The sequence below is a fragment of the Gopherus evgoodei genome, chromosome 2 (genome assembly GCF_007399415.2).
Source record: "Gopherus evgoodei ecotype Sinaloan lineage chromosome 2, rGopEvg1_v1.p, whole genome shotgun sequence".
Classification (NCBI taxonomy): domain Eukaryota; kingdom Metazoa; phylum Chordata; order Testudines; family Testudinidae; genus Gopherus; species Gopherus evgoodei.
This window is the reverse complement of record NC_044323.1, coordinates 160,419,494-160,996,209: the sequence shown is the minus strand read 5'-3', so window position 1 is coordinate 160,996,209 and position 576,716 is coordinate 160,419,494. Positions and strand designations below refer to the sequence as shown.

Genomic DNA, 576,716 nt, shown 5'->3' with positions numbered 1-576,716 from the left:
ACACGACTGCTTGTGTAAAGGGGCCTTAAAGCAGATGTGAATTATATTACATGTACACTGCCAGAATGGCGTAAAGGGACCTCATTGTAAATGAGACTTGCATTTTACATTCACTTTGCATTGGTTTAAATCACTCTGCAAGGTACAGGGCAATAGACTGTCAGGCCCGCTTTCGTCTCAGATCTCATCTAAGAACAAATCTTTTTGCTTTCTGCAGTTATTGTTGTTGTTAATTTTAACTCTGTCATCTGTACCACAATAAAGTGCTGTGTGCACGGAGTGCATGCAAAAGGCTAGAGAAAGTCAAGAGGCATTTGTAATGAAGTCTGCAAAGCCAAAAGACTTTCAGAATGAGGAGAGATGTCGTCAGTGAAAATTTTATAAATCAGGAAGGGCTGTGCTACAGACATTACCATAAAGGCAGGGCTTAGCAGTGCCAAATGGTGTCAGCTCAAAGTCTGGCAAAGCAGCATGCCAAGGCACAAACAGAAACCACAGGATATCTTTACATTTATTGGGGGCTCATCAATGAGGGTGCAGCTGTCCATTTAATTTGTGGAAGTTGGCTTCTATTTTTTTTTAATCTCACTTTTCATGATCCATGTCAACTATATGAAGATTTTCAAAGGTATCTTTTTCTAAAAGAAGGTGTTACTGGGTTATGCCTCCATGTGTAGCATCCCCCATAATTCTGAGCTGGATTGCATGAAACACTGTCTGTTTTCTTCCTCATCCAGAGAAATCTGGCAGCTAGCACTTTTGCCAGTGTCCATTAATGCCTAGCAGTTGCTGTCTGCAATAGTCACACATGGTATCTTGCAGCAATACCCCACGCCAGACGTTAGCACCAGGGTAGTAGCTATGAAAGTCTGCACCCCACTGAGCACAGAGGTTGGAGGCCCAGCTTGGAGGTATTTCAACCATTTTGGTGCAATATTAGATGTATCTGGTCTTTCTAAATCTTTCTCTTAGTGAGTGCAGAGAACTGTATTTTGTATTCCACTCATTAGTTGTACAAACCTGCACACACACCATGATACAATGATTACTCTACCGGAATAGACAAATGGGCCATTAAGTCACTTGTGTGGTACCTCCAGTGCTGGATGTACTAGCACAGGGAGTCTCAAACTTCATTGCATCGCGACCCCCTTCTGACAACAAAAATTATTACATGACTCCAAGGAGGCAGGACTGAAGCCTGAGCCCTCCCAAGCCCCACTTCCCCAGGCACAGGGCCCAAAGCCAAAGCCCAAGAACTTCAGCCCCGGGCAGGAGACCTGTAACCTGAGCTTCGCTGCCCCTTGGACTTCATCTTTGGCCCCAGGCAGTAGGATTCAGGCTTCAGCAAATCTAATCCAGCCTTGGTGATCCCATTAAAATGGGGTCATGACCCACTTTGGGGTCCCAACCCACAATTTGAGAACCACTGCCCTAGAGGAAGACATAAACCCCACCAACTTTCTTCCCTAAGTGAAACTGAGGATCTGACTGTGGCTTCTCTCACAGGGGAGCTATGGAGAAGCATATCTGCAGCTTTCAATGAGGAACTAGCCCTTGGGTGGAAAAACTGCCATGCATGGGTTTTATGGTAAGAATCTATGTCCTGAGCCCTGCCAAAATTGCTTGGTGTGTGTGTGTGTGTGTGTGTGTGTGTGTGTGTGTGTGTGTGCGTGCGTGCGTGCGTGCGCGCGCGCGCGCGCGCGCACGCATACTGGGTTAATTTTGGAAGGCTATATAGCAGCTAGGGATGATGATGATTGTTGATCGATTGATGAATAGGAAGGAAGGAAGGATACGTTTTGGATAGTAATACCTAGTTCTACCATAGCAATTTTCATTAGCAGATCTCAAAGAGCTTTAATGGAGGAAGTCAGCAGCATTATTAGAGCTGGTTGGAAATTTTTCAACCAAATTATTTTTTTTAAATGCTGACTCACCAAAGGCAGAACTATTCACAGGCAAAAGTTGGTTTCCTGACTTAAAAATATCTTGAAAATGTTTTTGAAATTGTCAGAAGTCCCATTTTGACATTTTTAAAACACTACATGCATCCGACGAAGTGGGTATTCACCCACGAAAGCTCATGCTCCAACACTTCTGTTAGTCTATATGGTTCCACAGGACTCTGCTGCTTTCTCTCCTGAAGTATGATATTATATTTATTTATAAGATGTCAATAAATTAATACTGGACTCATGTCTCAGAAATGCACACTCTTGGCCATCTGTCTATCAGTCTAAAATACTGGATCGGTGGGGAAAGGTTTATAATTACTGCAGTCATAAAGTTTAATAAAATGTTTTGATTTCATCAGCCAATTTAATTTAGACGATAAACTGCCAGGAAATGACAGTTTTAATAAATCCTTATTAAAAAGGTTTGGGGAGCCACCAGCTGTGAAGGAGTAGTACTGTGTTTCCTAGTAAGTGGTGGAGAGGGATACCTAGTTCTTTGAACATCTCAGATGTGTAGGTATTCAGATACTATGGTAATATGCATGGCATAAGAAACTAGACAGAAAAAAAAGACCTAAGGTACTAGAAGCAAAGGAATCAGAAAACCAGATTAGTCTATTCTTTTGTCCTGACAGTGGCCAGTATCAGATATTCCAGAGAAAGGTGAAAGAAAAACCCTATAATTGGCTATTATGGAATAATTAGCAGCTTGGGAGTTAGTCGTTGGCTTTTGCTCTGAAGCATAAGGGCTTATATCTCTGTTGTTTCCATAGGTGATGTAATTGTGCTTGATCTCATCATGCATATAAATGTGCAATAGTTTTTTTATATAATGCTTCTTAGCTCTTGACTTAAGTGATATCTTGCAGTAGTGAGTTCCACAGATTGTGTTGTTCAAAAAAGTATTTATCTTTGTTCAGGTTTAAATTTTTGTTTTTCAACTTCATTAAACATTTCCCTCTCTTGTGTGATAAGCAAGTGTAAATAGGAGTGACCGATCTAATTTCTTTATACCATTCACTATGCCCCCTCTGTCATGCCCCCCTTTTTCTACTTCTCGTCTCTAAATGAGTAACAGTCTTTTCAACATTTTCTCGTACAGAAGTCTCCTCAGTGCTCTGATCATTTCCATTCCCTGTCTCTGGACATCTCCTCTATAGCTTTTCTTTAAGGTAGAGTGGCCATATCTAAACACAATATTCCACTACTATTTTATAGGCCTTTCTTTACATACAGAAATAGAGGTTCACCAATGAAATGGTGTTTGCAACTCATAAAGAGTGACAGTCATCCTCATTTCCTGATTTATGACCTGATTCAATGAGGCATTTAGGCACATGCTTGACTTTAAGTGGGTGAGTAGTCCTATCTACTTCAGTAGGACTGCATCTGCTTAGAGATAAGTTTGAATACTTTGTTGAATCAGGTCCTTATATTCAGGAATTTTAAAATTGTAGCTGCTGCCAAGGTAAGCAAAGCTTGCCACTTCTGAACAGCTCGAATTCACTGGTTGAACATCCTCCCAGGAAGTAGAGTCTAGTTCTTTTCACACTATTTTAGATGGTCAAATTGATCCAAGCAGAGAAACTCCAAAGACTATGTGAAATGGTAACTATGAAGCTCACATAGAGCATTCTGCCCAGAGACCTTCTAAATATTAGCTGCCATTGTCAAATGAGACCAGCCACACAAGGCCTTTGCTGAATGCTTAGTAGCTCATGGGTGTAAAAACAGAATTAACTTTTGCTTAGAGTGAGCAACTCTGAATTCCATTAACAAATGCAAAGCCCATCATCAAGCAAACAACTACAGTGAAATATGTTCTGCTTTTTCGCCATAGACTCAATTAATCATAGAAACTTATTTCTTTTAATTAGCCTCCATCCCCTGTTCCCTCCGGATGAAAATTATTATTGGCTGCAAAGTGCTCTGGTTCCTGGAAACATTCTGATGTGCATTAAGTCAGTTGGGAGCTGCAGAGAAATCCAGTTGCCAGCATGTTCCAGAAAGTTGAGTACAGCCTTAGGTTTGTCTTCCATTTTGATGCCAAAGAATAGAGATAATGGATGGGTGAGTTCATTAACTTTTAAGGCTCTGTAGCTGGAGGTTCATAGTCTTTGTGAAAAGATGTGGTCTGTTCTGAATTTGTTGTAGTGGCTGCCAAACACCTTCCCTATTGAAATGAAAACTGTGCTTGGGTCTAGATAATTACCACAAAACCCTGCCAAGCTCAGACATCCTCCTCCGTGGACCAGCTCTATGTCGTTTGAAATTTACATTTATAATAATTTGCTTTCAATAGAACTGTCTTATGGGCCAAATCTCAGACATGCAAGCTTGGAGTTACACTTGGCTGCAGCCTGAGGTGTGACTGCCACATCTGTAAAGGAAAATCAATGTTTTCAGATGCTTCTTTGCACTCAAAAATAGTTTGAGCTTCATTCTCCATTTCCTTGTACTTTTTGCAACCATTTATCCCCATACAAAGTGAGTGTAAATCACTACTGTTCTGATTGATTAGTATTTCAAATCTACTCGGCATGTAAATGACTGCACAAGGTGCAGCGCACAGGACAATCAGGCCCTTCATGCTTAAATTTAAACTGTGGCAGGAGGCTGAACATCACGTAAGAAACTGTTATTCTTGTATTTCTTGCCCAGACCAGCAGTGACTGACCTAGAAAATTCACAGGCATACTTCTCTAGGAGCCCTCACTTCTAGGGATATTACTGAGTGTTGTTCCAAAACTCCCTAGAATCCACACAGATTTGGTGGTCTCACCTCACTTTTATTGTTGAAAATGACTTACATCAGAAATAAAGAGTAACAGGACAGAAGTTAAAGAAAGAGATGTTTTCACTAAAGGAATGAATCCCAACAGCATTTTAAGTTTTCATAGATTTTAAGGCCAGGATCACCTAGTCTGACCTCATGCATAATACAGGCCTGCAAACCTCACCCAGCAATTCTTGCAACACGCCCACAAATTCTAGCTGAGTTACAACATATCTTTCCTTCATGAATATTATTTTTGTATCATTTTGGGACTTTAGTCACACATTGCATCCAACATTTAGGCCTTGGCAGGTTGAGAGAGATGTCCATGAGATAGCTTGTTCTTGTGAGATTTCCAGCTCATTTCTGCAACTGCCAGATGATTTTGATAAACATTTGAATGTTGGGGTGTTTTACCAAACCAGATCCAAGCTCTGAAGGCCTGATCTTCAGCCAGTATAAATCGGAATAGCTCCACTGATGTCAACAGAGCTATGCCGATTTACACCAGCATGGGATTTAGTCCTGAAAATGTTGAGGTTCTCCATTAGTAAGTAGGAGTAAGGATTTCACTGACTGTTAGGGAATAAGTGAGGCTTATAAGAAGAAATGGAGCCTTGAATGGAAAATACAATGGGGTTCCACTATATTGGGCGATGCAAACTGAGATAAGTATCTAACATAAAAGAATAGATAAGAACATTTAGACTATAATATATGGTGCTTATATGGCATTTTCCATCCATAGAGCTCACAGAGTTTTTCATCATTGGGGAAAAAATATCTTTATCCCTATGTTACAGAGGGGGAAAATGAAGCACAAAAAGGTGATGTGACCGACTCCTCTCTCTGAGGCGTTTGATAATGAACTACATATGAGATCCAGGGTTTTGGTTCAGCACACTGTCCAAATAGAGTTCAAATCTGAAAATCCTTCCAGAAGTTTGAGGTGAACTGGGGGTTTTGTTCTATGTGTAAGAGAGTGTTTTTTCAAAGTAGCCTTAACTTCTGAGTCTGATCACATGTACACCAGTGTAAATCAGGAATAACTTCATTCAACTCTGTGTAGTGACATGGTGTAAAACCCTTACAACTGACTCATTTAATCATAGAAACCACATCAGACCCACTGTATAAAGGAGCAAAGACTTTCTTCTGAAACATCATTATTTCGTACTCTGCAACTCAACCCCTAATGCAACAAAACCATTGATTTATTTCCTTTTTTGTTGAAGATGCATCACATTTTTCTCGCATGCTCCTTGTTCTATGTCAAGAAAATAAAAGCAGCACTAATTCCATGTGATTGAAACCTGATCTGTGTCAAGTCAGAGAGCTATGGAGAGGTACACTCCCATGAACTCTTCCTAGCTCCCATTCTGATTCCCAGTGGCTTAGATGGCACTCACCCCACTGCTGCTTTTTCCACTCTGAGAATCCATTCAGAAGAGATTGTGACAAGGACAATATATTACTGACAAACTTTGAGAGAATGTTAGGAAACATCATTCCAACTGTTAGAGTCAATGAGCAAAACTGTGAGTCTTGTCAAGTCCTTTTGCTTCTTCACAGCATAAAACTGTCACTTCATTAATCAGATGAGCCTGTTGCTACTAGACTCCAGCACGAACACCATTCATCCCTGATCTTTGTCAATTTCTTGCAATAAAGCTGCAGTTTAATAATCCCCTCTTGCACATTAGCAATCGTTTTATGGTAGAATTTCAGTTTCCTGATGATGCACTTGATTAATCAGTCTGGGAAGGACAAGAATAGATATATTAGGAAGCTTAATTAAAAAGCAGAAAACTAAAAAGCATGCTGGAAGAAGAATATTATAGATACAAGTTCCTTTTCATGCATTACAGTAGTCATATACACCCAGATTCCTGGCTGCAGCTTGGGAACACACAACACAGCTTGGGGGGGACAAGGGTGGGATTGTGCTTCTCTCAAACTAGCCTGCACACTGGGAAGGTCCTTCATCTTAAATTAAAGTAGCTTAAGGATGCTATAAAGTAGCATAAATACAAGCCAGAGATTCCCAAACTGGGGTTTATGAACCCCTGGGGGTTCATGAAATGTTACAGGGGGTTCTCGGGAAAAAATTCCCTAATACTGGACAGAGCTGTATCTAGGGACCCCAGGAATCATGAGGCTAGCAGTCTGGAGCCCTGGACTTCCAAGAGCTAAGCAGATCAAAGCAAGCATATCTATCACACTAAGGAGATTTAAACTTCAAAACTCCTTATAAGAAATGGAAAAAGAGGTAGTTATTTTTTAAATAGGCAGCTAGTATTGTTTTTTAAATTATTATGAACAACAAGTTTAAGCTTTGTTTTAATGTGCTTTGCTTACCTGGACTGCTCAAGACCTGAATGCTTGTGTAGGAGGAACTCTTTGTGTTGGCTTCTTAAATATCTATATGCTGTGTCACATCTGATACTCCCTGATGAAACATAGGAGCCTTGTCTTATAACAGGCTTATTCAAAGTGATACAAGCTATGAAAGTGAGATCTTGGAAGAGTGAGGCCATTTTCATAATGTAATAAAAATATTGTAATGCTAAATAGTAATTAATAATAGCGTGTAATAAGCATGTCATAAAAACAAATTTTATATTTCCAAGATCACTGCTTTCATAATTTATACTCAGGTAAAGGAGAAAATCCCTGGAAATATTCATTTTTAGGAGGGGGTTTGCAAGACTTGATATTTTAGTGAAAGGGGTTCACAGGTTGTTACAGTTTGGGAATCACTGGTATAAGCTGTCATTGGATAAGAGGGAAGGTCCTCTCATGGATCAGTAACTGGTTAAAAGATAGGAAACAAAGGGCAGGAATAAATGGTCAGTTCTCAGGATAGAGAGAGGTAAATAGTGGTGTCCCCCAGGAGTCTGAACTGGGCCAGTCCTATTCAACAAATTCATTAATGATCTGGAAAAAGGGGTAAACAGTGAGGTGGCAAAATTTGCAGATGATACAAAACTACTCAAGATAGTTAAGTCTGTAGCAGACTGCGAAGAGCTACAAAAGGATCTCACAAAACTGGGTGACTGGACAACAAAATGGCAGATGAAGTTTGATGTTGATAAATGCAAAGTAAAGCACATTGGAAAACATAATCCCAACTATACAAATAAAACAATAGGGGGGTCTAAATTAGCTGTTGCCACTCAAGAAAGAGCTCTTGGAATCATTCTGGATAGTTCTCTGAAAACATCCACTCAATATGCAGCAGCAGTCAAAAAAGCGAACAGAATGTTGGGAATCAGTAAGAATGGGATAGATAATAAGACAGAAAATATTATATTGCCTCTTTGCAAAGCCATGGTACACCCACATCTTGAATACTGCGTGTAGATGTGATTGCCCCATCTCAAAAAAGATATACTGGACTTGGAAAAGGTTCAGAGAAGGGAGACAAACATTATTAGGGGTATGGAATGGCTGCCAAATGAGGAGAGATTAATAAGACTGGGACTTTTCAGCTTGGAAAAGAGACAATTAAGGGGGGGGGGATATGATAGAGGTCTATAAAATCATGCCTGGTGTGGAGAAATTAAATAAGGAAGTGTTATTTATTCCTTCTCATAACACAAGAACTAAGGAAGTATTTTTTTCACACAATGCACAGTCAACCTATGGAGCTTCTTGCCAGAGGATGTTGTGAAGGCCAAGACTATAACAGGGTAAAAAAAAAAGAGTTAGATAAATTCATGGAGCATAGGTCTATCAATGGCTATTAGCAGGCAGAGATGGTGTCTCTAGCCTCTGTTTGTCAGAAGCTGGGAATGGGCGACGAGGTGGTTCTCCTGATGATTCCCTGTTCTGTTCATTGCCTCTGGAGCCCCTGGCATTGGCCACTGTTGGAAGACAGGATATTGGGCTAGATGGACCTTTAGTCTGACCCAGCATGGCTGTTCTTATGTTGTTATTTCATCTGTGAAAGGCCCCAGTAAGCCACAATAGCTCATGCTGGTTTTTTTCCGAGCCACAACATCTATGCTGGCTGCAAGGGTCGGCATGTGGCATAGACAGAGAGACACTGGCTTTGTGTACATGGAGGATTCCCCATGCTGGGTTGGAGCTCACATAATTGCAGTACAGCAATAACTCAGGCTGCAAATAAACACAACAAACTAACTAATGAGCTTCCTCAATAGGACTGGGAAGGACAAGGACCCTATGATGGAGGCAAAAACTACCCCTTTCTCTAATAATAAAAATGACCACTCACTTTCAGCCAACACTTGATGATTCACAGAAAGAATTTCCCTTGCAGACCAGATGATCAACCAGCAGATCAACTGAGGCCTTGTCTACACTGGGGTTTTGCACTGATTCCATCTTCTGATGTCGCTGCAGGAGTGTAAACACCAAGTGCAGGCAAAGCAGCTATTTGCACCTGCAGATCTTTCTTTAGCTATTTGCACCAGTGAAAACTGTGGATTTTCTATCTAAAGTAGGAGTTTGCACCATTATGTCTGCACCAGTAGCTGGAATCAGGGCAAATCCCCAGTGTAGACAAGTCCATGGCTTCTAAAATCACAGCTCAGATATTCTCTATTTCCTGATGTGAACTGAGGACATAAAACCAAATCCTTTGCCAGCATAAATTTGCAGAGCTCCATTGATGTCAAAGGCACGGTGAAGATTTCCACCAGCAGAGAATTTGGTCCACAGGCTTAAGTAAAACAATATGTAAAAAATAAATAAATAAAATCGGTGTCGCTGCTGTGGACTCGTCAGCACATCCCTCGCTGCTTTTCATACAGACTGCTGCTCTCAGACTCCTCAGATTACAGCACTCACCAATATTATATACAAGCAGTTCCTTAGCAAGTGTGAAAGAGGGAGATATTGTATCAACTCAATCAGTAGTGCCCATGAGAGCTTACTGACCCTGATTTTGGTTTGCTTGTTTATTTCTCTTTGCCTGGCTCTTTATGAAAAACAAATCAAAGCACTGAAAAGCGGTAGAGAAATATGTGAAAATAGACACCACAGACCAGGGGGCAATGGCATTACATAAAAGCAGAACAAAAGAAGTGTAAGTTGAGGCTTAAAAAGCTGCACACTGGGACCATACTCTAAAGTCAAGTGGGAAAGCATTACCTAGCCACTCAGTTTTTCAGGCCAAGGCTAAGCCACCCGGAGTGGATCTCAGTTGTTCCTTAGAATTCAGTGACTACATTTAATAGCACAACAGGCACTTCATACACAGATAGCCGCCACAGGAGTTATCTATCCATTACAGCCTAAGAGGGTCAAGCTTTCTTACACCATAATCAGTCCAGCTGTAATATCAGTGATTCCAAACATTGTCACTTCGGGTTTGCTCCTGCCATGTGCTGCAAGTCCCCAGTTCTCACTGAGTTATCTCTGCTATACTGTGGGTGCTTAACACGTCTCAGGAGATGCTGAGCACCTTGCAGGACTGTGCTGTGTGTAAGCTAGGCAGGCTGCTATAGGGTGGTAAGAAGAGAGGGGTTAATTTCTAAAGACCTGAAGTGTGGACTCTGGTCAGAGGCTTACACAACAGTTATATGTACCTCTTCAGCTCTGCAAATTTGTGGTAGAAACTTCATGAGAACAGACTTTCTCATGGGAGGTTCTGTGATCAAATGGAAAAGGCTTCTGTTCCCAGCTCTGCCAGACAGCTTCTGTGTAACCTTGACCCGACTACTACTACTTTTTTCTTGCCACCTCGCTATCCTGGCTTGGCTGTTTTTATAGTCTTCTTCCAAAACTCATGATTGTATGCCTGGCTATCATGCAAATTGATATCTTTAAGCTCTGCTCACATTTAGTTCATGCACCAAGTCTTTGGTTCCTCCTTGGTTCTCTTCTGTCCATTATCATTGCCAAGGTCACCCTACCAATATAACACTCAGGTCTCGGCTGGACATGTCCATACCAGTGTAGCCTAGTTTCCCTCAACTTGTCTTCAACTGGAGCAACCCTCATTAGGCCCCTCACCAACCTCAATTCGTTTCTTATCATGGCATTTGACCATCTCAGCATCTTCATTTCCACTTCATTTTCCCTCAGATCCTTCTAGTCAGTTATAGAGCTCATGATAGACAAGATTTTTAGCTGTAGCAACACTTCCTTTGGACTTCTTTTTTTGCCTTCATATATGCCAACTTATCACTGCTCAAGTCACTGGCCTGCCATTTTTTAAAAGTTACTTTTTTCTTCTCAACAGATTCTTTAACTTGAGGACTTCACAACCTTCTTATCCTTTTTGGTACTTCTTTCATCACAGCTAGGACTTCATGTGCTGTTTCCAGCAATGGTACTTTTAGTTTGTACCAGTTATCTTCCACACATTGTTTTGTGTAATCAGGCATTCTACCCATTACTTTTTGTTTAAAGATTTTTTTATTCACATCTTCCAGTTTCCACCACTTAGGCCTTTCTGAAGAGGTTCAGATGTTTCAGTTTCTTGACCAGACTTGTGTGTCACCATTTATCCTCTCTGTACCTCAGTTTTCTCACCTATAAAAATGGAGATGATACTTGCCTTTCTCTGAAAATCCCTTTTCAATTTTTCGTATGAAAAGTATTACACGAGAGGTAATTATTATTATTTCAGCAATCTGATTTCAATCTTGGTCAAAAACTTCAAGTGTGACAACCCAATTGCTTACCTGAACATTCCGGAACCTCAGAAAAGGCTTAGTTCAAAACAGTTTTTAAAATAAGTAGAAGTTGAGGCAAGAAGAGATTCTTGGAGGTCACTGAAATTTCTCAAATTTCAAAATTTTAAATTTTGATGAAAATACACAGGGAAAATATTGAAAATATTTTTGTGAATACTTTTCCCGCTTTTTGAACAGCTCTAGGTCTTTTCCCATATCCAAACCACTTCATCCATCCCTTTGGATTAAACTGATAAATGATGTAAATACTGAGTCAATTGTGCATATATAAACCTGTAGAAATTTCACTTAGGTCAATAAACAGTGCAATTCAGAGAAAAAAAATGGGCAATTATGACAAGATTACAAAAATTGGCAGAGAAAAATAATATCCAACTAGATTCAATGAAAGTCTTTTTTGAAATATTTGAAATAAATTTGGGCTACCTTAAAACACCCAACACTACTGAAAAGTTTGGATATGGATCCTGACTTCATGGCTGAAGCTGATCTGATCCATCCCTATTGTCTTGAACTTGAGGAAAGTTTAGACCCTCCCCTATCATTGTGAGTGTTCTTTGTAAAAAAATAATAAAAGCTTGAAACACAGAGTTGATGGGAAATTTTTCATCAAAATAACTTTCCGTCAAAAATGCCATTTTGACAAAACCTACATTTATTTGGAAACCATATAAAGACTGATTAAACATTGCTATGGAAAAATTGCTGGGGAAAAATGTTTCCAAAAAGGAGTAAATATCCCATTTCACTCTTTTGGGGAATGAGAAGTTTAGAGTTTTTTTGTTTTGAACTGACTTTTCATTTTGAAATTTACTTTATTCTATATTTTTAAAAAGTAAAAATAAAATGAAGTATTTCAAATTTATCGAAACAAAACAATTTAATTCACCCAAAATACAATTTTTTCCAGCATTTCAGTTGGCAAAAAAGAATTCAAACTTTTGCTTTTTGTTCCGCTTCAGGATCTTTGTCTAAATATTGAAGGTGGAGTTTTTTTGTTTGTTTTGGTTTTTGTTGCATGTAAAATACATTTTTTAGTCAGCTCTACTGCTCCTAAGCTTTCTGAAGTCAAAAGCATTCTTTTCATTGACTTCAATGTTAATATAGGTTTTCAAATGCATAGTGTATTGTTTACCAGAATGTTAACAGCCAGTGAAAAAGCAGTGACAATTGCAGTCCAGCAATGCCTAATTTATGCCAACATCCTCACAATCATGATTCAGGCTGGGCCACAGCATAGTAATTGCTTTTGAAGTGCTGATAGATGACCTCCTCATGGCTATGGATAGAGGCCAAACCTTAGATAGATAGATAAGATTTTTGTGTCAGAAAGTCAATGAATAAGAAATGTTTACTGGAGAGTAGTCATTCCAGTCCATTCTAAGTTACACTGTAATTGCCAGATATCTGCATATCTACAGAAGTTGGCCATAGAAGGAAAAGGGAGAAAATAGAAGGCAAATATGAATCCTCAACTGGTGAGCACAAAATGAAGTGAGCAAGGAAGCGAGGCAGAAAAAAGGGAGTCACTATTAATTGTCTGGTGAATCAGAGTGTAATTTTAAAAAGTAAATGAAAGGAAAAGAGTTCAAATGAATTTTGGAATCATGATCAAAGCAACACAGTTCTGAATTTTCTTTTCAGAAGGTGGGATTTGATATTATCCATGTCCTTACCCCAAAGTGCTTACAATCTAAACAAACAAGAAGGATAGGAAAACACTGGCATAGACAGGAGAAGAGACCTGACCACAGTAGGTCAGCAGAAGAGCTGGGAATAGAAAAGAAGGTCTCCTGACTCTTAGTCCAGAGTCTTATCAACCAGATCACACCACTTTGGCTCTCATTAGTACACTAGTTACTCAAGATTTACAAGAACAGGTGAAGATCACTTTCCTGCTGTATCAGCAGCCATTCCTTGGAGCATGCTGCTAACAAGAATCAAGTGATCAATCCGCCTAAGATGCTATTAATTTTATTTTCTCTTGGGCACTTAGACTCCAGCTTTGTGTACTTCCACAGCTTTTGATAGTGTCATAGTACAGTAATTTTTTGCTCAGTAGAAGGGATACTTTCATCATGATACCATTAAAGGGCAGAAAAGGACTCAAAGCCAGGCTTATTTAGACATGTCACTCCATATAAATGTCATCAGATCTGCTGTGTTATAGCCAGAATGGAGCCAATAAGCCATTAATATTTTAGCATGTAGTTACAGAAGCAAAACACGAAGCAGTACTTTGATCAAGAACAGATGAGAGCACAAAGGTATGAAAAATATTTTTCAATCAATTAGCAGAATAGAGTTAAACAGTCAAGTCTATCTCTAGGTTGAAAAATACAGCAGTCCAGAGGGGAAGAGTGCTGGAATTCCATGGCAAAGCTCAGTGGTTCTAAAATATGCCACAGTAAATATTTTACAAGTTAAAAGCCAGTACTGTTGTCCCGAGAGCAAAGTGTACTTGACCTCCACTAGGACCTCAGACATGGAGCTGAATCCTAAATCTGGTGAGGTGTGATCCTGAAAATGTTTAAGTTAGGGCTTATTAACTTCTGTGTGAATGCTCTTATACAGACAGACTTAAGTCTATCTCCACCTGTTGACTCTTGTCTTATACTTAATCCTTTTCCAAAGTGTTGCCTGACTCTTTTGAAAGTTAATAATATTTAGATTGACGGCCAATTGAGCTGGCTGTGATCAGGGGTGGTTCCAGGCACCAGCATTCCAAGCAGGTGCTTGGGGTGGCAATCTGCAAGGGGCAGCACTCCCTGTGGTTTTGCCCCCAGGCAGCGTGCCAAATTGCCACCTCGGACGGTGAGGGCAGACCGTGTGCCGTTAGGGTGGCATGCATATTTCCACAGCAGCGGCAATTTGGCGGCAGCTTCTATGTTCAGCTGTCTGCGGTGTCGCAGCTTCTGTCTTCTGGCTGAAGACAAAAGCTGCCACCAAATTGCCACTGCCCTGGAAACGCACATGCCGTCCTAATGGCACATGGATTGCCCCCGCCCTCAGCCGCGACAATTCGGCACGCTGCTTGGGGCGGCAAAAACAGTACAGCCAACCCTGGCTGTGATAAGATTCTTCCCCCAGAATCAGACTACACAGAAATAACACTACAGAGTTCAATATATTCTGGAGAGTCTTGCAGTAGATGACAAGACACTCACACTGAGGGCAAAGTAAAACCTTTATTATCTTTATTAAAATAATGAATATGGCTAGAAAAGATCCAAGCCACATAACAAGATAGAGATTGGGATTATCTGTAGTATCATTCTATGTATAAGCTCCTAGAATGGCATACTCATACCCTTAGTTGAGGACCTAGTGGTAAGAGACAAAAGGACCAGCACTGCCTCTGTCATGCCACAGTGTCCAGTGGTCCAAGTTCCTCAATGACTTGAAGGGTCAAGTAGTAGAATAGCAGACAGCAATGGAAGAAGCCCAGGAAATATCAAGCCCCAGACCACAAGCTGACTGCCCTGTGATAGGGCCTGAGCATCATCCACTCATGCTCAGTCCTCCATCTCCATACCTCGCCTTTGCACCCACCTAATACATAGCTGTACTTATTCTATAGGTTAACAGATGGATACGATATGTGTAGCTGCTATTTCAGCTCATGATCAGACCCATGACCCTTTGCTCAAGTGGATTTGTGGTTATTACTTCCATGTTCCTTGTGGTAGCACTGACTGGAACATTCTAACTCCTACCATTCAGCAAGCTCTTCTTAGTTCCCAGCATCTAAAGATAACTGTTGATCTATGTCAAGGGTTACAGACTATTTAACCTCATTTATGCTAACCTATGCTTCAGATAATGTTTTACAGGACACAAGCCTGTAGGTTTCTTTCATTATGGCTGATTATAATGAAACCAGTTAAATATAATGAAGGCAAACTAGCCTTGTGGGCTACAAAAGTGGATTAAGCTATTTTAGAATAAGAATGTGCATACAGACTGTTAATTGGGAATAGCTGTTCCACTTTAAATTCACACCCTACCTGGATCTGAATTAATTTCCCAGTGTACACAAGCCTACAAATTTATATGCTCATTTAAAATTACCAGAACTTTTAAACTTGCAAAACTGAGTTAGAAATGCCAACTGAACAGATTTTCCCATGATGATTTAGCATGTCTCCTTCCAGACCTGGCTGGCCTAAACTAATAAAGATTTACACCAAAGAAAGAAAGAAACGTTAAACATACATTTTGGAACCTCAGAGTTTCAGGATGAGTTAATTTCAAATTTGAGAGGAAAGTTTGGGCCAATTCTTATTTTATTTTCATAGATGCACAGATTTTAGTTTCATAGGCCTCAATTCTCATTTAACCAAGGCCTCTTTATGTCACTCTGGCGGTGTAAAAGTGCCTTTAAATGAGTGTAAATTATGGTCCATTTAAGGTCCATTTTACACATCCAGAGTTGTGTTAAAGGGCATTAGTGTAAATGAGAATCAAGCCCATACAGTTTCAGGCAAAAGGAACCACTATGATAGTCTAGTCGGTCTCCTTCATAATACAAGTCATAGAATTTCTTAGAATTGCTGAATGTAGGGAATTATTCTTCCCTACTGCATAAGTGAACATTATCAACCCAATAACTTGTCGATTAACTTTTAGGAAGATGTCCAACCTCAATTTAAAGACTCAAAGTGATAACAAAGGTACCACTTCCATTTGCAAGTTGTTCCAATGATTGATTAATCTCTCTGGTAAAAAGTTGCAATCTTTTTTCCAGTAATATCTTCTTTTTTTAACTAGTTGATTGAGAGTTATACAAATGTATGTCTGAGGATATGCTGAAAGAAGCATAGCTATTGTGCAGGTTTAGCATAAGTTTACGTTCTTATATTTGGCTGGAACTTGTAAATAGAGTAGGTTGAATAGAAAAGGTTAAAAATGTGAATTTTCTTTTCAATTTAAAAAAATCAAAATTTCAAATTTTACCACATTTTGAAAAATTTCAATCAGATCTATATTTGATCAAGAAAGAGGAAAAGGTTTTGGCAAGTCAGTCATCAACATTGTTTTCAAGTTTCAGAATTTGACAAATGTTGACCAGCTCCACTAGAACCCATTAGAAAGCTGGGAATTTTGTATTCCAGTGGCCTCTCTTAGACTGCAAGAATGTAAAGGCAGGGAATGTTTTCCCCCTGTGTTTTGTAGGGCACCAGTTAGATTAGTGGGGGGGTTATCCATTTAAAATTATAATACAAATGTAGGGCTAAACCCTGTAAGATGTTAACTGTGAAGTCAGTGGGATTGAAGTTATCAGAACAGCCCAAATGCATTCAGGAGCTGTAAATTTCCCCAAGTACTGTTCTCACTTACCCTGGTGTAAATTGAGGGTAACTCCATTGAAGCCAGTATTAGAGACCATGCTTAAGGTTCAGTGCTATAGCTGGGGCAAAACGAGCTTTCACAGCACTTGCCTGTATAATACCAGCTCAAGCTCATGCCATCTTACTGCACTCACTTATAGACGTTATATTGAAAATGCATCATTCAGTCTTCGGAGCCAAATCTTCAGCAGCTCACTTTATAAACAATGGAGAATCCCTTTCTCCACGTAGTTGACGATGATCATATAGAAAGAATAAATTGTGATCTATGGTTTCTCTGTGAAGCGCACTTAAGAATATAAGAATGACCCTCCTGGGTCAGACCAAAGGTCCATCTAGCTCAGCATCCTGTCTTCCAACATTGGCCAATGCCAGGTGCCCCAGAGGGAGTGAACAGAACAGGTCATCATCAAGTCATCGGTCACCTGTCGCCCATTCCCAGCTTATGGCAAACAGAGGCTAGCAACACCATTCCTGCCCATCCTGGCTAATAGCTATTGATGGACCTATCCTCCATGAATTTATCTAGTTCTTTTTTGAACCCTGTTATGGTCTTGGCCTTCACAACATCCTCTGGCAAGGAGTTCCACAGGTTGACTGTGCATTGTATGAAGAATTACTTCATTTTATTTGTTTTAAACCTGCTGCCTATTAATTTCATTTGGTGACCCCTAGTTCTTGTGTTACGAGAAGTAGTAAACAACACTTCCTTATCTACTTTCTCTACACCAGTCATGATTTTATAGACCTCTTCAAAATAAGGAATTATACCAAAATGAGGAATGATACCTCCTTACTGTCTCATTGTGCTCCTTCAATTCCCTTCTTAAAACTCTCCTTTGACATAATGCCTACAAAAAGCCTTAACAATGGTTCAGCAGCTGGTGGGCTGACATCACAGTCCATTGTGCTGAATGATATTATTTCTTTGTGCTCCCCGGTTTGTCTGTCTCTACCTGTTGTCTCTTGTCTTAGACTGTAAGCTCTTGCAGGTGGGGACTGTCTTTTTGTTTTGTGTTTGTACAGTGCCTAGCACAAAGGGCTCCAGGTCTATTGTTGGACTCTTAGGTGCTACAGTAATACTAATAAATAACAAAATATCATTAAGAAAAAGTACAGTAGAAAATAGCCAGTTGATAAATATAACAAAAATTTAAGTATACAGGATTAAATTATAAAAGGTTGGTACAAAATAGCAAATGACTGTAAAAGCAGTGGGGCCTGCAGATTACAGCAGGGGCCTGGGAGCTGAGTTCTGGCACTCTAAACCTAGATCTGCCACACACTAGTTTCATGACTTTAAACTCAGTTTACCCTATTTGCAATATGGGAATAACAACACGTTGCAGCCCCCAGAAAGCTGTTGCGAGGCTCATGTTTCCACAGTGATTTGAGATCCTCAGATGAAAGCTCACCTAACTGCAAGGCATTCTTTTTAGTACTAAGGAATCTAAGTTTTAAGCATTCCGTTTCAGAGATGGAATTAAAAGGTGAACTGTGAGGTGGTAAGAGGAGTGCACACAAAGTGCTGAGCGGAGCTAGTAGAGGTGAAAACTGCAATGCAGGTATAATCCCAGATTGCTTGCAAAGCAAGTAATGAGCGGAAAGCTACAGTACAGCTAGAATACTGAATTTATAAACTGCAGAGTTGTAAAGGCTCATGAACAGAGCTAGGTGAGAAAGTTCTCAATAACAAAAAAATGGTATTAAATATTTAGTTTGCAAAAATGGGAAACACTTTGCAATTTTGCCATGAATTTAATTGTGGAGATGAAAGACAGTTTTCAGAGACAACAGAAACTGTCATTTTAACACCTAAAGCTGTAAAAATAATGAATTTCTGCCTGGGGCAAATCCACAAAGAACTACTAATTTTGCTATGGGTATGTGTATTCCCTATCAGAAACAGTGGTATTTCACCCTGGCTGAATTTCAGGAATGCCCCTAATAGTACATGTGAGAGCCTAGTGCAACTCTTCTTAAACTGCTACCAGTTGAAGTAAATCAGGAAAACAGATGCACTAGAGTGGTTTTCAGAAGAGTGATCATGGCCTCATCTCACCCGTCAGATTGAGGAAAATCTGCTTGACCAAAGCAGATATCATTCTTACTCCTTACTTGGCTGGATTGCCGTTGATCATGTGAGCAAATAGGTGTGAGTTAGGTAAATGCATGGGGAGGTGGGGATTCTTGTATCCTGCCAAAAAGAGAAAGGAATAATCTGTGAGGCCTGAAGCTGCGTGTGGAAAGAGAACTGCCCCCTGGGCCACGTCATATTTTGGGATCACTCCATAACAAATCTGGGCAAGATCTATAGAAAGACCATAGGATGGAGAGATTCATTTTGTGTCTACACATTCATTAAAGTAACTCTGTGTAACAGAGGAAGAAGCACTGGTTCTGGGAACCTTTAGGCATTTGTTTACTATTGTATGGATTGGCGAACCTTAACCAGAACACATGTATTACATCAGTATTACTGGGCATTGACAATCCACGGAGGAAGACAGAATCTCATAATCTAACTCAGGCAGACAATATGATTCAGCCACAAAATACATCCGAGTTGTTGATGGATTGGAGATCATTGCTTTAACACATTTTTTAACTCATAGGGTTAAATTTTCATAAGCACCTAAGTTAGGAATTTAATGCCCATTTTCAAAAGAGACTTAGGGCCAGATTTTTTAAATTATTTAGGCACCTGAAGGTACAGGTAGGTGCCTAGTAAGATTTTCAAAAGTGTCTAGACACCTAATTCCTATGGGAGGCACTTTTGAAAATCCTTGTAGATTCCTTCCTGCATCTTCAGGTGCCCTTATACTTTTAAAGTCTGCCTTTAGGCTTATATGTTTTACTGAAAGTCAATTGTAAGCTTTCATGGGGCAAGACATGGACTTGAAATAGGGTTTTGAATTAAGAGAGAGTGGTGGTTGAAGGTCTCAATCCTGCAAACACTTTGGGTAAATCCCGGCCCCACTTAAGCCCATGGGAGTTTTACCATTGACTACAGCAGGGCCAGATTTCACCCTTTGACTTCAGTTGGACTACCCATGTGAGTACAGTTAACAACATGCACAAATGTTGTAAGGATCAGAGCTTTATTGCACAAGGAGGAAGAAACTGTTCCAAGCAACAGTTAACCGTCAGTGCTTGTTTAAAAAGTTCACTGCAGGTTCTTGTGTCCTGGCTTGATCTCTTAGCTCCTCCTAGGCCCCTCTGCTCATAAAAGGTTGCAAGATCTCATGCAAGGAAGGCAGAGTTGAACTTCCCATAAATGTAGCTGGGAGTGGACTCCCCAACCTTTGGGAAGATGGCAGTGTAACTCCCAAACTGTTGTGCAAGGCCTTTGTGGGACTTCTCAGATAAGTGGTGGCCTAATCTGGAGAGGTGCTGAGTACTGGTAACTCACCTTGATCTCATTTGGATTTCTGAGTGCACTGTACCTCTCGGGATCAGGCCCTTAGCACTGAAATCTTGTGAAAAGAAATCAGCATCAATTTTTCTGTCATATTTTAATAAACTGAGTAGTTGGTGAATGAGAAACAGGGTGGATGAGGTAATATATTTTTATTAGAACAACTTCTGTTAGTGAAAAAGACAAGCATTTCTTCAGGTATTGCCAGAAGAAAAGGACATAGCTGGTCACTTACGGATGGATTTTTAAAAAGACATTCTGATGATGCAGATAGATGTGTAGTGGGATTTAAAAAATGCATAGGCAACTAGCTCCCATTCAAACCAATAAGAGTTAGGCACCTTGGCGCTTTGGAAAATTCCACTAATCACCTACCTGCATCGTTAGGCACCAAAACACCTTTAAAAATCTGGCCCTTAGTCCATCTGCTGGCTAGTACAGAATAGTTACCGAGCAAGATCAAGTTGCTATGCTGTTCTCTGTGCATGTAGTGTTGAATTATGCTGTGAGTTTTGTCAGGATTTCCTCTGAGACCTTTCCCACTCAGTTTGCCCAGAACTCCTCATCCAGTTCTGGGAGATCACTATATTGAGTTCTCTGGAATCCAAAAGCTCTATTCAAATCTGGGCTCAGCACTGTGTTTTCTCTATTAGTATTTCATAAAGCTACATCTGAAGTGATCAGGCTAAGGTTCAGGGGGATAGGTTAGGGTGCCCCACAACTCCATCATACATAATGATATATATCAGATTCTATAGATATTCTAAAACAGACCAATACATGCACATTATTACATTGTATGTCGTGTATCGCACACTTTATGATTGTTTTGCTAATTTTGTGAACCAATCCCTGTATAGATCCTAAACTATCCATGTGCTGCAGATTGTGCTAGTAAGCCTACAGTGGCAGGCTTATCACACATTACTTCTCTTACTATTTCTTTACTAGCCACATATTATTTACAAGGCCACTTGTGAATTCGTGTTTTGTCCATTGTTAACCTCTGTTTTCTTACTTGTTTTCTTTCATTGCTCATGAAAGGCCTACAAATTTTTGTTTAGGCACAGGCCTACTGGATGCCATTACTCGGCAATGTATCATTGCTTGTTAGTTGGATTTAGGGTGTAAATCTGTGTGAGTGGAGGCAACACTTAGACCTGGAAATGGCCTCACAATGCAGGAGTGAGTCACAAACCGATGAGTCAGGTGAGAGAAGCCGAACTCAATGTTTGTAATAAACAGCAGCAGAAGAGAGCAGCAGGGGGTGAAGGAGAGAGCAGGCATACCATAGTTCAAAGCAAATGGCAAGGCAAAAATTACTCACAACATGGGCACTGGTGGCAACTTTAATATGTTGTGAGGAGCCTTGCTAACTGCTGGGCCAGATGGAATCACACGGAGATTGCAATAAAAACAAGAAGAACTAAAAGAGAAATTACAAACATAACATCATCTGAGCTCCACAAAGCATCACACAGAATTCCTGACATTCTGTCAATGTCACAGCAATAGGCAGAGAGTAGCTAGTTGAAAGGGGGGGAATGGTGAGACCCATTTATTGGAGATCTACATGTAGTATTGTTGATTACAAAGGACAATATTTCAACAGATTTTAAGGCCAGAAGGGACCGCTGCAATCACGGCCATCCCTAACCATATGCAAAATATGCAGCTGCATAGGGCACCAGGAAATTTGGGGCACCACATTTCCTGGTGCCCTCCGGAGCTGCGTGCTGCACCACCTCCTGCTCCGCCTCTTCCTCATGGCCCCTGCCCCTGCTCTGCCCCGCCCCAGCCCCATTTCTTCCTGCCCCTGCTTCGTCCCAGCCCCAGCCCCTCTCCCCTGAGGACTGCAGCAGGGGACAGGCCTGCACTCACCGGGGGCTGTAAGTGGAGCAACCTGGCCCCAGCCCCCTCCGCTCCCCTAGCTCCCAACCAAGCTGCCAGAGAGTGCTGGGGGGCGGTTTCCCCCGGCCCCTCAAGCCAGCCTCACACCACCCCCCCGTGGAGGCCTGGGGCTGCGTAGGGCACTAAAATGGCTAGGGACAGCTCTGACTGCAATCATCTAGTCTGACCTCTTGAACAACACAGGCTGAGGCATTTTACCCAGTCATTCTTGCAATAAGCCTAATAACATTAAAAAACGCTCAGCACTCAGCAGCTCCCATTGTTCTCAAGGTTTCTGAAGGGTGGAGAAGGGGATTCTCTTTTGTTCTCAATGGGAGTTGTGACAAGATGTCCATTGTTGCCAACTGGCAAAAAGTTCACAGTTCTTTACGAGCAACTGCTGTCTCAAACCTGACAAACTTGCAACACCTGCTACACCACTTCCAAGGAATTTATCCATAAAGGATAGCATGTGAGATCTCCACAGAAAATTTGTACCTTGTCGATACTTATAAACATTGTAAGATATGTGTACAGGTAATATTTAAGGAATGATGGGACTATATTGAAAACTATGGCTTATGGTCTCGGAGTGGAAGTGAGTCACCTGGGAATTGTACGTCTCACTGATGGTGTAGTTCCTAGTTAGTATTTTATGATTTTGTTTTGTTGTAACCATTTGTTTCCATCACTCAAGCTTGTTTCTTGCTGAATCTCTATTCTTTCCTAAATAAGTTTCCTTTTGTTTTACTATTCTTGAACTCAGTACTGTGTGTGACACAGGAGTGGTGGGCTTAGATAAAACTGGTAAATTGGGGTACACTGTTCCTTTAGGGGCAGAGGATCTGGAATTTCTGTGTGTAGCCAGTGGTTAGGGGCTGGATACCACAGGGGGACACTTTGAAGGGACTCAGGTGCTGGGATGCATCTATTGTCAGCTGGCAGGACTGGCTCGCCCACAGGAGAGTGAGTGTTTGGCAGGCTGGTTGCCTTAGTGAGTTAGCACCCAGCTGGTCCAGGCAAGACTCTTTTATGCTGGAGGCAGGTTGGAAAAAGTGACTCACAGCCCTGGGAGACCCAAGAAGCATCACAGAGGATTTATGAGACTGATTAATGATTTAAAAAAAAATCCAGAGGTGAATGTAGTACTCCTGAAAATGAAGAGAAGATGGCATGAGCTCGAGCTGGGTGTTATACAGGTAAGTGCTCTGAAAGCTTGTCTGATCCCAGCTATGCCAATACACCTTGAACATGGCCTCTAAGATTGGTTTAAATGGAGTTACTCTTGATGTACCCCAAAGAGATCAGAATCAGGCCCATTATCTTTATTCAAGGTTCTTGTGAAATAAGTTCTACAAAGGGGGTTGTTAGTAGCTCCTCCACCTCTGACATATGTAAAGACTGCAGGCAGACATCTTGTACAGCTGGAGATGTAGCATAGGCAGTAAGTAGAGAAAATGATCTGAGTGAAATTGGGATTGCAAAAAAAAACAAAACAACCAACTCCTAAAGGAAAAGAAGTGTCCCCAACACAAAAGCTGCCAAAGCTCTAAGCAGCAAAGTGCCTGCAGCGGATTGATTGCAGTCCCAGGAGAGGGATGTGTTACCAGGTGCAGGCACTTAAGGTGAAACTCTGCAGAGGCTATAAATGCCTGACTGTGGCGTTGCTCTGGTTGTTTGGAAGGGGTTTCTTTTAGGCAGGGACTGCCTTTAGTTGACAAACATATAGATACATAAACTTTGTAGCTAAGATTCATCACTTTAGTTCTTTCCTTTGTTTTGTTTGCTATGTTAATGAATGGCTTATGTTTGAAGGGCAGGTAATATCCAAGGACAGGTTTCCACTTACAACTCCCCACATGGCTCCCCCTCAGAGCTGTTCCTTTTCCCAGCAGATGTAAAAGAGACCAAAGAAATTTCTAAAAAGTTAAAATTACTTTTGATCTATTTTTATTACAATATCTACTAGTTTGTATAGGGGTCTCTGAAGGGAACAGGCTCTAAGAATTGCTAGAGCAGGGGTTAGGACAACCTTGCATTGTTTGTGAAGCACCATAACAGAGTCTCTAGTCTCTGTACTAGCTCACACTCCTAATAGTGATTCATAAAGGTATCTTCCAGCTTCTGGCATGTCCTATTAAACATTTAAAGCAATGAATATCAGGAAAATGTTTCCTATTAGTGGTGGTGCTCTTTGTCTTATGTATGGATTATTACAGTTAGGGAAGGGAACATTTGCTAGAACTGGTAATCTAGACTGCCTAATTAGTCAATCAAATCAAATTGCCTTTAGCAGCAAGAATGACACAGTTGCACTACAATGGAAACACAAGGGGAGTCAGTTTTTACTACTATTCTGCAAGAATGTAACTCAGAGAGAATGAGATGCGTCTCTCAGAACACATATTAGCCCCAGTGGTACAAGGCAAAGAGTGTCAAAGAAATTCACAGTACGGGCCACATCTTAGCAGAGGAGTTGTCTCACAAACATTTCCTCTCCCATTCACAATCAGGTCATTTCCCTGTGGCAATTAAGGCATTTGATTGCATGGAAAATTAATATTTAAGAGAATGTTTAGTGAGCTCTTAACTGTCTTTATTCAGATAGAAATACTAGAAAGAAGGGGGAGAGACAGCATCATATAACCAACAAGGGCTCTGTGGATTGCTAAGTGTCCAACGAATGCAATCTGGGAACTACTGGCATAGGTTATTACTTTCCATGATACTGCAGGGGGAGAAAACAGAGCACAAATGTGCACATGAGGATGGAGATAAAACATTATAATTTCCCTGTGTCTGTACAGCATGAGCCTATCAGTGGTTAACAAATAGTAATGTAATTATAACTTTTTTCTTTGTTGCCACTCTCCTGTCATACACTCAGTTCTACCCTCATGTGAACGGTGGAATACTTAATTGGAACAATAGATTGTGCTACATGATGGAAAGCTCATACTGGCCATTTTACTGGCAAATAAAGAAATGTTACTGTGGTAGAAAGCCAGGCATGTTTAAGAAATTGTATATGAATAATGCCAGAACCCAACTAGAGTAGCAACGTGTCTATGTAGCTGGCTTTATATGTTGTATATCTTCAGTAAACAAAGTTGTTAGGAGCCTGGCTGAGTCTGTCCAGTTTTTACATATTATTTAATTGTGTAAAGAGCAAAATCCACAACAATTTCACAGACATAGATTCTAAGGTCAGAAAGGGACAGCTATGATCATTTAGTCTGACCCCCCAGTATAACACATAGGCCACGGGATTCCATCCATTAATCCATCCAGTGGAGGGAATTATTCTTGCTGCCATATTAGAATGATGCTATCAATCGCAATAACTTTGGCCTGAGTCAGAAAACATCTTTTAGGAAGACATCCATTCTGTCTCTGCTGGTATTGCTCTAGACAGAATCTTCTTTGCTATTATAAACTGTTACAAAATCAGAGAGGGGAAGAAATAAGTATAATCTGTGTGATGTTTTGAATTGAATAAAGCACTTTGAATATTTTCCTTGAATTACAGGAGTAAATGTATGCAGTCTAGTGTATTTATTAAGCAGAAAAGAGAAGCAAATATAGCACTCCACATTGCAGGTGCCACTCTGTGCATGGTTAGAATCAACTCCTATAAGCATCATAACAGAGCAGGAAAAATAGTGCTTGCAGAAAGAATGAAAGAGGCTGAATTTGCTGAGTTTCTAATATGGAATTCATTTCAGGAGAGATTCTTTCCATACAGGAGAGAAAATGCATTTATTGATCAAGCCAGATCAAGAGAAATGAAAGAAACACTGGTTTCATTCAGTGTATCACTTAGATTCTGGAAAATAATTGTATTCTATAGTCAGCACCCAACAATATTTATTTAATTTGAAGTATTGTTTTTAAAAGAAACACAAATCCATGGAGTGTCTTGTGCCAATTAAACCACAACTGGAGCATTGTGTCCAGTTCTGGCCACCACATTTCAGGAAAGATGTCGACTAATTGGAGAAAGACTGGAAGAGCACAAAAATAAATAATAACAATAAAAAAAGATAAAAGGTCTTGAAAATGCGACTTATGAGGAAAGATTTTTAAAAATGGATTTGTTCGTCTGGAGAGGAGAAGACTGAGAGGGGACATGACAACTGTTCTCAAGTACATAAAAGATTGTTACAAGGAGGAGAGAGAAAAATTGTTCTTAACCTCTGAGGATAGGACAAGAACCAATGAGCTTAAATAGCAGCAAAGGCAGCTTACATTGGACATTAGGAAAAACTTCCTAACTATCAGGTGGTTAGGCACTGGAATAAATTGCCTAGGGGTGTTGTGGAATTTCCATCATTGGAGTTTTTTAAGAACAGGTTAGACAAGCACCTGTCAGAAATGTTCTAGTTATTACTTAGCTTTGCCTTGAGTGTAGGGGACTGGACTAAATGACCTATTGAGGTCCCTTCCAGTCCTACATTTCTATGATTCTATAACCTGAAAGCTAGGATTGGCCCATGTCCAATATGAAAAAAAAGTATTTGGCAAGAGGATATATATTCCACACACACGCCTCAGATGACGTAAAGGAAAAAATCCATGCATCCATCTAGATTACTTTATATCTGCTCTAAGTTCACATTTGGAAAAGGAAATTTCAAGACTAGGGAAATATTTTAAAGAACAATCTTAAAAACAAGTCAAAATGTACCTGCCATTTACATATTTCCCTTGCAACTCACTTGCCCTATATTGTGGAAGTATTAGTAATTCATTGTGGAATGTAGAGTCCTATTCAACTTCCATTTGCTATTTTTGCTTCCATTATACAATTTTACATTAACATTAATCAACTCTCCCTCCCAACCCTGGGATGTCTGTCAGTAGTATTAGGCCAATTTTACAGGTTGGGAAACTGAGGCATAGTGAGATTAAAATGACATATCCAAAAATCCTGAAAAAAGTGTCTTTGTCAGAGTCATGTTAGAACTCACGCACTCTAACTCATTGTTAAATATCTAGGCGGAATATCTATTTTTACCAGTAAACCTTGCCCTGGTCTCAGACATTTTGGGGATAAGAATGAATTTAGGACGTCAAAATCACACTCATGGCAACAGGTTGTGACTTCATAAGCATAAAATAATTCAGGCTTCAGGGCAGGAATCGGAGAAGGTGAACATGGAGTCTTCTGGAGGAAAATGTCTTTAACTGACACCTGCCTTCAGGAGTAAGGGAAATACATACAACCACAAGGAAAATGAATTGCTCTCTATGCAATACAAATATTGCAAAATCATTAGCTCAGGGACATTTATGGTTAATCATGTGCTACATGCTGGCCTATTTCTTAATGGATATAATTGAAAATGTAGGATGATGATATGATATGTAAAACAAAGGTTTCTTGATTTCTCTCTCTCATTAAAGATCTAATCAATGACACATTTTCAGAGTTGCAATTTTAGCCCCAATGTCCTGGTCAAAACACCAATTTGGGAGAATTCCATTTTGCCTCCTTAAATTCTTCCGGCAATTTCAGCTGGACGCAGGATTCTTCCTCCTACACTGTTTGTGTGTGGCCATATGCTGCCCTGCTGTTTCACCCCAAAGCTGGCTGCATTTCAAGGGGCTGATACAGTGACTCTCTTGGTGTGCTGCTTATTAATTCAAAAATCTTTACACTAATTTTTAGCACTTGTCATCTGTAGATCTCAAATCAGTGTGCAAAAGTGGGGGCAAGAGACATTAAATGTTTAAGATTTTCTGAGATGAAAGCATTTTTTAGGTTTTTAAGGCCCGGCTTGACAAAGCCCTGGCTGAGATGATTTAGTTTGGGATTGGTCCTGCTTTGAGCAGGGGGTTGGACTAGATGACCACCTGAGGTCCCTTCCAACCCCTGATATTCTATGATTTTGAAATGTAAAATATTAAATAGCTTTATGTTCAGTTAGACTGCCAAGGGCTGAAACTTTGGCACTACAGTTGGTATGAACAGGTGAGGACTGACACAGACATGTTCTGTCTCTGTAGAGACATGTCTGACATCTTTGCCTCCCATTTGTTAGAATGCAGTAAAGTATATTGCTCTTTGAACATCTTTACACAGAGACATAGGGCAAGTCTACACTCAAGCGCTACATCAGCTGTTGTAGCACATCTGGTGAAGACATGCTATGCCAATAGGAGAGCGCTCTCCCATCGGCATAATTACTCCAGCTCTACAAAAGATGGAAGTTATGTCAGCAGGAGACGCTCTCCGCCAACATGGTGCCAGTGTGGACAGTGCTTATGTCGGTGTAACTTACATCACTCGGGGAGTGTCTTTTTCACACCCCTGAGCAACGTGTAAGTTACATCAACTTACGTGGTAGTGTAGACCAGCCCATAGGCTCTTAGGAGGAAAGGAAATAGCAATATAAGCAGTTTTCTCTCATTGTTTCTTTTGAATCCTGTAGACAGAGTCCAAAGTTAAATACACTTATTAGCATGGGGAAAAGATGAATCTATTAGCATGGGGTAAAAATCTAAGGGGGATGGGGTGGGAAAGAGTGAGTAATCTGCCTAGACTTTTATATTAGAAAATAATTTTTGCTTCCCACCTATCTGTAGCAGTTTAATTATAAAACATATTGTTTAAATCATAGACAAAAATGGAGTTTTGTTTTGTTTTTTTAATAAATGCTGGAGTAGTTTAAATATTCACTATGCAGGTTTGATACTCAGAAGAATTAATCAAACTGTCAGGCCTGAGACCAGACTGCAGAAAACACACAGTGGTGTGTCATGGTTACTTAGCAACCATAGCTGAAGAGGTTAAGGTGGAAACGGCTGTCATTTTCTTATATTGGAGCTTGTTTTTTTTCTCTCCACTCTCTGTGTATATTTCTTTTTCCAGCAGATGAAGTCTTTTGTATGTTTTAATGATTCTATGTTATAGCTTCCAAAATAACTTACTATTTTGGAGACTAATTTGAAATAAATGCAGAATGCTGAGGCTTTGAGCATGACATATAACACAAGCAGGAGCTGTTAACCTGTAATGTGTTTGTAGAGCTTCCCAATTTTGAGTAGCAAGATGCTTAATTTTACTGTAATTTATTTCTGCTGGGCAAATGTGGTCAACCAGGGCAGGCACAGTTCCCTCTAAGTCAGTACTGAACCAACACTCCAACATAGTGCGGAGGGATGGGGATGTGCACTGCCCTGCTGGAGATGCTGCCTTTCACTTAAAAGTGAGGTCTTCCCCACTTACAGGGATTAATGATTCCCTTGTGCTTTTGATAAAAGTAGGGATGGTTAGCACTGATGCACTGGCCAAATCCCTGTTCGGGTAGTACTTTCTACATCCTTTAATTTCCCATGTCATTTTACAGGTTGTTTCTTCACATTCACATCTGAAAGCCAGAGACAGAATTGGAGATAAAAATAGTGGCATTCTCCCCAGTTCCACCCAGTTCAGACACCAAAATGAGACACGAAATGCATCTCTCAAAATAGACTGCAGAATTTCATGTGTGATTGTCACTTTTATTTCTTCTGTGCTTTGATTAGCAGTAAAAAGGGGGAAATGTGATGTTTTAACATTAACCTCCAGCATTATTAAGATAAACAGCAGCAGCTCACACATCTCAAACCCATTGTTTCAGGATGTCTGCAGACTCAGATACACGAAGCTGTGTCAGCTACATTCTGTTCACATTCTAAAGGTTTATTTCACAAGCATAAAGGCTAAAAGTTTAATTTTTTTTTCATGAATGCTCAAAATCTGGAACACAAGATGACTATGTACTTCCTCAGTAACCCCCCTCTGTCTATATGTAGCTGCTCTTCAGCAGTGAGTGAATTGATTCTTCTCTACTTCTACTCACTCCTTGACTAGAACAGCACTGGAGATGGTTTGAAGGGGTTTCTCACTGGCTTGTAACAACCCCTTACATTTTCACAACTTCACTGTTGTTTGCCCACAAGGCAAACATCTGCCAGATTGACTACTGCTGCTGCTCATTTAATGAACACTCTGATCTCTTCCCATGCCAAAGCTATCCCTTGGAATCTGCATCATGAGTCCAGGTTGACTTGGAAGGAAGCACTGGGAGATATTGTCTCTTTCAAGTAAGCTAGCTGACACGCAGTCTATGAAACATTTATGGAACCATAAGGTTTGCAAGCTATGGATAACCTAGGAATATTCTATTAGAAGTGAGGACTCTGCAGAATGCAAAGGGGGATTATAGCTTCCATTTCTTAAACCAAATGAAATAAAACACGAGGAATGAATTTGCTAGGGAGAAGCAGGGGGTCGCAAAGGAAATGAAAGGCTGGGGTTTCCACCCCTATCAGAAGTCTTTGAGCTAGTTGCTATATTATTGAAACTGCCAACATAGGCCAAATATTTTGAGTATTCTGAAAATATGCTATTTCCAGCCACAATTTGGAGACTATTGTGTGAGAAATATTCAAAGGAGTGTAGGACCTGTTGTACCATTGGCCCATCCAGTCAGAGATTTACCATACTGCAAGTAGAAAACTGTACAATGCTGCGCATGGGGGGGTGTATTCAGGAGGAGGAGGTGGTTCCCCTTTCTGCCCTTATGGTGATCATTTTATGCCTTACAGCATAAAATGCAATTACTTTTGTTTCAGTTAGCATCACTATCCAGTACTAATTTTGCTTATAAATTATCCAGCCATAGAATTTGACTTGATGACATCTAACTTGATGACCTCCACCTCAGGATTTGAATATACACACTATATGAAGCAAGTTATTTCCTTTTATTTATTCTGAATGTACCGGACATTAATTTAATCACCTCGAACCCTTGTTCTTGTATAATGGGATTTGGTAAAAAAGAATTTGCTTGTTCAGCTTCCATTGTAACCCTTTTAATCTGAAACAGTTTAGTTCAATCCTCTCTCACTGGTCTCTAATACAAGCTCTCCAGCGCTCTCCTGACGCCATTATGGAAAGAGGGACCATTTTGCTGAGTGAACAGTCCTGGAGACTGATTACCTCTATTCCTCCACAGAAGTGGGCAAGGTCAGTTTCCATCACACTGCTCTACCATCGGGCCTCACCCTGAAATGGAGAGTGCTGCATGAGGAAGGGTTCATTCAGTGGGTCATTCAATCATTGGGCCTTCTATTCAGAGTCCCTAAAGGGGGAGCCTGTTTCATGGCGGATGTCATGATGTAACTGTGATGTGAAGAGCTTTTTCTTTAAGGACTGGTAGAGACCCTTCTGTCTCGGTTGTCACAGGTTTATAGAATGGAAATGACTTGATCACTACACCAATCAGAGCTGGTATTGAATTGGTGACCTGATTATAAAAAGGTCTGGGTCCTACTCCCAGTCCTCAGTCATCCTTTTACCTGGCTCCCTTGTTCATCTCAGACTTGGCTTATATCAGTCTCAGATAAGATTTTCTCTTTGCCAAGAATTTGTGTCTGCCATCAGTCCCATTGAAATCACACTGTGATACAGCCAGTTAAGCACTCCCAAGGCACCCCAAAGTTAGAGGGACTTGTCTTTTTATTAGTATTATTTAATTTATTCTAGAAAATATATAAAGTTTGCTTGCTTAAGAGGGAATTTCTGGCCTCTCTCAACGCCATTTGCAACATCATCTGCTGGAAGATTTGCCTCTGGCAACGGGTTAAAAATAATAGCGGTTCTGCAAAATTGATGAAAGCTTCAGGGTAAGTGTTCCTTTAACATTGGCAGCTATCACACAAACAAGACTTAAACCCTGCAACTTATGAAAAGATAATGAGAAAAGAATTCAAAACTTCCATTGTCTTTATAGTTTTAAAAAAGGCACTTTGGAATCAGACAAACAAACAAAAGATGCAGAAAACCTTTGACAGGAGCAAACCCTCTAAGCCAAGCCAATATTGAAAGACTGATATGATTTCCAGAATCCAATTCTTGTGGAAGTTTAATAATAATATTAATGCTTAGGTCTCCTATTGCTCCATATTGTTAACCATGTTTACTACAGTGGTGCCAAGGTTGGGACTCCGTTGTGCAAGGCGTTGTGCAAACATAGTAGACAGTCCATAGAACTCAAGCAATTTACTCAAAGTGGTTTGGTATCATTATCCCCCCCTATAGAGAAGGGAAAAATGAGGCACAAAGTGCCTCACCCACATTTCACACAGCATGTTAGTAGTGGAGCCAGGAGTAGAACCCAGGAGTCTTGACTGTCCATTACCTACCACGGGATAGGCAGTAGTGGGACAAAGTGTATTTGTTGCAATGCCATAATGTCACAGAGATGTGTTGTATAAATACCTAGGTAGATTTATTGTTTTTTAATTAGTAATGCACTAGGCAATATTTTGGTTGTTATATTTAGTTTATCCTAATTTGGAGGAAAGTGCGTCTAGACTAATAAAGCTTCTTCGTTACTAGAATGGAAACGGGGTATCCTACTTCTGCTTTGAGAAAACAGAGTGTATATATATACATTTATATCCTTCCAGAAGAGAAAGCCCGCTCCCTAGTAGAAGTACACATGAGATTTCATTGACAAATGATATCTGGGATTAGAGGATGGGACTGAAAGTTCAACATTAAAGTCCCAGCTTTGCCAGTGACCTGTCCTGCCATTTTGGAAAGGTTGTCTATCTCTGAGCTTCAGCTTGCTCATCTGTAAAATGGGCCTAGTAATATGTCCCCTACTTCACAGGGATGTAAATCATGATATAGACAATATACATGATAAGCAGGAATTGCTTCCCAGAGGATGTCATGAAGAAGTATTTGGTTGTATGAAGCTTTGAAAATGTAAAGCTCTAAAAGTTCTAGTATCTTTCATCCTTAAGGATTCCCAAAGTACTCTGCAGACTGAAGAGTTTAAATTACAAGACAGGTAAAAACATCGTCATATACACCATGCAATATATTCCATCGCTGTCAGGTTACCTGTGTGCAGATCTGAGAATGAGAGAGGTTGGTGGGAGAAACGTTGATGTAAATTTTAATGATGTAAAATGCATTAGTAATTTAATAGTGAACATAGCTAACTGGGCAGGCAAAACCAGTGAGGCAGTTGTGCAAGAGAACCACCCATTATTGTGGCAAACAGAACAGATTATCACCTGCTAGATGGCTTTTATTAAAGCCGGCTCATTTCCTCACTATTTAGCTAGATGTTGTTAATCATTTTCTGGACCTCTATTTTTGTTGCAATAACGTGCATGGGGTTTGAGAAAAGTGACTCTGGCACATTTTCTTATGGATAAATGCAGAGTCCCAAGCATGTTAAATTCAAGTCTCCGAGGACAAGAAGTTGAGGAGAAGCAATAACATCCGCAGTGAAAAGACTTAAATGCTGTCATCCACTTCTCTGCTTGTTTAGAGACCAGAGACAGAGCAGAGTGAAAACACCTCAGTAACCTTTAAAAGGAGTCCCAGTCCATTTCGATGCATCCTCCAGTGCTCACCATGTTTTCTCACAGTGAGTGCACATCATCATCGAGATGACATTCGTGTCACCTCATTACCCCTTGTTGAATGTGTATTCTTTCATTGTATTTAGATCCTGCCTATTGCCAATATCAAAAACAGCTAGTTAAAAAAAAAACACTTGTGTGTAAAACAGATTACCCTTGGGATAAAATGTACTGCAGACATAGAACCAGTCATGTGCTTCTATAGCACACATCCACCAGTTCAGGAGATGTGGATCTGTATTGCTTTAATGGCAGTGCACATGGGTTGCAGCATGAGAGAGGCCGAGGTCTCTCCAAAGGTACCCTGGTTGAATCTGCATCCTTATGGGAGTTTTCCCTTTTCATGTAGCAGTATAATTGCATCTTCCCTGGCCCATGTTAAGAGCTGCACAAAGGAAGCCCTTTGTACTGCACAACAGGAAGTTTTATAGGTTCTATAATATCTGTTCTTGAGCCCAATTTACTGGCACTTTATTAACAAGCTATTTACATCTCTATGGACATAGAGCACTCTCGTAATACCCTGTCTCCTTTAGGAAGGATGGTTTAGTGGGTTAGAAACTGGACAGGGAATGTGTCTTCCTGGCTGTGTTTGAGATTCCCTTTGTGACCTTACTCAATTTACTTAACCTCTCTGAACTTATTTTTTCTGATCTGTAACTTGGGGATAATACTTACAGTATTGTCGAGTCCACACATCTAAAAATAATGAGTCAGACACCTCAAAACCATGAGATCTTGGGGAAAAAAGTATATTAAATTGTGTGTGTTTTTAGTTTGTCTTCTGCTCTCTGACCCTTAAGGGAGCACTTGTGTTGAGTTTTCAAGCTATTCTCCACATCCATGTGGGCTATAAACTTTTTTTTAAAATGAAAGCTGAAACTCATATTTTCACATGACTCCAGGAGCTGGAGGTTTAAGAAAAAACACAAACTATCATCAGACTGTCAAAAAAATTGTGAGAGTTAGCAACTTTGTACTTACAACAACCCTGGGAGGTAGGTGAGAATAAATTTAATTAAAGAATAGCTTCATTTAGTTCCATTGAAGTCAATGGGACTATTGATGTGCTTAAAGTTAAACACATAAGAATATAAGAATGGCCATGCTGGATCAGACCAATGATCTGTCTAGCATAGTATCCTGTTTTATGACAGTGTCCAGTGGAAGATGCTTCAAAAGGAACAAGCACAAGAGCATAATCATTCAGTCCCAGTTTCTGGCTGTCAGAAGTTAGGACACCCACAACATAAGGTTGCGTCCCTGACCATCTTGGCTAATGCAGTGTTGATGTAGCGATGTTGGTCCCAGAATATTAATGAGATAAGGTGGGTGAAGTAATATATTTTATTGGACCAGCTTTTGTTGGTGAGAGTTACAAGTTTTTGAGTTACACAGAGCAGTGGCATAGCCAGGTGGAGGAAACAGGGGGAGCAATTTAAAAAAAAAAGGCGCCACCCACCGCGGTGCTTTTACTCACCCGGCAGCGCTCCAAGTCTTCGGCGGTGGGCCCTTCACTCGCTCTGGGTGTCTTCGGCGGCACTGATGGACCTGTCGCCGGAATGCCGCCAAAGACCCATGGAGAGACTGAAGGTCCCACCACTGAAGTATTGCCAAAGACCCAGAGTGCCACCAGGTGAGTAAAATAAAAGCGCCGCAGCAGGTGGTACCTTTTTTTAAAAAATAAAAATCCCTCCCCCGGGTGAGTAAAAAGGCACCAAGGAATTGACAAGGCTCAGTGGGGGAGCAACTGCTGCCCCGCTCCCCCCCAATAGCTATGCTACTGACACAGAGCTCTTCAGAAGAAGAAGAGCTCTGTCTAAGCTTGAAAGCTTGTCTGTCCCACCAACAGAAAATCCAATAAAAGATATTATGTCACCCTCCTTGTCTCATCTTGGCTAATCACCAATATCCCTCCAGGAACTTTTCTAATTCTTTTTTTGAACCCTGCTACACTTTTGGCCTTCACAATATCCCCTGGCAACGAGTTCCCCAGGTTGACTGTGCATTGGGTGAAGTATAGTACTTCCTTACAACTATTTTAAACCTGCTGCCTATTAATTTCATTGGGTGAGCCCTGGTTCCCTGGTGTTATGTAAAGGAGTAAATAACACTTCCTTATTCACTTTCTCCATGATTTTATAGCCCTGAATCGTATCCCCTTTCAGTCTTTTCTTTTGTAAAATGAACAGTCCCAGTCTTTTTAATCTCTCCTCATATGGAAGCTGTTCCAGCCCTCTAATCATTTTTGTTGGCCTCCTCTGTACTTTTTCAATTCTAAAATACCTTTTTTGAGATGGGGCAACCAGAACGGTACACAGTACTCAAAGTGTGTGGGTGGGTGCGGGGGCATACCATGGATTTATATAGCGGCATGATGACATTTTTCCGGTTTGTTAGTTTTTTGACTGCTACTGCACGTTGAGCAGATATTTTCAGTGAACTATCCATGATGACCCCAAGACCTTTCTTGAGTGGTAACTGCTAATTTAGAACCCATTACTTTGAATGTGTAGTTGGGATTATTTTTTTCCAGCGTGCATTACTTTGTACTTATCAATGCTTAAATGCTTTGCTAGGGCCACAGTGACTTGGGAAATCGTGATAACCAATGAAAAAAATTGTTACAAATGAATGAGAATGATATAAAGCCAGTGACATATGATGTGATTTCTTTTTCCAGAAACTGTATGACCAAACAGCATAAATAATGCATTCTATAAATATAATAAACATTAATTTTACTGCAGTTGGGCTGTTTATGGTGAGGTCTTGTCTTCCCTCTCCCTTTTTCCTGAAAAACCAATCAGCTACAAAAAGAGGACACAATTTTAAATATAAATGCTGGAGCATTGAGCTCCCCATGTCAGATGTTAGGATTGAGGAGATAGGTCCTTAGCATCAGAGGACCTTACTGCTAGGCATATGCAGTTGGATTAAATCTTAGTCCCAATGGAAACCAACGATAGTTTTGGTAAAATGGTCCTTCCAAGAGAAAGGACGACAACAAGTGTGATGCAGTCAGAGACTCTTAGCTGTGTGACAGATGACTGTAAGTACTGAGAATATTTGGCATTTAAAGAGAAACTTGGGGCATGTGAGCTCTGGACAGTTGTATTGCTGACTATTATTTTTGTACAGTCATTCTTTATTTGGTAATGTGCCAACAATGTGCCTGAGCACTGCACAGGACACGGATCAAGGCAATCCTTAAATATGATTCTGCTTTATTTATTATTTGCAGGGTTTTGAACATCTTAGTGTTATATCTTAGGGTTCCATTGATTTTTATGGGTTGTATAATTTAGCTGCCCATTAATTCATTTGCTTTCTAGTAGTCAACATCTGTTCCTGTAATTTCCCTGCTTTAGAGGAGGGGGGAGGAATGAATATGAAATATACGTTCTGCTTCACCCATTGCTTTTTCGCCCATTGATTGCGTCAAGTTAAGTTCTTTTTTTTTTTTTTTTTAGTTATTGATGATCATTCTCACCCCACGAGTTTTTCGTTCATTACACCAGTCTGAGTGAAATTGATCCAGGGTTCCGGATGTTAGCTACTAAGGAGCTAGAAGCATGAGGTTAATTTTGCATCTCTTGTTCAAACCTTGGGTAAAATGTTCTTTGTGCAGGGGACACATGTGAGAATAGGAATCCACCCCCTGCCTAAAGGCTGGGTGCACAAAGCTGTACATCTGGGCTCCTTGAGTCTATTGTGTAGCCCATGTGGGCCACGACTGAACCACTGCACAGCCCAAAGGGGGTGGGGGGAAGTATTGTACCCAGTGGATAATCCTCTCATTTCCTGGTCCTATTGGCCAGTGCTCCAATCAAGAACTACCCAGGCTCGCCCACTGTCTCTCTCAGCATCCCTGTTGCACAGATAGCCATGGGAGTCTCACATGGGCACTAGGAAAAGAGACTCCCAAGGCATAGCCCAAACCTGTAGACCTACTTCATGCTTGTGGCATTGTCGAAATGTGGGGGAAGGGAATAGGTCTTTTGCTATCAATATTTTTGTCATCCATCCCAAATAGCACAAAGCATTCAAGGAACTTTGGGGATTTTTTATTTAATGTTTTTTTTGGGGGGTGGGTATTAATAATTGCACAGCTCCTTTGGTGCATTATAATTCCATAGCACCTCTTCAATGTTTTTTCCTTGTATAACAGATCCAATTAGAGCACATTATATTGTCATAGGCATCAGAGGAAAAGAGAGTTAATATTAAACCTCCAAACACAGACAGACAGACAGACACACACACGGAACCAAAAAAACACTACCTAAAACCCTTCCACCTCTAAAGCTTGGAGGTTCATTCCAACTGTAGTAACTATTGAAAAGTCAGATGCAGAATAGCCTACAGATGCTGAGAAGGAAAAAAAAAAGATGCTCTCAGGGTCAGAGCAGCACCCTCACAAAACACTTGGTGAAGTGATAATTTTATATGCTTCCTTGCTTATACAGATAGAGAGCATGTAAGAAGGGTATGTTTGATAGATGAGACAGCCAATTTGAGCTTGCAGACAATAGCAGGTGATGGAGTTGAATAACAATGACCACAGAGTAGCTTTCATTACTTACAAAGCAGTACGTCTGTGACTGCAACTTAAAACTAGAAATAGTTCATCAAGACTCATGGAGGACCAATAACCAGTGTTCCTTACGTCTCTTGAAATGGTTTCCAAAGGGTCACCAGATGCCAATCACCATCTCCAATAAATGCTCCCACTTCTATATTTATTCAGTGCAAACTTCAAAACCACATTATTATATTATAATATCTCCAAACTCTCCCTTTTGAAGATGTCCTGTGTTCTTTGGATAATATACAATTCAATTTAACGTGACATTCCTCCATGCTGCATTAGACAAACAGGTAGAGATTGGAATAACAATGCCTGCTGCAGCCTTTATCAGAGGGAAGTTGTTAAAAAGTCATCAGATATTTTCTTCAGGGAGTGAATGTTGAAGGAAATAAAAACCAGTTTGTTTGTATTTCAAATTTTTCTTACAGCTTAAATATTAAAATAAGAGTAAATGAAGTTACTGTACAAGCTGTCTACTGAATCTCCCACTGTCGCTTCCACATGAATGAATCATTCTTCATATCCTTTCTGAAGAACTTTGTGTAGCCTTGCTGGTGAGGAATGGTCCATCCCAGACACAGAAGTAGTTGAGTGATAGGCCATGTGACTCTGACACTTTTATGCACCCATAAAGCATTGTTCAGATGTGTAAATTGGATGCCCTAACTTAATCTTGTTGTCTGTAATGTATAAGTGGAACTTGATCCATCATTGTAAGATATGGTGATGATTCTTCATATTCTGACATGGGGCAACAACTATGGGATATTAAAATAATCAAATTTAAAACCAACTCTAGACCAATGATGGGTTAATTTATAGTTTTAGTGGATTAGTTCTGACCAGACAGGCACTGATGTTTTTGGGGGCTTATCCAAAATCTCATTGGATTTGAAATCAGTCTGAATATCTAACACTTACTCCTTAGATTTTCAATAATACCAGTTTGGCAGAATCAGAAATTACTCCAAAATAGTCTGTTTCATGGTATTTCCTCTTCTTTTCCTAGCATAAGACAGGAAGTGAAAACATCCAAGAAAGGCTTGTGGGTTTTTGTTTGATTTTTATCTAAAATGATTTTAAAAACAGTGAGGGACACAAGGTGGGTGAGGTAATATTTGGACCAACTTCCATTGGTAGAAGGGACAAGCTTTCGAGCGACACAGAACTCTCCCTCAGGTCCATTTCAAAAACAGTGTTGCACACTGATATTATAGTAGCACCTATGCGCCTCAATCATGATGTCAAACCCCATTATTCTAAGCCAGGATTTCTTATGTCATGTGACCCCCAGGAATGTCCAAAAAAGAAATCAAGGGAGTTGTAAAGTGTTGAAAATTTTCAATACATCTAAAGCAAAGAAAATCTCACTCCCTGCACACCCTTTCCCTTCAAGACCAAGTATTCAGTGTCAACATCTCAAAACACACACATAACAGGCTTATCTTGAATACATTTTTTACTTTTACGATAAATGTAAATGGGATTGTGAACATTTTTGACCATGAGTAAGGGACCACCAGCCTGAAAAGGCTGAGAAACATTGGGCTAAGTAATCTAGGACCCAAAGCAAATTCCCAGATCTTGAACACACTTAAACTTCGGGGAAGGCTGGTTGTAAATTGTCTTCTCTGCTAGTCTCACTAGTGGCAAAATTGCCTTCTAGAGGCAGAAGTAATACACAAATCTCATATAAGCAGAATCTGGGAAGAACACGACAAACACACCCCTTGCGGGTTTTATACTGTTTGTGTGTGGCATTATATAGGCATTTATTTCAAAAGATAAGTGAGAGACGATCCTAAATCTAGACAGCAGATTAACATCAGAAGCAATCCCTGCTGCACATAGATTTAGAACAATGACACAGAACTTTGTTGTTCTTGTTTCTTCTACTTTTGGTTACTCAGCTCATATGCATGACACAATATAACAAAGGACTAGGTGATTGCAACTGGTAGGCACATGGAAACTGGCAAGAAATACCTGGGGGCATGAGGAGGAAGCTTATACAGGAGGGAAGCAAATAGAAGAAAAGATGTAGACACAGATTAAATACAAACCTGTAAGGTTAGATATCAGTCTTGGGGAAAATAGGAGATTCTCTGGCCTCTTCATCATTGTACAGTATTCACTCACTCACACACACTCTGTGTGAACTATATCCCTGATTCTATAAAGGATTCCATGCTTGCTTATATATATATAATTGACTGCATTATCAGTGTTTAGCTTATTATAGTAAAGTATTCTGGGATACCTTCACTACAAAGGCACCATATAAAAATTAATTCTTTGCATTCCACAGTATCGACAGTCGTCTTTATTTGTGTCCTGAAAGGGGCTTATTGGACTCAAACTGCAATTTATCAGTGTGTGGAACTGAAACCATTACCTGTTAAATAGCAGAAAGTAGAAAAAAATAGTTTATATTAATGCAGATAATTTAATGTTTTGACTTTGTCCTTGCAGTTCAATATTAAAGTCAAAAAGGTTAATTTTATGAAAGTGTTAAGTGTATTAGACTAAATTACAAGCAGTACTTCAGGAGACACAAAGATTTGTCCAGTATGCAATTTAAAGTGTGAAGGAATTCCAGATATAGTCTTGTCTATGTCTTTGATTCATTATTTACTGAATCTAACTATAGCTGGACCACAGATTGATTTTCTGTGATCAGGGTTCACTCTTGCCTGTCATGGCTTGTGCTTATGGGTGGGGAAGGGGAGAGAATGCTGGATTCTAATATGAGAAATGATTTATTGAGTAGGATCCATGCTTCTAACTAACCAGCTCTGAAAAGTGAACCCGGGGCTTACCCAGAAACCACCATTGTGCAATCTATTCACAGGGGGAGAACCAAACTGTTGTTTTAGTAGAAGGTAGCTCTTACAGCACAGCACAACACATTCAAACACAAGTAAACCAAGAGAGCCATCATGATCCCCCTTTCAAAAGCTAGCGCATAAACCTCAATGGTCCAGTATCCGGCTCCTGTTTGGATGAACGTAATGGAACTGTCTGAAACGTCTTTGCTCTGATGATTGGAGTGCAGTGTTTCTATACGGCATAACTCCACTGGTTATAGTGCAATTGTTCTTGATTCACACCAGTATACGAGAGAAGAATTGGGCCTCTTAGGTCTAAAATCTGAGTATGAAAACAAATCCCAGAAGAAATGGGCATTTTTTTCCCAAGCAGTTCTAGTGCCAGTTGTGACCTGAAAAAATCATCTGTGTTTAGTTACTAATTTTTTCATGATCGGTAAACAGAATTGATAATACCAGTTATTTTCTTACATAAATGAATAATATAGGGGGTGGCAGATGGAATACACATACCAAGTATACTTGTAATACATCTTAATGGAAAAAGAGTCTAATGTCTCCTTTTCGATCCTACTTGCAGTTTTCCTGAACTGCCTTCCCTCCCATTTGCCAATTGCATATCTGTCCCTGTGGCAGCTTACAATATTTTCTGACAAGGAAAGTAATAGTAGGAAAGTATTTAATACAATTTTAACCATCTTTTAACGCAATATAGCAGTTGGAAACAAGAAGAGAAGTCAGCTCTTCCCAGGCGATCACATTTTGAACACCACTAGTTTGAAGTATATTCCTTTTTGCTCAGGAATTTCTGGATGTAAGAGGATCTCTCTTAGCTGTTTGGTGCCCATTGTCTCTCTTAACTGCAGCATAAAATACATGTTGCTTGGCCTAATTCTAGGAACCACATGAACAAAATTTAACCCCAGTTGTCACTACATCTTTAGAGTCACTGGGAAAAGCATCAGCAAAGCAATGAATGCAAACAAAGATGTAATGAATGAACAAAGCAGTCCATTTAGAACTCGTTCATCCAGATAATCATTTGACAATAATCTATTTGGAGTAGACATAGAAAATGGCTTGAAATTTCCTTTTAACAAGAATAAATAAATATGACTTACTGAATAGCTTCCACAAACAAATGACAATACAGACAAGAGTGCTTATCAGTTATTGCAGCAAAGAATCCTGTGGCACCTTATAGACTAACAGATGTTTTGGAGCATGAGCTTTCGTGGGTGAATACCCACTTCCTCAGATGCATGATGTATTCACCCATGAAAGCTCATGCTCCAAAACGTCTGTTAGTCTATAAGGTGCCACAGGATTCTTTGCTGCTTTTACTGATCCAGACTAACATGGCTACCCTCTGATACTTATCAGTTATTGATAAGGGACTATATAGCAACGTTGACATTCTAAATCACCACCTCAAAGTTGATCCTAGAGAGGTAGAGGTTGGGAGTTTATCACCTGGTGACTGTTTAAATGACTTGACATGGGCTCAAGCCATTTGCTAGAAAACAGGTGATAATCCTAGAAAAAATTACAGTTGGAACCTTAGTCCCAACCTAGATACCAGTGGCTTGAATGGACAGGGAGAGCTGAAGCACCTTCACTTGTTTGTATTGTGACGGACTCAGGCCAGAAGGATATAAGAAGGTAGTTCTTTTGAGTACCGGGACATGGGCGAGCACTAGCTCGCTCACTGCTGAAAGCCCCTCCTCCAGCCTAGCGAGGGGTCATGAAACCCAGAACGCAACTGAGTTTGGGGGACAACAAAGGCAACAACAGGAACAGGGGTGGGGGTCAAAGGGCCAAAACTAAGGAACCAGAAGGGGACACCGAGCAGAGAACCCTGGACAGTGCCCACTGCTCCTCGAAGACATTGAGAGAGCTGGCGGACGCTGCCCAGAGGAACTCTGCCCTGATATGTGAATGGATGAAAGAACAAAAAATGGTCCCACGGTTGCAGCCTCCCCGTCCTGCCAACCTCAGCTCCCTGGTGTTCCGAATGGCCACCTTGGCCATAGCTAGGAGGAGGTTGACGAGGTGGTCCCGCAACTTCGTGAGGCCTTGGATTGGGTGTGCATAGAGAAATAAATGTGGAGAAAAGTGCAGCCAGAACTTCAATAAGAGGTTCTGGGGGAGCCAGAAAAGGGGCTGCAGCCTGGCACACTGAAGGTACACGTGCACCAGGGTCTCCCTCATGTCACAGAAGGGACAGGCGTCAAGGACAGTGGTAAACCACGCCAAGTACATGCTTGTGCTCACAGCTCCAGGCAGGAGCCGTCAGCTGATATCCCCAGCGGGCCACAGGTCTAAGGTGGAATAGAAACTGGCCCACCGGGGTTCCCCACCCACTGCTGCTGGTAAAAGGTCCCGCCACTTGGTGTCCGAATGGGACACAAAGGTGGGGTAATGAAGCGTGTGCAGCACGAGTGCCTACAGATGGTCCCTTGGCACGGTTTGGAAACGAACCAGCTGCATGACATGCAGCTGGCTAAAGGTATGCCGGGGGGAAGGCCGGGAAGGCTCACAGGGCTGGGGGCCAATGGAAAGGTCCGGAGGGCCCGGAGTGAGGGGCGGGTGGGGCTCACCCTCTCGCAGGACTTGCTCAAGGAAGAACCGAGCTGTCGGAGGCAGGGCTGCCTCCACCTCCTGGAGTACTCGCCGGAGGGTCGTAAGGGTGGAGAGCCCCACGTGCTGACTGAGCGCCTGGGGATCCACCCAGCTCCTCAGGTCATAGTCCAGGAGGGCTCTGATCTTGGTGACTCCCGCCAGGACCAACCTCTGGCACACCGAGGAGGACTCCGTCACCTGCACACGAAGATAGAGATTGTGTAAGAGGGGCTCCATGAAGAAATCTACCTTCTTGGTGGTCACAAAGGACCTGGTTGCTGAAACCAGCCAACAGGTCCAGAGGAGGTCTTGGTAGAAGACCGGCAGCTCAGAGAGGTCTCGCAGAAGACCTCTCTGATGGAGAAAGAAGAGCTGCCGGTCGTATCAGAGCCCTAGCAGGTGGCAGAGGAAGGCGTGCGCCAATATGCTACACGCCGAGCCACCTGCAGTCACCCTGCTTTCTAAACCGTGCCAGTTCTCCGGTGGAGACGGATGCATGGCTGAGAAATAAACACCAAGATAGAGCAGTGGACCCACTGGCTTGATGCGCGGGTGGGAGGGGGCTCACCGGCCACCCGGCCCCAACCACCAGGCCAGAGCTCCTAACCCAGTTGACCCAGGCAGAGGAGGCCGCTGAATAAACAGCTTGACAAGCCTCCACCCACACCAGGTTGTCTGGGTCCTGGACCACAAGGAGCACATCACGGGGCCCAGTACCGGGTTTATTATTTGTCGGGGGGGGCCCGGTGCTTTTTCTGTCAGGGACTTTGCTTCTATTTTTGCCAAGATAGAGGCCCTGGGCTTGACCTCAACGACTGAGAGAGTGGATGCCCCCCTGCTGGAGGGCCTCAATGCGGGCGATTGCTACCTGGAACCGCCAGTTCTCACCTTCCCTCCATCTCAGGTGGTTGCCCCTGTTTTGGCCTGTACAATGCCCCCGGCCCTGACCACCTGCCTGGCTGCTACTGGTAATCTGGCTGACGCCGCCGTGCCCATTGCGGCAGCGGCCGATACTGAGCAGCCAGGATCTGAGCCCACGGGTGCCCTACTCCATGAGATGGGACCGCAGTTTTGCCTCCCCTCAGCACTGTAATCGTGGATGCCTCGTTTAGTGGGGCACCTGAGCCTAGTGCTGTGGAGGCACCCCATTCTCTTGCTGTCCCTTTAATTGCCATGTCGGGTCAAGAGGCACTGTGCTCCGGTGGTTCTGTCGCTTGGGCCCTAGATGTTGTCCCCGTTTCCTGCCCCCAACCCTGCTCCCATCCTAGATCTGTGTCTTATCCCTATCCCTGACCCTGTTCCAACCCTTGTTCCTGTCCTTAACCTCTCTTCCCTCCCTCCTTCTGTTGCTGCCACCCCAAAGGTTGCCTCATTTTCTTTTTATAAGGCTCTCAGGAGGCGGGTTTTGTTTTTCCTTATTCTGGCTCATCTGTGACTGCAGTTCTCCCTCTGCCATTGTCCTTAGGGCTGAGTGTTGGGTCAGGTGGCGCGGTGCCGGACGGACAGGTGCTGTGGCGGGGCTTTGATCCCTGCATGCCCGTTTCTATAGGCCATGGGACTGGCAGGGGGTCCAATTGGGAGACTCCTCAGGGTCCATGACCCCAGGCCCCGTCGCATAAAGGAGCGAGATGTGCTCTTCCTTGGAGGACACTTGTGGCTCTACGAACAGAGCGCATCTCACTCTTCAGCACTGGGGTGATTTCCATCTTGTTTTCCAGACTGTGAGAGCCATTATGGGGGAGGGCAAAGGGACCGGGAAGTGAGATGCTGTGGTTTACCAGAGGACCCACTGCTTCCGTGACGCCCTGCTAGCTTTCGGGGTTGGTCACGGTTTGCTGCATGGTCCAATGGGTGCCGCTAGTGCCCCAGACCACAAGGATCATCCCCAGCCCTCTTTATGTCACTGTCCAACTTTGCCACTTTGAACACCCACGACTGTAGGTCGGATTTCCTCAGATGCCAGGTGCTCCCCTTTCTTCGGGAGGGGGGGTACTTAGTTATTTTCCTGAAGGAGACCCACGCTGACCCAGCCGCCGAGGCGAGCTGGCAGCTGGAGTGGGGAGACGGGGTCTATTTTAGCCACCTTTGAGCCTATCAGGGTGGGGTGGTGACCCTATTCTCCCCGCACCTACAGCCTGAGGTGCTGGGGTTTACTAAGGTCATGCCGGGTCACCTGCTGCACCTCCGGGTTCGGAAGGAGGAGCTAACGTTGAATCTTGTCAATGTGTATGCCCCAGCATCCGGCCTGGTGACAGTGTGCTTTTTTCGCGAGGTGTCCACCTTCCTCGGTACCTTGGATCCTCGCGAGTGCCTGGTCCAGGGTAGATACTTCAACTGCATCCTCAAGGAGCAGGACCGCACAGGGATCTAGCCACGCCCAGCTACTGCAGACATCCTCAGGGAGATTGTAGTCCATCACTCTCAGGTGGACGTCTGGCGTGACCACCACCAGGATGATGACTCTACCTTCACTTGTGTCCGGGTGGAGAAACACCAGTCAAGCCCCTCCCGGTTGGATCGCATTAACTTTTCTAGATGTCATCTCTTGCAGGCTCACTCCTCCAGCATTCTACCGGCCCCGTTCTCGGAGCACCATTTGGTAGCCATGATGGTCTCTCTTTCTTCGGAGAGGCTGGGGCCAGCCTATTGGCATTTCAATAACAGCCTGCTGAAGGATGTGGGGTTTGTGGCATCCTTCCGAGAGTTTTGGCTGGCCTGGCGGGAACAGAGGCATGCCTTTCCCTCAGCGCGGCGGTAGTGGGATATGGGGAAGGTGCACACCCGGCTCTTCTGCCGCAGCCACACCCGGGGTGCCAGCCGGCGAAGGGATGTGGTGATAGAGCAGTTGGAGTGAGAGGTATTGGAGCTGGAGAGGCATCTGGCTGCCAGCCCTAAGATCCACTCCTCTATGGAGCACACTGGAAGAAGCGGGAGGAGCTCCAGTTCCTTGACAATCTTCAGGCCCAGGGTGCCTTTGTACAATCCCACATCCACCTCCTGCGGGAGATGGACCGTGGCTCCCGCTACTTCTACGCCCTGGAGAAGAAGAGGGGGGTGATAAAGCACATCCTCTGCCACTTGAGAGAGGATGGCGCCCCCCTCATGGATCCGGTGGAGATGCGCGAGAGGGCCAGGGCCTTCTACGCTGGCTCTTTCTCCCCGGATCCAACTGATGCCAATGCCTGCGGAGCGCTTTGGGACAGACTCCCGACGGTCAGCACAGGCGACCGAGACTGGCTGGAGCTGCCTCTCATTCTGGCCAAATTCTTGTAAGCCCTCTGTCTCATGCCCACTAATAAATCTCTGGGCATGGATGGCCTGACCGTGGAGTTCTACCGTGTGTTCTGGGACGTCCTCGGTCCAAACCTTGCCATCGTCTGGGCCAAGTCCTTGGAGAGCGGGGTCCTCCCTCTTTCGTGCAGGCGAGCGGTACTCGCCTTATTGCCGAAGAAGGGGGACCTCCGCGATCTCCGGAATTGGCGTCCCGTCTCACTCCTCAGCACGGACTATAAAGTCATGGCGAAGGCCATCTCGCTGCGGCCGTGGTCCATGCTGGCGGACGTGGTCCATCCAGACCAGACCTACACCATCCTGGGGCGTACCATCTTTGACAATCTTTATCTAGGCCGGGATCTCTTGGAGCTTGGGTGTAGAGATTGTGTCTGTCATTCACCCTTCTGTCCCTGGATCAGGAGCAGGCGTTCAACTGGATGGACCACGGGTATCTCCTGGGCACTCTGTGGGCTTTTGGCTTCGGACCCCGGCTTGTGGGGTTTCTCCAGGTGCTGTATGCCTCTGCAGAGTGTTTGGTCAAGCTCAGTTGGACCCTGACCGCACCTGTCAGCTTCGCGCGAGGGGTGTGTCAAGGCTGCTCGCTGTCGGGTCAGCTGTACACTCTGGCCATTGAGCCCTTCCTTTGTCTCCTTTGCAAGAGGTTGATGGGGTTGGTGCTCCGTGAGCCGGAGGTGCGGCTAGTTCTGGCAGCATATGCCGATGACATGCTCCTCGTGGTCCAGGACTCGGATGACCTGGTGCGGGTGGAGGCTTGTCAAGCTGTTTATTCAGTGGCCTCCTCCACCCGGGTCAACTGGGTCAAGAGCTCTGGCCTGGTGGTTGGGGCTGGGTGGCAGGCAAGCCCCCTCCCACCCACGCCTCAAGCCATTCAGTGGAGCGCGGGTCCACTGCTCTATCTTGGTGTTTATTTCTCAGCCACGCATCCGTCTCTGCCAGAGAACTGGCATGGTTTAGAGAGCAGGGTGACTGGGCAGTTGCGGAGCTGGACGGGACTGCTCCGGTGCCTCTCCCTCTGGGGGAGAGCGCTGTTGCTTAACCAACTGGTCCTGTCCATGCTCTGGCACTGACTCAACATCCTGTGCCCGCCCCCTGTGTTCCTGGCCAATCTCCAGAGGTTGGTTCTGGGGTTTTTTTGGCCGGAACTGCACTGGATCTCTGCAGCGGTTCTCCAACTCCCCTTGGAGGAGGGCGGACAGGGCCTGACATGCATGCGCATGCAGGTCCATGTCTTCTGCCTCCAGGCTCTGCAGAGACTCCTTTATAGCGCAGGTGGCTCGGCGTGGAGCACATTGGCGCACGCCTTCCTCCGCCACCTGTGAGGGCTCCGATAAGACCGGCAGCTCTTCTTTCTCCATTCGAGAGGTCTTCCGCGAGACTTCTCCTAGCTGCTGGTCTTCTACCAGGACCTCCTCCGGACCTGTAGGCTGGTTTCAGCAACCAGGTCCTTTGTGGCCACTGATGGGGTAGATCTCCTCGTGGAGCCCCTCTTACACAATCTCTATCTTCGTGTGCAGGTGGCGGAGTCCTCCTTGGTGTGCCGGAGGTTGGTCCTGGCGGGAGTCACCAAGATCGAAGACCTCCTGGACTACGACCTGGGGAGCTGGGTGGATCCCCAGGCACTCAGTCAGCGCATGGAACTCTTCACCCTTACGACCCCCCGGCGCATACTCTAGGAGGTGGAGGCAGCTCTGCCTCCCACAGCTCGGTTCTTCCTCGAGCGGGTCCTGCGAGAGGGTGAGCCCCACCCGCCCCTCACTCTGGGCCCTCCGACCTTTCCATTGGCCCCCTGCCCTGTGAGCCTTCCCAGCCTTTCCACCGGCATACCTTTAGCCGTCTGCATGACATGCAGCCGGTTCATTTCCAAACCGTGCCATGGGACCATCTGTACATGCTCGTGCTGCACACGCTTCACTACCCCACCCTCATGTCCCACCCAGACATCAAGTGGCAGGACCTTTTACCAGCAGCAGTGGGTGGGAAACCCCGGTGGGCCAGTTTCTATTCCACCTTAGTCCCATGGCCGGCTGGGGATATCAGCTGACGGCTCCTGCCTGGAGCTGTGAGTACGGGCGTGTACTTGGCGCAGTTTACCACTGTCCCTGATGCCTGTCCCTTCTGCAGCATGAGGGAGACCCTGGCGCATGCGTACCTTCAGTATGCCAGGCTGCAGCCCCTTTTCCGGCTCCCCCAGAACCTCTTATTGAAGTTCTGGCTGCACTTTTCTCCACATTTATTTCTCTATGCACACCCAATCCAAGGCCCCACAAAGTCATGGGACCACCTTGTCAACCTCCTTCTCCCTATGGCCAAGGTGGCCATTCGTAACACCAGAGAGAGGAGGTTAGCGGAGTGGGGGGGGCCTGCGACTGTGGGGCCATTTTTTGTTCTTTCATCCATTCATGTATCCGGGCAGAGATCCTCTGGGCAGCGTCTGCTGACTCCCTTGATGCCTTTGAGGAGCAGTGGGCGTTGTCCAGGGTTATCTGCTCGACGTCCCCAACAGGTTCCCTTCGTTTAGCCCTATGACCTCACTCCCGATCCTGTGTTTTTCATTAGTTGTTCCCCGTACTTATTTGGTATCACAGACGTGTGGATCCTCCCCTTCGGCTGGGGGGAGGTCCTTTACCAGCGGGCGGGCTTTGCCCTCCCACTTCCTGAATACCAAAAGGACTTCAGGACTACCTTCTTATCCTTCTGGCCAGAGTCCGTCACAGTATATATAAGGGAGGAGGGGACAATGCATGGATTTTACATTGCTGCTGCATTTGCTTTGTCTAAACAGCGGACTTCGGTCTCCAGGACAATCTGAAATCTTTCAGCCAAACAAAATCCACTTCATCTGATCACTGCAGATTTCTGCTTGATGTGCCTTAGCTGCTGGTGGTAGTGCACAAGTGTAAAAACCAAACAAAAAAACAACTTTGTAACCTGGTGGGGCTTGCTTTGCATGACACCATCAAGCTTTAATTCACCTCTTTGAGTCATTATTTATGCTTTGAGACTAACATGGTCTTGAAGTATAGAAATTTAATAGCAAAAGCAGGTTAAGTAAACTTCTTCAGCACCATAGTAACACAGGCTAAAATCTCATCAGATCTCACATGCCCAATAAGGTCAAGCCTAGCCAGTAACTTGAATAGGAAAACTCCAAAGCAATCCTAGGTTACAAAAGAATGTTGTGTCGATGGTTCAGCAGGTGGTACTCTTTCCCCATGGCATCATACTGAATTGTTATCCCAGCCTGGTGCTAGGAGATCATGCATGTGGAGATGCCTAAACAAACCACGGTCCTTTTCATAAAGACTAGAAATATTAACCCTATCACTTGGGTAATTAAAACCTATACAAATCCCACTTTTAAAGTACTTAATTATTTACGGTATTCATTCCCCTCAACCCCCTTCCCATCCATGTACACACACTTGTTGTGTAGGATAGTGCTACATGAGTACTATAAAATAGAATTTGACACTGGTGCAACCACTGCTGGAACACTGTGTTCAGTTCTGGCTACCACAATCCAAGAAAGATGTTGATAAATTGGAGAGGGTTCAGAGAAGAGCCACGAGAATGATTAAAGTATTTGAAGGCATGCCTTATAGTGATAGATTGAACTCCTTGAGTCTATTTAGTTTAATAAAGGGAAAGTTCAGGGGTGACATGATCAGTCTATAAGTACCTACATGGACAATCTAGCAGTGGAGCAGAGTAAGGCATAATCTAATCCAAGAACTGGAATTTGAAGCTAGAGAAATTCAGACTGGAAATAAGATGTAAATTTTTAACATTTAGGATAATTAACTGCTGAGACAATTTGCCAAATTTGTGGTGGATTCTCCATCACTGGCAATTTTTTAAATTGATTGGATTTTTTTCTAAAAGATATGATCATGGAATTATTTTGCAGAAACTCTATGGCTTGTGTTATATGGGAGGTCAGACCACAGTTATCCCTTCTGGCCTGGGAATATCTGAATCTAGGATCAGCTGTTATGCATTACCCTACATTTGGGTACATTACAGTGTTTGGTGATATATTGTAAATACTATGTAGAAATGCTCTGTACTTCTGTAAAGTACTATGAAGCCTGGATGATTACTCTGTCTCAATCAATACTTAGAAACATAGGCACCAATTCAGGAAAGGATTGATTTCAATGGGACTAAAATATGTGCTTAAAATTAAGCATGTTTAATAAGTGGTTTTCTAAACTGAGACCTTAGATTCTAAATTCTCTGGGACAGGGGCTGTCTCTTACTATATATTTATACAGCACCTAACACAACGGGTCGCCTATTTCAGTAATATAAACAGTAATACATCATGATTCCACTGGAAGATCTTGTAAAAATAATGAAATGAACATTGGAATACCACTTTATATAGATTTGCCTAACTATTTTTTAAAACTATTAAGTTACGTTATTGTTCCCATCACCTTCCTTTAAGTAAGATTCACAACAGACCTGTAATGCGATATCATCTGTCATTAACAGTCATTAAGTTAAAATTTTCTCCAGTGGATAATTAAGAAATATAAGGCCATTATGTTCTAAATCTAAAGAAGAAATCATATTCAATCATATAGTTCTTTTCCTTTATTTGAATGTAATAAATGCACTGTATTTAAAAATATAATCAGGGAATGTTTATATCTGAAGTTTTTCTGACAAGAGAAGGATAAGAAAATCACTAGTTAAGGATTTCCTGGTTGTTAAATGGTTTGGAGGTGTTGTTATTGATGTGATTTTTATTGGAGCTATTTTCCCAAACAAGTTCTCAGTGGCAGTCCACTAGAGTGCAGTTAATTCATGAGAGCAAGAAGAACTTGAGTTAAATGCATTATAGATGAACTGTTCATATGTAATAAGGTCAACTTGTGCCTAGCAATTCCTTGCCCAGTTATTCAGCAGTTAATGTAGGATCCTAGCAACAAATTCCTTTGTTTTTCCTATGCTTGAGACGATTCCTGTACAATTATTTACGAGCTTTGCTTAAATTCCCTTTGCTGCTTATGCAGAGCAGTATTTTTAAGTCTAAACATATGATTCTCTACTAAATAAAAATTCAGGGTCCAGCATTGGGTTCAAAGAGTGGGGTTCACACCTAAAGTTTGATATTGCAATGCAATATGGTTGGTATAGATGAGATGATGAAATTCTACTTTATCATCCACCACCAGGGGGTTGATTTCATGGATTTTTTTAATAAAACAGAGAATAAAGAAAAAAGAACAGACAGTGTCCTGACTAATATACCTTTGTGAAGGTTGTGATGTCTCAAGATCCAGGATAATATTTGAGTAGCAGTCACTGCATTCCCAGGAATCTGCATCTTTGTTTTTCCAAGCCATGTAGTAGAATATAAAATACATGAAAACTTGATTTTGTACTTGTCTTAATCATCTTGTATATATTCTTAGACAGATCCATTTGAACTTCAATGGAGATATGCTGATTCAGAGGATCTGCCCTATAAAATGTACTGTACAAGTTGCAATTAGGAAGAAGCGTCATATCTCCAGTAACAGGAATATTACCTTTGCTACTGCATCAGAGGGATGCTAGGCTTAATTAGCTGTTTGCAAAGAAGCTGGAAAAGGTATAAAGTATTACATCAATGCTAAAGGTTAGCTGGGTGTATTCTGAGTCCAATCTTTGTGGGAGGATAGGGAGAGGAAAAAATTGGAGTCAAAATATTCTGTGCTGGATACAAGAGGAGAAATTTACTCTTATCAAAAAAGCATGACAGAAACAGCTGTGTTTGTGCCTTTCATTGTTCTGTTATTTCACAGTGGAGAAGTGTTTAGCTGAAGCACTGAATAGTAAGGGTTACTCCCAGCCCAGATGTTCATGGAGTTTTCAGTTGCAAATCCAAACTGTTCTTTTTTTTTTTTCTCCCCTCTCCCTTCAAGCAGAGTGGTATAACTAACTTTGTGAGGCTCTTGCATCTCTTTCCCTCAGTTTTGACACAATAGTATGGACCTCTGCCGGCTGCTGAAATTATCAGCTTTCATGGGAAGACAAATGAAGGGGAAGGGGAAGGTAGTTTCTTCCCCGACTGAGACTTATTGCCAGCCAGTTTCTCAGAATGGGGTATACATTCATAACTCCTCCTTCACTTTAGTTCAGGGAACTATTTCTGAAAACACATGGAATTGCTACTTATGACATCATTGGCTATATCATCAAGTAATCTGTGCCAAGGAATTCCCAGCACCAGATATTTCATGGGAAGGTGCAATTATGAAAAAGACCTGCTCACCAGGAAAATATCTTCCAAATCCTTAGAAGCTGCTTTATGCCTTGAAGCCAGCTTTTAAAAAATGCCATTTGCTCTTATTGTTGTGGGTGTTCCCTTTGTCTATATAAATGTCCAAGGTGTAAAAACTGAGCTTTGATTGGATTATCCAGTGGTCCCTTCTGGCATTTAATTCTATGAAACTATTAAATACTTGTCTGAATCCTGCTAAATTCTTGGTATCTCAATGGTATATTGCTTGTGGCAATGAGTTCCACAGGTCAGTTGTCTATGGGGGAGAGAATATTTCCTTTGTTCAGTTTCAAATTTGCTGCCTTTCAGTTCCATTGACTGTCCTTTGTCCATGCAAAGTGGGAATGGAAGTGACTGATCTATCTTCACTTATGCCATTAATTTATATACCTCTATCATGTTTCTTCAGTTAAAGCAAACAGTTCCGAGTCTCTTCAACTTTCCTTCCTAGAGATGATCCTAATGTTGTAGATGAATTCACCAACAGGGAGGAGGAAAAATTGTAAAGTGGCAGTCATCCCTGAACTTGCAAAAATAAACTGAACACCAGGGCTTACCCCTGCAACAGATTAGCTTTGTCATTTTAAATTGCTTAAGCCATAATGTGATGAAGAACACAAAATGCCATTCTCTCAATATGTCTTCCAGCAGGATGTCCTTGGAATTCCTCAGCAGCTCTTTGTATGTCTTCAGAGACGTCCAGTCATGTATAATGTGCTGTAATGGAGCTAGCTGCTAAACTAACCCTGATAAATCCAGGCCCTCAGAGACTGCCTCTGTGCTCGTAAGGCATGGACTAACTCCCTATCAGATATGGCTTCCACAAGTGCTGCTGAGGTAAAAATCATGCCCAATTACCAATGTTGTCTAAAGAGTGCAAAATTGGAACAACTACAAACAACATAAAAATGATTCTTTTAATTAAAGATAGTTTAGAAAAGATCCAGATGTGTCTAAAGCAAAGTCCAACCTTGTTGCCTTATCCTGGCTTAAGGATGTGACCATGATCCAACTGTTGGACCTCTATGATTCTGGAGACTTTGCTTTCTTATAGGTTAAGGGGAGTTCTCCTTTAGCTAAAGTGTCAGGAGCTTGTGCTTTTGAGCCTGAAGCCCCCAAGTTCCCATTGATGGCCATGGAAACTGTACCTTATGAAATGGGACCCCAGATGGGATTTGAACTACTCTGGAATATTTGGGGGAAGCTCATTCATTGAAGTGTGTATGTAAAATGCTGGCCTAGTGTCTGTGGTCAGGGATCAATCTAATGGTTGGTACCAATGGCTATGTGAAGTCTCTTACTTTCTTGCAGCAAAACGAATTTTCTGTAGTTCAAGTGGTATGTTTGGTGCTGAAAATTCTGGATTTGATACCCTCTATCTCTGTGTGAGTGAAGCCATGACTTGTTATCTCTGCATTAAATGGGTACTCAGTCTTGTGTTTGCTGGATCAGTTTTTTGTGTTGTTGGAGAAAAACTCAGTTCTCACTTTTTGTTTGGGTGCAGCAGAGTCAGATACTTTATTATTTCTCAAGCAATTGCAATTGAGGGAGGGAGTGCCCTAGGACACAGGGTCGCCCCAGTCCCGGACAGGTCTCTCAACAGGTAAACAATTACAGCAAGCATTTATAGTTTTGTTAGAGACAATAATAAGCAACAGCTGCATTTTGTTTATACATAGGTCATCCTGATATCTTGTTTTTCTCACTTAAGAGACTCCAGTCTACATTTCGTGTTATCTACACATTTTCTACACATGGTCAAAACAACTTCTCACACAGTTCTTTTCCACTCGCCTCACACAATCCTCACTTCTACAAATCTCGCGTTCTTAGGGTTACTCACTCACTCATTCACGCCCATTACCCCAATCGGGGTATGGGCCGCCAGCAACAGAACTCCCGAGTCCTCTATCATGGGCCATTCGTTCTAACTGGTTCCAGGTATAGCCCATTTTTTTGCTATCAGCCTGAAGGTCACGTCACCAGGTGTTTCTTGGACGGCCTCTTTTCTGCTTGCCTTGGGAGTTCCACTGCAGTGCCTGTCTAGTGATGTTAGTTGGCTGCTTGCGTAGTGTATGTCCTATCCAACCCCACCTTCTCCTTCTGATTTCTTCCTCTGCTGGGAGTTGACAGGTCCTCTCCAAGAGGTGAATGTTACTGATGGTGTCTGGCCAGCGGATCTGGAGAATCCTTCTGAAGCAGCTATTTATGAAGGTCTGGATCTTCCTGATGGTTGTTTTGGTTGTCCTCCAGCTTTCAGCTCCATACAGTAGGACTGATTTCACATTGGAGTTGAACAGTTGAATTTTTATTGCCAAAGACAGCTCTCTGGAGCTCCAGATGTTCTTGAGCTGTAAGAAGGCTGCTCTTGCCTTACCAATCCTTACTTTGATGTCTGCGTCTGTGCCACCTTGCTGGTCGATGATGCTACCTAGGTAGGTGAAGGACTGCACTTCTTCCAGGGGGCTTCCATTCAGTGAGACTGGGTCATTGCTGATGGAGTTAATCCTAAGGATCTTGGTCTTGTCCTTGTGAATGTTGAGGCCAACCAGTGATGACCTGGCTGCCACTACGTTGGTCTTCTCTTGCATCTGCTGTTTACTGTGCGAAAGGAGCGCAAGGTCGTCAGCAAAGTCCAGGTCATCAAGCTGGGTCCACAACGTCCACTGGGTTCCGTTCCTACGCTCGCAGGTGGATGTCTTCACAATCCAATCAATGACGAGGAGAAAGAGAAGTGGTGACAACAAGCATCCTTGCCTGACTCCAGTTTGCACCTGGAAGCTGTTAGTAAGCTGCCCTCCATGGATCACTCTACAGTGTATACCATCATATGAGTTCTTGATCAGGTTGACCACCTTTGCTGGGATGCCGTAGTGCCGAAGGAGCTTCCAAAGGGTCTCTCGATCCACGCTATCGAACGCTTTCTCATAGTCAACAAAGTTGATGTACAACGAGGAGTTCCACTCTATAGACTGCTCGACTATGATGCGAAGCATTGCTGTCTGATCCGTGCATGATCTGTTCTGCTGGAAACCTGCCTGCTCATCTCGTAGCTGTGGATCGATGGCATCCTTCATTCTCTCTAAGAGGACTCGGTTGAAGACCTTCCCTGGCACCGACAGGAGTGTGATTCCTCTATAATTGGCACAGTTGCTAAGGTCTCCTTTCTTGGGGATTTTGATGAGATATCTCTCTTTCCAGTCTACCGGAATCACTTCTTCTTCCCCTATCTTCTCAAAGAGGGAGTACAGCATTTCCACTGAAGCATCCAGGTCTGCTTTCAGGGCCACTACTGGGATGTCATCGGGTCCAGCCGCCTTCCTATTCTTCATCATGGTGATGGCTTTTCTGATCTCGTCTCTGGTTGGTTTATCGCAATTAATTGGGAGGTCCTCGTTAGCTGAGTTGATATCTGGTGGATTTGGTGGTGCTGGTCTGTTCAGGAGTTCCTCAAAGTGCTCCGCCCATCTGTTCATCTGTTGTTCTATTCCTGTTATAGACTTTCCCTGCTTGTCTTTAACGGGACATCCTGGCTTGCTGAGCTTTCCAGACAGTCACTTGGTAGTATCATACAGCTGTTTCATATTACCGCTGTATGCTGCCTGCTCCGCTTCTGCTGCCAGTTCATCCACATACTCTCTCTTGTCCTTCCTGATATTCCTCTTCACTGCTCTGTGGGCTTCAGCATACTCTTTTTGAGCTTTGGCCTTTGCTGCTCTAGTCCTGCTGTTGTTGACTGCTGCCTTCTTCTTCTTTCTGTCTTCTATCTTGATCAAGATCTCTGCTGTGATCCACTCTTTCTGCTGGTGTTTCTTAATTCCAAGCACTTCCTGGCATACTTACATAAGTGTCTCTCTCACTTTCTGCCATCTGTTTAGTACACTGTCTTCCTCTTCCTCAGACCGATCCTGTAATACTGAAAACTTATTCTTCAGCCTCAGTCCAAAATCTTCCTTGGTCTTATGGTCCTTCAGAAGGCTGACATTGTACTTCACTCTTCTGCCTGACATGTCTATCCAGTTCTTTTTCAGCTTCAACTTCAATCTGGCCACCACTAAGTGATGGTCGGATGCCACGTCTGCTCCTCTTCTAACTCTAACATCCTGCAAGGATCTTCTAAACTTCTTACTAATGCAGACATGATCAATCTGATTTTCTGTCGTGCCTGCTGGTGATACCCAGGTACTCTTGTGGATCCGCTTATGAGGAAAGATGCTACCTCCTATGACCAGGTTGTTAAGTGCACACAAATCCACAAATCTCTCTCCATTCTCACTCATCACTCCTAGAGCGTTGGTCCCCATGACTTGTTCGTATCCTGTGTTGTCAAGTCCAATTTTGGCATTAAAGTCTCCCATAAGGATGATGATGTCTTTGTCTGGGAGAATCTCTAATATTTTCTGGAGTCTGTTGTAAAAATTATCTTTTTCCCCCCCTCGATGTCATTAATTGGAGCATTGCACTGAACAACATTCATCTTAATCCTCTTCATTTTAGTTCTGAAGGATGCTGTGATGATCCTGGGACCATGTGCCTCCCAACCAATCAGTGCTCTCTGTGCCTGCTTGGACAACATGAAGCCTACTCCCTGTGTGTGGGGTGCGTCGCTCTCTTCATGTCCTGAATACAGCAACAGCTCTCCTGTCAACAGTCATCTCTGCCCCGCTTGCGTCCATCTTGTCTCGCTAATGCCTAATAGGGTTAGGTTGTTGCTCCTCATCTCTGCTGCAACCTGCACTGTCTTTCCTGACTCGTACATGGTCCTCACGTTCCATGTGCCTACGGTAATCCTCCTGGTTGCAAGAAGGGTAATTGGCTTAGTGGCTTCCTCACGGCTTTTACCACTCAGAGTCATGCATCTTCGAATTGAAGACCCTTCTTTTTCCAGGGTAAAAGTCTCTGTTGTGTCTATTGTTGGCATTTCTGTAGCAGGTTGATTTTTACAGGGTGGAGTTGCTAGCCCCACGCCCAACCCTCCTCCTTTATCCTGACTTGGACAGGCAGATGGCCCCAAAGGACCTCTCTGGTGGAGTTTTCTTAGGGTTACAGTTAGCCTAACTTTTGCTAACAGAGACTGTCATGCATTAAGATCCCCTACAAATCCCTGTCAGTAAGGCTGAAAGGAGGAGGTGGATATTTAACACTGATACTCCCTTTTAACAGCTTGCATCTTTCTACTCAGATACCATGGTGATGTGTGTTTTATGTACAAATGTTGAGCTGACTGAAAAATGGTAGTCCTATTCTGTGAAAATTTTTAAAATGTTTATTTTCAATTTTGCATTACATATTAGGCTTTCCAATTAAAAAATATTTTAGGGAGAAAAAAAGCCATTATTTTTCCCAATTTTTTTCTAGTGGAAGAAAGTTTTGTCTTGTTTTTAGACTGAGTAAAAGTTTTTCCCCTTGTACTCTAGTGAAACTTTTTTTTTGGCAAAATTTTGAAATTGTACTTAGAAAATCTTTGACCAAATGTATGTTTGTGAATTTTTTTTGTCTTGGTTGAAAGGGTATTTTCCATCAAAAAAGGAGTTTAGATAGAAACTTTTTTTTACCAAGCTCTCTCTAACTGCTTAGATGGTACAGCCCATGATGGGGAAGGCAACTCAGTACTTGCAAATTCTAGGATTGTTAATCCAGACCTTTTCACCTGATCTAAATTCATTTAATCTTCACAAAGGGAAGATTCATCCATTGTATAGAGAGGTGTTTTTTAATTCATTAGCTTTAGGGATATTTAAGCTAGTAAACTGTATTTATCTAAAAGACATAAAAGGGACAAAATGAGCCAGGGGCAATGAGGAAGCAGTCCTGACAATGCTAGTTACCGACCTTGAGTTAAAGTGAACATGGCATCGTGAAAGCTATTGTGTGCATTGTAGACTGCAGACTCTTTAAAGTTTAGCTAGGTACTATTCCTACGCTAAGTTCATTTCAATGGAAGTTTTAATTATTAGCAGAGTTAGACAGATCCAGGTTTACATCCATTTTTAGTGAAAGGGGCTGGTGAAGGGTACCAAATTATTTCTCCTGGAGCCGTAAACTCTCTACCCTCCAGAACAAAAACGTGCAGAATGATGCAGTGTTGGCACAAGATTTTTGCACATATTGTCCCCTATAATGTCTGGCCATATAGACCCCACTACAGGAGGGTTTGATCCCTGGTATGATTCAGAGCTTTGCTAAGACTTGCATTTAAAAAATATAACAAAACACGAGTTCATTTTTGTGTATGAAGTAGTAATGATGCGATGCTATCCTCCGGTTTACATGTCCACATGGATTGCATATTTCAGAACTACATTTTTAGGGTAGCATGGTTTACAGAGCAATAGATTTCTGCTTTCTCTATAAGTAATATAGAGCATACTAGGTTTAATGTTACACACATTTAGTATCCCACACCAAAAATCTTTGTGAAGATGATGTTAAGATGACAGGCATCTATGATTTGGTTTGAATGTGTATTACCTTTCAAAAATGTTAGTTTATAAACTCAAGATATTCAGATTGAAGGTCAAACCTGCAAACAAATCTAGCTCTTTGAAATTATGGAAATTCATAGTTAAAATTAAATTTCTTTTTGGAAAGAGGAAGAGAGATAGAACTAACATATGAGACACATGCTAGACATGTCACTCAATGCACTTCTGGAAGGTGCTCAGAAATTGGTGATGAGGGCCATAAAAAATAGACTAAGTAGGCAAACTACCTGTACTGTACTCACTGCTATGGGGTAGGATGCTCTATTAGATAAAAGCACCAACAGACTGTATTTTTCAGTCTTGTTAACTTGACTGGCTTGGAACTAACAAGCTAGAGGCAAAATGCTTTATCCTATTTTTAATCTTCTGAGTAATGAGAGGTTGGGAGAGTGGCTTATGTTCTACCTAGCATCAGGTCACCATGACACTGCTCCAGTTAGAATCCCAAAATACCTGACTTCTTCACAATTGATATACATCTAAGAACTTTCCAAATCATGCTCTCTTCCCCTTCAGCCCCCCGGGACAATTCATTCTGATTCCTTGTTAGTGAAAGATGTTTTGCTAGTTGCCTTTCAACTTTTGACTGTAAGCAGCATACATCAACTACTTCAAAAGGTAGCATCATGCTGTTTCAGATCAATGCAGACCCCACATTTCTGTCTTACTGTGTGCTGCTCTTTTTTGACCAAGAAAAAAACTGAGTTTGAATACTTGAAAAAATCTTGTAAATACTTGCTGTAACTTTGTTTCTCTTCTTGGACTGAAATAACCTAGACTACAAGACATTAGAGAAAGTAGGTCGTGGAAGGAAAATTCATAAAAGCATTCTTGTGCTTTGAAGCCCCCCGCCCCTATACATTCTGGAGGTGGGGAGTTGCTTGTTGTTTTTCTTTCTTTTAAGAAATTAGTTTAAGCTCTGAAAAAAAGTCTTGAACTCTGAGAATCCAAAGTGAAGCTGTGGTTCTACAAGTAATTTCTGGTCACAAGATCAAATCTGTAAATTTTTTGCTCTGAGAACATTGTGTCAAAATTCCAAAGCAACTTTAACTCATCCTCTACTGTTAATTGCTCTTGTCATTTCTGCACATAGAAAAATATCAAGGAGTCAGATGCAGATGCAGAAGTGAAGGTTTTTACTCATGAAAGCTTATGCTCAAATATATCTGATAGTCTTTAAGGTGCCACTGGACTCTTTGTTGTTTTTGTGGATACAAACTAACACAGCTACCCCTTGATAATAGAAAAATGTCTCTTTCCCTGTGTCATCCTGCTACAGCCCCTGTAACTTGCTTCCTTCCTGGGTCTGAAATAGTCTGAATTTTGTGACTTTCCAAGTATGCTGCCAAATACCTCTGTTTAGAGCGCTTTTCTAACATCGCACTTTTTACTTAATAGATCTCAAAGTGTTTTAAAAAGAGGTTAGTATGATTATCCCCATTTTATAGATGAGGAAACTAAGGCAGAGAGAAAGTGACTTGCCAAGGTCTCCAGCAGGCCAGTTTGAAGAGCCTTATAGAACCCTTCCAATCTAGTGCTGTTCCATTCAGTCACACTGTTTGCTTTTCAGAGCAATGAAATGGGGGACGGCCGAGTTCCATGAAGTAGTTACTGTAATGCTGCTGGGATTTTTATTGCTGTGTTGATGATGCTAGAGCACCTACATCCTTTGATATGTCTCTTTTCATACTTTTAAAATCTAAATAAATAAATATGTACTTGCAAATACTAATTTGTGTATACAAATGGCAATTAATACATTTGCGTGCACAGACTCTGGGTTTAAGGGAGGGCGCTTATGCATTTGCATGCATAACTGCCAGTAAAACATTCAAGTGCATGTGTATTCAGAGATAATAGCAGGCAACTATGTGCAAGAAAGCTATTCCCCTCATGGATGCCAGTAGCTCCTGTTAGTATAAATGGGAATTCATATGCTTGCACCAAGATGTACACAATCCCTTTAGTCTAGAGCAATTTTGCATTTGTTCTGCATATTTAAAGTTTTACTACAATGTGGAAAATTTGCCTATGTAAGTAATGCCCTATACACTTCCCCATAGTAAAAGTAATTAATTATCCACAGTTTTTTATCTATCGTGCACTCCATTCTTTTATGGAAAAAAAAGTCTTTAATTAGCACTTTTCAGATGTGTGTTTCCATGTGCCCAGTAGATTATCAGTAAAGTTGGTCTTTACATTATTTTAAAGGAGCGGGGAGAAGCTTGCGTATCTATACAGTCTGAATTGGTGGTGTTTTTCTATTTGTCCCTATATCATAACCACTACATAATGATCTGCCTACAAACCAGAGGTCCAAAAGTAAAAGAGAAAAGTTTGCTGCAGATCAGAAGAGCAGGAATACATTTGAAGAGCTCTGGATGAGGAGCTCCAGGACTGGAATAGCTAAGGGATTGTAGACCAAGTTTAAAGAGCAACAATACAGGGAGCCCAGGACTGGAGTAGCAGAAACTTTTGCAGGTCAGGTAAAGATGGATGAGGAAAGTTTGCACATTACCCATTTGCATTCTGTGTACCAGTTCTTTACTTTCTTTGAAATCACACTGACATCTAAGAAAAGAAAAAATAAATTAAAAAAAGTAGAATGTAATTAGCTTCCATGAATCAATAACTTGTGTTATTTAACATGGTTAAATTCTTTGCTGGGCCTCACATGCATTTGCCCGATTCCTCCTGATGCTGCTTGTGTTTCATTGTAAAGGACTGGGGTGGAGCTTTTATGGAACATTCTATGAGGATCTCAAAGGGTAAAGAATGGGCACAGAAAGTCAAAGCTTTTCAGTTCTATTCATGGCTATTCTTGTTCTATTCCACTTAGTGGCAGTGGAAAATCATTTTACTATGTTTCCTTGGTTTACTCATTTAAAAAAAATGTCTTACATTGAACTATTTTTGGAATTGTACAGCACTTTGAGTGAGAATTGATAAAGAAAAAGAATTATTGACGCTTTCATTGTACCCGGGAATCCATACTTTGGAACTCTCTAATTTGAGATCCAAATTTCCTTCCAAGTGTTTGATGGGTGTGAACAGGAAGGATGGACTGTATATTGTAATTATTGATGGGATCAGAGTTCAAGGCCAGCAGTGACCATTAGTTCAGCTTGTCTGACCTCTTGTATATCACAGGCCGTTAAATTGCACCCATTTACTCCTGTAATAAGCCCAGTAATTTATGTAATCTGAAGTTTTAGGGCTAGGAATAATGGGATGAAAATACTGGTTGAATATTAGAAAACATTTTTCTAAAGGTTGAGATCAATATTTCAGTGGAAAGTTAAATAGGAGCTTATAATTTTAAAGTGCCTCTTTAACAGTATAGCATAATATGTTCAACCCCTGTAATACTAAGCGTCTCTCTAAGTATCCATATGGCTGCCGGTCTGGAAAATGCCAGTGTCCTAAGAGTTAACATTGCACATCTTTCAGAGACTACGCTCACAGTGGGCTCAGGAGCTGTGCTGAAATGGAAAGCCCCCAGCATCTTCCTTCTCTGCAGGCTATAATGTTCACTAGAGCAGGATAGGCTAAAAATGGATGCAAAGGGAGCAGAGTGTTTGCAAAGAAGATAAAGTGCAGCTCTTGTGACAGTGGGCTGGTATTTTCTGCTCTGCTTTTTCAACTGCCAGTTTATCATTCATATTCACCACCCCTCACGTAACAATGTTGTATTCTCTGAAGGTTTTGATTTTTGTTATGCTTAAAGCTTCTCCAAAGTTCATGCTGCTCTTCTGGAACTCCCACTTAACCTTTAAGAAACAAGCTGAAGGCTCGGTCTATGACCTTGAAGAACGGGGGCAGAGGAGGTATGAAATATCACTGCATTTTGCTAAAGACACCTTTAGAAATATCTAACAAGGCTTTTAATCTAAACTGGGAGAAAAGGATACTTACTATAAGTGATACCATGTTTTTGGGGGTGAGAGGGGGCATGCAACAGTGACTAAAAACAGCACCTGACATGAATGGTGCCACAGAAATTAAGTACTGGGATTTTAGTCTGGTGAAGTTGTTGTTTCAGCAAAGGATGCCAGAGAATTGAGGCTAGGAGCAACACATACTCAGGAGAGAATGAAAGCCAGCTCCTGTAGCAAGATTTTTTTTTTTTAATGACAGATGTAAGGTTACCAATCCTCATGTTTCCAGGCAATAAAGTAGTCGCAGGCTGTGGCCAAGAAGAAATACTACTCCTTTCTTTCTCCCCTCCTCCTCTCCCCTGCAACATGGTACTGCACAGTAAGTTCATACCTTTCTTTGAAACATCTGGTATTGAGCATTGCTGGAATCAAAATACTGAACTGCATGGCTAATGGATCAGTCTGCTATAGCAAATTCAAATGGCCTTTATGAGACTTCTGAGTTTTTGGCTCTAGTGGTTGACCCTCAGCTGATGAAGTTATAATACTCAAAGAGAGAAATGAGAGAGTCATAAATCATCAGTCTTCAGTACCATTAGACTGAACAGTGACTTTAAAATAGCTCTCAACACTGCAGCAGCTGGGCACCTCCCAGTCACTGGGTTTTTGTTTTTTGTTTGTTTGTTTTTTAATGCTCACAACAGCTCTCTGAGGTGGGGAAGTACAATCCTCAATTTGCTGATGGGGAACTAAGGCACAAGGAAGACTAGGTGACTTGCTCAAGTTCACACAAAATATGTGGCAGAGCTAGAAACTGAACCCAGTCTGTTATGTCTAAGTCCAGAGACCTATCCAGCTGGCCACACTGCCCATCCTTTCTGTGTCTCCAACGTTCTCTACTGACCTAACAAGGCTGTAATTGCAGGCCCACACTTCCTGTGAAGGGTATGGTGCTCCTCTCCAATGCAATTTTTCCCTCCATTTGTTACATCATCATCCCACCCAGCCATCATTACCCAGGAAGGAGTCAACTGAAATTAGCTTTTTTTTTTCCTCTGTTGGCTTGGCACAAATCTATTGATGATGCCACCTCACACACACGCCATAGCATCCTCCCTCAGGAGAATGCAGAGTGGGAGGAATCAGTCAACTCTAAACAAAAATCCATGTTATATAGCTGCTAATAATGACCATCAAAACGTTTTAAATTCCTCAGTGTCTGCTCTCCACTTTAGTTTCAGTGCAAGAACTACCTGCTTCACAATCATAAATACACTGCACCTCCTTGTAGATCTATAATTGAGTTAGGAAGGTTTCCATAGCAACTGCTATGATTAATTAAAATACTTGGGCATGGTAAGTTTTATAGATGCAGAAAATATTTTCATGTTTAAATAGTGTAATCTGTTTATACTCAAAGGATTTCTCTCCCCCTTTCTCACTCCCAGTCTCTGCTGAGAAATTGGGCTATTTTTCCTTTTTGGTGTTGATAAATCATTGTGTTATTCCCCACAAAATCTATAAATAATTCCCAATGATTAGTGTCCACTGAAGACCTGGGTTAAATATGGTGAAATACAGAAATCTGTGTGAGGCTTAAAACATTCAACTATTTTGCATGAGGAAAGAGTGCAGAATGGGTTTAGTGGACTGGGGCAGCCGCCTACCTATACATGCACATGTGCCTGCAATGGGCATGCTTCCATATGCCCTCCCTTGGGTGTCCTATCTGCTCCACAACTCTTCTGTTGTTGAAGTAGGCAACATTGTCCAGTGGTTAGGGCACTAGACAGAGTTCGAGTCTGTCCCTCACTCTGCCACTGACTCACTGTGTGACCTTGAGCAAGTCAATTAAGGTCAGACTATGATCCATTCATTTATAGTAGCAAGAAGTTACTTTGAATCATGGCCCAATATCTTTGTTGCCATTAACCTAGCTGAACTTCTCATCACTGTGGAATGAACAACAGAACAGTGAGTCCATCAGTAACTGAATGATTTTCTCCAAAGAAAAAAAGCTGGGTTTTATTTGTTTTGAGTCCTTTATCGGCCTGCTGGCAACAACCTTAATCTCCATTCTCTGAGATTAAAAAAAAAAAGGAAGGAGAAATACTGACGGACAAGGCCTGATTGACAGTCATCTCCTTTAATCTCTGGGGGTGGGTGAATGTTTTCCTCTTGTTTGTTTTTTCCACTGGAAATGATAACCTGTTGTCAGCTGTCAGCATCAGACAGAATGCAATTGGGGGACAATATCATGAGTTAGTATAGCAAGAAATATGGGCAAGGTGAAGGTGAGACTTCCGAACAGAGTGACCAGTCAGACATTAGGAGCTGACGGGTTTCATGTGTGATAAGGAAAGGAAATTGAAAGGTTATAAAATATAAGGCTCTTTTTTTTTCTGGTGCCTGTCAGATTGCTTCCTCTTGAACAAACCTCATTCTCTATGCCTGCTTCCAAGTATATTAACAGGCACTGCTGACTGGCCTGCTTCACTGGGTGACATTAATAATGATATTCTGTTACTCCTAAGCTAGGATAAAAAAGCAACAACCCCCCAAATCTCAGCTGCATACAGAATTGTCATCCTAACGTGGGGCCTCCACTGCCTCACGTCTTGTCCAGTCATTGACATCTCTGCAATTTTGATGTATAACTCCATCAAATCAGACCAGGGTGTAGCCTTTCACACTCACTTGTGGCACAGGTGTCAAGACTGCACAAAGGACAGGGCACTGGAGAATCAACCCCAGTTACTGCAATTTTTAATGCAAATGACCAGTTAATGCCTATTTGCATATGCAAATAATCAAACTTCCCTGCATAATTTTATGCAGCCCTGGGCTTCTGATTAATCTAAAAATCTGGCCAGCAGGTTTTCATCTAGGGCTCTCTAAGTGGTTAAATAAACATAGTTTATTTAAACCTCACAAACAACTGCCTGTAACCTTGTTTACGTATTTCTATTGTATCATCTCCACTTTGCAGGTGAGGAAACTGAGACACAGAAATGATAAGCTGCCACAGTTCTTGAGTCAACTACACTTCTGACCCACTCCTGGTTTCCTTAGGAGTACCCCACTTGGTTCTTAGGCCTCTAACTGGCACCTTTCTCAGGGCAGAAACTTACCATTCACTCCCTCCAGAGGGGACTTGCTGGCTGCTGATTCCTGCTATTCACTGTGATCACCAGCTAGCAGATCTAACTTCAGTTCAGCACCTCAAGGGTAGGGTTGCCCAGAGGATTCAGGGGGCCTGCGGCAAAGCAATTTGGGGACCCCTGTGGAGCCTGGGGCAAATTGCCCCACTTCCCCCTCACCCCAGGCAGCCCTGCTCAAGGGCTACGACAGGGTAAGTGACCAGCCAGATCTCATAAAGCAATGTGCTATTTATTCAGAAGAAAAGCATTTCAGAGAAAACATACTTTAAACTCCTCTCCAGAAAGCTCAGATGTATCCCTAGCTTCCCAGGTCATCACTCATCTTCCAAGCAGAGACCCTGGAAGCTCCAAAGTATTTCAGGTCCTCAATAAGGCCATGTTTCTTGGTCATGGTCTCATACCTGTCAGAGTTCTAGGATAGAGTCTGACTGACACTCCCCTCTAGTCAGGGCAGATATTTTGAACAGTTTCAAGCTCTATGTTTTCTGAGGCTTTTTGATCCAGGTCAAACAAGTTTATGCTATTCCCTGGGGGAGGAGAGCGGGGGAACTTCAAAAGACTTGTTACCTGCATTGCTTCAGCATTGGGGATTTGCACTAATTAATCCCCATTGACTTCCATGCCCTGCCCATAGGAAACATCTTTCATTTTACCAATTGAGCTACAGATACAATCCCTAGCAAGCCCATAAAGACACATGTCACATTTATAACATTAATACAATAGCCTTTTGGATAGTCCATGTTTTCACAGCATTACATTTATCACAGAAGTGACTTGCTCTGTGGTCAGTCAGTGAAAGAGCTGGAAACAGAATCCAGGAGTCCTGGCTCCCAGTCCCCAGCTTGAACCAATAAATCAGACTTTCTCTTTGTTTACTTTACCTTCAGGATCTGCTAATGTAAGATATACTGTCCTCTTTTACTGAGTGGGGCTGGGAAAAGACTTTTCACATGAGCATGATACTCTGTTATGGCCGTGTTTGCACAAGCACTGGACTTACAACTCCACCTGTAATCTGGCCCCATTATGGACATTGGGTGCATGGTGGGTGCTCAACTTTTTTCAAGATCTGTCTCCATTTGGGTTTTACCTCTTTGTGGCACCAGCCATTATGAGAGACCTGACACCAGACAAGATGGGACCAATGGTTTGATCCATACTGATAATTCCCAGCTATGTTTTGATGTGACCTGATTCATATAGGGAGCCCCTTAAGTGAGGGTCAATGTAACTGAAAACCCTGGAACTGGATACACTGCATATTAATCAAATCTGCTTATCTGGTAGAAAGGTCTCTACCAACTGTCTGCTAAATCAGAGGGATAATGGCAGAGGGGTATTGAAAAGACCGAGCTTTATGCATTAGGTGCTAACAATACTTTGTTCAAATGAACACAGAAAAAGCCCTCCATCAGCTTCCATTTTCTTGCCCTGCTCCTGGAAGTTTATTCAAAAGAGTTATCAAAGTACAGAGCATAAACTACTTAGTAAATTACTTTCAGCATCTAATGCAACAAATTGTTCAGTACTGTGTGAACAGACTTCCATGTGCAGGCTGAAAGTTTCCTCAATGAGGATGAGAGGCGAGGCTGCTGCAAATGGAGATGAAAGGGTGTTAGGAATCCCAGGCTGAGTAGCCATCACTGGGTAATCAGGTCACCCATAGCCACCTGGCACATGGAAATTGTGCAGGGTGTATAGTCTCAAAGCCAGGCCCTACAGCAGTGGTTAGATGAAAATGATGATTAGCTGCCATCACATCTGGTAATGAGACATCAGCATTCAGCACTGCTGCAAGAGATAGAAACTCATGTAACACACAGCCCTATGGCTGCCCACAAATGCATACAGAATGGATCTGATTCATCTTTACCATAGTGCCCCTTGGAATGAAAATAGGTCATCAAGCTGGATTAAGGCCCCACCAGGATCTCTATGCTTGGCACAGCTAGGTGTGCTTCTACAGCAGCCTCAGGAGGCATTTCAAGGTCTGGAGGCAGGGAAAGGAGGCTGGTCAGGATATCAGATGAGCTGGGTACAGAACTCATCCTTACCCTCTTCTTAATCCTTCTCCGAAATGTAGGAAAGCTCTAATCTCTACCTGTAGCCAAATCATGCAGCTTAAAGCCTGACTTGACAATGGGCTTGGATCTGAACATCCTTGAACTTGGGGGAAAAAAATGTGTCTATCCAAAGGCTAATGTTGGGCCTTGTGCTTGTCTCAAATCCTGTAATCAAGAAGAACTCAGGGAAGGAGATAACAGATAAGCAGAGAAATAGGAGGAAGGTCTTTTTTGTGATCCACTCTCCTGGAACATTGCTGCCTGAAGGGCTAAGGGATCCAGCATCCTGCTGCCCTGAGGGCTGCTGGACCTTGTCATAAAGTATATTGTTCCCCCAAGCATAGAGAGAGATTCCGTCTCCTTCTCTTATGAATACTTTTGACTCCTGGTATATACCATTTAGAGCTGCTGGTTAAGGATGTCACTGGGGCACATGAATGGACAGGTAAGAGGAGAGAAATCTGCATGTTAAAACACTATTTGGTGAGCTGGTCACTCGTACATCCGGCACCACACTTCCCATCAGCTCTGAAGATCTGTGAGGACATGGGAAATAGAAATGTCATAGCCAAGTACAACCATCTTCTATTAACAGGCTAAGAAGGAGAAGTTTTATTTGTTACACTTCCCCTTCATGATTCTTAATGGCATTATGTGAGTGTTTCTACAAGTTTCTGTAGCTGTTAAATAATATCTGAGTATGAATTGAACAGAGTTCTTGACATTCATTAGCAGACATGGCTCCATCTATCTCTGTCGCTATTCTGCTCTGGGAGCCATCCTTGCATTGCAAAGAAATGTACGCAGAGACTATAAAGACCTGATGATAGAGTGATAGATCTTTTTTAAACACTGGGGCATTACATGGTTTTATGATGCAGTAAAATCTTCTCCAGGCATGACAAGTGCAGACTGACAGAGACCATTTTATCTATAAAGCATTAAAGTATAAGTGCCACGTTGGACAAGCATAATAGAAGGGAAAAATAATCTCCAAGAAGACAAGAGCTCCTGCAGCAACAAAACAAATGGACAGAGATGTCACTTAGTGATGGAGCAGACAACTCAGAGCTGGCTAAATTTCTAAGGACACGGCTGACAGTGAGAGAGGGGCATTTTCTAAGAGTGCTTTTGTTCCTTCAAATTATTGTATATACTGCTCTTACTTCTTGCTTAGGATTTGATAAAGAAAGAGGAAGTCAGCTGTGTCATGAGGGAGTGTATCTCGGTTTCTCTCTTCTGTATAGGGTTTTTCTAAATCAGATGGGCTTGAGTTGATGAAGATGCTCTTGACTGGAGTTCGAGAGAGACAGACATGTGATGTGATGCATTTTTCTCTCCAGAATCTTCAGATGTGTGTGTCTATACTTCGGGGAAAGTGAAGTTTTATTTTTCTGAGCTCTTCTCCAGTTCTCCCTATCATTCAGCCATTTTATTTATCAGCTTGTAGTCAAATGCACTGGGGATTCCTAAATGGTGTGTAAAGTGAACATCTGTCCATTGGTGAGACGGGCACATCTGGACCCACTAATTTTTCATCATTTCCCAATATTAGAGGTCAGCTGTTCACAATGTAGTAATGTCCTGGAGTCTTTCACTGGTGGTTTTAATGTGTCTGAAGCAGATAATTCTAATTACAAGATTGTGTTAAAAAAGATTGGAAGCATCAAATACAGTTGTATATCTCATTCATTATAATGCTTCTTATCTGAGGATGTTGGAACACTTAGCCAAATATCAAGTATCAGAGGGGTATCCGTGTTAGTCTGCGTCCACAAAAAAAATGAGGAGTCTGGTGGCATCTTAAAAATTGACAGATTTATTTGGGCATAAGCTTTTGTGGGTTAAAAAAAACCACTTCAAAAATGGGGTTTTTACCCACAAAAAAAGTGCAGGTTTTACCCATAAAAGCTTATGCCCAAATAAATCTGTTAGTCTTTAAGGTGCCACTGAATTCCTAGCCAAATATCAAATTAACTAAGCTACGCAACCCAAACTATTGCACTTGCTTGCCTTATCTGCCCTCTGATTAAACAAAGGATCATCAGCTTTCTTATTAATGCAAGCAATTATGTCTAATGTTCCTAAGCACTGCCTGTACCATAGATACGGCTCCTTGCTATTCCATTCCCAAAGTTAATAACTTTTTTCTCTTTCTTCTGTGATGTCTGCTAAAGAGCCATTAGCTATATTATTATTACCTCTTTCTTTTCTCCTCTTCCACAGTAGAACTGCAGCACAGATTCCTACTAGCTGGCTCGCAAACCCTCTCTTCATAAGCAGCTGCTCTGTTTTGCTTCCTTTCAAATGGCCATATTATGTGGTGCACATCTCTCAGAAAGACAGCTGCAGGTGATGAGTTATAAATGTACTAATAAATGTTTACTTTAGGCAGTGGTGGTATTTAAAAGGGTGGGGGAAGAGAATCCCCACCCTAAATATTGCCCTTGTATACTCAGCATAGTAACAATCCTTTCATAGGAACCATGTCATGTTAATTACAAATCTCATGATGTATTAAATATCTAAAAACAACTATTGATTATTCTTCTACATGGAGAGCAATAAAAGCCCCAGGCTGGGAGAGGATGGAAGCTACTGTATTTAAAATAAATAAATAAAAAAATCAAGACTTGGACATGGTCCCAGCTTTTCACTTTTCAGGAGGGCAAAGGGGGATTAACAGATTTCACAGACAGTAGTGAAGTAAAGAGGGTTTTTTATTTCGCTATGCTTCACAAACCTGTGCTATCTTTGCAGGATCTGCTTAGGCTCTTCCTCCTGGCTTTGCATCATGCACTACGAAGAAGAATCTTTTATGTGCTGAGAAGGTACTAAAAGTCTTATTTGCTAATGCTTAACCTCTGTGAGGAAAGTCAAAGTCAACTGGCCCTAACTTTTACTCACATAGGCTCTTCTTTTCCTCCTCCTTTTTTTCTTAGATATGTCTGAAAAATCTTAGACCTACTTTGATAATCTCTAAGTCTTTCTTGTTTGGGCTTTGGGGGGTGGGAATGAGGAGAATGCTTCTGGCACTCTTTATAAATACATTTTTTAAAAGCAGCATTTGTGAATAGCTGTAAAATGACAAACTGGTGTGGATGTGCAGAGTGAATGGAAATTCATTTGGAGATGCAGCTTTCCACTTTGGCCCTGGAGAAAGTTAATAATTAAAAATTAAAACAGTAAGAAAAATGATTTTATAAGTCAGGAATAAATGATGACCATGTCCTTTGAATGACAGTGCTTTCTCCCTCCCTCATCTGTTCATGAGGCTCTGTGTATGTAACAGGAACCCAGATTCAGCACAGCTCTTGAGCACATGCTCTACCTTTATGCATGTTCTTCAGTCCCAGGGAACCCGAAAGGTGGAGATTGGGTGGCTGTTGCTTTAGTCAGCTCTGGGACAAGCACAGTGTTCTGGAGACCCCTCTTCCCCCCAGATTGTTCACCAGGTCTTTGAGAGAACAAAAGAGCAGGGACTGTACTCCTGAGAATCTTCCCAAGTTTTATACTGAACCCAAAGCACGCTGAAGACAGGACTTTAGATTTAGATCTCAGGGCAGGGATGGTTCTTTAGCATATGTATGTGCAGCTCCTAACACTAAGGAGGCCCTGATTTCAGCTGAGCTACAATAATCTAAATAAGAGTGGGAGTTTAGTCAGTGCTTTGCTGGTGCTCCTAAAATGCAGAGACTATACATAAAGCTTGTAGTTATGCATCTCACTAGTGATTCCCAGTGCTTTTATTTAAGGAATTTCCCAAAAATATAAGAACTAGCACTTACCTGCGCATTCCCATTTTTTCCCTGCTGTAGACTGTATGTTTTACTATGTAGTAATTAAGGGGTGCAGCAGTTTCTCTTGGTTCACATAGGCAGATAAAATATCGCAAAGGTCACCCAGCAACAAATGTATGTTGAATTTCAACTGTATACTTGTCTAAAAAAAGAAGAAAAAAATAACCCCACACTAATTTACTACTTGTTCAGAATGTTGCCTCAAGGTAGCCCCAGTGCCTGGAGCATGAGTTGGAAGACAAACTCTGGAAAGTTGAACGCCTTCCTGGATTGTTTATTCAGCCAGTAAAAGAAAAGTATCCAGGCAGGTAAAGAATGAAAACAGAAGGGACCAACCTATACTTAGACTTCTGCAAGATATTTGACTTTGTATCACACTACATTTTTATTAAAACACTAGAAAGAAAGAAAGAAAATTAACATTGCACACATTAAATGGATTAAAAGCTAGCTAACTGATAGGTCTCAAAATCTAATTGTAAATGGGAAATCATTATTGAATGGGTGCATTTCTAGTGGAGTCCGACAGGGACCAGGTCTTGGCCTTATGCTATTTAATACTTTTATTAATGATCTGGAAGAAAATATAAAATCACCACTGATATGGTTTTGCAGTAGTAAAAAATTGGGGGAGAGGCAAATAATGAAAATCAGTAAATACACTGGTACAGAGTAATCTGGATTGCTTGATAAACTGGGTTCAAGCAAACGGGGTGTTTTTAACATGACTAAATGTAAATGTGAACACATAGGAACAAATAATGTAGGCCTTACTTCCAGGATGGAGAACTCTATCCTGGGAAGCAGTGACTCAGAAAAAGATTTGGGGATCATGGTGGATAATCAGATGAACGTGAGTTCACAGGGCAACTCTGTGGCCAAAAGGATTTCTGAACTCCATTGAGGCATAAAGACAGGAATCAAGTAGGTGTAGAGAGGTTATTTTATCTCTGTATTTGGCACTGGTGTGACTGCTGCTGGAATGTTGCATCCAGTTCTGGTGCCCACAATTCAAGAAGGATGTTGATGATTGGAGAGGGTTCAGAGAAGAGCCATGAGAATGATTACAGGATTAGAGCTCCTACTTTATAGTGAGAAGGCGCTCAATCTCTTTAGCTTAATAAAGATAAGGTTAAGGGGTGACTTGGTTAGTTATTAAGTACTTGGGGAACAGCATTTAATATCGGGCTCTTTAATCTAGCTAAGAAAGGTATAACACAATCAAATGGCTGGAAATTGAAGTTAGACAGGACATAGGACATAAATTTTTAACAGGGAGCAATTAACGTTTGGAAGCACTTACCACAGTTTGTGGTGAATTATCCTTTATAGGCAATTTTTTAAATCAAGATGGAATGTTCTTCTAAAAGATCTGCTCTGGGAATTATTTTGGGGAAGTTCTCTGGCCTGGATTATGCAGGAGCTCAGACGAGATTGTCATAATGATTCCTTTTGGTCTTGGAATCCTTGAATCTGCTCCTACTAAAGTTGGTGGCAATATTTTCATCTACTTCAACAAGAGCAGGCTTGGCCCTAGACAAATGCACTCAAATCATGCACACATCCTTCACTCAGATTGTAAGATCTTTGGGAAAGGGGCTGTCTTTGCGTGTATTGAATACTGTATTAAAATTACATGCTATCACTTTAAATGTAAAGTATTTCCTGGTCCTGCTTGCAGGCTGAGGGACTCTATAGGGAAGCATGGGGATTTGGTTCTTGAGCATCAGTTTTTAAAGAATCAGCCTAGAACAAACTGGATTGAGTTGTGCATCTTTGCCTTATGGAGCAGCCTGCTTTATCCCTCTCTGCTTTTGGTTGCTATGTGTTAAGGTTCTGGATTCTAAGAAACAAAGTAATGTAACATTGCAACCTTCCAGAAAAAGTATTTTGTTTTTTATCCAACGTCTCTGTTTGCATATTGTGAACATAGGTCTTGTTCAGTATCTGTACAGATCCTAGCACAGTGGGGTTCTGGTTCATGAGTGAGGCTCCTGGGTGCTACTAAAATGCAAATGAGTAATAATAATGAGAGGGGATAGATTTTTCTTGTGGTTAAGATGTTGAACTTGGCTTCAGAAAATGTGGTTCTGCTATAGGCACAGCTGTGTGACCTTGGAAATGTCACTTAGTCTTCCTGTAAACTGAGGCTAATAATGACCTTCCAAACTTGACAGGGGTGCTATGAAGGTGAGTTAAAGTTTTTGAGGCTCAGGCACTAGAATAAGGGTATGTTTGAGAGACATCCTTTCTGTGCCATCACTGAATCTCACCCTGGTTGGAAAGAGTTTTCTCTGCATATCCTGTCATTTGGAGTAGCCTTTATATATTAGTTTTGCCTCATCCACTCCCTCTCTCCATTGCATTTCAAACGTGAGCTTGAAGGTACCTTTCCTGTACCTGCTACTAGTGATGTCCCTTTCTGTTTGCTATTATCTCCGTGAACTCTGGAAATTACTTTGAGTTACTGTGTATATTAGAGAAGCTGCACAAAATAAGTGTGTCTATGCATACCACACAGTCGTGTTGGTGTCTCAGGATCCAGTTAAACAATCTAGGATCACCTTGTAGTTAAGTTAGTACCTATTGATTTTGGGATTCTTCCGTTTATCATTTTTAAGTATAAAAGGTTGGTCCTGGCAAAATCAGTGGGTTTTGGTTTTGCAGACATTTCAGATCCAGGTCAAGAATGTTTCAGAATCCAGGCCCTATTTTATCCAAAACCTCAAAGTCTACAGGTGGGACCACACAGCTCTAGCTTGTCTCTATCAAAATGCAAGCCATTATCTCTCCATCCATTATCTACAAGCTGTTTTAGGTAACAACAGTGCACAGCTACCTACGAGTCTAGCCGTCAGGCCTGGCTCTGACTGAGGGGACATTTCTGCACTGCCATTTCACCATATTGTGCTAAGAGCCTAGAGGTTAAAACAGGAATTCAGTCCCTTCGTTTCTCTACATCTGTTAATCTAGCACTTGACATTTAATAACACGCTTGGTCCCATGTCAGATAAATGAATTATCACATCATCTTGGCAACCTCTCACAAGGCTCTTCTCCACTCCCTCTTTATCCCAACCCTCTGCCAGATGTCAGCCTAATGTAGGAATAACAATCCCTGCTGGTGAGACTTGAGGTGATAAATATTTCAAAACAGAGAAATAGTTTCATCTTGTTTTCATTTTCTTTCCTATAATTGTGTGTAAAGAGCAACGTCTTTTCATTTAGCAGGGTCCCAGTGATGTTTTTTCTTGATATTTGGAACATTTAAATAAACAAGAGCTCCTCCCCTCTAGACCTACCCCTCAAAACCACGTGTTGCTCATCTTAAAGTTATGGGAGTTCTGTATCATGTTTAGGAGTACCTTTCAGAAGGCAGATGCAAAGAAATGAGTGGGGAGAGAGTGCTATAGTATGAAGCTTCTGATCTTTCTGTAAAGACAAGAAAATGACAGGCACTTGAGGAAAAAAATGAGGCGGCTTCTCGTTGCTGTCTGTGTCAGGTTTCAGTTCATGAACAGCAGGACGAAGTTTGCTTATCGCAAATGTTCAGTTCACACCAGACTCTGGTGTTATTTCTGCTGGGAAATCTAAGAGGTTAACTGAGCCAGAGTTTCCACAATGTAGCAACGTGATGAGCCTAAATGACAAAACACTTGCATGCTGAATATTTAAAAGCGTGTCAACTACTTGTTACTTTGAGAAAGGGAAGGGGGGGGGGACAAAAACAAGCCCAACATGTTTTGTGTTGTGTTTTAGCTGTGAAACAAAATGAGCAATGGGGCCAAAGTGTAAAAATTTACAGAGGGGATGGAACGTGGTTAAGAATGGGAAGTGAATCTTTTTGCTTCTGGATCCTCAGCTCCATTCAATGATGTATGACCCCCTCCATGACAGTTGATTGGTGGCCTGTGTTAATAAGCTTGTGAGAAGAGATTCTCAGGCCAAATGCTATTGGACCAGGTATCCAGATCAGATCTGTCCACCTTGATGACAACAAAGGAAAGAGCTGAATGAGCCCTTGAAACTGAAATGACCTGGACACAGTACTCCAGATGTGGCCTCACCAGTGCCGAATAGAGAGGAATAATCACTTCCCGTGACCTGCGGGCAATGCTCATACTAATGTCCTTGTTGAACCTCATCAGATTTCTTTTGGCCCAATCCTCCAATTTGTCTAGGACACTCTGGATGCTATTCCTGCCTTCCAGCATATCTACCTCTCCCCACAGCTTAGTGTCATCTGCAAACTTGCCTCAGGAGGAAGCCTACATTTGTAAGTACATTTCTCCCTTTGGGGACTGGGCAATCTGTCTCTTGTGTGTGTGTGTGTGTGTGTGTGTGTATGTGTGTCACTGTGCTAGAAGAGGATGGGAACACTGCCAAGTTTCACCTCTGTTCACAATCAGTAGAGGTGGACCAAGCCCCTCTGCTTCTCTACACACCTCTGAACTCTGAGGAAGTTTAGATTTGGATGGGAGTCTGAATGCTGCAGTTTGGGCTGTGTTGCTAATCAGCAGCTGCTTGATTAAAGCAGATCAGGAGGAGTAGTCTGTGATCAGCAGGCCCTTCATCACACACATTGAAAACTTCATTCTCAAGTGCTTTTTCTTAATGGATTATTATTATTTTCATTTGTATTATTCTTCTTGAAAGCTTCAAGAAATACATTTAACTGGAAGAAAGTAGGAGCTCATTCCCTGGTATGTGGGTCTGGCAAAGGCTTCCAGCATGGCAGAGACCCCCATAGAGATATGGGAGCATCAGGACACACTTAAGTCCAACCCCTTATGGCCAACACAGAAACAGCTTTGATAGGCCGAGAACAGAGGATTGCTCTGCTCTGCTCTCCTCTGACAGAAGAGTAGGTTGACCTGCTGTAGGAGCTTTCCTAGTGGAGTCAATGAATGGGAAAATCAAGGAGATCCCAATGGATTCCCTTTATTTTTGCAAAGTAAAATACAGCTTCCTTCTCTTTCCATTTAGAAAACAATAATGTAGCTTTTGGGGTCCTGGTCGATGACTGGAGATCTTCACAAATAATAACTGGGACAGTAGCAGGAACTAAACCACAGAACCTCCGGCTGCAAAGTACAGATTCCTACCACATAAGCTGGTGAACTAATGTCATTGGAAAGTAGCTACTCCCTCTGAGCCACAGAGTTGGGGACACACATGCACTGGGACAGTGTGGTATAATGATTTTTTCCAGCCCCTTCTGCTCCAGAAGGAAATGAAGCCAGAGCAACAGCTCTTGGCTATGTCCTGTCTTGCTTGTGCAATCAGAATCATCAGAGCTCAGCAGGGACATTGCATAGCTCTGGGAATGATTTTAATTATTTGTTACTGAACTGTCCTACACACACAGTACATATAGCTAAAATTCTCAGAAACAGACAACGGAAAATGGAGAGGACTTCAGTTTCCACTATCTGCCTCTGTCTTCACCAGCACTGACTACAGAGAGGGGCTTGAACTAAGCCTGCTTGTGCTTCCCACACCTAGATTTGAAATTAAGTGTGCAGCTCAAAATCCCCTCCGTGGCGGGTCAAACTCAATACCCCAAACTGAAAGTCTCCAATTGGAGGCATCATAAAGGGGCCCTGATTTTCAGAAGATGGGTACTCAGTAAAATCTCAGGTCAGGCCAGGGGTGAAAGTAAGGCCATACAGGCTGGCATGGCATAACGGTAAAAAGTGGTCACCGGTACTGGCCCATACAGCTGACTTTAAAGAGTTGAAGGACCCTGCTTCAAGTGTTGCTGTGGCGGGTGATTTAAAAGGGCCCGAGGCTCTGGCCGCTGCTGCTGTTACTGTGGCAGCAGCTGGAGCAACAGGAGCAGCAGGAGCCTCAGACCCTTAAAACCAACACTGGATCCCTGGTTGGTGCAGGCCAGGCAGCGCAGATGGGCTGGCTGGGGGATACAGACCCCCAGCCCCACCCTTCTGCCCAAGGCCCCATCCCTTCTGGGGGAGGGGCAGAGCCAACCCCCGTACCGGTAAGAGCTCAATTTTACTTTCATCCTGGGTCAGGCATCTACACTTTGGGAAATTTAGGCCACATCCACAATCAAGCACAGACTGACCACATGTCAAGCCCACTTCCTTATGTCATTCTGGGCACATGCAAGCTAGTCTCGCTCATCTTTGAGAATCTACTGTGCTAAAATCTGTTATGGAACCTGTGATCTCACATGACCTTAATTTCTCCAGAGTGGAAGCTTCATTTTCAATAGGATGGCCTCACTTAGAGAATTAATTTAATTATTGTAATCATTAGACTAAGGACCTTTAAGTGAACTATCAGACATATTTAATTTCATATTTATTTTCATATTTAATTTCTGTAATCAACAGTCCATAATAAATGAGTAACCAAATTTCAGGCTTTGAATGGTTGAAATTAGTTGATAAAGACTTGGTGACCTTTTGGGAGACCTCTGGTGAAAAGGGCAAAGGTTTAAAAAAAAAAAAAAAGGTATCCCTTCCCTGCTCACCTCCTTGTACTAAGCAGCCTGTACCTGTAACATGAACTGATACAATATGTAATTAAAATGTCAATATATGAATGAGTTGTACTAAATCTCAAGATACCTCTATGGCAACATGGAAATGAATAGTTAGTCATTTCCCCATCATGACACTTTGAATAGTAACAGAGAAATTCCGCATCCTAGATCAGACAAGAGCTCCATCTAGTCCAGAGGGTCTCTCAACAAAATTTGGGAGGGGGGGCTCAGAGTGCGGCCATCAACTCCTTTCTGACAAATTTTCCTAAAATACTTAATTAACTTTAGGAAAAACAAATAAATATGCACATGTCTAAATCTTTGTCATTTATTTATGTAGAGTTTTTTTTTTGCAGTCTCAATAATAAAAATAATGTACAGTTGTATTTAGGTGCCTTTGGCCCCTGCTGCCGCCCTGGCCCGCACCTACCCCCTGGGCTCCACTGCTTCCTCCTCCCTTCATTGCTCCGAGCTCCCTTCTGCGGTCTCGCACCCCAGGCTCACCCTGCTCCTTGCCTCTTGACCATGGTGTCCAGTAAGGTGGTCCCTGCTGTAGTCCCACCACCCTGGGATGAAGCCCAGAGTCAGAGCCAGGGGAGGCAGCTGGAGTCTGGAGCCCTTCAGCTGAAGAGGAGGGGAGTATAGAGCCTGCTGCCAGAGCCCCAAGGCTGAAGGAGGGAGGGGGATTAAGCCCAACCCCTTTTCCCCACTGTGTAGCCGGATGGGAGGAATAGGCTAGAGCCTGCCACTAGTCTCTCCAGCTGAAGCTGGGGGGAGTAGGAGGGTGAAGCCTGCTGCCGGAGCTTCTGGCTGAACCAGCAAAGAGGGGATGAAGTGCCCCCCTCCCCATAAATTCCTGCATATGAAGATGGGAGGCCTGAAGCCCTTCCCTGGAGCCCCTGGGCACTACAGGGATGGGGCACAGCTTTTCCCCCTTCTTCATCTCTGCTCATGAGGCTGTAGTGGTGGCAGGAAAAAAACCTGGTGGCTGCATTTGATTAGCACTGCTCTACTCTCTTATCCTTTCTCTGATCATAGCCAATACCAGATTCTTCACAGGAAGATGCAAGAAAGACTGCAATAAGCAATTATGAAATAACCTGCCCACAGGGAAAGTTTCTTCCTAACCTCTATTAGTTTGAGGTCAGTGTATGCCCTGAAGCATGACATTGAGTGATTTTTCAGTGTTGGATTTTCAACAAAGTGTGTGTGAGAGACAAGTGCTTGTGTTCGGCAGAAAATTTGAATTTTTCATTTAAAAAACTGAACATTTGATAACCAATTTTTTTTCTTTTTGGTATGTGAATTTCAACAGAAAAATCAAAATGTTTTCATTGCAGCTTTCTGTAGCAGGGAAAAAATACTCGTTAACTAGCTGTAGTCTGGATCTAGATTTTCCCTGGATTTGGCTAATCTGAGAGGAAAATTTGAGCTGCACACTTGGTTTCAGATCTGGATGTATAACCCACACAGGTCCTAAAGGGGTTAACATGAGCCTCAGAGGCCAATTATGGGACCTGGCTGCACCTGGAGGTAGCCAGGCTTAATTGATCATGAAGCCCAGCTAAGCAGGAGCAGGCTGGTTAGTATGCTGCAGGGAGATAGTGTGCAATCACTCCCTAGAGGGGAAACAGAGTTGGCTACTGGTTAGGGGAAGAGTAAGTCTTGGGGTTTTGCCTTGGACTGGGGCAAGAGGCTGAGAAGGGTGAAGTAACCACGGGAGAGGAGGAATTTCTGTATACTCCACAGATAGGCAAGAAGATAGAAAGGTTGGTTAGGCAGGAACCCAGAGAACTAGCAACAGGCTCTGAGACTGAGCAGACCTGGATTGCTAGTCATAAGATTCCTGGACTGGAACCTGGAGTAGAGGGTGAGCTGGTTTACCCTTCCAGCCCTGGCAGAGTGGCACAGGACCAGATGTGGGAACTGAAGACTACCTGAGATGGCATACAGACAGGTTGTCTGGGATTTTGTTACTTTGGAAGGGGGATGCTAAAGTGACCTGGCTGGAGGACCAAGTCATGGAGAGGAAGTGCCCTGAGTCATGGAGAGGGAGGGGCCGTAGCACGACCAACTGATGAAAGGGGCACCAAACAGCTCAAGAGCTAATTCCCAGATCTAGCCACAAGAAGACAATGTGCGGTGAGTGGAATCCGCTTTACAGGGGAGCATAAGGGGTTTGCTTCAGTTTCCACCATAATTTATCTGCCTCTGTCTTCGCTAGCACTAATTACATATAATCCCCTGAAGTCCTTTCCGTTTCAAGGGTGTGAAGAAACAAAAAAATCCAAGAAACTCTTTACTACTAGTTGTTAACAAGATAAACAAAGAGGGAGCCTGGAATATATCATGCTCTCCGTTATGAAATGAAATTACCTGTGATTGCTTGTTTTCTTTTCTTCACCCTGACCCCACCTCATCCCCTTCTCCCTCCCACCCCCCGCAACTAGAAGCTTGACAGAGTATATTTCAGTTCCTCCAAATTCATCTGCCTCTTCTAATCCTTAGTTGTCAGTTCTGTGCTTTCCTCAGGAAGTAACCGCCTGCACAGTGACAGATTAACAGTGTATCTTCTTGTCTTTCCATCCATCCTTCCCTTGTAAGTTGTAGCCTATGGGAGTCCAACTGCAACTCATATGTTTGAGTGAAGTCAAGAGTCATTTTACAGTATCTGCCACTTTGGGTGGCAGAAGGGCAGGGTAGCAGACAAATAAATAACCACTGAATCACTTAAAATAAATGAGAGAAACTTTTAAGACCTGAAGTTACAAACTCAACAAGAAACACATTCAAACCATAAAATCTGCCTGGCATTCCGTAGCTTTCTCTGTAGGCAACTGGAGGGGCTCCAACTTGATCTATCATGGCAACCATAATACATTTTATAAAGCCCAAGGTCCTCACAGTTACAGCCCCAATCTCAAAGTGTGTGTGTGCGCGTGCACGTGTGCATCAGGGAGGAAAGTATTTCAGTTTAAATGGTATCTACTATCGCCTTGGAGACAAAAGCAGAAATAAGCAGATGCAATTTGTTACACTTGCACTGCTGACAAGATTACCATGGAATGCTATGGGCAAAGACAACAGCGAAGAGCTTATTTCTTCTGCCAGCCATTCTGTGTCTTAGGGGAATGCGTTGATTCACTGAGTTGACTGAGGGAAGCTATTTTGCAAAATATATGACTCTTGCCTTAGATCCAGGCTCTTAATAACAACATTGGGTGTTGTGTTCTTGGTGTTGCACATGTCCTGTAACCTCATAACAGCACTTTCTTACACAGGGAAATAACTTTGTCTCCAGCCACAGCAATGCCTAAGCACTTGTTTGCTCCTTAGGCTCAGAAACCATGTAGTACAGAGATGGAAAAGAGCTCTGAGCAGCAGTTGAATTCTGGATATGACTGACAGGCAAATGAGAGAGGTTGGAGCTCTGAAGGATTATATAATTCAAATACAATTGTTAATTCTTAGGAAACTGTCACACTTGAAGAGAAGGAGCCCTGTTTCTTGGGTTTTAGGAAAGTGCTAATAGGGCACTCAGATGCCAAAGTAGTGAGCACAATATATACATATAGCAGATGCTGGTCCTCAGGAGCGATTATAATCTGGAACCTTCCCCTCTGTCCCTTGTTTCACTTCTGCTGGAATGCCTACTGTGCCCTTGTTGCCAAGAAGGCTAACAGCATTTTGGGCTGTATAAGTAGGGGCATTGCCAGCAGATGGAGGGAAGTGATCATTCCCCTGTATCTAACATTGGTGAGGCCTCATCTGGAGTACTGTGTCAGTTTTGGGCCCCACATTACAAGAATGATGTGGAAAAATTGGAGAGAGTCCAGCGGAGGGCAACAAAAATTATTTGGGGTCTGGAGCACATGACTTATGAGGAGAGACTGAGGGAACTGGGATTGTTTAGTTTGCAGAAGAGAAGGATGAGGGGGGATTTGATTGCTGCTTTCAACTACCTGAAAGGTGGTTCCAAAGAGGATGGATCTAGACTGTTCTCAGTGGTAGCAGATGACAGAACAAGGAGTAATGGTCTCAAGTTGCAGTGGGGGAGGCTTAGGTTGGATATTAGGAAAAACTTTTTCACTAAGAGGATGGCAAAGCACTGGAATGGGTTACCTAGGGAGGTTATGGAATCTCCTTCCTTAGAGGTTTTTAACGTCAGGCTTGACAAAGCCCTGGCTGGGATGATTTAGTTGGGGATTGGTTCTGCTTTGAGCAGGGGGTTGGACTAGATGACCTCCTGAGGTCCCTTCCAACCCTGATATTCTGTGATTCTCTCCTCCCACTGTGGCCTGCTCCTCTTGCTTATAGAATGTGCAATAGCCCAGTAAGAGGCATATTCCACCATAGTGAATGGTCCACATAAGAGCATAGGAACCTACTACTGATACTAGTAATGAGAGTTTATTCCTTTAACTCAAGTCTGTGCTTTTGGTGCCAGAGTTCAAACCCTGCTGATGATCCAAGCAGTTACACTGGGAATAAGCAGCAGGAGCAGATACATTGCTAAGCAACAACCTTATTACTGTTGGAGTGTCCCTACCATCACTCACAAGTGGTTTGTTCTTTGTTTTAAAGTGTGCATATACACATACAGATATCACATCATCAGAACATTATCTGTGTAAAATGTTCACCTAATTCCCTCATTGCTCTTTTAGAGAGGATATATATGTATAGTATGGTTTTAACAGCCCATTTCATGAAAGTCAGATTCCTTTTTGCTCCTCTATAAAGGGGGGATAGAATAGTGTATACATGACAGGAGCTATGTTATGTTTGTGTGTGTGTGCGTGTGTGCACACGCATGTTTCTTGCTTCCAACTACTGATATATCTAAAGGTTGCACTATTGATTCTCAGTCAAGAGAATTTTCCATGTGTCTAGCATGCTATTAAATAATATGTACACTAATTATGGTAGATGTAATAGTGAGAACACACTGACATTGTTAAAGTTAATGATCTGAGACATTACCACTTAACACACCTTTTGAAATTCACTCAATTGAATTAATTGCATTATTGAAGAATGCTGAGTGCATTGGTTCCCGATGTTCTGTAGCACCATCTTAACCAGGACTTAAATGACAAAGCAGCATCTACTGCTACCTTCTGAAGTTGCTGAGGGGGATTTTACTTTTTTCTGTCTTGTAATTTGCTAGCACTCTTAAGAATAAAAATTAAGAAAGAGACTATAAAGAATGGTGATGATTTAGTGCGAGGCAGTGCACTGGTTTTCTGGCCCATGAAACACAAAGAGTCAGGCAGTCCTCAGTTACTTGGGATCCCTTCTTCTCAGGGACACCTTTATGAGAACTTAATAAAGAGTCCAAAGAGAGCAAAACCAACAGGAACAAAACACAAACTTCAGCCAGCAGTTTCCACATATAGATCTCTGGGTGGGGCTCCGCTGTTCTTCCTGTACCTCCCAGGCAGTCCCTAGATTTCCTCTGCTCTCTAGTAGGTTAGGGTTAACTGGCTGTTGCTTTAACCCGTTAGGGTCTGGGCTAGGGAATGCCTTGCAACCTGTCACACTTAACTTTTTTTAATTTTTTATTTTTTTTTATAAAGATGCTTGACTGGTACTCACAAGACCTGAGTTCAATTCCTAGCCAGGACACATACTTCCTGTGTGACCCTGGGCAAATCATCTCATATCTCTCTGGCTCAACTCCCTGAATATTAAATGGGCATTGTACATTCTACATGACCCGCACTGTCTTAGTATCCAAGTACCTCAAAATCTTTAATTTTATCCTTACATGATCTCTGTGAGGTAGGGAAGTATTGTGGTCTCCATTTCACAGGTGAACTATTGAGGCAACAAGAGGCTAAGTAAAATTGCTCGAGGTCACCTACGAAGCCTATGGTAGAACTAGGACCAGAACCTGGGTTTCCTGAGTCCTATGCCAGCATCCTAATCACTGGACCATCCAGCCTCTGTTTCTTACCTCACAGATAAATATGGTTGTTAGCTACTGCTTGTGATGTGCTGAGTGGTTATACTGAGAGCTATAGAAGAACAAAAATATAAAATGTCTACAACATGGCAGCAACCCAGCAAACGTGCGCCAACCTGTGATAATATGGTGTGCACAGCATACACAAGAGACCCTACAACAATGAACTAATCCATGCATTCAAGCCCTAACGAAGATCATGATACACGAGGCATACACAGATCATTGCAGGCCTGTCTCAGCCTACCAAGATTTAGCCAGGGCAATTAACAATGTTAACATAACTTGGGTCTCATTTTTCTTGTTTGCCTGTTGTAAATTATTTCCCCCTCAATACCTGATGCTCCATGCTCAGGCTCAGAGTGCCAGCTCCCCCACAGCCTCAAGATGTGGAGAGACTCAGATTTATCTTTCTGGCACAATCTTTTCCATTGAAATGAGATACATGTTAAATTATGTAGGGCTGTGCAATTTATTTATATTCTCTCTGTGACATCAGAACTTCACTATAATCAAGACTTTCAAGCATCAGTTTGCTTCTCATTGTAAAAGCTCAGGGCCTCACAACTCCTCTAGAAATGAAATCTTACGCTTGAGTAATCAGAAGGTAGAAAGTGCTCCTGGTTTGTTTTTTTTTCCTGCCTGAAAAGAAACGTTCTAGTCCAGGGTGAAAAGTTACAATCTGGTATTTTTAAAAGAAATGTAAGGGAAAAAAAATGACTTTGTTTGTATTCTGCTCGGTTTCTGCACGTCAGAAATGACAAGCCCTGTGCAATATCTAGCTTAACCCCCTTCTCAAAACAGCGGGCTTCTATTGATGAAATTAGTACACAGCAATCAATCTGTTGAATATAAATTGATTTTTTTTTAAACTCAAAGTTCAGTAGCAGTATTCCTAGTAAAACCAGAGCATTATGAGTTCTACATATCATCAGCATTCTTGGTTAATTGCTGGGGGCTTTTTTTCCCCATATTGATTGATCTATTACTTGTATTCCTGCATTTATGACAAACTTTTTTTCCTTTCAAATAAAATAACGTATTGAGCTGTGCAAAACTTGCCCAGTGAAAGTTCTTTTCCACTAGCTATTATCTTTGGGAAATCATGGGAGATGGGGGAGATTCCAGAAGACTGGAAAAGGGCAAATATAGTGCCCATCTATAAAAAGGGAAATAAAAATAACCCAGGAAACTACAGACCAGTTAGTTTAACTTCTGTGCCAGGGAAGATAATGGAGCAAGTAATTAAAGAAATCATCTGCAAACACTTGGAAGGTGGTAAGGCGATAGGGAATAGCCAGCATGGATTTGTAAAGAACAAATCGTGTCAAACTAATCTGATAGCATTCTTTGATAGGATAACGAGCCTTGTGGATAAGGGAGAAGCGGTGGATGTGATACACCTAGACTTTAGTAAGGCATTTGATACGGTCTCGCATGATATTCTTATAGATAAACTAGGAAAGTACAATTTAGTTGGGGCTACTATAAGGTGGGTGCATAACTGGCTGGATAACCGTACTCAGAGAGTAGTTATTAATGGCTCCCCAATCCTGCTGGAAAGGTATAACAAGTGGGTCTGTTTTGGGACCGTCTCTGTTCAATATCTTCATCAACGATTTAGATGTTGGCATAGAAAGTACGCTTATTAAGTTTGCGGACGATACCAAACTGGGAGGGATTGCAACTGCTTTGGAGGACAGGGTCAAAATTCAAAATGATCTGGACAAACTGGAGAAATGGTCTGAGGTAAACAGGATGAAGTTCAATAAAGATAAATGCAAAGTGCTCCACTTAGGAAGGAGCAATCAGTTTCACACATACAGAATGGGAAGAGACTGTCTAGGAAGGAGTATGGCAGAAAGAGATCTAGGGGTCATAGTGGACCACAAGCTTAATATGAGTCAACAGTGTGATACTGTTGCAAAAAAAGCAAAGGTGATTCTGGGATGCATTAACAGGTGTGTTGTAAACAAGACACGAGAAATCATTCTTCCGCTTTACTCTGCGCTGGTTAGGCCTCAACTGGAGTATTGTGTCCAGTTCTGGGCACCGCATTTCAAGAAAGATGTGGAGAAATTGGAGAGGGTCCAGAGAAGAGCAACAAGAATGATTAAAGGTCTTGAGAACATGACCTATGAAGGAAGGCTGAAGGAATTGGGTTTGTTTAGTTTGGAAAAGAGAAGACTGAGAGGGGACCTGATAGCAGTTTTCAGGTATCTAAAAGGGTATCATCAGGAGGAGGGAGAAAACGTGTTCACCTTAGCCTCCAATGATAGAACAAGAAGCAATGGGCTTAAACGGCAGCAAGGGAGATTTAGGTTGGACATTAGGAAAAAGTTCCTAACTGTCAGGATAGTTAAACACTGGAATAGATTGCCTAGGGAAGTTGTGGAATCTCCATCTCTGGAGATATTTAAGAGTAGGTTAGATAAATGTCTATTAGGGATGGTCTAGACAGTATTTGGTCCTGCCATGAGGGCAGGGGACTGGACTCGATGACCTCTCGAGATCCCTTCCAGTCCTAGAGTCTATGAGTCTATGTCCCTTAGCTAGATGTGCAGCAAACATAGGAGGAGGAAGGCATAGTCTGTGGTTAAGGCACTCGGAAGATTAAGGTTCAGATTCTGGTTAGGCTAGATTCCCCTGTGTGACCTTGAGCAGATCATTTCATTTCTCTCTGCCTCAGTTCACCATCTGTTAAATGAGGTGGTTAATTCTGTTGTTGTTTTTCTTTTATCCCATTCTTTGTCTCTTCTGTTTAGGCCCAATGAGTCCACATTGGTGGCTTCCCATTGAAATAAAAATTAGGAAAACAGTGGTCTGCAAGTTTTGGAGCCTTGGATGGGAAGCTAATTGGGGCAAGTGCGTGTGTGTGTGGAGCATATAGAACACTGTGATATCTAGAACCTCAAATTGCAATCTCAAAATACCAGTATACATAATTTTCAACTTGATTTACCTGATCTTTAAAAAAATGACCTGAAATAGATGAAAAAAGGTGCTATAAATATAACTGAGAGCAAGCCTGAATTTGGACAATGTAAAGATTTTGTACCTTCCATAGATCATTAGGGTTGGAAGGGACCTCAAGAGATCATCTAGACCAACCCCCTGCTCAAAGCAGGACCAATTCCCAAATGGCCCCTCAAGGACTGAATTCACAACCCTGGGTTTAGGAGGTCAATGCTCAAACCACTGAGCTATTCCTCCCCCCCCAGTTGCTGATAGGAAAACATATGCAATGCTTTGGAAACTTTCCTCCTGTCTTGAGTTGTGTTTGCTACTCAAATGTCTTCAAAGGTGAAAGCAGGTAAAAAAAAAATCTCTCCTGTTGTCTGTAGCTAGTGCAGGTAAGCACACCAGCATGCAGTGCTTCCCAAATGGCTCTCAAGCCATCTGGCGTATCCTGAATAGATAAGACCGAAAACTAGGACAGGTCTGGATTCCTGACAGAACTGCATTAAAAATGTATTCTACTTTAAGAGAGACATTTAAGAAGGTATTTTCCTCCCCACTTAACAAACTAGGAGTTGCAGTAACAGGTCATTGTGTAGAGCGTCCCGCTAATAAAACTCTGTATATTAGCAATGGCTTCTATAAAGGTTGAGTATGATGTTTAGAAATTGACGCAGGTCAAGTTAGCTTGAAGTTTACAGCTGCTGCTTTTCTGTCACCCTCAGATCATAAATATAACCCCAAATGCTCTTAGTTACCCTTAAGGTGACCAGACAGCAAGTATGAAAAATCAGGGCAGGGTGGGGTATAAGTGTCTATAGAAGAAAATGCCCCAAATATCAGGACTGTCCCTATAAAATAGGGATAACTGGTCACCCTAGTTACTTTATTGGGACTGCCAGTATATTTTCTGTGGTGTAAAATAAAAGAGCTGATAATCATAAATACACTAAAGGGAGAGGATGGATTCTAATGCTGACAAATGCAACTCCAGTACACCTTTAATTCAGGCCACCTCTGAAGCTTCTTTAGTGGTGTTTACATATTTCCCGAGAGGCTGGAAGGGATCCTCAGGAAAAGGGAAAATGCACTGGAGAAATGGAACCAAGATACTCTTAAGTGTGAAATATTTTGGCTGTCCTGCTCTTCTTCAGTTAAAGAGGCAACTCCAACTCTCATGATGCTTTCAATCAATGCAATGATGTATTATTTACACAGCATCTCTGGTGCATTAGATGCACACAAAAATAAGATCTCTGCCCTGAGAACCTTAAACTCCAGAGACTCCATATTCCACCCCGACCCCCAGCAGTAGATTTGCATTTGCAAATAATTATATATATACTTCTGGGCAAAAATACAACACTTGAATGCAGGAAACTACAAAAGTGGAAGATGCTTTTGAAAATCAGGTCTTAAAATTATCTACCTCAGCTGTTTTCCATCTTACCATTTCCAATTATTGATCAGTTTTCTGTGGCTGAATTGATGGGAAAAATACATTATCCTAGCAGTGCCATTAACCAAGGTACCCAGATAATGTAGCAGGCAGCAGCCAATGACTCAGCCACGTTTCCCAGCTGCCCAAACATCTAATTGGTTGCTGCTCAGCATTCCAGAACCAAATTTTGACAAGACGCCTCCAAAGCACTCAACCTACCTGATTTAATTTAAAGACATCAGTTAGGTTCTGAGTTTGAAAATTAACATATTTAATCTGTGCGGATCGCCTTTAATTTTTACAGTGATGTATCACTTTAAGACAGTGATGCTATTCCTCTCTTTTTTGAGGATACTGTTTCATTCAGCCTATAAGATTAACAATAATGGTCAGATTTCTAGGATGGGGTTTACTTTAATTTTAATAAAAGGCCTCAAAGGAAGGGTCAGTGAACTGTAAGGAATCAATCATTTATAAGCAGTCTTTGGTTCTCGTTGAAATATTTATGAATGATAAAGCTATCTTGACAAGGCAAAGTTCAGCACAGAGGCCACTTGTGACAACATGACAAGGTTTCATAACAGACAATGTGTATAATTAAAGCAAGAATGTAGAATGAAGGCAGAAGGAGATGTGTCCATTTCATTACATAAATCTTCAAGGAGCAATAATCCAATGCGACTGTGTATAGCAAGAAACTGTTCTCCAGTTAAATCCAATAAAGGTTCTCCAAAGAACATAACTGGGAACAAGTGAACAAAACTCCACTATCCATTTAGAATTGTCTCTAATGCTTTTTAATGATGGCTGAGCAAAGAGGTTTTTAAAACTGCAAATGTGTTTAACCCAATTGAGGCTTTGCATGGAAAAGCTGTGGGGGGGCCTCTATTTTTCTCTTCTGTTTTTGGATGGTGCAAAACTATTGGGTTGCCTTAAAAAAAAACAAACCCTCTGAGATAACGCGATGTTCCCTATTCTAGAATAAAATTGAGTTCCCCTAGGTCACTCAATAAGTCTGTGGCAGAGCTGAAATTAGAACACAGATCTCCTGAGTCCCTGGCCTTGTGCCGTTAACTGCAAGACTTTGATGAACCTGTCAGCTGTGCAAAGGTCTATATATGATGAGACAGGTCACCATTTCGTCCTGTCCCCAATACGGTGACTTAAGCCCTGAAGTATGAAGCTCAATTTCCTTGTCTTGTCTTGTAAAAAGAATGAAAATAGAGTTAGTGGTTATAAGATATCCCCATCCTTTTAAAAATGTTGTGGCAGTATTTGATTTTGCAAAGTCCTGTGAGACACTGTTCCACAAGCTAAATATAAACTGCATGAAGCATTTTCATTAAATGTTGGGAAATCAGTGTTAGAAAAGTAAATAAGTCAGCTACTCTACCCCCTCACCATGAGCAAAAACATTATTGCCCTGTAGCATGATTATTATACTAACAGCTTTGTGAACATCCCTCTTCATGTTTTAAATTTTGTACAGGACTCTGTGCAAGTCTGTTCAATTGAATCTCTGCATTAGACTCTCAAAGTAGCCATCTCTCAGCCCTAGAACCTCACCAGCTGGTACCAGTGGCAGGCTTCAAAGTGCTTGTAATTGGCGTGTCACACTGGGCAGCACTAAAGTCAATGGGAAAGAATGAAAGGACGAAGAAAAGGTCAAAATATTTATAGCTACACCAATAACCACCTTAAGAGTGTTTACCTGATGACAAATGCTCAGACGGTGCATCTACTTTTGCTGCATTAACCTTAATTCTCTGTGGGATGAGAGTCTGAATTCACATTTGATTACATTTTTAAGATCCTGGGGAAATGCTTGCATTAAAAGACATGTATGAGTAGACAGATGTGTGTGCACACAACTGGGCATCCTACTGCTGGCAGCCTTTCTTTTTCCTGGATCAGGCTATCACCTCTGCTACTGCTGCATAATATTTGTATAACTTAAGGTTTTCCATTTCTCTTACAAAAAGAGGAAAAATTTGTCTCAGGATAGAGCAGAAGGTTAAAGAAATTTTGGAAGAACGAGGTAACTGAAGGGACAGATGAAATTGAGAGTCTGGCCAAGACTCATTTCATGCTCCCAGGGTCACACCTGTCCCACTTAGTATGGAGTTTCCTTACTCCTTACCTTTGTGGCACGCTGCAGAAGCCCCCTGTCATTCTGCTTTCCCAGATCGGCTTTACCCTGTCCCACCACACAAGCTTCTCTTCCTGCTCTCAGCTACCCCAGCTACTGATCTTCTAGGCTTTTCTTCCCCTTCTGAGTGCTACACTCAAACTGACAGATTGCATCTTCCTTAACAGGTATTGTGGGAAGCATGGCTCTGATCCAGTTTTAAATTGTAGTCCTATTGATTAGTGGAATTGTCTAGGCAGCTAAGCAGCCTGTCTACAGTGGGCTGGTTGCTGTTCTGGTGCCTTCATTTCAGTGTTTTGGAAACTGGAATTAAGCAGAGAAACTTCTTTTAAACTAAGTTTGCATAAGCACACTATCCAGAGTTACTTTCACATTAAGAAATAGTGAGTATGTCTACATAGGGATAAAAAACCCACAGATGGCCTGGGTCAGCTGGCTTGGGCTTGGGCTCTGGGGCTGAAAAATTGGTGTCAATATTTGGACTTTGACTAGGGCCTGAGCTCTGGGACTCTGCAAGAGGAGACGGTCCCTGGCTTGGGCTGCAGCCCAAGAGTCAATGTCTACACAGTGATTTTTAGCCCAGTAGCCTGAGCCCTGCAAGTATGAGTCAGCTGACCCGGGCCCATCGCAGGTGTGCTGCCGGTCTCTTATCTCTTTGTAGACATACCCAATGAGGCCTAACTAGATTCTGGTTTCATTAACCTTTAAATATGGAGAAAAAGGAGGTGTAAAAGTAATTTGCTGCCAGGGCGGGAAAATATCCTTTTCTTAGACTGTCCTGTTCATTTTGTGTGGTTTCACCTGTCACTTTACAAAATACTCACAAAATAAAATGTATGTCTAGAAGCCTGCAGAGTTGACATTATGCGTGATACATGGACTGAACAGAGAGGAAATACTTTGAAATCTTTTTTGACATTATAAAAAGTATTCAACATGTACAAAGTTTTAAAATACAATTAACAGATAAGGAGCCTGAGACTTGATTTCAACTGAAGTTAGGTCATCATAGCTACTTCAGTTACTGGGGAGGGAGGGGACCACACCCCTGACAACATAGATATGTAGCTCTAACCCATAGTATAGAATCAGTTGTGACAACAGAGGAATGCTTCAGTGGATGAAGATAACACTATCTCCCCAAACAAAGTTACTATACTGATGGGAAACCCCCATTGCATTGGTGTGGCTGCATCCATGCTCTGGGGTTATGACAGATAACTACGCGGGTTAAGTGATGCTGCTGTAGTGTAGCCACAGCCCACTTTGTGTTAGCTGTCATTCCCACAGGTGGGAGTAAAACACTAGCAAACCAGAATGGTCCCAGTTTACAACCACTGTGCACTGGGGGTAATGACTGCAGAAGGGAAAGATGTAGATGAGAATCAGGCCCATTAATTTTGCTTTGCCATTTTGGTTACTTAAGCAAGAGGGGAGACATGATGACAAATGTTAGTCAGTAAGTAAAAGTGCATGTCTTCATTTAAAAGTTGATTACTCTCCTGAATGACATTAGGAACAAAGGATGTTGAAATCAATGCACAAAGGAGGGTAGGAGAGAGCCAACTAAATTACATTATAAAATGCAATCTACATCACAACAGGAATACATTATTTTAGAAGAAAATTAGCAACCTTCCACTAACAGAATAATGAATACTTACAAAGGTTTATCATATTAAATTTAAAAAAGGCCTAATTGTGTTCATTAATTCACAGCCTTACCACTATTGTGGGGGGAAACTAAATGTGAACAAAGCAATAATCTGCCTCATATTCTTGGAAACCAACACTAATTCTAGTTATCTATTACCATTATTTCAGCATATCCCATTTTAATTACAATGAAAAACACAGAGAATGAAAGAGCCATTTCATTTTAGAAAAGCTATTGCCTGCCTGAGCTACAGCTTCTCAAATTCCGTTGTTGCCTCCTTCGTATCAAGACCAATATATTGACACAGAGAACAAATGGCTGGTTAATTAACAGTACCCAAAGTTTGACCTGCTTTCATATCATTATAATCTAGTGGTGAATTTTCTCCAGAATTTAAATAGCATTTTGTCCAGAATCTAAAGAATTTTCTCTAAACTGCTCTCTATCACCCAAATTTTATATGTATCAAGAATATGCAATTAAAGGGAGTAAGTGGAGAAACATTTTGATTTGTTTTTCAATGAAATTATCACCATTTTCTGACTAGTTCTAATCAGTCTCCCTGATACTGTAATCTAATATTGGCACCCATTGTGTAGCATCTGAGTGCTACCCATATAGTGAGAATAACAATGATATGGTTCTCCACTTCTTGCCAGAGTGGAAGGATAGCTTTTAGGGCTTGTAGTTTGCAATCTAGCTTATAGCGAAGGTTAGGGTTTTGTTGTGGTGCTACAAGGAGAAAGTATGCAGTCTGTCTTTGCGCTTAAAATTTAAACTGACATAGCTGTGTTGCTCAGTGATGCAAAAAAATCCACATCCCTGAGAGAAGTATCTTTGCCAACCTAACTCCTGGTGAAGACACAGTTAAGACAAGGGAAGAATCCTCTTGTGGCCTAGCTACCATCACCCAGGGGCATGGTATTCCCGCATCAACTGAAAAACCCTTTCATCAGTGTACGCTGTGCCTACACTACAGTGTTTTGCTAGCTTAATTATGGCATTGTAGCAATGCCAATATAGCCCCTGTAATGTAGACACATCCTGACACTTGATCCATTAATTGCTTTGAGGATTTGGACCAGGGCCGGCTCCAGCTTTTTTGTCGCCCCAAGCGACAAAGCGGGGGTGGGTGGGGCCGCAATTGGCAGCACTTCAGCGGCAGTTCAACCGTGCCACTTCATTCTTCGGTGGCAATTCGGCGGTGAGTCCTTCGCTCTGAGAGGGACTGGGGGACCTGCTGCCGAATTGCCTCTGCAGACCCAGACGTGCCAACCCTTTCCATTGGCCGCCCCAAGCACCTGCTTCCTTCGCTGGAGCTGACCCTTATTTGGACCAAGGTCTTTCAACTGGCAATGGAAGCAGATTGTGGGGGCCTGGAGCACAGGCTTTTGGGCCCAGGGTTCTTTAGCATTTTATGTTCTCTTTGGTGATTTTTAGATCTGTTGTGCAAATAATTTTTAAACAATAAATAACAATTTCTCTCTACTTGGTGCCCTTCCTTGGCAGCTTGGGGCAGGGGTCACTTGCTGGTTTAAACTAGGGTAAATGGTGGATTATCTGGAACTTGAACTCTTTAAATGATGATTTGAGGACTTCCGTAACTCAGCCAGAGGTTATGGGTCTCTTACAGGAGTGGGTAGGTGAGGTTCTGTGGCCTGCAATGTGCAGGAGGTCAGACTAGAGACAATCGCGATGGTTCCTTCTGGCTTTAAAGTCTATGACCAATGATGGGCCATACTGGTTGCAGTTTATATTTCCTGATGCACTGGCATAACTATGTTCCTAGGCACATTGAGGGAGGGGTACAGTCAGAAGTTTACCCCCATCCACTAACCTGCATGGGGCACGTGGAGAAAAAGCAGCTCTATGGAGCCTTCTCTTCCCCTTCTCCCATCCCATGCTGAAGGGAATAGTATAGCACACAGGTGCAAGGAAGTGGTGATGTCATCTCTACACCCTTGTGCTGATCCACTGGGTGGACGATGATCTGGGCCTTAGGTTTTGTTTCTAATTATTATTGAATGTAGACAAGTGGGATCATTTAGATGAGTGAAGATACAATTGCAGGAAGGCTTGCTTAGAGTGGTAGGTTTTGTATTTAGTTCTGAACATGGTGAGTTTAATCATTTTCCATCCCTCTGTGGCAGTGAGCTCTGTGGTCTTAATGTGGCTTTTGTGAAAATTCTGTGCCTTGCAATGTCACTAGATTTACTTCAGTTCTGAGTCCATCCACTTCTAAAGATCAGAGTATGACATCAAGCAATGCCAATGTTACCATACTGGATTGTCTAAATAGCTCTATTTGTCCTAAAAACACAGAGAGAGAGACATTCATACTATTTTTTCCTTTTAGTTCTGTTTGCATGGAGACTTCTAGGCAAAACCTCCAGGAAGCACATACACAAAGGATAATAAAGCAGATAATGGATCCATTAGCTGTCCTTGGAAAAGTCTGAACTGATAGCTCTTAAGGTTCTGAAACAATTATATATGCTGTAGAGCTACTAATATATCTGTTATTTTGTTTGAAAGCATGCTGTCATGCTTTATAATAAAAATCTTTCTGTGCAGGTCATGAAATTCCCTTGATCCTGACTTAGAAAGGTGCAATTTTTAATCTCGTTTAAATGGCTTGTAAATAGGACATATGGTCGGCATAACTCAGGCATAGAACATGCTATGTGACATAAATGGGAGGCTGTGATGAAAGGATGAGGGGGAGAGAGCAAGGACAGCCATTTGGTAGAAATAGTACCAGTAATTTTTAGTCAAACTAGAAAAAATCCTGAATAAGTATACTGAGCCCAATTCTGATTGTGATAAGTACTCATTTACATCAGAGCAGTAACTCCTGATTCACACCAGTGTAACTGAGAGTTTAATTTTGTCCACTGGTTCTCATGAGGGCTCTGTGAGAAGAAGCATATGCAGAATACACCAAGAAAGCACCCTGGGCAATTTTGTATGTAGAATTAAAGTTCCCTCACTGACACACACATAGCTTTATTCTGCTTTCACAGTGTTGTGACTCAGGAGATGGTGCAAAATTGGTGTAACAGATAAGAATCAGGCCCACAATACAGAAAACTGGCCCAGTGACTATATAAATGGCACATGTGCAGAGCAGTCTCATTGACCACCTGCTCCAAAATCACATGCCTCTGTCACTCTGTCTAAAGGAAAACTCTCATAATGGTTGGTGGTAGTAGCACTTCCCATATTCTCTGTGGGAAAGCCCAACTGCTGAAGCACATGCATGCAAAGACGGTACATTGCCACAAGAAAATTCTTACAAGCCAAGAACCAGGAAGAACAGCCACAAAAGTCCCTGTAGCAACATTTGCCAAAAATATCACTTCACAAGTTGGACTTGCTCAATTAGCAGCTCTGACTTACATGCTACCCATCCCAGAAAGATGGTGTTTGTTTGCTCACTGTACCCAATATATGAGAGAGGAACAACCCTAATCTCCACATCACTGGGATGAATGTCAGTAACTTTTTAAAGGAAATGCACTTCTCCTGGCTTGTAAGCACTTTTAACCGCTGGGCCAGAAACACCCATTCAAACTGTAACTGTTTAAAGGCATCACTCAGGAAAATATAGCCACAATCATCCTCCAAAATAAGGTCAACCAGTATTAATTTAACTCATTTACAGAACTCACTGGAATTAGCAATGTGTTCTTAAATTTGCTTCTTGATTGAGGATATTTGTTTCATTAATCTTAAATAACCTGTGAACACCATTAAAGTTTAATAGAATAATGAGTGAGATTAGAGAGTGCACATACATACTGTACTACAGAAAGGAACAGGCTACTTGGTAGTCTATAAGAATTCCTCTTTACAGAGCCTCCCTTGTTGTAAGCGCAAGAGGTAGATGTGACCTGCTGCTTTAGATGGCCATGCACAAGCAAACAATGGCATGGTGGTTACTTGGGGCAAGTTGTTAAAAATGGCTTTTAAACATGAGTTGTGTGTGGCTAATATAGTTATTGGCCCCAGATGATTCATGTAAAAAAACACAGACCTGTAACTTGAGCATGCTGGAACCCACGTTGAAAATCTGGTCTTTTGCCAGGCTGAAAGTAGGGGTAAGCAAGAGGCAAAGTTAGGAGAAGAATGTGGTACTATGGTGCCACTTCTCTTCACTTACTGAGACTGATTCACTATTTTATTGCTCCTTGTCTAGCTATTTACATCAGGTGATGTTGCACATAAAGTGCTGCTATTCTGATTTGATACCGTTTTACTCTGACTTTGCACTGGTATAAATGAATTCAGTCCCCTAAAGCGGAAGCACGCTAGTCTAATATCAGAGAAGGGCTGATCCTGTATTTCCAACCCAGTGGGTTCTGACCAGTACAGAAACCTAGGCTGATAATGTTCTTACATACAACTCTGTTCATGCAGAAGGCTCTACATTTAACAAGCATGGCTATGCTTCCCTGGTCACTGGAAAGCAGCCACCTCAGAAGCAGAATGCTGGCATCTGTCCAACAGTGCACCTCAATTTTTAAGAGGAGGAAAATGCCATGCTCTCACCAGACTTTCTTGGGTCGTCTTTGTCTCTCTCTCATCACCTCCCCCTTGAACTTGACTGGATAGAAAAGGCATGTACTGGCCCACCAAAAAGATTTTGGAATTAAGAATATCTTCCTCAGTAATTTGCAATAGCAGCCAAACATCCCACTAGCTTATATATTTAATTCTCATTTATTTCCACCCCCATTCTCAATTGTGGTGTTTTTTCCCCTTGTCTTCCATCTTCAAGCCCTGTACTCCGATTGCCAGCAAATCTGTCCAGGTTTGATAGCACGGAGACTGAGGGGGTTGTGTAAGCTGTGCAGATATCTGCTAGGGTTGGCCATTTCAGAAGCAGTGCCAGCTTAATGGTGCAGTATCATTTAATTTCCTCGTGCCATTTATATATTTATTGCTTCTCTTTCTTTGAAAGAAATGAGAGAGAGAGAGAGAGAGAGAGAGAGGTCTTGCAGTTTCTCTGATATCTGACGCTCATACCAGTTTAGTCAGGCACTCCATCCAGATGTGCACATACCAACAGTGTTAACCGTACGTTGTTATGACTCTCTAACCTTTGTCCTTCCTCACCTCATTTCCCTGACACATTGTGTGTCGCTCTGACCTACATCTAAATTAGACTATAATTCTTCAGCACAAGAAGCCAGTCTTTTTAATCTGTTCTCTAAAGCACCTAGGACACTTTTGGGTGCAGTAAGAATAATAATGATGAGAAGGTGCTTCCCTTTCTGTGTGCTACAAAGATGCTGTAAAGGAAGCAATAGGAAGAAATGTTACCTGAGGGGTTGCCACTTTAATTGACCCATGATCAACAAGAGATTTCACTCAGCTTGTCTAACAGCTCAGGAGAGGCAACATCCTTCCACTTTCACTCATCCACCTCCCACGCCTCTGCAAAATTGACATATTTGAGTCGATTGCCATATTTTTAAAGGACCCTACCTGTGGAGGAATATGTAGAGGCAAAAGACATGTTTTCAACCCTGCAGGGGACAGACAGCATTACCATCTGGCCTCATGTTGATTTATTAATTTAACCAAAAATTTCAATTTCAGATAGCCCGAGGTTAGTCTTCTGCATTGGTAGCACTCTCATCATTCCAAAAGTGTCCCCAGTAATAACCTTTGCCTGCCTCATTACCTTTTTGCATGCATAAAAGCACCATGTACTGTAGGATTAAAATAAGCCTGGGTATAAAATAGTGCACAATTGCGCGTAATATTTTACTGCGGTTCCCTCACCTGCTTAGAAAACTGTTCAGCACAAATACTTGTTGCTCAAAGATTATCAGTAAAACACACAGTATTGTTTGTTTTTATGGCCACATCCTCTTGCACATCCAAAATCTCTGTAAGACACTATTGTATTTATTTTAATGAGGCTGCTATTTGCAAAGCCTCAATTCTAGCATATAAGTCTGCAGCCAGCATTTGGAAGAAGAGTCATAGTGAAAGAATAAATCCAAGGAGAAAATCTCAGCACATTCTTCTTTGTTAATATTTTAATTTTTTTATGCAGCACAAATTTAAGAAGTTTTCATTTTTATTCTTAACTTTGAGATCCAGAAAATATAAATACAGGAGATTGCATGACTCTATATTACAACTCCATACTTTGATCAGAGCAGATTCTTTAAAGATCCATGTGGCTTCGTGGAAAGCTTTGTAAATCAAGCCATTTATTTTGGTTTCTATACTCTGTATTTAACACATTTATCTTTCCTGAACTATTAGTATTATTGGCTTTTCCATAAAGGCAGGATATTTGTTGCATATTCCCACCATCTCAATTCCCTGTGTTTTTTAAATAGGTGGCTAGTAGAAGACAGTGGGGATGAAAAATAGCTAGAAACAGACAAGCTTCTCAGCAATAAAGAATGGAGGGAGGGGTATTTAAAAAAATGCAGGGAGCGATGCAGGGAATTGAGGGATACTTTCAAAAGAGCTCAGCACCCACAACGGGGGTCAGATTTTTCAAAAGAGCTCAGCTCCTAATTAGGCCCTAAATGAAGGACCAGATTTCCAAATGTGTCTGGCAACCCTGCAGCTCCCACTGTCCACAAAAAACTGTAATAACAGCATTGTTTTCTAAAAACTCTGATGTATGGGTTGGAATCTGAATGCTGTGCTACTTGCTTGGCAGGCACCTCTTGGGATGCTAGTGAGTGCTGTTCTTCCATACAGGTGTGTGTGTGGGAAAATGGAGTCAAATGAAAGATTTTGTTTTGATTTTTTTTAACCATTGTTAATATTTTAAATTATTCTGAAATAAAATTGAAGGAAACTTTGAAACAAAAATGTGCTTTGAATCACAACATCAAAACATTACGTTTAGAAAAAAGTTGAAATGTTTCCTGATTCCCAGACCAGAGCTTTAAGCACAAAAACATCCATCCTCCTCCTTCCACTGTAGCTATATATAAAGTGTGTGTGTGTAGTGTATTTTGATATATAAACACATGCTTAATTTTTTGTTTATTTATATTATAAACATTTAGGATCCTTTTCTTTTTTCTTTTTTATATTTGTATCATGTACAGCTAGAATAATCTATTTTTTCCTTTCAGTAATGACTCTTTCAAGTGTTAGTTTTTACTAAACAACAAAGATCCCATTTTCATGCAAATGTCTCTTGGTAATAACAAAATGGGGTGTCTGTGGGGTGGAGGGGGGAATCAACAACTGTGAAATATGCACAGAAGCAGAAATGTTTTTACACAGAATGGTTTGGTTTTCTTTCAGACCTTTCCATGAGGCACCTGCTGCTCATTTTAAGCATCAGGGGAAGCAAAGGCCTTAGAGATTAAATCTTCAACATCCACACACTATCAGAATCAAGCAGTGTAGTGTCATCTCTGTCCATCTATATTGCCAGTCTCTAGAAGCTTGATCTGCTTCTGCAGTGGTGTTGGATCTCTTCCATTGCCTTGGAGAAGAGCAATTCCTCCCCACAGCGTACAAAGAGCGAGATAGGGCCCTGACCATTCCAAATCCTTTAAAATCATAGATTTAACCTTCAGAGAACCATATGGTTACAGCCCAAAAATGTAAGGGTAAAACAGCAAATCATAGCACAGAGATAATGCCGGCACCATAGTCAGCCTTAGGCTATGTCTACACTATGGACCTTACAACGGCACAGCTGTGTTGCTGTAAGGTGTCCTCTGTGGCCACTCTATGAGGGTAGGAGAGCTCATAATTAAACCAAATCCAAGAAGCAGCAGTAGCTATGTTGGCGGAAGACACTCTTTGTGTAGACAAAGCCTTAGTAGTGTAATGTCTCTATGATTTGCTTGGTGTCCAGGGCAAACCACTATACTACTAGGATAGGAAGTATTGTCAAGCACTGTGGAGCCATGTAAATGGAACTCTCTCACAGTGGCGCACCCTCACCACTGGCTTTTCTCTTGTTTCTTGTGCAAGTAAACTGAACAGTGCCCTTACTGAACCACTTGGTGAGGACCGAAGTGTAAGGGTCAAAAATAGGAGTAACAATAGTCTCAAGCAGCAAAATTCCTCAGTCAAGACCTGAAGGGACTAAAAGGGGGAACGCAGTCTCTATACCTTATTCAGATCTTGGCTTTTTCCCCGTAATGACACCACCACTATGTGGGGCCAGTGGGCGATTTGGTGGTGGGAGTTATGTGGATGCTTTCCCACTTGGAAAAGGGCACCAACCATTCATCAGATTTAAAACTTTCAGTCATTTACACAGTGGAAGAAAGGACAGGTTGAACTGATGTCCTAGAGATGAAAGGGTTCTGTAGCTCATTCCTGATTATCTTGAACAAACATCTACATCAATTCACAATAACTGAACGATTACATAAAACATACACTATGCTTCCATGTGCCACTCTGGATTACTAATTGATCAGCTAATCACATTGTTTTACAGTCATTCTCATCCTTAAGTCACTGCTACAAAAATGGCACTTTTCTCTCTCTCTCCAAAGGTTGACAAACTGGCCAGGTCTGCTTTGGCTTAGACATGTCGGACTCGTTCTGGTCGTCAGTGTTCTCAGTGACTTTGGCTCCAGATCCAAACTCTGTTGGTGTCCTGAGAGCAGATAATCTCAAAATTGTTGTAAAATGATGTGTCCCCAGAGAGGTTTTTGCCTTAGGTTTAATAATACTAATAAATGAATCAGAGGCAAGAGGCTTCTATGGATCATGTTTGCAAGAAATAAAAGGATAAACTATTATTACAGTTGAAAAGAAATATTAATATCTCAGTTATTGTACCTTTCATCTCCTTAATCCACAAATGTTTTACATTCCTTGTAATAGATAGTACTTGCCCATGACTGAAATATAGCCATTTCTCCTGCATAGATTCCAGCTGGAATTTTCAAAAGCCTCTAAGGAGGTTAGACACTAAAATTAAATGGGATTTTAGGCATCATGAGTTCCTTGGCGTGAGCTCTTCAAAGGGGTGTTAACAGCCTGCACAATGGTTTAGGATAGGAAGTGAAGGAAAATACCGTCTAGCTTAAATACTACACTGTTTACTTGCACATTAAATTATTTCTTCAGATCTGCATATTAATCTTTATTGTCCATGATTCTAAAACACTTATTTCCCCATTTTTTTCAAAATCTCAATGTGCTTAACTTAACTTATAGTAATGTTTAGCTATATGGTTCATATCCAATGTCCCAAGCTGCCCAATGCATTATTTCCTTAAATTGTTTGCATTATTTCCATTCCCAGTGTTAATCTGATAGATGCATTAGTCAGGTTTTAAATTCTGTACCTTAGCGATTTGCAGAACCATTCTATTTTGGGGTCTCACTCCACTACCAGAAATAGCAATGAAGCTTCACAGCATCAGTCTGAGATGATTGATACAGTAATGGCTCATGACTATATTTTCTCCATTCTACAGATTGGTAAACTGACAGGGAAATGTTGAGTGACTTGCCCGAAGTGTCACAACAAGTCAGTGAAAGAGACAAGACTGGGAACCCTAGATCTCCATCGCCAGCTGGAAACACTTTTTCACATCCCTCTCCAGACTCTGAACATTAGTTGTATTAATTGCAGCTAAATTGAGAGAGGCATTGAGGAGACAGCTCAGTTCCAGTGTTTGTGCCTCTGTGTTCCTCATATTCACTTACCAACATATCCTGCGGAAAGAGAATTGAATATCATTTGTATTTGTCAAGGTTTTTTCCCCACTTTGAACTTTAGAGTTCAAAAAGTGGGGACCTGCATGATCACTTTTAAGCTTAATTCCTAGCTTAGATCTGGTACGCTGCCACCAGCCAGAAGTTAGCATTTGGCACACTTTCTGTTCCCCCAAAACCCTCCCTGGGGAACACAAGACCCAAACCCCTTGGGTCTTAAAACAAGGAGAAATTAACCATCCTCCTCCTTTCCACCCACAGACTCTCCCTTCCCTGGGTTGCCTTGAGAGGCTTACACAGATCCAAACTCCTTGGATCTTAAAACAAAGAGGAATTAACCATCCCCCCTCCTTTTTTCCCCCACCAATCCCTGGTGAGTTCAGGGCCAATTCCCTTGGATTTTAAAACAAGGAAAAATCAATTAGGTTCTTAAAAAGAAAGCTTTTAATTAAAGAAAGAAAAGGTAAAAATTATCTCTGTAAAATCAGGATGGAAAATGCTTTACAGGGTATTCAGATTCATATAGACTAGAGGGACCCTGCCCCCAGTCTTAGATAGAAAGTTACAGCAAACAGAGGTAAAAAATCGTTCCAGCAAAAACACACATTTAAAAGTTGAGGAAACAAACATAAGACTAATCCGCCTTGCCTGGCTATTACTTACTATTTTGAAACATGAAAGACTGATTCAGAAAGATTAGGAAAACCTGGGTGTACGTCTGGTCCCTCTTAGCCCCAAGAGCGGACAATGAACAACAACAAAAGCACAGACAAAGACTTCTCTCCACCAAGATTTGGAAGTATTTTGTCCCCCTATTGGTCCTCTGGTCAGGTGTCAGCCAGGTTCACTAAGCTTCTTAACCCTTTACAGGTAAAAGAGACATTAATCCTTAACCATTTGTTTATGACAGTAGTATACAGTGAGAGGATACTCAGTTATGGTCACTAAGCAATAAAAGGAAGGTAGGCAGGCAGCTCCAAGGACCCAGGCTTAATGGAGTGCCAAGTCTGTCTGAATCAAGAGAAAAGTAACTTGAATTATAAAAGTTTTAAGCTGGATATGAATCTACTCTTTGTTAGAATATACCTTGTTATCTTTCCTTCTAGTCTCTTCACCCTTGCTGCCAAGGCCAGGCTTTTTGTAAGGGGACTTCCAGATGATTCTACAGGCTTTGTTTATCTATTAAACCTTCCATGGATGGAGGATCATGGATCTGAAAGAGATTCTAGTTTTTATATTTTTGTGTTTGCTGGTTTTCGTCGCTGCCCGCTAGGGAACCAGACCTAGGAAGAAAATTGGCACTTGAGCTTGACAGAATATTGGGAAGATGTTTGTTCAGTTTTAAAAGAGAATCTCTGGGCTGAACTAGGTTTTTGTTTGTTTTTTTCTCTCTCTCTTTCTCTCCCTTCTCCCTCCTTTCTTTAAAGAAATCAAACTGAAAAAAGAAAACTGTGATGCTAACAGGGGAAAAGTAAACACCATTCGTTTGGAAGATGATAGCAGCCATTGCCAAAAGAAATGAATGGTCCATCTAGTCAATGATCCTTCCTTAAATAGTGGCTTATACAAGATGTTTCAAATAAAGGCCAATACACAGGGCATCTCTGCTGACTGTGAAATCCTATATGGTGTAGAAGGGGAGAAAAACACTCTCAAAACACCCACATAGGAATCAATGTGGATGAAATTCACCCCTTTAAGAAGAGTCAGTATAAGGTCTAAGCACCACTTAATGTGTTTTTTTCCCAGAGGTAAAGGGGTGGATGGAGTGAATATAATCCTTTATGCCCACAAAAACATGGATGTGACAATCCATAACTTTTTTTTATCTTTTTAGTTTCTTTTAAATGTATATAAAATACTGTGGTGATAGTGTTTTCACACACGACAAAGTTTTTATAATAATCAGTGCAAATATTAGCAAAACTAATTAATTTTACTCAGTCCTAACACTGCTTGCTTGCTTTCCTCTTTCTTCCATATTAAATAGTGCATTTTAACATAAAACTGGAAAAGACTCTACATTCAGTCAGTGTTCCACATTGCCTTGCTATCTATACTTTATCCTCTCATATAAAACTGTTTCAATTAATGTGATCCATTCTTCTGTGCTCAGTTTTGGCTGTTGTAATTTTCGTCCTAGCTATCATAGTGTAATTGTGTGGATGCTATTCTTATTTGCTGTATAAATGCATGTTTGTAAAATGCATTCTACCTGCTGTGCAGAATCAATTTAGCAATTTCACTTCCTTAACAATTGCTGTGTGTTTGCTGCCTTTTATTATGCCTCTTTTTAAGTAGTTACCTTGTTTTGTACAAGATGTTGTCCTATGAAGTCCCTTGTGCTGTGCAACAGACGTGGGACTTTGAGGCTATATTTATGTGGCAGTTGCTGATATCTTTCCTAGCTGGTAATCAGCAACACATCACTTCACTTCACCCCAACATAGCATTTTGACTTTTTTTTCCCTTTGCATTGGGCCACTTCTGTAGAGGTGTCTCTGGTTTACTTTTCTTGCCAACCACACAGGCTGTTCAGTGGAGCCTGCAGCACTAGAAGGACATAGACTTATGGTTCTGACCAAGCCTGCGAGGCTATCCATATGTTGCTTTGCTGCTACACCATTTCTGATTGATGAGGGAAGGTTGCTGGGGTATTGGGCAAATGTTTTCATGTGCTTCTATTGGGGGATAATTCAGAAGAGTTGCCTAATGAAGTCAAAAAGTTAATTTGTTGCTGCTAGCTGTTGAAAAAGAAGTTAGTTATAAAACACTGGCAGAGTGCGGTTCTACCAAGCAGAGCAAACACACTGAGGACTTTTCACAAGCACAATCAATGTGGCCAGCTGACAAACTCAGACAGTTGCCAGCTGGCCTCTTGGAAAAGAGATAACGGACATAATAGCTATAGGCGACTCTGGTTTCTGGATGGTTTTCAACTCAAGGGAATACAGGGCTGTTTGTTTTTTTCTGCTCTGGCAAAAGGTGTGTAACTCCCGTCTTACAGCCTCCAGAACGGGCTTGTGCCAGGCTTGATCAGCTTCTGTTACTGCACAGGAAACCGATAAAAGTGACAACATGATTAATTTTCATTGGAGTTGGGTTTTGTTGTTCTTGTCTGCCTTGCTGGTGATTTTAGGCCTTGCCCTGCACTGGAGTTTTGCCCCAATTTCAGCTACCAGCAATATCCATCAGTACTTTAAACCTGGGCTGCACCAGTGCACCTCATGGCGTACAGGAACTCATCCTCTCCACAGTGAGTGTGTGCACTAGAGCAGAGACATTGAAGATTTGCCTAGATTTCTGCCAGCAGAGGCCATACACCAGTATGGCCAAGGCCTTATTCCTTTTATCCATCAACTGGACAATGCTTCACTGGCATTTTCACTTTCGTTTGCATTGGGGGATAGAAGGGCATAGAGAGTAGCAGATGACTATGTATATTCCACAAGAGAATAATCTCAACCAGCCAAAATGCAGAAAAATCAAATACTATTCCACCTTGTAAACCACATTCAATCTTCGTGGACACTCTGATTACACAGGCTTCATGGACACTTATTGGCCATCACAACACACCATGGAGTTAGCTAAATTATTGTACACAAGCCCAACGTCACCAGTAACTGAAACTGCCTTAGAAAACAGCAGTTCCTGGTTCCCAGCCCTATGTATGCATCACACACACACGCCTCCTCTGAAAGAGGGAGTCACTGTGGTCTAGTGGACTAACTACTGGATTGAGACTCAGGAGATAGGGAATATCCAGTGAAAGAGAGTAAGACTTGAGACCTGGGTTCAATTCCCTGCTCTGCCACAGGCTTTCTGGATGACCATGGGCAAATCTCTGTGCCTCAGTTCTCCATCTATAAAATGGGGATAGTAGCACTGGCCTCACTCATTAAAGATTGTGAGGTACTTGGATACCATGGTGATGAGGACCATAAAAGTACCTAAGATAGAGACGTGGGTTCCTGTTCTCCAGCTTGGCCACTGACTTGCTCTGTGACCCTAGACAAGTCATTTCCCCATTCTGTGACATATACATACATTCATCCAACCCTTCCTTTTTCCCTCATCTGCCTTACCTGTTTAGGCTGTGAGCTCTTCAGGATAGGGGTTCTCTCTTACAGTGTCTTTGTAAAGTGCCTGGCACAGTGACCTCTATCTTGGTTGCAGCCTTTAGGTGCTCCTGACATACATGTGCCCTTCAAACCCTGACAGGGAAAAAAGGCCAAGTATTTAGGCTAGGATTGCAGTACAGCAGAACTTAATTTTTTCTGTGCAAGGAGAATAATGTCAATGGCTTTGAGACCTGGGCTTCAAGTTGGCATTTAATCATCCACAAACACCATTTATTGCCTCATATAATCCTCCACCAGGACCATTATTCCTTAAGGGTACAGTAAATAATTTGGTGTATATTTTCTCACCTGCCTGCATTCTGCTTCTTTGCTGTGTCTTAGATCCTGCACTACTCCAGTGTAGCCAAAAAGGAGTGTCCTTGTGATGGGAACATTAGAAATCTTTATTCTGAATAGATCAAAGTCAGATGTCCCGTATTCTTTTCCTCTTCTCTTCAAAACTTTCTGTAGGTCCAGTCTTTATTTCATACTTGATTGGCACGCAACTGAGCTTCACAGTCTCTGACCAAGCAGGTGATTAGCTATTTTCTTTACGGACCCAGTGGCCAATGAAGCACTTATAGGGGCAATGATTCATGTAGGGTTTTAGTCACCTCCATGCAAAAAGACCAATGCAAGATCTATGAACCACTTATGTCTCCAAAATTGCAAGAATGTCCAGAGTTCTAACGTGGTTCTTATTTTTCAGTATTTACTATAAGAAAAGATATCAACTCAATTGTTTTAGATCTTAAGACACTAATTAATAGGGATTAGGAGGAAGCAGATTATGGCATAAACGTCTACTGCAAGATTCCTTGCATCTTTCTCTAAAGCAGCTGATAATGACCATTGCTGAGATAGGATACTGGGCTAGAGAGACCCAGCCTATTCTACTAAGGAAATTCCTATGTTCCTAAAATAGGACTTGCATGGTGTATAGGCCTTGTACCGACCCTCAAGGAGGGATTTCACTTTCAAATCCTAAACCCAATTGTATGGACTTGCATTTGTAGAGAGAGTTTTGAGCACTGCTATGACACTGTAAATAATCCAGGACTAGCAGGTGGCATTAGGGAAACCTCTAATTGCCCTGCACTCAGCTCTCTGTTCATACTGTGGTGATGCAAAGGTGCTTGCAGCCCAGCGGCTCATACTGGTATGTTGAAAAATGTTGAATAATCAAATAGGCCATTTCTGCTCAATTGCTCTAATTTATTATCCCACCGAAGCCAGGTATTGTGAATGCTAATGGAAAAAATACCTATCATTCCAGCCCATGTCATTCTGTTTTATGACCTTATTAAATTGTACAGTTTCTTAGCACACAGTGACAATTACTGGAGTCTAGGACAGGACTCCTTCACTGCACCAAGCATGGTGCATATACTTTTCCTTGTCACTGCTACAGGCGGAATGATTTAGGCCAAATGAGCAGCTCCGAGTGATATTTTTATACCTTTGACAGGATTATATAACTGGAGAAAGGCCATTAACAAATACAAAGGAATAAGCAGAAGGGAGAAGGCAGGTGAAAAATGGGAAAGTAAATCTTTAGAACTGTCACTTCATAATAAAATACCTTCATGTTAAGATTTAATGAGCTGGTTATCCCTCTAAAGAGAGAGGAAAATACTTTCGTCCTGCATTTCCCAGGGATTTTCTGCACAATATGCATCCACTTACTAAATAAGATTAGGATATACGCACACACCAGGTGAACAGACTTACTCCCCTTATTAGTGTGGCATCTGTGTCACAAAAAAGAAGCCCCATACCAAAACCTCACTATCTGCAGACAAACAATTAGAACAAAACTTGGGTGCTCTCTATAATGGCACAGCAAGAATAAAAGATTGATGAGCAAATGACCTCATTTTATTTTTCAATATTTCCAGAAAGCTGTTGCTTCCTTTTCAGCATGCGAGTTTGTTTTTTAACTGTTGCACTCGTTTCAGTAGCTATGCCTCAGCGTCCCCTCTCATTAATTCTTTGGGAGAAGTTGGCCTAGCGGCATGTGGGACTGGGAGCTACAAGTCTTCATTTACATATGGCCTATGCACAAGATTTCAGTGAGTTTTCAGTAATAGCAAGTTTTGAGGTATCTGTGATATTCCATTGTTCAGGCCAAAAATCTAATAAGGTCTGACAGGAGGAGGTAAAAAAAAAATTAAAGGACCCATTTTTTTAAAATTGATTTTTAAGTTGACTAATTATTACTCTTTGAATACAGAAATTAATTTTAAACACTAATTTTGGAGAGCATATGCTGTTTTATTCCACACATAACAAACATGTTGCTTTAAGTGCAAAACTCGGCTTACCTTAAAATATGGAGCAATGACCAAGCCTTTATGGTGATATTACTCGTAATACAGGTAGTGAGGAGGTCCCATCGTGATAGGTGCTTCACAAATAGGACAGTCCATGCGCTCAAGAGTTTTTACAGTCTGAAAGACATATGGTGATAGACTAGAAGGATTACTACCTCCATTTTACAAACATGTTAAATGACTTGGCCAAGACCACACAGGAAATGTGTAGCAGAGCTGGGAATTGAACACAGATTCCCTGAGTCACAGCTCATCTAAACCACATGAGAATTCCTTCTGTCTCCTAGTCTAGCTTTGTCAAATGGCTTGAGATGTCTTGGGCAGGTCACTTCTCTACTCTTCCTTTTCTCCACACTATGAAATGTGGATAACATTCTTGGAGGGATTAGGCTTTTTTAGCGTTTGCAACTGCTTTGCACTTCTTGGATGGAAGATCATGTGTGTGTGGGGGGGATGTTTTACATGAATTTTTATCTCAGAAAGCACTAAAATGGCTCCATTCTCTGCCACTCCTTCAACAGATCTGGAACTTGACTCATCCTTTGAACTTCCCACATGGTCTCCCCTCTTTTGATATCTGGGACTCTACACAGTGTGCTTTGGTGGTAGAAAGACAATTCCTTTCCTTCACACAATCAATAGTGTATATCTTGAAGGCAAGAATATGGATCAAATATATGACTGCAGCCAGAGGATTAGCCTGGTTCACTTCATGTTGAATCCTTACCCCTTCAGGGAAAAGCCTCTCTTCAGCCAAATACTGGCCAGCATTGCGACTAACTTCCAGGAACATGGGTCTGGCTCTTAGAGGAGGGATTGAGAAATGGGGGTGGGGCATGGTAGGGCTGCTTACATTCTTAAGACATCTCTTTGCTTGGCTGCCTCCGCACTGGAACATTAGCTCCCTGGCCAAGTTATCTCAGGGCAATGTTTTAATAGCATAATTTTAGCTTGTCTTTGTGGATTAGGTGATTGACTTCTTTTTTTGCCACTTCTATATTTGGAGTTGTCAACTTTTATAGCCTTTTTCCAAAACTCATGATCACACACCAGGCTGTCATGCAAATCAGTCTTTCTAAGGTCTTCTGAGATTTGGTCAATTTACTGAGTCTTTGGTCTCACACTTGGTCATCTTGTGTGTATAAGTGCAAGGAGCACCCTAACTTGGTCTTGCCACAGTTGCCTACTGTCTACAATAATTGCAAGGGCGGTCCTACCAATATAGTTCTTGGGTCTTTGCTGGATATGCCTGTGCCAAAGAAGCTTAGCCTCCCTCAACTTGTCTGCAGTTGGACCATCCTCCATTAGGCACCCCACAACCTCATTTCATTTCCTATCATGGAGCGTCCAACCATTTGACCATCTCAACATCATCTTTTTCCATGGTGGAGATCAACTGATTTCCTTTCTTGTGGAAGGCCATTCTCTGTTGTATCCATTAGAATGGATTGAATTAGTTTTCTACACTGTGCCTTTTCTTTTCTTGACCTCCTTTTGTCAGAGAACTGGGGTCAGCTCCCACCATTCAGGCCAAGTGGTTTTGGTACCATGCCAGACATCACTCAGATTGACCCACAGAGCTAGCTTAGCCTTTTATTTTCCTGTGCAGTAATGCAAAGAAATTACCGGCTGGTATCCTATAACACATTGGCTTAAGCAGGTTTGCATAATTGAAGCATAGGCCTACGACCCTTAGCATAGATAAAATGGCCCAACAGTTAACCTAGATTTTTGGGGAACTGGGAATAGTTGGCTTAAAAGGAGAGTTGGTACTATAATATGACTAGATAACTGCAAGAATGTTGAAATGATGCTAGGCTTGGATATTTTAGGATAAAATCATTGGCAGATGTTTAACCACAAGCTTGCGTTAGCAATAGTTGACCTATATGGTCATGTGCTAAAAGGCATTAATATGTTAATCTATAGGATAAAACCATCCCAATATTATGAGTGTGAGGAAGTTAGATATGGACAAGGGAGACTGGGCATCTGAATGAATATTGATGATAGTCCCCAGGCCCTATAATAGGCCAGGCCACCACGTAGCTGGGGCGAGCTTTCCATCATTGACCCTTCAGCTCTTCATTGTCAACATCTACCTTCGGGGATTGGCATCTGGATCATTGGACTCATTTGGCATGCCAGGTACAGGGCGTGTCCTTTGCCTCTTACCACCGGATCCCCAAGGGAGGGTGTGAATACTTAAATAAAGGAGCATATGCGAGGAAAGATGTCAAAGATATCCCCAATATTACATTATTGCTATTTTTGGGGTTTGGAGCTTTCTTGTCTTTCCTGATAGTATTGTTAAAAGTAGCTTAGGCTTTGCTTTGTCCTCAGTGTGAGTGTCACTGCCCTATACCCAGGCTTCCCTACTAGAATTAAAACTAACAAGTTCAGTATCTTGTGTGTCTGATTCTGGGAGTAAAATCCCATTTCCCCCCAGTTCATTAATTTAGTATCAATGGCAGCCAATACAATTATTAATCATTAAAGAATTAGGCTAGAGCACCACTGTCATCACCAACTGACGGTATTTCAGTTTTTTCACTCTTCTAAGCCCTCTGCCTGTGAGATCCTTTATAGTGAGTCCCGCTCCCTCAGTTATCTAAGGATACATCTAAACCGCAAAAATAACCCCATGCAAGTGAGCTTCAGACCCCAGATCAGCTAACTCAGGCTTGTGGAGCTCATGCTGCGGGTCTAAAAATAGCAGCGTAGACATTCCTGGTCGGGCTAGAACCTGAGCACTCTGGAACCCCGTGCGTGGGGAGGGTCTCAGAGGCTGGGCTCCAGCCCAAGTGGGAATGTCTACAATGCTATTTTTGGCCCTGTAGTGAGCTCAAGTTAGTTAGGGGGCCCTCCCTGAGAAGAGAGCTCTACGGAAAAGTCATACAGCTGCAGGCAGTATTTAAATTTGAGGGATAAGTTCCAAAGTGCTGGGGAGAATGTAGTGTGTATCATTCCATCCACCAGCTCTGCCCCTCACCTACTTCCCACCACTGGGACCAGAAGAGAAGAGACCTCCCTGGATTGGGGAGCAGTGCCATGGAGTCAGTTGAGCCCCCTTCTACACAGGAGCAGGGAGTATGGCTCACAGAGGTGCCTTTAGTAAGAATTCCCACCTTCCAACCCTACACCACCAAATATTACAACAATGCTCATTTGGCTCTAGGTGAATGATTAAGGTTCTACTTTCATTGGAGGCTACATGCATTGGCCACTTCTAGAGGTGTAGACCTAGGCATCACACTGCAATATGCCATACTGCAATATGCTGTTTAAGCCACCAAAGTAAAAATAAATCTAAACCCAAATAAAGGCCAGGTGGCCCTGAAACTGAGCACATCCTAGATTCAGCATTAAATAAATAAAAACAAACTAATATTTCCCATTTAAAGGAGAAACAAACAAACAAAAATGCACAAAACTTCTTAACAGAAGACAGATTGGGATTTATTCAGTTTAGCTGAAATTAGTCTGTGGTGTTTGTAACCGAGAGAGTTCTCTACAGAGCTGCCTCCTGTCACAACAGAAGGGATCGAGGATTTGAGTAAGCAACTAAATGGCCTTAAAACAAACAGACTCATTCTTTCCCTAGTGTCCCCTTTCTCCAACCAAAGCTGCCCCTCTCACCAAACATTCTGCAATAGCTTCGTAAACAGCTGCTTGGAACATATTCTAACAGAGGCTTTGGCTCTCCACCATGGGAACTTGTAGAAATTTTATGTCAATCATGAATCACAGAGGGTTCATTCAGTAGACTATGCAAGTGACCTTACATGCTATAGTGGTGAAAGCAGCTCATTTTTCCCCATTCATTATTTCACTCAGGCTCCATGGGGAAGGATAGAAAGACTGAACACTGCAGATTCTCACATCATTATATGTTTGGTTAAAACTGAGTCTCTGCCTAGCTGTTCCTTACATCAGCTATCCCTCTTCAAATAAACATTCTTTCTGTGTCGTATGCTCAACATTGTATTTCCTTTGTAGGAGGACAGAGGAGTTAATATTATCTACATCAAATACAGTATTTCAGAGTTTAGAGTAGTAGCAGAAATACAGCATAGTTTTTACTGGACATAGGCAGTAATCTTCGGACCTGGTTTACTGCCATTATAAAATATTTCACTCAGTGCAGATTTAATTACATAGAGATCTTTCCATATTTATGGGCAAATATTTCAGCCTGGACATTCTTTTTCCATCGGTTTTATTTCAGGACCTGATTTAAAGGGCATCTAATACAATACTTAAACATAAAGAAACAACAATATGGTTAAGACTGGAGCTTTTAAAGCTTTTAAAAAATTACTGGTTTTTGAAATTGACAAAATAATTTGAAAATTGGAGGATATTAAAAAGAGATGGTTGAAAATTTTCAGTTAGCTTGAAAATAACCAGATCATTTTTAGTCCTTTCCTAATGTGGCAAATATTAGTCTAGTTTTCTACATTTTCAGTAGAGCACAAACTAACATGGTTTCTCTTTTGTTAACTTCCTTCACTACTTGTCAACAGAGCACATCTGAGCATAGACTTGGTAAATTAACTGGTGTTCCCCCTAGTGTGTGGCTTTTATCTGCTGTGAATTTTACAGTCACATACTGATGAAATTAGAGTTGAAGATATTCCTGAAATGGATTGTGTCATGTAGTATGTTTTATGGTAACAAAAAGGCAATGAATACAGAAAAGGGATATCTCTTATGAGGCTGCTGATTACAGACCAACCCAGTTGTTCCCTTTAGCTCCCAAACTCCTTAGTGGACAGTATGATGTGGCCTTTAAAAAAGGACTTATCACTGCATCTGTTCAGGGTCCTCCAAACTTTCTTTTCGCTCCCCTCGCTGATCTCTACAGAGAGCTACATATCTTCAACGCAGTGTCCTAAGAAAGTAATTAACAAAGCACATCTCACTGCAGTGCATCAGTATATCTCCATGTCTCCTACCCCAGCTGTGTCATAAGCTTAGCTTTTAGAGACTGAAATGGATTTGTTAGTCAGTATCGATGGGCCCCTCAACATATGAAACAAAGGTTATTAGTTGTTCGCATTCCAGTTTATGGCCTCCTACAGTTGTAGGGTACTTATCTACCTCTGGTAGTGCCCAGGGTCATCCTGTCTCCACTCTCTTCTTAGATGGACCAGTGTTGTTTCATACTTGAGCCTGTGCATTAACATTCCATGAGCGCTGGAAACAGGTATCTACTAACAACATATGTTTTAATCAGCCTTAATACTCCAACAATTCCTAAGTATGTACAAAGTGGGGAATGAGAATAATTGTGTTCTTAATTGCATCAGTAAAGATTACCTCCTTACTCTGGTGGGGAAAGATATCTATCTAATATTGGGTTATATAAAAGGCTGTTCAAAAGAAAAGAATTTAGCCTTCAAAATGGTAACAGATTTAACCTGTTATGCTTTGATTTTCTCTCCTGAGTGATGCTGGATATTAAGGGCCTGATTCACTCTTGCCCAGTGGTCATTTGCATCAAATGAGAATGGCGGTGGTATTTATATATAGCAGACCGGTGCCCTGTTAAGTTAAATGAGGTACAGATACATGGTAAGAGCCAATCTGTTTCTTTAAAGAGTTTACAGTCTCAACAAACAAGACAGGCAAAGGGAGGGAGGAGAGACAGGGATGCAGAGAAGTGAGGTGACTTGCCCAAGGGCATGCAGCAGGTCAGCGATGGAGCTGGGAATAGAACCCAAGTCAGCGTCCCAGTCTGTTATCCTATCCACTGAACCAGGCTGCCTTTCAATGGTATTGTTTTAAACTCACTTCACACTAATGTAAATGATGACAAGTTGCAGGCCAACACTGCTCTGGACCTTAAGTCTACAGGTGTATAGTAGATTTCTCCTTTGGGATACAGATGGGGATAAAAGTTTCACATTGCTTGTAAATGTTTCAGTGGTCAATGAACTGCAGAGATAAATGGCATAGCATGCCATTATGTCACCTCCTTCAAATATTAACACATGTACATGGATCAGATGTGAACCTCTAAAGGTCTGGACTTGGATTTGGCCAAACACCTCAAGAGTGACAGAATTGGCACATTGTAAGTCACACAAATTGGGGCTGGGATTTTAGGTGATATTTTTTTCTCCCCAAGATTCCATTGCATCTGGTTGGGTTAGAAATACCAGGAGAAAATACTGTTGCACTAGGACCCGTTGGTTACATTAAACTTGCTGACCAATGTCATACCTATCCACTTGCCCCACAACCCTTAGCATTATTAAACTTTAGTCATTGAAGAAAGAATCTGTTTGGAATTGGGTGTGATAACCCTAAAGTTTTACTGTGAGAAATGCTGGGTAAAAGTTTTTAATAATTTTTGTTTATATGGCACCTTTAATGTACTGTAATCTATTGCATGGGTAATACTAAAAGGGAAAATAGGAGGTGAACTATATATATATATTTTTAACACTGTGATTGATGATCTGGTTCCCAAACAGTCAGACTTTATGAGGGAAAGAAAAGCAGGTTAATTTATCCCAGAAAGGGCACTGAGTTACGATCAGGAGAAAGGAGCCATCTCTTATTACCATGATTTTATAAGCCAAGTGTAAAAAGGCAAGTTAATTTTACTAACACAAAATAACTCTGTATTCTGCCACCACTCTTTGAGGCTCAGGAGAACTAGGTTCAATTTCTGGCTCTGCTGTTGGCCTGCCGAGTGACCTGGGACAAGTTACTTCTCTGTGCCTCAGTTTCTCTATCTGTCAAGGGCGGGATACTGATAGTGACCTTTTGAGAGCTATAGATAAAAACAGTTATATAACAGCTAGGTATGTCTACTTAGCAATGTAAGCCCATGGTTCAAACTTGGGCCTAAACCAACCTCCCCCACCCCCAATAAACAGAAATTATGCTAACCCAGGGCTCAGACCCAGTACCCCAGGACCTTGAAGGGGCAGAGGGGTTCAAGCCCTATTGGCTTGTAGTATAGAAGCAGCCCTACTGGACTCCAACTCTGGGAGTTGGCCAAAAGGATCCCATAATCCCAATTTTCTTTGTCTGCTGGATAGTCAAGATTTCCCACACTGCAGCATGAAAATAGGGCTAGAGTGGCCACATTTTGGAAGGGCACTAGAAAGTCTAGGATATGGGCAGTTGGACACAGGCCTTAGTATTGCAGTGTAGATAGGTGAAGCTCCAGGTTGGGACCCAAGCTGTAAGAATTCCTAACCTGGGGTCACAAATGAGTTAGCAGATGCTGGGCATGAGACTCTACACTCAAGTTCCACTAACTCTGGTCTCACGCTGCAACACGGACATGGTCCCCCACCTGGTTTTCAAGGAGAATCCCCCAATCCTCTTTCTGCTTCTAGTTAGAGTACCTCATTCTTCTATTCCCTTTGAGATCTGACACCTACCTAAACCTGCTGCCTCCATTTAAACCCCTCCCATTTAGTATTAGGATGGTAACTAGCTTGAGTCTTTTTTAACAGCTATTTTATGAAAATGTTAATAAGAAATTACGACGACTTTTGCTCCGTTGTTTGACTCATCTGTCTGCTGTTGCACTGTGCAGCTCGGATAATGACCTCTTGAGTGTTAATATACTGAAGTATCAGGGCTAATTAAAGTGGCTAAGTAGTGGAAATTTTTCGCCTATGCCATGATAGGCATTGGAAGCCATCCTCTAAAAAGTGGTCATCTCGCAGAGTGTAGGGGGCGGGATCTCCTGAAGCACAGTGAGGGCTCCCTGGTTCTCTTGAAAATCTGGCCATGTATGTCGGTACTTGAATGGGAGTTCTTTTGAATATCTGCCTCTGGTGGATTAAATATGGGCTAATGAGCTGTGTGCATGCATGGAAGGGATGTGGCCTGTAAATAATGAGACTGCCACCCCAGTTCTTTGTTCAGCAGAGCCCATCGTTCTATTGAGGAATAACCTGACAGCCACCTCCACTTGCAGTATAATTTCTAAGTGGCTGTTCATTAAACCACAATACAATGGACTTCTTACAATATTAGACATTACCTCCATATAAACATAATTAATCATGATTAATACTACAATGAATATCAAAGGCATTTACGATGATGGCCCCATTTATTATAAAGTGTGGCCATTATATTATATGGCATATGATAGGATGGTTGATAACTTAAATGCATGTAATAAAATATTTGAAGAATGTCTTGATTTATAACAGCTTGTCCTAGCATCCTCTGGTAAGTATGCATTAATGATGCATTTTATAATCGCTTACTTAAGCATTGCTGCATCCAGCTATTCATAAATTTGCTGTGCTCATCTATTAAATGAATGACATTTAATTTTACATGTTAATGAAAACATTGGCGATCCTTTGGTACAATAGTCCTGGAGAAAAGCTTGGTTCTAATATTATTAACTTAGTGATAAACAGAGCTGCTGCTCTATGGTGCAGGTCACAGGATAGTAATGGTCTGGTGGGATGCAGCACTGGTTCTGTATTAAAGATATGGACATCAGCAACAACGAAACAGTACTTCATTTTCTACTCAATGTCTCAAGTAAGAGGAAAAGGGTGAGATTTCCTTAACTATCAGGCATGATAAAAGACTTTCCATCACAAAGCAGACACACAAAACTGTACCTGACTCTGAGAGAAAGGAAAGAAGTTTCATTGCACTGTGTGGCAGCCAGTCTCCAAATCAGTATTGGACAGCACTGGCAAATTGACCCAGGGGTTCAAACACTGTGTAGCCTTCTCCCGGTTTTACCTACCTCTGACCGATAACTGGAGGGATTTGTCCCTTTTTACACTTTGTATAGCTCGTTGTGCCAATAAAAATCTTATCAAATCTTGCAGCAGGCACAGCAGTGAGTTAGCATTGCCATGCACAAATGTATCCGTGCTGTTAGGACACTAACAGCCAGGAGAAATATGATGGGAATTTGTGAGAAGTTTGCTTATCATAATGATACAGATTTAGTGTGTAATAGAAAGGGCTGTTTCTACAATGGTACTACAATGTGTATCACAGTCACCCAAGGCTTTCTTTCCAGGTGGTGTTGTGTGTTGGAAGGGTTTACTGTTTGCTATGGGTTTATTATGGGCTAGATTCTGCCACCCTGACATGAAGCAGTATTGTGCCTTTGAAAACAATAGACTATTAAAATTGAGGGAAACAGGACTGGACCTTATTTGCTCAGAGGATATTTATCAGTTCTCGGAAGTGGGATAAATGATAACTTAATTTTATGAATATTAATCTGTGTAATGGGTAGCCATTTCATGGTATGGGCAACTGCTGACAATTTCAAAAATGAAAAGGGGTGTGTGTGCAGCAGAGGGGAAAGAATTCATTGCTTTGGCTCCAGCAGTACAGAATTTAAGGTGCAACCCCTAACTGCTCAGGCAGTAGAGGAGCAAGTAGAGAACCACCAGAAGGAATCTTCAATATACACACAGGCAGATATTGCATATTCCAGCTAGTGTAAGACCGACAACAGTGCAGGTGTTTTGTACAGTGCCTAGCATGAAGGTGCCCTAGTCTGTGACTAGTGCAATCAGATCCTGGTCCATGACAAAGATTCGTAGGTGCTATGAGAATATAAATAATACAAGCAAGTTCATCACACAGTGTCTTCAGCTATGCATTCATATTATGACAGAACCCACTTACTGTGATCTTTTGAGACAGGAACAAAGTCAAATTACTTTTAAGTCATGAGAAAGTCTGATGACTTAAGTGGACTTTGGATCAAGCCCACAGTGAATCCAGTAATGAAAAGTAGAATGATATTCTTGGATTGTGTCAATGTACTTACTATTATGCTGTGTGAACTTCAGTTCCAGTCATGTAAACAGCATGTATGAGGGGGAAAATGACTTCTTTATAAGAAGACCCCACACTGTCCTCCATTATCCTGTCTAAACTCTACCAGATTGTCTGAGGCTCACTGTAAAACCACAAAAGCATTAGCGCTCTCATATCGGAACATCTTTCCTTATCTCTCAAAATTAATGTGCCACTCGTAAAGTAATCTAAGATGTCAATAAAAGACTCTTTATTCATAAATAACTGATATGCAGTAATTTAGGTCTGTACATTTATCTCAAAAGGCTATAGCCATACAATTTTTGCAAACTCTACATAAAACATCCAAACTGTCCATTATTTTGTTTTTTTCAATACAATATAACACAGCTGTTTGGCATTACCAAATATATATATATATGTATATATATATTTATATTTATGTACACTGATTGAAAAAAGAAGCCAGTGCAGCCTTTTCCAAGGAGTCTTTCCCAAGTATTGACTGTACAACATTCAGAATTTATATTGATAGTACAAGGCACAGAAAGTGTGGTATGAAGCCAAGGCCATGCGTTTGTTTGTGGATCTTCTGGCTCATTTCCTTACTCCTTCAGTTTCATATTAAAGAAAGCATTCAAACCTGGGCTCTTTTTTCAGTACCAAACACACTTGAAAAGGTGGGAGGAGAGAGAGAGAGGGAGGAGACATAACCAGTCGCTAATTTGCAAACCCTGTTCAATGCAGAAACGAAGGGAGTAAGAGGGGAATACCTTTAGAATAGGGCTAGTTGAAATTTTTTGAATTTTGATAGCTTCATCAAAACTTCAGTAAAATTTGGGGAAATATTTAATTACATTTTCATAAAATTCCTCTTTCCCCCCTCCACCTCCTTTTTTATTAGCCAAAGGACTGGTCAAAGATTTGGAATTTTTTGATTAAAATTTCATTGTTCATTCAAGTGGACAGAAGGGAGAGGTGATTTCATGGACATTTTTTAAAAATCCCTCCCAACACTAACTTTTCAGCTTGCACTACTTTGCACAATACTTCTGATTTAAGTCCATATATGACTGAGTGATATCCAATTTTGGGGATGTAATGTTTATTAAATGTGTATATTTCACACTTCTGTATTTAGATGTAAACTGAGATGAATTTAACTCTCAGCAGTTTTTTGCCTTCTCTGTCTCCCAAGTGACAAATCCCATGTGATCAGCCTTTCCCCATCCCAAAATAGCTCCTAGGAGCATGCCATCTCCCCAATGTGGCGTCCATGTAATTTGAGACAGAGTTAAATTCATCTTCCAGACAAGAACTGGGGTTAGTGATGCATCAAAGAATTTCATTGTAAGATTTAGTAACACCTGTTTTCGTTTTTTTTTTTTTTTTGAAAGTGGGATAAGTGTGTGTGTGCCAGGAAGGCGGTGGGGGGGGGGGAATAAATCTTGGATGATTTTTTTTCAAATTGTGAAATTTAGACAAATTAAAATTTGGAAGTTCAGTGTACCATTTGTGACGTCTTTGAAGAAATAGTCATTTTTAAACCATCTGTACAGCAATAATTTCAAACTTTAATGGGGGGAAATAAGGAAAAAAAATTTAAAAAACAAACAGTTTTCAGTGAAGGTGAGAATTTGTTAGAATAGGTTTTTTCATCTTTGGGGCAGATTTATTTGCATCTGTATCCAAACCCCCTCCAAATCAAAAACCTAACACCAGCCTTAGTGCACAGCCTCCTAAACTTCAGTTTGTGCTGTACATTTCCATTTGGGATCAGGTGGGGGGATATGTATACACACACACGCACACTCCCCAGGCAACATGGGTTGACATCTTACTGTATCTGCAAATGACATTTCAAATCAGGGTCATCACACCAGAAGGCAGAAAAACTAAATAGCAGCTAACAAAACCACAAGTTCTACAGTAGGTGAGTGTATAGTCTTGTTTGATTACAGTACACTACATGACAATTTGGAGGTGGTTTTCTAACCCACCCTATCTATCTCTTAGCTAAATTTTCACAGGTGACAGTAGCTCTAGTTATCCTGTGACAGCAAGGCATGGAGGCGGCTAACTCTCAGATCCTGGCTCCCATTGACTCCCTTGTAAAGCACAAACCAGCTATTCAATACAACTGAACAGCTTATTTAAAAGCAGCTTCTGCAATAGCTTGAAAAGTACAATACAACCCTACCAACCCCCTACACACAAGAAACACAATCAGAATCTGTAGTATTTACCTCTAATACAAAAAATATACTGTCAAATGTCTAGAATTTATTTTAAAGAACGGTAAATACGGAGACCACATTTTTTTTTCTTTCCATTGTGGCTCTTGACTACAACATCAGCTATGCTATGATTAATAATATCAAAGGACTCTTGGAGAGTTTGCCATAATCTTAAAAGTAGCATTTTTTTCCTCTTGTTGGAAAGCAGATGTCACTCCTGTTCATATCAGTTTGGATAAGGTGAGAGTAGAGCTGGATTGTATATTAAAAAATAATTCCTGAATAGTTCTGCAAATAGGAGGGCTGAGTCTGGTTTGCCACTACATGTATTAGAGTTGTTATATACCAATTGGGTTAGGATTACAGTATTTGTTGGGGAATTCCTAAAGATTTTCACTGATTGTAGCATGATCTATGAATATCTATCCAAAAATGTATGTGCGCTCTGTCAGGTTGCTACTTCTCTATAATGAAAAGTTGTTCTCACTCCCTGAGCAATTATGTCACATGACCAAGTCTGCCCAATTACATACCACAAATACGCCAAGTGAACAACCCACATGGGGAAAATTTTTCAGCAAATACTAAACCAGGAAAAAAGAGCGAAAATTGTCAATGAATAATGTGATTAGGTCTACTACTGTGCAAAAAGCAGGGAGTAAATTCCTTACGGCTGTGTATATAAAAAGAAATCCATTTAAATTAGTGACATAAAGATGTGTTCAGATCTTTCATGGTGGTTGTGGACTTTGAGATGACTTCCCATTTATATTCAGCTAATTACCATTCACGCCATAACACGGTCCTTTGTTTCTGCATGGAGAGCACAAACCGAAAAGAAAATGGTCAAATTGGCAGAAAAAGCTCACAGCTTCCCCCTGCCCCATGTTTCAACTCCATTTTATATTGAGGCTACACTTTTGGCAGTGGAAAAGCATTATTTGGAATTAAACAATTACTATGTATTTAAAAATGTTTCCTGTGGAATTGTCTTTCAAAGAGAAAAAGAAAGGAAGGGACTTCATACATCATATTAAAAGCTTTATTATCCTAAGAGGGGACCTCGGCTTTAGTGATCAAGGCTTACTATCGTCTCTCAGAATCTGCTGAAAGAAAACCTTGTACAGGCCACATAGAAGGATAACAGCTGTTGTCAGAGACGAAAAATAGTTCCATGCCTTTAAAGAAAACTGTGTCAATTCCTTTTCATCCCTTAGAAAAAAAGTGTGTGGGTGTGGGTGGGTGTGTGGTACCGGTACTCTCCTAGTTTTATGGGACTTCTTGCACTGGTAAATGAAGTTTTCATTTAAATCTAGAGGCCTTTCTTTACTTATGGCTTAACGGATTTTAATGTAAACTAGTAGGACTGCAAAAGCAATGTTGTAAAAATTGTAAATTAACTTTATGATGCTGCAGTCTGGTGAAGCTGTGAAGTGAACCATTTTGGTCGCATAATTGTAAATCATTTTAAAAGCACAACTATTAGTCTTAAATGAGCCACAGTACTGAAAGAGCTGGGAAAAAGTGTTCAGGGGGAGGAAAATGCATAAGGGCAGATACTGTACTCAAGTGGTGTAAATCAGACTTGACTTTTTCACTAGATCAGAATCTAGCCCACTAGAGAGAACTTTAAAGTGTAATACAGGACTATGTCTCCATTTTTTCTCCGCATAGTTAATTCTTCTCAGAGAAGCCTGAATTTGGGACTCTTGGGTTCTAATCCTGGCTCAGACACTGACTTATATGATTGGTGTCCTTGGGCAAGTCATGAATGGCTAGATTTTCAAAAAGACTTAGCACCAATCTTGGCATCTAAATAAAGTGTCCAGAATTTAAAAAGTGCTCAGCACCGGAAACTCCCATTGGTATCAACACATGCTATTTAGATGGTATTCACATATGAATTATATAGATGATGGTTCTATAGGAATACTGTACTTCACTGTGTCCTATAGTCTTTCCATAAAAACAAACAAACCTCTGACAAGAACTAACTACTTTATGCTACAGAAAATAGGAGGCTATCATGAATTATTTATGCTATGTAAGTAAACATGCTGTTAATGAGAGCTGCTGGGTACTTCATTTCTGTATCCAAATGAGAGCTGAGCTTTATTATTTTAAAAATCTGCTCCTAAACTTCAGTTTCTCTGTCTCTAAAATGGGGGTAATACATACAAGGAGAGAGGAAACTTGAGGAAATTAGCATATGTCAGGGCTGCCCAGGGTGGGGGGCAATTTGCCCCGGACCCATACAAGAATATAGTATTCTATAGTACTGCAACTTTTTTTTATGGAAGGGGCTCCTGAAATTGCTTTGCCCCAGGCCCCCTGAACGGCCCTGGCATATGTCAGTAAAGCTCTTTAAACATGAAAAGTGTTAAGTATTTGCTTATAGATTCCGAGGCCAGAAGGGATTATTGTGGTGATCTCATCTGACCTCCTGTATAACTCAGACTGTTGAACTTCCCCAAAATAATTCCCGTAGCAGATCTTTCAGAAAAATCCAATCTTCATTTTAAATATTGTTCCATTGGTTAATTACTTATTTTTTAAAAACAAAAACTCATGCCTCATGTCCAGTCTGAATGTGTGTAGCTTCAACTTCCTGCCATTGTACCTCTCTCTGCCAGATTGAAGAGCCCATTATTAAATATTTGTTCCCATGTAGGTACATGTAGATAGTTAAGAGGTGACTTGATTACATTCTCTTTATTAAATTAAATAGATTGAGCTCCTTGAGTCTATCACCATTAGACATGTTTTCTAATCCCTCAATCATTCTCATGGCTCTTCTCTGAGCCATCACCAATCTATCAACATCTTTCTTGAATTGTGGGCACCAGAACTGGACACGCTATCCCAAAGTGTTTACTTCTGTATTTGGCAATGATGCAATAACTTCTCTACTCCTCTTGTAATCCTTAAATACATAAATGGGAATTTCATTTGCTCTCTTGGTGTCACCCTGGGAGCTTATGTTCGTCTGATTATTCACCATTATCCTTCCCTACTTCAGAAAACTATCTATCTGGTAATGTTACCTTACTGTGATTCTTTCTTTGTGATCATTTGTGTTATCAGAAAGTATGTCTTCACTGCAGGGTTATCTGGGGTGATCTGCACACACATCTGAGCACCTGGGTTTAGCCTAGTACAGGTAAAAGCAGGCACGCTGCAAGAGTAACACTATTTACTGTCCCTTCCCTGCTGCTGCAAACACCTGTGCTTCTTGCTATGACTCCTGGGGACACACCCCTTGGTGCTGCAGTGGGCTGAGCTGCTTGGATTTTTTTTTCCCCATAGTGAATTGTGGAAGAACTAGTATAACCTGGGCATGTGATAGAATTGTGGGAAGGCAGTGGAGGGCTCTCAGCACTCTAGGAAGTTAGCCTGAGTCCTTAATGCAAAGTGGGTTACTAGCCCAAGCAAAATCAGCACCTAAGATCTAGTCTATACCCCTAGCTAGGCCAGCTAGCTCGTGTTTAAAGCACCACTAAACTCAAGTGTGAAATGGTTTAGTGTGTGGACACGGAGGGGAGATAGAATAACCAAGTAGGAGCCTGGCCTAACTCATCAGAGATGACATGTCTGGACTACTTTCTGGGGCTGTTCTTGGCTGTGTTCCAGTATTACTGGATAAACATCAAATGGTTTTAAATTTCAGTCTAGATGAGAGGATTACTGGGACTCTTCTCTAAAACTCTTTGGTCTGGAAATGCTGAGATTTCCGGCACCTTCCTGCTTTTGCGTGATTAGGAAAAATACTGTCAGTGATGGCATATCTATTCCTCGTAATAGTAGGAAGTGGAGAGGGGCACAAAAATAAGTAACTATATTTTGCAAATATTAAAAATTGTTCTTTTGGGGTGGGGTGGATGAGCTTGTATATGGAGAAAGGGGGGGAGTTATCTTATTTCATCAGCCTGCTATGATTCTGACATGCTGCTGGATAGGGTCACATTGGAGGTAAGCTGGCCAGGAATCTGGTTACCACTTTAACCTCAACACTGAGATCAGCAGTCAACTCTTTTTTATTCTAATTAAGGTCTCATTCTGTGGCATTTCCAGTTCCAGCTTGCTTGCATGTTACAAGGGCATCAGAACCACCATGCATTTAGAAAAGGTTGGAATTCTTAATTGAAATGACTCAAAGACAAACAAGGAAATTTGGCAAAAATGAGCAAAAAGGGTCAAAACCAAAAGGAAACAACAGAAAAACAACACTACTGAGCAACATAAGAGAGTCTTTTAACTCGGGCTAGAGCCTGAAGTCTGAATTTCATGCATCTAAAAGATTGCAAGAAACTAACTTTCAGAGCTGGTCCTCTTTAGGTGCATAATCCAAAAGCCCACTGAAATCAATGGTGGTAAAACAATCTTTGACCTCAATGGTCATTGGATCAGTCTGTAGATTTTGGTTTACAACCCAGCTCCCTTTAGTATGAAGACCTTCTCCAGAAGTGCTTTTGAACAACTCAAACAGTGCATGTTCTTTGATTCCTAATAAGGGACCAACTTTTGCTAAACAGACTTCACAGGGCATTCAGTAACCTTATCCACATGATGAATATCAGTAAGCAGGGTTCAGGTGCTCTGAGTGGCATTTCTTTTAGAAACAGCTACAGTTCTATACAGTAAACACCACATTTTTCTGAGAAAAGCTTTACACTCCAGATTCCCTGGAGCAGTTCCCTCAACCCCGTATATGCTTTGTGTGTATCAGACATATTTGGAAATCACTAAGGAAACACATTCAGAACATTTGGAATGACAAATACATTACTGTATATATAGAGAGAGAGACTTTAGGAATCTTTAGTTTGATAACTTTTCCAGCACTTTGCTTTTTCAAATTAGTTTAGGTTAGTTACCAAAATAAACTTGTGTATGGGTAGAAGCTGAGACAAATCTACTTCAGTATGTTTTCAAGAAAACTGCAGCACATTTTAACTACTATTCTTTTCTCTTGGTGTCATCGCCAAAACTTTTTATCCCTGACTTTTTGAATTTTGTGTCTAGTAACTTCAGTTCCTCCTCTTCTGTACTAGACAAAAGGAGAGAGAGAGCCATGTGCTATGACAACAGTGATAGGTTGGCTACTTTTTTGAGGAATAGGCTGTTAAGCACATTTAAGATTAACAAAATTAAGGTTAAGAGCTATCACTGTTTCCCATTGCCAAAAGGAAGGTACTTTTCAAAAACCACAACAACAAAAAACCACCTCTCACAATATGTTGCTTGAAATGAAATGCAAGAAATATTCCAAGCCCATGTTTCTCAGTGGGGTTGTCTAAATATTTATTCTAGACTGGTGAGCAGGTGAAGCAAGGAAGGTTTATACTGGAGATCAGTGAAAATGAACAGCTACTTGCTAAATCACTGCTTGGAAGGAGGTTGTTAATTGTACAACCACAGCTGCAACTTTATTTGAAGAAATAGCTTCAGATAATCATTAGGGTGCATGTTCTGTAAACTACTTTTTGGTTTGTCAGGCTGCTCCCAACCCTATTTGTAAAATCTGCCAGAGAAAATTAAAAATATATATATTTAATTCTCTTGCATCTTCTTGAAATGGGTTCCAATGACAGATGCTCCTGAACTACACAGACTTGTGCCCATACCACCAGTACTGATGATCTGTTTTAAATCAGCCCAAGTGCCGATTATGGCAAACAGATTTCATGGACAGAAGTCCATTAGAAGATCTAAACAGTATATGGTGCAGAACACCAGACATGAGACAGCATTTTTTTTAACTTATTGTAGCTTCTTTTTAAAAGGTATTGGGTGGGTGTGGGGCAGCGGGGGGAGGGAATGGTGGAAAGCCTATCTCAACTGTTTTGTGGTTCGTGTCAACATCAATGTTTCCATCTGGTTTAGTGCTGAGCTCAGATTTTAAGACTGTGAAACTGTGCCACAGAGCACAAAACCTTTAGGATGAAAGTGGGCCAATTTCTGGGTGTGCCTTTTGTCTTGGTTTCTATCAATCAGGAACAATAAATCCAACATTGTAATTTTGATTATTTCCACCTGAAACCAGGCCAAAGTTACACTGCCTTGATTTGACTTTTTAGGCTTAGTCCTGAAATTAGGAGCAATGCAAAAAAGTACCAATTTGCTAAAACAGATATGGCTATTCCCAGTACTGCAGTTGGTTGTTACAAAAATACTGCTTTTTACTGCATGAAACGGAACATCATCACATAAGAGTTTGGGGGACTTTTTGCTATTAGAAGGGCCAGGAAAATTCTGCAGCAAATGTGTATGTTAATTACATGATCAAATTTTGAAGCAGATTGGCTATATAAATGAAACAGTATAGGTTCCAATTCCCTGGATGGCTGAATACCCTGGGTCTGATCTTCTGTAGCCCTGCAATATTTGGAGTTCACTTACACCAGTATAAAGTGAATGCACAGTGCTACCAAATCAGCATGGTAGTATTTTGTACCTTTTTAATTGTAAATTGACAAAGTGCAAGGCAATGGAGAATCAAGCCATGTGGTCAAATCTTGAAACCCAGAGTCTAGTAGCTCTAAATGTTCAATAACCTCTTGATCATAGAGCATCATCACTGCCTTCTTTATTTTTCTCTGGGTTGCATTACTGTTTCTTTAATACAGTGTCACAATATCTACTGTTATCATCTACAGCTTCCCCACCCTCTCACCCCCAGGAATCATAGAAAAGTAAACTATTTTCATTACTCTCACATGAGTTTTAATTCTGGGAGGATTGTGGAGTCACAGAGATGATTGCATTTTCCTTGTTACTGTGTTGATTTACTCTGGGGTTTCTTCTGCTCCTTCAAATAAAAAACAGGTGGTAGAAATGAAGGTCTGATTGCCTGTATGCAATGTGCATAAAACCCTTATTTCCTCCCTGCTTGTAGAAATTCGTTAATGTCAAAGTCAAAGCTGGCCATCAGTTCTTGAATGGAAAAGAGATGACTAAAGTCCATTTTGCCTGCTGTAGCTGAAGTCGGTCTCCTCGATCTGAGTTTCTGTAATATTTGAGATTTTGGAATGTGTCCGTCCTATCTCTTCCAGGGCACAGGCTAGAGAGTCAAGGTCACCATCATGCTGATGTCGGGCTTCCCACAGGTCCAAAATGACAGCAGATGGGCTGCTTTGTGTAGCAAAGTAAGAGAGATTCCTAAAAAAAAAGGCAAGGTAAAATAAAAGGGTTAGAAAGGAATTTATGCTGTTACCTCTGAATGTGAAACTGACCTTCTGTCTATCGTGTCTGGCTGCAGATACGTTTTTAGACAATGAAGTGAACTTCATGGACATTAAAAATCTAGCAGCTGTCCCTCAGAATGCCAATTTTCTTTACAATATAGCTTTGTTTCTCTAAAATAATTTGACACACCCTTTATCCCCCTCTGCCCTGAAAGCTTCATAAATACAGGACTTGAATGAGTGGGAGGAAGTAGCAGTGCATGGAAATGCCTAACCTTCAGTTGTCATGGGTTCAGTTTTTCAGAGGAAGGATATGTGTGTATGTTAAGAATTTGCCATGGCCACTCATGCTACATAATTTAGGCAGCAAAGCAACTCTACAAGATAGTATAGGTAAACTTTATATATGTAATTATGTGTATGCAATTGAGTGTCAAGAAATTGATCTTACACTGATATCTGTGGTGATGAGTTATGGGTATCATTTGTTTTGCTGGGACTTTTCACTTGTATATTTTGATTTTCTTAAAAGATACTGTCATGAACAGATGGTTAAGGGTTAATGTCTCTTTTACCTGTAAAGGGTTAAGAAGTTCAGTGAACCTGGCTGACACCTGACCAGAGGACCAATGGGGGGACAAGATACTTTCAAATCTCTGTAAGTCTTTGTTTGTGCTGTTTGTTCGCTCTTGGGGCTAAGAGAGGCCAGACGTGCAACCAGATCTTTCTCCAATCTTTCTAAAACAGTAAGTACTAGCTAGAAACGCGGACTAGTCTTGTTTGTTTTCTTAACTTGCAAATGTGTATTTTGCTGGAAGGATATTTTACCTCTGTTTGCTGTAACTTGTATCTTAGGCTAGGAGGGAGGGAGTCCCTTTAGTCTATATAAGCTGAAGACCCTGTAAATATTTTCCATCTTGAGTTTACAGAGATAATTTTTACTTTTTTCTTTCTTTAATTAAAAGCTTTCTTTTTAAGAACCTGATTGATTTTTTTCCTTGTTTAAGACCCAAGGGTATTGGGTCTGAACTCACCAGGGATTGGTGGGGGGAAAGGTTAATTCCTCTCTATTTTAAGGTCAAAGGAGTTTGGATCAGTGTAATCTCTCAGGGTAACTCGGGGAGCGGGAATGGTTTATTTCTCTTTGTTTTAAGACCCAAGGGATTTGGGTCTTGGGTTCCCCAGGGAAGGTTTTGGGGGACAGGGAGTGTACCAGACACTGAAATTTCTGGTTGGTGGCAGCGCTATCAGATCTAAGCTAGAAGTTAAGCTTAGAAGGGTACATGCAGGTCCCCACTTTCTGGATGCTAAAGTTCAAAGTGGGAAAAATACCTTGACAGATACATGCTCATGATTTATGGAACTTTTATTCTGCCAAGTTCCTTGCAAATAATGCTCTGCAAACTGGTTTTTAAATGCATATTAAACTGAGGTATCATGGCAGAGACTTAGTATGACTCATCCACTTGTATATTTGCTTTTCAGACAATCATCCACATATCTATAGTGCTGACATACACATACACCATATAAAAAGATTAGGCACACGTATATGTAATATACACACATGAGCAAGGAGAGTGATTAAATCATAGAATAGAAAAGAAATGTTAAGATTTGATAGACCTATTTATTTCTATAATGAAATGCCAAAACTGTAACTGAAATGCTTATTCCAAGTACTACTGGATCATTTCACTAGACTGCAATTTTGTATGCTGCCTTTCTCACTGGATTTTTTCTACTGCAGAATCCATTCAGCTAGTGAAACCGTCGCACATCTCCCTAAAATTTAAAAGGCCCACATCTCAGTTATTACATACCACTGAACTCCCCTCAGCCATTGCGGACAACAAAGGAGCGTTGCCACCAGGAGTCGACCCTCTTAGGTAATTACCCATAGATCTTTATCACATAATTCCTGCCAAAACGTTATGACTAAACCTTCCGGTATTGGAGTTTAAATCAATATTTACTGATGAAAGCCTGCTGAAAAAAATCTAAACTGATAATAAATCAACATACACATCAGGTCATCTTTGCTCAGTACCACCTATGCATGTGAGAAAAGCCCCCTACTGCGATGATTTCAGTGTAAGTAACAGTACAGTTTAAATTAACCCCACTCTAGTTTGCAAGTGGTTGGGTCGCTGGGATAAACTAGCAAAGCACATCTGCACTTTTTATTTCTCTTCCATTATTACCTTTGAATGTAACTTCCTATAAACCCCCATCTCCAAACAAAGCGTAGTATAGCTGAGCAATTTATTATTTAGGCACAGCTAGAAAAAATGTTGCTTAAATGTTTGCCACCAAACACCTTCTACCTGCTGTTACTCGATGCTAGAAAAAGAACAGATGAAACCCCCTTCTTTTCACAGGTTTTGTTGTTTTTTTTCTGAAGTGTGTACAACACTTAAATGGCAGACTGTTATACAGGAATAGTGAACTGTGTGTTTATATAGATATTGAAAATCCCTATAGTGAAGTAGAGTCATATTAATCTACACCTAATAATCCACAGAAATCAAGCCAGGTATTACTCTACATGAGTAGTTCCAATGAAATCAATATGCTACTTCCTGAGTAAGATGGTACTCAATGTAGTCAAGTCAGAATCTGACATATATATAATGAAATTATTTTGTGGGGATTGAAAAAAAAACAACCCTTACCATAATTGGGGTGTGGCAGTTTCTCCTGTTCTCTTGTCTGAATGTATTGGTAGCATTATGGTAGAGATTGTCTCTTACAATATGTCTGTACAGTGCGTAGCACAATAAGAGATCTCGCTTGGAGCCTCTGGGTGCTATCCTAATACAATTTGCCTTAGAAACCGGGATCAGGGAAGAAGTCACATGAGCCAGCCACATCAGTATCTTTGGCAGGTATTTCTAAGGAAACTTCTTTCAAAGTTAAAGAAAGAGTTAATTTTCCACTCAACTTAACTCTTCTTCTTTTAACTTGACTCTTAAGTGGAGAAGAGTAAATAGAAGACTTTTCACTTCACTTAACTTTTCTTAACCCTTAACTCAAGTGAAGTCTTCTGAGAAGAGTTAAGTAAAGAGTTAAGAAAAGTTAAGTGGAGAAGAGTAAATAGAAGACCTTTCTCTTAAGTGAAGTAAAGTTTCCTCTTGTCCTCTCAATTCTGTTTGATCGTTTACTCTAGTCTTTTTTCTCTTCACTTAAGTGAAGAGACTTTGTCTCTTCTTCATTTCAGAGAGGAAACGAGCTAAGAGAAAAGAATTAAGCGAAGAGAAGAAAAGGGGAGAAGAGTTAAATGAAGAGAGAAAAGACAAGACAGGAAAAGAGTTAAGTCTTCTCTTAAGAGAAGAAGATTTAAGTGAAGTAGAGTGAAGACTTAAGTGAAAAAAGTTAACTGTTTTCTTCTCGTGAAGAGAAGAAAACATACGTTAACTCAAGTTGTGTTTTAACTCTTCTCTTAAGTTACGAATTGTTAACAATTCTTGAGTTAAGTTGAGAGTTAACTCTCAACTTCACTTAAAATACCATGTACACTCTCTAAATCATCTCTTCATCACAAAAAGAGGAGCTTGTTCCTTATGAGCTTTTACTGAGTACCAGCTCTTGCTCTGTAACAAAGGAATATGAGGAACAACCAACAGTTAGAGCAAGGGAAGCATCTAAAATGTTAAAATAAAAAAAAAAACCAAAAACCAATGCACTTCAACTGGAAGCTAAAGACCAGTGGAGTGTTAGGAACTATGGAAGTATTTTCAAAGTAAATGAAAACCAGCTCTACACTCTAAGTATTGAAAATGGGAATATGAAAGCACATTTGGAATGTAAACTTCAACTAGACTAAGTGGGAATTATTATCTTAGTGGGAATAAATAGCATAAGAGAGCAAAGGGATTACCCTGAACAACAGCTATACAGAGTGCTCTAAACCACCCAACAGTTCACCTGGATGCCTAACTTTGCAGCAAAGATTTAGGCTTTATAAAAACAAATTCTGCAAAGACTCTCCACAAAAAAAGTCAAAATTTACCAAGAGTTACCATACATTGTGTCAGACTTTATACAGTTATTTCACGTTCCTAACTACAGGGAAGGGATATTTGGGTATCTGACAGCAAGTAGGTACTGCACTGCAGGGGGACTCAGATAAATACTGATTCCTCACAGGGATATAGTGAAGCAAAGAAAATACTATAAATAAATTAATAATAATAATAATAATACTCTCTCTGCCTCAAGTGCTCATTTGTAAAATGGGAGGATAAGTGACTTACCCAAGAGCATATGTGGCAGAACTAGTAACTGCTCCCAGATTTCCTGAGTCCCACTCCAGTATCTTAACCACTAAACCATCCTGCTTCTCACTAGCTGCCTTAAATTTTGCCTTTATTAGACCCACTGTAACATTGAGATGTTATCATGAAGTTCACCCAACCAATGAAAAACCAATTATTTGGACATATTTAAATATTATCCTGTACTATTTTCATGAGAAGTAGAAAGTAAGACTGTGATTAGTCGTTTTTCATCAAATGGAAAAAAACAAGCAGCATAAATTTGATTCCACACACCTCCCTCGCCCCCAAGTTCTCTCACATTTAATGCTGTACTATTGGTAGCACAGATGGGAAATTTTTTTAAACATACTTTTTTAACCTGACAAAAATATCAGTTAGCATATCATACGTCCCTTAGGGTTTGACACGCACTGAAAAAATTATTTGGCCTGTTCTCTCCACAGACTAATTAATTTTTTCCTCACATTCCAACTAACTTTGTCTCATACAGCAATGTAGAAATCTCCCCGCCTTCTGCAATTGCCTATTTTGCTAAGATAGCATGTGTATGTATTGGAGAAGATGTTCCAGAACCCAGATAAAGTCGTCTGAACTTTCAAGTTAATACCATGCAGGGTTAGCCCAAAACACACATTATCAGGGTAAACTGCAGTTCATACATCTGTTTTTGTGATTAACAATTGAAAACAGCAACCTCTCTCTCCTCCAGATAAAGTATAGTAATTCTTATTCAAATATCTTTTACACAAGCAAACAAAAAAAATCTAGCAGCAGATTATTCCCATTGTGTATGTAAATGTTCACCTTTCAAACTTGCCTTCCATTACCTGTTGATGCTGTTTTTCTGTGCTAACATCTGCCAGTCTTTGCCTTTAGCATTGGGTGTGTCAAATGTCGCACATATTCTCTGTCTAATGGAGTATGGGATTTTGAAGGCTTTTGGACCAGTTTGTGCAGGGAAGTTGCTGTCCTCACATGCAAACAAAGTGATGGTTTCTCTCTCATTCTACACACGAGATGAAAAACAAAACAATTAATATGTCAGCAGGTATCTAAGGTCCTTTTATAGTATATGAATGCTGTACAGCACTCCATTGAGGTAGGGCACTGCTATTATCCCATTTTATAGATTGGAAACTGAGGCACAAAGATTAAGCGAGTTCCCTGAAATTCACTGGAAGGCTGTGGTGTGGCTGGGACTTAAGTACAGGTCTCCCAAGTTATAGGTTAGTGTCTTAACTACTGGACCATTCTCTTTGTCAACATTGATTTATGCTCTGATTAGTAGTAACTTTCCTTTTAGCATTAAGACAGCTATAATGCCATACACTGATTGTGACATAGTCAGAAAAGAAACAGTACATTCAATGTGCCAAATCTGAAAGACTTTAAGTTGAATCAGTTAAATAGAATCATAGAAATATAGGACTTGACTAGATGACCTATCAAGGTCCCTTCCAGTCCCACTGAGTGTTTAAACCTGTTTACAGAAAGTTTGCTGAATTACTTGCATTTCAATTTGTCCTTTAAGTTCATGAGCAGAGAATAAACATTTCACACACACTAGGCTGTACTGAGAACAGAGATTTTCAGACCTATAGTCCCCTCAACCTACCCATTTATTTGTTTTAGACAACTATCTTCTGCATTTAGGAATTTATATAATCCTCAAAGTAGCTAAGATTCTCTTAATTAAGAAATTAATTTAGTTTCCTGATGCAATGAAATATAACCTTTTATGAAGTACTTCTAGCTGAAAAAAAGTTCATCCAAGGAAGCAGAAATAATAGCTCATGACTGGTGACCAATAATCAAATGAATACTCATGACAAGTACTTTGCAAATAAACCATCAAATAAAATATACATTTACCAAACTGCTTTTATGACCAAATTCATAAAATTGTGCTATGTTTGTGGCCCATTATCCAACCAATTTAGACTTTTTTCCTGTTAATTTGTTTGTCCTAACTATTTTGACCCAGGTGTGTGTATTACTTAGGCAAACGCCCAAAGAGGTAATGAATGTAGAAGAAAATAAACACGAAGTGATGGTGCTGAGTTATGCTTGCTTGATTGTACTGTTTTCACTCAATGTTAAACTTTCAAGAGGCAACACAGCTATGGGAAAATGGATAATGATGCCGAAGGTAGAACAGAATCCCACTCACTTTCAGGTTGCCTTATCACTAGTGGTGATATTGGTTTGGAGGCAGACAGAGCCCAGCTTCAACTGGAGAGCCCTGATGCAGGTTTTGCATCTGTTGCATTTTGTAGTGCTGACAACCAGGAGACATCAACTCAAAATGAGGAACCCCTGCCCCCCATACACCTGCCTATCACAACATGTGGTATATACCTCATCCAGTGCAGTAATTTCCCCGACACCAATTATGTGGGTGAAATCAGACAATCACTATGCTCTTCAATGAACTTGCACAAGAAAATAAGACAAAACCATCCTATCAGTGAACACTTTTCATAAAACAATCACTCTCTGTATGACCTCATCCTCAAAGGAAACCTGCACCACACTTTCAAAAGATGAACCTGAGAACTTAAATTCATTACTGTGCTAGACACTAAAAATGATGGACTGAGCAGACAGACTAGATTTTATGACTTATTACAACAAACAGGCTGTAACCCACTAATCTCCTCTATGTCCTATGACCACAGAGATGTTAACAGGCCACTCTACCTTGAATAGTCTTTTACAATATAAGCTTGCTATTTATGCTACACAATCTGTTCCAACTTGCACTTTCTTGTGATGCTGGGAGTTTCTTTCCCAGAACTAAAGAAGAACACTGTGTGGCTCAGAAGTCAGTTCAATAAAAGATATTACCTCACCCACCTTGTCTCTCTAATATCCTGGGACTGACAACTATACTGCATACTATAAAGTCAATATTTCCACTTGTAAAACAGAGGAAATATGATCTGGAAATAAATACAGATACAGTTATACAAGCTTTTCTGACTTGGACACTATGTTGAAATGAGAATTTTTTTCCCATCTTCATCTCTTTTCAGTTCATGAGACTTTAAGCTATACAGGGCAGGGACTGTCTCTGTGTGTAGATATGTGAATTAATAGTGCCTCCTCCTGAATTGAGGCCCCACTGGATGCTACTGAAGTATAAATATTAAATTATAGTGATGTTACCAGTATCTTCATATAACATTTATGATACATCCTAAAAAGCATCCATGCAAAGTAATAGGAATGCTGTAGATACATCACTTTTTCTGATTGTTTAAATTAAATATGCAGAAGAACAGTAGATTTTCATACCCTGCACTTCTGAGATAAGCCATTGCTATCAGGTTAGCTGTGGGAATTGAAAAGCAATGAGAAGTTCAAGTATTCAGTCCCCCCTTCCCCCTCCCCATTTTTTTTTGGCTGTCAAATTATCCTCCTCCTTCCATCACTTTTGGAGACAGAACAAGAAAACTTGCCACATTGGTGAATGTGTTTGAAGAGAGCATTCTAACATGCACCTGGGGTTTATGGACAGTTAGCCCTCCTCAAAATAACACAACCACAACATTTAACTGAGGGAAAATAGATGACAGAAATCTGCAAGAAGTTATGGCAAATAAGTGGGGGACTTGAGCTGGTCATATTCTGAGGGGTTTTTAAATAATTGATATAATTGTCCATTTTCATGATTTCATAATAGTTGATTATTAAACTGAATGGCCTTCACTACTGTTGGACTGAGTCATGCAGGGGGAAACAAAGACAACAAAAATCCCCAATGGCATACAAGGGAGATATGAAAAATTAACAGAGCTAATTGAAAACATTACTTCTATGTATTATCTGTATTACAGTATCAATTTCTTAGGTGCTATACAAATGCAGTGACAGACAGTCCAGTGGCCTGAAGAGCTTACAATGTAAATTGACATGACAGAAAATGCCTCCACTATCCCTATTTTATATGTGGGAAACTGAGGATACAAAGAGATTAAGTGACTTTCCCATGCAGGGAGTCTGTGCTTGGCAGAGCTAGGAACTGAACTCCAGTCTTTGGTGTCCCAATCCAACGCATTAACCCACAAGGGCCTCATACAATGAACACCACATTTTACACTGGTCTTTTGCAGGGGTAGCTCCAGGCCCCAGCACGCCAAGCGCGTGCTTGGGGCTGCAAGCCGCGGGGAGTGCTCTGCCGGTCGCCATGAGGACGGCAGGCAGGTTGCCTTCAGCGGCATGCCTGTGGAGGGTCTGCTGGTCCTGCAGCTTTGGCGGACCTCCCGCAGGTTGCCACTGAATTCGCGGGACCGAGGACCTCCTGCAGGCAAGCCGCCGAAGGCAGCCTGCCTGCCGTGCTTGGGGCGGCAAATGCCTAGAGCCGCCCCTGGTTTTTTGAAAGGGCTTCACCACATTGTAAATTGTTGCTCTGTCACCTTTGTATTTGTTAGAAACCTCTGGGACAAAATAAGTGCTGTGTAAAGTTTGTTCTCATCTCCTTGGAAAGTTTCAACATTCTCTCTCTAATACTGATAACCTCAGTGCTGGATTTCAGAGAAAGAATATGAATTATGGAAGAGGTTATGTATTATATGTACCACGAGGCTTCATAGGAGAAGCCTGTTTTCACAGATTATTCAGAAGAGGGCCTTTTCCATGCTGATCACAAACAAGCTCTTACTGAATATTAAGGTAACAAATGCAAATTGAGTCATGGCATCTAAGTACTATGCTGCTGTCATGTGTTTTAAAAAACAGTTAGTCCTAAACATGATGATCTGCAAGATGTTGGAGGCCCAAAATAAAAATCCAGCACTGAAACCAGAAACAGAGTTAACATATGGCCACAATCCTGAAATGACCTCTGCAAGGATACAGGAGTCTGTTTGCAAGGACTTCCTGCACAATCAGGATATATCTGAGTGTACCTGCTTACAGATAACCATATTCTAGAGTTGGAGTTAAGGAGGAGGTGGAAAGGATAGCCTTGTGGCTAAAATCTGTCCATGCCTCATTGCACTCATCTGCACAATATAATGTGCCCTACCTTTTCTCCTTTGTACTTGTAAATACCTACTTGCTTCAGGCCAGTCTGTTATTGCCACAGTAAATTATCTTTGTATGGTATTATTACTTATGGTCCTATCTAGTCCCTCTTCCTCTGCATAATGCCTTTAGTTATGTATCTTTGCACATGCATATTGTGCCTTTTGCCCAGAAATCTCACAATGCTTTTCTCACGTTCGTTAATAAAGGAGACCCCAAAGGCATAGATGAGATACCTATCATTATGACAATCATCACCAGGTGGTCATGCTATGCATAGCCTTCCAAGTCCTTCTACATGTGAACGAATGTTCAGGTTTGGTAATACACGCTGTGTGGTGGTGGTAGTTTGGGAGTTGTGTGAGCAGCAGGAGATTTTGTCCTTTCTCTTGTTTTCTGACTAAAGTCAATTCATGAGGCAAAGTTTGCTCATTAGGAATTGAGATTCTTGAATGGCAGGATTTGCCTGCATGTTTTTTGACCACCTTAGTTCAATGACTAGTGTGGGTGTGTAAATAAACCAAGTTACTCTTCTAATATACCCAGACTCTACATAAATTACCTCTCCTCCACTGGGAAGCTGAGTTGAAAAGCTACAGCTTTCCAGTGGAGAAATGCTGACTACAGCTATAAAGGCAACACTATTTTACATAGGGAAAACCGAGGCAGGGTTGTTGGGTTGTCTCCAATGTTATGCAGCAACTTAGTGACAGAATAGGGAACAGAACCAGATGAAAAAATTTACCTCTAGAATAGATGTCTGGATCTGTAGGATCTGCTCATGGCCCTTGACTTGCCGAACACAGATCTTGCAGGACAGTTGTGTGGTTGCGGGAGTGTAACGCTCCAGTGAAAAGGCACAGTGCAGTGGCTGTTGGTTACTGCACCACACACGAGAGAAAGGAACTTCCTGTGAAAGAAATGCATCCCAGAGAAACAGAAAGGAGAAGGAAGAGAGAGAGAAGCTGTGACAACTGTAAAGCAGGAGATAAATAATTATTACAAAAGCAATTCTAGCAAAATCGTGTATATAATGTCCCTGTGAATGTCGAGTAGCACAAAGCTAATTAACGTCAATTCCAATTGAAAACTGCAATGTTAAAATTACTGCAAACTCTGTCATCATCCATGTTGCGGAATGAAATTTAACTTTTAACAAAATAAGAAATGTATTTCACTCAGAGGAGTTTATTTATTACCCCATCAAACTCCAGAATTCCAAATTCTTGCCCCACTGTGGGGCCTCTCTAGCTTTCACAATAAGCATTACAGAATCCTTGAAACTGGATATGGAAGAGACTCCTCCCTGAGGTCAACCAGTCTTCCATGAGCCAGTGCAGGATCAATCCGTACAGCACATTTTCCAGTGCTGCCTTTAGTCCAATTTTAAATTGGAGTGATGAGGCTTCAGTCACTTCTCTTGAGATACTTATATACAGCACATTGCACCTCACAGTTAGGCTAAAGTTAAAAGGAAAACAGGCTGAATGCAAGACACATTTCCCTATCTTTTTCTTCTTTGCTTTTTGGACCATTTCACACTGCTCCTTTTCTGAATTCATACCATCTATGCACAACACAACCCACACTGTAATGTTTCAGGCATTCCTGGTTACCCTGATTTCCTACGATGATGAGGGTCTGCAAGTGCACAGGAAAGCATATGCCTAATAGGGGCAATTAGTTTTCTTAGAATTTTAATGTTGTGAAAGGGATCCTATTAGCCCTCTCACCCTACTCTGCAAATATTGAGGGAAAGTCCTGTATCCTTGCTTTGCATCTAAACAGGGAAAGGAATTTAAATACTTTTAATTTAATGGACTTTGTTTGAAGTCACAACAAATTAGAAAGTGTGTTTGGGGGAATAAGGATTAAATGGCTCAGATGAGCCATTATCTTAACATAAAGGAAGAGAATTGGGTTTCAAATGCAGATTCAAATATTTTGCACCCGTGTTGGTTTCCCTGCTTGTGTTCTCTTTAAATTTTAGTTCCGTAAATACTGAAAGAATGATATTATTTGAGAAGTGTTCGGAGCTGGCCACTGAAAGAAAGAAAAGAAATCAGATTTAATCTGGTCATACTTAATTTATTAACCCTTTACAAAGGAATCATAATATTAACTGATGCTAAAGCATATTATAGACATAAGTGTGTTTTAAGTGGCTATACTCACATCAGTAGAAGATGTTATAGCTGACTATAAGCAACCATTTAGATGCTGGACTCTAATCAAGTGTTATAAGAGGTTAATTATAATTTAATCCTCATTAAATCATGTAAGTTAATTAGAAATTGACCCTTAACATAAAGTGTGACCTTTAATCCATCATTTCAGTGGAAAACACATGAGTTCCTCTTCTTTACCTCCCTTCTCTACACCATTTCTATCCAAGGGGAGCCCCCTTTTTTGATTATCTGTATACAAGACTCGGTGCACTCACAGCAATCTATATCCCCTATGAAACTAATTATATGATGATACTTTGTATCTCTACAGCCCGCTTCCATTGGAGACATCAATGCACTTTCCAAACAAAAATATCATTGCTCCTTTCTGAAGGCAGGTGTGGCTGATACATATTAGAGATCATTTTACTCATCCCTGAAATGCAGCTAACTCTGCATCTTCTCAAGACTGTCAGGGTTTACCCAAAATGATGCACTAAGTAGTAATTAGAAGAGCTATATTTAGCTCCTGAGTCCTTAGCAGTAGCAAGATACCAATGGTGATAAAGAAAACATTAAAAAAAATATTAAAAATGGAGCAACTGTAATTAGATTTTTCCAGAGTAATCATCTTTGATTTTGTTCGGAGTGGGGAGGGACTCATGTGGGAACTCGCTGAGCTGAGAAGAATTATGTGTAAAGTAATATAAGAGGACAAAGCACTGTGAAGTTCTGAGTGTTTAAAGTACTGTGGAAATGCTTTTAGTTCGATTCCCCATTATAATTAGGCTCCCACCAGATGGAAAGAATGTAAATCATCTCCTATCAGGAGACAGGCTCTGGATCCTCCAAGACACACAAGGTGCTGGGAAAAAACAGCTGCTTTTTACTTACGGAAGATGGCTGTCAGGCTTCATACCTTGTTTGTCTGATCTTTATCTGATCTGACGCATACCCTCTAGAGGGGTTCCCCTATCATTTGTGAATGTGGTGGGAGGGACCCCCAGTTTTAAGTGTCTGCTCCTGTGGCATTCCCAACATGACCAAATGCAGCTGGTATATTTCATGAAAACTCTCCCCCAATACAGTTGGATCTTTTGTGGGATTAACCTCCATCGCTTTTCCTTTTGATTCACAACTTGTAAAAAGCATCCTACCACAGGCTTTGCGCCTCCTGCCATTGCAAAGACAAAGCAGCACAATCGGCTCACCTCCTTCTCCCTAATCCACAGAGAGGGATCTAACATCAGTGTGCTTGCCGGGCATGACTCTGGCAGTGCACCAGGGAGTGACACTTTATTATGACATGTTGCCATGGCATTCGGTTACTTCATAGAAAGTTTTTTTCTAAACTGGAAAATCAGATACAGGTTCCTCCTTCCTCTGAATTTCAAGTGAGCAGACCTGAGTGCCCATATCCATACTGCCCTTGCCTTTATATTATCTGCTTCAGGTTCAACATCCTGTTTTCCAGGCAGTTGTGCAGGTGACTGTTGCAAAACAAAAGTTAAAGCTGCCACAGTCTAGGCAAACCTGGTGGTCTTAGGGCATTACAAAAGCTACCATAAGGGAGACCAAGCACAGCTTTAAGCACTCCCAGACCATGCTGCATTGGGATTTTAGCACGCAGACAGAACTGCACACAGCTCCTGTCAGGCAAAAAGGGCACCCGATTCCTGCCTAATGCTAAGGAGGGCATAGACATGCTCCTTACCTCACTCCCACTTCCATGCCTCTTGATACTGCCCACTCTGAAAGGAACAAATCCTTGTCTACTTATGAAGCCACCACTGGGTCATCATTCAAATCCCTTCCAACTTTGCCACATGCTCTCCAAGAACTGAATTACTTCTCTCTCTCTCTCTCACACACACACACACACACTTGAATTGAACAATCAAGATGCACACACCAAACCCAATTATCTGCAAGCTAGGAACATGGGAATTGCTAGTCTGGATCTGCCCTAGATCTATCTATCCATTGCTACATTTAGGTCTTGAGTCTGTAGCAAGATACCAATGGTGATAAAGACAACATTAAAAAATTATTAAAAATTGAGCCACTGTAATGAGATTTTTCCAGAGTAATCATCTTTGCCTTCATTTGGAGCGCTAAATGTAGTACTTATAGACTTACTTGTGAGTAAGAACCCACAGGAGACAGACATGGGATAGTCTGCTTCCCACAGTATGTCTCATTCTGGTCTCTGATGTAAGAGATTGGTTTATAGCCAGAAGTATGAGATTTTATAATCTGTATCTGTGGTATCAATAGTACTTATCCTCCCCTTCCATAAAGTCCATTACAACCTCTGTAGATGTGACCCAACAAGTGAGAGTAAGTTCTTTGGGACAGGGCCTTTTAACAGCTCTGTAAAACGTCAAGCACCCTGAGTGCTGTCAACATGAGCTTCTTTCAGCCCTCCTTGGTTTTGGGGGCAAATGGTGAGGGTGGGACATGAAATAAAAAGGGAGTCAAAATTGGAGAGAAATTTGCAGAGCCCTGGAGAAAGGGACCTTAGGGCTCAGGGTTGGGCTTCTAGAGGATAGAAATTGGTGACATTTATTTGTTCATGCGGGACCCAAATCTAAGCTGTCAGCTGATCTAAAGATTCATCACAGACCACTGAGCAGAGAATATGATGTTAGTGCAAATTGTGCTGCAATTCCTATTAAAAAACAATAATTATTTCTCAGCCATCCAAGTCATTCAAATTACACACAATTATAAAATGCAAATATTTATTCAGCTTCAATATCATCCTGTCAAATCCATTTAGATGACAGAAGTTTTGCAGACACTTTTGTTTGCTGCCAATGCTGCAAGAGTGGGTAATCTGAGCACTACATGTAAAACTCATGCAGGTTCCTGATCCCATCCATCCCATTCTTCACTCTTCTTAGAGCAGACATAGCATTTATTACTAAAATGCGGCTATTTGGGATATGGCTCCCTCATCTGATATTTTTCTCTCTCAGCAATACATTTAATAGTTATTTTGGAGGGTGCCACTTGCATTAGATCCAGCGAAGTGAGGCACTTACAATCCATAAAGATAAATATGGAGAAATTTGCATGGCTATCAGGACTTGTTTTAACAGCACCCTGCAGCTCAATTTGGCCTGGAAGCGCCAGAATATTGCTTGCCAGCAGAGTACACAGATACCTAAGTTTAACACACCATATACAATATATTTATTCATAGAAATTGTATGTGGCATTAGAGAAAGTGTTGAACCACACAAAATGCTTTGGGGTCTCCAAGTAACTCTCACCACTTTGCACATACCGGGGACTCTCATCCAGCAAGGAGATAATGCCCTAAAGACATCATTCTGCAGAAATAAACAGCCAGAAATAACTCTCATTGAAATCTTTAAATACACAGAAACACGGGGAAGAGAGTTGGAAAGATCCCAGTGGATCATCTAGATTATCCTTCCCTGGCTAGACTTTGTCATCCAGTCTAATTTTAAATGGCTGATTCCTACTCTCTTATGTAACTGCAGCCTCCCATTGCAGATGTCCATGCAAGAAGCCACGTCAGGCTAAAATGTAGAATTCTAGGAACACCGAAACTACAAGCATTTGTGCTCACTGGTCAGTATAGGAGTCTGAGAACATACATCCCTCTGAACAGTAGCATTATCTACTGGTAAGGTTGTTGAAATTAGTTTTTTGCTGCACTAGCTGTGGCAGAGGGGACTGAATTCTCTCCATTGTAATGTGTTGGCTTTGCTGTAGGCGCCAGGGTGTGCAAATTCATTTAAGCCCCACCAGTGTCGCTATGAGATCTGCTCTTGTATATACTGAACATTTAAATGATACTAATTCTTTATAGTGGAACTTGTGAAAGATACTCCACCCTCTCTTACAGCACAAAGAACCCCAAAAGTAATGAGTGCAACTGCATTCCACCTTTATTAGAAGAGTCTTCTGTAAGCAAACTACTTCTAATGGTGGCTTGAATCATTCTTGATTGTACTGCAAGATTTTTACTCTCTGGGATGGGTTAATTAGGAGGTGATGTAGATTTGATATTAACTGAACTCTGTAGTGCCTTTATCTATGGGTAAGCAAACCCTACCTTGTGATTAGTAGAAAAGCTTAATAATGCACATATAACTACAGATTTTAATGTGTGTTTAACACAAGTGGGAGGTATGCCTATAGATTATGATTGTTTCTTTTATAGTTTACAAAACAAACCTAACATAACAGAACAAGATACTCTGATACTACTTCAGAGCAGGTTGCAGGAATGACATTCTCTTTCCTCCTCCACTTAAATTACGTGGCATAAATTAACTTCATGCTCTATGATCTGTATTTCTAGCATAGGGCTTGCATTCTGCCTCAGTGTTACTGATATTTAGGACAATCTGCCTATACATTTAGGGCAAATTTTGCCCAGAGATCACAAGAGATTCTGCTTTCCTCTTCTCTGTCTACTTGCTTGCAGGGTATGTGAAATGACATATTAATTAAGCTCTTCTCTTTTATTTTAACGCACTTTGTGCCAATGTATTGCTTACAATTTTCAGGGACCAATGCATCTGACAGGCTCTTTCCCTCACTTTGTTTTATTTTCCCCATCTTAGACAGCCGCTTTAATTGATGCACTACAGGCGGGAGAACTTGCTGCTCTATCATTTCTAAGCCTAAATGTATACATGCCATGGTTTGAACCCATGACATTCAAATGCAAGCAGACATGCACTCCATTTCAGCTGATCATTCACTGTCTGCATTAAGTCCAGGAATGGCAACTCAATTACTGATATTGAAAAACTTCTCTTAACAGGAATGATGATGCTGAGCCCAAATGTAGGGGGTTAGTTGGAGTCAAATGGAATGTGGGGGAAAATAAAAGTATGTTTCTGTAAACAGAGAGATTTACAACCACTGTGCTTTACAGGACATGTTTCATTCCTCATTTTTCACAATCATCGTTGCATTTTTGTTGGCTGCTCAGAGATTAAATCCACGCTTTTCTTAGGAAAACAAAATAAAACAGGCAGCTACCTTGTCTGCACTCTACCTTTACTGGTAAAAACTCATACTGCCTCCTAATTAAAAAGTATAATATTGACAAGTACCTGACATGCGGTAAATGGTTTAATTCTCCAGAGGAAAGGAGGAATATCAAGAACAGAGATCTGAAGACAAAAGGTATTCCCTTTGAAATCCAGCAACTTAGGTTCCTCCAGCAACTGTCCTCCTTGGTGTCTTTCACCTGAAACTACTTCCTACAGGAGCCGGGAAGAAACAACAAAACAAAGATGAGGCTTACTGGGTCTTTATTATTGAAAATATCAATATTAACATATGCGCATGCTCGTTAAAGGTGCCAGACAGCCGTGGAAAATGAATCCATAGTGCCACAACAACAGAACAGGCAGCAGCAATGCAGTCTGTGCTGCATAGCCCTGATAAGGTGAGTTGGCACCAATATGTAGGGACCACACAGAGGCAGAGGGACCAAACTCCTCCTTCTCCACCGTCAATCAGTCCTTTCCCCCGCTGCTTGGATGGTGGCTCTTATGCTCAATCCAAATCCTGGGGGACTGGCATCCAGGTCACAGCAACCTATCTCACAGAAATCAATGGAATTCAGGAACCCAGTGGCATTTTCAAAAGTACCTAAGTACCTATCTGCATCTTTAGGCACCCAAATACCTTTATAAATCAGGCCCTGGGAGTTTTGCCATTCAATTGAGTGGGACAAGGATTGCACCCCATGTGTTAAATTCCACATGCATCCATGTTCTACAGAAAAAATAATACATGTCAAAGAATAGCAGAGGGGAAAACTCTGATGATTCCTTTGGTTTGGGGCCTGTCAAAGCTGCAGCTTCACACATCTGGACTGGGCTGCCTTGGACTTTTTCCTATACGTCAGTAGCAGTGTACAGGACTATTATTTGCATAGGGCTAAGTTGTGACCCAAGGAGAAGAGTAGGGTGCACCTGTGGAGATTGCCCAGATCACAGATATTGTAGGGCTGCCACTCCTCATCCTGTGAGGGGAGTATTAATGTGTCCCCCACATACTGGCTAGAGCTGCTGAGGCAGAGTGTAGGGGGAAGTAAGGTGTACATGGAAAAGTGCTGGCACAGTTTACTTCCCTGGTAGAGGAAGGGGGGAATCAGAGATTCAGTCTCGACATAGTCACAGTTTGGTCCCTGGAGTAGTGCAACCTTACTCAGGGCTTGTGATTACTCCATGATGTCACCTTTAGTATTGATGATACTCTTGGCACCATCTGAGGTACAAAGAGAGACTAATCCTGCCCCAAGAAGGTATACCTCCCTACTTACACCTCCCTACTGTATGTTCCACTCCATGCATATGATGAAGTGGGTTTTAGCTCACAAAAGCTTATGCCCAAATAAATGTGTTAGTCTGTAAGGTGCCCCAAGGACTCCTCATTGTTTTTTTTGCTAATAACACCTATATTAAGAGCAGGAATATCCCCGTTTCACAAACGGACAAATTGAGGCATGTAAGCTTGTACTGCAAATGAGCAACAGAACCCAGTAGTCCTGACTCAGACTAGTGCTTCTATTTATTTATTGCTGAATTTTTTCTGATAATTACTCAACGTCTATATTTAAAAACAAGCTGGCACTGAACTGACATAGGATATTTATAGAGAAAACAGAATTTCATAAATATATAATAGTCTTATGTACAGACAACATGTACTGGTTTCTGTAAGTGGAAAAAATGGTAATTCTTCTTAAAACAACTTTTTAAAAAAAACCCCAAGATCTAAATTATAGACAGACATGTCTTATTTATTTATTTTCATTAACACTAGGGGGGAAAACCCTCTGGTCTCCTTCATTTTTTTTTTTGAATGCAGCAGCAATTTTTGAACCAAAACGGTCGTATTAAATCAAGCTTTTTTGTTTGTTTTGCTTGTTTTCTTTCAATAAAGTTCAGGCTGGATGAATCATTCAGCAAGAGAATCGCATGCTAAAAAAACGAGTCTGAAAAAAATGACAGTGGGTTGCTCTTGCTCTGTATAAGACAAGTTTGTTTCTGGTTTTCCCATATGTGCCATTTTCACAGTTCTTCTGTTGCAGAATACTGGTTTCTGGAATTGCTGCTTGCTAAGGTGCTTTGAAGCCCTGTAGTATTACTATTTTGAACATTCATTATTATGGCATACATGCACACAACAATGGGACAGACTCCGTAGCTGATTAAAATTTTTGTAACTTCACTGAAGTCAATGGACTACACAGATTTATACCAGCTGAGTTTCTGACCCAGTGCAAGTTAGGGATGTGTATATGTCCTTTGTATGCAAGGCCAGAATTGGGGCCTTGGTAAATATGAATGAAATTCTAAGATAAATATTATTAGATATTAGCTGTACATACAATCCATCTTTTGGCAGTGAGTGCAGAGCTACCATACTTCTCTAGCTACCACTAGCTTTTCTTTGGTGGCTTTTCTTTTATTAAAAACATAGTGATATTAGAGTGTGCTTTGTTAAGAGAGCCATGTTTCTGTGATGTAAAATACAGAAATCGGAAAAAAAAATCAGCTGTCACAACTGTCTTCATCTCTGTTCCCGAAAGACAAGTGTTTTATTACAGCTGCAGCCATGGCAAACTCCAGATAATGCATTTTTTACAGAAACACCATGTGAAAAAAATTATATTAATTTTGATTAACTACCACAGGGTTCCATTTGAGGTTTTTAAAAGGTATTATGCACAATTATTGTGCAACTCTTATGGAAAGGGTCAAAAAACCCCTACCAATTCTTGCTGCAATTCAAAAAAAGGGAGAAATGACTAATGAGAATGTAAAGGTTAACAACTGTGGTAAATATTACACATGACAGGGTAAGCGACCAATATTTTAGTATCTGTATCACAGTAACACCCCATTGTATTTGGTGCAGTGAAAATGAATATTGAGAGAGAGTCTCTGGGCAAATCACTTCATGTCTCTGTGCCTCGGCTTCCTCTCCCACATTTTAAGTGGTTTGGAGCTAAGACACACTGCAGGTCAGTGGATGGGCCAGGAGTAGTATCCTGGTCTCCTGATTTCCAGTCCAGTGATCTCAACAGTGAATTAAATCACATATGATGAGTGGCAGCATAAAGCTAAGTGGGGCAGAGACCCTCTTTTTGTTCTATGTTAGTATAGGGGTCCTTGGCCATGACAAGGGCTTTAAGGTGCTACAGTAATAGAAATAATACATGGTAACAATTCTGTAGAAAAATTCATGAGTTGAAGTAATGTACCTGAAATGCACAAGGGGTGTTGTCTATACAGTACACTCTCAGACTGTAATCCAGTGAATTGCAAGACATGCAGCCAAACACTGCCACTTTCAGCTGTTTAACTGCGCAGGCAGAGATGGGCTCCCCAGCAAGAGCGTAAGTTCCAAAGCTGTCTAAGAGAATGTGACAGGCGTAAGGATCCAACAGGCAGTAGCAGGAAGTAGTTTCCTCTTCCATGGACATCACTTCCTATATAATGAAAACCATATTTCAAAATCAGAAGGCTTTTTAGAACGGGTGCCGTGACATTTCTGTTAGTTTCTTTTCATTTTTTCTAATTTGTTTGAAACGTAAAATACTTTATGGGCAAGATTGTGAACACTTGAATGAGTAAAGTCTATGCAATCTAGCACTGAGTCCGCAGCAGCGCTTATGGCTATATATTGTGCAGAATCCATTGTGCGCAGAATGTAATAATCATCATGCATAAGCAATTTTAGCATCTTCCTAAGTGTTCTCGGAGTCTAGCTAGCTAATTTTCCTAACGTCAGGTTAAGAAATTACCTTGAAGATGGAAGTCAATAAGCAAACCTTGAACAACAGTCTGCAGCTAACATCCTCTTACAGCATTTATCAAGATAATGTTTATTCTGGTCCAAAAAAATATAACATTTTGTCTTCACATACCCTTTTACCATGTTGTATTGTCAATAGATAAATGGTTTGGGGAATTTGCACTGCAATATTTCATTCTTCCTCAGCAGTCCTTGAATACTGGCAACCAGCGTGGATGGAACTGACTGCGTACTAATGCAACAGCATCAAGTATAGAAGAACTATGCTGAACTTGAAATGAGGCAGAGAAGTGAAACAAATAGGATAAAATCCTTGGGGAGGGGCAGGCAGAGAAGTCTAAGAAAGTCGTGCATGGTTTTACTATTGGGCTTTTCCTACCACTTGAGGAAAAATGGAAAAACTCAATTGAGTCGATTGATACTTTGAAAGCTTGAACTGAAAATGGGAACTACTTTATGCAACATAAAATAAACCTGTACACATTTCTGACACAGGGTAATCCATTGAGGAAACCAATTAAATGGAATACACAATGGCATGAAATATGTAGGGTCCAAGAAGAACCTACTCGAGAAATGTTGGGTAAAAATATTAAACTTAATGCTTCAATTCTTAAGGAATTCCTTACCTCTCTTTCCATCATGGTAAAGTTTTGCCCAACTGGTCAGGTTTAGCTATGGGTGGGTATCCAAGGAGAGTTTAGACCAACTTGAATTTCTTAACAGCTTAGAAACAGCAGACACAACAGGAGTCAATTGATACTGACCCCTGTCATGTGACCTTTGGGAGGCTAAACCTAAATCACATGACAGGGACAAGATCATAAAATGCAGTGAAAATTTTCATCAGTTTTGAATTGCAGTGGGAAGAAAGAATTGTAAAAATATCTGGATTTGTCTCTTCCCACCATCCCCATTTGACTAGCTCTAAGTTCAGCCTGGCTGGTTGTATCTTATATTTTCATCATCAGTTGGGCCTTTGGAGAGAGGCAGTTTAAACCTACCTCCCATTTCCCTTGTTGTGTTCTTCTTTTCAAGTGAATATTCCAATGTTCAGAATTTACTTCTGCGCAATGCGGTATAGTCAAGGCAAAAGGAGTGGTGACAGTCACATCTGGAGGGCCACATGTGACTTCTGGACCAAGAAGAACTTCTGTGCCTTCTGACTGTAGACTTCATGTGTAATTAAATATGAGAAGAAGAAAAAAACTCAGTGTTTTTTAAAAGGAGTGAAAACTTTTCTAGCATTTTTTATCAAAATAGAATTAATTTATGTTAACTTCAATACACAAATATCTAAAGTACTTGTAGCCAAAATCTGAGTGTCTCGGCCATCTGCTACACAGATAAAATGGAAAACCAAGTACTGTGCTAATTTCAGTATAGAATCTGAAGCTGGATATGAAAGACACTTATTACGCCACATATAAGCCATTCTCCACTGGTCAGTTCAGGATTTTGTTTCTTTAAGTACTTTTATATTTGAATAAATCATATACAATGTTAATATTACTCTGTGTAAGTAAGGCCTATTTCATGCACCAGCTGGCAATATCACCATCTAATTCTTTTCTTGTCATCAACAATATTTTCATAGTAGTAGAGATAAAACAAATTATGGTGTAAAAATACAGCCTCTCATAAATTTTCCCAGACTGAGTATGATTTTCCTGGTTTGAGAACATATTTATATTCTGCTGATAGAACAAAATAGGTAATAGAGAGATAGCAGACATTAAGTTATAAATATACAGTATCTGATATGAATCTCTTTCTCTGCTCATGCATTCAGACCTACACAAATCAATTTTCCCTCACTTTCTGTATTGTAAACACATATGCAAAACAATGAAATGGAATTGATAGAAAGGGTCTGATTCAATTTTTAGACAAAAGTGGCATCATTTAAAATGTTACACCCTGTCTTTATTTTATCTGAGGACTATATTTTGGGTCCATGTCTCAACCTTCTGGCTTGGGTTTTTATTACTAATGTTATCATAACTGCTGGCCAAAATCTGCCCATAGAATTGAAGACAGTGACATTGCACAGACATAAGACAGGAAAGAATTGGCATCATGTGCATAACCTTACTCATCATTTTTATTATTTATATCATTGTAGCAGACAGAAGCCCTGGGCACTGGACAAACACAGAACAAAAGGATAGTCCCTGCCCCCAAAGATTTGACAGGCTAAGTAATGTCAATTAGACTACTCACATGAATAAACTTAGATATGTGCTCAAGTGTTTGAAGGATCAAGGCTTAAATGAAAAAAACTGGGCATACAAATATATTCACAAATAAATAGGCTGAATCTGCTATGCTGTTACAGGAGTCAAAATATTAATTGGGGGATTCATGAACGAGTTGAGAAATCGTTACATTTGTTTATCTAAAAACTCAAGCAAGAAGTGCATAATTTGGTATGTCTGCCATTCTCCCCTGTATAAAGTCTGTCATCCAATCGGGGAGCACAAACTCACCACCACCACGTGGCTTTGATAACCAATAAACACAACACAAATAGGCCCAGCTTCAGTAAAGCATTTAAGCACAAGCTTAATGTTCCATATATCGGTAGTCCCACTGAATTTAAAAATAAGCATATGCTTAAGGGTTTTGCTGGATTAAGGTCATAGCAAGTATTCCAAATGGATGATTCAGCAACAACCCAGAGTCTCAGAATGTATTCATCCAAAGTACTTCAATTATGCTTGTGACTACCACATTTTTTCAAGGGTCATGAATGGTTCATAAATAATTCACTACTAGCAAAATGAATAAATGAAATCAACCAGCAAGGAATGCTACCCTTCACCAATCACATCGGATTTAATTTTTCAAATGCTTTCTTTATTGCTTTTAATGTCTGAAAGAAAGTAGTTATTTACTTTCAAATATCTCAATTTATTTAAACAGAGATAAAGAACTAAACCTAAGAGTACTATGAAGAAACCTCTCTCTACAGCACAAAACGTCATTCGTAAACAACTTTCATAAAGGGTGCACTGAGTTTTTTACAGATTCATAGAAATGGTCTTGGAATTATTAGAAACTTTCAAGAAAAACCTGCTATTTATTTATTTTGAGTCAGTTCAATTATTACTCCCTTCTCTACTGTAACTCGGGAATGACTGGTGCATTTTATCTCCATATCTCCATTTCGATGCTGCTGCTGGAAGTGATAACAATAGCATATTTCCAGAGAATGAGTTAAACCCTAGTTATTTAACCTGGTAGGTGCATCTCCATCCTATCTCACTCACAACAGGCACACATCCTTCAACTCTTGCCTCCTATGCCAAATGGATGCTGCTGACAAATGCACAAAATACAGGTGGGGGGAGGGAGAGAAAAGAAGGAGTTTGCCAAAGTTATCTCCAGCACGAAGTTGGATAATTCATCTCCCATTGTGGGAACAAAATATAGGTTAAACTGCAAATTACACTACATTTACTCTCAGGGGCTGTGGATTGAGAGTTTTAGTCATGCTACTGGTGATGATTCCCAATAAGTCAAGTTTTTGAAGTGTCAAGAAGAAAACAAAACACTCTCACAAAAAGAAAGGAAGACGTCTGTCTGGCTGGCTGGAGGATGATGTGAAATGGACTTGGATAACACACTTGTGGCCTAAAACTCCCTACGAAGAAATAAACAGTGAGCTACAATCACTGAAATAGAATAGCCTCAATAATGGTCACTGGCAGCCTTCCACGGTCACTGTGGCTCAGTGTAATTGCTGACTGAGTAATAGTAGGGATGTGTGTGAATGACCAATGACAAGCTCGTCTGTAACAAGCAATTTAATTGCTTTCAGAGAATCATTCCTCCTGTTGCACATATTGTACAAACACATGGGAATTCTGGAATTTTTTAATGCCAAATGAACTGAAATCAACTAATTAGATGAACTTTCACACTTACTGCAAATAGAAGCAGCAAGGACTTCTGTGGCACCTTATAGACTAACAGATGTTTTGGAGCATGAGCTTTCGTGGGTGAATACCCACTTCGTCAGATGCATGCCCATTATGACATGCATCTGACGAAGTGGGTATTCACCCACAAAAGCTCATGCTCCAAAACGTCTGTTAGTCTATAAGATGCCACAGGATTCTTTGCTGCTTTTACAGATCCAGACTAACATGGCTACCCCTCTGATACTGCAAATAGAAGGAGTCATTTCTATAACAACTAACAAGGTATTAGGAACCTGATGCAGTTCAGGGCTATTTATTAAGCAAGGCAGGGAAGAGAAACATAAGATGCAGGTATTGAAAATTCCCTTGGGTGCATAATAAACAAATCAGTAACCAGATCTAATCCCGCCAAATCCATCAAAATCAAGAGCTTCACTGGTTTCCAGTAAATAAAACAATAGGCAAGGGAGCTGTGGAGAAATAGGAAATTATTCTCTGTGAAACTACATGAAAAAAATGGCTATTTTATTCTACAATATTCTGCCTTTTGCACAGTTCAGAGGAAATGGTGGATTTTTGGTTGTGGGGTTTATTGGGGGTGTATGTGTGGAAATCTCAATTACAAATTTGGAATTTCCATGTTTTAAGATCAAATTGATCATCAAACAAAAATTTCAAAATTTGAAAAACATCATTTCCTTTCTAAAATAAAGGAATATTTTTTGCTGAAAATGGAACCATTTTTTAATTTTATAAATCCCCACAAAATAAACCAAGGCTTGCCTCAATTCTGTGAAACTCAAAAAAAAATAAAAATAAAAAAAGCAAGTATATTTCTTTGCCCTAGTAGTTCCTTTTTAAAATCTATTTCAAATTAATATGATGTAATCTTCATATGATAGGTGTCATAAGAAATCAAATACCTTGTGAACATTGAATGCCGCTTCACAAAGTCCTTATGAGGCAAATGTTATTCCTTCCCATTTTACAGAAGGCACAGAGAGGTTAAAACTCAAATTGAAACAGGTGGCCTCAGATTTTGGGTGGTTCAGTTTTTGATTTCCCAATATTGACACTTTGGACCCGATTTTCCAGGGACACTGTACACCCAGAACTCCAAATAAAGTCATTCAGAGCTCAGCGCCTCTGGAAAACAAGCAAAAAAGTGTTTCAAATTGGGCATCAAAAATAGAGACATTGGTGTAAATGACAACACTGGGTTCCAGGCAATGATTAAAAGTTAGTTCACTGTACTACTATTTTCACCTGGTAGCGTCTTACCACCCAATTTGCACAACTATGCATGGTGGAGGCAAATGATGAATTGTGGCTTAATTATCTTGCCCAAAGTCACAGTGCAAGTCTGTGGTAGAGCAAGAGAGAACTTTGGAGTACACATTCACAATGCCTGGCGCCAACCATTACACTGTACAACATTTCCTGAGTCTTCAAACATTGCACAATGTGTTTCATTGCTCATATTAATTCATAAACAAAGAAATCTGTGGTTCTCTTTCTATGCTGTGGTACATAACTGCAGCATAATATTTTGCTCTTATTCTAACTTAGGGGTAGGATAGATTAATGCTGGTATGATCACCTTTCTAGCCCATCTTTTGGAACACCATGCCTATCAGCAGTATAGAGGTAATTTTAATATGCTACATACTGTCTTGATATGGAACGCCATGTTCTAATGGAACAGACACACAAGCAGGTAGATCAGAAATGAGGCAGAAGTTGTCTCTAAGGCCACGTCCAGACTAGGGTATTAAAATCGATTTTAGATACGCAACTTCAGCTACGTGAATAACGTAGCTGAAGTCGAATTTCTAAAATTGAGGTACTCACCCGTCCAGACAGCACGGCATTGATGTCCACAGCTCTCCATGTCTATTCCGGAACTCCGTTCGGGTTGATGGAGTTCCGGAATCGATGTAAGCGCGCTCGGGGATCGATACATCGCGTCCAGACTAGACGCGATATATCGATCCCCGAGCAATCGATTTTAACCCGCCGATGCCACGGGTTAGTCTGGACGTGGGCTAAGAAACACAGATGAAGGAAAAGATGACTCCTAGGAGAAGGTGGATTCCCAGATTCCACCTACAGAGGAAGCAACCATAGATATCCCAGAGAGAAATGTAACAGTAGTTTTTGTCACTGCTCTTCCAGGCCCTGCAATAACTCTACATATATAAGCCAATGGTGTGTGATTATCACATTCTTAACAACCTGAAAAAGACATTAAGCACAGCTGAGGATCTGGCCTTTAATTTTATTTTACCAGCATGCCTTCCTCAGTGGCTACATTTGCACTTGGCAGACATTCATTTCTATTTTTTTATCATTTCAGTGAGTGTTTATTTTAAGTATATTTTCATTTTTATTGATGTAATTTTCACAGTGGCACCAAATTATATGTTAAGAATTTTTTATTTTTATCTCTTTAAATTTTCACAATTGTGAGAAATTATGGGGTGGTCAGACAATGTTTTAACCGTAATTGACATTGCATATTTTGGCATGTGATGTTGGCAGTTTGTTTGAACTGTTATAAGGAGACCTACTTTGTGATATGAAAAGTTACTTCTATATCAAACACTATTACAAACTAAAGTAACTTGTTTTACTTTGCCTATCTGTACATTATGATTATTATCGAGGGAAATATTTTTTCGTCACTGTGAGTTTGGTGAAATCAACGTTAACTGACATTTATTGAAAAATCTAATTCTTTCAAGGCTACCTACATTGTACTCACCGGTGTGAATGCTGGGACAATCAGCCAAATCATTCACAGTATTCTGCCTCCTTGTTTGTGGCCCATCCCTTGTGACGGACATCCTAGTGCTCTCACTGAACCTGATGCTGCCATGTTTTGAATTACCCACAGAGTGGGGGGAACAGTTTTAAGATTTCCTATTACAAAAACTAATACAATCTCCAAGCTACATAGCTGGGAGATCTGGATCCTGAAATGGACTTTGGCTTCTAGGCCTGAAGTCAGTGTGAGAATGTTATGGAGAGGATCTAACTTCCAAGAGAAGAATTGGTGCCGATTAAAAGCATTATTTATGTTGGCTGTAGAAGTGGCTGCTCACGTATCTTATAGAGGGAAGGTAGATCATCATCATCAGGGGCTACAGGCCAGATGTTGTTCTCCCCTTACATATTGCAAAGGCACTGAAACCAGAAAGATCGGAGTGGTGCTAAAGATGTGACACACTCAAACTCTAGCAGGCTCTTTGCTTTAACTCAGTGTGGTTGGATGCAAGGTATGTGAGCGGAGAAGAGGAGGAGAGGGATTACACTTGACGACTAGTGTTTTGTTATTTTATTGTTACTGGCTAAAAACAGACCACCAATCAATGTGACATATAAAGGTAACAGAGCTAACGGCATCTTGTCTCTGAATGAATCATAGTGCCTAGAGAAAGGAAGCCAAAGAGCTCTAGCTCTGTACATGGAGGCTCAATATCTGTGCCTTGAATCTAGATTTCCCATGGTAATTCAGTCTCTGGGTGACAGAAATACTAACTTTCATGTTACTTCAGACTCATAAATGTGCTTTTTTTTTTTTTTTTTTTTTTTTTTTTTTGCCTCAAGCTGTTAAATATAAACACCAGAACTGGTTTGGGGGAAAAAAGAAAGTAAATGAATTATTTTAAAAAATCTATTTAAAAATGAATATTTTGACAAGTGCAACAAACAGCAAAATATATGCAATATGCAGTCATGCACCATCCCCTTTACAACAGAATGTAATGATTTATTGTTTTGGGGGCAATAAATATGGTGGGGGTGAGGAATTTTGCCCAGTTTTTAGTATCAAGTTCTACATTAACACAAGTCAACAGAAATATTGCATAAGTTACATATTATATGTAAACCTGAATTAATCTGTCTTCTCACACATTTGTGAAGAATTGATTGATTTAACAAATTAGACTTTTACAAACTATGTGCAAATCAACTTTTAAATGACCAGTTCACATACACAGTGTAAAGCAGTGTCCATACCTTATATAGAGGTTAGGAAGTAACAATTCAATGAATATCTGAAATATATTCAGTTTTTCATGCAGTGTGGCTTACTGCATTTGATTATCATGGAATCATCACACTTCTGTTGGAATGCAATCAAACCAGAATGTCAGAGAGAGAAATAGGCAAATAGAACCTTGAATCCTGGAATTTTCCCTCCTCCACTTTTCTTCTTCTAATCTTTTCAATCAGCTCCTTTCCACCTCTACTTCCATATACTCTGACCTCATTTTAATTCATTCTACTCCAACCTGTGACAGTCTGGGATATCTATAAACATGTATATGGGTGGTGTTTCTAGAAACAGTGCAGCTTTAGCACTAATAGTTAAATACATTTTACGTGTTGGAAAAAGTGTAAATTAAACAATATTACTACTTACGGTAGCACCCACAACTTGCTAATAATTTTCCAAACATTTAAGAAACAGTGGCCCCAGCTTTGAGTTCACAAGCTAAGGAGCTGACCCGACCTGTACAGGATATTTTATTTTAAGTGATACAGGCCAGATATACTCAGATAATATGGTAATGGAAACTATACTAGAACCTAACACAGACAAATGCACTTATGTTGGGATACTGAGACCTTACATACATTTTTTCCTCCAAATGTCTTTAGAGTCAGACTTAGCATTGTTCGAGAGAGGCGAGCAATTCAGGTATGGGCCACTAGACTTGTGCACAGACAACCCTGTGCCTTAGAATTCTATTACTCCTGCCAAACTTTTCCTGCTTTGTTTGGAGAATTCTATGAACATTTAAACACAATTCCACTGCCCTGCTAGGAAAGGAATGTCTCAAAACTCTAGTACTGTGCAGTGAATGATCCTATTTCTTCCTTACATTTGTATGTGATACATCTGTCTCTAATCTGAGCACACACAATGGTATTCATTTATGTGCCCCGTTTTCAGTGTGCAACCAGTCACCTCATTTGGGGAAATGAGCACCATTTTATATTTGCTACAACTAAGATAATGCAGTAGTTACTGTGTCCATTGTCACTCAGCAGTCTTTTGAAGCACAGAGTTCTGGTTCAACAGGTGATAAGTTCTTACATTTACTACTTTAACTATGCTGCAATTAACTGGAATGGAAATGATGTTTATGATAAATCACCTTAATAGGACTTGCTATTTCTTCCAGAAGAACTGGCAATAAAAGAAAGGACACACACAAATAAGGCATAATTACACTATGTGGAGCCCCTTTTCAAAATCCAGTTGGATGCGTGAACCAGTGGTTTTCCCCTTAGTGAAGGAAGGTTCATGTTATTCAAACCTCTTAGCGAACACAAGCCATTGTTATCTTTTCAGCTGCATCTTTAATTAAGACTCATTTGGGCTATTCTCATCACTTTCATATTACAAGCAATGTGGTATTAAAATACACTGTTAAAATTATAGCAATTTGTACTGTGGAGTGTCAGGGGGACCAAAAAAAAAAAAAAAAACACCCTAAGAAAATTGTGACCAGACAAGATTTGAACACTTGGGGGCAGATTCTGCCCGTAGTAATTGGGTTAGCCCTATTGTTTGTATTTGGCCTATATTCTGTGTTGGATAACTTTCTATTACGCTAATCAGGGTAACTGTAAGCTAACAATATTTTGCACTTAGATAGAACCTTCCCTCTGAGCATCTCATAGTACTTTACATGTATTCATTAAGTCACAGAAATGGAGAGGTATAGCAATTTTTTCCCCCATGCATGTCAGGTATTGTCACTTCTGAAGGTAGGATGTTCGTGTTGGTGAATGAGTGGATTGATTTGGCATGGCACGTCACACTCAATCCCTCAACAGAGCTGAATAACTGTATTCATTACTTTCAGTTTTTATTCTCTCTCTCCACTCCCTTTTAATTGTTTTTACTCACAGCATTGTGGTTCTTCCCCAAGAAACAAAAGTGTGAATGTCAAATTGTCAAGGCTACGCAAAAACCATTAGTGCTTTGAGTGTTTTTATTATAGTAGTCGTCCTGTTCTTTCTGAACCCCAATAAGATATCGCATTGACTATTGAATGTGCAGCGCTGGAGGAGATACAGCTGGCAAACTTCTCTCTCCTCCCCTCCCCAACAAACTAATTTAATTCCAGCATGCAATTTTTATTTATTTTTCTTTTAAATCTCTCCGGGCTTGCGGTTGGCAACAGGTTGTTTTGGAACTTTAGTATATGAGAGACAAGAGGACCACACAAAGTCGCCTCTCCCTCCAGTCCCTCTGCATGAACAGCTGTGAAGAGTGTGTGGGGTTCAGGAATCAGCTGCTGTGAATGCGAGTACAATTTCTAGTCAAAATCTTATAGCTGATTAAGGGTTCTTAAATTATTACTGTGCTCTGATGTGTGGAGCTGCTGTCACTACTAATGAAGTACTGTTTAGCATTTTGTGACCTAACATGCTCATCTTGCTTTTTTTTTTTTTGAGAGAGAGAGAGGGGGGGCCTAGAAGTTGTCATGTAAACCCTTCAGTGAGAGTGACCCTATCACATAAAGTGGTCAAAACCCACTTGGAAATCCAGGACCTAGGTTTTTATTATTCTTTTTTGGGGTGGGGGGTGTTCAATGGAGAATAGGATTTCAATCAGTCTCTTGCCAAAATACTCACAGCACTGCCAAATTTCATTGTCTGCTAAGAAATCCTGTTATTCCTTATGATCCAGACAACTCCACTACATCTGGCTTTCCAGTCCTACAGATTCACTTCCAATCCTGAAACATCACTGCTGATGAGGACTCTGGCACATCATTGGCTATTTCCAAAATAGTAAAGGATTATAGTAATATAATAGTATTAATTAGTAATAGTATAAATAGTAATAATAGTAAAGGAAATGTATGCTGCTCCTAATAGATCTATTATTTCTCCTTTAAGTGAGTGCAAACTATTTGTACGGTAAAAACAAGTAGCCTATATTGATCAGTCTTTTGCTTCTGAATGCAGTTAATTTATTATTTGTATTGCAGTAGTACCAAGAGGTGCCACCCAAGATTGGACCTAGGGTTGGCCTGGAGTCTCCCGGAATCAGCATTGATCTGGTGAATATTTAAAGCAATCCACGAGATTTTAATAGGATATTTTAAGAAAATGATATTACATCATGTTGGAGAAAAAAAATATCATCTCCCAGAATAGCGTCAGTCACAGTTGGCAACCCTAACTGGACTCCTATTCTGTTAGGAGCCCAGTAGGAGGCAGTCCCTGCCCCAAAGAGCTTAAAGTCTAAATGGACAAGACAGACAAAGAATAGGAGAAAGGATACATTATTTCCAAAGGTATGTCTACACAGTACAGTTAAACTGGGCTCTTACCTAGATTTTAATCATAACTCCCCCTCCTCCCTGCCATCTACACAGCAAAACCTCTGAGCCAGGTTTGGAGGTCCCTTAAGCCCAGAGGGAGGGTTTTTTTAAAGCCCAGGCTTCACTGTAACTTAGGCTGGAACCCACCAGCAATGTAGTGAAAAATCACTCAGGTGCTAATAGTCCTCTAGTGCCCTTTCCACAGTTCCCCCAGCAATTGACACAATTGACTGGGAAAGAATCCTAAAGTGTCTCAGCACAAAGAACCATTGGCTGTGTCCCAGTCATACTCAGGAGAGAAGCAGTGAGGACATACTTATGCAGACATGGCTTTGCAATGAGGATGCTCACACCCTCATGCCAGTCACCTAGGTGTAGATGTAGCCTATATTACAAATGAGAAACGGAGGCATGGGACAACTAAATGACTTGTTCAAGGCCATAAAAAAGAATTGGTGACAGAGCTGGAATTGAATCCAGATTTTCTGTGTCATCTCTGTCTCTATGTGCCTATTAATTTATTTCACTAGGAGACAACAGTAGTGGGAAGAATCCCCAGCACTGTCAGGCAAATAACATATTCCGAGCTGCACTAATTCCAACCAGCCACAGTTCCCGGCGGTGTGTGGGTAACTCCAGTGATGTTCAGGGAGCAAGCCACCAGATTGCTGGCTTTTTTTTTTTTTTTTTTTAAAACACAATATGGCTCCTGCTCAGTTCTAGCAGCTTAAGCAGGTTTAGAGAGAGAGAATTAAGCAAGGAGGCAAGAGATGTTTCACTCTAATTCTTGTTAGGGCCTGAATCAACAGGGTTTTTGTTACTTTCTGAGAAATCAATATCCAATGTATTTTGCCAGCATCAAAGGCAGTATGGTGTTTTGAGAGCAAGCTTGCCTATTTCTTTCCTCTCAGGGAGCCTTTCAATGCATCCGTTATAAAGCCCCAGCAGCCAGCCCCATTCTTGAGGCTCTACGTGACAGACAACATAGTTATGATCATGAGACCTTTGGCTTGGACTCCTCTTAGAGAGATCACTGGTTCCACGGCTGATCTGGCCAGGAGTGCTGTGCTTCAAGACTCTGGAACATTAAGACATGGATTTCTTCTTCTTCTAGATTTAGCATAAGACCCACATTCCAGAGGATTGGATGACACCAATTCACAGCCAACAAAGATGATTTGTGGTAGGAACTGCTATATTGTACAGATGTTGGGACAAAAATTATGGTTTGGTTTTTGAAATGATAACAATGCAAACAGAGCAGGGGGAAAGACCTGGGCTTAATTCAGAATGTGTTTTGATGTCTGCCTTCTCTTCACAGGGTTTGAAAGAAGGAGGTGATAGTAATGACTAGTCCAATATACTGAACAACCTGCCTTAATCAATGCATAAGATGACATGATCCCTGGGCCAGATGGCTTCCTGGAACCATATATTCCAGGGTCAACGCAGCCCTTGATTCTTAAGACGTAGATACATCTGTTCTGGGGGCCATTAAGGGAACTGGGGTAAAAAATTTGTCTGGGGTTTGGTCCTGCTTTGAGCAGGGGGTTGGACTAGATGACCTCCTGAGGTCCCTTCCAACCCTGATATTCTATGATTCTATCCACTTAACATAGACAACAAATTAGACTGTGATATCTTAAAACCAGGCAGGGTGGACAGTCTTTTGGATGAAACTTTACTAGAACTGCTATTGAATCATAAATGACTACACAGAGCAGAACTTTTGTAAGGAAAAGGGAACAAACATTCTTAACTTGAACCGTTAATTTAACCTTTCATCCACTGCTGTACAGTGAGCTGTCCACATGGCTGATGCCCTTCACTCGAGAGGTGGCTGCTTAATGAATATGCCCAGTAAAGTGACATAGAACTGCAACTCAGTATCACCCTGCAGAGATTGCAGCTTTTTCTGCCATGGGAAAAAGAAACCCAGGAGCAACAAAAGGCAACCAGGTTTCCTGCATATCAGCACAGGATGCTGCTGCTGCTAAACAAGTCTGTTTTATTCCAGCAAAGCAAAGATGGCTGTATCAATGAAATCTCCGTTATTTGAAAAGGAAACATTGCCTGTATTATAATGGAAAAATAAATCAGTGTTTGCATTTGTTTCATTTTATAGGAGTGTATTAAAAAAAAACAAAAAAACCCACCTCCCTATAGTAATTTTCTGGTCTGGTTCTCACCACCCCTGTTTCTGCCCACAAAAATAAAACAGCAGGCAAAATTTGCTACTTGTATTTAATTAACCCATTTTAATTCACTTCTGCATAATCCTTGCAGATGAAACAGCTGCTTTTTTCCCTCCTTTCCTTCACATATCTTAATCTTTCACTGAAAATGATCAAAATACTATGGCAGCAGATGGGGATGGAATATAAAAGTTCTCACAAAGGAGTTCAGAAATCGGAGAAAAGCAGAAAAGGGTTTCACAATAACTTTTGGAAAATATCCCTGGACTTTAAAATCCACAGACTGCTCTTCCTCTTAGTTTTTAAAGAAAAAACACCTGCAATTATTTAGTTATCTAAGCTACTGTAACCAAATATTTATATGCAATAGTTTTCTTTTTTTACATCACTTCTTTTTTGAAATATTGTCCACTTTTCCTGTACCTGTATTCAATATAAACTGTTTATCACCGCACGCAAAGAGAAGAATGACTTTGTTTAGGAATCTGGGACTAAGTGCTCCTTTCCTTGGACATAAGAGCTTTCTCCATCTCCACTAATGCTTCACAGGGACAAACCTCTAGGAATTGAACAGTGGTCCAAGACTGGCCAAAGTTAAAAATAGAGCTTGAGAGTTACATAAGCCTGCTTCTGGCCCCTCTATGCAGAGGGTGCATCTCCCCCGCCAACCTCTCCCCCCAAAAGAGCTTGAAATTCATCACCAAAATTATTAATGCAACTTGTCTGTTCAGCTCAGTTTGGAATGTAAATTATGAAAGCACAATTGAAGGAAGCTAAAGAAACATGCAATAAGTGGGAGCTTATTTAATTACACTGTAAGAATGTTGTTTGGAATGTCCCACTGCATCTTGTAGCCAGTGGTAGTGATGGAAAGACTAATAAATCCAATCCTCGCACCTACTGAGCTAAAGCAGAGAAATTTGTTGGAGTCCTCAGGCAAAGATTGAAGGGGACTTGGGTTTCAGAACAGGTCTTGGTAACAGACTGAAAAAACAGAATTTGCACTTAATGGTGATGGAACAGATGATAAAATATGAAAACAAGTCAGAAAATTACATGATGAAGTATAAACAGCATCAAGCTACTGTATGGAATTAACCATATGGAATTAACCAGTTGTGCTCTAGCAACATATCAGGGCGTTGTTTCGACACTAATTCAGAGAGCAAAGTGATGCCTAGGTGACTTGAGCAGGTATAAAAACCTAAACTGCCAACAGTACCTTAGAGATCTCACATCCAAGTACTAGGCTGACACTGCTTAGCCAGAGATTTGTCAGGATCACAAGATAAAGAATCTCAGTGTAAACAGTAAGAGAAAAAGGCAAATTGTACTCAGCAGAAGGGCAAACAAACCTTTAAATGATGCATGTTGCGGCTTAGTAATAGGAACAAAAGGCGAATTTAAGATTTTAAGTGTCCTGGGCTTACTGATTTTTATCTGTAAGCAATCTTGATTTTATCATTAATTAATGTTAAGATTAATTTAGAAAAATACACCTCCGTAGTATATATTAACCAGAATTCTTGTGACAAACTCTCTTGAGTACATACATCACTGGGGAAATTAAGTGACAGAGGTGCTCTAGCTTCTCGGGTAAATATAACTTAAGTCAATATGTACAGTAAAAGGGGAAAAAAACAACCCACTAACATGCCAGTTTCTCATGTGCATATCAAATACACTCAAATGGGAATACGTGGAAAGGAAAATAACTCAGGTGCAACAGTGGTGGCACTAAAGGCAGGAAGTGGCTAGCAGTTAGATAACACTTAGCATTGTTAAAAGTCCAGAAGGCTCTGAGTATTGTCTAATGATTGGAGAGTAACTTAGAGTCAGGGATGGGTGTGGATGTTTTTTAGCTCCGTCTCTCTTCCACCATTATGATTTCAGGCAAGATATTTTCGGAACAAGTTTTCAAAAGTGCTTTCATTCTGGGTACCCAATCTAAAACACCTCCATCCTGATATTTAGAGGTTCTGAGCACCCACATATCCTACATTTCTCAAGTTGGGCACCTCAAATTAGTAGACACTTGAAAATTTTTGGTCTCATCTTTCCATCACAATTTGCCCATCTGCTGAATGCATGTAAACTCGTCTGCCTTACTAAGAAGCTTTAACTAATGAATGTTTGCATGGTTCATCCCAGGTTCTCAAAGCACTGTGAGACTAGTGCAGTTCCTAAGGTCTGCCAAGCCCCTTCAAGTCACAGATATCCCCACAAGAACTACCCTGATGAGACTCAGCTGAGGGACAAGGACCCAAAAAGAACTACGCAAGAAAAATAATGCAGTAGTAAGATTATTTGACTTAGAATAAATCAGGTCTGTGTCAGGAACTCAGTTTTGAGTTTCTAGGTGATGTTTATTCTGTTTCACAATTTTGCATTTGAGGTAAAAGAAATTTGGGCTCTATTGTCACTAATTACAGGACAATCCTTCATTTTTAGAATCTAGTAACTGAAGTGAGCACACTTAGGTCACAAATGTAGCATATTGTCACAATGCTAGTATAAGGATGTGAGAGGAGGCAGGTGTGAAGTGGGTAGAGTGCTAGCCCTACTTCTCAATTAAGTAAAATTTTACTTTGTTCTCAAACATCAGGAGACAGTAGAGTTACAAAATTTTCAGACAGAACTTAGCAGAACCTAGAAAATAACTTGTGCCAAACTTAGCACTGCACATCAGCAAAATCCATTGGGCTCTGAAAAACAACCGATTGGTAGAGCACTTTGATTCTTTATAATCCATGTTGTGTGAAAAGTTAAAACCACTGGGAAACAGAAAATCCTTTTATGGGAACAACTATCAAAAATCTGTTAGAACCATCTGTTTCTCTGGCTGTTTTCCTTCATAATAAAAAGAATGGGGGGAAAACTTAATCTGAGGTAAGAGACTCTTGGTCAAATTCTACTTTCACACTAATGTAGATCTGGAGTAACTCCACTGGTTACAATATAGTTACTCCTGACATAGGTGATAGCAGAATTCAGACCTCCTACCCATGACTAATGACCACCTCGTTTATGAAAAGGTCCAAAAGAGTAGCTAGGTACATTTTATGTGGCAGAAATAATGGCAGCACAAAAAACAGCTGTCTGAACTTACCAAAAGCTTAATAACAACTTCCCTTTTCCTTCTGTTTCTAACTCTTTGAAGTGCCTTTGCCCTGCATTATTTCTGTTTTGTGAATAAATAAAGGAGTTCTTTCTTCCAGGCTTTCAATCCAGCACCATTGCAATCACTTTAAACACCCTCTTCACCATCTTGCCAAATACAACATACAAGGACCACACTTCTAATGGTCAAAGGGCAGTTCAGTTTCCATGGTCCACTCAATTCTTGCTGGGACAATGTGACAGTCTGTCGTCACAGCCAGCCAACAAGAGAACAGACTCTGATAGTGACTTCAGAACAGAGTTATCTATAAGTTAGGAACTGGACTGTCTATGCACTGAGAATCCATTTATTCATTTCCCATAGGTCAACTGAATGTCCCTAGGGTGGTGACAATTATTCACCAGCAATGGGAAGAGTCAGACTGATAACCTAGAAGTGCAAGATTCCTTACTAGAGACCCTGTTCCCCTGAGTTATCCAGTCCTTCAGCAGAGTTCTCATATCTGAATGTGTTTTCAGAGCGGTAGCAAACAAAGCGCCTGGCTGTGCTATTGCTTACCCCAGTAATTCCTGTCAAGTCAATAGTTATACCAAGGCAAAAGAGGGTGGAATGAGGCCCATGTAATCCAATAATTGGTATGATGTCTGTCAGAAAAGTATTTTCTGGGATTATGCTTTTCTAGGGGGCGGTATTGCCATGTGATTTTTATTGGTTTCTCACCTGGACTCCCCTTGACTGAGGGTAAGGTAGATTTCCCATGAACTCTCTTCAGGGATAGCTCCATGTGGTATCAGCAAACTGACTCCTACAACAGAACAAGTTTAGAGGTTATTGTTGGACCTCCCAAATCCAAAGCTTCTGGAAACACTTAGGACATAAAGGAAAACCTTCTGAATTATAACCCCTTGAAATGTATAATACCCTAGCAAAAAGCTTGTTTGAAAATAGTAGTACAGTGTGGGCCATTATCAAATTAAGGAAATAAACAAATCATTTTAATAAGATGTGTCAGTATGTACTACAGTATTTCCCAAAGGCCCCTATCAGTATCAGATTCTCACTGGGCTGGGCTTTATACAAAAGTGGGGCAGGCACCCTGCCATCATATGAGTTTTTGAGAACCTCTGTCCTACATCATTCACTGGTGCAAAAATACCTCAAAGTCTGCTCTTTCAAACTGTGGTCCGTGGACCATCAGTGGTCCGCGAGCTCCATTCAAGTGGTCCAGGGATTGTTCCCTCTAAGGTGTGTGCTTGGGCGACTGCACAAGAGAGAATGAAGGGCCACCTACCTAATTAGTGGAGTCGTGTAGGAGTGGCTCCACTAATTAGGTGCCTTGACTCTGGAGAAGATGCACATGTCAGATGAGGTGGTGGCCTTGGGGGGAATAGGGATAGGCGGGAGAGGGCAGTGGGGTGAGAAAGGGGGAGGGGAGATATGGGACGTGCAGGGCTGTGATAGCCAGAGAAAGAGGCTCAGGGGCTGCTGCGGCAGGGGAGAGAGGGCACATCCCTCGCATTAGAAAGGTAAGATTACTGATATTAAAACATTAGTTGTGCACTTTTATTTGTAGAACAAAAAATGTTAATTATTATTAAGGTTTTTTTTTTTAAATATAGCACTTTTGTCCAAAGCGCTTTACAATAATTAGATAATGGTATAAACAACATTTGGATAGATCATTAAGTGGTCCACCAAGACCCTCAGCAATTTTCAAGTGGTCCATGAAAAAAAAAAAAAAAGTTTGAGAACCACTGATGTAGGATGCGTAATCTTGATGACTAAACTCCTCTCTTCATCCCTAGGTATAGAAAGATTTCTCACCCACTCTGCCATCGATGCCACCTGCACAGGAGGGACTCCTTTACGGAAACGAGAGGACTGCAGTCTGATGGGCTCATTCAGTCCTTAGCCTCTTTGCTGAGGCTGCCAGCAAAGGTTCTGTTTAATTCCAGCTGGGAGGGTGGTCTCAAACCCATTCCGAGTGGGGACATAATAAAACCACTACCTTATTTAACCCAGCCATCAGATTCAAATAACTTTCAGTCACTTCTGAACTAGGTCTGAATGCAATTCCAGCCACACAAAAGTGAAAGACTCTGTATCCCATTAAAAGGTCTCAGAGTCATCTAGTCCCCTACGGAATGTACTTCTGGCATTGACTTGATTCTTATTCTGTACGGTCAGATGATATAGCTATTTAGCTTAAAAAGAAAGAATCCAAATTCAAAATCCTCAGTAGCTTTTTCCTAGGTGTATACAGTCCAATGCAAAGCCAAGGCCGTTCACCCTAACCCAGCCCCACAGTTCATGTGGAGTTCCTGATCTTTCCTTTCTCTGTAGCAATTGCTTTGAAGTAAATCTTTTACATCAGCTAACAGATAAGAGCCCACAGAGCACAGTTCTTCTCTTTAATGCATCTTCTTGTTTATGATAAGAAATGAACTGGCTACGCACAACCAAAAAAGTCCTTTGCAAAAATAAAACCTCAGGGTTTCTTCCTCCTCCTCAAATAATGAAGCTCTCACCCTCTCTTTCATCAGAAGAACCAATGCTAGAGTAGAAAAGCATACAACTTGTTGACTATAATTTCAATGGAGAGATGGCATCCTTCTAATAACATTACCCATGCAGCATGAGCTGTGCTCCTGTAAGCCTGAGAGCTGCTGTACAGTCATGCAGCCCAAGACTCATTATAAAATAAGTTATTTGTGCTTCCAATTTATGAACATTATTCAGTAACATGCTGGTTATCATTAGTCTCTTTCACTTGTGCTAAGAATGAGGCACATTAAAAACCCTGCTTGGAGCCTCCTGACAATAGATTCATTATTAACTAGGTTTTAATATCAATACTAGAGAGGCATGGCCATCATTACACTGGTTAGACACCGTATTTATGATAATCCCCTAGGTAATGCTCTTCCTGTATTGTTATAGGCACACGCTTTGATAGTTAGGGCTAACTTCAGGGCAACCATTTTCCTCCATTACAATGGGATAGAGAGAAGTTAGCTCTTTTGAGATGCTGAGAAAATCCACAAATGTTTAAAGGGGTAGATTTTCAAAGGCACAAAGTACAGTTAAGGCAGCTAATTCCCAGTGAAAGTGGATAGAGGTTAGGTGCCTTCTGTGCTTTGAAATTTCCCAGTTATGAAGCATTTAAAAATGCCTGCCTCTTTTCAGGGTGAACCCCTTTGGACAACAGTGAGTTCTGGTGAAACAAACAAACAAAAACACACACACACCCTTCCCACAGGATAGGAAGAAATTGAAAGAGCAGGACCGCACTGTTGGATGTGCACAACAGTAGTCTGACATTCATAAACTTGAAGTCTAGCGTCACTCGGACAGAGCTGAAAATTGAGTCTGAGCTTACTCACACAAATTATCACAGCTTCACCTCAGTCAAAGATCCGCTACCATCTTTCAACCCAGAAGAAAAAGCACAGGAATCAGAACACAGTGACTGAATGCAGCTGAATATCTGTGCCATCAAAAAGGGAGCTCCAAGTTATGAAGTAAAAAAGGTAGATTGTCTAATATCTTGACGCTCTAGGGCCTAGAAAAAGTTGATATTTTTGACATGACTCCAGCAATTGGTTTTGATTTGGGGAGTGAGGAGAGGGGGGAACACCTGCTACCTGACAGCCTTTTATTTGATCTGACAACAGAACAACCTGTTCTGAGTTCGCTATTTAGTATTTTTTTGCACAACAAATGCATGCACGACTTTCTTAACCTTTAAAATTAGCTTTGTTAGTTCTCAAAAAGCTGTTGGAGTAAACCAATTATTTAAAAATTACATTATCTGTGCATTCTTCTTTGCCTCCATGTTATCCACCTAAATATCTATTAATATTATGAATCTTGTCATCTGTAAAGCTCCTTATAGTTTGCAAAGCTCAATTATTGTTTAAGGTGTCCGTAAGGATATTTACTCAATGCTACATTGGCAAACGTTTGTCTTTACATTGAATCTGCTGGTGCTTTTGATCTGGAGAAACTCATAATGGAGAGATCACTTACAAAAACAACCTGAATTTATAAAGATTTTCATTTCTTTTAGTTCATATGCACAACAGCCATTGCAGCGTATGATTTGATGCTCCTCTTACAATGGTGTACATTGGAACTTACTCCATTGTGGCCATAATGGAGTTACACTGTTGTAAAGCCAACATAAATGAGGGAGGAAAGAATAGATTCCAGATTCTTTCAATGTGTCACCCTTGCATACCTTCAGATAAATCCTGAAATGTCGATATGTTACTGTGATTTGCAATTGTCTGCAAGATTATATTTCAGACTAGTAGTAGAAGGGGAAAAAGTAAATTGCATGGACCAAATACACCTGGAATTTATTTGCTTTGTGGGATGAGCATTATTTAAAGTAATTTGATGCATAAGAAGAATTCTTTTTGATAGCTACACTGTCTTGATATATTTGTAATGTTCAGTCCTGAACATACAATCATCCACGGAGAAACAATTGCCTTGAATACATCATGCATTTCTGTGTGTTAAATATTATCACTATTAATTATGTATCACTATCAATCTATTCTAAATACAAACTATGTTTTTGATGCTTTTTTTTAAAGCGGCAAAGAAATATGAAAAGGAAGGCTGTAAATGGCATTTCATTCAAACAAACAGCAAGAGACAGGCTTGGATGCACAGAACAAAAGTTGTCAAGCGAAATCAAACTCTAGTCGAAAGTGAATCTCAGCTCTAGGATCACTAGAATTCAAAAGGTGCCCAATTAGCTAGAAATAGTGGCATCAGGCCAGTTCTGACACACATTCCATTTCACAACTCCAAAAGGTGTAGTCAGCACCACATAAATGCACTGGCACAGTGTAATATGCTACAGCGATGCAATCTTAATATCCTTTATTTGATTCTAATTTGGTTTCACACAGTGGCTGCAAGTTTAAAAAACTCCATTTCCTTTTAGCAATTAGCAAGCAGAGCTATGACGAGAATCTCACGCTAAATTACAAAGCTCAAAAGGCACAAAGCAAACATCATCTATTAGTGATGCAAATTTAGCTCCTCCATTTCAAGCAAAGTTCTGATGCTCAACCCAGTATTGAGCTGGCAATTATCTCACAAGTGATGCAGTATGGAGATGTCCTTTCAGAACAGAACTAAGTTAGAAGGAAAAAAACAACAACCCTGGAATATCCAAAACCAACAAACTAATTAGACCAACAGCTGTAGTCACACACAGCAGTTTTCATTCAGAACAGTGGCTCTCCTCAATGGTCTCTCATCATTATGATATCCCGCAGATTTTTCTGTAGCATTGTCCTGATATCCAGCAATCTTCATTGGGTCAGTCATTGATATAATTAGACTTTGAGGGACAAATTGGAAAGGGGAATCTAAGACCCTGATTCACCAAATGAACTCTGGAGAGGAGCTCTATGGTGGGATCGAGAACCTGGTAAGAAAAAGGGAGTCTTCCACACTGGCATAAGTTTCATGCTGAGGAGTCAGGAGAAGGTGTTCGATTATAACAGCTCAGACACAATGCCGATTTATCAACATGTTATAAATTCTCTGAATTTGGCATTGGTTGTAATCTTACTAAATGATCTGATAGTAACAACTGTCTTTTGGGTGAACAAGATTCCTGTCGTTTTCATATTTCCCAATAAGTGAGCTCCTCTCTTCTTTATATCACAAAATGCTATAAAGCAAAAGGGTTTAGGTCACAGCTTTCTTGGGTGCTTTCAAAAGAAAATTTCAAAAGAAAATGATTGACCCACCTGTGTTTGGCATCACTAAACGGCCACCCAGGTGGCCAAAAATGCCAGTCGTTCTCAGCTCACTTCTTGTTGAAAGAGATGACAGATTCTGAATGTACGTAGTTTTGTTCCTAGCATGTACTGTCGAGAAGCCTCTGTTGTTCCCATGGGGAAATGTTCCAGAATGTGCCTTTCCGTGATACTCGGCCCGCTCCGTCACCCCCAGGGAAACCATGAATGAACTCTGAACTTTGACCTTGATGTCTGACAAGGGATTAAAGAGTGAAGATTCTGTCATGAGCTCCTTGTCCATAGGGTCCTGCAGGCAGATGGGTCCGCTGTACGTTCTGCTCACTGTCAAGTCAGGCTGCATGGATGAGTTCAGAAGCAGGGAGTTACCTGATGAAAGGAAGTTGATTGAGTACTTAGGTACCATTTTACAAGCAAGGGAAACTTATGTGCATAGTGGTTCCTAGAAAAATGTCTACATACCAGAATTTAATCTGAGCAATGGAAAAACAGGGGAAGAAAGTGGAGTTCCACACCCACACAGGGAAAAGTCTGTTTACCCACCTTTCCATTTTATGTTGTACCTTAAAATTTCAGAGTGTGGCCCAGTGATTAAAGTAGAGGACTGGGTGTTAGGAGTCCTATATTCTATTCTTGATTTTGCTACTAATTCACTGTATGACCTTGGGCAAGTCACTTTAACTGGAATTTTCAAAAGCACCTTAGTAACTTACAGTTGGGCTTGTGCTCATATGTCGGTGAGGTGCTTTCGAAAATCCCCCTTTTCACCTTTCCATGCCATGGTTTCCCTATCTATTAAAAATGGATAGCATTTTCCTATACAAAGAGGAGACTTGTGAGGCTTAATTAATGTTCGTAGAGTGCTCGGAGATCCTCAGATAAAAGTCGCTGTACTAGAAATGCACAATATACTTTTTGCAAACTAATTCTTTTGTTATTCACTTTAGCTCAAATTATAGGGTCCTTTAGGGTACTAATTCAGTGGCCAGTCTGGAAATCAATGGTGTCAGTTCTATATTAACTACAAAATTTTGGGCGCCTGACTCTTACGTGGTGTAACTCTTTTGGCTTTAACGGAGCAAAGCTGACTCTCATCAGTTGAGGATCTGGCCCTTGATATCCAAGGTCATCTAATGATCATTTGTTGCAACATATCCACCTCACATATTGGCAATAAAAAAAACTGCACTTAGAAGATAATGTGTCTCCCTCTTCTGTTTGCAGTTAAACTTTTAAAAGCAATCTAGGCAATTTAACAAAGAATAAAATCAGAACAGATGCTGGAAAATTATTCTGTTGGGCTTCACCAATGTTAGTGCAGAATATTTTCTGATCTAGTTCCTTATCTTGCAATGAGCTCCATATAGGTAGATATAGGTAAAAAAAATCCCAAGCCCACATTGAACCTTAGTCAAGTGGATATATGCAGGTGCCTAGGATCTGCTGGTACAAAGTCCATTGAAGGATTTGTGCTTCTTGCCAGATCAAGTTAAAACTTCAAAAGAAGCCAGCCTCAGAGGCTAAGAGATGTCTATAAAATGTACCGTTCTCAGAACCCTTAGTCTCTGAGATGCAAGGCTTTATTCTTGTTTTAGAGAAATGTGCATGAATTCATCACACTGGCATCCTCCTTCAGACCTCTTCACTACCACCCATCCAGCTTTCCTCTCATTTTCCAGTGCTCTCAGAAATCAGAATCACATGTGGCAATGTCCCAAAGGAGATGAAACAATGCAACAGATCTAAAGGATACTTGAACACTATGTTTTCTATGCTCCAGGCTGTGTCAAGGCACATGTAACTAAGTGTAAACCAAATGAAAACATGTCTGAACACCAACTCTTTTAGTGAGCCTATAGGAAGGTATGGATTCAGGCTTGAAGGAAACTGTGTTGACTAGAAATGTGGTACCACAATTATGCAGAAAAGGTTCGCTCCAAATCTAATTCTGAGTGCAGACTGACTCAGAGAACACCAGGTGAAAGAGGAGGAGAATCAATAAATTTAAAGCCTAAATTTTCAAGAAGGACTTGTGATTTTTAGGTTCTCAACTTGAGACATTTAAAAAGCATCTGATTTTTCACAAAATGCTGAACCTACCCACCCATTGAAAATTACGCTCTTTTAATATGTCTCAAGTTGAACTGCTAACATCACTAATCATTCTCAAAAAGTGTAGAATCTGGATCCCTCAAAAGCTCCATTCTCACATACTTGCAGATCCTTTCATTTCAGCTTGGGTCAAAAGATCCATGTCTAATCTGCTACAAAAACTTGAATTGCAGACAAATGTCCTCTGCAGTTCTAGCATCCACTGAATATTTTCTTCAGCACCACTGATAAATAAGGCAATAGACACTTTAGCTGCTTACTCATTGTGGGTAATGACTGCTCTAATGCAAATTTCTAACCAGATGCTGCTGCCTTTGGTATGATTTCTCTTTAGATGAAAATAAGCATAATTTTTAAGTCTTTCTTTGCAGCTTTCAGCATCTTAAAGGTGTGTGTGGGGGGTGAGGGGAGAGTCATTCCAAAGACCTGCCTTTTTTGGTTTTTCTTTTCTAAATGATGTTGCTGTCAATATAACACAGCAGCAGAGATTCTCACTATATTTTCTCCAGTTCAGATGGTATTAAAGAAACTGACTGTATTGGATGTTTGTGTACTGCTGATTAGCTTAGAACGTAAAAAGAATTCCCAGCTACACCAACTCTTTCCTATCTAGAAGGCGGCAATTAAGCAAGATGCACCATTCCTCAATTAAACATGATAGATAGATTAGATAAAAACTTCTAGGCGTCTCTAAGCATAATGTACTTAAACCCCTCCTACTGCTAACCTCCAGCATGCTAATGTCAGAAGAACTAGCCTATTCATCTAAATGGATTAGGGATTACTACAAAGGGGATTATTTTAAACTAGGAAAAGACGGTTACTCACCTTTGTAACTGTTGTTCTTCGAGATGTGTTGCTCATATCCATTCCAGTTAGGTGTACGCGCCGCGCGTGCACATTCGTCGGAAAACTTTTACCCTAGCAACTCAGTGGGCCGGCAGGTCGCCCCCTAGAGTGGCGCCACCATGGCGCTCCATATATACTCCTGCCGGCCCACCCGCTCCTCAGTTCCTTCTTGCCGGCTACTCCGACAGTGGGGAAGGAGGGCGGGTGTGGAATGGATATGAGCAACACATCTCGAAGAACAACAGTTACAAAGGTGAGTAACCGTCTTTTCTTCTTCGAGTGATTGCTCATATCCATTCCAGTTAGGTGAATCCCAAGCCTTACAAAGGCGGTGGGGTCGGAGTGAAATGTGGCAGAATAAAACTGCTGAGCCAGAGGCTACAGCCTCTCTTGACTGCTAAATCAGGGCATACTGCGAAGCAAAGGTATGGACCGAGGACCAATGGAGCTTCGCGACAGATCTCGTGGGTAGAAACACGAGCCAGCAAGGCGGCAGATGAAGCCTGAGCCCTGGTAGAATGCACGGGGATGTGGCTTGGGGAAATATGAGCCAAATCATAACAAGTGGGGATGTTCGCCATCACCCCAGAGGAGATCCTCTGAGAGGAAAACAAGCAAGCCCTCCCTTTGGCCCGCTACCGGGACAGAGCTGGGGCACCTTAGGAAATGGTTCTGTCAGCACAATAAAATGCGAGCACTCCACAGATGTTCAAGGAGTGCAACGGTTGCGCCCATTGCGTTGAGCTGTGGGTAACATGAAAGGCCAAAACACCTTAGGGAGGAAAGCCGGGTGCAGTCATAACTGCACCTTGTCATTGTGAAACCTAGTGTACGGCGGAACCCCCGTAAGAGCTCTGATCTCAGAGACCCGTCTGGCCAAGACTAGGTTGAGGTCCCAGGGCGGGGCTGGGCGGCGCACCCGAGGGTGCAAGCGCTCCAAGCCCTGGAGGGACCTCGAACCCATAGAGCGTGAGAACACTGAACGTCCATCTCAGCCTGCTGGAAGGTAGAGATGGCTGCTGAGTGTATCCTCAGCGCTGATACCGCCAGGTCCTGCCGCTGAAGGCCAGAGGCAGGCCAAACAGAGGGGATCGAGACCTCAGCAGGAGCAAGATCGAGCGTATTGCAGCTGTAAAAGAAACGCTTCCACCTGGCCCGGTACGTTGACCAGGTGGAAGGCTGCCTGTCACCCCGACTCAGGTACGCAGCAGCCACCATGAGGCGAAGAGGCTGCAGGTCCGAGTGACGAAGCCTGTCGTTGCCCTGAGTGATGAGGTCTGGGCTGACAGGCCGAGTAACGTGGTATGTCAGCGCTGCCTGGACCATTCTGGAGTGATCATGATGATGATGCACGCTCTGCCCCTGCGCAGTTTGAGCAGGACCTAATGAACCAGTGGGAACATTGGGAAGGCATAATGCAGTTGGCCTTTCCACGGCATCAGGAATGCGTCCAAGATCGATTCCGAGGAGAGATCTTGGAAGGAGCAGAATACCTGGCATTTCCTGCTCTCGCGGTGAGCGAACAGGTCTGTGTGAGGAAACATCTCCACTTCCGGAAAGCGGGACGCCTCACATGGGGCAGAGTGATCACTCGTAAGGCAGGAAAGACCTGCTGAGGCAAAGAGTTAGGACGTTCCAAACGCCTGGGAGAAAGGACGTCGCCAGCTCCATCGAGTGGGCCATGCCAAAGACCCGGAAATGGATGGCCTCCTGACAAAAAAAGGGGGGAGGAGGACTATGTCCCCCCTGAATACTTATGAAGCACCTGGTCGTTGTGTTGGCTGTAAACACCGAGATACAACGGCCTCGCAGCTGCCGCTGGAACCCCTGGCATGCCAGGCGGACTACTCTCAATTTTTGGGGCATTGAGGAGGAATGCCAGCTCCCTAGAAGACCAAAGGCCTTAAGCTCAGAGGTGACTATGAACACTCGAGCAGAGAGATGAGGCGTTCGCCGTCAGGGGCAGTGAGCCGGACTTGGAGAGGACGGAGGCGGAGCTTGGCGTGTTTGGTTACAAACTTGCGGGCAACCATGGACCCAGGAGACTGAGACAAGAACGAGCTGAGGTCGTTGGGAAAGCCTTCAGACCTCAGATGATTGTTGCCATCGCCTAAAACCTCAGTTGCGATAAGCAGGCTCCGGCTAGGTAGGAGACCAGGATAGCCCCTAGGGAGCCCAACCTCTGCGTGGGGACCAGAGTGGATTGCTCTATAATAAACAGCAGGCCTTGACCTGTGAATAAGACCGTGGCGATGCCCACGCGCTGAGTGGTTTGTGTCTCAGAGTCTCCGTGGATAAGCGAATCGTCCAGATACGGAAAAACGCATATCCGACATCAGCGACGGTAGGCGGCGACTATGGCCGTAAACCGGGAGTATTGACAGTCGGCTATAGAGCGGAGGCATCTCCCGTGCGGAGGGAAGATGGCATTGCGAAAGTACGCGTGCTTCATATCCAGGGCGGCACAGTAGCCCCCAGGAGGCAAGGATGGAATAATGATTCCCAGGGATACCATGCAGAACTCCAACCTTATCCTAACCCGGTTGAGTCCGTGCAGGACCAAGAAGGTCTGAGACCTGTGTTCGAGTGGGGGACTAGGGCATAACGGGGGTAAAACCCCTTACCCCTTTCGTCCGCTGAAGTGGGACAGGGCTGGAGCAAATTAAAGGTGGTACCTATGTTCCATCGTGCGCAGGACCCAGCGATCTGAAAGTAACTGGGGCCATGCCAGGAGAAAGCGGGATCGGGATCCCGTCCTGCGACTGGTACACCGCCCTCAGGTGAACCTTGGAAGGTCCGTCTTTGGTCCCAGTGGTAATTGCGAGGGACCTTGACTTTGGCTCTTTAGGGGTCCTGACGTTCGTCTGCGACCACCTTGGCCCTGCCGTTTGCCAGAGTTCTGCCTCTGGCTAGGCACAGAGTATGGCGGCTGGGGCCAGAAAGGCCTGCGTTTTGTCGCTGGCGTATACATGCTGAGACGCATTAGGACCCTATTGCCCACCAGACTTCGCAGTCTGGGGCTGTCTCTGCCGCGAAGATGCCTTTACCAACAAAGGGTAAATCCTGAATGGCATACCGCAGCTCCGGCCGGAGGTTTAAAACCTGAAGCCATGAAATGCACCTCACGGCGACACTCAAGGCCAGAGTGCCGGCCGCAGAGTCTGCTGCGTCCAACGAGGCCTGGAGGGACGCTCTGGGAACCTTCTTTCCCCCCGTCCTCCAAGATGGCAGCGAACTCCAGGTGGAAGTTTTAAGGGAGAAACTCCTTCACTCAGGTGCTATAATTATCGCAGCTAAGCAAGGCTTGTTGCTTTGCTACCCCGAGCTGCAGGGCCCCTGCAGAGTACACCTGGCGGCCAAGCCTGTTCATTCGCCAAGCCTCTTTCTGCTTCGGGGCTGGCGCCCGCTGGCCATCATATCAGGATCGTGGTCCTGAGCATAAAATCTGCGCATATGGGATGACACGGATGCGTGTCCGGACGGCCATGGAGGTACTAAAAGAAGGCACAGGCAGAGTCTCTGACTCACTCGGACCTTGCCCAACTCGGCACCGGGGACCGGCATCGGGAGGCGTATCGGTACCTGGAACGAGATCCAGACCCGCAACCAGAACGGTGTCGGGAGGTCGACCGAGATCTCGAGGCTCGGAGAAGGGCTACAGGAGTCAAGGTACCTGCCCCGGTGCCAGAGGTCGGAACGGTGCCGATAGCGGGTCGGCGAACGGGATACCGACCGGTGCAGCGAGTGTGACCAGTACCGAGGAAAACAGCACCGGGACTGCCAGTGGTGTCCGGCGTGCCGACAGGACTTGGAGTGTCTGCGGGACCGTGATCATGAACGGTGCCGCTCTGCTGTGCTGACAGGGGACAGTCCCCTGAAGAGACTGTATTACCCGTACCGGCGGTGCCCGGGTCAGGCAGCACTGACTCTGTCATGGCACTGAGAGCTCTCGCCGTTGGTAACATCTCCGGCGTGAAGGGAACAGCAGGCTCAACCACAGTGCGTACTGGGGAGCTGTCAGGCACCGGATTCGACGGCCCTCGTGGGACCGGGATCCACGGTACCGAGGTCATCAGAGCTTCGGTAGGTGTCGGTGCCGGGCGATCCGAGTTAGATAAGCTGTCTGGCTGCGGTGCCGTCAGCACTGAAGCAGCGGGAGTAATACGCTCAACCACGGCGCGTGCCGGGGAGCCGTCGGGCACCGGATTCGATAGCCCTTGTGGGACTGGAATCGACGGTGCCGATGTTGTCGGTGCCTCAGAGGCGTCGGTGCCGGGCAATCCGACTTAGACTAGCCCTCTGGCTGCGGTGCCGTTGGCATGGAAGCAGCTGGAGCAGGAGCTCAACCACGGCGCGTGCCGGGGAGCCGTCAGGCACCGGATTCTACGGCCCTTGCGGGACCGGGATTGACGGTGCCGACGTCATCGGTGCCGCAGCAGGTGTCGGTGCCGGGCGATCCGACTTAGACTAGCCCTCTGGCTGCGGTGCCGTTGGCACGGAAGCAGCCGGAGCATTAGCTCGACCACGGCGCGTGCCGGGGAGCCGTCAGGCACCGGATTCTACGGCCCTTGCGGGACCGGGGATCGACGGTGCCGACGTCATCGGTGCCGCAGCAGGTGTCGGTGCCGGGCGATCCGACGTAGACGAGCTCTCTGGCTGCGGTGCCGTTGGCACGGAAGCAGCAGGAGCAGTAGCTCAACCACGGCGCGTGCCGGGGAGCCGTCAGGCACCGGATTCTACGGCCGTTGTGGGACCGGGATCGACGGTGCCGACGTCATCGGTGCCGCAGCAGGTGCCGGTGCCGGGCGATCCGACTTAGACGAGCCCTCTGGCTGCGGTGCCGCTGGCACGGAAGCAGCAGGAGCAATACGCTCAACCACGGCGCGTGCCGGGGAGCCGTCAGGCACCGGATTCTACGGCCCTTGTGGGACCGGGATCGACGGTGACGACGTCATCGGTGCCGTAGCAGGTGTCGGCGCCGGGCGATCCGACTTAGACGAGCTCTCTGGCTGCGGTGCCGCTGGCACGGAAGCAGCAGGAGCAGTAGCTCAACCACGGGGCGCGCCGGGGAGCCGTCAGGCACCGGATTCTACGGCCCTCGTGGGACCGGGATCGACGGTGCCGACGTCGTCGGTGCCAGGCGAGCCATCTTAGACGAGCTCTCTAGCTGTGGTGCAGTTGGCACAGAAGCAGCAGGAGCAGTAAGCTCTACCACCGCGCGAGCCGGGGAGCTGCCAGGCACCGGATTCCGTGGTCCTGGGGGACTGGAATCGACGGAGCCGAAGTCATCGGTGCCTCTGCAGGTGTCGGTGCCGGGTAACGCAACTTAGGCGAGCTCTCTGGCTGCGATGCAGGTGGCACGGAAGCAGCGGGAGCAGGGGGCTCAACCACAGCGCGTGCCGGGGAGCCGCCAGGCACCAGCAGGAATCGTAGGCTCTCTCAACCTCGGAAGGGAGCGGTGCCGAGTCGACATCGGTGCCGGCGACGGTCGGTGCCGAAAGGCCTTGGTAGTACCGGCGGGGTCCGGTGCCGAGGAGGCGCTTCTGCCCGCCGCTTGAACATCGCTCGGCGCCCAAGGTGGAGGGGTAAGTGAAAGTCCCGCACCTTTTTGTTCTTGGCTTAAAAGCCTTGCAAATGGGGCACTTATCTGTCAAGTGTGATTCCCTGAGGCACTTCAAACAGGAGTCATGTAGATCTCTCTTCGGCCGCGGCTTCTGGCAGGCCGGGCCCCTTTTAAAACCCGGTGAGCCATGCATGGCTCCGGCACTGGGCTCATGGAAGGGGCTACTTCCTGAACCCCGCTAACTAAACTAACCATGTTAGCAAAGAAAACACGTATAACCATACAAATATATATATAAAAGGGTTCTAACTGCATAATTATATACGAGAAAACGAGTAGCTAGGGAAGTGGAGGTCAGCTAAGCCGCGCTCCACTGTTCCAACGACCGACACGGGCGGTAAGAAGGAACTGAGGAGCGGGTGGGCCGGCAGGAGTATATATGGAGCGCCATGGTGGCGCCACTCTAGGGGGCGACCTGCCGGCCCACTGAGTTGCCAGGGTAAAAGTTTTCCGACGAATGTGCACGCGCGGCGCGTACACCTAACTGGAATGGATATGAGCAATCACTCGAAGAAGAAGGTTAAGATTTGGGGATATCACATGAAGCTGTCAACTCAAGAAATCAAATCATGAATAATATGGGATGGATTCTCCTGTGCCATATTTGGGTCAAAATGATTCTCTAGGGCCAATCTGCAACTACCTCAACGTAAAACAGAGTTGCCCAAGAGCTGCTCTTAGTTTATGCCATTTGATCATTGTTCCCAAAGACTGTTCAACAGCTAAAAAATGCAGATTAGAGCTGCTCTTTCCCCTTACATACCTCTGACATGTCCCTTACATCTTGGTATGGGAGCTGAGTAAACCGGCTTTACTCCAGTTAACGGTCACCTTTCCATACAGACTAATGCCAGGTTATGGCTCCTTTGAGCTACCTGTATCATTCCACAGAGCCAGACTAAGGAGACAGAATCTGGCTCTATATATTTAGGGTTTCCAGTTTTAAAATTTATGTCAATAAACCCCCACCAAAACAATTTGCAAGTGATACCCTGGGGGGGGGGGGCAACAAGCCAGATGTTTTCGTTTTTTCCCCCGATGTTTGAGAGAGGGTTCTACAGTCCCTAGGGGTCTCTCTGTCTAGATTTTTATATCATGCTCATCACCATGTTATCAGAGTATCTGAATCTCATTCCTAGCTGTGTGGCATTCTGAAGAAACTATAGCTGTAATTGGCCTAAAAACAAAAAACACAAATCAGAAAATCACATATGTATCTAAGTTCTAGGAGCCAGATCCCAAAGCCACTCAAGTTAATGCAAAGACTCTCACTAAGATCAATGGAATTTGGATCCAAGCCTTAAAACCTGGATCCACCAAAGCATTTAAGTTTGTGGCTAAAATATTTTAAATAGTGACTTATAGGTATGGCTGAGGGGTGGGGGTTAGAATACATGTGAAATCTCAGACTGTTTGGGTTTTTTTTGTTTGTTTGCAAGTATTCATTTTAAAAATTCCAAAAACATCCAAAGTAGCTGCAACTGAACTAATGCATCCTCAAATATAAGAAACTGTCTGTGTGGGGATTTCTGTGGTGCCTCTGACTGAGGTGTCTGTGCAACATTAAAATCAAACCAAAATCTCCCACACAAAACCCAAAACAAGATTTTTATAACAAATTAGCTTCTTATTTAATTTGGAAGCTCAATCTCAGATAATGTGGAAAAGATATAATTGCAAATTATACACCACTCTTCACAGGCAACTTGTACTTCCAAATAAATGACTAAAATTCCTCTGCATCCCAAAGCTGTTTTTATTTATGCTCTGTGGAGTATGTCTCTCTTGGAAAGCAGAATGTGTGTGTGCACGCGCTCACGCGCACACATGCACCAATTGCAACATTTCACTTTCCTAAACAGAGAGAGAGAGAGAGAGAGAGAGAGAGAGAGAGAAAAGGGGGCCACTTTCAAGCCTACCACCCACAATAAGGCCAGCATCTAGTTTAGAATAATGGTACCAAATCAAGAAACACAAGATTTTATAATTATCACCCCTTAGTTCAAAATCTCCTTTTTTTTGTCCAAGGAAATATTCTAGGAAACCGACTGCTTTTTAGCATGGGGCTTTATTTATGTCTTGTAAAAATCTATCAGTGACTTTCTAAAGTCCTTTAACAAAAAAAAAAAAAAAAAAAAAAAGCAAATAAATATATTTTCACAACTGTGCATCTTCAACTATTCCATATATATCTTAGGATATAGAAATTTGCATGCAAACAACGTAACGTAAAATGCTTGAAAATGAGTTGTTTAAATTAGGACTATAACAAATGAAAATTTAATCACTTTCAGTTGGGAACCAAAAATAGAAGAAATAGGAACTGAGTAGAAATTTACTAAATGCTAATGATTTCTGCATTTATTAGTTGTCAGTGCAGTAGGAGAAGCTAATAATATACTCAACTTCTAACACACATACAGAAGGACAAACTGAGGCAAGCAGAGATTAGTCACTTGTCTGAGTTCACATAGAAATTGGTGGCAGAGACAAGAAAAGACCCCAGAATTTCAAGTGCCAGGCCCAACCCTTGCCACTAGACCACACACTTTGCTCTGCACAAGCCAGTTCCACCCCTCCTGTGGAGGTCTCATGCTCTCTCTCAACAGAAGCTGCGAGGGAAGATGAAATCACAACACTAACCTTGCCGGACTGTTTTAAAATTAAATGTCTGGAAGCCTCCTGTCAGAGCAGATGAATCAATCACATCCACACCATACTCGCTCTGGCTTCGTCTATAAAGTGTAATGCCGACTACCAGCACAGCTACAGCAACGACTGCAGCACCTAGGCCTGAGTATAAGGCAATGTCACTGGCGTTCTCGATATCTGAAAGGAGAAAATGTAGGCACCAGATTAGCGACACACACTCATACTGCCTCTCCCCCTGCCCCCGCCCCAAATTGCTCACATGAGGATTGATTGGTGCATTTGGGAAGGTAAAAATTAAGCTGGGCTCAGACTAGATCTCAAGACTAATGTTTCTCAGTGAGGAATATGCTGAGATTTGTGGATGGTATGTAATGAGGGCTTGGGGTGCCCTTCTGCCCAGCAATTGCCATGCATGGGTGTTCATTTAATTTCTCTTCTCTTCCAACACAACAGGAGACAACGGGAACCGAGTGTTTCTAGGAAATGTCTGGCATTTCATCTGATGTTTCGTGTGACTGGAGGGTTCAACATTAGCAGGTCTGTGGGTGAAGAGAACTGAGCGCAAATCTCATCCTAGCTTATCCCCCACCACAGCAGTGTATTCCACAGGCCTGGGGAGCAGGGTGGGTACATTGGGGGTGACAAGCATCATTCCCCATTCCAGCCTAGTGAGATTAAGGGCTGAGTTACATTGTCTTAGTAAAGAGGAGACTCCAGCACAACTATAGCTAGGATAGGCGCTGTTAGGAAACAAAATGCCTCTTACAGAACCATTGAATCATAGAATATTAGGGTTAGAAGAGACCTCAGGAGGTCATCTAGTCCAACCCTCTGCTCAAAGCAGGACCAGTCCCCAGCACCAACTCTTGTCTCTCATTGGTCTCCAGGGACATGTAGGATTTGGGGTTGAGCCCTGCTGCTCATCCAGGAGAGAGCAAACTTGATGGAATGATTGGTAAAGTAAAAGATTTCACATTTCACCCTCTCCTGTGGGTTTTACTTTACCACCTCTCAAACACACAAGAAAGCTAAGGAGTCAGCCTACAGGGTTTGATAGCGTCCTACTGAGCTGATGGAATCTGAGCCACCATCGGGAATTCCTGCAAGTGCTTTTTGGTTTCATATCTGTTTCTAATGGCAAACGATCATAAGCTGCTCAATACATAAGCACTACATTTTTTACGTTTTAAAACTTTGGCAACAGGTGAAGGTAGCCCAGATGAGACCTGCAATAACAGAGCTGTCTAGGTCCAACTATGCATGATAGGGTGGGAGTTGGGATCAAGAACCGTGAAATTAAATTACTAGGCAAGACACTTTGTGGGCCCTTAGGTAATTCCCCTTATGCTGAACTTTGCTTTAGAGAAAGAAATGGTCATGTATTTACTCTGTAAAGCTTTTACTGTCTCACAAATATGGTCATTGCATTATCAAATGCATATCGGAAGAAAGTGTATTATTTTAAACAAACAAATCATAGTGAAAATAAGTAGGAACTGGAAATTCAGACCAAACTATTCAATAACTGAGCAGTAAACAGAGAATGCATTGTGAAGCATTGCAACACACAGAGGAAGAATGCAGTATTGTATAGAAGGCCAGTAGGTGGCCTTGCACCACTTAATTCTTAGTCTGAGGGTTTATGTAGTGCATTTTCTTGTGCCAAGCTCTGCACAGGTGGGAATTTCACCCTCAAACCCTTTATTGTATGTAAGAACTAGATAGTGAGACAATTTTAAGAGAAATAGGACAGAAGGATGCTGATGATGTGTGTTGAGAAATTGTGAGCAACGACCTAATTTGTAAAAGTTGCTTTTTCTGGTTTACCACTTAGTTATGTAAACTAAATGTTGGACACTTAACTTGCCAGGAACACACATCAGCTATTCTGCCAAATGCACCAGTGGAATACTGACAGCCCCCTAATTTCAAGGGAGCTGTACAATAGGAGCAACCAGCAGCAAAAAAAATAAAAAAATAAAAAAAAATTGAAATTAAGATACACTCTGCTTTAAGTAGGCTGAGGCAATGAGCTATTGGTTATCACGGTGTCCTCTACAGAATCCAAGCCAAGTACTCAGAGATATAAAGCAAATTCTGCTCATAGAATCTCCATTTACCTTAAATCAGTTCTCCTTGGATTGTATTACTCAGTAAAGAGACAGAATCTCAGAGTAAATCAGAGTGGCTGTCAGGCTCTTCCCTGGAAAAAAGCCTTATATTTACAGTGGCCATTCCAGAAACAGTGGCCGAAAATCTCCAACACGTACATACTCATGTACCTGAGTTTAAAGGGGATATGCCCATAAAGATTTCTAGCTTGTGGTCCAGGAACATCTGTGAAGAGTTCAGATCGGTTGTATGAAGGGATTTCCCCTACTCTGGATGGCTAATAGTTTCTGGGACTTTCAACATCCAGCTCCACAAGGGATATTGTAGATGCAAAGCGATGTATTGAGGAAACTTAAACACTATAACACAAATAAAAAAATAAAATAATAAAATCAAGGTCTTTGTAGAATTTAATGTCCTGATATGATCATTAATTTATTGTACTTCTATCAGATGCCACCATAACTTAATGAACCTTGCACAAAACATAATTTTCTTTTGGGTCAGAGTGTCCATACACAAAAGAAGGCAGATTGTGGTGGCAGGGGAGACGTAGGCTAGGACATAATGTTGAATATATATGATGTACACTCAGTTATTCATGAAGATAACCATCAACAATCTTACTTGTAGATTATAATTTCTAGCTAATTAAATTGCCTCTGCAGCACAAGTTTGTGGAGGGCAGGTTTTTTCGGTACCTAGTTTCTGTTGGGATAAGGTTTGGGGCAGTATCTTCTTGACTGAGGCTCTTCTGCTGTGGAGGGAGTTCTTCCAGGAAGGGGAGTTGCTCCAAAGCCCCTTGCTGGTTGCCGTGAGGGGAACAGTGTGTCTCTTCTGAGTTGAATTCAGAGTTCTAGCTCCTGGAGAGGGCCAGGACACACTGAAGGAACTTAAGTGAGCGACTTCTGGGTAGGGTTCATTCTTTAGTTCTTTGCCAAAGCCCTTGGAGTTTAGTGTCTCTCAGCTTGGACTGATCTTTGATGCTGGTCTCTCTCATTAAGCATTAGATTGGATTTTTCAGAGCTGTTTCGAAATTGGCTATATGGTGATGGTATAAGAATCCGAGTTGCCAATCAGAGCAGCCTCAGGGTACAATATGACCATGTTTAGCCTGCGCTGTCAATGGTTTGACAAAGTGCCACAAACGGGACTTTTTAAAAAGAACATTTAGAAACAAGACATGGTCAAATTATTCTCGTCTACACTTTTCTTTATTTTGTGTGGGGGAGGCGGGGGAGGGAATGGTGTTAAAATCAGAACTAGATTTTTTTTTTTGCGCAAAAATTTCTGTCTGGTTGAAAACCCATTTTTATTTGTAAAAATACAAATTATATTTTTTTTTGAAATTTTAATATTTTTGAGGGGGGAAATATTCCTTTCCCAAGTAGCTCTATTAGAAATAAAGCTCGTGTGTTACTGTAGATATCATTAGTGCTGACTGAAGTTTTTAGAATTTCACGATTTTGATATATTTATATGGGGATTTCAAGTTTCAGTGAAATAATGGCCAGAAAGAGAGAGATTTCTAATACCCTTTTTGTCATTTTTTTAGCCAGATATAGCTAGTGAAAATTTTTCAAGTTTCAAAGTTTTGTGACACTAATTTTCATCCCTTTCAAACTTTGCCAACAAAACAGCAAAAACATTTGTGTGAAAGGTTTATGATCCCCAATATTTTTTTTTTGGACCAACAGTAGAAAGGGAAAGAGAGAGAGCATATACGTTTTCATATTTAGATGGTGGCAAAGGGGAAAAAAGGGATATTTCAAGAGGTTCTGGGTTCTTAAAAAAAAAATGAATGAAGAAAAATATTTCTGGAACTACAGCTCCAGATTGTTAGCAATCTTTGGTCAGCTTCTTCCCTGAGTAATATTTTACTGATGCAGATGGAGAAGAATAGCTCTATGACTAAGAACAGATCAGCTATAGAGATGCTTCAGAACAGATGTGGAAAGGAATATGAAATGATGCAAAACAAGGATGACTTTAGTCATCCTTAAGGTCATGAAGTTTAAAAAAAAAGTGTTAGGTGTCAATTTGGTGATTTGTTTTGTTTTTAATCTTGGGTGAAATGAAACCCAAGCCCACATAAGGTTTTAAAATAGCTCAAAATAATGTTATAATGAACATATGGTATCTTTATGACATTTCATTCTTTTATTTCTACTACATTTTTCCTTCCACACAGAAATTGTTGCTCTCTCTCATTATGTTAGGAAATGGATTGGCTTTCTTTCCTAGCATGACTGGATAAGTTAGCATTTATTGGCAGCTGTCACACAGAACCGGAAATGGAGGGAAGATTTAATCTGCTATTCAATAGTCAATATTTGCAAGCCACCACTGTAATTATCGCATGTTTTCTTGGGCAAGTACCCAGTTTTGACCCATGGTGTGCCCAAACTTTTGCCATAACTACAATGAAAATGTTTCAAAGTCCGCTCAGACCATTTTTTGGAAAGTTTATCATGCTAGAAAATCTACAGTGGAGTTTTGAGCCCATTTTATTATGAATTATGTTAGTGCTGAGAGACTCCAGTCATTATCAGCATCCTCTCCCGCTCCCCAGTATGGTAGGTGACATACATGGACAATGTAAAAGACATTTCCTGCCCCAAAAAATCTGACAATCCAAATAGACAAAACCAACAAAAGAGGTATCATTATCCCATTTTTATAGAGGCACAGAAAGCTCATGAGATTTGCCCAATATCGCACAGTGGTAGAACCTAGAATTGTACCCAGATCTCCTGAGTCCCTGCCATTACCACAAAAGTAACCTTCTTTCCTCAGTTTCAATCTCTAATACCAGGGTATAAGAAAGGAAGTCTAATAATCAACTGCATTTCAATTTCTTCTCACTTATGTGTCCCCAAGCAATCTTTGTTGTTAGATAATTAACTCCGATACTTTATTCCTGAATTAACTTTTGTGGATAATTAGTACTTTGTGTAAGTCAGGAGATGTGTTGTTTATTATGAAACATCCTGGAGTGGTATATATCCCATCTCTACATTCCCATCCTTTTGAGAGCTACATTGACCTATCCAGTAGTTGTTTTAAACATATAACCTTTAAAAAGTATCCTTTTCTATAGAAAAAAGTGGAAAATTTTAATTTGTTCCCTGCTCCTTTAAAATACATTAAATTCTGATCTAAAACATGCAAACCCCTGCTAATAATAAAAATCCTCTGCTGCCAGAGGTGTAGAGCATAGGTGGCAATAGATATAAAGTTATTCTTCACTGTCAAAACAGGATATGTAAAACTGAGAATATTTTAAAGAGCTATCACATTTTAAACACTGTTGGGGGTAAAAATCATTAAGAAAATCCCTCAGCTATCTTACTAATAGAAATTTATAATTTTTAATTTTTACATTATTCAAACATATTTACTTAGATAATTTACATTCTCATTTTCACTCATTTTAGACAACAAAATAGATCAGTCAGTTTCATTTTTGGTTTCAGCACAAGATTGCCATGTTTGGATTACAAGTGCTGAGGAGAATATTCAAACACTAATCAGAAAGATATGGAAAAAATACTAACAGCATTAGAACAACAAAACAATTTACTTTAATGAAAAATATGTATTTTTAAAAACACAAGGGGGATCTAAATTTGATGGTTCTCTTCTTGGTATAATTTTTTTGTTTTCTAGAATTCCTTATCTTTAACAAGATGTTCAGTGTTTTTCGGGGGTTTTTTTGTATTAGATGTGACCTGAAAGTTATACTCAGGTATTCACACAACTACTTCTTAGTCAGGGATGAAAAGACACAACAGCAAAACTACAAACAATTAAGAATCAGAAGGGAAAAAAAGAATTCACTAAGTATGACAATTTAAAGAAGTAAAATGGTACTAATTTTGTTCCAAGAGACAATGCTGCTTATAAAAGAAGTGTTTATTCTTTCATTTCTATTCAGAGCACTATTGTTTGTTTCCAAACAACAAATGAAAATGAAAAAACCCCAACACTTTAATCTCTTTTTCCATTCTCCCCTTTTATGCAGAATTTCTTTCCCTTGGGAAAATGGAGATTCAAGGAAAGGAACTGCGGAATTTTTTTTTACTTTGATACTTTGTGTTTTTTCCAGATGGGATTCAACTGAAAACAACACTTGAAGTCAACCAATTAATATTTAATGAACTGCATCTTCCCGACCCAGAGGAGGCAGTGACTTTCTTAAAGCAATAAGTTTCTATGATTTTGTTACAGGGTATGTGTTTGTGGTAATCATAACCAATATTTCACTCCATCTCCTGACACTGTTACACAACATTTATTGAAAGCATATTTGATGGTAATGAAGTTTCTATTAACTATGATTAAGTTTCATAAAGCACCTGAAGATAATTTAAGATGTGCAGGAGCAGAAAATGAAACATTTGGTTTAGTACATTAGGAAATGTAATTGATTAAATTATCTCATTTACAATAAGTGCTTTCCATGAGCCATGGAGGGCACACATTTCCTCCAGTTTGCCATTACAGTTTGTTAGGAGACATCAAAGATTTCTCTAGCTTTCATTCCCCCTCTTCCTTCATTTTACTCTTTTTGTCCTCTCCTGCCTCTGGAAACCTGTCTCTCCATACAATCATTTGTTGAGCATGTTAAAGTCTTAAGAGATATGAAAGAAGTCAAAGCCAGGCAACCATGTATAAGGCTATTTAGCAGAACAGGTTGTTTCTTAATTATCTTCATAATTGATTGATTTCACATCAATGATGATTCATGTAGTCTTAAACTAAGCCCCTATTTTCACTGAACAGCAACAAGCTGTATTTACATAACATACTCACAGTTTAAAGAAACACCTTTTAATTCCTCTAGGAGCCTCACGCATTAAAATTGACTCCCATTAAGGTTTTATTTTTAATAAATCTGAAATTAAAGCAGTTTGATGGATTCTCTTTTAGGATCCAATAATTAAGAAGGAGGTGCATAGAAAAAAATGCAGCAATTGCTCAAGATAAAGTTACAAAATAGATCAATAGTACAGGGCAGAACGAGGATGGTCCCATTAAGACAAATTTAGAAGGGCATGAAAATGCAAGCCAACCATGGAAAGTTTTACAGTTTGCTTTTGATTTTCAGTAACCATAGAAATATTTCATAATTGGAAAAAGCACAGGGAAAATGCTCTTATTCAAGGACTCTGTGCAATACAAGCAATAAAACGTAATAAGCATGGTTATGTAGGACACCACAGAACTTCAATGTGTTACAAGACGAGAAACTGAAGTCCAAGTTCTTCAGCCTGCCAAGAGGTGCAGCTATCTAGGAAGATAATTTTTCTTCTTTATTATTACTTTTATTGCATCACGTTTGCAACTAAGTTATATGTCATCAATCTGTGTGGATATAAGGAGTATCAGTGGATGAGATGCATTACGAAAGGTCATTTTGGTTAGAAATCCCTGTTTAACATAGAAGAACACTCTGAACTGTGTTTACTGAACTTCCCTTTATGAAGCCCCATGAAAATTAACTGTCAATTTTACATCTAAAGCCTACTTTACGTACTCCTAACAATATATATCTTAGGCTGGGATTGCCAGATAAATGACCAAACCTCAGTAAATTTTAAATGGGATTTAAGTACCTAATTCACTTAGACCCATTATAAAATGTGGCCTTTATATCTAGGAGTTTCAAATAAATAATATGCATTTATAGGGAATCATTTCACTGGAAGAATTGAAAGAAATTTTCACACATTCAGACTCTGAACTAGCGCTTCTCAGAAAACAGATTTTTCCCCACAACATAATTAGGTCAAAAATATAATCAAAATGTCTTCACTGAAATTCTAGACATTTGAGGGTGTTTTTGTAAAAAAGGAAACCTGAAAACTCAAAAATTTCATCTGATTGGGCAAAAACTTTTATTTATATAGACATTTTTTATTTGGTCCAGTTTTAACCATAAAACCACAACAGACCTCAAGAGAGCAATTCTAAGATAAGCATTACTGCAGAAAGGGCCCACAATTTGATTCATAACTGCTGAAGAATAGTCACTTTTTATATTTAATCTAAAATCTATGATTACTAAGAAGAGGCTTTTGTTAATCCATTTGCCTTTCATACAACTTTGTTTTATTTAGCTCCTAAACAAATAAAGCAGAATGAAAGAGAAAAAAAATATATATATATATTTACAAGACAAAAAACAACTTACTTTGGGGTTTTATTTCATGAAGAGGTTTTTTATCTAAAAGAGAGAGAGAGAGAGAGAAAGTTGCACTTAATAAATTTACATGGAGTGTATCTTTTTCCCATATCACTTTCTGTCTCACTCTATAAATGAAATGTTTTCTCCTTGTTTGCTGACTGTTAGGATATAGATATTCAGGCCTGTCTGCAAAGGCCTATACTTTAAGAATGTAGTGTATTCTTATCACTTAGCTAGTTATAGAGGTATAAAAGAAAGAATCAAAATCACTGTCTGTGTAATGGCCTTCTCTTACTGTGACAGGCTAAGGCCTTCAGCTAAGATGTAGTTAGGCTGCCATAACCTGGGAAGCGTATGGTCACATCCTCACATTCCAAACTAGTCACATTGAAATAAGATGCTATTGGGCTATTAGGAATATCAGGACAAGATTGTATTCCTATCACTTCCAAAGAAAGGGAAGAATCTAGAAGATGTAAAAGGAAACTTAATTTGATCGCATCCTGTCTGGCAAGAACTCACTTATCAATAGACACAGCTGGAAAACCCTTATGTCTGTATAGATGTAGTTGTGAAATCCTCACTTCTGTATTATTTTGTATGTTTATTTGCATGGTCTCTGTCTGGTTCTGTGATTGTTTCTGTCTGCTGTATAATTAATTTTGTTGGGTGTAAACCAATGAAGGTGGTAGAATACAATTGGTTAAATAACCATGTTACAGTATGTTAGGATTGGTTAGTTAAATTTCAGTAAAATGATTGGTTAAGAAATAGCTAAGCAAAAGGCAGGTTTTACTATATAGTTTGCAGTCAGAGAGGGAAGGGGAATGGGAACAGGGACTGGGGATGGGGGAATTGGGATCATGTTTTGCTAAAGGGGTAATGGGAACGGGATGGGAACAGGAACAGGGACATAGGCAAGGCTCTGTGGTGTCAGAGATGGAAGGGGGACACTAAGGAAGGAAACTGGAATCATGCTTGCTGGAAGTTCACCCCAATAAACATCGAATTGTTTGCACCTTTGGACTTTGGGTATTGTTGCTCTCTGTTCATGCGAGAAGGACCAGGCAAGTAAGAGGGTGAAGGAATAAGCCCCCTAACACTGACAATATGAATTTTTTATGTTATCCATATATATTCCTTCATCATTTAAAAGAAGTCTCTTCCAAGGTATTTCTTTCCAGTCATTTCAGTTCTTTGTTTTAGTTTCTTTGTTACCTCTCTTGGTTATTTTACTTACTTACTTACTCGCTCACACACTTCACTACTCTTAACTAACTACTGGCAAGCTCAGATGAAGTTAGTCAAAAATCATCTATATTTCTCAATGTAAAGATGATGTAATGAAATTAATAACTAATCAGTTCTTTAGATTTTTAATATTTGTTTAGCTATCAAAAGTACATACATGGTTAATATTCATTCTTATGTGCCTGTATATGCAGCACACAAATAGACAAGCATGTGTGTGTGTATAAGTATATATTATACTAGTCATTCACACAATACATAATAATTAACTTCCTTACAGATTTTAAAAATTACTGTGCTTATTGGCTTGTTATATTAGGAATGGTGCCGGTCTCTCTCTCTCTCTCTCTGGGTATGTCCAGACTACCGGCCATATAGGCAGGTTAAAATCGATTGCGTGGGGATCGATATATCGCGTCTAATCTAGACGCGATATATCAATCCCCGAGCGCGCTTATATCGATTCCGGAACTCCATCAACCCCAACGGAGTTCCGGAATTGACACGGAGAGCTGCGAACATCGATCCCACGCCATCTGGACGGGTGAGTAATCCGATCTTAGATATTCGACTTCAGCTACGTTATTCACATAGCTGAAGTTGCGTATCTAAGATCGATTCCCCCCCCCAGTGTGGACCAGGCCTCTCTCACACACACACACACTCTGCATTTTAGGACCCACTCCTACTGCCCATATCTCATAGAATTCAGAGAAACTATCTGTGTGAGTAACTTTCATTAAAGTATTTTTTTATAATCAGTACATAACTAAATTGTGCAATTCATGGCTGCAAGATATAATTGAGGCCAAGGGCTTAGTAGGATTTTAAAAAGACACATATGACTTGGATAAAATAATAGAGGTATGGATATAAATCTCTCTCTAGCTTCCTGGCATTGGGAAAACTCTCTCAATAAGTGAGCTACTCCATAATTTTCCATTATAGGGATTCTTCCTCAGAAGCAACTGGTATTAGCCATCATCAGAGTCAGGTTAACAGTCTAGATCAGTGGTTCTTAACCTGGGGTGCGAGATGCCCTTTCCGGGGGTGCAAGACACGCCAGATTTTTTTGGAAGATAAATAAGCAGAAACACAAATGAAGCACAGGCATGTAAGTGCAACTATTTTGTTTCATTAAACTTATGTATTTATTAACATTATACTTTTTTAATGATTGCTGTAATATACAAACAAAAATATGTCCTAGCACCCCTTAAACCTAGATATATTTTTGAGAACCAAAGGGGTGCAGGCTGCAGTAAAGGTTAACCACCACTGGTCTAGAAGGACCATTTGAACGCATGACAAAGAAAGGAAATTGATTGTGAGGTGGTTTCTGTCATTTTTATTGACAATAAAAAGAGTCAGTGCTACAGTGGTTAACCAAAACTAGTAAGGGAAGTCCACCATTATTCGTTTTGAAAGTCTCATTTTTATGCCCTGTAATTAAATGCTAACCCCCCTATGGTACAGTTTTACTTTAAAAAGTTTTATGATGGGAAATTGGGTGCATAGATGGTGAATGAACCACAAATCACTGAATTTGAGATGGAAACAAACATTCCCCTCCTGCAAACAAAGATTACAATCTACAGTAGATCCTATTAGAAATGAAATGAGTTTGGTGTTCTCCTCCTGCTAAATGGCAGAACCAGAAGCCAGCCAAATTTAACATGGCTGGCTGGCTGGCTGGCTAAGTTATGGAAAAGCAGAATGTTTTGGTGTTTATGATGCACTGGCAAAGGATACTTGTAGTGCATCTGTCTGTAACCTGGCAAACTTTTGTGGGCATTGGGAAAAAAAAATCAACGTTTTTTTCCCCACGATAAAACATGTAACTTTAAAGCAAATAGATAAAAATAAAACACACACACACAATCAATCCTTCTTGATGGATTCTACATATAAACCCACCATGGAAACTATACAACCGAGAATAATAGTATGGAATGACCACTGAAATAAGCAACACATGCACAAGAAACTGACAAAAACTTAGGACTGGCTCTAACGAAAGTGATGTCATTTTTGCTTTCACAAGTCAATCTCTGTTTTTCTCAAGCTTAGCGATGCTATGGAAACCTTTTATAATTAACACAAACAAAACTTCACTCTCATTCTGTTTTTGAGGGGAAGGCAATCTGCTATCTAATTTTTAGAAACTGAAAGAAAATGGATTAGTGCATAACTTCTGTAATGCCAGCCAGGCATTCCCCATCATGTTGTATCTTTACTAAAAAACTAGTGTCCTTTTAGACAAGAATATTAGGCACAAATGGAGAAATGAACCTTCATTTAGCTGACACATATTTCATTGATTTGCTGCTCTTGGTCTGAAAACTTGTTTTAGAGTCACATCCTCACTGGACATTTTGGTACCCCTGACAATTAATTTTTGAACTACAACTGTTCTGGTCTCTCCTAACTACCCTATGAAGTTCTTCACTGAAAACTTCTCCTCCTGACCTATCGTGTATGAATTTTGCATTAATATAGGTCTTCATATCATGTTCCATGACAGACAACAGACGAAATTTTTGCACTTTGGCTATGACTGACTGGTCTGTGAATATTGCCAAAACACACACACATTGTACGGTATATTACCACACATATTATGGGGCAACTTGATAGGGGTACTTGATGAGACCCCCAATACTAAGTATTTAAGAGGAGACTGGACCAAAAACTTATGAGTTTAGTATACAGAAAAATTCTGTGCTATTGAAGTCAAATAGAATAAATGATCAAGAAATTATTTTCCAACATCGTCTTCTATAATACTTATTTATGCAAACATTTAGCACAAGGTAATTTTAACTTTCCAGATGGCTGAAATGGTTAAGCACAATCTGCAATTCATGTGAATTTGAAAAGCAGAAAAAAAAATACTATATTGCTGAAGGCAGATTGATCAATCATTTGCCAGACATACTGTAGACTCCAGCAAAGACAGAACGTGTGTATCAAAATGACACCAAGAATTAGGACTTGATAAGTTCATAGGCACTTATATTTAGAATTCCTACTAATATGCCAGCCATGCTCATTCTACACTGCCCTTTCAATTATCAACATTCATACTAGTCAGTATTGTGTAAACCCAGTATTGTACTCCTAATGGAAAGGGAAAAATGAATTCTGGAATAACACATTTATGTCAAGATCCAAAAAATTGGTTTAGTTTGGTAAATGTCAAGGGAATTTGAGGAAAAGGGTTAGTTTTGTTCCCCATTTCCAGCACCTATGTTTCTCTTAGGCTGTCTCCCTGACAAAACACCACAAGCAAGCTTCCAAACTTCCCCGGGAGACCTTTTCTAGTAGTGAAAAGGAATAGTGGAATAGTTTCCTGCTAATTCAGCCCCATTTTAACCCTACCAGTTTACTGTAATCATTCAGTCTCCCTCCAGGGTTTTTAGACCCCTTAAATAGCTAATATTTAGTCTTGCTGCTCTTACTTATTTTAAATGAGAGCTGTGTGAGCAACAAATAGACATCTTTAGAAAACCATATTCACTACTGTTTGTCCCAAGTTTGTGCGTTAACATGGCATGGATTCATTTTTGTGGAGGGAAGGCCCTTAGTCTGTTACTTTATTCCCTGTTCCACCTCAAAGATTTCACTTCCTGGAGAACCGTTGTTTCAGCTGAGGACTGGACTCTCATGAAATCTACCTAAAGCCAACTGAGAATCAGATGATGCTGGGGAGGAAGGATATATTTAAGGATTGAAAGATGCTTCCTCTATATCAGTCCCAGCACCTGCTGTCTGGGACTGATCCAAGAACCTGAGAGTTGACCCCCAACTGGTCACTGAAATTTTCATTTAATGAATGAAAGTTCAAAAATTCTTTCTAAGGATTAGAACTTTTCCTACCTGGAAAGAACTGCTAGGGGCTACATACTATCTTCAATTTAGGTTTCCAACCTTGCCTTTGTAAGAGTTCATACTTGTTAACCACAGAAATATTTCATTTCTATTTTTGCCTCATGAAAGGAACAAAGTTAACAAGTTGTGCCTGAGATAAATAACCTCCAAGAGATTAGTTTTCTGAAGCACTGAACTGCATTTCCTTCACAATTCCCTGTGGGATGTAAAACAGAGCTGGAAAGACACATATTGGAACACGAAGGAAAATAAAAACCAGACGGGATAATTGCATCAATTCCTATTAGCTGAGAAAGCAATTATGGCCCTAAAAATAATTTGACATAACTATATACATACAGCATGACCCATAAAGGAGTAATGATATCTCAATCCAAGATGAAAGAAACAAGATACACTTAATATTTCAGTCTAATTGAACTAACACTTATGGAGATTCAAGTTTGGGAGCAAACACATGCTCCCCACCACCCGCCATTCCATCAAAACCAGGAGAGCAACCTATTTAAAAAATAAAATACATAATGAGCCAGAGCTGATCTCAGCTCCACTGGTATAAACCTGGAGTAAATCCTTTTAAATCAGTGGCCTTCAGTCTCCTCTCTCTTACAACAACTTGGCATCATCAACTTTCAGTACAGTTACTCCTTATATAGGATGATAACACCAAGAACAGACTTGAGCCCAAATTGTTCAATCTCAGATTCAACACCTAGAGACTCATTTCTGACCCTAATGTTGGGTTAGCAATCACTAGTGTGTGCAACAAAAAGAAATGAGCAATTAGTTTCCTCAGCTCCCTTTTCTCCTTGCAAAAAGTGTAGAAACTATAATCTATACAATGAGAGATTTGCACGTAAATCAACCAACTATAGATATTTTTTCAGGTTAGGCATTAATCAGTGTCAGTCGAGAGTTTAATTCTGATCATTTAAATAATATCACTTTGATTTCAATACATGTGTTCCTAATACTCTCTTACTTTAAACTCCTTTTAATTTCAGTAATCTAGTTTGCTTTTCACAATTCGTCCCATATATCCTTTTCAAAGAACTAGTTCATTTTCACTGTCCAAGCTGCACCGAACACTACGCTAAATTTCATTTACCTGTGCTCATTCAAATACATGAAATAGAAACAATTCTTATTGTGACTTGCTCCCAACAATGATTTAATAACTCCTCCCCCCAAGCATACCAACAAAGAAATCTCCACTCATTCACATATTTTAAAATGATAAAAAATTACTCACAAGGTTTTTACCACCCAATTTTTCTTTTTAAATAAAGCTTGCATTGAGATTCAAAATTATTTCACAATGCCCCTTTAAGGTTTCTCATTCAAATTCTGTGTGTACTCTTTTACAGACATTATAACTCATAGAATCATAAGGTTAGAAGGGACCGCAAGGGTCATCTAGTCGAATCCCTTGCCAAGACGCAGGATTTGTTGTGTCTAAACCATCCAAGGCAGATGGCTATCTAGCCTCTTTTTGAAAACTTCCATTGAAGGAGGTTGGGGCAGTTTGTTCCATTATTCTACTGTTCTTACAGTTAGGAAGCTTTTTCTGAGATTTAATCTCAATCGGCTATATCGTAATTTGAACCTATTGTGCCTTTGGTCCTGCCATCTTTTTCATGACAGCCTTTCAAGTATTTGAAAACCACTATCACATCCCCCCTTCATTTCCTCTTTTCCAAAGTGAACATATCCCAGTTCCTTCAGCCTTTGCTCCTGTGACTTCCATTCCATCCCTTTGATCACCTTTGCTGCTCACCTCTGGATCTTTTCCAGGTTCTCTGCATGGTTTGTATATACTGGTGACCAAAGTTGGACACAGTAGTCCAATTGAGGCCTAACTAGTGTCAAGTAGAGCGGTACTATCACCTCCCATGACTTGCAGGCTATGCTGCTGCTAATGCAACCCAAAGTTACATTTGCTTTTTTTTGCAACAGCATCACACTCTTAACTCATGCAAAGTCCTCTCTGCAAAAAAAGATCTGCTTCAGAGGGAGAAGATTTTTGCTGTGCTACAAGTGATTTATTCTCAGGCCCACTCTGTTTAGTTAATTACTTGGTAGAAGAGTTTGTGGTGTTGTTTTCAAGTAAAATAATTATACAAACACTTGAGCGTATAGAGTCAATGTCTCTTTAAATGTTAAGCCACATGAAAGTACTAGAATCCTGTGGGAAAAGGCAAGACAGCCTAAAAATAATTACAGTAAAGTTTGGCAATGCATTTTTTTTTTACTGTGATGCAATTAGCCAGATAAGGTAGACATGCTAAAATTATTATTTGTATTGCAGTAGCACCAATCCAGGCATGGGCCATGTTTCCATTATGTTAGGCACCCCACAAACACAGAACAGGAGGATGGTCCCTGCCCCAGAGAATTTACAAACCAAGTTAAATCAACAAAGCAAACACCACACTAAATAAACCAGGTCATTACTGGACAAAGGTTGTTGCCATGTGTCAGCTATTTGGCAACCCATGTGAAAGGAGCTGCTGGGTTCCTTTCCAGTTTTCAGTTAAAACCACCATCAATGACATTAACTGATCCCTTTGCCTGGGGACTGAATGGGCCTGGGATATGAACCTCCTTTTATCTCTGAGAATTAAGAGTTCCTCCTGGTAAGCACTGGGGGCACATTAACAGGGTAGCAGAGTGAATAAAGCAAAACCAGCTAAAGCTGTACTATATCCATTCTGTGGATAAATAGAGAACTTGTGTCTTGCCCAGGGTTGTCAATATGACACCTTTCACTTAAATTTAATAAGAAAAAAAAGTAAATACAGTGGTTGTGCTGTACTCTGCCGACATCTGTAATCAGTGGACTTATTTGTGTCTTGGAGCATAAGTCACTTTTAAAAAAATATTATTGTGTCTTTGTTTCCTGACAAGGAAGATGGATTGGTAACAAGTTCTTTACAGTCTGAAGTTTCTTTGCTTTCTATCACAATTGTACAATTTCCTCAACTCAGATCTCTGTAAAACCAAAGATGCTTATCCCTTCTAAAGGAAATCTGCTCTATCTTCAGGACCCAAAGCTACTGTGTTTGTAGCTGCTGGAACAAGTGGAAAGAGTCAAACTCTCTTTTCTATGAGATTAGATAAAATGTACCGTTCCAAATTGCCCAACTCCTAAGAACCTTCTGTTCCTGCTAACAGGACTTACAATCAAGCCCTTCTCTGAAGGTACAGTCCATACAGATTCCAGTATGAATGTCATATTACAGCTAAAGGTAGGTCATTAAGAGAAACCGAACTCACAGAGCACATTTTCAGTCAATTAACTGAGGTGCCTAAGTGTGTGAGATTCACTCTGCAGAATCTTATAGAATTCTGTTCTTTGATATGGAAAATATTCCCACTTGAAGTGTGTCTGGTTTTCAGCTGTTGTTCCTAAAATTGAGAACTGGGAAAGCACAGAAGCTAAGCAACAAGTCCAAGTTTATAAGGTGTATCACTACTAGGTCCAGGATAGAATTCAAATATTATATGAGACAGAGTCCTCCTCCCCTAACCACAGAAATGTGTCAGCCGAGAGTCTCTTGTAGCTGAGATCACTGCTTCTACACAAAGCTCCGCCCAGCTTTACCAGTGCATTTTTTGAAGACATGTTTTTAAAAACTCCTGGAGTCAATATCAAGTATCAGGTGTCATCCTCAGGAGACACTTGGCTGGCATAGACCTAAGTTTCTGTGTTCCTGCAACATCTAAGAAGCACTTGCACCAATATTAAAGTGATAATTCACTCCAGACAGTCATGATAGGGTTCATCGTAATAAAATCTCTTCTGGCAGGGGCATTCAGAGACAAGGCTACGGATTGCACTAGATGGACTGCTCAGAAAGAACTGGAATGTCTAGGAAAGGGGAAATTAACCCTTTGGAAATAGTTGGAAAAGCCAAACAATAGAGATTTGTCAGATAACACACACAATTAATGATATAACAATCCCCATATGCCCCAGTCAGGATCTGTGCCTCATTGTGCTCGGCCCTGTGCAAACCACAAGGAGATTGTATTCTTGCTCTGTGATTATGAAACTACCACAAACAATACAGATAAATTTATCAAGTACTGGTATTTGTGATATGCTCTTCGGAAAAATTTAACCTCTCCTCTGGCAATTAGCTCCTTTCCACATTGTTACGATAACTCTAGGAGGCATCTCTCTCCCTCCATCTTTAATGCATACGTACGTCCTGGGACACTTTGGGTAAGGTACTGGTATTATACTGCAGAGTGTAAGTGGAGGGAATTATCAAATGCAGCTTCCTGAAGCGAGAGCGGTTCCTTTTATCTTTCTAGTAAAACTTCAGTAAAAACAGCAGCCACTGGGGACACTTTCTGTGAGAAACATCCTGATACTACTACAGTGATGAGGACCATAGACTAGCTAGCAAGCCACCTTCATGACTGCCATAAACACAGGTATGTGCTGCAGTGCACAGCTACAGCCTTGTATGCCCCTTTCAGCACATACTCCTGACAGGTCACACCATGGTAACAGCTTGTGATTGATTTTCAATGGACATACTAATATGCATGTTGTAGAAATACACAGGAAGGGATGTGGGACATAGCAAGCATCTGTGGGGAAGAGCGTTCATCTCATGCATAGCAGGAGAAAGAACTATGAGCATCTTATATTCACCACAGGTTGATCCTCAAAAGCTGAATGAATTCTGTATCCCACAGATTCTCACTAACTATTCTGCTTATACCCAGGAAAGCAGATACATTTTAAATCCTGCCTAAGCCATCTTAACCAATTAAGGATTGTTAACTTAATGCCTCAGAAGCTGGAGGGACTGTGCTGTAACATTGGAAATCTCAGCTAATGAATGAGAGATAATATGACTATGTATTTTTTTTAAAAGCCAGGGCTGGGATATTTAAAGTCTAAGGGGTCTAGGTGTTAAAATAGAAACTCTTTTGAAAATCCTAGCTTAGATAATTTTATATCTTAAGCTTAGGGTGACCAGACAGCAACTGTGAAAAAACGGGACAGAGGATGGGGGGGTAATAGGTCCCTATATAAGAAAAAGTCCCCAAAACTGGGACTGTCCCTTTAAAAATGGGACATCTGGTCACTCTACTTAAGCTTCGCTATCTACAGATGGCCATAAAATAAAGGATAAACAAATCTCATGCTGAAAAGTGAGCTGTTTCCCAGATGGGATCTGTAAAGGTACCACTTTCTTCCCATCGAATGTACATCTTTGTGCAACTGGCTAGGCACAATGTATTTTTTTCTTTAATTCTTACTTTGAATTTCTAAGCAGGGTACTAAGCCTTGCTGAAGGAAAGACACCAGTAGAAGCCATACGGGATCAGAGTATTGCTCTCATTCAGCTAGCAGATATTGGGCCTATATAGAGAGGATGCCCTACTAGTTAGAGGCATTTTAGGCCTGGTGGTGAGAAGGGGAAGCAGTGCAAGCTAGAGACTTCAGGCCAAACACCACATCCGAACTGTGATGTAAATGCCACTGAATTCAACAGAGCTGCACTAGGGAGGGATTTGGCTGCTGAGTGATGAAGCAGCACTGCAAACTTAGAGCAGTCTGCAAGTGCTCAGTGCCACAGGTAGCTACAACAGCTAGTGCCAGTTCTGTGCAAGGCACATTGACCTACAGGGGAAGGACCTACAGGGGAGAAGTTCCCTTTACCATCCAATATTACCACAGTAAACTACTTATAAACTATAGTGAATAAAAAGTGAAGTTCAAACGCAGAGTGACTAACATAGGTGTCAGGAACCCTTTAATTTAAAAAAAGCCATACATTCATAGCTCTCAAAATGCTTTACATAAGGAAGGTCATTATCCCCACTTTACAGATGGGTTACCCAGCAGGTCAGCGGCAGAGCTAGGAATAGAACTCATCTCTCCTGACTCCCAAACTAGTGCTTTATCCACTACTACACACTGCCACACTAACTGGATTAGACTGGAGAGTGAGCTCTCCAATTGTCTTGCTGTGGCTAAGGGGAAGACACCGCCATGGAAACAGAAACAAAGGAAACAATTTAAAAATAAAAAAACTTGGGTTGTTGTTGTTTTTTTCCAGACTCACATATTTCAGTCCTACAGTCCCTGATTGTTTCCAAAGCTGCCGTTTTATTGCTATAACGGGAAGAGGTGACAATATTGCTTCATGGATATGGAACTGAATGTAACAGAGGAATAAACTCATTAATTTCTCATTTATTTCACGAATATGCAGCTGTCCCGGATGTTCTGCACCTCTAGGCTGATATTTCAGCTGCAGCACTGATTTTTCTTGGATCCTTAGTTGTTATTGCATCAATCACAATGTGCTAAATACTTTCCAAACATTCAAAAAGCATCAGGATCTTGTTGCAAGAAGTTCACAGTTAACATGCATAGCCTAAATCAGCCCTTAGTTACACCTATGAAATCTTACTGGGTTGCAAAGGTGCAAATGAGAACTGAAAATGACCCAAAGTATCTAAGACACCAACAAGACACATGCTGGTGTTTCACCCATTTAATCCTATGAGAAATTGGAAAGCTAAAAGACGTGTTCCAATACTGCAAGATACATTTTTGCTGGGTGACTCACTGGGGCAAAATTTTACACATACGAAGAATTTTTACACCGCTCACCAGAATCACCTGGTGCTGTACAGATGAAGTGAACTTGGCCTGTACAGGCTACACTTCCTAAATCCTGATAAATTATTCACCATGGGCCTAATCCATAGGCCCTTGAAGCCAAAGCGAGCCTTATAATTGACTTCAGGGGGCTTTGCCTCAGGCCATAACAAAGAGCCAACAGCCAAGTGAATTTCAAATTGGCAGATACATTTTCAGGGAGTTGTGTATTCCAGTGTATGTAAGGATTTCAGCCATGAGCCTCCTACAGAGTCGACTGAGTTATAGTATTGCATTCTACAGCCCCACACTCCAGCATTTCTTTCAGAAGGAAATACCTTCAGATAGCTGCTAATGCAAGGGGTCATTGGCATGTCACCTACCTTGAATGCAAAGCCCTTCAGTGCAATTCTCAGATTCTTGACTAAAGCCCTCACAGAATTTTCCTCCGTTTCTTGGAGGTGGAGCTGTACATTCCCGAATTCTCAGATGCTCACATTCCGGGCTGCAGACTGACCATTCGCTCCACACCTCCCAACTACCGTCCACTAAACAGGAAGAAAAATACACATGATCAGTATCTGACCAACTGGTGTGATCAGACTGTACTGAACTCCACTTGCTCCACTGGTTATTCAGATGTGTTCAGGGTTACTATTAAAGAAACCTAAGGGCTTGTCTACACTACTCGCCGAATTGGAGGGCAGCGATCAATCTAGCGGGGGTCAATTTATTGCATCTAGTTTAGACGTGATAAATTGACCACTGAGTGCTCTCCCGTTGACTCCGGTACTCGAGAAGTGCAAGCGGAGTTGACGGAAGAGCACTCTATTAGTGTAGACAAGCTCTTAGTCCCCTACTCAGGGGGACTTAGCAACTGGAGCACACACTATCAAACTCAAGAGATGTGTGTACAGAAGATAAAGCTTTATTTCTGGACAAGACCTACATAATACTGATTTTAAAGATGCAGGCCATGTCTGATGACACGTATCTAACATCTATTGTCTAGAAAGCTCCTAAAGATCTTTAGAATTCTTATTTTCTTCTCTCCCATATTATACCAGATATCCACCACTGAAACACAGTCACCTCTGGGGTGGAACACAGCATCTTTCTAAGGCTATGTCTACATTAGCACATCTGTCGGTAAAATTTATGTTGCTCGGGGAGGAAAAAACCACCTCTTTACCAACATAAGTTACACCAACAGGAACATCGGTGTGGACAGCACTACATCGGTGGGAGATGCTCTCCTGCCGAGATAGCTACCACCATTCATCAAGGATGGTTTAATTATGCCTACAGGAGAGCTCTCTCCCATCAGCATAGAGTGGCTACACAAGATCTACAGTGGCATAGCTGTACCACTGTAAGGTCTCTAGTGTAGACATAGGTATTGCTGCTGTGCTCTATTTAGGCTAACAGTTTAGGGCAAGAAGTAAAGACCACCACCTACAGCCAATAAAAGAACTGCAAGAGGGAAGCTGATAGATATTTCTTTGTAATGCAGCTATTAGCTCTTAGTGTTCATCCAAAATTCAGCTCTAAAGAGGCTGGTGTGTGGAGGCTTGACACAGCTCTAGAGCAGGAAGAGTGCTGACATTTACCAAAAGAGCATAGATGACTTTGGTGGCCTCTCTTTAATGCCCTGAGTGAGATCTAGGATCAGGATGCCTCTGACTTATCTGAGTCCGGACTCTCACTTAAAAGCATTCCACAGTCCCCTGTCTACACTTCTCACACACAAGTTAGGTGAACACAGCACTTAAAATTCTTTTAAATCCCAAATCAGTAAATACTGGGTCCAAAGCCTATAAAAGTTAATGGAGAGACTCGCATCAATTTAAATGAGGTAAGGATCAGGCCCAACAAAAAAATCAGTCTTAAAATTATACACACACACACACACCAGTTTTGTTTACCCATGTGTTGGACATCCCTCTCTTCCCCCAATCAGACAAATTGTGTTTCAGGTGAACAAGACAGGCAATACACTGTCTCAAGGGACATAACTATGCTTCAGTTATAACCTGAGCTTGGTATAAAAAGGGAAAGTGCATTTTAAAGCACAGTATTTGAAAACCAAATCATCCTTTATTTACTCATTATGTCCTGAGCTCAAGGTTCTGTGCTTCTCCTGCTAAAGTTACCAACATCACTAAGCCCTACATTCAGGAGATGAGGAACGGAGTGCTGTGCCCAGTTTTAAGGGGGACCAGTCGAATATATGGAGACCTCTCTTTATATCACAACAATCACTGTTTAGTGCCTAAGCACCCAGGTGAATTCACTTTTGCTGTTGCACAAAAAGATAAAAAAGCACAGACTACGAACTTCGGTCTAAACAAATAAACAAATTCCTTCCCAGTTCCCCTTTGATCCCAGTAGCTCTGCATAGCACAGGTAGCCACTGAGCACTTCAGATGGAGAGAATGCTCTCTTGATGTGACATTTAAAATTAGACTTGGATATCTCACCAGGGCAAAGTGAAGTGCAGGTAATTTTCTGCACTGACATTCCCTCACAAAATGCACCCCCGTTGAGCGGAGCAGGGTTGGTACAGGTCCGGGATCGCTTCTGCCAGCCTCGGCCACACCGCACATTGCAGTTAGACCACTCAGTCCATGACGACCAGCCTCCATTCACTGCAACACACATGCATGGCATTATGGATGGCATGGTAAGACTTAAGAATCAAGTCTTCATTTCTGACCCTTTTGTTCTCAGATTTTTCTTTTTTTAAATATTCTGCAAGGTAAATTCCAACCTCAAATAGGGGCATCACCACCTAAATAGTACCAGGATGCAATTACATAAAGGACGCAGTGTCAAAGAACTGCTGTGTTTGCCTTCGGTGGGTTTATATGCCAGAAGGTGTAATGACTGACAGTGAGACTCTGAAGGGAACGTGGAGGTAGGCACCTCAGTACTCTTCAAATATGCTTCATTTAAAGGATAAACACAATCGTTCCTTAAAAAAGTGATGGTTTAGGCATGCCTTCATCTGATTGACTGACTTCATCGGTAAAATGTCACTCTCCAGTTTAATGAACACTGTAAGCAACAGGGAGTGGTGAAAATAAATGTTTCTGCTTCTTCTACCAGTGCCACACAACATTTAAGGGCTTGTCTTCACCCCCAGGGTAAGTTAACCTAAGTTATGCTCCTCCAGCTACGTGAACAAAATAGTTGGAGTCAACATAGCTTAGGTTGCCTTATCCCAGTGTCTTCGCTGCACTGCGTCAATGGGAGATGCTCTCTGGTAGACTGCCCCCTTACTCTTCTCGGAGAGGTGGAGTACCAGGGTCGACCAGAAAGTGCTCTTCACTAGACCCTCTAAATCAGCCTTTGGTGCATTGATTGCAGCAGTGTCAATCTCCCCATAGTGAAGACCAGCCCTAATATCCATTAACTAGTGTTTGTATAATGCTACATAGGTTCAATTAAGGGAAGCACTTGAGCATATCACTATTCAGAATGTATTTAGACATGTGCTTAAGCCTTACACATGGTGATCTTAAGCCCTGATTCAGGAAAGCACTTATTTCTTTGGCCAGGCTTACAAGTGGACCTTATTAATAACTGGAAAAAGGATTATTTATACTCTTGGAGTGCCTGGAAGCCCTCATCACAGACAAGGACACCATTGTGCTAGGCACTGTACAAACAAATACGATCTTTATTTGCAACCCACTGGTTATTACTGATGTAAAGAATCCAGATAGTAAATATGATTTCATGTTTTCACTGACCATACACCACGACTGTTGCAGACATGCTCCTTCTCTTGGCCACTATGTTGGCAGCCATGCAAGTGTAGTTCCCGGAATCAGACAGACGGGCCTGGCGGATGATTAGGTTGTGATCTGCCCTGGTGTCGATGTTCTCATCCTGGTTGGAATCGATGGGCTCCTCATTCTTAAGCCATTCCACCTGGTGGGTAGGGAGATGAGAAGAGAATGAAGCAGGACAGCTGGAGAGAAAGATGCACAGTGAAAATAACCACAACCCAGGGATAGTTATTGTTACTGTAGAAGCTATCTGCAAGGCACTTCTCCACTTGGAATGTTTGACTGACAATAATTTCAGGCATGGTGAATTGGTGTTTTACAGAACTGAGAAACTGAAAACAGAAGCGGAATCTTTAGATCCCGTTAAGAGGCTGAACAAATGTGTCTCATTTTTATAGACAGGTTTTTCAGACTTAACGGAGGTAGGGTTGTATCCTAAAGTCAAATATCCTTCCAAGTCTCAATTTAGATGGATAACCTCAGTTGGGAACTTGTGGAAGGACTTGCAACTTTGAAGTAATGAGCGTATGGATTTGCAGGCTACAGGCATTCATTAGCACACTGTGCTGTGCAGATGGTCTGCAATTTGTAGATTTTCCAGTTTATAAACAAATCTACAAAAGCAGACCATCAAAGCCAATTAGATTTCATGCCAGACAGCAGGTTCCTCTTCCAGTACCATTAGTCATTTTGGTTAGCTGGGGACAGAAGGTGTGCAACTGACATATCCATAGTTCGTAACATCTCTGCTACATGCCACAGTCAGATGGAAGCCAATCTTTGAAGGGAGACAGGGTTTATGACAATGTTTTTCTTATATGATACCCATGGATATAAGAAATACATTGACTAGTATACAGGTCTGCTAAGCAAGGCACTGGATGCACATTTGAGTCATGTCACATATTTTATAAACACAATATCTGAAAAATTCAAGCTTGGGGCACATTTCCTCCTCTATTTTTAACATATGCTATTAGGCAAAAAAGAAATCACAGTAAGATGAGTGAAAGATACAGCATCATTGTTAAGTTTAGCATTAAGCATTCTAAACACTTCTTTATATTTAGGTACTCATAATGCTCCCATCACCATAACATTAGTTATGTATTTTGTGTTTCAAATCTTACCATTATTAAACATTTTTTCTTAACATTCTTTTTCATGGAAACTTAAAGACAGTTTCTGGGACATATACTTCTGTGCTGCATGTGAGACCAAACTGAATGTTTAGAGAGAAACTACACAATGGTGGATGAACATCTAAGGTATGTTCTGTCACATCCTAGAAGCCACCTCCTCTATTGCTCAGTCTGGAGAGCAATCACATAGTTATAGACACCTCAATTCATCAGTCCCACTCCTTGCATTTATTCTCACTGGTGTTTCAGCTGACATCTATCCCTGAACAGAATCACTTCCCTTTTACCAGTGCCTAATCAATAAGGGCTTGTCTACACTTACCGGGGGACTGACAAGTGACGACTGATGCATCGGTGGTCAATTTAGCAGCTCTAATGAAATCCCACTAAATCGACCGCAGATCGCTCTCCCGTTGACTCCTATACTCCACCAGTTCGAGACGAGTAGGGGGAGTCGACAGGAGACACTGTGTAGTGTGGACCTCGTGGTAAGTAGATCAAAGCTATGTCAATTTGAGTTACGCTGTTGAGGTAACTCAAATTGCATAGCTTAGATCGAATTTCCCCTGTAGTGTAGACAAGGCCTCAGGCTCAAGTTCTGGCCTATTCATTTTACTGGGATTACATAGGATGTGTAAGTAGTATTTGAATGTACCTTTTAAGGTGTCTTCCTCATTTTTAGCTTCAGGGGCTATCCTTCCTTTTTTACCACCTAGAGATTATTTGATTATTCTCTTCCTCCATCAATGATAACTCTTTAGATGTATTTACACAGGCTTATTACAGTTCCCTTTAGTCTGAGTGAGGTAGGAATCTACCCAGTGAATTGAAATCCACATACTATTCATTTTCCTCCATCCAATTAACTTTAACACTTGCAATCAGACTACTCCTCCTCAAAGAAACTAGGGATCCAAATTAAACTGTAGACCTACAGCACCAGAACAAGTCAAGTGGCAGAATACCAATGGTCACAGTCAGAATTACATTCATTTTATGTGCAAGGAAATGACAAACATATCTAGTAATATTTAAATGAAAATGACAAATGTGAATAGTGCTAGTGCAGACTGGAGTTCATGATTTTACAGCTATATATATATATTTTACATTATGACTCTCTCATCAGATCAATTTTTTTAGTTCCTGGTTTCTGTTACAGCAGCACTTTTGGACCTCATGCTATTTTTCCTCTAGACAAGTCAATATTTTCCAGGAGAGAGAGAGAGAGAGAGTGCATTGTGATCCATTGTTTACTGAGCCTGAGATTGCGAATGAAAAACGTTTACATTAATGCAAAGCATTTAAAAGAATGATGATCAGTGTGAAGGGAGAACATTAAACAGACGGAACATAAACATGAAAGCATTGAAAGATGTGCAATCAAAAGATGATTTGTAAGTGAGGGCATGCAGTGCCTTTTGCTTTTTATCTGCATGTTTGACAGCACTGTGAATTCTTCTCACTAATCCCAGCTACCATTGCAAGACCCCCTTCTCTAGAAAACTACTTTCTTTAAATCAGAAAGGTGCCTCTATCACATCTGATTAATACTTCTAAAGCAGCAGGAGTTTAGAAAGCAATTTTTTAAGAGGATGAACTGCTAACTTGGCTTTTTTTTAATTTTACCATTTCCAGTGATCTAGGTTATCTTTAGATAACTTCTCCACAACGGACACCAAAAGCAAAGGTGTGAAATAATTCACCATATTTCCATATCCAAATGAAACACTAACTCTGAATTTTTAACTTGGGATCTCTGAAGAGTTGACTTAAATATCATTAGCATTTAACTTCCCTTGCTTTATCATCAGTGGACGTCATGCAATTGCTTATAATGTGCTGAAAATAGCTGCCTTTTTAAGGATTAGACTGTCTGAAGATCTTTAATGCTTGACTCTTGAACTAAGTTTCAGAATGACTGTCTATAATGCAACTTAAGTTTATATATACAAATGTTTTTTCACCCAGAAATCATGCCTGCTCAGAATTAAAATGTTCCCATAAATTTCCACCAAAGGCTAATCACATAATGATCCACAAAAGAAATGCAGGGGCAGATATAGATTAACTCAGCTTTTCTACATTGGGTGGCAGAGGATGAATTAGCATAATCATAAATTTGTTCCAATTACAGAAGGCAATTATCAGAAACCAGCTTACAGCATTATCAAAATGAAATCAGTTAAGCACAGCATATCACAGGTAGATTGTAGTGAGAGTTAGTTATATTTAAGACAAAGAGTTCACTAACTAAAAAGCTCATCCATTTTTCTGTCTATTGAAAATGTACCATAAAAATATTTCAATCCCAACTTCATAGGCACAAAACCACCATGTGAGATGCTTTAAGTGATGAAGCCTAATAATGTTTAGCCTGTGCAAAAATGTAATCAAATTAATGTATACATATGATCATATTTAAATATGTACCTGTATAAATATTATGGACACACATCTTCCAATTTCCTGATTATAAATTCAAAGTGCCTTGGGGACTTGTAAATGTCCATCAGAATATTGATGAAGGCAGCAATACAGATTAGGCAGATATGGTGGAGAAGAGTGAGGAAAGGTAGCATGACTCTTTTTAAACCCTGTCCTTTTCAAAGGTGCTTCTCATGAGTGAGATGGCAAAAAACAAACAAACAAAAAAACTCACAGGCCAAAATCCTCAGAGGGTTTTAGAGCCTGATTCAAAGATCATTGAAGTCATTGGGAGGCTTTCTGCTAGCTTCAAAGGGTGCTGGATTGGGCCCTTAAACAGGCATAAACCTGGTCACTTCAATGAGCTATGCCAATTTACACCTGGTGGGCTCTCTATTCTCTTTAGAGGAATATTTCAAGAGGGTGATACAGACAAAAGTTTTTTGCATACAGCTGTGAGTGGAGACTGAATTTTTTTTTTATTAGTTTAAGTCGCTATGTCATATTGGACGGGTCTTTGAATAGGATACAGGTTTGGGAAGTGTTACATTCAGAAATCCTATTGAACTATATTATTTAATTTAATACATTTTCAGGTCTTTGGGATAGGGCAGTCTTTCTTACATGATTGATGGTTAGCACAGTGGGGTCTGGTTCATGATTAGGTGCCACTACAATACACATAAATACTACTACTTCCCGTTGAGCTGCTTTGTAATTTCAGAAATACTTCAAGCAACTGTCTATATCATTCAATAAAATGAGCAATATAAAAATCACAGCCTCAAGATTATTAAAACAAAATTACTAAATATCTAATTTATATCACATCTTTTTTTAGGTTTTATTCAGTTTGGACAATGAAGAATAGAATGATCAGTTTCCCCTTGTTCTGGTAATTTGCACACACTGGTTCCTAAGCACTATCCCCAACTTGTCATATTCCAGGTTCACAGGATTTCAGGGGACATAAATTTTTTAAATTGCCATAGGAAGAAATAATGAAAACATTTTTATTTTAATAGATTTTCTATGTCATGCACTGCTGTGGCCTCCCCAAGTTTTAAATTTTAAGCCAAATTTCCATTTTGAATTGTAAATCAGTTAGTGAAGTATCCCTTCAACAGCAATTAGAACAGCTTATTCACCTGCAGGACCGACTAATATGCTTGGATTTTCTGTTTGCTCTCTTGTATCTTGTTTGAGAACATATAGACATTAAATAACCACAGGAACAATGCAGACTTGAGGTTCTTTGGGCACAAATGATAATTTTATAGGTCAAAATACAAAAGACCTTAGTACTTCTGCATTTAGATTAAACTATCCTGCCCTTTACCTACAGCATCTGACTTTTTCATTTGGTCAATAACCAGAGTACACATATATCAGAAATAATATAGTTAGAAGGTCAGCTCCCCTTGAAGAGAGAATCAATTGCCTTCTGGATTCAAGATAAATGCTGTGCGATCTTAAGATGGGAAAGGTCAACATCTGGCTAATAGCTGCAACAATATTTCCTATTACCTTGTTACTTTACAGGTTTTAAAAACACTCTCCCTTCTAAATTGGGAAAATTATTAAATATTCCCTTAACCTGCTCTTAATTAAGCCAATACTATTGCTGCCTCAAGTCCTTATGCAACAAGCCATCATATGCATCTTCAGAAGTGTATTCAGATTTTTGGATCAGTTTCATGCTTTAAAGACAAATATATTCTATCAGCACTTGAACACTATGGTGGATGGCACTTTAGAAAAACGCTTAGATAAATTGCTGCTTGTAAGGTGACTGCTGCTAATTACACTAATCACAACTCTCTCTCAGTTACCAGGTAGAGACAATGGATAAGGCAAGCAAAAGGTATCATTTGTTTTATACTTAGATTGTAAGCTCTGTGACATTGCACTCTGTATGTTTATGGAAATATCCTTATGAAAGTAAATATTATGTAACTGGAATATGCTTTATGAAGAAGGTCTCTTATAAGGTATCATTACAAAGCTTATAATCTACTGAGTGTGTTCATCCTATTTGTATGAATGTATCATTCTTGTATCTAAAACTAGAAATATGAAGTATTACTCTGAGGTCCTACTGTAATTATGCAAAGTGTGGGCTTGGAATCTTGGAATTAATGGTGGCTTGGAATCTTGATGGCTCCCATTAGCTAGGACAACTGGTTGTGCATGGCTCTGTTTACTTGAAAGGCTTCCTGTACACCTGGGTGCCAGCCAGTGAGTAATGAAGTCTCACAGGACATATGAACATGTCACATGATACTGGAATCCATCTTAAACCTGCTCTTTTCCATTTAGAAGGAAGGGCAGGAACCCAAAGAGAGACAAAGGATTCCTGCCTTGTGCCAAAGATATAAAAGGGGGTGGAACAGAACAAGGGGCTGGAGTCTTGAGAAACCCCCTAGTTACCACCTACGCTGGAACTGACAAGAACTGTACCAGCGGAAAGGATTAGGCTCAGACAAAGGAGGAGTCTTGTCTGTGAAAGAAGCTTATTGGAACATCTGAGGGCAAGATTTACCTGTATTCAGTGTCTTAAATGTATTAGGTTTAGACTTTCATGTTTTGTTTTATTTTGTTTGGTAACTTACTTTGTTCTGTCTGTTATTACTTGAAACCACTTAAATCTTACTTTTTTATACTTAATACAATCACTTTTATTATTAAACCCAGAGTAAGTGATTAATACCTGAGAGAGCAAACAGCTATGCATTTCTCTCTATCAGTGTTACGGAGGGTGGACAGTTTATGAGTTTACCCTGTATAAGCTTTATACAGAGTACAACAGATTTATTTGGGGTTGGATCCCTTTCAAAGCTGGGTTTCTGGGTGCTGGAGATAGGAAATCTGCTGAGCAGTTTTGGTTAAAGTCTGTAGCTTTGAGGGGCATGGTTCAGACCCTGGGTCTGTGTTGCAGCAGGCTTGCATGTCTGGCTCAACAAGACAGGGTTCTGGAGTCCGAAGCTGGCAGTGGAAAGCGGGCTCAGAAGTAATTTCAGCACATCAGGTGACAGTCCCAAGGGGGTCTCTGTGACCCAACCCATCACAAGCTCATTGGAGCAGGGTCTGTCTTTTCATTAAGTGTGTGTAAACCTAAATAGCACAACTACCACTAAGACCACACAACAGTTTCACAGAAGACATTGATCAGTGAAAATCCTACAGATAACATTTGGCCACTCCGGATTAGAGACTAATTTAAAATCACTGACCTATGGATGAAAGGCTCCATACCTCACATCACCAACTCCCTCTCCCCTAGTTCATCTACTCCTCATGCTTTGTTTTGTCCTGATTTACAACTCCCCCCACTCCAATTTTTGTTTTCACAATGTCAGATGGAATTATAATTAGAAAGCAACTTTATGTAATTGTGACATTGCCTCTAACTTTGTATTCCCTGCAGGAATCAAAACTAAATGCCTGGTAATAAGTGGCACCAAAACACATCGACTTTTCTGTAGGAGAAATTATCTTTAATGTGTCCACTTTAAAAAATATGCACATGGTAAAAGCTAAATACCATGAATCCTCTGATATTTACTGAATTTTTTTGTTGCAATATAATTCAAAATGGGGGAGAGAGGGATAGAATGACAAAATGCAAAGGCAGAGACCATACAGAGAACAAAACTACAAGAAATAATCATGCATAGCAGGTATACTTCACACCCATGTTCTTTGTCAATAACAGCTGTTCTATCTACCAATCATCCATTTTTAAAATAACATCCCTACACCAATAACTTTCCAATCATTGGTATAAAGTTGGCTGATATAATTTTGAGCTAGCATCATAAAACTAGCAGAAGGCTATACACAAATCAGTAACCAAGGGTCTTGGGAGGCCTGTCTCCTTCAGTTCTTCATTCTACTCACCTTCCTGTAACAACAACTATCATGAAGCTGTTTCAGGTGACATTTTCTCTACATGGGTATCATGATACAAATAATACAAAAGATATTTATATCAGAACTCCATGCATTGCCCTCCTCCTTTTTATAATGAAGGGAGATCTGGCTCCAGAGTCCCTGATGATTGCACAGTTACAATGGGTGAGCATAGGCACATCAAGTATTCTAATTACTGAGACCTTTAAGGAGATCCCTCATGCCAGATCCAACCCATTCACATCTACCTTTAGGATCACATTGGTATTTCATCAATACGATACAAAGGCATTAACCTTCATTGCAAAACCCTAGTATAAGATTGAGTCAACTATACTTACTGCATTATCTAAACTATTTCGTGGAGGGAATGCTGTTACTAAATCAGTTAATCATGGTGCCATCATACTGTTTTGGTAAGCATATGTTTCTGTCATTAGGCTGAATGTATAATCTCATTACAAAAATCTGATGTGCCAACTAACTCATAAATCAAACTTGGCTTTTATGTAAACTGCAGGGAGGTGGTGTGAGAACCTAGTTTCTGGAAAGATATTATGTATGGTTTGGTATAATAGTGAGAATTCTAAAAGGCAAGTGCCTGTGTAGGTATTTTCCTACACTGTCAATTTTCTTTATATTTCCTTTTATCTGGCCCTCATTTATTGCATTTTCTATGAAAAGACAGAGAATGGTGATGCTTGGGCACAACACATGCCATTGCTGCCCACAGCTCTCTCTCTCTCAGATACTGTGTTACACTCGCTTCATAATGACATTTTTATCATTACACAGCCAGGGCTCTGGAATCCACCACCAAAAATGAATCCATCCACAGAATATTCCAGATAGACTGGAATTACGGAGTTGGGTGGGGGGGAAAATCACAAAAGATAGCCATAAATATTTTCAAACACTCTGACCTGTTAGCTCATCTTTAGTTGCAATGTTCAGGGTATGGAGGCTTTCCGTGTTGGGGTATGGAGACTAAATCATAGCATTTAGGACATTGTTCTGTAGGTTCTCAAGATGATCAAATCTGAAAGCAAAGCGTCACTTCATAGGCACCCCCCCTTCTGCAGGAATAAGAATCACATTTGAATTGGAATTCCATGCCTTTCCTTCATGGAAATATGGCACAATGACACAGCACTAATAAAACCAAAAAATATTATGTGGGTTTATATGGTATCTTTTCCAGTAAAGCAATGCTCATGGATCATTTGACTTTAATTATTTTCTGTTGAGAAAGAAATAAATGACCTGGCTGAAGCTGAAGCCCCAAGTCCCCTGACTGTAGCTCAGGTGAATAGGTGAGCAAATTAGATGAGGCTCTTTTGGTGCATTTCTTTAACTAGATAGCCTGCAAACAAACGATATATAGCAATTCACAGACCTTATTTTAAAAGTGTACAATGTGTACTGAAAGTGTATTTCTTGATACTGTGAATCAGGATTGTTTGAAAGATAGACAAATAACTCAAGGCTCCAGAGATGCTGTCCATGGTGCTACTACTAGTTGGACTTCATCTGTTTTTCAATGCACAGGCATTTACAAGGTAATACAAAAACATGTTTAGATAAGAATATTGAGGGGTGTTCTTTGAAATGTTTTGCAGATGTCATCCCAATATGCAACATCTCATTTTTACCAAGCTCATGGGGATAAGAAAATCATCACAGAACATGTATAGTAAGTGAAACCAAAAGCTATAAACAAAGATTGCAGTGTCCTTTCGTTTTATATGCTTGCAATCAAACTTTACAATGTGGCCCAATCCTTTGAACAATTGCTATCAAGTGTAGTGCTCACATACTACAGTGATGAGTATGGTGAAAAGACTCTGAATAGAATAGACTTTTGTGTATTCACATTGTTTTTAACAGGAATTCTCATGGTAGTAATTGTCACAGCTCTGGACTAGCTTCACTTTTGACCACTTTCTGGTCTCTCTGAGAACATCCCCTCAGGTCTCACGCCCTTTCCTCTCCTGAGGTGGAATTCCTCAAGTCTCCCACTCTTAGACTGTACCCTGGGCTATCGCCCAATGTATCAACTGTGCTTACCCAGTAGGCCCAACTGGGTTTGACACCTACAGTTCTGCCCTTTGGGAGTCTGTGAACAGTGCTATATATAGTGACCAAACAGCCTTCTTTAAACCACAGTATTGTTTATTTTGCAGTTGAAACCAAGCATTTAGATTAAAAGGATTTTAAAACAACAATCCACATGCAAGGGAAGCCTTCTTCAAACATCCCAGTGGGTTCTGTATATCAGTCTGGTTCCCCTCAGAGAACTTCCCTCATGTTCAGAGAGTTTTCCTTTTTAAACTATTACTGCCCTTCTGATCTTCTGGTTCCCAGAACCTGTCCATGCTTATCAAAACCAGTTTTGTAAGTTGGCTGGAGCCAGGAGGTCAAATCTTCAAAGGTAATAGTTTAAACATGTCTCTTAACAACTTCTAAGTGTTTGCCAAAGGGTAGATTGTTTTTAGCCAATGTTTGCATTCCTGTTTGTTTTTTCCTGACAACCATCCCTCTATTAAACTAAACCAACATATCACACTGTAAACAAGCCAGGAACCAGGTCAACATACAGTATTCATAAATTATTACAGAGCAGTTCTGGTATCTACTGAAGCAAACACTATGCATGCCTGTGTTTTCAGGATCACATGCTAATATAATCAATCTGATACATTTAGGTCCATATGTACTATTCAAGCAGAACAAGGATAATATCACTATTCAATCTATAGTTAGGATATAAAAATGCATCATGAATAGGAACCATTGAACCTATTAAACTTAAGAGGAAGAGGAAACAAAAATCATTAAATGAAGACAGAAGTCTTGTCAACTCAATTTTTTATCAGAACCATCAACTTGATCATAGGTCATGAACTTTGAATGATTTAGATAGCATGCAAGTTTTCAGCATCAACACAGAAAATAAGTACATTTTTCATTTAACTTTTTGTAATTTTGCCAGAAGAGAGAGAGAGTAGGTGATAAAGTTTCTATTTTAAAATTCATCCCTTCAACAGCATAAATGTATGTTGCTTGCGTATCCTAAGCAATATGAAGAAGCATTAAGATAGAAAATAACTGGCATGTATTAGAAAAATAAAAGGGTTATGTCATAGTTTCCATTTTGTGGGGGATAGTATTAGATTTATACAAAGTTCTACTTTTGATTCCCCCTGTCTTGCAGCTAGTGTCATTGTTACACTTCTGCAAAGAGAGTGTAAGACACTCTAATTAGCATTACACACCCATTTTTCACAAATTTTAAATAGCTACCAAAGGTGCAAGGCAGTGAAATATCTGGATCATCCAATATTGTTAAGAACTGGATGGACTGGAACACAAAATATCTTTTCAGCAATAAGAGGTGGATCAAAATTAACCTTTAAAATTTACTCTAACAAAGCAGGGTAAGTAGTGACTGTCTTTACCCTGACATTAAACATAATAGCCACAGGTTTAAGTCGTGAAATTGGGACTTGTTGCTGCACCACAGAAGTCAATTGGAATTTTAACAATACTACTACTACCTACACAGAGCGCTCTACAAAGCAGGTGAATGACATCATCCCCATGTTGCGTGTGGGGAAACTGAGGCAGTTAAGTGACTTGCCTAGCAGACTAGTGGTAGAGCCCAGAGTAGAACTCAAATCTCCTGAGTCCAAGTTCAGTGTCCTAACCCTTGGGTAACACTGCCTCGTTTTGCTATTGGTTCTCAGTGGAAGCAGGCTTGCACTCGTCAACATTTGTATTTCAGTGTATTTGGTTTTCTCAAAGCAAGAGTATGAGAATCTTAAACTATTTAATTCACCCGTTCATTTGATTCTGCTGGTTTTTTAAAATCCTAGCAATCTTTCTGAAGTTTTCTTATGAAGCTCACAAGTTAATTAACAAGGAATATTTATTCAGCTGCTTTACCTACATATACCTGCAGTTCAGAAACAGGATTGTTAACTCTAGCACTCCGTAGCATCATGATAAATGTACTGGGACCATAGGTGATAAATTACTTCTTTTTGGTTGTTTCTGTGGGCCCCTATTCTTGATTACAGCAGCAACTTCAATACTTCTGCAGTGAGAAGAACAGCACAAGGGACTATAAATGTGTTATTCTCAGAGTTATGGCTTAACTGTTACAATGCCTGATACAATATTTCTTTGGAAAACAGTAATCTTCAAACATTGCCATTTTTGTTTATAGAATACTGCAGATAAGATCTTACTAATGGAAACATCACTAAGAACCACTAATGAATCTTTCTCCTATGCACACTGGAAATAAGCATTTGAACTCAGGCATTATATATACAGCTGCAGAAATACAATTATTGGTTAACAAATGAGTTACATTTAGGATATGTGTCCAGATGCATACTAAGTGCAACTGAGCATCACATTTGCTGCTAGAATAATGTAGTATTTTCTCCTGCAACATTCCCTTTGTAATTTAAATAGTCAGAGATTTATGTTTGGAGGGGGAAAAACCTCTAAACCTGTAATGCTACAATGTTTTAGTTTTGTCTTTATTTTTATTAAGCTTGCTCCCGATTGTTTACTAGCCAAATACAACCATATTACATCTGCAGAAGGAGACCACAGGAAACCCTTCCTATACTGGAGACAAGCATAAGGTGTGTAGTTTAAAAAAAAATGCAGCTAGACCTCACATGACAAATATGTCTGCAGAAGAAAGCAGCTGAGCCCATTAAGGGGAAGTTTCAGTGCACAGAGTTATTTGCCACACTATCCTTGTTTTGCTTTCCCACACTGCAGAGTTTGAATTATTTTTCCAAGTTTAACAGAAATCCTCCAAACCACTGTAATTGTAAAGGGACGTCTGTTGAAAGGAGAGAGGTTTCTTTTCTTACAAACCAAGTTATTTATTATTATTAATTATTATTATTATTATTCTCCATCTCTCTGCAGTGAGGCAGAAACTGATGATGGTTCCCACTTCAGAAGTGAGAGACACAAATAGAATGAGATGATTTTTGTAAGTTGGGCTGCCTCTTAACCAGTTTTCTGCAGCAGTCTCTCAGCCCCAAATGCTCCAAAAGTGACACTGCATTTCTGATTAATTTGAAAGTTACGGGTTTCTATACTTGGGACCATTTGATTGTATTATTATAACACTTTGTTTTATGGCCAACATCGAGTTAACACACTTAGATTATTATTACTGAAGGACATGAAAGCCTGTCTGCTCAAAGACCTTCAGAAAACAAGACTCATTGATGATCACACCATGCTAACTGCCCAGTGTCCTGCTGATGTGCTTCAAGTTTTTAGTATTAACATTTACAGATGTTAATTACCAGCCCATCCAAGGGACCATCTGGATGCTTTCCCCAAAAGATGGTAAACAGTTCTGTCCTTCCTGATATTAGTTGCCACTCTCTTTGAAAACCTGTGACTCTGGTGTCTTCTCATCCTTAACACACACCAGAGCAAACCTAGGACATCCTGTTAGGTGAAGCTCAAGACCGGTTTTCTCTTTTGTTTTGTGCATGGTTTGTTAATGTTGGTTTCTACTGCAATTTAGGAATATGTTGGACCATGCTGCTTTAACATGCTCACATATGATTTTTGTTATATTTTGTTGAGTGTCTTTCACTCTCCCTTTTTAGAAGATTAGATATCATGGAATATCATTTTATATTGGAAATCCAATGTAGTGATGCAGAACAAAAGCATCAGATTTCCCTCTGTTGTACATTCACCAGCTATGACAGAGTGACTGTGGACTGATGGTGTAACTGAAAGCAGAATTTGGCTCAATATCCCTAGTTGTTTCAATGCATTGAAATGCAGAAGATAGGATTCCATTTACAGCAAGAGCTCATTGCATAGTGACAACGTTCATTTCAGAAAGGATTGTATTTTGATTTTCCCTTCTTCTTTTGCATTAGGAATCACTTAGATTAATATGGGCCAGGATGTTCCTAGTATTCCTTAATTGAACACAATGAATTAAATGATAGATTGATCACCTTATATAGAGATACCGCTGCTTTAGTTTACTAAAAAATATCATGTTAATCCTGCTCCTTAAGGGGAAGGTAAATTCCATAGTCTGAACCCTCACAAACCTTGATTTTATCAGAAGCAGGGCCGGCTCCAGGCACCAGCAGGTGCTTGGATCAGCTAATGGAAAGGGGCGGCATGTCCGGGTCTTTGGCAGCAATTCGGCGGCGCATCCCTCAGTCCCTCTCTTCTTCTTGGAGCTGCCACTGAAATGCAGCCGAACAGGAAGAGAGGGAGCGAAGGACCCACCGCCGCCACAGAAGACTGAAGCGGAGCAATTGAGCTGCCGCCAAAGTGTGCCAATTGGCCTTTATTTTTTTCCCCACTTCGTTACTTGGGGCGGCAAAAAAGCTGGAGCTGGCCCTGATCGGAAGCAGGGTTCCATTTAGAAGAGAGAAGTTCCAGATCCAATCCAGAAAAGTGCTGAGCACTTCCAAATCCATTTGAATTCAATGGAGGGAGAAAAAGCTTGACACATTTTAGGATCAGGCTCTGCAGATGAAATCCTAACCCCATTGAATGGGAGTTTTGCCATTGATTGCAATGGAGCCAAGATTAAACCATAAATAAATACATTTAAATCAAATGAGTGTTCAGATAACCTAACCAGCTTTAAAATCCTGATCCAAACCAAATGGAACATCTCAGCATTAGTAATGAAGAGCTCTCTAAACAATATACAAACAATATCCTGAGTTACCCATCTCCTCAGAGGCTACCTGTGAATGCTACACTTCTATTTGTTCAATCTGTCCAGAGCCTTGGAGAAATGCATTACATTACATTACAGTCTGAGTCCCCAACAGGTGATCATTCATGTGCTCCCACTTCCTGGTAGAGACATCTGCTGACCTCTTGCAACCTCACTGAGTAATGGTAGAGTGCCCCTAATGGAGAAAAAAGTTGCCCTGAATACTTAAAACATCTTTCTTGGAGCTGACAGAAAGTGCGAGAGCAGAAACAAGATTCCACAGAGAAAGACTTGTGTTATTCTTTAAAATTATCTCTTTGTCCTTATCAAATTTTGACCCTACACTTAAAATTTATTGGACTAAAGGGAAAAAAAATAATCACTATTTTCCACTCAGAAACACTGATCAGAATTAAAGCTCTCAGACAGGTAGGAACGGCCACAATATTTCTGATACAAATACGTGGATATTTACTGGGAGTATCTGCCAATTCACACCCTTATTGCTCAGTATTCTAATTTGTCCTGTATGGTTCTGACCCATTGGCACACATACGGAATCAGTGATTCTGTAAAGAGACAGCAGTGTAGAGTACTACATATAAACTAAAAGTTATTTTCACCATTAGCTTTGACAGCAAAGGAATGTTCCACTGAGGAGAAGTACTATAGAATTGGCAAGTACCGTTATTATTACATAAACCAATGATGTATTAAGTTCAATACTCTTGGAGGTAAGTATTACAATCCCCATTTTACAGATGGAGAAACTGAAACATACAGAGCAGTTGAGTGACATGTCCAAGACCACAAAGCATACCTATGATGGAGATGGGAACAGAACCCAGGACATTCCATGTGTTCTTTAAATACTACATAATGTTTCCTGTGTGCATGTTCTCTAGTTAGCCTGATTTGTACTAAGCAGCGGTTTTGCAGCAGACACAGAAATCCCAGCAATTTCCCCTGTACTAGCTCAACAGGAAATTGCAGTATATGCTTGGTTGCTGTGAGATAGTGTTAGGTGCTGTGACATTAAGAATCCTATGCTTTTTCTGCAAAGGAAATTCATGTACAAAAGTGTGTGATGCTATCCTCCCCAAGATAAGCCTGTATCTTAAAAGCCCAATTTTGCAGCTACTCCAGATGGAACACCCAGGCTATGTCTATACTGAAATTAAAAACCCGCAGCTGGCTTGTGCCAGCTGACGTGGGCTTAGGTTAAAGACCGGTTCAATTGCAGTGTAGAAATTCAGGCTGGAGCCTGGGCTCTAGGACCCTGCAAGGTGGGAGGTTCCCAGAGCTCAGGCTGCAGCCCAGGCCCAAACATCTACACCACAATTAAACAGTCCCTTAACCCAAGACCCATGAGTACAAGTCAGCTGGCACAGGCCAGCTGTGGGATTTTAACTGCAGTTTAGACATGCCCCCAGTTACCTCAACAAAAATACAGCTTCAGAAATCTTTAGAGCGCATGGATTTATTTAGGTTCCATTGTGACATGCACATTGGTTATCCCAATGATATCAGAACCGTAGAGTACTAGGTACACTTGCAGCCCATTGAATTTGGAATGGTGACAAGAGATTCAGGCAGTGATGTCAGACGCTCTTGGAAATGGGTCATTAGAAAGAGTAGTGAACGGATACTAGCAATAGTAGTTGAAATAAGGGAATGTGATATGGTCACCTAAAGAAAGTGTGTTAAAGGGAGAAGGGGGTGGGAGAACGGGCCACACATTTGTAGCACTGTCAATGAGTATAGGGAGAAAGGGATGGAAGAGAAGCTGAAAAAGATTAAGCTGTAAGAGAGCAGCATCAAGGTAGCACAAGGACCGAGCAGCACAGGAATCACAAAAATCAAGAGACAAAAGGAAGGTAAAGAGCAAAAAACAGCAGAGGCATCTAACAGACCAAGAAGCACAAGTGACTAGGAATGTGCAGCTTACACTTTATCAGGGTATCTGCCAGCATCTGACCTTCAAACCTGCAGTAAAATGCCGTGGATATGGAAATGCCCTTCTCTAAGGGCATCCTGTATCTTCATGCTCACTCCCCTCCTTCCGAATGAGAGGACTAGTCACATTTGTAAGTAAATCAGCTGTTCCTGTGACCACCATGCGATTTAGCAAAATGGGCAGTAATGGGAGAGGATCAAAAACTGCTAACGTAGCCTGACTTAGTGCATGAAATGTGCACTCAAATTATGGTATCAGTCCTCTGCCAGAGCCTGCCCTAAGCCTAGAACAGAGTTAAAGAAGTTTGTTGCCTTTCTCACTTTCCTTCAGTTATCCATGGACCTCCTTTCTTCCATTGTTCTGACTGAGACAGTGCAGTATATTCCTGACACTGAACAAGGAATCTCCAAGTTCTAAGCCCTGCTTGGTGACAGACTCCCTCTGTAGCTTTAGCCTCTATGACTCAGTTTCCCTAGCCATAAAATAGGAGTGTGTGAAATATTATGTGGATGTAAAGCATTATTTGCATGTAAGCAACAGTCCTTCACCTGAACCTCACCCCCCCTTTGCAACCTTGTTTCTTTCACACAAGGCTTATCTTCTCTGGCTGACATGACATAGGCAAATATTCCCCCAGTCAATGCCACTTCAAGAATTAACCAGAAGAGAAGCTGAAAGAACAGCCGCCCCTCCCAAAAATCATCCCAATAACATTGCTGAACTCCAGCAGCAAGAGAAGCAATCCTGCAGTGTTGGCTCCTGAATCCAAGTTGCTCATGTGGCAGTACAACATGTTTGTGAGGGGGTGTGTCCCCCTTCAGTGAATGCTCAGAGGATAATAGCCTGCTGCTTCTACAGCTAATGGATTTAATCCTTTAACTCAAGTGGCAGGGGTCTATTTATGCTTTCAGTACTGAAGTGCGGGTGTTCAAAGCACACTGAAAAGCCATCCAAAGGGATATTAACAGAATTCCACAGGCAAGAGGGCTAGATGCTCTTCGCAAATTCAGAAACACAGTTAAAGTGTTAAATTTCAGAAGGAAATGTAAAGTTGCCACATGTCCTGAAGGTCTAAACCTCAGGTTTCAGAGATGGAGCCACAGGCATACTGGGGCTGAGGCCTCTAGGTGCTACCACAATATTAATTAGCAACTTCCCTGCCTCTACATGTCCCTGAACAGAAGAACAGCTCCAGATAATGTCCTCACCAGTGTTTTCTTGTCAAATGCACACACAAATCTTTCATAAAGCCTTATAGGATTACTTTACACAATTTCCTATTGCTTCTTTTTATTTATAACCTTTCACGACTAAATAACATTTTCTTATGCTTACGTACTCAGAATTAAGAACATTTTATGAAAAGAACAACATCAAACACATACATATAGGCCAATGCAGGACTGGGAAAAATTGAATCCATACAGCCATAAAAGGAACTATCTAGGTAGACTGGAACCACAAGGTTCTCTCTCATTTCAGCAAACCCATTAAGCAGGAATGTGTTTTGCTTCAGCATTTCTATTTTATGACCTTTATGGCTCCTTTGTGTACTGACTTGCTTAGTGTGAATCAAAACTCGGAAGTAGAAATGTGTTCTCTACTGCAAGGAACCATAAGCGTAATGTTAATTTGCTTGCATGGAATCCAGAATCTATCTAGCTATATCTCAGGAGGGAACATACAAAAATGTTTCAAATGAAGGACGTGTTTGTAGAGACTAAGGCTACGTCTTCACAACCCGCTGTATCGGTGGGTAGCAATCGATTGCTCGGGAATCAATATATCGTGTCTCATCTAGACACGATATATCGATCCCCGAACGCGCTTATATTGATTCTGGAACTCCACTAACCCGAATGGAGTTGCGGAGTCGACATGAGGAGCCGTGGACATCGATCCCGCGCCGTGAGGACGGTGAGTAAATCGATCTTAGATACTTCGACTTCAGCTACGTTATTCACGTAGCTGAAGTTGAGTATCTAAGATCGATTTTCCCCCGTAGTGTAGACCAGCCCTAAGATGTATCCAGGAGCTGCAGTAGTAATATACAAAGTTGCAAAACAGCCAGCAGGTGTCAAACAGATAGTCAAGGGTTAATAGAACAGGAGTACTTCATGTCTCTTTTGCCTGTAAAGGGTTAAGTTCAGTGAGCCTGGCTGTCATCTGACCAGAGGACCAATCAGGGGACAGGATACTTTCAAATCTTGAAGGAGGGAAGTTTTTGTGTGTGCTGTTAGATTTTGGTTGTTGTTCGCTCTGGGGGCTCAGAGGGACCAGATATGCAACCAAGTTTCTCTCCAATCTCTCCGATACAGGCTCTTATAAGTTCAGAATAGTGAGTACTAGATAGATAAGGCTAGTTAGGCTTATATTTGTTTTCTTTATTTGCAAATGTGTATTTGGCTGGGAGGAGTTCAAATTTTTATTTTGCTGAAAGGATTTTAATTTGTACTTGTATACTTAGGTGGGGAGGGTATTCCCAGTGTCTATAGCTGAAAGACCCTGTACCTATTCCATCTTAAATTTACAAAGATAATTTTTACTGTTTTTTCTCTCTTTCATTAAAAGTTTCTTGTTTAAGAACCTGATTGGTTTTTTATTCTGGTGTAAGACCCCAGGGGACGGGGTCTGGATTCACCAGGGAATTGGTGGGGAGAAAGAAGGGAAGGGGGAGAGAGAGGCTAGTTTCTATCTGTGTTAGGATTACTGTCTCTCTCAGTGAGAGTCTGGGAGGGGGAGAAAGAAGGAGGGGGGAAGGTGCATTTTCCTCTCTGTTTAAGATTCAAGGAGTTTGAATCACAGTGATCTTCCAGGGTAACCCAGGGAGGGGAAGCCTGGGAGAGGCAACGGTGGGTGAAAGGGTTTACTTTCCTTGTGGTAAGATCCAGAGGGTCTGGGTCTTGGGGCTCCCCGGGCAAGGTCTTGGAGGGGACCAGAGTGTATCAGGCACTGGAATTCCTGGTTGGTGGCAGCGCTACAGGTTCTAAGCTGGTAATTAAGCTTAGAAGAATTCATGCTGGTACCCCATCTTTTGGACGCTAAGGTTCAGAGTAGGGAATTATACCATGGCAATAGGAAATAGCACTGAGGACCCAAGCATAGAAGGGCTGATAAATACCATTGTACCAGATATCTGTGGTGAGGACAGATACCACAATCCTCTGAATTTAACAGAGTAGGAGAACAAAGTGCCATGTATAATCTAGTTCACCTTACTAGTCTAGTGGCAGCCACAGAAGTGATTCTGAGTTATGGTCTCAGATTCTTCCCACTTCAGGTTGGCAGGGGGCCATAATTACAACATGATTGTAAAATACTTGCTTCCCTCTCTATTGGCTGGCTGACTAAAAAAAGGGATTAGTCTTTTAAATGCTTGGCTAACTATTACCACTGATCTGTATGTGGTTTCAGTGAAGTTGCATCTGCTACCACAAACTTGTGCAAAAAGACAGAGCCAAATCAAGTAGTGTAGACAAAAGATTCTCAGAAAGATCTTGGCAAAGCAAAGACAATCCTGTCAGGCAAGCCTGTTCTGGCTAGTCTGGATTTTGACAAAAATGTTTCAACTGTGTACTGTTGCATCAGATACCGGTTTAGGTGTGGTGCTGATGCAAAACAGGGAAAAGTAACCAAAAAGCATCCCATCACTTTAACTAAAATATTGACACCCACCAAACAGAGCTCTGTCAGAGAAAAAGAATGTTATGCTATTGTGTGGGCAATCAAGCAGTTAAGACCCTAACTGTTTAACATAAAATTTTGGGTCCTGACAGACTATTTTTCCATTGGTATGGCTGCACCAAAACAAAGGTACCAACTCCAAACTGCTACACTGGAGCATCCTCCTCCAGGAATATGACTTGGAAATTGTGCATCTTAAAGGAAGAGGTAATATCATGGGACATGCCTTGTCCAGGCAATAGGGTTGTGACCCAATGCTACAGATCATCTAGTAGCTGACCCTGCAGCATTATTGTAAGAGGGGAGGTGTGGCCCAAAACCTCTTGATGTCGACTGGCAAGGGGTTTAAAAGAATCTCCTGATTTTGGTACGTATATTCTGGTTTACCAAAGAATGTTGTTTGAGGTCTTAAGTGAAATCCAAGGTCACACTGGTTGTTGATTTCATTGCAAAATGTATGTACAGATAGTATGCAAGGAGTTATGTATATAGACTAAAAATATGTTCTTAGATTCTATATCACAGCAGACAAGGAGAAACAGGTTGTCAGACAAAATATGTTTATTCACCTGTCTTTCTGTTGGATGTAAATCAAGCTTTGTAAGGTAACACAACAGATGCCTATTTTCATATGAAGTTATAGAAGATATGTGAAAGCAACAGGGAAGAGCAGAGAGGAAAACCAAGCAACTAGGGGGCGTTCTGCTGTCTCTGAGTAAAAACAATGAACTCTGGGGGTACACGTAGAAGGCAAAGATGACATCCTCTAATCCTGCACCTAGGAAGTAAATGGACAGTGTTTACATTAATTGAAACAGGATCTCTGTTACCTTGGCTGAAGTCATCTGCAAAAGAATTTGGGTGAAAAACTGCATTAGACAAGAGGTAAACCTAATAGTTTAGAGTCTAGAAAGTATGTTATTATTTTGTTTTATATTTAACCTTTTGTTTCAAGTGTTTTTAGTCACTATCATGTGAATATTGAACTTTTAGTAATAAACATATTCTTGTTTTCACTATAAATTTATCTAAATGCTAAGTTGAAACATACAACCTGTGTACACTGTTCCCTTGGGGACAGCGGACTTGGCAATTCTAAGTAGCCAGTGTCAGGGGCTGGATTTCACAGGGAATGCTTCAAAAGGAATTGGGGTCTATCTATTATATAGCCTGCAAGGCAAAGTAAGGGCTGGCATAGCCCAGAGGAGAGTGCTTGGCTGGCTAACAGGCTGGTGATATTAGGAAGATGACACACACTTAAACACAAGCAAGTCTCCCTCATGCTGGAGGTGGAATGGGAGGTAAAAAGGCAAGTCGCTGTCCTGGGTACCCCAAGAACCATCACACTGGTTCAAATGACAAGTAACAGCCCGCTACTGCTACCAGCTAAACAAGTTACTCCTTCTGCAAAAGTGGCAGAGTTCTGTGCTGCAATGAAGGCTGTCCCCCCACCCTGTAGTGGCAGACTTTAGTTGATGTAAGGAGTGATACCACTAACTCAAAAGATAGGCACACCTACTACTTTCTGCTAGGGGGTAGGTGTCACACACAGTAGGCCCTCTGATGCAGTGAGGAGAAAGATCTCCCCAGAGACAAAACTTCACTTGCATTCCTGTAGTTTCCACATCCTGAACTGGCTGCTCTCATCATGGCATTTTCTGAAAATGTGGTGCACTGCCAAATGACAAGCAGGTTAGCCAATCCCTCCACTTCCCACCAAAAAGAACAGAAGTTTCCACTGGAGCATGATATGCAATAGCCAGATTCAGGATAGCTTGATTCCCAAGATGGAACATGGAACAACATGCTTTCCTAGAACTTAATTATCTTTATACTAGGCTAACAACTTTCCTACACAAGAAGCACATTTCAGAAAAAAAAAGTGCCTCCAAGATATCAGTGCACTTCACATTTCCCCTGACTGGCAAATATGACCAGGATGCTTGATTAGGCCTGCCAGACACAGGAAGGGTTGGGTTCAGCCATAAAAAGAATTCAGGTCAGGTGACAAGAGTATTACAGATTCACAACGGGACTTGGTCCAGCACAAGCAGATCTCAGAATAAATAGCTTGGATCTAGGCCGTTCATTGTCTTAAGTGCTATGACTCTGATTGCACTCCTGGAATGCAACAGATTTTGTGTATGAGGCTGTGGGGAGTGGAAAGACATTTATGATGAGTTGGAAGGCTGGAGAGCGATGCTGAATGCATGTAAAGTGCAAGGGCCTTCACGAGGCACCAATTAGAAATCCATCTTCTGACTCAGATACTCAAAACATGTTTTATCTGGGCAAATCTATTTTCTAGTATTCTTCCAGATTAAATATGATAAACCTGAGGTCAAAATGCTATTAACAGGCTGGCTAAAATCCATCAAAAGCAGGGCAGCTTCTAGAGCTGACTAAAAGATGACAATTCCATTTTGCTAAAACTTTTGAGGATTAAAATTGTTTTGTTCCACACGGAAATAAAACTAAAATCTTTCAAATATTTTCACAAAAAGATATGCGTGCATGTGTCTGTGTTCAGTTTGGGCACATCCCCGGCCTACCACCAGACTGCAGAGTGTTTCTTACTCATGAAAACTTCATCCTTACTTACATGTCTCCATGAAATGTTTTGGGTTGACAAAACCACCACATTTCAGCCAAATTCCATTAAGCAAAAAATGTTCCAATCAGCTCTTGAAGCTCTCTGTAAGGTTACAAATCAACAATGCAGGGAAAAATACATTTGCCAATATTTTAGTACATATGATCATATCTTCCATTCACAGAGAACCTTGAAATGTACCGTCAGGAGTCCTGAGTTCTACTATTGGCTTTATCAATGACCTGCTGTTTGACCTTAGGCAAGTGGCTTCACCTCTCTGTATCTAAGTTTCTCATGCTGTACAGTAAGAATAACGATACTTCCTATTTTTTTGTAAAGTGCTTTGAGATTTATGAATGAAAAAAAACACTATATAAAGGTAAGTATCATTATGATTATCACAAATGTATTATGGATTTACACCAGTAGGTGACTGAGAGCAGAGTTTGAATTAGTATCTCTTTAAAGGTAAAGAGCTGACATCAAACTCAAGCAATCCTACATGAGTAATTTGTAATAATAATTTGCATATAAACAATAAGTATATTCAGTGCTTTACACACAGAGAAGGAAGGATATGCCCCTAAGCCTAATAAAAAAAACTAGATACGGAGCCACAAGAAATGGCGCAATTATAGATATACCTGTGAGGGCTGTGGTGTAGATATGGATTAGCTTGTTGTAGTCTGACTTCATGGACATCAATGGAATCACACTAAAAATGAATATAGCTAAGACAGTTTGAACTGTTCTGTACCACAAACTAAATTAGTCATAGAAACAGGTATGAAAGCCAGGAGTTCTTGGCTCCCCGTCCCATTCTTATTAGCCTTATTGCACAGATGGGGAAACTACCTTGTTAAAAATAACAGTATGTGGTTGGTGAAGAGTTAAATTGTGAGTAGTTGCTTTTGAGCTTAATGAAATGCCTCAAAAACAGCAATGGTCTGAAGGCTCCAACTATCATCTGAAGGGAAGATTTTTTAAAATAAGTTATGTTGGGAGTGGGGCATGGTATAAAAAGAGAAAAAAAAAAAACACCTTACACAAATAACCAAAAAACATCACTTCTATTGACATCCTATTTGCAAGTCATTCAAACTCATCACACAAACCAGACCACTGGAAATGACTTAGAACCATTCCAAGAGCTGATGCTTCTCTGCTCCAGGAAGAGATCCAAACGTTATGCTATTGATTAAAAACCCTACCAGAAAAATTATGCCCACAGCCACAACACATAACAGGGATGCATGGCATTAACCCTTTGTTTAACTCCCCTTACTGCCCTCTGTATCTTTGGCTCTTTATTATTTGGAACAGACACTCACACTAGAGCAGACTACTAGGATTTTAGCCAGGTTATAATTTTGTCTGCCTCAACTGAGAATATCAACAAGAACTGTTACAATGCCAAGCCGACACCATTCAAAACAACAGGGATTTGTGCCTCCAGCGATATACTGAAGATGGAGGCAGAGCATTCATTGGACTTGATGGGATGCTAAAGAACCATTATTCTCCTGAACATATGATTATAAATCCAACCCCCCAGCATATATCTTATTCAGGACCGGATCTACAATTGGCGTAAAGAGGCATAGCCCCACTGATTTTAATCTCATTAATATTTTACTACAACCAACAGAAAAAAAATCAAGAGCCCTACAATCGCTTCCATGTATGAAGAGTCCCTTGCTGACGTGTGTGGGGGATAAGACTCTTGCAGCATATTTGGCTGTGGGGTTATGTTTTACCGAGAATATTTCACTGCAGTTAAATGATTAATAGTCACAACAAAATAATTGTACCATTTTTTTTGTTTTAATGTTTGTCCTTTTAAATGCTGAGCCCACAGGATGAGCTTTGTGCCATTTCACAACTGCTGCTGCTCAGTGTGATGGGAACCAGCTCCTCAATAAAACCCTGGAAAACATGGATGAGTCAGGAGATCATAACAAAAAAAACATCTGACCATTAACTAAAGCTGGTGCCAAATAATCTATATCACAGCCAGTAGTGCCCTGACTTATGTATTGCTTAAACAAAACCAAAACCCCAACAAAATGCTCCTTGTAACATTTTATAATCAGTGCTATTCCGAAATCTGTCCTTGCTTCAATCAATCTCCAATTATACTACATCACTATGAAATCTAACCCTTTTCCATTTTATGATATTGAGAAATAGTATTAAAAAAGCTTCTACAAGCACTGATGATCCAAGGACTTTTGCCTTTGAAACCTAGCTCTTTGAACCTCTACAGAGTATTACTCCAGGCTCTTTGCTGTGTCTGCTGTTGTAATAACTAATCCATGATCGAGGTTGACTAAAATATGCTCAGGGTATTAAAGATGAAGAGTTTTAGCAAGAAAAATAAAGAGAGAAAGATAGCACTGAAGCAGACATTTCTTTCAAGGATACAGGTGATGAAGTGCAAGGAATGTAGGTCAGATTTGACTGAAGATGAAACAATATATAAAATAAATAAAAACTCAGTGTTTTATTTTTTCTTGGCCGTCTTCTTGTGAATGCCGCCATCTCTCATTTATAAGGCTTAACCCAATAGTTTTAGTTTAGCAAATACCTTACAGGTAAAGAGGGGGCCGCGTGTTGTTAAATGAAGATTGCTGTACCCTTAAGTCAACCAGCCCATGACCAATACACTATAAATTATGCACAATGGCTATAAATTGCACACTCTCCACTGTATGTGTAGCCAACTGTAAAAAATTATGACAAAGTAGTTCTTAAAAGTAGCTAAGGACATGCAGTGGCCTCTGTGCATGGTGAATCAATCAAAATTAGAGCAAGAATTACTAGAATAATTAAATTGAGTGATTAAGCTGCTGTACTGATTTGGTAGAGTAGAATCCATTCTTAAAGGTCACTGGGTCTCTTTCAACAGGGTGTGTAGAATGTGGTTAAAAGGATGTGTGGCTAGAACAAGGGCTAATTTGATGTTTCTAAATACAGTGAGGACTCAAATAGATCTGAATTCTAGATGGTTTCAAAACTGCTTTGGTCATACTTGCAGTCTGTCAGTTTTATTAGTGTAGTAACGTCTGCTGTGATCTACGTGCAGCCTTTACTGCTGTACATATAGTGGTAGGTGGGCTAATAATTTGAATTTCTTAGGATTCCTGGGTGGAAGTATAGTAATTCTTTAAGTGGCAAAGAATTAACTGAATTAATAGTGTCTATTCCTTACAGAAAACCCCTCCCTGACTAAATCAATAGCTGCCACTCAGATTGAAAGCAGTGCTCTACTGAACCGAGACTTCTTTTCTCAATATGATGTTATTTTGTGAGCTATCAAATAGAAAAATAAACAAATAAACCAGCCACCGGCTACTGACAACTCAGTCTAGAAAGAATCAGGGGTTCATGTGATACAGATTTACCCACTGGACATGCACCTTGGACACAACTGTGTGTGTATTTTAAAAGCTACATACACATTGTATAACTATTTCTTTAGATAAATATTCACATCTGGAGTCCTACATGAGAACATCCATCCAGTAGATATTTATTTGGCATCAGCTTGCATTTATATAAATAATCACTGACAGATATTGTACACCCTGAGTTCATACCTGAAAGTACGTCTTGGGTGAAAAATGAAACACACTTATTGTATTTTAACTAATGTACCTTAAAAGTAAAACAAATATTGATATTCCAGACACACGAGACCCAAGATCTATAACTAAGTGTATAAAATGCATGCTGTTCACATTTAGTAATCACACTCTATTTTCTATAACTGGAAACAAAGTTCAATGAAGGCGATAATTCACAATCCTTTTTTGGAAGCACCACATTGTTTTATAACAATATGGTTATCCTGCCATAATACATTTTACAGTATGTCTACAGGTCCCATAAATACAGCACTCGGTCTAAAATATGCAGCAAGGACTCTCAATACTTTGAGGATACTTGCAGCTTTTTCATTTTATGTAGATTTCATGTTTTGTTGATGTGTTCGCAATGGAATATGTACTGCCCAGAAGAGAAAATATTTTACATTTCCATTAAAAGTAACAGCAGTAAATAAACCATCAGAGTTTATGCAGACATTCTCTAGAACATCTACAACAGTCCATTAAAATGTCAAAACCTATGTTAAACATTTGAAAAAGTAGCACTTGTAAGGCACATTTAAAACTTTAAAAAAATTAAACAACGAAGATATTTTACAGTACTGTACAAACCACTGCACAGCATTCAAATCAACACAAGTTTATGTTCATCAGTAATATAGCTATACAGCTGAGCACAACAGATGCCATTTTATAACATCACAACTCAGACCGAGAAGGTGAGGAAAGATTTGCAAGTTATCACTGACGCTCATCGACTATTGTGGGTTTTTCAAAAATTTGTATGCAAGAGATTGGTTATCTATAATAAATGGAATTTAGAATCACATTTAATACATGACAGCCAATTTCTGCCCTGATTTATATCTCGTGCAACCCAAACAACCTCAGTGGTTTTACATAAGATGCAATTCAAGTTGGAATTTGACCCCCTGGACTTAATCTTGCAGTCCTTCCTCACATCAATAAGTCTTATACTGGGCAGGGAAACCACAGCAGCACTGCACTAGTAGAGATGTGCAAATTCCATCCAGTCATTTTATACTCAACATGTAGGACTGGCAAGTAAAATATGACTATGAAGTTTGCGAAAGTTAATCACCAAATCTTCATGTTTAATTTGGAGTTTCAACATAAAGAGCCCATAAATCAGGGATATCTATTGAAGTTAGTGGAGTTAAACAAGTGTTAAATCAGTGCAGGAGTAACTCCACTGATTTCAATGGGAGATAGAATAATAGAAGATGGAAGAGACCTCAGGAGGTCATCTTGGCCAAACTCCTGCTCAAAGCAGGACCAACCCCAACTAAATCATCCCAAACCAAGGCTTTGTCAGGCTGGGCCTTAAAAACCTCTATGGATGGAGATTCCACTTGAGATACAACAGTTATTTCTGTTTCACATAGGTATCAGGCCCAAACTGTTCTTAAAGTTTAAGATTCTCCTAGGTTGATATTTTTAACCCAAGGCCTGATTCAACTCCCACAGAAATCAATGCAAAGGATTTTGTGGCAGCTGATTTGTGCATAGAAAGTTTGATCCAAAGCCCCATGATGTCAATGGGAGCTTTCAATTGATTCCAATGGGCTTTGTGATGAGCTCTTTAAACATCAACAACATATGATAGGCTGAGCATTTCAAAGCTACGCTGGGCTTTGAGCCACATAAATTCCATTAAAATTGATGGAAGATGTGTAGCTAAAATACCCTGAACTGCTCTGAAATCTTAATTATTAGACATATGGAGGGAACCAGAAAATGATGATAACTTGAAACTGAGGGAAATGTGTAGTTTTGGCATTTATATCATCTTGAAGGAAAAATAAGCTGTATAAATGATGGAAAAGTACATTATATTTATAAATTTTGTTATTTTACATAGATGGTGTTAACAACATACAGGATTGTTCTGTCTTTGGCACCAGGGTTAATCTAGCCTAGATGTGAGCTTACCCACTGCAAAGTCCTACCTGTGTTACTGTGTCCTGACTGTTTCTACACTCATTTGTGTTTGTCTAGGGCCTTATCCCCTGGTTCTTTATACTGAGATGCTCTCAGACTTCTTCCCAGTAAATTGCAGGAGAACCTATCTGTTCTTTAAGGGGTATTTTGGGAAGGTACTGGAGGATAATCAGTTCTCAGTTTATTTAGCCTGCATGATCACTGTAAAGTATACAGGTGCCTGCCTGAGTTAAAAATGGTTCTACTCCACACCCTGAGCTGGGTATGATAGCTTGGGTTAAAGCACCTCCACACCCACATTGGAATTTTCTGAGTGGGCAATAAGGGAGAATAAAGGCTAAAACCTGGTAAGAGGTTAACCGTGCAGTGTAGACATACCCTAAGAATATGAGGAAACCACATGGACACAATTAAATTCCAAATAACCATGTTTACAAGCTATATATAAATTTACAAGAATCTAGCTACATATACACACACTGTAATAGAACACTGGGAGGCTTGCTAGGGGGTTCCCAAACTATTTACGCGGATTCTACCCAATTCCTATACATTACAACAAAATAATTTTAAGGCTTAAAATATTTAAAAACATATTAAAAACAGTGGATTACTACAAAAACATGAAACAGGTGTAGCTAATTAAGTACCTATGACAGATAAATAGCGACCAGATGAGTGTACTGTCTGCTTACTTGAATGGCTAGACACGTGTATTGCAGATTTAATGTTTATACACATTCTCTGTCACATGCAAAAAAATTCACTTTGGTCTTAATTAGGTGGTGGTCTAAATATACCTCAATAATACACACAATACCACCCTGATGAGATTAGCTGAAATAACAGTTGATTATGCATCACAACAGAAAGTCCAAACAATGAAGGGATCCTTCAGGTCAATAAAACTAATGGAACACTACACACTATAATGTTAAATACATTCTTTGCTCCTATGGTCAAAGAAATAAACATTTTGCTCAATGAAAAAGTAATAAGACAAAACAAACGAACATGAAGATGACTCAAAACTTGATAAACTGGATATTGACCAGGTGTTTTCTAGATTATGGCTCAATATTGGTTTGACAGCAGCCACAAAACGGAACATCATGGCTATCACAGATCAGACAGTCAGAAGGAATTACCATCAATGAACCAGAGAGGATGTGATAGAGTCAGCAAACAGGATAAATTATTAGTAGGAGCCAGAATCCATTAGTCATATTGATTCCGGATGTTCCACCTTAGCTGATACAGAGCTGCAAACAATGACAGAATCAAGCTGTCCACATACTTCATTGTTTTACTTTGAAAGTAAATGAGTTTGTCACTGAAACACAGTTGCTCCAACACTCACTATATCCTTCAGAACCAGAGAAATAAAAGATCCTTTGGCAAAAATATACCAACACAGACAGAGTACTCAGTACAATATCTTCAGTAATGAGGATATTGAAGACTCACCGAATTGCTTTGTGTAGTGAAAATAATAAATATGAACATTATATCATTTAAGGGCAAGACTGCAATGCATTGAGCATTGCAATACACTATGCATTTTGCAAGACGTTGGGTTGGATATGCATTTAGAAACTAAGGGCCCAGTTCACCATTACCTGTACCTTGAATAGTCATTGAGGCTGAGATTTTCAAAGAAGCCTAAGGTAATCTAACACCCAGGTGTGCCAAAATCCCAGCTTTATACACTGTGGCAGAGTGGGGGTGAAATATTACGATATTGAACTGGAAGTATCTAAAACTCACTTTGCAATTGGTGTAAATTAAAAAAAAAGGATGCAGGGGAACAGCAAATCCCAGACTAAGGCCAATCCTGAAGTCTGTTCCATGCAGATACTCTCTTGCACCCATAAAGGCTTCTACTGAAGCCAATGGGGCTTTCACAAGCACCTGGATCCAACTGAAGGAATAAGGCCCCAAAAAGCACAATATTCCAAGTGAACGTTATTTATACTTAAAGGGGTAAATGTCAAAGAGAACATAGGAGAGATACAAAATGCAAATATTCAGCACATACAAGAGTGAGAAGTTTGTCAAGTGCAACAGCAACGGAAACAATACAAGGTTTTTGTTTTGTTTTTCTTTTTAAAGAAGAGATGTTTCAAGAAATGCAATGGAAAAGAGTATGAAGTACATAGTACAAGATCTAGAGAAGGACCCGAAGTAAAGGGCAACTGAGGAGACTGACTATATCAAGGAAATTCACTTGAGTCGATGTGTGGGAAAGGAAACAAAGGGTTTTATTATATATTTTACTCTACAGAAACATGACACTTCAGCAAGAATACATTAATTACATGAATTAATAGAAAGATGGATGTAGTGAAAGAGGGTAGATCTATACTACTTGTCATCTGAACCATATGGCAATTCTGGCTTCAGTGTAATACAATTTAAGAATATGAACAAAAGCTTTTTTAATTTTTTTTTTTACACACCGCTACAGTACAGATCCTTTAATGAGCTGAAAGTCACTGATAAATATACGCATTTCAGCAAAGTTTAAGTTCAGCGGAAAATAAAAATAGCCATGCTGGCAGAAGGGTGTCTACAGACATTCCTTTGCAATGACTCTTTGGTTACAGTCTTCATGATACTGCATATATTGGAATGTCTGAGCATCAGATAAGTACATGTTACTAAGAAAGTAGTGCTACACCATCGCTTTTAAAACAAGTACACTGCAAAACCCTCTTTTGATAAACCATTTCTACCACAACTGCAATGACTGGAGGAGAAAATTCCTAGAATTTGGGAAAAGGCAAGCAGAAGACTCCAATGAAATACACTGAGGATCACACCATCTGTTGGACTGGTGCCAAACTATGATGAATTGCTGTGACTGATATGAAAAATTGTGGTAACCATGAGTTTGGTATGGCTTGGTATGCCTGAACTTGCTAGAGGATTCTGGGAGCAGGATTCTCTTAGCGTTGTATAAATGGTGTGGGCTGTGGAAAATTACTGGAAGTGTTATAACTTCACCTGGATGATTAATAAAGGCTTGATCTGCGTGTATGTTTCAACATCAAACTTTGGAATATATCAGCCGGGGAGACCAGTTCACAAAATAAAGAAAATGTGAAAATATGCGATAGGTGGGCTTGGTACAGGCTGACCTAGGTCAAAATGACCACACTGTGGATGGCATCATGCTAAGAGCTTAAGTGAATGATTGGTGGGAGGGTAAATGGTGATTGAGCTTTGGTCTGTCTGTTTTGCAGTTCCTCCTAAAATATTAGAGAAAACCAGTAATGAGGACCCACAGGCACAGGGCATATTTCTGGGACATGTGACTCCTTTGGGAACAAAAGGTATAAATGCTAAGCAAAGTAAATTAGCCAAGCTAGTTCCCCAATTAACATCTGAAGATGCTGGGAGACAGAGGGCTCGGGGTAATCTAGGACCTGCTTCAAGGGACCTTTGCGGGATTCTAGAACCAGAAAGGCTCAGAGTGATCTAGACCCTGCTCTGGGGGGACCCTTGACAGACCAAGTATCTGAGAGGGGAAGACGTCTCCATCTAGGATTGGTAGTTATACCTGCTTTGTTTGCCAGTCAGGATACTGCGTAAAGCCAACATCGTTACTGAGAGTTTATGCTTGAGGAGCTGAGGCTTATTGGAAAAGATGTGTGCTGTGTAACCTTAACTTCTCAAATAAATGATTATGCATTAAGCATACTGTACCTGAGTTTTTCACTGGTACTGGTAACAATCCACCCTGCTGTGGGCCATTGAAGATCCCTTTTAATAACAGATCTAATGTACCTGTGCAGTACTAGATACTATGGTTGTAAAGTGTTATGCAAAACCCTAAGATAGATATATGTGGGAACACACCATTTGTCTAAGCATCATGTCTGAAATATTCTCCAGAGCCGCTTAACCGAATATCAGCAAAATCAACTCAGCCCTTTCTCCTTCTGTGACTAATAAAATAATTCTAATATCTATGTTGAGCTGACCGGCTACGGATAAAGATTCTTCTCAAAGCTCTTCAAGAGTAGGTGTTTGCTCATGCAATTCTGGCTAAAACATTCTCTTCTCTATACCCTATGCTGTTGTGCAGTGGGCTGTGTGTTCATAGGTCCTCAATGTCATTATGTACAATTATTTTTCTTGAAATTAGCAGTATTTTATTTACAAAAGTATTATTAAATCTTGTCCTCCTACACAGAACAGGGATGGAATGCTGGAGACTTGAGTAGACATTTTACAGTCTCAAAAACGATACTTACAAATAAAATACCTTCTAAATAAAGTCTAGCTATAGCTATACAGTAGAACTTTAGGGTTATGAACACCTCGGGAATGGAGGTTGTTTGTAATTCCAAAATGTTCGTAACGCTGAACAAAACATTATGGTTGTTCTTTCAAAAGTTTACAACTGAACAATGACTTAATACAGCTTTGGAATTTTATGATGTAGAAGAAAAATGCTGCTTTTAACCATCTTGATTTAAATGAAACAAGCAAAAAAACAGTTTACTTATCTTAAATCTTTTTTATTAAACTTTCCATTTGTTTAGTAGTTTACATTTAACACAGTTCTGTACTGTACTCCCCCCCACAACCCTTCTTCCCCCTCTTCTTGGTCTGCTGCTGCTGTCTGATTGTGTACTTCTGGTTCCAAATCAGGTGTGTGGTTGACTGGTCAGTTTGTAACTCTGGTGTTTGCAACTCTGAGGTTCTACTGTAATTTCATCTGGAGCATTAAGAACATAGTGCCCCTCTGTTTGGGTTGTCAGTGGGGATGGAACCCAGAACTCTCTCAAAGCACAGAACTTTACAACATCCATTAGCTGCGAGCAGTAGCAGTCTCTGTGGGTCAACTACAGAATGGGAATACACCATTTTGTCAGTCTCTCTTTCTCTCTCCCCCTTTAGGCAACTGAATTTGGGAGCATATACGTGACCATGTTTATATACATATTATAGGCATAGTACAGCAAGTGAAGAAAGATGCAACTGATCTTTATGCCTACAATGATGATGTTGAATTGCTCAATATTGTTCAAATACAGGATGGGGGAATAACTGGTTTGGCAGCAGCACTGCTAAGAAGGATCTGGGAGTTGTGGTGGTCACAACTTCAACATGAGTCAATGTGATGCTGTTTCAGGAAAAGCAAATGCAATTTTAGGGTGCATTAGGAGAGGCATAGCATGCAAGTCATGTGAAGTGATAGTACCACTCTACTCAGCACTGGTTAGGCTTGAGCTACAATACTATGTCCAGTTTTGGTTACCACCATATAGAAAGGATGTAGAGAAACTGAAAAGGATCCAGAGGTGAGCGATTAAGATGATTAAAGTGATGGAATACAAATCATAGGAGCAAAGGCAGAAGGAAATGGATATGTTTAATTTGAAAAAGAGGAGACTGAGCGGGGATAGAATAGTGGTCTTCAAATACTTGAAAGGCTGCCATTAAAAAGATGCAGAAAAGTTGTTCTCTTTTGCCACAGAGGGCAGGACAAGATGCGATGAGTTCAATCTACAGCACAGCAGATTTAGATTAAAATTTCAGGAAAAACATTGTAACTGTAAGACCAGTAGGACAATGGAACAGACTGACTAGAGAGGTTGTGGAATCTGCTTCACTGGAGATTTTCAAAAGGAGCTGGATAGCCATGTGTTTTGGATGGTTTAGGCACAACAAACCGTGCATCTTGGCAGGGGATGAGACTAGATGTCAGTTGCTGTCCTTCCTAACCCAGAGTCTCTGATTCTGTGAATACATTAAACCTGGATTTTTTTTCCTTCTCACTCTTAATAGTCTACAAGCAAGATTTTTAAAAGGTATCTTATTAAAGGAGTTAGGGTAACCAATCAGCAAGAAAAAAAACCTTTGCTTCCATTCATTAGGCATATATCTGGTAGTCATCACCAGCATGAATGTACATGCTTGTAGTGGTGCACTTTTTCTATATCATGTAATGGATAAACATTATCAGGCATCCAATCATAAAAGTCACAAAAATGGACATAACCCGAAGACAGTCTAAATTGGCAGAAAGTTTCTATATACAATTGATAATGCAACTATGTACTCAAAATGTTTTGGAAAGTTTGAGAAATATTTAACCTCAGGTATAATATATTATGCCTTCTCCTGTCCATTTTTTAGCTTTGGTTAAAGCAAAAGTTTGCAGTCACATGGCAGTATGAGCTTGTTTGTACCATATATGGTACATCAAAATATTTGTCATTATTTGTAAAATGGATTGATTTGAGAAATGTGTGTGTGCTATTCTATGAACACTGGCTCTTGTCCTGCACCAACAACTGACAAACACAGTGTGCACCATGATTAAATATTAAGGATATATTAGACTCTGAGCCAAGACTGGACCTATGTCAGAGATGATAAAAATAATCTACTGCAAAGCAGAGTTGATTAAATGGAAGAATCAAAATGAATTAGACAATGACCACCCTGAGATGGGAGGCATGCATCGGGCAATGAATTTCATGGGTGATATAGGCACTTTGATGCAAGAAAGTGGGCTTCCACAAGTATGTCTTCAAACCAACATCTACACCGCTTCAGTCATCAGCCATGCTATAAGAAGGAAAGCATGAGACGGATGTTATAATTCACAAACTTGTGAATGAGGTAATGAATTCCTTGAAATGAATGGCATTTGGTGATTCCATGAACAATTATGTTCTCCCAGAAGAAACATCCTGGGGAAAGCTCCAATGTGCACAGAAGCATTTGAAGACATGGAGAAAGTACACAGATAAAAGAGTAGAAGCACAGATTGATCTAGTAGACTTAATGAACAGTACCTAATTGCTTTGCCAGCTCAGGGACGCTTACATTACCTAAAGGGGGGGAAAAACAGCTATTCATATACATTTGCATTCTGAGAAAGCTATATAACGATTTCTCCCAACTACTGATGAATTTCAAAGCAGCAAAGAGAGACAATAACAAGTCCATGGAGCTTTTGACATTTGCAGGGATGATGCCACTTACCTTCTAGTGTCGTCATGTGAATTATACTAGATGAGGTTGTGTAACTACAATAGAATCCAGACTTTGAGAAGTCAAATATAGATTACACCCTAACTGATAATTAGGGAGCAGCATATCAGACTGCCAGACCCTTTAAGTGGTGTATGGCATGACCTGACCATTGAGCAATCTCTCATCAAGGACTGCATCAGGGTCTGTACATGGGCAGTCTGACCTAATGGGCAAAGCCCAGAGAACAGTCATGCAGGAGTCACACCCACGGTCACAGCTGGAGTCAGTCAGAGATAAAAACCATGCAAGGGTCACAGCCAGAGTCACAACCAGAAGCTGCGCCAAAAGTCACAGCCAGAGTGAGAGGGAGAAGCCATGCCAGGGTCAACCCAGAGTTGGAGCCAGAAGTCATGCCAAGGGTCAAAGCCAGTGTCAATACCTGGATCAGGCTGAAGAAGCAGGAACAAGGAAAGGTAATGGAAACAAGGAGTGGGAACCAAACAAGGAGGTATGAGCTTGATATTAGGAGTCTAGCCAGCAGCAGACCTGCAACTGGTTGCTCAGACAAGGGGCGTGGCAGGAAGAGGAAGCTTTATGTTAAAAGGTGACCAATCAGCAGCTGACAGCTAATCCTGCTGAGTCAGAGGGTGTAGCATCTTTTTGTTGAGTATCCTCTGCAGTTTCCCTCTCTGGCCTTGTGGCATGGTCGTACAAGAGTAAAGTTTCTGTTCAGCAACTCTGGGATTAAGAGCTCTGGTGCCTGACAGACTGGGGAGCATCAGAATCTTTGCACACAGATAAGGCTGTGATCGAGTACTACATTTTAAGGCAGTTATGACGAAACAAATGTAATGTCAGCAACAGATCTCCACAAAGAAGCTAACACCAAGCACATGGCTGAAGACAAAACTTCTGTCCAACTTATAAAAGTTGTGACTGGGGAAAAAAAGAAAGCCAAATCCTTTTAGCATTAAACCTGGAACAAGCCCAGACAACAGAGAGCCGCTTGTGAACACTGCAACATCAAATCCTGCCTCTGCCCTTGATGAAAGACCTTGAAGAGGCATCTCCTGCAGCCAGGTGTGTGCTCTAGTCTGTGGTGTATAATAAGGGAGGGTCTGTGATGTAGGGTATCCTGAAACTGGAGTAAGTTTGTGCATGATAAGACAGAATGACACAAGAAATGAAGCATCTTATAACCAGTAAGCTTCAAAGGGGTGAGGTAGATTACATAAAAGGCATAATCTCAAATCATTTTAACAATACTATCGAACAAACAAAAAGAAGCAGACAGCACAAGTAATAACTATTAATTTGTCACATCATCAGCAAGCTGACAGTTATTACCCAGTCCAGAGACGTTGCTATCCAGGGTTTGATGAAGGATGTGCTGGCACTAGTCCCACTTTCCCTCTTCAACTTGGATGACACTCTAAGACAGACCCAAAAGAGCAACACAGTCTCGGCTGGAAAAAAATCTGTCAATGATTGAGCTACTAGCATCCAATGAGCCAACATTAGCTATTATTGACCTCATGATGCGTCTGCAGATGGCGTGCACTGACATTGCCAAGTGGAAAACTTTTGGGGAGCTGTATGATCAGCTGCTGAACATTATACTTGGACTACAATGTCAATACACTGCTTGTGTTGGTGACAATTATGCAAATGACAAATCAATCAAATCAGGGAGAGCGCTCTCCTGGAAAATGTCCAAATGCAAGAAGTTTGGAACCCCGCTGTGTTAACACTATTATCAAAGCAACACTTGAAGATGATACCAGTTTCCAAAGTTAGATTTAGTCTTTGAATTTTTCTCCTCGCTGATTGGATCATAAAGAGTGAACAGAGATTGTCACCTGGTCGAAGTGCACCTTGCTGATGGGTTTCATGACATTGCCCTAGCAGTGAAACAAGTGCCTGGCAACTATTCTGCAATACCAGATCACAAGGAAACTGATTTGCATATGTTCTTGTGAGTCACTCATGCAAAGCAAACACTCAGAGTAAACAGGGTGCTAATATGGAGCTTGGGCACAAAGATACAACCTCTAAGACCAAGATATTGCTCTGTTCCTGGGGTAGACGAATTCTATTTCAAAACTGGAGTTGGCCAAAAGAAGAGATTGATTCCTAGGCATAGAGTGGCTGAGGAGCTGGGAACAGACATGTGCCTTATACTGCCAAACATTCATGTTGTCAATGGACGTGATTGTACTTCAGACATTTCTTTTTTCTCCATGCCACTGAAAGCTGAAGACAGCATCTAATACCTACAGAAATGAATGGAAAAGGAGTTTAGAGCTCTTCTCCCCACCCCCAAGAAGCAAGAGTGAGGGGGAAGTGGGAGCTCCAGAATGCTTCTCTCACACACTCATTTAGACCCCCGCCCCACTCACCCCCCGTGTCAGACATTGAGACTGCCTGTTCTCAATTTCCCACACTGGTGCTGGGTGCAAGGCTGTGACCGGCACTGAGTGTGTCTGTTCCGCATTCCCTACCTGTATCTCGGTGCTTGCGGCATTCACAACACATGCCCATTCTCAGCTCTATCGTTTAAGAGACTGCTCGCCTAGGTTATGGTAGCTGCGGATTCAAATCCTGCCTCTGATTTTGATGAAGGACCTTGAAGAGGCATCTCCTGCAGCCAGGTGTGTGCTCTAGTCTGTGACGCAGGGGACCCTGCTTCAATTTCCCCCTTTGCCTGAGGCAAAGGAATTTGAAGAGGGATCTATCACCCAGTGAGTGCCCTAATGATTGGAATATGAGTGATAGCAAGGAGGGGGGCTCCCTCAGTAGTCTTGACTGTTAAAGCTGTTCCACTTGAATTAAATATTATTTGGGCCACATCCCAACTGAATACCCTAATCCTGTTATGAAGGAGACTTGCTTCTTCTCTCAGGACACCCATCTGAGAGGTGGCAGAGCCCTGTTCAAATCTCTTTTCCTCAAGAGATAAAGAGAGGAAACTGACCCATGATATCCTGGCTGAGTACCCTAACCCTTGAGCTGAATATTATTTCCTCCCTGACTGCTTTGATTGGAGTAAGATGCCCTCTGAGCCTGCCTACTAAATTGAGCCCCACAGGGAAGATGGGCAGAGCAATGCCTCTTTGTCCTCAATTGGAAAATCATGCAGGGGCTTAAGCCATGAGTTCGGCCTCTGGTGCCTAGAATGAGGTCACAGGATGCATGCTCAGAGCAGAAAGAGACGGTTACTCACCTGTGCAGTATCTGAGGTTCTTCGAGATGAGTGTCTCTTTGGGTGCTCCACTCCAGCTGTTGGTGCATCCCTGCACCTTCGGTGGAGATTTTTACAGCAGTATTTGCATGGACCGCGCATGCGCAGTGCCTGCCTCACACGCTGAACATGCCTCAATGCGCATACATGACCCAGGCTCCTCAGTTCCTTCTCTACAACAGAGACCGCTCCAAACTCCGAAGAAGAAGGGAGGACAGTGGGTAGTGGAGCACCCACAGGGACACTCATCTCAAAGGACATCAGTTACTGCACAGGTGAGTAACCTCCTCCTCCTCTTCTTCTTCGAGAGATGTCCCTGTAGGTGCTTCACTCCAGGTGACTGAAAAGAAGTATTTCCTTAGAAGGCAGGGACTTCGGTTCTGATAAGAAAGCTGTAAACAGCACAGCTCAGTCAATTTGAATGTTGGTCAGGGTCCTTGAGTAAGAGCATAATGTTTAGCAAAGGTATGTGCCGAAGCCCAGGTGGCAGCTTTGCAAATATCTGTGAGGGGAATGTTACGCAAGAATGCCACAGACATTGACACAGATCTGGTGGAATGTGCTCTAACAGAAGTTGGAGGATTCATCTTCTTTAGTTGGGAGCATATGTGAATGCAGTCTGCTATCCAATTGGATATTCTCTGGAACGAGATGGATTTGCCTCTGGATCGTTCTGTGATTGAAATGAAAAGTTTAGGGAAAGACCTAAAGGGCTTAGTCCTATACAAATAAAAGGACAATGCTCTGTGCACGTCGAGTGTGTGCACTGCTACTTCGAAAGTGTTCGTATGTGGTTTAGGAAAGAAGGTTTGTAGATGGATACGTGCATCTCTTAAAACCTGGAGAGCTAGGCATAGTATAAACTGTCTAGCTGACAGACAAAAACTGGAAAGGATTTTTTTTTCTTTAAAGAGAAAAAGGGGAAATGAAACTTATCTGACTAAAAAAACTAGATAAACTGTATAAAACTAACTAAAACGAGAAATAATTGAGTGAGACTCCTGAGCTCCATCTCAGGCCGGGGACAGTAGAGGAGAACGGGCCACATGCACGCGTTATTTTGGCGCATGAGGCAGACACCACGTGCGTGCGGCCTTTGCGAGTACTGCTGGAAAAATCTCCAAGTGAAGGCGCAGGGGCACACCAACAGGGACATCTCTCGAAGAAGAACATAAGCAGCTAGGGAAAGTTTAGAGCAAAAACTTAGGTGCCAAGTGAGCTTAGGGGGCTAAAGGGGTGGTGGCAGCTGAGCAGGAGGTTTGCGGATCCCAGTGTTGACTATATCTGGGACTTAAGCATTTAGGGCCCTTTGTGCGCCTATGTTATAGACTAATGTACCTATTCTCAGCTCCCCTGAATTCTGCATTGTGGGCCTGTGGTCCATAGGGAGCACATTCGTTCTCAGCTCAGTGCTGCAGCTCTGCTGTCTATGGCTCCAACTAAAAATCTGCTGGATTTCCCTGGGCAGTTTGTCCCATTATAAAAACAGGCTAGGGGACGGGGAGGATCTATTCATCAAATGCCCCCCCCCTCCCATTGTACCTCAGCGGGTGTTCTGGGGCTTCAGCTGGCATACCAGTTCTCAAACCTTCCTGGCTCTGCCTTTAATTTTTAAGTTCTCTAAAAAGCAAACACGTTATTTGCCAGGAGGGGAAGGGAGCGGTATCTCAGGAGCTGCTTGACCATGACCCCAGATTTGCACCACAAATAGTACCCAAGGCCTTCGCACCTCACATACAAATTTTTAAGCCAGTTTGACTCTGTCTAGTGCAGCCTTTGTGTGTCTTTTGTACCTGTGGGCATCCCATGTCTTGCTCCCAACCGCCCCACATTGTAGAACCAAAGTGAAAGTCTTAATCATATTTTGATTGTGGGGTTTTGGAACTGTAGGGTGGTCAGATCAGGGGAAGGCTAGTCATACATGTGTCTGCAAACTGCTCATTTCCCGCCCAGCCTTGTGCAAAAGAAAAGTGATTTCTTTCTATCCCAAAAGCAAGCATGAAAGATCAGCTGTGGTGTGTCAGTAACCTAACTGCATGTTGACATTTATAAGACTGCTCCCATTACCTGCACTGTGAGCAGTTTTAGAATCATAGAATATCAGGGTTGGAAGGAACCTCAGGTGGTCATCTAGTCCAACCCCCTGCTCAAAGCAGGACCAATCCCCAACTAAATCATCCCAGCCAGGGCTTTCTCAAGCCTGACCTTAAAAACCTCTAAGGAAAGAGATTCCACCACCTCCCTAGGTAACCCATTCCAGTGCTTCACCGCCTTCCTCGTACGAAAGTTATTCCTACTATCCAGGGCAAAGAGCAGAAACACTCAGACATGGTCACACATCAAAGATGATCCAATGGTCCAAGAGGTACCTACATCTCTGGCTGTTGATAGCTTTATAAATTAGGACCTTTATTTTGAACTCATGGCATGGACAGACCTGATCTAACCAGAATGTTAATGAAGGACCAAGCAGTAGCTGAATCAAGTTGTCCTTGCTCAGTACCAGTAGCAAGATTTGAAGGTAGGTAACTGCAGTTCAACCCAACTGCAGCTTTTTCTGAGTTAGCAGCCTATTAGTATAATTATTTTACAGTGGTAAGAAGCAAGGACCTTTGGATAATGTGTGCTACAATTTGGTTGCTAAGAAGAACAAAACAAGTGAGAAACTGCCACCAACAACAGCCTCCTTCAGGCAGTTCCTGAAATCTGTAAATTATCTAATCATGCACATGGAATCATGCAACAGTTCAGTATCTTCATGTGTCTTCTTCCTAAATGATAGCGCTGGTACCTGCTCCAGATGCCTTCCTCCCTGTTTAGTGCAGCTGTGAGAGCACTTGTGCAACAAGGAAATGCAAATGCCACACAGAAGATTTGGTGTGCGCTGATGCATGCAGCTGTGACAGCGGTTAGCCTAGCAACAGAGCATTGAACACATCAGACAGATTCTGAGGGGGAGTAGAAATGTTTCAACTATCTGCAAATGATTATTTTTGTGAGTAAATACACTGCATTAAACATTTAGTAGTTGATAGTTACATGTAGGAGTTGTTCATGTAATACAGTCATACAAGACAGTATACAGCCCTTCTACTACTAACTATTATTACTGATATACAAGTAGTTTACAAGTATTGTCATTTTATTCAGAGATAGTAAGATGATAATCACAGTTGAACCATATGTGCATTAGACTTATGTCACCGGCCAAGGAGAAAACATCAAAAAATATATTTGATAATTTAGGGGTAGGAATCTTATCTGCATAACTTCATAGGAATAGCAGACTGACATCTGTTCTCACATCAGTCTACTCTACAAATGACGACAAATATCTTGATGTATTCCATGGTACAAACAAGTTCCTACTACCATGTGACTACATACCTTAGCTTTAACTGCAGGCAAAAAAAGTACAGGAAAATGCACAAAATAGATCACCAGGTGCTAAATATTTCTCAATCTTTCCAAAACAGTAGTTTTTTTGAGCTCATGGCTTCATTTTATCAATCATATTTAGAAGCTTTCTTCCAATTTTTGTCAAAATTAGACTATATTTCAACTAGTTCTGACTCTTTGTGATTTTATGATTTTTTCAGATTGGATGCCTGATAATGTTTAAACATGATGTTATATAGAAAAACTACACCACCTCCAGCATCTACATCCACAATGATGATGGCCACTAGATATATTTCTAATGTGTGGTAGCAATGACATTTTTCTAGAGGATGGGTTACCCCTTAGTGCCCAAAATGGGCCTGGGCTGGTAGACTACAAACATGTAAGGTTTCGTGCCTGCATGACTGAAGTTTTCAGCTGCAGGGCACCCTTCTATTCCCCGTTTTTTTTCTAGCTGTCTAAACTAGTTATAGACGGCTGTCTGATTGATAATAAATGGTCACCTTATTTAGAAAGGTTATTTTTTTCTGGGTCCTACTGGCTGTTTTTTACTAACATGGTGGTCTATGTATCTTCACAGAAGTCTTGGACTTTTCTGTATGGTGCAGTCTTTGGAATACTTTATATCTGCCATAAATTGCCTAGCCCTTATAATTTTTCTATATCTTGAATTAGCTGAAAGGGTATGGTATGCCAGCTCTGTCCTTGCTGAATGCCGGGATATATTTCGCACAACATTTTACAACTGACCTAGAAATGGCAGGCGCAGCATGAGGGATGCAGCATAAACTGGCATGGTACTTCTCAGATAAACAGTATTGTCAAAAAAAAAGAATTCAGAAATAGTGAGCAGTCAAACTAGATTACAGCCGGAAGACCTGTTTCCAAACAGACATGCACATAATAAACCTGCTCCCCTGTGCGTGGGTAGCACAGCATCACTTCAGTAAAATGTTCTTCTGAAAAGAGTGGAAAACTGACCGGGAAATACATTAGGATAGTTATTGCTGACTTCTGTTTTCCAGACAATGAGCACCTATTTTAGCTTGAACTGTGTTTCAGGTGCCAGAGACAAGTCTGAACCCATGGCCACATTTCCCATCTCATGGACTCAGGGCCTTGGCTAAGATTGAAAACAGCGGGTGTTTCATGCAAGTTTGTACATTTTTTTTTTACGCTTGCCCCTAATAAATGATGGAAAACATAGCTCAGCCTAGGCAAGGGGCATAATCTAAAGGTCAGCTCAAGTTAAATCAATACAGAAATGGCGCATAGTCTGTGGACAGTGCATGGACATGTCCACCAATAATGCAAGGAAGTAATAATTAATAAGCAGCTTATAAAGTGCAACACACAGAGCCAAGCACATGCACAATAATACAATACAGTTAAAACCTCTTTAAAAACAAAAAGTACAAAAACACGAATAAGGTCATGACACTGTTTAAACAGACGCCAAGGACACTCTTATGCAGGGGCTGGCAGACATGAACACGAGCATATCCGTTACTTTTTAGGGAGGGGCTGATAAGGTATTCAGGGGGTGCGTGAGAGAGATGCAACCTCTCGCACTTCCACTCTCAAGGTGCAACCAGGGTAGAGCTCCTGGATGGGCAACTAGTGTGATTGCAAAGATCTCTCTGCAAGGAAGGACTCAAACAGGATTCCCTGAATATAGCCAGGGCCTATGCCATTCAGGGCTTCCAAAGCCGAACAGAGCCGGATTAAAATCAATCCGCCATTTTGCTGGTGAGCCCTGTTTTCTTTACACTGATTGACTGTAAATGAAGACTTTGCCTACAGGGTGCTTCAATCTGCTACTTCTGCTCATCCCTTTGAAGCTATCCTTTAAGTTAACTCCATGGCAGGCTCCATTTCAGAAACCACAGGGACTTCTAGACAAAAAGGGACTGAATTTGTGTTTCAACAATCCATTTGGTGCCTCACAGGATCTCTTAGCAATAGAAGCTGACAACCTTCTGTGTTAGCAGATCAGGGATGCTTATTTTCACCTTCACTGGGCTCAGGATGCTCATGGTATTGGTTCTAATGCACACCTTGCTATCAAGAAGGTATCACATGCATACGATCTCTCTACACCTGAATTTGTGTTCATGCACTGGCGCTGGGGAAGCTTCCCTACTGGTTTGCATAATACATCAGGCCAATAGTAGCAAGGTCAGCTGTGGCAGCAGCAGGACAGAGACTGATCAGACCATTGGGTGAGACAACTCCATGTCATTTTACTTCTCATGGAGCAGACAGTGTGCATCACTGTCACAGGGGGTGTTTGAAATGTCACTGGAGCAGAGAGAAGTTCTTCCACTCTCTGGTTAGCCACAGCCTGCATCGCAAAGACACAGCAGTGGTGAGCCTTCTTCAAGCACTGATGTTAGCAGTGTAGTGAGCTGATAGCTCTGAATGATAAAATACTGGCAAAGATAAAGATGTTGCTCTGGCAAACTAAGCTATCGGTCTTGCGGCTCAAGGGAGAGGAGAACTGAGCCTCATTTCCCCCTCACTTGCAGCACACCAGGGTAAATCAGGAGTAGCTCCACTGAAGTCCATGAGGTTTAACAGTATAAGTGAGAGGAGAATCGGGACCAGAGTTAATTGAGCCCGACCTGGCAGCCTAACAGCATCACCGTTAGAATGCTGAGATTGCAATATTGTGGCATTCCAACCTAAATGAGGCCCCTATTGCTCACAGTTCCTAAACATATCTATGAGGAGAATCTATTGTGGGGACTGGGAGCCAGAACTGTTTTCTCCCTGGGCCAATTCAGAGTCAACAGTAAAAGGAATGGCTCCAGTCCCACCATGCTCATGCTAGCGGAGACTCAGCTATGTTTAAATCAACATTTGCCACAGCAGAGGATTACCAGAAGTGCAGACTGACACATAAAAAAATAATATTCCAGCATTCAACTCTCATAAAAACTGCACTGATTTGGGTTGGGTGCTAATGCCTGCAGCGCAGCTGCTTAACAGCTCCATTTTACTTGCTGTGCCAGCACATGAGAAAGAGGATTAATTATATTTTGTTTTAATTCTCCTAATGCAGTGGCAATGCACCAAGAATGCCCACAGAAATCCAGCTACCTCCAAAAGGGGAGAGGCACAGAGTTTGCCTCACCTTATCCAGATAAGAGGGACGCAGCCATATGCCCAACTGGGAAGATGGAATGTGTGCCAAATACTGAACCTGCTGGAAGTTGAGGACATCTAATTCCTGGAAGCACATGTAACCCCTTTCCAAAGGCAGTACATTCTAGGAACAGAGCTAAGTTGCTCCTGGACAGATGGTGCATGGGCTTTTCTTGTCACATCTATAGGCAGAGGCATATGGTAATGGTAAACACCCATCTCTACTGCTGAAGAATTTGGAATGTCTTCATATTCTCCTGGGGCCATTTAACCTATCTAAAATGAGAAGGCAATGGGTAATACATAAGTTATTCAGTTTTCTTACCAACTGTTGCTGCATCAGGATTTTAGTACTATTAATAACAGGCACATTCCATCACATCTCATATGCAAAGGACTACTTTTGTTCCATGTAGTTTGCAATTGAGTTCTTGGGAAGAAATCACATATTTAAAGAGATGATCTTTTATATAGTTTTTATTTAAGTCCTAGCTGATACAGGCAATTGAAATTTGCTGCTAAATTAATCAGGACAGGGTAGTATAGTGCATTTCGAAGCAACATTAAAATCAGTGCTGCCTCAGCAGGATTTGGAGCTCTTGATTCATCCCTGTGCAACGTTAAACCTGAATTATAGTACTGCAGTTCCTTATTTGCAGGTTTACCTGATTATTTGCTTTTACTAATGTGTAATTCAGCTTAAAGACTATTTACTAAAACTATACTATGTGAACACACAGAGCACTGACAATGCTACAGTAGCTTCTTTTATTTGTAAATTAATTTGATACAAGCAAAACACATATTCCGAATCTTTTGAACTATGTTCTCCCATCTCCTCCTCTTGGATATTAACATTTGAAGTATACTGAATCTGGCACCTTTCACCGACAGCCTTGCACACTGCACTCCTGTTTATCCATGGAAGAGGTGCTGCATGAGCAGCAGAAATACACACTTCCCGCAAACAATTTCAAAGCTGGCCTGGGAGAACTCTCTCTAAAGATGAAAGAAAAGTTTAGTCACAATGCCTACATTTCTTTGGCCTTTTCATAGCCCCATAATACTTGGCATCTCTGCTAATGCTGCCAATCAGTGCTACTATAATGTATTTAGTAATGCAGACACCTATCCATTAGGAAATACATGGAGATCCACCAACTAGTTTTTTCACACAGGCAAACAAATAACTAGCACTAATTATAATCACTTGGTTGCAAGCAGGGTGGGGCAGGGAGAAGGAAGATTGGTGAAAGGGAAAGAACAGCTCCCCATCTCCCAAAGCATCACATGTATCTATCCTGATTTCTCCTACAGAAGCATGACAACTGCTGTCGTGGGGAAACCCTGCTTTCCATTTCCTTTGGGGAAGGCAACCACACATAAAGTGGTGGTTTGGGTCATTTGTGACAAGAATGATTATTTTTAACACCTCCACACTTAGCTCTAGCTGATCTTCGGCACCTTTACATTGCAGAAGAAATAATCCTAGAGATGAAGATTTATATTGTTAGCAATGGACACGCTCAAATGATTAACTGAATTGGATTTAAATTTCATTCCAGTTGTAAAGCGTTTGCTTTCTATTGATGAGTTTTGCATGATCAGAAGTTTGAGTATATCAGTCAGTCACAGAAATAAAAAGATCGATTGATTATCTGGGGACTAGCTCAACCACACAACATGCTGGCTCCTCAGAAAAATAATAGTCCTGAATTTTCATCTAGTGGAATAGAATAATCAGAACCTTTTATAGGGGATTTGGCCAAATACTGGCATGATGATAGGAAATGGGAGTGAAATGTCTTTTCTACATTGTTTTCTATCTGGTTTCAGATCCATAAAGTTTCCTTGGGGGGAAAAAAAGGGGGATGTCTGTACCAAAAATAGACAATACTCTTAGAAAAATGGTGATATATGCAACTGTGGAATTTCTAATGACATAAAAAGCCTAGGTCTGTCATAGATTATAAATCCAAAAGGGACTGTTGTGATTAGTCTGACCTGCTGCATAAACCAGGCCACAGAACTTCCCTGGATTAATTCCTGTTTGAACTAGAGCATCTTTTTTTTTTTTTCCTAGAAAATGACATCCAGTCTTGATTAATTGCCAATGATGGAGACTTTACCACAATCCTTGGTAAATTGTTTCAATGGCTAATTGCCCTCACTTTTACACGTGTGCCTTATTTTCAGTTTCAATTTGTGTAGATTCAATTTTAAGCCAGTGGATCTTCTTATACCTTTGTCTGCTAGGTTGAAGAGTCCTCCATTCTCAAATATCTGTTCCCATAGAGGTATTTATGGACCTGGACCAAGTCACCCCTTCACATTCTCTTAGACTCAAGGAGCTCAATTTATTTAGCTCAACTTATCACTCTCAATAAGGCTGATTTAACAATTGTTTAATCGGTCTCATGGTTCTTCTCTGAATCCTCTCCAACTTTTCCACAGCCTTCTTAAACTGTGGACACCAGAACTGGGCACAGTACTCCAGTAGCAGTCATCCCAGTGCCAAATACTTAAGCAAAATCACCTTCCTCATCCTACTTAATATTTCTGCATTTGTACATCCAAGGATGGCATTAGCCCTTCTAGCCACAGTATCACATGGGAAACTTATGTCCAGCTGATTAAAAAAAAAAATTGGGGGCCATGATTAGAGTCACTGCTTCCCTTTCCATGCTTACTGATTTGTCCAAACTTCACCTTGTTACACAGGGACTAATCCAAAGCCCTGGAAAGTTACAAAATTGCTATGAAACACACTTTGTTGAAACTTACAGACCAACTTTGCTTAGTTGGGACAGATTTGTTGTGGCTACCTGCTTTCTGAATATCTTAGTAGCCCATTGACTACTCATAATTACTTTGTGGCAAAAGGAATTTCGAAAAAATTACTTGTAAAGATCCTTCCTGTCTCTAATAACATCCTAGTATATTTATCCAGTGCTTCCCTTTCTTCAGAGTCCATTAGTTTTCTGTAACAATGTTAGACATTCTAATAAAATACTAATTATTGAAAAGGTCACCATTGCCAGATCCTGATGTAAGCTCCATCCTCCATTAGTCCTCCCTGCTATAGCCACCTCAGATTAGAGTAATGTACAATCTTCACGTTGCAATAACATTCTGGAAAGCATCATCCCATTCAAAGCCCATAAGCCCAAATGAATGAGTTTTCATGCACAATCCGCATGAAAGCTTAAACTGTTTACAAAAGAATTATCAGGTCCTCTGCAGCATGGGATAAAAGGTAACAGGCTCCCCAGGAGGAGCTCAGTCTAACACATAACAGCTTTATAAAACATTCAATAGTAATATAACCACAGCTTTCCCAGTCTAAAATAATCCCACTGACTCCGACATTGCAGGTTCCACTTAAGAAATTACTCTTCTCATGTTCTTTGACTTCAACACACATATCTTCACCTCATTCCCCTTCTGATATATACTAGTCTCTTCTCTATTCAACTTGTTGGTTCAAGAGCCTTCTCCCCTGCAGCTCCCACTATTTGGAACAATTCTGCCATTTCTCTCACACTCACATTAGATTGGAAGTGCATACTTACTTCTCTGCCCTGCCCAAGCCTCTGAATAAATCACCTCTGCTGTGTGTTCTTGGGTACAACATCCTTGTGAAAATCTGCATCCCTCAAATCCTTTGTAGAGTAAGGGAGAGATTTTCAGAAACATCAGTGGAAGCCTCTCTTTTACTGGGAGATGTGCACCTTTTTCTCTTTGAAAATCCCCACCTTCTCCCTCACATAAACAGATTTAATAGACAAGAGGCTCAAAATTGGGCCCCTGTTAATGGATAATTCTGCCTTTATATAGGACTAGGTTATTGATTTATTAATCCCATCTGAAATCCCTTCTATTTATTGAACTCTGAGTACTACACATTACCAGTGAGAGTGATGCACAATCCCCAACGGGCTGCAGGGATCAATTTATGAGCCTCTTGCCCCATTCTGCAAGGAGCTCTTTGCAGCTTCAGAGCCATATTTAGCTCTATTATCACCCTTTATATGTTAAGTTCAGCTAAGATGGCAAAATGAAACTACAAATATTTGAAGGATATAAACATCAAGAATAGAGTGGAAATATTTAGGGGTGGCAAAAGGGGATTCAAACTGGCAGTAAGAGGATAAAATTAAAGGGGAATATTTGAATGAACCTTGAAGAGGGATGTGGAGAGGACTTCCTGTCAGGGAGAATGCATTTGATCAGGAAATAATCACAAACCCATCTTCCTCCTTCAAATCCCTTCTGAAAACTCTTCCTCTATGTTACCTACAAAATATGCAAAACTGGATGGCATGTAAAGCAGCAGGCACAGCACACTCGCCGCCTAATCATCTTTGTGTTCCCTCTTCCTGTTCTATCCACCTATTGTTTCCTGTTAATACTTCAAATGTAAGCTCTTTGGGGGAAGGGACCATCTCTTTGCTGGGTGTCTTTACAGCATTTAAAACTGTGAGGTCCTGGTCTACAGCCGGGGACCCTCAGCATCCCTGCAATATAAATAAATAATAGCCTCCCAAGGGAAGCAGTGGATGTGCTGGACCTTGGAAACTGTTCAGTCAAACTTAAGAAACCATATTTCAGGGAACAGTCCTGCATTGGCAGGGAGATAAAAATCACAGGAATTGGAGTCAGAGTTGACTGAATAGGTGCTATTGAAATTGGATCTGATAGGTATTTTCCCCTCTCTGAATCCAATTCTCAGTGCTTAAACAGGAAACTCATCAAAACATGGTGCAAACCGTATAAATGTACTGAATCTCCGACACCATTCAGGAAGCTTTGGCTGCTTCTTAAAAGTTCCAACCCTTCTTAGTGCATGAGAATTAATAAATAATCATTTAATAAATTACTATTTATTAAATTATTATTAATCATTTGTATTTCTGCAGTACCAAGGAGCCCCAGTCGTGGACCATGACCACAAAAAAAGACAGTCTCTGCCCCAAAGAACTAATGAGCTTACAGCCACAAGAGCTATTGCCACAGACTATGCTCTGTTCTGGTTTGAATTTGGTACCCGGTTTCCAAAGGCACTGAATTATTTTAAGTAAGCTGTTTACCTTCATGTGAATAGAATTAGCCTTATACAATGAGCCTTTATGTGAAGTTTTATGGTCCAAAGCAAATATGACCTGTTAAGATTTACAGGCTTTATTAACAGCAATAACCATTTTACAACCAACATCAGTAAATCAGGGTTTATTGAGAGCTCTACAGTTTTAATGTGTGGAAAATCATTAAACTGTCAGCTTTTCATCTGACATAATTCCTAACTTTTTATGAAAGAGAGATTTTCCATTTAATTGGGGAGTACAAAGCAGCACAGTTTGGAATAATGAATTGTTCTGAAAACAATAAATAGGTTTTGTCTAAATAATGATGAGTATCAAATGGTGAAATGGTTATCTTTAGTTAGTACCATTCCCATAAGCTTAAGGTAAATAAAAATGATAAACCCAGGCAAATTGGTCATGTAATAGTCAATATTCTGCATGCACTGGCTCTGAACCTAGACTGATATTGCCAACTCTTGCAATTTTATTGAGAGTCTCACAATATTTAGAGTTTTCTTTTGGCTTAGCATCCAAAATCATGAGATAACTTGAGAATATTAGCCTGCATTAGGAAAAAAAATTAAATTCTTAACTCTTTATGGTTCACATTTTAAAGTTTTTCTCCATAACCATGAAGCCTCAAAAAGAGGAAGGCATATAAAAAGAACTCAAATTCTATTTATTTATTTATTTATTTTTAAATCTCATGATCTTTAAGTCAATCTCATGATTTTTGGAGCCTAATTTGTGAGTTTTGAACATCTGGGGTCATCTGAACACCTAAGTCATTCAGTTAGTCCTGCCTCCACCCTGAACTTCCCCAATAACCTGCCCTGACTTTACATTTTAAGATGTTGATTTAATACTGGGATAGCTAAGCAGTGGAACAAGTTACCTAAGCCAGTTTTGAAACTGCAGTCATTGAAGGTTTTTAAAGCTAGGTTGGACAAATACCAGTCAGGGATGGTCTAGGTATACTTAGTACTGTCTCAGCACAGCGGGATGGGCTAACCATCTTGAAGTCCCTTTCAGGCCTATATTTCTATGATTTAAGGATTCAACTTGTCAATTTCTATTTAAGACTGGAGAGGGAAGGGAAATGCCTATACCAAAAACTCTGAGTGTCATAATAATAAATAATAAAACTTACAACACTGATAAAGACCAGCTGCATTAAATTCTAATATACAAATAAATGACCTGGACAAATTGAATGACACTATTAAACCCTTCTGCTAAGATTCCCTCCAGCATTCTCAGAAGGCCCCAAAGCAGATATACTCTCTTCTCTCCATTCTACACTGCTGGGAGGGGAAATAACTTCAATCTCCCAGCATCTAAAGGCTTGTCCCACTCTAAGCCTCATATGATGTACATCCTCAAAAGGCAAGGATTTTTTTAAAATATGCTAATCCAAGCCTTTAAGTGCTACTATAGAAATTTACTATTCTGAGTGACTATTTTATTTGGGGGGAGGAATTCAATATTGGTAACAGAAGTGTTGCTATGTAGTTGAACAGTCAGAAAAGAACATGCTATTGTATCTAATCTTTAATGCTTTAACAATAATGACACCAAAGTGGGGAAATCCATTGGGATTACATCAGGGGCATCTTTGGCCCAGTTTGTTTTAAAAGGCAGCAATTGCATAGAAATGAATCACCAATTACTGACCATTATCATATTTTTCAAGGTTTGATATCTATTTTCAAATGGAAAATTGCTGATAATTCTCAAATCCTCAATAAAATTCAAAACATGTTGGCTCTGAATCACCATAATTTCTTATCCTCTTTCTTTCAAATTACTGAACTCCAACAGTGAAAATGGTCTTTGATTGTTTAGCTATCTGCAACGGGAAACAGCCAAATTTATATAATTGTTCAGTTCAGCACACATACTAGCTAGGTTGGATAGCATTTATTTACCTGGTGTGTTAAAATCTGTCTCTTTTGTTTCCAAAGAAAATGCCTGAAATTTGTTTAATTTATCACTTATAACTGTCTGCTCACCCTGGAGCCTATGTATTTGGAGAATTAATGGCAAAAAAACCAAGCCTTTCAAGGATGTGATATAGTAAACTGAGCAGTGGGTGAAATTAGATACCATTGAGGTGGATGTAGTAGCAGAAATTCTCTTGATAGAGAAATGAGTGCTAGATGCAGAGATACACCTCCTCCCTACCCTTATTTCTATACTAGCCTGCAGGATCTTTTAATGTGTATCCCAATTTGCCTCATTTCTTAACTCTTCCTGGGTTTTTGATGGCATCTGCGCAGCATGTTTTCCATCTAACTCAGACTGTGTGTTTTCTTTTTTGCAATTTATTTCTCCTGCTTCTTTTGTCCCTCCAATTAGTAGATACCATAGTGATTTGAGAGACAAATGACTTTTAGTTTATACTAGTTTCTCTGTTTATCAAAGGATGCTAAATAGCAGCATCACAGATGCAGCTCTGGCATTTTGGAGAGTAAATACAGCATAGGACATCTTGGGCAGGCCCAGACTCTTAGCTCCGAGCCTAGAGGTGGATTAGCTAGCTAGCTAATACTATGACATGTTTCAGAGTAGCAGCCGTGTTAGCCTGTATCTGTAAAAAGAACAGGAGTATTGTGGCACTTTAGAAACTAACAAATTTATTTGAGCATAAATTTTCATGGGCTACAGCCCACTTCATCGGATGCATCAGATTTGATGAAGTGGGCTGTAGCCCATAAAAGCTTATGCTCATATAAATTTGTTAGTCTCTAAGGTGCCACAAGTACTCCTGTTCTTCTAGCTAGTACTGTAACTCCCAGAGGAGTTACATAGCTATGTTTATTGACGTACCATACACTGTGTTGTGGGACTGCTGTCCACCCCTGCTATTCAGAAAGGGAGGTAGTTTCATCTATAATACAACAGCCCTCCAAATAGCGATGCCAAGCATTTCACTAGGCATCATTTAGTTAGCCCACTGCTTTACATGGGCTATTAGACAAGCCCTCCTCTGAACCAGGAAGCAGAGAGAGTAACATCAACAGGGCCAAAATCATCATTAGTTCGAGTCCAGTAACCTCAATGGAGCTACACCCGAGTTTACAGATAAAGCATCTACTGCGTCCCCGGCATTTTGAAGACAGATATGAAGACAAGTGCTTAGCCCTAATGGACAATGCACACATGCAAGAGGAGCAGCATAAAAGCAGTGAGATTGAACAGTGTTATTCCACGTGCATCTTGTTAGAGTCACTTTTTCCGCCTATATCAGAAATGAATTTGGCCCCTTGCATATTTTAAAATAAAACAGATTGGGATTAAGAGAAGGGCAGTTATGCATGTGGGGTGCTACCTATTTTACCCTAAACTGTGTGTGCTACTCCAAAGTGCTATTTTGGAGGTGGGTGATTAAGAGATGGGGAGGGAAGAGAAATGTTCAAATAAGCACTTGTTTTTGAAAAGCAATTACATTGGGGGGTGGAGGGGACAAAAAAAAAAAAAAAACAACCAACAACTTAGTAGCCTCAAAAATCACCTGCCACTTCATTCTGAAGATGGAATCATGAAATAACATCAAGACAAAGGCTTTCAAAACAAAACCTTTCAGAATGGGTAAAATATGTAAAACGATCAGAAGTACAAAACAGACCGTTTTACCCTGCTGCACTACTGGACATAGTGGAGTGTCCAGCCATGTCAGTGTTTGCGTCGTGCTTTGAACACAGAAGATGCTAGAAGTGCAAAGTATTGTCATTATTATTCCATCCGTTCTTTACACTCACCTTTCACCATTTCAAAGCAAAGGCTACCATCTATTTCTCTGCATTTGACAGGTAAGAGCAGATTTGTGCCTTGCTGTCGTGCAGTCTCACATATTTAGTCTTTAAAACCAGTCATCCTCAAGCTTTCACAGGTGAAAAGGCCAGTTCTACTGATATCTGTGCCTTCACCTCCCCGTTACTCTACTCCTTAGGCACAATTTCATTGACAATAAAAAGTTGAATTGAAACTGGCTTTAACAACAACAACAACAAGTCAAGAGGCCCTAGAGTAGAATATTGTAATGACACTGGATTTTTACAAACACCTGGAACAGGCTTTAGTTGATACTTCCCCACTTCCCCTTCAAATATATCCAGTCCAAAAGACACTAGCTAATAAAAGTGATGTCAAAACCAGTGCCTCCTCTCTCACCTCAGCTGCAGGTACTCCCTCTGGTGGCCGACAGTGCAGAACAATCATCCCTTCAATAGGAACCTCCTTTCCTTGTGGGTCTTGTTCAAAGTTTTTCCGTAAATCTGAAAAGAGGTGAATGCAGTTGTTACATCACCAATGCAGTTTATTTGAACTAGTTCCAAGCTCAGCTGCTGGGATGTGAGGTTTTCCAAAAAAAATTCGTCATGCAGTTTATTTTGTATATACTAACAATAAGGATTAGTAATTTTCTACCTCTATGTATGTTCAAAGCACTTGACAAACATTGACTAATATTCCTCTTTGGAAAGTGGGTGTAAAAATATTTTTATCCCCATTTTACACATAGGAAAACAGAGACCGAAAGTAGTGACTTGTCCAAGGCCACACAAGTGAATCAGGATTAGAACCCAGAACTTCCTCCCTCCCACCTTGCATGCAACCCCCCTAAACCATTCTGGCTTTCAAAAGGTGAAGAATAATCTCCAGGAATGCTATGTAGTGACACTTAAACACAACTTTAAAAACAGTTTTTTTCCAGGGAATACTGATAAGTCAAAGGATATTATTTTAAAATAAAACAAATGAAGCTGATCTTGGCTTGTTTAGCCTAACCAAAAGAAGGCTGAGAGGGGATATGATTGCTCTTTATAAATATATCAGAGGGATAAATATTAGGGAGGGAGAGGAATTATTTAAGCTTAGTACCAATGTGGACACAAGAACAAATGGATATAAACTGGACACTAGGAAGTTGAGACTTGAAATTAGACAAAAGGTTTCTATCCATTAGAGGAATGAAGTTCTGGAACAGCCTTCCAAGGGAGTAGTGGGGGCAACAGACATATCTGGCTTTAAGACTAAGCTTGATAAGTTTATGGAGGGGATGGTACGATGGGATAGCCTAATTTTGGTAATTAATTTGGCAATTGATCTTTGATTATCAGCAGGTAAGTATGCCTAGTGGTCTGTGATGGGATGTTAGATGGGGTGTGATCTGAGTTACTACAGAGAATTCTTTCTTGGGTGCTGGCTGGTGAGTCTTGCCCACATGCTCAGGGTTTAACTGATCACCATATTTGGGGTTGGGAAGGAATTTTCCTCCAGGGAAGATTGGCAGAGGCCCTGGAGGTTTTTCGCCTTCCTCTGCAGCATGGGACACGGGTCACTTGCTGGAGGATTCTCTGAAGCTTGAGGTCTTCAAACCACAATTTGAGGACTTCAGCCCCTAATCTATGTCTGAGTTACTGGTTACAGGAGTGGATGGGTGAGATTCTGTGGCCTGCATTGTGCAGGAGGTCAGACTAGATGATCATAATGGTCCCTTCTGACCTTAAAGTCTATGAGTCTATGATCTGTATATTGCAGCAATATGTTGCATTAAAATTTCTATCATTAACTATCCCCATGTGTGACTGGATTTTCTAATGCAAAAAAAGTTTACTTATAAAACATTGTGTCCAAAGGTTCTTTGGACACTTGGCAATACACAATTAAAACAGGAGGCACAATACCGCAACTAGCAATTTGAAATCTGTGCAGACACTGCAGCAAGTTATACAGTTTCCCCCAGCACGAGACAACATGCCCATATCTTCCAAGATAGACACCATTACATACTGTCTGGTCAACAACTTAGTGGGTTAGAACTTTAAACAGTGTTAATAAAAGGCTGACGGAAGAATAATGGTACTCTATGGGGACTGGCAGGTTTTTAACTACCATTTTAAGCCATTGTGGATTTTTAGATCTGGCTATAGCTATGCTCAAGCATTGGGACCCACCAGGAAAAGAATGGAGGAGGGTGGGTAGGAAAGAAGGTACACAAGTAACCCATCCAATACCAAATGAACAAAAACACCCACACAGCTTCCCTCCAACAACCAACCGAATATGAATGACAAGGAAAGAAAAGCAGCTTGAGGCTTGCCCAGAAGGATTCTACCAAAGTCATAATGGATGAAATTCACCCTGTACAGTGAGGCCAGCATAAGGTCTAAGATTCACTTAAGTCCCACTTACACCATATTTTGATTACTTAAATGGTGCTGTATCTCTGCACTCCATTTTTATATCCCCGTATGTGTGTTTTAATAACCATTTTATTCACTACTCCTTTGGTCCTCCTTGATATTGGGATATAATTCCACAAAGTCAAATACTGATCTTACTTCCACAAATGCAAAGAGGAACTGCAAAGCTCCACCATGCAAATGGAAGGTCTGCAGGTGGGACGCATGAAGAGGTGCACACCACTGGCACAGAGTCCATATATGTGAGGACACCTCCAATGGTCATGCTTTAGTTTGGCTGGAGGAAAGGCAGATGTGGCTAGCGCATTCACTGTTGGAAAAAATTCTCCACTCAAGGTGCATAGTAGGGCTACAGGCTACCCTCTTAGAGTAGAGTTGCCTCCATCATTTCTCCACACGCTTGGGAAAGCTTTCCACCTCTTCCCCAAGGAGATTTCCAGGTGACAGGTAAATCTCCTATTACACAAATCCTCTAGTTCTTCTTCCCCCTCTCTCCCATGCTAGCACTGCAGAGGATACTCGATGAAGCTGGAGCAGCCTCCCCAAGCAGTTCCACCACTGATGTTCAGCCTTGGGAAAGAATCCCTTATACCCATGGGGATCCCTGTGCCAGAGTCTGGATTTGCCCACTAATAGACAACACATTCCTTGCAGCCATGCAAGCACATGAGAGACTAACCAGAAGGAAGGTTATTTACAGCATGTACTCCAAGTCAGGATGTTTCTGTTAGACAAAGTCGTTCTCTTTAAACAGATTGCTCAAATTCCACAATTTGGATTTATTGATTTAATTTTCTCTAGTGCTTACAACTTCATGAAATACGTCTCCCTTAAGCAGCAGAGGCCCTGAATCAGTTACACTTTTATACATTTTATAAATACATTAAGATTTATTTTTAGCAAGTCAGCCACTCACTGGAAAAAAGATGCAAATATCACATTTATGATTCCCTGTTAATGTTTTTCCCCCCACGCAGGGCACTGTAAATAAATATTGGTTAACTATTTAGAGAGTTATTCATTAATACTTAGAATACAATTGTGTCCACAAGGGCTTTTTATTTCTCTGTCTTCCAAATTGCTCTATAAAAATAGCTACCTGCTATTTCAGAAAACTATAAATTGTAATATTGCTTTAAAATTACGATTCAGAATCACAGGTTCTGAGTGAAAGAAGGCCACCTGAACTGGTGTAACAACAAGTACTGTGATACAGGTCTGAAATGAAATACTAGTGCTCTCTGCACTATCACAAATTAGATCTGCACGTTCTCATCTGTGGTCCCCTAGGGGATATTCCCTGAGTCAAAAAATCCATGCTCCAAATTAAGCAACTGGGTTGTTCATCAGAGACAGTCTGACACAGGTCCATGATAAAGTAAGCTCCTGAAAACACATGGGGGGATATTACAGAATCCTATTCAGAGATTATTCATTTTGCTTGTCTGAACTATGCTCAAGGTCCCACCATCTTTAATGCTCTAATTTCTGGATGAGTTTTTGTGCTCTCCATCCCATCCCCCACAAAAACATAGTGCAAGAAAAAGCATCAAAGGGAATGGCGAATGAAGCAATACCATTCTCAGATGCACAGCTCTACTGTGGTCAGTATGTTACAGGACACAGAGATGGGGAAGAACATGGTCCATAAGGCTTGCCAAATTTGTAAAATATCTGAAATTACATATGAGAGGTAGGTATGTATTATGCAGATGATCAGATTACACTGATTGGCACGATGTATATAAAAAACCAGACAGCTAAACCAATCCACTTGGCTTCAGTTCATTCCTTGTTCTCTTTTCACTCTGACACATTAGGGGGAGAAAAAAACAAATAGCACAGAGAAAAGTCACTAAAAATTCAATTCAGAATAATAGTCTTTTGCAGCTCAGCAATACGGGGGAATTATCAGCTCATTCAATGTTATGACAGTTAATGCAGTGAAATAAAAATTGAATTTAAATATTCAAACTAAATCAGCCAATGAAAATTCAGTCACTTATAAAAATCAGGGGGTTAGTATGTTGTCCTATTACTTTGCCCAACTGTTTTATTTAAATTGGTCCTGCCAATGAAGCATAATTGTAGAAGCAAACTCCAAAACAATCTTCATCTGGGCCAAAAAGGAAATACACAGTTAAGGCAACATTTCAATGTGTTCATAGTCATTTGAGTTTATGATGCTTGCTTAATTCTGCGGAGCATTTATGGTCCTTGGATCAGAGTAATATTGTACCCATTTTACAGATGGGTAAGATGAAAGCATGGAAAGGAGAACTAGTTTGTCTGAAGTCACCTAGTGAGTCAAAGACTGAGCTGGAAACAGAATCCAGCAGTTCTCACTCCCAGTCCCCTACAAGAATCCTAACATAATAAGTGCAAATCAAAGCTGTTTCCTTCTTTTACAGACTGTTTTACTTACTTATTAATTAACAATGTAGGGTATTTGCCTAATAACCAGAATTAGTGATTTAAAAATAAAAGATAAACTGAGACCACAAGAGAGTCAGAGGAAGTATATTCCTGAACCCTCAACTAACTGCAATGCTGCAAAAACACAGCTCAGACCCCTTCATGAGAAAAATGCACCAAATGTAATTGTAAAGTGAAAACCTGATGAAGCTTTGAGTACCTCCAGTCATATCACAGTCTGTATTATAAACACTCGTATTCGGGTACTGTCTACTGCCATTGGATTTTAATGTTACTCCTCGCCATAATGCTGTTTATTGTGTTTCCTAGTTTCTTCTGCATCAAGATAATGATCTGTTGATTGTGAGTGATAACACTGCAGTGTAGCAATTCTGATATGAGGAGCAGAGATGGACTGAGACAGAAATAGCTCCCCAGCCTGAGGAAAACTTCTGCCCCTTCTCCCCAGTATTTTACAAATACTGGCATTATGAAACCTGCCTGGTAGCTATGTTTCTTCTATACTGTTTCGGTGGTTAGGACAAATTCATCTCTAATCTACGGTACGGTGGCTGCCATTAAAGGAAATTAACATTTGTCAGACCAGATGAGCTGTATCCACAAAACCACAGCCTCTCGTTATACTTGTTACAAGAAATAATGGCAGTGTGCGCGCTAACTTGGAAAATAGTGATTTTTCAGTGGTGACTACTATAACTACATTATAACTACACTGACTTTAGTGGAGTAATACTAGGAATGAATCTGGAATGAATTTAACCTTCAATGCAACATCACCAGCATACCCTGAAAATAAATATACTCTAAATTCATTCTTTACTTTGCTTCTCTGCACATTGGAGTGCCTTTCAAACCCACCTTTGGGTAAGAAACTGACATATATGGCATGTTTTGGAATTAGTTTAAACAGCAGAGCATAAAATAAACAGGCTAATACTGCAGGACAGAAAACAGTTGAAGTTTTTCATGAAAAATACTGGAGGTACAGCAGAACCTCAGAGTTGTGAACACCTCATTATGGTTGATCTTTCAAAAGTTTACAACTCAACACTGCCTTAATACAGCTTTGAAACTTTACTATGTGGAAGAAAAATGCTGCTTTTAACCATCATAATTTAAATGAAACAAGCACAGAAACTGTTTCCTTATCTTATCAAAAAAATTTTTTTTAAAAACTTTCCATTTATTTTTTAGCAGTACAATAGTCCTGTATTTGCCTTTTTTTGTTGTTGTTGTTGGTCTGCTGCTGCTGCCTAATTGTGTACTTCCAGTTCCAAATCAGGTGTGGGGTTGACTGGTCAGTTCATAACTCTGATATTCATAACTCTGAGGTTCTACTGTATTTAAAATTTTGACAAGCACAGCAAAAATTTTTGACCAGAGCTAATATGTTATACACATCTAGAATACAGAATTCAGTTAGCCTTGGCAAGTTAGCCAGATTCACAACCCTGGCACTAATTTACAGTATAGCTGCTGAAGTAGATTACTGTTGGCTATATTATAATACAAGAAGTTTTGATCCTCTTCACAATGTCTCTCACTTTGGGAAGGATATGTTGCACTTGTCACTATATTTTTTAAGTGCAGTAGATGGCATGACCTTAGGAGTAACAGCTCCTGGTTTTCCAAGCCAATGTCAAAATGTGAAAACACCAAAATAAGGAACAACTTCTTGTTGCCACATGAAGAAAGACAGTCTCTATAAAAGTACCAGGCAGTAGAATATTAGCCCAGTTCACACGTGAGATGAATAACCTCTTCGTTAGACTTATCTGACCTTTTCTTCAATAGCTCTTTTAATGTCTTAAAAACAAGGGCTCTTCTTATTTAATTTTTTTATTGTAAATGATATGTTTGTTCCCACAAGGAACAATCTCTTCTTTCCAGGGACTCTGAAATGTCTGGCAGGCTGTACCCTAGTCTCAGTTCTAATAGGGATGTTTTTATCCCTATTCTTTGTAGATCTTTCTTCTCATTTGTTTTCTGGTGACTGTATAATTTAAAAAAAAACCCACCCCATTTTCCTGTTCTCATCCTGCTTCCCCCACATCAGCCCACACAATCAATGATGTGTTTCAATATTCCAAAGCAGATTTAGAATAGCAGAACACAAAAGCCTCTAATGTATTCTTGCATATTTTTTCTGTAAAATGTAGCAGATATACATTGTTAAATGCTTCTGCAGATGTCTTTAGATCCTTGTCATCAGCACAGAGCAATAGGGCATATTCCAGTAGGTTTTCAATTTACATTAATATTTCTTTTGCATTGCATTGTTATGACACCTGTATGCATGCAATCCAAGCAGAATCTCTAAGAGAAACAGACTTGCTGAGTACACTTCAAAGAAAATCATCAACCAACATTAAAATAAAAAAGGAGCTCAGACAAGGCAGCACCAGAACAAATATGGTGTGTTTTCTCTGACACTCCTGTAGTATTTCACAGGGAGCGCTAGCAATGACAACAATACTTTCCTAGTGCCCGGTTACCTTTAACCCTAGCATAACAGCAAAAGTGTGAATAGCATACACTGATTCCACTTACAGGCTATGCGGACTGATGCCTTCCTACTTTTTGAGGTCCCTAAATGGCTCCACGCAACACACTGACACCAGTAATCTTCTGGCCCATGAAAATCCTCCACTTGCTGCCTTGTCACGTTGATGAACACCTCTCGAACCTTCAAGCCTGAATAGGAAAGATATAGGAAATTAGCTGATACAGGACATCTTACTCAGGCATAAAGCAAAAGTTGGCCAAACCTTTTCTCTTTAATTAACCAATTCCATTTTTAATCAAGGCAAAGCTTTAATTAGTTTGACAATAACATATTACTGCTAATTAAATCCAAACAGCTGAGTAGGTCAGAATGCACAAGTCAGAAGCATTACTGACCGAGTTTGGGCTTTCAACAATGTAATATCTGCCTTAAAAACCTTTTCTTTTGTGCCTTTGCTTTCCCAATGTTTTTATTTACTGATTTGATTTGTTTATAAACTACAATAAAAGTGCATCCCCATCCAGCCCTCTTGACAATCTACTGAAAATACACTGACAGGCCAGTCAATTAACGTCTGATCAAATTAAACACCCAGAGACAACATAAGTATGAAAAGAACTGATTGACTGCCCCACTGAATCCCTGCCAAAGTTACAACCCACCCACACTCATGAGGAAGGGAGAAAATGTGAGCCTTGCACTGTGCACCAGGGTGTCTGTCTAAGTCTGGCTGCTGCAGTCCTGGGGAGAAGTGAGATCCCAAGGTCTGATGGAGAATGCCCTGCCAGCTGACCAGTCTTTCTTGTATTGATGGGTTAAGTAAATGAGCCACCATTTTAAAGCATTGTCTTTCTTTACAGTTATCACAGATGATGGTGTTCATACCATTCAGACAAGCATCTTGTTTGTTTTATTCAGACTCTTTCCACAAGCCCCTATGCATGGTACAACCACCCTGAGTTCATCTGCGGTCCTACATTTAAGTCCCTCTTAAAGACCCATTGATGCTGTGCTAACTAGGGTAAATCTAGCTGATGTATATATTGTTATTCCTCGTTCCCTAACCTATGCCCACTTATGTCTGTCTGTCCTTAGACAGTTCTTCAGGGATTAGTCCTTCTTCAATCTCCTAGTCCATAATAATTATAGTGGGCATTAAATGCACTGATCATCGTATTTTAGAGTTGGTAGAACATATCTTATTGTGGGAACAAACAGCATAAATTATTTTAAGGCAAACAGGGATCTTCCATATTATTATGTGAGCTAATGAAGAGTAAGGTGTACTGGACACAAGTTGTAACTCGGACCATACATTTTACCCAGATGAAAATTCTAGCACTGGTTCTGTTTGGGCATACAATTCCCAGTGATTTTGGGAATGAATAATCTGTGCTGATAATACATCAGAAAAAAGTTTACAAATATTTCCTCAAATTTGCACTAGTTCTAGGAGAAGCATTAGCAAAAAGGTGCATTTTCAACTTTTACAGTATTATAGGAGGCTCATTTTCATTACCAGAAAGATGCAAATAACTTGGAAAGAAGTGAGAAAAGAGTGAGACAGTGACCAGGAGAAAGGATTGCCTAATTAAGAACAAACAGAAAGAGAGCTAACTGTTCTCTAATTGCTATAGTCTACCATTCATAATCTGCTGGGCATTGGAGATATTCAGCAGGAGCTTCCTTTAACCCAGAGGTGCTTGACATCAGGCTTGAGGGCATGTATGGGACATACTTAGTGAGATCTGACATTTGTTACATGCTGCTGCTACCACAGCTGTTTTACTTAATATAAGAAACACTGTGTGTGAGAGTAGAGATGGTCTCCTTTGAAGACTCAGGAGGTTTTAACTCTGGTTCTAGCAAAATGGGACTGGGAAGAAGAGGAGGCAGTAGCAGAGAGACAATTCATTATGAGGATTCTTTTGCGGGTTTCAGGAGTTCATAGAGTTCCAGGGGATGAACAAGAAAGGTGATATTTCTCATCAGAACCAACACACACACACACACACACACACAGTATATAGCAACAGCGATATCCTCATATTTCCAGTTCCACAAAAGCACAGAAGAGAAAGTTACTCACCTTGCAGTAACTGAAGTTCTTCGAGATGCGTGTCCCTGTGGATGCACCACTGTAGGTGATGGTGCATCCCAGCGCTGTTGATCAGAGATTTTCGGTAGCAGTGCCTGGTTGGGACACATGCACTCAGTTGGTATCTCCCATCCCATTGGAATCTTCTTGAGTGCATCCGTCCCGCACCCTCCTCAGTGCCTTCTCTACCGTGGAGAAATCATACTAGTACTCCAAAGGAGAGAGGAGGAGGGTAGGGAGTGGAGCACCCACAGGGACACACATCTCTAAGAACGTCAGTTACTGCAAGATGAGTAACTTTCTTCGAGTGCTGTCCCTGTGGGTGCTCCACTGTAGGTGAATGTGAAGCAGTACCCACTATGGTTGGTGGGATTTTGGAGTTGTGTGAGGAACAAAGCTAGACAGTACTGTATGGCCGACTATAGTGTCTGCTGCGGTATCCCATGTGATAGCATAATGTTTGGCAAATGTGTGGTCAAAATGTCCACATGACTGCCTTGCATATGTCTGTAACAGGTACGCTGTGGAGGAAGGCAATGGATGCTGACATTGCTCTAGTAAAATGAGTCCTAACATCCTCTGGTGGTTGAATATTCTGGGTCTGACAGTAGGATCTGATGCAGGCGGAGATCTGCTTGGAGAGTCTTTGCTTAGAGATAGCATCATACTTTGATCTCTTGGTAGTAGAAACAAAGGCCTAGGGGATTCACAAAATGGTTTAGTTCTGTCAAGATAGACTGCACGGGCCCATTGGACTTCGAGGGTATGTGATGCAGCTTCCTGTGGTGTCATGTGAGGGCTGGGATGGAATACAGGCAAGTATATTGACTGGTTAAGGTGGATGGTAGACACCACCTTGGGGAGGAATTTGGGGCGGGTTTATATGGTAAGCTTGTGTTTAGAGAAAATGGTGTAGGGAGGGTAGGACATCAGGGCGCTTATTTCACCAACCCTTCTTGCTGACGTTACGGCAACCAAGAAAGCCCCTTTCCTGGACATGTGGAGCAGGGATGAGGTAGCCAGGGGCTCAAAAAGGGGTTTCATAAGAGCACAGAGAACTAGGTTGAGACTCCAGGAGGCTACTAGTGAATGAATCTCAGGATAGAGACTCCGCAGGCCCATGAGGAAACGTTTCATGGTAGGGCGTGCAAAACGAATAGCCATCCAGAGTGTCATGGAAGGTGGTAAAGGCCGCGAGGCATACTCTGATAAAACTGAGTAAAAGTTTTAAAAGTAAAAACTGCAACCGTCCCTGTTTTAGTTCAAAAAGATGTCAGGGACGGTTGCAGTCTGGGGTGTTAGGCATCTGTGGAAGCACCAGATGGAGAAGCATTTCCACTTTTGCAGGTAAGTCTTAGGAATGGAGTCCCTTCTCCGTGCAGGAGGACATGGTGGACCTGTTCTGAGCAGGCTAATTCGTGAGACTGAAACCATGAAAGAACACCACCATCTGATGGAGTTTCCACAGCTGCGGATGAGGAAGCCAACCACAGTTCTAGGAGAGGAGATGTGGTCTGTCGGGGAGAGTACGGGGAGGACGGATGGACATGCGTAGCAGGTAAGGATACCATGTCTGCTTGGGCCAAGCTGGGGCAATAAGTATGACCCAGGCCTTGTCCTCTGTGATGTTGTGTAGAACTCTGTGTATGAGTGGAATCCGTGGAAAAGCGTACATGAGGGAGCTGTTCCAAGGAATGAAGTGCGTTTCCAAGTCCCGCTCTGGAGCAAGATAGATAGCATTTGCAGTTTTGAGGAGTGGCAAACAGGTCTATCGATGGAGTGCCCCAGTGGCAGGAGAGCTGTCGGGGTATCAAGGGATGTAATTCTCATTCGTTTTTCTCGGAGAAGTGTCTGCTGAGTTTGTCAGCGGTAGTGTTGTGACACATGGGCAGGTAGGAAGCAGTGACTTTTATGTGATGATGTATGTGCCAATTCCATAGTTTAATGGCTGTTGTGCATAGGGAGTGAGATTGTGGTCCTCCCTGCCTGACAGCCCAGAGTTCTAGGAGACTGATGTGCAGACACACCTCTGATAGGGACCAGCAGCCCTGTGCCTTGTGGTCACCCTAAGTGCGCTCTGCAATCTATCTGGGAAGTGACTGTGGTCAGCATGAGTACTGGGGAGTGTGAGTGGAAGGGAACGTCCATGCATAGGTTCTCTGATTTTGTCTATCAATGTAGGGAGGCCAATACGTTTGGTGGCGGAGTCAGTGTTATGCAGAAACTATGTCTGCTGAGTTGGATGAACGTATATATGGAAACAGGCATCTTGTAGAGTGAGGGCTGTGAACCGGTTCCCCTGTGCAGTGTGGGTATTATTGTGCCTAACGTGACCATCTTGAATTTTTGTACATGTACAAACTTGTTCAGCTGGCGTAGGTCCAATATAGGTCTTCACCCACCGCCTTTCTTTTGGGAGTAGAATCCTTTTCCCCGACGTTGCGTCAGCACATGTTCGACTGCATCTAGGTGGAGAAGATGAGCCATTTCCATGCAGAGAAGATGCTCATGAGAGGGGTCCCTAAGAGGGATGGGGAAGGGGAAAGGGTGGGCAGGGAAATAGGAAAGGGATAGAGTAACCTGAATGAGCTATTTCCAGGACCCAGTGGTCCTGCGTGATCTGTTGCCAAACATGGTGGAAAGTCTGGAGGCGGTAGCCAAATGGGCAAATAGGAGGTGGAGTCAAGGGGTGGTTGCATATACCCCCGACCAGTACTTCAAAATTGTTTGGGTGGGAAGTAGTTGGTTGCACCTGGCTTTGCCTGCATCTAGGTCTGTTGCAGTTTTTCCCAGTATCATACAGGGACTGGAGTCGGTGATATTGTTGTGCACTGGGCCTTTGGTAAGGTTGATACCACTGTCTCCTGATGAGGGATGGGTATATGCCCAACATGCACCAAGTGGCTCTGGAATCTTTCATAGTGTGAAAGATTTCATCCCCCCCCCTTTTTTGGGGGCGGGGGGGGAAGAGGTTATCTTTGTCTAAGAGGAGACTGTCCACTTTGGACTGGAGATCTTTGGGGACACCGGATGCCAAGAGCCAAGAAGACCAGCATATCATCACTGCAGTGGTGCGGGCTGCTGGATCAGTCACGTCCATGGATGGTTGTAGTACCATCCTAGACACCAACTGGCCTTCGACGAGGACTAACTGGAAGTCTGCTCTCCTGTCCTCCGGTATATGGGAGGCAAATCAAAGAGCTTGTTGTAGTTGTCATGGTCATAGCTTGCAAGGAAGGTAGCATAAATTTTCAATTCTAAATTGAAAAGTAGAGTATAAACCTTGCAGTCCAGGAGGTCAAGATGTTTGAGGTCCTTGTCCTGCAGAGTGGGCGGGTAGTGTGGCTGCTTTGTTCTGTGCATCACTGCATCAACCACAATAGAATTGGGTTGTAGGTGGGAGAATAAGAAATCGATGTCCCTCAAGGGCATGTAGTATTTATGTAGAGCTTTCTTGCATGTTGGTGGAATGGAGGTGGGGTCTGCTAGAGAGTACCAGCTGGTTCTAGGAGAGCTTTCTCTATGGGTAGTGCTTTCTTTTAAGGTGCAGATGGTTGGAGGATTTTGAGAAACCTATGTTGTGTCTCCTGGACTTCCTCCAAAGGGATGTCCTGGCTGAGTGTCATTCTCATAAAAAGTTCCTGGAATTGCATTAAGTCGTCCATGTTTTGTGGAGGTGGAGGCATAAGGGCGACTTCTGTGGCTGATGGCGAGGCAGGAGCCAGTAAAACAGGGAATGGATCATAGCCCACGTCTTCAGAAGGGGGTTCAGAAGCTCTAGATATTGATAGAGCTGAGGATATTGGCATAGGATGAGCTAGCGGTCTGATAGAAGGGGCTCAAGGAGAAGCGGTGGCAGGAGCCAACCACAGGTATCACTGAGGCCAGGGCACTGGGTAAGAAAAAAAAATGGTTCCTGGCCACTGGGGGGCAAAGTAGGGAAACTGAGGCTGATTCTTATGATGCCCCATGTCTTGGAGCATGTATGGCTCTGGTTGGGGGGGGAAGACTCAGGCAGGGAGAACTCTGCTTGCTGCTCTGTGCTGTTCTCATTATCAGTGAAAGTATCCAGGTCATGTGGGGAGAGCTGCTGTTCAAAGAGTGAGTGCTCCCTGTCCAGGAGTGGAGAGTCAGCCTGAGGGGCCATAGAGATATCCAGCTGATGCAGAAATTGTTGCTGCTCCCTAGGCTGGTGTGCTGCAGAGCATGAAGTCTGAGCCGCAACCTGGAGTGATTTTAGTTTTACTTTTGCAGGAGCCAAGAGCCGTTTGTGAGAGCCCCGCAGGGGGTCTGAATCTGTGCGGGGGTAGCAAGCAGGCTCAGTGCCAGGGGTGGAACGCATTGTCAGCACCGGGTCCATTGTCAGTGCCGGGGGAACCGGTGCCGAGGAGAGCTTCCCGCTGTGGGAAGTCAGGTCCCTGCTTTTGAGCCCCGTAAGAACTGCTTGTAAAGTGCAGGGGCAGTCAGAGTTGCCTGCTTTTGGCGCTGACAGCACCAAGAGTAAAGACTCTGCAGGAGATCCTTTACCCTCTTGAGTGTCTCTGAGAGGAGACATTAGGGCTTCCTGCAGCTTCACGTGAGAGGGTGAAGCAGGGGTCCCGGTCAGTTCTGACCTGGCAAGGGAGCGGATTTACTGCCCTGCTCCATAAGCAGCTGCAGAGCTTCTTGCCTCTGCTCCAGAGAGGGTGAAGCCGGGCTCCGGGTCGGTTCTGCCTTGGCAGGGGAGTGTGAGGGAGAGGGTTTACTGCCTTGCTCCACAGGCAGCTGCAGAGCTTCTTGCTTACCTACAGTGGAGCACCCACAGCGACAGCACTCGAAGAAGAACAATTGGACGGAGGATGAAAGCAAATGAAAAGCCATGAAGCTAGCAAAGCTGCCAAATGCCATAGGAAATAAAAATCCCATAATCCACTTCTATTGAGCTACTGCAAGAGAATGGAGAAGGTAGTAAGCAGAGTCTGTTAGAAAACTGAATTTCTGACCTATAGGAAATTATGACTTTTTGAAATTCGTTTTTGTTTCAATTTGGAATGAAGCCAGTATTTCAAATTTTTTCACAGAATGGAAATTCTGAACCATTTCAATTTGGAAATATCAAAATATTTGTTTCAGTAATATTGAAAATAAATTAACAATATTGTAATGTATATATTATACTTTTAGTTTAATTTCATTTTGACTTACAATGTAATTAAACTAAATGTTTTTACCTAATCAAAATGAAATAAGACTAAATGATTCATTTCAATACTTTTCCATTAAAAATCTTGTGGAAATCTAAACATTTGCCTTTTTTTTTTTTTAAACCAGCTCTAATACCGAGGCCATCAGGAAAACTGTTTTCATGTATAGTTACACTTCACAGAAGTAGATACTGTGGTTGTGTCCACTCCCCTACAAATACCCTTTAAATGTGATTGCTTTCATCTTATTGTCGCTATGGCCAGAGATTGCTTTGCGTCATCTTGTCTAACATTCTCTTTCTGTTGTTTGCAAAGGGCATTTCAGGGGACCCCAGATATTTCCAGCTTGATTCAAGAAAGATACCATCTCACCTCTAGGGTAAAATGATATGTTAAGGATAGCCATAAATCAGAGAGGGGAAAATAACAACATTACACTACAAAGTGTGGCCCTGATTCTCTTCTCCTTTAAACTAGCAGTGGAACTGGAAGGTTCTCTTTTCCTAGACAAGACTGAGAGGAGAGTCAGTGTCCACGCATTCTTCCCTCCCTAGACTGATAGGCTGTGGCTGTTAGCCACATCTTTGACACTCAAGTGTAGGACAATCTGGGGGAGTGGAGATATAATCCAAACCCAGCAAAAAGATATCACAAATAATTTGAAAGATAGCTGGTCATAAAAGCATTAATTTGAAAATGGAGCACATTCATTCCTGCTACTTTTTTCTCTCTCCTCTCCTGTGCCCTCCTGAGATACTTATTTCCCCTTGGCTGGAAATGAATGGAAACGCAATCTCAAAATATTTCAAGCCTGTGAAGTTTATAAAGCAGCAAGGAATTTCTAAACCTGAACTCCATAAATTGGCTTCCACTTAATCTCAGGCATCATTAACAGCTGGGTATTTCACTTCTGAAAGGCATTAGGAAGTCAACCTGTTCCTTCAGTAAACAGTAGAGATAAGGCCCACCAGGAATACTAGAGGGGAGGTCAAATCAGCCTTAAATGCTGTAAAGCAAAACAAAAATTGCCAGCAGCTGTTAGAGGACATTTTACTTTCTTTTGCTTACTCTATTTGCTTTGTCATACTACTCAATGGGACGGCCTAACCTGTGATCTTTTATAAAGGTATCTCATTAGCCCTATTAGTCACTCAAATGCTCATTCTGTAACAAGCAAGCGAACATCTTTCTTGTTTGTTTTGTTTAAATACGCACACTGATGTTGCAATTCTGAAAATAGCTGTTTTATAAAGATTCCCTATATCTTCTCTCATGATGGAAACACAGTAAGGGATTATGAATCAAACACAGCCCAGGGAGCTCTGCAGTACCATCAGCAGCTTCCCTTCTCTGTAACACAGCACTGTGGCAATGAGACTGCATGCTCCATGATGAAAAGTTGGAACAGCTCAGAGAAATGGAGCCTTGCATGTTCAGCCATGTATGTAGGTTGACCTATGGTTTAAAGATGAGGGCAGCTGCAACAGGCTCCACTTGGGCAGTCCTGAATCAAGGCAAGTTGCCAATGCAGCTCTTAGCTGGACAAAGTGTGATGCCATATCAGATTACTTTCAGATTATATATCTGCCTAATGCTGCACATGATAAAGCCATGCTATATACAGCAGCGACTTGTTAGAGTTGAACTCTTCCAGAACTGCTTAAAGTATTTCATAGTCCCTGTACTGTTACCAACTTACAGAGATTCTCTTTCTAATGTGAATAGTAAGGGCCTGGAAATGACTCCTGATTATTACTATGAAATTTTGAGCCGTCATCATTCTGGATTTAGCCAATTATGGCTTAAGTTTTGTTAAGATACATTATCTCCAACCTAGAACCCAATTTTTTTCAAAAGTGATTAATGTTTTTGACTGCCTAAGCAGAAATACATTAAAAGTTCCTGGTTTTAACAAGGCAGGTGCTCAGCATTTCCTGAACAATCAGACCCCTTTAAGATGTCCCAAGAGAGGCATCCAAAATACTTGGGAAATGCTTAGAAATACTTTTCTCTTCATCAGAGTGCCATCCTATTTACAACTATTTTAGAAAAACTTGGGCAAAGTAGTCCTATTTGTGGCAGGAGAAACGTACTGCAGTTCATCAATAGTACCAAGAAGGTATATCCACCTACCTCCTACATCTCAAGAGATACCAGCAAAATTGTTCATAGGAAATGTCATAGGTAGAGCCCAAAGTCCATGCAAACAAAAGCTAGTATGTCATAAACACAAGCAGAATTGTACCTGATAACTTGCATAACTCTAATAATCACTGAAAGTCCAACCCTTTAAATTATTGTGCAAATTATAACTGTCATCTTTTGTTATACAGTACAGCCTTACAGAATATAAAATTATGATTGTGGTACTGATATGCTAATAAGCTTTCTGTGCTGTTGGATGGTTTAGCTGCAGATAGACTAATGCTGGCAGCAGATGAATAATTGCTCTGTATGCACTAAACATAACGCAGCAGCACAGAACTTCATCATTTGTCAGCTTTATTTGTTTAAATGAGAAAAATGCTGACAGCAGTTATTGCTGTAATCCTTTTATTTATCAGAAAAGAAAACTCTAGTTACTCTTCACAGGTCTGATCCTGTTGGGAACCCCAAAGATGAAGTATTTTAAAAATAATTTGAGGTATGTTCTGGAATTTTCAAGTGAAAATAAAAAAAATCAGAAAGAAGTTATGCCTTAATTTAATGTTTTTATTACAGATGCACCTACAGGCCCCAACTAAAGCTACATCTCACACTGTGAGCCAGTTGTTATTCCCCTGCTTGTGTGCACATACTCATCAAGCTAGTGTGAATATAATTAGCCATGGTAGCACTAGCAGCAACATACAATCGCAGTGGATATGTACTCAGCCATGCCTCCCCACTACCACTGCTCTGCTGCTGTTCATACTCATGCTAATTCACTGAGAGGAGGAGTATGAGTACATGAGCAGGGGAATCCCACCCATAGCTCGTAGTGTAGACATGGCCTAAGACTGGGTCTTTATTGTGCTAGGCATTGTTTGTACCCATAGTACACTCCCTACCTTGTAAAATGAGTAAGACAGACATACGGTGTGGTAAAGGAAGTTTGACTCTCTCCAGACTACAAATCAGGAACCAAAGCAGAGAGAGATGATGTGACTTGCCTACGGTCACACAAGGAGGTTATGGCAGAGCTGGGCTGGCATCCGGGTCCTCTTGTGTCTCAGCCTTAACCAAAAGCCCATCCTTCCTTCATACTATTTCTACCCTTCAAATTAATAAAGACCTCTGTCTTATTCTAAGACTATTATTTCTGCTTTGTAATACCCAGATCTGGAAAATCATATTTAATATTCATTGCAGTGCCAAAGGAAGCCCAATGCCTACCACCAGCTGTCCCTCCTACCTTTTTATACAAGTGTAATAATGAGTTGTAGATAAAACCCATCAGTAGCACTATGCCTTTGCTACTCCTGCAAAGTACTTCTTGTGTACATCTGATTAGGAGTTGCTGGGAGCAATCTGCAGATATATATTCCTTGCTTTGTTATTAAATTTCAAGTTTTTTTGGGGGGGAGGGGGAGTGTGTGTTTTTGCTGCTTTTGGGCATCATCTTTCTCTTTATCCCTTCAGCAATTGTCACACTCACTACTAGCAGAAAGGCAGGGAGCAAAGGACCCATTTCCATTTAACATGATCTGCTTTCACAAGTTCTAGGGACTATCTCTGAATATGAGGGTGCACTCTTGGCATAATTCCAAATACCACTCTAAAACTGAAGGCTGTCCAGTACCCAAAATGCTATGCCAGCCTGCCAATAACTGTCTTACTAGTGTCTAAACCTTGGAGGAGTGACGCAGATAAGAACTAGGACAAATCGCTGTAGCAGCCATTATACTATTCAGGATTAAATATCAGGAATCAGAACAAGCAATCACATTCATGACCTGTCACATGCTTTCAGACATGCGGCATTTTCCTCACATGTCCCGAGAGGTGAATGCTTTGTTAACTCGATTGTTGAAGATTACAGAATACCTCAGAAACTGTGGACCACACAAGGAGAATTAAAGTCATTTTTATGTCACTGAGAAGCTAGATACAGAAATACAGTTTTACATGTTGTGGATCTCATTAAAATGCAAAGAAACTTTGAGATTAAAAGGGACTTCACAGCTCATATTACCCAATACCATAGACAGCACAACTGGATTTCCTGAGCTAAGAGTACATCCATCCATTTTGCAGATTAGTGCCTGCAGACTAGAATACCTGCAGCAGGAATTTAAACATGGATAATTAAAAAAAGAGATGCCGTATTTCTTACTATCTTTTTTTTTAATCTAATGATTAAGTGAAGCTAAAATGACTTTTGCATCTTCATCCTAGCAACAAGATTAAAGTGTACTTGTATTATATCAGATTGTATTTATTAGATGGTGACAGTATGCCACAATTTGCAGTCCCTTTAGACAACAATAAATAATATTCCATATACCTCAAAAGTAGTACAGCTTCCACTTTGAGCGGAGATACCAAGACCTAAAATCTTGCACTGAATGCATTCTCCAGTTTAGCATATATTGTAAATTGTATACAAAGGAGATACCAGTACCACCTGATTTAACCCAAAGGGATGGAACATGCAGGGTTGTAGAGACACATCTGGGCAATTACGCAGTGTTCTTCACACTTATAGACTCCTTTGTAATACACATGTACCCACTATTTCACAAGTATAGTTCCCAGAATTATTGGAATCTTCCATTCTAGCTTTTGAACTGGCGATTCGACTGGTACCATTTTCTGCTAGAGATTTAAAATGTCTATTCTCAGAACAGAGGCACACCTGGAAATCTGCTCTGGTCATCTGCATTATAACTTTCAGCAACAAACAGAGCAGAAGTAAATTTTTTTTTTAAGTCAGCAGGACTTATGTGCTTTTGGAAAGTTTACACTAAGTTACAAAAATGGCAATAAACAAGTAGCTGAAAAAAAATTCACCAGGTATATCCCTCAATTTAAGGCTGCTGACCTTTCCATCCATTCTCCACCACTCCCATCCCCCGCCATTAAATGTCTCAGAACAAGATGTAAACATACAAAAAGATTAAAATACCTATCAACTATTTTGAGACACTTGAGATAAATGAAAAAATAAAGTTTCATTTACGGTTATGGCTCAGCCTTCACTCGCATTTTGGATTATGAAAATCCAAACAAAAAGGATTCTGATCATATCCATGTTCAAATAACAATTTTTGGTCAGTTCTAATGCTGGGCTGCATTCAAGCTTGCAATTTTTAGGTTCTATATCCAATTTATAACTGCCTGAGCCACTAAATTCAAAAATCTCAATGTTATCTGTGCAATTTTAAAAAAAAATCTATGTTGCTCTCTCAATCAATTTTGCTATTAGTCCAAGGCTTAGAAAACATAATTACAGTGTGGACAAGACACATTTTCATTAACCATATGGAAGAAAAACATTTAGGAACGACATTTCTTCTATATTGATTCAGAAATGTCTTTGGATGTAAAGGTTATGCCTATTAAATGCTTTTCAAGAAGGTAACTGTAAAGATTAAAATTCATCCTGAATAGCATTTACAAAAAGCCTTTAGTGTGTAATCTCTTCAGAATCTGTCACTTACACATGAATGCCTTACACCATCAGCATTTTAGATATGAAACTTCTTTTTAAATGGTGGCATTTTTCCCCCAAAAAGGAATTTATTGTACTGACAGAGAGGATGTTATATCTACACAGCTATTTCCAAGACATGGAGTTGCCTAGCAATCTTGGAATTTAACAGGCAGAGAAGGTAATAAAGAAAACAGAATTGTGAAATTACAAGAGGGTGCCGCTTTAAATTGGTTTGCAATACTTATCAAGATGTCTCTAAATGAGAGGGGCTATAGGATGGTATAGGAGCATGATAAAATCTGCTGATCATTTTTCAGCGTTCTTCCTTTTTGCTCTCGATTTTCAGACACACACTTTTACAAGATGCAATGCTCCCACTTAACTTCATTAGCTGCCAAATATCTCACGGGGGGGGGGGGGGGGGAAGCATTCAAGCCATACAGTTTAGTAGCACTGCTACAGACTTCCAAGCTCATCCCTGCTGGGTAGGGACAAGGGGTTCTGTAAAGGCACCGATATTCCCTACTTGTAGTTCAAGTACTTGTCTTAGTTGCAATACCAGGGACTCTTGCTCTCTCCAAACCCCTCAGTCGTTCTCTTTCAAGGCCTAATCCTGCTCTCATTGATATCTGCGGCAAGAAAAGCAGCAGGATCCAGCCCCTAACCACCTCTTTAAAACTTTGACTGTATTAAACTTCATTCCCCTTTACACTTATTACTTCCTGCAGCCCCACTCACCTTTCCTCTCTCCCTTTCCCTGTGTCTATTCAGCCAGAATAGTTAATTACAGCTATACATTTCAGGGCTAATCTTTTCCTACACTATCTCCATCCATGGCTCTCCCTTTCTGTCTTTTAAGAGCTGTTGTCCTCAACTTTCTGAAAGAGATGCCCTTTATTCTTCCTTCTAAATCTCACACTCTCTCTCTCCATCCTATTTCTCCCCTCTGCCTTTTGTGTTTTGCCAGTAAGTAATGTATTCTAAGATATTTTCACATGAACACGTAAGTCCCATTCTTACCTGTACTTTCATCCATGCTTTCCTCAGAGACATGCTCATTTTGGTGGACCCATTCACCATTACACTTGAAGAAAATCTGCATAGCGGGCATGGCTTTGCATCGCAAGGCAATGGGGTTGCTTTTAATGATGTAAGCATCATTTGGTTCCTGCATAAAATGAGGCAATGTTCCAGGAGCGGATGGGATAGACTCAGGAAGGGCTTCACTGTTGTCATTTCCTGGCAGGAGAGAAGAAAGAAAATATTTGCATACTGGAACCCATAAGAGGTGACAATGACTTACATGTTAGCCTATAATTCAATAGGAATACTTCTGGTTTGGGTTCAGTTAAAACTCAATTTTCTACCATTTCTGCCATGTTATTTTGCTGCCTAAATAATACCTGGAAACGTCTTATCTAGTTGTATTATGGTAGCACCTATGGGCCTCAATTGTGATTGGAATGGCAGGCATTTTACAGACGAATAGTAAGAAAGAGACCCTGCCCAAAGAATTTGCCATCTAAATATAGTCAGGACAGACAAAGGAAGTATCATTATCATTATCCCCAATTCACAGATGGGGAACCAAAGCACAGAGAAATTGAGTTGCTCAAGTTCAAACAGGAAGTCTGTGGAAGTACTGGAAATTATACCTTGATTTCCTGAGTCTCAGTCCAGTGTCTTAACCACAAAAACACCCTCCTCTCAAATACGGCATTTAATTTCCTTTAGGCAGTTGTTGCATATTTAACAGGGATCAGCACGTTAACCATACAGAAGTCTATTGATATGACCAGTGTTATTTTAGCATCCTGGCAGTGGAATAAACAAACAGCCACCACTAACAGGGTTTGAAGAAATTTCAACACTTTGATATTGATTCAATTTATTACTGTCCTTTTAAAGATAACCAAGGAAGGGAAAGATCTCACCTAGCAGCTTTCATAGAGCCAGAACCTGCAAGATGCTGAACTTGTCCAGAGAAGTACTGAGCACCCTCTGCTCCTGTTACTGTCAGTAGGACCTGAGGGCACTCAACTCCTTGTAGGACAAGGCCATTTACACTCTGTACTCCCAGACTTAGTCAACCAGATGCTCAAGACTGTGAAGGGCAAGAGAGAAGTACTGCAATACCAGCCTGTTATTTGTTTCAACTCTGTTTTAACTGAGGCAAATCCTGATCCCACTCGAGTCAACAGTAAAACTCCTGTTGATTTCAGTGGAAGGGGAGATTTGGTCCCTGTATATTTACTTCAATGGCTTGGCAGCTTTGTGAAGGAATTCGGAGAACGGCAACAAATATAAATCAGTAGGGCATGATTTGTGAAGAAAGATTAAAAAGGACTGAATATGTACAGCATGGCCAATTGATAACAAAGAACAGAGTCCATAGGCAGATAAAGAGAGCACACTGTGAAAGAGAAAGGAATAGATGACGGCAGTGTATGTGATTTAAATAAGAATAATGTGATGAAATTAGACGAAAGGTAAATTACAGTGAAATAGCATGACAATTTTTTTAAGATGACAGATCTGTTATATTATGGAATAGTGAGAATATGGTGGTTACTTTTAATAATAATACATACCTCATCATTTTTCGTGTGTGTGTGTGAGTGTGTGTGTTTATAGAAACATCATTTTTCATCTGTGAGCGTGCACATGCTCACAACACAAAGACAATAAATGCTATTTAACATTATACCCATAATTATGATATAATATATTTACACTATTATAATTATGAATATATGTTTATATATAGTGTTTTATAATTATTAATATATTAATGATACCTTATTTTATATGTAATGTATTACTTTATATAAATATAAGTAAAGATGTCTTACACACACACACACAGTCTTTAGATGTAGTGTAAAGACATCTCGATCAGAAAAACAAAAATGTTTTTTGGATGGGCCAGAGAAGATCTTTGGCATGTTTTAATTCACAATGCACTTCATAAAATAGATCATAATTCTTAGCATTTTATTACTGACCATTTTTATCAATTTCCATTATGTCAATCTTCAATAAACACCGTATTCCTGCAGACTTTATTGAATCCAAGCATTGGAAGAAATAACAAAAAGGTATAAGATTTGATATGGGCATCAAACCTTCATCAATATCTTGAAAGTCTTACAAAGCACTATACCCTTGCTTATCCTCAAATAATCTATTAGACAGTGAATGGATGGGAAAGAACAGTGAACAATTTGTTAATTATTCACATGCAGAGTTAGTCAAACAATGAGAACACACTGTACTTTAGTAGTTACATTGCTCAGCCTTAATTTTGCTTAGTTAGGACTTGTCTATACAGAGACTTTGTGCATGGCAAGTTGGGGTCTAAATCAATAGCACACTAGTCTGCCACATGCTAATTTGCTATGTGGACCCTGCTGCTGTACATTAGAAGTCTCATAGTGCACTTTGACCTACCACTAAAAGAGAAACAGCAGTAGGTCAAAGCACACTACAGAACTTTTTGTGCAACATAGCAGGCTCCATGCACTGACTTAGTGCACTACAGATTCATACCCTAGCTTGTCCACACAGAGACCTAACACGTGCCAAGCACTTACTGTGTTCACCATTTGGGGCAAAGGACTGATACTGTGAAAACCTGGCCCTACTGACATCAGTGGAGGACATAATTTTCTCCTAGGTCATCAGATGCTTAGTTGCTTGCTATCAATGATAAGTCAGTTAAAAATGATTGCTAATTCCCCATTGAGGCAAAAACCAGGGCAATTTCTCTCCTTGTGGCCCTGTGTTACTAACCACTACACTTTTAACATACATACAATGTATCATGTCAAATTACACCACCATCTCTCTTTAATATTGCTATCAGTCTATCCTCCAACTGACCTCATCAGTGGCTAAATTTAATGGACATAAAAATGGCCATACTTGATCAGACCAATTGTCCATCTAGCTCAGTATCATGTCTCTGGCAGCGACCAGTGCCAGATGCTTCAGAGAGAGTGAACAGTGCAGGGCAATTTATCAACGGGTCCATCCCATTATTCAATCCCAGCTTCTGGGGCACCCAGAGTATGAGGTTGCTTCCTGACCATTTTCGCTAACAGTCATTGATGGACCTATCCTCTATGAACTTAGTTAATTTTTTGAACCCAGTTATAATTTTGGTTTCCACAGCATCCTATGGCAATGAACTCCACAGGTTGATTATGTGCTGGGTCAAGTACTTCCTTAGCTTTGTTTCAAACATGTTGCCTGCTAATTTCATTGGGTAACCTCTGGTTCATGTGTTATATGATGGGATAAACAGCACTTTCTCATCCTTTTTCTCCAAACCATTGATGATTTTATAGACCTCTACCATATCCCCCAGTCATATCTTTTCCAAGCTGAACAGTCCTAGTCTTCTTGATCTCTCGTAATATGGAAGCTGTTCCATACCCCTAATCACTTTTGTTGCCTTCTCTGTACTTTTTCCAATTCTGACGTATCTTTTCTGAAATGAAGCAACCAGAACTGCATGCAGTATTCAAGGTGTGTGCATACCATGGATTTATACAGTGGCATTATGATATTTTCTGTCTTCTTATCTATTCCTTTCCTAATGGATCCTAACATTGTTTGTTGTTTTTATTTTGTCTGCCGCTGCACACTGAGCAGATGGGTTTTCAGAGACCTATCCAATGACTTCAATATTTCTTGGTAATGGCTAATTTACACCCAATCATTTTGTATGTATAGTTGGAATTATATTTTCCAATGTGCACCAAATTGCTTTTATCAACACTGAATTTAATCCGACCTCCTGCCCAGACACCCAGTTTTGTGATGTCCTTTTGTAACTCTTTGCAGTCAGCTTTGGACTTAACTATCTTGACTAATTTTGTATCATCTCCAAAAATTTGCCACCTCACTCTTTACCTCCTTGTCCACATTTATGAATATGTTGAACAGCACTGGTTCCAGTGCAGAACCTAGGGGGACCTCGCTATTTACTGCTCTCCACTGTGAAACTAACCATTTATTCCTATCCTTTGTTTCCTATCTTTTAAACAAGTTACTGATCCATGAGAGAACCTTCCCTCTTATCCCATGACTCCTTACTTTGCTTAAGAGCCTTTGGTAAGGGACTTTTGAGAAAGTTTTTGACAAGGTCAAAGTACATTATATCCACTGGATCACCCTTGTCCACATGTTTTTTGATCCCCTCAATGAATTCTAATAAACTGGTGAGGCATGATTTCCCTGTACAAAAGCCATGTTGACTCTTCCCCAACAAATCGTGTTCATCTATGTGTTTAATTATCCTATTCTTTACTATAGTTTTAACCAATTTGCTTAGTACTGAAGTTAGATTTATCAACCTGTAATTGCCAGGATTGCCTCTGGAATCTTTTTTTGGTTCTTTGTTTGTTTTAAATCAGCATCACACTAACTATCCACCAGTCATCCTTTGAACACTGATCTTGCCATCCTCAGTAGAATGGTTTTCATTTGTGGTGGAGGAATATAACCACTAAAGAAACCATTTAGTGCATGAATTAATGCCAATTCAAGCCAAGCTGTGTCTGTCTCTCAATTTAAATTGGCTTTAGATTACAAGTCAATGAAAAGTCAAGATGACACTTTCCAATGACTGTAATACAATGCCAATATAAATCAATAAGACGACTCATCTTAGCTTGAATTGGCATTAGATTACATGTACTTAAAAGGAGAATGAAACAAATATATTGAGGAGGAGGAGGAAACAATCCTGTGTATCTTGCCCCAAATCGCTCACTTGTAGATCTTGGAATATTTTTACACTGTGGCTGCTTGAAATTATTTCCACACCTCATGTTATAGTGTAGGACCTCATGTTCCAAATCTACACCTGAAAAATATAGTCCCACTGACTTCAGTGAATAAGGACTTCCATTATCCTTAGTGTATGTAAGCAAGATAGCTCATTACCCAACAGTATGAACTGTTGGGTTGGAAAGCAAATCTGTGCCTCTGAAGTTACCTAATCTCAAGGAAAGCCACTAAGGAATTGCATTCCTTGGTTTTTGTTTATGGAGATGTTACTTGTCTCCATATGGTTACCTAATTAGATGAGAACTGCAGGCACACCCATCTGAATGTGCTACAATAACCAGACTTTTATATATGAAATATTTAATGTAATTTATGATACCTGGGACACTCTCAGTGGTCCCCATTACTATGTTCAAACAGAAGAATTGTTCTGCAATACTCCTGATCTGTATTAAAGTAGAAATATTTTATATCTCACCTATTAGCATTGCCCTTCCTCTCATCCCCTCCCCACACCCCTTGCACTTCACACTCTAACCCTAATTAAGATGATATTTCCTGGCAAGCACAGTGCAAAATCTTTGATGAATACATGAAATACCATGGTGACAGCTCCCAGGGACTGGAACAGGTACAGCAGCATGCTGAACAAATGCTCTTGTCTCCTCCAGTATGTAATTTAGCAATGATTTTGGGATGTGTGCTCCTCCTAATGTACAGTTTTAACACTTCTTGATGCTAAAAGGGAGTTAACATCAAGGACTGAGAAATACACTGCTTTGTTCACTTTCAAAGTCAGCGCCCCCTTCTCTTACTCTTTTTATCTTGGCTCTCATCCTTACTATATCTTCTCATGCTTCCATCAGCACCAACCCCCAAATACTCCTTCCTCTTGTTGCTTTCTTCTATCTCTGGTTCTCAGCATATCCCTTTTGCATCTCAGCCTGTAGTTCTTGATTGCCTCCGTACTAAAACACATATTTAAAATGATTTATGTGCTATAATAGGATGAACTTATACAATTGTCAAGAAATAATCTCAAAGCACTTTAGAAAACATTAAGAATTACAGCACAGCTCAGGGTAAATAGAAGACCATGCTTTCGTAGGCATCAGGGCTGATATTATGAGGTTTCACACTCCTTCGAAGAATCTATACCAGAGATGGGCAAACTACGGCCCACGAGCCACATCCGCCCAGCGGGACCCTCCTGCCCAGCCCCCGAGCTCCTGGCCCAGGAGGCTCACCCCGGCCCCTCCCCCACTGTTCCCCCTTCCCCACAGCCTCAGTTCACTGTGCTGCTGGCACAATGCTCTGGGCGACAGGGCTGTGAGCTCCTGGGGCGGGGGACAGGGAAGGGGGGGGTGGATGGGGCAGGAATCCAGGGGAGGGGGGTGCACTGTCGGGGCACAAGAAGTGGGGGGGGTTCAATGGGGAGTAGGGCCAGGCTATGCCTGGCTGTTTGGGGAAGCACAGGCTCCCCTAACCAGCCCTCCATATAATTTCCAAAATCTGATGTGGCTCTCGAGCCAAAAAATTTGCCCCGTCCCGATCTATACAGTAAATAAATGTGTCCAAAGAGAACAATGGATATAAGTTTAAATCACTGAACACACTATTTTATGACACCAGCAACTACCTTCTGACAATTTATAAAAATGAAGAGCTCTCCACAGTCAAATGTTCATTCCTTACAACCGTAGTCATCTGCAAAGGGCCATTGGGATTATCTAGTACATCCCTCCATTCCCTATGGAAGTTCAGGTATGTTAGAATATCACATGCACTGTTTCTTCAAGTAACCTGCCATTACATGCACCTAGGCATGCATGGGTTTACCACCTCTTCTTTTCCTGTAAAAACAGGTACTGGGCCAGATTCTGTCGCCTTCTAGACTGCTGTCAATCTGGATGAAGTTCATTCAGTGCATTGTTTACAGTAGCTGATCTCTAGAATCACAGCAGTGTCAATGAAAGCAGAAAATAGCCCACTGTTTCTGGTACCCTACAGAAAAACTGCACGAAATACCACTTGTTCAAGTTGATGGGCCATTTCCTAGAGACCTCGGAAATATCTGGTCTTTTGATTTCAAATTGAATCCCTCAGTCCACTACTCATTTTGAGGTTGTGCTTAGCAGATGCTATGTCACAGAGTCATACACGCTTCAGTGGAAGGTAAAATTATGGAAGCAGTATGATTAAGGAAACGGGATTTGGCCTAAAATGTTACTTCACATCGAAGTCCTAAAGAGTTCAGCTATTGTAATCAATAGCAAAACAAGACTAGACAGAGTATTACGAGACATTTCAACTCTCCTTAAAAACAATTTAAAAGGACTTAGTCAAAACAGAAAAAATGTATTGAACCTGCCAAATCTATCACACAATTCTCACCTCCCTTTCTGATAGTCTAAATTGAGTGCAGTTCATTGTTTTCAGAGGTATACTTGCTGCAGATACACTGTAAGGTCCCTGCTGCTAGATAGGGATGATCTGAACAAATTTAGAGTAGAGTAAAGTAAATATACTGGATGTGTGACTTTGTATGTACACACAGACAGACATATATCTTTTTATCTAGCTATATCAATATATAATAATAGCCCTCAGACACCTCAATCAGAATCAGTGACCCATTGTATTAGCAATGAACGGGCATATAGCAAGACACAACCTTATACTCATATAAGACCCAGATTCTGCTACTCCCAGCCACCTTGCAGGATAAGGGCCTAGGAAATAAATCAGCTTACAAGATTATTCCTTATGCCATGTGAAATATAAATACACACACACACACACACACACACACACACACACACACACACACCTACCTCAAGATAAATAAAACAATGTTCTGGCTGTGGTCACCAGAGCAGCTTTTGGCCAAATCAAAGCCTCTTCTAAATGTTATTCATTTATTTAATTTCTACCTCTTTTTTCCCCCTGCAACATCTTTTTTGTGCATCGACTTGTTTTTAAATTCATCTGAAGCCTGGTGGAACTTCTGAAGGGTTTTGCTTTCAAATTATTATTGCTTTTCATTTATAACTGTCAGTTTTCAAGATTAAGGCCATTCATAGTTATAGAAAAATGGTTGTTTTAATGCAACTGTGAATGACAGAAGACCAAACAATCAAACACAATTCTTGTATTTTTCATTCTTGGAAAATTACCTTTCAGGAAGCGCTTTGTGTTTTATGTTCTGCACACTAATACAATGAGGACTTTAAATCTTTTTATGACAATAATAGAAACAAAAAAAAGTTAGGAGCAAACACTAAATTCTTTATAGAACAAATATGCTGCTGTTAGTTGTCAGGTCATGTTTTAAAACCTTGATAGCAGCATCAGCAGAGGTAAATCTGTTAAAATTTAAAATCTTAGCAAGACATAATTCAGAGGTTACACTGAAAGCTTGGAATGAAACATTTTAAACAGGAAGCAAAGTCAGACTGTTGTAAATGTTTTTTGCAAATTAAGGAAGTGGTGTTGTTTTAAAATGAAATGTTAGGGAATTTTTTGGGCATAGGGGAAGATGGGACACAGAGCCCCCAATCAAGGGAAACTTCTCAGAATTAAACAAATATGCATGTTAACCTCATTATAGTCAATGCTAGATACCTATCAGAAAACTATATCCTGCATTTGTCACGTTTATGGACTATGATATGGTATTTTTTCCCATTTAATATAATCCTACAAAACCAAGTACTGCATTATTGCAGTGAATATGCTTAGTAAACGACATATTAGATACCAATGAAATGCCTTTGGTCGCTATAACAAACAAAGTCATAAAAACATTTTTTCAGTGCACTGAGTGCGTTTCCCAAAGAGAAAAACAGACAAGTAGATACTGTTGATGCCATAAGCAGCAAACAAAACTTTCTCTGCATTCAGAGTGAGGTATCTAAGCAACATAAAGAGTTATGTGGGTCCACCACAAAGTGTAATCATTGTAAATCTTCTGGATTTTCTCCCTACTCTGCCCTCATATTATATAAAATTTATCCTCCCATCTTTCTTTCCTTTGAAAAAGCTGTGTGGAAGGGACAAGGCCTGCATCTTGTCCTGAAAGCAAATGGAGGGAATTCCAAAGCCATAGAGAAAGTTGTGCACTATAAATATAGCCCTTCTTGTTGACAAATCCAGAGTAGTCAACTATAGAATGTCAATCACAGATAACAGAATAATCTGGGTTTAGTCAATGAATAGTTTTAAAGTTAAGGACCAGAACCTTACTTTCAGACTCAATGTTGACTGTATTGACCATAGTGTTCTCTCTCGAGCAATTCTGAATATTTTTATTTGTATCTATATCTATGTTAAAAGCAACAAAAAGAGTCCTGTTGCACCTTATAGATTAACAGATGTATTGGAGTATAAGCTTTCGTGGGTGAACACCTACTTTGTCAGACACATGCTTACGTTCCAATACATCTGTTAATTTATAAAGTGCCACAGGACTCTTTGTTGCTTTTTACAGATCCAGACTAACACAGCTACCCCTCTGATACTCCCTCAATCTTTGTTGTACAAGTTGTATCTCTAGGTTTTCTCCTCTATATTACCCTCCCTATTATCCTCTTCTGCTCCCCATTACCTTCCAAGACTTTTGTGTTCTCTCTTTTTATCCATGGTCTTCTCACTTCAGTTCTCTGTTCCTCAACCAATCTTTTCCCTCCTCTTTGCTTCCAAGGCACTATGTTTTTCTGTCTCGCTCTTATGATCCTTTCAGATGCCAGAAAACCCCATTGCTTAGCCATCTCATTTGTCCAATATGCTTTTCCAATAAACTAGTCTATCTTCTCTCAATTATCACATCCCTTATTATGGCCTATCACATGTATTGATCTTTAGTTCCAGACTCTAGTTTTTCTTCTCTTAACGGTTATTCAAAACCCTCTAGACAATACTCGGCTTTACTGTTCGTTTGTTTTGATTCTATTTGTACCTTACAGTCCCTCTTCCACGCACCTGTGCTCCATCACTTACTGCAAAACTAAAAGGCACCGGATGCCTTCTGACTTTCAATTAATTTCTATGGCAAGATGATGGAAGATAGCAGCATAGAAAGGGTGTAGGGAAAAAAAACAGGATTGGAAAGATTCATATATGTTATAGGATATGTAAATTGCTCATGCAAGGAATGGTATTAGTAATGAAACCAGAATCATTATTCAGTCAGAAAAGCAACTGGAGTGGGATTTGTCTACATGCTCTTAATCAGGTGACCCTGCCCCCTATGCAATCATGTGGTTTTCTTGGAAGTCCTCAAGACATTGATGGCAGTATGAGGTTTTGATGTCCATATAAAATCCTTTAATACCTTTGTTATTTCCTCTAATACATGGATTTACTAAAGCCTACAGGGACATGGTATTTAGTAAAGATTGACAATACAGAAAAAAGTAAGAGTGATCAGCAATAGAACATGCATGCTGATGTGTTTCATGGCATATTTTTAAACCCTATATGCTGAAGGAGAACACACTTACTACTTACCTTGTTAAATGACACAACTGCTTCATAGGAATGGAGAATCGGTCTATCTAAATGGCTCACCAAGCGTTGTACCTATCTATGGTGAATCATAGAACTGGAAAAGCAGCGAAGAGTCCTGTGGCAGCTTATAGACTAACAGACGTTTTGGAGCATGAGCTTTCATGGGTGAATACCCACTTCGTCAGATGCTCCTGACGAAGTGGGTATTCACCCACGAAAGCTCATGCTCCAAAACGTCTGTTAGTCTATAAGGTGCCACAAAACTCTTTGCTACTTTTACAGATCCAGACTAACACGGCTACCCCTCTGATACATAGAACTGGAAGGGATCTCGAGAGGTCATCTAGTCCCGTCCTCTGCACTCAAGGCTGGACTAAGTATTATCTAGACCATCCCTGACAGGTGTTTGTCCAACCTGGTCTTTAAAATCCCCAATGATGGAGATTCCACCACCTCCCTAGGCAATTTATTCCAGTGCTTAACCACTCTCACAGTTAGGAAGATTTTCCTCATGTCCAACCTAACTGCCCTTGCTGCAATTTAAGCCCATTGCTTCTTGTCCTATCCTCAGAGGTTGAGCAGAACAATTTTTCTCCCTCCTCCGTGTAACAACCGGTTACAAAAAAGTGAAATGGCACTAGTTGGGTCAAGCCTCCAACTCTGCAGCCATTACCTCAATGCTTGCTGCTTTTCTGGTTCCATAAGGTTCATGATGCAGATTTAATCTTACGGACACTTTTTAGTGCTTTGTACATTGTTAGAAGCAATTCATGGAGTAAGTAAGTGTCTCCTAGCTTAGTCTCCCACTCTAAGAATTGAGCTGTTGCTTCACTGCACCCACCAGCATCTGTGGCAATGTTGAAATTTCTACTATATATATATGTATGTATATATATAATGACCGTGCTGGCATTGCATCTGTTGCATACAGAATATGGCTTCTGCAGATAAAACTTCATGTATGTGCTGCCTAAGATGCAATTGCACTCAAACGCAAAACTATTGCACAAGTTGCCAGTCCTCCTTCCTCACCTTCCTCCCCAGCTCCATAAACCCAAGAGCAGCTTTCTAGAATGTGATTAGAGCAAAGAACTGAACAGTGCATCAATTCTACAATAAACCTTGTTGCGTATCTCAGGATGCTATAGATCCAATTCACTGATGTCCTGCACCTTGTGTAATCATGTACACCAGTGTATAACATGAATAAAAATCCTACCCTCATTCTCATTAGACAGTATTTCATACCCACTTTGCAGTGATGTAAATGACGACCTAAGGTGGCAACAGTGAGTTGTGCCCTAAGATGATACATGGAATTAAAAAAAAAAAAAAGATTTTTAACTAAATTTATCATGAGAAAAACGTAATCTTTTTTTTCCTTCTTGTTAGCAAATTTCATGGAGTCTCTGGCACCACTGGTTGACAATGAAATTTTGTGCAGGCACGCTCATTGATTTTAAATGCAGTTGAGTCTGCCTGTAAAAACACTGATGGGAATTTAAGATACTCGCTGTTGGTAACATGGAACATCATAAGAGTCTGGGAGAACACTACATGGAAACTCAAAATGGGTATGAAAAGCACGGAGAAAAGGGCATAAGTGTGACTGAAGTGAGGGTTCCCACCTGTCAAGGTGTCCCTACTATCGTCCGTTTTTTTGACAAAGCTGTCCTCAGAAATCTGTAAGGTGCTCAGCAGATACTACCAGATATTCAGTTTTTTAGACTCAGGATCATCCTGTATGTCTTGGTTTTTTGTCCCTCAGAGGTAGCCACTCAAATTGAGGTGTTTCACAAAAGGTTGTGAGATGGCTAAACCATTTTGATGGGGAAAGAATGTGTAATTCGTTCTGAAGTATTTACATTATTTACTCTATTTTTCTTCCCCCAACACGTAAGTATATTTCTAATTTCAGTGGGGGTTGGGATCATAATTAGGTGGCCAAGACAATACCCCTACAAGTGTAATATGGGAATACAATGTCAAAATGGAAAACCATAAAGATGTCACTGCTGTTGAACAAGGATAACTTTCTAATATCAAGATACAAGAAAATAAATGTCCATGCATGGCTGTGGAGACAACAGGACAATGTCAAGGCACTGAAAAGAAAAAAAATACCAGTGCTAACATAAGTCTGCGGATATGACCATGTAATGTATAGATAGTGGCACAACGTCAGTGGAGTCAACATAAATGACATTACAACATCTAAATGCAAGAAAGTGGTTAGAAACTACTCTCCTGTTTAATTTCCCTTCTAATTTGTAAGAATAAAAGGGGTTAACAATCTGCCGTGCATTTAAGGATTCACATCTCCTCCTTTCCTCCAACAGAAGGCTCAGTTTGGATTCACAAACACATCTTAGAACAGGGGAGAGAAACTACAAGACTGGCACTGAGACCCTAGAATTTGAGTTCAGCTCTCCTCTAACAGTCTTCCTATAAGACCTGGGGCAAGATGCTTCATCTCTCTGGGCCTTTGTTCCTCCTCTAAAATAGGGGTAATAGTCCTCCTTTCCCTATCTTTTGTCGGCCTTGCCTATTTAGACGGTAAGGTATTTGGGGCAAAGACCATCTCTTATTATGTTTATATAACAGCAGTTAGTACAATGGGGCCCTGATTGGCTTCTCTAGGCACTATCATACTACTAATAGTGATAAATTAATTAATTAAAGTACAGGGCTGCAGTGCACTGCATGTAATTATTATTAATTTAAGGAATGAAACTATTTTAAATGTCACTTGCAATCAGGGTACTGTCCAGCTATATGTTGTACTATACATAGTGCTGGTGAAAGAATTTCACCACAGCCTCAATAATAGTAATACTGCCTTATATACAGGATGTTTACAGATTTAAAGAATACTAAACACATCAGCTTAGAGATTCTCCCATGAGACAACTTGCCAGTTCCCTCCTCCCCCCCCCCCCCCCCCCGTTGTCTATACACTTGAGGAGCAACTTTCTGAAATAACAGTGGTATCTATAGTGGTACTGTGCTTATGTAATGCCATGACCGCAGGTTGGTTGTCATCAGTGGTTACTGAACTGAAGACCGCTGGATCTAAAAGCCAAAGATGTGCTTATCAATGTATATGTTGACCAGTCATCATTGAAAGGGAATAAGTTGCCACACACAACTGGGTTATACTTAAGATGGGAAGGGAAATCTTTGGATTAACTGGCAATTGTTGATTTAATAGTACTGCAGTTTCCTCTCTCCAGAAAAAAGAACTAAGGATACAAGAAAATTATACATCTACAATTCCGTAATGTTTCAATGCATCTACGGAGACTTCTTTTCATTGCAATGTGACAACTGTCCAGCAGTGATCCACTAAAAAAAAATAAAAAAAAAAATTAATGAGCCAAATAAAAAAGATAATTATGCCAGTTATACTTGGAATACACATGAAATAACAATATTTCTGGACTGTTTATGTGAATTATACTGACTCCAAGGCAGACAATTGTTAAATGGAGAAACAGGATTTTGAATAAGTTAATAACTTTTTGCAGTAGCTTGTCTCCTTTTCAACCAGGAAAAAAAGAAAAGAAAAAAAAATCCACTGTGCTTCTCTCTGTTTTATATATTCTACCTCTGGTATTAGATGCTGTGAAGCACAAATAAAATATTACTCATCTTAAGGACTCTAAATTAAACAACAACTTCAAACTCCAGAATCATCTTCAGTGATTACTTTCACTTCATTAGAAAAACCCAACTAAGATGGTGGTGAAGATTTTAGGCTGGTGTAATTATATTGCACCCAAATTGTTTCCATTCTATTTAAAAGGTTCATTACCTCATATTGCAAAAGAAGCTCCTCCAAATCATTCAAAGCATCAGGTCTTTTACTAGGAACATGTCTTATCAAAAGGAATCCACTGAAATGAATGTTCAGGTGCCATATAATTCAGCTGGCCTAGTTGCAAGTAACTACACTTATGAAGGAAAATTATCTTATTGAGACTCTCTGTACCCCCAATGGTAAGAAATCTTGGGAGCAGTCACAATGTGTTTTCTATTAAAGGATATTCTATAAATGCAGCTAAACCTAGAAGCTTCCTGCTTCCATAGCTCCTTTGGCTGCAGTTAGGAAATATGTCAATCCAACTAGATTCCGGGTCTAGTTAGCATGTGGAAGTCCTCTAGTGGTATTCCTCTGAAAAAAGAAACTGTTGGGCAATATAAGGTTGCTGGGGAGATGGGGGAACAACAAAAAAACCCTTTACCAAAACGCATGTGTGCATGTCACGTCTTTGCAGCCAAAGTCTCTCAAATTGTTAGTGCATATTGAAAGTCATAAGTGCTGCATATACATCTCAGCAAGTCAACCTCTAATATCAGGATATTAGTTTCATCAGACCCTCTTGCTTCCTATGGATATAAAGTATAAACTCTCAGTGGCTGTACCATAATCCTGCTCATCAAATATTTGGGCGACAGGTGGAAAATTGTTCTGCCAGCTGAGGAAGACAAAATCCATTCCCCCTGGCAATTTTCTGCAATGAAAATTCGAAAAAATGAATGTGCAATAAGTTGTGGAAATAAATCTAAAATATTATCACACAAAACTGGTGTGCTCAAAATCTCTAGCTGCAAACTAACTCCTGTTTATCTGACTTTTAAAACCTTGATTTCTATTTATATGTGCACTGCACCAGTCCATAGATATTAAAACTAGCTAATTCTCTTTGAAACTATTAGTTAGGCACCTGTTAAAAAACATAATTGCACTATGATGTCTTTCATCACAGCTTTGAGAGCATATTACTTGCATCAAATAAGACTGACAACAAATGTGCGTAACTCAGTATTATCAAATTAATATTAGAGATGGGTAACCCGTCACTATAAAAAGGAATTGTGTGACTCAGATCAAGCCACAAAGTCAGGAACAAAATGCCAGAGTCCTGATTTCCAGTGCTCTTTTAACCACTAAACCACAGTATGTGGTATACAAAATTCCCTTGTTATTTATAAGGGCTTGGGTTGCATGAAGTACTCAGCTTATTGGCCTGGAAGGAGTTGCAGAGATTCAGGATACGAGTAATGTGAATGAAAGTGTTTGAATAGGATTCAAAATCAAGATAAGTCTGAAATACATTTGTAGATGTGTGTGTATGCACGCACATTTTATAAAATGGACATTTCTCTGGTCACTTTAGCAAATTCTCGTGTGTCCTGTACACTGGGATTTTAAGGGGCTCAGTGCTAACTATGTCAACAGAGATTCTAGAACTGAGGGAGAGAGAGTGATATGGGGGCGCTAAGAGAGAATCAGAATAGTCCCAGTGTGCTCAAGAGGGCACGCAGGAAGCTCATGAACTGGTGAGCAGAACTGTTCAGAGGACAACAATTCCATTTCATGGCAACTTCAAGATTTGTTTTCATTCTGCACTGGAACAAAAAGAAAACTTTTGAGACATTTTCACGAACATGGAATATAGGAAAGAAACAAACCAATTGATTAGAGGAACTAACCTCTGGGATGTGGGCGACCCAAGTTCAAGATCCTGCTCTGGCTGACCGTGAACAGTGTTTTTCTACCCCAAACCACTCCCAATTTGCATCCCAGATCTCTCTCAAACCCTTCCTGGCAATACATCCTCAAAACAGAAAATTTCAACCAAAATAAATCCAATCAGCTCTACTGGTGAACGGTTCTCCTCCCCAGATATAAAAGTTGTTGTTGGGGGCTCTCTTCTATTTTTCACCCTGCCTTATTCCATGCTGCCTCACTACCTGCATCATCTGAACTTAAAAAGGAAGCACGGGGGAGTTGTATTTCTTTGTCCCACCTTCCCCAAGGCCTAGAGCTCCAATGAGCACCTGTGTTATTTTGGACACTTACCACACAGGATCACTGACAGGACTTCATGCTGTAGTTTATCCTCACTGTGAAAGGGGTGAGATCAATCCCTTGTCCATCTACTAACAGCACCTAATTCCTTTGACGAAACAGACATCAGATATGATATTGCATAACTAGTGTGGAAGGATACATAAGAGGAAGGAAAAACAACTGCTAGTGAGGAAGATAGATAGCTGTCAGCATCCTGAGTGCTACTTGGTCCCAGTACTGCAAAAGATGATTTCAATAATCTAACCAAGTTGGAAACTTAATGATGAATAGAAGAGCAACAGTTGTTCACTTGCAATGCAATCAGGTACAGCTTGGGTGGTTTAAAGCTTTCCATGAGTGCAGATGAAAAGGAAGGGAACATAATTTGACTTGCCACACTATTTTTTCCTTATCCAAATTCATTAAATGGCGCCTGGCCAGAATAAACAAAAGAATTTCAATTATGTTTCTTCTCTTGGAAGTTTGAAGAGAGAGAGGTTTGTTTGTTTTTAAGTCTAATGATTTTTTTATGAATAACTATTGTCTTTTTGGAGAAGCACGTGGTCTGGTAAGTAACAAAACAACTGCATTGCAATCATTCTTTTCCTCTGTAGCCTGTAGAAAAAGGTGCTAAAGAAAGGGTAAGATCAGACTAGAAGAGAGCAGGATTAACAAGAACAGACCAAATGTTTCCTTAAGTGTTTGAAACCACCAATACAAATGCAACATAATAGTAAAAATAAATAAATAAATAAATCTATTTGTAGTGCTGAAGATTTAGTATTACAGTAGTGCCTAGAGGCCTTAACTAGATCAGCATCCCATTGTGCCAGATGCTGTAGGGACGAATAGTAAGAGACAGTCCCTGCCACAAATAGCTTACACTCCCAGAGCAGAGTCAAAGAAGGTTACCTTGAAGCATGTTTGAGTTCTTTAAACTGTGTGTGTATGCAATTTACAACTGTATTAAGATGTAATCCCATTTCCCTAAATGTGACAGTGTACTCAAACACACCCCAATGACATTTGTGTGTGTACCCTTCATTCTCTCCCCCATCTGAAATGTATTTAAACCATTTAGATTTGGTGACCAAGGTGACAGTATTGTGCTCCATGCACCTCTGACAATGTACAATCAAATTAGAGTGTTAACTTACAGACACACCCATCACTCTACCTTCCTTTAGATTGAAAAACAACCTCACCAGAATCAAAGCCAAAAAGAGTATTCCACCTCTTTATCTTGCCCTGCTCTTCACCACACAGCCTGAATAAAGAGGTGAGCCAGGGAGGGAGTCTTGAAGGTCAATGGAGTCAGGCTGGTTTTGGATCTAGGAACGGGGATTAAATTCCATAGCTGAAGGTACTTCACAGACAAGCATGCTGCTGGCAGCTACTTCTCTTTACAGAGAGGAAGTTCCAATTCAAGGTGACTGTGACTGCAACCACAGCACTACGGAACAGGGAGAGAGGCAATCTTGCCAATGAGCAGGTCCCAAGCAACGTTGGAATTTTTAAGTCAAAACATACATCAGCTTCTCACTTTCAGTCACCAGACCAATCACCACCTAGGTGGATGAAGAGCAAAAGCTCTTCACCATTGCGTCGTTTTTGTACGCTGCTAGGCTGGCCTGGAACTAACAGGATGATTTCACACAGCCCAACCAGAGGCCCAAGTTCCAGTGGGAATAGTTAGGAGCCTCAGCAAAAAGACCAAGGGCTGAGTGGAAACTTCCCTTTTTACCCCTAAAAAGGGCTCTCCCTATTCAGGGAAGAGAGGCACATCAGCTGGGAAAACAGCCTGGGGGCACATTTGCACCATTCTTCCTTTGTTCAGAGCGGTTATCAAGTCAGCACCTTTCACCAGTACTATTCTCCTTCTCGAATTTAATACTTGACGTTTTTGGTATCTTCCCTTCAGCAGTTTCCATGTGAAACTTACACATTGGGGAAATTAGGAAGATCAACTTTGCATAAGACACATTTATAATTGGTTGCAGCAGGGTAGGGCATTTATCTCCACCAATGAGGATTAATATGTTCATAAAACACTAGTGGCCTTTCTCTTGCTAGCAGAGATGAATGTGTTATCCTGTTGTAATCCCGTATGTATTCTAAATCTCTCTCTATCTTAGTTATACATATTTATAAAAAATGATATATTACATTTATTAAATATTAACTGGATTACAAACTTGAAGAATCATTCATGCATTCATTTAATGTCCAGGGTTTTTTTTCTTTAAGTAGCATGCAAGGAATATAAATCTTTAAAAAGAAAAAAAACAAGGGTTTTTTAATTGGCATTCTAAATAGGCAAATCCGTATCAAAAAGGCTTCCAGCATGCAGTGTGCAAAGAATATCAAACCAGAAAATAAAAAGATGTTGACTCTTAAGGCATAACAGGGAATATGTGATAATGCCAAAGGCATTCATGTGTTGAGAGAATCTTATGGATGGAGACTGGGGTCCCATGCTTAGAGCAGGAGCAGGCCACCAGGAGACCTACACTCTCACCAACTTGCTGTATGACCTTGGAACAGCCTCTCTGGTGCTCAAATAATACCTCCACCTAAGTCTTACAAAGCACTTTTCATAAATGAAGGTTAACCCAGCCTCACAACATCCTTGTGAAGTCGGTAATGCTTGTACGTTCTTTGAGATCCCCAAAGGACATAGTAGCTATTTTGTTATAGACTTCCAGTGGTGCAGTAAGACTTCCATACATATCCCCATCATGTAATTAAAAAAAAAAAAAAGAGTATATCATAATGTGTATGCACAATGGGGCTGAATTAAGGATTCAAAGACAACCTGGATTCTGGCATTTACTAACTTTTGAATGATTGACTTCACAAACTTACTAATGTTCTTTTAACAGTGTGCACATGTGCATGCGTGCGTAATTTCCAAGGTGTTTAAAAAGCAAACTGGAAAAAAGCCCTAGTAATTTCACCATGTGGCCCCACCCTGACACCAACATGGACCCATCAGTAGAGTTGGAATCCTTAGAATCTCCCCACAGACCTCTGATCACTTGACCTAATGAAGTAAATGATAGCAACATTAGGTTGGCATCCTGAGTGAGAGTCTAGCACTACAGGAGGATGGGACATTTTGCCAGTGGGTTTCACAGATATTTTCTGACAGCAGAGGAATGGTGTGACTCAGGAATCTTGGGTTCTAGTCCAAGCTCTGGAGGGAAGTGTGCACAGACTCTTCTGCTCATGTCCCCTAAGCTTGACCTCTTCTACCCCACACCTTCCAACCTGTCCATGTACCAGTCCTGTCACTTCCTTATCTCTAGCTCTTTATTCCAATCCCATTATCCACTCCTCAGGTTTCCCATACCAGTCCCAGTCTCCTTGTCCAGCCAATTCTAGTCTCCCACTTTGGGCTTGCTTTCTGAGTTCCAATCTCCCTCTGACTTCCAGTCTCTCCTCTTCTCCATATTCAGTGCCAATCGCTTTGCTGTTGCTGAGTTTAGTGGATGAATCAGTTTAGGAACCCTAGCCTGAACCCCCACAGAATCTTATTACTCTCTTCATCAGTAAAAAAATATTGTCTTCAGGGCAAATCCTGCTTCCTCTCCACAGCTCTATCACAACAAATAATAGAATAAGTCCATATAGCACAGAATTTCAAGGCTGCAGACTGTCACCAACTCCATACTATACTTATCTATTGGCCATTTGCTCCCACAGATGCTGTGGTGACTACTGCACGCCTGAGCATGCATTGATAGCCATGGAGAGGCTCCACTAGTGTTGCAGAACCTGAGGAAAAAACGATAAACCAGATTTCAAGGCCAGAAGGGACCATTGTGATCATCTAATCTGACCTCCTTTATTGCACAGGTGACATAACTTCCCAAAATAATTTCTAGAGCATAGAGGATTGTATTGTTCTCAGAGAAAAGAAAAACATTCATGCCTGACTGTGCTATTAGCAACTGCAGACTGGTATTTCTTCTTTAAAATGCTAATTTATGTCTACATTTATGTTTAACTTGGCATTTTTCATCAACCTTGAAATGTGTATATATATGTATATATTTGTATGAGGCAATGTTGTAAACACACTATTAGGGACGAGCTCTGCAATATGAAGTTTGCTTGTTGCCAATTTGATATTTTCTTCTTTCACAAAATCCAGTTAGACTATCAGATGGGTTCCACCCTCCTGCCTCGTTTTCTGACACATGCCTTCCAGAAGGGAGAAAAAGTAGAAACTGAGATGTTTGACTCAGTGAGATTCACCAGTATATTTCAATACATGGTGCAAGATTCTAATGAGGACTAAATGAGAAATGTGAAGTACTATTTCATATTTTTAATGCAATGCTTGGGAATTAAAAATCCTGATATAAGACCTCTGAAGTCAACAGACTTTGGATCAAGCCTTGAGGGAGGCATATAGGGCAGCTTCTGGTATATTTCAAACCCACAGCTGGAACACAGGTCAGAAATAGACTGGCCCAACAGTGCACAGAATGGGTATTCGGCAAATCTGTTCCAAAAATAGCCATGGAGATGTTTTCCAAGCCAGGGTATAAAGGTCACGTTCCGCATATGGGAGAACTCAAACTTATATCAGGCCAAAGACCCTAGGTAAAAGGATTTCTAGCTGCTGTTATTCTCATACTCCGACTTCCCCCATATAATACATATTGTAATGTAGTAATATCTTGCTTCCATTTAGTAATATCTTGCTTCCATTTAGTAGGGGCCCAATTCAAATCAGTTATGCACAAAATTACCCGTAATGGTTTAAAGGGAAACTATGGTATCAATCCCCAAATTCAGTCTTGTAGAAACAAGCAATGAATGTTTTGCTAAATTTTCAAACAGTATGTTTCTAGAAGAACAAAACTGATCTTTCAAGCATCTGTGACCAAAAAAACGTGCTAACAAGATAAATCCATTAAGCAGACAGATTAGAAATCAATGAGGAATAAAAATGAATGGCTCTTTTGCTCATTTCACTCTTTTCTGGACAACAAACAGAATAAAAACAGTAGAAACTATTTTTTTAAGCTGAAAGGATATTTAAAACCCAGTATTACCTTTACTGACATCACTAATGACATAACACATGACAGTAACTGAACAGGACTTATTTTATGGACAATTAACAATTGATTAACATTAAAAGTGATGTTATCAAATTAATGTATTTTTAATTTTATTTTCATTTTAAAAGTCAAGTGATAGTGGTGGTAACAGTTTAATTAAATATCTATATCAGGACAGTTTGCTACAGAAAGTGATAAGCCTACTAATAAATATGGGTCTGATTCTTATCTCATTTACATCTGTGTAACTATTGACTTCAGTGGAGCTATTTCTGATTTACAACAGGACACCAAAGTGCAGTCCCCTCATATTTTAGGGTAGAAATTGACTGAAAATCTGCACTATATGTTTCTCTGGCTACTGGTGCTGCTTGAGAGAGACTCAAAATCTAGCTACTCTTGCTTCATTGGCAAGAATGTAACTGCCATTACCTATGCTACAATGTATCAAAGACAGAAACTTCCATGGGGGAAAACTAACCTGCAGTAAACCAAGACTCCAATTTGCCCACCAATGATGAGTGTAAATTACATTTCCTCCTAAGTACAATTATTGACTTAACATAGCTGCTTATCATACCTTGGACCAAAATGGTTTTGCTCATGCAACAGGGCAATAATAAATATAATAGATTCACACCCTGTTCATAATTGCACCTGCAGTACAGTGCTTATTCTTTGCTAAACTAGCACTTTATTTACTGAGCCCATCAGTTTGAATAAACTGAAGAACTGGTTCCCCCAACTAAATTCACAGATCAATGGTCATCATTAAGGTTGAAGGCTTTGATGTGGCCAACTGCTGATTCAACTGCTGGAGGAGATGCTTACTGCTGAGTTATTCACATTCTACTTCAGACTGGACTAGAGATATTTCTTGGTTGCAAGCAAAACAGAAACTAAGTATGTTGTACAATTGCTGATAGTGCTTTTGGGAATGGTGTTAAAAACCCAACACACACACACACACACTCTTCAGCTACACGGGGCTGTTAAATTTCAGTATGTTTAATTTATTTTACAATTTTTGAAAACATTGGGTAAACCACTACCTTAGGAAAAGCGCACACATAACTACTGCCAACATGAACAGAAGTCTTACACACAAATTCTTCCATCAGATACTAGGAAAGAAAAGGTATGCAGAGCATTTTTACCATCATGCTTATGAACGTAAGAAAGGCCATACTCCATCAGACCAAGGGACCATCGACCCCAGTATCTTGTCTTCTGACAGTAACCAGTGTCAGGTGCCCCAGAGGGAATGAACAGAGTAGGTAATCATCAAGTGATCCATCCCGTCGCCCATTCCCAGCTTCTGGCAAACAGAAGCTAGGGACACTGTCCCTGCACATCCTGGCTAATAGCCATTGATGGACCTTCCTCCATGAACTTATCTAGTTCTTTTTTTAACCGTGTTATAGTCTTGGCCTTCACAACATCCTCTGGCAAGCAATTCCACAGGTTGACCGTGAATTGTGTGAAAAAATACTTCCTTTTGTTTGTTTTAAACCTGCTGTCTATTAATTTCAATTAGTGACCCCCTACTTCTTGTGTTATGAGAAGTAGTAAACAACACTTCCATATTTATTTTCTCCACACCAGTCATGATTTTATAGACCTCTGCCATATCTCCTCTTAGTTGTCTCTTTCCCAAGCTGAAAAGTCCCAGTCTTATTAATCTCTCCTCATATGGCAGCCGTTCCATATCCTTAAAACATTTTTGTTGCCTTTTTTGGAATCTTTTCCAATTCCAGTATATCTTTTCTGAGATGGGGTTACCACACCTGCACACATTATTCAAGCTATGGGTGTACCATGGATCTATACAGAGGCAATATAATATTTTATGTCATATTATCTATCCCATTCTCATTGATTCCCAACATTCTGTTGGCTTTTTTTTGACTGCTGCTGCACATTGAGTGGATGTTTTCAGAGAACTATCCACAATGACTCCAAGATCTCTTCCTTGAGTGGCCACAGCAAATTTAGATCCCATCATTTTATATGCATAGTTGGGATTATGTTTTCCAATGTGCATTACTTTGCATTTATCAACATTGAATTTCACCTGCCATTTTGTTGCTAAGTAACTCAAATTTTGAGAGATTCTTTTGTAGCTCTTCACAGTCTGTCTGGGACTTAACTATCTTGAATAGTTTAGTATCATCTGCAAATTTTGCCATCTCACTGTTTACCCCTTTTTCCAAGTATCAGAGGGTAGCCGTGTTAGTCTGGATCTGTAAAAGCAGCAAAGAATCCTGTGGCACCTTATAGACTAACAGACGTTTTGGAGCATGAGCTTTCGTGGGTGAATACCCACTTCCTCAGATGCATGTAATGGAAATATCCAGAGGCAGGTATATATATGTGTGCTAGCAAGCAAGCTAGAGATAACGAGGTCAGTTCAATCAGGGAGGATGAGGCCCTGTTCTAGCAGTTGAGGTGTGAAAACCAAGAGAGGAGAAACTGGTTCTGTAATTGGCAAGCCATTCACAGTCTTTGTTCAATCCTGAGCTGATGGTGTCAAATTTGCAGATGAACTGAAGCTCAGCAGTTTCTCTTTGAAGTCTAGTCCTGAAGTTTTTTTTGTTGCAGGATGGCCACCTTAAGGTCTGCTATAGTGTGGCCAGGGAGGTTGAAGTGCTCTCCTACAGGTTTTTGTATATTGCCATTCCTAATGTCTGATTAGTGTCCATTTATCCTTTTCCGTAGAGACTGTCCAGTTTGGCCGATGTACATAGCAGGGGGGCATTGCTGGCATATGATGGCGTATATTACATTGGTGGATGTGCAGGTGAATGAACCAGTGATGGTATGGCTGATCTGGTTAGGTCCCGTGATGGTGTCGCTGGTGTAGATATGTGGGCAGAGTTGGCATCGAGGTTTGTTGCATGGATTGGTTCCTGAGCTAGAGTTATTATGGTGTGGTGTGCAGTTACTGGTGAGAATATGTTTCAGGTTGGCAGGTTGTCTGTGGGCAAGGATTGGCCTGCCACCCAAGGCCTGTGAAAGTGTGGGATCATTGTCCAGGATGGGTTGTAGATCCTTGATGATGGAGTCCACTGGCCATCACATACAGCTCCCAGCTAAAACCCCTCCAACGCATTGCCCACATATCTACACCAGCGACACCATCACGGGACCTAACCAGATCAGCCATACCATCACTGGTTCATTCACCTGCACATCCACCAATGTAATATACGCCATCATATGCCAGCAATGCCCCCCTGCTATGTACATCGGCCAAACTGGACAGTCTCTACGGAAAAGGATAAATGGACACTAATCAGACATTAGGAATGGCAATATACAAAAACCTGTAGGAGAGCACTTCAACCTCCCTGGCCACACTATAGCAGAACTTAAGGTATCAGAGGGTAGCCGTATTAGTCTGGATCTGTAAAAGCAGCAAAGAATCCTGTGGCACCTTATAGACTAACAGACGTTTTGGAGCATGAGCTTTCGTGGGCGAATACCCACTTCCTCAGATGCATGACATGCATTCCTCAGACATGCATCTGAGGAAGTGGGTATTCACCCACGAAAGCTCATGCTCCAAAACGTCTGTTAGTCTATAAGGTGCCACAGGATTCTTTGCTGCTTTTACAGACCTTAAGGTGGCCATCCTGCAGCAAAAAAACTTCAGGACCAGACTTCAAAGAGAAACTGTTGAGCTTCAGTTCATCTGCAAATTTGACACCATCAGCTCAGGATTGAACAAAGACTGTGAATGGCTTGCCAATTACAGAACCAGTTTCTCCTCTCTTGGTTTTCACACCTCAACTGCTAGAACAGGGCCTCATCCTCCCTGATTGAACTGACCTCGTTATCTCTAGCTTGCTTGCTAGCACACATATATATACCTGCCCCTGGATATTTCCATTACATGCATCTGAGGAAGTGGGTATTCACCCATGAAAGCTCATGCTCCAAAACGTCTGTTAATCTATAAGGTGCCACAGGATTCTTTGCTGATCTTCCAATAGAAGTGTCTGAATTGGATACACTACTCAGCTGAATCCCTATCTTTTGTCTCTATACTATCTAATCTACAGAACTGATATGGACTTAATTCAGTAAAACATAAGTCCCTGTACTTAAGTGCTCTTTTGAATCAAGGTCTAGAGAAAACACATACTAGCGTTGTAGAAAAAAAATCAATGAAAACTGAAGTTGTAAAATCTTCCACTGAAACTAACTCAAAACTCAAACCTGGCTAAGTCAAAAGGTTCATTCTGAGATTCAATAAGTTAACGAAGGTTTTATTGCACAACCTTTGATATAAACCCATACGTTACTCCAAGTCCCACAAATTTACTGGTTTCATGTGACACGACATGAAGCAGCGATCCAACCCCTCCCACCCAATACACGGTGCAGTGAATAAGTGCTGCATAAGGTGACTAGGTGTCTGGCTTTCGACCCGAACACCCAGTCAAAAAGGGACCTTGGCCGCTCCAGTCGGCAGTGCTGCAGAGCCAATGCAGGCAAGTATCTACTTGTCCAGGAGCACCGTGCTGTACCCTGTGAGCAGCCAGCAGGTCCGGCTCCTAGGCGGCGGGGGGTATGGGGCTCTGTGTCCTGCCACCGCCCCAACCACTGGCTCCAAACTCCCATTGGCTGGTTCCTGGCCAATGGGAGCTAGGGGGGTGGTGTCTGAGGGTAAGAGCATGTGCACCAAGGAGCCTCCTGCTCCCCTCAAGGGATGGGGAACGTAGAGAGCGGGTGGCGAGGCCTTAGGGAAGGGGCAGGGCTGGGGGGGCACAGGGAAGGGGCAGGGCTAGCGTGTTTGGTTTTGTGCCAATAAAAAGTTGGCAACCCTAGTACTGCAGGTAGTGGGAACAGGAAAAGCTAGACCTCACTCTCCAGGTGTATGCAGAACATTATTAAATACAGTCTTCATTGTTCACAGAAATAGCTCTTATGCTCCCACATGCTAATTGTGATATTATCTAAAATATTGCACCCATTTAAAAAGTTGGCATTTCACATTTATTTTCTTTACATGCCTTATATAGTAACTTTGCTGTGAATCAAACTTGAACATCAATCTGTCACTGTCAAAAGTAAATTACAGTACAGAAAAAAGTGTATATGGCATTTCAATCACTAGTATCTGGATATTTGGTAGTACAACTCTAAAAGCACAAAAGACAAGCTTTTTTGAGCAGTATCCAGCTATGCAGAGAGAGAGAGAAAGAAAGCATGTAAGGGTGGAATAATATTGCATTTATGTTTAGCTTTGTAAAGGTGTACATGCAAGAGATAAAACAGAAAGTTACGATATCTTAATAAACAACCCAAGAGGTTATTGTTAGACCATCAGATGACTAGATCTCCACTACTGAATTCCATTTTTTTCAGTTCACTACATACCTAGATCAAGAAACTCAATCCACTTAAATTATTATCCATATATGATTATGCCATAAATTGAAGTCAGGGCTCTCAGTGCAACACACTGACACTAGTCCACAGCAATGTGTCACTTACAGACTATTAGAATACAAAACAACTGACACCTCTCTCTAACTGGAGACTTATTCTCAAGAATATAGAAAACTAAATTAATCCTTTCAGGTAGTTTGACTGAAAAAGGAGATATAGCCACATGCTTACAAATAATTCACACATATTCTTCCCCAACTTCCCATTATGTTGTGATACAAAACTAAAAAAGATGCAATTCCTTTGGGCAATTCCTTGCTATGGATTTTTTTTTCCAGTGCAGGAAGTAGTAGTACATACTATATCATGATTTAATATCCTATATGTAAGAGAAAGCTAACATGACTCCTATTTGGTGGGCAGGACAGTGGTTTAAGGGAGACATGTTTAATTGTGGAATTTCTCTCTTAATTTGGTATGTACAGACAGTCCCTGAGTAACACAAGACCCAACTTACACAAATTCACACTTACGGAAAAAGTTCTATAAGCCAGAAACAGGATTTTTGAGTTGCGGAAATTTTTGAGTAATGTACGGGGATACATTTCCGACTTACGCAAAATTCAAGTTACGCAAGGCTTTCCAGAATGGATCGATTGTGTAAGTCGGGGGGCGTCTGTAGAGGCCAAGCTTGTGTAAATGGACATAGCTTCACTAAGTTCAATGGAACAGCACTGATTTACCCCACCTGAGGATCTGGCCCTTGATCTTTCAATGACTTTGCAATGACAAAACCTGTTTTTATTTTCTCAACAGGTGGGTTGAGCAGGCATGTGGTAGGGATCAAGGAGGGTTCTGGCTTTAGAATACTTAAGTGCTAGTTGATATTTTGGTAATTTTGTTAAATATGAGTAAATTAAAAATAGCGCCTGAGTTGTGGAGATGAATCAATGCATAGCTGAAATGGGATGGGCTATAATCAAGGGTTAAAGTAAAGGGGAACTGGAAAGGAGGGAAAGCACAGTTCCCATTCCTCTGCTAAAAGCAGACGGAAGCTCCCCATTCCTACGCCTGGCTTAGGTAAACGGTATTCACCCACTCCTCCTTGGCAAGGGTGGGGAGAGAACCCTTTTCCTGTTTCAACTGACCTTATCCATTGGCTCTAGTTACACTATACATTTCCATTGTACTTCCCCAGCTTTGGGGGGTGGGGGTTAGATTCCTGAGCACAATTTATTGACTGGAAATGCTGCTCTGTTGTACCTTTTGCTCCATCCTGGAAAATATACAGTTTTACATGCCAGAAATCACAAAGTTACTAGGTATTTGCTGAGAGGCACTTCATCAAGAGATTAAGCAGAAAGAGTCTTCTACAGATAGACTCTGCACTAGCTATTTTCAGGGTGGATTTTTTTCCCTCCTCCCTCAGGTCACATTGGCATTGACTGGCAACTATTTACCTATTCGATCCTGACAAATGCAACCTCTAGAAGAAATAGATAAAGAGTCTCCCTTAAATTAATCAATTCATTACAAAAAATGTTAATCTTCATATAACAAAAGGCAGGAGGCCAGATTCGTTCCTGGCGTAAGTCCACTGAAGCCAATATTGTGATGCCAAAAATTAATTGGGCCCAACTAATCTAAGTGACCAACATTATGAGACCCAGTGGTTCCCATTTGAAAGGAGGAAAATGGGTTTACAAAATGCACAAGAGTTTTAGAAGGACAAAGGACTTGGTATTGTACATATACATAGGCTGACAGTCTAGTTCCAGTACAGGCAATAAATAGAGTGATGGTATCAGTTCAAAGTGCTGAAGAAATTTTGCATAGATCATTAGTGATTAAGCATAAAATATTTGTTTTAGAATTTAAAAGGCATGATGATAAACATTACACTACATAATTCTAGAGAGTTGAAAGGCTAGTGTGACATTTCACAGCACATTTTTCTGTAAATGGAAATATTTAAACATATAAGTTTAATTTTGTCACTAGTCTTTCAAAATTTTACCATAAAATTTATTTGTTATCCATAATAGGACCTATGAAGTCTTACATGAAAACTAACTGCCTCATTTGCAAAGGTGCTAAGCACCGATAGCTTCACTAAAAACCAGACTCTGGATCACCAAATGCCTTTAAAAAGTTAACTATTCTTTGCTTTTATTAATTTGTCTTTCTAATCATAGATATCAAAAGACAGCAACTCATAAAATGAATAATGGATTATACAGTTAAAACTCCACCCAAGTGTCCGTGCATGGGATATAGTGAATTCTGATAAATGTGCAAGGTATTGTATAGGATTTTCCTCAATATTAAGGGCAATGGATAGTTCACTGCTACATAAATTTAGAAATCAGAGATGCTATGCAAATCAATGTCAGATTCCCTCAGCCTAAAATGAGACAAAGCTCTCCAAATATATGCCCTTTATTTTCATGCTGTAAAAAACCTCTGCAGTAATGCATAGCTTGAAATGCAATTTAAATAAACTCAATAGCCAGGAGTGAGGTGCCAAAGTGTAATTTGAGCAACAGAGCTTTAAATCCCTAACGATCTAATTAAAATTGAGTTAAAGAATGCTGCAGTTGACTTTTGCTTCCTCAGGTACCTTAAACTTAAAAAAAAAAATACAAAAGATTCAGTGTTAACACATTCCAGTGAAATAAATTCAAACCACACTATATGGCATTCAGTTGAGACTGAAATAAATTAGGAAGAGGGCAATGCAAGATTTCTAAATTCCTATAAAGTACAGTACAGAAGCAGGTATTTATCATCCTGATAGAACTTTATATGTAGTAAAAAGAGCTGTGAGGGAAAAGGTAATTTTGTTTCACTGAGGATTTCAATATTTTAAAATTTGGTTTCAGATTCAGAACTGAGAACAAAAATTTTGAAATTCTCCATGAAAGAAGATGGAGCCCTGTCTTGCTCCAGGAAAGTCTGTCTGGTGGGCTGTCCCAGAAATGCAGATCCCGGAAGACCTCGGGTTCCCAAGCAGCCCAGCTGTTGGACTGTTGAGACACCAGACAGGCAAGGTGGCAGGAAAGGTCCAACAGATCTTTGTCAAAATTGAACACTCTTTCACAAAACGTTTCAATTTTGACAAATCAGCAAATTCTGATGCTCAATAGATGTTACAGACAGTACTAGTATATATGGTTAAAGACATACCAGTAGAAAGTGTTACAGATGATTAAAAAACATAGATATAAGCAACCTATTGACTTGGTCTCCATAACAACGGATTAACCATTTATTAACCCTTTATAGACTGTTTATAATCTGAACCCTAGTAGAAATCGTAATTATAATTTGGGTCAAACTTTAACAAAAAAATTCCCATAGAAATATGACACACAGGCCCAAACTTTCAAAGCTGGTCTAAAAAATGTTGATAACCAATTTGTGTTAATTTTCACAAGAATTGGGCATCTGACTCTGGGTGTCAAAAATGAACAGAAACAAATAAGCTCTCCATCTATTATTATCCCCCCTCCAATCTCCTGAGGGTGTTGCATTTTCTAAGAATGCAGTTTAGTAGAGGTAGGGAAAGTGACAATTTCATAAAAGGAAGCTTCAGTTACTAAAAGTGCATTACTTTTACGTAATTGTATTCACTCATCACCCAGGAGGGATAAAGTTGCTTCAGCATTGATTGAGTGGCACTGATGGAGTTTTAGATACTGATTCTCATTTACAGCATGACCCATTTACACTGCCAGACTTATGTAAAAGGGCCTTAGTGTAAATGTAAATCAGGCCTTGTCTCTAAGAAAGCCAAATACTTGGAAGTCATTCAAAGAAAGCACCTAGTTACCTCCTCTCTCTTGTGAAAGATCTACTAAAATGAAACTTCTATTTAAACAAATCCTTAACACCTACTTCACAAAGCCGCAGGGACCATTTTCTGAGTTGAATGAATCTTCATCTCATGAATTCCACTTGTTGTTTTTAACTACAGCACATGACCTCTCTGTAACCAGGGGTGGCTCCGGGCACGAGCACATCAAGTGCGTGCCTGGGGTGGAAAGCCATGGGGGCGCTCTGCCGGTCGCCACGAGGGCAGCAGGCAGGTTGCCTTCAGTGGCATGCCTGCGGAGGGTCCGCTGGTCCCGCGGCTTTGGTGGACCTCCTGCAGGCGTGCCGCCGAATCCGCGGGACCGGGGACCTCCCACAGGCAAGCTGCTAAAGGCAGCCTGTCTGCTGTGCTTGGGGAAACAAAATACCTAGAGCCACCCCCCTGTAACTTAATGATGCAGTTTTGGATGCAAGGAAAATTTACAAAATATAAACTTTCACTTTTTTTTTTTAAATGTTGCTTTCTTGCCTGATATATCTTAGGTTTTTGTGATCCTGTGCATGTATATGCTAAAAGTTTCTAAAGGATATAAGTAATATTCTCTTTGTGATTATCTCTATACACATGTGATTTAAATCATCAGATGATATATTTGCATTTTATATTATTTATTAGTATTTGTAGCAAAGTCGATAATCAGGATCCCAGTGTGCCAAGCACTGGATAAGCACATAGCTGAAAAGAAGAGAACCACCCTGTCATAAATAGATAAGTAAGAGTTAATAGAACAGAAGTACTTCATCACTCTTTTGCCTGTAAAGGGTTAACAAGATCAGTGAGCCAAGCTGTCACCTGACCAGAGGACCAATCAGGGGACAGGATACTTTCAAATCTTGAGGGAGGGAAGTTTGTGTGTGTGCTGTTAGAATTTGGTTGTTGTTCACTCTGGGGGCTCAGAGGGACCAGACGTGCAACCAGGTTTCTCTTCAATACAGGCTCTTATAAGTTCAGAATAGTGAGTACTGGGTAGATAAGGCGAGTTAGGCTTATGGTTGTTTTCTTTATTTGCAAATGTGTATTTTGCTGAAAGGATTTTAATTTGTATTTGTATACTTAGGCTGGGAGGGTATTCCCAGTGTCTATTGCTGAAAGACCCTGTACCTATTCCATCTTAAATTTACAAAGATAATTTTTACTGTTTTTCTCTCTTTAATTAAAAGCTTTTCTTGTTTAAGAACCTGATTGTTTTTTTATTCTGGTGAGACCCCAGAGGACTGGGTCTGGATCCACCAGGGAATTGGTGGGGAGAAAGGAGGGAAGGGGGAGAGAAAGGTTAATTTCTCTCTGTGTTAGGATTACTTTCTCTCTCAGGGAGAGTCTGGGAGGGGGAGAGAGAAGGAGGGGGGAAGGTGGATTTTCCTCTCTGTTTAAAGATTCAAGGAGTTTGAATCACAGTGATCTTCCAGGATAACCCAGGGAGGGGAAGCCTGGGATATGCAATGGTGGGGGAAAGGGTTTACTTTCCTTGTGGTAAGATCCAGAGGGTCTGGGTCTTGGGGGTACCAGAGTGTACCAGGCACTGGAATTCCTGGTTGGTGGCAGCGCTACAGGTTCTAAGCTGGTAATTGAGCTTAGAGGAATTCATGCTGGTACCCCATCTTTTGGATGCTAAGGTTCAGAGTGGGGAATTATACCATGACACACCCCCACTCTCAAAGACTTTATAATCTAAAGATTATGATAAAATGCAGCAGGTGGATGAAAATTGCAAATGAGGAAGGAGGGACTAGATAACCATGAAGCAAGCATAACTTTGTTAACAAGCTGTGGTCTCTCTGGTTCTGTAATGTATTTGTACTGTGTTAACATTACCTCTCACTCACTGTTGCAATGACATTGTAGACTGGGGAGCTCTTCCTTAACCCACATGACATGTACTGGTCATTATTTATCTGCAGCAGCATTGTCCTTAGTATTATTCATGCACCCAGATCCCACTCCATAGATGAGAATCATTCTAATTCTGAAACAGAATCCTTACTGAAAACATCAAAGAGCAATAGCTTATAAAAATTGCTTATATATTCCCCCATTTCCTCCAGAGTTAAAAAATGAATTCACACAGTCAAACACAACATGGAAGGAAAGCTTAGGCAACAGAGTAAAACAAAATGAGTAAAAATGCTCTAGAAGAACCACCCGACACAATTATGAGTAATGTTACAAATTAGTATGTCAAGTTATGTGCACCAAAATGTACTTGTGAAACATGCTGCAGGTACAAATCTTATGATACACTCTCCAAAACAGATTGACTTGCCAGACCCATCCTTGTCATACAATCAGGTCTCAGCAACATCTGGTAGTTCCTTACTTAATGTCCCAAAGGTCACAGAACCTAACTGTTATCCTTGTGGTCTCCACGATTAATTATAATTACAAATATAACAAGGAGTTGAAAGCTCAGATGCATTGCATGTCCTTTTCTGACTTTGAGCCATAATGGAATCCTTTCCCCACTGACAGACTCCTCCATCCAATTTATATAGAAGCTTTGAAGAAATTGTGGATTCTTGCTAACAGTGGATGACCAATTGAGAAAGGGAAGATTGGAGGCCTAAAACAGTATGAGACTCATCACGGTATTTACTTACCCTATTATCAGTATTTGCCAAGGATAATATTAAATCAATCTGTTTATTACTATAATTTCTGTTCAACGTATCCTGTAGCTTTATTGTCCTGTTCTGATTAATCCAAATATATTTGTAATTTACTAGGATATAGGAAGTAGGTGTATTTTGCAGATACATGATTAAGTGAAATAAATATTTTCAACTTTAATATCTTTACTGAAATTGAAAGACAACTGCATGGGGCTGCTTCTGCTTTAATATAAATCCCTAAATTTATAATGGATAGCCGTAAAAGGATGTTCCAGCCTCCATCCAATATGTGCTTATCTGAATGTAGGTGCAACTAATAAGAAAAACATAGAAAGCATGGCTGTGGTCTGTTGCATCATGATAACATTATGGGATCCCGGAGCATTAATTAAGTCTTAAATATGAAGAGAGGAAAGAATGCACACACAGAAAATGGGAAAGGCATCATTGATAGAAAGGCAGAAAAGGGTGAGGGGGGGAAGAGAGAGAAAGGTGCATTTAAAAAGAAGCAATGTGTTAACTTTTCACTCCCTCTTTGTCAATTAATTCATGATGCTACCCTCCAGGCAACTAACATTAAAATAGTGAAATATTCTAGCACACTGTACTAGTATAGAGAGTCCTGCAACGCATTTTGATTGGTTCATTTGTGTTATTATAGTCTTCATACACTGTTTTCTGCGCCAAAACATGATTAGCTTTCTTTAGTGCCCTCTAGTTAACTGGTTGAGCAAATAAAAAAAAATTCCTTTGCAATTCTTCCCCCACTTTTCTTCTCAATACCTGACAGCTGTTATTAAACCCTGAAAAAAAAATAAGGAAATCTTTCAAAGATTAAAAGCCCAGCAGGAATGATCCATTACTTCAGTTTTTCCAATGGGAAAATATATTTTTAAATCCTGTAAACACAAGTGGCTAAGTAATTTATCAACAAGCAGCATGACCAAAGTCACATATAGACTAGAAATACCCAGAAAGGTCCCAACCCAGCTAAGGCTGGGAGAGGGGGAGGGTTAGGGAAGGGCTGGTGATGCATCTCTAATGGAGCTGCACTCCACCAGGGCCAACCCTGGTGCAGAACATGTCGTCACAATGTGGATGGCCCTGGTCTCTCAGCAATCTGTCTGGTCTGGAGGTGACAGGACTGAAACCCCTTAGTTGTGGCAGGGTGAGCTGCTCCCTGCACCCTCCTAGATGCAATGATGTTGGAAGTATGTTTCATTTCACAGGCTTTAACATGGGAGGGGACAATATGGTCCTTTAGACTATTTTAACAGAGGTGGATATCTAGCATAATTCCTACAGAGACCTATTCAACACCTACAGAAGGTAACCCGTTTCATCGTCTATTACACCCTGCGGTTATTTTCCATAACAGGCAAAAAGCAAAGGGATGGAGATCCCAAACTATAGCATGTCTAGATGAGTATTTCAGGACCTCTGCCCCTACCAAAAATGAGATTCTATTGCTGCTTGGTGCATGGATCATTTCTTGACCTCCTTGTTCAAACTAGACTCCTTCAGCTGTGGCCTTCTGACAGTCACATATTTACACTGGGTGAAATCTGTTATAAATGATTACAGTTTTAAACTCACATCTGCCCCAAAAGAGAGACAGTTCTGCTTAACAATTTGGAGACAATAACCATCACATGAAATTATGTCTAAGCTGGGACTAGATGTTTAGTTCACATCAGTCTTCTTTCACTTTTGCTAGATGGTAACACCTGTGCCACTTATGAACTAAAGTGGGTTACTAATATTTCTTCTATAATTGAATAAGGCCTCACATGTTGACATATCCGTCAAAAACCTCCAACCTCCTTTCCTCCCTTATAGCCCATCTTCCCATACAGCAGAAACAAAGGAAAGGAGATGGTTAATTTTAAGCCCTTGACATATGGCCCATCTGAATTACACATTTTTTGCCATTATATGTCACTATTCAAGTAGTATGGTAGAATATGAGTTTGATTGGCTTTTGTAACATTAAGGAGCAAAAGTTAAGTTGTAGGCTGTGGTATAATCAGTTCATTGCCATACACACACACCCTGCCAAAACAACAATTACAAAAATAATTTGTGTTGTGGTCTAGCCAGTTATCAACTGCATTTCATTTTTTTGAAACCCTATCTACCCTAGGGATTGCAAGTAAATTGACTTTGGTCTTCCATAGAACAGACAGTTTTACAGAGAAGACAAGTTAACAAAAGACCACTCTGCAAGATTTGAGATCAAGAACATTTCCCCATGTGAAAATTGGTTCTTTTGAGTAAAGAAACATGAATCATCCTACTCCAGCATTTCTCAAAATGTCAGGCCAACATCCCAAGGGAAGATCTAACCTCTCCCCTAAGCAAGCTTGGAGACAGATTGCTAAAAAAAGGATATTTCTCTTTTCCTATTTTTTGCATAGGACTCAGCTAAAATAGAAGTTCCTGCTGTACAGCCCAATTAACATCCTCTATTTCTTTTTCTCCATGAGGAAATGCTGCTTGATAAGTTAGCCTGACAGTTGTGTTTTTGCTCTGAGTGACAGAGAAAAATAAATAAATAAAAGTTTTCAGGAGTCCAAGAAGGAAAACACTGACTCATAAGGATGTGAAGGAGATTGGATGTTGACATTCTCTCACACCACACTTTAACATTGTTCAGGTGAAGGAGAAAAGGCTTTACTTTGTCTGATGAAATGTTCTTTTTCTAGTTGTTCTTGTCAAAAGAACACAATGGAAATAAGAAATATCTAGTGGGCAGCTTTAATGCAAATATTTGTCAGTTACAGGCAAATTGTCCACTACCATCAAAATCAAGCTACAAATATTCTTAACATGAACTATCAAAACAGGAGCCTCATTAGCACAACAGGAAGGTCCAGATTTGAAACAAGATGCTCCCAGTTTGACAGTGTAGTAAGGATGTTTGGCAAGAAATGAATTTCCTTCCCATAATTTGATGAATAATACATATCAATGATTGTGACAGATTTAGTCAGAAGTTTGTTCCCATTACAGAGCAGACTTCATATCTCCTTTATATCTTCCCTCTTCGATACGTGCCAGGACCTTCAAGTTTTGTGATTGGAATATCTGGCCTCAAATGTCAAAAGGTTTGTACAGTCAAGCCCTGCAAATTTGACAGCGGCAAGACTGGATTCACTATGAATTTCAGAATTAATGCAAGTTCAGTAAGGAGTTTGTAAATCAATAACATTTCAGCATACAGAACTATTGGCCAGGGAATTAAGTAACCAAAATATTTTTAAGCAGACCTGAAAGGAGTGCCAAGTGAAAGCTGCAAGAGGATTTAGGAGTTCCAGTGAATTTTCTCCTGCTTATGTTTTCTTTCTGGACACCCAAGTAAACAGGGGATTGAGGGATTTAAAAATAAAATTTAAGAGAGAAGTAGATAGAATAATACCACGATAGCTTACTGAAGTTATGATACATATAAAATTGCCATTCTCCCCATCTTTCCTTCCCCACCCACATTCCAATAGTTAGCTATTTCTTATTGAGTCATTGTTGTAACATGGCAAAACATTCCAAGCCAACACTGTTCTGCATCTGTGGTCCCTGTACTGCTATTAATTAAGTCTTTTACATTGCAGTGGGCAGGGGCCAATTCCCAGAGTTGCAGGGTCAGGGAGGACTATTTCAGTAAACACTAATATATTTCCATATTTGAAGCCTCTAGTCAAGTCCTTGGAGGGAAGAAAACTGAAGAGGTCAATAACCACCATTAACACGGCTCCTCTGTGGGGTTTTTTTTGTTTGGGATCATTCACAGATTTTCTTAAAATCTTAAAAAGGATTTAAATATGTAATTATAATTACCAAGTAGATATTATAACAGGTCATGTGCAAAACTCCCATTGACTTCAATGAGGACAGAATTTCACTCTTGAAATTTAGATCCTGATTGCTCATGTTTTTTGTTTGTTTTTTTAAAAAAAACAATGTTTATTACTTCTCATTAGTTGAATTAAGGTGGTAGTACATAAAATAGGATCGGAGTCCAATGTGCTAGTGCTGTACAAATATATAGGAAGAAACAGTCTCTGACCCAAGCTGCTTACGGTCAAAACAGACAAGACAAGCAAGAGCTAGGAATCATGCCTCTCACAATTCTGTCCCTAAATTCACCTTCTGCGGCCACATACCTTGGGCAAACTGATATGAAACATTCGAGTCCACAATGATTGATGGTATCTGTGTGGTTGCTGTTCCAAGTAGCATCATGTAGCACTACAGCAAGCAACTGATGGGAACCATACTTTATATGCAATATAATTCCTGTTTTCCCCCTATGTAAAATGAGAGGCTTGGGTTTGGTAAAAAGGTTTCTGGACTAGTGAGTTTGATCATGTGTGTCTTATGACCCTGTGCACTTCCACTGCAAAGAAGAGCAATGCACTTCAGGTACCCTTCTATTTTTATAAAATTTCCCCCAAAGCACGTCAAAGAAAATTACTGAAGATGGCATTTTGATCCATCGTCTCCAAACTCTACAAGCAGGATGTTTAAGTTCAACTCCTCTGCTATTAAGAGATATGGTGCTTTATTAGCTGTAACAAACACCAACTTTCAGCTAGTACTTTGATGGATAAGGTGCCAATTATATTGACAGCTCTTCCAACTGATGCCTAGCTGGGGTTTTGTCTTGCCTCACCTGCCACGCTTTTCATTAGCGGGTAAAGTGATGTCATGGGGAGTGACACAATGAAAATCCCAAAGCTGAGCCAGAGACATTCCCTCAATTCATGTATCTATCATTTAAAGAATCAGCACATATTCCTGCCCTGGATATTTTGTCTACATTTTTATTTCTATTAACGTACTATCTGATGACCTCTAATTCTGTTTGCCAAGGTACAAAACACGGGACAAATCTCCAGGAAATAAATATCAGCGGAAGAATCTTAAAGTGAAGCAGGATTAGTGTCTATACCATAATAAACACCCTACAAAGTGTCTAGAACCTTATTTTCCTAGCTCAGTATAAATAAATTTTATGCAATAATAGTGAGATGGCACCAAGACTCAAATTAAGCAAACACTAGGACCTAAGTGTGGGTGGGATGAGGGTCTATTTTGGCCTAAGAGGAAGGATAGCTGCACGGCCCACTGGTGACTACTGGTCCTCTGGTGACCGTGCTCGTTGGCTGGAAGCAGCTGCTCCTTTCAATTTAAGAAGGAAGAGCTGAAGGGAGTGAAAAGAAGGCAAATCAGACAAAGAAAGGGCGTCTGTTGTTAAAGGGACAGTGTATAATGAAGGACAAACTGAACATACAGTATGGAAGAACAGATTGCAATGTGGGACTGTTCACCAGACTTTAGCATCGGATCCTGCAGGAAGATAATGAGAACTTTGCAGATTAACTCAATGGCCATTGAATCAGCCCCTTAATGCAAAATTATATGACACAAATATGGAAACAGCCATAAAGACAACAGTATCATATTTAAATACTTATACAGCCAAGTTTGCAGAAGAGCTTTACACCCAGCAAATGAACAACAGAAAATCTGGCCCATATTTTTAGGTACCAAAAAAGGAGCCGAGCTCTTTTGAAATCTGGACCATGTGGCCCCCATCACATTATTATTTGCATTATGGTTGTATCCAGGATCCCCTGGCTTGGACCAGTACCCCATTGTGCTAGGTGCTATAAAAACACAGAATAAAAAACCTGACTCTGCTCCAATGAGAGTTCAATCTACATTTTCAGCTGTACGTATAAGGTGGTTGAGAGGCTGGAAAATATACAATTTAAACCAATTCACTTAGACTCCCCAAAAACTTACACTCTCCTTCTGAATTTTCCCCAGTATACTGAACTACAATGTTAATATTGTGCACATGGTATCCGATTGTCCAGAATATATAAAAGATTTTGAAACATAAGCTTCTATATGAACACAGTTTTGGAACGTGGCCCTTTCACAGGACACTAAGATACTGGAGCCTACTAGAATTGCTGGACTTTATATTTTGTTCATGTGCTTCATGGATAAACACCATTTGGAGGGGAATTACTAATCTTTAATCTGCATTTTTTAGGTTCTTCTTTTACTGGTCATAAAATTGAGATATTAGCCATTAAGAATACATCAATAAATGCCAAAATTTTCCACTTACTCACATTGAGTAGTACCTTATTTTGCAGATAGTCCTATTGATTTCAGTGGCACTACTTGTGAAGTAAGGTACTATTCGATGTGAAAAACCATAGCAGAATCTGTCTCCAAGCATAGAGCAGAGATAAAATGTGCATTTAAAACTAGGTGTCCCAAAATAGCTCCTAAAAATATCTATTTTCCATATTACCAGGACAGGGAAAAGCAGCAAAAATAGATGATACTCCCTATTACACGCAAGCTTCAGTGAAGTAGACCAGCTAACCCAAGTGTTCCCCACAGACCTTTTCATAAGCTCTATTTTAAAATAATAGGTGTTTCTGCACTCAGTAGACAAAAGGTAAAGCTAATTACCGTCATTTGGAAGCCTGGCATTTACTATTTGTTCTTTCATCAATTAAAATTGTCACTTGGAAAAAATTCTCTCTTACCCCCATCCCACCCAAAAGGAAGAGAAAAACAGAAGTAAAGGAAGAACTGGAACCTCTCCAGAAACAGCCACTCCATGAACACTTCAAGCATGACACCTAGACTTCTATCTACCTCCTAATTTATTTCCACTGATTTCCATAACAAAAAAAACTTAAAGTTCCATCTTTAGCTCAATTTTCTCTGTATTACTTTGTATAGATGGACAGGCATTGATTATTGCAGGAGAGATGGACTTGGATTTGTGATGTAGGTTATCAGCACTCAAGGGAGTTAAGAGCTGATCCAAAGTCCAGTGATCAACTGAAAGTCAGTGGGAGTTGTTTCAGTTTGCTTTAATGGGCTTTGGATCAACTCTAAAATAGGAGACCAAATCAGAATGAGGCTTGTGTTCAGAGAGCGTAAAAAGAAAGTAGCATCGGTTCTCACAGTCATAGAGCTCTTCAAACACCTGGTGAGTTCAGGAGATCTGTTATCCATTTTTTGACCAGTGTAGCCCAGTGGGCCATCTGACCTCTATTATAGTCACTGCTTTGCATTATATTCTGCTTTATTATAGTCAAAGGTAATGCAAGGAACCTACAGACTTGTATCCTGTAAAGACATTGGCTTCAACAGTTAGCATTAGGCTTGAGGCCTATGAACTTGGCATAGATAAACACAGGTAACCCATACGTTCTAGGGAACTGGAAGTAGAGTGTAAGGGGGAATTTTGTCCATAATGACATCAGTCAACCACAGAAACAAACTGACACCAGCTTCTCGAAGGTTTTGGATGGATCATCCGACTGCAAGAGCTCCATGGCAATGAATTAACGTATATGATGAGTTAAAATCATAAATATACTAACCTATAGAAGAAGGCACCTTAACATTGATAAGGGGATGAAATACAAATAAGGAAGAGGGGAGAAACACCTATTGAATATGCATTAGAGATGGTAACATCAGCGTAACATTATAAAAGGGGCATCCCAACCTGGGGTAGTAGGAGAGAGAGATGTAGAACTTGGGAGAGCCCAGAATGATGGCCACTGGTGAGGATGAGGAAGATAATGGCTAACATTTCAGGTTGTTCTGCAAGGAATGGTGTGAGTATGGATGTTTAGATGTACTTTCTGTATTCTCTCTACCCACCTTACTGAATTAGAGTGTGAGTGACTTTGCTAAATGTATTAATAAATTATATAGTTGTCAATATAAAAAGAGTTCCTATAGTTTGAGTGCTGCAACTGTACACATCGGTGTTCTCAACTATAGAATAATTTTAACAATATTGAGCCTGATCTGAGGACAAGAACCCGCCTACCCTTAAAGTGATAACTGGAAATTCTTATTCATAATTTATAGATCAGGTTACACCAGGAAAGGACTTCAAGGGAGTTGCTTGCCCAACTCTCATTTTAAATGGAGTTGAGCCACTAACTCCTATAGAAGCAGCAAAGAATCCTGTGGCACCTTATAGACTAACAGACGTTTTGGAGCATGAGCTTTCGTGGGTGAATACCCACTTCCTCAGATGCCTGTAATGGAAATATCCAGGGGCAGGTATATATATATGTGTGCTAGCAAGCAAGCTAGAGATAACGAGGTCAGTTCAATCAGGGAGGATGAGGCCCTGTTCTAGCCGTTGAGGTGTGTTGCATGGATTGGTTCCTGAGCTAGAGTTATTATGGTGTGGTGTGCAGTTACTGGTGAGAATATGTTTCAGGTTGGCAGGTTGTCTGTGGGAAAGGATTGGCCTGCCACCCAAGGCCTGTGAAAGTGTGGGATCATTGTCCAGGATGGGTTGTAGATCCTTGATGATGCGTTGGAGGGGTTTTAGCTGGGGGCTGTATGTGATGGCGAGTGGAGTCCTGTTGGTTTCTCTCTTGGGTTTGTCTTGCAGGAGGAGGCTTCTGGGTACACGTCTGGCTCTGTTGATCTGTTTCCTTATTTCCTCATGCGGGTATTGTAGTTTTGAGAATGCTTGGTGGAGATTTTGTAGGTGTTGGTCTCTGTCTGAGGGGTTAGAGCAGACGCGGTTGTACCTCAGTGCTTGGCTGTAGACAATGGATCGTGTGATGTGCCCGGGATGGAAGAAAGAGGCATGAAGGTAGGCATAGCGGTCGGTGGGTTTTCGATATAGGGTGGTGTTAATATTTGCACCGTGGTCTCAAGAAAGTGGACCTCCCGTGTAGATTGGTCCAGGCTGAGGTTGATGGTGGGGTGGAAGCTGTTGAAATCATGGTGGAATTTTTCCAGAGTCTCCTTCCCATGGGTGCAGATGATGAAGATGTCATCAGTGTAGCGTAGATAGAGAAGGGGTGTGAGTGGACGAGAGCTGAGGAAGCGTTGTTCCCGGTCGGCCATGAACAAACCTCGATGCCAACTCTGCCCACATATCTACACCAGCGACACCATCACAGGACCTAACCAGATCAGCCACACCATCACTGGTTCATTCACCTGCACATCCACCAATGTAATATACGCCATCATATGCCAGCAATGCCCCTCTGCTATGTACATCGGCCAAACTGGACAGTCTCTACGGAAAAGGATAAATGGACACAAATCAGACATTAGGAATGGCAATATACAAAAACCTGTAGGAGAGCACTTCAACCTCCCTGGCCACACTATAGCAGACCTTATGGTGGCCATCCTGCAGCAAAAAAACTTCAGGACCAGACTTCAAAGAGAAACTGCTGAGCTTCAGTTCATCTGCAAATTTGACACCATCAGCTCAGGATTGAACAAAGACTGTGAATGGCTTGCCAATTACAGAACCAGTTTCTCCTCTCTTGGTTTTCACACCTCAACTGCTAGAACAGGGCCTCATCCTCCCTGATTGAACTGACCTCGTTATCTCTAGCTTGCTTACTAGCACACATATATATACCTGCCCCTGGATATTTCCATTACATGCATCTGAGGAAGTGGGTATTCACCCACGAAAGCTCATGCTCCAAAACGTCTGTTAGTCTATAAGGTGCCACAGGATTCTTTGCTGCTTTTACAGATCCAGACTAACACGGCTACCCTCTGATACTTAACTCCTATAGGCTCCTTTGAAATGCCCAGCCAACAAGTGGTGCTCCAAAACAAGGAAAAGACGGTTACTCACCTTTGTAACTGTTGTTCTTCGAGATGTGTTGCTCACATCCATTCCAGTTAGGTGTGCGCGCCGCGCGTGCACGTTCGTCGGAAACTTTTTACCCTAGCAACTCCAGTGGGCCGGCAGGTCGCCCCCTGGAGTGGCGCCGCCATGGCGCCCAATATATATCCCTGCCGGCCCGCCCGCTCCTCAGTTCCTTCTTGCCGGCGACTCCGACAGTGGGGAAGGAGGGCGGGTGTGGAATGGATGTGAGCAACACATCTCGAAGAACAACAGTTACAAAGGTGAGTAACCGTCTTTTCTTCTTCGAGTGATTGCTCACATCCATTCCAGTTAGGTGACTCCCAAGCCATACCTAGGCGGTGGGGTCGGAGTGAGAAGTCGCGGCATGGAGCACTGCAGTTCCGAAGGCCGCATCCTCTCTCGACTGCTGGACCAGGGCGTAGTGGGAAGCAAAGGTGTGGACCGATGACCAGGTCGCTGCCCGACAGATTTCCTGGATGGGCACACGGGCCAGGAAAGCCAGCGACGACGCCTGCGCCCTGGTAGAATGCGCAGTCACACGGCCCGTAGGGACATGGGCCAAGTCATAACAGGTCCTGATACAGGACGTAACCCACGAGGATAACCTCTGGGAGGAGATAGGAAGCCCTTTCATACGGTCCGCTACCGCCACGAAAAGCTGGGGGGATTTGCGGAAGGGTTTGGTCCTCTCTATGTAGAACGCGAGAGCTCTACGGACATCCAGCGAGTGGAGCTGCTGCTCCCTGCCTGAGGAGTGAGGTTTTGGGAAAAAAACCGGGAGGAAAATCTCTTGGTTGACGTGGAAGGCTGAGACCACCTTGGGTAGAAAGGCAGGGTGTGGTCTAAGCTGCACCTTGTCTTTGTGGAAGACCGTGTATGGGGGGTCCACCACAAGGGCTCGGAGTTCCGACACCCGTCTAGCTGAGGTGATAGCTACTAGAAAGGCAGCCTTCCAAGAGAGGTAAAGCAGGGAGCAAGTAGCTAACGGCTCAAAGGGGGGCCCCATGAGCCGGGACAACACTAGGTTAAGATCCCAGGTTGGAGCAGGGGGACGGACGTTAGGGAATAACCGTTCCAGCCCCTTAAGGAATCTCGACACCGTCGGGTGAGAAAAAAACGGAGCGACCGTCCGCACCCGGGTGAAAGGTGGAGATAGCTGCCAGATGGACTCGCAACGACGATAAGGCCAGACCATGTTCTTTGAGGGACCAAACATAATCTAAGATTTCGGATACCGAAACTTCCATAGGGCGGAGATTTCTCTCTACGCACCAACAGGAGAAGCGTTTCCATTTTGCCGAATATGTGGCTCTTGTGGATGGTTTCCTGCTGCTCAAGAGCACCTCTCTCACAGGCGTGGAGCAGCGCAGCTCGGAACCAGTTAGCCACGCAGGAGCCACGCCGCTAGGTGCAGCGACTGCAGGTCTGGGTGACAGAGGGACCCGTGGTCCTGGGTAATCAGGTCCGGATGAAGGGGCAGGGGAACTGGGTCGGCTACGGCCAAGTCTAGCAGCATGGTGTACCAGTGCTGTCTGGGCCATGCCGGGGCCACCATGATCACACGAGCCCTGTCTCTGCGCACCTTCAGGAGGACCTTGTGAACCAGAGGGAACGGAGGAAACGCATAGTACAGGTGGGTCGACCACTGGATGAGGAAGGCATCCGCTATCGACCCCGGCTCCCTGCCCTGAAAGGAGCAGAACGCTTGGCACTTCCTGTTCCCCTTGGACGCAAAGAGGTCCACCCGGGGATAACCCCACCTCCGGAAAATGGAGAGAGCGACGTCCGGTCGAAGGGACCACTCGTGTGACAGGAAGGATCTGCTCAATCGATCCGCCAGCGTGTTCCGTACTCCGGGAAGGAAGGAAGCCCTGAGGTGAATGGAGTGGGCTACGCAAAAGTCCCAGAGTCGTATCGCCTCGAGGCACAGGGAGGAGGACCTGGTGCCGCCCTGCTTGTTGATATAATACATGGTCGTCGTGTTGTCCGTGAACACGGCTACACAACGACCCTGAAGCTGATGACAAAACGTTTGGCAAGCAAGGCGGACCGCTCTCAACTCCCTCATGTTGATATGTAGCCCCACCTCCTCCTGGGACCATAGGCCCTGCGTCCGCAGGGTCCCTAGGTGGGCCCCCCAGCCTAGATCTGAGGCATCCGTTGTCAGGGATACCGAGGGCTGAGACGGGTGAAAGGGAAGACCCGCACACAATACGGACTGGTCCACCCACCAGCCGAGGGAATCTAAGACCTTCTGGGGGACTGTGATTAACATGTCTAGCGGTTGCCTTGGTCTGTAATGACTGATAAGCCACAGCTGGAGAGGCCTCATGCGGAGCCGAGCGTAGTCGGTCACAAAAGTGCACGCCGCCATGTGGCCTAACAGGGTTAGACATGTCCTCACTGACGTCAACGGGGCTGACCGCAAGCGTTGAACGATCGCCGCCATGGTCTGGAACCGCTGCCGAGGCAGCGAGGCCCTGCCCACAGTGGCGTCCAGGACGGCCCCGATAAATTCCACCTTCTGAGTGGGCCTCAGGGTGGACTTGTCTGTGTTTATCAAGAGGCCCAGACTCGCAAACATGCCGGTGATCACGCGGACATGGCTGTACACCTGCTGTTCCGACGTGCCCCGAATCAACCAATCGTCCAGATAAGGGAACACGTGGACACGGTTGCGCCGAAGATGCGCCACGACAACTGCCATGCATTTTGTAAACACCCTCGGGGCCGTGGACAGGCCAAACGGGAGGACCGCAAATTGATAATGACGAGCCCCCACAACGAAGCGGAGGAAGCGTCTGTGGCGTGGCCAAATGGCAACGTGGAAATACGCGTCCTGCATGTCGAGGGCGGCGTACCAGTCTCCCGGATCCAGGGATGGAATGATGGTCCCCAGGGATACCATGCGGAACTTCAACTTCACGAGGTATTTGTTGAGTTCTCGCAGGTCGAGGATAGGCCTGAGGCCCCCCTTGGCCTTGGGGATCAGAAAATAGCGGGAATAAAACCCCTTGCCTTTCTCGTTTTCGGGAACCGCCTCTATAGCTCCTTTGCTGAGGAGCGTCCGCACCTCCTGCCGAAGGAATTGCTCGTGAGAGGGGTCCCTGAAGAGGGACGAGGAAGGAGGGCGGGAAGGAGGGAACGAAACAAACTGCAGGCGGTACCCCGTCTGCACCACGCTCAAGACCCAGCGGTCCGATGTTATTTGGGACCACGCCGGGAGGAAAAACGAAAGGCGGTTGGAAAACGGAGGGGAAGGATCCGTAGGGGAAACTGTTACTGCGCCCTCGAGCGCACCTTCAAAATGAAGGCTTAGGACCAGGCGGGGGTTTTGAGGAGCCTTGGTTCTGCCCCCCTTGGTTCCCCGACTGCCTGCGCCTCCCGTTCCTGCCGCGGCGCCTGTAAGGGTCCTGCCGCTGGCGGAACTGGGAAAACGGCCGACGGTGCTGCTGTTGCTGCGGCCTAAAGGGTCTACGCTGTGTCACGGGGGTGTGCATCCCGAGGGACCGCGCAATGACCCGGTTGTCCTTTAAACTCTTAAGTCTGGGGTCTGTCTTATCGGAAAACAGGCCCTGGCCTTCGAAAGGAAGGTCCTGTATCGTGTGCTGGAGCTCTGGCGGAAGGCCGGAAACCTGCAGCCAGGAGATGCGACGCATCGTAACTCCTGACGCGAGGGTACGGGCAGCCGAGTCCGCAGCGTCCAAGGAGGCTTGCAAGGCCGTGCGCGCGACCTTCTTGCCTTCGTCCAAGATGGCCGTGAACTCTTGGCGAGCATCCTGTGGCAGCAGCTCCTTAAATTTGTCCACTGCCACCCAGGAGTTAAAGGCGTATCTGCTCAGCAGGGCCTGTTGGTTAGAGACCCTGAGCTGCAGCGCCCCAGCCGAATACACCTTACGGCCAAGGAGGTCCATCCGCCTGGCTTCTCTGGATTTGGGGGCCGGAGCCTCCTGGCCGTGACGCTCCCTATCGTTCACCGATTGCACTACCAGTGAACCGGGAGTCGGGTGAACATGTAAATATTCGTACCCCTTAGAAGGGGCCATGTACTTCCTCTCGACTCCTTTCGCTGTCGGAGGGATGGAGGCCGGGGACTGCCAGATAGTATTGGCATTGGCCTGAATGGTCCGTATAAACGGCAGGGCGACCCTGGTGGGAGCATCGGAAGAGAGGATGGTAACAATTGGGTCCTCTATCTCCGAGACCTCCTCTGCCTGCAGACTCAGGTTTTGAGCCAATCGCCTGAGGAGGTCCTGGTGCGCCCTGAGATCCAGCGGGGGGGGACTGTTGGAGGAGGTACCCGCCACCGCCTCATCCGGGGAGGAGGATGATGAGACCCCAGGCACAATAGTGTCCAACTGAGGGTCTTCCTCAGCCCTCGCCTCTGTCTCCGGAGCCGCAGCGGAGTCCTGCTGTTTGGACCCTTCGTCCCCTTCCGGGGAGGGAGGGGGGCGAGACAAAGAGGCTTCAGGGGCCCTACGCTCCGCAGTCGCCGGCCTAGCAGGGAGCTGCTGGGGGCCCTGGGCCTGATGGTACGCCCAGGGTGTCCAGAATCCCCACTGTGGGGGGCCTTGGTCCTGCAGCGGCGGATCAGCAAACAGCGCCGCCTGCCGGTCGGTGCCCAGCGCATAGCCGCTGTCCGTCTGGGAGGACACGGACGGCTGCCTGGAGGGCCACGGCGGGGCCGACCCTGGATGGTACGGGTCTGCGCGGGCCGGCACGGAGGATCGTCTCGGTGCCGGGGACCGGTGCCGGGAGTCATAACGGTGCCGGGACCGGGACCGGGATCTGTCACGGTGCCGGGCGCTGCTTCGGGACCGGGATCTGTCACGGTGCCGGGCGCCGCTTCGGTGCCGGGACCTACTACCAGCTCGGTGCCGGGAGATCGACCGGGACCGGGACCTGCCACCAGCTCGGTGCCGGGAGGTCGAGCGAGATCGGGACCGGGACCTGCCACCAGCTCGGTGCCGGGAGGTCGACCGGTGCGGCGAGTAGCGTCGGGACCTGCTCCTGGAGTCGCGGTGCCGGTGTCGACTGGAGCCTGACCGCGACCGTCTCGATGCCGACCGGTGCCGCGAGTGCGACCGGTACCGCTGAGGGGAGCGGTGCCGGGACTGCGAGCGGCGTCGGGATCTGGAGCGCCCAAGACGTCGGGGCCTGGATGGCGAACGACTGTCCGAGGGCGGTGCCGACATCATGGGCTTGCCTCTGGACGTGACCCGCACCGGAGGAACCGGGGGTGGCAGCCGAGTAGGCTCCGTCAGGGCAATAAGGTCCCGAGCCGAGGCGAAGGTCTCCGGTGTGGATGGGACCATTATCTCAACCCCAGATCTCATGGGGGAGCTCGGCGGCACCGGACTCAACAGACCCGCCGGGCCCGGAGTCAACGGTGCTGACGGTGCCGGCGGCGCCGCGGCCGATGTCGAGGCCGGGCGTTCAAGCCGGGTCTGCCTGGCCGGAGTATTAGACTTCGACGGCCTAGGCACTGATTCCGGTGCCGGAGAAGGTCGGTGCCGAGGAGTCTTCTCGGTGCCGGAGCGATCCGGTGCCGGTGCCGAAACCACGGTCTGCGAAGTCGACGGGTCAAGTGCCGCCTCCATTAGGAGAGTTCGGAGCCTCTGATCCCTCTCCTTTTTTGTCCTCGGCTTAAAAGCCTTACAGATGCGGCACTTGTCAGATCTGTGCGATTCCCCGAGGCACTTCAGGCACGCTTCGTGGGGATCGCTGGTAGGCATGGGCTTCTTGCAGGCCGCACACTGCTTGAAGCCTGGCGAAACAGGCATGAGCCTGGCGCCCGGTGCCGGGAAGGGCTAAGCCCCCCGGCCAGGAACTACTTAACAGCTATTTACTAAACTATCTACTTAACAATACTAATTAACAACTATCTATAGAACTAGAGATAAGCGATAAACAAGCGATAGAAACTAGGAGAGCTAGGGACGTGGAGGACAGCTATGCCGCGCTCCACAGTTCCAACGACCGACACGGCGGTAAGAAGGAACTGAGGAGCGGGCGGGCCGGCAGGGATATATATTGGGCGCCATGGCGGCGCCACTCCAGGGGGCGACCTGCCGGCCCACTGGAGTTGCTAGGGTAAAAAGTTTCCGACGAACGTGCACGCGCGGCGCGCACACCTAACTGGAATGGATGTGAGCAATCACTCGAAGAAGAATAATAAAAACTGGTTCTGGTAGCAAGGGGTCTATCTGTACAGTTGCAGTGTTAAGATTTCTGAGTACGGCACTAGGGTCACTATAACATGGAAAACAAGGAAGACCTGAGAGAAAGTACAAAGGCACTTAAAAAGGGAAAACATTAGATCTAACTAAATCCAGGCAGTAGTCTATTTGCTGCTCTTCTTCATTAGTGCTTTGTAGTTTCAGGTGTGAAAAGAAGCTAAGCCTTGATTGTGACAAGACTTCCTTTTGAAATTCATGTCCTCCGCCATGATTAAAAATAATAGACAGACAATCTCACTGTCTTAAGGATTTAATAAGTAGCTCTCTACTCAGGATTAGAAGCATCTGGGTCTCTTGTTCTGCAGACTGATAGAGACTGACATTTATGGGGTGACATACATTTTCTAGGTTAAGGGTTTCAAATGTGTCCTGCTGCCAAGCATAGCCATTTGGTGGGCTGTACGCATGGCAGCTCTAGCAGCCTGCTCCAAAACCAAGTGAAGTCAATGGGAGCATTTGATTTGATTTCAATGGACTTTGGATAAGCCTCTAGAAGTTTGTTAGTCCTTGTGATATTCTGACACTGTGCATCATACCAATGGCAGATTGGGAGAGAAAAGGATTACATGAAAGAGAGGAGCAAAAAGAGGGGGAAGGCAATAGAAACAAGTTTTTTGACACAGTGTAACATGACATCAAAGCACACTAGGAAAATGCGATGATGAAATTACTATAAGGTGGTTTGAAAGTCTGTACTCAAAAATCAGTTATCAATGGTTCACTGGCACATGGAGGAACGAGAAGTGGGGGAAGGAATGCATCTAATGAGGCTCTGGGTACTATTCAGTATTTTCATCATTTGGATAATGGAGTGGAGAGTATGCCTATAAAATTGCAGATGACACCAAGCTGTGAGGGGGTGCAAGCACTTTAGAGGACAGGATTAGAATTCAAAATAACTCTGACAAATTGCAGAACTGGTCTGAATTCAACAAGATAAAATTTAATATAGATAAGTGCAAAATACTTCACTTAGGAAGGAAAAAAATCAAATGCACAACTACAAAACTGGGAATAAGTGGCTTGGTGGTAGCACGGATGAAAAGGATCTGGGAGTTATAGTGAATTACAAATTGAACACGAGATAACAATGTGACAGTTGAGAAAAAAGCCAATATCATTCTGGGGTGTATTAACTGGAGTGTCATATGTAAGACAAGGAAGGTAATTATCCTGCTCTACTCATTCCCTTCCAATCCTACATTCCTGTGATTCTATAAATAGAAGAAAAGGAGTGCACAAGAATCACCACTCAAACCAACCCACCTGGCAAACTACTGCTCACTGGGGCTGTGTTTAGAACCCAGCTCATTTCTGAATCAAATCCCTGTGAATCCCTGATTTAAAAACTAGTAAGAAATCAGGGAAATGTGAAGCATATTGAGAAGTCAGCAAATAAAAAGCATAACTTGTTCCAGTTCAAAACAGCAGCATACAGACACTCTGCCCAAAAGAAGAGTGACATTTACTTTCTTAATTCCAGAATACTGTACATTTAAAATAAACTCTCGCAAAAGCTAAATTAGGATCTTACTGTTATATAGCAAACAGGACTGCACCGGGAGTTCCAACTCAGAACCTTACACCATACATCAGAAAACTGAGGAATTGATGCAATAACAGCAGGAAAACTATCCCAACACTTAAGTGCCCTTAGCAATGTTGTGTATGTCTGGTGTTTGGTTATGCTAAGCCCATATCAACACACACATTTCACAGTAGGAGTTGACAGCAGCAAAATAAATAAATAAATAAATTATGCTGATCACCATAGTCTCATCAATAATTTACAAAGCCTTTGCTCTGGATCTATACTCTGCTTGAGCCAAAGGCATTTTCACTCCTTAAAACAAAAAGTGCATAGGACTTTCCCCTCTTATAAATGCAAGCTGATCCTAAAAAGAACTTTTAGAAAACTCTCGAAGACACTGTTTTTGGCTTACTTTTAATAAGCAGATGCTGTTAATCAAAAATCTATTGCAAGGGACATCTGACTCACCAAGACAGAGACAGATGACTAACCCCTGATGTACTATTTATCTGTCTATTTACCTACTTATTGGTCTCAATCATAAAAGTACCTCCCAAAAGAATGAACAATAATGCAATCTCTCTTTTTCTCTTCACTCTGCCAGGAAGAGGGAAGCTTGATGATTTTTAAAAACACACATTCAAACAATGGCAAGATTTGCATGATAGAAATTATCTATTCAATATTTAAAAAAAAAAATCCCACTGGTGGTCTGTGATCTGATTTTTTTATTTTTATTTTTTTTTGTGCATAACATCAGATTAAGGTTGCTAAATTTGTGACAGAAACAAAACTTTTAGCATCTCAAAGAGTTTGCATCCATATTTAATATGATTTTCCTGTTTAATGATAGGAATATTTGCTTCCAAAATTTCCCCACTGTCAGAACTTCCTAAAACCAACAGCATTTTGAATTATTTCAGGAGAAAGGAGAATACTTTCAGACAGGGATGGTCATGTGGTTAAGGGACTCAGATCTCTGTTTAATCCATAGCTGTGTCACAAACTGTGTGTGACCTTGGGCAAGTCACTCAATATTTCTGAGCCTCAGGCTCCTCATCTGTAAGATGGGCATAATACTATTTCTCTCCTCTCGCTCTTTGAGTTGTCTGTTTATATTGTTAAGTCTTTGAGTTAGGAACTTTCTCTTGGTACATCTATGTACATCACCTAGCACAATGGGGCCCTGATTTTGGTTGGTGTCTTCAACTAGAATACAAATAAATAACAAACAAAATATAAAGATATAGACAGAGAGAAACATACTACTTTAGAGCAAGCAGATAATAGATACAGCTCAAAACAAGTGAACCTTTTCAAAAAGAATTTTTTTTTAAGGCTATGAACATGCAGCCATCTATTTTAAATGATCAATTATGATTTTTTAAAATCAATCAATCTACAGATGAGAGAACCATTTTAGCCCAGGATTATCAATACTCTCAATTTCATCCATATGTTTCCAGAAGTGTCCCAAGTTCTAGGACTTAAAAGATGGAAAGTCAGTCATAAAAATACTTTGATTCTTTTCACCGAGGCAAAGTAATTGACATTTTAAAAATACGTGTTTACATAAGACTTAAGAAATACTGCTTTAATAGTAAAATTTGTGCGACCTAGTACAATTCAAAAATATGAATTGTTTTTCTGCATGGAAAAACTTGAAATCATGAGCAATATGAAAGATACACATGCTGCACCCCAGAGCTGCTTCAGTGAGTTTAACTCCACTTTACGTATTATCTTCACCATGAACTAACTGAGAAACAAATTGAGGGAAAGTGAGCTGATATGCATTGCACATAACCGTTGGCTAAACGTTACAGCCCTTACAGAGAAGTCATAAGGCTAAGGTTTTTGCACAGAGAGGGGAACAACTTGTAAACTAGGTGAAATCATGCCCTAACAACAACTGGCTGATGCATTGAGCCTATTCACCCGCAAGGCCCATTTAAAAGAAATAACAAATGCTCTTGGATTCAGTCAACCTGAAACATATCTTTATATATCTCAATACATACATGCACACATACTGAGGTCAATTCTTTGGGCTAGGAAATGAAAGCAAGCTGGTTTCTTGACTGAGCCTATACCTACTAAATGTGTACAAACAAGTTCTCCATCTTATAGACTTTAAGGTCAGAAGGGACCATTATGATCATCTAGTCTGACCTCCTGCACAAATGCAGGTCACAGAATCTAACCCCCTCCCCCACTCATGTAACAAACCCCTAACCTATGTCTGAGTTATTGAAGTCCTCAAATTGTGGTTTAAAGACCTAAGGTGCAGAGAATGTCTCTTTTAAGACAAGCAATGAGGATGACAGGGCATTACTCAGACATGATGTGAAAACATCCTGTGAACAATAGTGGCTTTTCATATTTGCAAAATGCTAAAAATGTCTGTTATCTAGCTGCAATTTGACTCAATTTCTCCCTTCTCGCCTATGAAAAGCAATATTATTAATCTAATATGTTTATCACTCACTCTGTGATTGAAAGGACTTCTGTTCTAAGATTTGAAGACTTATTTGTCAAGTCAAAATGCTCTATTTTAGCTTTTCAGCTAGCAACAGTGTCTGAAAAGACATATATAACATAATGAACCCTAGAAAAAGACCGAGATCATGACAAGGGATTTTGGGGATGGGGAGGAATGTGGAACAAATGACTTAATAAAAATTAGAGATGAAGAGGACCTACTGGAGGTGGAGAAGTTTTATGGTATTAGCTATATTATAAACATCTATATGAAACAGACATGTCTCAAACACCAGGCGACACCACTATCAAGACTGTTTATCTCATTCTCTTTTTTGCCAACACTTTTCACAGACACATCTAAAGCAGATATGGAAGATCAATGGCCAGACATGGAAGAGATGAAGTCTTAAGTCTTGTCTACATAGAAAAATGGGACAGATTTAACTAAATTTTTTAGTTGGTGCAAGCTCCTCGTGTGGCTACTTTTATTTCAGGAGTGCCATGTATCAATTTAACTGAAGTCAGTTTCTTACTGAGCAGTGTGGGTCCATACTGTATTGTGGGAGATTTACTCCTTCAGTTGTGTCTACAATGGCTTAACTAAATCGGCTTCTAACCATCAGAGGGATGTGTAAACCGCCACCCCACTGATATCAACAAGAGTTATAGGCATGCACCCAGTATCACACCATCCACCTCATCAACAAATAACACCTCTCATTCCTGAGGCACTTCATTCTTCAGTCAACAGCTGTGAAATACATACTGGAACGGGATCGTTTCATCTGCCCCTGAAATGCAGCCACATCTGGGAAAAAATCTGTTTGCTGTTTTTCAATGCACAGCAACTCTGCATGACTGTACAATAGAAACTGAAGAATACCATCATATCTAACAGAAACTGCAAAAGGAATCATGAAAATGGCTCTACCAGAAAGCTGTTTTAATGGAGACTAAAACCAGTAAGTTCCTGACAATACTGAGGGCCACCCAAGCACATTCAACTCACATTGCAGGTATTGGGAGCTCAGCACAGATTTGGGTTCTTGGTGCTTACTTTACTTCTATTTATCATATTCTCTAGTTCATTTTTCCCCTTTAAATGTAATTAGAATATATATTTAATACCGATATTCAATTACCATATATAATACAATGGAAACACCTCATGCACCATGTGATATACAACTCATGTATGTATATGCACACACACTACCTCTAGGCCACATCCTCACCTGGCATAAATTAGCATATCATAGTGAAAATATCCTTGGCTGGTGAAAATCTACCACCTTGACTTCAGTGAAGCTACTTTGCACTAGATGAGAATGTGGCAGGGGTGAAGGTGGGGAGAGAGAGCAAGAATGCATATAAACCACATATACACAACTCATATTATGTGTATTTAGATGTAATACTGGCATTGATGTCGAACCTGACAGTGAATCTGAAACCAGACAGAATCTCCATTATGTGGTTTAAACCTGTTTGAGTATAATAAAGAAGTGAGAGAATCTGCCTGAATTCTACAAATCTAGCTGTAGTTGGATAGTCTCCAGTTACACCAAAAGCTGTTTTGTCAATGTGAGAGGAATAAATCAGAGAAGATGCATTTCACCTTTAGGAAAGCCAAGGAATCAGCTCATTCATCATCTTCCATCAGTGAAAAATTTAGTAAATAGCAACAGAATAGGAGTCGATAAAATGTGCTTAAATACAACGCAGGCTTTTACTTGCTGTGCTTTTAATTTGGTAAATAAATGCCTTCCGTTGGGCGCACACCCCAGAGTCTCTCCAGTGACGTGGATTAAGTGCTCTGTTAGCACTGAAGTGCTGAATGGATCTCCGAGGTATAGCTAACTATAATGGCCTTGAAACATTCAGCCTAAATCTCCCTGCTGTTTAATTTCAAACATTAAAAGGGACATGTGGGGGTAACAAAACTCTGAAGTTAAAAATATTACCCTTTTTATGGTTTTATTTAGTCTGTTAACTGTACAAATAAGAAGAGTGTGTCTTGCAGGCAAAAAATACAAGTGTAATAATATCTGAGAGTCTGGCAGAATATATTGTTAATTAAATTGAGTTTAGCCCCGAAAGGCATGCACTTTTTTGTTTTTAAGAAAAGACTTAATTAAGAATAAATATCAGGAAAAGAAATAGGTGCACACACATTAAATAGAATGGGTGGGAAGAGGAGGGGGGTTATAACCAGTCAGTGGAGACCATTCTTATATGAAGTAGGGATTTCTCATCTAGTGGGCTTTTTCACTGACTAGTTTTGTAAGTAATGTGTCTTGTACAGTGCATGCTTATTGAGTTTTTATCCTGCTGATATAAAATCTAATTCCTTTCCGCCATAGGAAGAGAATGAAGCAGCAAAAAGCCTGTGCGCTAACGACTGGATTTCCAAAATGTTCAGCGTCCAGGATTGCTGCCAGACTTTTGAATGTAGCTCAGGGCTAGATTTGCAGGCAAGCTTGATGGGTGGATGGGTAGCCTTTTTGAACATCTGACTCAACGGTCACAATGGGAAGTGCTAGGTACCGAGCACTTTGGAAAACTGGGTTCCTATTTAGGTTCCTAATCGGGAGCTGGGCTCTTGAAAATGTGACACCAAGTCCCTGCCCTTGCAAAAACTGATGCACATGTACCAGTTTCAACGCAAGTAATCCTCTTGAGTTCGGATAGGACTACTCACGCACTAAAAGTTAAGCACATGCATAATCTTTGCAAAATAGGAGACTGAAATAACTAGCAATCACTCCCATAGGGCCGAATGTGTGTAGTACTGAAATCCCTTCATTCCCATTGAGATAGATAGTAGCTGAAAGTGCTTGGCACCTTCTAAATGTCACTAGAAGCCTGCAGTGATGCTGAGGAGCAATAGGGTGGTGAGAAAAGGAGAAAGGGAGGGTTCAAGAAGTTGCAGTATGTTGGAAGAAGACAACTGTCAACCCTGCATGCCCAGATAGAATCGCACTGACTGACGGCAAAAAAAAAAAAAAAAAAAGTCACAGAGGGAGGTTGGAAAGGAAGCAGTCTGGGATGAGAAAAACATCATTTAAAAACATTTTAGCTTTTTAAGAAATGATAGGCAAAAATAAGGTAAGATGCTGCTGAGTACAGGTGGCTCCTTGAGTGAATACATGCAATTGTTTTAAGTGTGATGTTGAGCTTTTGCAAGAGATATGACCCACTGTGCATGACACACCCCACTTGTAGACAATACATACACATCTGATAAGTAGTTTTATTAGCACAATGAGAGATTGTGATGGTCATCTTGTGTGCATTTAACACCAATTTATTTTGAGATGGGGTTGGCAAAGCTGCTAGACATATGCTATCTGCAGATTTCTGCTTTCTGGCATGAAATGACCTGTACTATTTTTATTAACGTTATGCATCTAAGGTCACTGCCTCCTCTCCAGCCTTCTCCCTGAAGTGTTAGTTGCAGTGCCCAAAAAGTCTACACAAAGGCAATCAAGTGCCAACATGCCACAAGTTATGCTAGAGAGGGGAATAAAACCAACTGCTGCAGCATATTCTCACTTTGGAAAATTAAACTGTGATAGATTTGTTTCACACGACAGAATTGCATTTCCTCTTTGCATTCTACACTAGAGCAAGAGCAGAGAGAGCATAACTGACCCTACAGATGAGAGGCTTTCTCCAGGCTTAGTAAACACACAGCTGCATGTACAAATTAAAACAAACAAAACCCTACACCACACACACACGATGATGAGAAAGAAGGCATTACAAGTGACAAATATCAGTCAATTATTGCACTACTGGTAGGTGCTCATATACAATGGTGATGAGGAGTGTATACGAACCTATGCAGGGTAGAGTAGAATAGATTACATCTTTGCATTCAGATAGCACAGCTGGGCAATCAGTTAACCATACTACTTCTCTAAAGTTAGGTACATTAAGGAATGGGAAGGTGGTTTACCTTGTCCCTTTTTTCTCCAAAGGATAATACAATATGCCTGATATCCTCTCCTGCTATGCTAAATCTTAAATAGTACTATTCGTACAGAACTCATCACCTGGTGCACGAAGTCTAGTAGATTCAGCACTTTTTCAAACTAATTTATCTTGGAGGTGCTCAGACCCTATGATGTTGAGTAGATTCCCAGTCCCTGTATGAGGTCTTGGCTCTTTGTTACAAGATCTTTATGAAGACGTGTGGCCTAGCCTCTTATCGGGCCTGATCTAAAGCCACTGGGAATCTTTTCATTGACTTCAGGGGGTTTGAATCAGAACTCTGAAGATAAGGCACATGTCAAGGTCTTTTCCCCATTTCAAGCTTTAGCGTGGGGACCTGCATGATCACTTTTAAGCTTAATTACCAGCTTAAATTTGGTATGCTGCCACCAGCCAAAAATATAGTGTTTGGCATACTTTCTGTTCCCCCAGAATCTTCCCTGGGGAACCCAAGACCCAAACCCCTTGGATCTGAACACAAGGAGAAATTAGCCTCCCCTTCCCTTTTTCCCCCCTGACTTTCCCCTCCCTGGGTTACCCTGATAGGCTACAACGATCCAAACTCCTTGGATCTTAAAACAAAGAGGAATTAACCTCCGCCCCCTCTTTTCCCCCCACCAATCCCTAGTGAGTTTAGACTCAATCCCTTGGATTCCAAAACAAGAAAAAATCAATCAAGTTCTTAAAAAGAAAGCTTTTAATTAAAGAAAGAAAAGGTAAAAATTATCTCTGTAAAATCAGGATGGAAAATGCTTACAGGGTTCTCAGATTCATATAGCCTAGAGGGACTCCCCCACACCCCCCTAGACTGAGATTCAAAGTTACAGCAAACAGAGGTAAAAATCCTTCCAGCAAAAGACACATTTACAAGTTAAGAAAACAAACATAAGACTAATCCGCCTTTCCTAACTACTACTTACTATTTTGAAACATGAGAGACTGATTCAGAAAGATTGGATAAAACTTAGGTGTACGTCTGGTCCCTCTTAGCTCCAAGAGCGAACAATGAACAAAACAAACAGCACAAACAAAGACTTCCCTCCACCAAGATTTGAAAGTATCTTGGCCCCCCATTGGTCCTCTGGTCAGGTGTCAGCCAGGTTCACTGAGCTTCTTAACCCTTTACAGGTAAAAGAGACATTAAACCCTTAACCCTTTGTTTATGACAGCACATTTGAACACATTGTGGATATTATGACACATTTTCCCTAATCCTACAACTTGCTGCAAACTAACTATTCTACATTTACAGTGATTTCTACATAAATACTGTGAACAGCTACCTTTCTTGATCTCGCTGTTACCACAGAGCCCAGTTTATGACAGTAGAAGTGTTACAATGATGATAAACTCCCCCCTCCCTAGAAATTCCATTTGTGTCTGAATTAATGTCAGTGAAACTGGAACTATAAAATAAAAACAGCCCATGGAAATGACAGAGCTGTTCAAAATGTAAAGTCAAAATTCAACACACACACACACACACCAGGAAAAAAATAGTTTAAATGTTTGCATTTTCCCCTTTCTTCAACCTGCTCTCTCACACTCGCACTTTTTTCCTTAAAAGAAAAAAAATAAATTTAAAAACTATTTCAGTTAAAATACTTCAGGGTTAGTTTAGTTCTAAAGTCACTAAACACACAAACGGAGAAAATCTTGAGTTCTATGATCCCTCCCTCTATATCTTGAAACACTTCTCTCACATGTACATGTAGGTACAACATCATGACTAGCATTTCTATAGAAAGCCAGCCTATGGTGATTCTACCTCATTTCTCTGTCTGCCTAAAGCTACGTGTACACCGGAGCTTGAAGGCGTCATTTTGAGCTCAAGGACATATACCTGTGCTAGCTCTGATTGAGCTAGTGCGCTAAATATAGAAGTATAGCCATGGCAGCACAAGCAGCAAGAGGGGCTAGCCGACTCCAGTATAATCCCATCTGAGATTTTAGGCACCTACCTGGGAGAGTGAGCCACTTGTGCTGCCGTGACTACCCAGCTATTTTTACTGCACTAGCTCTATCGGAGTTTCATTAGTCATTTTATGAAGCCCACTTCTAGAGTTCAGATGAAACAAGCTACAATTTCTCTACAAATTCAGTATTTTGAGCTACAAACCCAAACAGATAATCTCCATAGATAACGTATACCATCGTATGAGCCTGTCAATATTTCGTTCTGGAATTACACTTCCACACTGGGGGAAAAATTATCTTAAAAAAAAAGTCTGCTTTTGCATTTTCTTATAGTGCTTGCAGATTCCATACTCATCACTCACAAATGAGCTGGAATTATGGGCACTTGGAGCCGAGTTTCATTTTTTTCACATGCTCTCCAGTTATGCTTAGCAATGCAATATATGAAACATACACACAGTCAAGCACCATTGGGAAAAGCCATAAAAGCATCAGTGGAGAGGGGAGAGGAGAGGGAAAAAATTGCTTTAGCAAACTCTGATGAGATCTTTTTAGCCCCTCACCTAAACTTCTAAGAGTATCAAAGAGATTTTTAAATGGTTTAAAAAAAAAAATCAATCTCCCAAAAGTGTGAACTGGAACTCAGCTAAACATAACAATAACCTTAAAATATTAGAACACTTAACACTATTCCATGTCATTTTACTGTAGAAGCTTTATTCCTATCAGATATCATCTCTCCCTCTGTTATATCTAATTATCAAACAAATCTTGCTTTCTTTACTGATTTTACCTTAATTTGAGGCACCAGATTTCAATATCTAGCTAAGGTACACCTCTTCCCCGACATAACACGACCCGATATAACACAAATTCGGATATAACGCAGTAAAGCAGTGCTCCGAGTGGAGCAGGGCTCTGCACACTGGTGGATCAAAGCAAGTTCGATATAATGCGGTTTCACCTATAACATGGTAAGATTTTTTACTCCCGCGGACAGCGTAATATCGGGGTAGAGGTATATTTATACGTTCCCTACTACCTAGGATCTGAGCACATCTCAATCTTTAATGTATTGCTCTCACACTGTTCCTGTGAGGGTGGGCAGTGCTATTCTCCTCATTTTACAGATGGAAAACTGAGGCAAGAAAAGACTATTTGACTCGCCCAAGGTCATGCAAGAAATCTGTAGTGGAACAGGGAACAGACCCCATGTCTCTCCAAGTCCCAGGCTCGCACCCTAATCCCTGTGTCACCCTTCCTCCTAATAACACAGGTGCTCAGCCCTTTCTGAAAATCAGGCCCCCTTCCAGGACGCAAAATCATTAGTCACTTCTGAAAATCTTGGCCTACTTAAATAATAGAAAACCACCCAATAAGTTTCTAATTTAAAAGGTATAGGGAAATAGGTCAGTAGCTGATTATTAATTAGATTTAAAATTTAAACATTTCCTCAGCTAAGAAATTTGATGAGCAGTTTAACTGGCATGACTTAGGATGCTGAAGAGCTGATTGTGAATCTTCCTTTTCACCATACGTGAACGTTGCATCTCACAGAATGTAGCAATTAGAAAGTAAATACTGAGGAGTTTATTTGTTGCCGCAGTGTGTGTTACATTTGGTAGAGAGCATGGGATGGAGGGAGGATTCTTCTGTTAATATTGGTTGCTGCAATCATTCCATCCCATCTACTTTATCTAAAAATTTGCTCAGCTACTTATGATCTTTGCATGATTTCCCACACAGAGTAACTAACAGTCACATGAGCACACTTTTCTTTTTCTTTCCTCTTACTTCCTCTTCAACCATTTGGTGTAAATTGATTTGCAGAGATACAGGATTTATTTATTTTTGTCTATGAGATTTTCCTGGGAAATGCCAGAGCTCAAAAGTAGAAGACACTTGATGGCTGCAGAGAAGCTTCAGGTCACAAGAAAAGCCTGTTTCAATACATTACGGATTGGTTTCATTAGCAGAGTTTTTCAGACTTGTGAAGAGCATGGTTTTGTGGGGATCCAGAAGCCCTGAGTTTAGTTTACAGCCATGCTAGGGATTTTCTGTATGACCTTGGCCAAGTCACTTAATCTCTCTGTGCCTAAATCCTACATCTGTGAAACCGGGATAATAACTTCCTTTCTCTGATCCTGGCCTATATAGATTACAAGTGCTTTATAGCAAGGACTCTCATTTACCTATCTGTGCAGTGCCTAACACAACAGGAACACAATTTCAGATGGGGCTGCTAGTGACTATATTTTATTATTATTAATAATTATTAATTATTAATATTACTATTATATGTTAATGATTAGTTCAGGCTTAACACAAGGGAAGAGGCACTGCAGTTAACTTACTGGTGCATCCTTTATGTATATCTTACGCTTAAACAGGATTCATAGCTTCCTATTCCACAGAGTAGCACACCATTGGAAAAATATGCATGTTTGACTTCCCAATATGGGCTCAGCATCTGCACATGAAATTTAAATATTTTTTCCCCTAAAATAAGGAAAGATTCTTTTCCTCTCTCAAAACCTCCTCTCCTGCAGTTCCACACAACCACCCCTCTTTGCTTTGTGCATTAGGAAAGAGATAGATAACAAGACAGTACATATCATAATGCCACTATATAAATCCACAGTGTACCTACACCTTGAATACTGTGTGCAGTTCTGGTCACTCCATCTCATAAAAGATATATTAGAAATGGAAAAGGTACAGAGAAAGGCAACAAAAGTGATTAAGGGGATGGAACAGCTTCCACATGAGCAGAGATTAAAAAGACTGGGACTGTTCAGCTTGGAAAAGAAACAACTAAGCAGGGATATGATAGAGACCTATAAAACTAAGAATAGTGTGAAGAAAGTGTTATTACCCCTTAATGTAAACACAAGAACCAGGAGTCAATTAAATTAACAGGCAGCAGGTTTTAACACAAAAGGAAGTACTTCTTCATACAAAGCACAGCCAACCCAAGGAACTCATCGCCATGGAAACAATAACTGGGTTCAAAAAAGAATTAGATAATGTCAGTGTCTACCAGCCAAGATGGTCAGGGATGTGACCTCATGCTCTGTGTCTCTAAGCCTCTAACTGCCAGATGCCGGGATTAGAGGACAGGGGATGGATCACTTAATTAATTCCCATGTTTTTTCATTCCCTTTGAATCATCTGGTATTGGCCACTGTCAGAAGAAAGGATACTGGGCTAGATGGACCATTAGTCTGGCCAAGTATGGCCAGTGACCTACTCATTTGTTATTCTCCCTACTCCCTGCCCTCCCAACAGGAAATCACGTACTCAGTATTTCAGCAGATTTTTTGGAAAGGTAATACACTTCATCACTGCCCACCTAACTATTTAAATAGGGACAGCTAAACATGGACGCTACTAACAGAATCATCAGGGCTACTCGAGTTTGTTTCTTAAACGTCACATTTTAAGGCAATGATACTATTGCTGTGAAGTATCACCTCGTGGCAATGACACAGTGGGTAATAAAACCCCTCCGATCCCCAGGATAACAGTTAAGGAAAGGGGGGGAATACAGAAAGAGTGAGTGTGGAAGAGAGAAAGCATGTGAGAGTTATTGCCTTTTATTAATATTCACTAGTACAAATTGGGGCATGCAAAGGCATTTTTCAAGCATCATAAATGCTCCTGACATCCCATGATGGGACTGGAATGAAATACAAGCAGTGGTTTCACATATCTGCAGAGTCTCCAGTAGAAACTGCTTCCTTGGGGCAGCGAGGTCTGTAAGTAAAGAGTAAATGTGCAGGGGTCGCCATAATAAAATCTTGAGATTATTTCTGAATTCACTGTTATGGACACTGAGCACAGGCAATGAGCCAGGAATAACAGAAGGAAAAGAAAAGCAATACATGCATTAAAAAGAAAGTATGCTTGGACAACAGGATATCTTGCGATAGCCTGCTTCTCTTATTTTTCCCTTTGCCTGGAACTCCCTTCCCAACAGCCTGGGGCCACAACACCTCCCTAGAAGCCAACTTCAAGAACTCTTATAAAAGTTATCTATACATTGTTATTCTCAAGCATCCTGACTTTCAGAGCAGCTGAGCAACTTCTACCTCAATTTCAAGTCAACTGGTGCTTGGTACCTCTGAAAGTTAGCAGCAGCTTCTCAAGAGACCACATGAACATAGTTCTATGTTTGCACAGTGCCTAGCACTGTGAGGTCCTTGTCCATGACTGGGGCTCCTAGGCATCACCGCAATTCAGTTAACATATCTGTGCCTCAGTTTCCCCCATCCATAAAGTGGAGATAATCATATACACCTTCTTTGTAAAGCACTTGGAAATCTGCTGAAGAGCACTCTATGAGAGCTAGGTATTCATTATTAATTATTATTATCAATTAACAATAGTAAGACCCCCTCTACCTTGTTCTTTTGCTTCTCCTACGTTCCCTGTGAAGTCATATGCTCCTCTTCTCATATTAGATTGGCACTATTTCAGCATGAGTAAGGAAGGCACAAATTCCTCAAGCAGTGTCACTAATTTCATTAGAACTGTGAGGGACATGGCCTTAGTACATTAATAACAAGAGATTCTTATTCATGATGGGCAAACACTAACTTTTTAGTCAATGAGAGCTTTTTTGACTGACTATGTTTTAAAGACTTCAGAATTTTGCACTTAGTCCTACAAGGAGCTGACACTCTGGTCTTTATCCATTAGAACACGTCAGTACATGCATGGGACTACTTGCATGATTAAAGTAAACCATGTGCTGAAGTACATTTGTGGATCGGGACCGAAGAGCTCAGCATCTGGTAGGAGTAAGCCTTTGGCCATACATTGGACCTCCAATGTTGAATTAAGAAATTGAGCTTATGGAAAACGTTAAACTCCCATTGGTTTAAATGGTCTGTGCTATGTTTCTGGTACCCCTTGTTCTCAGACTTTGCCCTCTATTTGGTCCTTATTATACGTAGAGGCTGGCCCATTCTCTTTTGCACCGACAATCTCATTGCCAACAAAACCACTGGTTACTTCTTGTAGTTTGTGCTACAGTAAAGCTGAAATATAACACTCTGATTTGACCCTTAAACTGTTCTTAAAAAAAAAAATCCTGCTGCACTGTTCAATCTTACGGTACCCTTGACATGGGCAGATACTGCAGGACACAAATACAGAAAAGAACATTAATAAGGTAAAACAAAAGGAATTTTTAGCATGGGGGAGACTTATGTATATATTATATTGACCCCTTGCTTCAAGCTAAATAAGACCAGCATTCTGTATTGATGCATCCATTCTATGTTGTATAGTTTTTCTGTACACTATTTTCAAACAGATTTTTTGGAGAAACTAAAATCAATCTTGCAGGCAGAGGTTCTTCTCCACATCAATCCTACTTAAAAAGAATACCAAATCCTCAATATAAAGTGACCTGAGTAAGCCCTTTTTAAGAAGACTGATATTTAAAATAAATAAATAAATACAAAAATCTATGGCACAGGACTTCCTAACCTCGCTTAAGTAAAATGGAGTTCTACATTTTTTTTCTTCTAAAAAAAACCAAAACCACCTATAAACATGCATCAGTCAGGAAAGAGTGACCTTGTTATCCAACACTAGAACAATTCACTCTACTTACATCCACACATTTCACAAAAGCCTTCCCCCCCGACCCATTTTCCAACCAGCTAACAATGTTTGAATGTTTAGTGTTTCCAAGTGGAGTGTGAAATAACAGCACTATGCAGCTACTAACTGAAACTAAGAAGCAAACGAGAGCATTTACTTAGGGCATGTCTTCACGTGCAGCGCTACAGCAGCACAGTTACACCATTGTAGCACTTTAGTGAAGACGCTATGCCAATGGGAGATCTCCCACCAGTGTTGTTAATCCGCCCCCCCAAAAGGCGGGAGCTATGTTCATGGGAGAAGCTCTCCTGTCAACTTAGTGCTGTCTCCAGGGGGTCAGGGAGGTAGGCTGGTCTAAGTACATTGTGCAGGGATGTGGATTTTTCACACCCCTGAACAATGTAGTTATAGTGATATAGGTCTGTAGTGTAGACCAGGACTCACTGTTGATAGGCTGTGTTAAAATTGTATTAAAATACTACACATAAATGCTTAGCGAAAGACATGACAACCTCAATCTCTCCTTTGAATAGTTAACAGCAGTAACTAAAACCTCTCACGAGATAGAGAACATTAATTGACTTTCTGTGGATGGTACAAATGTTTTCAAGTAGACATGTCCTTGTTTGAACAAACAAGTTCACCAGAGGCCTAATTTTCCAAAGTGGGGGCTAAGCACCTGGAACTGCGATTGAAGTCAGCAGGAGCTGCTGTAGCTCAGTATATCTCAAAATCAGGCTACAAGTATTTAAGAATGATGTAAGCAGAGCCTGCAAGGGTGTGGACACCAACATCTCTGCAAATTCAGGGCCTATTGGATCCCAAAGCCCAAACCATGATCCAAGATTTGCTCAGAGACAGCCCCATTTTCTTCAGTGAGCAGGGGACTGGTTTTGAAGATAAGTTCCTTCAGGGAGAAGATTCATGCTGGAACCACTCTGAGTTAAGCATGAAGTAAGCTTAACAACAGTAGATTCAGAATAGATTTTAATTTTAAAACCAGATCCACTATTTCCTTAATCAAGCCTGCTTTCCTGTTTTTTTGCCTATGTTTTTCTTCATTTTAAAACATAACTCCACTTTTCAGTACCCCTAGAATGTGACTATTTTCCTTTGTCTTTGACTGTTTGAGCTTGCTTTTGAGCCATTGCATGTTGAATTTTAAAAGGGTTTTTGAATAGTTTCTGATGGCTGCTTCTTAAATATTAAGGTTTCTCACCATTTGACATAGTTTTCCTTTCTGACAACAGAGCACTTTATTCTGCTACATGCACACAGAAGTTGGTTCTAGCCAGTTTCTGCCCTGGTTTTGTCCAATCCTCCACCTCCTCTGTACATCAATGTTATCTATTCCTTTTGAGTCCTCCTTTGCCATCTCCCATCTTTGTGCCATTTTGTCACCCATTCAGAGTTTAGAATCCTCCCAACTAATGTTTGCCAAGGGCTGCTCCTCTTCCCTTCCAACTATGGTCTAAGAGTACAGCTACACTGCAAAACAAAAACAACCCCACAGCACTGAGTCTCATAGCCTGGTCAAATAACTCAGTTCTCCTCGGGCTTGTGCTCTGAGACTAAAAATAGCAATGTAGATGTTCACACTCAAGCAGGAACCCAGGCTCTAAAACCTGCTGAGGCGCGGGGGGAGGAAGGGCTCAGAACCCAAGCTCCAAGCCTGAGCATGAATGTCGATATTGCTATTTTTAGCTCTTTAGTGCAAGCCCTGAAAGCCCAAAACAGTTGACTCAGACTCTCTGCCATGGTTTCCCTTCCCCGCGCACTATAGATTTACCCTAAAAGCCAAACTAGTAGGAGGCTAAAATGAACACATCTCATATACCTATTCTATACCCAGGATGTTGTTTCTATTGTTTTGTCTGCCATCCAGATTGTAAATTCTGTGGGGCAGGGACTGTGTCTGCTGAGTCGTGTAATAGCACAGAGCACTGTCTTGACAATTAATTATAGTGTATTCAGACTGTAATCAAAGTAGTGCTTTGCCAAGTTCTCCAGGATAAGGATCTGTTATTTGCTTGGCATACTCTTCCCTTATTTTATGTTGCCATATTATTTACTGAGGAGTAAACATGTTGTGATGGTCAGCAAACAAGTGTAAAATTCTTGAAAAGATCAAGGTCACCAGCTAGTTTAAAGAACTAGGAATGCCAAATTCTGCTCTGGAAAGCTTTCAGTCTGCTGTGTGTACATGTTACTCTCTGGTCAGCACTGGCTGCATTATGCTGACCTTACTTCCGAAAGAACACTGAAATGAAACAAACCGGTTCCCTACAATATCAACAGCAACAGATCTTATGCGCAGCACTTACTGTGAGCTCATTTAAATTCCACTCTGTTTATGTTTGAAGAAAAATTAGCATTTTCGTCTACAAAAGTCCAACAAACACTCTATACCATGAAGACTTTCTATCACTCAGCACTTGACCCAGCCTCAAATAAAATCACCAAAGTCTTTATGGATTAAACACATTGATCTTTTGCTATCAAAAGTTTCTTCAGACAAAAAAATGTTCCACTTCTATCATTTATCATCTGTCTGGTATTTATGGGATAATATATCTGAAGACAGTGAAGAAGACTTTTCATGTGCCATATCTAGTGTAAATAGCAGGCTTCTGAATGCAATACACTCCAGCCACTCTAGCATTTGGTTTACTTTCTCCAGTTCAGAATGTAGCAATCAACTATATATTTTGTTTTGTGACAGAAGTACTAAAAAGCTGGTCAGAGTTTTGCCATGAAAATGGGTCTCAGGAGAATTATAAGATTAAGCAATTATTTAAAATGTGACTTTATGCCATTTAGACCATGGAGACTTGAGAAAATTATGAATAGAGAATGCATTCAATGTTAAATCTTGAGACTAATCTAATATAATGTGGACCAGAACCTTGGCTGGTATAGCTATATGTACTTGAATGCAGGTGGTCCAGTATATTACAAATAAAACTCTTCAACGCTATGCATGAATAGATCATTTCAGCACATGTCCATTTGCTGAGACATCCATCCGAACTCTGTGTGTGTGTGTGTGTGTGTGTGTGTGTGTGTGTGTGTGTGTGTGTGTGTGTGTGTGTGTGTGTGTGTGTGTGTGTGTGTGTGTGTGTGAGAGAGAACAGCTTGTGTGAAAACATGTTTTACTACAAGCGTATTGTTAAAAGATTTATTTAAAACTGAATTTGTAATGACAAATTCCTCAGAAAACAGAGGAGTAGTATAACATTTCAAAATAATCTTAGCAAACAAAAAACATTTATAAAGTGCTTTGAGATCGATTAAGGAAAATGCTATAAAAGAGCTAGGTGGTATTTTTGTTTACACCGTTGAACAACGTTTTCCATTTAAAATGTCCACTATTTTTTGAGCGGAGCTACATTACTTACCTTGTTACTTAATGCTGATTTTAAAACAAACTACCACCCCGCACCACATTCCTCCACATTCCCCCAACTGAGTACATCTCAGTTACAAACTATATACTCTTTCTTAAGGTTCTGGTTTTCATAACTACCATTTAAACACATCATATGAATAATTTCTTTATCCAGTGATTATTAATGTATGCAACACCTTTAAGCGTTAGGGAGGACACTTACTTGAAATGTGATCATGTCAAGCTGGAAAACTGAACATCACTGAGAAGCACAAAATGAGCTGAATGCACATGCTTTAATCAACCATGCAACAGTATGAAACCTACTGAAATATGGACACTGGAGACAAGAATTACAGAAAATCTGAGATGGAAGAGACCTATCAAGTAGAGCTGGGTGAAATTTTTCAGCCATTTTTTCCAGTGAAAAAAAAATGTAGATTCAGCACTACTGTAATGTTTTGCAAGTTCATGTTAAATCTGGCAAATTGCGCATTTTGGAAAAAAAATCTAAATGTTTTGTTTTGATATTTTCCAAACACCACATTTTGATTTTTTGGTTTGATTTTTTTTTTTTCAAATATCAGAGAGGTAGCCAAGTTAGTCTGTATCCACAAAAACAACGAGGAGTCCGGTGGCACCTTAAAGGCTAACAGATTTATTTGGACCTGTTTCTGTAATTTTCACTCCGTGCACCTGAAGAAGTGGGTTTTTTACCCATGAAAGCTTATGCTCAAATAAATCTGTTAGTCTTTACGGTGCCACAGGACTCTTTTTTTCCCCTCCTTCAAAATTTCATTTAATTTTATTTTCTTTTAAATGGTCATCATTGAAACTCTTCAATTTTATCAAAATGAAAAGCTTAGTTTGGCCTGAAACTATTTTTTCAACTTTTCAAAATTGCCAACGAATCTTGGGGGAAAAAAATAAATAAATAAAAGTTGTTTCACACTTTACTCTTAAGTTACCTTGTCCATCCCACTCTGTATGGGTGAAATCCACCCAAGTGTAGTCCTATTACAAGCTTCTCTACACATCACTTAATATAGGGTCTTGGATAGGTCCTCGGCTCTGGGATGAACACATAGGAAACACATAACTGTTTACTAGAGTATATTCAAGCATTTTGCTCAGTTCCATTTATAGATTAAAGACCTTCGACCACTCCTCTGGGAGACCATTTCCTATTCTAATAATTCTTCCTTTCAAGAAAATATTCCTTTATTCTAGTGCTTCTATTTATGTCAAAGAATCTGTTTCATGTTCTGTATCTGTAGGCTGGACATAAAACGCTGAAAATTTTTCCTAGTAGGTAGCGAAGGTTTTTATGAACAGCCTGAACTTTGCTTAAAGAAAAACGAGAAAGAGAAGCAGCACTCTTATTCACTCATGTATGTTGAATAAGAAAGCATTCACTTCCCTTGAATCATACTACAACATGGTGTCAGCTTTGGTGACTGATTCTGTGCAAAGACTTCATTAACAGAGTTGTAAACATACGCAATAGGTCATTCCTCAAGATGTTAATTATCCATGACTTGCTTCCTCCCACAGTACATATAAATTTTGTACTAAAAAAGAAAAGCAAAACAGAAAAGCAGACCCACAACCACTCAATCTAACATGTATCCTACAGGGGTGGGGTGGGGTGGAATCTTCTATTTCAAGCAAATAAAAGGCTATAAAAATTTACAGGCTCAAACTGGAAACACTGAATATTTTTCCTTTTATCGATCTTCCCATTTAATTATAATCTCACTTACATTCTCTTGTGAAGGGGAATCATAAAATTCATTTTAAAGTGCAGTTTTGAAAGTTGCCAGAATGACATAGCTTAGAGGCTAGGTTCTATTTATGATATAGGGGGACATGATTCTACTATCGTTATCCCTGTTGAACAGTACCCTAAATGAATGGGGCTCCTTGCAGAGTAAGCTGCTAACCCCCATGAGTAGGGGTAAGCACAGTCTGCTCCTACGCAAAGTGTGGCAGCAATGCTAACTCCCCCTAAACAGCATTCCACCCATATGCCTCCACCTTGACTTGCAGAGACCTCCTACAGGAATAAAATGTAAGTTCTTTCACATGGCCCATTCAATCTTTCACCTCCTTCCTGGGTCAGCCAACAAGGAAGGTAATGTTAACGTATGTATTTCTGAGATGAGGACACCAGTCTACTAGCTTCCAGAGACCCATCAACCATTCTACATAAGCCACTGAACAGCCATTAAAAGAGGCAATGACTATGAGCTAGCATTTTACATTGTGAAAAGTAATTATGCTTAAGGATAGCCTCCCTGAATGGTCTCAACTAATGGCACTGTAATTTACAGTAACTAACATGTAATACATGACTCCAAGTTTGCCATTTTATTTTGTTTGTTTGTTTCCAAACCAGGTTTGTGTTGTTTGCACTTTTAATCTTGTAAAAAAAACACTGGCAGCAGCGTCCATGCCATAGGAGAGCATCCCTAATTTATGTAAAGTATTACACAAAATGATCTATATGATAGTTTGGTATAAAATGCTAAATGCAAGTCATTACTCATTGAAGATAATTTGAAACAGTATTGCGTCAAGGGAGACATTAGATTACAGAGGATAAAAAGTGGGAATAGGTATTCAGATACTTAGTCATATTTGCATAATCATTTGAAGGAGATAGCGGATTCTCTCCTGGGCCTAACTAGCATACAATGAACAGAACAGCAATTTGGAAACTTTGCATTATTTTCACACCACCAACCACCACAGTGCAGATTGTTGTTTTTTTAAAAAACGTTTGCTAGAGGGACCCTGTTCTTACTTCAGAAACAAGGCTTCCTAATTCTTGTTTGCAAGTAGCACAAGGGATGCCATGACTGGCTGCTGACCAAGGAGCTGCAACTATCTCAAGGTCACTTTGGCAGTCAGATGCTGCAAGATTACAAAGTTCTCCTTATTGCTGGGATTGTGGGATCCATTGTCTATTCTCTGGCATTGAGGGTTACACAGTTCTCCCCATGTTTTTGATTAAGGCTATTGAAAAATGGTAGCAGCTTGCAATAACTCTGCTAGTAAGAGAAAAAAGGGTAAAACATGGTTGGCCCATAGCCATTTAGAAACTTCAAGGTTATTGAAATGCTGTTCTCCACAGCCATGCAGAATTTCACAGTGACAGGTGAGAGAGCACACAGATCCTCCAGGCCCATCTCATTAATATTATTTTGTAATATTACAGCAGCAACCAAGAGGTTCCACAGGTGATAGTGTAGCATCTGGCACAATGAGGCCCGCTAAGAGAGACAGTCTCCGCTCCAGAGAGTTTACAACCTAAACAGACAAGACAAAGGGAGGGAAAACAGGGGCATATAGAGGAGAGTTAACTTTCCTCAGGGTCACAAAGCACGTGAGATACAAATACCCACCAACACACGCATACAAGAAGATCAGGGTTGTGCATACACACCCAAAGGTTCATTGACCAATGGGGTTCCACGTTAATATGAGGATCTACACATCTGGGGCCTAGGTTGTTGACTTAATGTATTAAGTCGTATTAGCAGTGGATAAATCTTGCTGGAAAACTAATGTAACTGTGTGCTCTTCATCTCAAACCTTTCTTCAAGTGATTTTATATTATAGAATGTAGCTGATCTGTCTAATGAACCTTAAGGGGTACATGCCCTGATCTGAAGTCAAGTGAAATCAAGAAAAAGTCACAGGGTTGTTTTTTCAAACATGGTGAGCTCCTACAGGGCCCACCAACTTCAATTAAAGCTGAAGGTGCTCAGAATCTCCCAAAATTAGGCCCTAAGGGCAGGATGTTAAATCTTTCAAGATTTCTCTTTCTGGTGGGACTCAATTTCATAACACTTCAGAATGAGAGAAGAGAGCAGTATGATGCAATTTGGGGGGGGGGCGGGGGGGGGACGAGATTAGAATAGCCACTAAAATCCATTATAGCCCAATTACATCCATCAGCGGTAGCCATGAGTTTTCACTAGTGAACATCAGTGTTTAATCCACGGAGCAACTAATGAGATATTTGAAAATGGAATCCATGCATCAGAAACTTTGGAAAGATTTCACTGGGATTAATGAACTGCCAGAACATCCACACATTGGAAAGCTATTCCCTCTAGGTTTGTTTACTCGCCAAAAGGAACTACTGGACTTTCCCCCCCCTTATTCTTATTATGTTCAATTTGGCTTCCACACCTTGAAGGTTTTGTTTTCCTTGTGGGGTCTGTGTGCTCAGAACTCTTTTTGTTGTTGTGTTTTAATGATTCTCTCCTGGTTTGCTCTCTGCTGCAGCCATTGCTTACTCTTTCAAAAAAAAAACCAACCATCAGCTATACCAGCTCTCCTTTTCCAGAAAAGATCCATTTTAATCTTTCTTAGTTCCTTCTGTTTCCGATTATCCTCGATACAACACTAACATGACCTCAGACAAATAAAAGCTCAATAACTTCCAGCATGCCATTAAAGAGTTTAACTGTGGTTTCAGTGTTGCTGATATGGTGCATTACTGTTCCCTACCTCTGCAGTTTTCACCTAAATAGCTATTTAAATTTAGAGGACTGAATTTGTTAATATATAAATGAAGAAGAAAAAAATAGAGTCCCCCAGCCTGAACCCATGAGTTCTTTTGTCTGTTTTCATGCCAGCAAGATCTCCTCTCCAGTGTATTCAGAAAGATTAAATGGTAGAGATTAAGTCCCCTATATATTTGTAATCACGCTACAGGACAGGTAGCTATACAGCAAGCTTGTCAAATATACATTTCTCACTGTGTGAAAGGCCCTTAGGGATCATCACACACAGCACTAAAGAGATACTAGTTCCACCAATGTGCCTCTGCCAAGGCAAATCAACCATTTAATAATATAGTGCACTTTGTCAGCTCAGTATCAATTGTACATTTCATGAAAGATGATGCATTTTACCTTGTAGATTTCACGTTCTCATTTCCTCAGCAGCAGAACTGAGCTGAAATTACTAAGCAGTTCAAGTTGGAGTCGGACTCCATGCACCATAAAAGGAGTATTTATTTCCCCTTTACTGATGATTGCTATCCCAAATTTAAACATGGATTTAGGATCCATTATTTAAAAAGCAACAAGAAAATACTAAAGAAATATTTTCCACCCTCAGGAAGTCATGAATGCTCTGGAGAAAAAACATTCTATATTGGACAGAATGCAATTTTCTCTCTGACATATTAGAACTCTGGCAGAAACTTGCCTACATGTGTATTGAAGCTACAGTAACAACAAAAGAGTGTGTTTGGCAAACCCTCCCTCTCACATCCAGGAATCTTAACAAATGATCCCTCGTCTCACCTGTCCTGGAAATCACATAAGTGCAAAAGTGAGATGTTCCTTTTACGATGTGGAATTTTGTGCATCACAGCAGATTTAATCATCATATCCCTTGATCGAAGCTTATATTCAACCTTCACAATCATTTTCTTTGTTTGAGATGAAGGCTATTTCTACTCTCTGTAGAATGTACCATCATTTCTAATTCACTCATGTAGCGGATACAGAATTATTCTCGGGGCCAGGTTATACAGCCCTTACTTTTCCTGGTGAGCACTTACCCACATGAGTAGTCCCACAGAAGTCATTTGGGCTACTCACCTAGTTCTTACCAAATAAAGTATGTATGTCTCTTGTGTCTTTGTTCTTTATATAATATTAAGCGTGTAGTGTACAAGAATTGGGTAATATCCCTTTAAATGGTTTGTAAGCCATCTAATAGGCCTTCTATTTTGGAAAATTGGGGATCAGCCCATTAAACGCCTTACCAGCTATATAAAGAGATACTACCCAATTCGTATACTCTACAGCTTCACATTTGGCTCTTAATTAGCCTAATAAGGAGAAAATGCCTTTTCAAATGTTATGTTGGAGGCCTACATTTCCAAGGGATTGAGACATACTGGGTCTGATTCTCTTGCCTGCTACATCAGTTTTACATCACTGCAATTTCATTGAAATCAATGCAGTTTCACTGGCACAAGAGGGTAAAAATATAATGGTGAAGCAGACCCACGATTCTCATTGAAGTTGGTAGGAGTTGCATGGCTTAAATTCCCATAAAACTGTTTCTAAAATGTAGGGCCAGAATCGGATTCCCTTATTTCACAAGCTGCCACAATGGGACTTTGTATAGAGTTCAATTTCTTTTAAGGTAACATCCTCACCCACACACTCTTCTAAATCATCGGTTGATAGAGAACAAAATTCAAACTGTATTTCAAGATATAAAAACACAGACCTGTTAGCCAGGGATTACTCCAATTGCACAAGCCCTCCTAGTATTCACATTCTCCACATACAATTTTTCAATCTATTCATTTCATAGCAGCAAGTACCAGGTTTGCTGCACTTTCTTACATTTGAGGTTGTCCTAGAATACTTGAGGAGAAAGGCTTAGTAGGCACTTCTGACAACTCTCTCACTCTCTCTCTATTGGTGGTATGTTTCTGATTGGAACTGTCTTTGTCTCTTTTCTTTTCAATCCAGCTGGTTTCATTCGTTGCTGATTTAAAAAAAAAAAAAAGAAAAAAGAAAAAAACAGCCCCACCCTCTTTGACGAAGTACAAACCAGAATACTTTTCAACACAATATTCTCTATTTCTTTTCTACTCAAACAAAATAAACCAAGAGAACTCCAAATAAAATTCTAAATAGGTCACAATTCCAGAACTCTAGTGACGCTGGGTTTTTGTCAGCAATAGGTTGATATTTATTTTGAAATTTTAATCTTCTCTCTTCATCTTAAAAAATATATATATATTCTCAGTCAATTGTCCTGATGAAAATATTTTGGTTTCTAAATAATTAACTGATTAGATCGCTCCTCAGTCTGGCTATTAAGCATGCACTGGAAGTAATTTTTAAAGACAGCCAGTGGATTTACAAGTTTGCACTCTTTGTTAAAGTAGAGTTTTACGCCTTACAACAACATTTGCACATAAATAGGTTCTCCTCTGTAGAATATGAGAGTTTGTGCTTTCCTAGGAAATGTGCCTCTATGAACATTGCTGAGCCAACTTGTTTTCTATCACAGAACTGGTAACTGCACTTGCTGTTTCTTGCCAAAGTATCACTTTTATAGTTCAAACATATGGTATTCATAACAGTAAATGGAATTTACAGTGCATATTCATTTTTAAACAATTACCTCCATATTTCTGAGTTCTAATGTACGGCAGCTGCTATTTATTTTATTTTTTCACTTGGGTTATATTTCATATTAGTCTATGGATAATGCATCCCCAAATTATGAAGCATGCTTGTGCCCAGTGAAATGCTTTAAATTATTGTGAAATTTGTTGCCATCGAGACCATTAGAATTCATGAAAACAGAGAATCAGAAGTATCTCTTGTTAATGGGAATTCAGGACCTGATCCAAAGCCTATTGAGTCAACGAAGAGATTTCTATTAACTTCAATGGGCTATGGATCAGTTCCATGTAGTACAATTAGTATTTTTACTGTAATTTTCTTATTGACACTAGAGTTGTTGATTTGGGCTTGGTTTAGAGTTTTTTGTATATACAATGGTATGAGCACTTGAGAGTCCATTACACCATTAGTGTCCATTAGCACACTTTGCTCCAATCACCTGAGAACTATTTGGCTGAGAATGGACATAGGGAACATGACTCAGCTGGAGACCTAAATACATTTTTTAAATGGAAGCACTGGCAAATTCCACAGCCTTAATCTCACAGTCAGATCCATGCAAGTGGCCTCCAGGGATATTATTGTAGATTTCAGGCCTATATTTTTTCCCATCAATGTATTCTGGCGAGGGTTTCGGGTCTCCTATCTCTGAAGCAACAGAGGGAGACAGCCAGAGATGGGTCACTGGGTAGGGTGGGCTGATATTCTGAGAAAGCCCTGAGCATTCTCTCTTTCACATGTTTACCTGGCTGGTTCTTGCTCATGTGCTCAGGGCCTAACAGATCACCATATGTGGGTTGGGAAGGAATTTGTCCCTAAGTCAGAATTGGAATGACCGGGGGTGGTGTGGGAAGGGGGTGGCATTCACCTTCCTCTGCAGCATGAAGGATGGGTCACTTGCTGGAATAATCTGGGTATATTTTACTTAAACATTTCCCTACCAATGCAGGGGCCTTGGGCACTGGTGCACCTTGGTCCATCCTACTCTCTGCATGTGACACATAATAGTTTACTCTCCTAAGGGCTGTAATACTTTGGTCTAATTTTGGTCCTTGGGTTTAGTGTGAGGATGCTGGCTCATGTTATATACAGGAGGTCAGACTAGATGGTCTAGTGGTCCCTTCTGGCCTTCAACTCTATGAAACTCTGATTTTAACTATGTGTAAGGGGACTGTTCTCCTCTTACTAACATTCAGTGGGGATGTTTGGTCGCTAGCTCCCAGCACTAAAAGGGGAGGGATCGATGGCAAATCAGGACCCTGAGACTGACAGTCCCCAAGAACAATGGCGAGAGGCCAATGCTCCAGGTCAGTCTGATTGACAGGGCAGGCAGGCTAATCAAGGAGACGGAAGGCCAGGGTGGGTCCCATCCTCCCTGTGAGCTGGAATTGCCTGGGTCAGACAGAGTGGAGCCGAGCTAAGGAGAGAGCAGGGGCCCAAGCTAAGCTGCTGGGAGCAGAGCTGCAGCCCAAAAAGCCAGAGCACAGCCCAGAGAGAGCAGACCTGCCCTGGGAGGGGAGCTGCAGCAACCAGAGCCAGAGGGGCCAGACAAGCAGCCCAGGGAGCTGAAGGCAGAGCAGCAGCAGCAGCCGTGCTGAGGCAGTGTGGAGCTGGGGCTGGAGTAGTCTGGAGCTAGGTGCGGTGAGCAGCTGGGGAGAGCGAGGGGGACCCTGGGCAATGGGTCCAGCACAGGGAGATGCCTCAGCCAAGAGGCCCTGCAGGCCAGACTTGGAGGGGGATCGTAACCCTGACAGAGCAGGGGTGACACTGGGGAGAAGGGTCCTGCCACCCAGAGCCTGAGAGAGTGTGTGGCCACCACCAGAGTAAATGTCCAACCCACAGCATCCCTGCAGCACAGCCAGGGCCTGAGAAGGAAGCCTGGGACCTACAAGGAACAGACTCTGAGGTGTCCTGATGTCCAGAGACACTGTTTGTGATGATCCCTGCCACAGAGCGGGGTGATGTATTTTCCTTTAACCTTTCCCATTTTTCCTTATTCTTTTTTTTAAATTAATTGTTAATTAAATAACTTGTATTTGCTTTAAATTGTATGATGTGATCAGTGGGTCAGGGAGGTGCGCAGTGCAAAGAGAGTACCCTGGAGTGGGGACACCCTAGCCCCTGCCCTGAGTGATCACAGCAGGGTTGGGGGTTGAGCCCCCAGGCATCCTGGGCCCAGCCTTGTTGGGGTTATGAGGACTCTGCCAGACAGGAGAGTGGAAGGGGAGTCCTCAAGGGCAGGGAGGCCTCTGGGTAAAGGAAGTGGAAGCGAGGACTCAGATCCTTTTGCTAGTCCACTTCACCGGGGTAGTGCAGAAGCCAGGAAAGTTCCCCACAATAGCAGGACCATTCTCCCGCTTACATATGTAAGGCAAAAAAAGCATAATCCCCTATGAGGGATTAACTCTGCTTTATTCTGCTGCATGGCAAGGTAGGAAAAACACAGCAGCCAAAGCAACCATCCCATCACCTCCTTCTTGATTCTGCTTTACCCTTCCAAAACAGGAAGACTCAAGTGGTCAAACAATATCAAACAAAAAGACACAATGAGCCTGTGAGCACTATGAAAGCAGAAGCAAATCAAAAGAAATTTAGCATGAAGAAAAATCAATAGCCTATTGCTAGAGTCATTTCAAGCAGAATAGGACAAAGTGCTAGGAACAGTCCTGCCCTGCCTTGGGAGGAGGAAAGGCCTGGTACTGACTTCTCCATCTCTAAATTCTATTGTTCTGTCTTTTACTCTTTTTTTTTTTTCCTGTAGAGACACAAGGTGGGTGAAGTAATAGCTTTTATTGGACTAACATCTGTTGGGGACTAACATCTGTTGGAGAGAGAGAAGCTTTCAAGTTTGTCTTTTTTTCTTTGTCACTGTTTAATTTAATTAAACTTACTTTTTAGTAACGGGGGACATTTGAGCCCTGATCCTGTACCCGTTGAAACCAACTGCAAAACTTCTATCAAAATGCAAATAAAAACAATTACAGGCTCTTTAGTAAGAACCAAAAACCACCGCCATGGTCAGATCTCAGCAGCCTACTGGGGATTCAGAAACATACCTCTTTTGAGTAGACAGGCCCTAGGGCATGTCACTCATTCTCTCCTCTCACATGTCCCAGTACATGGCTAGGTTCTCATTTAAAAAAACAAAAACAAAAGTCTGTTTTTACTCTGAAGACAGCTATCTCAATGTAAAAATCTTATTGGTGAAAGGGCACTATACGTTCCCCCCCAATGTTGTTAGGCAAGGTAAACTACAGGTTAAGCTCAACTAGCTATATTGAAGTTCAAACTACCTGTGCTTTGTCTCTACTAGGGTTTTATATCTGGATAGCTATATCTGTGTAAAAACACACACTTTTTTTCCTGCAGCAAAGATACAGACTTCTATCTTCACCTCCTTTTTAAGTAGGGCACTAAACACCTTTTTCTTTCATTCCAGCAGGGCATAATCACAAGTGTCACCGTCCAGAGCAACTATACCCATATTTCCCCTCAGTGATTCAGCAACAGCACCCACTCTCAGACTTCTACCTCCCTGGGGCGCCACCTCTCTTGGGTGGAGACCCGGGTACCTTTTGCTCCTGCCTGGGGTATTTCCAAGATGAACAGTTCCCTGCCTTCACTGTGTTATTCTCAGCAAAAGGAAGTCTGAGGAAGCAGACCTGCTTCTCTTCTTTCCTCAGAAATGGTACAGAGTGTAATTGCTACAGTTATAAAGTGTGACATAGCTCTTTCTAAGCAAGCATATGTTATTCTTAAAGTAAAAGCACTAGAGACAAAGCACATTACAACCTTAAAAGAACCTATATGCATGCATATAAACTTAACAAATCTCTCTCTCTCTCTCTCTCTCTCTCTCACACACACACACACACGGGCTCCTTCCAATCCTTGCCTAAGGACTGGAGCATGCTCCTTGGCCAGAACAAGGTCCTGTCCCTTGGCTGGATCAGAGTGAAGGCACCGAGTCATTAAACTCAGGCAGTTATTCCAAAGTCCTTTGTTTGTCTGCTGGTCTTTAGGGAATCGAGTCTGAACTTTTGAAGAGACTGAATAGGTAATCAGCTAGACAATTGGTCCCTTCCCCAGGGTGAAGTTTCAAATGGCTGATAAGAGGAATTACATTAGTATGCCCCCTCCTCCTAGAAAAGTTACATACAATCTCATAACACATAAATAATTGCATTTTTAATACAATGAACCCCAAAGGTATTAAATTAATTCAATAAAGTTTAACTAGGACATTGCAGGATATTGTTATATCTGCTACAATAAGTTCATTAGCGTCCCTATCTCATGACGCAAGAACAAGAGAACATCCCACAAAGTTCAGCAGGTGAATTTAAAACTGATAAAAGGAACTACTTCCTCCCTTCACCCCCTACAAATACACATTTAGCCTGTGGAACTCATTGCCGTAAGATACTACTGAGGCCAAGAGCTTAGCAGGATTTTAAAAAATGGTTGGGTATTTCTATGGATAATATGACAATCCAGTGGATACTATGACAATCCAGAATTATAATAGTAAACAAAAGAGGAGGAAAAAAGAGGAAAGTAAAGAACAACCAAAAGAGTTCTGGAAAGACTACCAACTCTCTGCTTCCATGTATGCACCAGTTTCTAACAGGAGTTAGGAGGAAACTTTCCCCATGGTTGCCTGTTCCAGGTTGGACTCCATGAGGTCCACTGGGGACTTCACTAATGCTACTGATTTTATGTGAAAAGTGCTCAGATACTGTAGTGATGAGCAGCAGCATAAAACCTTTCTTGCAGTTCCCTGTGAAGCAGCTGGTACTGGCCACTGTCAAAGACAGGATATTGGATTTGATAGACCACTGGTCTGATTAAGTAGGACAGTTCCGATATTCCTGGGTCCCATTTTATACCTCCCATTTGGTCCCCCCCTTCCTCTTTATTTGCCTTTCACATTTTGTGTGTTGAAATTTTCGAGAGTGGAGGGAGCAGGGAATTCTCTGTGATTTTTTTTAAAAGTATATTTTACTTTTTAAAAAGATATTTAAATAACATGCTAGTGGGTGGGAGGGAGAATATTTTATAAAGTTATTTAACAAAATCACAGGCGGAGGACAAGAATGCACTTAAAATGGTTGTCGATTTTTTTTATTTTTAAGTCATGGTGCAGTAGAAGGTTAAGAGCACCAGTAAGATGTCAGCAGCTAAAGATATTTGCATCTGTGCAGAGTAGTGGGGTGTTCGTTGGGCAGGGGGTTGAGTCTAGTTAGGAAACACAGCTGGTGTATGGTGGATGAAGGTACAGTGTTAATTCTGAGCTCTGTGAACCAGAATAAAGATAACTTGAATTTTGTGCCACAGAACACCAGGCTTTTGCAAAAAAAATCATCTTGGGCTTTTTGTCAAAACCAAATAGCATATTTTTTCTTCTTTCCAGCAAGTGTAAAAAATATTTTACTTTGGATTTTGTTTTCTGATGAAAAATAAACAGTTTCATTCAGTCACAAAAAACAAGCTGATGGACATTTTTTTTTGACCAGCTGTAATAAATTTGACCTAATCTACAAATGAAAAATGAATCCAGTGGTCTCAGTCAAGACCACGGTCAGGTGCAGTTAACACTGCATTCAGGAAGTGCACAGCACTTGATTGCCAGCTCTAAAGAGAAGGATATTGACAGACTAATCTGAGTGCTGTAGAAGAAACAGAAAGAAGCCAGCTACCCTAAGTCTTAAAGTATATTAAGGCCATCTGTATACCGATATAGTTATACTGGCTTAATTAGTACTGAAGGTTTTTCGTAATGCTACTTACATTTCAACTTCATTCTTCATGAAGAATGATTTCAATGTGCCATCTAATTAAAGATTATTCTTTAACACACACAATAATCCTGCTAAACACCCTACTAAAATCACAAAAGTGTGTATCCCAAGATGCAACAGAGAAGTTGGAAAATTACTGTTCCAGAACATTTGCGAGTTTCATTTGTCAGGGAGAGTCTAATCTTTTTTGAAGCTGTAAATCTGCCCCTCGTTTATATCGGATATATATTGTCCTCAGTGTAAACTTTGCTTATTATAGATAGGACATCAGAAAAGCTAGACACACTGATGCCACTTCAGAGTTAATCCCTTGCTGCTATACGCTGTAATCGAATGGCGTATAATACTATGCATATAACATTAGCTAGTTAGAAAACAAACAAAAAAAAGTCTTGTTTTGACCTAACTTCTGAAGAAGACAGACAGCAAAATAGAGCCTGTACAGAACCAAATTACAGCAGAATTTTACTGACAGATTACTAATTTCCCAGTAAGTGAATACACGCAAAAGAACAGCCATGATGTATCACAAAACGGACTGACTGCTACCATCAATGGTAGTTTGGGTTTATTAGTATTTTTTTTAATTATGTGATCTATTTTTTCTCTCTCTGTGTATATACGAGGGATTTGTACTCTCAAGCAATCGTTATATCTAGGTGCCTTCCACTTCACCAGCTTGACCACAGCAAAGCCCCTGGCGGACTGATGGAGTGTCTGCTCTTTAGTAATAGTTTAATTGGTTTTTTGTTTTGTTTGTTGGAAGGGGGGCAGAAAGGGAAAGAGAACTTAGCACTTCAGGGTACTTTACATTATTTGTGCAGAACAGGAGGTCTGCTAAGCCAGTAAACACAAGGCCTCACTGCTACATCTACTAATAAATCACAGAAAGGTGGAGGATGTCACCAACATGCTGTATGGATTATAAATTTGCAGTGCAGAACAGTGTGGGTTAGAGAGATTCTCCTGTACTTCTGCTATAACACTAGTGAAATGTAGGCCTGACATTAGCAAGAGAAACATCATCTCACTAAGGCCCTTAATAAGGCTTCCCATTTACACTTGCACACTTTAAGGGCATTAGTGAGAAGGTGCTTTTCTGATTGTCAGGTAGATACTTTGCATGCACATGCGCGCGCGTGCACACACACACACACACACACACACACACACACACACACACTCACTCACACTCTAAAGCCTTATCATTCCAATTCTACCTGTGCTGTAGGGAGAGTGGCATTTTTTGTTTAAAGCTGCCATGACAACAAGAGCAGGAACTTTTCTAATTCATCCTACAGATCAGGCGTCATGTTGGGCTCCCGGACCATAAGTCTACAGTGCTCACTGCTGGCCCTAGAAGTAAGCATCTCTGACCATGTCACTTCTCAGTCCTACAGCAGCTGCCTTAGGATCTGTATGTGTTCGAGTCTTATCCAACATCACACCGTAGCCCCATTGAGTTCTGGGAGGGAAGGAGGCAGAGAATACCTTGCCATTGTTATTCCCATATGGGGGGCACAAAGTATTTTCTGAAGGGGTTTTCTCCCAGTAGAGTCAGATTATTCAACCTTCTTTTCAACTGTGGGTGCCTTGTCTCCACAGTACTCCACAGTACTACTGCAATGCAGCTGCCTACAGGACGGGTCAGGGATGTGCATGATATCCCAGCTGTAATGCGTGGCAGAAAGCAAACAGCGTAGCCAACTGAAACCATGTGGGAAATTTAGAGGCCAGAATGAGAGTACCTGAGTTGGAATTTACCTAAGACATCAAGAATAGAGTTCTTAGCCATTCACTGAAGTCCACAGGTCCCTGGATGTGCACATATGGTCAGGGCTTCAGCTTTCTCTCTCATTTGAAAGGCAAGATACTTTTTTATATTGTGTAGCTTAGGTCAGAGGATTTGAACCTTTGCCATACCAAGATTTCCCTAGTATTTCCCTGCCATGTGGCCAAGGTCTATTTGAGACACCCTCTCTTTTCCATTTAGCCATATGAGAAGGGCAGGTTGGCCACAAATCCTGGGTTGTCTAGGAGAACTGATGGTCTAGGAGAGTTCCTTTTTCAAAGCTAATTTAATATAAAGTGGTTTCAATCCTTTTAAAATTCAAGATTGCTTATTTGTAGCAATGCAGAAACACAGTGGGACAAAGCAGCTTTGAGGGATGAAAGAAGCAGCCTGTGGCTGTCGTTGATTTTACATTCTGGTTTGCTAACTCTAGCCCTGCCACCACCTCATACAGGTGGAGAGTTGCGAGAATCACTGCATACTGTGAATTTTCCCTTTGTATCACAATTACAGAAACACCTGTGCTAAACAGTGCTATGCCAGAAGCATGCTGTTAACAAAGAAGTCAATGTTTAAATACCTTGACATTTTTCAAGCATCACCTGCGGGGTGGGAGGCAGAATACTGGCATGAACAATAATAGAGCTTTGGGGAATTGATTTAAAGACCTCTTCAAATGGAGGACGTTTTCTTAAAAACCATCCACCGCCTGCAGGGTACACCTGTTTTTTGTTTCTCGAGCTGCAGCAAATGGCCTGATCTGCTGGCAAACTGAAGTGAAATGGTTCCGAAACTTCTAACTGTTCACCTGCTTGGCTCCGCCCTCGCTCTTAGCATAGGTAGCTCTTTTCACCTCATCTTGTTCCTGACAAGATCAGATAGCTGACTGAATGAACTGCATCAGCTTCTCTCTACATTCTAACCATCAGGCAGTGCAGCATGGTTCCTTGAAGGTATCTTTTTTGTGCTCGCAAAGCTTTGGTTTATACCTTATATTCCAATGCCTTACTCCTTTACAAAACAGTCCTTTTTCTAATATAACTGTACCTCCTCCCTGCTGTCCTCCCTCCTACACACACAAGTGACACATTTCATTTTGAACATGCAGCACCTGCACTGTGACTCACACATGGGAGAAGATGGAAGAGCATTAATCGAGAGTTTGTGAATCAAACAAGTATCACTTATTTTTCATTTTCTTAAACACTAAAGTGACAGCTCAAGAGCCAACTGCATCACCATTTTATTTTAAGATTATATATTATTTTAAACCCGAGTCGTACTGTTATTTTCCAGAAACTGAATGTTGTTGTCTTAACTGAAGAGCCATAATAATAATTAGCTTAGGGACCCATATATAGTAAGCTGGATTCTGGAACATCTCTGCTTGAAAGCTCCATAGGTCTCCTTAGACAAGGACTTTAATGCATGGAAAAATCTGAACTTGGATTTACAAAATACATCTTTCAAAATATTTGCTACCTATCAAGGTAGATTCAGCACAAAAACAAAACAAAAAAAACCCTACATCATTGTAGAAGTTTGGGTGAGAGTATAACCTACAGAATTCTGGCATTCTGAAGCTACCATTCTCATGTGTTGACTCTATTACACGTTGTATGTCGTATTACTCTGATTTTCAGAGAAGCTGTGCTTTGATTTCAAAGTGCGTTGTTGATGCTCCTCAGCTCTGAAAAATCAGATCCAAAGTCTCTCAGCTGGGCCCCTAAAATCAGAAGCATCCAAAATCCACTTTTGACAACGGGCCAAGATTAATAGCATCTGAACTTTATGTCTTTTGTATGTTTTTATGTTTCTTACAGGAGTGCCTAAGGACCAAAGAAGATCAGACCCCCATTGGGCTCAGCGCAGCACACATAGTAAGAGACAGTACCTGCCTCAAAGAGTTTGCAGTCTAATAAGACAAGACAAAGGCAGGGAAGAGAAAGAATTCAACAGAAGCAAAGTGAGCCACGTGAGAGCCTGCAGACATCATATTAGTGCCACAAATTTGTTTTTGTCTTTATTTTTTTGGTTGGGGTTTAGTTAGAAGGGGATCAGCTAACTGGAAAGACAAAGGCACAGAAAGGAGAACAGGGAAGCTGAGGAGGGGAAGTGTATGAAGGACAAGTGGAGCAGGGGAGAATCGGAGCAAACAATCGGGACTGGAATTCACATTTTATGAAACACTTTGCACAGAAGTGCAAAATGAATTAGCAAACCATACTGCAGGGTAGGGGATGCAGGGATATATTAAGAACATAAGAATGGCCATATTGGGTTAAATCAATGGTCCTTCTAGCCTAGTGCCCTGTCTTCGACAGTGACCACTACCAGAGCTTCATGGGTGGTGTACAGAACAGGGAAGCTGGAGTGACCACGCTGTCTTCCCTTCCCGGCTTCTGGCAGTCAGAGGTTTAGAGTCACCATCAGCATGAAGTTGCATCCCTGAGCTTCTTGGTTAATAGCTACTGATGGACCATCATGAACTTATCCAGATTCTTTTTTGAATCCGGTGATATTTTTGCCCATCACAACAATGAGTTCTAAAAATTAATTGTTCGTTGTGCTCACTTTAAGTTTGCAACTTAAAAGTAAAACTCCACATAATAGCATTTAGAATCTCTCCACCTAAGTAAATTTGTTTTGTTTTGATTTGATTTTTAAAAAGGCTTTAAATCACTCAGTCACTTCCTTGCTTGCTTTTTCCTTAAGAAAAATCTAAAGAAAATAAAATATGCCAAAGTGTGAAGCCAGCCTTGATCCTGGTAACCCTAGTGCTCAGCTGAGATAAGGAAGTGTCTGCGTTGATGGATTCATCTTTATATTTTTCATAGTGATAACACAAAAGGGAGAAGATAACTAGGATTTAAACATTCAAGTGGTGAACAACTACAGTTGTTTAAATCTACCTATCTCCTTTCTCCATTCCCTGGCTCTTGGGCCTGTCCAGAAACTCAACATGCATCTCCGGTTTTCTGTATAAAAAGCAGAAACTAAGATAAAAAGCTCAGAGGTGTCCCTCTTCTGCCTAAATTTGTCTTAATACACTAGATATATTAGTTAAAATTTCCACAGGGGCTTGCTGACACCAAAAAAAACTTGCAGATCAGGCCCCTATTCTGCAAATTGCTCCACACCGGAAGAACCCTGTGCCCGTGCAGAGAAACCTACAGGGACATGGCCCAAGACTGCCTGTTACACAGGAAAAAAATCTGTGTTAAAAATAAAGCTGACATAAAAAGAAGCACAACTCTGAGCCACCACATTGCTTCTTAAAGAAAGAACCACTCATTTTTACTAAACAGAAGGCAATGTTCCCAGCATGTCAGTGCATTCAATGCAGCACCAACAAGCGTACTTTTCCTTCACTGGGCATAGCTGCTGCCTATGAATCAGAAGGATCCTGGATTGAATTTGAGAAGGGATGACTTGTAGGACACCCAACAAGTCCAGCCACCATATGGAGGATTATAGTAATTGGTCAAGTCAACCTCTGAGTGTTTGGTTGGTAGACACAGTATTAGACACAGTGATTATGTGGTTCACTTTATTATGATGAAAGACATTTTTTCTCTTAATTTAATTATTTGATACTGCAAATGGTTTGGTTTTTTTTAAGTTAAACAGTGGGCAGCTCTAAAATGATTAATTTGCTTTAGCCCTTGAATTTTAAAAGCGTATCATTCTGCTTTTTTAAAAAATGTCATTTTTACTTCCTTCCTCCCTACCCATAATGTGTCATTTCATGGCTTCAGAAATACATTTGACAAGCTTTTCCACTCCAGCTGCAGTGGCTGGGATACACACAAAGGCCCCAGTATGGCAAACACTTATGGATGTGCTGAATTTTACATGTGATTAGACCCACTGAAGTCAATGGGGAGGTAGTGCAGTCTGGTGCACAGGGCGCTGTACTGGGGGTATGTCTACTCTGAAAGTGCTACAGTGGCACTGTTGCTGCTGTAGCGTAGACACTTTGGGTTTTTTCCTTCACTGTAGTAAATCCATCCCCTCGAGAGGCATTAACTAGATCAACTGAAGTATTCTTCATCTACCTAGTGGTGTCTATGTTGAAACTTAAATCAGCTTACCTACATTTCTCAGGGAGGTGAATTTTTCACATGCCCTGAGTGGTGAAGCTAAGTCAAACTAAGTTTCAGGTGTAGACCAGGCCTGGGATTTAGCACACGTTGGTTCTATTCCCATCTCTGCCACTGACCTTGTGTGTGACCTTGAACAAATCACTTCTCTCTCTCTATCCTTGTTTTCCCCCCTCACATCCTTTGTCTGTTTTGTGTATTTAGATGGTCAGCACTGAAGAGTATAGGACTATCTTTTATTTTGTGTTTATATAGTGTTTAGCACAATTTTGCTTGTGGCTTCTATACATACTAATAACTATCAGAGGGTAGCCGTGTTAGTCTGGATCTGTAAAAGCAGCAAAGAGTCCTGTGGCACCTTATAGACTAACAGACGTTTTGGAGCATGAGCTTTCGTGGGTGAATACCCACTTCCTCAGATGCATGTCACACCTTAATACACGCATGCATGCTTATACTAATAACTGTAAGAGACCGTATATATTTGAATTCTGAAAACAGTTAGATTTCTTCCAGGATAATACTTTCTTCCAGCGAAAAACATGATGGGCACGTTCCTCATCTAGCAACCACTTGACACTTGGGGAGCTTCCTATGTTGTTATCTAAATTATCCAGCAAGTCTTATCTGAGTCAAGGTAAGAATGCGCAGAAGTGCTTGCACGTAATTTTCTAAACAACTTATTCTCAAATGTTAGCGCCAATCTCCCCTAAGCAAGGTTAGAAAACTACTGAAGCCTTCTTTAAATAGAGCATTTTCAGGAATTATCCCATTGCATTGCACTCGCATTGGTGGGAGCACTATCATAGACTGGCCACTCAGAGTTTTACTCCCATGATGTCTAGACTTGCAACTAAGTAACATACTAGTATGAACACCTGTAGTTGGCCTAAACTTATCCTCTTATTTCTCCATTCTAACTTGATTCATTCAATCACCTCCCTTGTGACTTTTAAAGAAGTCCCCTACCCTGTTTATCTAAGAATATGTTTTGTCATTTTTAATTAAAACAAAATTAAATTGCTTAATAAATTCCTCAAAATGTAAACACCTATGCTCTTATTTGGGTCTAGACAGGACAAGGACATTGGTACCTGCAACCCAATATTTCCTGTACTGGCCTTCACTGCTTCTTTGAGATATATATCGAACAGAACAGTGAATGCACAGTTTAATATGCAGAAGCCTGCCTATAACAGGTACTATAGCTTTAATTTTTTTCTCTCTTCCAGCATTAATGGGACCCAGGTGTTACAATCATGATTAAGATGTATAAATCCAATGGCAAAGCAGTGCGGGGTATAAATCAGAAAGCTGCATAATTGCCACATTCACACACTCACTATCTCTCGCTCTCTCCTTTTTTAATAGTCTTTTGAAATTAAAAATAAAACTTTGTATGAAATGTATTAACAAGTGTAGTGCAGGTAATTCTGTGGAAATTACACAGAGTCATTACAGACAACTGACAATGGTGATTTAATGCTTGATAACTGACTTCTTCGCAAAATACTTATACATACGTGACAGCTACTACTGACTGAGTCATCTTACAATGTTTGATAAATATTGTTGGACTTCAGTGCTAAGAAACAAAAATGTTTCAGTACCATAATTGCTTCATGTCCTTTGTATTGTCACTAGTGTTGTTTCTATTCACTCTTTGTTTTCTGGAAAGCAGAACGGAAAGAAAATAAAACCTATTTTCTTTTAAATTCAACATTCCAAATTGCACAAGTATGTGAATCATAAAATTTCAGTGAAATTACTTTTTTTTCATATCCCAATAACGGTTTAATTTTAACCATTCAATATTCATATGAAATCTCCTAGACAATTATTTTGAAAAGGTATCATACATTTAAAGAGAACATGACAGAACACTTAAATGATATATTAAAGATTCATTGTAAATTAAATATTAAAAAAAATTCCACAGATCCAAGTATAGTTCCAATCCATCTGTTACTATAAACTACATTTTTTCTTTATCTTAATGTAGCCATATGCCATGGAGTAGTAACCAACATTTAAGTGTTCAGTTCAAATCTCTGTTTAGGATTAAATGTCCATATTTAACATATAACTTTGAGAATAATTAAACACACTTTTTTTTTTTTTTTTTTTGCTAGAGGGCCTGTGACAGAGAAGCGGCAAAATCGTTTAATGAGAATATGGTTAAGAAGCAGCTCTTTACTGTGCCACAGAGGACATAAGTGGACAGAGAAACTCAATCCTCAAACCACCAGAAGCTTGTAGGGGGGTGTTGTAAGGAGAAAATATCAATCATTAGGAAAAACTCCCATTGACTTTGATTACCCTAATGCTTAAGCCTTCCGAGGCAGCTGTCTGGAACAGGGCTTTGTGAGGTAGTTGTCTGCCCGTTGGGTTTATCTGAAGATCCTCACGTCAAAGCAGAGGTGAATTCAGGTAAATCAAGGAAAAATAAGAGTAGACTAAAGACTCATGATCATCTTGTTCTCAGCAATTTACTCATCCAGTCAACGGCTACTGGATGGTGAAAACCCTTTGGATGTGTGTCTATTTAAAATTTGACCATGAGAGAGAGAGAGAGAGAGAGAAAGTCTCTTCTACCTGGATGAATGAGGCTCACGCCAAAGCACAGGGAACGGAGGGAGAGAAATGCAAAACCCATGCAGAAATGACAGCTGGTGACAGTCAGAAACTCCAAAGCAGGGTAGCACTACAGCATGAATGTACTCGTGTTTAAAGACTGAAGCGTATGCTTAAACGCTTTGCAGGATGAGGACCTTACTAAGCAGTAACTTTACATTTAAAAATTACCCATTACAGAGCAGGATTTTCTGTTCAGTGCAAAATTATAAAGGTCTTACATGAGTTTTATACCAACAAAAGTACTGGATTAACTTTCACTAGTTAATGAAAGTTGGTGATAAAATGCAACAACAAAAATACCATGAGCATCCTGGTTTACCATTTTTTGTTTTACCCTTCTGGTGCCAGTGTGGCTGAGGTAATACAGACCTTCACCAAAAAAACAAGAAGAAGAAGAAGAAGAAGAAGAAAATACCACAAATCCAATCTAATTCTACATACCTATTTCCTCTAACATTGCTCCAAAGAATTGTTAATAAAACAATACCTTTTTATTACCCGGAAAGCCACTGATGGAAAGCCAGCATTCTCTTAACATTGTATTACCGCACAAGTATTTTGTACAGACACTGTCACTACAGCATAGAGCAGACACCTTAATATCTTACATTATTTTGTTAAAGTTATCATCCTAGGAGTTTGATAAAGAAAGAATGCATGATTGGTAATGCTCTCTGTTATGACATGAGCTGAGAAAATAATTTCCATTAATCTGAAGTGATTAGAGAGTTCATCTTGCTTCTGTCTACTGCACACTATAGAAGAATGCATAATGTGTTTGAAGTTGCTATAACATCCATTAATAAATCTGTTTTCAGCTCACATTGTTTTAAAATTACCATAAAGGTTCATATATACCCTCACTATATTTTCCTAAAGAACAGAAATTAATTGATAAAAATCCCCTGTGAACTTATATGGTAGAGTACATACTTGACTTATCAGGCAGATGCAGTTAAAATACAGATACGTAGACAGATAAGACAATTTTCTTTCCTCGTAATGATTGGTAACCTATAGACACTGCATTAAATAAGACAGATTACAGAACACTGGCACACTCAGCATTCCAGAGGATATTGCTACACATATCATCAAGCCAGTTAGTAGCTCTAGCAACGCACAAGATCACAGGTCACATCTTCCATAAGCCAATTTAACGAATTTGTAAAAGCATGATTTGCTTTTTAAGAAAAAAGAAAAATGTTTTGACAAGGTTCCTATTATGTTGATTTTCTAATTAAAATATTAAAAATGTGTGAAAATTCCTAAATGGGAAGGATACGAACACAATGATGCAACATAGAAATGGAGACAAATTGATTCCTCAGTTGATTTCAACATTTATTTCATTGAGTTTCACCAGGAACGAGTTTGGTCCAATGTGATTTAACATTGGTGGGTGAAGGTTGGGGGAGGAAGTGTGTGTAATTTTTCAAACTTTTAATAGAAGTATTTTATAAATATAAATGTCCAGCTCAAGTTTAGGCTTATAAGTGTTATGAAGATGAATACTTCATGTTTGGGAGCAGCAAAATAAGAGAGACACAAAATACCACCAAACTCTACATTTCTCTGTCCGCAGTTACAGAAACTATACAATATTGCAGAGTAAATCAACCGCAACTCCCAAAAAGAGACACTCTTTTCTCTTTGAAGTACAAATCGCTGGCAACAAGGCTAAATATTCTCAAAAGTGGCCACTGATACGGAGTGTCCAACTTGGGCCTGGGTTTTCAGAAATGCCAAGCAGCCAAAATTTCCATCTAGCTTACTGGAAGCTCTGGGCGCTCATGTCCTCTCAAAATCTAGTTCTAAGTGTTCCAAGTTGGGCACCCTGTCGTGGAAGCACACAAAATTAAAGGCCATTTTTGAAAGTCAGACTGTGTCACAGCACTTTTTTTCCATATTGGGCACATTTTGGACAATCCTTTTTATACCCACCCCAGTGCCATCACTATAGGGCGACCAGATGTCCCTATTTTATAGGGGGACTCCTGATATTCGGGGCTTTTTCTTATATGGGCACCTATTACCCCCCACACACTGTCCTGATTTTTCATACTTGCTATCTGGTCACCCTAAGTCAATACTGGGAAACACACAGCAGTGCTAGAGTGCTGGCATCTGTGGGGGTGAGCAGAAATGTGAGACAGTCTCGCAAATCTAATAAGTTTCCAAATAGATGTCCTCCAAAGACAGGACTGCAGCCCTCCCCTAAGTGAACTGCAGAATAATCCAAATAAGCTCAGAGAACTAATTAACCTGCTCAGCAAGCAGAAGAGATTCACAGTCAAGTACAAGAAGCCAGACTTAATACTCATTCCAAAATATTTTTGCTATGAACAAAAGTGACACCGATTGACAATCACCATGGCTAATGGAAAAAATATGGTAGCATTTTTCCTTCTATTGCAGTAATGCACATCAAGCTCTAGTGGCAGTAGCAGACTAAATGAAATGATGGTTGTCATAAACAGATAGTTAAGGGTTAATGTCTCTTTTACCTGTAAAGGGTTAACAAACAGGGAACCAAAAACACCTGACCAGAGGACCAATCAGGAAACAAGATACTTTCAAATCTTGGTGGAGGGAAGCCTTTGTTTGTGTTTTTTGGGTTTGGGGTTGTTCTCTCTGGGTCCTGAAAGGGACTAGACGTGCAACCAGGTTTCTTGCCGATCTCCCTGCTACAGTCTCTCATATATTCAGAATAGTGAGTATTAAGTAGGAAAGGCGGTAATAGTCTTTTGATTGTTTTCTGTATTTGCAAATGTGTATTTTGCTGGAAGTATTTTAAATTGTATTTTTGCTGGGGGGGTGGAAGCTTCTCTCTAGTGTCTATAAGCTGAAAGACCCTGTAACTTTTACCATCTAAATTACAGAGACAACTTTTATTTTTTTTCTTTCTTTTTATTAAAAGTTTTGCTTTTTAAGACCTGTTTGATTTTTCCCCCTTGTTGAGGCTCAAGGGAATTGAGTCTGTACTTAATAGGGAAGGAGAAGGGAGGGGAGAAGGGTAGAATCCCTTTGTTTTAGATTCACGGAGCTTGAATCTGTCTCTCTCTCCAGGATAGCCCAGGGAGGGAAAGCCTGAGAAGGAGAGAGGAGGGTGGGGGGAAACAAACCTGATTTCTCTGTGTTGTGATTCAAGGAGTTTGAATCACAGTGATCTTCCAGGGTAACCCAGGGAGGGGAAGTCTGGGAGAGGCAACGGTGAGGGAAAGGGTTTACTTTCCTTGTGTTAAGATCCAGAGGGTCTGGGTTTTGGGGGTCCCTGGGTAAGGTTTTGGGGGGGACCAGAGTGTACCAGGCACTGGAATTCCTGGTTGGTGGCAGCGCTACAAGATCTAAGCCGGTAATTAAGCTTAGAGGAATTCATGCTGGTACCCCATTTTTTGGACTCTAAGGTTCAGATTGGGGAAAAATACCATGACAGTTATGAAGAAACTCGTAGCAGAAAGCTGTGCTGTAGCATGGGTGGGGCAGATGGGCCCAGTAATCTGCCATCTGTGCAATCTCTCTCATACTACCAACGAAATTGTTGAATGCAAATTTCTGCAGAGTAAGGGGTGGAGGGATGTGATTGGTTGAGTCACTTCTTATATCGCAATGGTCTAGGACTCTTGGCATGGCAAGGAGACATACTTTACAGTAGCTGTACAAATTATACTAGTGCACTGCAAAGTCAAAATGGCGGAAGATTAAAAAAAAAAAAAAGACAGTAACAGACCGCAAAGCCAAATTGTGATTGAACCTGGTGAACTTTCAACTATGCTTGCATCAGTTTCCAACACTTTTCACTGATTCAGACTTTCTAAACTTGTGAGTGACACACAAAGTGATGATCCACACATTTTCAAAGGTCTCTACATGACTTAATCACTTTTGAAAATGGGACTGAGAAGACTACGTCAATGGAACTTAGGCTCCAGTCTGTCTCACTCAATTCTGAAAATGGGACTTAGACCTTTTAAGACACTTTAATTCTGCCTCATGACTGGAAGTGCCAACAATAAGGACGTTCAGTTTCCAGGAGTGACCTCAGTGCCAGAAACATTTAAGCAGCTGCAGAAATAAAAAACACTATGTCTGAGCATGTCCACTGTTAGGCAGCTTTAGTTAAAGAAATGACCATTAGTGAGCCATTTGGACACAGCATTACTACCACCAGGAAAGTGGTGGGATTCTTACTTTGACAAAACTTACCTGAATCTTCATAAGATTCAGACTTCTTCATACAATGAACAGTCACCTGTGGAACTCATCGCCAGGGTATGTTATGAAGGCCAAAATTATAACTGGGTTCAAAAAAAGAATTAGATAAGTTCCTGGAGGTAGGTCCCTCAATGGCTATTAGCTAAGATAGCCTGGGATGCAACCCCATGTTCTGGGTGTCCTTAAATCTGTGCCGGAAGCTGGGACTGGATGACAGGAGATGGATCACAGAAAATCATATGTTCTGCTGATTCCCTCTGAAGCATCTGGCACTGGTTATTATCAGAGACAGGATACTCGGCTCTGATGGACCATTGGTCTGATCCAGTATGGAAGCTCTTAAGTTATGTTCTTATATAAAATATTCCTGAATATCCTGAGTTATAATTAGAATTTTTATGTTATTCTTTCTCCTCTAAATTTATTATCTCTTAAATTCTTGCAGTGTGCTTCTGTGTTCTGTGAAGTGCTTTATACTCCAGTAAATTTCCAGGTCATTCTGTTGACCAGCACTCCAAGGTGCTGGGTGTCTTTCCACTTCTTCAAGTCTAGATAACGACTTCTCTGAGTAAAGAATACAGATTTCAGCCCTAACGTTATGTAGATTGTAGGATCTAGTCCTATTTTCTTATGCCATTTTATGTAGATAAAGTTACATAAGAAATGTCTTATAAAATTACGTAAGGAAAAAAATGTTCCTCCACTCCTGTCAACATTCTGAGACTTGGACACATTTATCACCTCAGTGTTGAGATATAAGTGATAGAGCTGTATGTCATAATCATTTAAAACCCTCTACATCTTACTCAGCAGGATGAGTGAAAACCAACACAAGGTCATCTCCATGGAGTTTCCCTATCCATTCTCATTAGCGTAAGCAACAACACAATACCTTTTACTGGTGGCTTTTTTTCTATAAATACTAAATTAAGATTTACTGCCTCTTGCCAGTGGAAATAGTGTACACAGAACTAAAGAGAAAGTGGTTTAGACACTTGGCCACCGAGTCAGCTGGAAAGCTCCTTTTTCAAAAGAGATAAAGTTTATGGTAATTGCTTGAGAGCACATCAGAGAATGCAAGCACAATTATTTGGAAAAAGAAATGGATTGTACACAAACATTTACATTTAAAAAAACTGAAATTAAATGTACAAATCTAACTTCTACTTCTGCATGTCAGTTCTCATCAACACCTGAATATGCATTTATATATTTCATTTTTAAAAAGTGTTAAGACACTTGAATTAGAGGCTTACATCTCCACTCCTAAGTGTGGATGTATTACTTTTATTAGACACTTCTGCATAGATGGAGATAACTAATACATATTTCATATTCCCTAAATTTTTGTGAGTGCTAGGAAGAATATATAAATAAAAGTTTATAGGGCAGACCAGAGACTATAAAAGAACATACTATGTTGCTAGATGTCTAGCCTAGGTTTAAAATGGATTTACTGTACTTTTCATGCCACAAAATGGCAGACAACAAAAGACATAGGCAAAGTAATCTGAAATCTTTTGGAAGGAAAGAAGTCAGTTTCCTTTAAAAGCAAGATTTAGTTTGAGTAAAAGGGGAAGCCTTCTTGACAGTGAGGGCTGTTAGACTGTGGAAGAGTTTGTCTGGGGAAAATGGGTAGAAACATCACTTGAGACATTTAGAACTAGTCTAGTCACAACATTAGAGAATGTCCTGCAGGGAACAATCCTGCATTGGCTGACAGTACGAATTAAGGTAACCAATTAGTGCTAGTTGGGAACTAAAACTTTTCCTTTCCTGTCCAAAAGTGTAAAAGAGAATGTTATAGAGGAGTGTGTGCACACTCACATACGCATGTGCCTATATACTGGAAGTGAATTTTAAAAATACAGGCCGATAGGAATAAACATTGGCTTTATGGAATTCAGATAACACATACTCCAATTAATATAATTAGACTACTTGGCATTCATTTAAAAAAAATGTTCTATTAAGGAATGCCTAAGACATAGCAACTACCAAAGTTAACATGCAGATTGAACTTTGCTATTAGTAGGACATTAAGAGTAATAGAGATACAATGTAAATGCTTTTTTGTACCCATTCTCTCATCCACATAATTTTGTACTGTGGAAAAATGCAAAGATTAGCATTATTTTTTTAAAAACATATTACTATTAACATCTCACTCGTACTCAGAGAATGAATGCTTGGGGGGGGGAGCGGGGAAGTGTAATTTCGCTGCCTTTAATATAGAGCTTCAAAAATAAAATCTGCATCTGTTAATGATATCTCATTTCTGCATAAAAGATACCAGAAAAAAAAGTATGAAATTTCAAAGAAAATATTCAAATAGTTTGAAGCTAATGCCATTGCATCAAAGTGCTAGATAACCACTCACAGAAGCTAAAGATTCAGTGCTGTAAACCCCTTTATGAGACTGTAGTAGTTAGAGATGAAATTGTAAATGGGGAAGTGTAGATTGCTTTGATTTAGAAAATTGTTGCCATTAAACAGTTTACAAAGAGCCTAGTTGTTTCTGCATCATTATCCCCAATGTATCAAAGTCAGCGGTTTCACAATATTTAAAGCACTCCCAGCTTCCTCATAAATATCATTTATATTCCTAGGCTGCTATTCAATGTATTAAGAAACATCATTTACATTCCTCTATAGTTATGCAGCATGATTACCTGAACCAATATATGCTAACCTGACATAAATAAAGAAAGCACAGAGGGCATGGCTTGTTTACAAGGTTTAACATATAATATAGCACATTGTGCGAGGGATGTACTGCAGTTTGTTTGAAAATTGTTTGTTCTGCGTCTATAAAAACCAACAAATATATGGGACATGTCAGGACTTTTAAGCATGCACGTCATTGTGCATATTCCTAACTGCCATTTAAGTGCAGTTGGCCATCCACATGCAGCATAACAGATGGACAGTGCATACTTTTTTATTTTCCTTTTAAAATTTCCAGGTAAATTTTATTCAGTGAGAACTAAATTCATACCCCTGGCCACAAGCAAGCATAATGAAATCAAGTTCTGTTCACTTGCAGTCCTGAAGTAGACAGATCCTTCCTGCAGCAAAGCTTTTAGGTTTGCCCTGCGGTCAGATACACCACCACCTTCACATTCCTGGATATTATATATATATATATATATATATATATATACACACACACACACACACACACACACACACACACACACACACAATCCCTTCTCTCCCCCTCCCCCCCGAATCTTCCTCAGTCCTTCACATCTTAAGGATCACATCAACTTTCAATGGAAGTTTAGCACATGCACTGGAATGAAAATTCAATCCCAATCATCTAGAAGAGGAAATTTTTTTTATTTTATTTTATTTTTTTACTATCATAAGAAAAACTTTCCTTTCTGGACCACATATCTCCTGACCTAACCCACCTCTTAGCTCCATTCCGAACTGTAATGGGAGGGGAAAATGTTGGTACCAGCTCAGCTTCCTTAACAGGGGGCCTGATCTAGCAAAGCACTTAAGCCCAATAACTTGGGTTAGACTAGACAAAGCATTTCAGTCCTCAGGAGACTGAACTGCTGTGTGCACAGGCAGAGAACAGGAGAGATTGAAGTGACACCAAAAGATCTCTGAATGCACCTAAAGGCTTTCTGTACAGAGCAGCAGATCTCAAAGAACTTGGTTTTCTAAAGTTCTCACAACACCCACTGACTTCAACTGAAGTTTTGGGCACTCAGAACCTATGAAAAAATCAGACCTAGGGGTTTTATAAAATGAAGGTCAGTATGTGCCACGCCATCTCAAATACAAGTCAAAAACTATCCTCCAATCAACTGTCCCATCACAATTTTTTCTCTCTCCCCCACTGACTTTGTTTATACTGGATTTGCTCAAATTTCAACCATTGTTGTAGCTGCACTAGCGCAAACCTTGAAGGTAGACAAACACATCCCTTATTTGCACCTGTGGGGCTAGCACCTGCTTGATCACTGATAAAAAAGATCATATCTTAGCCCATCTTCAGTAGGAGTTTGAACCAGTCCAGTGCAGCTACTTCTCTGACTTTCTATCAGTTGGAGACATCTCCTAGAATAGACACAGCCTACATTATGAAACCAAAAGTTTATCCGGCAATCAGAAAGATAAAACTGCTTTTCACAAGGGCTATTGTTTTGGTAGCTCAACACTTTTCACTCTAAGGAAATTAAAAAAAAAAAGAAAAAAAAGAAGTCTTGCCAGTATCCACCGGATGATCCACAGCAGATAGGAAAACGGAGCAGTGGACAGACACCCTGTGCATAAAACCCACAGATTCAATAGTTACCTGAAGCAGGCAGTTCTCTGTTAGGCAACTAGCTGAAGAATTCAAAACCATATTTCTAGTGAGGATTGTCAGTGATAGAGGGAGTAGTGCACATGCACAAGGAACAGGAGATGAAACTCTTGAGTAATAGTTAGCTGGTATGGGAGAGATGGGTAAATGTATCACTCTAAGAATAAGACAACAGCAACCAGAATCTGCACACATACAAGTCATCCAGTGCGGAAGAAACTGAAATCCTTATGCAAAGTGGTCAGCTGGTTATTGCAACTTCAGACTGACCTCATAATGCAGGTGGAAATTGGCTGATTTAGAACCTCAGATCAGCAATAATCAAAAAAGTTCTCTATAGCTACAAGGCATCAGCAAGGCACAATTTACAAAACGACCGGGCAGGCCATGTCAAACATGTACAAGTTAGGCTGTTAAAACTGTCAGTACACAGCATGGCTATCCAACCATACAGAACTTCAAGTGAGACAGCAGGCTAATGTGAAAGGCATAGAGTGATGGATGCTGACACACCAAACTACTGTAGATTAGGATGCTGGTGCAGGGTAAACCTTTCCTTTATTGCTCCATTGTCAATCACAGGTTGCACATTGCTAACAGCTAGTAACTAACTTGCTAGCATGTCAAAGCAAGGTACTTTGCTCAGTCAGCATATTTGCACAAAAAAAATGACCTTACGTCAATAAATTATTGTTCTCAGCTAATGAAGAGATTTAATAGGAAAATTACAAGTGTCTTTTTGCAGGTGCTGCTTCCTCCTCCTCCCCCATTTGGAGAATCTTTGGTATTCAGTGGGAGGAACGGCTGGGACTAGAAAGACAAAGAGAAGGAAAAGCAGTGTACATTGAAGCAAGCCACATACTGAAAGACACCCAATACCAGGGCAATATCTCTGCTATTTATGCAAACAGCTACTACCAGATAGCAAGAAACATTTTTTTTTTTCCAAAAGCTGATAGACCTGGGAAAAGGCTGTTTGCCGAGAGGCTCTTGACAGAGATATAACAAATCACACCAAAATGTATCGGGGGAACTAAATGCATCAGATAATGATTCAGTATCTAACATGCTTTACATCCCATTTGTCAGAGACAGTATTGCTGACCTACTAATTTACTTTCAATTGGGAGTGAAGGGAGAGAAAGAGACCTGTATAGCTTCAATAGGCAAGGTGTGGTTCAAAGGCAAAAATATTTATGAGTGCACCCTCCTGGGTATGATTATGCCAATACTAATGTAAAAAAAGGTTCTTACGATCACTGTCAGATAAAATGCTCTGACTAGAGGCTTTCAGTCTCCACCAAGAAGGTACAATAGTGGCAGATTCCTCAGCATGTTCATAGGTAGGTAAAGAATTTAATAAGATCAAATGGCCAAGAGTCATACCTCAGTTAGCTATATTCTGATAGTCCCATAAGATACAGCAATTTCACTTTGTGTGCATCAAGGTGTAAAAGGTCACAGTAATAAAGTGTATGTTCTTCCAATCAAGTTAACCTAATCAAGATTGCTTAACAAGATTGGAAAGGCCCATTAAGGTGCGGGATTGACATGTATGCAAGAGTGTTAGTTGGCCATGCTGTAGGCTAGGCTCTTCCTAGTCTTTCTTAATGGGGCTTTTCAATCAAATCAGCTAACAGTTTAAAAAAAAAATGCCCATCAGGCAAGGCCTAAGAGAAATAAGAAAACATTAACTCATGTGAGTACTCAGTTGCATAAATCCAGCATAAAAAGCAAGTCATTTTGAACATCAGATTCCCATTCTAAAATCCTTGGTTTCAATTATTTCCATATAACACAGACAACTAATTGTGCCAAGCCAACTTAATCAAATCTTTAGGCATAATTACTGTTCCCATATTTCAAAGATATTTATCAACATCACAGGTGCCACTCAGGATGCAGGGCCGGCTTTAGGCCTATTCCACCAATTCCCCCGAATCGGGCCCCGCGCCTAAGAGGGCCCCGAGCCCAGTGAGAATCCCTTTCCTGGCTAGAGGTGCTTTTTTAATTTTTACTCACCTGGCGGCACTTCGGGTCTTCAGCGGCACTTCGGCAGCAGGTCCTTTGCTTGCTCTGGGTCTTTGGCGGTGGGTCCTTCAGTGCCACCAAAGACCTGGAGCGAGTGAAGAACCCGCCGCTGAAGTGCCACCGAAGACTCAGAACACCGCCCAGTGAGTACAAGTCCCACGTGTTTTTTTACATGTGTGGGGTTTTTTTGTGTTTTTAAGTCATCCCTGCCGGGGTCCTGTCGAAACTGTTCGAATAGGGCCCCGCACTTCCTAAAGCCGACCCTGTCAGGATGGTTATAAATACCGTTTTTAAAACAAAGTTTGAATGCCAGAAAAGGAGGACTTAAGGGAATCCAATATTTTTATACAAGGACACTGTGTCTAAGATGCTATAAGATAGTGGAAAAACTGGTATCAGCATAATGTAACAGAAGTGGAAGAAATCCAGTGTGAAAAAACAACAACTCCTCTGGAACAAGTTTGTTTCATTTTCGGCTAGTTGTAACGGATTGTCTCAAACACCCAATTAAAAATTACGGCTCATTTGGATTACCTCCAATTCCAAGTCATGAGAGAACAGCTGCAATGAAAAGCCAACAGAATTCCTTCCTTGGAAGACAAGTATTTAACAAACAATGGCATTAGAAGGAAGGGGATCCAGGTCCAATAATGGGGATCTAGATATGTGACTGGGAAATAGTTTTACAGTAGACTGTTACAACCTGTTAATTTACAATGAGCTTAGTTTGAACACTGGTCACTTAAAATGGGAAATATCACTGGAATCATCGTTATCAATAAAAAAGTGTCAAGTATCAGAGGGGTAACTGTGTTAGTCCAGACCTGTCAACAGCGACAAAGAGTCCTGCGGCACCTTATAGATTAACAGACGTAATGGAGCATAAGCTTTCATAGGTGAATACCCACTTTGTCAGATGCATGAAATGAATTTTTAAGGTGTAAAGAATATCACACTGGCTTGAAGAATATTTCAAAAGTGAATGAATTTTAGTGTGACCACTGTAGTGCCTAAGATCTCACTCGCTCAGTTTTCCATACATAAAGCAGGAATTCAAAAGTGTGATTATGGCAGGAGTGGGCAAACTACGGCCCGAGCTGTTTTAAGCCAGCCCGTGAGCTCCTGCTGGAGAGCCAGGTTTGGGGCTGCACCATGCGGTTCCCGGAAGCTGCAGCATGGTCCCACTCTGAGGGTGAGGGGCCACTCCATGCACAGAATCCAGAGAAGGGACATGCCAGTGCTTTTGGGAACCGCTTGAGGTAAGTGCCACCCAGAGCCTGCACCCCTGAGACTCTTCCCATGCCCCAACTCCTGCCCCAGCCCTGATCTCCCTCCGGCTCTTTAAACCCCTCACAGTCTCAGCATGGATCTCCCTCCTGTACCCCAAGCCTCTCATCCCCATCCCCACCCCAGAGCCTGCACTCACAGCCAGAACCTGCACCCCTTCCCACAACCCTACCTCAGCCCTGATCCCTCTCCGAACCCTCAGTCCCAGCATGGATCTCCTTCCTGTATCCCAAACCTCTCATCCCCAGCCCCACCCCAGAGCCTGCACCCCCAACCAGAGCCCTCACCCCCTTCTGCACCCCAACCCCAATTCTGTCAGCATTCATGACCCGCCATACATCTATTCCCCGCTGTGACCCTCAGGCCAAAAAGTTCACCCACCTCTGGATTAAGGGCAAAACAATTAAACCAACTTTAACTATGGAGCCCCAAACAGTGTCTCCATAAATATCCATGTGTAATACGTTTGTGTGAATATATTTATGTGCATACATATTCATACACTTTATAGTATTTACATAACACATTTATCTACATTAATAGAAATTGACGTTTACATTAATCTATGCCAATATAAACATGTCTCTGATATAATTATGTCAAAGCTCATACACCGACAGTATGCAATGGTACTGCATACCAGGCTGGTGGCACAGCATACTTCTCTCAAGTTGTGTTCTTGTTCTCCAGGATCTCAGCTTTCACTAAAACATATAAATGTTTAACCATCATGGTTACAAAGAAAACCATGTAAATGAACTGAGAGCAAACCAATGCATTGACTTCAGCCAAAGTTTGTAAAGAACATGAAACAAAATAGCTCTGAGATCTGTGAACTCTCCCATTCATTTAATTAACACATATGCCACATTATGATATAGTTTAGTATGCCCACATTGTGCCGTTCTTCATAGTATGATACTTCCTCTCCTTCCATGCAGTGAAATAGTTGATAATCGACTGAGTGACCACTAGTTTTGGTGCTACTAGTAGGCGAGTGGGTTTGGCAGAGAATCCCCAATTACTTCCTGCACCCCAAAATCAGGTACAAAGTCTAAGAAGCCCCCCAAAGCATCTGAATTTCCCCAAGGTGAAGCCAAGCCCAGCAGACTTCACAGGTGTATATGAATCCAAATGAAGGGTAAAAAAGCCCAAGGAACCCAGTGGAGCCCTAAGAGTATGGCATGATCATATGTTGAGTATCTGCACAATCTATTGAGAGTGGGATTCCTTCTGACATTTTGATGAGGTGGAGATTAATTTGTAAGTGAGGTTTAGAAAAACATCACTCCTTCTGCCACACATTTGATGCCTGTATAAAATATGCATGCATGCATCACAGTTTCCTTGCACCCCAATTTTCCACCCTGAATGACACGGATCTTATGCTTCCTATGTAAAACGCTCACCCTTGAAGTGCTCCAAAGTGATTTTCAGACTAGACACAGATAACGTTCCACCTCTGTGGCGAATGAAATGAAGTAGCTGTTCAACAATACACAAAGTTTGGGACAGGAAGAGAAGAGTTGTTTACCCAAGTCCTAGGGTTTCCAGGTGGAATTTGGTCTAACACCTTCACTCTTCTATGGGCAAGGGCTCAAGTCCATTGAATTCAATGAGAGTCTTTCCACTGATTTCACTAGGCTTTGGATCAGACCCTATATCATCATCTTTAATGTTAATGGTCAGGATTTTGGTTTTACATCTTATCCAGAGAGACAGATGGCACTAAACTGCTCGAGTTCCCAACACCGGGACTGGGAATTGTTTAAGAAGAACTCAAAGAAATGTACCACCTAATACAACACCAGCACCACTTTTGGAAGCACATTTGGAGGCTTCACCTCCTATATTGATCCAGTTTAGCTTGAGGGATTTGACAGAAACATGGCAAAAGGCAATAACACCCTGCGTAGCTTTTGCTTTAGAATGTCAATAAACAAGCTATAGTGGAAAATTGATTTGCATAGTCCATTTATGGGACTGCCCTTGACCATGTAATTCACAGTGAAAGCCATCTTATAGCACCAATCAGAACCAGAAGGTAAAAATCATCATATGAAACCTCTGCCTCCCCAATTAAGTGCTTTGTTGCCAACAATGGCCCAACAGTATCCTCCAAACAAGAGCCATACTGAATAGTTGAAGCATAAGTAAATCATGTGTTTCCTCATCCATTACACTGCAAGAGGTTGATCTTCTTCCATTGTTTGATGTCTTGCTGCAAGACTACTGCATGTGCAGCTGTTTCTAGAGAGTTTTATTTGCAGAGCTCTGTATTTCTAAGCTCCTCTGGAGTCAGAGATTGCCATGAATGGGTTTGTACATATGGCAAAACAGCTTATGTGTGGCTCAAGATGCCAACTATTCATCCAGTTTAAATGGATTCTGTAGCAATGACTACAGTAATGGGATACATCATAAATAAACAAAGGTTGGACAGTTTGCCATGTAATACTTTGTTGGGACTACATACCTCCAGCATTGATTTTTGGCATTAGACACAATTACATTTCTGATGCACCCTGTTTATTACTTATGTGTAGCAACAGAGGTCTGGTATTCCGTTTATGGGGAGAAAGAGGCATGGGTCTGGTGAAAAGGATAGGAGTGGATCTAATTAAATTTTTTTTTTGGTGAAAAATCTTGAAATCATTTTTATTCCACAAGTTTAGAAGAGAAACATTTTGTATTAAAATTTGTGAAAAACTGTTTTTAAAAATGTTTCATTTTTTCTCCCATTTCCTCTCTGTCCCACTTTTTCCCCCATTTTGCCGCAGAAAAAGGAGAGGAAAAGGAAAAATAAACTTTTTTTTTCTTTTCAAGTGTTAGCTATAAAAACAGAAAATTATGAAACGAGGGAATATTTTAAAGATCTTTTTCAACAACAACAACAACAACTATTTAAACTATCTCTAGGCAGCATGAATTCAGCTCAGAGTATATTTAAATACCAAGTCCAAGTATCCTCCAAAGTATGGAGGATTGATGCCCAAGTTTAAACTTAAAATAAATTAGATGGTTCATAAAACTTTCATAAAGCACACCAAAACATTCACTACACTTTATCATCTCTCCATTAGGTATGAGTAAAAATCTTTTGAACCACAGTTGCACTCAGTCCTTTTACCTTAATCCTAAAAGGCAAATCTCCTCTACTTAGTCTCCCATCCAAACAACATTTCTTAGGAGCTTGGCTTTTATCCCTTCTATCCTGGAATTGATGAGGTCTGTGTTGCAATAATCCCCAGCTCTACCTCAGAGCACTCATTTATATAAATCGGAACTTTCAGCAACCCACACATCCTCAAGTATGTCACACCCCAAACACTAGCCCAGTCACGAGCAATGGGAGGCTGTTTGAGGTAAGCAAAGGGCCTGGGTGTGTTCCATCTTCTCCCTGAATTGGTTTATAAATTCAATATTCATACAGACCCTATCTTACTGCAAGCAAATGTGGCCATTGTGGTAGCCTCTGTTTTTATTGAGCAGCCTATGGTATCTGTTCTACATGCATTTTCTTTTTCCTTCCACTACTTCATTGCAAAAATCTCTCGAGTTTCCCTGAAGGCTAGTCTACACTAGAGTGACCAGGTGTCCTGATTTTATAGAGACAGTCCCAACATTTGGGGCTATGTCTTACTAGGCACCTATTACCGCCCATCTCCGGTCCCGATTTTTCACACTTGCTTTCTGGTCATCCTAGTCTACCCAGTCTTCGTACTGTTATAACTACACCTCTACCCCAATATAACGTGACCCAATATAACACAAATTCAGATATAATGCGGTAAATCAGCGCTCCGGGGGGGGGGCAGGGCTGCACACTCCGGCAGATCAAAGCAAGTTCAATATAACATGGTTTCGCTTATAACACGATAAGATTTTTTGGCTCCTGAGGACAGCCCTCTAGTGTGGACACTGTTGCCTGATGTATAGATTACATATTAATTATATTGAATACTTAAGAATTCCTAGTTATCTCTTTGAAGGTTGATAGGTTCTCATCCCAGGATCACGCCCAATGTTATTCAAATAATTATAAAGTTGGGAACCCTGATTATCAAAGTTGCAGCACTCAAACTATTGGAACTCTTCTATATTAAAAAATAGTTTATTAATACATTTAGCACAGTCACATGCACTCCAACTCAGGAAGGTAGACAGAAATACTACAGAAGGTATATCTGCATATCCATATACCCACACCATCCCTTGCAGAACAACCTGAAATGTGAGCCATCATCTTCCACATCACCATCACCATCCCCCTCATCACCAGTGACCATAATTCTGGCACCTCTCAAGGTCTACATCTTTCTCCTACTGCCTATAGGCTGGGATGCAACTTTTCTAACATGTTATGCTGACACTACAATATCTGATGCATAATCAGTAGGCATTTTCTCCCCTCTTCCTGATTTGTGTTTCCTCATCCTTCTCCTATAGGTTAGTATATCAATGATCTCAACTTATTATCATATATATCAATTCATTGCCAAGGCCCTCTTGTGGTTAGGTATCTGCAGATGTAGTTCACGGACCTGTTATTATATACGTTAGTTCATCGCCATGACACTCCTGTGTTTGGACTCATTCCTGTGGTCAGAAATTTCCCTTAAACACACTATTTTCAGCTCCCCAATATGTGGGGTTTTCTGTTGGGCTGTTTATCTGTGCCAAAGTTCACAGGCCTGAAGCCTGATGCTAACATCTTACAGGATACAAGCCTGTAGGTTCCTTGCATTACTGCTGAATATAATAAAAGTAGAATATAGTGGAATATAAAAAGGCAAGCTAGCCCTATGGGCTGGCTACAGCAGTCACACTCATGTAAATGTGTTTATATTGGTATAGCTCATTGTTGTAACTAAAACCACAATAGAAGATTGTGCCGTTTTAACTATCAATTCATAAATCAACATAGTTATAACAGTGCAAAAACTGCATATGAACTAGCCCAAAGGCCCCTATTGCCATGGTATTGCTGTTCTACAACTCACCATAATCAGTTCTATATTTTATATACCTATTGCATGGAAAGAGGCAGATTGTGCCGAACACAGATGTAAGGAGCTTCTCCTCTGAGATTTGAAGGAGAGACAGTAACAACGCAGGTGCAACCTCATACTTATTTTTTTTTTAAAGCCTGTAGAGATTCCTTCTCCACGCTCTCCCTGTTGAGATGGATGATCGCATGGAAAAGGCTCATTTTATGAAAATGCCCAATTCTTTCCTTCTCCTTCTCTGTTCCTTTTGCTACCATATGGCTTGCTGGTGCCAAGAGGAAAGCCATTTTGATAAGAAACTAAAGTGGCACAAGGAGATCTTCCTTATTTGCGAAGCCAGCAAAAAACCCTCAACCATCACCTCAACCAGTTTTGTTTGTGTGTATGTGTAACATGAGAGAACTGTGCTGCTCCTGTCACTCAGCAGAGCTGCAGCCATTCCAACCTTATGACTCTGCTGTGAGGCCCAATTGCAATGATGTTCCAGGGCAATTTCAATTTACAACTAAGCTGCTATGATACACAGGTTTTATTTCATTGCAACACTAATGCAAATTGCCTCTGTACTGCTTATCTTTTGGGGTAAGCCTTTTTTGGGCAGCTCCTCCTGCCCACACCCTTCTGTCCCCCCTCCCACCACCCTAGTTCCCCCACCTGCACCAGCCCCCAAAGCGCACACATTAGCTATCCACCCTTCCAATACGATGAAGGATTGGGAATACCTCTTTGAGCCCCTATTAATGCCATCTGGCGTTACATGAAGAAAGATGCTTACTTGGAGAGACACACTGAGACATTGTTATAAAATCAAGAAGAGTCAGTCTAAAAATCTGAATTACTTTATTCTCGCATTATATCTAGATCCAGGGAGGAACCAGATTTTCCATTTCACAGGAAATTCTATAATTTTGAAATTGTTTCAAACAAACAAAGAAACAAACAAATAAAAATTTCTCATAAAAAGAAGAAATGTATACAAATATTTTGGATCAATTGAAACATTTTGATCAAACATTCTGTTCCAATTTCAGCCTTTAACTTTTAAAACAAAATATATAAAAACTAGCATGTTATTTTAAAAATCATTTCAAAATGAAAAATCAAAACAATCCATTCTGAAAATGTCAAAACAAGACATTTCATTTTTTGGTAATGGAAATTCAAATGTGTTTTTCTAAATGGTTTTGATAAAACAATTTTTTAATTGTGATAAACATTTTCAACCAACTCTGTTAACATAACACTAATTAAACCAGAACATACACTCAGCTGCAGCATACAATTCTGTCTTCTCAGCATTCACTGAGCCTTTCATTCTAATGTGAAGAGTGACCCCTGAATACCTCATCCACCTTCCTCATATTTATAGAACAACAGTGTGTACTAATAGATAGAGAACTGATTGGCACTCAAGAGACCAGGGTTCTTTTCTACTTTAAGCCACTAGCCTGGCTGGAAACCTTGGGCAAGTCACTTTACCTCCCTGTACCTCAGTTTTCCCAGCTGTAAAATTGGGATAAAAATGCTTATCTCCTTTGTAAAGAGTTATGTATCATTTTTATTCACATAATGCACTGCCGCCAAAGTGCTCTCATCCCTTGCCATCACAGAATTGGATTTTACCTTGACTCTCTTCTCTGGCAATATAGTAGACATGTGGCAATATTTTCAAAAGTGACTAATGATATTTGAGATCTCTACTTGAAACAATTGTGAGGGACTGAATTTTAAGAGGGTGAGTGTTCAAAAAGACCTGATTTTCAGACATGCTTTGTGGGGTCACAGGGAAATTAGGGCACCCAAAATCACTAGCCAGCCTTTGAAAATCTTGGCCAATGTTCCCATGATAAGTTGCTTGATATTTGATGGTTTGTCAACTGGTCAGCTTTATGACTGGCATTTTAGAAACATGGCTAAGGTAACATGGACCTTAACTGGCAGGCTTACGATTTATCCACTCTTACATCACGCACCACTTGTTTTTAAATTATAATATTAGCAATCTGTTTAAAATGTTGCATAAACAGAACTGAAGAGCGAGAGAGTTTGATCGTTAACAAAAAAATGGTGTAGGTGGTGACTGATGTGAAGGAGTTCAAAAAGCTAAATAATGAAGTACAATACTGCAGTAATTGAGGAATCAGAGTTTGATGTGCCTGCGAGCATTTTACACTGTTTTAGTAGAGTCATGTAGGAAAGAGGCCTAACCCAGCGAGATATCTTTAGGTTTGCCATAGAATTGGTCTTCCGAGACAAATAAAAGGGGTGTGTTGACCACAGGGTAACTACTGTGCATCCTATAGTAAAGAAACATAATGGAGACAAGGCACAAGTTTTACTGAGAGGTAAACTAGGTGAGGCCAATCATGGGCAGGAGATATGGTGCTAACCTTGCAGTAAACACTACAAGTGCCTTGTCTCCACTATGTTATCTTTCTGTAAAAACCCACTGGGCATTTGTTTTCCTGTAAACAAAACAAAACCCAAAAAACTTTGTATCACTGAAGACAAAGCCTTAGAATTATGCTGCATAGCTATGTATGAGAAATGATCCATTGTATACGGTCCAGAGTTCCAGAAATGTTCAGCACCACAATGGGACCCAGATTTTAAGATAAGCTCAGCTACCATTTAGGCATCTCAAGTAATGTTAAGTTTGGCCAGATTTTCAAAGAAACATTCTCTGAATAATCTGTTGTTATCCACAGAAGTTGCTGAGCACTCTTGGAAATCTTGTTCCCAGTGTCTTCACTTTTCATTCTTATTCATGGCTAACTGCTTTACATGCATATGTCACCTCTCATCTATTTCACCAGTAGGGTGGTGAAGCACTGGAATGGGTTACCTAGGGAGGTGCTGGAATCTCCATACTTAGAGGTTTTTAAGGCCCAGCTTGATAAAGCTCCGGTGTGATGGAGTAGGGACTGTCTGTGTGGGGGATGGAAGAGCAGGGGGTAACTTTAGGTGAGGGACAGGTGCTCAGCCTGTAACCTGAGCTAGGCAGGGGGGAGGGGTGTCAGCACCTTTGCCCGGGAAGCCGGACAAAGGAAGGGGCCAGCTGGAGGGAGTTGGGTGAGTTCAGTTTCAGTTTTGGGCTGAGTGGTTGGAATTCAGGGAATCTCAAGCTGGGGACTAAGCTTCCTGAACCCCAGAAGGACTTGATTGAGGGGTCCTGGTTGTGCCTTTAAGCTCTACTGTATCCTTCATTCCTGTTGTCCAATAAACCTTCTGTTTTACTGGCTGGCTGAGAGTCACTGTGAGTCCCAAGAAGAGGGGTGCAGGACTGGACTCCCTCACACTCCGTGACACCCGGCTGAGATGATTTAATTGGTGTTGGTCCTGCTTTGAGAGCATAGGGTTGGACTAGATGACCTCCTGAGGTCTCTTCCAATCCTGATCTTCTATGATCTTCACCTTTCAATGTATCTGACTGACCTGGGGTGATAGCTCCCTACCTCACAGGAACTTGTGAAGCTTAAATATATCAACAAGTATTCTCATTGTTGCATTTAAGCACCAAAGTCAGTCATCTCAAGGAGAAGAGAATAAAGAGAAATAGAGGTAAAGATTCTAGAATATACCTTTCCAAGTCAGGTCTTTACTATTCCGATTGTTGTCAGATTCAATTACATTGTTCAATCTTCCAGTAATTGGTTCACACTGCAGATAATATTAAATGAAAGGTACGTGTGAGTGCCCAATTTCTAAATACTCAGCCCACCTTTTACACTTCTATCAGGACAATGAGCATTTCTACATTCAGGGCTGTATCTATCTTCCTCTTTCCAGCTCACACATACCACCATTTTGAATAGCAAGTTGGGGGGGGTGGATTAGAGACTTCAATAAAATGGCAGCTGTACAAAAGAACTTAACAGGCACTTTTAAGGGAAGAATTAATATCAAGTTACATTCTGTTGCCCGAGGGTAAAATACTTTACTATATGACAGTGCACTCAACTTATACAATCATTTTTAAACTCACTTATCACTTTATCCACATTTTGTATAATACAGTGAAAGAATACACTTGAAAACTGAAGCCTCAGCATATTAAGGAGGCCTGTCACGGTTCATATCAAGTTTGATTTAATAGGTTTTTATATTATAGCCCCCAGGTATATCACTCTATGGTAATCAAAGCCAGAATGATAGTCCGCTATGTATATTTCAGAGCTTCCAAACCTCAGAAGGTTAGAAACCTCCTTGTATTTTGTTCCCCCCACACACCGCACAAAACATCCCCCGCCCCCTACAACAACAGGATCTGCAAAAACATTTCTAGATTAGATCTTAATGGAATTATACCACTTTGGTTACTGATGAATCAAGAACTGTATTAGAGCTATGCAGCATATAGTCACCTAGTGGCTGCTGTGCAAATGACTGGGTTGTGAGTTGCACATAGTTTGCCTTATGGCTTCGTGGCCCCACCATCTATTCACATAGTTGCTGTGCACCTCTCATCTTGTGTAGCACTCCCTTAAAACTCAGAGCTCCACTGCACTGTTTTTATTGCCCAATAGCACCTAGTAAAGGACTCGCAACAGGCCCTGGATGGGTCCAAGAATAACACTTGGCTTTTTGGCTCTTCTCTTCTCCCCACAAATCTTGACTCAGTGGTAAGATTATGTACCCTTCCTCTCCAAGAAGTGTCCAGGAGTTCTCCACCATCCTTAGAAAGCATTTTGGGGGAACACTGAAGTATAACCTGAGCAGAAGCTCAGTGCAACCACAGGTTTGGAAAGTCCTATTGAGGGCTACAATGATATCAGTGACACTTAAGTTAAGCATGTGTTTCAGTGCTACCCTGAACCGGGATGAATTTAAATGCATGCTTAAATACTGCACTGAATGGGAGTCAGATTGGGAATGCAAGGCTAGATTAGATCTGGTTAAAAGATGAAGTCAATACATTTTCACTGGTGTAAAACCAATGTAAATGAAATCAGATTTAGTTCCGCCATATCAAAAGCCTCGATGAAGCTTCTACAGAAGCCTAACAAGGAGTTGCAAAGGCTGCTATACGGACTTTTTGAAGTCTTAATCCCAGTTATAATGAAGCTGCATAACTACAATTAAGCAGGAAGCAGGGCTCCATTTTCTTGAGTGGCAAGCATATGGAAAAAATATACCGCTATATCAGGTAGCTAGAGAAATTAATCATGCAGCGAATAACAGTGGGAGCTGATATAACTTAATATAGAAACAAAGGAAAAAAATTTTGTTTGATGCTACTTCAAATACGTGTGTGTGTGTTTTTTTTTTTTATTGGTGTCATAAATAACAGCCAGTGCAGAATTTTTAACCTGCCACCCTATCAATCACACGAATAAGACCATTGGACAGGGAGAGCCCTATTTATGGATGTTTTATGCACACATCAGGCCATCAATAATGGAAGATTTTATGGTGCGTTTGTACATAAATCAAGACTTTGGCACAAGTTCTATTCATAACCACCAAATAAATACAAGATCCGTCTTTAGCTACCACTATGTAAAATAGAAATGACAAATACCCAGGAAGAAGGAGAAGATTGTCATTGTCACAAATCACAGAATTCTCAGATATTTAGAAGGTCTTGTTGTTGCAAGTCTCCCCGAAAGCTGAACATAGACAGTTCTGCAAGATGCATTCTATGGTAATGATAGGGCTTAAGCCTAAGCAATAGAGAGTATGGGAATCTTACAACTACAAAGCAACGAAAATGTAACCAATATCAGAGTCAATAAAACCATAACATTTACCATTATTTAAATCTATTTTTATACAAACTCTGATGTAGCAACTGAAGCTTATCCAGACCAGAATAAAACAATGCTTGTCAGTTACCATTCATAATCCTAAAAGATGCATTAATTTAAACTAAGATAGGCAAAAAAGGCTTGACAAAGCCCTAACTTAGACTCATAGACTCTAGGACTGGAAGGGACCTTGAGAGGTCATCGAGTCCAGTCCACTGCCCTCATGGCAGGACCAAATACTGTCTAGACCATCCCTAATAGACATTTATCTAACCTACTCTTAAATATCTCCAGAGATGGAGATTCCACAACTTCCCTAGGCAATCTATTCCAGTGTTTAACTACCCTGACAGTTAGGAACTTTTTCCTAATGTCCAACCTAAATCTCCCTTGCTGCAGTTTAAGCCCATTGCTTCTTGTTCTATCATTGGAGGCTAAGGTGAACAAGTTTTCTCCCTCCTCCTGATGACACCCGTTTAGATACCTGAAAACTGCTATCATGTCCCCTCTCAGTCTTCTCTTTTCCAAACTAAACAAACCCAATTCCTTCAGCCTTCCTTCATAGGTCATGTTCTCAAGAACTTTAATCATTCTTGTTGCTCTTCTCTGGACCCTCTCCAGTTTCTCCACATCTTTCTTGAAATGCGGTGCCCAGAACTAGACACAATACTCCAGTTGAGGCCTAACCAGCGCAGAGTAAAGCGGAAGAATGACTTCTCGTGTCTTGTTTACAACACACCTGTTAATGCATCCCAGAATCATGTTTGCTTTTTTTGCAACAGTATCACACTGTTGACTCATTAAGCTTGTGGTTTACTATGACCCCTAGATCTCTTTCTGCCATACTCCTTCCTAGACAGTCTCTTCCCATTCTGTATGTGTGAAACTGATTGTTCCTTCCTAAGTGGAGCACCTTGCATTTATCTTTATTGAACTTCATCCTGTTTACCTCAGACCATTTCTCCAATTTGTCCAGATCATTTTGAATTTTGACCCCGTCCTCCAAAGCAGTTGCAATCCCTCCCAGTTTGGTATCGTCCGCAAACATAATATGCGTACTTTCTACGCCAACATCTAAATCATTGATGAAGATATTGAACAGAGCCGGTCCCAAAACAGACCCCTGCGGAACCCCACTTGTTATACCTTTCCAGCAGGATTGGGAGCCATTAATAACTACTCTCTGAGTACGGTTATCCAGCCAGTTATGCACCCACCTTATAGTAGCCCCATCTAAATTGTACTTTCCTAGTTTATCTATAAGAATATCATGCAAGACCGTATCAAATGCCTTACTAAAGTCTAGGTATATCACATCCACCGCTTCTCCCTTATCCACAAGGCTCGTTATCCTATCAAAGAATGTTATCAGATTAGTTTGACATGATTTGTTCTTTACAAATCCATGCTGGCTATTCCCTATCACCTTACCACCTTCCAAGTGTTTGCAGATGATTTCTTTAATTACTTGCTCCATTATCTTCCCTGGCACAGAAGTTAAACTAACTGGTCTGTAGTTTCCTGGGTTGTTTTTATTTCCCTTTTTATAGATGGGCACTATATTTGCCCCCTTCCAGTCTTCTGGAATATCCCCCGTCTCCCATGATTTCCCAAAGATAATAGCTAGAGGCTCAGATACCTCCTCTATTAACTCCTTGAGTATTCTAGGATGCTTTTCATCAGGCCCTGGTGACTTGCAGGCATCTAACTTTTCTAAGTGATTTTTTATTTGCTCTTTTTTTATTTTATCTTCTAAACCTACCCTCTTCCAGTAAGCATTCACTATACTAGACATTCCTTCAGACTTCTCAGTGAAGACCGAAACAAAGAAGTCATTAAGCATCTCTGCCATTTCCAAGTCTCCCGTTACTGTTTCCCCCTCCTCACTGAGGAGTGGGCCTACCCTGTCCTTGGTCTTCCTCTTGCTTCTAATGTATTGATAAAAAGTCTTCTTGTTTCCCTTTATTCCCATAGCTAGTTTGAGCTCATTTTGTGCCTTTGCCTTTCTAATCTTGCCTCTGCATTCCTGTGTTATTTGCCTATATTCGTCCTTTGTAATCTGACCTAGTTTCCATTTTTTATATGACGCTTTTTTATTTTGTAGGTCACGCAAGATCTCATGGTTAAGCCAAGGTGGTCTTTTGCCACATTTTCTATCTTTCCTAACCATCGGAATAGCTTGCTTTTGGGCCCTTAATAGCATCCCTTTGAAAAACTGCCAACTCTCCTCAGTTGTTTTTCCCCTCAGTCTTGATTCCCATGGGACCTTACCTATCAGCTCTCTGAGCTTACCAAAATCCGCCTTCCTGAAATCCATTGTCTCTATTTTGCTGTACTCTCTTCTACCCTTCCTTAGAATTGCAAACTCTATGATTTCATGATCACTTTCACCCAAGCTTCCTTCTACTTTCAAATTCTCAACGAGTTCCTCCCTATTTGTTAAAATCAAGTCTAGAACAGCTTCCCCCCTAGTAGCTTTTTCAACCTTCTGAAATAAAAAGTTGTCTGCAATGCAGTCCAGGAACTTATTGGATAGTCTGTGCCCCGCGGTGTTATTTTCCCAACATATATCTGGATAGTTGAAGTCCCCCATCACCACCAAATCTTGGGCTTTGGATGATTTTGTTAGTTGTTTGAAAAAAGCCTCATCCACCTCTTCCACCTGATTAGGTGGCCTGTAGTAGACTCCCAGTACGACATCACCCGTGTTTTTTACATCTTTTAGCCTAACCCAGAGACTCTCAACATTTCCATCTCCTATGACCATCTCCACCTCAGTCCAAGTGTGTACATTTTTAATATATAAGGCAACACCTCCTCCCTTTTTCCCCTGTCTATCCTTCCTGAGAAAACTATACCCATCCACACCAACATTCCAGTCATGTGTATTATCCCACCAAGTTTCAGAAATGCCAACAATGTCATAGTTGTATTTATTTATTAGCACTTCCAGTTCTTCCTGCTTATTACCCATACTTCTTGCATTTGTATATAGGCATCTAAGATACTGGTTTGATCTTGCCTCCCAGCTTTGCCCTGACTCTCCTTTCTCTCTGCCATTATAGCCCGTGCTCCCTCCTGTTTCCAACCCATCTCCCAGGTCTTGTTCCCCACTTACCTGTGGGGTTTGCTCACCTGTCCCCGCCGAACCTAATTGGATGATTTAGTTGGGGATTGGTCTTGCTTTGATCAGGGGGTCTCTAGATGACCTTCTGAGGTCCCTTCCAACCCTGATATTCTATGAGTCTATGAATATATGAGGAGAATCAAGGGGTGACATATACTGAACCAAAAAATGTTGATCATAACACCACCACCCATTTTAAAGATGGGGAATTGAGGCACAGAAAGGGAAATGACTTGCCCAAGTAGTGGCAGAACTGGGATTTGAAACCAGAGCTCCTAAGTCCCGATCCAGTACTTTAATCACAAGACCATCCTTTGTCATCCCAGATAATTTCATCTATAAGTAAGTCACCCAAGATAAGGTTCCTAAATGGTCTGTATATAAAATCAATATTTTAATTAGTCTGATAATGACCGTTACACACCAGAACCCAAAGGAAAACAAATTAGAAATGTATGTAAGATGGATTCATTTTGTTCATTAAAGGGGAAAATCAAACATTTTTTAATAGCATCTTCTATCTTTGGATCTCAAAGTGCTGCACAAAACACAGAATCGCAGCACCATGTGTGGTAGGTATAAGTATACCACAAATCTAATATTTAAAACAAATTTAGCTGGCAACTTCTGAAGACAAACACAGTTCGCAGAGTGACAGCATACCTCAGAAAGAACAAAACGTAGAATATCAAAGATTCTCTCAATTCTTACCCAGTGGGTTCAGTTTCTATGTTGGATACAGTGCCTCAGGCACCATGAAAACCTAACTTACTCATTTTTAGACCACCACCAAATTATTGCAGACATTTAAAGGAAAAGGATACATGGATACCACTGAGGGCTGGCACAGCCAGAATCTCACACTTTCATTCTAGCTGCCCATGTCGATTAGGGTCCAAATACCTAGCTCCACTGACTTCAGAGCTAGGCCACTTTTACAGCGGCTGAGGATTTAGCCCTATAAAAACTAGTGTAACTACTGTTCACATTTCATAACTCAATCTAAGGCTACTTAGTTTGAGTAGACATACTCATACTCGCGCTGATCGAGCCAGCACGCTAAAAATAGTAGTTTTGCGAGGACAGCAGAGGCAGCAGCAAGCAATGGTATGAGATAGCTGCGCTGAGTACAAATCATCCTGGATCCCATGGATACATACACGGAGTGACTAGCCTGTGCTGCCGCTCACCACTGCCCATGCTACTTAGCTACACTACTATTTTTAGCACAGTAGCTCCATGAGAAGTAGTGCCAGTATTCCTATTTGAGCTGGGAGCCACACCTTCAGCTCCAAGTGCAGCCGAAGCCTAAATACAGATGGTAAAAGTGTCAGGATAGAGGTGGAACCTACAGCCTTGCACACAATTGTTTTCCATCTTTTGCAGAATCTCCCCCTTTGTTGGGATGGAAGGTGTTTTAGTCATACAACAATAGCTATAAGGAGGATCTGCCGGGACGCACAAAGCCCGTTGCTCCAAGTATCCAGGGTCCATACTTCAACTTGCTTCAATAAAAGAGAACAGTAAGGCCAGCAGAGCCTAGCTATTTGCATAATCCATTCAAAGGCAACCTAAGGACGCTGTCAATCCCCAAACAAGAGGCAGACACAGAGTTAGCGGCTTCTTACTATGTTCTTTAGAACTCTTCTGTCTCACCTCAATGTTTCTCTTGTCAAAAATATATAGTGATACACAGGGATCATGTTTGTGGGAAGCAGAACTGAATGGCACAATTGTCAGAAGTCCCAGGGTTAGCAAACTTAGCCTTGGAATTTAGTCCTGGATAGCATCCCCGTGGATATGGCATATGAAACCTGAGGGGATTTGCTAGCCACCACTAGGGGGTGCTGTGCAGACAGGATAGGAAGGCAACTGGACACTTCCCCTTCCAAGGAAATAGGAATGAAATGGCAGCACAACTCTACCATCTCTGGCTCTTCCAAGGTCTTGTAAGGGAAGAGACTGGAGGAAAAGTGGTAACAGAATTTTAAGTAGGGCTAGGCGGGGAAAGAGCATAAAAACATAAGCGACAAAGAGTCCTGTGGCACATTATAGACTAACAGACATATTGCAGCATAAGCTTTTGTGGGTGAATACAGATCCAGACTAACACAGCTACCCCTCTGATACTTAAAAACATAAGAGCACCTTCAGGGCAAAGAGCAGCAGGAAAGATGGCCACAGATTTTATCAGTGAGGGAGACAGTAGCCTGTGGCTACTTGTCCAAACTCCAAGAGGCTCTTGCTGTCACAGATTTAGCTGGGCTGCCTTTACTGGTGGTTCTCCAGATTACTCCAGAAGAGGGGACCAGACACTGAATCCCTCCCCTGTGTGCCTGAAGTCTAACACACTATTGCTATTTAATCAATTTTATAAAGATCTGTGTATTTCTTGTACAAGTAATCCCAACATGCAGTTCCCTGCCTCAGTTTCCTCACCATTCTGGGGGCACTTCAGGCCTGTCCAGAGTCCTCCTGCTCCAGTGAATGGCCTGTGTTCTGAAACATGGAGCCTTCTCATTAGGTCAGCATGGTTCCTCTGACTTTGACCAGTCCTTACCCTTCCTTCTTCCTGCCCAAACCTCCTCTGTGGCTCCATGAGTCTATTTACATATCTCCGCTCCCAACACCATGGCTTTTTTGTTCTGTCTTGGTAACTTCCCACTGTCCTACTTTGCACTCTCTTCTGAATGGAGATGGAAGTACCATTTCCCTAGGCAAATCACTGCCACAAAGTACTTAATCCTGAATGGACAGTGTGACAAAGTTCCTCATCTAACTTGGTGGGTCCTGTGCTTATTGGCAGATTCGCTCACCTCAGCGATCTTCCCCACAGTCTGGATCAACTCCTCCTGTGTCTGATCAGGAGTTGGGAGGTTTGGGAGGAACCCGGGCCCGCTCCCTACTCTGGGTTCCAGCCCAGGGCCCTGTGGATTGCAGCTGTCTATAGTACCTCTTGTAACAGCTGCACGACAGTTACACCTCCCTTAGCTACTTCCCCATGGCCTCCTCCAAACACCTTCTTTATCCTCACCACAGGACCTTCTTCCTGGTGTTTGATAATGCTTGTACTCTGTAGTCCTCCAGTAGCACATCCTCTCACACTCAGCTCCTGGTGTTTCTTGCTCCCAGCTCCTCACACTACTCTGGCTCCTCCTTGCCTGACTGGAGTGAGCTCCTTTTTAAAACCAGGTGCCCTGATTAGCCTGCCTTGATTGGCTGCAGGTGATCTAATCAGCCTGTCTGCCTTAATTGGTTCTAGCAGGTTCCTGATTACTGTAGTGCAGCCCCTGCTTTCGTCACTCAGGGAACAGAAAACTACTCACCAGTGACCAGTATATTTGCCCTCTACCAGACTCCTGTACCCCACTGGTCTGGATCTGTCACATATCCCTCCCCCCTGCTCAACACCAAGGGGTTGGGCAGCTTGGGAAACCAGACAGTGCACACATGACAAGCCATCGGCATTGCCGTGACGGCTTCCTACCCTGTGTTGCACACAGAACTGGAAAGGTTGGAGGGATAAGAACCACCTGGTCACCCTTGTGTTCTTCTCCTTGTTCCGCTGCATCCATTGAAGAGGGGCATGGTCGGTCACGAGGACAAATCTGCGTCCGAGCAAGTAGTAGCGCAATGCTTCCATGGCCCATTTTACGGCGAGGCACTCTCTCCACCACTGCATATTTTTGTTCCCTCGGAAGGAGTTTCCTACTGAGGTAGAGAATTGAGTGTTCCTCCTCCCCAACCATCTGTGACAGAACGGACCCAACTCTACTTCCAATGCATCTGTCTGCAGAATAAATTCCTTGGTGAAATCAGGGGCTATCAGAACGGGGTTACTGCAAAGGGCAGTCCATAGGTCTGTGAATGCTTCCTCTGCTGCATCAGACCATCTCACCAGATCAGATCCATGAGCTTTCACTAGGTCTGTCAGGGGCTTGCCCTTGTGGCAAAATGAGGGATAAATCATCGGTAATATCCCATTACACCTAGGAATGCCCGGACTTGTTTCTTGCGATGTGGTCGGGGCCAATTTTGGATGGCCTCCAACTTCTTCACTTGGGGTTTTACCAGGCCTTTTCCCACAATGTAGCTAAGATATTTGGCCTCTGTAAACCCTACAGCTCACTTGGCAGGGTTTGCTGTAAGGCTAGCTCGCCTGAAGGTATCCAAGACTGCCTCCACCTTCTCTAGGTGGGTTTCCCAGTCTGGGGTATGAATGACCACATCGTCCAAGTAGGCAGCAGCATAACTCTTATGCGGGTGTAACAGCTTGTCATGAGGCGCTGGAAAGTAGTTGGGGCCCCATGCAGTCCAAAATGGAGGACAGTATATTGAAAAAGACCTTCTGGTGTAGAGAACGCAGTCTTTTCCTTTGCGTTTTCCGCAAGGGGAATCTGCCAGTACCCCTTTGTCAAGTCTAGAGTAGTCAAATACCGGGCATTACCCAGACGGTCCACTAGCCCATCTATACGAGGTATGGGGCATGTGTCAAACTGGGATACTTCGTTTAGTCGCTGAAAGTCGTTGCAAAACCTTGTGGTGCCATCAGCTTTTATTTCCTTCCTTTTGGCCGCTGGCACCCGATAGGGCCTCATTGTTATTCTGGCTCCAGGGTTCGTGATGGTGTGGTGATGTGTCTCGGTTGTTCGACCCAGTTTTGTCAAGAACACATCTTGGTTCCGGAAGATCATCTCAGACACCTCATTCTTCTGGTCTGGTGTTAAATCAGAAGACACTCTCACCTGTTTGGAAGGCTTGTTTTCCTGGGTTAGATTTTTTTGGACAGTTATGCACGCCTCTTGTACATGCCAGGGTTTCAGAAGATTGATGTGATAAATTTATTCTTGTTTTCGGCATCTTGGCTGCCGCACCTTGTAAGTTACTTCCCCTACAGGTTCAACCACTTCATAGGGTCCCCTGCCATTGGACCAGAAGCTTGCTTTCTGCCGTGGGTACCAACACCATTACCCGATTCTCTGGTTGGAACTGTCGGACTTTTGCCTGGCGATTGTAATGGGTTCTCTGGGCCTCCTGTGCCTTTTAGAAATGTTCCCATACAATAGGGGTGACCCGGGCTATCCGGTCTCGCATCTGTATTACATGTTCTATTATATTTCTCCCCTCATTGGGTTCCTCTTCACAGATCTCTTTGGCAATATCTAGTGTGCCATGGGGGTGACGCCCATATAATAACTCGAAGGGGGAAAACCCAGCTGAGGCCTGAAGTACCTCCCAGATAGTGAACATAAGATAGGGTAGTAGGATGTCCCAATCCTTCCCATCCTGACTTACCACCTTCCGTATCATAGCCTTGAGGGTTCGGTTAAACTTTTCTACCAATCCATCAGTCTGCGGATGGTAGACTGAAGTTCTCAGGGTATGTATATGGAGCAGCGTACAGAGGTCCTTCATTAGCTTTGACATAAATGGGGTTCCTTGGTCTGTTAATATCTCCTTTGGTAGCCTCACTCAGGCAAAGATCCCTACCAGCTCTTTGGCTATCGTTTTAGAGGCTGTGTTCCGCAGGGGGACGGCTTCTGGGTAGCGAGTAGCATAGTCCAAAACAACAAGTATATATTGGTGGCCCCGAGCCGTCTTCTCCAGGGGTCCCACTAGGTCCATGGCTATTCGCTCAAAGAGGACTTCTATGATGGGAAGGTGTACTAAAGGTGCCCTCAGGTGGGGACGGGGACTGTGCAGCTGACACTCCGGGCAGGACGCACAGTACCTCCGCACTTCTTCATGTACTCCGGGCCAGAAGAACCGTCGTAGGACTCGTGCCAGAGTCTTCACTACCCCTAAATGCCCCCCCAAAAGATGACTATGAGCAAGACTTAATACAGCATTCTGGTGTTTTTGAGGTATTAGGATCTGCTGTACCTTCTGCCCCTGTACTGGTGCAACTCGGTATAAGAGATTCTTCTTCATTATGAAGTAGGATCCTGGTCCCTGGGTTTTCCCTTCCACAGGGACCCCATCTATTTCAGTCACCTCCTTCCTAATGTTGTCATATCTTGGGTCTTCAGCCTGGTCCCGTCCAAAATTTCCTCTCCCGGTGCTAATCTGCCCAAGATCTAGGAGCCCAGTCTCTGTTGCCTCTACTGGTTCAGAAGCATTAGGGTGGGGGTCAGATTCAGGTGCTTCTCCCTCCTGGGTGGCCTTCTTTTCAGCTGCTCAGGTCAACCTACCTGCGAGAGCGACCCTCTGGCTTTGAGTCAGTATTCGGGTTCCCAGGGCCTTAGCTGCCCTCCTTTCCCTTTTTGACTTTCTACCCTGTCTAAGAATGGAAAATAAATCTGAGGGTTGACAGTCTACTGTGGATGCCTCACTAATTTCAGGGTTCCCCTTTTCCTCCAATTCTCCTACTGGGAGTAAGTTTCCAAACCCTGAGAAGTCCCTCCCTATGAGCATCGGGTATGGGAGTTTAGGGACTACACCTGCTGCTTCCTCAGTAGTATTCCCCTGAATCTCGAGTTTTACTGGGATGGTGGGGTAATAACCAACTGTCTCATGGACGCATGTTATCCCTGTACGCTTAGCCCACAGCAGCTGACTACACTTCACAAGCTTCACCAAGACAAGCGTGATAGCATTCCCTGAATCAACCAGTGCCGTGGTCTCTATCCCATTTAGTTTCACTGGTCTGGTGTACATATGTGGGGTTAGTGAGATCCCCACAAGGTGGATTAGGGAGCATGGGTCTGCCCAGTTCCCCAGGTTATACTGCATAGGCTCCTCACTATTGGGACACTGCGCAGCTACATGTCCCCACTCCCCGCAGGCATAACATCTGTATGGAGCCCCAGGGATTCCCCTATCTCTTGGTTTGGGCAATTAACATCATGATCCTCTTCTCTCTCCGTGCTCCGACTCTTTGTGGCCTCTGGTGGCCTTCAGCCCCTCTCTTTTTCAACCTGGGCCCTTCTGGTGGCCCGAGCTCTAGGGCTTGGTGCTGCTAGTTTGACTTGGGATGCTTCTTCCTTAACTGGTCAGGTCAGCTCCCTCACCATCCTTCGCCCCTCTACCAGTGCAACAACCTCATGATAGGTGGAGGGTTCGTTCTGGCTTACCCAGGTACGAAGATCTGGTGGTAGTCCCCTCATGTATCGGTCGATGACCAAAACCTCTAGTATCTCTTCCGGACTTTGGGACTTCGTTCGCAACCACTTTCGTGCAAGATGGATGAGGTCATACAATCGGAACCGCGGGGTTGTGTTTTCCTGGTACCTCCACTCGTGATACCATTGGACCCGCACTGCGGTCGTTACCCTAGATCTGGCCAGGATCTCTGCTTTCAGCCAGGGGTAGTCTGCTGCAGTCTCTTCAGGCAGATCATAGTAGGCCTTCTGGGCCTCCTCAAACAGGAATGGGGCAAGGATGCCAGATCACTGATCTCGAGGCCAGGCCTCCTGTAGGGCTGTCCTCTCAAAGGCCAGAAGGTATGCCTCTACATCATCCTCCCGCATAATTTTCTGCAGCCAATGGCTGGCCCGTATGATCTGCGTCCCATCATGGCCGTGGTGCAGTTCTGTAAGGGTCTTTACCTGGTTTACCAGTTCCCGCAACATAGCCTGGTCTTGAGAAGCCTGGTCCATCAGCAGGCGATTAGTCTCTTGCTGCAGCTGCATTGCTTCCTGTTGGGCAGCTGCCTGGATACGGGTAGCCTCCTGCTGGGCTGCCGTAGCTTGTATCAATGCCCGTACTAAGTCATCCATTGTGGTGAAAAAAAAAAAAACCCTCTACTTTTTTTTTTTAAATCACCCTCCTTCTTCTGCTGTGCACACCAAAATCCCACTCCTGACACCAGCTGTGACAAAGTTCCTCCTCTACCTTGATGGGTCCTGTGCTAATTGGCAGATTTGCTCACCTCAGTGATCTTCCCCACAGTCTGGATTAACTCCTCCTGTGTCTGATCAGGAGTTGGGAGGTTCGGGGGGAACCCGTGCGTACCCTCTACTCCGGGTTCCAGCCCAGGACCCTGTGGATTGCAGCCGTCTATAGTGCCTCTTGTAACAGCTGCATGACAACTACAACTCCCTGGACTACTTCCCCATGGCTTCCTCCAAACACCTTCTTTATCCTCACCACAGGACCTTCCTCCTGGTGTCTGATAATGCTTGTACTCCTTAGTCCTCCAGAAGCACACCCTCTCACTCTCAGCTCTTGGTGCTTCTTGCTCCCAGCTCCTCACATGCACTTCCTCTCCTCTGGCTCCCCCTCGTCTGACTGGAGTGAGCTCCTCTTTAAACCCAGGTGCCCTGCTTAGCCTGCCTTGATTGGCTGCAGGTGTTCTAATCAGCCTGTCTGCCCTTAATTGGTTCTAGCAGGTTCCTGATTACTCTAGTGCAGCCCCTGCTCTGGTCACTCAGGGAACAGAAAACTACTCATCCAGTGACCAGTATATTTGCCCTCTACCAGACTCCTGTACCCCACTGGTCTGGATCTGTCAAAACAGTCACTGATTTCTGATCACCCACTATTGTCCCTGATCTGGTAGAGAGGGGACACAACCTGACCAACTCATGGTGGATACACATATAGAGGGGCATTCATAAATATAGCAGTTTTTCAAAGTAAAAAATTCATAATCTCGCACAAAGCTCATAACATGGACAGGTTTCCCAACGGTTACACTAGCCATTATTAATCTATATAGGCTTATCAGAAAAAGCACAATAGTTTTGAGTTTGAGTTTTGAGTCTCATTAAAAAAAAAACCTAAAATTAATCCAAACACAATCTTTTTTTCTGGCCCCAGATTCTTGGCATACTTAAAAACAAATCCCTGCAGGGTAGGGGTGGGAGTTGAAAGGGAGAAGGAATTAAAATGCTGGCAAGCATGAAGCTGAGAGTCTGAGGGAGGAGCTGAGAGGAACTCTACTTCACTTCCCATTAGTTCTTGACCTGCATTTCAGATGGTGTATACACTGGCCCATAGCGTGTCTGTCATCTGAAATAGATGGAGGAGTTATTTTACAAGCATGGCAGGGTGTGACATATGCTATAGGGATTTTTTTTTTTTGCTGCAAAAACTGAGGTAAGAACAACCCAGGCTCTTTTCTGAGTGGCGTTCACCACTTACATTTCTTGTGTTCATATGTTAAAGCCAACATCCATGCAGTCCCTTGGCTTGAAGTGAAGCACCAAAAAAAATCCTAGCATCTTCTTCCTCACATCAACACACGGATTTGAGGAAAGGTAGCAATTTCCAAACAAGGCCAAACCACAAGCTGAAGTGGAAAAATAGAAGAAAACTTCTTCTCAACATAGCTAGTGATCAGCGTTTGCCCTGAACAACAAGAAACTCTTAACATTTTAAGCTTCTCCATATTTAACCTTAACTCCAAAGACACCTTTCAGCAGATTGGTGATTGAGAAGTAGAGCAACTCTCAAGTAAGGTACTGAGCACCGCACAGATAAGGGTCTTATGACTCTCAGAAATAGATGTATTTTAAGTGGGAAAGTATCATTTTCTGTAAAAGCATATGTCACCTCTGAAGGATACAGGTTAATCCTTCCTTTCATCCACAGTGCACATTACCTCCAGATCTCAGACTGTCACTCTTACTTTGTGATAAAAGATTCTTGGCTGGAGCCTATGGAGCAGAAAGGACGATTATAAAATTTACTTCACTGACACAGAGCAGGACAAGTTAAATGCATAATTAAAACCTAATTTATTAATGAACAGGTTCAAGGCTACAGAAGACTAGCATGCTCAGGGGTTGCACAAGATATAATGGCTGCAACCTTGACTACAGTGGAACCAAACACTGGCTATTCTAAAACAAAATTTCTGACTTAAGGTGAGACAGATGGTGACCGTATAGCTAAAAATTAAAAAATGAATATCTTTAATTTACCCAAAAATGGCCCTGTCATGCATGTATAACTTCATTCACGTCCAAGTCTAAGATGACTATGCATGCACATTAGTCATGTGCATAGGTGTTTATAGGAACCAGCTCTAAAGTTACACCACAAAACAAACTAAGGAAGTTGAAATCGAAATACAAAGGAATACCTTTATGCTGCAGGAAAAAAAAAGCTAGTTTTGGTGTTGACAACTCAGTACCGAACCAATTCCTGACATGAAATTAGGAGTGTTATCTTGCTCTGGAGGTGTAGTCCCTCTCAGGCAAGATGCTGTCATTAAAGAATGTATAGCTATTTTAATGACAATTATCACAGAAAGAACAACCACCATTTCTATTTCCTGCTTTCTGAATTAAGTGGAACACAACATGGCACAATTGTGTCACAGGAGAGGAAACGTTGTTGTTTCAAAGACATATGCATGCAATCTATGAAACTCCTCTTAGTTAAGGATTTCTGCCAGTGACCACCATCAAAGCAGAAACAAGCTTTCTATATAGTCATATAATACAGCAGCATAACTCGTCATATTGCTGAAGCAATGTAACTACAGAAGACGCCACTGTTTTTCTGAACCTTAATTTTCGCTAATATGAAACAAATCCCCCAGAATTATGAATAACCCACTAGTGGGTTTACTACTCCCCTCTACAAGATAGAATTAAAATTACTTAATTGTACTATAGTCCCTAAACTGCTAACAGATTTTTCTACAGTTCTCCAACAAGGCACTTGTCTATTTGTGACAGGAGGAATTTAGTTCTATCTTTACCATCCCCAGTTCAGAGTAGCAACATTGCGTTGCCTAGTAACAGCTGTGAAATGCTCTATTACCAAAGGCCATTGCAATATGTAGTTTCATTTAGTTAGGGTGTCCAGATGTCCCGTTTTTATAGGGACAGTCCCATTTTGGGGGGACTTTTTCTTATATAGGCACTTATTACCCCCTCCACTTCTGTCCCGTTTTTTCACCGTTGCCATCTGGTCACCCTACGTTTAACAATAGTTTGAAAAGCATAGGCGCCAAGGTTTGAGAATGATTTGACCTTAGCACAAAAGCTTACTCCATCATGTTGGTTAGCAATGATGGTAGCTGGAAGGACCCCAATATCAAAGTATCATGATGTCTTACAAGGTATTTCCATTGAGTAACAATGGCATTGGAATCGGAATTTAACTTGTCCTCATGATTCATATACATGAGGCGATACTAATCAATTACTCCAATTTTATAGCATCTGACTTTTTTTTAAATATTACATATTATGACACATCCTATCCTGAGTTCTTTTTAAGGCTTCCAAATCCATTTTCCACACACAATGATTCCGAGCTGAATAGTCTGATTCGGAGATACTATAGATGCTTCACAAAACTTAAAAAGCATCACAAGTGGATAGAAAGCAATCACCAGTACACAAGACATTAAAATTTAATATCACTAAGGAAAATTGATGCTTTTTGATCACAATATAGGACATACATTTAACTGACTGCATAGCCTAGAGTAGTATTTTCTGACATTTTCAAGCAACTGTGAATGCTACAGGCTGTCAAACCATAGTTATGTATTTGACAATTATGTCATTGTGGTTAAGCAGTTTGGAGGTTCCTGCAAGCTATCAGGAAGGCTTGAAAGCAGAGACTTTAGTTTCTGAGGCTCATCAAGAGCAGAAATCCATCTCAAGGACTTATTGCACAGGAGGTTATATACAATTAAATCATTCTTAACATGGAAACAACAAAATGTTATATTCAGCAATGTTACTATATCTCTCAGGATGTAATAATGATTCAAGCAGCCAAAGGGAAGCAACAGTACCCATTGTAAAGAGAATTTAATTCAAATCCACAGGTGAAATCCTGACCCCCATTGAAATCAATGGCAAAGCTCCCATTGACTCTGGTGTGGCCAAGGTTTCATCCTAGATGCATACAATTTGTTTCTGCAATTAACCTGTGTGAATCCGTCTATCACTGATACAGTTCACAGCCAGTAGAATGCATCCTTCCACTTACAGATACATTATGCCATATAATATCTAGTGAGGCTGCTTTATACCTCAAGTGATCTATTCCCATCTCAAGATATGAACAAGTTGCATGTGTTAATCCTATATAGAGCAGGCCAAAATATCTGTCCCATTCACCAATCAGAGCTATACATGTCAAAGAACAGAATCTGATCTCAAGAATTAAAGGGTATCACTTTGTTACTGTTACTAAAAGTAACACAGGTAAGTCAATGTGTATCTCTAACTGACTGTTTGGAGGAGGATACGTTATTTATTTCTTTTATATGAAAATACTGCCACACAAAATCAAAAGAGGAACAAAATTCATGAGAAATAGCAGAATTATATTACATAAAATATAAAAACCACATTTAGCTAGAACTAATGAATTCTGGACCTGAGAGCCCTGCAGACTGAAGTTTGTCTCTCCAAAGAACAGTTATAGCACAAACAGCAGTGCCAGGCTGGAAGGATTCACCTAAAATGAGTGAAGCCTGAACTGGGGTGACCACCTTTAACAGTAAGATGGGAGTTTAGGTTTTGATGACTCACTCAGTTCCAGGCCTCTGCTAAAACTGCTAAAGGTGCATTTTAAAGTTTTAACAATTGTTCCCCCACTGAACTGGAATGAAATCAAAACCTTTTCCACACACAAGAGAGATCCACCCAAGAACAGGCAACTGCATGGTGGTTAAGGCACTTGTCTGGGACATGGAAGACCCAGGTGCGAGTGCTTGGTCCAAATGAGGCAGACAGGGGTGCCCAAACTACTTAACTATTGGCTATTCTGGCTGGTCTTGGTCTCTCTCTTTCTGGTCCTGAGAAACTCTCTCAACAGAAGTTTTGTGGTACATAAGAACAGACATACTGGGTAAGACCAAAAGGTCCATCTAGCCCAGTATCCTGTCTTCTGACAATGTCCAATGCCAGGTGTCCCAGAGGGAATGAACAGAACAGTTAATCATCAAGTGATCCATCCCCTGTTGCCCATTCCCAGCTTCTGGCAAAGAGAGGCTAGGGACACCATCCCTGCCCATCCTGGCTAATAGCCATTGATGGACCTATCGTGTGTGAACTTACCTAGTTCTTTTTTGAACCCTGTTACAGTCTTGGCCTTCACAACATCTTTTGGCAAGGAGTTCCACAGGTTAACTGTGTGTTGTGTGAAAAAATACTTCTGTTTGTTTTAAACCTGCTGCCTATTAATTTCATTTGGTGACACCCCTCTAGTTCTTGTGTTGTGAGATGGAGTAAATAACATCTCATTATTTACTTTCTCCACACCAATCATGATTTTATAGACCTCAATCATATCCCCTTTTAGTCATCTCTTTTCCGCAAAAAGTTTTGGTATCAAAGAATCAACATTTTCCAGACAAAAAGCATTTAGCTGAAAAGTTCCCAGCCAGCTCTATCCATTGTCAATATAGTGTACCTGTATTTTCAGAAAGCCTTTGCCAAGGTCCATTAGCAAAGGCTCTAAAGGAAACTAAACAGTCCTGGGCTAAGCGGGAAGGTCCTATCATGGGTCAATAACTGGGTAAAACACAGGAAACAGAGGGTAGGAATAAATGGTCAGTTTTCACAGAGAAAAGAAGTAAATGGTACGGTCCCCTAAGAATCTCTACGGGAACCTGTGCTGTTGAACATATTCATTACTGATGTGGAAAAGGAAGTGAATGGTGAAGTGGCAAAGACTGTGGCAAACATAAAAATTATTCAAGATAGTCAAGTCCAAAATTGACTGCAAAGAGTTATAGATAGCTCACAAAACTCACTGACTGGACAAAATGGCAGATGAACATCATTGTAGATTTGTGAAAAGTAATGCACATTGGAAAAAATCTCAACTACACATATATATCAATGGTTCTGAATTAGCTGTTTCCACTCAAGAAAGAGATTTTTGAGTTATAGAGGGCATTTATCTGAAAACTTCAGCTTAATGCTCAGCAGCAGTTAAAGAAGGAACTATTAGGAAAGGAATAGAAAAGAAGACAGAAAATATCATAATGCCACTATATAAATCCCAGGTGTACCCACAACTTGAATACTTTGTCTAGTTTTGCTTGCCTCTTCTCAAACAGGATATAGGGGAACTGGAAACATTTCAAAGAAGGGGAACAAAGATGGTCAGGGATATGGAATGGCTTTCTTAAGAGGAGAGATTAAAATTATTACTGCTGTTTAGTTTAGACAAGAGACCATTGAGGGGAGATACAATAGACCTCTATAAAATCATGATTGGCAGGAAAAAGTGAAAACAGAAGTGTTATTTACCCTCTCCCATAATACAAAAACCAGGGGTCACTCAGTGAAAGTAATAGGTAGCAGGGTTAATACAAACAAGAGGAAGTACTTTTTCATATAACACACAATTAAATGCAGAACTCATTGACACGGGATGCTGTGATGGCCAGAAATACAACAGCGTTCAAAAAAAGAATTAGATAAATTCATGGAGGATAGGTTTATCAATAGTTATTAGCCAAGATGCTAGTCCAACCTAGTATTGCAGTTCTTATGTTCATTCCCTTAGCTCTGTTGGATAGTGTAAGAATATAGTTTCTCCCCTGCTCTGAAACAAGTAAGAAATTCTTGTTTTTATTGGGTTTCAAAATGTCTTCTGGAAACAAATACACCAGTCAGGAGTATGCTTTGAAACGCTCCAAATAAAAAATTCTGGAGTTTTTCCCCTTGCAATCAATGTTTTACCTTGGACAGTAAATCAATACTGGTTGAAAAGTCACAGCATGGCATTTATGTGTTCTTGCATGTTTATGTAGCAAACCAAGGTCAATATTTATTCAAAAGCCATTCTGTTTTTATGAAGAACATGAAACTGAATTTGCAAGGCTGATTAAGCATAAAGCAGCTAGGCTTTTGTCCTTTAACCCTCAACACAGTATTCTAACCTAGGTACTGCCACATGCCTTAGAATTCAAATCTATTTAGAGCTTAATTTGTGAAGAAATAAGTATGAAATAAAATTTACTCTTTCCATTTGTTTATAACAAAGAGACAATCAATCTGGTCATCTCCAGTGAAAGTAGCACCATTGATCTGAAGTCCAGTTATGTAAGTTATAATCATCTTGACATAATTACAACCTTGGCAGAGCAGTTGACATTAAATCTGTCAGAAGTCTCATGCAACTGCTTACAAACCATCATTTCAAACCTTCTCAAGTAAGGATAGATTGTACAACTCTACATTCTCTCTCTCTCTCAACATCTTCTGCATGAATTTGGAGACAATAGAGGTCCACGGTATAATCTCTGTAAATTCAATAATTTCCTTGCAAATTAGGTGTAAAATTAAAAATATTAATAGCTAAACTATTAATTGTACTAATTTGCAAACCTACAAACATCTGTGCTGGATAACCTATTGCCAAAATTATTTTGATACAGAATATCATGCACTTTCATTGGTTAATACAAAGTCCAGTTATGGCATATTATGTGTATATATCAATACTATAATTTATCATACATAAATTCTGCTGCAAGCACATCAGTCCTTACTAACTAAATTAGTTTCAAGTCAGTACTTGGGCGTTCCTTGTGGGTCCTAAAGTGCTGTAAATATAGATTTGAGGCATCAGTAGGTGATGTTCAAACTTCATTAAACCAAAGTTTCATGTTGCTAGGCAGGGGGTGGTTGCTATACTGGAGATGCAGTCTTAAGTGGAGATTTAAAATGTAGTAATAAAGTTCCCAGGATGTGTATTTTTATTTATTTGAACAGATTATATACACATACGTGTGTGCGTTTGCAAGAGTAAGGATACTATTCTTATTTTCATACATACTACCCACCCTTCTATTTTTTTTAAGCAAAACATTTACCACTTTTCTAGCTGTGCTCTCTCTCTGAAAACTTTTTTACCCCATGGTATTTCAATGGCATTATAGATTTGTCTCTACTTACAGTTTTCATTGAAGTTCAGCCAGGAAACCATACTTACCAACTTTGGTTACTACTTTGCCAGCTAAATTCCCCCAGCAATTTTCACTTGGGACATAGTATTTTTCACATTCTGCTGCTGTTTTGTTAAAGCTGCTGAGTTCTACTTCCAGCAGCAAATGAAGAGACCCTCCCTGTACATAGCTTGTTTCTATTCCTTTGCAACACACTCAGGAATTAAAAAGGTTCCATACAGAAAGTAAGACAGCTAATATCAAAAAGTGTTTTGTTTAGCTAAATGATAGCTACAGAATCTTGGGAACTTACAGAGATTCTATTTTTTGCAATTCTTACTCATGATTACTAGTTATTTCTACCCATTTTGGATTTTAGGAGCTCAAATAGGGATTAAGGTTTCATTGTACTAGGTACTGTACAAACATGCAAGTCTGACAAGGCAGAGCTCACAACTTAAGATATAGATAACAAACAGTAGACAAGACAAAACAAATGAGGAAAGATAGATAACTTTACAGTAAACAATTGTGTTCCCTATGTTAAGATGAACAGTTGTCTGAGTCTCAAGTGGGTGTCAACACACTTGCTATTCTCAGACATCAGCGGAGCCACTCAGATGAATAAGGGTCTTCAAATAGGGTACTAAGAAGTTTATTCATTATAAAGGCATGATGAACCAAACATTAAGTTCAGAATTTATGCAACATCAAGGTTCAGGAAACGTAAGCAATAGTTTCAGTATTAATGAACTATTTCCCCAATGGGAAAATCCCTATTCATTTTTTTGCTTGCTTGCCCTCTGCAACTGCAGTAAGTTTTGTTTGTTTGTTTGAGAGAGATGTATAGTTACTTCATTTCCCCTATCACCTTTCATTCTTTAATTATAATGTGTGAACTTGCCTTTTTATCTCCATGCAACCCTTCTTAACATGCACTGCCTATCCCCTCCTCTGCCTTTGGCTTCTGCTGCATGTTCCTTCACTTTTGATAAGAGATGTTTCCTTCAGAAGTGCTTGTATTCAACCTGACACAGCTGATTTACTTACATATGAAAGTTTTTAAGTTCTCCAGTCTCATGACGATGACCTACAGTGCATGTTTTGTTGTTTCTCCAGGGGGAGGGGAGGGGAGGGAAACACAGCATTGAAGCTTCTCAGCGTCTCCAACCGAAATTACTGGAATACATTTCTATGACTTCCAGACTAACCTACTGTAAATGAGTCTAATAATTTTCTTTTGTTCATAACTGATTACATTACATCAGCAAGTCTTCTACAGCCAGCACCACAAGACTAATTGGTTTTCGCCATGTATATAATAGAACAGTTCATATCATTCTCAGTCATAACTTTGGCAAGATAAAAAAAGTGAATCGGTCTAAGAAATCACATGCTGGAAGTGTGATTTAGGAAAGGCTATTTTTATACCTCAATTTTAATACAATTTAATATATTAAACTAAAAATGGGCTTCTTTGAGATGCACTACAACATTCTAACTTTAACAGCTTCACTAGTCTGAACAGTAATGCATCACTGCCTTGCTATGCAACACTACTTTGTTATTAAAAAGTCATTCTCATTTAGGTTTTGATCCATTTTATTTTTCCTGACACAGATTAAGTTATTACAAAATTAACTAAAATTGCCTATGTGGCAGCAGATTTATTTATTTATCAGAAATATAATTATCCACTAGCAGAAGAGAAAGCAAAGTGAAGAAACGGTCTTCTGTTACTGAGAAATATTGCCATACATTTTTAACACAAGGAAAAGAAACGTGCTGTCAAACATGCAAATCATTTACAAGGAAGTATTTTCCCCTGGGACCTTGTTTACAACAGATAAACTAGTAATTGGGAGTATAGTAAGTGTTTTTATATTAGCCAGAAACAAAGAAGCATCAAAGCGATTCTCTGGTGAGGCTACAGTAAGGGAAGCCAGGTCCATGGCAATATTCCCTGCCAATCAAAGTATGTCCTCTGGATTTCACTAGCTTTGTAAACCAGACCTCCTCATGAGCAGATCAATGCTCCTCCCTCAAGAAAGGCCGCCTAACCACCTTTGTTTTTAAACATGAAAAAGACAATCAGATCCACGAAAAGTTAAACTCCCCTCACTGTTAACGAAGTACAGTAGAAGATTGCTAGAAACACAAACACACACACACACACACACACACACACTTTAGATGACTATTCGTCTTTCTTCTAGTTTTGTCAGCATTATGTCTCATCTAAAAGGTTACCAATGTTGCCAGCCCTGAGCGATCAAGCATCATGACGACTCAGGATATTCAACCCCCCCACCCCCCACCTCTCTCAAAAATGTAGTTCACTTAAAAATCATGAACATCTTATATGGGTTTTTATTTGCTTTCTGGGTTTCTGAGTCTTTAAGTTATACTTGCTTTATGCTTTCAAACTTTTATCTGCAACCACAAGGATAGAAATTTACTTGTTAAAAAATGAAAGCTGAGATTTCCCCATAATCACAAGACTCCATAAGATGGAACTTTAGGAAAGAAAATCCAAGTAAATCACAAGAGCTGGAAATCTCTTGGTAGTCCATCGATCCGATGATGACAAATCTGTGCAGATCATCTATTGTTGGTCTCATGGTGTGCCCTCTGATGACTGTACAAGCCTATTCTAGAGGTACACGTTTTGCTGCAGATGGTGCATGGGAAGTTCGCAGTCAGTGGATTGTGCGCTGCTGATGCTCTATGATGTCATTCGCATGCCTCTTGTAGACGCCGGCAGCGGTCTCTCTCAAAGGCGATGCAGGTATTTCTAACTGTTGCACGCCACTGTGTTCTTTCGCTGGCGGCGTCTTCAAGGTCCCTAGGTTTGATACTGCTGTATTGCAGATTGGCTTTGATGGTGTCCTTGTAACGTTTCCGTGGATGACCTATATGCTGGATGTCCTGTGAGAGCTCACCATACAGAAGCTGGCAGGGGATTCTGTTGGCATCCATGCGGCTGACATGACCGGTCCAACGCAGCTGTGACTTTATGATCATCATTTCAATGCTTGTCATCTGGGCTCTCTTGAGGACCTCGAGATTGGGCACTTTGTCTTGCCAGCAGATCTTCATGATGTTGCGGAGGCAGTGCATGTGGAATGCTTCAAGCTGCTTGATGTGACGCCTATATAGCATCCATATTTCGCACCTGTACAAAAGAGATGAGAGAACAACAGCTCTGTACACAAGCAGTTTTGTTGACATCTGGATGTTGTGCTGGTTTAAAACTTTGACACGCAGACAGCCAAGTGCCTGGCTTGCTTTGGATATTCGTGCGTTGATCTCATTATTCAGTGATCCATCACTGGATATGATACTACCCAGGTATTTAAAAGTTCTCCACTACTTTAAGATGAGTGTTGTCAATGGAGATACTCAGGACAGAAGCATTTGATCCAGGTGCAGGTTGATGAAGAACTTCTGTCTTTCCGAGGCTGATAGTTAGTCCGAAGAGTTGCGAGGCCTCAGCAAACTTGTTGACAATGTACTGAAGATCATTTTCAGTGAGAGCCATGAGGGCACAGTTGTCAGCAAAGAGTGCCTCAAGAAGGAGTTTCTGTACTGTCTTAGTCTGTGCATTCAGGCGACAGAGGTCAAAAAGTGAACCATCATGCCGGTATTTCAAGTATACACCTCGGTCCAGATTTTTCATTGCATGGTTAAGGATGCATGCAAAGAACAGGTTAAATAGGACAGGGGCGAGAACACATCCTTGTTTCACGCCATTGATGATGTTGAAGGGGGCTGATGTGGCTCCATCAGACAATACTTCACCTGTCATGAAAAAGGCGTATAATCTGGACAAATTTTCTTGGGCAGCCAAGTCGTGTTAGAATGGTCCAAAGGGCTTCCCTGTTGACAGTATAAAACGTTTTTGTCAGATCTATGAAGACAGCATACAGGTGCATATTCTGTTCAATGCACTTCTCTTGTATTTGTCTGACAGCAAACACCATGTTGATTGTGCTCCGGCCAGGTCGGAAACCACATTGACTTTCAGGTAGATTTGCCTCGGAAATACTGGCTATTAGGTGGTTCAAGATGATGCGAGCGATGATCTTCCCACCAACGGAGAGGAGGGATATGCCTCTATAGTTTCCACATTCTGCTTTGCTGCCTTTGTTCTTGAAAAGAGAGACAATAGTAGTGTCACGGAGGTCCTGTGGTAAGTTTTCATCCTCCCAGATGCTGAAGATCACGCTGTGGAACACTGCTAGCGCTGCTGGACCTGCAGCTTTGTATATCTCTGCTGGTATCCCATCTTTTCCAGAAGCTTTTCCTGAACTTATCTGGCTAACAGTTTTCTTAATCTCATCTATAGTGGGCAGATAGTCAAGATCTGTCAGAGCAGGTTGTTGTGGAATTTCATTGAAGACATTATTATTCACAGTTGATGGTCTATTGAGAAAGTTGCTAAAATATTCTTGCCATCTTTCGTTGATGCCTTCTTTATCTTTAATCAGCGCTGTGTTTTCTGATGAGAGCAGTGGGGTGGTCCTTGGTTTAGGTGGTCCATAGACAGTCTTAATAGCACTGAAGATCATCTTTGAGTTATGAGTCTCAGCATAGTGCTCAATTTCTTTGGCTTTGCTCTCCCACCAGTAGTCTTGTATCTGACGGAGGTCTTTCTGTGTTTTGCTCTGAAGGTACTTGAAATGGTCCCGTTTAGAGACTGAGGAGGGGTCATTCTGCCATTCGATAAAGGCTTTTCTCTTTACTTCCAGTGCTGAGCATATTTCTTCTTGGTTCTCATCAAACCAATCCTGGAAATACTGGGTCACAATATCAAGTTTTCACAGAGAAATAGGTGTTTTGGGGTGACTCCTCTCAGAGTCCATTCCTTAAACAATGTGCTCTTTTGGCATTAACATTACTGGAGGTCGGGGTGGGCGGAATGAAAAGTCACATATGCCAAGGTCTGGAGGCTCCCAGATGATTTTAACTCTTCTTTATAAGCAACGAGAAAATATACAAAGGAGGAGCAGGAAGAAGCTGGAACAGGCACAGCATGACTGAGAATTTTAAGGATGGTCGGTAGATGCTTCCCTCTGTAACCAATTGGCACCATCTGTGATGGCCAGAAAGGAGAGCAGTGTAGAAACACATTTCTTCCTTCCCGCCTCCCCCCCCCACCAAGTAATCAAACTCAGGATTTCCCTTCTTCTCCAACACAGTACTATATTTCATTGCCGCTGTTAATATTGGCATTGTCTCGTCCTACATCCACTTCAATAACAAAGTTAGCTTTAGACTCATGTAGGGAATGAATTGTCACAGTGCACAGAGACATAACATAGCCTTTTGTCCCAGTCACGGTCTGCTAGGATTACAAAGAAGAATCGAAGCAATCTTCATTGCTGAGCACAATCAGAAGGACACTGCAAATTTTCTAAATGTTCGAGAGGGGACTCTAGCAAGCCTGAAGTCATAAGAAAGGATTTGATAACATAGCTGCTCAGTTTCATGTCAATTTTTTTCCAGCTTTTATTTCTCAATGTATCAAGTATGTAGGTTTCTATGACCTCTATTAACTTTCAGCACAATTTCCCTCTCTCCCAATTTTTGCTTTTTGTGTGACAAACAGGAATAAACCATGTAATTTTCTACATTCTTAGCTTCTTAATGGTCATTCTAATTATACAGGGAAGATTTCTGTAGCTTCCCTGCCTTTCTTTTTTAGGGCAAAGGTTGAAGACACTAATATAATGTTTCTTTCAGGCCAAGACAACTTTCTTTGATGCAGTACTAAATTCCATTAGCCCACCAGCATGCAAAAAAAGACTGTGTCTATCAAGAGGTAATTTGGCATAAATGGATTTTTGTAAAGTTGGAAATGGTCAGTCAGTACAGGTACTCTTGACCTCATACCAAAGATCAGTGGAAAATCCCCTGCTTATAAAATTAAAAAGTTAAAAAGATGGTTTGCACCATGCATTGATGCCAAATGCTTTGGCATCCGAGAGAGATTAAGAAATGGCAACAGACTATAAGAGGGAATGAGTTCCACAGAGAAAGTCCTTCACCAAGGATGGTCATCTTCCAAGGATGCACAACTACGAGCATAACAATCTATAGAGAATTCTAAACAGAACTTTTAAGACTTCAGATGCTACACCCAGAGCTGGAAGAGGTAAGCAGACTTTTGGGGTTGCTCGGTTTGAAAAGGAAGAACACCAAACTTTCTAGAAGATACTTGGCATTGTGAATGTTTATGTAAGTGTGAGGGGGGGAAGGAAAAAAGAGAAATACCACTTTGCACTCAGTCTCTCATATTTGCAATTAAGAAGGTTGAATGGACACTGTTCTGGCTCTCAACTCTATTCCTATGTCTGCATCTCAATACTGTGTGTGTCACTATCTTTACTTTGTAGCTTAGATTTTCCTGGTTCTTTTATTTATTTTATTTTAAAGTTTTGTATTTACTAAATGTAATGCTTGTGAAGAATTTTAGCCCTAGATGTCTTATTTATAGAATAAATATAGCCCAGAAGCAGCAATACAAAACTTGCCACATACTATCCCTACCAACATGCTTCAACCTGGAGGATCACATTTAGAATAAAGCTACTTCAGAAGACACCTGTGTGATCTTATGACTCTCTGCTAACACTACAAACAAGGAAAATAATTAATGCCAGAGATGGTGGTGGTGGTGGTCATGTAGACTCCCATTCCTTGTCCAGTCCCTAATGATCATGTGCGCGTACACACACCGTCAGTCACATGCACACAGAGTCAGTCATTATTGATCCCAGGGTAGAGTTGAATAAGGTGTTCTCTAGAGCCAATAAATAAAATAAAAACACAGAGTTCAAGCAAAGTCACTTAATGACTTCAAGGAATCTGGAATCCTAAAGTTACATCGTTTGCATTATCCCCAAAACAACTTTGATGTCCTGTCCAAAAATTCTGTGTGTTGAAGCAGCAGGTGAAGACCCTACAGTGGGGCACCCAAGAGTTCCTGTCCAAGTATACATCTAACCTGATCTTCAAAAGGTGTTGAGCATCCCTAATTCCTAGTGGCATCAACAGGAGCTTAGCATGTTATAGACCCATCTTTTCCAGGAAATGTGCTCGCTTCAGACATAAAGGCAATTCTAACAGTACTGGGTGGCCCTTGTGAATAAGAGTAACCATGCCCATATGGAATACTGCCAACTATCCTAACTGGCAATGGAGAACTACAGCTCTGCTTAGTCAGTGTAGGCTGGAGAAGAAGAAGAAGAGGGTCCTCAGAATACCTGCTGCTCCATACATCTGTGTTTAGAGACTGCAACGTGATTAATGTGGCATGCAAAGAGGCACCAAATTGATAAAGAAAAGTAAGCACAAGTAGTGGACATGAGTCATCTTTTAAACTATTATGCAAGGCAGAGGGATTAAAAACACCAATATGGGCACTAATCAACTTGCAGGTCTCAAATGCTAATGATGCCAAAAAACAAATAGTTTTTACTGATCTAAGCATATTACCTGAGCATCTCAGTTTTTAATGCATTTATCCTCATAACATCCCAGTGAGGGAGGGCATTGCTATTATCCGCACTGTACAGATGGGAAACTGAGGCACAAAATGACTAAGTGACTTGTCCAAGGTCACACAAGGAAATCTGTGGTGGATCAAAGAACCAAACCCAGATTTCCAGAGGCCCACTCCAATGACATTCTTCCTTTTGTTCTATCATCAATTCTGATTTTTCTTTCCCTTTCAAAAGCCCCCAATATTTGGCCTAAAGTTCTACCAGTCATCCCATTATCCTAAAGTTGGATACAGTGTTCCTCCCATCAGCAATTCCACAGCTCCCATGGCAGGCAAGCCTAATTAGCCGTTACACATTGGATCTACCTACTTCCTAGGCACCGAGCCTATATGAACTCCAATGTCATTTAAAATTGCTTGTATTTCTCCAGTGTTGGTGAAGTTAAATGGAAGTCCACTTGTGATGATAATACCATTTAACAGTTGTCAAGACAGATTTGAAAGAAGAGAGTAGCTTAAAGTTCCAGAAAGTGTTCTTTATCCTTTTTATAAAAACCAAGGGAATCCATGAGACGAAGATATTCTTTTGAAGTTTCCTTTAAACACCCAGACACTGAGACGTGACACTCATATTTCTGATAATTAATGTTATTTGTGCACAGCACTTCTAAGAATTCCCTATGAAATAGTTAGTAGGGTTCTTTGGTTTTCCCTTACATAACCAGATTGATGCAAATAACTACGTGATGTGGGTACTTGGAGGTGAAAGACATCTGTTTAGGTCATCTGTTACTGTAGGATTATTCTCTAAAAGTTATATTATCTATTGTTTGTATTACCACAGCTTCTAGGCTCCCTAATCAATTACCAGAAGAACAGCAGAGTGTTAGGTGCTATACAAATACAAAACAAAAAGATTATAAGCTATTTGGGACAGGGACCAAGTATAAAACAAGAAACAACAGTTGGAGGGAGACAGATGAAGGAGTACAATGAAATGAGAGAATACTGGTCATCATGACAAGCTGTGGTCTCAACACCGCTGCAGCCTAACAACTGGGGTTTTTTTAAGCAACATGGAAAAGGACAGTCTTAAGGAGGGTTCTGAAGGTGGCTTTGCAGATGTTATTGCTCCTTCCAAGAATGATGAGCAGCAAGAGAGAAAGCCCAAAAGCGCTTTTAAAAATTTGCAAATGAGCAGGCAATGGAGGTTGGCATCACAGGCTGACCCAAGGTAGAAGTCGATAAGAGAATAGCTAATGAGAGAAGACAGAATGGAGATGGCTTGTGAAGGGCCTTACAAGTGAAGACAAGCAGATTATGTTTGATGTGATACAAAACAAGGAGCCAGTGAAAGGATGCATAGAGAGGGATGACAAATCTTAGTGTGGCGCTATGAAAATGATGTTTGCAGCTGCATTCTGAAAGGATACAAGCAAGCCAAGACTGCACCGGTCAAGGCCAGAGAAAAAGATATTTCAGTAGTCAAGATTTGATATGGTGAGAGCCTGGATGAGAGTTTTAGCTGTGTGAATGGACAGGAGAGGTTGTTCCACAAAGATTCTACAAAACTTAGATATAGCCTAAATTTGAAGACCCACAGAGAGGTCTGAGTTGAAAATAACACTCAAGTTACAGCATGAATGACAGGGAAAATGGTGGTGGTGTTGTGTACAGCGACTGAGAAAGGAGGTAATAGGGAGGATTTGAGGGGACAGGGAAATAAAGAGCTCTGTTTTAGCCTCATTGAACTTGAGCTGATGGCTAGACATCCATGAGGAGATGCCAGAGAGAGACAGGCCTAGATTCTAGTTTGGAGTGGAGCAGACAAGTCTGGAGTAGAAAAGTAGATCTGTGAGTTGTCAGTATAGATACAGTAATTGCATTTGTGTTTGTGGATGAGACTACCCAGAGACAAGGCATGGAAGGAGAAGAGAAGGGGACCAAGGACAGAATTTTGCGGAACCCCCACAGAAAGCTGGAAGGGGGTGAGCGGAGGATGCTCTGAAGGACTGGTGGAAGAAGAGTTTAGAGGAAAGAAGAAAACCAGGAAAGGACAAAGTCACAGAAACTGAAGGACAAAATTTCAAGACGAGCATGGCTGATTGCATTGAATGCGGCTGTCAGGTCCAGGAGAATGAGGATAGAGTACCAGGCCTGAGTTTTGGATTGGAAAAGGTGATTAAAAATGGATATTGGGGATGAACCAGAGCTGGGGGCTGGTAGGGTGGACTTTTCAGTGGGAGAGAATCAACAACCATATCGATGGAGGAGAGGTCTGAGAGCAGACATGAAGCTGTCAATGATGGTGGATGACAAGGTCAGAGGTAAGGGCTAAGGGACAATGCTGAAAGAGACCAGGTGATGGTCAGAGACAGAGCAAGTGCCTGGTGATGACCATGTCAAGTAAACTGCTCTTTTGAGGAGTAGGGGAGTTGAACCAAGGCTACGGGATGAACGAAGAGGCAAAGACAAAGATATGTGCACATAAGGGCTCAGATGGGTCATCAACATGGAAGACAAAGTCACCGAGAATGAACGTAACATTCTGCAAAGAGGAAGTGAGAGAACCAGGAGTTGAGTTCAGAGAGGAAGACCGGTGAGGAAGTGTTGGGTGGACGGTAGAGGAGAGCAACATGGAGGGGGGAGAAGAGTCAGATACAGTGCTGTTCAAAAGAGAAGAAAACGTGAAAAGGGGGAGGAGGCTGGGGTTGGAAACAGCAGAAATAGGAGAGAAGAGCAGCACCCCCACCAGGGTCTGAGAAAAAGGGAGGACCAGGGTTGTGGCAAAATGTAACCAGAAGTATTGTCCGATCTAGTTTTAGACAGTGTCACTTTTAGCACTTCCCTTGCAACACTTGTACGGTCAAACTGATCTCACCATTCATTACAACAACCTTGCACTGTGTTCTTATGCTCTTGATTAAGTTAAATACCTTATTTGAAAGCAATTGTGAACAGAATTGGTGATTTGATAGTCAACTTTTAGTTCAAACAGGAAATTATTTAGGACACCTAAAGCTAACAGTGATGCTGTACAACTGCAAAATCTAGAGTTACAACACATCATGCTTGTACAGTTCCTTCAAAAATAATGTTAATTTATCCATTAATTTGTTTTTTTTTAATCAAAGTAGCAGGTCAAGACAACAGCAGATGTTTTGATTTCACCACATCATGAGCCCAGATGAAATATCTGAGAGTTACTGGAGAGCTTCAGAATAATAATAATAAAAAATCATTCACCTAAAATTTTATTCTACCCCATTCACTCTAAAGAAACCCAAGTGAGTGATATTTATAAAAAATACACTTGAATTCATACTGCCTAAGAACAGCAGACTACATAACTGTCCTAACAAATGAAACAGATCAGAGAATATACATACATAAAATCTACAAACACTTTATAAATCATGTATGTAGAGAAAACCAATTGGGTTCCTACTGAATTACAGAAGAAAATCTCTCTGTGTTCAGGATGTTGATACATTAAAAGACGTGATTAGGACATTACTATGTAACCTCCGTTAGAGAAAATATGTTTGAGAAAATGCCATTAAGAAGAAAAACAAAGTTCTCTGAAAATGGTGACATCAAGGCAAATTTCATTGCTGGAAAGAAAAAGCATATACAAATAACCATATCAAAGTTGACCATCATGGACTGTAGTGAAGTTTAATGTACTGCATCTGCCTGAAATAACTCCAAGGCAGGAAAACAATGAAAGAAACTAATGTTGTAAACCTAAAAGAAAAATCAAATTCTGGAACCTTGACCAATATTGCAATATGCAGTACTGTGAGTCAGAGCAAGACTTCTGTGCTCCTTCATCTTGTTTTGGCGACCTGCAGAGAACTCCACAGTCCCTCCCTATGGATGTAAGCAAGTTTTCCTGTTGCTCCCAAAATGTTGGTTTAAAAGACACAAAACTGAAACAAGAGATGTTGTGAATTACCCAATGGCACTCAGCAATTCACTGGCAAACCTGGCATTATAACCGACGATTGTCTTGTCTCCCACTCTAACACTCAAAACTCATGCCCATCCCTCACATCCTGGGGGTCTTCCACATCATCTCACAGAATGTCTCCTCTCTGTTCCATAGCCTTGCTCATTTATAGACTCCCTTAATGCTCCTCCAACAATGGTGGCAGGAGATGGCTGCAGCTCTTATGAACATCTCACTCTCCTTCCCTACTTCAGTATCCATTTTCAAATGATGCACAAGGCGCAAATATCTTTCTTTCCTTGTACCCTCTTCTTCATTTTACTCTGTCTTTGTCTAAACAAACTATTTAGCTTAAGAGTTTTCAACCAATCTGTATTTTAAAAAGATTCCATAACAATTGTTCAAGTGTTATCCACATACCTGGATATTTATAAAGCCCTACCTGATGAGAAGCCAGAAGTCCAGTTGATTATCTCATTGGTATTTTAAGCCAGTAATACATTTGCCAAAAGCACTAAGATAACCTAGAAACTCTCTGCAGTTTTCTGATCCTAATCAATAAAGATTCTGTTCAGCAAGTTCCATTAAGATTGGGTGAAGTGTCCACATTTGTGAAAATTCATTTATAACAGGATTCCATCTCTAGCAGCTGAAGAATGAAATAGTGACAGTGATGAAATTAAATGTCTCCAACTTAAGTGTGTGTCATGTGAAATTTTAACAGCATGGCACTTGGCGTTTTGTGTGATTTATCAGATTCTTATATTATAAAGACAATGAACATTACTCCAACACCATTCCATATGGCAAGTTTACCCAAAGTATACAGTACAGCTCAGTACCCACTATACAAGTGCACTGTAAACACCTGTCAGGAAAAAACTTCTTAGAATGCAGAAAACCCTTAACAGCTTGACAAAATTGATAAAACAAAGTTTTTGGCTTGTTCAGTGGGTAGAGCTACAAACAGAACCCAAGAGTCTTAATTCACCATTAATCTTCAGCTAAATTACCAGATAATATTTGAGTTTCATATGTATCTACACAAGGAGGATGGTCTTGAATGTTGGCCAAAATTGTGATCCAGGACATGTGAAAAATCAGCTAGAAAGTGTGTTTTTACTTCATGCATTTCCTGAAATGGTATCTGTTGTCTACTGAATATAAAAACTTTAAACTGCTGTTGCTGACTGCCTCCCCACTCGCCCCAAGGTATGTTCTGGGGTCTTTATGTCTTGATTATATAAGTTTGAACACATGAATTCCATCTCCTGTTTCTTTGTCAGCTAGATTTCTTCTGCAGCTTATTGGAAGCCAGGGAACTCTGCCTATGGAAAAGCCAGCAGCAATTGCAGCATGCCTCTACTAGAATTTGTCATTCTAAAGTATAGCAAGGTCATTTTAAAGAGATGCACATAAACAAGGAGAAAGAGACATAACATGTAATGAGGCAGTACTGGTTATTAATTAGTATAAGATGACTAAAAAGGAGGTGGTACTATTCCAGCTTTGCACCAAATACTTCAGCTCATTACTCATTGCTTTGACATGCAACTAAAATACAATTCAGGCACCTGTTCTTTATTCAACAAAGAATGATGCAGGTTAGGAACAATTTACAGGCTATAAGAAATTGATTTTTTATGCTCGTGTTTGTAGTACAAGTACAGACCTACAAATACCAAGTGGTGTTTATTCTTGTTTTCTTTCCTAACCATAGGTGAGCAATTCTCAGGAATTTTTCGACCACTATAAATAAGTGCCTATTGCTTTTTTCTTGGCACCTGCTTTTTCCCCTCTCAGTGCTACCCTGGGAACAGATAACCAAGTCCTTTCCCTGAATGCTGTGTGGAGTGCTGCCACATAGTTTTCAGAATCCTTCGCTTGAAAAAAAAAAACAAAAACAAAAACAAAAACTAAGCTAAGATGTGAGTCACTGGTTATTAAAATAAAAAACTTTTCCCCCTCTCCCTTTTCTTTCTGCTGTACCAAGTGAATGCTTACTATAGTAACTGTGGTAGATAAAACCAAGGAGGGCTTAAAATGCCCCAAATGGATTTTGCGAATACTGTAAATTCAGCAGCTTCCTAACTGGTTCTGTTGGGAAATAGGAAGCAGGTTATCTATTCACCAGTGCATGAACTTGCTTACCATTATTTTAGGACACTATACCATTGGTCTATCTTAGGTACTTATCTGCTCCCCATCACTATAATATTTGAGCACCTCAATTTTTAATGTATTTATCCTCCTCACACCCCTGTGATGTAGGGTAGTGTTATCTCCATTTTACAGATGGGGACCAGAGGCACAGACGGATTAAGTGATCTGCCCTAGTTCACACAGAAAATCTATAGCACAGCAAGGACCTAAATGCAGGCATCTCAAGTCTCAGGCTGGCGCCATCCATCCTCTCTGGGATTGATAGCTGTATTGAGGCTGGTGACAATTCCCCAAGAAATACCCTTCTATTTTCGAGCATTTTTAAATTAAGAGAAAAATCTGAGTACTCTCAGATTCGGAAATTCAGGGACAAGGTGCCATTGCAGAACAGAGTGAGGAAAGCTCTCTTTGTTACTCCCTATGTTGTACCTTTTCTGAGGCCAGAATGTTTCAGTCTCCTGGCGTGTCACATTTGCACTTTTAGCATGCAGAAATATATTCAATATAGCCCAATAATTGCATAATAGCCAACTAAGGATTTTTCCCAACAACAACAAATTATATCAATCTCCAAACCCCATTTGTTGCTACTTTCATTTTATTCCATAAAGTTCAGCCTAGACCATCCCCATTTATCAAGGGCAATAGTGACCCTAAAAACAGATGCCCAAGAGCTGCTGGTGACTTACCAAAGCAAGGCTAAGGCACTGTACACTGAAGGATCATGTCCATAACAGAATCCAGACTAGATCCAGGTGAACTAAATATTCAAGTTCTAGATTCCAAGAGGGTAAATAGCTAAATGCAGCATAAATGGGATTCTAGCTTAAATGATGATTTCATTATGTGAGTAAGAAGATGGTATTCTCAAGGTAACAGCTCAGGTATTGCTCTGTTAAGTACAGAGTATAGACTTTGAGAACTACACAAGGATAACGTCTACTGCTTATAAACCCTCACCTGAGTTTCCTGCTGTGGCAAGCACACAAAACTGAATTCCCACCCTCTGAATGAGCCATCGGTGAGAAGAAATATTTCACAGTATGTAATTCTAGTTATGAATTTACTGACTCATTTCAATAAACCTTGAAATTTTATATAGACATCCCTTTTTATACATGCAGGGTAATAAACAGCTAAAGAGCGTTGGTCATTTTACTGCACCTCTCAGCCCTTAAAAGTTTACACCTGACTTTGGTCTAGTGGGTCTATGTGGCTAAAGCATGAATCTGGGGACCCCTAGGTTCTATTGCAGGCACTGAGTCACTCTCCGAACTGGACAAGCCATTTTATGTCACCATACTCCACCTAATCCATCTACGAAATGGGTATACAGTACCATCTCAATTATTTAATATCATGGAGGATACTGAATAAATTTAGAGAACTTGAAGAAAAATATATCAATTTAATAAATTGGGGAGCACAACTGTCTTTTGGATAACTGAGGTTCAGATAAGCAACACTGTTATTTATCTAAGGCCAGAATTGAGAACCAAAGTTTATGGAATCTTTTGAGACAAATGTCACCATGTCTGGATGAAGAATTAAGAGCCATGTTTTCAAAAGTAGTGTCTAATTGTGGATGCCCACCTGTAGTTCCCATGCATTTGAACAAGAAGTAATAAAGACAACAGATTAAACAGGAGCTGTGAGTGCTCAGTAGTTCTGACTGTCAGGCCGTAGGTGTCTCAGGTGTTATTTCAAAGTTAGACACCACTTCTGGAAATTTGGCCCTGATTCCAACATAGCTGCCTAAGCAGCTAATCATCCTTTTGGACTCTTAATAGCAATTTCAGCTTCGGAGCTGTCCTCATCTAGGGGTGCTGAAGCAGACAACTGGGATTCATGTGAGTTTTTGGTTCTATTTTTAGTTGTTTAAAACAAAAACAAAAACCTGCACATAGCTGATGTGTGTCAGAAGGGGCACTACAGAGGTCACCTGAGTTCCTTGCAAGTCAAGACCACCTAAACGAAAAATGGCAAATAGTTTGAACCTCTTAAAGAAAGGTGCTGAAACAGAACTGTCCTACGTGCATTAAAGGGAGATCGCCATAGTCATCTTCTCATTGTCTTTTCCTTACTGAATCAATCTAGCTTGTGATGACACTAACATACTTGTCATGCCATATCGATGGAATAGGTTACTTGGACAGAATCCACAGGAGATTTGCTGATCTCCAGCCCAAATAATTTAATGACAAGTCAACATCGGCTTTCATTGCCCCAGCACCTCTGCCTCTCACTGCTTTCGACAAGAGCTTCTTCATGGATTAACCTACAGCTCACATTGCTAAAACTAAAATTACAGTGGTTATGCTGTCATACTGAAAAGCTACTCAGATACCATATAAATTTTGCACAGACAGTATTGCACTTCAATTACAGGTAACTCATGCCACACCTTGTCATGACCAACACCATTAGTTCTTCAGTCATGAGCATGTTCTTTCATGCAACACCTAAAGCAAATTATCCTCTTGTTTTTAAGTGTATTTTTAGATATCAAGACATCATGTATGGCCTATAGACTATGTAATAGATTAGCTGCCTTGAATTAACATACACAGAGGAAAAAAATGGTTGCAAGGATTGTTTCCTTTATCATGGTTGCTGTAACAAAGCTAGAAATGGCAGTAAACTTAAACTAGCAATAGGATGGTCAGTTGTCCTGGCCAGATTCCAACTTGGATGTATTTGCATTATGCCAGGTAGTTGTTCTTCACTTCTCCTACTTAAATAAATCAAATAATACTTATGTAGTGTCACAGCCATTCCGTCCCCAGCATTTCAGATTTAACTGAAGGAATGATTCAAAACACTATCCATAAAGCATTCAGAGTTCCTTTAGGAATGAAAGGTGTTATTACAAAGTAATGGCCATTCCCGCATCTAGATTTTCCAGTAAGTCCTGTTCTTGGATATATTTTTAAGATGGTGGGCTTTTCTGAGTTGGGGAAGCCTTTAGTTTTCTATGCCATTATAGTGCTAAATATCACCTATGTCTTCACCAAACCATCTTAGATGTTTTCAGTTTTATAACTTTCATCTAAGGGGTGGTTTGGGATCCTTTCCCTAAATTTTGTGACTAGATTATGGAGGAATGGCTTGAAAGATGTAAATGTTACTAATCCAATACAATCAACAGGGTCTGACAAACGACTGGCTCAAATGGATAAATCTTGAAAATGAGGAATGGCAATAGGCTATTTTTCAGCAATATACAACAATACATTTATAACCAGAACTGGGTAGAATTTTTCAGATGAAATTTTTTTTCCCCTCTTGAAAAATCCAAATTCAGATGGACCAAAACACGTCACAAATCTGTGTTAAATTCTCCATATTTTTACCCTAAAACAAACATCATTTTTTTCAACATTTTTAAAATAAAACTGACTTTATGATTCAAATGAATGTTTATTTTGAATTTTACTTCAATTTTATATTAAAATACATTGTTAAAAAGTAAAAAACCCTCAAAAAATTCAAAATACAAATATTTTAGAGTCAAACAGCTGGTTTCAACTTTTTCAGTTTGGTCACCAAATTGAAAAATAGGTTATTCATACAGCTCTATTTGAAACACAGTTTGGGGGTACATTTCACTAGTAAGAGTAAAAGGAATAAAAGTGTTTTATGACTGCTGACACAAGTACCTTGCCAGAAGCTTGAATAAATGTGTAAATTCATTGTAAGCTCTGGGACACTGTTTTAAATGGCCACGAAGCAGATGTTTTAAGTCTTTAACGGTGCTAAGAGATTAATGCATAAATAAAATTTAAAAGAACCAAACAGACCTTATAACAGATTTTATTTATGTTCCCAAGCATAGAGGTCTTTTTTATTTAAAGAGTGTTGGGGGACTAAACAATTGCTATACATACTGAAACACCTTAGCTATCCAACTTAATCCCACATAAGCAAGACAGTCTAAGGTTAAAACAAAGAGGAAATAAAAGCGAAGGTCATTAGGCTATGACATGGGACTACCTAAATTCAGCCCACTGGAAGTTCTATCAGCTGCAAATGTTTTTGCTGGGAGTGGCAGGATTTGGCAAGTGCTCTATGTCATGGAGGAAAATTCAATTTTCTCTGATTCTCTGTGAACAATGCAACATGTGTGTGCGCGTTTGGTTGGGGGGAGAACATCTTGGTTATGATGGAGTAAACTACTCCAAAGCACTAGAGGGAAAGGAAACTTTCTTGTGAACTCACACATTATGGACTGATCGGTCCAATTTAAATTTTTCAACAATGAACTTTTTAAGTCCAAATTCAAGCTTGATTAAAGTCCTATAAATGGAAACACTGAACTCCCTTCAATGGTAACAGTCCCCGATGTTTACCTTGTGGACGCCATATATTCCAAATGTATTTGGTTCATCCTTATTAATTTATCCTTCTCCCTACCACATCTTCTTATGAGAGTTACTTATTTTAAAAGGTGACAATTTGCCTTGATAAGTAGCAAGAAATTTGTTTATCAGAATGCTTCCGTGGCATAAAATAAGAGGCTTTTTACTATTATGATGTAAGGTTCTGAATAGTTCATTGGGAACAAAAAAAGATACTGGCAATAAATTAAAATACTGTTGCCTTATTTATGTGTTTCAGGTATTTCTTCACCGTTGCTACTATGCATCAGTTTTAAACAGCTGCTTAGATGAGAAGTCATGAGAAGCATTACGACACATTGCCATGTATTACAATCAGCTAAGCCTCAGTAGTAGGATGTCACTATATTGAATCGTCTATGCCATAGGGCTAAGTTGACCTAAGTTACGCAACTCCAGCTACGTGAATAATGTAGCTGGTGTCAACGTAGCTTCGATCGTCTTACTGCAAAGTCTCTTTTTACTTTTGTTCCTCATGCCTTGGTTGCTTGCTCTACCCTATTCTGGCCTCCCATCGACTCCCCTTCCCACCATAACTCCATATGTTCCTCAATGCGGAAGCCCATTGGTGGTTCCACAGAGCTGGGCAGCATTTGATTTTTCAGTTGAGCCAAGTTTCACTATAGGAGAAGAGGGAATCTTGGGAGAGTGGACTACTGCATAAAGTCTGCAGTCCACCAAGAACTGCTACTTTGGCCAGCTGCATTAGGTGCCACCATCAGTATGTGGGTCTCAAAGCACTACCTACTGGCTTTCTTGCAGCTTTTTAGACAAAATTTACCATGGGAAATGAGGCAGCTTCAAGGTCATGATATTTTCCACCACTTCACTCACGCTTGCCTCTGCTCCACCACCTCTGCTGCAATTATCAACACATCCCTCTCTTCCCAGTCGGGAAACTTAATCCCCCACAGAGCAAGTTCTGATGCTCTTAACTTAATGATTTAATATCGCACAAAGAGTGAAGTAAACCTCTTAAAAACTGCCATTTAGATTCTTCAGAAAGAGTGTTTTATTTATTTATAGCACTTGCACATGCGCGCGCACACACACACACACACACACAAACAAAACCCCAACAGCTAAGGGGGGGAAATATCAAGCAGGCAAAGTCCTCTTTTCCAGGAGAGGATCAGTCTCTCCTGTTAAGCTGCTTTGGAGGTTAAGTATGATGGGTCTAGATGATGGAACTTTGTAAGTTGCATGATAGTGCAGCAGGTGCAACAAAGGCACAATATAATGTGAGCATCAGTTGGCTGTTATTTGTTTCCATTCTGACAGGTGCACCTTTTCTTTCCACAGGATCAAGGAGACTATAACTATAACTGACACTCCGAAGGCAAAAATTTACTCAGGAATAGCTCTGCTGACTTACTGATGGTTATGATTTCATTCACAGGGGTTACAGGTTGGCAAATCACTGCCAAAATGGCTTGCAGCAGTGTTCTGAATTCAACTCCCATGCATTCACTTTGGGTGTGTGTAGATGAGGTGGGTCTCTAGAAGGAAGGGGAGGAAAAGAAGAGGCAGAGAGTTTTCATAATATATTTTTTGGGACAAGAATGATTTTCAGCCTTCAGAAAGAAGCTTCCTTACCTCTCTACCATCTCTGCACAAGAAGCTACAGAATATTTATTGAACATGTTTTCTTGACAGCACTTTCAAAAAGTATAAGAGATAGAGGAGGGTACAGAAAACTGACTGCTCTTTCACTAAAGTTGCTACTGCCCTTTGAAAATATGAAAGCACTCAAGAGCTTTCATATTTTTTTAAAGGGTAAAAATGCTAAAGAGCACCCTGTATTTCAAACACACAGAGAAATCAGTTCACTTCTGCTGAAACTGTTCACTCTGAAAAGGTAAAAATAGCTAGAAAATGTCACTTAGTTACAGAGTCTATCTTATTTTGAAGGGATGAGGAACAAGAGCTGAGAGCACACTGGTCACCATTTACCACATTTTACGAGGCCCTTCTGTATACCACAGCTGCAGAATCCATCAGGAAATCTACCCCTATACAGCATTCATTACCTTTTCACATTTAAAACTTTTCATCTCAAAAAGCAGTGATTAGAAATAACAGCGCTTGTGAAAGGTGCTGGATGAAACAATGCTGGAGACTGAAGACTTCCAGTTAACCACAGAACAGAAACAGCACCTAGAATGTTGTTGGCTTTCAATAGTCATGAAATACAAGTCATACATATGGACAGCGGTACTGCAATGCTTTGTCACAGCTGACCGGAGGGAGGTTCATTCCCTATTCACATTCAGTCTTTGGCCTCTCTGCTGAAAGGACTAGAGAGTTGACAGTGCTAAATGCAATGGTAACACCAGCCCACTACAACATGGGCTGAAACCATCATCTCATTTCAGAGACAACCAAATAGGACTCAAACGGTAACAAAATTCAGTCATTACCCAGGACTCAAACTTGCCTCAAACCTTCTTCTAAAAAGGTCTGGCCTTCCAAGCATGCCGCAGAAGGCATGACATGGTTTTGGGGGGAGGTTAAAGGTATGTTTGGGCAGATGAGGTCAGAGAGGGGAAAAAAGGAACTTACTTTGTTGTTTTTTTTTTATTTATTAGCTGGCTTAGTATATTCATTATTTGATGTTAGGTGATCACCATTCACAATTTTAGATGTAATTGTTAGGCCACTGGGAGCTTGGTAAGGGCATTTTTTGTGTGTTATTTAAATCTAAAGAACTAATACAATAAAAAATACTGAGTTAGACTGTCTGAAGTCAGAAAGTTTTTCTATCCATTACATTTCCACCTCCTTCGTTCCCATAGAACCATTCAATCTCATCTAAACATAGAATGTGCAGTGCGGATTTTCTAGGAGATAACTGGATGTTTAAAACTATTTCAGTCCCCATTGTAGTCCTTAGAAAGAGATCCATTGACTTCAGTGAGTATCAAAGAATTCTGCCACTGATTTCAATGGGAGCAGGGTCAGACCTGTAATGAGCAGAATATCAGTTTTGTTCTATTCCTGCTCTTTCAGTTTCATTACATTTCCTGAAAAGGGGGAAGCAGGAATTGGCTGGTGCATAATTTGTGGGATGTGAAATTCTAGTAATTAGCTTGAGCTGTTAAAAGGTCACATTTCCCTACAGCTCAAAAAAAAAAAGCTCTCCACAATTGTTATGAAGTGTTATAGAAGCAAAGAATGGAACTAGCATTCAGACAATTAAAGCAAAGTTATCGATCGTAACAAAAGTCAAGGTAGCCCATTAACAAGCCCCAGATTCAATCAAAATATAGCAGGAATATTTAAGTTGTAGTATAAATTAGATCTGTAACAATCTTTATAGGAATGGGCAAGTCAAGTAGCAAAGTTATCTTTGGAAAAAATCTATTAGCACTAATGGAGCGATAATCCTTTTAGATTCATTGATGCTGACAGATTAAACACTTTCAATTCATTTTTTTATTTGGTTAGCTCATTTGACATTGGATAAGTCCTAGATTCTATATTACAGTGTGAACAGCAGGAGCTTTTTCGTTATTGTGACAAAACTGTGTAATACTGGCATGTTTTCTGGGGGGTACCAAGTAGTATCCTGTAGGTATGGGTAATACTACACACTGCTCCCAGAAGGCAACTGGAGTAGCTACATTTGTTTTAATCTTGAAAACAGAAACACCGTGGCTCAAAGGTTAGACTAAAATTACTGACTTTGCTTCTTATATCAGAGAGGCTGCAAAGGAGAAATACGAAAAATTATAAGAGAATGTGTGAATGTGCTTAAACACATACAAACACTCCCTGTAATAAGGGGTTGTTGATATGAGTGGTCAGCCTCACTTTAGGACAGTGGTTCTCAACCAGTGATAGGCATACCCCATGGGTATGCAGAGGTCTTCCAGGTGGCATGTCAACTCATAGAGACACAGTATTTGCCTAGTTTTAGGCAAATACTGAGGAATAGACTCAATGTGGGGAAAAAACTTAATTGTTGCTATTGCTTCACTGTCTCCCAGAATGACAAGGCTCACGAATGAAAAACAGGCTCAAGTATCACACTGAAATGGAAGTATAGTATGTATGTTCCAATCAATTTATTTTATAATTATACGATAAAAAGGGGAAAGAAAGCAATATTTCTGTCACCTTTTAAGTGAGGTAAAACTTGGGGTATGCAAGACAAATCAGACTCCTGAAGGGGGTACAAGTAGTCTGGAAAGGTTGAGAATCGCTGTTTCAGGAGATGAGGAAGTCGCTGTCTCTGTCTCCAATAGCAGAACTAGTTGGAATAAAAACTGATGAAATGTTCGTCTCTGTTGAAAAATGCTGTTTCAGCAAAAACAAAACATTTTGCAGAAACATTTCTAGAGAAAGAAACTCACTCCGGAATAGCCTGGTGGTTAAAGCATCTTTGCTCCAGAATAGCCAGTAGCCTGGCACTCACCTAGGATGGGAAACCAAGGTTTAAGTGCCAGTCCCTAATCAGACAGTGCAGGTACTCAAACTTCAAAGTGTTTTGCAAAACGAAGTTGGTGTTTTCTGCCCAGCCCTATCCAATAGAATTCAGGGTTCACTTAACATAGAACTCACTCTTGTTAAACGGAGCTGTGCTGACTTCACCAAGTGAGTGTCTAGTCCATTGGGTCTAACAGGATTCCACTGCTTCCCAACAACATAATACACTGTAAATTATAGCATGAAGACCAATTTTCCAAACAAATCCAATTTATGACAGCTACACAAGCCATCTCTTATAAAAGATAAATTTCTGTGTGTACCATATATGGGAGCTATCCAGCCTTAAATAATATGTAATACGCTGGGTAAAATAATTCAATTTCAGAATTAGAAGGATATTTTACTGTACCTATACAAATATACTCAACTCTCAGAACTACACAATATGCACAGCAGTATCTGGAGCATTATCTGGAAGCTTTCAGTTAGAACACAGTGCTAAATAGGCAAGGCATGCATTAAATATATGCACCACCTAGCGTCTTTAGAATGTCCACTGCATTCATTATTCAATTCCAGTACAGCACTCTGACAGGCAAAGTGTTGCTAAATGCTATCTAGAATTAAAGTTTAAACTCTAAGCAAACAGTTTACATTGTATATATTTATGCTAAAAGGAACAGACACCAGTGTCTCTGTCTCTGTCTCTGTCTCTGTCTCTCTCACACACACACACACACACACACACACACACACACAATATGCACAGAGTAAATATCTCCTAAATTAGTAATTTCATATGTAATGCCTATCCTCAGATTTACAGCAGTCTTAGTTTTGGTTTACTCTCAAGAAGTCATGAGGCATCTATCACCATAACAAGTGCCCATGACTTTACGATTGTGGACTGGACAGGATTCTATACAAAAACTTGAATTCAATTTAGTAGAGTAAATTCATTTCTATAATACAATTTATTACTAGGGAGTGTGGTAGAAGAAGCGACTCTGAGTAGTTGGTTTACAGTTAAAAACAATTCTCTCACTTAAGCTGTATGTGCCTATTTTATGTTTATTCTCTGAAAGCATTAAAACAATTGATTTTTGCTGGCACAAATGCTCAGAAAAAAATGTTAGTTTCACAAAGGCACTTTTACCATATAAAAAAATATATATATATATATATATATATATATATATATATATATATATATATATATATATATATACACACACACACACACACACACACACACACACACACTTATCCAACTAGGGAACACAGTAATAGCATATGACTTGCAACCAATCACAAATAGGCAATTGAGCTCAGATTTTAAATTGTTTGAATAGCAAGCCAAATAAGTGAAATTCTCTCCCTCTCTCACTGACCCACATCCACAAATATGAACCAAGGGAAACCAAAAGATCTCATTCTTTCTGGGCATTCTCCAAACAGACAGGCAAAATTCAAATAAAATATTCACTCAGAGTGAGATTTTCAAAATTGAAAAATTCATTGGGAGTTCAGCTAATTCCCTTAGGCTCTTCTACAACGCCCACCCCTAACTTGCTTTGTCGCTCTTCTGAAAATCTCACCTTCAGCCCTTTACACTGATATACATACACACTCCTCAGGTGGAGGAGATGCAATGATGGATACAATAACCCACTCCCACAAATGCTTTCCTCCATAAAGAAAAAGAAAATCACAGTCAACTGAAACAGTGAATTTACATTTCTACTATTAGCAAGTTTTTGATACTGCCTCCTTAAATCAGATATCTGTTCCTCCCAGTGTGGCACTGTTCCAGGTCACTTGGAATTAAGAGAAGACTGCAAAACTTCATTTTAAACTCAGATCAAATATCTGCCGTGAAGTTTTTTGTTCATCATTCCTTTCCTCCTCCATAGCTCTAATGAACAGCAATCAGGAGAAAGATTTTTGGAAGCTAACCTGCCCTTATCCTAAATTACCAAGATGATGAACATGTAGCCTTATTCTGAGCACAGCACAAATCCATGCTTCTAGGGACTACACAGTAGGCCAGGGGTCCAGAATTCTTTGCCCATATTGGATCTTTGCATGTGCAGTGCCTGTTTTGATGTGGAAGACCATATTCTGTACTGCAGACTAGAGCATATGCATGCATGGAAAGCGCAGACATTAAGTTCTGAAGTTCTGGCCTTTTATAATGAATTTTTTTTTTTTGTCCACACCAAGGACACACCTCAGCAAACACTTGTTAATATCCCCCGCCCCTCACTTCCCCTGAGGAGAAAACTTTATTCAAATTTGGTTTCTGGGTTATCCCTTCTTTTAATCAAATCCTGTGTGTTCACATGATCACTTGACTCCTTACACACCAGTCTGAGTTCTGGGGAGGTAGTGTTAGATGCAAGACTTTGATACAACTCTTTGATACCCATTGGACTCCAGTTGTGGTACCCCTCAGAGCTGGAACTCTTTGCTTGAGCATAGAGGCAGACATTTTCCATTCTCACAACTTGCTTTTAAGGTTTCTTTTCTACATTTTATCCAGTTCAATAGGAGTTTTGCTTTGAGTGTTTTATGGATTGTAAAGTGCCTTAGGATACGCAGCATGATAAGCATTTGAGAATGGGCACATTGTGTTGTATCACTGAAGTTCTTGTCAAGCACAATTTGAGAGACTTTAATCTCTTGTTATGATAATACCCTAAAAGAAGCCACAATTTGATAACAAAAAACAAGTTGGATTGGGAGAAAAACAAAAGCTCACTAAGGAAAATTCTTAAAAACATTTTTTCTTTCTGTAAAGCTTTAGATTTTACAACATGTTTAAAGAAACAATGAATGCTTTGATTTTTCATTTGAAAGATTGGTCATCCTAAACTTGAGGGAAAATAAGCAGCATTTAAAAAAAACTGGCTGTGTTAAAAAACAAAAACTAAACACTTTCTCTCATTATTAATTTAAGTGGAAATTTTCTGGATCCAGTATAACTATTGTGTTACTGTAACACTTAGATTCCAACTGAGACCAAGGTCCCTTTTTGTTACATAAACTATGAGATCTTCTTATTGTGTATAAGTAGACAAAGGAAAGGTGGGGAAATAGGCACAAAGAGCCAAAGTCATTTGCCCAAGGTCATACAGAAAGTAAGTGAGAGCTGGGAATAGATTCAGGTCCCTATGAGTTCCAGCCCAGTGCTCTATGCACTAGAACACACTGCCTCCCTCGCCTTTGCCTGGGAAGATTTCCTAGTTGTGATATTGTTAGCGTATGTTTTGCTTTCTCTCTAGAATTAGAGATTAGGAAAGCTGTGCATTCATGAAAGGAACCAGACAGAAACCCTCTTTGTACACAGAAAGGACAGAGCCCAGGTAACAGTAGTGAAAGTTGCCACCATTGGTACTAAGAGGGACTACTTTCCATGCCTGGTTGTTTGTGGGTGTCATAAACAGATAATTAAGGGTTAATGCCTCTTTTACCTGTAAAGGGTTAAGAAGTTCACCTAGCCTAGCTGACCCCTGACCAGAGGAACCAACAGGGGGAACAAGATGTTTCAAAAGGGAGGAGGGAAGTTTTCCTTTGTTTAGAGTCTCAGCGGGAGTGAAAAAGATCAAGGAACCAGCCTCTTATCAGAGTAGTAACTTTTAGAAAGGGATAAATATGTTTATGTTTATTTTCTTTGTAACTTGTCTTGGCATCATTAAGGGAATTATCAAAATTGGGTATTTGGGTATTTTTTTGCGTAACTAAATTTGTGCCCAAGGGAACATCCTCTGTGTTTTAAATCTGTTGTCTGGGAGAGTAGCTGGTAAGCTAATCTCTCCCAGAGGGTTTTCTTTTACCTTTCTTTTCCTTAATTAAAAGCCTTTTTCTTAATACCTGATTGATTTTTCCTTGTTTTTTAGATCCAAGGGGGTTGGATCTGGATCCACCAGAAGTTGGTGGGAGAAAGGAGGGGAGGGTGGTTAATTTCTCCTTGTTTTAAGATCCAAGGGGTTTGGATCTGTGTTCACCAGGGAATTGGTGAAGTCCCTCAAGACTACCCAGGGAAAAAGGTAGTACTTGGGGGTGGTGGCAGTGATACCAGAACTAAGCTAGTAATTATGCTTAGAAGTGTCCATGCAGGTCCCCACATCTGTACTCTAAAGTTCAGAGTGTGGAAGGAACCTTGACAGTGGGTTTCTTCGATGAGGCCTCTGCTAAAAGATTTTTTTCCAGCGATGGTGGTGGGTTTGTGTGACACGGACATTTGCTCACCAGGAACTGAATTGAGCTGCCAACTCATTTCTTACAAGCCAGCCAGCCAGGCATTAGTTGGTAACTATGTTTGGTTACTACCAACCTTGGCAGGATACAAAAAGACAGAATGCCCTAACACCAGTTCATCCCTCCTTACCAAAGTCTTCCCACTCCAGGCTTGCTATTCTACCACCTGCAAATAATTCCTTTTTCGGGAAGGCTTTCAAAGGCACATATGGGCAGGTAGGCAGCAAATTTCCACTGAAAGTCAACTAGGTTTCGGCACCTAATTCTCATTTGTGCATTTTAAAATCACTTTCTTTATTGTTAAAGAACTTTTCCTGAAACAAACAGTAGTAGTCAGCAAATTATTAGTACCACACTAGCTCCTAGACACTCAAAGAAAGATAGGAGCACCATTGTTCTGGATGTTGCACAAAACACATGGTAAGATAGGACCTGTCCCAAAGAGCTTGCCATCTAAATGAACCAGACAGACAGACAGACAAAGGGAAGCCTTATTATTCCCATTTTACAGATGGGGTCAAGAGCCACACACACAGATTAAGTAAAATGCCCAAGGTCACAGAGAGAATTTGTGGGAAAGCTAGGAATTGAACTCATAACTCCTGAAGGCACTCCCATAACCACAAGATTATCATTCTTCTCTAAAGGTAAGGCCTGCTAATAATTCATAAGTGACTAAGTTACATTTTGTTTCTCTAATCATAATATTTCTATATATTGCTTTCTTTATTGTTACTAAAAAAGTCATCTCATTAGAACAATCCAACCCAGGTTATAAACTGTGGAAGAGACAGTAGAAGCAGCTAATGGATCCTTAAAAGCAGCCATGAGGACAATATTGCCCAGCAGGCTTTCCTCCCCTCTGGTCTGATTCAAGAGAGCATTAGACATTTATGTAGATAACGAGACATCCACAGCAATTCTAGGTAGAATTTTTTGTGGGGGAAGGATAAGGGCATATTTGTTTACTTGTTTTAGAAAGAAGTTTCCCACATGGGGAAGTTCTTCCATAGCTGACTACTGCTGGATTTCTCCCAAGCATCTAGTACTGTTAGACAGGTCCCTCAGCTGACTGTGGCAATTCCTGTTCTCCTACATCACCAACATTACTGGATAGCTGGATGTCATTGAGATGGTTAGGAGGACAAAACAATCAATTGAAGTAAGTTTCAAAAGGTGAAATAATAAGTGTAGACTTGCTTATATTGTTAGCTATTTTCATAAGCTACTTGCAGTGTGCATTATAACGTAGTTTATTGTCTTCTAAGATCTGTAAGAGACTATAAAAACAGCATACTTGCAAATATCCATGCTATATGGGTAGGCCAAATGATACACTGTGGCACAAAACAAGTTCTTTAAAAGGAGAAATGGAAAATGAAACAAGTTTCTATTTTCTCTAAATGAATCCAACCATCTGCTCCATTACAACAGCAGCAACATCCAAAACAACAGAAACAGCAGCCTCTGGTGTTAAATTTCTGCTCTCAGTCTCAGACTCCACATTTCCTCAGAAAGCAAGACTAAAAATACAGAAACGATATGTCAAGTTGCCCTGTGGGATCCCTTGTACCGCAAGTAATTTTCCATCTTAGTATATATCACATCACACTATTTGTATTTGCTGTCTGTAACTCACTGTGAAAGTACCATTATATTAGCAATTTTCATTCTGCATTAGTGAAAGTCCATATAGGTCTGAAATTCAGTTATGGTATCAAAGAGAACACTTGTTTTCATAGCATGGTAAGCTCATTTCACCTCTTTAGAGCTATTCTTTGCATATGAAGACACAGAAATTATATATCCCCCTAGCACCTGTGAATAAATTAGGCACCAAGGAGCACATGCATGGGGGGGGGGAAGAGACTAACCATAAAATCTCAGAAATAGGTTAGCACAAAGAAAGTGTTATGCTAGTTCTAATTACATTAATGGAACATGTCCACAGAAGGATGTCATCCAGTAATCAGGTAGACGATGGACTTTATTTGCAGATCTGTGTGTCATGACAGTATTATATGTAACACTTTGATTTGATGTTTCGCCACAGAGGAGGGAAGCTATTGTGCAGAGTTACATTGACATGCACTAAGTTAGAGGTAGTGTACTGTATTTTCTTTGCAAAGTAGTAATGTGCAAAAGTTCTTTGTTATGTAACGAGTGTGCTGTTAAAAAAAACAAAAACAATGGGTTGCATCTATCTACTGCAGCTAGATGTTGAAGTGACTGCTGCCCTCTGATGTAAAGAATTAGAGCCCATTCATGCTGGAGGAAATTCTGGCATTCTACATGTGTAATCACACCACACCCCTAAAATTTCATGCACAATTTGTGGCAACATTTTCAGGAGGATAATGAATTGGGAAAGTTATCAAAGAGGGCAACAAGGATGTGAGACAATATCCGGCGTTGACCTGTAAGAATTATTAGAAAAAATCTAGATTTGCATTCATAAAGAAAAAGATGAAGGAGTGATCCAAATACAGAACTGGGACCGAAGGAGTGATCCAAATACAGAACTGGGACCAGGAACCTCTGCATTCTAGGCTCAGCTTTGATACAGAATCTTCTCTGTGGCCTCAGGCAAGTCACTTTACCTCTCTGAACCTTAGTTTCCCAATCTGTGAAATGGAGCTAACATGTTACTATGAGTATACCAAGTATGCATCATTCTGAAGGACATAGCAAAGGCAGGTATCAACTACTAAGTAAATATGGTGACATGAACAGAAAATGTTCCTGAGCTAACACCTGCAGTCTCTCTGCTTAGAAGGTAATTTGTGTGAGCAACTGAATGAAGAGTGATAGACATACTCTTGAAAGGTATTACACACTGAAGTACCAAACAGATGGATGGACCATATGATCTTCTTTCCAGCCTTAAGTCCATAAGCAGAAAGCCCATCCAGAAGACTCCGTACATGACATACAGAACCAAATCACACAAATGGACCATAAATATTATCCATTATTATTTCCTTACATTTTTTATATTTCCTACATCAAGTGATTAGAATATTTCATGTACATCTAGACAACACATTCACCACATATGGACTTTAAAAAGATCAAACAAATCAGTATGTTGATACTGTGTAGATTGAGTTAGCACTTGGCAGGTCAGAATATCCCCAAACACACACTTTCAAGTAGTAAACTGTTAAATGTATTTTTAATAACCAAGATGCTTCATTCTCAGCAGGGTACCAGGTACAAAGAAATGAACCTCAGTGAGACTCTCCAGAAAACAACATACAAATAATATATTCCTTTCAAATGCAGAATCAAACCATTTTTTTTTTAAACACCCACCCTACTTACTCTACCTATTCAAAGATGTGGAACTAGCCACAGCAAGACAATAATAAGCCTCAAACGAAATGCCATAGAGAACTGTTAGAGCTACAATCCAGTGTCTTAAAATACTTAGCAAATACTAAAGAGTTCAGATGAACAATACCCCTATGAAACATGAGTTCCATTTACAAATGAGAGAAACTGAAGCAGACAGGTAAAATTAATTTGCCTAACGTCACAGCAAATCAGTGGCATGGATGGGATTAGAACCCATGTCTCCCAACCACCAGTCCTCTACCTTAACTACAAGACTATTACAAATGGAATTCAGTATTTGTGCCTTTTCCCAGCAAGCATTTCCTCTGGTTCCATCTCCAAGAGTGATATCTTCCAATAATTGTATTGTATTGCCCCACTGGTCCATAGAATCCTGGATAGTGTCTCAGCTATGCAACTATCTAGACTGCTTTTGTCCTCAGTTTTACACACATATTACCAGACATTTTAGACTGAAAACAGATATTGTTCCAATACCTTGTTGGCCACAGACCCATCCTTATTCCATTACATGGGTTAATGGCGCTCTTTATCTTCATAAAATCAGTAGCAATACGCAGAGGCTGTCATGCAGTACTGTAAATGCATAGGCACCACATGAAGAAGGAAACATTTAATTATTCTTATTTAGAACAAAATGTGCTTAGATCTAGCAATACCACCCAATGCATAGCCATGGGCTTTATAAACAAGACATTGAGAGAAGGATGTTTAATGTTTATATTTTGCAGGCATCTTTATATCAGATATGGGGGTGGACACAAAGTATAGTTTTCCATGCATCAATGAGTTAATTACCAGGGAAATATTAGTGATTTTATGTCCTATTTTTCAAATTACCATTATCTCTCTGTACATTTATTGTAAAATAAAAGCCTGCAGCTATGCACACATTCATTCTAATAGACTTAAAATGCAATGCGAAGATTATCTGCAATCATTCCTTTTTGCTTTTAAGCCCTACTCAGAGTGAAACTCCAGAATACAATTTCTCTTAGAGATGGCATTAAGACAACTTCATAAACCGTAATCTTATAGCTCAACGGGTCAGTAACTGGGGTTAACTGTTCCAGCTAAAGCTACAAGTAAACACTATGCAGCATCAAAAAATGAGAAAGACTCTGCAGCCACTGAAGTGATTCTAAAAATACCTTGCTATCCCTCATAATAATGTCTAAAAACAATTGCACATTAGCCTGGTACCTAAAACATCCTGTATGGTACATTATAATTAAGTAGCTGAAGCTCGTTTCTAACAAGAGAGGACAGAAGAGTTGGCCTGCTGCATATGACCTGTAGTGTAAAATTTCAACTACTTAAAGGGGCCTGATCCTGCTACTACTGAAGACAACCGCAAAAACTCCCAGTGCTCAAAATGTGCAGGAGAAAGTCCTTAAGCCTCCCTTTACCCCACACTTTCTAATATTTCAAATTTAAATACACACATTTTCCCAAGGAATCATATATAAAATTACTATATTTACAGTCGCATGGGGGGGGTGAAAAAGTAGTTAAACTACACTTTGCTGCTCTGTCACATTCAGTCCTGAAAAAGTTCACTTTTTATGTATAGGAACTTTTGTCCCACAGCTCCTAAATACTACGCTTCACCCAATTACACCAAAATCTTCCCACATATCCCCTCTGCAGACACCCTTATTCCAAACAAATCATTTGGTTTTATTGTGGAATACCAGATGAGGCTGGACAGCTAAACAAACAGAAACTATAACGAGATGTTATCAGCTACCTGCTAATGACTTATTTTATAAAAAGACTAAAACAACAACAAAGTACATGGGAAAGAAAATGGAGTGACGAACATAATACACATGGCAAGGATGGAGACCTACACAGACATTATTATTCCTGCATAATAGACAGTCTCAAGAGAGTCCTTCAAGATCTATTCAGACAGCATCAGATTTTGATTACTCTAATCTGGAAAAGAAGCCGAACAACAACTGATGGATCAATCTCAAATTCCAAACGGTCAACGACAACAATAACAAAAGCTCCACCAAAAAACACCAGCTTCCAACAGCAAATATTTTCCTTGAGAAGAATAGCAAACAGGAACCGTCCCCTCTCCCCCCCCCCAACACACTTGTGAGAAGTCCAGATGTAACAGCCAAGGTGTCAAGGATTCCAGATGCTGAGCAGCTGACATTCTTTGGCGAGTTGCTCGGCAGATTTTCTAATTGAAGTATTTTAGCAGGCGGACGTTAAATAAAAATGTGGGAACCAGTGTGTACCAAAAATAAACATATCCCAGACAGGAGTGTTATTTGACAAATAATTAAGTTCTCATTGCTACATGAGGTTGTAAAGTAAGGCAGGAGGCTTAGAAATGTTGTCCAATGGGTACATTTTCACACACTGGAGTCCAATGGACACTTGTGCTATATCTTTCTCACCCCTTTAACAAGCTGGAGTTCTATCTGCCTATAAAACAAGCAGTCTTGTGGTAAATCACTTCTGTTCTCATTAAGGATTCAAACTACTGGCCACAATTTCCACTGCAATTCTCTCTCTCTCTCCCCCCTCCCCCCCAAAATGAACTCCTGGACACGATGTCCTGCAGCAGAACATGTTTTTTTTCGGATCCCCCCCCCTCCCCCTCTGAGATCTTTTTTTCAAAACAGTCCATCCATTAGAGGTGCACCATAAAAACAAAAAGGGTGATCCCTGTTCAGCACATGCAAAAAACTCCAGGCAGCAGACAGATATAAAGGTGCCACTGAGTGGCAAGAGGAAGGGAGTAGCCTCACCCTACCCTCTTTATTTTTGGAAGCTGGCTGAGTAATTTTCCTTGCATGCATCAAACACACACAAGGAAGAAAAAAAAGGGGGAGGGGGTTTCCTTGCGGTGCAATCTGTGAGAATTAACTAAAGCCATGGCTGCCTAAGCAAACTTTGCATCCCCAGCTAGCCGGGGATGCAGTCAGCACTTGAGGAGCCAGCTTCCAGCTCAGCGCTCTTCCAACTGAACTCCGCAGCACCTCTCCGGGTCTGACGGGGCTCCCTTGCACAGTGTCTTGCTGTCTCGTCCCTCGCTTACCTCTGAGGGCAGCCGCCCAGCTGCAGAGCCCCAGCAGCAAGAGCAGCCGCCTCCTCAGGCGTGCGGGCCCCCCTCCTCCTGCAGCCCGTATCCCCATGCTCTCTCCACACCTCCTTTTCCGCTTCTTCACTCCTGCTTTCCTTCCCCCGCCAAGGGGGATAATTTCCCGTCAGGCTCTCAGGGCTCGAGTGCCAGCCTGGGACTCGCCTCCCTTTTATTACTGAGCGCTGTCCTGGGAGGGGCTTTGAGGCTCCGGGGATTGAGGAGGGGGGGTCAGTGGGTGCCGGGCGCCCCCAGCTCCTGCCTCTCGCCGCTCTCTTTCCGCACCTCGCTGCTGCCGGGCGCCCGGCTCCAGACTAACCCGAGCAGCTGCGAGCCAGCATCCCTAATGAGCTCCCCTCCGCCGACAGCCAATTAGGCCAGGGCTGGGCGGGGCCTGGAGGCAGGAGGTGGAGGACGTGGTTCCCGGACCCAGGCACCAGCGAAGGGATGGAGCAGGTGCGCCCTGGGAGACAAGCGGGAGCAGGGACAAGCTGCTGCCGCAGCAGAATCGGGTGATCTTCCCTTGCTCCTTTCCTCCCGTCCCCGTCCCTACTTGTCTTGCTTTCCCCATCCCCCTCCTCCCGAACTGCTGCCCAGCCTGCTGGGAGAGGGGAGACGCGGCAGCTTCATCTTGCTCCCCAGAAACGTGAGATCGCTTCCCCTTCGATCCTCTCTCTCCGCCTTGATTGCCTTCCCAGCTATCCTCCTGCAAACCTCCTCCTCCCTCTTATTTTCCAGTGATCGCTCCTCAAGATAAACCTTTCCCCAGACATACAGCTGTGGGGAGGCTGTTACACTGCTGGGGGCAGCCTTCCATCTCCATTAGAGGAGTCTGGAATCCTTCTGATTTCCTTTCTGGGTTTTTGTTTTTGTTTTTTTAAGCCCTAGAGAACCTGTCTACCATCAACTCATGGTTGAGTGTGTGAGCAAGACAGAGTGATATCCTAAGTCATCTTACAGCCAGATTCTGCTGATTTTACACTGGTGTAAATCAAGAGCAGCTCCACCAAAGTCCAGAGTGCAAAACTGTAGAAGTGCATCAAGATCTGGTCTTTAGTTTAGTTTTAAAACATAGTGGGGGAGTCCCAACTCCAAGTGCAAATCTCAGCTCATCATTAACTATGGAGTCCTGACTAGCACCACCACAATAACCGTGTTAAAAAACACTACAACCCCACCAGTCAATAAAAATACAAAGACCATCCCTGCCACCTCCATCCCTTCCACAACCTAGGTAGGTTTTGTGCCATACTTGATTTACATTACATCTTGCTAAATGTATTTTTAAATACTTTTCCTTGCCAGCCTATAACTTCCCACCAACCTTTATTTTTTTACTCTAATCCTTCATTGTTTCCATCATATTTTTGATGAGGGGAAAAAAACAGGTGCACCGAAGTAGCTGACACATAAAATCAACTGAGGTATAGTAGATAGATTTGGCTGATAAAGTCAACCTGCAAAATTGAAATATCAGTATATGCTCTGTCGAAGAACATTATTCATCAGCCAATGATGGAGAAACTTTTAGGTATGAAGAATAACAGCAAAGCATACCTCAGATTCTAAACAAACCAACATTTTCAAATGTAGCCTACTCACACGATTTCAGTGGGTATTAACTATACAGAAAGTTTGAACAGTCCAAGTTATTTGTTACTGACATCATTCAAGACAAAAATGGTCTAACACTTGATGCTAAATTTCTTAAAGTAATTTTAACCCAAAGTAATAGATTGACTTGTAAATTCTCAGGAAACTCATTTTCTATTCAAGGAGTAAGTGCTATAATTTGAAGGGAGGGTATTCTTCATACATGACAAAGCAGTTGAATCCCTACTTTAAGAACAACCTCACTTCATCCTAAACTAGGAGTCATGATCAGCCCTTCCCTAATAATACACAAACAAGAAATGTCTATCTCAGGGTGTGAGAAAAAGGAGACCAAGACCAGTGCAGGAGGCTGGACTTGATGACTTCTTGAAGTCCCTTCCAGCCCTACCTTTCTATGATTCCATGAAATGGGGACACAGGAAAGCTGAATCAAATTTAGAGAGTAAGATAATTTAGTCAGGGCTGACAATGATTTTAAGGAATCCAGAAATTGTGGCAATGGAACAAACAGGCTTGTTTCAATGGGAATAGAAAGAGAGAAAGGAAGATAAGGGTTAGTACTAATGAAGCACACGTCACCTGATTCCTCAGTTACCATTGATAAGAGTGAGTGGATCATATTATATTTTCCCTGCTATACAAGGACTGTTTACTGGGGCTGAGCATTTTGTGTTTCTAGACAATTAATTACAATGCTGCCTAACTGTGTAGAAATGTCTCTCCTGCTGGGACTCTGCCTTCCATTTTTGGTACAAAATAGCCCAGTATGGTGTAGTGGACAAAATACAAGACAGAGTCAGGACTACTGGACTCTATTCCTATCTCTGAAACTGAAGCACTGTGGGACCTTGTTTAATCTCTGTGTCTCAGTTTCCTGATCTGTAAAATATGGAAAATATCTATCTCATGGGGGTAAAAAGACTTAATTGATCTCCAATTCCCTGCTCATGAAACTTCACTGGCGCCCAATGAAGAGCAGATGTTGCAAAGGCAGAGATCAAAACCATAAAATGTACATTTTCTCCAGTAGCCTTAGGGGGTCACCTCCATACCATGGAGCAATAAACTGGGAAGGAGCCAAAACTTTGCCGGCTATACTGTATATTTCAGAGCTAGTCTGAAAAAGCCCACCCAAAGCAGTTGCTATAACAGATGTGAGCACATCACCAGCACTACCAGCCCAATTGTAATTATGTAGAGTCTACCTTGCTGCAACACTTTCTGGGTCAGTGAAGAGAAACGGTGCCGAAAATACTGCCTGTAGTGCCTTAGAGTCTCAACACTAAAGCACTCCTTCTCCTGGTCTACCCACCCACACAGATTTACTCCAAGCCCAACTAATTATCTATTCCTGCCATGCCACTGAGTGAATGATTGATGCTTTGGATAAAAGTTCCAAGTTTTCTGCTTGTAATGCAATTATGAGAGGGGCAGGCAAGAAGCACACATTTGGAAAAAGGGCAAAATCTGGTAACTTCAATCAATACTTATGGAAGTACAATTAAATGGAATATTCAACAAGAAATATATCTGGGGGGAATGCTGCAATTTTGAAGGGAAATCTTACTTCAGTCAGAACTTTGCATAATTTAGACATCTGTGCATGCTAATATTGTACATCCATGTATAGACACAGGAGGCCCGTGGCATGATATATGCAAGACCTTACTGTATGGCTTTCCATGTCTTAACAATGCAGGTGGGACAGCCTTCTGCCATAAGGCAATGCACAGTGTTTAATAAGGGAGATACTCTCATAATGACTACAGGCTGCTTTTTGATGTTAGGATCTAAGCAGGAGTAGAGAGGCAGTCAGGGCTTCTGCCAGTGGGGATGGAGGGGAGAAACGAGAAAAACTAGTCAAGAGAGAGAATGGAGCAAAGGTTACAAAGGAAAACTCTACTCTTCTCTAGTGGTCTACAGGTTAAGGCTCACAAAAAAGTAATATTTGTTTTCTGTCAGTGCATATTCCCCATCTGGGACTCTCCTCCGAGAATCTGGCAGCCCGAAGTTCAGATGCAGCTGCTGACACAGAGAAACAAAAGAAGGAGGCAACAAAATGTTTTTCAGCATCACCATCTTTGAACATGTAAAGTGCTACAGAGATGCTGAGTGAGTTTGCCTACAACAAGAGATATTAGGCTGTTGAAGAAAGGTGCCCAAGTTTGAACACAGGGCTCTGTATCTTCCTTACAAGGCAATAAACAACACTTGACACTCAATGGAATCTTCCAGCTGAGTTTGCAAAGGAGCTTTCAGACACTATTTCTCTTCAAGTGAAACAGATAAAGTCTGCAGTTGTGTGATTAATTTTTGTTTCTGATTTGAAATAGAAACCTAAAGGACCCAATAGTGATTTGTAATAAATCAGTACACACACCATCTCCATATCAGATAACAGGGGCATCCCAAGACACATTTTCAGTGGCAGATAGGGTACTGCTTTTTTTTTTTTTTTTAATTCACTTAGAGGTGCCTGCAACTAAAACGTACATGGGATGTCACTGGGATCTGATAAGATGTAGCACAGCTATGCATAATGTACTTAATAATGCAAAAGACAGTAAGTGTATAGCCAGGCCACCAGTCTGTACGACAGTGAGTACTAGGTACTTACCATTTGACATTAATGCAATTATTCCTATCTTGGTAATGGGGGATGCTGCTGGAGTATACATCAAGTCATCTGCTGTTTTACTTTTAGCTTGAGTGGAACTACAAATATGTAATTAAATAATGCAAAAGCACTTGGGAGGACTCAATTACTGGAACATAGAATACAATTAAAAAGCTAGTTGTCTTTAATAGATTTCGGATATTTTTTCATCGTCCCCCCAATGTTCATAAATGTTCCTAAATAAAATGTGAGCTGAAAAATATTCCTAATCTTCTGACATCACATGCAGATGACCTAAATGCTGAGCCATCAGATTGCACTAAATATTATAGTTAAAACAATATTGTTATTTCTATTACAGTAGTACCCACAGGTATGTCTACACTGCAATTAAACATCCATGGCTGGCCATGTCAGCTGACTCAGGCTTGAAGGGCTTGAACTATGGGACTGTTTAATTGTAGTATAGACGTTTAGGCTTGGAATGGTGCCCAGGGCTACTCATGGTATAGACGTACCATAGGAGTCCCAATCATACACCAGGATCCCATTGTGCTAGGAGCTTGTAGCGAGGCGGTGGGATACCCCACAACCCCGCTGAGAGATGAGCCTCCCCTAACACCAACGTGGGCGGAGCCACTGGGTCCTGCGCCCTCCCCTCAGAGGTCACGGCGCAGACCCAGAAGTATAAAAGCTCACCTGCAGAGCTCAGTGAAGAACCAGCCGCCGCAGAGGCCAGACTTCTGCGACCAAGCTCCCTCTTGGGAGACAGCAGCAGGCCGCAGCCAGCCAGAGCTCACACCCGGCCAGCCGAGCCTGCCCCGTGCTCGCTACCCCGAGGAGGACTGGCCGAGCCTGCCCCACGCTTGCTACCCCGAGGACGACTGGCCAAGCCTGCCCCTTCCTAGTTACCTCGAGGAGGATCCGAGCCTGCCCCGTGCCAGCTACCCCGAGGAGGAGCCGAACTTGCCCTCTTCTGCATACCCCGAGGAATCGATGTTGTTCGAGACAGCCGAGGACGCTAGCACGACTCAGATACCCTATGAGGGGGAGTGCGGAAGTAGCCCGGGGCAGCCAACCCCAGTCTGGCTGCAGCACTGCCTGAACCTATGTCAGTGTGTTGTGGCCAAGATCCCCACTGACAGCAGCGAGTCTTTGCCACTGCTAGGGCCCTGGGCTGGGACACAGTGGAGTGAGAGGGCCTGCGTCACCCCTGCCACCCATTCCTTGGGTGGCAGACTCCCCCTTTTCCCTGGCCTGGAGAGGCTAGGACTTTCTGTTATGTAACTACTGGCTCAGCCCCTGCTTAAAGGCTTGAGTCTCTGACTGTTTGTTTGCTGCCCCGCCCTGACCTAGGGCCTGGGCTGTTATTGAACTGCTGACTCAGCCCCTGCCTAAGGGCCTGAGTCTCTAACTGTTTGCTTGTTGCCCCGTCCTGATCCAGGGTCTCGTCTGATATTTGGACTCTTGACTCAGTCCCCGCTTAAAGGCCTGAGTCTCTGACTGTTTGCTGGCTGCCCCGCCCTGACCTAGGGCCTGGGCTGCCATTTGACTATTGACCCAGCCCCAGCTGCAAGGGCCTGAGCCCCTAACCGAGTCTGCGTTATTCCCGATGACCGCAGAGCTGACAGCCGGTGGACTAGAGCAAGGCGGTGGGACACCCCACAGCCCGCTGAGAGACAAACCGTGGCAAAGCCGCACCACAGAGCTGCACAGAATAAACAGAACTAAAAGGACAGTCCCCACCCCAAAGACCTTACAATTATAAAAATGACCTGTAGAGGAATGGGACCAGACTGTTTCAAATGGAAGAAGAAAACCCCATCTGGAACGGTTGTAGCTGTGACAAAGTTAATCATTACAGTGACATCCAAAAGTCCCAGTCGAGATCGGACCCTGCTGTACAATGACAGATGAAGAAGAGGTACTAGTTCTCCCCAGGGCAGGTGCTAAGTCAGTTTACAGCACCTGAACAGGGAAATGGCCAGCTGTCTATTAACATACTTGGAATATGGAGGAAAAGATTTCTGGCCTCTTGTGACTAGACACAGAAAAGGAGGAGGTAGATCAAATTCCCTTCTGCAGTAGCACTCACCCCTTCCCTCAGGTACTATGGAGGACTCTCTGTAGGTCTGAAAATCCAGACGTGCCTAGTATTGGGACACGATGGACTTCATATCCCTTCATCCACACCAGGTCTAGCAAAATGCACAAGCAACACATTAATACAGCCAGTGGCTGTTCTAAGACCCTAGCTGAGGCCCTTCCAGACTGCCGAATAGCCTTACCAGGTGTTACTAGCCCAAGCTACAGAGAAGTGATGCGACAGGATTAGCCCTTTAGGAGCACCAGCAGCTCACTGCTAAGGCTCAAACCACTACTAGACGACACCTCTCTATGTAAGGCCTGATCCTGAAAGACAGCAGCAGTTGCAAATGCTGAGCACTTTTCAGTGTCAGGGGGCCTGATTCGTCTCTTGCTTAGAAACATCTGAAGCCAAAGGAGCCATTACACTAGTATGTGTGATTGGGTCATTAGATCCAAATTTCTACTGGGGATTGCTTTCAGCTAGCCATATTGCTGATTATGAAATAGGTTTTCAGCCCAGTCCCACTTCACTAGGCGATCCCACTGGAATAAGCAGAACACCAAGATGTTAACAGTTGTGTTTCGCACCCCACTAGGTACAGTTTCACATACATGGACATTCAGCAAGAACTCAGCAGATCCTTTTCATTTGCCCTAAAGTTTATACCAATCTGTAGCTGCAGCTGCATGGTTTTATAGCTTTTTCTAATGAATTTTTTAATTGTTGTTTAACTCTTCTTTGGTCTGGGATGGATGCATTATTGAAAGAACTATGGATTGTCTGACAGTAAAAGGATATACTTTATTTTTTTTAAAAAACCCTGGATATTTTCCATGTCCTCATCCTCTGATGCTATGTCAGCAACAAACGAACACTGCAGCTGTTTAACTTTCAAAAGGAACAGCCATATGCCATCTGTGTCTACCCATTTCACAAACACTCATGCAAAGGTCTCTGCATCCATGTTGTACCTTAAGCATGAAACACCTGGCTTCCTGCACTGAGCTGTCCTCAGCATTCTCCTCTACCACATCATCTATACAAAGACTCAGCAAATTAATGATGGGTAAGGCCCCTGTCTTGTAACTGATTCCATGCAGGTGACTCCCCTTGCCCATGGGGCACCACACAAAAATCAGTGCGGCCCTTTGTGGGCACAAGGGTCCAGCTGCACTGACTCACCGGCAAAAATCAGGGGTAGAACTTGATCCATTTATAATTTTTCTTCAAAATTGCTCTAATGTAAATATTTGATTGCATCTCTCTTCTCCTACCCTTCACACTCCACTTCTCTTCTAATGCCCCAATCCTAACACCCAGGCATCTTCTTAATTTTACATACTTGTAGCTCTTTGCAGGAATGAGACGTTAGATTGTAAATGTTTTAGGACATATTCTCATGCATGTCTGTACAGCCCCACAGCACAATGGGGCTGTACCTTGAATGCTACCTTAATATAATAAACAACAACAAATGACCATATTGGGCCATCAAATGAATGGGAAATTCTGCTTAATCCATGACCTGATAGCATAAATTACAAGAGCCTCCCATCACCAAGGCACTTCAGACACTTCAACAATCAATCATAGCAACACATTAAGATGCTAATAATAATATATGATGTTATATCATCATATAAAATGACCTACCAAAAGAGAGAACTTTAAAACATCTATTCATACCCTTAAGAAATCAAATAATTATGATCCTGAACATGCAATCAGATCTGCATAATGCACTCTTGTACCCTCTCATGACACAGAATCTCAGTTTTGAAGAAGAGGCATGAATTAAAAAAAAATTAAACTACAGAGTCAAGTTTTCTACACAGTTTGAGTCCCAGCTTTCTATTTCATGTTTACCAGGAACCACACCATCTAGCAGTAGAATATACTTCATATAAATATATTATTAAATACCCACATAATTCTAATTACCAGATTGTGGCTTATATCTATTTTCCAACACTCAGCAAAATCGACTGGTGAGCATTTTATGACATATGCCTATTTGCACACCCTGCATTACAATGCATAACTAATTGCTTGGTAAAGTGCTTTGAAGTACTCTGAGTATGAAAAGAATGACAGGTATCTAAAACCAATTTCTACTGTATCTTTCATCAAGATATCAGGGTAGAATGTTTCTCTCTGATCTGTACTGCACTCCTACTCCTTACAATGTACATTACACATTTTAGCTTGGGAAAAGTCTAAATAGAATTTTCTTTATTCTAAATTTTTAATATCTTACAGAGATGAAATGCTGCTCTTTGATTTTATGCTATTTTACTTTCATATGCATCAAAAATCATGCAAAACCTTTTATTCAAAACGTACAGATCTAACATTTTCAATGATAGTAAAATATTGCCTTTTTAAAAAAAAAATCTCAAAAAGATTCCACATCCCTCACTGGAAAGCAAAGTAGCCATATGGGCAGTCATAAGCCATCACTTTTGGTGAGATAAAATCTATATCATTTTTAAGATGATTAACCGAAGATGAAACATGATACAACTGTTTGCATTTTTCCTGTGTGTTTACATTTTCTACAATTGACAAACACCATAAGGCAAAGTTAATTTGATAAAAAGAAAAATGCTAAAGTGGTTGGATTTGCACCAGAGAGGGAATCTGTGGTTTAGAGTGTCAATTGGATGATCAAGATTTGAAATCTGCTAATGTATTTTAAATCATAACATTTGGGCATTTAGAGAAGAGCATAATCTTTAACAGCTAATTCATTCCTTGAACAATAAACTTGGGGAAATCAGATCTACTTGAAAATTCACCTAGAGCATTGCCAGGAAAATACTGTATTTCTCTTCCAGTGGGGCAGATGAGGTTTCCTGGGTATTTGTTTATTATTATTTTCATGCCCTTGTTTGCTTTCACTGCACAAATGAATACTCTGCTCCCACTACATTCATTTGTCACAGATCCAGGCCTCTTGTTTTTGTTGCTGCTGCTGAATTAAGGGTAAAAGGGCAAACCATCCAATGTGCTGAAACCACCGAATGAACAGCTCGATAGACAGATGCAAAATGTCCGTTAGTGGTACTTTGTTCCCCTCCCCCTTTAAAGTCACCCCCTAAGTGTCTATTACTAGTGGAGCTTATTCTCTTGGTTCTTGGCGGGAGAGAGAGATTGACAGAAGCAGAGAATACAACAGTGGCGAGTGTGTGCATGCGTTTGTGTTTATTATATGTATATTATATACATACACAGAAAGAGAGAGAGAGAGATAATGTGCTTTCAGAGAACACAAAGGAAACCAAAAGCAGCAGGAACCTAGACAAGCAATTCAGCAGCTCTGCTATTTGTAATTTGTGGTTAAAAAAGAAAAAAAGGGTTTCACATTCAACCAATAAGGAAATTCACTTGGGAGTTTCTTTAGAACATCATATACATTGCTGTGCAGTGTGGCTCAGAGCTGGCAGGGTGCTGCTGTCTGCAAGGAGTAGTATAGTTAGAGGGCAAAGGACAAGAAACACCAGGTGAGTCTGTTTCTGTTCTGTCTCCACAGAGGAAAGTGAGTGACATACCTACCCATTTTAGTCCCAGCCAGGGGTACTGTTGTTCTCAAAGGGCTATTGTTGAATGAGTTCAGATCCTTCTTGTCCAGTGGGGGCATCTTTGCTGACATCAGAAGTTATCCAGCACTGGATGGGGAATTCAGTTAAAGACTTCCTCTGACAATTAACTAGTGGAGGCCAAGAGGAATTCCTGGACTCTGTATGAATGCATTTGTGAGTTGTGAGATGCCGATGAATGGAATCTCAGATCACAAGACACTGAGTAATATGTACAGAAAGAAGAAAAAAATATTTTTCCCTTTCCTTCTTGAGTACAAATGCCCAAAATATGTACATACAGTACATTGAAGATAAGTGCCAATTAACAGCAGAGGAAGCGGGGGTCTCAAGAACTGGTTAATAAGTAGATCTGGGTTTTAACCTAGACTCTGTCACTCACCTCCAGTGGAGCTTTGGACAAGTCAACCTCTCTGGACTGGAGTCACACACTGCTAGTGTGAAGGAGCCATACAGAAACCCTAAATGCCCAAAGGAAATTCCCCTAATATAGCAAGTGTCCCCAAGAGGTACAGAGTAGGTTCCCGGATTCAAAACACACGTTGGGTGCACAGCAGCAGAGGAAGGGAGGGATCATGGTCAGGGAATTCCTAACCCTGGCTATGACCAGCTGCCAGCAAAGCCCCATAGGAGCCACTGGAAGCTGTACACACAGGTAAGGCAGTCCTCAAGGCTGTTCTGACCTGTGCTAGGGGCTGAATTGACCCTCTACCAGTCCCTGGTCAGGTGAGATGTAAAGTTGCGTTTGGGACAGAGATTAAATACAGCCAGGTGTGTCTCAGATTCCCTATCTGCAATGATGAGTGTAGGCTTCCCCTGTCCCGTAGGATTGCTGTACAACTTAGTTCAATAAAGGTTCTGAGCACTGTAGAAATACCAGGCACCACTGTGATGTGGGATCTTAGCACAGGTGATAAACCAGTTTCCATGCTCTTTATCCTTTAATGTAGCCCAATCCACAAGGTGCTCAGCTCCCACAAAGGATGCACTGCACCTCACATGTTTGGGCCCTGATTCAGTAGCATCTACAGTCACTAACTTAGCCTTACTCATTTCAGCTGCTCTCACTACCTGGCTCTGTTCTCAGGCTCCTGCCGACTGAGCAGAATCTTAGCTCTGAGAGGAGGGGAAGGAGCTGAAACAGGCTTCTGGCATCAGTCATTTACATTGTAAATGTGCTTGGCATGATTAAAGATAATTTGTCCTGCTTTGATTTGCTCAACACATTGGACTGATCGTACACAATTTCTGTCCCCTCGCCCAGCTCACCAGAGCACTGAGAAGCTGCCCAGTGAGTCATGAAAAATGGGAGATTATTTCCATCCCAATTTACATACAATGTTGATGGGACTGGAAATATGCAAACCCTGTATTATCAAATTAGGCAATCGTGCCTTTGCAATGACCACTAACAAGAGGGAAGGATGGAGGGATGGGGAGAATCCTTTGCTTTATTATTTTTTGTCATAATCTCCTGAACAAAAGCAGAGTGCAGCCTCTTGGTAACTAAGCCCCTAAATTATTCATGGTTAGTAGGACATTGTGAAATACAACTGTCTGCTGAAATTGGGGTAGGTTGGGGAGGAAGGGCAGTAGTCACCAGATGGCTTCCTTCAGAAGTAGAGTCAATTTCAGAATCAAGGATGAGAAAGGGGGGAAATTCAACTTAGCATGAGGTACACTGACTACTGTCTAAAGACAAAAGCATCAGCCAGCACACCTGACCCTACTCCCAAGCAGCTAGCAAAGTCCCTCCCTCTGTTAATGAAGTTAGAAGACAAAAAGAACTGGATTCCTGACAGCCATGCCCTTTGTACTCAACATTCACATGGAAATGCACTTTAGCTACCCACTTGCTACTCCCTGTATATTGCACTGGTGTCTGCTACGGAGCATAGGACTTGTTTCCTGGGCTACAGAAAGGCTGGCAGACCTGCTCGCACTGTCTGTCCATCTCCCTGTGGACTGCAGTAGGAGTCAAATCCAATGAATTGTTACCAGGTGGAAATCACTGAGGGGAAGGAATTATGGTCTTTGGCCACTCAGGGAATGTTCTGCCACCAAACTGATCTACTATGGTACACAGTTCATAATACTTTGTGTTGCTCCAGACCAACAATTTCATATTCTGAGTCTTAGAGGCCAATTTGTTTGAATGTAGCCTTATTCCATCTGTGTCTGGGAGGTCAGGCAGACTTTGGCTAGTCATACACTCATTTCCACAACTGCCTGAGGTTTCTGTGGCAGCATCTCCTATAAAAGACTCAAAGAAGCTAATTCAAGAAAAATCTCCAACAATCCTAAACTGGAGCTACCAAAATGCCCACACTGTTTCACAGACTAATACGTGTGTGCTCTGTGGCAGGGCTGAAGTGCTAATATGACCCTTTATCTTTTAGAATCTTCTTGTAATTGAGTGAGTGATGTCATGATGGAGGGAGGGGACAGCTGTTTGAACACTGTATTCAGTTCCTGAACAAAGAGGAGAGTCACGTGGGCAGGCAGGTGAAGTCAGCAGACCCAGCTGAGCCAGTCCAGGATAAACAAGAAGCTCCCTACACTACATAAGGACACCCACACCTGTACTGTCACCTACTTCGGTCATAAAAAATGTTCACAGTTCTGAAATATTCTCACACCTTCCTTTTGCTTCCAGTTTCCAGTGAAGGCCAACTAGAACCCCCCACCTGCACTGCAAATCCAAATAAAGTTGTTGCTTGCACCATGAAGACCAATCCATCTTTTTAGTCGCTTTCAAAAAGAAAAACACATATCTCTGCACGAACACCTATAATGCAGAGGTAATAGGAAAGAACCTTAGTGCAGTGTCTTGCAGACAGGTAATGCACTAATGCTATCTATTGTAATGAAGAATGAGCTGATACGCTGCAAGGAATGCATAGCTGCATAGGAAAACTTCTGCACTATATGCAATAGGTGACGAGAGTGCGGGTCCGCTGGTCCTGAATTACAAGAGATCCCCAGGTCAGCAGGGGTACCATATAATAGATTATCATTGGAAAAATCTCACGATAATGCAGTCTTTGGGGCACATGTTCTCGGGATAGGATACTGATTCAGCTTTTCTTTTATGGAAAATTCTGACAGCATTTCATTGAAAATAAACCTGTAAAATGGTGATATTTAAACCATCCTATAGAATTCTATAGAACTGTAGACAAGTGACCATCCTCTGTTAAAGTCTATAAGTTTTTCTACAGAAACCCAATTAAAATAAGTACCTAGAGAACCCTATTGGTTTCACCCCTATTAAAGTCTACAGAACTTTCCTTGTAGAGGTAACTATGGGTATCCCATAATATATAAACAAAAAGACACATTGCCCTGTTACACACACACACCATTGACATACTGGTAATAATGCCTGTAGCAATTTTTTCAACAGTTTTCAGTGGGTCCAGCCTGACTCTACATAATCCTTTGTATCCAATCAGGTTCAGAAGATAAGAGATGTTGCAGGCTAGGGCATGTAGCAATAAGATGACACTGCTCATATATTTTTCTGTGTCATGGGATATCCTCCCTCCTGACCACACCATGCCAATGACCACAACACTAGTCCCTTTTAAAAGCAGACTCAGTCTTTTTTTCCCTCGGTGCCTTCAGCATACTAGTTACATTGGGAGATCACACAAAAATGGATTGAATGTACCCAAGTTGGTAAATTAAAAAGAAAAAGTCTATTTACTGTAAATAAGGAATGACAGCAAAGGGTTTACTCAGTCAGCAGTGGTGTTTAGTCATTTTCAAGTTAACCCTGTACTCCATGTCTCCTCTATACAATGTTATCAACAGCATTAAGAACACCACAGAGCCCTCTGACGTTACAGCTAACAAACCTACCACATGACTTCACAGTCTAATTTGCCATGGGTCCACTTTACTTGATTTGGGCAATTTAGCTAGAGTGAAGATGAATCCTGCTGTATATCCCATAATATCTTGCACTGTTTGGAAGCTGCTTGCTGGAATGAACCCTTGCTATTGCTTTCACCAGGGATGGACAAGTGGAGAACATAATCCAGTACAAATATCAGAACAGTAAGCGGTGCAGTCTTAATACAGTATGTGGTGTCTCTTTTGTAATATCGAAGAGCCAATCTATAGGTATCAGCTGAGAAAAGAATCAGTCAGTTCAGCATTTTGATAATCCCTTTACCCATCAAGCAAAATATCACTGTCTATTCATGTGAATTAACCTATTCAGCTTGTCAGACATCAGTTGAAAGAAACCCTCTTCTGAGATTCAGCAGACTCAATACACTGAAAATTGGTAACATAAGTTGGCTGTATAACATAAATATTCTCTCCTAGAGAAGCACACTTCAGAGCTCTGCTGGGTTTTTGTTTTTAATTTCCCCCAGATCAGTAACAATCTTTTTATTTGTGTTACAGTCGCACCTAGATGCTGCAATCAAAACCATGGCCCCAGTGCACCACGTGCTATACATAAACATAATAAAAGACAGTCCCTGCCTTGAAGAGCTTACAGTCTAAATACGCAAACCAGACAAAGGAGAGGGGGAAAATGAGGCTCAGAGAGGGGAAATACCTTGTCCATGGTCACACACAAGGCCTGTGGCACTTAATACCCAGATCTCCCTTGCCCCAGCCCAGTCATCCATCTACTAAACCATTCCACTTCCAAATTCTTTCAAAAACAAGTGGATGCCTAGGAATATGATGCTAGATGTCATGTTATACCCCATCGTCACCTGGATCAGAGCCTCAGTTGGTATGAATGGTCATAGCTCCATTGACTTCAATTGGATTTCCCCCCTGGAATTTCACAGTGGAGTAGAAGTCAGATCCACTGAAGGGGAATCTTTCTTTGCAGTACACAGTTTTTGGCAGACATCTGAGTAGTTCTGACTGTATCCTGCAGAGGGAAGTGCTGTGCACACAAACACACACAAGCCAGTCTATTATTTTGTACTGAAAAATTATGTTCTCAAACAAAATACAATGGACTGTTTTAAACAATCACTCAAGGGACCATTAAGTCAGCTGCTTAGTTGTAGTGGCCTTCTATTAAAGGTGGAGTCAAATTTTACTCAGTGCCTACAGGAAAACATGATGATTTCTTAAAAACAATAAAGTGATGTCCAATGCAGTTGAAAATGAAGTTCCTTTTTTTCCTTTACCTGCCACAGTTGAATTCGCAAGTTGGTGTTTGACCTTCAGCCAACACCTAAAATGGAACAATTTCCTCTAGTCTCAGAGATGTCTAAGGGATTTATGATTACATCTGCTTCAGTAGGAGAAATGCAGACTCATGAACTCAAGTCTCGGAAGGTAAGTCAATGAGGAAATACTTTGCTTGAAAAGGTATTTTTAGGCTTGGACATATATTATGTTCTGTTTGGTGCAAATCACCTCTCCACAGGGCCTAGGCCAGGGGTCAGCAACCTTTCAGAAGTGGTGTGCCGAGTCTTCACTCATTCACTCTAATTTAAGGTTTCGCGTGCCAGTCATGCATTTAACCTTCTTAGAAGGTCTCTTTCTATGGTCTATAATATATAACTAAACTATTGTTGTATGTAAAGTAAATAAGGTTTTTAAAATGTTTTAGAAGCTTCATTTAAAATTAATTAAAATGCAGAGCCCACCAGACCGCTGGCCAGGACCTGGACAGTGTGAGTGCCACTGAGAATCAGCTTGCGTGCTGCCTTTGGCACCTGTGCCATAGGTTGCCTACCCCTGCTCTAAAGGGAAAAACAAAAACAAAAAACAACACCTCAGTCCCCTGCTGCCTGCACTCCCTCTACCCTTCAAGGTTTCAGAAATCCCACTGACCTGATGTGTGACCTTGGACAACTCACTTCACCTTCTGGGGACCCTGTTTCCCCTCTTGCTCTTTGTCTTTGACTATTTCAGTTGTGAGCTATATGGGGCTGGAACTGTCTCGCACTGCGTGATGGTGTAGAACCTAGCAAAATGAGATTCCCCAATTATGTTTGGGGCCCCTAGGTGCTACTGCAATATAAATAATAATGAGAATGATATTAGACAACACCCATTCATTTCACACTACAATTTTATCTTTACAAACAAGAGCGCACGACAGAACAAAAGAGTGCAATCTAACCAGCATAAAATCCACCAACAGCCTACTGTGAGTTTGCACCTAACTAATCCTCACCTAGCACTGTTAAAATTATACTCCCCACCTCACAAATTCCTGGAGCAGCCAACTCATTGATCCTGCAGCAAAGAGGATTTGCCAGCAATGAAGGAGGTGTAGACTAGGGAAATATACCAGTTAAAATTAAGTACAAATAGTCAGATCAGGTCACAAGGGGTTCAGGCCAAATGAGAAAACCTTTGAGAGCAAATTGCTTTCAGTGTGCAGAGAACACAGACTTTTCTGACTTTCCACGACACTAAAGATAAAATAATATCGAATAATTGCTGTCTCCTAAGATAGAACTAAAGGTTAGAGGAGGGTAATTACTGATTATTTCAAGGGTAATTGTAATGAACTAAGATAAAAAAGACATGTCACATTTCTAATCCTGATACTGTATTTTTAACTAGGAAAATGATCCCATAGACTAGCATTACCCATAGGCAGTGCTCAAGTTAGAAGCAATGCTGCCGTTTTCAAAAGAATTTTCACAATTAAACAAAAATTCGACAATGCTTGAATTTCTAGCTCCCTGGATCAGGATGCAGAGGTATTCCAATGAGGAGATACTGGAGTTTGTATTTCATATGCAGTTAAATAAGAAGGGCTGGGGAGCATTATTAAGAGAGGCAACAAAGAAAAAAAATGATTTTATAAAAGGTGAAATTTGCACTTCAAGTGACCTGATCTTGACATGGAAAATTCTACAGAACAGTTATCAAATAAAAAGTAAAAAAAACCACCCATGGAGCAGAACACCTTACCAGGCATAAAATGGAGTCGGAGAATGAAAGCTACAGATTCAAACAAAAATCCGCACAAAGTAGTGTTGTGGGTTTGTTTGTTTCTAAATCAATTTTAAGCTGGGGAAGGGTACAAAACAAAACAAAAAAATTCAAAATGAAATGCAAGTGTGTTGAGAGAATATGAAAAATAAAGAAGGCAAGAAAAGCACCAGAGTTAATGACTGGCATTCTTGTTCCTAAGCACTCGCTGTCAGAGAGCTCGAAAATCCAGAAGCATCAACTTCAACCTTGCTGACGAGTCATATTTTTTCTTCTTCCTGTCAGCTGATTACTCTTCCCTTTTTATCCTATTGTCATCTATCATTATTTAGGACATCCTGTAGCCAGCCATGATTGTGTTGTGGAATTAAGAGATTAAAATTCCAATCCAACAAGGTACTAAGCACATATCCAACGTTAAGCGTATGAATAGTTCCATTGATGTGCTTAAAGTTAGGCACATGCTTAAATACCTTGGTGAATCAGGGCTCAAGTCAGTTGGTCTGATTTTCACAGGTGCTGAACACCCTTGAATCCCAGAGAAGTCAGACAGAGCACAGGTACTCAGGTCTTTTGAAAATCAGGCCAAACATTAATGCATAGACACTAGCTCTTCCTGGCCCCCCACTCCTTATCCAATCAACAGACACAATATTGGATTTCAGGCCTGGAAAATCTCCCCAATAACAAAGCATTTGCTGTCTCAGAAACTTTCAGGTATCATCATCATTGGTATCTTAGTGAAAGTTCTCTAACTACCAGTGCAGCAGGGAGTTCTAATGACCATTTACAGAGAGTGAGAGAGCGATTTTTTGTCGATATGAAAATGAATAGGTAAACAGGAGCAGAAACTACTGAGACTTCTGGAGGTGGCAGCCAGGAACAGAAGGTGAAGCCTGGGGTCTGCATGCTCTGGATATTGATTAGCAAGCCTTTGCCATGCAGGAGCCAGAGTGCAGCATTCCTGCCTTGAATTTCACTAGCTGTGAGGTATAAGCAGCATGAGGATCAGAGCTTCTGCACTGGCATGGCTCCTTGTTTGATTCACAAAATCTGCATGGTGACTATTTAGAAAGAAACAGGATTTAAAATAAATTTCTCAATCCTGCATGGGACAAAAGGATGTGTGTTTGGCCTTCTGTTAGCAGCCCTCCAATCAGCCTGCTGTAGAGCTAGTCACCCTCCTCGGAGATGAGCACAGGAGCATAGCAGCGCAGGCTGTACTTATTCGTACTGTGCTTGCACTCAGAGCTCCCAAATGTGCTAGGTGCTGTACATATACATAAAAAGGCAGTCCCTGAACTGAGGAGCTTACAATTTAGACTAAGATTTTTGGGGATAGCACTGCCCTTCTGTTCTGTGTTTGTACAGCACCTAGCACAATGGGGTTCTGGTCAATGATTAGGGCTCCTCTCTGCCACTGTAATACACCAGATAGCAACAACAATCTAAGAATGAGACAGCAAACAACAACAGGTGGATATAGACAGGCGCACAAGGAAACAATGAGAGGAGATATTAGTCCTCATGACGGGTTGTGGTCTCACCACTGGCAAGTTTTTTGGGGAGAGCTTTTAGGCTGGATTTGAAAGAGGACAATGGGGTGGTTTTGTGGCTATTTACAGGGAACACTTCTCACATACTGGAGGCAGCATGAGACAAAGCACAAAAGTGCTTGCTTGAAAAAGAAGGCTCCTACGATATTATTCTACATGTATTTTGCAGCAGTATACAGAGGCCCCAATCGGCAGCAAGGCCCACATTATGCTGTACAAACACAGAAGATGGCACAGTCAGTCCCTGCACCAAGGGTACAATCTACGGGTATCAAACAATAATCATAGGTTTTAAGTCTAGCAGGGACCACTGTACTACTCAGTATTTTCATGAATTGACTTGGATAATGGAGCAGAGAGCAAAATTTGTGGATGACACCATGCTGGGAGGGATTGCAAGCACTTTGGAGGACAGGAGTATAAGTCAATAAGAGCTTGACGTATTAGAGAGTTGGTCTGAAGTCAACAATAAAGACAAGTGCAAAGTACTTCACTGGGGGTTGGGGTAGGGAGAATCAAATGCACAGCTACAATATGTGAAAACACCAGCTAGGTGGTAGTAAAACTGAAAAGAATCTGAGTGTTATAGGGGGTCATAACTTTAATATGAGTCAAGAATGTGATGCAGTTGCATAAAAAGAACTTTAAAACCCCACGCCTAATAACATTCTTATGAGGTGCTCCCTCAGTCCTTTTTTTTTTCCCCCTTCAAGACCAGTTTTTGTAACCTTTCCTCACAGCTCAGGTTTTCTAAACCCTTTTTTTTTTCTCTCCATTTTTGTTGATCTCCTCTGGACTATCTTCCATTTGTCCACATCTTTCCTAAAAAGTGGCACCAGAATCGGCCACAGTAGACCAGCTAAGGCCTCTCCAGTGTGGAGTAGAGCAGGTCAATTACCTCCCATGTCTTACATACAACACTCCTGTTAATAGCCCCCACAGTTTTCAGATATGTTAAAGGACTGTTACAGAAAGGACTGTGCTTAATTGTTCTCCATGTCCACTCAGGGTAGGACTAATATTAATGGGGTTAATCTACAGCAAGGGGAGATTTAGGTTAGATATTAGGGGAAATGTTCTAACTATCAAGGCAATTAAGTCCTGGAATAAGGTTCCAAGGGAGGTTGTGGAATCCCCAGCATTGGAGGTTTTCAGAACATGTTGGACAAACACCTGTCAGGGATGGACTAAATTTACTTGGTTCTGCCTCCACACAGGAGGCTGGAGTTGATGACCTCTCGAGCTCTCTTCCAGTCCTACATTTCTATACCTCTATGATTGTGATCATCTAGTCTGACCTCCTATATCAGACAGGCCAGAGAATTTCACCAGTGATTCCTGCCTCAAGCCCAATGACCAAATAACTGGGCATAACTATAGAACAAACAGTTTTCTATTTCAGTTTGTAACAGGTTTTGGATCCTCTGGTATGAAATCAGTCTCTGTTAATGATAAGATACCCTATGATTATTATAGACCTTCACAGATGGATCACCTTAGAGGTTTCAGATGTACAAAGTCCAGGACATGGATGATTACTACATCAGTACAATAGTTCTCTTTACCTTTTCTCTCTTGTACCACATGAAAGACATTTATTACCCCGTCCCTTTCCAGCCTGATGTTACAGAGAAGTGAGACTGCGGACGTTAACCTCAAGTGTTCCATGTTGTCATTTTAATTAAAGCCATATCCTGTTAAAAAGCTATATGCTGCGAACTCCTGATAAGATCCTATCAGGAAAGAGCAAATTTGAGATGTTATCTGGGCCAGCCCATGATTATCTGCCAGAACAAAAGGAATGTTATTAAAGCTAACTCTGTTAGATAATGGGGAGGACAGAATGAAAACCATGCTCCAGTGAAATCCCTTCTCTCTCTGGGGTCACACCTGCAGCGTGCAGTGGCAGCTTGTGCTGAAAGCTAGCGTTTGGTGAGGTAGAGAACAGCTTCCTGGCTCCTGTTGTGTGGTGGAAAGTTTTGTTTCTTTCCTGCAATTTGTTACAGGGAGAGATACTGACTGTAACATCAATTAATTCCTAGGGAGATTATGGTTTCCTGAGCACATTTTCACACATCTCATTATCAGGCAGAGTGGCTGGATTTGCCTTTCTAAATACAGGCATTAATTTTTAGGACTGATTTCTTAGTGACAAAAGAAAGAGAGCATGGTAACAAATCTCTCTTACCTTTAAGGCTTAATGATCTGCCACAAAACAAAACCAGGGGGAGGGAATTGGCACACAGTAGTTTCTCTTCCTTAACTTCATCTTTTAAGTTCTCTGCCTCAGCTGAGTAACATGTCAGCCCTCTCGAGGTGGATTCTGGTATTTTTCTTCATGCAACCTCAGCAAACTGGAACTGTTACAGATTAAGGAGAAAAACAAAGAGGGAGCTGTCTCATGTCTCTGGAAATTTTCATGATCTTTCTGCTACTACAGCTGAAACAGATGCAACCTTGTATATTTCAGACAACCTCTTTGCTGAAGGTTAATGCTACTGCATCAGTGCCTGGTTTTTGCTTCTAACAGGTATAGGGCTAATGAAACATAGGGCAAATTGGGTTGTCCACTCAATTCTGTTCCTATAAATCTTACCTGGCAGTTATTGATGGACAACTACTGAAACAGAGGGGAAATGGTCACCTTTGCATCTTCCTGATCTGGAATTACCCCCTAGGTCTACACCTTCACATCACTAGATAGGCTACATTTACCATGCCACCCCATACTTAGCTTTCCTTTTTCCATGGTCATTTAGGTGCCAGTCATTACTCGCTGAAATCTCTCAAACAAGAAAGATAAACTATCTAATCTAATAGCAGTACTTGTCACAAAACCCCGTCTCCATTCATGTCTCCTAGTAATAAAATTATGGGAATAATAAGTAATAATAGCAGTGGCAGGGTTTAAATAATCAAGGCTGGTCAAACTATGGGTGTAAAACATTGACAGTACCTGTAAAACATGTACTTTTATATGTAAGATTATAGAAAAAGAAGGATTAAAGTGTAGCTAGCAGCAGGTAAGAAAGATAATCAGCACACATTAAAGTGTTGTAGGAAGTGTAAAATGCAAATGAATTGGGATTGGTTTTCTTAGAAATACCCTTTTCTTCCTGTAATGTGTATATTATCTGCATTATTGCAAGACAACAAATACAGATATGTCAGTTTTATCCAACACGTGCATAATTCTGATCACAGCCAGAGTGATGCCATTGCAGTGGCAGTCTCTGAGTGCAGCCCTTGATAATCGACTCGCTCTTGATCTGCTTTGCAACAGCTCCACCTATCGGTGGCAAGGTGGGAGGGGAAGGAGATAGCAAAAGCGTGGAACTTCAAGGTTGCCTTCAAATGACAGGGCTTTGTTCATTGTATGTCTGGGAGCAGAAAAGCCACAGGACCTTGTGTGACCCATTGGATTGTCCTATTCATCCTTTAAAAAGACTAGATTTAATAGACAGTACAGGCTGACTTTGCAATTACCATGCATATGTGGAAAATGGGAATCCTTACTTCCCAAGTTTCCGATTACCGGAACTAGGCATTAAAAACTACTGGCAACAAGTTTCTCTATGTCTGTCTGTCTACCAGATCTCTGCTGGAGCGTCCGTTACTGCCCTGATGCCCTTCACTCTGTTTCTTCATTGTGTGCATGTTTGTGGGGAAGGGAACCGCCTCCAGATTAATGGGCTTGGAACATTATATTAGCACTATCTCGCAGCAATATCTGCCATCCCTCATGGCTGAGGCAGCAAGAGGCTAGAGTAATGAAGTTTGCATAATCAAATTCACAAGAACTAAAGCTTCCACCCACAAGCTTCTTGGCAACAGCTCTGCAAGTGACTTCCCCAAGTAGGGATGGCAAGGACAGAACTATAGATGGTAAGTGTTGGGAAAGAGGTCAGGAACCTACAGTCATTTACTTGCTCACTGGCTGTGGGCCTGGCCTGGAACACTGGATCCAAACCTCTGGTCCCTATACACTAGATGCCAGACCCAAGCTTTGCCTCTTGGATTTATGGTTACTGCCTACAAAAACCATGGCAGCATCCTGATGATCCAACAGTATTAGTCCCAAAACATTGAAGTACCACTGCAGTGAGATAGCACTTGGGAAGATAACACAGAAACTACCACATCACAGATCAGGGAGAGAAGGAAGAAACCTAGCTGGGGTTACCCCTTTCCATGGTACCCCCACACTAGAACAATAACTGTGCAAGGGAGACACCTCACTTGTGGGGGCCTCCGGGCTAATGCGGCCCTCCCATTTTCCCCCCAGCCACGTGAGTTTTGAGAAGAGGGAAACTGCTGGGAGGAGCCAATCAGAGAGACAATCTGCAACAAAATAAATGGAAGCAGCTGCAACAGGGAATCTATGGCACTGATGTCATCATCAGCTTCTCTGCCCAGTTTGTATTCTGGACAGGTCTCCCCAGTGCTGACTGGCTGTCTCCTCCCACATAGCCACTTCAACCTCAGCCTCAATCCATTCACCCTCCATCTTTGCCACCATCTCTCATCTCTCTTTCTTTCTGTTCATCTAATGTCCACTCCAATCCCATCGACACCGCTCAGATAAAAATAAATAAGCAAGCCAGAAACACCAAACCACCACCACCTCCAAGGCACTTGTCATAAACAGATGGTTAAGGGTTAATGTTTCTTTTACCTGTAAAGGGTTAAGAAGCTCAGTGAACCTGGCTGACACCTGACCAGAGGACCAATGAGGAGACAAGATACTTTCAAATCTTGGTGGAGGGAAGTCTTTGTTTGTGTTGTTTGTTTTGTTCGTTGTTCGCTCTTGGGACAAAGAGGGACCAGATGTACAACCAGGCTCTCCAAATCTTTCTGAATCAGTCTTTCATGTTTCAAAATTGTAAGTATAGCCAGGCAAGGCGGATTAGTCTTATGTTTGTTTTCTTTCAACTTGTGAATGCTTTTCCTTTTGCTGGAAGGATTTTTACCTCTGTTTGCTGTAACTTTGAATCTAAGGCTGGGGGGAGGGAGGTCCGTAGTCTATATGAATCTGAGTACCCTGTAAAGCATTTTCGATCCTGATTTTACAGAGATAATTTTTACTTTTTCTTTCTTTAATTAAAAGCTTTCTTTTTAAAGAGCCTAACTGATTTTTTTCCTTGTTTTAAAATCCAAGGGATTGAGTCTGAACTCACCAGGGATTGGTGGGGGGAAAGCAGAGGGGGAAGGTTAATTTCTCCTTGTGTTCAGATCCAAGGGGTTTGGATTTGTGTTCCTCCAGGGAAGGTTTTGAGGGAAAAGGAAGTGTGCCAAACAGTATATTTTTGGCTGGTGGCTGTTACCGAAATATTGGGTTTGCCTAGCTGAGAGCCAATTAACAGCCTGACAGGGATAAGGAAAAATGCTTTATTCTGCAGAAAAAGGAGAGACTGTACCTTGGTATAAAAGACTCTGTCTTACACAAATTTTACAAACCTTTTATACACATTTAGACAAAGACCCTTGTGTGTTAATACTTGATTGGTAAGTGTAAAGTTTTATATTTCTTTTATTTAAGTAGGACTAATTGGGAAAGTTTTGGGGGAACAGGAAGTGTGCCAAACAGTATATTTTTGGCTGGTGGCAGCGTTACCAGATCTAAGCTAGGAATTAAGCTTAGAAGGGTCCATGCAGGTTCCCCACATTTGTACTCTAAAGTTCAAAGTGGAGAAAAAAACCTTGACAGCACTAATGTTGCAATTGCAAGCCATCCTATTGTTCTTTACTTGCACGTTGTAGCTCCACTTCTTCTCAGGCCTACCACTTGTCTGTCTTGTTTATTTAGATCTTTGGGGCAGGGACTGCTTCACACACTTATTCGTACATTAATAGATTGTAGGGCTGTCAGGGACCTCAAGAAATCATTGAGTCCAGTCCCCTGCCCTCATGGCAGGACCAAATACTGTCTAGACCATACCTGATGGTCATTTATCTAACCTACTCTTAAATAACTCCAGAGATGGAGATTCTGCAATCTCCCTAGGCAGTTTATTCCAGTGTTTAACGACCCTGCCAGTTAAGAACTTTTTCCTAATGTCCAACCTAAACCTCCCTTGCTGCAGTTTAGACCCATAGCCTCTAAGGATAGAACAAGAAGCAAAGATGAACGAGTTTTCTCCCTTTTCCTTATGACATCCTTTTAGATATCTGAAAACTGCTATCATGTCCCCTCTCAGTCCTCTCTTTTCCAAACTAAACAAACCCAATTCTTTCAGCCTTCCTTCATAGGTCGGGTTCTCTAGACCTTTAATCATTCTTGTTGCTCTTCTCTGGACCCTCTCCAATTTCTCCACATCTTTCTTGAAATGCGGTGCCCAGAACTGGACACAATACTCCATTTGAGGCCTAACCAGTGCAGAGTAGAGCGGAAGAATGACTTCTCGTGTCTTGCTACAACACACCTGTTAATGCATCCCAGAATCACATTTGCTTTTTTTGTAACAGCATCACACTGTTGACTCAGATTTAGCTTGTGGTCCACTTTAACCCCTAGATCCCTTTCTGCTCCTTCCTAGACAATGTACTCCTTCCTAGACAATGTCTTCTTATTCTGTATGTGTGAAATTGACTGTTCCTTCCTGAGTGGATCACTTTGCATTTGTCTTTATTAAACTTCATCCTGTTTACCTCAGGCCATTTCTCCAGTTTGTCCAGATCATTTTGAATTATGACCTATCCTCCAAAGTAGTTGCAATCTCTCCCAGTTTGGTATCATCTGCAAACTTAATAAGCATACTTTCTATGCCAGTGTCTGAGTTGTTGATGAAGATATTGAACAAAGCCGGTCCCAAAACAGACCCCTGTGGAACCCCATTTGTTATACCTTTCCAGCAGAATTGGGAACCATTAATAACTACTCTCTGAGTATGGTTATCCAGCCAGTTATGCACCCACTTTATAGTAGCCCCATCTAAGTTGTATTTGCCTAGTTTATCGATAAGAATATCATGCGAGACCGTATCAAATGCCTCACTAAAGTCTAGGTATACCACATCCACCACTTCTCCCTTATCCACAAGACTCATTATCCTATCAAAGAAAGCTATCAGATTGGTTTGACGTGATTTGTTCTTTACAAATCCATGCTGGCTATTCCTATTGTTATAGGACTCATTTTTATTTTTTAGCTCATGCAAGATCTCGTGGTTAAACCAAGCTGGTCTTTTGCCACATTTTCTATCTTTCCTACCCAGCGAATGGCTTACTTTTGGGCCCTTAATAGTGTCCCTTTGAAATACTGCCAACTCTCCTCAGTTGTTTTTCCCCTCAGTCTTGATTCCCATGGGACCTTACCTATCAGCTCTCTGAGCTTGCCAAAATCCGCCTTCCTGAAATCCATTGTCTCTATTTTGCCATACTCCCTTCTACCCTTCCTTAGAATTGTGAACTCTATGATTTCATGAACACATTCACCCAAGCTGCCTTCCACTTTCAAATTATCTACAAGTTCCTAAATCAAATCTAGAATAGCTTCCCCCAGTAGCTTTTTCAGCCTGTATATGCTTTCACTGCAAGAAAAGGTGTGTTCTTATCTTAACTCAGAGTAGCTAACTAGGGTGAAGACAGCAGTGAAGACACAGCAAGTCTGCTTTTTACTTGATTACCAGCTCAAGTTCAACTACCAGGCTGCACTATAAGCTTGAACTCAAGCTTCTAACCTGAGTTAAAAGACAAGGTGGTGTGTCTTCTTTGTATTTCACCTGAGTCAGCTAATGTGAGTTAACCCCCCCTTTTTTTTTTTGGCAGTGTAGACCTACCCAGTGCTGTTTTCACCCAACATTTATTATTAATATTATTTTTGAATCCTGTGGTTTCATGATTACTAAGTCAATATTTTGGAGAGAGAGATTTGGCTCATAGTTTCTGAATGTTTGGGCTCAACAGGACTGATTACTGAAGCACCTAGAAGCTCAATGAAATCAGGGTCCCATAGTGCTGTACAGATACATAGACGAGAGTGTCCTCTCCCCAAAGCAGCTACATTTCTAAATAGTCAAGGTGGGAGAGAGGAAGGATTATTATTCTAAATTTTGCAAAATTGGAAATAAGTCACACAGAGTAAATGACTTGTCCAAGTTCACACTACTGATCTACAGAAAAATGAACCAGATCTCCCAAGTCATAGTCCAAATGCCATAACCATCTGTCATTCCTAGTATTCTATTTTATTATTGTAAAGTTCTGAAACATTTTTGTATAAGGTGCCAGAGCTACACTTATGAGTGCATTAAAATGATAAGACTGTTGCTCTTTGGATCCTATCCTTATGAATCTGTGTCTCATATTATTAGTGCATGAATTTAGTATCTGATATTCAAAGATTCTACAACATTTTACAAGTCTTGTAACCTACCCCCCAAAGAAATATGAAATATTTTCCGTTTTACAGATGGGAAAGGTGAGGCATAAGGAAGACAAACGCTTGATTTGGAGAGGTGCCATGCTAAGTTCCTTTTAAGCCATGCAGCCACTCAACAGCCCATTAAACGCCTTGCAAGCACTCAGAGAACCCAACCAAACCCCAGACCTGCTGGGGGAGGGGCGTCTATCCTGCGACCCCCACCCCGATGCTGTTGCGGGGAGAGAGAGCTGGAGGAGTCCTCTCTCTCCATGGTAGCCCCGGGGGCAGCCTGCACCAAACCCCTCATCCCTAGCACCACCCCAGAGTCCGCACTCCCCAGCTGGAGTCCTCATCCCAACCCTCTGCCCCAGCCCTGAGCCCCCTCCCACACTCCAACCCCCTCACCCCGCCCCCACCACATGAATTTTGTTATGTGCACCCATAGGGAGGTGAAGACACATAACAAAATTCATTCCGCATATGCGTGGGAAAAATTAGAGGGAACAGTGGTGCCATGTACACATAACTCCCATTAATGTCAGCAAGAGTTGTGGGTGCTCATGATTTCTGGAATCAAGCTTTAAGTGACATGCCCAAGTTCACAGGCATATAGGACAGACATAGAGCCAAGAATAGAAGCCTGAGTCCTGATTCCCAGTTGCCTAATCTGTCTACTAGTCCACACTGTCTCTCCTAGTTTCAATAATCTGGGTCCATCAGTATGTACAAGAAACAACATTTATTTGAATCCTTTGATCAGATAATGAACTACAATTTTATACAATGCAAAAATAAAATCACTATAAACACAAATCAATAACATCATTAACTGATCATAAGCAGTATGTTATGAACAATTTCACTACTGCTTTGAGGAACCAAAAAATGCTACAGAGAGCTCTTTGTGTCTACTTTCTGTTGATGAGCAAGTCTGATGATGTTCTAGCACCAGCTGAGATTTGACAATAGGCTTAATTAGCAACAAGATGCTACTGTTTGTGTATGAAAAATACATGTCCTGCCTATTTTTCTAATCACAACGCAAGCTTCTACTCAAGAGAGTTTTTCACTCATTCCCCATTTTCCTCCTTCCTTCAACTTCCAAATCACTTCCTCTTACCCCACATTTCCCAATCAAGAAGCATTAACAGAACCAGATGAAGAGACAAGACTAGGGCATCGATTATCTATATATCCAATTCCAAAGTGGAGGGGAATCATTGTTTATCTAAATCCAGATTTTCAGTGCATTTCAGCTCGGAGGGCATTGATTCTGCTCTGCTAATCCATTCTGTTCAGAGATTTAGAATATGGCTTTGTGTCTCCTAGGAACGAGAGCAGCTATATCTCAAGGAAGAGTGAGTAAGAATTGTAGAGAGGACGGGGTGGGGGGTGGAGTCTTTTGATAATTATCCCTTGTGCACTGAAAGAATTACAGGATGCAGTAAATTTGTGGGGAAACACACTTTCAAATTAGGACACTGGAGTGGTCAGACCACCATGTAGAAACTTCGGAATTGCCAGGGCAGGTGAAAGCAGCAGTATCCTGTTTCCAACAGTGACCAGTGCCAGCTGCAATAGATAAAGGTTCAAAAAATCCAGTACCAGTCAGTTACAGAATAATCTACCTACAAAGAAAGTTTCTTCCTAGTTAAAGGTTAGTTTATGCCCTGAAGCAAAAGGGTTTATAGCCATTCCAAAATTCTTGGTTATTTATTTAATCCTTAGTGTTATACCTCCAGATGTTCTTGGTATCCATATAAATGTCCAATCTTTTTCTGTAGCCCAAAAAGTTCTTAGTTTTCCCACAAGAAATCACTGGAACATTCTGTCTCTTTTTTTCATATTTTCCTGATGAGGAAAAAAGTAAATAAGTGATTCTTCTGATTTTCATCTAGTTCTTTTCTTATTTTTCCAGTGGAAAAAAGTGAGGTGGAAGGAAAAGAAAGGAAAGGAAAGATTTATTTTGTGTTTCTAAATGCAGAGAAGGTGGAACTTTTACAATAATTTTGAAATGGACAGTTTCAAAAATATTGGGGAAAAACATTCCCTCCCCCAATATTTTCATTTCATCTTTAAATATTAAAAAAGTTAAAAGGTTTAGTCAAGAAACATTTCATTTTCAATTAAACCCCATTTTTAATGGAAAAATTGTCAGCATTTTTCACTATGCTCTACTAAGTAGCCTCTGGTAATGGATTTTTACCCAAAATACTTCCCAACTACTGATTAGGATCCCCAGCACCCAAAAGCTGGGATTTGAATAGTGGGCTTTCCTATGTATATAACTTTATCTACTACTGAACCACAGCTTCTGTTGGGAGGATGGAACCTAGATGATACTGTGCACTAGAAACAGTAAACAACAGCACCAGTGAAGGAAAAGGAGTGACAATGCATAATTTCTCCAAATGAAACTGCAGGGAAAATGTAGATAAACAAAATGTAATTTTCTGCATTATAATTTAGCCAGGACACCCAGGATAAAACCCCTTGCTCTTGCAAAAAAGTACCAGTAGATCTTAGCAACTTAATAACATATGTTGTTGCTACTGCAGTTGGCATGTGCACACCTGGGTTGAAAAACTAAATATCATAAGGATTAATCTGTGCGGTCATGCCATCTATAAACATTTTGTTTTTTTTTTAAAAAAGATAGCAATGAAGAGTTGATGCACAGATCAGGGAAACAGGAGCTTCTTCCCATGCCAGCCACGTCAACTCTTTAACCAGTAGAATCGATGTAGGCCTTTATATACTGAAGGGGAAAGATTCACATTCAGGCTGATATTTGCATCAGCCAGGGTCTTGATAAGAAATGAGAAGCTCATTGGATGGTTCATCCAAGAATGTGACATTTTCTAACCTTGGAACATTGTGTTACTAGCACAAGGCAGGAGAAAACTGAGAAGCTCAGAAACAATGACAACCTGCCAGCTCCACTCTAAAAATGGGGAGACTCTCCTCTTCCCCTATTTACCCCTCCCCTCTAGCTAGCAAAAATGTTATCAGTTCACATTGTGATTTTCCCTAAGTGAAATACAGGTGCACAGAGCCTTACATAAACCAGAGCTAGCTTGAAAAAACATAATTATCCACTGCAAGGAGCAGAAGCAGCCCAGATAATTCAAAACTACTTGCCCATTTCACTACCAAAAATAAGAAAATAAATTGCAACCTGCTGCAATTCATTATTGTTCATTCACCCTCCACGTGTGCAGCAGACAGGCAGTTGTTACTTGAGCAAGAAATCTGCTTCTTCCATGCAATGAATAGTTTCCAAATTTTCAGACATCGTGGGCTGCTCCTGCAACTTGCCATGATTCCCCCCACCCTACCCTACCTTACCCTACCCTACCCTACCCTACCCCCGCAAAGCCAAATCTCTGCTGCATAAGAGAACATAGGAATCGCTACCTTGGATCAGACTAGAGATTCATCTCATCCATTATTCCATCTACAACACTGGATTATACCAGATGCTTCAAATGAAGCTGCAAGAGATCTCCAAGTGGGCAATGTAGTAATCTGCTGAGAGGAAATCATCTTTCTTAAAGCCATGATTTAACATTTGGGGGGAAGGATAGCTCAGTGGTTTGAGCATTGGCCTGCTAAACCCAGGGTTGTGAGTTCAGTCTTCAAGGGGACCACTTAGAGATCTGGGGCAAAATATTGGTCCTGCCTAGTGAAGGCAGAGGGTTGGACTTGATGACCTTTCAAGGTCCCTTCCAGTTCTAGGAGATAAGTATATCTCCTATTATTAAGCATGAGAGTTTATAGCCCTTCTTTTAATCCTCATTAGTATATCCCCAGTTGTTCTTGTTTACATGGTGATTTTATTGATACTACAAATGAGCATTGTAATGTTTTTAATAATCAGCATTAGGTATGATGTCACTATGAGCCTGGTCACAAGAAGGTGGCGTTATTTGGTACCTCTAGCTATGATATCTGGCTGTCATATAAACTGTTAAAACAAACAAACAAACAAACAAGCTGTACATATAGAACTTAAGTATCAGAAAAGCCAAGAAGAATCAAGACAATGCCTGACCAGAAAGATATGCCTTGCATTGTATTTTCTATACCCAGGCAAGATGGAATGAGTTCTATAGCGGTTGATGCTCCATTGAAGAAGCCATGCTGAGAGGACTGATAACAAAAATGCTCAACCAGTCACATCTCAGCTGTTGCACTGGGATGTTTGGGGAGAAGTGGTTTCTACAGGCCAGATGCTACGACCCTTACTCACAATGAGTTTGATCTTACTTTGCAAGTAGTCCCCTTGATTTCTTGTCCATCCATTCCTAGGGCCAGTACATGGTGTGTCTACAACAATCCCAGCTTAAGGAGAAAAGCTATATGAAAACTAAAAGGAAACAAAATTATCACAGAGCAATCAGTCTATATCTGTCCTATTAGTCCTCGTCCTCAAAGGAAACTGCCACACTTTCAAAAGATGAGCATTGGAGCTTAAATTCGTAACTGTTAGAGACTAAAAGTCATGGACTTATGGCTTACTACGACCATCTACAACCCACTAACACCACCCCCTGCGGCTGCCTTCCCTTCTCCCCTATGACTGGAGGGGTGTTAACCAGCCACTCATTTTCAATGGTCCCTTGAAATATGTATTAACTACTTATGCTAAACAATCTATTCCACCTTGTATTTAGTTGTGACACTGAAGAAGAGTTCAGTGTAGTTTGAAACTTCTCTCTCTCTCTCTCTCTCTCTCTCTCCCCAACAGAAGTTGACACAATAAAAGATACTACTTCACTCACCTTCTTTCACTAAATATCCTGGGACCAAAACAACTACAACAACACTGCATAAAGGAAACAAATGCATTTGCAACACTGCTCAGATTCCGACAACCCTGAAGTGCAGAAAATTCACCCAAAGGACTCAACTCTTCAAGGCACTGATGGTCACTCTAGCCTCAATCCAGCAAAGCATTTAAGCATGTACTTCACTAAGGGTATGGCTACACTTGAAGCTGTACAGTACACTTCGTACAGCTGTGTAGGGACAATGCTGCATTGTGGCCACACTGACAGCTACCAGCACTGCAGTGTGGCCACATTTGCAGCATTTGCAGCGCTGTTGGGAGTGGTGCATTATGGGCAGCTATCCCACAGAGCACCTTGTCCCATTTTGGCGCCGTGGATTATGGGAAGGGGACGGAAGGGTGCGAGTCATTCTGCTTCCTGTCCCAACGCCCCGTGATGCATCGCTTCACATCCCAGCAGTCACTGTTTTTCCGTCCACGTTTGGCCACCATGGCACAGCGCAATTTCTATGGGAAATAGAGCCCGAGCTGCTGAGGAGTATGCTGACAAGTCTCGCCAGCACATCACGTTTGGCAGTTGAGCTATTCCTTCAGCTCCAAAGTGACAGTGAGGAGTCCGATGATGATATCGAGTCGCCTGACGTGTATGACACTAAATTGCTTGTGGCATTCACGGAAATGCTCAGCACTGTGGAATGCCGCTTTTGGGTTCAGGAAACAAGCACTGAGTGGTGGATCACATCATCATGGAAGTCTGGGATGACGAGCAATGGCTGCAGAACTTTCGGATGAGAAAAGCCACTTTCATGGGACTCTGTGCTAAGCTCGCCTCCACCCTGCGGCGCAAGGACACGAGATTGAGAGCTGCCCTGCCAGTGGAGAAGTGGGTGGCTACTGCAATCTGGAAGCTGGCAACTCCAGACAGCTACCGATCGGTCGTGAACCAGTTTGGAGTGGGAAAGTCGACCGTTGGAATTGTGTTGATGCAAGTTTGCAGGGCCATTAATTGCATCCTGCTAAGAAGAACCGTGACTCTGGGGAACATACAGGACACATGTTGGCTTTGCACAAATGGGTTTCCCTAACTGTGTAGGGGCGATAGATGGGATGCATATTCCTATTCTAGCACCACTCCACCTAGCATCTGAGTACATTAATCAGAAGGGGTATTTCTCTATGGTTCTCCAGGCGCTTGTGGATCACTGTGGGCGTTTCATTGACATTAACACAGGCTGGCCTGGAAAGGTGCATGATGCACGCATCTTTCAGAACAGTGGCCTGTTCAGGAAGCTGCAGCCCGGGACTTTTTTCCCAGACCGGAAGATCACAGTAGGGGATGTTGAAATGCCCATTGTGATCCTTGGAGACCCCGTTTACCCGTTAATGCCTTGGCTCATGAAACCATATACAGGGAAGCTTGACAGGAGCAAGGACCAGTTCAGCTACAGGCTGAGCCGGTGCCGAAAGACTGTGGAGTGTGCTTTTGGCCGTTTAAAAGGGTGCTGGCGATCTCTGTATGGGAAGCTAGACTTGGGGGAAAGAAGCATCCCTGCAGTTATATCCGCGTGCTGTACCCTCCATAATATTTGTGAAAAGAAGGGTGAAACATTCAGTCAGGCATGGACCTCTGAGGTTCAAAGCCTGGAGGCTGAATTTGCACAGCCAGAGAGCACGGCTACTAGAGAGGCCCAGCACAGGGCTACAAGGATTAGGGATGCCTTGAGGGAGGAATTTGAGGCTGAAAACCAACAGTAACGTTTAGTGCCTTGCACAGGAGTGAAGTGCAGTGGTTACAATGTTAGTAGGAATCTGTTTTTCCTAAAATGATTTGCAGTGCCTGTTTCTTTCCTGGACTACATTATATTTCACTTTCTGCAATAATAAAGACTGTTTTCAAAGCCAAGAATTCATTTATTGAAAAGAAAATAACTTTCTTGACAGACATACAACATTTTGGGAACCTAAAAGGGCAGGGAGATGGGGGGCGTGAACTGTACAGTCAGAGGTTTGACTATGTCCTGTCTGGAGTGCTGTGCAATGACTGCTGCACTTCAGCATGCCTATACTGCATGGTGATGGGGGTTGAGTGCAGAGGGTAAGGGTTGTAGTTCTCAGGGCTGGTTGGTGAACGTACGGGTGTTGGGGGCAGCTGGTGGTGGTAAGAACCTGGATGCTGGGGAAGGGGGTTTTGAGCTGACATTGGGGCACGAGGGAAAGAGCTTTGGGACAGGGTGGGGCTGGCACGGTAGTGCTCTGCCTGCATGGCTACGAGTGACTGGATAGAGTCCGCTTGGCGCGCCAGGATGCTTATCAGCTGCTTTGTGGTTTTCTTCTTAGCCGCTGCGTTTCTCTGGTGGAGCCTGCTTTCCCTTTTCCCCCAGTCCTGCAGTTTTTTACTCTCTCTGGCAGAGTGATCCATAACTGCTTTCAGCATGTCTTCTTTGCTTTTTCATGGCTTCTTCCTGAGGTTTTGTAGCCTCTGAGCAGTCAATGATACGGGCAGTCAAATAGTCAAGGACACTTTTCGAAAAGCAAAAATAGCAACAGTTAACAGAGGCAGCATTGTTTATAATCTCACCCAGACAGTTATTCCCACACAGTGAAGGAGTTTACAGTCTTCACTTTAGCATACTTTTCCCGTACCAAACAGAGCACACATAACCCACAGGAGCCACGAAATGGTGAGTAAGGGGGACTGATTGCTTCAGGGACGTACAGAGGTTTCTGTGCCTTGGGGAAAGCAAACTGCTGCAGGGGGCATCTACACTGAACAGTCTCGCAACATTTTCCACAGGAGTTAATCCTGGAAGATATCTTGCTGCTGCGGGTCACCTGGGAAGAGTGGGAGGGTCTTCTCCAGCAATGCGGATTCCGCCCTGTCCCCTATGCAGCTTGCCTGCGTGCAGCAATGGTCCCCCCACCCCTCGCAGCACAGTGGTATGGACGCGTTAGCCTGACTGGGACAAGGACCACAGTGGCTCTCCCTATAAACTTGTGCAAGCGCATTGCCCAAGCTCTGGCTGAAACTTTTGAAGAGATTACTGAGGCCGATTACCTCAACGTGATAGACCACATCAATGGGCTATTCCACATCTAGGCATGCATGCAGCCCTAACCCCTCCTCCTCTCCCGAAACATTTCCATCCTGAAAATAAAAGCCGCTTACCGGGAACCCGCTCCTCTGCTTGTCCTTCACCAAGTACCGGCTGCTGCAACTGGCTGCCTTCCTCCTGGCTTGAGAAGAGCTCCTGGCTGCATGCCTCCTGGGACTCCGGGTGTCTCCCCCCACCCCAGTACCCTCAGTCTCGGTTTCCTTCCCTCCTCCCCCACCCCCTCCCCCACCTCCTCTCTCCCAACCTCCCACCCCCTGCTCTGAAGTGTCCATTGTGATCATCAGATTGGCAGTGGGGTCACCCTCAAGTATCATGTTCAGCTCCTTGTAAAAGCGGCAGGTCGTGGGGGCAGCGCCGGAGCGGCGGTTTCCCTCGTGGGCTTTGCAATAGGCACTCCGCAGCTCCTTCACTTTAACCCTGCACTGCACTGTGTCCCGGTCATGGCCCCTTTCCAGCATGGCCCTTGATATCTGCCCATAGGTATCTTAATTCCTACAGCTGGAGCGCAGCTGGGACTGCACAGCTTCCTCACCCCAAACACTGATGAGGTCCAGCAACTTGCCATTGCTCCATGCTGGGGCTCGTTTGCCACGTGGAGCCATGGTCACCTGGAAAGATTCACTGATTGCACTCCACACCTGGCTGAGCAAACAGGAAGGGGATTTTTAAAATTCCCAGGGCATTTAAAGGGCGGGTCACCTGAGGCCAGGGCAGTAGAGTGCGAACTGATGAGCAGAGTGGCTGAGCAGGCATTCTGGGATACCTCCAAATACCTCTGGAGGCCAATTACAGCGCTTTTGGTGGCCACACTGGTGGAGCAACGCTGTATCACCAGCGCTGCAATCATTATACCCCAGGCAGAGCAGGAGTACAGCCAGCGCTGCAGTCAGGGAGATGCAGCGCTGTATGTGCCTTGCAAGTGTGGATGGTGAGTAAGTTGCAGTGCTGTAAACCCACCACCAGCGCTGCAACTCTCCAATGTATCCAAGCACTAAGTATGTGAGCAGTCCCATTTAAGTCAATGGGACAACTCACATGCTTGAAGTTAAGCACATGCTTAAGTGCTTTAATGGACCGAGGTCACAATACTCAGCACAACAGACACTTGAGCCTCAAATCAGCACCCGTAAAAGAGAATAGAGTAATTTAAGCAGTGGCTCTTTGAAATAACATTTGGACAATTAAAAGATGTTTGTGCCAGAGTAGCTTTTGTTTGATCAATGATGTAATTAACCCTGAAAGGTTTAATTTAACCATTTTTAGGCTGAATTTTATTAAAGATGAAATATTTCTCATGGTCTACATTTTTCTGAAATATATACATGAAACCAGTATTTTGAGAACATCTATATGAAAATCATTTTAGATGTGATTTACATGCGTCCATGTAACTGAACTTAGGTAACATTTTAATTTTTCAATTTGTGTGCTGGGCACATCACATTAAAAGAAAGCACAGAATATTACCAATGAAAGTTTAATAGAAACAAAAAGGGATACAAAGAATTCCTCCCATACAAAGTGAAGAAAACAGACATTCCCAAATCAATGCATCTTCTCAGAAAGAGCCTGAACAAAGCCCTGGTTGGGATGATTTAGTTAGGGTTGGTCTTGCTTTGAGCAGTGAGTAGGACTGGATAACCTCCTCAGGTGTCTTCCAACTCTGATATTCTATGATTCTATGAACAAACAGGTAGACCTTGCAATGTGCCTAGAAGATCCACAGAGTAGGGCACTGTGGGACCCAGAGGGGTAAGCAAATTTCAGAGTACAGAGTTAGTGAAAACCCTAAGATAAGTCAGAGATTGTTGGCTCAAAACTCTAGGTTAATCTCCACTGCTAGTGAGCAGCACAAAGAGAGAAGCAACATGCTAAAAGCCCACTTCTGCCTCACATTGTATAGATAGATTTCTATTAGATTTTAAGCTCTTTCCAGCAAGGACCATCCTTTTTATTTCTATTCCTACAAAACCTATCATAAATGGATCCTGGTCCATGACCAGGGCTCTTAGGCACTAAGGTAATACAAATAAGAAATGAATAAATAATAATAAACGATGGTCTTGTGGTTCAGGCACTGGATTAGGATTCAGGAGTTCTGCTACAGACTATGAGAGCACTTGGGCAAGTAATTTCATCTCTGTGTCTCAGTTTCTCCATCTGTAAGATGAGGAGTGATAACACTTCTTTTGTCCACCCTTTCTCTGTTTTGCCAATCTCAACTGTAAGCTCTTTGGGGATGGGAAGTATGTGTACAGTGTGTAGCATAATGAGGCTCCTATCTCAAGTGGAGACTCTTGGCATTACCATCATACAAATAATTAAAATAATAATAATAGACTGCGACCACCACTGATGTTGGAATACAAGTAATAGAAAGTTAAAAATGAAGAGCGCCATCATGAATTTAGCTCCACTGTAAACACTAAAGAAAATCCATCTTTGCCAAACTGAAGAGGGGGAAGACCTAAAAAAGTACAATTGCATTTCATAACACTTCTGAGAAGATATTCCAGTCAAGGGAAGGTGATTTTAAATCAACCCACAATTAGAACTCTGGAGTAATATCGGGCACTATCTCTTTAAGAAACTGTATACCCAGATGATACTTCAGTTTTTATATCAACTTTTGGGACACAGGTGGAAAAAAGAGAGGGGGGGGGGTTTCAAAAATAAACTTACAAGTCATAACACTTCAGAAGCTTTATGATTAAAAAACCTATTTCCTGAGGGAACCACATGGCCACAGTTACCAGGATTGCTCTGTCAGAGAATGCTAATACGCTACCTGACTGGGAAAACAATGTTAATTCTTGAGACACACATGTCTAAGGAGGAAAACTAACCCTTACAGCTACACAATGTTTCAACATCAGAGGCAGTCACTTTCCTAGTTGTCCTGTTCCCATGTATGGAGCTCAGGGGGTGCTGAAGGGGAGGAGACCCTCTATATGCAAATATCCCTTTACCATGGGGCAGCATGCCCTGTCTGCAGCACCATTTCCTCCCACTCAGTACCATGAAGAGGCCTCTCTCTATAGGCCCATGCTGGAACGGTGGTGGAGAAAACGGGAAAGGAAGAGGAGATGGAGTAGTGGATCAGAAGCACTTCACTCAGTCTCCCACACACACCCCCTCCCGATAATGCAGCCTGGGGCTACATTATTACTTCCCTTTGGTAATCCTAGGGTTTGCACTGCCAGAGAGGGGTAGAAGAGTCCTTGCACAGGCACGGAGCCTCCATGCGGATAGCCCTAGTCTCCTGTGAATCACCCATGATCTGCCAGGATTAAAGGTGGAACCTGCAGACTTCTCCATGAAACATCCCCTCTCCAATTCCCCCACTCCTGAAGGGCATGATGTGGGAGGAACTTATAATAGGATTCTTGTGAAGATTCTTTGCCATGGTTCCCTCTCATGGGGATAGATGATTTAGCTAAAGGACCTTAAAAAGATACTTTCTTAGCTTCCTTTAAAGGGCCCAAATTTTAGAAATGATGGACCAAATACTCCACTAGCATAAATCAGCACTGAAGACTATTTAGCTATGTCACTTCACACGAGATCTTGCCCTACATGCTAGGGGCAGGGTGGAGAAGAGAGGGATTTACCAAACCTGAAAAGAAATTTATTTTGTTCTTTTTGTTTTAAATAATAAAAACTTCAAATTCAAACTAGGGATGGGCTCAAATGGCAAAAGTCAGACTGAGATCTAGGTTTTATATACCCCAAACCTGGCAGGTGTTCAGATCTGGGGTTGTGGCTGGACTCACTTATAAAGATCGGGGGAGTTGCAAAACTCAGATCCAGACTGGAGTTTGAATTTCAGAGCCCGCCCATATCCTGTTTCAGAACTGTTTAGGTCCAGGATTTCTGTTCAAACCCATCTCTTAAACACTCTCTGACAGTGTTATGAACCCCAAAAGCACTGTGCTCATGCAGAGGAACCAGAACATTAGGCCCTGTCTACAAGTTTTCTAAGAAAGAGTATTTACTTACACACACACACACACACTTACTTCTTAAATGTATGGGCCAAAAATTTTAAGAATGACTAAAGATTGTGGCTGCCCAATTTGAGACATTTTTAAAGGGGTCTTATTTTCAGCTTCCCTCTGAAAATTAGACACTTTAAGGTGTCTAAATTTGGGCACCCAAAAATCACATCTTGGATGTGAGTTTTATGTTGATAGTTTCCCTTTCATTGCATGTTTCAGAAAGCTGGCTCCCACTATTCAATTTTTTATCACTTTTTGGTGACTTTATAAGACCCCTCTTTGGAAGATGCCAGCCTGAAGAAACAATGTTTAGATATTAATTCAGCTGATGCACTGAGTTGGGATGTATCAAGATGGATGATACAGTCACATTTCAATATATTACATGACCTCTATCAACCTAATATGATGTATCAACTAAAAAATTGCAAAGGGAAGAGAAAAAATTAAAAAATAACAGAACAAAACAGCTTTTTAAAACTCAAATGTGATTCAGTGTCCAAACATAACATCTTAAATACTCCTTTGGAGTTCTTTTAAATATAAAAATCGGTAAACCAAATGCCTTACAAGAGGCTATTAAGGACACTAAGTAGTCAATGTGTGAAAGGCAAATTACTGTCATGGATTAGAAGATGGCAACGAGACAGAAGGCAAAGAGTAGGAATAAAAGGTCAATTTTCATCATGACAAAAGGTTAACATTATTATTTATCATCATGGCATTTAGGACCCCCAGTTAACAGTGGGATGCCGCAAGATTTGTGTGTTGTTTAAGGCATGCATAAATGATCTGGAAACGGGAGAGCAGTGAAGTGGCAAAATACAGATAACATGAAATTATGAAGGTGAGTCAAGATAGTAATACCTAGTTCTTATCTAGTGCTTTCACCAGTAAATCTCAAAGTGTTTTACAAAGGAAGTCAGTATCATTATCCTCATTTTAAAGATGGGGAAACTGAGGCACAGACCAATGAAGTAACTTGCCCAAGCTTATCCAGAAGGCCCAAGACAGATCCAGGAATAAAACCCAAGGCTCCCGAGTCCCAGCCCAATGCTCTATCCACATTCAGTGGATCCGACAAAGTGGGTATTCACCCACGAAAGCTCATACTCCAATATGTCTGTTAGTCTATAAAGGTGCCATAGGACTCTCTGCTTCTTTCACATACAGTGTTGCATCTTGGAATGGGCAATCTGAATATATTTGTGTGTACAATAAAGAATATATGTATAAATATATATAGTGTTGCACAGATATAGTATGAATAATTTTAGTAGACATTACATGGAGAATAAACAGGCACTTTTTGTGCTATTAGAGACTCTGAAATATCTGCCCTGACTCAACCAACTTCCAGAAACACGAAATGACAAGTAGCAGTAAAAGCAATATTTTTTTCATTGACAGTGATTCAGCAAAACAAAACAAAACAAAAAAAAAGCTGCATAGCAGTCACTGAAGGGCTCTTATCATATGTAGTGTTTAGCAAGACATGGCTGTGGGTTAGTTTTTAATTGCCTTTTATACCTCTTTTCCTTTTGTGCGTGATCTAGGAGATTAATGAATGTTAAATCTACTTCACAACAGTCTTGAGCGTATTGTAACGACTGACACAGCTGCTTACAAAATATCTGCATAAGCAAAAGCCTAATTATGTCTAAAAAAGAGAGGCTATAAAGAAAAGAAGCAAGGAGACAAATTAACAATTCTAAGCAATATCGACAGCCAAGATTTTGGAAAATGTGGGTGAAAGGAAAATAAGAGATAGTTACACTTGATATTATTACCACCACAATCACCACAGTCTAGAAAGCAGGAACAGATGTTCCAAAAAAGTATCACATCTATCTACTAATTTAAATGCAACTCTCTCGGGAGAGAAATTCACTAACTCACTTAGGCACCCTGCACCAGTTGGTTATTTAGTGAAGTAGATGATATCCAATTTTCATTACATCCATCTTGTGACTATTAAAGCAGCCCTTAATATGAATGGTTTAAAAGGGTATGACAACTTTAAACACACACACACAACAAATATCTTTTCCTCATTCTCTGGAATAAATATCAGATCCCTGGGTAGACGTCTGTTAAAGATCATATTAATTCTTGCTACCTCATCCCAAAATAGCCTAGTGTTTTGGCATTCTCACTACACAGGAGATAAAGTGCTCCTTGCTCATTCGCACTCCCAGCAAATACCATGTGTTTTGTTTATGACTCTTAAATGAAATAAGCCTTTCACTAAATGTAGTTATTCTTGTACATTAAGAGAATACTGCAAATATAAAGGAAGGTTAAATATGGCCAAATAATAAACATCACTTATGCCAGTGTAATTCAAGAGCGACTACTGACTTCACTGCAATGAAACCCACGCACTTTTTTTTCTTTTTTAAATAACATCCAAAGAAGAAAAAAAATAAATAAAATAGTGGAAAACTGGCATCCATTTGGCAGCAAGAGTTATGCCAGTGTAAATCATGAGTAACTCCATGGAAATCAATCAATCTGATTTTCCGCTGCTCTACAACTTTCATATAATTAGCAGTATTTTACATTCATTTTGCACACCATCCAAATGACAGCACAAGGTGCAAGGCACTAGCTGAACTGAACTTCAAAGTTATATATGGAAAACCTTTGTGAAAGGATACTCAGACCCACAGATTGAGTTCTTTGTGGCTCAAATTATATGTGGAAAAATATTGCTCCATCTTCTGTTGGAACCATTATAGGTTGCTTATCTTTGCAGGATATGTGCAAAGACATTATCTAAGCTTGAATCCTAAAATATTTTTAGCCCTTATAGACCATCCTAGTAAAATTGGCATGAGGCAGCTGCAGATTCTTCTGGTGCTGATGCTGTAGCAAGAAGGCAGATGGGTTTTATTCTTTATATGTTTCCCTAAGATATTATTCTTTCCTATTACATCTCAAAAGAAAGACTGAACACAAGAGTCACTGGCACTCCAGACTGAATCTCAGGTGACTTCCATGGTATTAGTCAGCATCATTAGCAGACAGCTCTTTCATTGCTCTCAACATTTCATTGTATTAAAGAACATGTATCAGGTTATATTCAGAAGAGAGATTGAATGCTACTTTTTCAACATCAGTAGAATGCAGGATCACCTCAACCAAACCAGATATTGCCTCAGAGCTTATTAGAGAGAAGAAGCACTGAGAAAAGAAATATTCCAATAATCTCAAAATCATGAGCCCCAATAAAACTGAAGATTAAGAGTTCAGTATTAAATTTTGTCTGAGTTGAGGGATGTAACAATGTACAGATAACTGAATGTTATTAAAGAGCCAGAGGGGAAGGGTAGAGTGGTTAGACTAGAGAACTGGATGCCATCTCAGGTTCCATTTCTAGTTCTGCCACTCACCTGCCCTTTGATCTCAGTCTGTTCACACAAACTTTGTCTGTTTGTAAAATTAGTCTGAGAAATATCAACCTCTCTGCTGAGAGACTTACTTGTCTGATGTTTAAAAGCAGCCTCTAATTTGGGGTTTGCAATTTTGTTGATGTAAATGCAATTTGATGTCATTTGAACATTTAACCAATCATGCCCACAATTATTTTACTTGAAAAAATGAAGTGTGAAAAATGGGAGGCCATGTTGAGGACTATTCCTAAATCAGATTGAGTAATGTAATGGCTGCCACATAGTTTGTGCTTGTATACATCCCTTTCAAAGTATTAGTACTATCATTATGTATGAAAGGTATCAACTGAGGCATAAGGAACTGAAAAATGCAAGAGGTGAAGTTAGACATGGCACATTTTAGCCGTCAAGGGAATGAGGTGAATATCCAATGTTATAGATATAAAGAAACTGAAAAACTCCTGGCAAAATTAATATAGTGAAAGATCTTGCTGCATACTGCATGACCTAACTAGATGGTCTTTTCCAGGCTGATAATTCTAGGTGTATCCTGATTCTGATTGAGTTAACTGAGTGGCTGCATTTTTTTTTAAATTAAGGTAATGGAGTAAATTTAAAAAATGATTTCGGAACTTGACAGCCTAAGTCCCATTGACTTTCGATACACACTTAGAAGTTATATGCTCCTAAATGCCCAAGTCATTTTTGAAAATGGTATTTAGACTTGTATGTCACTTGGTTAAAATTTTCCAAAATACCTAAGACCTGTAGTTGTAGAAAAATCCCTCTTTACATGTTAACTGATGTTTCTATACCTATTTTGTTGGTAACAGAATATGAAAACATTCATGTACAATTCCCTCTCTTTCTTACAGAGTCCCTGACGTCTATTGATGTCCAGACTGCATGTCCTCCAAAAAATTATATGAAGGGAAGGGAAGGTATTGAGTTTCACTATCATTGAAACAAATGACACTCAGAGAAGTGTGATCATAATATATTTTTACTGGTGACTGTTAAAAGCTGCCAGATCCATCACAGCCATTTTTTGTGTGTGTGTGTGTGTGCATGCGCGTGCACGCACACACACACACACACACACACACACACCCCTGCAATGTCAGTTTCCCTACTCTCCAGATTTGGCAAGGAGTAAATTACACTGGGGCTGGAGGGAATTCAGAAAGAGGAAATGAACCCTGGATTAAGAGGGTTCAGTATTATTTCTTTCATACGCGTTTACCCTGCTTTATGGTTGCTGGGCAGCATAACAAACATGTTACAAAACAAATAAATATAAAGCAAAATCAAATAGTGGCTTGCTGATGAAAAGGCTGGTGTTTTCAGAGAATGAGTGAAATGCAGAGCCAAGTCAAGATTGACTATAACAGCGTTTTAAAAGAGAACTGGATAAATTCATGGTGGTTAAGTCCATAAATGGCTATTAGCCAGGATGGATAAGGAATGGTGTCCCTAGCCTCTGTTTATCAGAAAATGGAGATGGATGGCAGGAGAGTGATCACTTGATCATTGCCTGTTATGTTCACTCCCTCTGGGGCACCTGGCATTGGCCACTGTCGGTAGACAGGATACTGGGCTAGATGGACCTTTGGTCTGACCCGGTACAGCCGTTCTTATGTTCTTATGTCAAGGTGAACCCATTGATTGTCCATCCCTTGCATGCTCCCCAAGACCTTTCTTGGAAGTTTTACTGAGGAGCTGTTGCTGGCCAGACACTATTCCATTCTGTTTATTGAAATATCTCAGTATAATTCTACATCCTGTGAGAGGATTCCAAGTCCAGAATATTTGGTATATTAAGAAAAGGGCTTTAATTTTCCATTGAACACCATTATGTGGTTACAATAATTGTCTGGAAGGAGCATTAAAAATACAAAGGAAACCAAAGGATTTATTAAATATGCTGGTTGTGTGGTCACACACAGTACTTCTGAAAATCAGAGATAGGAACTTCAGCTCGGGTTTGTGAACAAAATGGTCCTGACCATGTGGTATTTGCTAGTTAGTACCCATCTTTGTTCAAAGTGATGTCTCTAGGAATATTCAGTGTAACAAATTTACTGGCATAGCCAAGTTTAGCATAGGTGAGTGGATATTAGTCATAAGAAGAAGAAATCATGGGAATTTGTAATACAAGGATCGTCTGCACAGAAAACATCATCTATATACTGCTGTTGGAGGCAGCTAGCTTTTCCCCACTGGCAGACACACATGGGAGATTAAGGGGCTACACAGGGCCCAGAGCTGTGCCTTCCCCATAGAGTATTGTACAGCAGTTTTCTCAAAGCCCTGTAATAACTACTGCGAACTCTAAGCTAGAATTTTTAAAGTTGCCTAAGGGAATTAAGACTCCAAGATCCCAAAGAAAATCCTAACCTTAGTATTTGAGATCACTTCTACAGAAAATGCTAGTGGTTTTATTTTTGCTGCCTGTCTGTTTTGTTTTGTTTTGTAACAGCAAAGCACTTACTAAACTTTCCCTCTTCAACAAAGCACAAGCCTAACTGTACGCATCTGTCTAAGTCCCATTTACATACATGCTTAAGTGTGGTACTGAACAGATGGGTTAAGCACATGCTCAAGTACTTTGCTGAATCAGTAGCTCAATAAGGCAGCTGCATTCTCATACCTTTTTCCATTTTGTTTTGATGTAACAATTCTTGGATCACATCTGCAGCAACCACTGCACACTGACCACAAAAAGAAAAACAAAACAAATCACTGGCGGAGTTTGTTAAGAAAATTTAGGCATACAGTAATAGTGTCATGCACCGGGAAATTAATAGGATATGCAGCTGACTTCAATGACTATATTTCTCCCTCTGTGGAGGAGGATCGACTGTACTGTGTAAATCTGCTCCTTCCTCTTTTTTGGTCCTGATCCAAAGCCAACTGAATCAATGGAAAGACTACCACTGATTTCACTGGACTCTAAATTTAGTCCTTTACTATTAGACCCAAAAAATGCAATATACCATGTACAATAATAAATAAGATCATTTCACTCTGTGCACTTGTCCTGATCTTCCCCCGATCTCTCCCTCATTTACTCTCATAAGGGATTTAATGTTTATATATTCCAAACCACTGAATTTTTAAAAAAAGAAGTATTCCATATACAAGCACATAACGTTGTAGAAATAATTCAATTAAACTTTGATAATGACAGATTGTTGACATGGTTAACCATATGGAAGATTGAGGATTGTGCTTTGAAATGTAGGCATGTATTTAGGGCCATCCTTACTATGGCAAGGAACAATTTTTCCACTCATGAATGCATATAGTCCTTTGGGGAATATTAAACCCCAGTCAAACAAAGGTGCATGGGATTTGCAAAAAGCATAACAAGAGAGAGACTTTATAGTAAGACAAGGCTATGTTCCAAATGAGAATCAGATAGGAAGATGTCAACCCTCTATTATGAAAGATTTCTATTGGTGAGGCAGGGTGGAGTTATGCAATTAGTGGGGTGTTTAATATATATTTACTTCAGTCTTGTATACAAGAAAACCTATACTTGGCTCTAGGCATGCCCTGATATTAGTTAAGCTCACAATCTACAATAAGATCATTGCCCAGCAGCATAACGTGGAAGCAGAAGTCAACATAATAGCCTGGCATTATAGCAACAAAACATAACCCATCTCACTCTACCCAAAAGCATTTTTATCTGCCCATTCTTTCCTTCCTCTCTTCATTCTATTTTTTTCCCCCATGTCAGTTTCATTTGGTCTCTTTTCTGTGATCTCTTTAAGAACAGTGAATGAATCTCTCTTCAACTTTAAGTAATAATTAGTTGCACTTATCTAAGCATCCTTATTCTTCACATCTGTCCCAGTGTCCATTTTATGGCAAACTCAGCCTAAAAATATATATTAATATCCTTTGCTCCTATGTATCTAAGGCAGCCTGATCTGGAGGAACAAGCACACAGTTGGGAATCTGGAACTCCCTGTTAATAGCCAAATGTCATTATTCAAGTAAGAGGCTATGACAACTTGCCTAAGGCTCAAATTCTCACCCAACCGCACAGACCAAGTACACAGGCGGTGAGCTAGAGAGTTTGATGAGGGGAAAAGTGAGGAGAGCAGGAGGAGGAAGATGGCTTCTCAGCTGTTCTATTCAAGTGTGGCTAGTCCAGCTTCTGTTCCTGCTGAATGCTGCTCCCAGGGAGGGATTTGGGTGAGTAAATATATAGTGGCTGGAGATTCCCCTCCTGCCTACCCCTATACAGGCCACATACAACCCTCCCCCCAAACTGTGCATAATGGGATCCTTGGAATCCTTCCCCAATGCTCCTCGGGCAGCCCATCTGCTGCATCCAGGACACCCATGATCCCAGAAGGGATGGGGGCAAAGGACCCTAACTGAAAATAGAATCCCTCCATATTCCGATTAGCATCTTTCCTTACTGCTTTGAGGTCCCTGTGGCAAGAAGAATGCATTATAGATCATACCCTCAAATCCTGCAGAGATACTAAGAAGTTGCTTGTCCCCAAGCCCCAAACGGAGACACCACAGCCTGTAAAACAAGGGTGCATGTTCTTTCGTGGCCCAAGTGAGGGCTTAGTCCCTTGCTTTCAGTGAGCAGGATCTGGGCATGCAATGGGTGGGGTGTCAGTGCGATCCACCACAGGGAACTGCGTGAGTGAGGGCAAAGGAAAGAGAAACTGAAGTCATGTGCATTTTTTTTTAAGAATTGATTGTGGCAGTAGGGATGAAATGCACTCCTGAACACAGAGACCCACACAATCTATGCACTACTTAAGAAGCTCTGCAAACAGGGCTTACATAGGCTATAAGCCATTTGCACATCTAGTGCCTTATTAAATGCTAAAAGCTACTATACCAAGCAGCATGGATTAGAGAAAGGAGATCGAGAAGGGGTGCTTTTCATGGCTACTCGGAAACAGACGTCTTCCCTCCCCTACTCTCTCTGACCCAACATCATCTCAGGTACCTCTATGCGGAAGCTGGGAGCATGTCTCCTAGCTCAGGTAGACAGACTTGCATGGGCTCTATTCGAGCAAGCCCTCTAAAAATAGGAGCATGGACACCGCGGCTTGGGCTGCGGCTGTCAAGTCCACCTGATGCCCTAGTCTTGAGCTGCTGCCCCAACCATAGCATCCACTCTCCTATTTTTAGCATGCTAGCTTAAGCTCCACTACGGAAAAATGGTCTACCCAGGCTAGGAGGCTCGCTCCCAGCTGCAGTGTAGACATACCCCACATAGCTGCCGTGATACAGGCAGGGGCTCGGCTAGCCATCTGATTATATACCCTGAGGCTGAGCAGGTTTGTACTCAGGGGGCTAACCCAAGCTGCCATGGCCAGCGGCTATTTTTAGCATACGAGCTCGAGCAGAGCTAGCGCACTTCTGTCTACCCAAGCTAGGAAGCACTCTTGCAGCTACAGTGTAGACATGCCCTTAAAGGAGGAGGTTACACAATGTAAGACTACAGAAACTAGAGATGACCCAGGAGCATGCTCCTCACCCCATTAATCCAACAGACTTTTCTTTGCTGTCTGCACTTTCTACTCCAGCTATTTTAATTGTGATTTTTTTTTGTGCACTGCCTCCCACATTTTTTTTTTGTGCACAGCTTGGTAAAACAATCACCAACAAGTACCAACCATGTTACTGAATGTTCCCCATTAAAAACAACAAAATATGATCAAGGTTGTTCAAATGTGCTTTTGTTTAATGTCCTGGATTTAAACAAAACAACAACAACAAAAATCAGAGACTTCAGACAACACACGTAGGAATCTTTCATCAGCAAACTGAAACCGACTCCTGGCAAGCACCTCCCTTGAAAACTTGCTGTGGCAGCAGAGTGCTTTATGCAAGGTGGTCTGCTTAATGAAGTGCTACTGGGTAATTTATTTGTCAGAGTCAGTTGATTTTAAAACTACTAGGTTCCTTTCCCCTGCCTTGTTAGTTGGGTACTTTGCTTCCCATTTCTAAGTAATATGGTGAAAGCAAATCTTCTGCCCTGTTACTCTGAGAACAGCAATGTTCTGCTGAAGCATGGCTAGAGCTGCTTTAACAACTGGCCTCATCGCTAGCTTGCTATTTGAGGCATCAGTGTAAATACTGTGACAGTGCTTATTTTCACAAGGTTCAGCCCTATATCACTGGGTGTATACGGTGCAAACAAACATAACAATAATGGGAGAGGAGGGTTGACGTCTCTACCACCCCTGAATAAGCATAGAAGGCACCATTTGGGCAGGCACCCCTGGATCTATAATTAGGCAGAGGGCATGAATTTTGGCAAAGGGGGCACAGCAGCCATACAGGGATGGGAGTATGTAGGAAGGGTGAAATCCATCCCAATGCAGGGGACCAACATGAGGCCAAAGCACCACTTAGCCCCTATGTGGAGCCTTAAGTGATCCATGGGCTTTGTACAGGATCTTCTGCCCAAGGGCAAATTTCACTTATATCCCATTTTCTTGGGCTTTGTGAGGAGTCAGTTTCATCCTTAGTGTTCATCAACTGCATGGCTCAGGGTGGTTTGTCATAGGACATTATTGCATCTTTTCTTACTATGGCCACTAGGCTGCCAGTGAAAGCTAATGCCAACACCTGCAGAACCTTTGTATACAAGCTGGGGATAAACTGCCCCGGTGCTATAAACACTGGCCTTGGCCCTACTGTATTCAGTTGCAGAGTACTGTGCACTGGTGTGAACAAGCAGCTACCATACCCAATTTGTTGATAGGCAGCTGACTCAAACCATGAGAATCATCATAAGGACTTCAAAAACCAATACCTCTACCATGGTTTTCTCTATTTCAAACATCAAACCTTCAGGTATCTGTCAAGATATAGCCACAGCACGAGAACTTAGATGCACCAAAGACTACTCAGAACTTCCCATCCAGCAGGTTATGGATAACATACCCCCGCCGTAGCTGACATCACAAAAACCCCTATGGACCACACGTGATCATCTCATGTCTCTGGACCCGGCTAGGGAATGGCAAAATGTCTGGAGCTCATCTATTCCAAATAGGCACATTATTACTGACCCAATAAGCTGCTCTCTTGGTTTCAACCTGCCATGCAGACTTTGGATTACACTGACCCGCACCTGAATAAACCATGGAAGATGCAGCTACTTGACTCTCAAATGGAAAGTTAAAGACTCCACTTCATGAAACATCCAAAACACCGAACACCTCTTAACGCAGTGCTCCAAATATGGTTTTCAAGGTAAATAGGATTATATCCCCAGTGTCACAGAGAAAGCCTTGACATGGCTTATGGACCTACAACTGTACCTATAGAATGTTGCTTTGCAGATGCCACATGCAAGAAAGAGATTAGACCTTTCATCTTCAGGCCTGCCCATCAACTACTGAGAACTGAAAGTTGTTACATTCTGATGCTTTTCAGCATCTCTTGCACCTGTGAAGTGAGCGGGGGGGGGTTCAGCCAAGTTTTTAGTATGCAAGTGTTTGAAAAACTAAAAAACATGATCGTAACAAGCACTAATTAGTGTTCTCATTAGTCACCTTGACTGACAGGCCAAGGACTGAGTGGCAGTACAGACTGAATGCTATTTGGGGTAGGGACTGCATCTTCCTCTGTGTTTGGAAAGACCAGATCACATTCTGGATGCTACCCCAATGTAAATAACTCTATACTCAACCCTAGAAGCATTCCCTCCAGCTCAGAACTGAGGCATGCTTTGGCAAAGTTTGTTAGGAATTGGGGGAGGGTCAATCTGTGGCACTGCTGACTGGTAGACCCATTTTTTGGGATAAACATAAGCCTACAATCTCTAGGACTGCCCTTCCAGCACGATTAAGCAGGGCTGACTTCAGGAAAACACATTTCTACAAAACCAAAACAAAAATGGTATATACTTCCATATACTTCTCATTCCTAATGGAATGAGTTTCCACACCAGTACATAAAGTTTTCATGAGGTAGCTTTCAGCAGCAGATAAGATTATACATACATTTATAGTGGTTACCATCAGAAATAAAACTAGTATAATGTCTGGTCTGCACTTAAAACTTGACATAGCTACAGTGCTCAGAGCTGTGAAGAAAGTATACCCCTTGAGTGCCATAGTAACTTAACTCCTGGTGTCGATATGAACACAAGAATGGCCATACTGGATCAGACCAAAGGTCCATCCAGCCCAGTGTCCTGTCTTCTGACAGTGGCCAATGCCAGGTGCCCCAGAGGGAATGAACAGAACAGATAATCATCAAGTGATCCATCCTGTCGCTCATTCCCAGCTTTGGGCAAACAGAGGCTAGGGACACCATCCCTGCCAATAGCCACTGATGAGCCTATCCTCCATGAACTTATCTAGTTCTTTTTTGAACCCTGTTATAGTCTTGGCCTTCACAGCATTCTCTGTCAAGGAGTTCCACAGGTTGACTGTGCATTGTGTGAAGAAACACTTCCTTTTGTTTGTTTTAAACCTGCAGCTAGGTCAATGGAAGAATGCTTTTGTCCACATAGCTGAGGGAGATTTTGTTCTGACAGTGACAGAAAAAGCCTTTCCTTTGCTGTAGACTGGCTCTACAGTGCAGGGTTATTCCTGCATAGCTATGGTGCTGTAGTTCTCATGGTGTAGAAATCACCTAAGATACGCTTCCCATGGAATAATTTCACAGAGATGTGAGAGTTTCTGGATTTGTAGTTATTTATTTTTTTGTTATCATAAAGCACCACTGCCACAGGGAATCCCTCCAGGACATCACCATAGCAGGCATTTAAATATGAATGTCTGTGGTCTATTAAAAATAGTATATGAGAGCATTAAAGCCTAAGAGCCTGCAAGAAACAGTTTTCCCTGGATTTTATAAAAATTGAATTATAATTTAGAATAACATAAGAGTTAACATGCAGTAAACCTATGGAGACATCTATAGATCTTACTGAATGAGCGATGTGGCCATGGATTCACTTTTCAGATGTCATTAACAGCTATACTCATCAGAAGAAAAAATCCGCCCAGAAAAGAAATTAGAGGCCAGTTTCTTTCTAGAAAGTTCAGCATGTTTCACGATATTGTTTATTAGCTCTAAAGGGTGGGTATGCTGTTGACAAAGGGGTTGCCATAATATATGGAATCGTGGTCCTTATATAGAAGGCTTTATTAAAGAAAAGAGACACAACTATGGCACAAAACTGGCTTCCACTCAGCTTGAGTTCTGTCTTTGTCTCCCCTGTTTACCAGGGACTACACCCTATCAGGGAAAAATCCAAAGACATCTGGTAGCTGAATAAGGTACTACAAGTCACTATATAATTACAGGTTTCAGTGGTAGCTGTGTTAGTCTATATCAGCAAAAACAATGAGGAGTTCTTGTGGCACCTTAGAGACTAACAAATTTATTTGGGCATAAGCTTTCGTGGGCTAAAACCCACTTCATCAGATGCATGGAGTGGAAAATACAGTAGGAAGATATATATACACACAGGACATGAAAAGATGGGGGTTGCCTTACCAATTCTAACGAGACAACTGGAATTAATTTGCAAACTGGGAGTGGAGGGGTCATTACAAAAACGAATTTCCCCATGCTAATTTCCCCTTACCGTTACTCACACCTTCTTGTCAACTGTTTGAAATGGGCCACCCTGACTACCACTACAAAAGGGATTTTTCCTCCTGTTGATAATAGCCCACTTTAATTGTATTGTTAGAATTGGTAATGCAACCCCCATCTTTTTATGTACTAAGTATATATATCTTCCTACTGTATTTTCCACTGCCTGCATCTGATGAAGTGGGTTTTAGCCCACAAAAGCTTATCTCCATATAATTGCAGGGTTATTAATGTAGCTGGCTTGCGAATTGGGGATGGTAATGGGGTGAGTGATTGAAGAAACTTCCATCTCCATTGCTAGGGAATGTGGGGTGGTTCCTGTCCTTTTCAGGCAACAGTGCTAATTGAAATGCTGTGGTAATGCATGTGCTCAGTGCAAGGGCCTGTGGGAACTTAAGATGAAAGCCAACCTCAGGGTCAACCTGACTGGTCTTCTCCTGATCCTGGCAATGCTGCTATGTGCCCACCAACGAACATCATATCCCTGACTGGTGTCTCAGCAACTGATGTAGTCATGCAGCACTCCCTCAGTTTAGACCATTTTGCCTTGGTGTCCCTTCTGCCACACTGATTTCAATGTAGGAATCATATACATAAGCTACATACCATTGAACAGAGCAGTTCCCAAGCAGACAGCTGGCTTGGAAAGGTATTCCCTCTATTAACAATGTCATCCTTTCTACGGATGAAATTCACACCTGTTCAGACAGCAGCACAAGTCCTATACACACTTAAATCCCACTGACACCATCAAAACAAGGCTTAAGTGGTACATAGGGTTTGTGCTATGTCTCTGCAAGCCTGTCAGTGAATTCAGTGGAACTGAAAATGTTTACACCAGTGTGGAAATGTTATTTGTATTATGGTAGCATCTAATGGCCCCAGCCAAGATCAGACCCCTTTGTACAAGGAGCTGTTATGAAAAGATGTCACCTGCGACGACAAATCCTGCCCCAGAGAGCTCTCAGTCATAAGAACGGCCATACAGGGTCAGACCGAAGATCCATCTAGCCTAGTATCCTGTCTTCCGATAGTGATCAATGCCTGGTACCCCTGAGGGGATGAACATAACAGGTAATCATCAAGTGCTCCATCCCCTGATGCCCATTCCCAGTCTAAAGATAATGAATGACAAGACCAACAAGAGAAACAATCAGGAGTATATAGGAAGGATAAGGTAACAGGAATATGGGGAACATGTGTCACCACCTGATCCACTGTGGATATGAATTGTTACAGGCCCAGGTTACAGAGCTTTAGCTCAAGCTGTATCAGCTAACACTAAGTTCGGGTGGTCCATAGTTCCATACCCAGTGTGCTGGCCAGGAGGCTGGCCAACAAATCTTCATAAAAGCAGTCCCAGTTTGCTGCTCTCAGATGTCAGCACTACATTTGCATCACAGCAGAGGCATGCTTTATGGAGGATTACTCCTTATAAGTGGATCTTAGCACTGCTGGCTTATTGGTGCTTTTGAGAGACATATGATGAATCTTATTTCCTTAAATCATCATATCTAAACACAAAAAGAAATGTAATAAAAGGATCAAGTATTAAAAAACCCTCTAACAAATGAAGTGATTTAAAAAAAAATACTAGCATGCAGAAGAATATACCTAACAGAGAACATACTTCAGGTAGGACATTCTCTCTATTACCGATCACAGGAATCTTACAATTAAATTCCCTTTAGCTTGTACAGCTTTGCTTCCATAGCTTTTAAATCTCCAAAAAGAACATAAAGTTAAAATTTTAATGGCATTTCTGCAGAGCCTTTTTGAATTTTGTATTAGATCTCAGCTTAGCCTTGGGTAAAGCTGTTAGAAAAAAATTCTGATGCTTAAAAAAATGTAATAATCTTACAGGAACCTTCCAAAGTTAGAATCAAATAGAATAAAATATATTTTATTAATGATACAATTCACAAAATTACCAGCCCTGCCACTCTCTGTCCACAAGAGACACCACCTCCTCTGCGGCACTTTAATACGTACACATTAGCCACTGGTGTTTGTTCTGTCTGATTTAACCTCCTGATTGCTTTGAATGCTTAATGAACTAGGGTACTTTCACTAATGATTCGACAGATACTGGCCATTATAACGCTATTCTAATCAGAAGCCCCTGCTGTGATCTCAGTAAGAGAGATAGATGTCTTTTTCTTAATAAAGCTTTAGCCCTGACAACTGAACAGACTAAAGTCCTAACCCTAGGAATTGCTGAACACTTGCAGTTCCCTTTAATTTTACCGGGACTTGTACATGCTCAAACCTCTCAAGATCAGATTCCAATACTATGTGTAGAATGTCAGCCATTCCATACTATTCGTTTAGGCCTCATCTTGCAAACTCTTAATTGTGAAATTAGTTCCCACTTACATGAGTATTTCCGTAGGATTCAGTGTGACTGCTCACATGAGTAAGTGTCTGCAGGATCAGGTACTTAATCTGCAGCTGGTCTTTCACTCCTGTACAATAACTATACTAGCATTCATGCTGTTCAGTGCTTGACCTCCCTGAAGTGCTTTGCACACATTAGGAGATCTGCTCAGCAACCCTATGCAGTAGGTCAGTACCACGATGTCAGTTTCACGGAGGAGAAAGCTGAATACTAGAGATGTGAAGTGTCCTGTCCAAAATCACTCAATAGCCAACAGTTCTGGATTGAAAACTCAAGAATTCCTAACTTCCAGTTCCACTAATCTGGGCTGTCCCTCGGTCCAGACTAAAATACTCATATTCTGCAAAATATTACTACTTCAGGGATTAGTATAAAAATTCATGAAGCTTGGGGAAGTTTGAATCACAGTCTAAGCTTTATGGTTCAGGACCAACTCCTAATTCCACCGTTAACACCATTATATTCTTGCTTCAAAATTGGTGCAGTAAATGTAAGATGATGACAACACACAGGTGAGTGATACAAATGTTTAGCTAGATAAATAAACATGTTATCTCTTAGCTCTGTTTGAAACAACACTGTGGCAAGGCACAGAAGACCATTGTGGTAGTTTTCTTCCATCCCAAGGAGTCATGTCAGCAAGACACCAGGACTGTACCAAATGGCAGAACAGCCAGCTGAGCTGTGTGACCCAAACAAAACCTTGTTGTTCTGTCCTGAACCACAAGGTGGAGAGATTACTTTTTTACAGCAGCATTCAGTGTCTTCACTATTCCCATTTTAAATATGCATATGGTGTTGCTACTTACAGTTAAACAGCTGCTACATCCCACCTCAGAAGTGGACGCATTTCACTAATACGTACTATGGTCACTATAAATCTTGCATCTACTTTGGGGGCAGAGGAAAGCTTACAAATGTTCTACAGGAGCATTGTCGCATCAAACATGACTTCTTTTTTAAAGCAGATTTTATAAAAGCTACAAAACAAAGCCTATAAAAATTAAAAAAAACATATTCCAGTGGAAATAGTTTTCTTTTAAAAACCAACATTGTCCCGGAAGGGTTTACAACCAAAATATTGCGGGTGCCCAAAAATCTTAATGAGAAGTTTACTAGAAAATGATTATCAAACAAAATGAAATTAACTAGCCTAATTTTTCAGGCCATGAAAAAAGCAAAAAATTAAACAAAGAAATACAAATGCTACAGCCACTAAAGTCAGGGAAAGCTTTTACCACGGACTTCAAGAGAATCAAAATGTAGCCCACTCTAGTGAAAAATAAGTTAGATTTATAGAAACTCTTATTTCCATTACAGCAACCATTAGAAGCCCTAATCAGGGAGCAAGATTCCACTGTGTTAGGCACAGTACATATAACAAGGCACTCCATGCCCTAAAGTGCTTACAATCAAAATCTAAAATCTTTCATTTTTATTCATTTAACTTCTCAATTCCAAGATAGGCAAGGAAAATTTTTAAAACATATTATTAAGAACTTCTCAGCATACTGTTATGTTTCAGAGGTGCTTAGATATCCCCTGAAAGGTACTTTATGTGAAGGAGAAATATCTCCCCTGAATAGCAAGTCAGCAGGAATAACAGTAATAAAGCCCACAGTTCTGATTCTCAGCTGCCTTATACGTCATACTGTTGTAGAAACCCACACAAGGTGGGTGTAAAATATTACCATTCAGAATGTGAATTGCCTTAGAAATAATATAGGAACTAAAGACATTCACCAGCTGGAAGTGAGGGTGGCTCTAGGGTGACCAGACAGCAAATGTGAAAAATCGGTATAGGGAGTGGGGGATAATCAGAGCCTATATAAAAAGAAGACCCGAAAATCATGACTGTCCCTATAAAATAGGAACATCTGGTTACCCGAGGTGGCTCAGGAAACTCCACCCAATTCCAAAATGGCCGCTTCAGAAGTACAGCTGCCTCTGTCCCAGACTTAAAGGCCCAGCCCCAGAATGACAAAATATAGGTATAAAAAGCACAACACAGCATCGGTGAGTGTTAGTAGGGACCGGGCAGTCCACAATGGAGGTGCTCTTCTGTGCACTATCAATCACCACTCCATTATACTCTATTTATGTAAATTATTATTTAGCATTGAAGTAGAGACCAGCAGCTCCAAGATCCTCAGTCTCTCATGCAAATACATTCTCCCATTTCTATTATACTGAGGGGCTTTTCTGAATTTGTTATATTAGAACAGTCACCTTATTTTTCCCCTTGTTAGTCAGATAGGCATACTTTTCTCAATGGTTTGTATTAAGTGGCTGATGCTATGGAATATCTGTGCTTCCTTAAAACATGCATAATTAGTAGGCATTTTCTTATTGTCTTATGCCATGGATAGGATTAGTCATATTTTGTTATTTATTATATATGAGATGCTGCTCTAAAGTAACACAAATAGGAAATAATAGATTCTCTCCCTGGAGGAGAGAGCTGGTAATTCAATAATTAAAAGCACCTTGGGGCTGATATGACTGAACATCTTAGAACTTGTTCCTTCAGCTACTGGAGATGTGGTAGCTACTTTTCACTGACCATCTTAGGCTAGCAATCACCTGCTAGGAGGCAGTGTTGTCTAGTGGATACAGCACTAGACTGGGACTCTGGAAACTTGGGTTCTGTTCTTGGCTTTACTATTAGCCTGCTAGGTGACCTTGGGCAAGTCATTTCTTTTCTCTATGCCTCAGTTTCTTTGTCTATAAAATGGGGAGAATGATAACTGAACACCTTCGTAAAGTGCTCTGAAATTTACTCATGAAAAATACTATACAAGCGCTAGGTATTATTATTATTATATCTCTGCTCCATAATTATTTTAATTCTTGAAAGCACCATTATTATTATTATTTATTTGTATTGCAAAAGTGCCTAGCAGCTCTAATCACAGATCAGGACTCCATTGTGCTAGGTGCTATACAAGAGCATGAGCACTAATGCTTTTGGTTGGTGTTTTCTTATTTTAATTAAAATATTTTACCAGGAAAAACTCACTGACATAACAGTATATGTAGTTTGTTGTCAAATGTTATGTCTTGGAGATAGCTGATCAAAATATTTCCAACAAAAGCCTTTTTTTTTTAACCCAAACTAATTAAAATATTTTTTTCCAACAGATATTTAAATTGTTCTGGTTTTTTGACAAAAAAAGCCACAACAACCAATTTTATTTGCCAAAAACTGAATTTCTTCTCTTTAAATCAAAAACTGGTTTGAAAAACTAAACAAACAAAGAGCATGTGTTGTTTTTACATTTCCAGCAGAAAAGCGTTAGCGTGTTTTGACCAGGTCGAGAATTGGATATACAAGTATAAAAGAATACATACATCAGCAACATCCCCCACAACCAAAGACTTTGGATGGCTGAAATCTCAACTTGAATTCAGATCAAATTTTTCAGTTCTAAACTCTGATACAATACTTTAAAACAGAGAAATAAACTTACTATAAATGTTTCAACCTTCAACCCTTCAGCAAAGGAGAGAGAGAGAGAGAGAGAAAGATTCCAAAGTGTCCAGTTTTGAGAAGAACAAGGGCAGGATTTCAGTTAAGTAATGAAATGTTACTGTAAATACATCTCCAAGACTTTTTTCTGTAATTAGGGAAGTAATGTGTCCAGTGCTAGAGCACAAAAATGGGAACTAGAACTTTGGGGACTGATTCTCCACTGCTTTACCCCTTGATTAGTCCTTTATACCTGTGCACAGACCATGTAAAAATGCTACCAACTCTGAATGTTAGGCTATGTCCACACTGGAAACTGAACGACAAAACACTTCTTTCAGAGGTGTTAAAAAAAACAAACCACCCCGAAAGACATCCACTTTGCAAAAGTATCAACAACTAAACAAGGGAGGAAAGCAGTGGACTATCAGTCTCCAAGAGTTCTTTATTGCCCTTTTCCACTACTGCATCTCTCAATGAAATGGATAAATCACTTTAGCTTCTTGTGCCTCAGTTTACCACCTGTAAAATAGGGGGAAATACCACCATAAAAGGGCTTGTTATAAGACTTAATAAAATTCTTTACAAAGATTAAATATCTTTACACCAAAAGTCCTATGCAAGTGCAAAATATCACTACTGCCTAATGAAAGTGTAGCTAATCCGTTAAGGTACTTGCTGAGATTAAATATTACTTATTTTTTAATCAGGTTTTGGGATTTTTTTTTTTTACACACCTCCCTCACCCCCCCCTTTTTTTGGGTGGAGGGGCTTATTTCCAGTACTGTGGTCTAGTGGGTAGGGTACTGACCAGGGACTCAGAAGACCTCGGTTCTAATCCTAGCTTTTCTATTAACCTGCTGAGATCTTGAAGCAAGTCACCTTTCCTCTCTGTGCCTCTGTTTCCCCATCCACCATTTTTATGTCTTGTTTATTTAGATTGTAAGCTCTTGGGGGCAGGGATGGTCTGTTGATATATGTACGTACAGCATCTAGCACAATATATAAAATAAATAAATAGTAGTAATACCTCCTCTCCAGTCTACATATTATTCTTTTCAATTTTCTCAACAATAGCATATTGCAAACAAACAACAATAAACAGGCCCCCTCAGCCTGTGAGTATACCCTTTAGAGTTGACACCTACATGAAAATGTTAAGCGCTGTAGCAGCCATCCTCTATTTCAAGAAAATTACATATAGGCAGAGCATGGATGATACACTACAAGAAACGAAGGGCTTCTTTATTATTGATTCTTCAATGACAATTTCATGTTGAATAGCCTCTGACATGAGAATATAGTCCTCCAAAGTTGGATCATCTTCCTAGGTAAATGTATCTTATGTCCTATTCCACTTCAACAGAACTGACATAGTCTATATTGGATGCTGTCCACACCAAGATTTATCATTTAATTATAACTAAGAACATTGACTCAATCCCAGCTGCTTGGGGAAATTACTTAACAGAAATGCTGGATTCTCAATAAAACACTTGGAGCTTATTGCTGAGACACAAACCACAAGGTGGTTCCCTCCCAACCACCCTTCCCCCCATCTTTAACACTGACAAACCTTTCAGGTTTTCCAGCAAAGAGACACGAGTTATAAGGCACATAATACATTACAGATTGAACCAGAGCAAACATATTGGCCACACACAAAGCATATGGCAAGGCATCGTAATGCTTTCGGACAACTCTAGAGATTACCACAGGGGCTATTATTTCCCATGGCATGCCAGCTGTTAGTTCTGCATTTGCCATTTTATTTATTTATTTACAAGAGATGGACAAAAAATCAGCCATTCTGAAACAGGCCCACTGAAATACGGGCCCCAATTTGCTGAGACATTTGTGATCCGATTCGCCGTTACCATTCTCCTTGTGCGGTTGTCTATACTAGGTCAAAGAGACTGCACAGGACTGCTGGGAATAGTGGATTTTTTTAATTATTTTGTTTGTTTGCTTGCTGGCAATTCCAAAACATTGAAACAGAAAATTATTTTGTTTGAAAATGTTCAGCAAATAGGATAAAAAAGTCAGAAAAAAAAAAGCATTTTGGGTGGAATAAAAAATTTGTTCCCTTTTGAGTCAGACTACTGTTGTTATACAGCTTTTAAAAACATTTTTGAATTGTCCTTTCATAACATTGAAATTCCTAAATGTAAAGTCATTTCAGACAAAAAACCCAAAACATTTTGAAAATATCCAGACAATGTTTAGATTTTGGGGGAAGTTTTTGAGATGAAACCAACATGAATTTGCAAAACAGTGTAGCTGAATCTGCTAAGTTTCAGCCAAAAACTTTCAGCCAACTTTACCGAATTCTGATCTGGTAGCACATTATGTTCCCTTTGCACTGCTGTAAATGACCACACTGGGTGGAAAACAATGTAAATCAGTTACACACCAACCACCACCATGCCTTTTGAGAGGATAAGCGGGTGGGACTTACCAGTAATTTAACTGAGCCCATCTACCCTGAAAATCTCAATATTCAAAGCAGGCAGTTGTGGTTTTTCCCACACTCAGAAGGAGTTGGTAAAAGCTCCCTTGGCAACCTCTGGACAGGAACTATTAGCCCTGTTAGCCCAGATCAGATGCCAGCAGGTGTGTCATGCATCAGAGTATCTAAAGGGCGGATTTCAGGCATATGTGCATTTTCTCTTTGGAAAAATTGTAATTGAGAGTCTTGAGATAAGTTAGAAAAACAAATGGGTTTAGAAATAGGTGCTGAACTACACATGGTGGTGAAAAAGTGCTGAGCTTCTCCCCTAAACGCCACCCTCTTCCAAGTGTCCTGCAAAATATCACATGATACACAGCCAATGAAAGACCAAGTTAGAATAAAGACATTGTCAGTACAAGCTTTCATTGGCTGATCATTTAGGGCAGGACATTTTTTTTAGTAGCTTCTGAAAGTTGCCTTTTCCAAATTAACCCTTTCGTAGATACCATGTACACCACAATCTGTAACTGCTCAGAAAGGGAACTAGAAATCACTGTACATAAAAGTGAGATTCAAAAACATGTAGCCTTTTCCTATCAAGATTGGAAGGATAAAGGAGCTTTTTCTTTCCCCATGAATACTTAGAAAGGAGCAATTAAATGCAATTACAGTCCATAATATCCCTTTCTACTGTCTAACTGTTTAGGTGCCATATCCTGTGGGTTTGCAAACCATATTACGGAAACATTTTGAAAAAGCTGTAAAAACTTTAGAACGTGACTTATTTCAGCAATATGAGAGTGCATAATTAAGGGTATTTGTTGTTAATTTAAAGCAGGGATGCTGCCACGCTGATTCTAGAGGGCAGCCAATGATAGCAGGGGACTGGACTCCAGGATCCAGGAAACTCCTTCAGTCCTATGTTCCTAACGTACTTTTGTTTATACATTGCTCTTGCTTTCCTCCACCTCCCAGTTGCAAAATGCAAGGATCTAATTCTGTCCCTCTGCCCTCTTCCCATCATGAAGGATACAAATTATTCACATTGACATTACTGAGAATTGTGCCCCTTGTCCTGTTCTCCATTTTGGACTCAAGTTTTAACAGAGAAATTATCTCCTCTCGGCTCTAAGCCCTTCCAGTTATAATATATATATGAAGAGGAAGGTTTTTGCAGCCTAATAAATATCAGTTTAAAATAACCAATGCTGGCACAGATAATACAGTACCACTAATAATAAATAATAATATGCTGATGCACAATAGATCCCTGATAAAAATAAGAGAATGAGATGTGACTTATCTGTAAAAATAATAGTGCATCGATACTAATGCTTCACCAATAATCAATACATTTATAATAATCATTCTGTCAGATCCCATTGTTGTTTCAGCCTGAGTTCTGAATTAATATGTTCCAAAATACTCTCTGTAACAGATACATTTTTTTAGCCCATCCTACGTTCAGTCTTGTTCCTTGCTGTCTCCTCTTTTGCAACAACTTATTGTCTCCTCCTTCCACTCATTGCTGCATGCCATTCCTTGTTGCTGCAAAACCGTCGCTGCTTTCTAAGAATAAGGCACCTTCTTTCTTCTCCTCAATATGCTATTGTTATTTGTACACCCGAGCAAGGACAGATTGTGACAGGAACTACGCCGTCACATAGTAACAAATAGTTCCTGTCCTAAAAACTGTATAGCGTAATTGGACAAGACAAAGGATGGGTGAGGAAAGAGAGGAACAGACAATGTAAACTGACCCAACCTAGGTCATACACAAGCTCAGAGCCAACAATAGAACCCAGGTCCTCAGGCTCCCAGCACAGAGCCCTAGCCACCCTACAATCAGGATGATGGGAGAAGGAGCCTTCTGCTCTCACTACAAGGACAATCACATCCCTGATTTTTGAGGGACTGCAGGGCGTGTGGAGGTGAAAGTAACCTCCAAAGTGATAGAGCCATGACTGTGATCCTCACCTCCTGAATTACCAGCAAAGCTAGCCAGAGCTTTAGAGAGTGAGGAGCAGGTTGTATCATTCTCGAGGATGGTAGAGCCTAGGGTTTCCCCCTACACAAAAAGGATGTGGTAGAGTTATTGTTTTTTCTGCTAATTCCTCCTGGGAGGTGCAGTTCCACAATAACCCAGAAGGGGAGCACTGCTTACATAATACTTTACATTCCTGTTTCATTTTTGAAATCAGAATTAACTGGTTTTACACATTCCTGACAGAATATCATCAAAGGCTCAAAATGTCACCTTCAGTTGACCATCCTCTGCTTAGACTTCCTTCTGTAACCGCTACTACTGGCCACTACCAGAAACAGGATACTGTGAGAGAGGGACCTCTGGTCTGCTCCTGGATTGCAATTCCTATTTTCTTATTTTTTTCTCCTTCATTTCAAACCAAATGGCTCCCAAACTGGATCCTTTTGTCTTGCTACTCTCCCCTCCTAGGGACTCTCTCTCTTTCTCGGTGCTGTGCCTTGAAATGCCCAGCGACATTCTTTGCATGTACATTGTTTAGTTGATTAAATAGAACATGGCAGAAAAAGCAAAACACTAAACCACACAGAAGATCAATTAATCAAAGTCATTTTGTAAATGTAGTTTTGCCAGCTTAGCATTACAGCATCAGCCACTGTGGAGCAGGGGATGCCTGGCGGTTTCTGAAAAGTGTTGAAAATGTTTGTGGCACTTCAGTAATAATCCTTTACACATCCCCTATAGACATCCTAATGAAAAGTAAGTCCCCTGTCTATGTGCACACGTGCACACACACCTGATTTGTAAGCTGCATGACAAATTTCCTATATAAAAAGTCCTAAAACCCACCATCCTAAGCAGTTGATGATGCTTAAAGATCCCCTGGCTTTCTTAACACTAGAGGGGATGTTAGCACTAGTGACCTAGTTACATCTCCACTAATTACATTCAGGTACCTAAGGGTATGGCTACACTTGAAATTTCAAAGCGCTGCCATGGCAGCGCTTTGAAGTGTGAGTGTGGTCGGAGCGCCAGCGCTGGGAGAGAGCTCTCCCAGCGCTGCATGTAAACCACACCCCTTACGGGTGTAGCTTGCAGCGCTGGGAGCCGCGCTCCCAGCGCTGTGGCACTGATTACACTGAGGCTTTACAGTGCTGTATCTTGCAGCGCTCAGGGGGGTGTTTTTTCACACCCCTGAGTGCGAAAGTTGCAGCGCTGTAAAGTGCCAGTGTAGCCAAGGCCTAAGCTACCTTTATAGTTTCAACTGCAGAATTTCCTACATGGGAAATATAATGACCCCTAATACATAGAGGGCCAAATTCCTCTCTGATGACTATTGATTTACACCAGGATGAACTTATAAAATTCATTGCAACTCTTTGTGTGAAGTTGGCCTTGACATTGAGGGAACCCGGGCTGATGAAAGATTTATAGTTTCAGATGGTAACCATGTGAAAAAAAGTGATTCTGAATGATTATTGACCATCTCAAACCAGGCAAGACACAGTAAACTGGGCTGAGTTTCACTTCAAGATTTTTTTTTCAGACTCTAAATTCAAAGTAAGGCTGTTGATTAATCAGAGTTAACTCACACACAACTCACATTAATCACAATTTAAAAAAAAAATCGTGATTAAGTGCACTGTTAAACAATAGAATACCAATTGGAATTTATTAAATATTTTTGGATGTTTTTCTACATTTTCAAATATATTGAATTCAGTTACAACACAAAATGCAAAGTGTACAGTGCTCACTTTATATTTTTGTATTGCAAATATTTGCACGTGTAAAAATTATAAACAAAAGAAATAGTATTTTTCATTTCACCTCATACAAGTACCGCCCCCATCCACTCCCTCCCACTTCCCACCCCGACTTCCCCCATCAGAACCCCCAACCCCCTCCCCACTCCTTGTCCCCTGACTGCCCCCTCCTGGAATCCCTGCCCCTACCTAAGCCTCCCTGCTCCCTGTCCCTTGACTGCCCCCTTCTGGGACCTCTCCCAACTGTCCCCCTAGGATCCTACCCCCTACCTGTCCCCTGACTGCCCCAACCCTTATCCTCACCCTCGCCCCAAGACAGATCCTGGGACTCCCGAGCCCCATCCAACCACTCCCCACCCCCTGACAGGATCCCCAGAACTCCCAGCCAACCCAACCCTCCCTCTGCTCCCTGCCTGCCCCCCCGGGACTCCCCTTACCATGTCAGTCAGACGCTGGCTCCATGTGGAAACAAAACATGCTACTGGGTGCAGAGTGCTGAAGCAGCGGGATGGGGGAGCTCCATGAGAGGCGGCAGCAGCAGCAGCAGCTCACACTTCCGGGAGCTGCAGAACCCAAGCGCGGTGAGGGGGAAGCCGGGGGGCATGCCTGCCCAGGGGGAGGCCTGGTGCCCCTTGCCCAGGGGGCTCCTGCAGCAGATGCATGCGGGCAGCAGTCCCTGTGTGCCCCCTGGCTCCCCCCTCACCGCGCTTAGGCTCTATGGCTCCTGGGAGTGTGAGTCGCCACCGCCACCCACAGCAAGCTCAGGGCCCCATGCCCCAGCAGCTCATACTCCCAGGAGCTGCAGAACCCGAGTGCGGTGAATCGGGAGCCAGGGGGGCCCACCTGCCGCAGGGCTGGGGTCCCGGACGCCGGCCCCACTCAGCCTCCTGCCGGCCTGGAGTTCCATTCACTCAGCCGGCAGTGGGCTGAGCGGGGCTGGCAGCTGAGACCCCAGCTGGCAGCCACGTGCCAGGCAAAATCGGCTCACGTACCACCTTTGGCATGTGCGCCGTAGGTTGCCAACCCCTGCTCTAAAGTTTTACATTGCTTTATTTTTGAATGCAGTTTTTTTTTTTGTACATAATTCTACATTTGTAAGTTCAACTTTCATGATAACGAGATTGCACTATGGTACTTGTATTAGGTGAATTGAAAAATACTATTTCTTTTGTTTTTTACAGGTGCAAATATTTGTAATAAAAAAATTAGAGTGAGCACTGTACACTTTGTATTCATTGTTGTAACTGAATTCAATATTTGAAATTGTAGAAAACATCCAAAAATATTTAAATTGTATTTTATTATAGTTTAATAGCACAATTAATTATGATTAATTTTTAATCACTTGACAGCCCTAATTCAAAGCTGAAATCAGGGACTCTCATTCTCACACACAAAGGTTTTCCTGAGTCTCTAATTAATTGTAGCCACTAACTTTGTGCAAAAAACACTGTGATTGCCCATTCCTGTGATTGGGGCAAGAATGGCATGAGGGCAGGGAAATTTAAAGTAAAGTAAAGTGTGCTCTTCATACGCTGGGCCCTGCCTGATCCCCAGTGTAATAAGAGCAACCTTAGAGCTCCTGTAACTTACCTCATTACCCATGGACCTCGCCATTCAGCAAATAGCCATAGCATAGCGTGTCTCATGCACATCCGCGTCCCCCTCACCTGCTCTTGGTACCCCTCTATCCTAGAGACTGACAGCAGGGCTGCTATAGAGACCTTATATCAGTCAGATAGGCCTCCTGAACTAGGGGCATTATCAGGAAGCTGTTTTCAGCTCGTCTGGGCAGTTTTATGCAGCCAGAGCAGGATAAAAGGGTCTTAATGTAACTGAGAATCAGCTCCATTGTGATCAGTAGTGATATGGAAAGTCCAAGCAGACCTGATGATAGGTCTAATAGGACTTTATTAAGTGAGGGCTGGAGTATTTGATAAATAAATTGGTTTGCCTGAAGAAATCAATCTTTTTAACTCTGTTGTAATAACATAATTCAGCCCTGAGAAGTGTCTCTGCTGAAAAACATGAAGTAAACATGAGGCAAGTCAAAAATTATAATCCATTTACCACCAAATGTAAGGTTTCAGAGGGTAAGTCGCTGCTTGTTTGGAGTCCAGGTTAGTGAGAAATGGTCCCTGCTGTCTCTACAAGTCTACTTGCTTAGGTAATCTTTAGATAATGAAACACATAATGTGCTTGCCCTTCGATGAGACTGAAGAATTAAAAAAATTAAAAAACCACCAGCGCAGCCATTGACTCAAGGTGCACTTAACTTGCTACTTCAGTTAGTCAAGAACTGACAAAGACAAGCTAGATGTGGGGGGGCTGGGGAGGGAATCCCTGTTTCATTTTTTAATGCTCTTGAAACTAAAGGTTCGCTTCTTTTTTTTATATAATACCAACTCAGATTTACACAATGACTTCTATCCCTTGGGCTCACACACTACTTTGCTGATTATGGCCCCAATCCTGGAACGCATTCCTGAATCAGGAAAGTACTTATGTGGGTACTTAAAACCCACGGAAGTTAATAGGACTTAAACAGATTATTACATGCTTTCCTGATGAGGAAAAATAGATTTAAGCACATGCATAGTGCTTTCCTGAATCAGAGTCCTGTTGCTTAAAGATGCCCCAGGAGACCAGATCCTTACACTCAAAAAGAGCCTCTTTTGTGCTTAATAATGCTCCATGCTGGTGCAAGGACTCATCAGCCAATTAGACCAACTTGCAAGACTGGGGAGAAAGGACTGAATTCAAGGGTCATTAATGAGGTCTTATCTGGGCAAAATTCCCACCGATTCTAATTGCATGCATGCATTCTTAGGCCTTGATCCCATAAGCTGCGCTGTGTGGGCACACCCCCAACCCTTAAGTCAATTGGGGCAACAGTGGGAATTTTTCTTGGGCAGATGCAGTTACGGAATCAGGGCCTCAGGGAACATAATCCAGTAACAGGTGGCACAGCACAGAGCCCATGCAAGATGAAGGGCGCTAACAATATATAAATGCTTATTACTATCCTGGTAAGCACATATGTAGATCTTTGGAGGATCTGGGCCATAATTTGTAAAGCACTTTGGGATCCTGTGGGCGGAAAAGCCCAATATATAACTATGAAATAATATTACTGAAAGGAAAGGAATCTGGGTAGCTGTGAAAGAATGCAAAAGAAAATTTTCCTCCTCCATGTAGGCCATTTAATAACAAAACGAGGGAAGGGGGTTTGCAGGAGAAAGTTAGCTTATGGAGGTAAATTCAAATTAATTTCCACCCCACTTCTCGAATCTGATGACCCATGTAGCATGCCATCGAGAGCTAGCCCCTACATGCTAAGTGTCATATTTTTCAGTCAACCATCTTTCAGCAGTGAGCTTTACAATTTCCTTTTATTTCCTAAATTCTATTCAAATTTCCACGATTTATTGCTCAGAAAGTCTACTAGAAAATGATTTCACACACACACACACACACACACACTCCCCCCCAAAATGCGCTGTTACTTAAGAGAAAACCTAGATGTGGCATGTAAAAAATTGACTATTCACTAGCTGACATAATCCACTATTAGTAAAATGTTACTTTAATTGAGTGACTTTTTTTCCCCTCTTACAGAAAGAGAGAGAGATCCCAATTTGAATGGACTGAAGCAATTTTAGTCTGCAAGAATAACCCACTTAAATGTACATGCAGTTCAGGACTTATAAGTGGAAAGTGGAAACCTTATTAAGTCTTCCCAGTGTACAGGCACAGTCTGGGTTAGACTGGTGTTTGGAAACATGGTCCTTGCCATTTCTCAGCTCTCTTGAAGAGAGAAAGGAAATTGAGAATGGGGCTTTGGAATTTTTCCTGGAATTTAAAAGGAAGTCAGCTTTGGATCATTTCTGGTTTGGATATTTTCATCCTTAACAAAAACAGTAACATAATATCTTATATAGCAGGTTTCAACCACAAGAATCATGAATTCCTTATGAACTAGTAGACTAAAAATATATAGTGATTCATTCATTAATGAAATTCAGCCTCCTTGAGGTTGAAATCACAGCAGCTGTTTAAAGGCCTTATCCAAAGCCCATTGAAGGCCTGGTCTACACTACGCATTTATACTGAATTTAGCAGCGTTAAACTGAATTAATCCTGCACTAGTACACAACGAAGCCCTTTACATCGATATAAAGGGCTCTTAATACCGGTATCTGTAATCCTCCCCAATGAGGGGAGTAGGACTGAAATCGGTATTTCCATGTCGAATTAGGGTTAGCGTGGCCGCAAATCAATGGTATTGGCCTCCAGGCGCTATCCCACAGTGCACCATTGTGACCACTCTGGACAGCAGTCTGAACTCGGATGCACTGGTCAGGTAGACAGGAAAAGCTCCGCTAACTTTTGAATTTCATTTCCTATTTGCCCAGCGTGGAGAGCTGATCAGCATAGATGACCACGCAGAGCTCATCAGCACAAGTAAGCATGCAGTCTGAGAATCGAAAAAGAGCTCCAGAATGGACCATATGGGAGGTACTGGATCTGATCACTATATGGGGAGATGACTGCATGCTAACAGAACTCCGTTCCAAAAGAAAATGAAAATACATTTGAAAAAATCTCCAAGGCCTTGATGGAGAGAGGCCATACCAGGGACTCAGTGCAGTGCCGTGTGAAAGTTAAGGAGCTCAGACAAGCCTACCAGAAAACCAAAGAAGCAAACAAAAGGTCTGGGGCAGGGCAGCAAATACGCCACTTCTACGCTGAGCTGCATGCAATTCTAGTGGGGTCCACCACCACTACCCCACCCCTGATCGTGGATTCCGAGGCGGGGGTAATCTCAGCCATGCCTGAGGATTCTGCGGACAGGGAAGATGAGGAGGAGGAAGAGGACAACGATCTTGCAGAGAGCACATAGCACACCGTTCTCCCCAACAGCCAGGACCTTTCTCTCAGCCTGACAGAATTACCCTCCCAGCCCTCCCAAGCCAGTATCCCAGACAATGAAGCTATGGAAGCTATGGTGAGTGTACCTTTGTAAATATAAAACACGGTTTAAAAGCAAGTGTTTTTTAATGATTAATTTGCCCTGAGGACTTGGGATGCATTTGCAGCCCGTACAGTTACTGGAAAAGTCTCTTAATATGTCTGGGGATGGAGTGGAAATCCTCCAGGGACATCTCCATGAAGCTCTCCTGGAGGTACTCCAAAAGCCTTTGCAAAAGGTTTCTGGGCAGCGCAGCCTTATTCCGTCCTCCATGGTAGGACACTTGACCACGCCATGCATGTAGCAAGTAATCTGGTATCTTTGCATGGCAAAGCCTAGCAGCGTATGGTCCTGGTGTTTGCTGGCATTCGAGCAACATCCATTCTTTATCTCACTGTGTTATCCTCAGGAGAGTGATATCGTTCATGGCAACCTGGTTGAAATGCGGGAATTTAATTAAAGGGACAGAGGTGGCCATTCCTACCAGGCTGTTTGCCTGTGGCTTAAAAAAAAATCCTTCCCTGCAGTTAGCCAAGCAGGGGGAGTGGCGGGGGGTGAATGACACTGAGCATTTTCGCTTTTGGCCAGGAGCAGCTCTAGACATTTTGCCGCCCCAAGCACGGAGGGTCCTCTGGTCCCGCAGCTTCGGTGGACCTCCCGCAGGTGTGCCGCCGAAGGCACCCCACCTGTCACCCTCGGGGCGCCGGCAGAGCACCCCCCGCAGCTTGCTGCCCCAGGCACATGTTTGGAGCGCTGGTGTCTGGAGCCGCCCCTGCTTTTGGCTAGCAGAGATCTTCCCTGATACCAGCCACGCGATGGGGGGAGGGGTGAAGCGATCATCCCAGAGAATTGGATGGGGGGGGAGTTTGGTATCTGCTGCTGCACGTTAACAGGAAAGATGCAGCAGTCAACGGACTTTGCTTGCTATTTGGGAAAGGAAGGCGCTGGATATATGAAGGCTGCAGAAACCAAAAGACAATGGCTTACCATGGCTGCATGCAAGTCGAATTCTGTTGCCCGGACCCGTGTCTGTGACTTCTAACACCAAAGCCGCAGGCACTCAATATTAAAATGCAAAATGTGACCTTGTACTGACATTACATGTGCAATGTAATGTGAATAGTGTTGTTCATTGTGAAAGAATATAACCATTGTTCTGTAAAATGTATCTTTTTAAATATTTTCTCCCTTTTTTCCCCTCCCTCCTGCAGCTGCAAATTTTTCAAGCCTCCCTACTCCATCCCGAAGGCTATCTCAGATAAGGTGGCAGAAAAAAAAAAGACGCAAGATGAAATGTTCTCTGAAATCATGGAAGTGACCCGCAATGAAAGAACTCATCTGAATGAGTGGAAGGACGTAGTATCAAAGTACAGGAAAGATGCCAGTGACCGTGAGGACAGGAGGGACAAACGCGAGGACAGGTGGGACGCTTGAGATGAGAGGTGTCGGCAGGAAGATCAGAAGTGTCGGCAGGAAGATCATCAGTGGCAGGATGCAACACTGGGGCTGCTGCGTGATCAAACTCCGGTGTCTGGTGGAGCTTCAGGAACGGCAGCAGGATCACAGAGTGCCGCTGTAGCCCCTGTATAACAACCCTCCCCCCTCACCATGTTCCTTAGCCTCCTCACCCACCAGACGTGTAACAACGCATGGGGGGAGGCTCCATGCACCCGCCCACTCCACCCCAGTGGACAGCTCAACCAAAAGGCTGTCATTATTTTGAAATTTTTTTAGTGGCCTTTTCCTTCCCTCCTATTCTCCTCCCCAAACCCCACCCAGACTACCTTGTCAGTTCTCTCCCTCTTTTTATAATCAATAAATAAAGAATACATGATTTTTAAATGACAGTGACTTTATTTCCTTAGAAAGCAAGCTGTAATCGAAGGGGGGTGCGAGGTTCCTTACAGGGAATGAGTCAGTCAAGGGGGCGGGTTTTCATCAAGGAGAAACAAACACACCAGTCACATCGTGCCCTGGCCAGTGGTGAAACTGGTTTTCAAAGCTTTTCTGATACGCACCACTTCCTGGTGCATTCTTCTAATCACCCTGGTGTCTGGCTGCATGTAATCAGTGTCCAGGTGATTTGCCTCAGCCTCCTACCCCGCCATAGAGGTCTCCCCCTTACTCTCACAGAGATTGTGGAGCACACAGCAAGCAGCAATAACAATGGGGATATTGGTTTGACTGAGGTGCAGTGTCCCTTTAAACGTCCAAATGCACATTCTACCACCATTCTGCACTTGCTCAGCCTGTAGTTGAACAGCTTCTGACTACTGTCCAGGCTGCCTGTGTATGACTTCATGAGCCATGGCATCAGGAGGTAGGCTGGGTCTCCCAGGATAACGACAGGCATTTCAACATCCCCAACTGTTAACTTCTGGTCTGGGAAGTAATTCCCCTGCTGCAGCTGTTTAAACAGAGTAGTGTTCCTGAAGACGCGAGCGTCATGAACCCTTCCTGGCCATCCCACGTGGATGTTGGTGAAACGTCCCCTGTGATCCACCAGTGCTTGCAGCACCATTGAAAAGTACCCCTTGCAGTTTATGTACTGGGTGCCCTGGTGCTCCGATGCCAAGATAGGGATATGGGTTCCATCTATCGCCCCACCACAGTTAGGGAATCCCATTGCAGCAAAGCCATCCACTATGACCTGTACATTTCCCAGAGTCACAACCTTTCGTAGCAGCAGCTTAGTGATTGCTTTGGCTACTTGCATCACAGCACCCCCACAGTAGATTTGCCCACTCCAAATTGATTCCCGACTGACTGGTAGCTGTCTGACATTACAAGCTTCCAGAGGGCTATCACCACTCGCTTCTCAACTGTGAGGGCTGCTCTCATCTTGGTATTCTGGCATTTCAGGGCAGGGGAAAGCAAGTCACAAAGTTCCATGAAAGTGCCCTTACGCATGTGAAAGTTTCGCAGCCACTGGGAATCGTCTCACACTTGCAACACTATGCGGTCCCACCAGTCTGTGCTTGTTTCCCAGGCCCAAAAATCAGCGTTCAATGGCTAGAACCTGCCCCATTACCAGCATGATCTCCACCGCACCGGGGCCTGTGGTTTGAGATAATTCTGTGTCCATGTCCTCATCACTCTCATCGCCGCTCTGCCGTAGCCGCCTCCTCCTTGCCTGGTTTTGCAGGTCCTGGTTCAGCATATACTGTGCAAGGTGTTTACAACGTCCGTGATTGCTGTCTTGAGCTGACCAGGCTCCATGCTTGCCGTGGTATGGCGTCTGCACAGTTCGCCCAGGAAAAATGGTGTGAAACAGTCGTCTGCCGCTGCTTTCACGGATGGAGGGGTGAGGCTGTACCCAGAACCACCCGCTACAATATTTTTTGCCCCATCAGGCATTGGGATCTCAACTCAGAATTCCAATGGGCGGGGGAGACTGCAGGAACTATGGGATAGCTACCCACAGTGCAACGCTTTGGAAATCGACGCTAGCCTCGGTACATGGATGCACACCGCCGAATTAATGTGCTTAGTGTGGCCGCGTGCACTCGACTTTATACAATCTGTTTCAAAAAAACGGTTTCTGTAAAATCGGAATAATCCTGTAGTGTAGACATACCCAAAGTCAATGGGAATCTTTCAACAGACTTTGAAAGAGGTCTTGATGTCATGAGTCTGGGCAGCACATAAACACATGCTTAAATCCTATTTATTTCACTGGGACTTAAGCATGTGCTTATATGCTTTCCTGAATAAGGGTGATTCCTGAATAGAGCCTGAAAGAGCAAAGCAGTATAGGACAATGGATGAGGAAGATGAGGCCTTTGTTAACACTGGGGACCAGTACTGATTTCAGCCATTGGTGTCAGTACTGTGTAGCTATACTGATGCAAACTCCTAGTATAGAAAGGAAAAGTTGTGATTTGCTTTGGTTGAGCAGAAACCTGCTTGAAACTGAGGTTAGCTCACACCAATGTTTGAGCCTTTCCCTGTCTTTGGCAGAGGTTTCCAAGTTACACTGATTGCTGAAGCTATGTGATAGCAGAAACCAGGAATAATCCAAAAGGCACTAGGCATCCAACTGAAGATTCAGGATGAATTTTACGGAGTCTGAACACAATTGACTGTGTTGGGGTTGTTTAGAATATCACAGATCAACAGAGCCAGACGTGTACCCAAAAGCCTCCTACTGCAAGACAAACCCAAGAAAGAAACCAACAGGACTCCACTGGCCATCACATACAGTCCCCAGCTAAAACCTCTCCAACGCATCATCAGGGAGCTACAACCCATCCTGGACAATGATCCCAAACTTTCACAGGCCTTTGGTGGTAGGCCAGTCCTCACCCACAGGCAACCTGCCAACCTGAAACATATTCTCACCAGTAACTGCACACCACACCATAGTAACTCTAGCTCAGGAACCAATCTATGCAACAAACCTCAATGCCAACTCTGCCCACATATCTACACCAGCGACACCATCACAGGATCTAACCAGATCAGCCACACCATCACCGGTTCATTCACCTGCATGTCCACCAATGTAATATATGCCATCATATGCCAGCAATGCCCCTCTGCTATCTACATCGGCCAAACTGGATAGTCGCTAAGGATAAACGGACACAAATCAGATATTAGGAATGGCAATATACAAAAATCTGTAGGAGAACACTTCAACCTTCCACACTATAGCAGACCTTAAGGTGGCCATCCTGCAGCAAAAAAACTTCAGGACCAGACTTCAAAGAGAAACTGCTGAGCTTCAGTTCATCTGCAAATTTGACACCATCAGCTCAGGATTAAACAAAGACTGTGAATGGCTTGCCAATTACAGAACCAGTTTCTCCTCCCTTCGTTTTCACACCTCAACTGCTAGAATAGGGCCTCATCCTCCTCGATTGAACTACCTCATTATCTCTAGCTTGCCTGCATATATATACCTGCCCCTGGAATTTTCCACTACATGCATCTGACGAAGTGGGTATTCACCCACGAAAGCTCATGCTCCAAAACGTCTGTTAGTCTATAAGGTGCCACAGGACTCTTTGCTGCTTTTTTAGAATATCACTGTTACTCTCAGAAAAACTTTAATTACAGCTGGACACATTATTTGAAATTTCAAAAGATTTCTATGATAACTTTTCAGGGGAAAAAACTTCAATTTTTTTAAAAGCAGTTCTGTCTTTAAAACAATCATAAGCAGTGAGGACCATTGTTCTATATCTCATGCACCAGACAGCGCCTTCAAAGGCACCGAACTCCCTGATACCATTCTGAGGAACTGATTCAGCACAGACTCAGTGGGAAGAGTGCTTTCTACTGAACTGCCCACAGCAGGACCCGCAGTACCTTGGCCTGCCATGGAAATCTTTCTTGGACTGACATTGATTAGTTGAAAAATCTGAAAGGATCACAGCACAAGACAGCATGGATTCAGACCATTTTGATTTGTTCCATCCTTGCTAGAATAACTGAGTAGCAAATACAGAACCAGGGGCCTTAGTTGTATTTTCACAAAAAGTGTCCCTGGTGGGGTGTACGTGTATATATTCGACAATGGGAGTTCCTTTCCTCCAGCATAACCCCATATTAAATTTATTTTCAGATAAATACATAAGCTTAACCAATGGAAAAATCTTTCAAGCTGAGAGTAAGCTCATTTGTTCTGAATATTTTGAATATCTACTGCTAAGCATTTGAAGAGCTGGTAAAAATTCAGCCGCTTCTCAGATGATCGAGTGAGCCTTGCACTTCTCAGCACAGCATCCCATTAAATATTGATTATTAAACAGTACTGAAAATCATCAGACAAGGTTTGAACCCAGCTGAGAGACAAATCTCTCCAGCTGATCCACTCCCTTAATTAAACCACCAATTTCTGTACCTGCAGGACTAGAGTAAAGAAGATGAAAAACAACAAAGGGTTCTGGTTAGGCAAGGCTATGTCTCTAGTACCATTAAAAAAAAAAGTGTATAAGCAATGATCATTATGGTATTTTCCCCTTTCATAGTTTCCTTATTTCAAAACACACACACCCCACATTGACAATTCTGCTTGGAGCCTAGGTTACCAAAGTAACTGGTTAAAATGACTAGTAACGTTGATTCATATGCACTATTGGTAGTAACTGATTGCAGGGAGGAGATTGTTCTTAAAAGCAGGCCGACTGGGGGCGGGGGGCAATAGATTTTTAAAACACAACATGAGAGACAGGCATATAAAGAGTTACAGGGTAAACTGCTGGATGAGCGCATGTTTACACACATACAAAAATATTTATTAAATCAATCTCTTCTACAGCCCTTTTTTCCTGTAAAAAGTGTTGCAAAAGGAAGTTAGGTCTTATTATCCCCATTTTACAGCTCTAAGTTATCGTCAGTACTTGTGTGGCCTCCATTACTGTAGCATCTGAGCACCTCGGTCTTCTAAATATTCATCCTCACAACATCCCCATGAGACAGGAAGTGTTCTCCCTATTTCTGAGATGGAGAACTGAGGCAAAGATTAAAATGAGTTGCCAAAGATCAGAGGGAATCTGTGGGTATGTCTACACTGGAGCTAGGTGTACAATTTCCAGCTTGAGGCGACATACTGCATTAGCTCTCATCAAAATAGAGCAGAGAAACAAAATAGCATCTTGAGTGGGGATGGCTCAGCTCTATTTTTAGTGCTAAGTGTGTACTCAAGGCAGCTAGCCCCTCCCACCACCACAGGTATACTATTTTTTTTTAAGCAGGCTTGCTCAGGTATCTCCCCCCAACACACATTGGAATTTATTAACTCCTGCTAAAAGCAGAGACATACTTTGTGGCAGCCCAGGGAATTAAACGTGCGTCTTTGAAGTCCCAGGCTAGTACCTTAACCACCAGGCCATCCTCCTTTTTGGAGTGGAAAAAAAAATACACCTGAGGGACAGAGAGATAAAGGAACTTGACCAGTGTCACTCAGTATGTCAGTGACAGAGTCAGAAATGGAACCCAAGTCTTTTGATTCAGTTCTATGTCTATATCCACTAGATTGCACTACCTCAGATTCAATAAAACGATAAAACCCAACAGGCAAAACTCATTATAGGCTGTCTGATGGTCAGCTATTCCATACAATCTTCAAAAACCAAATGGAGAGTGGAAAACATCTCTCTCAAATCATCCACGTTAACATCCTTTTCCAATCCTCCCCCTTTTTATTTACTGGGAATATTCTGAGAATTGCAGTGGGATTAAGGATACATCTTTGGTTGGTTGACTAGCTCAGGCGTGAGCGATTAAGGAGAAAGATTTCATATAGTTGCTTTTTTCGCCATATCTTGTAAAGGTCAGTGACTATAGTCTCTTATCCTCTGATAAATTCTAGTGTATTATATAAATATATTATACATACACAAACACACACGCTCATTCTCTTGAGTGAGTTTGCTGCTAGAGCGAGAATAAAATTTGAATTTATACTGCACCTTTCATATTCAAGGTACCCCTGCAAACTTTATCATAATGAAACTGGATGCCAGCCGCAAATGGAATGTACAAGCAAACAGGACAAGCATTGTGTGCTCATAAATAGATCTGTACCAAGCCTTGGATATTAGAACCTGGTTTTAGTTAGAGACTGAATAGCAGGCAGGACACTATACTCTTCACGAGCTAACCAACGTTATTTAACTTCCACTGGGGTGGTCCCATGATGGCTCATTGAAAGAAATGTACCTTTAGCCCTATAGTTCTTTCTAGAGCTGGACTGCATGCCTGTTCTTGTGGTTAAGGCACTGGTTTAATATTTAAGAGAATTGTGTTTAATTTCCGACTCTGCCCACAGACACCTGGTGTGAACTTGGACAAGTCATTGAGGTGCTTAAATATCTTTAAAAATCTGGGTCTGATTTCAACGGGAATTAGACTCCTAAGTACCATTCAAGACTGGGCCTTACTCTCTGGATATGTCTACACTGCAATTAGACACGCACAGCTGACTTGGGCTCATGGGGCAGTTTAATTGGCTAGACTTCACAGCTCAGGCTGGTGCCAGAGTTTTAGGGCCCTGCAAGGTGGGAGGGTTCCAGAGTCTGGGCTGCAGCCTGAGCCCGCAATTCTACACTGCAATTAAACAGCCCTGCAGCCTGAGCCCCATGAGCCCAAGTCAGCTGGCACAGACCAGGTAGGGGTTTGTAACTGCAGTACAGACATACCCTCTATGTGCCTCAGTTCCTCATTTTAATGCTATTTCCTGACCACAGAGAGGTGTTTTGAGGGTGAACTTACCAATATGTGATAAAGATAACATAATAATAAGAAAAAAAAACCTTCTTTGAATCCCTTCTTAAAACGCTCCTCCCCCCCGCTCCCCAAGTCTCCCCCGCCCTCAAGTTAGATAGCAGGTACATGGAACACAGATTGTGCTGGGGCACATGATTTATGAGGAGAGGCTGAGGGAACTGGGCTTGTTTAGTCTGCAGAAGAGAAGAGTGTGTATGTATGTGGGGCAGGGACGGGAGAATGTGATAGCAGCCTTCAACTACCTGAAGGGGGGTTCCAAAGAGAATGGAGCTTGGCTTAGTGGTGGCAGATGACAGAATAAGGCGCAATGATCTCAAGTTGCAGTGGGGGAGGTCTAGGTTGGATATTAGGAAACACTATTTCACTAGGAGGGTGGTGAAGCACTGAAATGGGTTACCTAGGGAGGTGGTGGAATCTCCATCCTTAGAGGTTTTAAGGCTGGCTTGACAAAGCCCTGGCTGGGATGATTTCGTTGGTGTTGGTCCTGCTTTGAGCAGGGGGTTGAACTAGATGACCTCCTGAGGTCTCTTCCACTCTAATCTTCTATAATTCTATGACTAGTATTGTCTCATTAGTTACTTGCACCGCCCTATGTATCTGTACCCATTCCCATCCGTGTCTTGCCCTTTGATTTCTTTGGGGGCAGGGACCATCTTTTTTTTTTGTTTGTACAACAGCTAGAAAAATGGAATACTGCTCCATAACTGGGGCTCCTAAGCACAACCACCACCACACAACCCTTGGTGAAAGTTGTAAGGCAACAACTTTCTGATTTAGAACCGAGCTAGAGTACTGTATTATTGACACATGTAATGCTGTGAACACACATACAGTGCTGTGAACACACACAACTAAACCCTTCTCCTTGCCCTCTAAGTAGGAATTTCTCCATCCTCCTTCCCCCTTCATATGGTCTATGCCTTGAGAACTACTGCAGTAGTTCAAGTTAGAGCAGAGATGGCATGCTGATAAATGTGGCCAAAGCTGAACATGGTATCAACTGCTATGCCTGCAACTGAACTTCTGATAAAGAACAAAAGCTTTTTACTTATTTATTTTCATTTCTGAGATATAAAATAAAGCCTCTTTCGTTGCTTGGCTAATCCTTACACTGTCTTGGAGAAGAGGTATGTTTTTTGTCAGTTCCTCTTGCTGATAAGTCTTGTATCAAAGTTGTGAAAGAAGGAATTGTAATTTTTCCATATAAGTGACTGCTCATATCAACTGGAGTCTTGGTTAAACAAACCCCAGTGAAACAAGAGATAAGGAACAATCTATTAGTATAATAAATCAAAAATTTGCTTCCCATACTGTGTGCCCCTAAAAAAGAATTTCTCCTGGTGTGCTCTGATAATTACTTATCAGTAGTGCAATTAATATATTTTCTAGCCAATTAGCTGGAAAGAAATATTTACAGTGGTTTTCAATTATCATTTTGATGATGAGCTGACAAAGACATTTCTAATATCATATCTCCAATGTATTTACCTGATCCTCAGACCCTAAGAAGTTGCTGTCAGCAGCTGCTACTCTTAGGCCCTGCCTATATTAACAGAGAAATATCTAGTGGTGTAATTACAAACCTATAACGTAGACATGAAAATAGTTTAAAATGAACTTGCACCACTGTGGCTTACTCTATTAATTTACCAGATTTCACATCATTGCAGTTTAATTTGCTTTACACTGGTGCAGCACATCAGCTTAAAGGATTCGTCTGCACTGGTGCAAACTCATCCAACATGGATAGGAGGCCAATTGTATTTTATTTGACATAGTGTGTAGAGGTCCTGGAGTGTTTAAGAAAGGCTTTGTCAAATAGGTTCGGTTTTCCCCGGTTGGTATCAACATTAGTGGAAGTTTGCACTTGTAAACTGGAGGAGAAGTAAGAGTTCTTTAGGGAGGGAGTGCAGTCTATGGTACAGAACAATAGACAGAGCCAGGAATCTATTCCCAGATCTGCTATGTATTCTCTGAGCAACTACGGGCATGTCTCTGTGCCTCAGCTTCCCCATGTTTAAAATTAGACTACTATTAATCTCCCTCACAAGATTTATCAACAGTTTTAAGCACATAATTTAACAGAGTGCCTGTCAGGGTCTCTTTCCCACTTTGAACTTTAGCCTCCAGAAAGTGGGGACCTGCATGTCCCTCCTAAGCTTAATTCCTAGCTTAGATCTGATAATGCTGCCACCAACTAGAGATTTCAGTGTCTAGTGCACTTCCTGTCCCCCCCAAAACCTTCCCTGGGGAAACCCAAGACCCAAATCCCCTGGGTCTTAAAACAAGGGGAAATAAACTATTCCCCTCTACCTTTCTTCCTCCCAGATTTTCCCCTCCCTGGGTTATACTGGGAGATCACTGTGATTCAAACTCCTTGAATCTTAAAACAGAGAGGAAATTCACCTTCCCCCCTTTCTCTCCCCCTCCCAGACTCTCTCTGAGAGAGATACACTGATCCCAACTCCTTGGATCCTAACACAGAGAGAAATTAACCTTTCCCTCCCCCTTCTCTCTCCTTTCCCCCCACCAATCCCTGGTGAGTTCAGACCCAGTCCCCTTGGGTCTTACACAGGAATAAAAAAATCAATCAGGTTCTTAAAAGAAAAGCTTTTAATTAAAGAAAGAAAAAGTAAAAATTATCTCTGTAAAATCAAGATGGAAAAATGTTTACAGGGTCTCAGCTTCACCTAGGCCAGAGGGACTTCCCCTCCCAGCCAAGTATAAGTTACAGCAAACAGAAGTGAAATATCCTTCCAGCAAAATACAGATTTGCAAATAAAGAAAACAAACATAAATCTAATCCGCTTTCTATCTATTACTTACTATCTGGAACCTGAGAGACTGTTCAGTAAGATTGGAGAAATCTGGTTGCATGTCTGGCTTCTCTTAATCCCAAGAGAGAACAAAGAACAGAACAAAAACAGCACAAAACAAAGACTTCCCTCCACCAAGATTTGAAAGTATCTTGTCTCCCAATTGGTCCTTTGGTCAGGTGTCAGCCAGGTTCACTGAGCTTGTTAACCCTTTACAGGTAAAAGAGACATTAACCCTTAACCATCTGTTTATGATAGTGCTATAGAACTAAAAAAAATTATAATAATTAATCATGCTTCAGACTATTGCCAGCTGGAGTCATGAAGGGGCGTCCCTTTCATGGTAGTAAATAGCACAAGGTGCATTATGGGGGGAGTGGGAGAGAATGATTACTCCTTTTTTTGAAGCATCCAGCATTAGCTGCTGTCAGAGGCTATGTCTACACAGAGCATGTGCAGTCAAACACAAGCTAGCTAGCTTGAATAAGAGCAATAAGGCAGAAGCATGGGCTGTATAATCTCACCTGGGACAGTGGGTATGTACTAGGGTGGCCAGCCAGTGCTACCACTGCATCAGTGCTCTTGTTATTTGAGCTAGTTAGAACAAAGTTAGCTTGCATACGTCTACACATACTGCAATCGCACTTCTGATGGCAGCGTAGAAATACCCTGAGCACTGGGCTAGATAGACTATTGATTTATTTGACTCTTACATTTCCCCATAATATGTGGTTTCTCCATGATATTCTGGCTCTCCCTTTTCAGACTGGCATCTCCAAAGCAGTGAATGTTGTTAGATAGTGGTTAGAAGGGGATGGGGAAGAGACAAAAATAAGGGTGAATACAATAAGAACCTTATTATGGATTTCTCGGGAGCGGGGGGAAGAGATATAAAGGAAGAACATATGAGATTTCAGGTAGAATCTTGCTTTGAAAAGTGAGACCAATCAAACAAAGTGTCTCTATACGTAAATGATTTATGTGGAGTCCATGAAAGATGCTCAGTTCCTATTGGCTAGAAGACTTGGGGGAGGGGGAAGAAATAAAAGGTTAGATATTGTTTCAATTAGCCTTCTACATGGCACGTATCGAATTAATGAGTTAAACTTATCTTTGGTGTGACTCCAATGAAGTAATAGAGTTATTCCAGGGTTGGATGAATTCAGCCCACTTACTTAGTTTACCGGCAGAGCACTATTCTGAGCTGTTGGAGACTGCAGCTTCAGGAAATTGGTTAGACTGCTTTTTCAAGCTTTAGCTACTTGTAAATTTTTCTTTTTGTTCTTAAAACAAACAAAAAACCCTTAGGAAATGCCAAGGGGGCTACACTGTCTTCTTCTGCTATACAACAAATTCCCTGTGTTCAATAAGGCAGTGTTAATACCTTTATGATCATTTTAACTCATTTTTCAGAATACTAAGCAGATCTCATTATCCTGTTATTTTGGATATTCTGGAGGGCTGCACTGTGACATTTCAGTCTCTTGTTATGAGCTAGCTGGTCCTTCGATCCGGGTTTGCCATATGACCTTGTGCACTCATCTGAGCAAAAGGACTATGATGATCCTTATGGAATGGGAAATCAAAGGCATTCAATTTCACACTTGTGAAACCAAACACAGAAGAGCAGCAACAGCCAAGCTCCTATCTTCCCTTGGAAATTGGATGGTTAAGTGTTTCGACTGGCAGTTTTTAGAGAGGAACAAGAGATAAAGAGAAAATGTTGCAACGATAGCATTAATACCTCCTCTGATCAGTTTGTACAGCTGCTGAAAAACTGTTAGTTATGAGAGGCTGAGATTTCACTGGACATTTATAGAGTAGCAGCCAACAACTGCTACATACAAGGGTAAAACTCACCCACTGTGCAGAGATCTAGCACCACTAGCCCTGTACACCACTTATCTCCCAATTAAGCCTTCAAAATAGAGCCTAAGAAGTCATATAGGCCTGTTGCTGGCCCTCCTCACAGGGCTGAATTCTAGGCTTTTGACCCAAAACTCCCACAGTTCCAGCAGGTGTTCCACAATACACAGCAAAAAAGTTCCCATAACACAGTGAACCTGCAGCTGATGTGGAGGACACTGTTACTGATCCACTATGCTTTCCGTAATACAGCATGCAGTTGTGCAGACACAAACATTGAGAAATCCACTGGCACAAGCGGTACAGTGTGAATGCTCCCCACTGATTTTTTTTTTAATTGCATCAACAAATCATATACCAGTGCAACTTCCATGTGGACAAGCTCTTTGGCCCCACTGCAGCAAAGCATTTGAACAAGGTCTTGAATCCATCTTCCTTCAGCAAAAGCACTTAAACGTGCATAACTATAAGCCTAAAGTTAAGCATATACTTAAATGCTTTGCTTAACAGGAAGAGGAGAGAAAATACTAGGCAGATAACTGGGTAGAGAAAGTTGAGATTATATTATATAGCATTTGTTCTTCATGCAAATTTGACCCAACATATCCAAGTTGTTTTTTTTAAATGATAGAAAGGTTGTACTTGAATTTTAGATCTGGGGAATAATGCTTGGTTGTTCCTTGGAAATCCAGGTAGCAGGTATAATGTGAGACATTGTACTGTGAACTTTTCTGCCCCCTACCACTGCTGCCAGCCTCACCTGATGCAGACATGCCAAACTCACAGGAAAAAAAAATGCAGAGATTGGCCTTGGTTTTGGCTTAATTGGCTTGAGAGTTGCTTGTTGGCTAGTGTTTGGCTTGTAGCTTCTTTTTTTTTTTTATTGGTTCTCAACAAGCAGGGACAAGGGCGGGGAAGAGTGTCAGGGGTGCACAGCGGGCCCACCACAGTCCCAAATTGCATGCCAGGGGATCTAGTCACAGAGTGTTGGGGTTTTTAGAGTGTTGGAGTTTTTAGGGATGGGCTTGTTTTGAAGTGGGATTAGCTTGATTTTTGGCTTACTGTGAAAGTCAGGGTGCTTATTTACCATGTGAAAGTTGGCAACTGTGAGAGGCCAGAAATGGAATAATAATGGAAGCATGGAAACTGAAATTAATATTGTGAAACCTGGATGCCTAAAGTAAAGGCACTAAATCCATTTTTAGGCTCAAACATATATTTTTAACCCTGCTTTTCAGAAGAGTTGAGCACCTATATAGCCCACCAAAAGTCAGTGAGAGCTGGAGGCGGCCCAGAACCCTTAAACAAATAATCAGGCTGCTTAAATATGGATTCAGTAGCCCAGTGTCAAGCACCCAGGTTTGAAAATTTCAGCTTGAACTCTCCTCTCATCCACAGGGATTGTTCCTTCAAGGCATGTTTGAGGCACAGTGGTAGAAGGTTGTATTCCACTTTGGTCCCATTGTATTTTGTCTTATAGATAAGGAGGGGACTTCAGCCTCTAGGACTGTTTCTCTTGCATCAATGTGAAATTCACTAAAGAAAGGTGTGGGGTGAAAGTCTATCCCTGGCACCTGTCCAGACTCAGTGGGTTTAAACTTGCATAACCCTCTACTCTTAATGTAATGGAACTAGTTTAGCCTTATTACCACCTTCTAGCTGCTCTCCAACCCACTCCCATGCTACCTTTAACAGGATGATAACTCATGCGGATAGAGAGCTATCTCCAATCCATTACATGCTGATCTAGCCAATGGGAACAGGCAGGAGCTACTTGTAGCCTGAACCCTTTTGTGCATTAGATACTACTAGTCTTATCTGTTACTAAAAAAGCAACAACAAGGAGCAGACAGAGCTAGCAATCTGGCTAAATATGCAGGAAACGTTACCACTACCTAGCTGCTCCTCATGTGTGCCCAATAGTTTTGGCTGGGATAATGAATTTGCAGAATAAATCAATGCTGTCTAGACTGACACTGGAGCAAAAATTCTTCTCTCTGCATTTAGATGAATGTTCAGACCTAATCACAACAATAGGTGACATTCACTACTGCGAACAGGACCTGCCCAAGAGCTTTGAACTACTTAAGCCCCTAACATGTAGCCCATATCTGGGTAGGACTTAGGTGGCATCTGGCAAGCTGACTACATGGGGGCACATTTCACCTTTTTGAAAAGGGATGGGTCAGTGAAACAAAACAAAATAAATCTCCTCACAGGACAGTAGGCTGGGAACTTGCTGCTTTATATAATTGCATCACAACAGCGTGGGAGGGAAAACTCCCACTGATTAAATGGGGAGTGGGGGGGGAGAGAAATAGCTGCACAAGAATGGCCATATTGGGTCAGACCAAAGATCCATCTAGCCCAGTATCCTGTTTTCCAGTAGTGGCTAATGCCAGGTGCCCCAGAGGGGATGAACAGACAGGTTATCATCAAGTGATTCATCCCCTGTCACTCATTCCCAGCTTCTGGCAAACAGAGGAAAGGGACACCATCCCTGCCCATCCTGGGTAACAACAATTGAGGGACCCATCCTCCATAAATTTATCTAGTTCTTTTTTGAACCCTGTTACGGTCCTGGCCTTCACAACATCCTCGGGCAAAGAAGTCCACAGGTTGACTTTACATTGTGTGAAGAAATACTTCCTTTTCTTTATTTTAAACCTGCTGCCTATGAATTTCAGTTGGTGACCCCTAGTTCTTGTGTTATAAGAAGAAGTGTTTTTTTGTTTTTTTTTTTACTTTCTCCACACTAGTCATGATTTTATAGACCTCTATCATATCCTCCTTAGTTCTCTCTTTTTCAAGCTGAAAAGTCCTAGTGTTATTAATCTCTCCTCATATGGAAGCCATGCATACCCCTAATCATTTTTGATGCCCTTTTCTGAACCAGTTCCAATTCCAATAATTTTTTTGAGATGGGGTGACCACATCTGCACATAGTATTCAAGAGTTGGGCACACCACAGATTAATATGGAAGAATTATTTTCTGTTTTATCTATCCCTTTCTTAAAGATTCCCAACATTGTTGGCTTTTTTGACTGCCGCTGCAGATTGAGCAGATGGTTTTCCAAGAACTATCCACCAGGACTCCAAGATCTTTCTTGAGTGGCAACAGCTAATTTAGACCCCATCATTTTATATGTATAGTTGGAATTACGTATTCCCAGGTGCATGACTTTGCATTTAGCAACATTGAATTTCATCTGCTATTTTGTTGCCCAGTCACCCAGTTTTGTGAGATCCCTTTGTCACTCTTCGCAGCGTGCCTGGGACTTAACTATCTAGAGTAGTTTTGCATCATCTACAAATTTTGCCACCCCACTGTTCACCCCTTTTTCCAGATCATTTATGAAAATATTAAATACTACTGGTCCCAGTAAAGAGCCCTGGGAGACACCACTATTTACTTCTCTTCATTCTGAAAACTGACCATTTATTTCTACCTTTTGTTTCCTATCTTTTAACCAGTTACTGATCCATGAGAGAACCTTCCTTCTTATCTCATGACAGTTTGCTTTACTTAAGAGCCTTTGGTGAGCCTTGTCAAAGGCTTTCTAAAAATCTAAGTACACTATATCTAATGAATTACTCTTGTCCACATGCTTGTTGACCCCTCAGATTTTTTTAACAGATTACAGAGCATGGGCAGCAGGTGGAGTCCTCCCCCCCCTTAGGGAGGTTAGCCCCAAGTTCTTCCCCTTCCATCCCCACTCCCTGCAACTGAAGCCCTGAGACCCCATACCCAAAGGAGCCCTGAGCACCTCCCCTCTCTCAGCTGGAGGAGCCCTAGGCTGGCCAAAGCTTCAAACCTCCTCTCCCCCAACTGCCTGGAGGAGCCCAGGCCAGTTGCAGCCATGCCTTCCCTCCCCAGACCCCAAGCTGCGGCAGGGAAAAGCCTCTCACTCTCCTCTGAAGAAACTTTTGATATGCCCCATGCAGATTCTGGGGAGGTGGTATGTACTATTCAGCTTCCTGGGTTCAACAGCAATCTCCCTGGAGTCCCTGATGAACCCAGGAAGCTGATTAGCAAATACCACCTCCTTAGCTGCCCTGGAAACTACATGGGGCATAATAAAACAAAAAACTCTTCCCCGAGAACTCCACAACCAGGGGTTCTGGTGGCAGCACCAGCAGAGCCTCCCCTGGACTATTATACCCATCGCCCATATTGGAGATGCATGATTTTCCTTTACAAAAACCATGTTGACTCTTCCCCAAGAAATTACATTCATCTCTGTGTCAGACAATTCTTTTTTTTACTATAATTTCAACCAGTTTGCCCAGTGCTGAAGTTAGGCATTACCAGCCTGTAATTGTCAGGATCACTCCTGGAGCTTTTTAAAAAAAATTGGCATCACATTAGCTATCCTCCAGTCATCTGGTACAAAAGCTAGTTTAAATGTCAGGTTACATACCACCGTTAGTAGTTCTGCATCCCATAATAATCCATGTAACTCAGCTAACTAGGTTCACTATACACTTCACTATACACCCACTGGTAGCACTACCTTATGCAACTCCATTTATTGTAGTGTGGGTACACCAAGCATCCATCAATCAATTTTTTTGTAAGCTTATCCTATAACTCATTGTGAGCAGCCCCTTAAATGTCGTTGCTCCTCTTTGCTTTCGTTCCTGCCATTCTGGTACTGAGTTTTTCAGAACTGAACACAAAACTTTCAATGTCAGCTCATGAGGGCAGGGACTATCTCCATATTGTTCAAGAACTGCACTGGGGTTTAGTACTTCAAAATAATTTTACATATATACACACATACACACACACACGCTGATGTTGCTAGATTTGTTTCTTTGGACAACAGCCATACATTCTCAAAGGTCTGTTTTCTTTACGGAGACTTGAAATGTTTTCCACATTTTATTCTTTTCAAACAAAGCCTCTCACAAGTGCCTTATTGCTGTTATTTTTTTTTTATTTCTCCTCTCCTGGCTGGTTAAAACAGGCAACTGTTTTCCTCAGTCCCAAGAGAAAATCCTGCAAAGCTAATGACTCTGCCAGAGGTTCATTTGTTGCCGTAAAATGTCAAACAAGGTACTTAAAGGCAGTGGAATTGGCTGGAGAATGTGGCTCTACATTATTATTTAGAAAAAAGAATTAAAGGTAGGTCTGTCAATTCCATGCATTTAAATGTCATTCTTGTCTGTTTCTGGGAGTTTTATGTCAGGTTCAATATAACAGGGACTCCAATAGTAGGAGCTAATGGAACTGATTCTGCAGCTAAGTACCATTTTCCAGGGATGATGTGGGAATGCAGACAGGTTTGCTGAAAAAGCCACAAGATTAAACGTGTTATTTTTATATAATTATTTATGTTGGGGGGTGGGGGAATCTCAACCAGCTCCAGTGCAATTGCAGGTGTGGTCAACTAATCAGTTGATTGAGACAGAAACACAAAACATCCACCAAAATACTCATACATATCACAAGCAGATCTCCTGTATGCACAGGCTCATCCATACCTGACTCCAAGAATATATGCGTACACATATTGCTGTCTTTAGGATGAGGTTTCAAATCCAGGTCTTTACCACCCAGGGTTAAATATCTCATGGTACTTTCTGCAAGTGTAGGCGTGTTAACCCTGGTGACGTAAGTTATACATTTGTTTAATTGCTAAGGTCAGTCTGTGTCCTGTTTGTGTCTTTATTCATTAGGTGCTAGTTTCACCCCTAAGTATCAGCATGTCACAGCACTGCCTCAGACAGCCACAATTCCTCCCCAGCACCCCTATCTGGTGAGACATGCCAGCAAGTTAGAGGTGGAGCTAAGACTCTGCCCATTCTCCATCCCATTTCCATGCACTTGCTTCAAGGCGAATGCATCCGAAAAAGCAGGGACTGTCCCAGACACAAGACCATGGTAGGTCTTAGTTACCCTTACTTTCCTACAACAAGACCACAGTCTACAAAATCATCCTTCCCCCTCCACCCCCCACCCATTTCTATTGTAGACACAAATAGGAAGAATTATGCCTAAGGGCTGGAATTTTTCAAAGAGCATAAAAGGAAATTTGGCTCCCATCTCCTACTGAATTTCAATGGGATTTGAGTTCCTAATTCCATTATGTTCCTTTGAAAAGCCCAACCAAAACCAGAACCTTTGTGAGAATTTGTTGCCCTCATCTTGAGCTCCCTAAATGCACTTTTCAGTCCAGCATGATGGTAATTTTTAAGACCACGTTGGCCTGTCCCATCTCACTTACCATGAAAAGGAATATGAAGACTATCCAGAAGAAATGAATTCATCTCTTGCTTGTTCCACCTTTACGATGCTGCGTATATTTTCAATGACCCCAAGGAATTACCTGTATTAATAAAAGTGATTTTTAATTGCAGTTTACAATTTAATATTTCCTGGGATGACCCATATGGTGTTTATCTTTAGAAACACTCAGTTTGGAGCCGTAATGGCCATGGCTCAATATACTTACAATTCTCCCTTTATCTCACAGGCCCTGTTTGGGATGGGAAGGGTGACCAGCTGTATCATTGTATGTAAGCAAAACCACATCAGGGCCAGTATAGTCAGAGGAGAAATTATGCTTTCATTAGTGGTTTGAAAAGGAAGCAATTATACTAGAGCTCCATCAAAGGGACATTTTTATATATAAAAAATTAGAAAAGGAAAATGCTGGAACCCAACTCTACCCCTAGTGAAACTCAATCACCTTCAGCAGAGCTACAGGAAAGATTAATTTTCCATAAATTGTCACTGTCTCAGTGGCATTTACTCACTATGGGCCTGATCCAAAGCCCTTTGAAATCAATAGAAAGTCACCCATTGACTTAAATGGGCTTTGCATCAAGCCCTGGGTTTATTTGCTTAGTTCAGGTTCCTCACAAGACAAAAAACTTGGGCAAGTGTTGCTGATGCTCACACACCTTGCAGAAATCCTGCACCCAGTTTGGAGTACAGGCCACATGGATGTTCCTCTGTAGATTTGGTTGAGGTTTTTGGGTGTCTGGGTTTATCTTTTAATCCCCCCCCCCAAATGCAACTGGAACAAAATGGTTCACAAGCATCTCTGAGAACTGAAACCAATCTATTTTGTAAGACTGTGTTAAATGACCCATGTTCAATATGTGGCTGCATTACCTAGCAAAGGACCATTATTGGAAGGAAAGGAGTTGCACACTTTTCTCAGACATTAATTTTAGGGCTGTGACTCTACACAGGACAAAACGAAAGAAAATAAGATTAATTGTACTATTTGCAGCACCATCCTTGATATGAAGCTAGTTTCACTTTGGGATTTGAAAAAAGTCTAGGGATAGACTGATCCAATCCAGACTTCCTGTTGTCTGGATCTAGGGAGCTTGTTCACTAGGATTTGCAGGGGTTCGGAGCTGGGATTTTACTTTGCGACAATCTCTAGAACAAGCCCAAACACTAGAGGCAAAACTCAAAAATACCAACTACACCCAGTTTCATGTTGTGTGACAGAGTTCCTCCTCTACCTTGGTGGGTCCTGCGCTTATTGGCGGATTTGCTCACCTCAGTGATCTTCCCCTCTGGTGGAACCCACAGTCTGGGTCAACTCCTCCTGTGTCTGATCAGGAGTTGGGAGGTTTGGGGGGAACCCGGGCCCGCCCTCTACTCTGGGTTCCAGCCCTGGGCCCTGTGGATTGCAGCTGTCTATAGTGCCTCCTGTAACAGCTGCATGACAGCTACAACTCCCTGGGCTACTTCCCCATGGCCTCCTCCAAACACCTTTATCCTCACCACAGGACCTTCCTCCTGGTGTTTGATAATGCTTGATTGTCTGATAATTCCTCAATCCTCCAGTTGCACACCCTCTCAGTCTCAGCTCCTTGCACCTCTTGTTCCCAGCTCCTCACACGCACTTCCTCTAATCTGGCTCCTCCCCACCTGACTGGAGTGAGCTCCTTTTTAAACCCAGGTGCCCTGATTAGCCTGCCTTGATTGGCTGCAGGTGTTCTAATCAATGTAGCTATCTCCATTGCCTTCTAGAAAGATCTTAATTGGCCCCAGGTGCCTTGATTAACCTGGAGCAACTGCCCTTTGGTTACCATGGTCCCAGGGATTTGTTTAGCCTGGGGCTAACATAACTGTTCCTCAGTACTTTACTGTTGCCATCTGGCCTTGCCCCATCACAGTTGATACCACATATGGCCCGTTGTAGACTAGGGAAATTTGCACCAGTTAAACTACAGTGCCGCAATTACATTGGAACAAAACGTTGTGCAGATGCATTGTGTCAGTGCAAGGACAGGTCTGCACCACTGTAGTTTATCCTGCTAACTCATTAAGGAGATTTGCAAGAGTGCAAACCTCTTATTTTACTAGAGCAACCCTGAAGGCTTCCAATGGTGCAACCCTTCTCCCCTCACCCCCATATAGACAGAGCCTAAGATGCAAGATGACAAATTCTACCTGGTTCAGATATAAAAGCATCAACCCGGGGCTTTGGATTGCTCAAACATCATCATCAGGGAACCTGGTGAGAGGTGTGCATTCGTCATGGAACCTCAGAACAAGTCAGTCCCTACAATGAACATGTAGCTAAGCGCATTCGGCTTGATTTTGGATTTTGTTGCTTTCCTTTTAAAAACAGTTATTATGCAGCCAAATGTTGGTGAAAGGATTTGACGTGCTGCTAATATAAAAAAAATGCATGTATGTGAGTTAAGCAGAGATGGAGGAGAACTAAAACACTACTCGTTATGGTTCAGGGGTATTCTAACGGTGTGCCAGGAGCCAGTACAAAAATAATGCACATGCTGCCTATATTCAATACTTGCAGGAAGAGATGGAAGTTATGGAGGAGCGCTATTCACTCAAGCCAGAGGAATAAGGGGAAGGCTCCCCTCCCCTATCTACATAATGGGCAGAATTCTGGATCTAGATGCCCCTGAACTTGGCAGTTCTTCTAAATCCAGATCTGAATTTTGCTACTCATGTTATGCCCAGAGTGAAGTAACATAATAGAAGTAAGGTAGTAATTAAATTTCTGGACATTGCATTGCATGCAAGTCTAATGTTTTACTAAAAAAGTAATTGCACCTTCATAGTTTCAACAGGTTTGGCTTAATTACATTAAGTTGTATTTCTCTCCGCACTTATTCATTCTCAGCAAGAGCTCGCCTTACCATCTGCTGATATTTAATTAAATATACACTAAATGTCCTACTATATTATTAAATCTCATTTAGAAACTTTGTTGGTACCCCGATCCAGGGGAGATGAAAAAGGATCCCTCTCCTAGTGTTAAATTATGTAGATAAAAAAAAAGGGGGGGGTTGTTAATTAAGAAGAGGGAATGAGCGGGCTCAGGGTAGGGTGCGGGGACGATGACAATTTCTTCAAGCATAGGAGGGAAGGGAAGGACAATTCCTAGAGCCCTGTGTGTGGATGTGAGTTATCCAAGTCCCTTCCTGAATTCTTGAAAGATTTTACAAAGCTGCCATGAAGACAACTGAATGAATGAATTTCACAGTGGTGTCTTGCTGGGTAAACTGGCATGGATATACAGTTATACCTGACAAAACACTATAGCTATCTCAGTCTCAATGCACTCACAGTACCACATACAGTGATCATTACAGACCATCACCAAGGATTGAACCCAGGACGACTTCCAGCATTAAAAGCACAAGTCTCTGCCATACAAAAAGGAGTAACTCCCCTCTAGCTGTAGCAGACCCACATTCTCTAGACAGAGCCAAAAAGTTATACCTGTGCTGAAAGATCCAAGAACTGAAGTGAAAGGTTGTCAGGATAAAGGGTTTCACTCTTCCTCTGACACAACTTTAAACAGTCTAATTTCTCCTCTCCAAAAATATCACCCGTGAGATGTGTTAATTTCATTATAATAGCATCACAGCTAAAATATGCCACTCCTCTATAAAAAGGGAGATCAAATGCAGATGTGTGTCAGGTTTGCCCAAACTAGGATGAAAACATCATGCCTTAGGGAATAAACACAATGACTGAGATTTTCAATGCTGCCTCAGATTTGGGGGATCCAAAATTACTTGGGCAGCTTTGAAAAACTCGCAATCATCTCCAGTTTCCTGAAGTGTAAAAAGTAAAAGGATTAAAACTCATGCCCATCTACCTAGGCACCACCTCCCCAAACACCACATATGCAAAGCAACTATGCACACTACTCATTAGGTTTGGTGTATCAGAGACTTATTAGATCTCTCCCATCCCTAATACTTCTATTAATTTTTTTTAAAAGGTACCTTAAATTCTCATTGCCCACTTCACAACTTTTGCCATTTCAGGTGTAAACCAAAATGTTTGCTGTGCCTTGTAACCAGCTACATGCTTCTCAAAAAGCAGAACAGGGAAAGGGCAGTGAGCCAGGGTTTAACATGGGAATAGGGTGCTGGGCCAAGAGCAAAGTTCAAATGTCAAAAAGTAGATATTGATCATTGCCAGTGGAGGATATACAGGACTAATGCTTTGCTGAAGTATAACTAAGGATATCATCTTGGAAGAGCAGCCTTTAACCCAATACTCCTCAAGCCAATAGTTTACACTACTACTTATGTTGATTAAAGTTACATCGCTCAGGGGTGTGGAAAAAAAACACCCCTCTGAGCAAAATAATTTACATCGACTTAAAGCAGTGTCTACACCATGCTATGTCATCAGGAGAACATCTCCTGACAACGTGCTTCTGCTTCTCATTGAGGTGGAGTAATTAGGTCAATGGGAAAATGCTCTCCCATCGACTTAATGAGTCTTCACCAGACGTGTTGCAGTGGGACCGACTTAGTGTGATAGTGAAAACAAGCCCTTACAATCCTCAACGAGTTCTTCAAATGGAAAAAGCTCCACCAGCCATTTCTTTCCATCCGTTTCCCCATCCAACACTGACTTACCTCTTTGCATCCCTGATACAGGTTAAATGCTGTCAGACCCAGGTCATTAATATGTCCTGTCTCCAGTTGAGAGAAGGGATAGATTAAGTCAGCAAACATGAGTGACTGAAGAAATGTGATTCTGAATTTCAGATGTTATCCTTCTCTCTCATTGAAATTAATAAAAAATATATAAGGATGATTCACAGCATGCTATCCAAGGCCTTCTTTTTCCACTCCCCTAAATTCAGGTTACTCTTCATTCCTCCAAATCACTTGCATCTGGGAATCACTGTGTTGCAAATCCAAAGGAATTATCTAGTATTGTTTCATTTCTTTCCTCATTAGCAAAAAGAGCAAGATTATCAAGTTCAGTCTAATTTATATTAAAAAAATAGATTGGTAGACGTTTTTACTTTGTAGAGATCAAAGTGTCTCTTTTTTTTCCTGTTGCCGGCAGCTAATGATTCCCATTAAGGACTGAAGCTGACAGAGATGTTTTATGTTGTTATTCAGCCTAACATTAAATCTGCTGAATGAAATTTCTTTTCAATATATACAGATTACTACCAGTGGTGCAGCTGCTGTCAAGGGCAGACTGTATGTACTGAACAAACTGCCCAACACACAGATTGAAACAAAAAAACCCTAATATCTTTTTAATGTAACTTTTAAATAGTTTGAAATATATTTGCAAAATTAGGTAGTGGAAACTGAAAAGCTCAGTGCAAAAGAAAAAAAAAAACCAACCACAACAAAATTAAGGACATTTTTTTTAAATATATCAACCCAACAATCTCCCGTGGCAGTGAGACAATGGATGGGAATTTGTCCTAATGGGGAACTGAAACTTCTTACAGATTTCTGGACTAGTAGGCATCAATTCTATCATGCTTAGTGCCCCCAGTACCAACTTTGACACACCTGCGGAGAAATCCTGACCTGCAGTCAATTGGAGTTTTGCCATTGATTTCAATGGGACCAGGATAGCACCCCTTGTTAACCGAAAACAGGGGTTGGCAACCTTTCAGAAGTGGTGCGCCGTCTTCATTTATTCACTCTAATTGAAGGTTTTGCGTGCCAGTAATACATTTTAACGTTTTTAGAAGGCCTCTTTGTATAAGTCTATAATATATAACTAAACTATTGTTGTACGTAAAGTAAATAAGGTTTTTAAAATGTTTAAGAAGCTTCATTTAAAATTAAATTAAAATACAGAGCCCTTGGATGGTGGCCAGGACCCAGGCAGTGTGAGTGCCGCCTTCGGCATGCGTGCCATAGGGTTGCGTACCCCTGACCTAGAACATGTTTAAGTCTCTGCAACAAGAGACTCATCCCTTCCTCATCCAAACAAACAGATAAATGGAATATTATTTGCAGCTTGCTCTTTGAGGGAAGCCTTTCATACGAGACTCTAAAAAAATGGCAACTTAGAAGCACAAGCATATCTAATTTTCAGTAGGACTTGTACTCCTATATCACTTAGGCACCTTCAAAAAAAAATCCTGCTGTGAAGTAACATTAAATATCCCATTGCCAATTTTGTAAGAGGGATTTTTCCTGCACTGTTTTTAGTCAAAATTCCTCTCCTCATCAGCATTGTGCAACTTCCTGTGCAGCCACAGACTGCCAACTTCCACGTGGCTGCAATCTTGATAGGAAGTGATTTTTTTTTTAATTATATAGGCTTTGATCCCGCAATCACATCTGCATAGGCAGACTCGCAGTTCCATGGAGCTCCTTGCAGGCACAAGGGTCTAATCCACACAGATCTTAAAGCTGAAGAAGGGCCATAGTTTGCAATATGCGTTGGGGTGAAATTGCTAAAACAACTTAAGGTATGTTTTTATAGGCAAAATATTCTATTGAATAGAGCAGAAGGAGCACTGACATGATGCCTATCCATCAATATTATCTCACGCGTACGAACTGGGACAATTGCAGGGATAATAATTTGCAATATTTGTACTTCACAGGTCTGATCCCAAACCCACTAAAATCAGTAGAATGACTTCTGATCAGCCCCTCTATGCATTCTCCTCTGCTTCTTTTACCATTGCCTCTTATAACTTTTAATAAAAATAATATATCTTTAAAAGGAGGAATTTTGTAATAATTAGAATTATTCAGTGCATTTTACGATGACTGTATTGCAATTAGATATACCTGTTACAAGCTAAACTACCAAGAGGAAGCTTTGATGCAAAACTTAATAGCCTCTCAGACCATGATAATCACTACCAATTCCAGGTTGAGACACTCTAGGCAATTACTGGACTTCAAAAATGATCATACTGGAAAAGCATTGCCTTGTGTTTGCCACTTTGGCCAATCAGCAGCGGCTGCAACAGCTCATCCAAATGAAAGCTGCTTAACCTTAGAGGAATATTTTACAGTCTTACCTGTGAAAGACTGTCTCTATCTAAACTGACTCTGAAGCAGCTTCTGCACTCCTGAGGCAAATTAAAAATGAAATCCATGAAGAATTGACAGACAACTTCCTAGAACTTTGAACAACTCTAATTATGTTACAATATCTTTCATGACTTACACAAAATAATCTTTCTGAGATTTGTGGACTCCAGGCTTGGTAGAATTTCCCTAAAGAGCTTCACTTGATATGCTCTGGAAGTCACCTACATTGCACATTAATGGAGAAAACAGTTGTCAGGTTTTGTACTGCTTAATTCATTACTTTGTTTTACTTATGCACCTTCCTGTCCCCAGTAATATGGAAATGTTTCATTTACAAATTTAAAGCCTGAATATTATTCTGTGTTCAAGCCAGTAAGTATGCATTAATGCTAGAGAAAGAAAAATCTTAGTATACAAAAATACTGGGTGACTAATTAAGAATGAACCCCGGCTGATATTACCGAGTTCTGTGAAGAAATCGAAACAAATAGAGAAAGGCTGTTGCAATATTTAGGACACTGGGCTGGGACTCAGGAGATGTTGCTTCAGTTCCTGAAACTGCTACTGATTAACTAGGTGATCTTGGGCAAGTCACTTAGGATAACATTTTCTAAAGCATGCAAGTTACCTTTCCAAATGATTCAGACATTGAGGAGCCCATGTCCCATTGACATTCAATGAGGCTTCGGCTCTTAGGGGTTGGATTCCCAAAGGTACTTGCACTCCTACTGCCTATGGATTTCAAGTACCTCTGAGAGTCTCATCCTGTGTGCTTGAGTTGCTTTTGAAAATGGGACTTTGGCGCCTAAATCTCTAAAGATATGTCTACATTGCAATCAGCATGCAAGATTGCAGCATGTGCTTGTACACTTGAGCTAGTTTTGAACTAGATCACTAAAAACAGCAGTGTAGCTGCAGTTGCATGGGCAGTGGCAGGATTTATCTGCCCGAGTAGAATCCTGCCCAGGACCCAGGGTATATACTCTGGTGGCTACACTGCTATTTTCAGTGAGCTCTCTCCAAAGAGAACTCACATATGCCTTTACATGCCCAGTGATGCCTCCCAATTGCTGTGTAAATATACCCCAAGGAACTTTTGAAAATGCTACCCTTAATCTCTCTGGACCTCACTTCACCATCTGTAAATTGGGAGAAAATAAATATTCCCACTCAGTCTTCTCTATTTAAGTTTCAGGTGAATTGGGGAAGAGACTGGCTTACTGTCTATTTGTAATAATAGAATCATAATGTTTAGTGCAATCTTGGCTGGGACCTCTAGGAGTCTCCAATATAAATAATAATTCTGCTTCCAAATAGCATTTGGAGGCTTTCATTTCGCCTCTCATTTCTTTTTCATAAACAGAGACATATGCATGAAAAACATAAGCAAACAAATTCTACCATCAGGCCTGATCTACAGTAAGAAGTTAGGTTGATACACCTACGTTTCCCAGAGGGGTGAAAAACCCACACCCCTGAGCGCTGTAGTTAAGCCAACCTAACCTAGTGCTATATACACAGGCGGTTAACAGAATAATTTCCGTCGATCTTAGCTACAGCCTCTTGGGGATTGCCTACCCCACAAGAGTACCCTTTCCATATTCATAGGTAGCGTTTCTACTGATGCACTACAGCAGCCCAGTCCCACTATTGTAACTTCACTGAAGTGGGGACAACTGATGTACAGAGAGATCAAGTGATTTTTCAAAGGTCACATATGGAGTTGGCAGCGAGTCTCGTGAGGTCCAACCCACTGCCTGATCCACAAGCCCATCCTCAATGAGATCTGGGTATCAGAGTTCATCTACATTATCTGTTCATTCTTCTGCCTGACATTAGGTGATTCTATCCACTGGTCCTTGGGCATCCACTGCTGCTGTCAATGGGAGTTTGAGGATGTGCAAGGACTGCAGGATAGTGTCCAGGATCTTTGCTATTAAGATAGCACAAGCATCACCATGGCAAACAGTTGTGATGTCATAAAGGCTTCTTTGTGACAATAGGAGCTGCAAGGAGAGAAGTTACACAGCAACAAGGATCCTGTTTTCATGGTATTGTCTCTAGGGAACCTGAGGGAAGGGCGGCGGAGGTGAGGGGGAAGAGGGAGGGAGAAAAAAAGCACTATATAAGCAGAACTGTGTTTAACGAGACTATTTTTCAAAGAGGTCTATGGGGAATCAGTGCATATTTAATACTTGTTACATAATTTTTTTTATTGTGATATTTTCCACAGCCATTTTCATTTATCAACAATCTAGTTAAAAGCTGCTGGGTTGATCTACTTCTAATCTCAATGCCATGAAATTGATTGTTCTTATTTCTTTTCTTAGTATTAAATAAATACCTAAAATTATAATAGGTGAAGTTAATCCTCAGGAACCTGGCATTTTCCATTCAGCCTGCCAAATACATTGCCCTTCCAGATCATCTCAGCCCTGGTGAGTAACCCTCCTCCTCTTTATTCTTGTGCTGGGCCATCAGCTCTGTCAGTGCACCTCAGTCCTGTCCTCTAGCCTGTGAATCATTCAGCTCAGGCCTACTCAGTCCAAATAGCTGTGCCATTATCACATTTAATGCTGTGCCAAAACTTGCCCATGCTAAAAAAGCCAGGGGGTTTAATAACTGTAACCTTTCATGATGCAGCAGAAGTAAAACAAAAATAAAAATTCTTGCTATATTTCACAAGCTTCCTTATTTGCTTTCAGAAGGATCACTAGCTCCCACTGATTATTTAAAAAAAAATCTTGATTTAATTATCTAATATGAAGGAAGGGATGAGGATTAGCTGCTGATTAAAATGCTTACAGAAAATAGATATGATTAAGGGGAATAATCCTCTGGAAAACAAAAGGCTCCATCAGATAAATTTTACCATGTGGATTGCACCCAAGTAATCTGCAAAGCTTGCTACATAATTTTGCCAAGAGTCCAGAGTTATTGGGGAATTCAATGCGATTTGACCTGCACTCCTGTAATAGCATAGTCTAGAGTGAAAAACAAAATCTACTGTGTAATGTTCTCTCCTACTTTTTAATGAGGCAGAATAAACACTCAAGGATTTATGCAGCTGGATTTATGATGCAGAACTTTTCATGAGGTATTTTATTCATTAATCTTATTTACCAACCCAGTGAACAGCTGCTCTCTAGGTTGCCCTGTTCCCATTTTCATAGTAGACTCACTTTTAAGATAGAGAAAGTGTGTAATTTCTGTTGTTTCTGTATTTCCATCATTATTCCGTACTAGCAGAATGGTACCTTGGCACATGCTCTGTGGCAAAAATGCAGCCCCATGGCCCAGAAAGCCTCTCAGTTCAGATACTTTTTCATAAAACTAAAGAATGAAAGCCCAGAATTTTAAATAAAATGGGATGGCTCAGTTGCTGTACTGACCTTTATTCTGGTTCAATCCAGCCCATGTACAGAGTGACCAAAAGTTGTTACCATTGGACATAAGCGGCAGGTTTGTATCATTTTGGTGGTGCCCAAAATGGTGGTGCCCCCTCGCTCCCGCCCTGTAAGCCGATATAAAATGAAGCTACAACGCGTCGGCACCACAAGATTACAAGGGTCAATTAAAAGTGGAAAGTCAGAAGCAGCACTTGCCTGCTTCAATATACAGTATTATATTTTGTTGCACCTGTTGTGACAAAGTGGGAATGTTCTTAATGTTTTCTCTGAATACTGTATGGGTGCCTCAGTTTCCCCTGCAAGGTGCCAACTGAAGGTGTTGGGGACAAAGAGATCAGGTGGCCTCCTTATCCAGAAGAGAGACAAAGGCCAGAGGAGAGAGTGTCAGTTTGGAGCTGGCTGTGGAAATGGGGAGAGGCCCAGAAAGCCCACTCGCAACCCCTATGGTGGATACCAGGGGGGCGGGTTGCCATCACATGTGGCATCCCCTGCTGCTGCCCCTCACTGGGGATGGGGCTGCCCCTTGCCCAGTGTGGGGCAGGAGTGGGGACTGCAGGGTGGTGGCTGGGGGGAGGGGGAGCGGGGGAGGTAGGGTGTCACAAAATTCACCCAAGCCCCAGCTGCTCAGATCTAGGAAGCCCCCCTCCTCCATCTCCCCTGTGATGGGTGGGTGTGTGGGGGAGAGGGGGGGCTGCCATCACATGGCTTCCTTCCTTTCCTTCTGCAGCCTGCTGCCCCTCATCCTAGCCTCACTGGGGGTGAGGCTGCCTCTTGCTTAGCATGGGGCAGGAGTGGGAGCTGAAGTGGGGAGGGAGTGGATCACAGGGTCAAACCTCACCGAAGCCCCAGCAGCTGCTCAGGTGAGTGAGGTCCACTCCAGATGTCCATCCCCTGGCTGGAAGTCCCCTTGGCATCTCCTCCAGGTGGGTGCTGGGGGACGGGAGAGAGGGCTCCCAAGCATATGCATGCCTCATTCCTCTCCCCCTCCCCCACCGAGATGCTCCAACAGTCTCTATAGCCTTAGGCAGAAGCAGCGACAGGCAGCCGGCAGCACAAGCAAGGGAGAGAGGCACAGGCTGGGAACCTCCGAGGAGGGGGCAGGGGGGGGGATGATGCTCCAGGATGGGAGGGGCCATGGCCCATTCCAGGCAGGGCCAGGGGAGAAACCCAGCTCCAAATATTGGTGGAGCACAGCCCCCAGCCTTGAATATTCCTGGTGCTCGGGCACCACGAGCCCATATATCCAATGGCAGGGCCAGCAGCTTGACTGTTTGGTGCTTTGTGTGAAACTAGTATTCTCATTCCAGTTCCCAGAGAACAAAATGCCCCTAACACCAAACTCACTAGCACATTATTAATTGTATTACTGGAGCAGCTTGTGATGAGTTACCTCTGAGCCTGCTTAAACTGGAGTTATCCCTGAACCAGAGCACAAAACGAGTCAGAGGCAGTTACGTGCAAGTCTTGTGATTAGCTGAGCCCTAGTTGAATGGCATGAGGCCTATCTACAGGGCAGGTATAGAGGCTCCTAAGGGAAGCAGTCTCTCCAGTCTTTCCAAGATTAATGCTTGTCTGGGAACACTCCCATTGCCCATAGTTTCAAACTGCTTCTGTCCCAGCCCATACCCATTTCCATGCCAGCCACCTAGCAATCTTGACAGATCTAGAGGCCCCAGTCAAGATCTGGGCCACTTTGTGCTAGGTACAACACAAACGCATGGTAAGAGACAGTCCCTGCCCTGAAGAATTTACAGTCTAAATAGGCAAGACAAAGACATGGTGGCAGACAAATCATTATCCTCTTTTTACACATGAGGAACTGAGCCTTAGAAAGGTTAAGTGAATTGCCCAAGGACAGCTAGGAAGTTTGATAGGGCATGACACTTGGGTTGAGCTTAGTCTAGTGCCTTAAAAAGATTGTCCTCCTTTGTGTGATACAGAGAGATCTTGGACTGAATGGGATTTAGGAGCCAAAAACCCATTGACAGTCAATGGAACTTAGATTCTTAAGAGCTTAAATCTCTTTTGAAAATAGTTAGGTTCCTAAATTAGGCAAGTATCAGAGGGGTAGCCGTGTTAGTCTGGATCTGTAAAAAGTGACAAAGAGTCCTGTGGCACCTTATAGAGTAACAGATGTATTGGAGCATAAGCTTTTGCGTCTGAAAGTGGGTATTCACCCACGAAAGCTTATGCTCCAAGATGTCTGTTAGCCTATAAGGTCCCACAGGACTCTTTGTCACTAAATTAGGCAAGCATTTCAACACTGAGTGCAGCAATGCCTAAATAGCTTTTAAAATGTGGGCCTCTCTGTCTGCAGGACCAGCCTTGCTGCATAAAGATGCCAATTCAAATCCATCAGGTTTTATTAATCCTGGCCAAGGCCTTAAAGAGCTTGTAAGAGCACCAATGGGTCCCTCGAGAAATGGGGCGACATTATTTGAATATAACAGAGAGTCAGAAAACCAGCCTCTCTGTCACTGTGCAAGCACTCTAGTTGTGAGGGATGCTCATGAACAGCCATAGTTCAGTTGCAGGCCAGAATCCCTAGATTCAGCATTCCATTCCCACTGCTGTAATTATGAACCAGGGTTGGAGGCTGTTAGACTCAGTGTGGGTCTGAACATCAGGCCTGGTCTACACTACGCGTTTAAACCGAATTTAGCAGCATTAAACCAATTTAACCCTGCACCAGTCCACACAACGAGGCCCTTTATATCGATATAAAGGGCTCTTTAAACCGGTTTCTGTATTCCTCCCTGACGAGAGGAGTAGTACTGAAATCGGTATTGCCATGTCGGATTAGGGTCAGTGTGGCCACAAATCGACGGTATTGGCTTCCGGGCGGTATCCCACAGTGCACCATTGTGACTGCTCTGGAAAGCAATCTGAACTCAGATGCACTGGCCAGGTAGACAGGAAAAGCCCCGCAAACTTTTGAATTTCATTTCCTGTTTGCCCAGCGTGGAGCTCTGATCAGCATGGGTGGCGATGCAGTCCCAAATCCAAAAAGAGTTCCAGTATGGATCGTACGGGAGATACTGGATCTGATCGCTGTATGGGGAGACAAATCTGTTCTATCAGAGCTCCATTACAGAAGACGAAATGACAAAGCATTTGAAAAAATCTCCAGGCTATGGTAGACAGAGGCTACAGCACGGTTCGGTGTGACAAGCGTAACGGAAAGCCAAAGAATCAAATGGACGCTCATGGAGGGAGGGAGGGAGGACTGAGGACTCCAGCTATCCCACAGTCCCCGCAGTCTCCGAAAAGTATTTGCATTCTTGGCTGTGCTCCCAATGCCTGTAAGGTCAAACACATTGTCCGGGGTGGTTCAGGGTATATCTCATCAATTTATCCCCCTCCCCCTCATGAAAGAAAAGGGAAAAAAATCATTTCTTGACTTTTTTCAGTGTCACCTTATGTCTACTGCATGCTGCTGGTAGACGCGGTGCTGCGGCACTGAACAGCAGCATCCTCTCCCCTCCCCTCCCCTGTGGCAGACAGTACAGTACAAAATGACTGATAGCCATCCTCATCATCCTGTGAGTGCTCCTGGCTGGCCTTGGTGAGGTCGGTCGGGGGCGCCTGGGTAAAAATAGGAATGACTCCCGGTCATTCCCGGCAGATGGTACAGAACGGCTGGTAACCGTCTTCATCATAGCAGCTGGAGGCTGAGATCTATCAGCCTCCCACTTTCATGTCTAAAGAAAAGATTCTGCATTGCCTGGACTATCATAGCAGCTGGAGGCTGCCTCCTCCTCATTTTATCTCCCTAAAAAGTCAGTGTTTCTTATTCCTGTATTCTTTATTATTTCATCACATAAGTGGGGGGACACTGCAACGATAGCCCAGGAGGGTTGGGGGAGGAGGAAAGCAACGGATGGGATTGTTGCAGGGGCACCCCCTAGAATGGCATGCTGTTCATCATTTCTGCGGGAACTGACACAGAGTGGCTGTGCTCTCTGGTTCTCTGGTACACTGGTTCTCTAGTACACTTGCCCCATATTCTAGGCAGGACTGACTCTATTTTTAGATAAAACATAAAGGAGGGACTCACCAGGGGAGTCATTCACATGTTTGTCTTTGCGCCCCCGGCTGACTTCAGCGAAGGCCGACCAGGAGCACCCATGACAGCAGCAGACGATACAGAACAACTGATAACCATCATCTCATTGCCAATTTACAATGGCATGGCAGATGGTACAATAGGGATGGTAACCGTCTCTGCTACCTTGCAAAGGCAAATGAATGCTGCTGTGTAGCACTGCAGTACCGCCTCTGTCAGCAGCATCCAGTACACATATGGTGACAGTGACAAAAGGCAAAACGGGCTCCATGGTTGCCATGCTATGGCATCTGCCAGGGAAAAAGGGCGCAAAATGATCGTCTGCCATTGTTTTCACGGAGGAAGGAATGAGTGACGACATTTACCCAGAATAACCCGCGACACTGTTTTTGCACCATCATGCATTGGGATCTCAACCAAGAATTTCAATGGGCGGGGGAGACTGCGGGAACTATGCGATAGCTACGGGATAGCTAAACACAGTGCAACGCTCCAGAAATCGATGCTAGCCTCGGTACATGGACGCATACCGCCGAATTATTGTGCTTTGTGTGGCCGCATACACTCGACCTTATACAATCTGTTTTACAAAACCGGTTTATGTAAAATTGGAATAATCCTGTAGTGTAGACGTACCCTTAGAGTGGCTTAAGGCTACTGACTGGGTACTGCTCAGGATCAGAAGTTCAGTCAAAATAAAAGAGCCCTGATAATTCCAGGAGCCTCTAGTAATTCTCACACTGGCGGGGTCAGATTAAATTAAGGCTCCCCCTCTGGATTCAGGATGAGGACCTTTAGAAAAAAAATAAAGGCGAGACTCCAGCTACAGTGGAATCCCTGCTAGCTTTTACACTGACCCCAGTGGTTGCTGGAACAGAACTGGCAGTTTAGAAAGTTCTTTAGGACCCAATTCACCTTCTGTCTCAGAATGGAAGCTTCATACATTAAAATTTCAGTCACTTGACACTGGTATAGAACAGTGGTTCTCAACCAACGGAACACATACCCCTGGGGGTATGCAGAGGTCTTCCAGGGGGCATACCAACTCATCTGATATTTGCCTTGTTTTACCACAGGCTATAGTGAAGTCAGTACAAACTAAACTTTCATACAGACAATGACTTGTTTATACTGCTCTATATGCACAACTCATTGGAATGTAAGTACAATATTTATATTCCAATTGATTTATTTTATAATTGTATGGTTAAAAATAAGAAAGCAAGCATTTTTTCCAGTAACAGTGTGCTGTAACACTTGTATTTTTAGGTCTGATTTTGTAACAAGTAGTTTAAGTGAGGTGAAATTTGAGGAAAGACAAAAATCAGACTGCTGTAAGGGATACAGTAGGCTGGAAAGGTTGAGAGCCACTGGTATAGAGTACTGTGCAAGGTGCAAGGCAATAGTGAATCAGGCACATGGAGCTTTATGTGATCAATAAAGTTCATTTGAGACCATGTTCTTGTGTAAGCCAGAGGTTCTGAAACTTTTTCCTAGTGAGGACCACACCTTAGAGAGATTGCATCATGGCCCTGTGTGGTGGCCAACTCTACTACAAGCACTCTATTGTGGTCAGGGAGGCTTCTGTAGCACCCTGCCTCTAGTCCTTAAATCACAAAATAATCCAACATAAAATCCAAAAATCAAACTCTAAGTGAAACTGCCAGTTTCCAGCCACCTCTAGCTTGATCCAGTGGCGCAGCCAGGTTTTCAGTGTAGGGGGAAGCAAACAGAAAAAAGGCACCCTCCCTTGGCTCCTCCTCTGGCCACGCCCCCCGACCGGGACACCCCCCCGCTCACCTTCTGTCCTGCGCCGCTGCCTGTCCCCGGCCTGCTCCCAGCGCTCAGCGCACTCCACGCGGGGCTCGCCAGCCAGGCGGCCTTAACGGCACAGGGGCCCTTTCGCCTCCCTCAACCCGCCGCATTAGCAAGGGGCAGGCGGGGAGGGGGGAGTGCTTGGCCACTGAGGCCTGAGCCAAGAAGCCGGCCCCCTCGCTCCTCCGGCTGCGTCTGCCGCCCCCTCATGGCTCCTCCAGCCGTGCTGCTGCCAGAGTCAGCCGGCAGGCACCACTTCTGCGCCGGCCTGCCGCTGCCGCCCCACGGCTCCTCCGGCCTTGCTGCTGGTAGCGCCGGCCAGCAGGCGCCACTTCTGCGCCTGCCGCCCTGAGGGGAAGCGGCTGCTTCCACTGAACCTCGCTAGCTCCGCTACTGGCTTGATCTCAACCCGCCAGCCCTACTTCCAAGGTAGTCCCACTTCCAAACTCATCATTGGTCACCCCCTGCAGTCCTTTATACTAAGCCACCCGATTCCCCTCACATGAGGCTCCTACTCTAATCAGGGCTGTTTTAGCACTAGGCTTTTGAGCACACAGGCAAGCCACCCTGTGTCTAGACTAGACAAGTAGATTGTGTTTGAAAACAAGCTAACATATTTTTACACACAAGCTATTTTTGGAGCCTAAGACACCTCTCCTGCCATTTATGACCATTGGACTTCCTCCCCGCCTGTTCTTGAGAGGGAACATCCTCTTGGCAGTTGCAGAAAATGTACACCTAGAAAAAAAAATAACTTAAGAAAGTATATCTGATTTACAACTCTCACTAGTTTAATTAGTGGTTTGTCCTGTCTGGAGTGGGGGGTGGGGGAATAAGCAAAGTCTTCTTTTGTTTTTCATTTTAGTTACCCCTTTCCATCTGTTCTGTTCTTTCTTTTTCTCTCTGAACATGTTCCTCTTCCTCCCGCTATCCTTTCTTCTCTTCCCATCACCTGCTTCTTTGTTCCTCTTGCCAGTTCTGTCACTTACATCCTGGATCATCCAAACTACACACAGTCTACACGACTGTAAAACAGGCTTTTCTTTCTTCATAGACATTAAGGTCAGAAGGGACCACTGTGATCATACAGTCTAACCTCCTGCTTCTGGCTGAGTTACTGAAGTCTTCAAATCTTGGTTTAAAGACTTCAAGTTAGAGAGTGTCCACCATTTATACTAATTTAAACCTGAAAGTGACCTGTACTCCTATGCTGCAGAGGAAAGTGAAAACCACTCAGGGTGTCTGCCAATTTGACCTAGAGGAAAAATTCCTTCCCAACACCAAATATGGCGATCAGTTAGACTCTGAGCATGCGGACAAGACCCCCTAGGCAGATACCTGGGAAAGAATTCTCTGTAGTAACTCAGAGTCTTCCCATCTAGTGTCCTGTCTCTGGCACTGGGGATTTTTGCCAGTGGAACATGTACCATTCTAAGCAGTCCCATCATACCGTCCTCTCCATAAACTTATGAAGCTCAGTCTTGAAGCCAGTTAGGTTTTTTGCCCTCACTGTTTCCCTTGGAAGGCTATTCCAGAACTTCACATCTTTGATGGTTAAAAACCTTCATCTAATTTCCAACCTAAACTTGTTGATGGCCAGTTTATAGACATTTGTTCTTGTGTCCAAACTGGCACTTAAGTTAACTCCTCTCCCTCCCTGGTACTGATGTGTGCCTTTCCTGTCTGCTTATACAAAATAATAAAACAAATATAATGGGTCTAGTAACATTTACCTCTTGGGGCATTGTGAGGCTTAATTATAATGGTGGTGAAAGGAGCTATCGGAACACAAAGCATTGTTATAGGAAAGAGAGATTTTTAAAAGATTCCTGGGATGATTCTACAGTTGGAAGAGAACATAGTACATCTATCTGTGTAGGTTCTTATATTGTGCCCATCATTGTGGTATCTGAGCACTAGAAGAGTAAACCCCTTTCTTTCCGAGGTAATGTTGCATTATCTATTTACACAGAGAGATAGTATTGCGGGTCTCAATTTCATAGCTGTTCCAATACTACATGTGGAAAAACAAGCAAAGTGCTTCTCAGCAGGAAGGTGCAAGCTTTTCCAGAAAATTAGTTATCTGTAATAACAGTACAGAACTACCAAATATCCCAAATGCTTGAGGTTGATGCCAAATATTTTTCTTTAAAGTATTTTCCCCAGCACAGTTGCTACACTGCCTGCAAAGGCTTCAAATGCCGATGGTCCAGGAATAAAGCATCATAAAAAGACATGGGTCTGCTAGAAAAGCCTTCTTTCAGTGACAAAACCTCCTAAGACATTATCTTTTTTAGTGTCATTTCCAAATAAAATTGTAAACCAAAAATAAATACAGCAACATTTCCCCGACATTTGCCTTGAAAAAGAGTGAAGCGGAACTGCTTTTCTGAACTACCTAAGCTGCTATTTCAGACCATTCACAACCATCTCTAAGTGCTTTTATCTACTTAATGGTAATCACTTGTTTTCCTGGCACTTATAAGCTTGGAGTAGGCTGTAGGTGAGATTCCTATATAAACTGAAAATGACATCCTATCAACAAGCAAAGTTATTCTTTTCTCAGGCAGCCCAAGGATATATGTGAGGAAGACTCTGGGTATGGCTACACTTGCACTTCAAAGTGCTGCCGTGGCAGCGCTTTGAAGTTTTGAGTGTGGTCGCAGCGCCAGCGCTGGGCGAGAGCTCTCCCAGCGCTGCACGTACTCCACATCCTCTACGGGTGTAGCTTGCAGAGCTGGGAGCCGCGCTCTCAGCACTGTGGCACTGTTTACACTGAGGCTTTACAGCGCTGTATCTTGCAGGGCTCAGGGGGGTGTTTTTTTCACACCCCTGAGTGCGAAAGTTGCAGCGCTGTAAAGCGCCATTGTAGCCACGGCCTCTCTCTGTCTCTAGTACCATTCACTATAGTATCCGAGTCAAATGACTATGGCACAAGAATGGGTGTCATGACAACTGAATTCTATTCCTCTCTCTACCACAGATTTCTTGGGCAAGACATTTAGAACCCAATGCAAGATTCACTAAGGTCATTGGGAGTTTTTCCATTGACTATAATGGGCACCATGAGGAGTGATTGACCTCTATGCCTCATTCTCCTCATCTATTGTCAATACTTTGTCAGCTAAAATGGAAGTTGAGAGAATAAACTATGGAGGGACAGTGTGCAGCTCCACAATTAAGTTTGCATTCAGACAGGTCACGGGTTGGCAACCTTTCAGAAGTGGTGTGCTGAGTCTTCATTCATTCAGTCTAATTTAAGATTTTGTGTGCCAGTGATACATTTTAATGTTTTTAGAAGATCTCTTTCTATAAGTCTATAGTATATAACTAAACTATTGTTGTATGTAGAGTAAATAACGTTTTTAATTTTAAATGAAGCTTCTTAAACATTTTAAATTAAAATGCAGAGCCCCCCAGACCGGGGGCCAGGACCTGGACAGTGTGAGTGCCTCTGAAAAATCAGCTTGCGTGCTGCTTTTGGCACAAGTGCCATTGGTTGCCTACCCTGGAGATAGGTCATTAAAGCAGGACTAAAACTTTATCTTGCAGTTTTATAGATTAGTCTTGATGTTTGTAAAGATCCTTTGAGATCCTTGGATGGAAGGAGCTATATATGAATGAAATGTAATTATTTATCATAGAATCCAAGGATCAAGGAAGAATTCTCTTGGCCAATTGTGCAATGCTACACGTTTTTATCCAAATGTGTTACTGTATTAGGACATTTTGTATTCCTCTGAGCTATGGGCCATTGAAGGAGTCAGGGGACACCCTACTGGATGGTCTAATTGTCTGGTACAGTGTGTGTAATCCTATGCAACTAGAGAAACTTCCTTGATTTCCTTAGCTAAGCAAAGAAAAGATAAAGGAATAGAATAAAAGGCCTAAAGTAATCACATGTACTGGCCTCTGTGGAGCAGTTAACACTTGCACTTTAAATGGAATGTAGCCTGGTGAGTTAACCTGTATGCTGTCATGGGTTAGATGCTTTGAAGTTACACCAAAATATCAACATCAAGGAAAATTTAAAATAAAAGAGGAATTTATCTCCATGCTTTCATTTTCTCTTGCTGTTCCCTGAATATCTTCTCACTTTGTGGAAAGAATTTGGCCCCTTGGTCATTTCTCATTTGTTTCATGTTTGATTGCCTCCTCTTTCCCTCCCACCTTTAGTTTCTTGAAGCTTTTAAAGGGAAAAATAAAAAGAATATTTTGGTCAACATTACAACATAGTTATTCTGCCTGGCAGTGCCATTTTGTGATAGGTCAGAACACAAGTATCATTGGCCTGATCCAAAGCTCATTTAAGTCAATGGAAAGACTCCAATTGACTTCAACAGGCTTTAGATCATGCCCCAATGCCTATAACAAAATGACAACATGGAAGAATGCCCCAGTGGCTTGTTCAGAAGATGGAGATGTGGTCAGGGTCTGACCTCGGTTTTTATGAAAGACCCCATAGTTCCAGTGTTTTCAAGTGTGGATTTTCTTAACAGGACAGTCATTTCCTACATTTTGGACTCACAGTTTTTGACATAGGTACACAAATGCCCTTTCTATATACCTAAGGGACAATCTGAGTAGCCAAATCCTGGATTTCATAATCTTATTTATTGTTAATATTGCAGAAGTTTCTAGACCGAAATCCCATTGCGCTAGGCACTATACACACTAGAAATGAAAAAGACAGCACTTGTTACAAAGATTATCATCTAAGCATATGACAAGAGAGAACAGGTGGAGTAAAACATGAAGTTTAGCTCCCTAGAGTTGGGCTCCATCTTTTAGGCCTGAGGTTTTCTACAGTGCTACTCAATTAACTGTAGACAATTTGTGTAGCAGATAAGGAGGCCAAGATTTAGCGCAAGCAGTTCCCAATCAGTTGTTCTGTTTGAATGGAAGTAGAGATAACACCAAGTAAATTTAACTCATGTGTTGTGCCAAATACTACATGATGAAAAAATATCCTGCAAGACTCCCTGTCTATAATGTTGAACACATGGGATGTGGGGGCAGTCTCTGATCTCAATGGCACTGGGATAGTGGAGATCAGAATCTGGCCCACATCCTTTAAGATAGTGTTTCAAAGCCCTTTGTCTTCAGCATCAGCACAGCCCTGGAGACTGCAGAGTTCTATTTATCCATGTAGCAGGCCCAGGATGAGCAGCTCTAGTGGTTATACTAGCACACCCATTTTGCTTGCTGGAAGAACCGCCTTTAGAAGATAAAGAGGCCTCTCCAATAACAATGCCAAAAAAAAGGTTGAGAAACTCTCTTTCACCTCTCTGCTATCAGATGCTTTTTCTTGAGACTTTAATGCAGCAGATCAACTGCCAAGGTGGAGGTGGCATTTAGATGCCTGCTTCTATTACTGATGTGGATCTAATTAATTGGGTTTATTTGATGAAGGATGCATGAGCCAAGCTGGCAGAAATACACTTATCTTTTGTTCCACCACCTCTGTTTGGCATTGGCACAAATACCCACTATGCCTCAGGGGGAGAAAGATGACAAAGGGAGAGTTATAGGCTGTGAAATATGCTAGGAAGGTTTTCCTTCCATGAGTTATCTAGAGAGCAAAATGCATGTATCTGCAGGCAACAGAACTGGCATTGGCCACTATAATTGGTAAGGCTGGCTGAACTTGGAAGGAACATGGAACAGCTGTGCCCTGAGATGGCCCATATCAGAAGTTATTAGGGTGAAGAGAGACTCAGACCTGGTCTACTTGCTTATCTGAGTCAGATAGGCATAGGAAAATGCAGTTTAAAATAAAAAAATGGTAACTGACCTTCCCTACCAGCTCAGGAGGTGGTTAAGTTGTTTAGCTTGCCAAAACCTGGGAAAGAGGAGACAGAGAGATCATTAGGTCTCGTTATAACAGGGATGCATAGTGCAAGCTAAATACTGGAGCCTACTACATCTCAGCTGAATGCCCTAAGAATGTGGATATAAAGGAGGTCATGGGAGGCAGGGTTGTTTTTGCCTCCTTCTTGCTTGTGTGAATACAGCCCTTCATTTATTTTTGTTTTGGACATTTTTAATCAAAAGAAAAAAAAGTGTTGGATTTTGAACAAAACCAAAAAAACCCCACCATTTAATTCAACCCAGATTTTTTTTTAAACTTTGATTTGCTGAACATTCCAAAAAACAATTAGTCTTGGTTCAAACCAAACTGATTCCAACCCCCTCCCCCCGCCTCCAGAAAAAAAACCCCAAACACACACCAGTTGTTCATACAACTGTACATGCAAATTAAGACTGAAAGACTGTTCAGCATTAAAAAAGGTGGGGTGATTCAACAGTTATGGCAGGGGGGAATCTAACAAAAGCCCTCCCCAACTCCCATCTCATGCATTATTTCAGAAGACAAAGGAATACAAGACGACTGTCAATTTAACATCAGGCTTGGCAGTAACATGCCTGTCAATGGGGATGTCCAGAAATGTCATAAATTGGAAAGTTGGCAGCTATGTTTACCAGTTTAAACAAGAGTTGGTCATTGAATGTGTATAATGAAGTCCAAACTACAAATCTTCACCTTAAAATGTTATTTCCACTTTAACACATAGATGTGAAAGCTGGAAACCTACCAAAAGATACAGATGGAGGTCTAAATTCCTTTGAAAAATACTAGGTAGTAAAAGGAATTAGTTTATAACAAATGCTGAGATTAGTCAGAGTTCAACCACCTTTTTCTCTGAAGTTATTGATAAAAAAAGATGGAAATATTTGCAACATGTTGAGAATAAAGCCAGAGCATCTGCCGCAGTAGGAGTGCCATTAGGAAGCTGGAGGAACACGTGAAAGGGGCCAATCAAAATAATCTGTCCATCAAAAACTATTCAGAGAAGGGGAAATTAGGGGACCCAACAAAGAGGATATGCAAAAAGCAGGCCAGGAAAGACAAATGGCAGATCCTCACTTGGGCCCTAAGAGACATCTGAATGCAGATTCAGATCATGCTTCTCATGATGCAGGTCTATGGGGGTGAGATTTTCAGGAGCATTCAGTGCTGACCTGACTCTACCCCTGCTGAAGTAAATCGTTAAAATCTCCCACTGACTTCAACAGGAGGAGAGTTAGGCCAACACTGAGCACTTCTGATAACCCCAAGCTTACAATCCTTCCTCAGGCCAGTCTTCCTGTGGACTGCACCAGCCTCATTCACAAAGCTGGCATGGCACTTTAGTTTAATTTGCAACATAAAAACTTGACATGCTTCACTGCCATAGCGTAGAAAATTGAAGAGAAAAAATTCACCCTTCAATGTGCAAATCAATTTTCTTTTATATTTGCTCCTGGACACAGGGCTACGACATTGGCAAGCACAATGTTGCCTGACAAGTATCTTTGAGAAGAGGCGAAGACAAAAATACAGAGGTCAGGAGAGGTGGAGGGAGTTAAAAAGCACATGCGACTCCTTTGTGATTTTATTTACAAGCTCTTTACTAAAAGACATCTAGCGTCTCTAGCATGTTCTGCTGATTGGCATCATCTGCAATGTGTGAGCAGCTTTGCTGGGGAAAGATGGTGCTTTAATTCCATCTCTCCTCCCCCCACCTCCCTTTTCTATTTTCCTTCAGATGGCAACTAACTGTTTTTCCTTTCAAAGAGCATTAAAAGTTGGAAATTTGAGGTAACAGAACTTTGCAGGGTAGCCATTCATTCCCTATGAATCATCCTGCAATTTCTTAGTCTTACAATTGCAATTAATATATTTTAGTATCTGTTTTGAAAGAAGAAAGTGAATCTGTTCATTCCTTCACAGCTCCCTGTAATTTCAGCTCACTCTTATGTATGAAGCTGACTTGGGTGGAGAAGGTTAGAAGAAGATGGATTTTAAGTTTCAGAATTCCCATCCTCCACCTTTCTAGGAAAGACCAATAAAATGTGCAAAAATCTTAACATTTGGGTTTCACATAGCTGAGAGCACTTTTGACATTCACAGATAAGACAATGACTAAGTTGAACTATGGCCCTAACTTGGCATTCCCCAGAATCCTTTGCCTCTGGCAATCTGAGTCCCTTCTGAATGGATCACAAAAACTGCTATTAAAAAAAAAGACAAAGAAAATAGCTGCCAACAGGAGAAAAAGAATTAGGGAGACAGTGGAAATATGCAGATCCTCCTTCCTGCAGGCACCCAGTCAACCTCCACAACAGCCCAAAGATATGGACAGAATGGACCATCTCTCAGCTCCCTGCCTATACCAGCTGTGCCTTTGAACTCGGTGTAGAATTTTCTTCACACTGAAAGGGATCCCTAATAAGTCAGATGAAAAACCAGCAGCATCGGATGCCATGCCCCAAGTTAAATGAATTGAGCTGCTTGCAATACGGCTCAAGGCAGTTCTCAGTCAAGATATGTTTGTATCTATGTTAGAATCCACGGTCACTCTACCCCATCTTCTGTATCTGTACATTAGATGCCACAGTTGGCTGCAGTAAAGACAGCCAGATAATGCACCTATCATCATCGCATGTGTCAAGGTTCCTCCTCCACTCTGAACTTTAGGGTACAGATTTGGGGACCTGCATAAACACTTCTAAGCTCAACTACCAGCTTAGATCTGGGTTCGCTGCCACCATCCAGATTCCTCAGTGTCTGGAACATCTCCTTTCCCCCCAAAACCTTCTCCTCCCTGGGTAGCCTTAAAAGCTTTTTCACCAAGTTCCTGGTGAACACCGATCCAACCCCTTGGATCTTATCACAAGGAGAATTTAACCATCTCCTCTCCTTTCCCCCACCAATTCCTGGTGAGTCCAGATCCAATCCCCTTGGATCTTAAAACAAGGAAAAATTGATCAGGTTTTTAAAAAGAAAGATTTTAATTAAAGAAAGAAAGGTAAAAATCATCTCTGTAAAATCAGGATGGAAAATACTTCACAGGGTAATCAGATTCATATGGCCCAGAGGAACCCCCTCTAGCCTTAGGTTCAAAGTTACAGCAAACAGAAGTAAAATCCTCTCAGCAAAAAGGAACATTTACAAGTTGAGAAAATAAAAATAAGACTAACACGCCTTGCCTGGCTGTTACTTACAAGTTTGAAATATGAGAGACTGGTTCAGAAAGATTTGGAGAGCATGGATTGATGTCTGGTCCCCCTTAGTGCCAAGAGCAAACAACTCCCAAAACAAAGAGCGCAAACAAAAGACTTCCCCCCACCAAGATTTGAAAGTATCCTGTCCCCTTATTGGTCCTTTGGGTCAGGTGTCAGCCAGGTTTCCTGAGCTTCTTAACCCTTTACAGGTAAAAGGATTTTGGTGTCTCTGGCGAGGAGGGATTTTATAGTACTCTACACAGGAGGGCTGTTTCCTTCCTTTTATAGTTATGACAGCATGCAAATGTGGATATAGTAAGACCCTGTCATCGGGCTGCAGCCAAAGTTGCCAACTCATGATTTTATTGAGTCTCATGGTATGTGTTGTTTTTCTGATAGCCTCAACTCCTGGATGGAATGATACTTAGTTTAGTTTTTTTTATAAATGAACCATTTTAGTCCTCATGGCTGCAGAAGAAAGCATGAAAACATGATCTGAGAGAAACCTCACCTCTCAGAAACTAGAAAGCAAACAACCCCAAATTTATCATTTTTAAAACTTCTTTTGGGAGGGCACATCTCATGATCTTTCAATGCATGGGGCTGGCAACACTGCAGCTGTTCTCTTATTTTTACCCTGGTGAATAAGATGCTACTCAGTTCAAGTCAGTGGACTTACAGTGGTATGAAACAGATGCAGGTGACCACAGAACAGCCTCAATCTTCAACAGGTTCCCATATTCCCTACAAAATGTTATTTTCTCTCTGCTCTTTATTTTATAAAGCTAAGCTTGCATGCGAAAGCATGTTGTGGTTTGAGTTATAATTAGAAGAGCAAGTCATATGGTTCATGCCCTGCCTGGAAAGGTCACTCATTCTGAGTGTTGGGGCAGTTAATTAAACCCTCACCTAATCAATTTAAATCTTCTTATAGACAACTACAACTCTGATCATTTACCTTTTTAAAAAAATATTTATTTTCAAACAGATTATAGTGAGCATGAATAGCTGGTAATTGGGGTTAAAGAGTGTGTGGAGAGATTATGCAGAGATTATTATGTGTGGGGGCATTATGGAAGACTACCTCTCACCTCTGTCTATTCCATCTCTCTCATCATGCTGCCACACCTTTATTTTGGTTCCATAGAGGAAAACGTCCCTATCTTTCCTCTTGCTATTTGGAAACCCACTTATGGTGACCCTCTAGTCCCAGTTAAATAGGAGGCTTATGATGCTTTCTACAGCCCAGTCCATAAAAGCCAAGGGTGGAGGGGGATTTAGGTTCACTCCAGATAGCCACCCCCACTCCCCTCAAAAAAAAAAAAAAGTATCAACAGCCAGGGCTTTGGAGTGGAGCCCAGAGCTGGAATGCGGAGCAGCTCCAGAGCAGTGGGGCTGCAGGTTTTTGCCTGGAGCTGGAGTGGAGCCGGAACACACCTCCAAAGCTCTGTCAACAGATCAATTTACCGTAATTAAGAGCCACATATATTTGTTGTGTCCCTTAACTTGGATATTTTAAGAACGTCCTGTTCAGCCTCAGCACTTTAGGAACCAGCCCATTAACAGCAGGTTTGTAATTCTGCCCAGACGGGTCCCTCCCTGCCTATATTAATCTCTTCCCTGCCCTCAGAATTAATTAGGTATATACACCCCCCCATCACAGTATGTTTAAAAATTCTGTCCTTAACTATACTCATGAACATGTTAAAAAAATTGTTTTAATATTATATATATCTATATCGATATAGATATATAGATAATCTCAAGCAATAAGGGACTGCTTGCCAGCTGGACAAATGCTTTGTGTGTGTCATTTTGATGTAAGGCACTCCTATATCTGCTGTTATGAGATGCAAAATATCGTTAAAAAAAAACCTGATGGTGAACTGAACTGAAATTTTATTACAGCTGGGGTCTGGGTTTTCAGAATATTGTTTTTTTTTTTCCCCCGACACTGTCGTGTTTTCCTAATTTCATTTACAAAAAGACATGCAGACAACAAAGCAAACCACCCACATTACACGCACACAAAACCCAATCACAACCCATTGTGTGTGTGCACAGATTCAAATACTAATCCCACTCTACACACAAATAAAAACCCTATCACATACCAACAAGCAAAACAGTTCTTACTGCATGCATAAAGCCCCTAATACATAAGCATGTGTGCACAGACACCCAGCCACCTATTAGAGAGAAAGAAAACACCTATGCAATGAGTTTGTTAAATATCAGAGGGGTAGCCATGTTAGTCTTGATCTGTAAAAGCAGTGTTAGGCCTAACTGGAAATGTATCACAAAGCCAGTTATGCCAACCTGAATAAAGTCAGGCTAACAGAGGCTTCTGGGTAATTCATAAGTGGAAAACGCCCAGGAGTTGCCTGTCTCTCACAGAGTTAGGCATCCATAAGATAAAAGGAACGGCATTCCTGGCATGATACCAGATGTACTGTGTTAGGAACAATGGCAAAACTCCTTGTTTCTGTTCTCTGTTTCTTTCCGACTCCCTCACATTCTCATATAAATTATATCATTCTTGTTTGTAGTAATTGTTTAGGCAGTATTATTTATCTTACTCAATTCGTTTTAAACATAATAAAGGTTTGGGTTTTAGTAATTAGTAAAAGGGGATTGGACTGCTAAATGAATAATTTGTGACGCGACGGAACTGTCTATAAAAATTATATGCTAGTTGTAAAGAAGCAAGCTGGTTCCTTTTTGAAGACGAGCTTGCTCTTTGTTGTCGTGTGCACTCTTCAATAAAGAGCTTTTGTTCAGACTTTGCTGGTGTTACCTGTCACTCTCGCGGTCAGACAACTAACCTTGCCATTATTGGGGCACCGGGGTCCCCAACAGTTTTGGCAACTCCGCTGGGACTCGTCTGACTCTCCGGTGTGGGATATCGGACACTGAGGCAACGCAGCGCGCATACTCTGGGTTTGAGGAGCTTTGCCTGGTGATCTGATCTCTGCACTGGCGATAAGGCGAGTTCCGTGAGCCAGCTTCAGCTCGTACAGAAATCCAGCAACGTCTACCTATCCGTTGAGTAGGGTTCAGGTTTGGTTGCCTGGGTTAGAGTCCCGGTGCAGTTTTGTGCAGGATCTGGATCGTCTGGGTTAGAGTCTCAGTCCAGGTGTTCGAGTCCCTGGAGAGGTAAGCGAGTGCTCAGTGTGGGAAAGAGAGATTAAAGTTCTTTCTTTCTCAACGTGAGAAACATGGGACAATTTGGCAGTAAATGCCCGGGGGACGCCCCGTTGTCTCTGATACTTAGAGATTGGAAAGAGATTTCTGAGACCGCTGGTCTAGTTAAGTTTAAGATGAGAAATCTGTGTTGGATCCAATGGCCATCATTTACCTTTCATTTGTCCCCGACTTGAGACTAGCCGGAGGGTGAAACCTTTTCCACAGATAGGATGAACTCCTTAAGGGATATTTTGGTTGATCTTAGGCTGGAACAAATGGATTACTTGTTTGTATGGTATAATTATAAACCCGTGGAAGGACGGGTAGCTTTTGAAGCTGTTTGTATGGAGAGCTCTTGTAAAAAAATCCCCCACCATATGCCCCAGAGCCGCACCAGGAGGAGGACAATTTTGTTCCTGTTCTTCCCTGTCTGGTGGAGTGCAAGGATTCAAAAGCAGGTTAGGGACAGTTCAGGGACAGAGGAGAATCAAGGGGGAGTTCAGAATGATGTTCCCTCATCTTCAGAGGAATCAGGCAGCCTCAGCCCCTGTGTGCAGCTTCCAGCCAGCCTTTTGCAGACTTGGCCAGGGACTGCTTGTCAAACACTCCCAATATTACAGCGGCCCTCATCCTCGCCCTTGTGGACCCCCACTAGGTTACTTAACTCCATGAGGGAGAATGTTTCTGAGATACCCCTGATATTACAAGCCTCGTTGAGAACTTATCTGGTTCCACTGGTTGCTGGGGAACATGAGATGGTTTTTACCCATACCCTGTTTGCAACTTCAGATTTGTTAAACTGGCAGTGCACTATGCCTCACTTACGAAACAATCCTGAGGCAGTGGAAAGAACGTTCTGCACAATCTTTTTCACTCATGTGCCCACTTGGGCAAATGTAAATCAGTTATTAGATACTCTCATGATAGAAGATGAAAGACAAAAAGTAAAAGAAAAATCTGCAGGTCATTTGAAGACACCTTGGCTAATTACTGACCCTAACTGGAATCCCAATAATCCAGCTCAAAAGACAAAGTTGGATGTATTTTTAAAAGCTGTTTTGAATGGTATTAGAGATGCAGGGGAGGCTACTCCAAATTGGAGCAAGGTGACAGCTTGTGTTCAGTGTCCAGACAAGCACCCCTCTGACTTTTTTGCTTAACTGATTTGTGAAGTTACATAGCATGGTAATTTGAATCCTGAAACTGATCATGAAAAGGAGATGGTTAAAATGGTTTTCATGTCACAATGTGCAAAGGATATTGCAAAGAGATTTAGAGAGCATTCAGATGGTACGCAAGGGAAAAGTTTGTCTGAAGTAGTTAGCATTGCTACTAGAACGTTTAATGGGAGAGAGGAAAAGAAAAAAAAGGACATAAGGAAGGGTGGGGGCTAGTTAAGAAGCCCACCCTCTAGCTAAACTGATAGTGGAACAAGCCGGTGCCTATGGAAGGGACGGTTCAGTGAGAAAAGCAGAATTGGGCCCAGGCAGGCAGGCAACAGATAGAGAGATTGGAAAACAGGTTGGAAAACTTTAAGGGTGTAGTGGAAGAAAGGAGTCAGTAAGTGTAAGCATGGAGATTTCAAATACCCAGGACTTAGGGCTTGGCTACACTGGAGAGTTGCAGCGCTGGTGAGGGGGTTACAGCGCTGCAACTTAGGATGTGGCCACACTTGCAAAGCACGGCCAGCGCTGCAACTCACTGGTTGCAGCGCTGGCTGTACACCCGGTCGAGCCTCGGGTGTAGGGGATCCAGCGCTGGTGATCCAGCGCTGGTCAGCAAGTGTGGACACCCACCAGCGCTTTTATTGACCTCCGTGGTATAAGGAGGTATCCCAGCATACCTTAGAAGCCTCTCTGGTAATCATGCACACTCCACTGCCCTGGGCTCAGCTGACCCCTCCTTTAAATGCCCCGGGAATTTTAAAAATCCCCTTCCTGTTTGCTCAGCCAGGTGTGGAGTGCAATCAATCATTCAATCAATCAGTGACCATGCCTCCACGCCCCAAACGAGCCCCAGCATGGAACAATTCAGAGCTGCAGGACCTCATCAGTGTTTGGGGTGAGGAGGCTGTGCAAGCACAGCTGCGCTCCAGAAGGAGAAATTATGATACCTATGGGCAGATATCGCAGTCCTTGCTGAGAAGGGGCCACGAACGGGATGCATTGCAGTGCAGGGTCAAAATAAAAGAGCTGAGGAGTGCTTACTGCAAAGCCCGTGAGGGAAATCGCCGCTCAGGAGCTGCCCCCACAACCTGCCGTTTTTACAAGGAGCTGGATGCCATACTTGGGTGTGACCCCACTGCCAATCCGAGGACCACGATGGAGAGTTCAGAGCAGGGAGAAGTGGGGGAGGGTGTAGAGGAAGCCGACAGTGAGGCTACTGGCGTGGAGGGAGACACCCCGGAGTCCCAGGAGGCATGCAGCCAGGAGCTCTTCTCAAGCCAGGAGGAGGCTAGCCAGTCGCAGCAGCAGGAAGTTGCTGGTGAGGAAGAAACTGAGGAGCGTGCTCAGGGTAAGCAGATTTTTATGTTTTGGGAGAGGAGGGTTTGGGTTATGGCTGCCTGCATGCATGCCTAAACGTGGAATAGCCCATTGATTTGCTCTATCACGTCTCTGTAATCTGCCTCGGTAATCTCTTGAAAAGTTGCAGGCAGAGCGTGGGCAATTTGCTTTCTCAAGTTTATCGGGAGAGCCACCGTGGTCCTTGTCCCGGTCAGGCTAAATCGTCCGATCCACTGTGCAGCGAGGGGTGGGGGGACCATGGCTGCACACAGGCAAGCTGCATAGGGTCCAGGGTGGAATCCACATTGCTGTAGAAGACCCTCCCTCTCTTCCCAGGTAACACGCAGCAGTGATATATCTGGCAGTAGGAAACCCTGTTGAGAATTTAGGGATACTTGAGTGCAGGGCGCCAGGTTCGCAGTCGTCCCCCCCCCAGCCCCGCGGTGCGCTCCAGTCTCCCCCCCCCCTTCCCAGCACATAGCTAGCCCCGCGGTGCCCTCCAGTCTCCCCTCCCCCTTCCCAGCAGGCATCCAGTCCCACGGTGCGCTCCGGTCTCCCCTCCCAGCAGGCATCCAGCCCCGCGGTGCGCTCCGGTGTTCCCCCACCCCCCTCCCAGCAGGGATCCAGCCCCGCGGTGCGCTCCGGTGTTCCCCCACCCCCCTCCCAGCAGGGATCCAGCCCCGCGGTGCGCTCCGGTGTTCCCCCCCCTCTTCCCAGCACGTAACTAGCCCCGCGGTGCGCTCTGGTCTCCCCTCCCCCTTCCCAGCAGGCATCCAGCCCTGCAGTGCGCTCCGGTCTCCCCTCCCCCTTCCCAGCAGGCATCCAGCCCTGCAGTGCGCTCCGGTGTTCCCCCACCCCCCTCCCAGCAGGGATCCAGCCCCGCGGTGCGCTCTGGTCTTCCCGCCTCCCAGCACGTATCTAGCCCCGCGGTGCGCTCCGGTCTCCCCTCCCCCTTCCCAGCAGGCATCCAGCCCTGCAGTGCGCTCCGGTGTTCCCCCACCCCCCTCCCAGCAGGGATCCAGCCCCGCGGTGCGCTCTGGTCTTCCCGCCTCCCAGCACGTATCTAGCCCCGCGGTGCGCTCCGGTCTCCCCTCCCCCTTCCCAGCAGGCATCCAGCCCCGTGGTGCGCTCCGGTGTTCCCCCCACCCCCTCCCAGCAGGGATCCAGCCCCGCGGTGCGCTCCGGTGTTCCCCCACCTCCCTCCCAGCAGGCATCCAGCCCCGTGGTGCGCTCCGGTGTTCCCCCACCCTTCCCAGCAGGCAGCCAGCACAGCTGTGCGTTTTCCACCCCCTCACCAGCAGGCCGGCATTAACGCGGACCCCCCCCCGCCCGCCAGCAGCTCGCCACCTTCCTGTTCACTACTGTCCCCTGTGCAGGACACCAGCTACCTCCTGTACCCAGTGCTGATAAACCCCAGTGACCCATCGGTCAATTCCCCCTCCCAGGTGCAGTCGGGGCAGAAACACTCACCCCATTGCTCGCCATGCCTTCGCTTCCCTGGCTTGTCTGTGTTATGTTAGGTATGTGGGAAGGATGCTACAAAAAGTCTAAAAACTCCTTCACTGTGTGATAATAAACAATGTAGCCTCTGTGTATTACATGTTTCTATCTATGTTTTTTTCAGTGACCTTGAGTAATGCAGCCGGATCACCGGTCTCACGTCATTTGCAGAACTTGAGAAAAAAAACCCGAAAATCAAAAGAAGAATTGATCAAATCAGTTATGAATCACTACAACAGAGAAAGTAGGAAGACGCAGGAATGGAGAGAGAAAATGTATGAATCCAGAGAGAAAATGAATGAGTGGAGGAAAACAGAAAGCAGGAAAAAGGAATTGACTCTCAAAAAAACCACAAAGCAGATGATAAGCCTCCTGGCTCGCCAAACTGAGTCTTTTGAGTCTATGGTAGCCATGCAGGCAGATCTGTACCGTGGTAACCCACACCCCTCCCAAAGCTCTCTTTCTTGTTCCCCAGTGTTTGCACCAAACACCTTTCTCCAGCAGCCAGTTCCTTATTACACCCAGCTGCCCCCAACACCTGTAAGATCACCTACCAGCCCTGAAAACTATAATTCTTACCCTGTGCACTCCACCCCCATTACCCTACAGCATAGTAATCCTGAAGTGCAGCAGACATTGAACAGTAATCAAAACAGGACATATTCAAACCTCTGAATGTACAGTCCACCACCCTAACCCACCTTGCCTTTTATGTACTGTATTTTGAATAAAGGATTTTATGGCTTTTACAATACGTTTTATTATTGCAGGAAGTGGTAAATACTGTACCCCAAGGTAGAACATAGCACAGCAATGGCACCAAACATTACTGTTGGCTCTCAGCATCAAATTGCTCCCTTAAAGCATCCCTAATCCTTGAAGCCCTTTCCTGGGCCTCCCTTTTAGTCCTGCTCTCTGGCTGTGCAAATTCAACCTCTAGGCGTTGAACCTCGGAGGTCCATTCCTCACTGAATCTTTCACCCTTCCCTTCACAAATATTATGGAGGGTACAGCACGCGGATATAACAGCGGAGATGCTGCTTTCCCCCAAATCTAGCTTCCCATAAAGACACCTCCTGCGGGCTTTCAAATGGCCAAACGCACACTCCACAGTCATTCTGCACTGGCTCAGCCTGTAGTTGAACCGGTCCTTGCTCCTGTCAAGCTTCCCTGTATACGGTTTCATGAACCATGGCATTAAGGGGTAAGCGGGGTCTCCAAGGATCACAGTGGGAATTTCGACGTCACCTACTGTGATCTTGCGGTCTGGGAAAAAAGTCCCGGCCCTCAGCCTCCTGAACAGGGAACTGTTACGAAAGATGCGTGCATCGTGCACCTTTCCAGGCCATCCTGAGTAAATGTCAGTGAAACGCCCACGGTGATCCACAAGTGCTTGCAAAACCATGGAGAAATACCCCTTGCGATTAACGTACTCTGATGCCAGGTGGGGTGGTGACAGAATAGGAATATGCGTCCCATCTACTGCCCCTCCACAGTTAGGGAAACCCATTTCTGCAAAGCCATCCACAATGTCCTGCATGTTCCCCAGAGTCACAGTTCTTCTTAGCAGGGTGCGATTAATGGCTGTGCAAACTTGCATCAGCACCATTCCAACGGTGGACTTTCCCACTCCAAACTGGTTCACTACCGATCGGTAGCTATCTGGAGTTGCCAGCTTCCAGATTGCAATAGCCACCCACTTCTTCACTGGCAGGGCAGCTCTCAATTTTGTGTCCCTGCGCCGCAGGGTAGGGGCGAGCTCAGCACACAGTACCATGAAAGTGGCTTTTCTCATCCGAAAGTTCTGCAGCCACTGCTCATCATCCCAGGCTTGCAGGACGATGTGATCCCACCACTCAGTGCTGGTTTCCCGAGCCCAAAGGCGCCGTTCCACGGTGCTGAGCACGTCTGTTACTGCCACAAGCAATTGAGTGTCTTGAGCGTCAGGCGTTTCAATATCATCGTCTGACTCCTCACTGTCACTGTGCAGCTGAAGGAATAGCTCCACTGCCATGCGTGATGTGCTGGCAACATTCATCAGCAAGGTCCTCAGCAGCTCAGGCTCCATTTGTAACAGAAATCTCATAAATCGCGCTGCAGACTCACAATGCCGCCAAACTGCTCGGAATGTGTTGCAAAGCACCATGGGGCATTGGAACAGGAAGCGGAAAGACCCGCACACTTCCTTCCCCTTCCCACAAGCCACAGCATCAAAATGGGACGAGGTGCTCTGTGGGATAGCTGCCCACAATGCACCACTCCCAACAGCGCTGCAAGTGCTGTAAATGTGGCCACACTGCAGCGCTGGTAGCTGTCAGTGCGGCCACACTGCAGCGCTGGCCCTACACAGCTGTACGAACACAGCTGTAACTACCAGCGCTGCAAAACTGTAAGTGTAGACAAGCCCTTACTTGGAATGGTGATTTGAGTTGATAAAAGTGGCTGTTGAGAGACAAGCAAGTGATTTAAGGGAGAGTGAGAAGTTAACTCTGTAGTTGCTGGAGGAAACAGCTGTTGAACTTTGTAAAAATGCTAAAGAGGAAAGTTCTTGGTGTCTTTGAAATGTTTGTAAATAAATTGAGGCAAAGAAATTATTGAATTGCAATCATTTAGAATTTAGTTGAATTAGCTGAAGAATGTATATAGTGCTATGTAATTGAAATTTTATTAGGCTTTAAGGGCACTATAAGTAGTGATGTTTTCTTTCAGTGTTTGAAAGCAGGAGTTAAAAGCCATCAAAATTCTGGTAAAGTTAATCATGTCCCTTTTAACGTAAAAATCTTTAAGCTGTGGATAGCTTTGGATCCAAGAGCAAGCCGGAAAGCATCTGTATTAATGCAAATTATTTAACTGATAAGGTAGGAGCCGCTGAAACCTGGGCTGCCTATGAAACACATAAAATATGGGGTAATTCCTCTGTTTTTCCTGAAATCAACAAGGGTATTTGTCTATTTTAAGCAATGATTAACTGCCCAGAAGGGGCAGACCTCTGTTTTTTGTCTTTCAGATAATCAGAGAAAACTGATGCCAGCTGAACAGCATTCACATACCATGCGTTTACTAGCACAATAGGAATTATGTTTTGTGTTCTATGTTCTGTCTTGTGCTGTTTGTCTTGTGGCCGGAATTGTTGTGTTTAGTGTTTTCATGGGATGGTCTGGCTTGGAATAAGGCAAAAAGGTTAAATTAAAATGCAGATACTTGTTTTGTTCAACTTGGAATACAGAGTATTTAAATAAACCAGGAAAATGTAATATACTAAAGTCTAATACATTTCCTTAAGTAAGAAAAAGAAACTTCATTGGCCAAATTGTTAATTGCAAAGATTGTTGTTAAAATTTGCATGCCAACAGTCTTTGAAAGCAAAGACATGAAAAGTTAACCCACTCCCCATATTGTACATGGGATCCTTCTAGCTACCTCAGATTTCTAGCCAGAGGGCTGGGGATGGTGGGAACCTATTGGACTAAAGGTTGTATTGAGTAAACTCCTCAAAGTGGGTGTGCTTGTCCTGGCTTGTTGCTCCAAAGTTCTGTAATAAAGTTATTTTAGTGAAAGGGTATATGTGGCATACATTGAATAATAAGACTAATGTACTGTATAATGGCAATGTTTATGTGTTCATGGTTGGGAAAAAGGTGTATAAGTAAAAAGTGGAAGTTTCCTTTGTAGGGTAAAAGAAGCCAAGAAGGTAAGAAGAACAAAGAACAGAATAAGTTAACTGGAAAAAAAAATAGCAAGTTCAGGCTATGGATAGGACACTGACTCCATTCACAGTCAAGACTTGGCTGACAACCAGGAAAAGGAGGGCTTGAATATGCCCAAACAGCTATGAGATCTGCAAAACACTGCCAGGCACTAATGAAATGTTAGGTTTCTTTTCTCACAGGTAAAGAAGCGCTACCCAAAGACCCTAGCAGCCTTGCCACTACTTGGAACTAGGAAACCGGAGTGATGTAGAGGTCCACCAGCGAAAGACTGCTTTGGCTCCATGCTGGAAAGGCTGTTATTACGACCTACTGACTACTGACACCGCTGTAAAGTGCCAAAAATTGACTGCTTGGACCCAAGATTCTCATTCTCCTACTAATGATTAGCCTGTTTCTCCTTTTAGCTCCACTGTGCCTTCTGGACAGTAGGGAAAAAGTACAAGGATGCTGCACCATGACTGTTTTGGGAAAGAAGAAGGAACACTCATTCCACTGACATTGCCAAAGTCCAGGAATTCCTGACTAGAAAGGACATTAAGAACTGACCCTGGTGAAGAAACAAAGAATTGTACACTGGCAAAGAAAAAAATGTTTGGGACCCATGCTTGGGAATGTGGTATTGATTGGATTTTAGGGTTTATTCTACAGGCTGTGCCCTGTGTTCTGGATAAATCCTTCAGCATGTATTGCTCTCTCTAATTGGATTTTAAATAACAAGTACTCGAAGAGTTTGTTCTTCCACTGAACATTTTACCTGTATTGAAACCATTCCAGTGACTAATACTGTAACCCGCTCCTATGCTATTAATGTCAATGCCTTTTAAAAGTACCTGAAAATAGTTAAATAACAGATGTAATATAGTACTACACCAAGAAAAGATGGTATTAAATATCACTGAGGCTGGGAAGGCACTGCAGTGGGATCTAGTATGTTTGGAGATTCAGGATTTCCTAAATGACCAGCTGATGGCCATTTGGAGTGATCTTGAGTACCAGACTTGGCCCATTGCCCTTACAGACACATCAGGAGTACCATCTGATCTGTGGTCATGGAGATATACTAAAGACTTTCTGGGTGGAAGTGTGAACATTTACAGTGCTCCTTCCAAGCATTTGGACCGGGGGGTGTGGGCTTCCACATACTGAATCCTGACGGGTCCATGGGGAGGATGCACATGGGACTGGATTATTCACCGAAACATCTGGGAAATTAGACCACTTGGTATATCTAACTGATTTATAGTCAGTGCCCCAATCCCTTAGTTGTCAGACAAACAGGATTCCACTCTTTTGTCCGTGCACTCATTCCTGGATTGTGGGTGGCTAAGCTCAAGAGAGCAGTTGTAAATATTTCTGCAGAGCTTGAAAAAACAGCTAATGCATTAATAGACACTTTCCAAAAGTTGCAACGAGAGACTGATGAAGTAGTAGAAGTGACTTTGCAAAATAGACATGTGCTAAATGCCATGAATGCTGAATTAGGGAGGGGCTTATGCTTGCATCGGGGAAAAATGTTGCTTTTCTGTTAATCACTCTGGCTTAATTAACAAGGATTTACAAGCTATTAAGAATGTTGCTGTTGTTTTCCATGCTGTGTTTCTTGATCACACTTTTAGTTTTGAGGACCTCCTCCCAAACCTTGGGTCATGGTTTACTAGCCTCTCCCGTACAATTGTTAAACAGATATGTGTCCCAAGAGTCCCATCACGGTCCTCTAGGGACAAAGGGGGGATTGTTAGGCCTAACTGGAAATGTATCACAAAGCCAGTTATGCCAACCTGAATAAAGTCAGGCTAACAGAGGCTTCTGGGTAATTCATAAGTGGAAAACGCCCAGGAGTTGCCTGTCTCTCACAGAGTTAGGCATCCATAAGATAAAAGGAACGGCATTCCTGGCATGATACCAGATGTACTGTGTTAGGAACAATGGCAAAACTCCTTGTTTTTGTTCTCTGTTTCTTTCTGACTCCCTCATATTCTCGTATAAATTATATCATTCTTGTTTGTAGTAATTGTTTAGGCAGTATTATTTATCTTACTCAATTAGTTTTAAACATAATAAAGGTTTGGGTTTTAGTAATTAGTAAAAGGGGATTGGACTGCTAAATGAATAATTTGTGACGCGACGGAACTGTCTATAAAAATTATATGCTAGTTGTAAAGAAGCAAGCTGGTTCCTTTTTGAAGATGAGCTTGCTCTTTGTTGTCGTGTGCACTCTTCAATAAAGAGCTTTTGTTCAGACTTTGCTGGTGTTGCCTGTCACTCTCGCGGTCAGACAATGAACCTTGCCGTTATTGGGACACCGGGATCCCCAACAGCAGCAAAGAGTCCTGTGGCACCTTATAGACTAACAGACATTTTGGAGCATGAGCTTTCATGGATGAATACCCACCAAGTCCATGTTCAGATGCCAAATATTCAGTATGTCCTTTGGGAAGAGTTTTTAAGTGATGCCTCTTCCTCTACCTTCATCTCCATTGAAGAAAAGGAGATCACACATACATCCCCTTCATTTCCACATAGTCGTTTAATAGTCTCTTTAATGCAGACTAGCAAGGTGGCTCTATATTAATACCTCAAACTACAGCCCATGGGTTTAAATTCCTGCAATAAAAGCAGCTTTTAGACCTTCATGACTCAGCTGGATAAAGCACTGTGCTGCTTTCTCATTAAAGCCAGCAATGATATCCCCTGCTCCCCATCCCTTCACCTTCTGCATACCGCCTTATTATTTGAACATAGTTGCAGTCTCGCTATCCTGATTAGTGGGGAAAAAATTGTTCAGGTAAGATGCTTCATTAGGAACTGCTGCCTTCCCACCTTTCAAGCTAGATCCTACATTTTAATTTACTAGCCAGCACTAATGAACTCAATACAGGACCTAATGCTTTTCCTTGGGGTGCAGAGATAATTTAGGCAAGTGCAGACTGAGGTTAGTAGGAGGAGAATATGTATTAGAGTATTAGAATAGCACAATTTAAGTTCAAAGCTTGAATTCATGTCCCTTTCTAGTTTTGCAAACTTTCCTAAGTTTCTTCCCGCCCCCATGGTCTGCAATGCAGAAGAGCTGAATGAAGGTGTAGCTAGTTATTTAAACTGGGCAGAATCAGTAATCAATTTATTGCCCCAAGAGTACAGCCTACATCTGCCCTTACTACACATGTGATGGATGAAATTCACCCCTGGAGTAGACAGCTGGTGCACCACTGAAGCCCCTTCCCTGCCCACATGAGGGTTTGAAGCATCATTGAGAGATTGGAAGGTGATTTCCATCCTCTTCAACTCTAGAACAAATCCCACTCAACACAAAGCACAAGTAACTTGGACTTGTACAGAGTGTGTGGTTGGTTGGGTGGCATATTTTATTCTAAGGATCTCAGGCATGTTGCAAACATTCTATTAAACTAAGACTCAAAACAGTGAGGAAAATTGTAAAACATTATCCAGATATGAAGGGAGGGGAACCTATCAACCCAAAACAGGTAAGCTCTGATATACCATTTTTCCTCCATAGAACTCAACATTCTTTAGCAAAGGTGAGCCACTGACTTTACAGAAGAGGAATTGAGGCACAGGGAGATAATTTAATTGAAATCACACAGATGTTGGAACAGAATCAAGGTCTCCTGACTCCTTGTTTGGGGCCCTCTTCACTAGGCCACGACACCTATTAACCTGCTAAAGCTGTGGATTTGACCTACTATGCAGGTTTAAATCAAGACTTGCATTTTCATTTTATTCCCCACACACACACGCACACGCTGTATTGAACATGAAGGTACAGTTTCCTGTGTATTTGGCAGCGCTTCTTGTCCCCAGCAATGATAGCATCAAGTGTCAGGCATGAATACTGATGCTAAAGCAGTGTCCCTGCCTGGAATATTGTTGGGATGCTACATCTGGCCTGTTCGAATGGCCTTCACTGTAACTGGTCCACCAAGATAATGATACGCTGCAGCCATTTATGCTATTCATTTGCTCTCTAGCAAATTAGTTCTCCCTGTCCCTCTTTAGATAGCGACAGTGTAGCCTGAAACAAATATTGAGCTGAACAATATCATTAACCTTTAAGAACACAGACTGGAGCCTCAGTCAATACAGACCCAGGCGGCATAACTGTCCATCTTCCAGAGACTAACTTGAGCTTGGAAAGTTCAAGCTGTGATGTTATCTTATCTAAATAGAGATCTTCCTATGAAGAGATGGATTGACATTTACACTACAGGTGACTTTATACTACTCTGGCAGTATAAAGGGGCTTTAACGTGGGCATAAATTGCCTTTACACTCACTTAAGGCCCATCAAGTGTGAATTGTCATAGCTCCATTAAAGCCACAAAGAGTCCTGTGGCACCTTATAGACTAACAGACATATTGGAACATGAGCTTTCGTGGGTGAATACCCACTTTGTCAGACGCATGTAGTGGAAATTTCCAGAGGCAGGTATAAATATGCAGGCAAGATTCAGTCTAGAGATAACAAGGTTAGTTCAATCAGGGAGGATGAGGCCCTCTTCTAGCAGTTGAGGTGTGAACACCAAGGGAGGAGAAACTGCTTTTGTACCTGGCTAGCCATTCACAGCCTGTTTAATCCTGAGCTGATGGTGTCAAATTTGCAAATGAACAAAGAGAAACCTCCGAACTTCAGGAGTCTGGTCCTGAAGTTTTTTTGCCGCAGGATGGCTACCTTTAAATCTGCTAGTGTGCATCCAGAGTGGTTGAAGTGTTCTCCTACAGGTTTTTGTATATTGTCATTCCTAATATCTGACTTGTGTCCATTTATCCTTTTCACCAGGAAGTTGCAGGTCAGCAGGGAGCAGGGCCTGCCCTGGGGTGCACAGAGGTGTGTGTCCCAAAGATGGAAGTTGGGGTCCTGGTGACCGCTGTGGTGGAAACAGAAACCAAGATCTCTGTAGCTGAAAGCAAACCCAACCTGAGTGAAATTTTGCTGACCAGTGAAGAGTCTGCCATAGCTGGTAGCTGTGAGCCCATAGCTGGACCAGGGTCACCTTCCCTTTTGGGGGACACAAAAATGTCTGACTCAAAGAGGAGCCCAGAGAGGGAAGCCCAGATGGAAGGTTTGGGGGTGGGGGCGCAGAGAGTCCACCCACCTTTTTTAGGAAGGGACTTGCCCAGGAAGAGGGTGAAAAGTCTGCATTAAAAATGCCAGCCCCCTCTCCTGTGGATCAGGCTTTAAGGGAAACCTGGGGGTCAGGTCTCCTGGAGGGAGGAGTCCATCCAGATGACCTGTTAGGAACAGAAATTGGGGTGCCCAAAGGGGTCCAGAGCACCCCATTAAAAGATGATCTTGCTACACTTGTAAGTGATAAAACTCTCTCTCCAAGATGCGTGGGGGGGGGGCAGAAATCTCTGCATGGGTGGAATTTCAGAAGGGAGAAAGGTCCAGCCTGGAGAAATTCCAGAGGGAGGGGCCAAGGGCAGGCATGGTTGCAGTACACTCTTTCCTGGCCAAAGATCCAAACACATGCCTGAATTAGAAGCCTTCCCCAAAGAGGCAGAAGAATTTGCATCAGAGTGTCTACCAGAGGGCACTTTGGTATCTGAGGAAGTGCTAAGACATAAGCTGAAGCTGCATGATGTGCTTGTGAAGTTGAGACAGAGAAGCCATAAAGAAAAGAAATCTAACTTAACTCACTACCTTGGGTAAAACTCAACAGATTGAGACCACTTTGACTTGTGTCATGTCAATAATTTGATCTGTAGCCATACACCCACCCAAGCACCCACCACCTAGAAACATACCTTAAAAATGGCAATATTTTCAGGTATCAGAGGGGTAGTCATGATAGTCTGGCTCTGTAAAAAGTGACAAAGAGTGAATACCCACTTCGTCAGACGTATTCACCCACAAAAGCTTATGCTCCAATATGTCTGTTAGTCTATAAGGTGCCCCAGGACTCTGTCGCTTTTTATATTTTCAGGGGGGTTAAATCTCTGGAACCCACAGGGCTGCCCGGAGGATTCAGGGGGCCTGGGGCAAAGCAATTTCGGGGGCCCACTCCATAAAAAGTTACAAAACTATAGACTATTATATTCTCATGGGGGCCCCTGCGGGGCCTGGGGCAAATTGCCACACTTGCCCCCCCTCTGGGTGGCCCTGGGAACTCATGGCTCAAATGACTACATTTGGTTCTCTAAGCCTTAGCCTGCATTCTCCAGAGGAATGTCAGATTTCCAAAAAAAAAAAAAATCTGATTAAGTATGTCCATTTTAGAGGACTTGTAAAGGTCTACTTTTAAACAGATGATGTGACACAACCTTAACTAGAGTGGAGCTATAATATAAATTCCATGGATTGAAAGTGAGGCCAGAGGGGTGGGGTTTTTTTTGGGGGGGGAAGAGAAAGATGTAATCAAGAGGGGGGGGGGGAAAGGATCTGAAGAAAGTAAAGGCTGCAGTCTAAATAGGCACAGTTCAAAAAAAGATGGATGTTAACCTCTTTGCAGTATTTACCTTTATTTCTGTGAATGGCTTGCCAACTATAGAACCAGTTTCTCCTCTCTTGGTTTTCGCACCTCAACTGCTAGAACAGGGCCTCATCCTCCCTGATTGAACTGACCTCGTTATCTCTAGCTTGCTTGCTAGCATATATATGCCTGCCCCTGGAAATTTCCACTACATGCATCTGAGGAAGTGGGTATTCACCCACGAAAGTTCATGCTCCAAAACGTCTGTTAGTCTATAAGGTGCCACAGGATTCTTTGCTGCTTTTACCTTTATCTCAATACATTTAGTAGTCCCTTGTGATGCAGTAGGGACTGTCTGTGTGAGGAGTGGGAGAGCAGGGGAGGACTTTAGGGGATGAACGATGCCAGGGCCTGTAACCTGAGCTAGGTAAGGGAGGGGAAAGGTCAACACCTTTGCCCGGGAAGGGGACAAAGGAAGGGAGTGGCAAGAGGGAAGCAGTTTGAGTTTGGGCTTGGGGCTGTGTGGGCAGAATTCAGGGTATCCTAGCTAGGATCCAAGCACCCTGAAAGCCCAGAAGGACTCGGTGGAGGGGTCCTGACTGTGCCTGCAAGCTCTGCTGTAACCTGTGTTCCTGTTGTCCAATAAACCTTCTGTTTTACTGGCTGGCTAAGA

At 41.5% G+C, this 576,716-nt stretch overlaps 1 protein-coding gene across 4 annotated transcripts; it reads right to left on the bottom strand.

Moving 5' to 3' along the window:
* Positions 1-124,180: 124,180 nt before the first annotated feature.
* On the bottom strand, positions 124,181-445,718 carry UNC5D (unc-5 netrin receptor D). 4 transcript variants are annotated; one of them, XM_030552139.1, is made up of 17 exons: positions 445,427-445,718; positions 281,282-281,500; positions 267,390-267,533; positions 260,371-260,474; positions 206,262-206,442; positions 204,987-205,154; positions 202,890-203,054; positions 190,740-190,772; positions 182,423-182,608; positions 171,187-171,564; positions 166,130-166,214; positions 149,820-149,988; positions 148,262-148,489; positions 145,095-145,244; positions 138,570-138,734; positions 133,624-133,802; positions 124,181-128,490 (listed from the first exon to the last, which is right to left on the bottom strand). In XM_030552139.1, exons 1-17 carry the CDS (start codon positions 445,521-445,523, stop codon positions 128,286-128,288), a joined length of 2,856 nt encoding a protein of 951 aa, XP_030407999.1. In that variant the 5' UTR covers positions 445,524-445,718; the 3' UTR covers positions 124,181-128,285. The 4 variants fall into 4 exon arrangements, with proteins under 4 accessions (XP_030407999.1, XP_030408002.1, XP_030408000.1 ...); XM_030552142.1 differs by having other exon boundaries at positions 445,537-445,718; XM_030552140.1 differs by lacking the exon at positions 190,740-190,772.
* Positions 445,719-576,716: the final 130,998 nt, after the last annotated feature.

What these genes read in the sequence shown, in the direction of transcription:
- UNC5D (XM_030552139.1), bottom strand. Translation starts at nt 445,523, where the DNA reads ATGGGGATACGGGCTGCAGGAGGAGGGGGGCCCGCACGCCTGAGGAGG. An exon ending in GGCATCAGTCCGCATAGCCT is followed by an intron (nt 260,475 to 267,389) that starts GTAAGTGGAATC and finishes ACCTCTTTTCAG; the next exon opens with ATTTACGGAAAAACTTTGAA. An exon ending in TGAAGGGCTTTGCATTCAAG is followed by an intron (nt 190,773 to 202,889) that starts GTAGGTGACATG and finishes TCTCTCTTTTAG; the next exon opens with ATAAAAAACCTCTTCATGAA.